Source organism: Argiope bruennichi, chromosome 4 (genome assembly GCF_947563725.1).
Source record: "Argiope bruennichi chromosome 4, qqArgBrue1.1, whole genome shotgun sequence".
In the NCBI taxonomy this organism is placed as follows: domain Eukaryota; kingdom Metazoa; phylum Arthropoda; class Arachnida; order Araneae; family Araneidae; genus Argiope; species Argiope bruennichi.
The window spans coordinates 16,833,108-17,409,823 of NC_079154.1; the positions used below are offsets into that span (position 1 = coordinate 16,833,108).

General features: G+C 27.5%; 2 protein-coding genes and 1 long non-coding RNA gene across 5 annotated transcripts; 2 read left to right on the forward strand and 1 right to left on the reverse strand.

Annotated features, from left to right (window-relative positions):
• The first annotated feature begins 115,713 nt into the window (after positions 1-115,713).
• On the forward strand, positions 115,714-127,700 carry LOC129966192 (uncharacterized). Its single transcript, XM_056080602.1, has 7 exons — positions 115,714-115,932; positions 117,070-119,454; positions 119,527-121,002; positions 126,635-126,710; positions 126,806-126,878; positions 126,979-127,054; positions 127,632-127,700. Exons 1-7 carry the CDS (start codon positions 115,714-115,716, stop codon positions 127,698-127,700), a joined length of 4,374 nt encoding a protein of 1,457 aa, XP_055936577.1.
• A 12,254-nt stretch (positions 127,701-139,954) lies between these two features.
• Positions 139,955-277,104, reverse strand: LOC129965431 (uncharacterized). Of its 2 annotated transcripts, none has more exons than XR_008784211.1 (3): positions 277,025-277,104; positions 141,269-141,351; positions 139,955-140,097 (listed from the first exon to the last, which is right to left on the reverse strand). It is a non-coding gene; the product is annotated as an uncharacterized LOC129965431 (long non-coding RNA). The 2 variants fall into 2 exon arrangements; XR_008784212.1 differs by lacking the exon at positions 277,025-277,104 and adding an exon at positions 146,676-146,784.
• Positions 277,105-277,236: 132 nt separating this feature from the next.
• Positions 277,237-467,379, forward strand: LOC129965430 (octopamine receptor beta-2R-like). 2 transcript variants are annotated; one of them, XM_056079290.1, is made up of 3 exons: positions 277,237-278,752; positions 348,121-348,154; positions 467,175-467,379. In XM_056079290.1, exon 1 carries the CDS (start codon positions 277,525-277,527, stop codon positions 278,734-278,736), a length of 1,212 nt encoding a protein of 403 aa, XP_055935265.1. In that variant the 5' UTR covers positions 277,237-277,524; the 3' UTR covers positions 278,737-278,752; positions 348,121-348,154; positions 467,175-467,379. The 2 variants fall into 2 exon arrangements, with proteins under 2 accessions (XP_055935265.1, XP_055935264.1); XM_056079289.1 differs by lacking the exon at positions 467,175-467,379 and adding an exon at positions 371,999-372,142.
• Positions 467,380-576,716: the final 109,337 nt, after the last annotated feature.

Sequence of the window (576,716 nt, forward strand, 5' to 3'; positions counted from 1 at the left end):
AACTAAGAAATAAGGAATTCTTTATAAAAAAAGTTAAAAATTTCGGGTGAGTTTACAGTTTTGGGGAGATTTTAAGAAGAATAACTTTTGATAGAAAATTATATTTAGAATCGTTTCTTTTCATATATTTAAGAAAGAGTGAGCACAAAAGAAAATTTGAAAATTTATGAATTCCTGAATATTTCTACATTTAAACTTGGGCACAACTTTATATTTCAAAGATATATTTATAAAATTCTTACAATTGTACAAAAGTTTAAATAAAACAGGCTAATTATTAGAAAAACAGAAAATATTAAAAAAAAAACGTATTTTAATTACATTTCACTATTTAAAAAGGTTTTTTTTTATTTCAAAGAATAAGTAAAAGTATATAATTATATATTAAAAGTATACAAAATTCTCTGCTACTTTCCTCAAATTTTACAAATATTTACTGCTGTTGAAAAAATAATGTGGTAGTTAGTATGGACCAAATACATATTTCTAATTTTTGTACATATTGTAATAAATGTTAATGTATAAGTATTGTTCAATAATAATGTAAATGGGTAATGCAATAAATATTGTATAATAAATATTTCTAACTTTTCTGAATATTGTAAATTTTGCAAGTATATTTTTATAAGCATATCTTAATATTTATCAAAAAATTTCTTTAAGGGGGTATGGGACACAAAACTCATCAAATTTTCGAAAATTTTTTTAGCTGAAAAAATACTGCTTGCTTCTCTGCTTAAAATAACATTTAAATCATGTTTCTGTCTTAATTAGAACGAGAGATATAATAATTTCTGTTGACCATTGCTTTGAAATTCCAACTGTCAAAAAGGCGTTGCCATGGCAACTTCATCTCTTTAAATGTAAACAGACATTTCCCGGCACTGTTTTAGCTTAATTTTTGATTTTTTTAAAAATAAATTTGTAAAGAATTCATTTTAAATCCTAGATTTAGTTTGTATACAACTCAACTCCTTCAATAATGAAGTGAAACGAAGAGATTCAGTGTTTATTAGAACCTCTGTGTTTACATTTCATAAGACAACGTGCTTTTTAATTTTCTGCTCTAAAGTTTGTTTTCTTAATTGTAAATGTAAAATTAAATTAAAATAAACACTTGTGAGAAAGGGAGGCGTCTCTTATGCATCTGGAAGCTTTTAAATGTATTTAAATAGTTTTAATTCTTATAAATTTTATTTTTAAACTTTAAACGCATTTTTAACCATGTTGCGTTTTTTCATTATTTGTTGTGATCAAATTGATACAAGCCCAGATCATATAAAGATAGAGGTCTGAAATTTGGGACACATACTTTTCAAACTGTTTGCCTTAATTTTGATTCAGCAAATTAAAAAAAAATTTTACTTTTCAAGATATGATTTTTTTAAAAAAAAAAAGTACCCAAGATTTTTTCAAAATTTTCATTCAAATTTTTTAATTTTTTTAAAATTAATATTTTTTAAATTGCCGAATCAAAATGAAAAAATATATATTTGTGTTTGATTTAATGAAAAAATTTTGAAAATTGATCAAAAATATTTTGAGTTATATCAATTTAAAACAACGTCACTTTTTTTAAAAAAAAATTTAAATTTTAAGTTTTAAAAAAATTTTAAAAACTTTTGTTTTGTGATTTTGCTTATTAATAAAATGGTTGATCAGTACAAAAAATTTCAAAATTTTAAATTAATTAATAAAAAAATTTTTAAAATGTGTCCCGGACCCCCTTAAGATTTGAAAAGATGCCTATCTTATTTTTAATATTTTTTAAAAAAATTTTGATTCAGAATTAAAAAAAAAAAAAAAAACTAATATTTTATTTACGTTTGATTTGTTGGTGATGGTGTACGTGTTCTCAGCGACAAAACACTGTTGTATTATTTCAGAATTTATTTTTCAGTTAATCTATTCGTTTTCTTTTATTTTAATTTCCTATACGTGTCGCCACTTGGCAGCTGAGAAATGATTGATTTCATGTGAAAATATTTATAATTAAGAGTTAAACATTAATGTTTGTCATGTACCAAAAAAAGGCTTGAACGAAAAATTAAACCTTTCTACTTTTCAGTGCATTAGAGAAAATGTGCTTACAAAAAAATGCTTATATTTTGTTAAGATTATTTTTTTTAATTTAACGATCATCCTTCATAAATAAAATGCGACATTCAGAAAAGGCTATTTGCATATTTTTAGAAAAGCTAACTTTCATCATTATTATATGCAAATTTATACCTCAGAGACTAGAAATGCATCAACAAATTTACTTAATAATGGTTCTATCTACATTTTTTTCATAGCGAACAAAAAATACTTATTTCAATATTCAGCAAAAATATTTTACACTGGTAAAACCCTATTTATATTATATTATGTGTTAAATTGAAATCGGTCATTTCAAAGAGTGTGACATGATTAACTTATAACCCTATCTGATTTTCTATGTAAAGGTTCGATTTAGCTATAATTTATCATAAAAAGTAAAATAAAGTAATTTTTTGGGCGAACAAGAATTCATTAATATAATTTTCCATAATGTAATTGACATGCAAAGTAAATGATATGAATCAAATTTCTTTAGATCAATCATTCCTTCGCGTTTCGAAATGTTTTTTTTTCTTTTTTTTATTAGATCCGGATAGCATATTTCCATATTGTCCTTTTCGACGAGCTTCATAAAATCAAATAACGGAAATTCACTTCATCTGCGATATTTTATAACTAAAATTGGCACTCGAAAATTTTTCCCACTCTACTGGCTAAATTCTAGAAGTACTTTCCAAAAATTTCTTCTTCCTAAACATTTAAATGTCAAAATATTATGAATTTCAGTGCATCAAACTAGTGTTGTAAATTTTTATTTTCATAAAATATTTTAAAAATACAAATTATATTGCTTAGAAATGGAAAAAAATAATATATTTTCATTTCTTTAAAGAATTATCGTCCTGTAGATTATACAGAATGGGAGAGATGTATGAAATTTTAATTATGAAATTTTTGAAAGCTGAAATTTTTAAAAGCTGATTCTTGATCTCATAAATTAAAACTAAACGTATTTCTAGTATTCATTGATTCTTTCAATTTCAATAAATTCGCAGAATAAAAGAGAAAAATTATATCAAGTTGAAATTCAAAATGTAAACAAAGTGTTGACATTAACATTTATACTTTAAGTTTGTAAAATAGACATTTCCAAATTAAATTAATTCACTGTTTGTCTGATATGGAAATTTAAACAATTCATTGTTTTTCTACTTTTATTGTCCTATGTGTAGGAAGGAATCCTTTATTGCAATTGCTTTGAATGATGAAGAATCTTTTCAACATGTTAAATAAATGAAATATGAAATTAATTAAATTTTTAATACAAAATCTCTAAACTTTTCGTATTTACAACTGAAGATTTAAAGATATGAAATATCATCATTGGTTAGGTGACACCTCCGACATTTCTTAGTGAAAAAAATAGTTTTAATCTAATATGGTGAAACCTCTCTTGACATGCATAGTTCTTGCGAAACAATTATTTTCCATATGAATGCATGAAAAATAAAATTATTCGCATTCATCTTGTAGTTTCCATGTCAATTTAAAGTGAAAAGTGTATGATTGCTCCTAACCTTTCGCCGAATTTTCCTTTCACGACCGGGCGCGCGTTGTAAATTGTACAACAGGTGAAACACATTTAATTTTAACTGCTTTATTTTAATTTTACAAACAATTTTGCAAACAAGTAACATATAATTTATCTCTGATAACAATTTAAGAAAATATTGTACCATACATTTACATTTATTTTGTTATAGTATATTAAAACAGAAGTTTAAACGCATGAAAAAGTAAATACTGCTACAATTACAAAAAATATTAATGAATAATGAATAACTAAAGAATTATAAAGTCCTTTTGGACTTACGGAATCAGTCGGACATTTCACCTGCATTATTTGCCTCACATGGCAGGCATAGGATTTGCTTTTTTGAATGCTATTTACATATGAACCTTACGCATTTGTTACACCTCATTGTACAGAAGGAATATTTAGGAAGAATTATATTTTTTCTGATAATATTTAGCTTCTACTCCTTGTATATATTTATTTGTACAGTAAATTACTTCATCAATCATACTCAGATCAATCAATTTCAGAAAAGCGTCAATTTTGGAAGCAGTTCCTTTTGCATATGCAGTTGGTCCTGGCAGTTTCTTTATATTTTTGTTCTTTATTTTGGAGGTTTTTACGATTTCTTCTTTTTCCCATTTTGTGATTTTATCCTTTCCCGTATAACCATTTTCATCACTATTATTTTCAGTAATTTCGTCATCTGATGCAGTTATTTCAGAGTCACTGATGTGATTTTCCTGTTCTAAATTTTTGTCACTCAAATCTGCGTCATATTCAGGAAATTGCAGATCATCTTCAATATCTTCAGTATCAGAATCTTCATTCAAAATTTTCATTAGGTAATCCCCCATTTCTTTGTGAACTTTAAAATATTGTTTTCGTTTAGGCATTATTTTACTTCAAATCACATTCAAAATACTAACAATTTCACTTAGAAAGATTCTGTCGAAAAATAATTTAACAAGCAGGCGCGCGTTGTATAAGGTACAACACCGCAGATGTCTACAGCTAAAAATGGCAGTTGCAGCTGATTGCGCAATCAGAAATGCAAATAACTTTCAGGAAATGTGAAGGAAGATTCAATAAACGAATACGCATGGTGATTAACGCCCTGTATTGCCATAATTATCTTTTAAAGAAAAAACAAACCAACTGTTGTACTTTTTACAACGGCGCGCCCGGGGGAACGTTAATTTGGCTACTTTTGGTTTTTATTTACATGATTTGGCGACAGCCGTGGAAATCAAGTTGTACTGAAAAAAGAATACTGAAACAAGTTTATGTTGATGTAATTTATTATTGTCTTATATTTGTCTAAGTTTCAAAATCTGTTGAAAATGAGACACAACATTATCGTTAAATGATTGTGTAGAGTATACAGCAGCTGCCATATCAGGGTAATGCTTCTGGACATACGGTGGAATAATTTCTCGTGCTTTTAGCATCTCCTTTATTTTGCTGGAAGGTTTTTGCATTGCCGCCTCTATTTTTTTTCTCCTGCTAAATTTCCTTCTCCATTTTAAACTGATGACACTACATACACCTCTGTAAGTTTTTGATATTTCTGGCTATGTTCTTCCATTAGCTCATAAGTTTCGATGCTGTCCACCTTTATCCGCATAACGTTGATCAGAAGAGCAATTTCGTCGAATTACTTAAACCCTTCGTACTTGTGTTCGACAACACCATCCGATCAAAACTTCTTCTATGTATATTTAAGAGATCTCTTCAGAAAAACGTCCAATACAAACTGATGGAAGTCAATCCCACGTGTGACTTGCATGTAATGTAAAGATGGCTCACTGACACTAGTTCTCTAAAACATCACTCGTTAAGCATTACATTTTACTTCTACAGTCTGAAGATTTGAAGGCGAATTAATGAAATAGATAAATATATATATACAAATAGATATATTTGCAATTATTAAAATTATAAAATATATTAAGAATATTGGTACGTATAATTTAATAGTAAGTAATATTTTCTTTCAAGCATAATAATTATTTCAGACATTATTCTTTTCAAAGCATCTTTAAATCTCACTAAGTAAATAGATTTTTCGAAATTGTATGATGTGGGCGTGATAAACTGGATGTCAAATTAACTCGATTCCATATCGGTCGCATCTGTTTCACTCATAAGCTTTTTATCAGTGAAAGGTGTTCTATAAGACATTATGTAACATTGATTTTACATTCCTTCATATTTTAATCGACTGAATTCCTTCAATCACCATTGCAGCCATCAATCACTATACATTCACTTTTTCAGACCATTATTTTCTATGATAATCATAATAATTCATGATTCTAATAATTCGTAATCATAATCATTCATAATTCATAATTCTAATAATTCGTAATCATAATCATTCATAATTCGTAATCATAATCATTCATAATTCGATAATCATAATAATTCGATAATCATAATAATTCGATAATCATAATAATTCGATAATCATAATAATTCATAATTCTAATTCATAATAATTACGATTCCTCATGATATTATTCCTTATCCACATTTATGATAATAAGAGAACATTCCCATACTAATCGTTATATAACATGAAATCTTTAGCCTTTAACCCTTTTATTTTAACCTCCTGGATTTTATATTCTTATGCACTTTGTCACCTTTTTATATAAAACTTTTATGCTTTAAAATCCATGTTTTATTTTTGACCATTTGATCATGAATTCAATATATACAACCATTTTGCTTAACTAATAAATTAACCCATAAATTGTTAATAAAATGTATTCTTAAAAAAATTATAAAAACAAATTCCTCTAATAGAACTATTCATAAAAATTAATATTAATTTGCAGCAGTTGACTTTCCATTAAAAAAAAATCCACGATTTTATATGATACTCTTTGAAAATTAAGTTAAGAAAAACAAAAATGGCTTGATATATAATATATTTAATATTTTCTGCTATAAAATTTCATATCAATAATAGTAATGACCAAATATCTCTTACTTAATGTTATATCCAAATTGCAATGTAAATTTAAAGCGGCAAAAAATTACCATTGCAGAGGTAATTTTGAAAAATTCTGTAACAGAAAACTGTGATTATACTACTATTTTTGTTATTAAATTATCCTTCTAGTGAAACATTGGCTTTGCATTAAAATAAATGACAAAATTTAAGGTGTTAGATTTTCTGTTAAAGTTACTTCATGAAGAATTCGGAAATTAAAGAAAATTTTAATGAGAAAAATTGATGCAGTAAAATATTGCCAAAGTCGTATTAAAGTAATGATATATAAAAAAATTTAGGAGCTACAAATGAATAATTTTTACAAATAAATATTTTTTCTAAAAAATATTCAGTTATAAATATAATTCATTTAAAAAAAAGACTTTAGATGTAAATGCATGATGTTAAAAAAAAGTCTATTAAACTTCAGTAACGTGACAGAAAAAAATAATCGAATATGTGTTCAACAGTATGAAAATGTCTTAGTTACTGCTGAATCCTCGAATAATAATTTATATAATAGAATCATATACTGCCTGATCATTGAATAATAATTTATGTTTCTTCGGCCATAATCTGCTTAGTCATTGAATAGAAATTTTATTTCTGCTTACTCAGCAAAATATAAAGCAGCATTTACGCTAAATTCATAACTTAGCCGAAAATATCTTCAAATGCATTTTTTTAATGAATTCGTAATTTAATCTTCATTCTCACTACTTTTTTCTTTTACAGGCTTTTGCAGGCGAAAAGATGCCATAGCGACAAAGATGCCAAATCGTGAATCCACCCACGGTTGCACAAGAAAGAAAACATTAGTCCATAAAGGATTCGTGTGCATTACATTAAGATAATATTTTTAAATACGAAAAATGAACAAAAAATACATATATATGCATTTATCACCGTACATAATTTATTGATTTTATTAATTCCATATCATGTGAATCTGAGTTGTGTTGAATATGGCGTAATAGGTTAGATACCAGAATTATATTTTAAAACTTGAAAAGATCTCATATATTCCACAGTTGTTGTCAATTATGCATAATTATATTATGATAGTATTAGCATCACCCAGACTGCAATTGGAATGTTATACCAGCAAATCAGACGGCATTTCAAAAACAAATCAAACAATGATTGGCAGCTGTATTAAAATTTCCCTTGAGTAACAATTTTCTTTATCAACCCATCATATAAAGCTAATTAAAATTACAGAACTGTCTGTGAATGTCGTTATATGATAATATGAATGAGTATCAACAATAAAGAAAAATTATGGTTACTGTCCTATTAAATTTTATATTGATAATAAATTATAATTTTTAATAGAAATGCATTTAATAATTATTAACTTAATTGTAAGATGAATTAATTATCACTTTCAGTTTAGAGACATTTGCTTCATTTTATCTAGAGCTTCTTTAAAAGGAAAAATAATAAAAATGAAAGGGTGTCTGATCATTTATCTGAAAATATTGTTTCTAAGACAGATTTAACTGTAATTTTAATCATATATAATATATATGTACTTATAATTAATGTTTCATTTATTTTCCTTACATGTAATTCAAAATTACATAGAAACTTCTTCAGCCATTTTATTGAGCTTATTTTAGGAAAAAGAAAGAAAACACTTTTTAAATCATCGGGAGATATATGTGTTATTTTTTAGAATTTAAAATCTCACCTAACTAAATATTTTTAATTAATACGTTTATATTATTATTAATATTAATTAATATGTATTATTATTAAGCTATATTGATATACATCATAAGTTAGAGATAACAGGAAAATTTAAATTTCATAAAAATTCACAAATTTTGGAACTTGTAATTTTTGGTTTCTTTGTCGGATATTAAATATCTATAGGTAAATAAATAAAAACAACAGACGAGTATACTTCTCATATTTAATAATATACAATTCCTAATTTCTAGGAACTTAAATTTCTGTCCTAAATTTTAACATTTTAATTAGCAATTAGTTTACGTCCCAATTAAACTAATCCCGATAAAAGAAATATCAAATGAAAGAAAGCAAAAGACTCGTAGCAAATTACATCCAAAGAAAGAAAATTAAGGGGGATAGTTTTAGGGTGGAAGTGAAAATGCTGACCGAATCTCTTTAATTCGTTTCACTACCTGGCTTTCTTTGTTCTCGCCGAGCTTAATTTAACAAAGAATTGTCTGACAGGACTGCATAAGAAAGTGAGTGATCAGAAATTTCCAGAACACAAATGAGAGTTTCTGGTGAAAAACTGCTGAACCTCACCCATTATGTAGATAAACAAAAACCTTTCTTCGATTGGTTTCCGAGAAGAATCTAGTTCCTAGGTGATTTCTTTCTTAAAGTCGGATTAATGCTGTAATGTGTTTCTGAAAGGAATACCGCAGCTCCAACATAAAGTTTTTTTTATGAAGATAAATGCTACAATGAGCGGTAAACGTGATGTGTACTGAAAGTAGTTGGAAAAATATTTGTGACAGGTTTTTGATAAAGAAATTTCAATCAGAAATTGCTTTTATATAGGTTAAATTCGATCTATTTTAAGCAGGTAAAAAAGTCATGATGACTTTTGTTTAGTTATATCATCGTCCCGATTGGAAACGACACTAGGGCTTTTTTTGGATGGACCTTGTAATTTTGAATCCAGGTTAGATGACTAGGACGGCACCTGAGCTGGTATCTCCTTTCCAAACTTCCATACCACTCCAGAGGGAGAAATTTTGACCCACTATGGTAGATTTGATGTGCACGATGTTCTTATATACACCAAATCTTTAGAACGGCTTTCGAAGTTGAAGGCCACTGGCTCCTAACTCGAGACCACCAATTATACCACCACAACGAAGAACTTCATTAAAATTGTGCTTCTTTATGTAACACACACTATTTTTATTGGAGGTTTTTTTTTATTTTCATTTATTTGCTATGCAAAATTCTTCACTGAATTCTTTTGTGGAAAGAGTATAAAAGTTTTCTTCAGCTAATGAATGTTCTTCTAATACTTGCGAAAGAATAACTGCTTTCTTTTGAATGAAAGTTTTCTGAAGATCTAGGATTTTCGAATCCATTAAAAACATCTCGAGTTTTATCAATTTTTATGACCGACAAAAAGCTCACACATATAATCATAATCGAGAATTTCCAAATATTGGAGATTTAGATTAAAAAATTAAAATATTCAAAAAATGTCAGTTGTTTTCATTTGTTAAAAAAATTAAATTTCTTCAACAACAGCCTTAGCGTTTCGTAATCTTTGCTCCATTCGATACGGCATTATTTTTAATCAACGAGAAGTTTTCAATTTCAAAGTATTTCAAAATAAAAAAGAATATAAATGTTTTATTTGTACTATGAGCTTTGTAATATATATATATATATATATATATATATATATATATATATATATTTCGCTTGCAAGATATGTATTTTTTTCCATTTATGAATGAAATGCAATGTCATTAAACATTAACATAGTCTTTCTTTGAGTAGAAAATAGGTTTTCTGTCAAAATATATTTACTGTCAAATATATTTTCGTTTTTAAATTAATAAATGTTTTTCCCAAAATATAATTACATTTCTTATCTTCAACTATTAATTATCTCAATTTAGAGCAACGAGACAATTTTGAAAAAAAAATTATACAGAGTGTACTTTTCTTACAAGCTTTGTCTTCTAAATCAGCATTTGGTTACAACGGAATTCATACGATTAATTAATGTTGGTTAAAGAGATGACTGTCCTGTGTTTTTTTTAATATTCTATATTTATTTCTAAAATTATTGTTTACGTAATCTAACAAATTAAAATGAAACCTGAAGTGTTTCATTAAGTGTAACGTACCAGAAAATATTCTCAAAACTAAATATCATCCATTGTTCATTTCTTGATGATAAAGAAATATATAGTGTTTTGTTGAAATTTTATTTCATGTGTATTAAACCATGTATTAATTGTATCATTCGAAATTCGGATATTATACATATTTTTTTAAGTTTTAATACATTAACAGCAAAGATAACGGTAAGGAAAGATTTAATAGTCGATAAATATGACAAAGTTATGAGTTAATAAATATGACAAAAAGGCAAAGACAATATGACAAATAGACAATATGACAATACAGACAATATGACAAAGTTAAATATGACAAAACTTTTATAGAAATAAATAAATCTTTATTGCAAAAAATATAATTTTAGTAAATATTTAAAAGAAATTGTTATTATTTTACCATTTTTCATCAATATGATTAAAATTCGAAATTCGGATATTTGATGAAAACTCAACTTAACATTGAGTTGCCTTCTCGTACTAATCATTATATATTTATGTAAAAGGAATAATTTAAAATATTTTTAAAAAGATTGAATACAATTTTTTTAAAGTAAACCTGTATTGAATTAGCAAAGATTTTGTAAAATTTTCTATTGGAATATGAATTTTCTAATTCTTATACGATTCTGGTATGCCAAACTCAGGTATGATGTGAATATTGATGACAGTTCAATTAAATTACTTGCAGCCACATTACATTTAATGTTTAGAATAAAGTACGCTTCCGTGACTCAAGTAAACATCCTTTGATCTTTATTTGACGTATTATTAAAGTAGGACTTTAACTGCCATCGCAAATATTATCGCCTTATATATGTACCATATATGATAAAGATTTACATTAATGAAAATTATTGAATTTTTTTTTTTTTTTTTTTTTTTTTTTTTGCCAAGAGTTATGATGGAATTTCTAAAATTCTTTAGAGATTTATTAAGTTATGCATCTAAACTGGTATACCAAAAACTATCTTTTTAGAAGAATGATCAAGGGAAATATTCCAAATAAAATTTAACATTTACTGTTTCACTGAAATTTTAAAATATAATCAGTGAGGTATAAACTTATCTGTACTTTTACCAGTTATTTATGAATTATTCTGTAGAATTTTATGGCTATAACAATGAACATTATAAGTGAAACATCTCTTTTATATTCAATACGACAGGCTAAGTGTATTACAGATGTTCTATTTAAAGACCATCATAATACAAAATATCCATGAAATATATCTTAAAAGTATTTTTCACATTTCCATATTTATATGAATCCATGCATATTGTTTTTGTATTAAAACAAAATTTTATATGCTTTCAATATAATAATATCCTTTATTTTTTCATATATTTTACTTTTTTTTCCTTATTTCTCTACTTCAAAACATTTCAAAATTCTGAGAGAAAATATTATCGATAATTTACTAAAAATAAAACAAAGTATTGATTCACGCTGACATAAAGATTGAAATTAGATACATAAAAAAAATACATTTTCAACAAAAATATTGATTTTTCCTATACTTCTAATTGATATTGATAATATTTTTTTTAAAAGAAAAGAATTCAAAATTAAAAGAAAAATTACATTGAAAATTTTCGTCTCGAATTCTACAAATTTAAAACAAGACGACATTTTCAATTTTAACTATTTAAACCTTCACCAGATGCAGAGATTACATCAGTAATACGAGGTTTCTCTTTACATATGAAAAAAAATCACTTTTGTGCATGACTCAAAACAAAAAAACAAATACAAACTTTTACAAAATATAAACTTTTATACTTTTATACAATATACAAATACAATACAATACAATATACAAACTTTTATACTTTTATACAAAATTTTATACTTTTATACAAAATATAAACTTTTTACAAAATATAAACAATTTAATCAAACTCGATTGCTGTTGTAATTAAAAGGAAAAACATTAATTGATAAGATGAATTACTCTTTAGCAAGTAAGTGCAGGCCACAATAATGTTTATATTAAAATATTTCTTTTCTTCATCAGACATTGTTTAAAGAAATTTTTTAAAAGTTTAGCGATAAAGAGTGAAGAATTTTTCAATGCTTTTCATCAAATATATATATATATATTTTTTAATCTTCGTTTCAGTCAATTTCCACTACAAAACTCCAACTGCATATGCATCAGTTTTAAAGGCGAGTTTAACACTTTATTAAGTTAGGGAGTTTCAACTTCTTCAATAATATAAATTTTTTATTATATATTTACTATATTGGTATATATTGTTTAATTTCATCTTTTTCTTCATTTGGGAAATTATTTCATTTCTCCTTTTTCTGAGCCTGAATATTTCTTCGCAATCAATTGTTTCTGAAAATTACTATTAATCGGAAACATTTTGACACATTTTCTTTCCTTCCAACATCTTAGTAAATTGCCAACTGTAAAATCAGGGAATCTTCGTCCTGAAAGAATCTGAATAATCTTTCACGAAGAATATTAAGAGACATTATCCAGTTTACACTAGAAAGGATTTATTTGACTTATTGCTTTCTCATCACTGTTCAGTTAAGAGTCATGGGTCAGGAGCAAAGTCTTCGTCTTTGTTCTTTCGAATGTAGGCACTTCATTTATTTATGGTTCTTCTAGGAATATTATGAACTTTAAAATTCTTTTCCACAGGTCATTTCTTAAGTTACCACAGTAGAGACAGCAGATTGCACCGAAGGATCTCCATACATTTGTTTCATGTGTCTTTCCAACTTGATACTGATGTGTCTATATAGTTGAAATACTTTAAAACAAAAACAAAATTATCAGATTTAGATTTAGTTTTAGTTATATTAACGTCCCGTTTGAAGCAACACTAGGGCTATTTTGGGACGGACCTCGTAATTTTGAACCGCGGTCAGATTACGAGGACGACACCTGAGCTGGCACCCCCCTCTCCACACCAGCGGGAGGACGTTTGGTCATGACGGATTTAACGTGAAACTGACCCCCTTACACGACGGTTCTTCGGTGGAATCGGGTCTCGAACCTGGAACCCTCCGGTTCCGAAGCCGAGACCTTACCACCAGGCCACCGCGGCCCTATCAGATTTAGAATAAAGAAGTGTACAAAAATTTGAAAAAAAATACGTAATTCCACATATTTTAAAGTTTACTCATTTTTTTTAATCAGATTCCAAGGAAACTTTTCCAAATTAAAATTATTAAACAGAAAAAAGGACATATTATTTAAATCCAAAAGTTTGTCTGAAATGAAATTAGATGTTGATTTTTAAAAACAGTATTGGTTTTATTAATGTTTTAAGAATGGGTTGCTAAAATCACTTAAAGTAACAACTAAATACACTTCTTCAACAAGTTGAAAACCATAATACATTAAAACTTGCTAAGGACTTGTAATGTTTAAAACGTGCAAAAACATTTCGTTAAATGTGCTCTGTGTGTGATGAAATCATTGGTACTTTTATCGCATCGGTCAAGAAACTTGCATGGGCCAAATTTCACTTTTTTATTTAAGTGTATGCGTATATAGCATAAGATTTTCAATGTAGCAGCTCAGCTACTCCGCATGAATGAAATTCTGACCCAGAACAAATCAAATGGAAACCATTAAAAAAATGCTCATATGCAAAATCGCATTCTAAAAATTCTTAGGCGGAAAAAAATTATCGTATTTTTTTTTATAGCTGATTCTCTTTTCAAAAATAGATTTGTAAATTTGGAATTGGATTCCTCATAACCACAATCAAAATTTACAATCCTTTCTTCATTAGAAAAATACGTATTCGATTTATAACTTACTACAAATATTATCTAATCACAAAATGATCAATCCAGACTCCTCAGGGAAATTAAATGAAGTGGAGTAGTTTAACTGCCTGACACACACAGTGGTCTGGATACTTGATTTTCAAATATAATCCAGCAGTTAGCTTTATAATGTGCTTAATATCTCCAGCCCAACATTATGTTTTTATCTGCTATTCTCTCTAATTAATTATCGGGACAGAAGTTAGTCCGGAAACTATTTGATTTCAGTAACTGAAGTGATTGGTAAATAATTTAATTGGATATGGTTAATAAACAGGGATACAGTTATTTAATTATATTATTGATTTCTTTTTTTCATAATTAGAACATGATGTATATAATTTCTATAGTTCTTTTTTTGGGGGGGAGGGGGGGTTATATTAAAGTCACTTTTAAAAGCATCACTAAAAATATTTTAGGAAGAAACTCAGAATTTTGAACCACAGTCAGATGACGATGAGGAAACTTGAGCAAGTATCCCTTTTCCAAGTTTCATTAACTGGAGAATGTTTCACCCCGACGGATTTAACATGTATCAGACCCAATTACACGGTGGTTTTAAGGGGACTCCCAAATCCAAAACTTTTGCTCTAGACCCTGAGGCATTATGTTTTGCTTAGAGATTAAATGAAAATTAGAATGAAATTAGTTTAAAATTAAATAATTCATTGGTAAAGTGCTTTAGTCAAGAATGTTTTTGAACAGACTTCATTTCCATTGATTTTAATTTTTAATATTTCAAACTCAAATAAATTTGTTTCTTGAAGTCCTCAATTAGGAAATTTTAAAAAAAATAATTTAAAAATTAGTTAAATGATAACTCAAAAATTGTTCTAATTATAAAATGATTAAATATGGTTTTGGATTTAATTAAGTATGTTTAATAAAATTAATTTCGAACTAAATATATTTCGTTATTTACCGGTACTTCCTCCAGCATTTTTATTATTTTGCACGAAATAATCCAGTTATATTTAAATTTTACTTATAATATTGATTATTTTCTGAAAGTGCACTTTCATTAAGTTTTTAGCAATATTTTTTTTTAGAAATGCAGAACTGCAAAATAAAACTGTTATAAAATAATTTTTTAAGGCATAAAAAATATTTATTATAAATTTTAAAATCCTTTACTTCATCAAATTTTAAGACATTTATCTTTTCACCATTTCGCATTTCTTGGATATAATTATACATATTTTTTTTAAGTTTTAATAAATTAACAACAAAGATAACGGTAAGGAAAGATTTAATAGTCGATAAATATGACAAAGTTATGAAAACTTTAATCGAATCTTTATTGCGAAAAATTCAATTTTAGTAAATATTTTAATTTTTTTTTGTTATTATTTTACCGTTTTTCATAAATATGATTAAATGTTTAAGCAATTTATAATGACGGTAATATTTCATAATATGTGGTGATAATTCATAGTGATAATATAATACATAGTGTAGATAGCAATTCAAAATCAATTAGAAATATGAATTTAAATCTATCAAATATTATAAATTTTAATTATATGATTATAATTTACTAATATATTCAAATTATTAAAAAATTGGTGTAACTTCATGGTTATATCATGCTGATATTTTATTATTGGTTCAAAAGAAAGAAGAGTTTTCCCAACAGCATGCCAGACAAAATTCATAAGTTCAAAATTAGATAATTTACAAGCTTGTAAAACTGGTTTATCAGCGCTGAATATTTTTTAAAGTAAGTTCTGAGATCATGTAAATAAAAAAAAATACGTTTCCAATACTCTTAGCATATTCCAAACTTTAAAAATACTGATTTGGCATAACGTAAAGCTATTCTAACAGCTGAATAAAAAATATATATTTATACTTCATGTATCATATTTAATTTGCAATATAATTTATAAATTTCGCAATTATTTTTACCTAATTCTTAATGTTTTAATATAATTATAATTATTATGTCGAGGTGCAATGAAAATGCCAAAAAGCCTTTTGTCATATGAAATTTTAAGTCACTTTATATATATGTTTGTATGCTTTTTTTGAAAAGTTATACTGATATCATTTTTTGCTTTAATAGCTATGATAATGCATGATTTTCGTCTTTAATACTATTTGCACGCTTATTTTCTTAACGTGTACTTTATTGTCAATGGTTCAAATGTGATGGATAAATAGAATAATACTTTTTTATTAATCACTAGAAAAAATGTATTTTCATATTTACAAACATTGAATTTCACAACTTTTACTTATATATGCGTTAATAAAATTTCCATCTCATTCAATTTGTCACTTAGAACCACATTTGACTCTTATCTTTACTCTGCGAATCCATGCCGCTGAATTCTTGGAATATTTATAGCGTAAAGCTTCGGTTCTTTTTTATTTATTTATTTTTTTTCCTTCTTACAAATGGACTGGTTTGTCAAACTTGAAATAGGCGGAGTTGTTCTTGATGAGAATTCTACAGTGCGAGATTTCGAAGCCAAGAAGAAGCAAATGATATTATTTTTATTCACGTGTGACGCTCTGCTTATTTTAGAAATGTTTTCAGATGGAGACAGTTGTGGATTTTAGTCAAGTTATATATATTTTCTTGAATATTTTCTTTTAATTTGATTTTTAAAGACGACAGAAGTATTAAAAAATCATAACTTTCGTGCAACAACGTAGTGGAAATTGGAGAAGGTTTTTTTGATGTTATGAATAGTATGTCATATATTTATAAGTTTTTCATCATGTTACATTGCATGATCTAAATTTTTCATATTTTCCTGTTGTTGTAGTTGTATTTGCTCATGCGAATTTTAAGATAAGACTTTGCTGCTTTCGCTTATGCGTAGTATAGAAAATGCTTAATAATCGTCAAACAAATTCAAACTCATGATTCTGATGAAAACAGAATATAAATATAAATTAACAGGAAGTAACTACAAAATGAAGAGAGCTATATAGATAAAGCAGAAATTTAACATCTATAATGTAGACGCCTGTCAAATATTGAGCCAAATCCAACAACGAATTGCTTGTATGTCATCCTGTACTTTCAAAAATATGTAAATTCAATCATTCAAAAACGCAACGACTTAAATACGTCAAATTTGGTATGAAATTTTGTGTCTGCAATAGCAGTTTTTTGTCAAATATTTGTTTCAATGGGTTCAGTAAAACATATCTAAAGCACAAATTCTATTTGCGAATACTATTAAAGTCATTCCAGGGATTCCCCGCCAAAACCCTCACCAAGGATGCCACTATAGATTCAGCAAAAATGCTAAATTCTCGCCAGAGGTCAATATTTCGTAACTATTTATGCCAATGCCATAAAAGATGTTCTCCGGTAGAACGCGTTTATTAGAGAGTATGCCAGAAAATTTAAGGAGACAATTCTCGCTGGTTATTCATTCATATTAGAGATCATGATACTATTTAAACGAATGGAAAATAGGTTTTTAAATTCACAGGCATAACAGATTTTTCTACAATTAGGATTTTATAGCCGCTGGTCACACTTTCGCCGCCATTCAGGTTCATGCTTAATCTTCAGCTTTATTCTTCCAATAAAAAATTTACAATCGGGCAATATTTATGCCTCAAAACTTCAAGATTTTCCACATAAATGGACTGTTGTGTAGAAGTTGAAAAAGGTGGATCCGCATCTCATGGCATTTCTGCTGTCAGTGACTGCAAAATAAAGGAGAAGCAAATAACATAATATTTTATTCATGTACTTGAATTTGTTAAGTTGGAAAATGATTTCAAATGGATTCGATAGTAATTTTAATTTATGATCTGTTTCCTTGAGATCTTTGTTTTCAAATATTTATAAACCACTAAAATATATGCAAAAAGAAATGAGTGTCATAGAAATGATAGAAAAAAAGAATTATGCATATGATTGTGAACCAAATCACTAATGAAACTAAAATATGTTTTGCTTATGTAAGCAATTGTATAATCAGTAAAAATAGAAAAATAAATTTAATGAACTAATCACAATCAGCTTTTCTAATGCAATCCAAGGGAAACCTCAGAATATTTTTAATAATTATCTCTATGCAGCAGTTGTGGAATATTTTTGCTTTAAATGAATGTTTGAAGCAATATCGTAGGGGAAATCCTGTGATTACAATTTATAACCTGGAATTATTAAAAATAATACCATCAGTATTTTTGATTTTAACATTTATTCTCAAGCATCAGCATATTAATAAAGACAAAAATAAATAATAATATGTATGCTTTTGATTACGTGATAAAGGATTGCTAAAGATCAAAGAAAAAATTATCTAAGAAAAATATCACTTTCAATTGAAGATATGATAACCATTAAATTTCTTTTTATTAAAGAAACAGTAATTTAAGAAATAACGTGATAAAAACGTGATTTCATCCTTCATAAACTGAATTATCAAATATTAAACATCATCTTTTATCAGCTAACGTCAATATATTAATTTTTTGTATCATTATCTATCTAAAATATATTATTTATATGCCAGTAATTTTGTTAAATAACCATAGAGTTTGTAGAAGCTATTTATTTTGTAAAGATTGTATTTGGTAGAAATATTCAGAACTTTTCCAAAAAAAAAAAAAAACTGCTACTTTTTTCACACCTAATTTAGATAAATACTACAGCAAGAAAATTTGTTGACCAAATCTAATTTGCATTTAACAACTGTAACAGCTTATAATTTTAAAATATGAACAAGCAAAAAATAAAACGCCTTATGACTACGATTTCAGATATCAGAACAGCATCTTTAGATCCTTGATGAAATATGATTTATGCTGCATACTTACTCCTAGAAAGTCAGTAAAATAACTAAAGAGATGAGAAGCTATTGCTTATTGATATCAAGAATGAATAAAAAATACAACCAATCGTCTTGAAATATATACTGCGTTTAATATAAGAGTTAATTTACTACAGACAAAAAGAAATATGATTCTAAAAAAACTGTTGTCTTTATTTTTTAATAATTTTTGAAGTGCATTTTCAGTACTTACAGAAATCAAATAGATGAATAAATAAATAAATTAAAATATAAAAAGCCACCTTCCATTTATTTCCATTCACATACAAATCAGGAAAAAGAACCGAAGCATTTGAAGAATAACTGGCACACATCAAATCAGTTTTGCACGAAAACAGATAATGAAAAGCTGAAAAACTTTTTTTTTCTTAAATTAAAAGAAAATTTTCGAAAAAATATCGAGTACATTTATTAATGTTGTAACTAAGTCTATAGATCTGATGGGACTGGGATTGTTGTGTCTGTCCATGAGTCAAGCAATTTTGTTGAAGGATGAGTGTGATATTTTCTAAAAGTGAACGTAGCACAGGAGTACATAAGAATAGCCTAAAATAGTCTCGTCAATCTATCTGAAAAACAGAAATAAATAAAATTTTATTTATGAGGTTAACGTACTAAAACCTATTAAACAATTCCTGAAATATATTTTATTGATTTCCTGCAATTCCTGAATTCCGGAATTCGTGAAAATTATTTTATTCTTATATATATGTGATACTCTGCAGATTATATATATATATTTTAAAATTTTACTTTTAGTATGTTTATTGATATTGTTACTCCAGCTATATGTATTTCTTAGGACTACTTTCTTCAATTTTTGAGATTTTCTATTTTTAAAGATTGGACTAAAATGTCATTAAAAATTCTACTTCTATATAATATCTTAAAAATGTTACATTCTTAAGAATTATGAAAATACTTAATGATATTTTCGTTTCTGAAATAGTTTCTAGTGTTAGTAATCATATACTGGAATTAATATGCAAAACATTTTAATTAAGGCGTTAGAATTTTCTAAATGTAATTTCTGGAGATGTAATATTAAAATTCAGTAACTTATGTTGTTGATTATTTTGAGACTAGAAACTTAAAATATATAGAGGTAACATAATTTTTCAAAATATAAGTGGAGTTTATTATTAAATTAAGTCTTTGTACTCTTAAATTAAAATATGTCAAGAGGAATGAATTTACTATCTGTTTTTCAAAAAATTGGAAGGAGAACTTCCAAACAAAATAACAAATGGCACACACACAAGAAAAAAATTAAATGAGACAAATAACATTCTTGTAGTTCAATTTTGATATCAGAGAACTGTGCTGCCAAAGCAGAATAGTAAATACCATGAATATGCAGGCTTGAAGAACGTTAAATTTCTGTTATGGATCAAATAACATTCTTCACTTGATTGCTTGGCTTGCTAGTTTTAATGAGTTGCACCATTGATTGAATTTTTTGCTTAATTTTCTCCTTCAATTCTTTCCACAATTAAAAATCATATGTAATGATTTTTTTATTTCGATATATAATATTTTTTGTATTAAAATCCATAAACTTTTTTCCCAACCAAATAAAAACTTCATGGACAGTAGAATGTATAGAAACTATGCTTTCAAGACAATACTTTACCGAAGATAATATGAATATACCTGAAATATTTGAAGGAAGTTTGATCTGATATTATGTTTAATGCAATATTTTTGATCCACTCTTGAATGCTTGAGTTGCTGGATTGCGTTTGTTTCCTTGCTCAATTTTATCTTCCATATCACACTCCAGTTAAAAATTAGAAATTATATGTCTACACTTTTTTCTTTTACTTTTTATTTGATATATTGCATAGTTATTTTTCTAAGCAAAATAAATATACAATACCAAAATTTTTTAAACAAAGAAATGCAAATCACATGAGCTGTAAAATATATGGAGCTATGTTTTCAACCAATAATGCACCGAAGATACCATAAATATATGAGCCCGAAAGAATGTTTAACCCTTAACTGGGGAGGGGGTGCTTTGTCTCAGACTACTAAGGATAGACTTTTGGTCAGCCCTGTTCTATTTTTAGCTCAATCGAATGAATTGACCTTGTAGCTTCCTGTTATTGGCCTTCATTACACGTCCACTCTTTCAACTGGTTTTAGCCGATGCTCTTTCTAAATATTTCAGCTATTTCTTTGCGCGAAGTCTGTGAGACCGCATTCCCTTTTAGTGTTTCAGTATTACACAAGGCTTAGCAGATAGCTTTAAAACTTGATCTTCGAAATATCATTCAACCTACTGATCCCCTTTATGAAGCAGAGTTTCAGAAACTTTTAAATGAAGCAGAAAGTGATTTTAGTAATAACGATTAGTATACAGAAGACATTTTCGATAAAATTTCGCATTCTAGTGATTATAATATGTATGTTCACACATAATTAATTTTTCTAGTGATAATGTACTTTGAAAAGTTTCTAAAATATATTAATATAACAAGAGAAATGTCCAAAGAACTTACAGGTAGATGTTTATACTAATATTTTACCTGTATGTTTCAATTGCCCACGAAAACCGTGCTACGAATGTTTACAAATTTCGGAGTAGAAATGATGCCTATAAAAAAAGAGGTTCAATTTTATCCATTGTCATTTTTTTTCATATAATGTTTGAATTCTCCATTATACGGTTTTCTATATACCTTTATATACTGGAAAAATAAATGTGATAAATGGGATTTAAATAGTAAAATAAAATATCATTTGTAATAACATGTAATTTGAAAAGAAAATGTATATCAAACGTATTTACCTTCTTCAATGATAATATATTTTGACAAAGTTCTAAAACATATTTATATATCAAGAAAAATATTTGCAGAATATATTGGCTGATTTTCATACTAATGCTTTTATTAGAAAAAATAATTTAATTGTGAAGGAAATGCGTTCCCTCCCTGGTTATGCCTAATCTTCCGTAGTGGATCAAGTAACATTCATGATTTAAGCCCAATTTGGCCCAATTTGGTTGCCCCATTGCTTCAGTTGCTTGCTCAATTTTCTCTTTCATAAATTTGTATTAGTTAAAAATTAAAAATAATACATATAATGGAATTTTCCCTTTTGCTTATTATTTTATCTATAGTATAGTTATCTTAATAAAATCCAAGGAAGATTTTTTTTTTTCATTTTGCCAAAAATAAAACACATGAGTTGTAAATATGAAGATGTGTCGATAAAAATATAAATTAGTTAGTCCATCCGAAAATTAGACTTTAAAATTTATGTTTGCTATGTTAGAATAAAGAATGTTTTTTATGGTAATTCAAATATATTAAAATGTCACCAGAAAAATGAAGAAGAAGAAAGACTGACTCTAAAAGTAGACAAAAATTAATTGTATGTAAAAAATTCTTTTACTTTTAAGAGACACATTTTTGGAACATATAAATGTCATTTCTACCTACATTTATATGTTTCAAAAGCAAAATTTACTAATAAATTAAAATATATATATATATATATATATATATATATATATTAAAGGTGTTCTTTGCTCTTATTTATTAAGATTAAAAAAATTGTGAAACAGAATAAAAATTGTTCTTTCTTTTTCTATTAAATGTACCTTAAAGAATGAAAATGGAAACGTCAGCAGTTCAGAGCTGAAGCAATTTCAACTCCTAATAAGCTTTTTTATTCCGTTTCTCCAACCGGAAAAAAAAAGAAAAACTTAAAAAATCAAATTACTTTCGTTGAAAAGAAAAAAAAAATACTGAAGGGTTTTTTTTTTCTCTCGTTCCTCACTTCAAGGTTTTTTTAAACTCAATTTGACAATTGATATTCTGTCAGTTATTCATGAAAGAGAAGAAAACAATCCAAGTTTTTTTCAGAATAATTTTATTGTTTTTCTAGGTAAAAATGGCAAACATTGTAAAACTATATATGGAACATAGTTCTCAATGTTTCCCATATAGTCCATTCTATGGTAAATTCAAAAAGAAAAATGAAAAGAAATCTATTCTTATAACAATATTCTATTTTGAACCATATGTATTGCCTAATTTAATTTTAAAAAGAATCCAATGTTCTCGAATTAAACTGTAATAGTGCAATACATTCGAAAACAGTAAGGTAGTAATTTTGTTTAAATGTTTCAAAATAAAATATAGCTCGTATATAATCTTTTATAACCAGAGTTAAATAATATATATATATATATATATATATATATATATATATATATATATATATATATATATATATATATATATATATATATATATATATATATATATATATATATATTTATTTTAGAATTAAATACATTTTCTTCGTTCCTCTTTATAAATAATGAATCTAACTTCTTTGAAATGGCCTAAAATAATGAGTTTATGCAGATTCTATTTTAATCGACAATAAATGGGCTTTACAATCCATAATAAATGTTATTTTCATGCAATATGTGAAATTCCGACATTCTTTGGAATACCTAGATACTTTATAGATTGTCCAGCGGCTTTATTAAAAATATGAAATATAAAATGTTTTATATACATTTTCTAGAAATTGTGCAATGTCTAATGCTTAAGCATTATATAGAATAAAAAAATATTACTTAGCAAAGTACGGGAAAAAGATATGATGAAATTACTTAAGCAGTTTATTACTTTCATGAAAAAATATTTATTTTCTTCATCTGTACAATCGTAACCACAAAGATAATCTTATCAAACTTTGTTCACACATGTGCATTGCTGGTTTCTTTTAAACACAGACAAATAAGTAGCAAAAATGAAAATATCTTTTTAATCATATCATCATCATCATGCTGATTTTGAATATAATTACATCCATGTTTTCCCACGCAGACTCTTTCTCAAGCATCTGAAATGCATTTTATACTTTATTGGTTTGATGACATTATATAACGTGCGAATCTATGATCAATTGGCTGACAAATTCGTGAATTATTTAATTGTTTCATATGTTGTCACCCTTTTTCAGCATTCTATAAAATGCTGGCTTTCATATATTGCCAATAACATATATAATAACAAAAATAATACATCGTTTTTGCTATCATCAAATACATTATTACAATTAAAATACTTTAACTATGGAAAATGTATATTGATTAGTAACCTAAATTTAATGGAAGCGAATTTTCTCATGTGATTTTCTAATTTGTGTAGAAAAATATAATAATATATAATATGTGTTTTTTTTTATAAATTTGTCTGAAATATATAAAAAATAAGTAATAGTAGCAAAACAATAGAGAAAAGAATGTTAAGTAGATTTTATAACAACAAGATTGAAACGTTTCTGAAATTACAAATTCATTTGAACTTGAGATCAAAATTGCTATCCCTGATATATTATAGGAAAAGAAAATGCGAAGCAATTGGTATAAACTTTTATTTTTCATATTTTCAAATTATTTCTTTTCATAGTTTTCAGTAAATTTATTTCTATCAATTCTTCATATAATTTATACCCCAAAATGGAATCTAATAAAATGTTTTATTTAGTACTGTCTGTTAATTCAATTTTGCCGAATCGGGGGAAACCAAATATTTCATTTCAGTATAAAAATTTCAAAACTAGTCCACAATGTAATATAAGAAACTCTATACTAACTTTGAATCTTGCATATAAACGCTTATCTTCTGCATAGAATTATTTCCATTATGCGAAATTTATTATATGAGGGCCACTTTTTCTTTTCTTTTTTTAAGCTTCGATGGAATCTAAAGAAAAAGGGGAAAAAATAAGGATTAAAATGTATAATTATCAAAAGTTATGTACAAGCATGATTACTTTTCGACATATATTTAATAAGTGTAGTTATTTTTCAACACAATCTTTAATAATACTAGTTATTTTTCAACATGATTTTAAATAAACATGGTTACTTGTCGAAATGATAATAAGCATGGTTACTTGTCGACATGATGTTTCATAAGCTTAGTTACTTGCCGACATGATGTTTAATAAGCATGGTTACTTGTCGACATGATGTTTAATAAGCATGGTTACTTTTCTATATAATCATTAATAAGCAAAATTATTGATGAGCATGGTTAATTTTCGATATTATCATTAATGAATATGGTTACTTTTCGATGATTTACGGTATTCGTCACATCAGTAGACCGTGTTCCCGATCCGTTCAATGAAACACATTCCCACCAGTGAAGTTCATTTGAAGTCCTCATTAACTTTCGCTTCTTCATTTCCGGAAAGAAGTGAAAATCACTCAGCTCTAAATCACACTCTAGATAAAGAGGAAGGTGGAGGGCAGGTAGGGTGCAATAGAATTTTAACGAGTTTGAAAGAAACGGAGGATGTTGAAGTCTTGGGAAACAATTTGAGTGAACAAAAGGCCGAAAATACGTCTTTGGAGGATGAAATTTTCACATTCCTCCTCCATATTCTTTCCTTAGAAGATTTATATAATTTCTAGACTATTGAGGACCTTCAAAGGAGCATGAAGACCCATCTCGTATCACTAGAAGTACGGTTCTCTGAAGAAGGAATTGGGAATTTAACTTAAAAAATGCATGAATCTCCAAGATCATTATGCTTAAAAGAAGTAACTATATTTATGCATAACTTTGCATAAATTAATTTATTCGTTTTATTCTCTAGTCTTGTTATTTTATGGCCCGTAGGGGTTGGCAAAATACACTCCCTCATAATTTGTTAATAATTTATGCAACGCGCACACACAATATATATATATATATATATATATATATATATATATATATATATATATATATATATATATATATATATATATATATATATATATATATATATATATATATATATATATATATGTGTGTGTGTGTGTGTGTGTGTGTGTGTGTGTGTTTGTGTGTGCGTGCGTGTGTGTGTGTGTGTGTGTGAGAGAGAGAGAGAGAGAGAGTTGATCATAAAACGATCTTTCCAATGATTGAACTAAGCGTGCTGGGAAGCAACATAACAGATTTGTAACAATATTTGTATATATCAAGCGCAAATAAAATCCAAATTATTATTAAAATTATTCAATATAAATTTACTTATGCATCGTATTTTTAAGAACTCAGCAAAGATCTTATTTTTCTGTTGTTTATAACAAAATTAATTTCACAGCGTTAACAAAACCAATAATAAAATTCAAGGTTCGATAACTATATTATAATTAAATTTTCAGAGAGAATTTTACTGTATTTTTAAGAAATATTATTCTTTTTTATAGCGGCGGCAAAAACTGTGGAACTTTAATCATGCCATATTCTGAATATTTTATTGATATTTAAAATATGCAAAACAACAAAAATAAAATTTAATCAATACAGCCTACGAGACAAAAACTTAATGGATGAATCTGTAAATTCTTGATAAAATAAATACCTTTAACAATTCCTTGAATAATTTAATTTACATTCTGTGTCATTTATTGCGTGTACTTCTTGAAAAAAAAATCCTTTTATCGGGTAGACAAAAGAATGTGAATGTAAATTATTCAATTCTTATAGAAATAGTATAATGTGTATCAAATTTATCAACATGAATAAATAAAACAATATTTTACTGAAATGTATTCCCTATAGAGGAAAATTAAATCAAATTATGTTTAAATATTTAAAAAATCAAATTTTCTTTTTTTTCCTGTCTCATCCGTATTTCATTAACTCTCCTTCTGTTCTTCCATTTCACGATATTCTATTTTTATGCGCGGCTTTTCCAACATCACTTAAATTCTATTCTGTTCAATGTTTCTATTGTTTATCTCATACAATTTTTGAAAGATATTATTCATATCCGGAGAGAAAGATATTTTAATATATTTTTTCCTACTCTCTACTGTCTTTATAAATAACATGGAATATCTTATTGGTCTAATAAAAACGTTTCGTTGTCGTTATTTGGAAACCAATATCTGCGAATTTCGGATTTATTTTCACCGTAGGGTGAAATATGATATTTCTTCATCCCTTTCCAAATGTATTCTTCGTTTACGATTCCACCAGGAACCATAAATTGATCCTTATATGGTATTTAAAAAGTATGTAAAAGTATTTGCGAATATAAATATTTTACATTTGCATTATTATCTTGTAAGAAAGTTCATAGTTATCAGTTGCATATCCTACGGCATGATCGTTATTTATTGTTTTTGATCTAGAAGAAAATGCTTCGTACATAAATGCGCTGTAGGAAACTTCTTTAAACTATGTTTACTTAAATATTTAAAATTTATTTTCAATTTAAGACATTTAAAAGAGGTTATTATTGCTCCTAAAAATATGTAATGTTTTTGTGAGATAAAATTTTATTGCACAATAATTCAATGTTTTTATTGAAATGATTAATAAATTATTCTATTTATAATTATTTTTATGTAATAAATGATAAATAATAGAACTAATAAAAATTACTTCCATACCTGAAATCAATTTTAACAAATTGAAATTGAATGTAGGCAGTTAATATTATCTGAAGCGATTTAAAGATGAAAATCTAGGACTAAATGTAAAAAAATATTAGTAATAAAAGATTTGAGGGACAACTTACATAATATATTTTTTTACGATATAATCTATAATATTTTAATCAAAAAGAGAATTCCAGAAAGAAGAAAATTAATATGAATAATTAGATACATTTCATTATTTACTTTGATACAAATTAGACAAAATATATTAGTCCGAGAATTTAGAATAGATAAAGAAAAGGAAAAATAGTCCTACTAAGGATAAGAATTATTAAAAATGCACTAAGTCAGTTGACACTATCTCTTATTACTATATAATGCAGAAAGTTGTAACCTAAAGAATGGTTCTAAAACTTAAAATATAGATTCAATAATTGGTTAATTTCATTATCTGCTATAATTTAAATTTATACCCCATATAGTAAAGATAAATATTCAGAAATGTTTTAAGGAAGTCCAAATAATTATGGTTCTTAATTTCAGGATCTCATTCGCAAGAGACGTGATTTTAATAACAATTATTGGGAATCGTTTTAGTTATTAAACAATGCAGAGAAATTAGAGAAAAAAGAACTGTATAATAAAAAGAATATATTAATCTGGGTATTCAGAAGAGATTTAAGGAAATAAATACAGTTCTAATAAAGATAAAAATTATCAAAAGTGCTCATAGGCAAGTGAGCTATTTCTTATTTCTACATAATACAAAATGATGTAGCTTAAAGTATAATTCTAGAACCAAAAAATATCGATTCAATAATTTTATTAATTTTACTTTCTGTAATAATTCAAATTCGGATCACAAAGACTAGGCCTCAGGTTCTGATATACTTTAAGGAATGAAATACATCATTATCCGAATGATGATGTATCCTAATCTCAATAGCTCATTGGCAAATGGCGCAATCTTCATAATACTTACTGGGAATCACTTAAACTGTTAAACAATGTAAAGGAGTTAGAAAGAAATTGGCTCTCCTAAATGCCAGCCAATAGGTAAATACATCTAAATATAAACAAAAGTCAAAAGCAATAATATAGCAGCTGAGTAAAATTTTTGAAAAATATAATTTGAAAAGAATGGCTTCCTGAACTAAAAATTGAAAGCTTAGATATCTTAAATTGAATTCTTAGATACCTAAAATTTTAAATAATAAGTTGTATAAACAATTAAATAATTAAAAGTATAAAAATTGAAAGAAGGAAAAAAACTGCAAGTGATATTGAAAAAGTTCTATATTCTTTAAAAATTGCACAATGTAATAAGGCGAAATATTTATTTATTAAAAGTTGTCACTTTACTTTATTTCACATGTTTTAATAGAGTGTTTTTATACTATTTATGTAAAAAGACATTTTGTAACCAAAATTTCAATTTTTAAAACAACAATTATATTCTTCCTTGTTGTTTTTTACATAAGCTTATAGATAAATTTTGTTTTGAAAAAATAACAGTTGAATTGTAAAAATATGATATTGCTCAAAGAAAACAGTCATCAAATTATATTTGTAAAAATACATAAATCGAAGTCACAATCATCATATATAAATTTTACCATATAAAAATATAATTAGATTTTAATTACATACCATCTTTCTGCAAAAGTATTGATGTTATTAAGACTTTTTAATTTTCATCAGAAAGTTCTGCATTAAAAAAAGACCCTTTTAATTAGATCAAAAAATTAAACAGATTACTTAGGTAAAGTTTACCATAGACATTTTAATAAATATTTTAACTGAGGAAAAGTATATTTTGTACATTTGTGAATAATTTTATATCAACATCACGATAAATCCATAATATTTAGAGTAAGAATAAAGATTTATTTTCTAAAATAAAACGAATTTTTGTGTTTCTCTTTACAAAATATGCCACTTCTCAATTTATAGATTAGCTTTATATTCCAAGGAAAGTCTATTTTGTGACAATAAATTTCATAAAGATTAGAAATAATATTTTAAATGAAAATAAAAATTTATTTGCATACTTGAAGAGAAAAGCGCATGCATTTTTAATGGATGTTTTCTGTGGAAGTAAAACAACAAATTTGCCAGAACATTCTTCAAAAATAAACATAAAATATCGAATATTACATTTTGGGAAGAAAAATGCAAAAAATACCAGAATCCTATTTTAATTTTGTAAACATCTTAGATTTTAAGAAATATTCATAAATACTCTTAAATTTAAATTTGAAGCATCTATTACAAAAATTCGTTCACTAAACAAATTACAGATGCTATTTTAGTTTGGACTCATTGAACGTATACATCCCAACTTCCTGAATCTATATCAAATACATTTAATTAAAAGAAATGAAAAACATTTATTTGTCCATATTCTATTTTGAACTCATCGTAAATATTTTTACAATGAGTTGAAAAAAATTCAAATAACTAATTCATGACTTAAATGACATATCGAAGATGTTATTTAAATCCTGAATTGAGAATTAATAAAGATTTATAACAAAATAAATCGATATAATTTAAACTCTTTGTGGAGATTATAATAGGGTGGCAACATTATATTATTTAAAAAAAGGGGGAAATATGTTAATTTTACAAAGTAACATAAATCAGATTTATGGATTTAACAAATAAAAAAAGTTCAATGATTTCAGTTTTTATGGATAACAAAAAAATTTCACTTGTCATAAGGATTCAGAATTCAAGTATTTTCTAGATTTTTGAGATCAAATTTATTGTATACATTTGGATAGTTATATATCATGGATGCCATATTATTTTCAAGTATTATAGGAATTCAGAATTAAACTCTTTCCTGGATTTTCTCCATAAAATTAATCTCTTACTTCTTATAGTAATGGCTAAATATTTACTTTAAAAGTCTTGAATATTCCACATACGCATTCAGTTCAACTATATTTTCTTTACTGTAACTTTCGGAATATTTCTTTTTTCTGAACTTCCAGGTAATATATCTTAATGCTGTTCTCACTGCATCTTATATAATTATTTTTAATATCCATAATTTAATTCTAATTTTTTAAACAGTTTACTCATCCAAATTTAAAATAGTTGTATTTTATCGATATAACTGCTTTTCTTTTCTGTCATTCAAAAGTAATATGTTAGCTTACTAAATTGTTAATTTAACCCAAGTGCACAATTTTAAATCCAAAATCAAATTCTTTAAATACTAGATTTGTGGATAGTGCAAACAAATTAACACGGATGAAAAATTATTTTGAATTTTTATAAAATTGTAATTCAGTGGTCTTATTTAAATCTAGAACCGTATTGCAGTTTTACAAGAAGAGGATCGGAAAGTCAGAAACATTATTTTTGTATTAAATTTTAAGATTAGATAATTAAACTCTGACCAAGTCAAAAGCCAAAGGTGGTACTAAATGAAGTCGCATTAAAGAAAACTTTACCTAGCAAAAAAATTCAAACACATGTCGATGACAAAAATAGGAAGCCGACATAAATATCAAAGCCCTCTAGGAGAAAGCTCCAAATGTCTTCCGTAGAACAAATGCCACCCATCCACATCAACATAGAAGGAAACCTACTTTTCTGGAAATGTTTAGTTAGACAAACATGGCAACAATAAAATTAATGCCCTAACTATATAATAGAGTAGTTGTTTAATAAAAGTCACAATACAAAAATAGTTGTACACTAAAAGTCACAATACAAAAATAGTTGTACACTAAAAGTTACAATGGAATAATAGTTGTACAAAAGCGTTACAGTGAAATAAAGTTATACAATACAAAAGAAAGTTAAACAAAAACAAATAATGAAAAAAATTCTATCAGTTTCAATTGATAAAATCTGGGCAAAAGTAACGATGTATGAATTTCTTACAACAGGAAGAATAATAAGACTTTTCATACTTTGTTGTTGTTGTTGTTGTTTGTTGTTACTCAAAATGCACTTATGTAGCTTTATATTTTGATACTAATTCAAAAATTAAATGCAATCGATGATGCATTATAGGAATTCTCCTGCATCAAAAGATAAATTAATTTCGGATATGTCTTTCGATGAAAGTGTTTTACAAGATTTCAATTTCTCATTTAGAGATGCACATAGATCATTTAACTCAATAAATATAATTTCAATATATAATACGTAATATATAATTGTAATATATAGTTTATAATATGTAATACATAATATATGATTGTAATATATAATAAAATATAATTGTAAATATATTTGGTATAAATAATTGTAAACATGGATTGCCTGCTCTTGTCTGTGCATCCTGTATCTGAATTGTAATAATTGTAAACATAGATTGCCCACTCTTGTTTTTTCATCTTGAATCTGAATTGTAATAATTGTAATCATACATTGCTTGCTCTTGTCTGTGCATCCTGTATCTGAATTGTAACAATTGTAAACATAGATTGCCTGCTCTTGTTTGTACATCCTATATCTGAATTGTAATAATTGTAAACATAGATTGCCCACTCTTGTTTTTTCATCTTGAATCTGAATTGTAATAATTGTAATCATAGATTGCCTGCTCTTGTCTGTGCATCCTGTTCACAATTATATATTTCAATATATAATTGTAATATATAATTTATAATAATATATAATTTGTAATAATTGTAATCATAGATTGCTTGCTCTTGTCTGTGCATCCTGTATCTGAATTGTAACAATTGTAAACATAGATTGTCTGCTCTTGTTTGTGCATCCTATATCTGAATTGTAATAATTGTAAACATAGATTGCCCACTCTTGTTTTTTCATCTTGAATCTGAATTGTAATAATTGTAATCATAGATTGCTTGTTCTTGTCTGTGCATCCTGTATCTGAATTGTAACAATTGTAAACATAGATTGCCTGCTCTTGTTTGTACATCCTGTATTTGAATTGTAATAATTGTAAACATAGATTTCCCACTCTTGTTTTTTCATCTTGAATCTGAATTGTAATAATTGTAATCATAGATTGCTTGCTCTTGTCTGTGCATCCTGTATCTGAATTGTAACAATTGTAAACATAGATTGCCTGCTCTTGTTTGTACATCCTATATCTGAATTGTAATAATTGTAAACATAGATTGCCCACTCTTGTTTTTTCATCTTGAATCTGAATTGTAATAATTGTAAACATAGATTGCCCACTCTTGCTCCACTTTTTTCATCTTGAATCTGAATTGTAATAATTGTAATCATAGATTGCCTGATTTTGTCTGTGCATCCTGTATCTGAATTGTAACAATTGTAAACATAGACTGCCTGCTCATGTTTGTACATCCTGTATTTGAATTGTAGTAAATGTCATTACGGGTCTTGAGGAGGTAATGATCAAAATGACGACTTTTGTCACGAAATCAACATGTGCTAGACTGATTGAAATCGGTTTCTATGATGTTATGCAAAAAGCAGTCAAAGTACGTTTATACTTTACAAAATAAACTCATTCATTGGTCCATATTGCGCATACCTACATAATCCATTTTATCATAATCATCAAAACGATACTATTCATATAATACACAGTGCACATAGATGTTATTGTAAGCCCGTTTATTTTTATATATTCATTATATTCCTAAAAATTTGAAAATGTTATTTACTTTTTTTACACAATATTGCTGGGGAATATGCAAATGTGTGAATGCATGGTATATGCATGTGTGTATATATACACATATTATGGCTTTTAATATCACGAAATAGTATTTGGTCTAAATCTTTTTCAATTTCCCAAGCGAAAATGATCAGAAATCTCAAAAGAAGCCACAAATTAGCTTTCCACTCATTTATTTATATTAATGAGGGGAAGAAACTTTAAAAGGAACAATGCAAACCGAACAAGGCCCAATAAAAAAATGTCAAAGAAAAGTAAGTCAAAGAGAGAAAAGAGAAGTGGTGAGTTTTTAACGAAGTCTCATTTTTCTTTCTCTAAGATTTCAATTTTCTATCTGAATTGAACTGAATAAAAAATTCTGCGGCATACAAGGATCATCCGGATTGCATAAGAAGTCAATGATGCGAAATTTTCAGAATATGAATTGGGTTTCCGGAGGAAATACACTAAAACCCTGCACAACGAATTGTAAGAAAAACAATTTATACGATTACTTCCTGAAAAAAATAGCTAAAGGATATTTCAACCACAAGTCGGGAGCATTGCAGTATAATAATGTTCTATTTTTACTTTCTCGTATACGGAATATAGAGAAAATATTGCAATCATCAAAAAATTCGAACTTCTTATTTTGACGAATTGCCATGTTTCAGACATTCAGAGAAAGGACTTCTGGGGAAATATCTGTACGTCTGTGACAAATATAACTCAAATACTCTTTGAACTGGGAGGATAAAATGAAGCACACTGGCTTTATACCAATTTGTAGATTTCTATCTAAGTTTGAGTAATATTTATTCGGAGGAAGTCTGTCTGTCTGGTTGTTCGAATATAAATTAACACAACAACTACAGAACGAAGTTCAGTTTAGCTTAGTTGTATTAACGTCCCGTTTTAAAGCAACACTGGGGCTATTTTGGGACGGACCTCGTCATTTTGAACCTCGGTCAGATGACGAGGACGACACCTGAACTGGCACACCCTTCTCTACACCACACCACACCAGCGGGAGGACGTTTGGTCAAGACGGATTTAACGGGCAACAGACCCCCTTACACGATGGTTCTTCGGTGGAATCGGGTCACGAACCTGAAACCCTCCGGTTTCGAAGCCGAGACCTTACCACCAGGTCACCGCGTCCCTACAAAACGAAGATAGCTAGATAGATAAAATTTGGTACACAGATTGAAAATCTATATTATAGATAATTTTCAAATTTTCAGCCTAAACCAACAAGGTGCTGAATGTATGTCGGTCTGTAATTTCAGAAGTATGTAAATTCAATAACTGAAAAACGAAATAGCATAAATATATCAAATTTAATATGTAATTTTATAATTAGATTATGTATCAAATTTTGGTCTCAGTCGTTTGAGAAAAACTCATTCAAATCAGAAATTCAAATTTTGGATAACGTTAACCTCATGCCAGGGATTGATTTCAAAAACATTCGTCAAGGTACGTATGATAGATTCAATAAAAATGTTAAACTCACGTTAAAAGTTTATATTTCTTAACTAATGTATGCCATTAATGACGTTCTCTGTCTTACCTAAAGTCTACAATGTTTGAGGGGTGGGGTGGGGATAACACATTTATTAGAAATTATGCGAAAACGTTTCGAGGTGATCATTCCTTTTGGGTTAATTTAATTTTAAAATTCACTTTTATTTATATAGTAAAAGTTACGTGTACATAAAAAATATGTTTGATATCTTCTTACCGAGCACCAGTATAAATCCAGAATCTAAAACAATAAAAAAATTTGTTGAGAAATATACATAAAAATTTTAAGTAAGCTTTTAATACATAAAAAGTTATAATGTGCTAAACATGGTAGCTTTCGAACATGATAGCATGACACAATTTACATATCCAAACTATTATCTTCAGTACCAAATTGCGCAAATTCATAAAATGCATGCTAAATTAAAAATGTTATTTCCTAACATCTAGACCAAAAGTACCCATCAATGGAAAGACTGTTTAAATTGTTTTCTGAGAGACGACATTATTGTAGGGCAAAGCATTTTCTGGGAATATGAAATTTTCTAATTAGATGAAATGACTCTATCCAGTAATGGCAAATTGCGTACAAGAGAGAGAAAACAGGATAATGTGGGAATATTAGGATCATATTTTGAGAATTTATTTATAACATTATTTTTTTTAATATTGCATATATTTTTATTTAGCAAATGCAAGACAACTGTATTAGTATGTAGTTTTGAATTACCCATTTCTATATCTTTTAATTAATTCAAATTGAAGATTTTGAAAATCATTTTTTTCTTTTCATTTCTTATTTTTATGACGATATTTAATTAAAAAAATAGTTAACTAAAAATATCTATAAGTTTTTACTTGGAATTAAGAGGCTATAAATTTTGTCTTATTAAAATATGAATTCAAATCAGATTTATACCATAAAAATGGTCGAGTAATAAAATTTTCTTTTGAATGGAATATCTAAATTTCTAGATTAATTCTGCAACGAAAATGAATGTTTTGTTCGATAGGTTTGCTAGATCTGTGAAAAAAAAGTTTTAGGACGATTTCGCCTCTTCTCGTCTGTAATGAGTCGCTTAATTAGGCTTAATTTTGTATTTAAATGTACTAAACGTCATTTATGTTTTATTTAAATAATGTACTGCATTTGTGCTGAGTGATATAAAATACAGTTAAATTCATACACACTTTTGGAATTTTAAATAATTTTTAACATACATTTTATGCACACGATGGCAATAATTAAAGTCCCACTTTTTACTCGTTGTGAAAAATATCACAGGTCAGAATGACTTCAAATTTCAACGGAATTTAATTGGAAAAGGGGGAAATGATGTAACATAAGCAAAAGTACCAAAATTTATAAATAAATGGAGCTGTAAGCGGTATCACGAAACTCGATTTGGCTACAAGTAACATTTTGAATATTAATGTGACGACTTTGATCTAGTTTGCGCATTAAACCAACTATACGTTCAATGCACATGATTATTTTGGGTTTTTTTAATGGAAAAAATAACTTTATTTATTAGTTGTTTATTCATCATTAAAGTCATTTATCAGTTGTGACACCATTAGTAGAAACCCTATTTACTACGGCAATTTCGTACCACATTAGACGGGAGAAATCGGTTTTTAGTTATCCTTAGGCTAAATCTTTATAAAAAGCCCTTAATGATTCGGTTTTTAACTGTCCTTGATATTAAAACCTCATAAAAATCCATAATGATTTAATTTTTTACTGTCCTTAAGCCAAAAACTGCTTAGACCGCAGTCATGAAAGTGGCTAATAATTATTTCTGGACTTACGCAAGACCTGTCTGGTATAATGCCCACCATTTTCCGTCACAAGTTGAAACCGATAAACAGCATGCTCTACAACAAATCGAAGTATCTCAGGTGTCACATTGGGAATGTGTTTCGTATCCAATGACATCAATTAAGTAAATTTACGATCGGGCCATTGAACGCAACATTTTTTATGACAGCAGTCCCACAGACATAAACCACAAGGATAGATGGACTAGAACTTTGAAGTTCAACCCTTAGAAAATGAAGGCTGATAATTATATCCTTTCAGAAGCACTTCTTGAGTAGTTGCCTCACTGGTTTTGCAATGTGGAGAGGAGCGCTATCTTGAATGAAATAATTCTGTCCAGACATGCACTGTTAGAATGGCTTGGCTTAGCAAAAACCTCTCATAGCGTTTACTATTGATGGCACAAATAATGGAATTCACATCATCCATTTCCTCGAAAGAAATTTCCTTTCAATGATACCCGTCAATCCGCACAACATAGTTATTTTTGCAAAATGTGAGGTACTGGTGCATGAGCGAATGAAAATTCCTTTGACCCTATCTTTCAATAATGTGTATTCGTAATGCTTAGAGATAAAAATGGGCTTTGCCTGTCCAAAAGAATTCCCACCCCCCGCTATTCATTGCCCACTTCCATGTCAGCAAGAAATTCTAAAGCAAAAGGGTGTCTTGTAGAATTGGTCAGTAGAAAGTAATTCCTAAACGTAAGTAACTTTGTTTGGTAATATATTGTAAAACTATATTGTGTATCGTGAAATTTTATGCATCGATTTCACAGACATGTCTAAAGATCGGGCAATTACATGGGCATTGCACATTTGCAAGCCGCTGCTCGTCCTTTCCTATAAAGCTGTGTCTACATCTTCTACAGACGTCGAAGCAATTGATTTCATCTCTCTGCTAGATTTCTCTTTAAAAGTACCTATCTCTTCAATTTCTTAATCATTTTCTTCATACCCTTGTAGACATCGAACCACAAATCTTTTTTCATATCCTTTAATAATCAGAATTTCTCTAAAGCTTCAAGCACACAATCAGCTTTCTTATAAAGAGCTTCATAAGTAGAACGCGATCCTTCATTGAAAGATTCATGATAAGCTGGTTAGAAGCAATATGAAGAGAGCGCCGTGAATCCTGCGTTTTTATAACAAATTCAATATGTCGTAAGCGTGAATGTCTTTTATACGCACATTGTACCGCTTACGGTGCCATTATTATTATTTAAACTATATCGATTTATTATCTATGTCTCAATCATCGACTGCTGAATCATCGAATAATAGTTTATACTATTGAATAATTTACTACCAGGTAACAGAATAATAATATATGTTTTATCAACCAAAAATTGAGTGAAATGATATTCTCAGATAATTCATTGATTAGCAATTGTTTTTAATATTTAGTGGGAAACATATAAACATAATTTTCACCAAATTCATAATGCTGCCGGAAGTACCTACAAACACATTTTTTTAATGAATTTGTAATTTAATCTTTATTTACAGTAATCTTCTCCTCTGCGGAAAAACTGTGAAACTCTGGAAAAAGATGTCATAACGTCAAAAACACCAAATCATGAATTCCATCTCCAATCTCATAGTCCCTTAAGAACAGGAAGCAGCGACGTAAGATTTCGGATGAATCCCACAGTGGTAATACTTTCAAGTATGAAAAATTAACAGAAAGTACATATACTTCTATAAAAAAGTATGTTGATTTTATTTATTCCCTAGCATGTGTACCTGAGTTGGTGTTGAATATGGCGCAATAGGTAAAGTATCATCACTGCATTTTAAAGCTGGAAATATCAACTCGCATATATTTTACAATTTTTGACAATGATTCAGGTTTATAATATTTGTATTATTCAGGCTGAAAATGGGATTTTATTCCAGCAAATCAAAGGATAAATAAAAAACAAATCAAACACTGCTGAGCTGATGCATTAACATTTTCTTTGAGAAACAATTTCTTTTACCCGGCATATAAGGCTAATTAAAATTAGAGAACTGCCCGTAAATGTCATTTTATGATCTGCATGAGTATCAAAAATAGAAAATGATCTGTACCATCTGATCAAATTTTATATTGAGAATATATTTATTAAATATTATGTATTTAACAAACGCAATAAATATTAACTTAATTATAAGATGAATTAATTCGCATTTACATTTTGGCGACTGATTACATTTGCTTCTTCTGACCTAAAGCTTATTTAAAAATAAAAGTAATTAATTAGATGCATAATAGAAATTGCATCTGTTTATTTATCTGAAATAATGCTTCTGTGGCGTTGGTAACATGAGCTCAAATTCTTCAGCTCAAATACATTATAGCCGTGGCGTTGGCAACAAGAACTAAAATGTTTTATTATTATTTAAAATAAATGTCGGATGGAACAATGTCATTGCTGTGATTTTTATCTGATATTGTTGCAGTTCAATCTTTGGATTTGGTTTATCATAGATGTGCATAGCATATTCATCAAGTAGTAAAAGTGCTTTAAGTGTTATTAATTAAATCTATGGTTTTTAATGGATAAAATTGTGTATTTATTCTCCATTGCCAAATTTCTACGACAGTTTTGACCATAGTTTTAATCATCCATATGTCATCGGCTCAATTAATATTTTTTTTCATTAATTCATCACCTCATATATTTCAAAATTAAATAGAAACTACATCCGTGATCTTTTTAAGCTTTAAAAAAAGGGAAAAATGTTTAAAGATTTCATTTCAGTGGGGTTTACATGTTTTTACTTTTAAGAGTTTAAAATCTTACACACTTGAGTCTTTTTAATTAGTATGTTACTATTATTAATATTAATTTATATGCAATATAATTAAATTTAATTGATATATATCGTAAGTCGAACATATTAGAACATTTATCAAATTCTACACTAATAATTTTAAAGAAATTGAAATTCATTTTTTTTTTCTTTCTTGGATTGTAAATATTTATAGGCAAATATATAAAATTTACAATTGAAAATATTTCTCATATTTATTAATAAGCTATTAATGACTTATTTAAGAAAAATTAAATTTCTGTCCTAAATTTTAACATTTTAACTAGCAATTAGTCCTGACAAAAGAAATATGAAAGGAAAGAAAGCAAAAGGTACTGACAGAATCCCTTTACTTCTTTTCACTACCTGATCTTCTTTATTCTAGCCGAGCTTAATTTAACAAAGAATTGTCTAACAGAACAGCATTAGAAACAGATCAGAAATTTCCAGAACGCAAATGAGAGTTTCTGGTGAAAAACCGCTGAATCCCGCCCATTAAGTAGATAAAAAAAAAAACTTTCTTCGATTGGTTTCCGAGAAGAATCTAGTTTCAAGGTTTATTTCTTTCTTAAAATCGGATTAATATTGCAATGTGTACCTGAAAGGGATGCCGCTGCTCTAAAATAAAGTTTTTTTACAAATATAAATGTTATGCTGAGAAGGAAACGTGATGTGTATTAAAAGTAGTTGGAAAATTATTTGTGACAAGTTCTGATGAAGAAATTTCAATAAGAAATTGTATTTACATAAATTAAATTTAATAAATTTTAAGCAGGCAAAAAACTTTAGTTATGTTAACATTTCATTTAGAAACTGCATTCGGGCTATTTCGAGATGTACCTCGTCATTTTGAAACCGGGACAAATGAGGAGGCTGACACTTGAGCTAGCATCGACTTTCCAGACCCGCACCACATCAGTGGCAGGCAATTTGACCCCCTACGGGAGATTTGATGTGCACCAATCCCTTATATAAGCCTGATCATTAGGATAATCGGGTTTCGAAGTTGAAGGCCTCTGGCTCCGTAGCCGAGACCTTATAACTAGGTTATCGCGACAAATAACTCGATGAAAATTACCTTTTTACAGCATTTTCTTTTAATTGAGGTTTTCTTCGCTTTGTAAATTTCTCACAATAAGGAACTGTGGAAAGAAACTTCATCAAGTGGTAAATGATCTTCTAATAGTTGCAAAATAATTACTACTTCCTTTTGTTAAATAAGCTCGGATTATCTCGTTTTCTCAAATCCATCAAAAACGAAAGCATTTCGAGTTTCATAAATTTTTGTAAGTGGCCAAACGTTTACACAATTAATCATATTTGAGATTTTTTTTAAATATCGAAGATGCAACAGTAATTTCTGTGCACTTGAAAAAGAAGATGTGCACATCCTGCCCTGACTGAAGTAAATTATTAATAATTGAAATAAATAAATAAAACTTCTGAATATTGCACATAAATCTTCTTAAAAAAATTGACACTTTTTTATGCTGCTGTAAAATTGTTCGATAAGATTTCAGATTGCAAAATTAAAGCATTAAATAAAGCAATTGGGTTCGATAGCTAAAAAATTAAAGTTCTTCAATAGAAGTCTTTTCATACCATGATCTTTCTTTTATAAAATAAAGCTATACTTTTAATCAACGAAAAGATTTCAATTAGTGAAGTATATAAAACTAAACAAAATTATTAACGTTTTATTTATGCAGCGAATTTTATAACGTTTAGTCAATATTTTTTGCAAGTTCTGCATAATTTGTTTGAGTTTTACAAATGAAATACAATTTCATTAAATTTTAAAATAGTCTTTCTTTGAGTAAAAATATGCTTTTACCTAGAGAAAAGAAAATATATCGTCATTTCTTGTCTGATGATATTATAAAACTTAATTTAATCCTCATTAATTTCCAAAATTTTTAGCCTAATTCAGACCAGGTCAAAATCATTATAAAATATTCTCTTATTTCCTCATCCCATTCCACTTTTTATATTTAATTAATTCATTTGCAGCTTTGTAAAAATAACTGTGTCTGCGGCTCTAACATGACCAATGAAATGATAGAGAATCGCTGATGTAAACAGATTCTTCTAAAGGATCTCTTTGTTTCCCTTGTCCAGGTCGACACGTGTGAGAAATTCCTATCAGAATGAACAAGTGTCAAAGATCTCATGTTATATAAGACCAGAGATAAAATGTTCATCAGCTTCCCCTCATTCTTTCTTTTCACTCTGTGTCGTTCTCTGTTGTGTGTGTGCTCGTTGCTCCTGATTGTGCATAATGTGTGCCTCTCCGGAATGAAATAAAACAACGTCAAAAAAATCGTTTCTGCCTTCTCATTAAAAAATTATATGCTTACACACACACCACACACACACACACCCACACCCACACACACACACACACACACACACATATATATATATATATATATATATATATATATATATATATATTCTTCAGATTCTGTGTGAAATTCGCCAAGTTATAATATAAAACCGAAAAATTCCCACGAAATTTAAATCCAAACAGAATTCTAAAGAGAATTTAGATAGTGATTTAATCAAAAGAAATAGCTTTCTTTTACGTTTGAATGGGATAAGAAAATTATTTAATAGACTCCTAAACAAATTTTTCAACAAGTTTTGAAGAAAAGTAATGATTGTAACTTTAAACGTGCAGAAATCTATCATTTATTGTATTCTCCAAGTGATGAAATCATTGGCACGTTTATTGCTTTGGTCGAGAATTTTGTAAGGAACCCAGCAGCATTATTTTTTCAAAAATTGAAAAGGTGCACGAGTTTACGGCATATGATTTTTTAAGCTTCATTTTCAATGTAATATTACAGCTTCTCCGTATGAATGAAAATCTGATCCAGAACAAATAAAAGGAAACATTTCAAATAATGCGAATATGCAAAATCGCATTCTAGAAGTCCGCGTTCGGCAAAAATTTATTATATATATTTTTATTGCTGATTGTCTTTTCAAAAATAGATTTGTAAAGTTGGACTTGAATTCCTCATAACCCCAACCAAAATTTCAAATCCTTCCTTCATTAGGAAGGATGTTATTCATTCATTAGGAAGGTGGCCTGGTGGTAAGGTCTCGGCTTCGGAACCGGTGGGTTTCAAGTTCGTGACCCGATTCCACAGAAGAACAGTCGTGTAAGGGGGTCTGTTGCACGTTAAATCCGTCATGACCAAACGTCCTCCCGCTGGTGTGGTGTGGTGTGGAGAGGGGGGTGCCAGTTCAGGTGTCGTCCTCGTCATCTGACCGGAGTTCAAAATTACGAGGTCCGTCCCAAAATAGCCCTAGTGTTGCTTCAAACGGGACGTTAATATAACCAAACCAAACCAAAACCTTCCTTCATTAGAAAAGTACTTATTCATTTTATATCTTAGTAGAAATTTTACCTAACGCAAAATCAATAATCTGGACTCCTCTGGGAAATTAAATGAAGTGTCGTAATTTAACTGTCTGACACATACAGTGGTCTGGATAGTTGCTTTTCAAATATAATTCAGAAGTTGGCGATATAATACACTTAATATCTCCATTGTACTTTTACATGCGATTCTCTCTGATTAATTGCCGGGACGGAATTTATTCGGGAAAACATTGATATGGCTATCTGATTTCAGAAATTGAAGTGAGTGGTCAAGAACTAATTTATCTTACTGAATAAACATGGATACAGTAGTTTAATTATATGATGGATTTTTGTCATAATTAGAGCATGATATATGTTTTCCATAGTTTAATTTTCTGGTTTATTTATATTAATATCCGATTTCCAGCCTTAATAGGGCTATTTTGGGACATACCTTGTAATTTGAACTACAGTCAGATGACGAGGCAGACACCTGAGTAATTACTTTTCTACAAGCTGATGTACCACACCAGATAGAGTACATTTGATCCGGTGTCAGATTTAGCGTGTACCAGACTCATGTGCACGGTGTCATTCGACAGAATTCGAACATGGAGCCCTTCGATTCCGAAACCGAAACATCAGCCCACCTTGGACACGACACTACGTTTTGCATAAACGTTAAACGAAAGTTAGAGTATGCCTTTACTTTAAGTTTAAATAATTCATTGATAAAGCGTTTTAATTTACAATTCTTTGAACAAAGCAATAGCATTGATTTTAATTTTCAGTATTTCGAACTGAATAAAATTTGTTTTTAGAGTCTTCAGTGAGTAAATTTAATAAATAATATTGTTTGTTTGTTTGTTTCTTATGGCACTTGCCACTGACAAGCCCACTGTTGCGAAGACAGCGATTTAAGCCTGAAGGGGACGTCTCTTATTTTTTACAGCAGCGCCAACTAGGGCTAAGAGTACGACTTTGCTACTCACGCATCACTCATTCGCTTGCACAACCCCTTTTTACAGGAGGGCACATTCACACATCTCAGAGATAGAACAACAGAAGAACAACCATGCCCAAACCGGGACTCGAACCCGGGAAGCCCAGATCACGGGGAAGACGAGCTACCCCTATGCCAGGACGCCGTCAATAAATAATATAAAATTGACTAAATGTTAACTCTAATTTTTCTTATTACAAGGCTATCAAATAGGTTTTTGAATTTAAATATGTATGTTCAATAAAATCCTTTCCCAAATGATTTAAATATTTTACTATCGTTTTTTTCATCCTCCAAGATTTTTATTATTTTGCACGAAATAATGTAGCTATATATAAATTCTGTTTGTAATATTGATTTTTATCTCAAAGTTTCCTTTCATTGCGCTTTTATCTATATTTTTTTTAATTCAGAACTACAAAATAAAATTGCTATAAAAAATAATTTATTCGGCAAAATAATGTTCATTGCAAATTCATAACTTTCTTAATCTCAGCAAATTTTCCGAGATTTTTCTTCTCATCATTTGTTAATTCTTGGGTACCAATGCATATTTTTAAATTTTAATAAATTAACAACAAATATTATGTTAAGGAAAGACTTAATAGTACGACAGTGTTATGAAAATTTTAATAGAAATATATAAATCTTAAATTCCAATTTTACGAATTCGAATTCTGCGGACTTAGATTCCAATTTTACTAGATATTTTGTATTTCTTTTGGCGTTGTTTATATTATTTCTTAATAAATAAGACTAAGTATTGAAGTAATGAATAATGATAGTAGTAATTCATAATATATGGTAATAATTTATATTGATGATATGGTTCATGGTGATGATAACACTTTAAAGCAAAATTAGAAATATAAATTAAAATTTTTCAACTTTTGTATTTTTGAATTATATGACTCATATTTATTAGCAAACTGAAATTATAATAAAAATATATATACAGCCATGTCAGCATGATATGGCTGTAACTTGACAGCCATATCATGCTGATATTTTATTATTAGTTCCAGAAATAATTGCAGAAACTTAAACAGTGTTTCTTTCACTAGAGTCAAAATTTATTAGTTCAAAATTAGATTATTTACAGCTTTGTAAAACTGTTTCCTTTTTTTTTCTTATATGTGACGAAAGAGACTACCAAAAAAGTACTTTAAGTAAGAACCATAAGTGTTGAATATTTTTTAAAGCAAGTTTTAAAAGTCATGTAAATAAAAAAAAACAAAAAAACTCCTGAATATTCTTAGCATATTTCTAACTTTAAAAATACGTATTTTACATTAAGTAAAGGTATTCTACAAATGAAATAAAAAGTATTCGGGCTTCATATATCATATCTAATTTGCTATATATTTTATAAGTTCCGCATTTATTTTGCCCCGCTTATTAATGTTTTAATACAATTATTATTGCTATGTCGTGGTGCAATTAAAATGCCAGAAACATTTTGTAATTAATTTTTTTGTCATATTACATAAATATGCTTGAGTGTTGTTTTGCTTTAATAACTATAATAATACATAATTATTATCTTAATGGCTATTTGTACACTTAATTTTTTAATGTGTACTTTATTGAATGATTTAAATGTAATCGATAAATAGAATACGATTTATGTATTCTCAAACTCAGTTTCAAATTTATAAACATTGAATTTCCCAAGCTTCACCTTTATATAGGTTAATCACATTTTCATCTCATTCAGTTTCTCGGTAAGAACCACGTTTGACCTTTATCTTTATTCTGTGAATCTAAGCAACTGAATTCTTGGAATATTTATAGCGTGAAGTTTCAGGTTTTTTCTTTCTTACAAATGGACTGGTTTGTCAAACTTGAAATAGGCGGAGTTGTTCGTGATGTGATTTCTACCGCGCGCGATTGCGAAGCTAAGCAGAAACAATTTAGTATTTATTATATCTTATGCATGTGTGTCAGCCTGCTTATTTTAGAAATGTCTTCAGATGGAGATAGTAATGGATTTTAGTCAAGTTATATATATATATATATTTGAATATTTTAATTAATTAATAATTAGTGTAATATGGTTTTTTTTTCTCACTGAAATGAGTTTAAATATATATTAATGAAATGCTGTGAAAAAACTGGATTTTTAAAGTTAAAATTTGAAAAAAAAAATCTTCTAGTGTGTACGTACACCTTAATTTGATTTTTAAAGATTAGAGAATAATTAAAAATATCGTAATTTTCGTAAAACACTGTGGCAGAAGGAAGAGAATATTTTTGTTTATTTGGTGTTATGAATATTATGTCATGTATTTATAAATTTTTCATCCTGTTGCATTGCATAATATATGTTAAATTTTTTATTATTTTCCTTTTATCGGGATTATATTTGCTCCTGCGATTTTTAAGCTGAGACTTTGATCAATAAATAAAAGACTGAATCCAGTATATCAAAAAGTATTTTTTACTTTCCCTTATCCGTAGTATAGAGAATGCACAATAATCGCTAAAAACTCAAGATTTTGACGAATTCAGACTTCCCCTAGTTCGAAAAATACATTTTTGGAAAATGTACATCATTGATAAAAATACTGAAAAAAACTTTGAGCTAGATGGTTGAAATTTGGTATACGGTGTTTTTAACAAATTTGCAGATTTTTATCAAATTTTGAGTAAAATATATTCAGAAGTATTTCGTCTGTTCGGTTGTTTGAATAAAAATAAACAAGATAACTACAAACCATGATAGTCAGAGAGAAAGAAACACAGATTTAATATCTATAATGTAGACGCATGTCAAATTTTGAGTAAAATATATTCAGAAGTACTTCGTCTGTTCGGTTGTTTGAATAAAAATAAACAAGATAACTACAAACCATGATAATCAGAGAGAAAGAAACACAGATTTAATATCTATAATGTAGACGCATGTCAAATTTTGAGTAAAATATATTCAGAAGTACTTCGTCTGTTCGGTTGTTTGAATAAAAATAAACAAGATATCTACAAACCATGATAGTCAGAGAGAAAGAAACACAGATTTAATATCTATAATGTAGACGCATGTCAAATTTTGAGTAAAATATATTCAGAAGTACTTCGTCTGTTCGGTTGTTTGAATAAAAATAAACAAGATAACTACAAACCATGATAGTCAGAGAGAAAGAAACACAGATTTAATATCTATAATGTAGACGCATGTCAAATTTTGAGTAAAATATATTCAGAAGTACTTCGTCTGTTCGGTTGTTTGAATAAAAATAAACAAGATAGCTACAAACCATGATAGTCAGAGAGAAAGAAACACAGATTTAATATCTATAATGTAGACGCGTGTCAAATTTTGAGTAAAATATATCCAGAAGTATTTCGTCTGTTCGGTTGTTTGAATAAAAATAAACAAGATAACTACAAACCATGATAGTCAGAGAGAAAGAAACACAGATTTAATATCTATAATGTAGACGCATGTCAAATTTTGAGCCAAATCTAACAACGAATTGATAGTGTGTCATTCTATATTTTCAGAAATATGTAAAAGTAATCATTCAAACACACAGCGACTGAAATACATCAAATTCCGTATAGAATTTTTCTGTCTTCAAATGCAGTTTTGTGTCAAATTTTTGTTCCAATCAGTTCAGAAAAAACATATATAAAGTACAAATTCGATTTGCAAATACTATTCACGGCATTTCAGGGATTCATCGCCAGAAAACTCGCCAAGGATGCCACTATAGATTCAATAAAAATGCTAAATTCATGCCAAAGGTTAATATTTCGTAACTATTCTATGCTAATGCTACACAAGGCGTTCTCTGGCAAAACAAATTTATAATAGAGTGTGCTAGAAAGTTTTAGGGTGACCATTCTCGGTGGTTATTCATTCATATCAGAGGTTATGATACTATTTAAACAAACGGAAAATATATTTTTAAATGCACAGACATAACATATTTTCTAAAATCAGGATTTAATAGCTTATGGTCACACTTTCGGTGCCATTCAAGTTCATGCTTAACCATCAGCTTTATTCTCTCAATAAATCGTTTATATTCGGGCATTCTTTATGACGTAAGACTCCAATGCATTCCACATAAATGGACTGTTATGTCGAACTTGAAAAAGGCGGATCCGCACCTCATGGCATTTCTGCTGTCAGTGACTGCGAAATAAAGGAGAAGCAAATAACATAATATTTTATTCATGTACTTGAATTAAATTGGAAATTATTTCCATTTCCATTCGATAGTAATTTTAATTTAAGTTTTGCAACTGCTCATCTGTTTCCTTGAAGTCTTTATTTTAAAATATTTAAAAACCACTAAAATATATGAAATTGAAATAAATTTCATAGAAATAAAAAAGCGGTTAATTTTGCAAAAGATTCAGAACAAGAATACTAATGAAACTAAAATAGGTTTTGTAAACATAAAAAAACGAATTAAATAAAAAAGCAATTATAAAATTAATTGAGCTAGTTGCATTGCAATCAGTATTTTTAGTACAATTCAAGAGAAATCTGAGAATATTTTTAACAATTATCTCTATGTAGTAGTTGTGGAATATCTTGGCTTTATGTGAATGTCTGTAGTAATATTGTAGGAAAAATCCGCTTATTATATTTTATAGCCTGTAATTTATAAAAATAATACCATCAGTATTTTTTTTTATTTTAACACTCATTTTCTGGCCGCAGCATATTAATACAGACAATAATAAATAATAATCTGTATGCTTTTGAATACATGATAAATTTGTTACAAATGGAACACTAAAGATAAAAGGAAAAATTATTTAAGAAAAATAGAATATATAATAACCATAAAAATTATTTTTATTAAAGACAGTAATTTAAAAATAACGTGATAAAAACGCGATTCCATCCTTCATTAGACGCAGTATTATATGTTCAATCAAGACGCGCGATCATTCAAATATTAAATATCATCTTTTATCAACCAATGTCAACATCTTTATTTTTTTACTAGCCGCCTTTGGCGACCAGCCGGTTCGCCAATCTTAATGTTCGTTAAAATTTTAATAATTAAATATTTTATGCAATTCCAACTTTAATAGATTCTTCAGCAAGATATTTTAAAACTTCAAATTTTGATAGTCATATAATTCACTCATAATATTATAAAGGCCTTTAGTCATAACGTGATATGTATCTCTCTAATTTTCTGTTACCCCTCGTAGAATTTATGCTTTAAATTAAAGTGTAAATGATTAATCTTCAATTAATATAATAATATGTTTTACTGAAACAAAGCATTTTTTTTAATAATATGATTACTGATAATAGAGTCACTGAGCGTTTAAACTTTATGGGCACTAAAGAATATATTTCTTAATTTATGTAATATCTCAAGAATTTGGCAACAAAATTTTCTCAGATTCATCATGAACAGATCGATTCATTAACAATGTTTAATTTTAAATGCATCAAACACTAAGAAAATAAAATGAATCATTTAAAATAATCGGTCGAAAACAGGTTTAAAAAAACTACTTAAAAAACGATGTACTTAAAACTATAAGCATATATACAAAAAATATATATAACTAACATAAATACAATTTAATTAAAAAAAGCATGCAACTAACCTAAAAATAATTTAAATCATTGAAAACAGGTTTAAAAAAACTACTTAAAAAACTATGTACTTAAAACTATAAGCATATACAAAAATATATAACTAACATAAATACATTTTACTTACAAACGCATGCAACTAACCTAAAAATAATTTAAATCATCCGTTCATAACGGTTGTCATGGCAACAATCAGAACACAGTGCGCATGCGTGAATTTTCTTCGCCAGTTACGTTAACGCAAATGCGTGAATTTTTCTACGCCAGTTGGGGTAACGCTATGCAGATTATACATTTTTAATTTCCTTTATTCTGTGTTATTTTAATTCAAAAGTACTTCAGAATGAATCTGAAACATGGATTAATTAAAAATGTTTAATTTTAAATGCATCAAACATTAAGAAAATAAACAGAATCGTTTGAAATATTCCGCCGAAAAATATTAACCCTAGCCTCATTACTGTCGGGAGAAAAAAAAACGGAAGCCTTAGTTATTTGGCGGTGGAGAAAATGGAAGATTTTTTTGGCGTAAAAGTTGGCGGTGGGGAAAATGGAAGATATTTTTGGCGGGAAAGTTAGTTTTTAATTAATAATTAAAATTCTAATTAAAAATTCGAAAAAAGGAACTTCAGGTGCCCATTCCTGACCTCCAAGGTATACATGTACCAAATTTGGTAGCTGTAGGTCAAACAGTCTGGCCTGTAGAGCGCCAACACACACACACACACACACACACACATTGAGCTTTATTATAAGTACAGATTAATAAATATCTAAAATACATTATTTATATGCCAGTATTTTTTATTTAAACATCATAGCGTATTTAGAAGCTCTTTATCATTGTAAAATTGTATTTGGTAGAAAAATTCTGAACTTCAAAAAAAAAAAAATGCTACTATTTGCCAAATCAAATTTCGATAAAAACTACAGCAAGAACATTTGTTTTGCATTTAACAAGTATAACAGTACATAATTTTGAACAAGTAAAAAATAAAATGCTTTAAGAGCGATGCTTGCGATTTGAGGTAGAAAAACAGTAGCTTTAGAATCTTGGTGAAAAATGACTTTTACCGAAAACATATTCCTAGAGGATCAGAAAAAAAATAGTTAAAAAAGTGAGAAGATATATCTAATTGATTTCCAAAATGAAAAACAAGAAAACAAACAATCGACGTGAGGTACATACTAAGCCTAGTGTGGGCGTTATTTTACTACAGGCAAGCAAAACATGACTTTAAAAGAAAAATATTTATCACAGTAGTTTCCGACATGCATTTTCAATGCTTTCAAAACTCAAATAAGTAAATAAAAAAAAAAAAAAACAGAATCACCTTCCATTTATTTCTATTGGCATAAAAGTAAGAAAGGGAAGCGAAACACTTTATGAATAAATGAAGCCTATCAAATCAATTTTTCATGAAAACATATAAATCTAGACAACGCTTTAGAAAAAAATATACAATAAATTTGCTCTAACTGAGGCTATAAGTCTTACGGAACTATGATCATTATATCGATGAGTAGAGGAAATTTGATAAAGGATATGTGTTATATCTTCTAGAATTCAAAGTAAGCCTGGACTGCATAAGTATCACCAAAAATCATCTCATTTATGAAGTCTTGTCTCAAAAAGAGAAATAAATAAAATTTTAATTAGGAGACTAAAATACTAAAATATATTTGACGATTCCCGAAATATAAATTATTTTATTCTAACATATATCAGACATGCTTCAGATTATAAATTATTTATAATATATATATACAAATATATAAATTAAAGTTGTTTTTTTTTTCAGTATGTTTATTGCATTTTTTCAATAGGTTTATGCATTTCTTAGGACCAGTTACTTCAAGTTTTCAGACTTTCGCTTTTTCAAAATTAGACTCTAATCTTATTAAAATTTCTACTTCCATACAATATCCTTATATAGTTATATTCTTAAGAATTATGAAAATAAGTAATACATTTTTACTTTTCTGAAGGAGATTCTTGTGCTGGTAAGATATATAGAAAATAGTACGAAAAAATTTTTAATTAAGGTGTTAGAATTTTCTGAAAGTAATTTCTTGAGATGTAATATTAAAGTTTAGTTAATTACGTTGTTGATTATTTGAGACAAGAAAGTCCTGTATTTTCACAAGAAAAAAACAACTTTAAATATTAAAGAGGAAACAAAAATCTTCAACATTTAAATAAAGTTTATTATTAAATTTAGTCTTTGTATTCGTAAATTGAAACATGTTGGGAGGAATAAATTTACTATATGTTTTTCGAAAAACTGCAGGAAAGCCTTCCATTGCCATAACACAAACATAAAAAAGTGATAAATCACATTCTTGTAGTTCGAAATGGATATCGGATAACAGCGCTTTCGAGACAGTACTGCATGGAAAATACCATGAATATATGGGTTTGAAAATGTTTAATATTTTTATGGATCAAGCGACAATCTTGACCCATACTGATTTGATGGCTCTGATGGATTCGCACTATTGATTGGGTTGCTGGCTCTGTTTTCTCCATATTTCGCTCAATTAAAAATTAAGAATCATATGCAATACAATTGTTTTCTCTTACTTTCTATCTGAAATATTGGCATAATTATTTTTCTTAACAAAATCCACCAATATATTTTTTTAAAATCCAATCAATTCAAAACTACATAAGCTGTAGATATGGAATGTGTGGGAACTCTGCTTTAAGGGCAGTATTGCATCGAAGATAGCATAAATATATCTGAAGGATGTTTAATCCTATGTTATGGGCAATGCGATGTTCTTCATCGATTACTCGATTGTTCGCGTTGCTTACTCAATTTTATCCACCATATCTTGCCCCAGTTAAAAATTAAGAATTATATGTAAGGCGATTTTTTCTCTTACTTTTTATTTATAATCGCATAATTGTTTTTACTCTCAAAAATCATTACACAATACCAACATTTTGTAACCAACCAAAAAAAAATTACACATGCTGTAGAATATGTGGACTTATGCTTTCAAGCTGTACTGCAGCAAATATACCATGAATATATGAGACTGAAAAATTTTTAATCTCCCGTAATGGATCAAGTAACATTCCTGATCCAAGCTTGATTGCTTAGGTTGCTGGCTCTGTTTGGTTGCACCATTGCTTGAATTGCTTGATTAGTTTTCGGTTTCATATCTTGTCTCAGTTAAAAATTAAAAATAATATATAATGTATTTTTTTCTTTTACTTTTTGTTTGATATATAGTATAGTTATCTTTCTAAATAAAATCCGCCAATGTTTTTGTTTTTTCTTTTTCTTTTGCCAAATGAAGAGCACATGAATTGTAAATATAGATATATGTCGTTAAAGTAATAAATTGTTAAGTCCATCCGAAAATTAAGCGTTAAAGTTAGTTTTCACTATGTTATACTAAAGAATGATTTTTTTTTTTTTTTTTTTTTTTTTTTTTTTTTTTGCAATTTAAATATTTTAACATTCACCAGAAAAATGAAGAAACAAAATGGAGACACTTCTTAAAAGTAACCAAAATAATTGTAAGTAAAAGATACGTTAGGATAGATTTTTTTAAACTTTTAACAGACAAATTTTTCAAACCTATAAATGTCGCTTCTACCTACATTTATATGTCCCAAAAGTAAAAGTGAACTAATAAATTCTAAAAGACATATATCGTGACGATTTCATTTAATACTCCATTTTAACTCTTTTTTATTTTATTTTAATAGTGTTATTTACTCTTATATATAAAGACAAATAAATTTGGAACAGACAAAAGAAAGTATTTTTTTTTCTATTAGATTTGCCTTAAAGAAAAAAAAATGAAAACGTCAGCAATTCAAAGCAGAAGCAATTTCAACTCCTAAACAAAACTTTTCACTCCGTTTCTTTAACCGCAAAAAAGCGGGAAAATTTATAAAAATCGAATTACTTTCGTTGAAAGGGGGAAAAATCCTGCAGATTTTTTTACTCTCATTCCTTATTTCTACGTTTTTTAAAACTCAATTTGGCAAAATATATTCTGTCAGATATTCATGAAAGCAAGAAAAACAATTGAAATATTTTTTCAAAACAATCCTACTGTTCTCTGGCTAAAAATGGCAAACATCGAAGAACTCTATATGAAACATAGTTCTCCATGTTACAAATATTGTTCATTCTATATTTAATTCAAAATGAAAAAAGAAAAGAAATTTATTCCTGAAATACTATTCTATTTTGAACTATATATATTGTGTAATTTATTCTTAGCATGAATCAAAAGTTCTTGAATAAAACTGTGTTTTCGAAATAATTTTGAAAACTATAAGAGTTTATAATCTTAATTTAATAATCTATAAATATAAAGTTCTAAATTTTATGGTTTTTTTTTTAATTTCACGACGAAATGATATTCATAAGTCTATATAAAAATGAATTTAACTTTTAATGTACTGTTCCTTTGCGCCGATTTTAATATTATCTATTATATATGTGTACTTGCAATATATAATACATATTCTCTAGAATACATAGCATTATATAGAATACTTTTGTTTTAATTACAGCCAATCACTCCGTTACCACAGAACTAAGCCGTATAAACATGGAATACTGTTGACTGGCTGTTATTCTTTTTATAGAATTCCTGATGGCTTTAGGAAATATATGAAGTCTAAGAATTATTATATATTTTTCTTAGGAATAAAATGTAATAACTAAGCATTCTATAGAATAACAAATGCGATTTAGGAAATGTAAGAGAAAAGATCATGATAATGCTACTCAAAAAGTTTATTAGTTTAATGCACAAAATATTATATCCATCATCTTTACTGGTATTGCCACAAAAAGTATGAATTTTTTGAAGGCACATTGTTCCTTGTTGATTTCTTTTAAATACAGACATAATAAGAAGCAGAAATGTAAATATCATTTTTGATCATGTCCTTATTATGTTTATTTTGAATGCAATTTAATCTGCCTTTCTTAAAACGTGCCCTGTTTCTTGCATCTACATTTACCAATGCTCATCCGGTTTGACATTTTTCATTCTATAAAATAATTAGGAAAGTTGTCAAATGTTTAATTGTTTCATATATTGCCGGCCATGTTCCGGCATTCTATAAAATTTCTAAGTATTCTAAAAATTGTTGGTTTTAATACATCGCTTTTAACATATATAATAATTAAAATAATACATTGTTTTTGCTTTATATACTTTTTTACAAATGTAGTGATTTTACTGGGGGAAATATATTTTGATTAGTAATCTATCTCTAATGTAAACGAATTTTCTCGTACAATTTTCTTATTTTCTATGTAAACAATATGACATAGATCTCAAGTAATAAAGAAAAAATATTAAATATATCTTATAAGGACATAAAAAAAGATCTTAACAAGTTTCAGAAAATTACAAATGAAAATTATTTGTGCGTGAGACTTAAATTTTGGCATTTATATGAATAGGAAATGTGGAGTAATCGGTATAAAGTTATATTTTTTTAATATTTTAAATAATTTCTTTTCATAGTTTTCAGTAAATTTATTTCTAACAATTCTTCTTACAATTTATACCCAAAAATCGATCCTAATAATATATTTTATTTTATTTATTGCTTTCTGTTAATTCAATTTTGTCGAATCTGAAGAAATCAAATTTTTTACTTCAGTATAAAAATTTCAAAACTCAGTCACAACGCAATATAAGAAATTTTGTATCAACCTTTAAATTTTGCATGGAAAAGTTTATATTTTGCATGGAATTAATATGCTTTGTACGAAATGAGGGCCAGAAATGAGGGTACATATGAGGGCCAGTTTTTCTTCCTTTTTTTTCTTTCATGCTTCGATGAACTATGCAAAAGAGAAAAAAAAGGGATAAAATGAATAATTACAAATTATTATAGAAAAGCGTGGTTACTTTTTGACATAATCATTAAATCGCATGGTTGATTTTTGGTGTTATATTTCATAAGTATTTTTTTGAATAATCAGTAATAAGCATGGTTATTTTTCATCATATGCTTAATAAGCATGGTTATTTTTCGACATATGTTTCTTAAGCATGGTATTTTTTCGATGTGTGTTTAATAAGCATGATTACTTTTAGACATGATATTTAATAAGTATGGTTACTTTTCGACATAATCGTTATTAAGCAAGGCTACTAATCGATGATTTGTGATATTCGTCACATCAATGAACCAATGTTTTCGAGCCGTTCTATGAAAAATGTTGTCACTAGTGATGTGAAATGCATCTTGAATTTCATTTCAATTCCTCATTAATGAGGAAACTGTCACTTCTCAGACATTTCTTCAATTCAGGAATGAAGTGAAAATGACTCAGTTCTAAACCACGCTCTCGATATAGGGCATAAGGGGGAGGCAAGGTTTAGAAGAAATTCAACGAATTTGAAAGAAATGGTGGAGGTAGAAATCCAACTGAACAAAAAGCCAAAAATACGTCTTTGGAGGATGCAAACTTTCCCATTCTTCCTTCATATTCTTTCCTAAGAAGATTTATAGAATATCTAGAGCATTGAGGACTTTCAAACAAGCATTAAGATCCATCTCGTATCACTCGAAGTACTGCTCTTTGAAGAATCTGCTCTTGAATTTAATTTGAAAAATGCCTGAATCGCCAAGATTATTATGTACAAAAAAGGTAAGCAACCATATTTATGCATAACTTTGCATATATATATATATATATATATATATATATATATATATATATATATATATATATATATATATATATATATATATATATATATATATATATATATATACATATATATACATATATATATATATATATATATATATATATATATATATATATATATATATATATATATATATATATATATATATATATATATATATATATATATATATATATATATATCAAATACAAAAAATTTCAAATTATTATTAAAACTATTCATTATAAATGTGCTAATGCATTCGTATTTTTGAAACTTAACAAAGCTCTCCTTATTCTGTTATTTTAATAAAATTGATTGCACAGCATCAACAAAACCAATATTCTAATAAAATTTAAAGTTCGGTAACTACATTACAATTCAATTTTCAGACAGAATTTTACTGTAGTCTTAAGAAATATTATTCATTTTTGTAGCGGCGGCAAAATCTGCAGAAATTTAACAATACCATCTTCTGAATACTTTATTGATATTTAAAATATGCAAAACCAAAGAAAGCAAATTTAATCAAAGCAGTCTATGAGACAAAAACTTAAGGAATGAATTTGAATTCTTGATAAAATAAATACCTTTAACAATTCTTTGAATAATTTAATCTACATTCTGCCTCAGTTAGTGATTGTACCTTTTGAAAAAAATCATTTTTTCTGGTAGACAAAAGAATATGAATATAAATTATTCAATGATTATAGAAAGGGTGAAATGTGTATCAAATTTATCAACATGAATAAATAAAACAGTATTTAACTTAAATGTATTCCCAATTGATGTAAATTAAATCAAATTATGTAAAAATATTCAGAAAATCATTTTTTCTGCTTATCTCGTTCTTGTTTCTTCAATCCTCTTTTTGTTTATCGATTTCAGTATATTCAATTTTTCTTTCATTTTTCTTTTTGGATTAATCTTTTTCAACTTCACTTAAATTCTGTTCTGTTCAATTTTTCTATTGTTTATCTCATACAATTTTTGAAAGATATTATTCATATCTAGCAAGAAAAATATTTAAATATTTTTTCCTACTCTCTACTGTCTTTATAAATAACATGGAATTTCTTTTTCGTCTAATAAAAACTTTCCGTTGTCGTTATTTTGAAAGCAATAACTGCGAATTTCAAATTTATTTTCGCCGTAGGGTGAAATATGATATTTCTTCCTTTCCGTTTTTGAACCTATTCTTCGCATAAGATTCAATCAAGAGTACTGAATTGATCCTTTTATAATATTTTAAAAAACATATTTAAAAGTATCTTCGAATATAAATATTTTAAATTCGCATTAATATCTTGCAAGAAAATCATATTAATTTATTACATATCTTACGGCAAGATCGTTATTGTTTTTGATCTTCAAGTAAATGCAACATATTTAAATAAATATGTCATAAAACATTTTTGAACTATATTTACTTAAATATTTAAAATATATTTTAACTTCAAGGCATTTAAAAGAAGCTATTATTTATTATAAAATTATTAATGCTTTTGGGAGATAAAACTTTTTTGCATTTTAAATGACAAATCCCAAGTATATTTTTTACAAAAAATAATTAATAATTATGTATCAAATGAAAAATAAGAGTGCTAATTAAAAATCGATTCTATATCGAAATCAATTTTAACAAATGCAGAAATGTAGTGTGGGCATGTAATATTATCTGAAACTATTTAAGGACGAAAATCTAGGACTGAAAGTGAAAGATATCATTACTAAATGATTTCAGAAGCAAGTGACATAATCTTTTTTTACTATATAATCTAAAATAATATAATTTGAAAGAGAATTCCAGAAATAAGAAAATCGTCTGAATGGTTTGATACATTTCATTTTTTTATTTGATACAAATTTGGACAGAATATATTAGTCCAAGGATTCAGAAGAGATTTAAGGAGAGTCGTGATAAGAATTGTCAAAAGTGCTCAGATACAAGTGACGCTTTCTCTTTTTACTACATAATCCAGAATGATGCAGTTTAAAGTACAATTCTAGAAATAAAAATATCGATTCATTAGTTTATTCATTATCTATAATAAATTGATAATAAATGGATTAATTTCGTTATCTAGATTAATTCAAATTCGAATTACATATAGCAAACGTAAGTTTCAGAGATACTTTAAATAATGCAACGCATTCGAAATAACGACGGAATTTAATCTGAGTGACAGTAACGTAAAATTAATAAAAATTATTGGGATACACTTAAGCTATTAAACAATGTAAAGGAGTTAGAGAAAAACGGAAACCATATAATAAAATGAAATTTCATCTCTCTTAAATGTTCAATCAATAAATTTAAAAAATCTAAAAATAAAGGAAAAATACAGGATAATACAGTATCCAACATAATTTTTTTTAAAAAGTGATTCTTAAAGAAAAATTTATAGCTTCGATATCTTAAACTGAATTCTTAACTACCTAAAATTTTAAATTCATAGGTGAAAAAATAGTTCAAGAAAATTGAAAGGAAAAAATAAGTGGAATTTATATGGAAAAAAAATTGAATACTCTACAAAAATTAGAAAATGCAATGTGAAAATATTTATTTATAAAATACGCTCACTTTGCTTTATTTCAGATGTTTTGGAAGAGTGTTTTTATACTATATGAAAAACACACTTTTTTAAAATCAAAATTTAATTTTGAATCATCAGTTAAAGCCTTCTTCGTTACTTTTGCATAAGCTGATAAAGTTGACTTTGAAAAAGCAACAATTGAGTAATAAAAACATGACATTTGTCAAATATATCGTTCATGACATTATACTTGTAAAAATCTAAAATTAATTGAATAATTTATTATCTACATTAATTCAGTTTCGAATTGCATATAGCAAACGTAGGATTCAGAGATACTTTAGATAATGCAACGCATTTGAAACAATGAGGCATTTTTTTCGAATAATGAAGGAAATACTTAAAATGAAATTACATTCATGCTAAAGTTTTCCATAAAATAATATAATTAAATTATAATTTCATAACATTTTACTGTAAAAAAAGATTGCATTTATTAAGGCATGTTTAATTTCTGTCTGAAAGTTTGTTATTCAAAAAACACTTCTTCATACAGCTGAAACAAGATAAGCAAATTACTCATATAAAGTTTGCCAGAGATATTTTAATCAATAATTTAACTGATAAAAAGTACATTTTATACATTTGTAATTAATTTTCTATGAGTATCGCAATAAATCTAATATTTAGAATAAAAATTGACCTTCACAAATATAACGAATTCTTGATATTTTCTGTTTACGAAATATGTCCCTTCGCAAGACTAAAAATACAGATTAGCTTTATATTCAAAGAATATTTTGTGACAGTAAATTTCATAAAGATTAGAATTAAATTTTAAAATGAATTTACATGCTTCATGAAAGCAGCACCTATATTTTTAATTAAGTCATACTGTTGATGAAAAACAACAGAATTTGCAATAACATTCTTAAAAAATAAACATAAAATAATAAAGATTGCATTTAGGAAAGAGAAATGAAAACAATACCAGAATCATATTTTAATTTTGCAAAAATCTTAAGTTTGAAGAAATTTCATGAATCACTTTTATATTTAAATTTGAAGTATCTATTACAAAAAAAATCCTTCATTAAACAAATTTCAAATTCTGTTCGTACATTCCAATTTCCTGCATTTATTTCATATACGTTTAATTCAGACATGAAAAACATTTGTTTCCCCATATCATATTCTGAATACATTATCATCGTGAATGTTTTTTATAATGAGAAGTAAAAAATTCAAATTAATAACTCTTGGTTTAAATTATATTTCAAAACTATTATTTAAATGAAGATTTACATCATAAATCAGAGTCATATAACTTTATTATTGAGATTAAAATACGGTGGTAATATGTATTTTTGTTTTAAAAAAAAAGGAAAAGGCAGAATTATGATAATTTTCCAAAGAAATATAAGTAAATTTATGGATTTAACAGAAAACTTTTCGAGGATAATTGCTTTTATGGATAACTAAAAAAACTTCTCGTATTGTAAGAATTCAGAATTAAGCTCTTAGCTAAGATAAAATTAATTCCATACATACTTATCGTGATGGCTGAAGATTTGCTTAAAAAAATCTTCATAATTCCTTATATGCATTCAACTTAAATGAATTTTCTTCACAATAACTTTCAGTAATATTTCTTGTTTACGAACTTCCTGGTAATATATTTTATATGCTGTTCTCTTTCTGTTTTTTATAAACATTTTTAATATTTCTAATATAATTATATTTCCTTAAGCAGCTTAATCAACGAAATTTAAAATAGCTGAATTTTATCGCTATAAATATTTTTCTTTTTTGTCATTCATATGTAATATGTCAGCTAACTGAATTGTATAATTAATTCAGGTATAAAATTTTAAATCCAAGATCAAATTCTGGAAACTCTAGAATTGTTAATGGTGCAAACAATTTAAAGAGAAGCAAAAATTATTTTGAATTTTTTTTATTAAATTTTGTTTTAGCTGTTTTAAACCGAAAAAGGAATGATATTGTCGTTACACAAGAGGAATTTTAGAAATCTAAAGACATTATTTTGCATTAGGTTATAAGATAAGATAAACAAACCCCGAATAAGCCAAAGGTTAAGTGGAGATACTAGATGACGTCGCCACAAAGCAACCCCCACCTAGCAAAAAAACTCAAACGACACTTGTCGATGCCGAAAATAGGAAGCCAACATAAATCTGAAAGTCTTGTAGGAGAAAGCGCCAAGTGTCTCAAATAGAATAAATGTTACTGAATCACATCAACATAACCAACATAGAAAGCGGACTATTTTTCTGGGAATACTTAGTTAGACAAACATAATAACAATAGAAATAATGCCCTAACTGTATAACAATAGCAGTTATATAATAAATATTGCAATACAAAAATAGATTTGCAATAAAAGATGTAATAAAATAATAGTTGTACAAAAAGTTACTATAAAAACTGTTATACAATACACAAAAAAGTTAATCAAAAGCAAAATAATGTAATGAAATCACTCACTTTCAATTGATAAAAGTTGAGCAATAATACCGATTCAAGATTTTTTTATAACAGGATTCCGAATAAGATTTTACATATTTTGTTGTTACTCAAAATGTTCTCAGGTAGCTTCAAAAAACATTCAAAAATTCAATGCAATCGCTACTGTCTCATGTAGCAAAAGATAAATTTATTTCGTATTTGTCTTTCTAGAAAAATTCTTTAAAGGAATTTAATTTCGCATTTAGAGTTGCATATACAACATTTAACTCAATGAATACAACTGTACTATATAATTTGCAATAAATAATCTGCAATTTACAATAAAATAAAATTGTAAATATATTTTGTATAATTAATAAAAACATAGATTGTCTGCTCTTGTTTGTGCATCCTGTATTTGAATTGTAGAAAATATCATTACGAATCTTGAAGTGGAAATGTTCAAAATGACGACTTTCGTCACGAAATCAGCATGTGCTAGACTGATCGAAATTTGTTTCTTTTCGATTTTATGCAAAAACAGTCAAATGCGTTTAAACTTTACTAAATATGATCATTCATTAGTCCGTTCTATAATAATCATCTAAACATTACTCTTCATATAATACGTGGTAAGTACAGAAAGTTATTTTAAGTTCGTTCATACTTATATATTCATTGTATTCCTAAAAATTTGAAAATGTTGTTAATTTTTTTGCTTTACACAATATTGCAGGGGAATATGCAAATGTATGAATGCATGGTATATGCATGTGTGCATATATACATATATAATGACTTTTAATATCATGAAATAGTATTTGGTCTCAATTCTTTTCAATCTCCCAAGCGAAAACTGACTATCAGAATTCTCAAATCTCAAAAAAGAAAAAAAGCCACAAATTAGCTTTCCATTTATATTAATGAGGGTAAGAAACTTTAAAATGAACAATGCAAACCGAATAAATCACACTGAAAAAAAAGGTCAAAGAAAAGTATTCCTGAAAAGAGAAGTGATGAGCTTTGAAAGATTTTTTTTCTTTTTTTTTCTGAGATTTCAATTTTCTATCTGAATTGAACTGGATAAAAAATTCTGCGACATACAAGGATCATCCGGATCGCATAAGAAGTCAATGATGCGAAATATTCAGAATACTAATTGGGTTTTCGGAGGAAATACACTGAAACTCTGCACAATGAATTGCAAGAAAAACAATTTATACAATTACTTCTGAAAAAAAAAATAAAGGATATTTGAACCACAAGTCGGGAACATTGCAATATGATAATGTTCTATTTTTACTTTTTAGTATACGGAATATAGAGAAAATATTGCAATCATCAAAAAATTCGAACTTATGATTTTGACGTATCGCCACGCTTCAGACCTCGCTGAGTCCGAAAAAAATAACACATTTTTGGGTACTACCTGTACCTAAACAAGTAAAATTTGCTATATGGTCTTTACAAGAAATCGGAATTTGAACAAAATGTATACAGAGGAAGTTTGTCTGTATGTCTGGCTGTACGAATATCATGTTCACATGATATCTACAAAGTGAAGAGAGCTACATAGATAAAAATCGGTACACAGATTTAACAATAATTGTAAACACCTAACAAATTTTAAGTCGAATGAAACAACGAGTTGAACGTCCATTGGTCTTTAAGATAACTCAAAACAGGATTACTCAAAAGCGCAATGACTTAAATATATCAAATTTGGTATTTTATTTTGTAACTACAATCTGTGCCAAATTTTGCTTTATATCGGTTGGGAAAAACGAGACTAAAATATGAATTCTATTTTTGAATACTATTAATCCCATGCCAACGATTAATTGTTAAAATACTTGCCAAGGAACACATTATAGAATCAATAAAAATGCTACTTCTTGATAAAAGTAAATATTTATTAACTAGTACTCCAACGCCATACAAGGGTTACTCTACCATAACTATGGACAGCAATATTTTGCGTGGTAGTGGAGGGGGGGGGGATAACAGCCTTATTAGAGAGCACGAAGAACGTTTTGGGGATATGGATTAATGAAATTTCTGGATTAATGAAATTTCTCCCGCTGGATTAATGAAATTTTTTATTTCATTTCTATTTATATAGTAAAGCCCACGTGGGCATAAAAGATATATATTGACATTGTAACGCTTCCCCTTTTTCCCTCACATGATAATTGACATTCCGGCCAATTCCCCACACATCATTAAGTGCTTCCGGACCGCCATATGGGGATCCTCTTCACCAGTGGAGTCCTTTTGTCTGGTTATTTTTTGTATCCAGATAAAAGATAACATATGTGTGTTTCGTCGTTTCAAAGAGATCCATTATATCTTCAAGGGAGAAGAAGGTCAAAACATTCAGATGTTAAACATTTTTTCCATTATGAATGGACTCCTTACATTGTCATAAAACGATCCATCACCAGCAACAGTTGTCATTACGTGTCGAAGTCAAGTAGACTTTAGCAGGTATTAATTATGAATTGAATATAATTAACATGTGTTTGGAAAGGATCAGCTACAAAGATGAATTATTAACATACATTTCCGTGATCCACTGGAGACCACTAAGGAAGCATTGCTGAGCAGCTATTCGGTGATAAGAAACTCAGTGAGAGAAGCAGAGGCGGAGATTTGACGAAAATAAAATGTGTGATTTTTGTTTTGAGAGGAGAGGAGAGGAGTGAGAGCTGTTTGAGGAGGAGTCGGAGAGAAGTAGGTGTTCGAAGTTGCTCCTAATTCTTGTGAGAAGCTCCATGTGATTCGAGTTTCTCTGTTAGGATCCACCTGATAAAAATTGGTGGATATCGTTAACAGCCCCTTGCATTAGTCGTTTCAGCTAACAGACTTTTACCTTTTTCTTATATGTTTATTCTGTGAATTAATAGATGAATTATCTGATAATTAACTTTCAACTGCTGTGTGAATTTTGTAAATAATAGTAACCTTGATGAGAAGTTATTTTTGTGTACATATATAAGGCTGTAAATAAAGGAATTGTTCGTTACGCTGCTCTGTTATTTGATCGGTCAAGATGAGGATATTACAATATTTTCGAACCACGTTTGAATATTTATCTAGATCAAAAACAAGAAGAAATATTGTTGTAAACCATCATAGAAATATTTCGTAAAATTTATTAAAATCAAAGGAAAATAATTATATGTTAACACTGAAACTGTCATTTTTTAAGTTTTAAAGTGGTAGAATAAAAATAATATAATTGAAATTTAGTGAGGAATGAGTTTAAACGGTGAATAATTCTTGATAAGGAACCCAAATTAAAAAAAAAAAAAAACTTTTATTATTCATACTAAACAAAAAGTTATAACTGCCCAAACCTGGTAGCTTCCGAAAATTTCATCATACGCACCTGACGCAATTTACATATTGTAAGCCAACCTATTCCCTTAGGAATCTTAGTGCCAAATTGGATACTTTTATAAAATGCATGCTAAATTAAAAATGTTATTTATTATCACCCAGACTCAAAGTACCCATCAAGGGAAAGACTGTTTTGTAGTTTCCTGAGAGACGGTATTATTAAAGGGCAGAACATTTCTCTGAGAATATGAAATTTTCTAATCAGATAAAATGTCTTAATCCAGTAAATAAGGGCAAATCGTATGTAAGAGAGAGCAAATGTGACAATGTGCGCATATTAAGATCTTTTTTTAAGAATTTCATCATAATTTTTTTAATATTGCATATATTTTTATTTAGCAAATTTAAGATAACTGTATTAATATATAGTTTTGAATTACCCATTTGTATACATTCTAATTAATCCAATATGAAGATTTAAAAAAGTTTTTTTCCTTTTCTTTTATTATTTTTATGACGCCATTTAACTAAAAAATAACTCACTAAAAATATAAATCAGATTTTACTTGGACTTAAGAGACTGTAAATTTTGTCTTGTTAAAATCTAAGTTTAAATCATATTTAAATCATAAATACGGTAGAGTAATAAAAAAAAATGAATGGAAAATCTAAGTTTTTAGATTAATTCTGCAACAAAAATAAATGTTGTGCTCTAAATCTTTCAAAATTCGTTCTGCGAAATTTCCAGGTTAGTTGAAAAAGGAAGGTTTCGTGAACGATTTCGCCGTTTCGAGATTGTGATAATACGCAGACAAAAAATTTTTGATAATTTTGATTTTTCGATGCCTAATAATTTCTTGGCAACACCATAATAATGTTCAAAATAATTGGTATATTCAACCTTCATCTCCACTATTTGTTGATTATTTTTCTCTCTTCTGATGATGAAACGATCATCTCAAGAAATGATCATTGCCTTTTCATTATTCTCTTCCCATTTTCGTAGATCATTAAATTCAACTTTCAAAATAAAGAAAGTAAAAATAATAATATAATTTTGGAATAATTCCATGGAATATTGCAGCTTTTCTTCCTGATGCGCGTGCCGCTACTGGAAAGTGGGTTGCATCCTTTCATATGAAAATTTCATGTTTATTTAAGGATTTTGCATTAAAAATGTACTAAATGTCATTTATGTTTTCTGTATTTGCACTAAGTGTTGTAAAATACAGCTAAATGTATACACACTTTCGAATATTTAAAAAATTTGGTCATCATACTTTTTATGTACAAGGTGATTATAATAAAAGTCATACTTTTAAAATGCTATAAAAAAGACCACAAGTTAGAATGACTTCAAATTTCAACTGAATATAATTGAAAAGGAGAGAAATTATATGCATTAAAATGTACTAAACTCTAAGTTTATTCGGCTACAAGTGACATTTTGAGTCTAAATACTTTTTTTCTGATTTGCACATTAAATCAACTGTATGTTCAATGTACATGATTGTTCTGGACCTTTGATGAAAAATATAACTTCATAGTCATTCAACAGTTGTGGCACAGTTAGTAGAAACTCCATTTACCTCGACAATGTCGTACCTCATTAGATGGGAAAAATTGGTTTTTAACTACCCTTAGGCCAAAACCGCTTTTTACTTGTCCTTGAACCAAAAGTCTCATACAAAAATTATATTGATTTGCTTTTCACTTGTTCTTAGGCGGAAATCCGCTTAAAAGCTAAAAAGAAATATCTGGAAACTATGACTAGACTTGCGCAAGATATGTTCAATATGCTATCCTAAGTTGAAACCTATTAACAATATGTTCTACTACAGACAGAAATGCCTCAGGGGGTCACATTGTGAATGTGGTGAGTACTCATTGACTTCAATGCTGTAAAATTACAATCGGACCACTGAATGCAACATTTTTAAGATAACTTCACAGCCAGAAATTACAAGGACTGAGAGCCAGTAATGCCAGCCCTTGGATAATGAAAACTGATAATTATAACATTTCTGAAATGGTTCTTGAGTAGTTGCATCACTCATTTTGCAATGTTAATTTAATTTAAGACAACACATACTACGAAGTAATCAAAATGTGATATTTATGTTTTTTATTAAAAAAATCAGCTAAACAATTTCATTGCATTCAATTGCAATTTTATACATAGATATCAATGATAATTTTTCTAAAAAATAGATTTATTTTGGTTCATTTAGATTAGCAAAATGTCTAGATTAATCGAATGTATAATTTTATATTAATGAATAGTTTATGTTTTATTTATAAATTTTTGGGATTCTAATTACTTGTATCTGATGACAGGTCAGCTGAGACATTCAAGTTAAATAAAATTTTAGTCTGAAAATTTTCTGACACTACTAATAAAAAATAATCGATGGCATCATTAAATGATTAATAAAAGAAATATTTTTTTTAAAATTATTTTCAGTTAAGTAATTTAAAATAAAATTTATTTCAATTATTCTTAATTATTCAAATGTGTTTGAAGCTTTCATTAGATTACTTTATTAATTTTTATCTGCTTTTTTATCTTGGAAAATATTTTAATTTTATATTGCTAAATGTATAATTCAATTAAATATCTGTTCGCAGAAATCACCTATTATTTTCATGTAAATTATTTAATTTTAACTGAAATTATTAATAAAGATTAAGAAAAAGCATTAATTTTAAAAATGTGTGGTGAAAAAAATATGCAAATGTAATTAAAGGATGTTTAATACTGCTTTTAAAATAATCTGACTTTTATTCTTAGATTACTTCAAAATAAATTGCATGTTTTTACCAAAAATCTGAGTGCTTTATTTTTATTGAATGGTACTGTCAAGTAGTCTAATTTCCTCGCATGCAATCCATCGCAGTGTTTTGAAATTACTATAATGACTGGTCGTCGTTTTGCAAATGTAATTGCTTTCTCCGGCAACTGGATTCTTAACAATAAATATCAAAGAGAGAAACGCCATATTAGTCAAACAATGCTGAGCTCTATTTTAAAAGGATTTTTAAATAGCTCATTTTTATTGACCAATTACCATAATGCATTGTCCAAAATATATTAATTTACCAAGAACTTGATTTCATGCTTTGATTAAGTGCATATCAAATGCAAATACACAAAATATTTAATTGCCTATTCCCGTTTATTGAATATATTCAATTCCTTCAAGAAATTGGGATATCCTTAAGAATCAGCATAGTTGAAATATCAGTTGTAAATAAGAGGGGCATATGTAAATAAATTATATATCTGATGTAAAATTTCAATTGTATTGAAAGAATAAACAGCTATCTTTACAAAACAATAGAAAACATTTATTTCTTAACGAAATTCTTTTCTAATAGTAAATCAAATACGTATTGTAAAGGATAAATTTCTAGTGTAAAGCCACAAATTGAGAAGCTTAAAGAGAAAAGACATTTTGAAGGAAATGACTCCAAAATTTGTATAATGTATGGACATAGCTAATGTCCCAGTCCCTACAGAGAACTTAATTTTAATTTTAATGGTCTTACAATTAAGTTTAAACAATAATAATAAATTGTGTGTAACTTGAAAATTTAAAAAAAATAAATAAATGAAATTTTTCAACAAGGCTTTTTAAAATAATGTCACTACATAGAAATAACTGCAATTAGATTTTTTTTTCGAAGTATAATGTTTGTCTCGTAGCTTAAGACTCCTCCGATTGCAATGATAACGATTTGTTTTATGCACATCGAAATGTGAAAAATAATAAAACCTGTTGGTTGAAAAGGGCAAAAAAATTTATTTTTTTCTATCATTGGGACTTTTGTTAGCAACATTTTTAAAAGTATGTATATGAATTTTCACCGTTCCAAACATATACATACACATATACACCTGTAATCAATTATATATCTTTTTTTTTATGCGACTGAAATTAAGAATAAGATTTTTGAAAATGCAAATGTTTCCAGCTTCTTAAAATTCATTAGAGTTTACATGAGTTATTAGTAATAATATATAATTCAATATTGTCAAGCCTTAATTTTTCCCATACATAAAATGCCGTCAAAGGCCGATTTGAGGAAAAATTATAAATTTATTTTCCTGGTAAAACTCTATTTTTCTAGAGTATAATTTTAAGGCTGTAATAATCTATATTAATGCAATAGTCAGAATTAAAATCGTCTGATCACTATTGCTGAATGTGATAAATTGCAAAAACATATTTAATTAATTATTTATTTTTATAAAAGTTGTTAAAATAAAAATTAAAAATTTTGAAAACATCAATGATTGCACCTTTTTTAGAAGATAAATACAATAATGAATCATTCAACAATTGGTAAAAAATAATAAAATGCCTTCTTATTAATTAACTTTTTTATTCACATAGGAAATAAAATATATAATTATTAAGAATGTTTAACGCTAACTCGTGACTTTTAAAATTTCGATGTTACTTGGGTTATTTATAAATATAGCATGCGATTCTCTTATTTTGTTTAATAAATATTTATTTATTTATTTAAAAAGTCAATATATTTGTTTAGTGCAAAATGCTTCGAAAGACCATTTTCATCCTTGAATTTATGATTTTCTTGAAATATTTGAAATAAGTTTTCGAATCCAATCACAGAAGCAAAATTAAATCCTCTTTTAATAACTGGATATTAGACACAGTACTGCTTAGAACACAATAGTTTTCAATTGCAAAAAATTACAAAATACAAAAAAAAGGTACGCAATTATCTTACTCAAAATTATTTATTTTGTAAAAGAGTTATCTATTAACACATGTAAAAAGAAGAGGAAAAAAACTTGAGTTTTAGAGTATTTTATTAGTGATATTTCAAATACAATAAAAATTATTGAATAAAAATAAATTATTCTGGCATAATTCTAAGTAAATGAAATATAAATAGAAGATCACTCATAAAGAAGGCAATGACAGAATTAGTTCTACAACTTCTATTCCCTATATTGTCTATGTAATTATTTACAGAATGAAAATCAGCTGTAAATTCATCTTAGGATGGGAAAATCATATTAAAGAATAAATGCATGCTAAATAAACGATTTAAAGAGTAAAATATTAATTATTTACATATTTTTAAAATGCAGTCATCACATCATTTACAAATGAATTTAATAAAATATAATAGAATGGCAATTGTATTCTAATACATCAAACGGTAGAATTTTAGATATGTTGCCTGATTCTCAACTTCTGTATACTTGAACTGAAAGAACGAAATCTTGTATTATATAAAACTTAAAGCCTTAACATATAAATTTTTTTTCTACTAAAAACCATCAGAATATATGATTATACAAATCATCGTTTACTCTATTTTAAATTTTAGAAACAGCATTTTAATGATTTCGATCTTCTCTTTATGATATATTTTAAAGATATTTTAAGAATATTAAATTATCTTAAATAAGAATAACACATTTCATACTTACATGCGTTATGAAGATAATAAATACATTTTTTTCTGACTATTTTATAACTACTATACTATTAAGAATAAATTTTATATTATAGTACAACTATTCGAGTGTCACTGTATTTATGTTTGATCCATACTATTATTCTAGAAATAATATCTTTCTATTTTTAATTGACAGCGCTATGAAGAGAAACCGACTCTCAAAATAGGAAATTTTCATTTAGAGCATGATTTTAATTATTTTTAAATGTTTTGTTAATTTTAAATATAGATCAAATTTTTAAGATAATTAAGAACAACAAACATTTGCACAATTGTTTTCTTACAAAATCGTATGTCGTATTCAAAAATCACCAAAAAATAGTCTTGGCATTTAATTTGTCATTATATTTGACATAATTTTACTAACTGAATTTCGAGATAATTTTTTGGGCTAATGAATAAATTATCATATAAGTAGATCATAATGCTAAAGATATTTTAACTAGAATTTTTAAAATTGCGAATGTATCTTGGGTATAAAACCGATATATTTTCAATAGCTCTTAAAATCGGATAGCCGTTATTAGAAAAGTCGATTATATTTTATTAAAAACAATGAAAAATAACCCGCCCAATGTCCTAGACTACGGAAACCTCTCATTTACTGGCTGCTGAATCATTATTGTGAAAATAATAGTATGTGCTTACTCAACAAGATAGAATTTCGATAAATTTATCTTATATATATTAGATAAATTTATCTTATATTATATAGTATCTTAAATATCATCGAAAGTAGTTAATCACTGTGGCAATCAGTTTATTATTATTTTTTTATCCCCCATAAAAAATATAAATATTCGTCTTTTGATCTTCATATATCTTATGCAATGCAGTTCATTATGTATCTAGACTCATAGGATGATGAAAATAATCCAGTATGGATTTTATACTTACTATTGTGAACTTACAAGTCTAAAAGTATGAAAGAAATTTATAATCTTAGAGTCAAACAACAGATCAAATTTCATTTATCTAGCTTTTGTGTTTCTGTTATCTAACTCACAAACACAGATGAACAGATAAGGCATCCGACTACGTTGCAAAGCTGCCTTTTTTTTTAAATTCCGAAATGTTTTATGGGCTAAAAAAAAACAAAATTTGTAGTTTCTAAATCAGTCTTTGCTTTTATTATAATTAAGATAGAACTGCAAATAGAACTGTGTCCGTAATTTATAATAGATAAAAGCAGAACTAGAAATAGTGATATTTTATACCAGAAGCGAATTATTTGTTTCATTTCAGCCGTTAAAGTTTGATTAAGTTAACAAGCATATTATAAACATATGTTTTATTGAACAATTTGGATTTTACGTTTGACCTAAAAATAAAGCTTAAACTTTATTCATCATTCTGAAACAGTCTTAATTTTGAATTCATATAAGATAGATCTAAAGATATATCAATTTCAATAACGTCTAACGAATAGAAATAAAACCGGAAATAGTTATAATTTTAACTGGAAGTGTACGATTTATTTAATTTTTACAGTAAAATTATTGAAAAATACTATTTGAAATGCTTATAATAACTGTCTACCTGCCCAGCCGCAAGTTGCTTATTTCCGGCAATTCTGGTAAAAATGTTAGAAACCGGTATTAACGGTGTATAAATGCATGCACTTGTGACTGAGACCAATAACGTGTGTGTAGAGTTTTAGTAATAACATGCAAGGAACAATGCTTAAAATAACTTCAGAAATCAATGTGTCCACTAGGACAGTGGGGCGAAATTTGTCTTTTATGGAATAAGACAGCAGAAGACCGAATCAAATAATTTTGCTAACAGTATGACATCGTCTATAATATCTCTTCTGGACTCATGACCGTATACACTCATGTCCAAAATTAAGGTCACAAACATAAAATCTGCGAAAAATGAAAAAGTATTCACTGTGTTGCCACGAAATTTGGCACAGAGGTACACTACAATAGAAGTAAGAACATAGACACATAACATCATGGAAAATATTTTAATTGGGAGTTAACAAACAGGGTATATCAAAAAGTGTTACATTATGAATCAGAGATAAAGCATTTATCTCGGGGAAAGCCTGTCTAATATGGAGTGTGACCACCGTGCTATACAGGCATCACAACGAGCTTTCATACTGTATATGAGGGTGTCAATAAATGATTAGGGCAACAAAGCCCGGTTTTTAATTCTTGGAGGGTATTAGGTTACGGAGGGTTACGCTGTGAAATGGCTGTTTTGAGACCAATCCAAACATGTTCAACAGGATTGGGATCCGGAGATATCGAGGGCTTGTCCATACGTCGAATATCCTCTTCCTCAAGAAAATCATCAACGATCTGGGTCTCTGTGGACGCGCGTTATCGTCCATAAACATGAAGTTTGGACCAAAAGCACCCCGGACCAACCTCACATTGGCTTCAAAGATCTCATCCCTATAGCGATGTGCATTGAAAGTACCCTCATTGAAGACGTGCAGTGGTGTACCACTATCCAACATTATGCCGCCCCAGACAAGAATTCCTCTGCCAACAAATCTGTCGATTTCTTTTACGTAGGAGGGTTGATAGCTAGCTCCTCGCTCCCTCCAGAAGAAGATTCGGCGAATGTCACTCTGTATGGTAAATCTCGACTCATCACTGGAAAGAACACGCCCCCTTCTTGCTGTGCCCAAGATGATGTGTTCAGAACCAAAACAACCGGGCTTTTCTATTGGATGCAGTCAAAGGGACGCACTCAACTGGTCCCAGGGCATAAAGGGCCCTCTCTGCTAGACGTCTGGAAATTCTTATTCCAGACGCAGCAGCAAGGTCACGAGCAAGTTGAGGAGCCATTGTCAGCCTATGCAGTCGTGCGCCTAATGCTAAATAGCGATCCTGTGCAGGCGTCGTTGCTCTTTGACGGCCTTAGCCGGCCTTCCTGGTTACAGTACCTCTTGTTTGGAATTGATTCCATAACATGGATACCACTTTCGGTGCCACTTGTAACCATCGATCCACCTCTGCTTGAGATCGCCCAGCTTCAAGCCTGTCAAAGGATCTCCATCTCAAGGAATCATCTAAACGATTATGAGAACTCATTCTCACAGGAAACAGGTTAAATTTTTTGTTTTAATGCAATATTCACAAAATTTCAGTAAAAATCCCAAATGTCTAAACAGTCTAATTTCAGTAGTTCCTCAAAAACTAATGCTAAACAACATTTTTCCCACAACAAAGATTAATATCGTGTTACCGATCCTTCTCAATATATAAAATATAATTTGTTTAAATTTTACTGGTAGCCATTTAGATTTACTTTGAAAACATTTTTGTGACCTTAATTTTGGACATGAGTGTAGGTTGTACTCTAAAAAACTGGAGAAATGTGGCTTGGTGAGATGAGTTATTAAGAGCTGATAGAAGGGTTTGAGTATGGATCATACCTGACAAGGTCATGGTCTCAAGTTATCAACAAGGTACTGTGAAAGCGTGTTGTGACTCCACAATGGTATGGATTGTTGTTAATAGATGGAATGAACATTGATCCAACTAAACCTATAATTGACTGTAAATGGTTATGTTCAGCTACTTGGAGACTACATACAGCCATTCATGGTCGTCATGTACCCAAACTAAGAAAAAAAATTATTTATGATAATGCGCGATGCCACTTAGGCATAAATGTCATTATTGGTTTGAATAACATTCTGGACGATTCCAGGGATTCTTTGACTACCTAGATTGCTCGGCATGTATTCCATCTAAAATTTATTGGACATAAACGAGGGATCAAAATCCTGCACTTTCTCAATTATGGATGTCTATAGAGGCAGTATGGCTCAATATTTCTGCAGAGGACTTCCGACGAATTGTTGAGTCCATTCCACTTCGAGTTGCACTCTTCGCCAGACAAAAGGAGGTCCAACACATTAGTAGGAGGTAATCATAATTTTTGTCATTTCAGCTCATAACTGATCCTTTTAAGTTATCTAATTCAACAGTTTTTGCCGTTCCGCTGAAAATCTTCATTTCAAAAATATTATGCCATTGTTACATATCATTACTCTGAATCAACATATTTCATTAAGAAACTCACATAAAAGTTTATTAAATCTTGAAATGGCAGATGTTCCGCAAATGGTTGACACAATTGGAGCAAATAATGCATAATAAAATGTGCCAAAGTTTCAATGATCCATTAAATAAAAGCACTAATTAATGACTGAAGGCTTATCTTTATAAAATTATATTACATACATAATTTAGATGAAATGCATATGCTGAATTTCATTATCATTGATATTCTTTTAGATGGGAATCAATACTTTTTTATACCTGAATACCAACTCCAGTCAACGAATTGAGAGTAACATTGGAAAAATCATGGTTTTCCTTAAAGCCTTGATGGAGAATATTTCCAATTTATGAGGAGAAATACAATAAATTTGGAATTTTTTTTTCTAATGCAAATCTTCATTTGTTAATGTATTAGTTATTAAAAATGCAAGCACTTTAGGACATTTCAAAATAATAAAAATATATTTCTGTATCGTACACAAGATTTTATTAAGTATTAATTCAAGACTCAGTATCATTTAAATTTTGATTTAACTGTTTGCATACATTATATTTTCACAATTTTGGAACTATGGATAGAAATATAAGATAAACACAATAATATAAATATACCACAACAGGAAAAACTATAAAGAATCCGTCCTGAAAGATTCTTCTGGAGTTAAAATTCAAAACATTTTCGATCTGTTAAACTGTTTGACATCAGTGGCATTTTATAAAGTCCATAATCATTGGTTCCTTAATAAATTATAAGCTTTAGTACATTTATTTGCTTAATTATACAATTTATTTAGTATTTATTTTGCTCTCCTACTCTTTCTAACATATATTAAATTCAAAAATTCTTTATACTTTATTCAATATTTTTTGGATAATGAAAGAGTTTTCTTTTTAGATAAAACCATGAATATAATATGTATGAAAATGATGCGTGATTTGAATAAAATATACGGTAGATGTACTTAAGGTTTGTAGGGCATCAATTGCCCTCATAAACGAGTTAGAGAAAAAGCCAAATGTGAAATTTTATCTATTTATCCTAATGATTAAACCATTTAGTGCTGTCGTTATAACCCACATCTGCCATATGTGCATGGCATAAGCAATTCAGAAAAGGCTTATCTTGTCTCACACAGATAATTCCAAAACTAACTCAATGAAATGCATAGTGGACTTAATTTTGTTTTATCTATTCAAAAATCTTGCAAAATTTTTATTGAAGGGAAAATATTCGTGATCTCGAAATGAAAGTTTTGGCGCTTTTATTTACTTTTCATTTTCTTCTATGAAGCAAACGAAATACTTTAAGTTAATTGGTTTGAAAAGTCTTCGAGTTAATTATAAATTTCTGTAAAAGGAATTATTGTGTTATCGTATCATTCTTGATCCAGAAAAAAAACACGTTTTCTATAGGAATTTCCTATTATTTTTTCAAATGCAATTCTTTCTTTTCCATACATATGTGACGCTAATTAATTACATTATTTCGTGATAATTTTAAAAATACTTCTAAAATTATTCTATTTAGAGTTTCTAACATTTTTAATGACGCATGGGCAATTAAACGTAGTTGAAATAAATATGATACGAAGGATCGAATGAACCCTCTATTTAAGCCAAGGTGAGAATAATCAGCCACGAATCATGCGCAGCCAAAGGATAAGGATGAGGATACCACTTTTCTCCAAATTTTCACATCTAAGCAATGGGAAAGTCATTGCTACAGATTAAATTTCCATCAGCCAAATTTGTGTCAAATCTTTAGTGTAATCGGAATAAGAAACCCATGTTCAGCCACAATTCAGATGGAAATTAGATTAAAGATATATATTCTAATTTCAGCTAAAGTTTAACATTGAATTTTACCTTCAGAAAATTTAATTTTAGTTAGAAATATCGCAGCATTTCTGTGTTAGATTTGAGTCGTCTATTTATTATTTCATTTTCAAAAAATTCCCCTAAATATATCGTAGATTGAACACAAAAATGAATTTTATTACTATCTAAATGAGTATAATTACAAATCAAGCAATCAAAACAATGTAAATAATTGATATAAATATACTTAAAATCAGATTTTTAATTAAAATTCGAAATTCGAAATAAAATTGGCATGACAAAAAGGTAATTATTTAAATTTTAAATTGGTATAAAAACGTTTTTTATTTCGTAATATACTGGAATAATAGTTTAGGGAAAAAGTTAGTAATGATTTAGGAAAAAAGTTAAAATATTGATTAATTTGTAATTAAAAATCTGACTAAAACTCAAAAAAGACCACCTCTCTGATTTGATAGTTTAAACTGATTAGTAAATTCTTTAAATGGTTTTAATGATTTTTTTTTTCAAAATGCAGATGCATCATAAAACGTATTAGTAAGTTTACAGATAGTATGCCGTCTTACATGCCATGTCAGATTATATTATCATTTAAAATTTGGTGCACCATTTAACAAAAGAGATAATTTTTTAAGATCATTTACCATATAAAATTATTTGCTGCTTCTGGGAAATAGCCAATCGCTGTTTAGGGAAAAGAAAGGCTCTGTAAAATATACATTGAATTATGGTAGGCTAGTTTTAGGATATACTGTTTTCTGTTTCACAATTGTTGAGGCGGCGTCCTGTATAGAGGTAGCGCATCTTCCCCGTGATCAGGGCGTCCCGGTTAGAGTAAGGTTGTCGTTCTTCTCTGTTTTATCTGAGAGGTGTCTGAATGTGCCCCCCCCCTGTAAAAAGCGGTTGTGCACGCAAATGTGACGCATGAAGTAGCACTGTCGTACTATTGGCCCTAGTTGGCGCTACTGAAGAAACAAGAACGTTCACTCGGCTTAAATTGCTGACAAGATAACTGTCAGTGGGATTGTAAAGTGCCATAAGTCACTACACAACGACAACAATTGTTGATGCATATTTTTACTTTCATTGACTTGTGTATAAAAAAGGTGCTTGGAAAACAATTTCAAACTTGGAAATGATATCCAAAAATGATATAATTTTTTTTGAGAAGAGATGCGTTTTGTAAATAGAAATATAAAGTGTTCTTTTATTTTAATAAGGCATACAAAGGTAAAATCAAGACTAAATTATCACTTATTTCTATCTTTTTTTAGTAGAATAACTTCTGATCTTAACCAAAAGGCTACTATTTGAAATTTTCACAAATTCAATCAAAAAGGGTGTGTGAAACCCCTCTGAAATGCGCGAATCCAAAATAAAATTTATCCTTAGGCATAAAATAGATGGGAGCTAAGAAATTCAAAGCATCCCCTCTTTCAAAAGCTACTGAGGAAAAACCATAATATTTTTTTTTCTTTTGAAAAATGATAGTTTACTATCTAGATAAATATGAGCACAGAATCTATTCATGCATCCAAAGTGTTACTATAGTTGGTAAATTCTTGAGATGTTAAAAATATTTTCATGTTTCTAAAATTATTAGAATTGCTTTAGGTTCAAGACAGTTGAATATTTTGAATGAAATACTATTTTATTATCATGTGAGAATATGATGTTGTTTTAGCTAGAGGTTTTTGAAGCGATTTGAAGGCAACAAATTGTTGAAGCCTCAAAATGCGTGGGCAATAAATTGGCGATTTATCCCTTTTTTTATTTTGGAGTCGACTTTCACAGTATAGCTTTTGAAATATCTATCGTCTGCTAATGTAGTTTTATTTTGGTCTCGGCTTTCACAGTATAATTTTTCCATTATCTATCGTCTGCTAATTTAGTTTTATTTTGAAGTTGGTTTTCACTATATAGCTTTTGAAATATCCATCAACTGCTAATGTAGTTTTATTTGCATATCATTTCTTCCAGTCTTCTAGAAATTGATATTACAATCCCTTATTGGCTATTCTTTGGATAGTTCAATGGAGCGGATTATATTATAACTTATAGATAAGTTGGTTCAGAGAAAATAAACTAGATTTGATGAGGGTATCTATCTTTAATAGTTATAATTTATTCAGAGATAAGCCCCAAATTCAAAATCGATGACCAAAATTTTCTGAGATTTCCCATTGAATTTCTAAGAAATGCATCATATATATTGCATTTTATGAGTAAAACCGACTGCTTTGGACAACAGGTTCGATTAACGGTCGAATCGTGTGCGTTAGACATTCAATTTCATGAATTCTTAAAGGAATTCAAAATGTTTCATGAATTCTAGTGCATAAATTTTAGGAAATGTTCCATTTTCTAAAGATTAAAATTTCCAATAAAATCTTTTTCCAGGGGGATTCCTTCTTTTCAGTGGCTTAAGAACTTAAGAACGTGCGTAGTTACATATTCTATCATAAAGAAATGAATTTCACTGAATAAAAATGCAGCTTCTAGAAACTAAATAAAACGAAATTGATGTTATGTTATAAATTATGAGCATGTATTCATATTAAAGCAGTCCTATTTTCAATTTATACGTAAATTAACATTACAATTAATAAATAACTTTCTATCGCAATGACCTGAATAAATTCAAATATCCTCAAACTTTTCTTTAAAATTTGAATAAATTTATCAACTAAACCTCAAATTCATCTTATAAAGATACATATACTCAAACAACTACTTATACTTCCATTTATCATAGTTTACACAAAATTATAGTGGTATAATTGTTTCTTCTTAAAGTTACATAAAATTTATACTTTTCAAATACCTCAAATTTCTGAATACCTTCAAAAGTTCCACACAACATTGATGAGAATAAATTTGGCACCTGCAGATTTAGCCTAATCTTTCGTGAAATCAAATTCAGAAAATGTATGTTTATGGTATTTTATAGATTCTGCCGCTAGGCCATCAATGTCCTCACCTTTTTCAAAGAACACATAAAACTCAAACTCAGATAGGAAAGAAAAGTACATAAAAGTATTTCTTGGAAATTAAGGATAATTTTATATTGATGTAAGTGCGTATTACAAATCCGTACATTTAAAATTAAAGCGCGTTAGCATTAAAAAAAGTTTATAAAAAACTCCTTAAAATATTTCGCATTTTTATAATTCTTGCGAAAAGAAAATTTTTCCAAAGTTTGTAATCATATTAAAACAAATTCGAAAATATTTACAGAAAAATTGAATTTGAATTAAAATAAAATTATTTAACCTTCCATTTTATTTCTATACTTAATACTAGCAGTACCTGCATACAGTTACCCACCATACTGAGAATGTTAACAAAACCAAAACCATCGAAATATAAGATAAAACAAACTAATTTTGATTGATAATGATAATGATGAAGATTCGCGAGTTATAGAAGATAAAAATAGAAATAATGACTCAAAATAAGAAGCTCTAAACACAGAGCCATGTAATTAATTCAAAAAGTTTTAATGTAAATGTTATTATCTATATATATATCTATCTTGTTAACGCCTATTTCTATCTTTTAAACGCATATCCATCTTATTAACGCCTATTTCTATCTTTTAAACGCATATCTATCTTGTTAACGCCTATTTCTATCTTTTAAACGCATATCTATCTTATTAACGCCTATTTCTATCTTTTAAACGCATATATATCTTATAAACGCCTTATCTATAGCATAAACGCCTATAAGTCTGTCTGCTGAACAATCGAATGTGAATTTCAAAGAATGTTATTTGACGATATACGCCTAGGAATATGATGGTTTTTACCTATAGAGCCTTCATGGTTACAGTTACATAAAAACGAATTTGAAATTTTCGAATACTAATTAGCAATTTTTCTTGCATAAATTGATCAGTATATTTTTAAAAAAAAACCATAAAAGACATTCCAACGGTACCTGTTTCAAAAACGAGCTTAGCAATGACCAATGCCAACACAAAAGAAGAAATGAAAAGGAAAAATCATTCGGATTATAAATTTTCAACGCACCGGCTATCAGAGATATAAGATAATATTGACAAAAATAAAGAAAATAACATCAGGGAAGAATTCTATATATTTCATATTTTATGGCAATCGATTGAACTAGTTTTCCAGCTGCAACCACATCTGGTATCGTCATTTTTTTTGTTATATGAAAGCTTATAACCTCTAAATATACTATTAATAGTCATTTGTCCTTCTCCGACCTCAATTTTCAAGTTATATAGTTAAATTTAGTTTCATTGCATTCTTTTGGCCGAGTAAACTCGATGCAGTCACTGTAAAGATTTAGAAAATTTCTGTTTTATGTCAATATTTCTTATGTCTAGAAATGTCACGGTCTGCCAACTATCTCTCGATTTCGATATTGCAAAATAAATCATTGACAGAACCCTTAATCTCAATAACTGCCTCAGTAGAGAAAACCAATCAGAATGCTCTTTAATCATTGGTCATATATATTAATTTAAAATTATACGATAAAAATAACATGATATAGTTATAATAATATGGTATTTTTTTCTGCGATAAAATGTTGTTCATCAATGTTGATTAAAATGAATAAATTTATTTTAATACTCTCTATGTTCAACCATCACATGTATGTTATTAACATGTTTCACTCAATTTGTGAAATCAAAAAAAAGTACTATCAATATTTTATCAAAACAAACGATTAAATTTTAAATTATGAATGCATAATGACTATAGATGTTTCTAATTAGTTAACTATGCTTCAAAAATGGCAGTAATCAGTGATATTGATCCAGTTACTCAGTTAGAGAGTGAGTAATTTATGTCGTAATACCTGTCAAAAAGTCAGACGGAGAGGGCAGACAATCTTTGATAGCGCATCTAGAGCTTTCAAATTAAATACAAATTGGAGATATCGGTACAATGGCTTAAGTTAAAGTAATCTGACACGATTTTTTGCTCTCTATAAATAATAAACACTGAAGTAACTGTTTTGAGATTTTTCCAAAAATGAGATTTGTGGTGGACAGGCAACAATTGATGATGAATCTATGTATTATTTACTGTTGTGTAAAATAAAAATTGACAAAATCGATGAAGTGAATGTGACTATTGCATTGCTTCTTTGCTTTGTCAGTTGTTTTAAAAATTCAGATGTTGTATGAACACATTCCAACTCTCAATGCGTTTTACCAGCTTGATTTGTTCGCTCGATATGACTTTTAGATTTCGGTTAGTAAAAATTTAGAAATGATATTTTTTATTAATTATTTTCAGATATTTTTTGGATTTATTGCATGCATTTAATTACCTCAGAATACTAACACATATGGAATCAGTGTCAGACAAAGACGGACTCATCAGTATATAAAGTTCATAATACTCCAATGCTGATTACCTTTGCACCATTTTAATCTGCTACATTTCATAACTTAGTTAAAGCAGAATAACATGATGATTTTTTACTAACACTTCTTTTTTAAGTCACATGCCATTAATTGTATTTTAATATAGATGAGCTCCGGTTATTATTTCTTTCCGTAATTTTTTCCTAAAAACAGTTCTGATTGTTTGGCATGTTTTGACTTGTTTTGTGTACATATATTAGGAATATTATTAAACTATTTTCGATTTCTAAATATAAGAACTTTTTACCGCTTTAAGGTCTTTTCAGGCCTAGATCAATCAGCGAATTTCCTTCAATTTTAAGGAGTTTCGAGAAATTCTTCACAACTTGCTAAAAACCATTTCAACTAATTCCTCAAATTAGAATTTTGATCACCCATTTTTATTTCTTTTCACATATTCCGAAAGAAAAGGAGTAAAAAATTGAAATATTTTTGGAAAAAAAGTTTGAAATAAATGCGAATACCATTAACTATTTGATAATTTGATTTTTACTTTCAAATAATTACCTTTCATTGAGAATTACTTCAAAGAATGAACAAAAAGAATTATATTGTTGTTATTTTAGTATTTTTCCGCAAGAATATTATTAAAACTAATAAATTATTAGTATAGATCTATATATTGTTACGGATTTACTCATCTGTCTGAGTTCTTTTTTGATTTGTTGGTTGATGAAATGAATAGACCTTTAGTGACAGACGAAGACTTTTATAAACATGATGACGACAGATATACAGGACACCACACTACAACAAACAGTAGCTTACAGTAGTAATCGATAGCAATAGCAATCACAGCACAAAAAGCGGCCAGGCAGAATTCAGCATAAGGAAGGAATTCACATAGCTTCTCTCTACGGCCTCTTCAATCGTCTGCAAATCTCTACTGTCTCCTCGCTTTAGTTGTAGAACTGGCTACTCCACACACAACACGATACTGCTTCTACAATGAAAAACAGGACTCGGCACACGTCCCAATTCGGCAATCACTTGAGCTCTTCGCTGGACTGATACAACTAATCACGTAGACTCTTTACTTGATGGATTTCGGCTTTAGATTGCCGGCCTTTTATAACTCACGGAGGTGGGCCGAGAAGATTCTGGACCAATCAAGATTAAATTGGTTCCAATTGGCTGAATCGCTAAAATTCTTGAAGCTTCCAGTACTATCTATTCTGTCGCCACACTCGCCAGATTTATCGCCAAGTCGCCAAATGGTCGCTAAGTTTGTCGCCAAGTCCTGAGATCACTGGTTTTGCATCCGATCAGCATCCAACGGAGCTGATCGTAAAACGGTCTTTCCCAGTCATTAAATCAACCATGTTGGGAAGCAGCGTCACAGATGTATAACAATATTTTTTGAAAAAAATTATCAAAACCAAAGAAAAAATCTTTCAATTCCCATTGGCCTGATTTTAATTTTAATTTTATATGATGATTAATGACGTCCACACACGTAATCAATTGTTATTTGTCCTCTATTTTCGAGAGAAAATTGAAAAACACTTCCTTACCTTACATTTTGTAGGGAGAAAATCAGCTATTAGCAGGGATTCAATTTCATATTTTTTAAATTTATTTTATACGATTATTCATATCTCGTAGATAAATCATGTATGATTCGCTTCCTTTCATCTTGCTAGATTTTTCGCAGAAATCATATTTGATTCCTGAATATTTGAAATCATCCTTACTTCAAAAACGGAACCTCTAAATTTTACTAAGAGTTCTCACCAATTAATTGTTCACTTGCAAGAATTGAAATGAATCGAAATATTGTATATTCATTGTTTAAGTATAATTTCAAATATCAATTTTTTCTGTTACAGTTAGATGTAATTCTTCAAATTAGATTTCCACTATTAACTAATATAAAAAAGTTGGTAAAAGATAAGCTCGTCGCAGAAGTAACTTATTTCTGTTTTCAAAATCGAATTCAATTAATTTGTAACTGCGGAAAAAATAGAAAATCAATTTCTTTGATAGATGGAATTAAGATATATTTTGCTTCAATATATAAAGCATAATAAATATCAAATAATATGTACAGCAAAGATATCATAATTTCTTCTATTCTACAGATTTTTTTTAATATTTGTTTTTTCTATTTGTTTGAAAATTTTTAGGTATGTTCTTTTTCTCCTTCTTTGTTTTTGTTTCGAAAAAATTTATTCTTCGATTTTTTTTCTTTACATCTTTGATTTTATTTCGTATTAATATTTAATAAAAATATATATTAGGCTTATACTCACCAATAATCATGAATAAATAAGTTATTATTTCAGAATTGAACTAAAAGCCGTTTCTTAAAAGATAAAACAATTGTATAGTATCTTATTTTTCAAAATGACAAGTATTAAGGCGATAAGAATAAAAATGAATGTTGTTTTTCAATAGACGAAGCGTAAGTTCTCGAACAGAACAAAAAAATATTTAAACCGTTTTTTCCCTTTTTATTAGAGTCTCTCAACAAATTTATCATGCATTGAATAGTTCAAAACTTGTAGAAAACTATCGTGTTATATCTGTTAAGTTATTTATTTATTACTTACTATTAAGTTATTTTAAAGTTATTTATTTATTACTCACTATTACCGCTTTGCTTTAGTTCAGTCTCGCGGTTGGTGTTAAAATGATTTCCTATATTTTATGTTTTATTCGACAAAAGTTTGAAAATAACATGCCATTATCAATCGAATCTAATCAATTGCTTTCTGTATTCATAAGTGCACCCATATATGACAGAAAGTAAAATTCACATTTAAAACTCTGTACGGATTAATCCAATTTTTTCTACGAGATATTAACATCTTATGATCGCGGCAAAGTAATTTTATCTCAAAATACATTTTAAAATGAAATAAGAATTTAGGGAAATGAATTATTTTGGAAAAAAGCACCACTTATTAGTTTAATGGAAAATATATTTAGGCATTTAATGTCATAAAAGTAGTTTGCAATTATTTCATTAGATTATCTCAAAACAAAGGGCTTGTTTTTAAAAGGAGCCCTAAAGTTTGAATTTCATTTCAACTATATCCAGGTAGTCTAATTACTTCGTCAGAACTTTATTTCTGTATTTCCAAATTATCATAATGGGAAGTTGTCATATTCCAAATCATGATTGCTATTTCAGGAGCTGGGCCTTCACAACAACGATAAAAGAAACTAATGCACCCTTTGTTTGATTCTAAAGAGGTAAAAGATGGAACTGTTTTTGAAAAATATATATCCGTCCAATAGACCAATGATTTGGAAATATTAGATTTTCTTTATATTAATAAATTAAGAATTGAAACATTCATTTGATTTTACCCAGAATAAATCTTTATGATATCTAATTATGTATTCACACATATTAAACAAATATAGTCTGTTTAAAATCATTTCCTCTGTTATTAGGCTTAATTTTCAGTTTCATTTATCAGTTTGACATCCATTTTCAAAGATTCTTATGACTGTATTGTGACTGAAAACAGCCTTGAAAATAACATTATGGTTGAAAAGCTTATCTCACAATAAAGTGTATTGCCACCTATTAAATTTATCATATTTTGGAAACATATTTCTGATTCATACCCAATGGCATTTATTCGTACACATAATCAAATAAACATATATGAAACTTAAATTTTACTTTGAAAACGTTGACAAATCATAATAATCTATTACTACATTCTATCAATGTATTTCTTATAAATATTATATTAAAAATATTATTTTAACTTCGGCTTAACATTTTTACCCAATTTTGTAAAGGGTTTATAAGTGACATTTATTTACTTACTGATTTTAATTTAACCTATTGCTTTATGTACTCGTCTTGATGGAAAGCAGAATTCATTTCTAACCTGCTAAATGCTATACTAATTTACTCTTTACGGAAGAAAAATATCATATTTCAAACAATATATATTTATTTCAATGTCCATTTTTAAATTAAATGAAAATTGAAAAGAAAATGGATTATTTTGAAAACAGGTATTCATAAATTTAGCGAAAATATGATATACTACTTAAATAGATATATTTTGTTAAAATTAATTTCAAAACAGTATGCATTTATTTCATGAGTTTTCGAAAGGGAGATATAGAAAATGTAGAATTATATAAAGCATTATATTTTTATAATGTTGAAACGTAAGGTTTTAATATAATTCTTCATTATCTTGGTTTTCTATATCCGAATTAAAGTGATCTGTGTGTGGGGGGAGGGGGTGCTAAATCGCAACAAAACATTAATAAATCATTTCTTAAATTCCAATAAAAATTTAATTTCGGAGTAAATTTCTTACTTCAATAGAATTGGAATTTGATTTCGAGAATAATAATTGTGGGTTCGACATATTATTTTTAAATAGGTTGTTTATTTATGCAAATTATTTCATTTTATTATTTTCAAAGAAAAAAAAACAAATACGTATCATATAAGAAACAAATTTCATTAGACAGAAAAATAATTGCTTTAAGGCAAACCTGAAATGGATTAGCATGTTATGGAATTTCTAAGTTTTTTTTTTTTTTTTTTTTTTTTAATGGAACATGCATCGAGTTCAATTTAGCAAGAAAGCCTGTGGAAGGAACATATAAGAAATACTAATGAGAGCTTCTTGGGCAAAACACCATTTCTTATAAATATAATCGATAATTATTTAATTTTAAAGAGAAAAAAAATGCATCTCCATAACAAGAAAGTATTTACTTTAAAGTATACGATAATGCTGACCATTTTAATTCTTTTTTGTTGTAACTGTTTATTGTAAGCAGAATTTGATACATAAATTTGTAAGAAGACTCATGAAAAGTAAATGATCAGTGTTTTCCAAGTCATGATCTTGCGATGAAAATTATATATTTCTTTTCCAACAGCAGCCAAGAAAAATATTTTTTGTGATTAGAAATTTTCTGAAATCCACCTCCGACCCGGAAAACAAACAAATTCAGAGTAATTGTTTTATCCAAATAAAAAAAAATGAAATTTAATTCTGTAGAGAATATTTAATTTCACAAATTAAATTTCAGAGGTGATGAAGTTTTCTTTTCCACTGGAAAACCAGATGTAAATTAAAGACAGTTATATATATATATATATATATATATATATATATATATATATATATATATATATATATATATATATATATATATATATATATATATATATATATATATATATATATAAACTTCAAAGAAACTTTATTTAGTTTAAACTAGGAAGTGAAAGTCCTTGAAAGAGAAATTGACTCATTTGTATAATAATTTTCAATATATATATTTGAAAGTTAAGTAAAATATATATATATATATATATATAAAGTCTTACTATAGTCTATAAAGTCTATAAAGTCTTACATATATATATATATATATATATATATATATATAAACTTCAAAGAAACTTTATTTAGTTTAAACTAGGAAGTGAAAGTCCTTGAAAGAGAAATTGACTCATTTGTATAATAATTTTCAATATATATATTTGAAAGTTAAGTAAAATATATATATATATATATATATAAAGTCTTACTATAGTCTATAAAGTCTATAAAGTCTTACATATATATATATATATATATATATATATATATATATATATATATATATATATATATATATATATATATATATATATATATATATATATATATATATATATATATATATATATATATATATATATATATAATGTCGAAAGAGTTTAGACAAATTTTGAATTTAACAAACCAAAAATAATTTGTTTCATATGGAAATATACATTAGAATATTAGTCGCAACTATTTGGGGAAAATGTTTAAAAATTCTGTTAAAGCAACGTAGCACACAGTTCTTGTGTATACCAGAAATCCTGCTGCATTTCATTACAAAATTACACAGATTTACAAATTCTGTAGCTCATTTTTTTTAACACTTTTTTGGATAAACATTAAGTTTAAAAGTATCGAAGCATATATATATATATATATATTTTAATTTCATTAGAAAATCATTTTTTTTTGAAAATATAATTAACAATAATATCGAAAGCAGCGGAATAGGCAAATACCGTTGCCTTTTTCTCGAATATACCAAACAAATAGATACACATTTCTTTAACACTACTTTTACCATGAGTTGGCATATACCTATTTCTACCAAAGGGATCAAATGATCTTTTTCAGTATTTCATTTTTTAAAAAAAGTATAAATTGACTTATCTATTATGAAGTTAAAATAGAAAATAATTTTTATATTTTCAATATATTTGTTAAGGTGCGGTGTAATGAAAAGGCAATTCCTCTATATTTATATTTTTACATATATCTATGTGCGTCTCTATAAAGTCTTACATATATATATATAAATGTATGTATTCTCAACAAAAATTATAATCAACAATAATTCTCATGATCAAAATGACCCGTTCGGTAAAAGTAGGTATACTATATACATTAAAGTGAAACTAAAAAAAAAAGATAATATTTGCGATTATATGTCTTATAAATGTAAGTAAAAATTAATTAAAATATACTTTAAAAATTCGGCAATAGTTTTCTTGAAGAAAATTAACGAAAATTTTCTCAGAGGGGTTAAAATGATCCCTTGGTAAATCTAGTTTTAAATGTATTGCTTATTTCAATAAAATATCACATATATAATTACAGAAAACACTTGAAGCCTATGTTTCAACTAAAATAAAAATTAATGTATTAACTTTGTCTAAAAATCTCGTACGGTAGAATGCTAATATTTTGGATCAGGTGAGAGAAAATTATTAGTAAAAACTATTTAAAACCAACGCAAAGTCGTTTCATCTCTCAAATGCAGTTAATCATAAAATGAATGTACAAATAGTTTCGTTCAAAATGAAAATTCTTTTAAGAAATCATTTTTTAATGCTGAAATTGTTTATTTCAATTGAAAAATTGCATATAAGATAATAAAAACAAGCAAAGTGAAAATTTAAAATATAATTGGTTAAAATTTTATTTTTGCGAAAGAAACAATCAAGCAAATGTAATAAAACATCAATAATTTATCCTGTTCTATATAATAAAAAACTGTGAATTCGGAATTCTTTAATAAGTAAGAAAACATAAATATTAAAGCATTTTTATATTTATTAGTTTATTTGCTTCTTATTATAAATTTTTCGTACATTTTAAACTTTTTATATTTTGAAGAAAGAAATCGAAGTCCATTAAAAGCCTTGTTTTCTGTAATAATTAGTTTCAAAACTGCTATACTCTTAACAGCCCAGGAAACAGTTCATGATATCTTCATTTTCTAAAAGACGAATTATTGTACTAGAAATGATGTACTGTGCAAGACATGCATAAAATTTTAATTCCCACATAGAAATTTCTGGAATGTAATTTTGCATGCTGTGACATTAAAGTTATGTGAATTCCAAATACTAAGCATGCTGAATCTACATATTCATTTAAAGCATGAGCTTCTTAATATTAAATATAAAATTAAATATTACAAGCTGTAACAGGATAGAAGGCAGTAATTTAATGTTTGGATTTCAAAATAAAGTGGTGTTTAAATAGTTGATTTTAACATATTATTTAAACGGGATTGACAAATAAAATTACTTTTAAAGTAATATGTTTTCAAAAATACTTAGAAGGGTCTTTAGGCTCCATTTAAAAACGTTACATCTAATTTAAATTAAAAATTGAATAATGAAAGATGTAATACATCCATTTATTAGATATCTTTTTTGTTGTTTGTTGTTTCTGATGACACTTGCCATGGACAAGCCCGCTGTTAATCGATATATATTCAAAATTAAAGTAGAAAGTCTGACTGTGACACAAATACATTGAGGACATGGTTATTATAAATGAATATCTTAATTTTGCAGAGATATTAAAAGGAAAATGTATTAATCTTGTAGTTCACGAAAAATTACAAATAACAATTGGAATTTTACTTTTAAAACTGTTATAAATATTTATTATGTAAACCTTCAAACATGATAATGATGTCAAGGCGATACCATAACTCATCTCATATTCTTTCAGCATTTTCAATGTCATGCTTTGAAAGCCAGCAGATAGAGATGTCTTAAGTTTATAATTGTCTGTTGGTAGTGGGGAAAAAACATCTGCTTTTTATGTAGTCCCTGAAAAAGAAAATCATGTATCACCATACACGCATATCTGCAATCTTTCTAAGTCTTCAAACAAAGCATGCAGAAAAAATTGTGGTCTGAATTATCTTATTTCTTCGATATCATTCGTATTTCTGAAGAGGTTAACATTGAACACTTATAACTGGGTTAAACTTAACTGTCATTTTTGATTTTCGATGAACAACAAGGTTGTGCTTCATTTTGTATGCTTTTAACAGACTTGCAAAGTTGAGATATTCATTTATTACCACCCTGCAATATTAACCTCATCATAATATAATGATAGGTTATGAACGAATTGATAAGGGCAATTTTCTTAATCTACTATTTGTTCATTATGTTATCAGTTGATTTGCCACAATTCTTGACATTAAATATATCTTATTAGATTTCTTAGAACTAATATTTTTGGCATTGTACAGCAGACGGCAGGAAAAGTATGATAAATATCTCACACTTCAGAAATATCTATTATATACTGCTGACTCACAGAAAAGGAAATAATAGTTATCTTTCATGAATCAGACAAAAACTCTGCAATTTGATGACATAAAAGAAAATGTTCTCACTGACAGATTTCCATCGATGACAAGAAACTTCTGACTTTCATCGATGGTGGGTTCAGAAAGATATTTCTTGCCAAATAATTTAATATTGAAACTGAGAAGTATTTATTTTATTTTGTGCGTCAAATAATTTCAGATAAACATGGTATGATACGTCCTCAACTTATCACACTGTAATATAAAGATTTGTATGGAATGCAATTTTTCAAATTTAATTTATGTAGTGTAATCAAAATTGTTTTTATAATCATTTTTTATGAAATTTTATCTCTACAGATCAAATTGAAATCACGAGAGTTCTAGATGCAGAAATGTAATTCGGAAGTTATGAGGAGCAAAATAATCTATTTAACCAGGTGTCTTCCTTAAGCTGTACTTCAGAGATCTAATCAAGAATGTTTCAATTGTTAGCTTTGTAATGTGAAGATTATGTTTTTATTCAAATGAGGGAAACTGGAACACAATTTGGATCTATGGATTTGGGTTTTGTTTTGAATCCTGATTTGAATGATATCAATTAAAATTTTCCTGCTGCTTAATCATTCAAAACCTCGAATTCAGAGTAAAAGAGCCATTTAGAAAGAAATAATGCATAAATCTTATTAAAATTCCCCATGAATTTCTCAAATAATTATAAATAATTGTATGAAGTAATTGAATTTTGTAATACTCTGAATGATTGGCCAAATCTTAACACTTCTCGAGGAGTAATAGGTTCATATTTTTAAAAATTTTAGGATATTTACTGATAATTTTGTGATATTACATTCTTATTATCTGTTACAGGATATTTCATATTTCTTCAGACAAATATTTCCTTTTGAAATTATCTTTATGACATTAAAAGGACAGTAAGCCACAGTAAATGCCTTTATATTTTTTTTATATTTCAAAGAAACGCGAGAATAAAATAAAATGGGAAAATATGATGTTTAAACTTGTAATAATAATTTACCATGCTAAACATTAAAACAATTTCAGGCTTTTTTTATTATTGAGAATAGTTATTGTAATGCAATGGTAATTTTTCTGAAATTCACTAGGGTTTTTTAAGAGTAATAAAAAAAAATGAATAAATTACAAGTTAGAAAAGGTATTTGTAAAATTTTTAAAATATTTTTCATCTTAAATGTATTAAAATTAAATACATAGATAATTCATCAAATGATTAAGATTTTCCAATATGTATCTGTTTTCACAACAAATAAACACCGAATTGAACGGATCATTCTGAATATAATATTTCGAATATATTGAAAAACGAATCAGTCAACTCACATGAAGCCTCTTGATTTATTCAAATAACTATATAATTTGATTTGTTCATTTCTTAGTATTTTGAAAAAAATCGAATATAAATTTTAGAACATTTCATGCTGACCGATTTCATTCGATATTTAATAAAAAGATAAAAACATTTGTCAAAAAAACTTTAAAATGTTTCGTTTATTTAGTTCGTCTATTTCTGGATGTATAGCATTAATATAGATATATATTCATATAGATCTTCGTTTGAGGAATTCGACCACTATCATATATAAATAGAGTTAAAATATATCTCCATATATATGGGATTGTCACCATATTTCACGACTGTGTTCAGTATAATTATTTGTGTCATTCTCGTTTCTTGTGCTATTACTAATAACAATCAAAATTAAATAAAATAAGTATGACAGAAAAATGGATGAACATTTTTCCAGATACCAAAATATATATCAGATGTCAAGTCTAATAAAGCTATACGAATACCATTTGCCATTTCTGCCCACAATGCAAGTATAGAGAGATTTTTTTTTCTAATGCTAAATTTATGAGCTGACAAAATAAACAAGATGGCAATGAAAACACAGTAAGCAATTTTGGCTTGCTATTAGAATTGTTCATTCAATTTTATAATTATGTGAAAGGAGAAAATTATTTAATTAAGAAAGTAAAATAAGTTTTAAAATATGACTTTGTTAAAAAGGATTAGACTTGTGACTTTTTTTATTATTTTGCAAGTTCATTTTATTAAATTGCTTACATTATAGTAATTTTTAATTCGAATAAAATATGCAGCCTCTATCCATTTTTTTTCATGTTTATTTACTTCGCAAACGAGCATCCCATATTAATTATATATACATATATACAGTTGTGGCTTAAAGAACTCAATATAAACATTAAAACTTTATTCTAGTTCAGTCTATTCTTAAACAATCATTTTCAAAAATAGTTCGATAAAGAATTATTCCTAAACAGATTTGTCTAAAGTGTAGAATAATTTAAATACTTTGATTTATAAGGATCTATTTGCCAGTTTTGGGAGATTAAAAATAATGTATCGAACGTTCTGAATGATGTAGAAATAACGAAAAACAGAAATGAGATAGAAATAAAAAATTATTTTGTTGGTACTGTTATAGTTTATTCCATTTTTAAGGTGCCATGTTCACATAAAAAATGTCAAGTATAATTTAAAAATAAATAAATAAAATGAAACTTTTTAGCTTATAATGGTCTGAAATTTCGAGTTTCATCAAAATCAAGGAATCATTTTTTACGATAAAAAAAATTCTTACAAATTATCCCTTTATGATGAATTACAAAATCTTGGGTATGTATATTGCTAGTAATTTAACGACAGATTGAATGCCATTTTTAGTTATAATATATTAAGATTTATTTATTTTAATTACAACTAAAATAGGATAAATATGTCTTTTCAATCAATATTAAAAGTCCTTTGAAGAAAAGATGAAAAGAAAAGACAGTTTAATATAGAATAATTTTCAACTTGTCAACATTTTTTTTTCATGCCATTGTCAAAAACAATAGAAAAAATGAAGGAATAACGTAACATCTAAAACTTAAACAAAAACAAATTAACTTACTTTGGTTGAAAAAAAAAAAATCTGCTCTACACTCCATGCACCCCCGTCTTTATTTTTCATTCAAGCTTTCTTATTTTAAACTCAATTTAGGTGGGATATTCTGGCAGAAACTTATGAGAATTGAGAAAATAATCCGGTTTTTTTTCAAAAGTAAATTAGTTTAAACCGGATATAATAGGATAGGAAATATAAATCGAATTAAAGTTTAAAATCCCAATATTCTAATTGTATTAAATTGATAAATTAAAAACGCAAAAATAGAACTTTTTAATGAATTGTTCTTTCTGAGAAAAATTAATAGTTTTTATTCATTTTTAAAAACGATCCAAAATTTCTTAATTAATTCTTTTATTGGAAATACTTTGGACGTAAATGAAAATTTATAATATTTATTAAAATATAAAAGATTTACGTATAAAAAATGAAGGCTATGGATTTTTTGAAAAAGGGTTCAAAAGTTAAATTATTCCGAAAGGAATAAGACATACTTTTTTTTACTCTGTATTTAACTCTATCTTTGCATTCGCCAATGTATTTCATCTAAATGATGAAAATTAAATTATGATAAATAATAACTAATATGGTGGGAAAGGCTTTACATTTTAACCATTAACTTCCAAACATAAAGCATTTCCATTAATAAAATATCATACTAGTGAGTGATCTGTCTCTAACGTAAATAAATTTTATATAAAAAGATTTCTGTATATTCCAACATTCTACAAATAAGAGATATTCTAAGAGAGATTTTGAAAAAAAAATATATACTAACTTTATTATGCATTTATAAAACTTTAAAAAAATTACACAGATTTAGATTAATTATGGATTTATTTTTTCGTTTTGTTTTAAATGTATATTTTATTGAAATTTTATATAAAAGTAAAAAGAGGGAACTATCATATTAAATTAAAAATATAAATATTTTAAAATGATCATCAGAATGTGAAAATATATTCTGAAGGAGAGATCATTTTAAACTATTAATCAAAATTTTAATTTATTATTAATTTTTATTTAATAATATAGTCGGTTCAAATTCTATTATTTTTAACAGCAGAGTCTGAAACTCTCCTTCAGTGCGCAATGCAGATAATATATCTCTAATATATTTTCGCTTGCTAAATTAATAAGAACATTCTTTGCTTTTCTTCAGGAAAAGGTGAGAATTTTTAAGTTTAATCAAAACAATCTTTCAAACTTAATTCAATTATGAATCATGGAATTTCTGAAAAAAAATAAACATTTAAAAATTTTCTCAATTTCTATAATTTAAGCTGATTGTTGTTAAACTTTTAAAAAATTTTAAATTATTCTTTAATTTATTTGATTAAAAATGTGGTTATACATTATTTGACGAGTAGATCAAAAATATAATAGTGAACGAAATTTCTTTATAAGGTAAATCAAATATATTTTTTAATTGCTAATACATAACTAAATGACAAAAAATATGATCTGATTGATAACATGGATTTGAAATATTCGGCGAGAATATCAAAACAATAATAACGAATCAAATTTGTTTTAACAGATAAATCAAATATTTTTTCAACATAAATGCATAACTAAATAACAAAAATTGATTTGATTGAAAATATGATAATAAATTATTCGACGAGAAGATGAAAAATTTATTACTGAGCCAAATTTGTTTGTACGAATTAATCATATATTTGTAAATATAAATACATAACTAAATAACAAAAAAAATATTCAATATATTTTAGTATGCTGAAATGGAGGAAGAAGGAAAATTGAACAGACTCCTCTCTTGCTGTCCTTATTTTTTCTACTTTATTCTTCTTTCGATATCCTGCTCTTATCAATATCAGTTGTACCAGAGGTCATTTTTTAACTCATAGAGAATATTGAAGGATATCATTTCAAATAAATAAAAAAGGTACGTTCTCGTTTTATCCCGTTCAGAGTTTTCTTTCATAAGTAACGAAAAATATCTTTTTGAAATCTAATAAAAGTATATCGTTGTATTTATTTTAAAAACAATATCTACTATATCATGGTATAGTTTCGCCTTTAGATTAAATATTATATTTCTTCTCTAGTATCTAAGCCTATTTTTGGCTCAAAAATCCAGGAATTGTCTTGAAATGTTTCTTAAAAAAATAAGAATCAGTTTATATTAATACATATTGCTGAAGCATATCGTAGATATGTTGCAAGAGCGGGATCAAATAAAAATAAAAACAATATTCTTTTTTCTTCAAATTTTGTGACGTAATTGATATTTTCAATTTTATTCAGATTTAAATGTTTAATTTATGTGATATCATTAATGTGTATTAATTACAATGAGCGTTTGGTGCATTATATTTATTTAAATGTTTAAAATAAGATTTCCATTAAAATATTTTAAGCTAAATATGAGCATTTTCCAAAATTTTAAATTTATTTAAAAAACTTTCCTTTTTTTCTGTCTGTGATTGGTCTTCATTATCTTTTGTTATCCTGTAATTCTATAACACTATATCACTGATAAAAATTTTAACATCTAAAGAAATATTTATAAATCTTTATTCATTTTATTATCAATTTACATTAAGGCACACCATAATGGAATTTGCTTACTAAAGTACTCAAAAAAAGGAAATCTAGTATTAAAAGTAGTTGACATTATGAATTAATATATATATATAACTCATGAAAAAAACTTATTACCCAATTATACAATTCATAATTACATATAGTTTACATTATATACAGTTTCATCCATTTATACAGTCTATCAATCAATATAAGTGAACTTGAGAAAAACAGAATTTAAGAAAAAAACTGAAGTATTTGCTATATTAAATATTAATATTCGAATAGTTAATTAAAGAATATAAAAAAAGAAGTAAGCAAACAAAAATATGAAATTCGAAATACTTTTAAGGATTGTGAATTTAAAAATCAGTTTGAAAATTATTTGAAATGCGATAGCTTCATTTCCTTTACTAATGTCAGCAATTTTCGCTATCCCGTATCTGAAGAAAATATTATAATCCTAATTTTTAAAAAAATCGAGATTTGGATTATCTCTTAAGATTTTCTTAAATCCGAAAAATCCGTTTTTCGAGTAATTTCTGACTGTTTTTATATGAATGTGATAGTTAAAAAATGAGCCAAGCGGATGAAATTTAGTATTTGATCATTATACTTGGCGCTTACTATTAAATTTCAAAAGTTAGCTATTCTGTAGAAACTGTCTGATTGTCTGAGTACAAATAAACACGATACTACAAAACGCAAAGGACTAGAAAGATAGAATATGGCTCACAGATTTAACATTTAAAATGTAGATTCACATTCATTTTTGTATTTCATATTAAATCTGTCAAAAGGATAACTATTGTTTAACTCATTTTCTCATTCAATTAAATATAATAACGCCAAAACGCTATGAGTTAATTAATGTAATTTGGTATATGACCTTGTGAATGCAATGACACTTCTATGTTCCAATCGATTGGAAAAATGCACTCAAAATATAATCGATATTCTAATACATATATTAGCCGCAATCAACGATTGCTTGTTAAAGATCGTACACTAAATTTAAGCGAAAGATCGATATTTCGTATCTACTCTTTGCCAATGGCATTCTGCTAAACAAAAAGTAGGATTTTCTTTATTATACTGTTTAGCACACAATTATGTGTACGAATAAAAATCTGATACACGTGACGTTCAAGGTCTTGCCAATTGTCCACAACGTTATGGGGAGAAAGGGATAAGAAAATTATTAGAAGTTGTGGTAGGAAGTTTCTGTGAAATCATTCTCGTTGTTTTGTTATATTATGTGATTCCTTACTTATTATATATGTTTGAATTTAAAAAAAAACTTGTCTTTTTTAGCACAGATAATTCATTTTATTTTGTTATTAAATGCATTATATTTGTTACCTTATGAAATATTTTTGGGTAAAACCCATGTAAGGCACTAAGCAAATAACGAAACAAAGGAGAAGCTGAATCTAAGGTAAATAGATAAAGTCTTGACTATAGCAAATATTTAAAGAAGAATGGATTATTAAAGAAGGAATAAACATTGAAAAAATATGATTCTTACGATGACAAAATTCTTTCAAGGAAGGCAACTGGAAAAAGTTTCAACATACATTTTTAATAAATGTTGCTTAACCCTTTGAATCCTAATAAAATCGAGTCAAGGTATATCAGAATCCTGAAATTTCCAATGCCCTATATTTGAGAAAAAAAATAATAATTCATTTATTGCTTTTGCAGTATGTAGAAATATGTCAGAAATCTATAATTTTTTTAAAATAAATATTTTTAAAAAAAATTTGCATAAGTAACATTAATTTTTCAATTATTGAAATTTCCAGTAAATTTTTTTATCGTACAATTTATTATTTATTCCTCGTTTTATTTTATTCCTTTGAAAGTATAAATACTGCTTTATTGTATACTATAATGCATACAGGTTACTATAATGCTTCTCTTATAAGAAGGCTCCAAGAACAATGCAAAAATAAAAAATCTATATTTATCTATATTTGTATTTCTTGTTATTTAACCCTTTAAAGAGCCATTTTCTTCTAGTCACATTATGTTAAAATATTTTTAGGCTTGAAATTAGAAAAAGCCTAAAAATAAAAAGAAAGGATAGAAAGGAATGGATAGAAAAGGGATTCATTTAGCTTATTAGATAAATTTAATTTGATTAATTAATTAATTTGGTTAATTAATAATTAAGTAACAAATCAAGACACATCCTTTTGAGTGAGATAAAGAACTGAAGCCCCTAAGTTTCTGTCTTTCTAAAAAAATTTGTCAGAACTGATGCCAACCTAAACAAATTCATACAAAAATTGATAAATTTGGTGGAAATCATACTTTCCACGGCCCTAGAAAGGGTTAAGGTAGTATACATTTTTGAACACAGCTTATCATAATTATCTTAAAATTAATAAATATCTAGTAGATATTATTCTTTTTAAATAGTACGATTTTTTTAAAATATGATATAAATACTTTTATAAATATGATGAACATAAAATATGATATAAATAGATTATAAAAATTTTAATAATTATTTTATTCTCCATTTTGGAAAAAAAATGTTTAATCGAAAAATAATTTATTTGAAAAGAAGTAATTCAAAATCTAAAAAATGTTCAAGTAGCAATCATTTGCTTTATAATAATTTTAAAGCTAACTGAATTTTTATTATTTTTATCAAAAAACTGGAAATTTCTGGACTTTTATTTTATAACTCTGTTTCTATAAAAGATCTAATAGCAAAAAAATGCGTTTTAATCATATTTAATTATTTGATATAATTTCTATATCCTTTATATATATGTCATTTTTTTCTCTATTATTCATAATCTTAATCTTGCAGGATATTATAGAAATATTGTAGAGCATTCATTTTTTTATATTTAGAATAATATTATTTAATATACAAAAATAATCAGAAAAAAAACAGTTTTTTTTTCTTTTTTTATGTCTTGATATTCTATTGCAATGAATAAATTCGGTGTAAAAATATTTTTTTTTCAAATTTAAATCGAAAAATATTTATATAGTAATAAATTAAATAGCATAGTTAATAAGTAAATATTGGCTGACATTATCCATACGCCTACAAAATCACTTTTTTTCCTTTTCAGCTAATTATATTTTGTATATTCAAAGAAATCTAGATTATATTTCTGTTGGAATTTATTATATATCAAAGTATGTAAATAAAGACGTTCATTTTTATCCTATGTAGAATAATTAAGCCCCCATACTATTTACTTTAGAATAAAATATTTTCCTTAAAATTACTTTTTCGATGTTAAATTGTCTTTTTTATTTTTTTTATAATATAAGATCAGATTTCAGTTCTTTATAACTGTAATTTTTTCATAAAGCTATGAATAATTTCATTTGTTTGTTTCGTATCCAGATTTGCAATTTGGTTTAGATAAGTTCCTTTTAATCAGTTTTTCTTTATCAGTAAAAATAAAATTTAAGTATCAAAATTTTGTTTAAAAAATTCGAAATAGCATCTGAAATAGAAAAAGATACAAAAATAGTTTTATGCTGAGTATTTGTTTTCCTTTTTTCAGTTTAATCTAAGTTTATGCTCTTTTTTCTTTCATCAGAAAATGCCTCTTTTTGTTGGTTTAGTAAATTTGTTTTACTTGGTTTTCCAAACTAAATAAAATAATCCATAAATTTTGCACATTATTGATTACACTTGTTACGCAATAAATTTAATTTTTGTTAAATTATATTTTATTTGTAATTTTACATTATTTTACAAAAATTACAATAGTTATTGAAATTTTAAATTCCATTATTTTATGATTCTCTTACAAAAAGAAGCTTACTTAGATATCATCAAGTATAAAGAATAATAACATTTTTGTTTCGACACTCTCAAACTTTTTTCCAAATTGCAAATATATATTTGAAATTTTTTTGAATATATTAAATTATATAACATGTTCTTCATTTTTATAGTTTGAAATTTACATAATTTTAAGCTCATATACTATCACGCTAAATATTGTTTATAACAGATAGCATGCTTCAAAAATATTTTTTTAAACGGAGTATAAAATCTCCAACGAAGTTAAAACAATATAATTCCTCTAAATGCTTTATATTTATTCATATTAATAAGCCTTTTAAATTATAACGTATTTAGAAATGTTCCCATTTTTCACTTTCTAAATAAATTATATTATAAATTTAACGCCATACCAAGAAAGAAGTAATTGGGAAATTCCATCAGGTATTAAAATATATCTTTATAGTTAATGACTTAATAAATCATAAACAGTAAAACATAAAATTATTTAAACATATTTATAATTTCAGATAACAATAATTATCCACTAGATAGTAATTAATTAAAACTAATATTTGAGTTTTGTTAATAAAACAATTTCTTAAATCAAATTTTCAAGGAAGGAATTATTATATGTAATTTAATAATTTTGCTTTTTTGTTCCTTAAAATTGAGTCAATATTCATCAAATTCACCATATATAAGTATAGCTTAGCTATATCAATATTATGTATTTTATGCTTTAATTTTCTTCCCTTAAATACAAAAAAGTCGCCTGAAATACTTATTTATATTGAATGAAACAAAAGACAATCAAACGCGGATTACAATAAGATGGCAAGTGTGTATCCATTTATATTATTGCTTTAGTATAATAATAATTCATTTTAATATAATTTAATATATTAATTAATTTTAGATTTTCACAAGCAGATTTTCAAAACAATTATTTATATGGTTTTTCCTAGAAATAAGGAATAAATTAATTACTATCATAATTCAATATTATATCAGTAAATGCTAGGCATTACTTCATATACTATATATTCCGTTGATTTAAAACAGAATTATGTAGGCAAAAATTATATAATTATTGATATATTTTTAATGGATTAACTTCTAAAATTTTTCCATAACTTATTTCCAATCCACAAATAAGACTATATAAATTAATGATTCAGGATAGTCTCGATAAAACGAATATAATTATTGTTGTCCCTTATGACAGTAATAATTTTGTCCGCAAACATAAAAAAACAGAATTTGCAAATTCAAAAGACAAAACGGGAGTAAAATTTAGTATACATTTGGATTGAAACCTCCCAATCAACTTTTGCTTTCTAAGAGAAATATAATGACACAATAAATAACTATTTTTTTTAAATGAAGCATTTATTTTATTTCTTCTTTACAAATAAAATATCAAAGAACAATGTTTGTAAAAGTGACCTGCTAATAATAAGCGCATCCTTCCGGCAGTTTTTTTTCAGTAGGAAAATATTTTTTTTAATATTTTTATTGCCATGATAGGGATATCCGTAACGAATGATGCTGCAACGCCTGCAGTCAAATAAAATGCCAAAAAATTAATATATATATATTTTTATTTTCAGAAAGAATTTTCTGTTTAAATTTACTGTTCATTTCATTAATCTTTTTCTTCAAAAATGACAATAGCATTCTCATTAATATTAAACAGTCACTTCTCATTTATAGCTTTTTTTTATACTGATAAAAAAAATCTATTTTGTACCTTAACAATTATAACAGGAGTAAGACGAATTTACTGAAGCAATTAAATTCTCAATAAAAATTTAAAAAGTCTTCCAAAGGGAAAATAAACAATGAGAAATATAAATATCTGCGAAATTAAATTAAATAAATGCGAAATAATTGATTACATAACAATCATTGATTAAATGTGTAACTAACAGGATGAAAGATTTTCAAAGTAAAAGATTTATTTTAAAAAATCAAAGAAAAACTATTTACAAGAAGCAAATCCTATCTATCTGCATATACAAAAGAGGCCAAAATCTTAATACAAAAGTATATTGTTCTCTTTCGAATTATTTGCAAAACCAAATACTCTCTGCTTATAAATAATTATGCATAAATTATAAATAAAGTCCTTTTTGAATTATGCAAATGCATCAATAAAATTTTATGCATTCTTAATTCTGAAAAATTACACTTGAAATTTATATCTTTCAAACGTGAATTTCACCACTTAAAATTGTAATACATGTTATTTTGTTATAATTAAAGCATGCAAGCTCCCCAAATGCTCACTTAGCATGGAACGTCATTCAAACTGCTGGAATAAATATATTGTTACGAATCTGTAATGCTGCTTCCCAGCATAGTTGGTTCCACCATCGGAACGAATGTTTTACAGTCATCTATATTGGACGGAATCCGTGTGTCGCGTCGAAGGTCCCAGAGCTTGACGACAAACTTGGCGACCATTTGGCGACATGGCGACGAATTTGGCGACTTTGGCCCCAAAATAGATTATACCCGAATTATCGATAATTTTCCCGAGCCGTCCAGTAGGATCCGAGTTATGCCTCGAACGTTCCTGATTGGTTAAGAGGCTTCTAGCCCCGCTTCCTGAGACCTATAAAAGGAAGCAGCCGCAGCTGCCGGGTGGTGGTCGTGAATTGAGTTGCGAACCAGTGGAGTCGAAGAGTAGTCGAAAGTGACGGTGAAGAACTGGTCTTCCAGGGATAAGCGGAGCAGCGACGGAGTCAAGCTAGTGCTGAACTAAGCTGTGCGGTACTTGTTATATGCTGCTGCGTATGCTGTTGTTTGCTGCTGTGTATGCTGTTGTTGCTGCACGTCTCGGCTGAAGATAATCGTCTTTTGTGCTGTTATACAGTTGTCGTCTTTGTGTTGTCCTGTGTGTCTTCATGTAAATAAACGTCGTTGTTTTATTTTCTACTGCCGCCTGGTGATTGAGCGTTCTTCACACCATATAACTTCCACTATCTAACGAACCCCGGAAATTTCGTAACAATATCTTAAAATTTAGAAATATAAAGTTTATTACAATTGATCAGCGAATTTTGATGCTGTATAGCTTTGTCCTGTGTATCAGATAAATTACTCTGATCAATATTTTTTTTGTTTGCTTTGGAACCTTCAATGTTTAAATTTTGAAAAATCACAAATATAAAATCAGTTTTACCTTTTATTTTTTGAAAACTGAGAATTTTAACAAGCTTTTTATAAAAGAATTGAAAATAGGTCTAAAATATGAATTAATTAAATTGAAGCTTTTTATAAAAGAAAAGGGTGTTGATCTAATTTTTGCATTCTATTCTAATCAAATGAGTGAAATTAAATATTTAAATAATATTAATGAGAGAAATTAAATTTAAATTTTTACAGTTAAGGGCTGATGAGAAAAAAATCTAAAATCATATTTTATTTTAAAACATAATATACAATTAATATCAGATAAAACTCTAACAATTAATATCAGATAAGTGTAATGACGATAATGTTTAACAGTATTCACAAAAGTATTTAAAAATAGGTTTATCGGTGTATCCAAAATATTTTGAATGATTTTGGAATACATTTATTTATAAAACATTATTAAATGTATAAAATTGTTAAAAAAAAGGCTCTTTTTTCGTAAATTTAGTACTAGGTAATGCTTCCATTGTTTTCAAAATATAATTTAATTCAAAAAATTTAAAAACTGCATATTTGCCAAGAATATATACAATTAATTGTATACTGACGCATCAGAAAGGGAGGGGAAAAATCGATTATTAAATTACATCTTTAGAAACATGAAACGTAACATTACAATTAAACAAGTGTACAAGTATTCAAATGATTTATTGTATACTTATAAAAACAAGTACACAATATATCATTTTCATTCTTGATCAAGTTTTATGGAAACAAAAAAAATAGTTCTAAAATATCTAAGGTAAAAAATAAAAAAAAAAAACAATTCCGTATACAAATTATATTTTTCATGCCTTTTGAACCCTATCTTATTAAACAGCAATCGCCTAAAAACTACCTTGTTATGCTCCTAAACATTTGGTAGGCGTAATGTGTTGCTTCCCAACTCAGTTTCTCTCATAATAAGGAAGAAAGATTTACAGATATTTTTAATACGCGATAAATGGACGCCACATTTGACCTTCAATCTTGGCGACCGTTTGGTTATTTGAAGACGAATTTGGCAATTAAAAGGATGTTTCTAGAAAATAAAAGAACTTTAGGGATATCAATCATAGGAGTTGAGATCCGTGATCAATCTAAAAAATAATAAATCTGTTGGAAGACTATGAGCACAGTAACACATGAGGAGTGCCGACCGCAGAATAAGTTTTCTATCTGAACTGTTGCTGCAGTTTAGTTACTATTTGCTTTGTGTGTACATTTTGTTGATTTCTATAAGTGCTACCTTTATGCAATATGTGACTTTGTTTGCTACCTGTGTATCATGTTCACTTTTGGAAAAAAAGCGTTGTTATACATCATGATGCCTAATGAACTTTTTCAAGTGCACTCACAGGATGATTCGCGACAAAATATTAATTATAACATTTTTCCATGGATGAGGCATCAGTACTTGAATTTTCTTTAAAACTTCAACATTTTTCAATTAATATAACGGCACTTCATTTTTAAATGTATTGAAAATTTGATTATGTTCTTTCTGGAAAGCTTAAAAATTTGATTTACATTTATTGATGATATCTTTAAATATACAGTTATGAAATCGAAGCGGAAAATGTGACAAAAGGCATCATTATTTTTAATAGCTGCTACTTTATTTAAGTAAATGTTAGACATTCTAAAATTGTTTTCTATACAATTTATTTAACACAAAGTGGATTAGTTAGTTAAAATCTATATCCAAGCAAAGATTTAAAATTAATTTGAAAAACATTTTTTGATTATAAATATTTGAAGTGAGTAATACTATAAATTTATACTGATAAAATTGAGAATAATAATATATTTTCAAGGAATAAATTTAATTATTGATAAACTTCTATTTCTAATATATTTCAATGAACCAGAATAAAAAACATTCAAGATTAACTTTTTTTGAAAACTTCAGAAAATTTTTCATTACTTTGAACAAATAAATAAGCGAATAAAAGGAATAAAAAAAGCGAAATTTTGAATAATACTATCAGAAACATATTTAATTAAGTACTGGAAGTAATGCTGACATTATTCATAAAATGTTTTACTTTATAGAATAAAAATATTTAAATTCAGTCTGCCAAAAATAATTTTAAAATTATTAAGATTGCAGTTATCAAAGAATAATTTATGAAAGAATAGTGTCCTCTCTTTTAATTTTATAAATATGTTGGTTTAAGAAATATTTATAATCCATTTTTGAATTTTAATGTAAATCATTGGAATTAAAAGCGCTTGTATTATATAAAAATTATCAAATTGGATTTCATTCCATTTTAATTTAATATTAATACGAAACGTTTTGCATTTATTTCAAATTTGACGTGTTTTTTAATTCATTGAGATAATTTCCTTGTTAAAAAGATTTATTGAAGATTTTATTATCTCATATATTTACATAATTTATTGCTGGAAAATATTTTTTCCAAATAAATGATTTATAATTGATAAAAATATATACAAAAATATATTAATACGATAACTCAAAAATACAAAGAGTTAGTCGAATGAAATTTGCGTTATTTTTATACCTAAACTGTACAACTTTATCAAATTTTAGATCCTTTAAAGGGCAGCCTGTCTCGCTGTCTCTCCCTCAAATGAATATGAACACAGTGATACAAAACTGTAACTGGTTAGATGCATTAAATTTTGCATATATTCTTCCTAATGTACCACACTTTTTTCTTGCTTAGTAATGACTTTTGAAAAACAAGAAAGAAGCCCCAGAATCTTCTATATTTTTCGTCAAAACATAATTTGAATTTGTGTGATTCGTCCAAAAAACTAGAGATTCCAATCTCTAAATTGAAACATTGTAGCAGAATAGCAGCTAAGACTTGATTCGACTATCTTTATTTTATTGTTAAAATTTATTTTTTGATGAGTTGACAAAAAAATGGCCGTCAAACTAATTCGAAAATATATTTGAAAAATATATGAACAATGAATGTTGAAAAGATGGTTGATTTTCTTCCTTTTATTAAATAAATCGACTAACATGAGTTTTAGTAAGTGAGTCAACAGTGTAAATTATTAAATTTGGAATTAAACCCAAAAACTATTGTTTCTGACATAGCGGTCGCTATTCATAATGTAGTAAACGGCGTTTCCGAAATCCAATATTATATTATGTCGTTGTCATATAACACAAGTATGGTAGAGAAAAATACAAGAATTAGCCTTTCCAAAAAATGATAAAGATTCAAATTCAGGTGTAGGTAAAGGGCTTCACTGGACTTTTGGACCACATTATTTATCAGAAAATGAAGTATCAGAATTTCTTTTTAGTTTCTGAGACAAAGATTTCACGTCTCAAAAATCAAAAAAAAAAAAAACTTTTAGAAAAATTCAGCGATTATCTAACTGAAAATATGTATATTTATTTTTACATATTTATCCATATATGATTACGGTTTATTTTATTATTATCATATTATTATTGTATTCTGAATATATCACTATTTTTTATTATTTGAATCAAATTTAAGTGGCTTACATTTTTGGAAATAAAAACCCATATGTCACATGGAAATAAAATTCATATTATAATTATTTGTTAAAAAAAATTAAAAATAAAAATGTATTAAGAATAAACATGTTAATGTACCCTATTATAGTAACATGCATGAATAAATACTGTAAAATATTGCATGATATTAATCAATATATTCGCAATATTGTACAATACTGTATGATACTAATCAATATTTGCAATACTGTACAGTATTGTGGAATATTGTATGATACTAATCAATATTTGCAATATTGTACAGTATTGTGGAATATTGATTAATATCATATAATATCATACAATATTGTGTGACAAGCTGTGCCTGATGGGTATGCTATTTTGATTGCTTGAAGCCGTGCAATTTACCACTTTCAAATGTACTTTACGTTGTGCAGTTTGCGACTTTTGATTTTACTGCCAGCTTTTCAATTTATTGATTTTACAAATTTAGCTGTATAACTAACCAATTTCGCAAAACTCTCTACCATTTATCAATTAGTTTACTTTTTCGATATAATAACGGAAAGGAAGCTTTACGGATAGAAATGTGAAAAGTGCAGCAAAAGAGTAGAAATAATCTTTAGAAGAAAATAATGCTAAAGGGAAAATGGGAGATTGTTGATTATAGGATAGAATTTTCTTTATTTGAGTTTCTTTTCTTTATCCGACTTCATTTAACAAGAAATTCTCAGACAGGAATGAATAAGAAGTGAGTGATCAGGAATTTCCAGAATACGAATTATTGTCATCAGAAGGAGCGAAATTCTACATCCTATTCGACAAGTAGTTAAACAAGACTGGATTTTTTTTATATTGATTTCCGAGGAAAATCTAATTTCGGAGTTCATTTCTTTCATCATGGCGGACTAAGGTAGAAATTTGATTATGAATGGAATACCTGCGTTATGAGATTAAATTTGTGAAAAAGATAAAAGATGTTTTTGACACAAAATTAGATGTACATTAAAGAGAAACTGTGAAACTACTTATAACGTGTTTAAACAGTTACTTCTGCAAAAAATGAAGGAATTCGTTGAATCCTAATTCAATTAAACTTAACCAGGAGTGAAAACTTTCAAAACTTTTATTTATTTAGTAGAATTATTTGTGTTCACCTATTTTAGTTTTGCAGAATTTTCAAGATATTAAATATATACATATTTATCACATAAGATGTTTTGTTTCTGCGCATACAAGCCCCTGGAAGCAATAAACTATACTAAATCGTAACAAGTTAAATGGTGTTTCTAATGCATCAATAAAACTTCTCACCGGGAAAAGTCTTTCAAAGAAACTATCAGCAAAGATAATTGAAAGAAAATTTCACAAAACAAGAGCTCCCATTTATGCATCCATTATACGGAGCTTTACCCCTGCTTAATAACGAGACACATTCTGAACCACTAGAAGTTTGCAAGGTTGCATCGGAAAGCATGCAAAACGAGTTCTTTCAATATATTGTTACAAATTTGTAATTTTGCTACTCGGCCATGAATAGTGTCATCGTGAGAAAGACCGTTGTAAGATCTGTGCTGAGCAGCTGCCGCGTAAATGACCTGAGAGCTTGGCGACCATTTGGCGACTTGGCGACAAATTTGGCGAGTTTGGCGACTAAATGGATAATACCAGAAAGTTCGAGAACTTTCACGATCCATCCACTAATAACAGAGATACACCCAGGTACGCACTGATTGGTCTGCAGTTTCTAGCCCCGCCTCCCGGAACTATAAAAGACGGCCACTCTGAAGCTGCGAGGAAGTCGTCGTGTGGATCGTCAGAAGACGTGTGTGAGAGGAGTCGGAGTTGCCGACACGTAGAGATTTTGGAGGATTAGGCAGCAAGGAAGCTGTGGAACTATAGCAATTAAATGTGCTGCGCTATTACAATTGATTAGCGATATTTGTTGTAGAAGAAAAATTTTGTAACAATATGGATTACGAATCGTAGATGAACTACACTGGCCTTGAAATTAAAACAATAGTTTCACCAAGTAGAAGGAAATCCATGTGCTAAAACACAATGGGGTATTTTTCAAACCAACATCTGACGGGCTCTGAAATTCAACTAATTATAAGCGGTGTTATGTAGAAGGCCTGCACGGGGTGCATCCTGGTTAACACTAAATCTGCTACGGATTTGCCTCCTTTCTTGCGCCTCTATTGTGTTCAAAAATATCAGAAGGCTAGAGATCTAGGCTTCACAGCCAATATTCTGGGCATTTGTAATAAATAAATAAATATACATAAAATATACTGCAAAAACTTCATTTACAGCTTAATGATTATATACAGAGGATTACAAATATTTAAAAACAATTTCAGAAAAGTGTGACTGACAGCTTTTCTCTGGCCTTCGTTTTATTTAAAGAAGAAATAATTAATAGCAAATTTTCTATAATTCTCCATCCATCTAGCTATATCCCCAAAAAATTGTTATATGCAGATTTATAGGAGTAGATGTTATAGGGAACAGTACCTTAGCAATTCCCTCTAATGTGCCAAAAAATAGGGTCTATATGATCATTCTCGACTTTCCATTAATACTTTATTCTGGAGCATTCTTGAGATATTCATATCTTCCAAATATTTATAACGATAACTCTGTATATATACGAAAAAAGAATGTTTCAATCTAATGTGTATATTGTATATATGTATATTTATATATATAATCACTTTAATGTGTATATTTTCACATCTCACTGGCTGTTTCAAAAATATTCCATTATAATTATATAAATTTATCCTTTTAACGCACTACTAACAGTAATTTTGTATACAAACTGAATCTTCATGATATTGATATATAGTAATATTATAAAGTTATGAGAGAGGTAAGGCTGACAAAAACCTTACCAGTCCCGCACATTAATGCATATTTTCACTACTGCATCTATTGGAGGTAGATACAGAAACAATGTGCATAAATGCATTCCAGTTTTAATCTGTTGTAGGCAAGATTTAAGAATAAAACTGTTTGGAGGAAATTTACATTATAAAAATGTAAATATAATAAAATAAAAGCTTCATATAAAAAAAGAGTTATTCTTTATCGATGGATTCCTAAAAAATCAAATTTTTCACTTGAATCATTGACCATTTCTCTCATATAAAACTTCTTCAAATCAATCTCTTTTTTTTTTTTTTTACTTGCTTTGTTCCAATAATATAATCTTTAATTAGACAATCGTCTCAAAATTTCTAACATCTTTTTTCAAGCCATGGGAATTTTTCTGTTAAGGTTCCTATAACTATTTTGCCTTTTTAGTAAAACTGGGGAAAATATAATGGCTTCTACTTTTGAAAAGTCAAAGATAATGATAACTCATTTTCTACCATGAATCCTATATTTATTTACTTTTTTTTTCGTTAAACTTGATTAAAGGTAATGACACCTATTTCACTCACTCATTTTCTACTATAGTTGTTATGATTTTCTTTCTCTTTTTTATAACACTTTTTTTAAAAAAATTGGACCAAAGTGTTAATTCCTACTATAGCTCACTCGTTTTGATACGTTCATCGATTGCCATTATTTTGCTATTAGAAACAAACAACTCTTAATAAAATTACTTTCAACTTCTACTTTATTATTAATTAAAACAGATAAATTATTCTATTTACCTAACCAACGCTTGAGGTTTCTACACTCATGTCCAAAATTAAGGTCACAAACATAAGATCTGCGAAAAATGAAAAACTATTCACTGTATTGCCACGAAATTTGACACAGAGGTACACTACAATAGAAGAAAGAACACAGACCCTTAACAACATGGAAAAGATTTTAATTGGGAACTAAGAAACAGGGCATATCAAAAAGTGTTAAATTATGAACCAGGGATAGAGCATTTATCTCGGGAAAAGTCTGCCTAATATGGAGTGTGACCACCGTGAACTGCAATACAGCTTCACAACGAGCTTTCATGCTGTTTATGTGAGTGTCCATAAATGCTTGGGGCAACAAAGCCCATTCTCCCCAAAGCGCGGCTTTTCACTCTTGGAGGGTATTAGTTGTGCAATGACTCTTCTAAAACTATCCCAAGCATGTTCAATTAGATGGAGATCCGGAGACCTCGAGGGCCAGTCCGTATGTGGAATATCCTCTTCCTCAAGAAAATCATCAATGATCTGGACTCTGTGTGGACGCGCGTTATCGTCCATAAACATGAAGTCTGGGCCAAAAGCACCCCGGAACAACCTCAAACAGGCTTCAAGGATCTCATCCCTATAACGATGTGCATTGACAGTACCCACATTGAAGACGTGCAGTGGTGTACGCCTGCCCAATATTATGCCACCCCAGACAAGGATTCCTCTGCAACCAAATCTGTCGATTTCTTTTACTAAGAGGGATGATAGCAAGCTCCTCGACCAGTGTCACTCTGTCTGGTAAATATCAACTCCTCAGTGAAAAGAACACGCCCTCATCCTTGCTGTGCCCAAGACTGATGTGTTTAGCACCACAACAACCGGGCTTTTCTGTTGGATGCATTCAAAGGTATGCACTCAACTGGTCGCCGAGCATAAAGAGCCCTCTCTGCTGACGTCTGTATGCTGTTTGTCTGGAAATGCTTATTCCAGACGCAGCAGCAAGGTCACGAGCAAGTTTAGGAGCCGTTGTCAGCCTATGCCGTCGTGCGCTTAATGCCAAATACCGATCCTATGCAAGTGTCGTTGCTCTCGGACGGCCTTGGCCGGCCTTCCTGGTTACAGTACCACTTGTTTGGAATTGATTCCACAAACTGGATACCACTTTCGGTGCCACTTGTAACCATCGAGCCACCTCCGCTTGAGACTGTCCAGCTTCTAGCCTGTCAACGTCTCTCCATCTCAAGGAATCGTCTAAACGATTATGAGAATTCATTCTAACTGGAAACAGGTTAAATTTTTTTTGTTTTAATACAATTTTCACAAAATTGCAGGTAAAAATCCCAAATTCCTAAACGGTCTTATTTCAGTAGATCCTCAAAAACTAATGCTAAACAACATTTTTTCCCACAACAAAGGTTAATACCGTGTTTCCGGTCCTTCACAATACATAAAATATTATTTGTTTAAATTTTACTGGTAGCGATTTAGAATTACTTTGAAAAACATTTTTGTGACCTTAATTTTGGACTTGAGTGTAGTTTGAATTCCATCTATTTCTTCAGAGATATATGTTCTTTCTACTTTCAAATTTTACTTCTAGATAATATTTTAAAAACGGAAGTATTCAATTTGTAAAAGAAAAATAAGGAACCATGCTTAAAATAATGCATGTCATAAGATCAAAGTAACGAAAGTCATGAATTGGATTGTATTTGCCAAAATTTATTTAATAATAGCTGTATTTGGATATATTGCGTTAAACATACGCTTAAAACTTGCAAATGTAGATATTAGTATATTCCATCATAAGATTTTGTATTTCTATACGTAATTAGATATGAAATTCAGTGAAATATGTTTTTTAATAATAAAAATGAAATATCTTTTTACGAAACCCTACATTCTGTTCTTTAATCGATAACATTGACTGATGATAAGATAAAAAAGCAGTTTTGATAAATTTGTTTTTTTTTATTGAATGAATTTGTTGTCAGTGTCATAGCGCAATTTCTTTATATGTCATATTATTTCTTATCAATGAACCAAATTTATAACAATTAATGAGCTAATTTCATAATGCAAAACTGATAAAGTGATAAATTAAATGTCCTTCTTAAGAAAAATCTCTAGAATTCAGAAAGAATATTAGAATGTTAGTAATTAAAAATTTTAAAAAAATCACACAAAACTGATTATTCCCTTTCTCTCAAGTATATATATATACAGGGTGTCTCAAAAACCTTGACCTCGGCTTTTATTCCTTAAATATTGATCATAGACATATACTATGAATTAGAATGTTGTGTAAAAAAGGTGCAAAATGTTATGAAATTGATTAAAACTTTCAGGGGATGAAACTGTAAAAAATACACAATTTAAATTTTTATACGGACACCATGCAAAAAAATTCCCAGTGACTAAAATGTGCCCCATCCTTTAATAAGATCATGTACAAAATTTCAGAATTTTATCATGAAAACTCTCAAAGATATGTTAAAACAAAATTGGTGAAGCGTCAATCACAAATTAAAATGCAAATGTTTACAACGTCAGTGCAGATGACACAGCGCAGGAATGCATCATAAGGAAATAAAAAATGCTTCAAATCTTTAGTTTTAAATACAACTCTTAAAATCTATGTTTCCTGAAAAATACTTTAAAAATTTATATCATGAATTACAGAATATAACTTAAAAATAGAAGGTCGATGAGCTTGTAAAAAATCTTATGTAATCTTTCTTTTAAGTAATCTTTCCTTTAGGTAATCTTTCCTTTAAGTAATTATTTCTACAAATTTTTAATTCTTTGGAACCAATAAATAGCAAAATTATTATATATTTATTCAATCATTACGTTCTTTGTTAATTTGTGTACGACCTCTAAAACACGAACATCCGACATGATTTTTCCTCTTTGAGAACTCATATCCAGGGACAAGAAATTGCTTTATAATGCTTTCCTAATTTTATTTATATTTCTAATAAAGTACTTAGGTATAGATAAAAATATAAAATAAGTGGAATTTTAATATTTTCTATTGTTTAGCATAAGTAAAAAAATTGCAAAGTGAAATCTGTCTATATTTTATTATTTAGAACTTATTTTTAATTATAATTCAGTTGGTTTAAATTAAATAATATCAACATATCAGCATCAAGCACCTATTTAATTAAAATTCTTCACAGGTTTTATTACTGTTGTAGACCTGCCTACTATATTCTGCATAGTGTTTACTGTGGTGAAAAACCACATTTATCTCTAGAATGCTGAATATATAACCTAATTTAATGTTTACTTACATAAAAGACATTCCATTTTCAGGAAAACAATTTTATAATTAAATAAGGATTATGGAAAATAAGCTATTTTGAAAGGAATATCATCATTGCAGAAAGTGTAGTACAAACTACATGCAAATACATTCAAATATTGTTTACTGTGGTTTTATAAGAGGTTTATATTTATTCCCTTAGGTTACCATAAAACAAGTGGCATGTTTTAAAAAGATCAAATACTTGATATTACTACAATTTACAATCAAGTAGTTTGAGTATTTCAATTCAGAATTTCTAAATTATCCTAATAGATGGTTTGATAAAATAAATAATTATTTTTTTCCACACTACTAAATTCTTTTTCTTGGATAAAAGAAAGAAGTTAATCTTTTGATTTTACAGATGTAAAAGGCAGAAAGATTTCTTCAGCATTCATTTCGAATTGGTCAATACTCTTGAAATATTTTTTTGTTAAACATGTTAATGAAAGAATCTTTAAAACTTTATTTTAATTATTGTAGTTCAATTCATTTTTTTAAATGTCTTATTGCCTATTCACATGCAATCAATTTATTGTTTTTTAAAACAAATTCAGATCTTTCATTAATATTAACGTTGAGGTTTTTAATTAGCCTTGTTATTTCCTTGTGTTTCCATCGTTTACATAGCCATTAAAATCTGCCTTGAGACTAAAGAATTACCTTTCCAATAAAAGAATTCATTCATTGTTTACTGATATAAAATCTAATGTTTTTTTAATAAACATAATAATGAATATATACAATTCTTCATTATTAATTAAACAAAATTGTATTTTTAATGTATTTTTTTATATTTTATGAGAAAATCATGCATGTAATTTTTATTTTTTGTGATGATTTTATAACTGAGTTTATTTTTTTTATTATTATTTATTTATTTATACATATTTTTTAAAGTGAAAGAATCACATCTGGTTACTCAATTTATATGCTTTGAATGACTATTGTAACTTCTTATTCTTTAGTAGAAATGTTAATTTTTCTCAAATGTACTAGAATTCCATTTCTCAAGGGAAGTCAAAATTATCACATTTTATCATTTCGTAAGCAATATTATATATCTTTAATACTGCAATGTGCAGTACCTTTAATAATGCAAAGTGCAGTACTTTAATACTGCATGATACTGCTTTATTTCCTTTCAAAAGTTTTATAGAAATAAAGAATTGGGCTGAAAATTCATCTATATTCTTTAAATGTTCTTCGTTTTCTTTCTCAGTATAACTTTAAATAAAAAAGAATAAAACATTTACTATATATGCCAATATTCTGTCAAAAATTTGATTTTTTTTTCTTTTTCAAAGCTATCTTTTTCCATTTTAATTTACTCAGATTTTTTAAAATAAAAATTGTGTTTCTGTACCTTATTAGCACTTTCATTTCCTAGTTAAAAATAGAGAAAAAAACCCACCAAATCGGAAATCCATCAACTAGTCAAAAGGTTTTTTTTTTTCTTTTACAAAAATTAAATATACAAAAACGAAAATTTGAAAACTAAAAAAAAAAAAAAAAAAAAAAACTTTAAGCAAGCATCCAAATGGCGAAAAAACTTTCCCATTTTATATCTGCCACTTCTTTCTTTATTTATTTTTGATTATGATATGATTTTTAAAACTTGTTTTGGCATTGAATGTTCTAACCCTAATTCATAAGAAAGTGTGAAAATAAGTAAAATTAAATTATTGTTTTGCAGGTAGAAATAACAGTATTTGAAGAATTAGTTTTAAAACACAAAAACTTCTCTGAGCTAGATACAAAAAAAATCTAGCTTTAAAACACTTTTCTTCCTCTAATCCAAATAAATTGCTTAAATTTACACTTGAAAGGAATACCATGTTCTTGGATTAACTGCTTTTTTTGAGAACATGTTTTGTGTCAAAGAGGTTACGATCATCATTAAGCCTTACATGACAAATAGATTTCATTAGTGATTCTTTTAGTCCTAACATTTTGAAAATCTTTACGAACGATCTGGCTGAGATTTTAACATTTTGAAAACTAGAATTTTAATTCTTATAATTACTAATTAAAATGTGATTGCTATTTTATAAATTTTCAATTTTAATTTAACCTTTAAAAATTTGTTAATAAAAACACTAAAATACTTTGAATAAATTTTTGATAAATTTTGCATTTCACCCAGTGATAAAAACTTCAAATATTTAACCAAATGTGATAAATTTTTAAGCATCCAATCTTAGAAATTCATTTTTCCTTATTTGCTAAGAGATTAATAACATTGATTATTTCTAAGATACTAAAAAATATGTACCAATATTGGAAAAAGATCAGGAAATTGAATTTTAAGGTTGTCTTAAAAATTAAATAATAAAAGAAAGAAAAATTACGAAAAAAATATCTTCATGAATATATCTTTGTTTTTAGAAATACATTTTGTGAATAATTTAATTTTTAGTTTTATAATAATTATTTTTATGTGTATTTTTAGAATTTAAAATTTTAATTCTCTCACTCTAAAATGCAAACATGCAAATCTCCTATGAATGTATTTGATTCCAAATTTAATAGAAATCTACAGCTTTCGCGCAAAGAAAACATTCAAAATTTGCTTTTAAAAATATGAGTTTGAGGATTCAAAAAGGTCTTTAATTTATGAATAAGTTAAAACATAAAGATAAAATGTTTACTTGCTCATATATAGTATAGAGTAAATATTGCAATTGTTGGATACCAGGCCTTAACTGTAACCAGTTTTAACTGTGAAGAACTTTCCCTTCTCACCACGAGGGGTTCGTTGACTTCCTCTCGATTTGGCGGCAACCAACGAACGCGTTTTATACTCTTCTAACTTGTAAATATATTCTTAATCATGTAACCTATAATCAAGTAACTATTAAAATAATATCTTAAAGAGAAGTTCCCCATGTTAATGAGTCATACAGTCACTGAACCTGCCACTAATTAGATATTTGAGATTTTCAGCTGCAGATGGAGACAACAACACCAGTATGTAAACAAAAAGAGATTCCAACCAACAAAACAAAGGTAAGCGCATTTACTTGCCTTTAATTTAGAGATTGTTTGTGTTGGAATATTATTTGGCATCCCTGCCGGGATAATTGGTGTGGTTTATTCCAATTTAGAGCTGAAAAATATATATTAGAATTTTGAACTGATTTATTATTATTATTGAATTTATATATGATTGAATCTTACTGAATATAAATTTCGAACTGTTCAATTCTAAAAATGGATGATAAAAGTGGCAGGTTAAGAAAGAAACGGGGAGTTTTGAGAACATCTGTTACCAAAATTTGTAAAACTATTGAAACAGAACTAACGAAAACAGATGTAAATGTCGATATGTTAGAAGAAATGTTAGAGCAGCTTGCGGTTGAGTCAAGTGAATTAAAGAATCTAGATTCACAAATTGAAGAATTCGTTTCCGAGGACAAATTAGAAAGAGAAGTAAAAGAAGTATCGGAATACACCCAAAAAATTATAACTTGGAAATTTAGAGCGACCAAAAAAATTCGCGAACGAACAAAAAATGTTGATTCTTTGAATGTTCCAAGTTCCTGTTATAAAGAATCATCGAACATTAAATTGCCAAAACTTGCGATATCTAAATTCTACGGGCAATCAAGTTTATGGCTTTCATTTTGGAACTCCTTTGAATCAGCCATACATGAAAATGATTCATTAAGTGAAGTCAGTAAATTTAATTACTTAAAAGCACACCTAGGTGGTTCTGCCCTTAGTACCATAGAAGGATTTGCATTTACACCAGAAAATTACGAAATCGCCATAAAATTACTTAAAGAACGCTTCGGAAGATCAGATGTTCTCATTAATACCCATTTGAATAATTTACTGCGTATCTGCCCATTAAAGAACTCAGATGATATTGTATCATTCAGAAAAATGTTTGATAATATACAGACAGAAATCCGATCTCTTGAATCTCTTAATGTTTTGAAAGAAACCTACGAAAACCTACTTTGCCCAATCCTGTTAAAATGCCTTCCCCCCGATCTCGTTTTAGAATATAATAAAAACATGAAATCGGATAAATATGAAATAGATGAATTGCTCGACTTCCTGTCTCTTCAGCTGAAAGCAAAAGAACGATCGTTAATGTATGCTTCTCCCGTGAGTTCGAAAAAAGAAAAGTATTCATTTCACCCGTTGCGTTATGACTCAACTAGCGGAAAAATAAATAATCCTAGATGTTCCACTGCAAAGAGATTTAGCAGTTCAGAATTGATTAGTTCTGAAGTAAAAATAAAAACACCGGAATGCTTATTCTGCAATAAATTTCATGATGTTGTTGATTGTGAATACGTACGTACTTTAAGTTTGGAAGAACGGAAACGTATACTGTCTAAAAAAGCTGCGTGTTTTATTTGTGCAAAGCAATTTCATGTTGCTAAATTTTGTAGGTCAAAAATAGTTTGTACTCTCTGTGGTAAAAAACATTTATCCATATTATGCAATCAAGATAATTCTGTTCCGAAAAATAATACCCATTTTAATGAAAGTAAGGATGAGAATAATCTTTTAAATGAAAATTTCACGTTGGCGAATAATTTATGTTCCAGGGAGGTTTATCTGCAGACTTTAATTGTTAGCGTCGAAAATAATGATTTAAAACACTATGTTAGATCGATCATTGACCTCGGGAGCCAGAGGTCGTATGTCAGCAAATACGTAGCGGATGTAATGAAATTGAAGTGTTTTGGGGAACAAACGGTGACTCATGGACTTTTCGGAGGACTGAAAAGGCGGGAAAACCACAAGATATATTCCATTAAATTGCGTAATACAGAAAATAATTTCTGTTGTAATGTAGAAGTAATGGATCAGAATAAAATTTGCACTTCTCTTCCCAAATTAGATTCTAAAAACATCGAAGAAGTAAAACAATTGGGTATATTTGTTAGTGATATTTGCTTAGATGAAAATCTTTGTTTGTATGAAAACGATCCCAAGGAGATTCACATATTATTAGGGGCAGATACGGCAGCCAGATTATTTACAGGAGAAATTAAAAAACTTTCGCCTGATCTAATTGCGATGAACACCAAGTTAGGGTGGACAGTTATTGGAAGATCAGGAATTAATAAAAATGATAGTTCCAGCACGCTAATGTCGCTACTTGTCAACGACGTAAATATATCCGATCTTTGGAGGCTTGATACATTGAATATCAATGACCCTGCGGAAACTCAAAGTAGAAAAGAACTAGAAGAAGCGGCTAAGGAACATTTTGAACGCAGTGTAACACGAGATAACGAGGGGCGCTACATTGTCAGTCTACCGTGGATACATGATCATCCACCTCTTCCTGATGGCAGAAAGTTAGCTGAACGAAGACTTAACAGTTGTATTAAAGCCTTAGAACGTGTCGAGAAGCTGGCCGATTATGATGATGTTTTTCAGGATTGGCAGAATGAGGGTATCATTGAAGAAGTTGATCCTATGCAAGAAATCAAAGAAGGACAGCATTTCTTACTTCACCATCCTGTCTTCAAGGAGAATTCGACGACCAAAGTTCGACCCGTTTTTGATGGTTCAGCTAAAGAAAAGAATACACCTTCTATTAATGACTGCCTCGAAAAGGGACCAAATCTTGTAGAACTCATTCCATCTCTCATAAATCGCTTTCGTGTTGAAAAATATGGAGTGATATCTGACATTAAGAAGGCCTTTCTGCAAATTGGATTACAAGAACGAGATAGACCATATCTCAGATTTTTATGGAAGGATAGAAGAAAAGACGGAAATATCAAGATCCTGCAGCACAAAAGAGTTGTGTTCGGAATCTCCTCCAGTCCTTTCCTTCTAGGAGCTACATTAGAACTTCATTTAAAAAACGCCCCAGATCATCTCAAGGAAACAGCCCAGCAACTTATGAGGTCCTTCTACGTTGATAATTGTGTTTTCAGCGTCAACAGAAGAGAAGAACTCGCTAGATTTATTTCGGAATCACAAGCACTATTATCTACTGCCAAGTTTGAACTTCGAGGGTGGGAGCATTCTCCTACTGAAGACAAAACTGAAGAAAGGCAAGAAGACCGAAAGGTTCCAGTTCTTGGGCTTCTGTGCAATTTACCAAAGGACACTATATCTCTAGATTTGAAAAGTTTGATGAAAGAAGATAAAGGACCTATTACAAAAAGAAAAATCCTGTCAACCGTTCATCGAATCTTTGATCCGATAGGATTTTCTTGTCCAGTGACTCTAGAGCCCAAATCTTTGTTGCAGGAATGCTGGAAATTGGGTCTGTCCTGGGATGCTGAACTCCCTCTGCTGATAACTGAAAGATTCGAACGCTGGAAGATGAAGTTACCGAAATTGAATGATCTTGAAATACCAAGATGTGTACGTGAGGACTTTGCAGAAGATTCCAAATTTTCCATCCATGTTTTTTGTGACGCAAGTCAGAGTGCCTACGCTACATGTATCTTCTTGAGAGCTGAATCTGCTGATAGCACGTCGTGCCAGTTAATACAAGCTAGAAATAGAGTTGCTCCTTTGAAAAAGATCTCTATTCCACGCCTAGAACTTTTGTCCTGTACTATTGGTGCTAGATTGGCAAAAGCAACCATATCCGAACTTGGACTTGAGAACATACCAATCTTCTACTGGTCTGACTCTATGAATGCTTTGTATTGGATCAAAAGAAATGAGAATTGGGCCACGTTTGTTTACAACAGGGTACTGGAAATCCGTAAACTCACCAATCCTGAAGACTGGAGGCACATAAGTGGAACATTAAACCCAGCTGACCTTCCATCACGAGGTTCCAATGCAGAGGAACTTGTGAAATCTCTTTGGTGGAAGGGTCCAAATTGGCTGAGAATGCCTATAGAAGATTGGCCTGTTTCGGAAACTATGCCAGATTTCGACGTTGTAAACTCCGAAAAAAGAAAATCTATTGTGTCTGTCACTAACACCACGACAGAGCAATTAGAGTACTTTTCTAAGGTATCTTCTTTCCGAAAAATGACCAGAATCACGGCTTGGATTTTTCGTTTTTATAAAAATGCTAAAACCCAGAAAAAAGAAAGAAAATTCGGTACCCTAGATTTTGAAGAAGTAGAGGCTGCAGAAAAGTACATTTTAAAACAAGTTCAAAGTCAATGTTTTTTGGGGAATGAAAAACTGAACTTACAAACATTCCTGGATTCAGATGGTTTATTAAGAGTAAAGACCAAAATTTCTCAAAGAAGTGATCTACCAACATTTAGATTTCCAATTTTGCTGCCTTCAAAGCATGATGTTATTGGAAAACTTATTTTTGAAAAGCATGTTGAACTTAGTCATGCTGGGATACAGATTTTGATGTCGAGTTTAAGAGAGAATTATTGGATCTTAAAAAGCAGGAAGACAATACGTCAAGTAATAAGGAATTGTGTAATATGTCAACGTTTTTCATCTCGGCCATTAGAAGTAGCAAGTGCTCCACTACCCGAAGATCGCGTCAGAGATGCTTATGTTTTTGAAGTAGTAGGAGTTGACTTGTGCGGACCACTATATTTGAAAAACAAAAGCAAATGTTGGGCTGTACTTTTTACATGCGCAGTTTATCGCGCAGTCCACATCGATCTGGTAACTAGTTTATCAACAGATAGTTTTATTCTAGCTTTACGAAGGTTTATTTCTAGAAGAGGAAGACCAGCTACAATTTATTCAGATAATGGAACCAACTTAGTGGGTACTTCTAATGAGCTGAAATCTGTTGATTGGGTGAAAATACAAGAATATGCCTCAGTAAAGAAAATCCTATGGAAATTCAACCCCCCATCAGCCCCATGGTGGGGCGGATTTTGGGAAAGGATTATAGGTATGTTGAAATCTATCTTAAGAAAAATTCTTGGAAAGGCCTCCTTACAATTTGAAGAATTGTACACTGTACTATGTGATGCTGAGGGCATTATAAATTCAAGACCTTTGACATACTTAAGTGAAGACAATGAGGACCTTATAGCATTAACACCTGCTATGTTTTTACAAGATGTAAAAGAAATAGGAGTTCCAGATATAGATCAAATAGATGCTAAGAGAATGAATAAAAGATTCTTCTACAGGCAAAAAGTGTGTCAAGATCTCAGAAAACGTTTCAGAATCGAATATCTTGGACATCTTAGAGAATTTTCAAAGATTCGTAATGAATCTAAAATTAAAGAAGGAGACATTGTTCTCATCGGTGATAGTAACGTCAAGCGAATAAATTGGCCTTTGGGAAGAGTCATCAAATTATATCTTGGAAAAGACAAGAAAGTTCGTCTCGTGGAAGTCCAGACCAAATCTGGGTCTTTCCTACGTCCAATCCAGAGACTTTTTCCTCTTGAGGTCAGCCAAAGTGAAAAATCTGCTATCCCGTGTCTCCCAAAGAGTGATTCTCCATCCACAATGATGATTCCTGATGGTACACCTACCTCTAGTGACTCTCATGCTGTTTCAGATGTGAGACAACCAAGAAGATCCCGTTATGGCCGGCTTTTAAAGCCCAATGCTCTCCTAGACTCATTGGTTTGAGTATCTAAAGTCTTTACGAAACTCAAAGGTGGGAGAGTGTTGGATACCAGGCCTTAACTGTAACCAGTTTTAACTGTGAAGAACTTTCCCTTCTCACCACGAGGGGTTCGTTGACTTCCTCTCGATTTGGCGGCAACCAACGAACGCGTTTTATACTCTTCTAACTTGTAAATATATTCTTAATCATGTAACCTATAATCAAGTAACTATTAAAATAATATCTTAAAGAGAAGTTCCCCATGTTAATGAGTCATACAGTCACTGAACCTGCCACTAATTAGATATTTGAGATTTTCAGCTGCAGATGGAGACAACAACACCAGTATGTAAACAAAAAGAGATTCCAACAACAAAACAAAGGTAAGCGCATTTACTTGCCTTTAATTTAGAGATTGTTTGTGTTGGAATAGCAATCGTAAAAAAAAAATTGTAAAATCAGATTTTTACGAGTATTTATATTTCCGAAATTCTCGAGTTCTAAAAACTCATTTTTGGCATTATGTCAGTCCATCTGTGGATACGATAACTCAAAAACACTCTGAGACAGATGGTAAAAATTTAGTATGTAGAATTACGACTAAATTTATAGAAATCTACAAAATTTTGAGCAAATTCTGTTAACAGGAAGTGTGTCCGTGACTACGAGTGAATTCAAAAAAGCTAGCTACAAAACGCAAACAGCTAAGTAGGTAAAATTTCATACACAATTTTTAGCATCTAAAGTATAAATATATATTAAATATTGAAATCAAACCAGGTCGTCAAGCGGTTAATCGTCTGTCATTATGTAAATGCAATGCCATCAAAAACATAACTTGTAAAAAAAACCATCTCGCAACTCAGCTCTTCTATCGTAAAAAGTTGTGAGATCCATGTAATACCAAGTCGGTCTATTTATTCAGTCCCTACTTAAGGGTTCTTCTGTCTTCAGTTATTACGTAATTAGCTAACCTAACAACATCTAATAGCGGCCATATCAATATTAAAATCTTTTATAGTTTAAATAAATAGATTGACTTGGCAATCGCACTAAACAATCTAATTTAATATAATATGTTAATGTAATCTAATTTAATGTAAAGATACTTTGTGTTTTCATGCGATGGCCAAGTCAATCTATTTATTTAAACCATAAAAGAGTTTTAATATTGATATGGTCACTATAAGATGTTGTTAAGTTAGCTAATTACGTAATAACTTAAGACAGAAGAACCCTTAAGTAGGGACTGAATAAATTGACCGACTTGGTATTACATGGATCTCACAACTTTTTACGATAGAAGAACTGAGTTGCGAGACTTGATTATTTTTACAAGTTATGTTTTTGATGGCATCTCATTTCTTTTTGTAGATAGTCCTTTTCTTATTTTTATATGTAGTCTTCCTCTCTTTCTTTTCCGGTACTACTTCTTGAGCTTCAGCTACAGTTTTTATCAAAGCCTACTCCCTGTCTCTATGAGTTTTTCTCGTAAGCTTTGATGTTACAATTTTTGACAAGTCTGGGCGGTAAATGCTTCTTAGTCTGTTGTATTCACAAACTGAGGATTCCTGCGCTTTAATACTTCCAAAGTCGACATTAATTAGATGTAAGCCGTCCAGACTTGTAGCTCTCGAAAGTACCACGTAAGCTTGACCGGATGTGAATACTGCAGGACCGATATCCATCAAGTCATTATTTAGACTTAGGTCCTGACTTTCGTGTATAATTATAGCATAGGCTGTACATATGGGAAACTGTTCACGATGAACATAAGCTCTATTAATAATTTCAAATTTAGTTTTGACCGGACTAAGCTCGTAAACATGTTCTTTATTAAATGTAATGTATATTTTCTTAATTATTTTGGTATTTTCCAGATCAACCTTTACTCTTTGCACTATACCGATAGAACCATTAACTAAACCAAGACTCACGTCAATATTTCGCCTTAGCATGAGTTTTGCTCCTATTTTTATAATTATGTTCTCTTCCAGGCCTGCAGTCATAGAAGTATCGTCTTCATATTTTTTTATGCATTCAGAGCTCTTTTTGTTAGGTATCTGGGGCAATCTATTCTATCTACAGCTGTTTTTATTTCGGGATGTGGAAGAGATTTCAGCATTGCAGTATTTAATTGTTGACACATGTTTGTTGTAGGTAATAAGCAAACGATATCATCAGGAAGTTCCGAGAGGTGTTCAATTATTTCAATTAATCTGTTTTCATTTGAATTGGATTTGTGAGTTATTAATCTAGTCGAGAGTAAGTCGCGGTTATTTGTGTAGTCACACCTAATCTTATTCTATTTAGCATTTCAATAAAGTCAGAATCATTGAGCTTTCGCATGTTAATAGTAAGTTCATCGTATATAAACAGTTCAATCCACAGATTCGGTATAGCTAGGGAACCTAACAATTTGTTACTTTCAGCAGTTGATAGTTTTTCAAAAGGTGACTTTTCACTTACCGGGGGAAGCTGTAAGAGATCTCCGAAAAATACAATATGCTTTTTTTACAAACCACCCATTCTGATGGTCGCTTGTGTCGAACACTTCAGATAAGCGTAAATGAATATATGTTAAAGTAACATTGGATATCATCGACACTTCGTCTATGATAAACAACACTACTTCTTTCAAATATGATCTCAGAACTTAGAGCACTTCATCAGAAAGTGGCTTGTACTTCGGTGTTTGCCTGTGTTCCAAAGGCAGCTGCAATAGTCTATGTATAGTCAATCCATTCACATTAAATGCAGCTATTTCTGTTGGAGCACTAACTGCCACTATTTTATTTAAATACGTCTTAACCAAAACTTTCGGAATTTTTATTAAAACGTTCTTTCCAGTGCCATCAGTTCCACTCACAAAACAGTGTAAAATGTCAGCGTTATTATTAGTTGTGGTCATTTTATTTGTGATCATATCGAAGACTCTTTTTTGATCGGCATTAAGTTTTGAGATCATATTTTGAAGATCAGTTTGCTCTTCTTCTACCAGATTGATTCTCTGAAAGTCACCCATTGCGTTTGCAGCTTTCACAGCTTCAAATTGATTTATTTCAAATTAGATATTGTTACAAACCTGTAATTTTGCGTCAAAGCGCGAATAGTGTCATCATACGAAAGACCGTTTAACAGTAATCTGCATTGGATGATGTTAGATGCCGAGCCAGTGATCCTTGAGCTTGGTAACAAATTTGGCGACCATTTGGCGACTTGGCGACGAATTTGCAGACAAAATAGATTATACTCGAAACTTTGAGAAATTTATCGATCTGTCCATTATTACACGCATATTTTAGTTTTTCCTTGATTTATACACTAAACACTAATTGTATTCTAAATTTGAAGCTTCTATGCCTTCTAGAAGTGCCTAAGAGTTTTGATGATCTGTCAGTCAGTCAGTGACAAAATTCACAAACTTTGATTAGTTATAATTCTTAAACTACTGGTTTAAATTTAATGAAATTTGAAATATGCCGTGTTTATGTAATGCCTGCTTGGTTACTGAAAATTTAGGGTTCTAGTTTTATCCACAACGATGTTATAGTGCGGTGGCCTGAACTGCTTCGAGAAAAGGATGATACGGCCGTGGCGCTTGCTTTTGCTCTACTTGGCGAGGGCACTGCCGTGCCCCCAGATACTAGAAATAACGACTACAAATTTAGAAATTGATAATTTATATTATAATGCATAACAATTCATTATCAAGTGAAGTAGATAATGTGCAAAGATGAAGAACATATAATCAAGAATATATAGACTGGAAATGATTTGAATTTTATCTGCTCCAATGTGATATTTAACTACTTGTAGTGGAAAGATGTTCCACACAAGAAGAAAAGCTCTTATCTCAGAATCGCCATGCAGAAGTAAAAATGATGCGAACCGTCAACAGAAATTGTTTGCCAGAACATAGTTTACAGAAGCAGAGTTACAAGTCGAAAATTAATTCCTTTAGTGCATTGAAATCTTTTTCCAATTTCTGTAATGTATCTAATACTTGGAGTGGCCACACTGCTAGTCACAGTGGAACGCACACGCACGTTTGAATTGGCACACGCACGTGTGAATTCCCTGTCATTGCAGGTGGCTAAAATTCATGAAATTAAGCACAGAAATGATTAGCGATAATTAAATAATTCTAAACTGATTTTCAACGTTTTATACCAGGAACAGATTTTTTTTTCATAGAATAAATAATGGACCTTAAGGACAATGTAGACATCGTAATTTAGTATGTGCGTGTGTGTTTGTGAGTGTGTATGTTATTACTTAAGAAGCTAGATCGTTTGATCTAAAACTACAGGGTTTGTTTGTTTGTTTAAAATTTTAATTAGAATCATTATAAATTAAATATTTTGCAAGTAGATATTCCTTATTCACTATACTTTCCGAAAATGTCGTCATACTAAAATTAAGATTGCACAATTTAAATTATAGCAAAAATTTACCGTTTTCATGAAACTAATTTAATTGTTATATACAAATATCGTGAATTTGACAATTTTTTTCGATAGATATTTTGCAATAATGGTTTTCATAATTTTAATAAAATTCAAACCATCTTCTATATTTTATTAAATGCTTAATCGCTTCATTTTTATTCTACTGCTTGGTAACTGAAGACAAAAGATTATGATTATCATCTGTTTAAAGTTTATATGATGCATAAAAATGTGACAATATAGCGAAAATATTAAACTACTAGCTGTTCTACCCTCGGCAAAGGAATGGAATTAATCACAGTTTATTTAAATCAGCCTTGGAAAAATTTATTGAAAAAATGAAATAGATATTTAATTTTGAATAGTTTTGCATATTTCATATTTCTAAAGAGGTAATTTTATAATAGATTTTTCGCTCAATTCTTTATATGGAGAAATTCAGAAATTCCGATTAGTTGCGTGTTCTTGGTGACAGCATAGAATTTCCATATTCTTCTTCCTTTCAGACAAATTATCCATTTTAATATTGAAATGCAAATCTGATAAATTATTGAACTTTTAAACAGAATATCAAACGCAAAAATTCATATCAAAACAAAATAAACAAAAATCAAAATTATTTATTTCAAACACTATTGTAAATAAAGGCAACTAAAGATTATTTTGAATTAAATCTATAAAGTTATATAAGGTATGAAATTATTAATTAGACATTAGGAAATTGTATTGATTTACATAATTTTTTCAAATGCAAAACTGTTCGTCTGAAAGCACATGTTCGGGAAGGTGATATTTCTGATTGCGCTCTGAATAATATAGAATTTGTATCACTCATTAATATGCGTATTCTATATTTGGTCATACCTGTATTCCTCAGCATTCAGTTAACTATTTAAAAGGTCTCAGGCAGTCGAAGTAGCAAACTAAATGGTTTTTAATTTGTTCCTCCTCAAATAATCAGTAGAAGGATAAAACCATTTGCAAGCACTCATCGTTCACTGAATAGTTCGTTGTATTTTCGGCAATTTCAGTGGACAACTTATATTGACTTATTTTCCAGAATTAGCATCTGAAGAAACGTAGTGAACTCCACCATAGTGTCATAATTATATGACAAATATAACAAACAAGCAGCAGTAAAAGAATGTGTCGAAAATCTATATGAATGATTATACCTCGTTTATTGTTGTTCTTTCAGTCTTCGGGTGGACCAGAGTTCAGTAGTTCTCAGCCAACTTCTGAGCAATTTCCTGGCATCCGAAGAAACAAAACGAGTACTTTCTTTTCTTTTTCCTCCAATAAGTAGCAGAAGAGATAGCCGTGAAATTATGGTCATACGTAAACAGTTTATTGAATTGTTCTTTGTAAGGAACTCTCAACTCTCGTCCAACTTCCAAAAAAGAATTGGCATTTGAAGAAACATTAGTTAATTCCACCACAGTGTAATCATTGTGTGACAAATATAACAAACAAGCAGCAGTAAAAGAATGTGTCGAAAAAAATATATGAATGATTATCCCTCGCTTATTTTTGTTCTTTCAGTCTTCGGTTGGTCCAGGGTTCAGTAGTTCTCAGCCAACTTCTGAGCAATTTCCTGGCATCCGAAGAAACAAAACGAGTACTTTCTTTTCTTTTTCCTCCAATAAGTAGCAGAAGAGATAGCCGTGAAATTATGGTCATACGTATATAGTTTATTGAATTGTTCTTTGTAAGGAACTCTCAACTCTCACCCAGCTTCCAAAAAAGAATTGGCATTTGAAGAAACATTAGTTAATTCCACCACAGTGTAATCATTGTGTGACAAATATAACAAACAAGCAGCAGTAAAAGAATGTGTCGAAAAAATATATGAATGATTATCCCTCGCTTATTTTTGTTCTTTCCGTCTTCGGTTGGTCCAGGGTTCAGTAGTTCTCAGCCAACTTCTGAGCAGTTTCCTGGCATCCGAAGAAACAAAAGGAGTAATTTCTTTTCTTTTTCCTCCAATAAGTAGCAGAAGAGATAGGCATAAAAGTGTGTTCTTTGTAAGGTTCTCTCACCCGGCTTCCAAAAAAGAATTGGCATTTGAAGAAACATTAGTTAATTCCACCACAGTGTAATCATTGTGTGACAAATATAACAAACAAGCAGCAGTAAAAGAATGTGTCGAAAAAAATATATGAATGATTATCCCTCGCTTATTTTTGTTCTTTCAGTCTTCGGTTGGTCCAGGGTTCAGTAGTTCTCAGCCAACTACTGAACATGTTTCTGGAATCCGAAGATGATAAATTCTCCATTTAGGATCGGAGTTTGGCTTTGATTTCTAAGGATCTGCAGATCATGTAGACATCCTTAGAAAATACGACTGGAATTTCGCCATTTTTGGTGAGCTTATAATCATTTGGAAATTCCAGTTTGGCTTTCATGTTTAGCATTTTGCAGAAACTCCAAACTGTTGAAGAGCGCACTGTCGGAATGGATGTTTCAGAGAGCTTTCCAGTCTCGCTATCAGTAGTATCTGCCAGCTCTGCTTTTATGCCCAGAGCATGACAGAACAGAAATACAGATCGATTTTGTACTACGGGAACCGCAGTGTTGTTCTCTGCGTTTTCCTCAAAAACGTATGTTTCGCACATTATCATAGACTTTGCATATTTAAAAAGTTCCATTAGCAAAGCATATGCCAATATTGGGAGTACAAAAATAAGTTCTCCGTATGTTGTGATCATCACACAGCACAACAAAATATGCAGATAAACTGCTATAAAAACAAAGGCATCCATAGTTTGTTTGTTCAGAACTCAAAATTCACTAAAATAAATTATGCAGCAAATTTCACCAGCACGAAAGATCACTCACTCAAAAACAATTTTAAAACATTCCATTATTTGATTATTATTGATTTAGCATTGTTGCAATTTTTTTAAATGGATCATTGTTAATAAAATAATGTGATATTTTATTCTTATATTTCAACAATATTTAAATGTGCGAAAAATTTTTTCCTTTAATAATTATACATACAATTGTTCATAACAATTTTCGTGATTTAAACAAGTTGAAGAGCTGGAATCTGGAACTCTATGAAAACTGTATTAACATGAAATTTGTTCATTTGATTCTAATAAAATGATGAGACATTTTTTTTAAAAAAATATTCTTTCTAAATGGAATTAACATGTAAGATTTTAATATTATTTAAGATTAATATGACTTTAAAAGTTTTTTCAATATAATATTGAGTTATTCATTAACTGCCTGCTTTATTATTTAATGAATCCTTATTTATTGAGTAAATTGGCATGATTCGAATTAGATTTTATCAAAATAGATGTGATATCGAAGATACATGAAACTCTTATATTTGCTTTGCCATAGAGCAAATCCCAATTTTTAGTGACCCAATTTAGCCCAATTTTTAGTGACCCAATTTTAATGACTCGATTTGGGGGGGGGCACTGCCGTGCCCCCAGATAACTCGTAAGCGTAATGTCTTAAATAAATGAAATTCATGATGTTTTCTTGCGATTACAACTGTTGTGTTAAATTTTGGTGACATTCGACCGGTGAAAATGCGCCAAACATTCGTATTCTCACGAGTGGTCGCGAGTTTTTTTAAGACAATTTTTATTTTCCATAGCTTACAGAAGATAATATTTTCTTAGAACCATGAACATCTTCTATTATATCTAATAAAAATGTTAGATTCAAGCCAAACACCTATATTTCTCAACTGCCGTTTACCAATGCCCTGAAAGGAATTACAATCCTTACTTACAATCATATGCAGATGAAAGGGGAGTCCGAGAATATGATTAAAAGTTTTGAGGACGCTACTCGCGATGATTTAATTACTTCAACTCTTTCTCTCTGTATACTTCTTTTACAAGAAAATAAAAATGGGGAATAACTTTCTGAAACAAATGTGACCGAATGCATTTTAATAAATAATAGCAATCAATCTTCGGAACTGTTTTTTCTGGTATGAGAGAAAAAAATATAAATGTGGTACCAGTGGCAAGTGTATCTCTTAACCATATATGTTCCTCGCCTTATCTTGTGTGGGGCCTCATTCAGATAGTTTCAATACCATGCCATCACAATCCATGTAAAACAAATATTTTTTAATCAAATTATATTAATAGGGATTTTTAAAAATACATCGTGATAACTTATTTTAACTGATTTTGTCAACTATCATGCATTTAAAGCAAATTATTGCTGTTTCAAAAATAGCCGAAATATTCACAATTAGAGATAGCGATGAATATTATCTTTCTTATATATAATGGGAAAAATAATATCATTCTTATATAATTCTCATATATAATGTTATCATATATGTATACACAATGATATATTTATTATGTATTATTAAAAAAACATTTGTAATATTGCCCTTCTTTGGCTTTATATTATGAAATGAAAGTCGAAATGTGGAAGGGAAAATCCTGCTTCGGAATAAATGTACAAAGAATACATTTTTAAATTTTAATTCTAAAATTGGCTAAAGACATGATTTAAATTTTAATGGGTGGAACGGATGCTTTCATATCATTAAAAATTAACGGATGCAAATTCTGTATTATATATATTTTTAAAATTATTAAAAAAAATGAAATTTAAGATCGCAAATTTCAAGTTATCATGTGAGAACATTATTTTCTTATGTCGATTTGTATTTTTCTATAGCTTACAGAAAATAATATTTTCTTAGAACCATGAACATCTTCTAATATATCCTGCAGGTATAAGATACAATATTCTATGCAGATTTTATGGATACGTTTAGGAATTTACCACTTTTAATTTAGAAAATCTGTGACATAATAAGCATTTCAGCAAAAAAATTACTATTTGTAATTCTTCACTGACAAAAAATTTACTTGTTTTTATCTGCATTTATCACAGCTATGAATGATTCCTTTGATTTTTTTTTTTTTTTTTTGAATTGCCCTTTTTTCCAATAATTCTTTGTTAGAAGTACAGATGACAACGTATATATAATTGAACATCACTTCCTTAACTGTGTCGATACCAAACACCGATTCAACGAAACTACAGCGAACGCTGGAAACGTCTGAAAAGTTTCTTTCCCCTTTTTTGTATGCCTTTGAATGCGCTTTGTTCATTAGAGACGTTCGTTCAAATTGATAGGCAGAAAAGTTTTCGGGGAATTCTGTATATATATTCAAGGTTAACTTTGCTTAGTAGCTATAAGTTAAGCAAAGTCCTTATTTGTATATCCATCCTTAAAAACACGGGTTTTTATTGCAATTTTTGAGACAAATATACGAAATGACTCTTATTTTTGAAAGAAAAACTAGGGCTTTTCAGTATTTTTAATTCGAATTGCCTTATTAATGAAAATGTCAAAAATCTATTAAAAAATGGAAAATAAAATTTTAATACACAATAATTGTAACAATTCTAAATTATTTCATTGCAATTATTTCAAAAACTAATTGATATTTATGCTGTTACGGAAATCCACCGGAAGACCAGTTGGCTGTGACTGTCTTCAGGCCTTCCAGCTTGATAGCTTTAACCAGTCATTTGGAAGAAAACTGCATACTTTACTTTCTGCATGGTACATTATCATTTTACCATTGTGGGAATGTTATTATCTTCAAAGACCCATACTTTACTTTCGTGACATAATGGAACATCAAAAAATTATATGTGAATTTCATCATCAGTTACAATTTTAGAAAAAACGTGGTAGCCACTACCTTCAATTAATTTAAAGATTTCATTATTTATTCTGACGCCCTCCTCTTTTTGTGTTCAGTTAAATTACATAAAATCCAATGGCAAATTATTTTTTTTCATGCGCAGTTCTTCATGAATAATTTTTTGTATGGCGGCTAGCTAATGTTAAGTGTCTTCTATTATCATTTAGTAGAAGCAGGGATTGTCATCGATTCACATTTTCCGTATGAAAGACACATTATCCGGAATTATTGCTGAAAACTGCATTTCTGTTTATTCTCCATCCTGAAGAGAGTTCAGACCTCTGTGAAATTCCATAAACAATCTGATGACAGTAACACGAAATGGAGCTTCATTTTTAAATGCTAGTTGTAGACGCCCAACGCATTCTTCTTCATTTATTCCCACTTTAAAATCGTAGAAAATCATACTGTTCTCGAGTAAACTCATTATATTATATTACAGTAACACGAAATGGAGCTTCATTTTTAAATGCTAGTTGTAGACGCCCAACGCATTCTTCTTCATTTATTCCCACTTTAAAATCGTAGAAAATCATACTGTTTTCGAGTAAACTCATTATATTATATTACAGTAACACGAAATGGAGCTTCATTTTTAAATGCTAGTTGTAGACGCCCAACGCATTCTTCTTCATTTATTCCCACTTTAAAATCGTAGAAAATCATACTGTTCTCGAGTAAACTCCATTTTTCCTCCAGCCTAAAATTTATTCTACACTAAACCACTTGAAATTGGCTATAAAAATCGTTTGATAGACTAAAACAGTTCATGCTTTCAAATCTAATAGTTCATTTTCTTGTGTGTGCCACTTATCTTCTGTGTGTATCTCAAAAACTTCAGAGCGATCCTAGTATTAATAATAGTCTTGTGTAACATATTTTATAAATAGTCAATATGAATTTACAAATAAGTAATTAACAATACAAAAGAATTAAATTCTGACTAAATTCTTAGTTTCTATCTAAATTTCCAGCATATATGCCGGGATAACCTGGTTGGTAGAGCGGTGAATTCGCGTCTCTTAAGTTGTGCGTTCAAACTCCACCGGCCGAAGATTCCCCGCGTGCTTGTTGGCTGATGCGCGTATAAATCTGTCGTGGTCACAAAGTCTTCCATATCGAGAGTAATACTACTGGGGGATTAGGAGCGATCGTTCTCTGATTCATCTCTAAATGAAGTCCGCCCTGTAAAAAGGGTTGTGAAGTGTGTAGCTAAGTCGTTCTCTTGGCCCTAGATGGCGCTTCTATAAAAACAAGGTTCGCTCCCCCACCGGCTTAAAATAGCTGTCTTCGTAACAGTGGGCTTGTCCATGGCAAGTGCCATAAGAAACAACATTCCCTGGCTTTTCAAGGAGTCCGCACTTATATATCGTTTTACAAATGATTAACTCATTTCTTGTTTTTATAAATCAGGAAGTAAAAATACCCAATTTATGGATGCAATGTTTTATTTGAATAAAACTTGCTGTAAATAGGCTAACAATTCAGTAGGTATCAGCCAGCGAAATAAATGAACCAGACAAAAAGAAATAAAACGCAAAGACGAAAATTCTTATTTATTTACCGTAATGATTACGTTACTTTGATACGCCTCCGCAACTTCCAACTATCATAAGCATACGAGAAAAGCAATTGAGAAAAGACTTGCCCTGTCTCGTTCTCATCAATTTTTCAGGGCTTCTCTGAATAAAATAGATGGCAAACTTACTCTATTTTGTTTTATTTCTTTGCAAATTCAAAGATTTAGAGGGAAAGCAAGATTTGGGAAAGAGAAATGAAACCCATTATGTTTTGTTCTGAATCGTTTCCCTGAAGTAAACAAAACAAATTTGAATTATTTTTATGATGAATGTGGCTCAATATAAAATTCGATCAATTGTATTAGAATACCTTGTGTCTTTCTTTGTGCTTCAGAAATATTTCATTTATCACTGTATTTTTATTTTTTTTTTATTCTCATACTAGCATAAAATGAATTTAAAAATCTGGATGTGAAATATTTTTTCAAACACAGTTTTATTTGATTGTTATAAAAGATTAAATGTTTTTTACAAAAATTATTTTCTCCAGTTCCCTCCCAAATAAAAATTTATTTTTATAAATAATGTGGTGAACAGAAATAATTTAAATTGTTTTCCAGATGATGTCGCTTTAACGGAATTACAATTAAATTAAATTAATGGATTAATTTATAATGAAGCTCTAAGTTATAAAAATATCGTATTGTCATTGAGTAGATAAAAGTGCATAAAATTCCATTAAGTGAATGGAAAATTAATTATAAATTCCTTATTTACCTGCATGAAACAAACAAAATTGTATGAAAACTAAAATGAAACGTTGTATTTGAGAGAAATAGAAATTTTATCAATAGATAATCTTTTTTAACGTGCATAATATTATTTGCGCCTTAAAGAGATTATTTATTGATGCACATACTATCATTTCTCCACTACCAAAAAAATTATATAATGGGGAAGCTACGCCAAAAACTTTCATTATTTAAAACAAACAATCAAAATGCTGTTATTATTTTCTTAATGTGATATTTTGATGAGATAACGAATGGATAAAGTTTTCCAGTACAATAAATGTAAAGTTTGTGATGTCAACTAAACGTTATTTCAATGCTAGAGTAATCTGATATGTTTTGTTTTTAATTTCAAAAAGTATAGTATTTAAAACCCTTTATGACGTCATTTCATATTGTTATAAGCTTGCAAGGTTGCTTCTCAGCAAGGTTGGTTCTATCACTGGAGGGACTGATTTGCAATCATCTGTATAGGATGCTGCTCGAGTGCCGGGCCAGTTATCCCAAAGCTTGGTGACAAACTTGGCGATCATTTGGCGATAAAATAGATAATGCTGCAAACTTCGAGATTTTCGGCTCGCGTCCGGGAGCTATAAAAGGCCGGAGATCTCAAGCTGTAGTGAACCAGCATAGTCGGAGTCGCAGACAAGTAACGAGTCTTCAAGAGGATAGCAAAGCAACGGCGTAGTGCCAGAGTTTGTGTGCATCTCAAGCTAGTGCTGAACGAACTGTGTGCCGAATCCTGTTGTCTACTGTGGAAGCAGCGTCATGTCGTTTGTGGACAAGCCAATTGTGTGGTAGTGAGTCCACTGTTAGAGACAGGGAGAACTTCAGCCGTTTGGAGAGACCGTAAAGCGAAGTTCCGAAGACCCCCTCTCCTTCTGGATTCTGTCTGGCCGCTTTGTGTGTTCTGGTCGGTTACATCTTGTGAGCTACTGTTTGCTGTAGTGCTCTTATGTTCTGCCATGTGTGTACGTTTTAGCTGTATATTGTTGTCGTCTTTGTATTCGCCGTCTGCGTCTTTGTGTTCAATAAACATCGATGCTGTTTTCTATTGAGGTTTGCTGATTGTGTTTTCGCACCATACACCCACTACAAAACAAACCCGGTGATCCATAACAATATTTATTAATAGCTTGTTATTTGTTATTCCTAATGGTATAATTTAGAATGAAACTAAACATTATTTTTTTCAAGACAACTTTATAGGAACATAATAAGGGGATTGCATTTTGATACGATAAATTTAATATTATAAAAGCATTCAGAAAGAGGTTTAAACGTTCTTAATTCTGAATTACTTTTTAAAATATGAATAAATTTCAAAGTTTTCAAATAATTTCAGATTTTTTTTTTTTTTTTTGCTTTTTTCGAATTTTTTAAAAAAATAATGTACATTTAAGATTACACGTGCAATATATTTTAAAAACTTCTACGCAAAGATTATTAAACAATTTTTGGGCTGATTTTAATATTCTGAATTGCACCTAAAACACAGAATAAATATTGAAGTAATTCGGAGATTGTGACTAAAAGTTATAAGTAATTTTGTGACTAAAAGTTAGCCTTTTAATGAACAATCATGTTTTTTAAATACATAAAATAAAATTTTATTTGAATGGTTTCTTAACTTACTAAATTACTCTTGAAATGAATTACAGAAAAATGGTGGAAAGCAAATGATATTTTTCGTTTGACTACGAGGCATTGAACAATGGATATGCTTTTAATGCATATTAATGCATTTGCGAAATTTACGAAAATTATTCAGAAAATATTAAAGGTTTGATAATTTAAGAGTACTTCCGAGAAATACATAGTTAACAGAATAAGCAGCATTGTTAACTGAGTGTTAAGAATACTTAGTTCTTTTCTAAAATAAAGTTACACTTATGCTCAAGATTATTAAACAACTATCAAATGCAAAGACTCAATTAGAAAAAATTTTCAAACATGTCCGCATGTCAAAAGACCGCTAAAATGTGGCGTTTGATTTTTTTAGAATCATATGTCTAATAATAAATGTGGTTAACCCGCTCAGTTTAATAAAGCTCATAGCGGTCGTTCTGAAAATTAAGTTGTTGTTCAATCTTGTGGCAACACATCCCATTTTCTAATAATAAATTTTTATATCTATTGAAATTTTGAAAGGGAATTGATGATATGCACTATTTCTAGAACTTGGCAAACATGATTCTTTGTTTTATGACATGGTGAGAAGACTGAACACCACAATTGGTAAATTCTTGTTCAAGAAAACAATCCTCGATATGAGATCGATGTTGTTTCACATTGTCAAGCATTACAATAAATCATCTTCAATAGTTATTCTTTAAAGTTTTCTATAAGGTTCAAGTGCTTATAGGAATCTTTTCCAATCTATTGTACTGGTCCCAAAACTTGTATCAAAAATGTATAATTACATTCATAAAACAGTTCAACATGATTTCTCTTCACACAAAGAATCCTCTACTAATGAAATGATGGATTTTCCTTATATTAGAAGTGATACCTTAATGATACTAAGTATTTTCTTTCGAAATTCAGATTCGTAAAAAACGACCTTGAACTACGATTCATCGTTGATGAGAACCGTACTCCTATACAGCAGAATCAGAAAATGCGGTTCTTGGATGTGTATGAAATAGACTTCGTTCAAGAATGTGTTCAAGAGAACAGTTTCCACAGATCTTCGTACGTAAAGATCGTATCAGTTATTCATCTGTAAGCAGTTTATTTAGAAGTTTTGTTCTTGTCATAGCAACGAGGTTGCAAGAGAAATGTCCAAATTTTGGCTCTCTACAATGACGTGTACTTAATGTCACGCTATCTGCATATGCAAGTGTCATAGAGCCTAAGCGTTCTTCCTTAGAGTGGTACTTGAAGTTTGGAAATAATTCTATAACTTTGACACCAATTTTTGAAACATTTAAAAAAATGAACTATTTCCATAGAAATTCATTATTAATAAATCTCCAGATGACTTGTCACCTTATTTTATTGTCTGAACAATTCCACAATTATTACAACCACACCATCAGCCTTGAACCAATTTTTAAAACTGAAAATCAATGATAAATATTTTCAATAATTGAGAAAAATGCGTTTGTAATTGAAAGTTTATACAGTTGTCTATAAGGAAAATGATAAATATTTTAAAAGGAATACTGAAACTGAATGCTGGATGACGAATTTATGATTCGGGGATCTTAGACGACAGGCTAATATCACCGCATTTTAAAACAATTTGCAATATATATATATACATACAAAAATTTAAAGGCATCTATAGAAAATATTTAAGCAAAGAATTGTGGGTAATAGCAATAAACATCATTAATAACATACCAGTATTTCATTCTTGTCGTGTCTATATCATTATAAATAAAAAGGTAATACTCAAAAGACACTTTTCGTTTTTTAGTAGACTTATTTCTATATCGATATCAATAGTGAGCTTATGGAAAAGTTTTTTAATTGAAAATCAATAAAAAGATATATTCTATCGACAATCTCTCGAGCTATACGGATTCATCGGACAATTCAATAAGCTGGATACAAAATTCTAACCAATCTTGACATGAAGCAAATCAATGATTAGCAAGAATGGCATGAAAAATAAATTAATTTCAATGCTATGTGGATGGATGGTTTAATGGTTTTTTAAATACTAAAATACATGTTGAAGAAAATTCTTAATTACTTTTATTGAGCATTTTAAAAAAGCGAGGAAATTCTTCTTTATCTAGAGAAAAACCTTATCTTATCATCTTTATCCTTATTATCTTTATATATCTAGCTGTCTAACCCCCCTGGGGGTATCTCGAAATGAGGATGAGATGCTTACGGTATGGCGGTTGGATCTCGCCACCTTGGTGGGTACACAGAAAAGGTGGGGGACCTGGCTCCTCCCATCGATGAAGGGATGTACTTCCTTCGGGAAGAATTGTACCGTGGCCGGTGATGGCCCTTAGGATTCAACCACAGTTCCCGCCAGTGTTGCTGTTGGGGCGGTCCGGTCATTCAGTTTTCTTTATCCGTGTTCCTTTGGGCGGGTCGGAGATTCAGTGATATAACTTATCTAGTTCTCTGTAAAATTCTTTTAGAGATTTAACATCTAAGATCATAAAAATAGTGGTAGTTAAAAAGTATAATCAACCTATACCACATTTATTTCATCTCAGTATAGCATGAATTTTTTAAGGGTTTTTTTTTTCCGCTACAGGCTGTTTAATGTGATAAATTTGTGACTAAGAATTTTAATAATATTAACTGATTGATAATAATGATGAAATTGAATGTATTTAACATTATTTTAATGACATCAAGGAAATAACTAAGGAAAAATACTAAATTCATGGCTATATATAAATTATTTCAAAAATAGCAAATTAAAAATTCTTTTCATTTTTCTTATCAACAATTATTTTTTTAAACTCACTTATACATTTCATATTGTGTTGATTCTTTTTAAATTTTGCTAAACGATGCATGCTGGCCTTTAATTATCAAATACATGGCACATTTCATCGTTTATTAAAGTATTTTCTTCAACACGTTCTCCTCATCGTAATCACCAACGTATTGCCTGATTTTGATTGAAAAACTGTTAACCTTTTTAAAGAAAATGCTAAGAATAGGCTGTGAAATTTTTATTTGAGGCTGAGCGTTGCGATGAATCTATTTGGCCCTCTCTCACACCTGCTAAGAATTTTAATTTTTGTATTTAACGCTCAAACCAATTTCTTTTTTTATATGGATTTTACTTTCATATTTCAATAGCAAGTAACAGTGATTTATGGTTGCTCAACTGATTTAGCGCCAAAGTAGTCATTGTAATTGCCCATTTAAACCGATCTCGATAGCTCTTATTCCGACGGAAGAATATGACCCCCCCCCATGGGAAAAATACTTCCCAAGTGTTTCTTTAGAAACAGAGCAAGAAATTCCAAAAACACTAATCTTTAAAGCTGGTTGCAAAGATCGGGCGTTCGTTAATATCAATTCTAAATCTAATAACCTTAAACTAGTGATCGCACTAAACTAATATTTTTGAGTACATTTGAATAAATTAGTTCAGAGCCAGAAAAGTTTGATAATATTAAATGAATGATAACATTAACTGATATTACATTAAGCAATGAGAACTATATTTTGATTAGAATTGCCGAATTTTGATTTTCGACATGGGATTAATGTAATTTTTAGATTATAAGCAAGTGATCAGTTGACATAGAGAGGATGGATTAGTTCAGAGCCAGAAGTGTTTGATAATATTAAATGAATGATAACATTAACTAATATTACATTAAGCAATGAGAACTATATTTTCCATTAGAATTGCCGAATTTTGATTTTCGATATGGGATTAATGTAATTTTTAGATTATAAGCAAGTGATCAGTTGACATAGAGAGGATGGATTAGTTCAGAGCCAGAAGTGTTTGATAATATTAAATGAATTATAACATTAACTGATATTACATTAATCAATGAGTACTATATTTTCCATTAGAATTGCCGAATTTTGATTTTCGACATGGGATTAATGTAATTTTTAGATTATAAGCAAGTGATCAGTTGACATAGAGAGGATCGATTGCCTCTGTTGAACATTTCCATCTTTTCATTCTCTTATTTATACAGAATAAACTGCCAGACTGGTCAGAATCCAGAATGAATAACCAAAATATTCCATTCCACAACTAGTAAAAAAAACATAGAACTTATCGTTGTTTCAGTTGAATAGTTTGATTTGAAAAGAGTGTTGTGGACAACAGCTTAGATTAATGGTTGAATAGCGTGCTTTAGACGTTCAGTTTGAGAGATTTCCTCGTAGAATTCCAAATATTTCAAAAATTATTGGGACAGAAATGTGAAGAAAGGTATAGTTTCTCATGTTTATTTTTTTATAAATATTCCTTAAAATATTGAAGTTAAATGATTTAAGCAGCATGACTAATATGTTTGTAGATTTTTCATTTATCTTAATTATTTCATGTTTTTAAGTAGAAAAATTAATAAATTTTTCGCTTAATTTCTTCTGTCTTGGAGCTTTAAAATTCCATATATTGGTGTACTCTCGATTAAAAAATTATTTTTATACGTTTCAGAATTTAATTATCGGTTAATTCATTATGTTTGTATTTTTTTTTTTAAATTCGAACAGAGAGGTAACCTCTGATGATGAATATGAAAAAAAGATTTAGTTCTAAATTCCATACCATTTTTAAAACTGAATCATAGATTAAAAAATAAAGATTGAAAAACTAATTGATATAAAAAAAATATTTTTAATAAACTAATCAAATGAGTTTCTATAAATGAGTATATTTATCATCAAACATAGATAATAATAAAGACGAACCAAGTTTATGCAAGTTAAAAAAACTTATGCAATATTACATTTTTGTTTTCTTAATAATCATATTCATAATCATTCACATCAAAAACACTGGGATTTTATTTCTTCAATCAAATTTTTGTCACGTGAACAGTTATCAATAAGCAAAGCACATAATTTTGAATACTATAATAAAAAATGCAATTCATGACATTATGAAAATAAAATGAAAGTTATTCCTTTTCGACACAGCTGCCATTCATGTTGAGGGATTGAGACAATACTGGATCAGTTCTGAAAATATAGCCACATAGAATGTCGTCGGTTAGTATGAAATCGTCATCAAAGAAACCACTTTACTAATTCAAACCGAATTCTTGAATTTTTGAAAAAAAAATCTGAAAAATGCCTCAAAATAGATAGAAGCTATTTCGGGAAGTAGTAAATTAGCAATATTTTCAGTTCTGATTCATATTATAGTTCATTGGATATTTTGTTATTGAATGCAAACTGTACTGACACAAACATTCGTGTTAAACTCAGAACAAAACTGTCATCACAACAGAAATAAAAGAGAAAATCACAATTTTTATGTATAAAATAACATCCATTATGTTTAGTTGTAGCTTAAGATAGTTAAAAAATTATTCGAAATAAAATATTTTTTTAAATTATTTTGTAACTATTTTTTTAAAATTATTTTGTAACTATTTTTTTTTAAATTATTTTGTAACTATTTTTTTAAATTATTTTGTAACTATTTTTTTAAAATTATTTTGCAACTATTTTTTTAAAATTATTTTGTAACTATATTTTTAAAATTATTTTGTAACTATTTTTTTAAAATTATTTTGTAACTATTTTTTTAAAATTATTTTGCAACTATTTTTTAAAAATTATTTTGCAACTATTTTTTTAAAATTATTTTGTAACTATTTTTTTAAAATTATTTTGTAACTATTTTTTTTAAATTATTTTGCAACTATTTTTTTAAAATTATTTTGTAACTATTTTTTTAAAATTATTTTGTAACTATTTTTTTTAAATTATTTTGTAACTATTTTTTTAAAATTATTTTGTAACTATATTTTTAAAATTATTTTGTAACTATTTTTTTAAAATTATTTTGTAACTATTTTTTTTAAATTATTTTGCAACTATTTTTTTAAAATTATTTTGCAACTATTTTTTTAAAATTATTTTGCAACTATTTTTTTAAAATTATTTTGTAACTATTTTTTTAAAATTATTTTGTAACTATTTTTTAAAAAAATTATTTTTATTATTTTCAAGAATTTTTTAAACAAATCTACTTTTTTTTTTTTTTTGTCGAACACAACATTTATCTTCTTTGCAAATCAAATCTGAAATTTGGAATTTCATTCAGCCTTTGACCATTTTTCAGCTAGAAGTGCCTCCCAAAATTAAAGTTTAAAATGATATTACTTAAAAGATTTCTTACTACCTGTAAAATGCGCCATGCTAGGGGGGTGATAAACTTTTCGATGCCCTCTGTTGGAAAGTTTGTAGGAGGCAGAGCTACCAAATCTAAAATAATCAGTTTTTATTATTAATATATAAATATATATAATCCATATTGCATAGTAAAAATTCACTTCAAAATACACTGCGAACTGGGAAAATACACTGCATTTTCTAAATTTTGAATTTACCTGAAATTGATCTTTATGCGAAGCCATTTTCATAGAATGGAAATTTAATAAATTTAAGTCATTAATTGATAGTTAAATACTAGATTGGTCCTTAAAATTTTATATAATAATCACAGTCAGCTTACATTCACCATCAAACCAAAATAAATTAATTATTATGTTGAAATTATATAACCATTTTAAAAATGGAAACAGAGCTTTGAAACATTTTTTTAACTATGCGGTAAGTGTTAATGCTCCGATAAAAGAACCAGTTTAATCGATAAAGGAAAGAAATAGGAGTTGACAGAATAGGAATTGCTTTTTTCTGTTTACTTTGTTTATTCGATCGAAAAGACAAGTAGAAAGTTAGTCCAGCTAAACGTGTTCCTGAACTTTAGGCGATCGGTGATTGTTTATTTCGGGGAGTATTAAAGGAAAGAAAATATTTATTTTTCTGCTTTTCTTCCTTTTTGTGTAGCTGAATTGAAAGTTGTGTAAAATTAAGCAGTTTATTGATAAATTTGTTATAGATTAAATGATTGTCATGTATACAGGTTGGTTATAATTAAAGTTACAATTTGAAATGGTCATAAAAGGAAAACTACTGGACCAAACGTTATCAAACTTGGTAATACTTTAAAGAAGGTCACGGAAATTTCTATTCCGCCAAAAAAGTTCAAAAATGCACCACCAGGGAAAAAATGGCTCTGTATGCAATATTGTTAAACAAAATAGGACATGAAGACATGAGTTTAAAATGTGTTTAATCGTTTCTGAAACATGTTACAAAGCATTTTTAATGCCAGTTATCTCAAAAAGCACTGTTTATGCTGATAATCAAAACAGTTTGTCGGAAATGAAAGATGCAATACACAGACATGTGCCTAATATTCCTCCTGATATGCCTAAGAGTTACTGTTGAAAATGCAGTAATGCGATTTAATTTGCTTTCAGGAAATGGTGGACGCCTCATTGAATATGTTTTGTAACACCTTTCAAAAACGATTAAACGCGTGTTAAACCGATTTGTTTAAACAGTCGATTTTGCTAAACTGATTTAACCGTCCTATTTCGCTTAACAATATCGAATACAGTGTCATTTCTCCCCTAATAGTGACTTTTTGAACTTTTGTTTTGACGGAAAAGAAATTCCCATGACCTTCTTTAAACTATTACCAAATGTGATAACATTTGGTTGAGTAATTTTAGTTTTATGACCATTTCAAAGTGGAACTTTAATTACAACCACCCTGTATATTACCGGCAAAATATGAAACTCCAGCATTCTATTTTGACGTTTTGAATTACATTTCATTACATTTTTCAGGCAAAGACATTTCACTTTGCTTTACACATACACTTGGCAAATTCTTGGCCACTTCAAATGTATTGAGCAACTGCAACTGACAGGAGAGGAATTTCGTGATCAGGAATATCTTCAGTTCTAAGGAAGTTCTTAGGGCTTAAAGTGAATTGAGATCTCGAATAACTTATTTTAAAATTAATTCAGAAGTTCCAAGCCGGTAGAAAGCATCCACTGTCACACTCATTGCAAATGCAAACGTATTGCGCGAATCACCTCGCCCTTATTGACGTCACAAATAGTAACTCGAACACAGTAGCTCCCAAAAAAATAGTGAGAACATTTTTTTTTTTTGTGGTTTGTATTTTCAGACAGATTTTAGAATTTATTTTACCTTCAAAAGCATTTTCAGTTTTGAAACAGAGTGCACAAAATATCCAAAATACATTACAAGCTAGTTTTAGGCATTATATACAACCCTATGAATTCTATAGAATGCCTCATTTCATACTTTGTCGTTAACATATATAAAGTACCGGTTTCTAATGATAAGTGAAATTGTTATTTTCAATGCGAGTTTTTAATGAAAAAATTAACCCTTAACTGGGAAGGTGAAATTTTAGGACTTAACTGGAGAGGTGCGGTCTACGAGACCACATTTTATTTACACTGAAACTAAATTTTCTAATGAATATATTAGTATAAAAAAACTTCCAATATATTTTGCAGATATTTTTTTTTTGATATATAGATATGTTTTAGAATTTTTTTAAAAATACGTTATCATTGAAAAAAGTAAATACGTCAGAACATACATTTTCTTCTCAAATGACATGTTACAATAAATAATATTCTTGAAAAAACATATTACTTTTTACTTTTTAAATAATATTTATATTTACAGTATATGAAGGTATATAGAAAACAATATAATGTAAAGTTCAACAATTATAGGAAAAATAAAAAAAATGACAATGGGTAAAATTGGCCCTTTTTTCATCGGCTTGTGTGACATTCATAGCACAGTTTTCTACGGCATTTTAAACATACAGATTGAAAACTAGTACAAAAATCAACTTATAAATTCTGTATATATATATATATATATATATATATATATATATATATATATATATATATATATATATATATATATATATATATCTTGGTATATTAATATATTTTATAAATTTTTCAAAATACATTATCACTAGAAAAATTAATAATGTGTGAACATACAAATCAGAATCAGTTGAATGCGAACTTTAACCGAAAAACTCTTCTATACAATTATCCTTATCACTAAAATTACCTTCTGCTTCATTTAAAAGTATCTGGGGCACTGCTTCATAACAGGATCAGTAAATTAGATGATGTTTCGGGGCCCAAATTTTAGCGCCATCTGCTAAGCCTTGTTTATCACTGGGACACTAACAGGGAGGTGCGGTCTTAGAGACTGCGCTTGAAGAAATAACTGAATTATTTTTAAAAGCATGAGCTGAAATCGGTTGAAAAAGTGCACGTCTCTTGAAGGCCACAAAGCAGGAAGCAACAGGGTCAATTCATTCAATTGAGTTAAAAATAGAATAGAAGTGACTGAAAATCCATCGCTAGCGGTCTCACAGACTGCACGTCCCCAGTTAAAGGTTAATCTCAGAAAAGTATCATCCTTTAACAATCGGAAAGCTTAATTACGCTGTGTTTTGTTTCTGAAAATTTTGAACACACTTTTAAAAAAGATGAAATTTTTTCTCTCTGTCTTATTGGCAAGAGTTTTCAAGTTTGTCCATTTAAGCTACCTCAATTTCAGTTTTCAAAAATGAATGATCAATAAAACGATGGCTTAATAACATTTTGATTCCATACAACTAACGTCATACGGTAGAGAATTTTAAAAAAAGTTTTTAAAAATGTATAATCATTATAAAATATGGATTAAAAATTAAAAAATAATTAAAGCTAAAAAAAATTCTGCTTTTTAATACCTTATTTAAAAATACTGTTAAAATATTAAGCAAAATTTTCTTTTTTTTTCAGTTTATATATATTTTTTTTTCTACAAAGTATGTCCACTGTTATTGTATGCTAAATTGGTTAAGATGACTGAAAACCTAATACTTTTTTTTTACATTTGTGATATCTGTAATTATTAATCCATAACAATACACATCTGGTAAGGAAATATAACTTAATATAAGTATTGAATGCAAAACTGATGGATTTAGAAGAAAATATAAAACTCATGACTTTTAGAAAGAGTTAAACTAAATATTTAATATGTATAATATCGTGAAGAAAGAACAGAAGTAACTTTTTTTTAAATATACAACTGTGATTTAAATTTAATTAACGACTGTATTAAATTATTTAATTATTTATCTAAGCATTTTTTATACTAAATAAATAACAAAGAAATCCATTCTACTTCTATTATTACGTATATACAGATGGGAAATTAAAATGCAACCTCTTTATGAATTAATATGCGTATGTTCAGCTATTTAAGCTCATAAATACGCTCTTTTTTTATTTCGAATTATCATGAAGTATTTTTTCTTCTTTTTTTTGCATAATTTCTGTAAAAAAAGTGAAATTTATTTGATGCAAAGGTGTATTTTTTTATGCAGTTTTCGAACAATCATAAAAATGGATATCCTCTTCGCGAGTCGAAAATTAACAATCCTTGTGTGTGTGCTGCCATCTGTCGTGGTAAGGTAGACTAAATATTTCCTAACATAAAATCAAAGATGATTTTGCACTTTTGTAATGAGAGAGTTCTATAATTTTTGTCTCAGTTTCTTCAAATTTTAAATGTACCTCGAATTTTATATATGAATAAATTAAAACACAAAATTCTCATGAAAGAAAATTGCAACAGTTGAAGCATTTCTCTTAAATTTGACATTAACAAACGACATTTCTATTTAATTCTTTGGCAAAAATGTATCCATATTTATATACTTGTCTAGTGAGTATATAAATATGGAGTTACACACACACACACACACACACATATATATACTATTGATTATTAATAGAATTGAATGATACAAGCCTTACTTTTTCAATTTAAAATTAAGTAATAATTACATTTCTACAAGTCGTATTAAATTGGTTGCATGGTTTATAAATTTTGCTATAATGCTCTAGAATTCTCCAAATATCATCATCTCTATATTCTTGTTAAATATTTTAAGATCTTAGAAACATATGCTTTAGAAGAATCAATTTTATGGTACTGGAAAAAAAATCAATGTATAAAATTAAAACAGTTGTGCTTTTAATTAATAGAATGTTATCTCTATTTATAATTTAATAAGTTCTATAATTTCTTAGGTAACTTGATGGCTTATATTAATTATATTATGGTAATTAACGATGGCTTATATTTAGTTTTTGTAATTAAATACTTAAAATATATTTATTGTTCTAATATTATGTACATTTTTACAATCTTTTCCAAGCAGCACCATGAGTTATGCCATATGCTTCTTAATAAGTGTCTGAGTTATGCAAGCTTCTTAATTTTATAAGTACATTTTTTTTAAATAAAAAAATGTGCTATATAACTATACGATACTGAGAATAATGTTCGGTATTAAACGAAATTGTACAATATCTGTTTAATTTTGGTACTTTTTTTAAAAAACTTATCAACATATTTTTTATATTTAAAGATTTAGAAAGCTTTAAATATGAAAAATGTGTCTTAAAGTTTTAAAACACATTGTGTTTTCTGCTATTGAAAATTTTTATGTCAATCTGGAATTTTAACTGAGATTAGTATTGCTATTATTATTTTCTCTACAACCTCAATAGCATATATAAAAAACGTAATATAGTATGCTATTAAACAATATTCATCACATTTTATAGTATTATTAAATATTGAATAATATAATTTAAAATCTTACAATATTGTGCAAGATGCTGTTCTACTTGGAGGTACGTCAATTCAGCGCGTTTTCTAGTTATACAAAGATATTGTATTCCCTTTATAATAATTATATCAAAGAACATAATTACAATAATTATCAATATTTTGAAAAATACTTTAGAAACATCGGAATAGTATTTAAAGCCTCATTACTCTGTTGTCAACTTTTAAATAGTAGTCCAAAAGAATTCTGTAAAAGGCATGAAGATTATCATTTAAAAATTATGGTATCATTCCTATATATTTAAGCATAAAATTTAAATTGGTTAAGATGAAATTTATCATTAAGCAATATAAATGAAACAGTATTAAAAGAAAAAAGGAAGTTACAAATAATTCTTTTAGACGTTAAGTTCATTCAATGGAAGAAACAATAAATTGTCATGAAATTTTGACAGTTATGGGATTTTTTAAAAACATTACTTGTAGATTTCGTAGAACATAAACTTCTTATCATTAGGAACTAAAGACAGTAAATTTCCTTCTGTATCGTGCTGCCATCTATCTTGCGTATTAAGAGCTAACATATATTTACAATTTGATTTTTAAAAAATATATTTTTTTGTCAGTATAGTTATATTTGGAAAAAGAAGATTATATTCTTTTTCAAAACGAAAAAAAGTGTTGTTAATAATAATTTTAATTCAGTTATTTAGCAATAAATTTGAAATATACCTACACATATCCCATCAAAATAATTAATATTAACATATTTTTGTACTTTTTTTGAAATAAATATTCTCACCCCACTTTAACAAAAATTAATACTAATTTTCTTATACTTTTTATTTAGAAAATTGCAGCCTATCGCATTTTGATTGTTTTAAAATACGATTTTTTAATAAAGTTTTGGTTTTTTTTTTTATTTGCTATTTTATTTTCCACAAATTAAATAGAAAATTTGAAGCATTATATTTTGTTTCATTTTTTTTCTGAAATTTCATAAAAGTAAGTGAAAGAATCATTAAAACGCCATTGCTTTAAATTTTAAATCATTTAGCAAATTAAATACACTAATTTAAAATATTATGTGATAATTAAATAGAAAATAGAAACTCGTTGAAACTCAGATGTATTTAATTTTTTTAAAAATTCAGTTATTCAGCGAAATTTAGCATTTAATTTGGCAAATTCTTTAATTTTTCATTTTGTCTTAAAGAAATTTAATAGAAAATTTTAATCATTACATTTTGTTTCTTTTTCTCATAACATTTTCTAAAAGTAAGTGAAATAAATGAAGAATCGTTAAAACGCCAATGCACTTACTTTCAAAATATTCAGTAAATTAAATGCACTAATTTAAAGTAATTTGTTGAATTGCAATATATTTATTATTATTTTTTTAAATTCAGAAAAAATATAATTAAAATTTAAAGTGGCTGTCAAATACTATACTTTATGAAGAAGAACAATTTGTATGTCGGAACCATGACAGAAATTCTAATTTTTATTATAATACATCACCAGTTTTATCAAAAATGAATCATGCTATTTCTATAAAAAAACTTTTGAAAAATTCCATTTTTAAAATTTTTTGAAATATATATATATATATATATATATATATATATATATATATATATATATATATATATATATATATATATATATATATATAATAAAATGAAAAAGAATAAAATATTTGCACATCTTTACCGTTAATTAATGTATATAATTTAGAAAAAATTGTCACACGTCTCAAATCTTCGTTAGACTATCGGTCGAAATTTGAAATTATTTTTTTTTTTCTTCTTTAAAAATAAAAAAAAAAGTTTAATTTCTTTGTTTGTTTTTTGTTTCACGTCAAACCTAGTTCTGACATTTCAAAAAAAAAGTTCAAAGAAAGTGCAGGTAGAAGTTCAGTAGATAGCCAATTAATTATTCCCTAAAATTTATCACATTTGCTTTCAAATTTTCTCTCAAGAAATTTGTTTATAGGAGATGATTTTATTTCATCTATAATAAAACATCTTTTAAAAAATGTTGATATGTTTTATTGATTCATTGCACTTTGTGACATTGTTTTTTTCCCTGACTGCTGTAATAATCAGTTGTAATGAAAAGTATGAAAAGTTGTACTCTAAACTTAATAATAATGAGAATCTGCACACTTAATTTAATAACTTATACAGTAATCATTCAATTTAATTTAGCTTAGCTATAACTTCTTTCTTAAGGTAGCCGACTACGTTCGAAGCAATATTTTTGAAAAATTGGATTTTTTAAAAACTATTTATGGTTTTTAGATGTATTGTCAATTATAAATACTATATATACAAAAAAAAATTATTTGGAAATATAATATATTTTGAGAAATAGGAAAATCTGTATTAAATTTTAATGAAATTTAACCTAAACGGTTAACACTCTACACAAAATTGCAATGCAGCTATCCTATTTTTCTTTGTACACAAGTTATAGAATATAATGATGAATGAAATGAACCGAAATCTAAGAAACATTTTGAGATGCAAAGAAATTATGGGTAAAAATGTACGTATATATATATTTTTTCCATAAATTTACAACTTAATTTTTCTAAAAACACCTATAAATAAAAAAGTATTTCACCAACAATAAAACTTTTGGTTCATTTCATTGCCCACAGTATTTAAAACACACGCTGAAATTTTTATGTAAATACCTCTATTAGTTTTTGAGATATCATGTTAACGGTGGAAAATTTTTATGAAAATTAAAGTTTAAGATAATTGAAGTTAAAGAAATATTTTAGCTAAAAAATTGTTTAAAATTATTCTGGATGATAGATCAGACCTTTCTTTTCCTAGAAAATACTATTTTGGAAAGAGGAAAGCCTGAACTACAAGAAATAATAATAAAAGAAGAATTCGCCAATGTGGTCGAAAACCAGTGTTTTTAACGAAGTCGGACCCCTTAACATCGTACTCTCACCTCCACCCCTCCCCCAAATTTTTACTATCAAAATTGCAAAAAAAAAAAAAAAAAAAAAAAAAAATCAATCATGGCATTGTGGTGGATCTTCATACTTAAACTTCCCTTGATCTTTAAAAAAAAAATGAATTATGTCGATTCTTTTGTAGCGGAAATTTTAAGTTGTGATTTTTTTTTTTCTGCATAATTGTAAAATTATAACTGTCACATTCGAAACTGCCTATTTTCTCTCTTACAATGTTTTTAAATCCATTCGTCAAAAGGTTATTTCTTATTATCAACAATTTTTGCACAGTTATTTAACAGCAAAATTTGAAGTCATGAAATAAAACAAATTTAGGCTTCTTAATTTAGATGTATAAATTCAAATCGGATAATTTTAAATGTCTAAAATTATTTTTTGTTTTCTTTCAGTAGCTTGATTTTATGTACTATTTAAATTACCTTCAACGAATTCTTTTAGAAATCTATTATTAGGGTAGTCGAAGCAGTAAATACATCAAATTAAAAAAAGAATATTATTATTATGAAAAATGAAATTGTAATTACTTGGGGATCTTAGAAATGATCTTTTACGCACATGTCATTCTTAATATAAGCCGTTTAATTTATGCACTTCTTTATTCATTAAAAGTAAGTTTTATTTAGAAAAAATTGATTATAATACAGACACAATCAACATGGTCCCTTCCAGAAATAAATTTAGAAAAAGTCATGCAAAGAGAACTTCCCTAAATTATGTAAAAAAGTTCACAATCAAATGTTCCATGTTTACTGTGAGAAATTAACATCTAGGTTTTGTCTACCACCTTTAGCACTTAACTATACTCCCTTTTCCCTGATGATAGAAAGCTGCTCTTTTGCTAATGAGCCATGATAAAGCTAATGCGAGTTCTTTCATCTTGGAGAACTCATAGTAAAAAAAGTAATGAGTAATCAGTCTCGACTTTACCGAATATCACTTATATGCTGCAGTCAAAAAACGAATTTATCTCGGTGTTATACTAGCAAATTAACATTGATAATTTTTACTTGATTCTACTACTTTTCCTACAACGCAAGGTTTGCAAGCACAAAATTTAGCATAGTAGGTCTATATGTACACATTTGATTTCGGTTTCTGAAAAACTTGTTTTTTCTGCATTTCAGACAAGAATTTTCTCGTTTTCAAAATTCCAAAAAGTAATGATTAATCAGTCTCGACTTTATCGGATATCACTTATATGCTGCAGTCAAAAAACGAATTTATCTTGGTGTTATACTAGCAAATTAACATTGATAATTTTTACTTGATTCTACTACTTTTCCTACAACGCAAGGTTTGCTAGCACAAAATTTAGCATAGTAGGTCTATATGTACACATTTGATTTCGGTTTCTGAAAAACTTGTTTTTTCTGCATTGCAGACAAGAATTTTCTCGTTTTCAAAATTCCAAAAAAACTTTGTCTCACCAATATTCTATTCAACATTCTAAATAAAATTTAACTACCTAAATCCGATCCAGGAAATAATTTTTTTTAAAATGTTTCAGTGTTTTATATACATTTCTAAAATATGTACGACACTGAGAAAGAAACTGTGAAAACAAATTTTGTGGTAATATTTGTTTCAGAATAAGACCGTGAAAACTTAATTTTAATACATTGAAATATATTGATCTTAACCCTTTATTTGCCATTTATAGACATTAACCCTTTGATTTTTAAATTTTTTTACCATCGATTTTTCACATCTATTTTTGAACCATTAATTAACTTTTGGTACAGGTAAAGGAAGAAAACTTTTAAAATTAATTTCAATAATTTAATTAATTAAAGATAATAATAAAAGATTTGTAATGCTATTTTTAGTTGTATTTACGTTTTCCTAATAGAAATATGGTCTTCATGTTTTTTCGAATACTATTAGGTAAAATAGTCATATTGTGAAGATATCAGCCAGATTTAAACTGTAGTTCCATCTGTAAATAAAAAGTTAAATGAAAACAACAAAAAAAATTTCTGGGCAAAATTATATGTGTGGAAAGCTCTATTATGCAAAAATAAAGAATTGTATTTTATTTATTTAATGTTATTATTTTTGTTGCTGTTTCAGTTGTTATTATTATTATTGTTGATGTTGTTGTTGCAATTGTTATTATTATTACTGTTGATGTTGTTGTTGCAATTGTTATTATTGTTATTGTTGATGTTGTTGTTGCAATTGTTATTGTTGGTGTTGCAATTGTTATTGTCGTTGTTGCTGCAATTGTTATTGTTGTTATTATTATTATTGTTGTTGTTGTTGTTGTTGTTATTATCATTGTTGTTATTATTATTATTATTATTTTGCACTGTACGTTTAATGAGGCATGGTCAATTATCTAAATCGAGTTTTCCCAGTTTTCTCCGTGACTTTATCTTAATTTCCAGGAGAAAAGCAATTAAGAGAACAAACTTTGAACGAAGAGAATATATTCTATTCAATTGTATAGGAACCTTCTTGAGGTATAAAGCAAAGATATTCAGAATATGCTAACGATTCCTGAACCCATTTACTCTTTCCATTTTCTGTATTACTAAAGAGATCCAATATCAAAATTGCAGAGAGCAATTATATTCTTACATTTCCAATCCGCTTGACTTTACTTCGAGCATATTATTAATTTGTTACAACTGAAGTTCTTCAGTTTCAGTGACTGAATCACGTTCCGATTAAAATTGTGTTCGATAAACAGATTTCCGATTTAATATTAATATGTTCCTCTTCTATGAATACAGTAAGGAATGCAAGCGTTTGTGAAATAAAAATTTTATTGAAAGTATGAGCACAACTCATTAAATAACGAAAGATTAAAACTTTTGTTTATAATATATCATGTAGCTAAGGTACTAATTACAAAAATATAACAATTTGCTAAATGATTTAAAAATAAAAAAAAGTAATAATGTCATTGTAATGAACAAAACTGTTCGATATTTCACATAAATTCATGTTACTGTTATAGTTACTGAACAGTTATTATTATTATTGTTAAATTACATGTCATTTCACAGAGCAAAACCTGAAATTGACACGAAAATATATTAAATTATTTTATACCAACAGAAATTATGAAAAATGAGTATTTGAGATTTAAATTTGGACATAAAACAAATCTGGCAATAATTTTAAATAAAACATTGAGTAAAATCTACAGTAAGTAGCAGTGCAGTCTATATAAAACTTAGAAAAAAAATATTGTTTCCGTAATTTAAAAAAAAAAATTATCAAAGCATCTGGTATGCAAGATTTAAAAAAACAAACAAATATTTTTTCGTTAAGTATTTAATATTAAAGCGGTGGATTAAAATTCTGATTAAATTAATGAGAAATGCCTAAGGTAATTTAAAATCTGAAAAACTTATTCATTTCACATTAAAATTATAAATAAAGAGATTAACATATTTTTATTTGTTGAATTTATATTATTTTATATAAGTAATATACAAAGAGAAAAATTTATAATTGTCAAAAAAAAAAAAATTGAACTCGGTATTTTGATGCGTTTCCACGTTTCAGACCTTTTTGAATCTGGAAGCATAATTTTGGAATTATATGTTTTTGCTTGTAAACAATTATCTCAAAAGAACAACTAGACTGATGAAATGTGGCTCACAGATTTAAAATCACAGTATTAGAATTCTATCATATCAGGAAATAAATCCATTCAAATTAAGTTTGTTTGTCCAATTACAAGTCATACGATAACTACAAAAAGTAAAAGCTAAACAAGTAAAATTAGGAACACATGCTTACCATATAAAATGTGAATCCCTGCCCAATTTAGAATTCAATCTCTCTAGGTTTGATTCGGTACGTTTGCATACATGTAACCAGTATAACACAAAAATGTTGAAATTTACATAGATGAAATTTGGTATCCTGTGACTATAAATATAGTTTTATGTGTTCTTTCCGTAATTATATTTTTCCACGCGAGATATTAAATACATTTTTGATCACACTTTATTTTTGATATTGCCATAATCAAACCGAATGTTTTTAACAACTGTATACAAATAGTTGAATTTATTACAAAACATTATCATGATCTGATTTTTCGAACTGAAGAATTGTTATCTTTCAATTTACAAACCTCCTTTAATTTATAGGGATATTTGTGCGTTACAGCGATTAAATTTTTTAAAAAAATATGTAATATATTAAAATTAAAATAATTTTAAAATAATAATATTTCAAATCTAAATTTAAAAATATGTCATTAAAATTATCTGATAATAATTCTGATATAGTTCATTAGATAAATTCTTTAACCGATAGGCTATCATCTAAGCTTTTTTTTTAATTTTTAATATATCGAATTAGATCATAAATGTATTTCGTGAAAATTAACATGCTGTAACTATCGCCCACAATTTGTATGGATTTATTTGACTTTTAAAAAATTTCTAATGCCTTTTTAGATATGTAAATTTTTAAGTATTTTTTTCCAAGTACCTCATAACATATTATACAAAAATGATTACAGATTTCTTTCTGCTGTTATTTATTTATTTTTTAGTATTGTCATAGTCACAAAAAAAAATCAAAAATGAAACTATTTCGATTAAATTTTTTAAAGAAATCATTGCACATTTTAAAGCTAATCTCAGACTTGTTTCAACAAAACAGAAATTTTTGAACATTCATAAAAAAATTTAATACACCTTTTTTAAGTAATAAAATATTCTGAGAGTTTCAAAACATAGCATCCAAAAATATAATATAGAGAAATACCAATTTAAAGTTAACATTCCTTCAATAACTTTATATAAAATACATTAAATGTCTTACAACTTTTACGAAATCTGGATAATTTAAACTACTTATCATTAAAAATAAATTAAATCGATAAATAAAATGTTATACCCGTAATATGAATGTATGAAAGAAAAGTAAAGAAACGATCAAAATATCCTAAATTTTAATCTTAACAATTATTAAAAAAATGTGTGTGAACCAGAGAGTTTATTTTATGCATAATTCTGCTATAAACATAAATTCACATCATATGCAAAGTTTTGTACACGAAGTTACATTATGTACATTTTTATTTCCATTATTTAAGAGCTTTGAAATGAAAATGATTAAAATGCGTAGAAAACCTAATTTAAGACTTTCATTCTTTTAAAAAAGAACGATTCGTATGTAAAATATATCGCAATTGGAGAAATATATTCATAAGTTAGTTTAAATAATTATTTTTTTATGTGTACATAAATGTATGAAAAACGATATCAACAGTAATTATGTCTTGTAATTCAATATTTATCAGAATATTTTTTCACAAAAAAGAAATTACATTCGATTTCTTTTATTACTAAGAGATGGCGCTGCAGACTAGGAGTTTCTGCATCTGAAAAAAAGGGGGAAATGCAGAATAGATTGACAAAGGAAAACGTAAAAAAAACTTGGACCGTAATCAGGGAATCAATTAAGGCACAGCAAAGAAAAAAAACTTTTTAATTATTAGAGTGAACTGAATTAAAAAACAATTGCTTGGATGTGAGACTCTTGGTGAAATTAACCATCGCCGGCATGTCTAGGTTTCCAAATATGCATAGTATCGATTTCTGCTAATTTAGAAAAAGAAAAGAAAGTAATAAAAAAACAATGGAAAGTGAAGAAGTAACTTCGAATCCAAAATAACTTACACACAGAAATGTGAAATATTGATATTTATTTCCCTTCCACAAATTTATAGAAGAAGAATGTTCTCTATAAACTTAAATTAAGGGTTTTATTCTAGAAATTTAATTGCTTCTGTAGATTTTTTTATGATCAATTCTGCCTTATATTAACTTGTTAACCCCCCGCATTCATTTAAAGCATAAATTCCATGAAAATGTTTCTAAACTTGTGGAAAACCCCAAAATTAATAGTAAAATAAAATTTCACTTCTGAATTTTTATTTAAAAATATATTCAAAAAATTGCTATATATTGAGTTAAAAATAGATATTACAATATAATATTAAAAACTTTTTTATAGATGAAGAGATTTTACAAATAACTAAAATATTTACTTTCAATTTTTTTTTTAAATAACCTTTTATCTCGAATATAAATGAATAAAAAAAATATTGAAATTTTGAATGACCTATTGACTTCAAAATCTAGGTAATGAATTGTGTATGCCTGTAGAAATCAGTTTAAAAGTTTGCAGAAGACACACTTACGGAAGTGAAATGCCATCTATTCGTAAATGAGTATGTCGGGAATTAATGATGTCAAATTCAAGTAGCTTGTGAATTTTTTATTTATTTATGTACGTGGTGTCTGGAAATCAGGTTTGAACTTTAGAATGTAATCGATTCAAACTTAAGTGAAATGAAAACTGAACTTTTATTTTGGTTTTTAAAATAAATTATTTAGATTCAACAATCGAATTCGATCGATTCGAAAATATTATCAGTAATATTTTAAATCAAACGTTTTTATTTCCTTAAAATATTCCAAGCTATTGCATATATATCCAAACTATTGCATGTATAATCCTTGATATGCTTATGTTTCTCTAAATATTGTATTTAGACATTTATTTCAAGTTACAATGTTTCATTGAATACGAAGACAAATTATATAAAAATATGTTGATTTATATGGCTGTTGCAGGAAAGATGGCCAAAATGTTAAATTATTATTCGTCCCACTAAGTATAAAAATAAAAATTATTTAAGTGCTTTGCTCCCATTCATCTGTCTATGCAGACACAAAGCTTCATGCTTCTATTTATTCAAAAGGAAAAATTATTATTTCATTTATTTATTAAAAAGGAAAAATTATTATTTCATTTATTTATTAAAAAGGAAAAATTATTATTTCATTTATTTATTCAAAAGGAAAAATTATTATTTCGTTTATTTATTCAAAAGGAAAAATTATTATTTCATTTATTTATTCAAAAGGAAAAATTATTATTTCATTTATTTATTCAAAAGGAAAAATTATTATTTCATTTATTTATTCAAAAGGAAAAATAAACACAATGAAAAATCTAATGACTCAAACACTTAGGCGAGAACAATGTCTGAGTTCTAAGACATAGTTCCGGTGCAACTCCTCTCGTAGTTAGCATAGTTAACGGTACAACTCCTCAAGTAGGAGGCACGTCCCGTCATCGTTAGGCTATAGCCGACCCCACATCATTTCTGTGCCACCAAGCAGGCGAAAACCGTCTATCATAACGGAAGAATTTCATCCACAAATCTTAGATGCTCCCAGAAACTCGAGAAAATGAACATTTAAAGCATTTAAGAAAAGGAATGTAATTTCGAAAAGATATAGAAATTGTTTCCTCTCAATTATGTGCGTGATATTAAATTTTCTAAAAAGACAATGCATTTCAGCAACAACAACAACAAAAAAAAACAATTCGAAATTCTGATGATTTATTCAGCATGTAAAATTAATTCGGTCGTTCATGTACGCAAGTATTGTTAATTAACTGCAACTTTAAATTGGTGCCAAAACTGATCATTCTATAATCAATTAATTTTTTTTTTGAAAACATTTTTTCCAGTCTAACTTTTTTTTTATTGAAAACTCGAAATTTAATATGAATTTTTCAATACAACATTTGCTTCTGATTCTGCCTTTTTAATAGCCTTGTCTGATACTACTATTATCTCTGAAATATATGAAAAATAATGAAAAATTCAGTCATGCCACAATCATAGGTCTGGGAAAATAGTTTAAGTCAATAGAATTCCTTTTTAATACTTTTGTATAATTTATAGATAGAAGTAGGAACTTTCTTGTATGTGTAAACGAATGTAAAAAAAACATATTTTGCTAATTGATATATTTATACAATTGAAGATATTTGAAAAATGCAAAAAAAATTGTTTTTAAAACATTTTATTATCAATCTTCAGTCTTCACATATCTGTATTTATAGAGATATTGCATTTCCGCTAAAGATGTATAAAAGAATATTACTAGCAAAAATTTTGACGTATGTAATATTTCAAGCAATATATATATATATATATATATATATATATATATATATATATATATATATATATATTGAGTGAAACCATTTTTGTCAAAAATGTATTTAATTATTTTTTTATCAATCCAATTTCACTATGGGAATTAAATAAAATTCTAAATGCATTCTATAATTATTAAGCTAATTAATTTTTATTTAGAAAAAAATGGGGAAAATTAATTTTGAATTTATCAGTCAATTGTTCAAATTGATGAGCATCATTTGAACGAGTTTTTTCTTATGCTTGTATACATTAAATTATTTTATTTAGTACAAAATCATAACATAAAATTTAATTTTCAGAAAATTTTACTAAATAGGCATTTTTATGATGATAATGTTTTGCTACATAGTTAATTTTTTTTATAAATATTACATATTTCGATCTGAAATTTGCATTTTTAAGTGATCTGCACACTTCAACAAAATTACAAAAACTCCGCTTGAAAAAATTTGCTTCACAATTTATCCTTTTTAGAATTTACTCTTCGTATAACAAAAATAAATACTAATATTTGATGGCTCATTTTATAAGTAATCTGTGTTTCAAAGTTTTAAATAATGCCGCTTAAAATCACAGCAAAAATTCAGAACCTAAAATAATTTATGTTACTTTGGCATGCCAGATTATGTCTTAAATTAAAGATCTAAAAATCCAAATGAAATAAATAAATAAATTTTAAATATTCAGAAAACTCTGGAAAAATCTGACAGTAGTTTGCTGTAAAATACTAAATGTGTTTTAAGAATTATTATAAATATCTGAAATCATAATGGTTGCAGGTGACACAATTATTATTTTATGCACTTCTTAAATAAAGAGGATAATGTGTTGTTGTTGTTTCACATTTTACAAACGCATCTCTTAGAAGATAAAAGGATATTCTTTCTCTCTTAAATCAACAAATTTAATATAACCGACTAATTCCATCGTAAACGCTTAAAATGAAACTGGTACATATGTCTGAATTTCTCACACATTACACTGATTTTCTCTTTTCTCACAAGAAAATTGTCTCAAGGTATGAAAATTCCACTTGGGTACAAAAAAAATAGAAAGAAGTTAGCAAATTATCTTAAAAAAATAACCAAGAAAACATAACTAAAGAATATGCTGAGAAAAAAATACCCATTTAAGACTAATATTGGCTACAAATGTTCAAATTTCTGAAAAGAACAAATAATATTCTAGCGTTGAAGTTCTTATGAATAGCGTGAATCATTAAAAACGTTAATTAAAATATAAACATCAGCTTTGGGAAATAAGGCCAATAGTAAAAAGAAAAAAAATCTTTGGTTTATTTTCTTACTCATATTTTTAATTAACTCGTCTGAGGGAAAAGAAAAAATAATTATAAAAACCCAACACGTGCCGTTTTTCATTTTGTTCTTTTATAATCGGATTATGATTTTAAATATTTTGTTTCACTCCTATTTTTACTCATCTTCCTAACAAGGCATTATGGATTTTTAATTTAATTTGAGCAGGAAATATTATAAGCGTGGCAAATTTTATTCGAAAAATAGACACTCATTTAAACTATAAAAAAATATTTTTCAACATATTTCCAAGTGATATTTGAATATCATTTGAATCTTTTAAAATTAATAAGGTTCCACTTGTAAGAAAGCATTTTATGTGGATTAGATAAGAATAATTAAAATTTAATGATTTCTAGCATTTAAATTTAATACTTTATTTTGATTACAATGATACACATTTAATAGGTTAAGAAATATACTTTCCATTAAATTGAATTTAAGAAACACAGCATTTAACTTCTCAGTTTGTAAAAAAATAAACATTTTAAACAAGATTCTAATTTTAAGTATTAAAGTATTAAAATTCTTCGAAGAATGCATTCTTCTATTAATTTAGCAGTTGAAATTATTATCACCGAGAACGTAATTGTTGTTCTATTTTTGTTTTGTTTTTTTCAAAATGTTAATAATTTTTCTATTATGCCTCAAATTAATTGCATGTATGCATTTTTATCTATTTTACAATAATATGTGAATAAACATTATGTTGTTATAATTTAATTGTGAATAATTTAAAGCATCAAATCAGTCTTTTTGTTTTCTCATGTAAAAATGAGTTCTGGAGTAAAAATTAAAATTATATCTGTTATTACAGAAGATAAAATCTTTAATAAGTAAATTTTTATTGGTTACAATACTTACAAAGTGTAAAGGTGTGTGTAATTTATTAACTGGACTACAATTAATAGATTATTTATTTTCGACTTTGTAGTGTAACTGCCTAGAAATCTGAATATTTTATAAAATAAAAATTTTAAAACTTAATATTGCATGTAAACATTCGTAATACTTGCTTAAGAGAATATTATAATATGCATACTATAAAAAATATGTTCAGTTTTAATTAAGATTCTAAGCAGAAACTATTCATAATTTGCTTACATATTGCTGTATATTTGATTAATTTTGATTTAATATTCTTTTAGATAATGTATTTTATTTATTTTGTAACTATATGGTTAAAATACTCTAAGAAGGTTTGACAATTAAAAAAAAAAAATCACGAATAACTCAAGATTGACTTTGAAAAGTGAAAGGAAAAGAATACTCAGGATTTTTTTAAATATAGGAAAAGGGAAAAAATATATAAATTTCGCCATTTTGTTAATCGATCCTTAAAATCTAAATATCAACAATACATGGTACAAGGTATGCACGGATATGAACAATACGTGTTACAAAATATGCATGTTTGTCAGCAATACATGTATTATATTACAAGTACAAAAAGGCACCTTGGATATAAAGTATTAAATTTTCTCAGATTACAATTTATTTGCGCTTTTCATCAATACGTATAAGGTTCCCTCCATAATTCTATTTCCTATTTTTTTAATCAATTGAGCTTCAAACTGTTTAGTAAAAAATATTAATATATCAAGTAAAAACTTATTTTCAAATCCAGAAATCTGTGTAAATATTGTATTTAAACGTTTATAAACCCCCTCAAGATAAGTGAAATTGTTTCAGTTTAATAAAACTGTGACTATTTCTTTAGATAAAAATCATCATTCATCTCTAAAATTTTGTATAATGAGCATAGAAGAATATCAACTAATTTTAATTATGGTATTTTGATGCAGATTAAACATGAAAATTTTTTGATGCTGTATAAATCAAAATTAAAAAAATAATAAATAAATAGCTCTCTTTAGTAAATAGTTATTACATCACAACACAGTTTCTAGTAGCATTTCTATTCAGTAGAAGAAAAAAAAATCACTTAGACGTCGTAAATATATATAATAAAATTCAGCATTCTCTTGAATAAGTACAAAACATTGAAAAACCCAGACAGGTATATCAAGCATGCAGTTCACGTTGATCCTTTTTATCAGAAAATTGCTGTAAATGCTTAGCTTGTAAACATTTGAATGAAACAGGAAACACTCCAGAACAGTGAATGCTTAAACAGACAAAAAGTAACATTTTGTATTTATGGAAGTACGTTTTATTCTCAGTCGGAGTGAATTAAATTTCAAGTCTTCAGGATTACTTCATTAAATAGCCTGTACAATTGTTAGATAAAGCGTAAGTCATTAATCATCAAAAATTAAATTATTACCATTAAAAATTTGATTTTGGATTTCTTTCAACTTAAAAAAATACTTATTTTTATAAATGTGAGTTATTTAAAAGTAAAGTATAGGATATATTTTTTTAAATATTTTGTCATTGTATAACACTGTTGGTGCCAATCTTTCAGTGGTATAAAATATGACTCAATTGGCAAAAATTATATACTATATTTGCGACAAAAAATTATCGGGATAATTTATCGTCGAGGTACCTTATGATAATAAATCAAAATATTTGATTTATTATCAGAAAACAAAATATATCAATTTATTGGCTAACGTTTATTATATCTCTTTCAAATTAATCAATTACATCTGTAAAACACAACAACCCATATTTTTTCTAATCCTCAAACTATTCTTTGAATTCTATTTCGTGAAGCCTCTTTAGAGTTCGTATCGAATTTTCTGTTGTTGGATTAGTCAATTAGTCAATAAAACGATAGTTGCTAAGAGGTCGTTTTCACCATGGAATACGTAGAAAGAGTTTGGTGACATATCTGATAAGACTTAAAAAAGCTTATAAAACCTTTTTTTGTTGCATTTTCTTTGTAAAACCTTCAAAAATAAAGTAGGCTCAGTAAAAAATGCATTATCGTGTTTCAAACTGTATGAGTCACCTCATCGAAATCAGATTCAGATCAGATCTTTTCGGCACTTTGAATATTTAATTCTTAAACTGCAATCACTAAACTTCAATTCTTTGATTTTTCTGAAAAAGTAGTGGGTCCGGAAAAAAACTGATTATGACTGATTCTCTTTCTCTTTTAACGATGATTTATCAAGCAAATAAAATTATATTTACAAAAAAAATTGTTTTTAAATGTTGTTTACCTTATTCCCGAATTTTTTTTGTGGCAGAAATTCATTGTAAAGCTTATTTTTTTTTGTTCAGTTATATTCTTTAATTTAAAAACATTCCATAAAATTAAAACCCTTATATCAGCAAGAATCGTTTTACTTTTAGAAAATAATTTGGCATCTAATATTAGGCACTGAAAGACTCAAATTATAAGATTAAAATATTTCATAGCGTTTTAGAAATGATTTAGAATATATGTATTTTAAATTTTACATCTCCGATTATTTTTAATAAAGTTGCTTGAAGAAGACATGCATTATAATTGTATTTGAATTCTTGGATCAAAAATTGAATTCTTGGATCAAATGAACTTTTCAAGATTCTGCATTTTGAATACAATAGAATTTTTTTTATGCCGAAGAATTACTTTAAAAACATAACAATTTCTCCTTAGTAAAAATTTTATATACTTCTTCAATGAAAAAGAAGCGACCCTTTATTATTTTCATACAAAATGAGATAAATTTAATAAGAAAATATATATGTTACACCGATTCTTACGGCGATAAAAAGTTTCAGAATACTAAAAACCATTTAGAAAAATTAATAAATATTTGTTAGAGTATCATATGTTATTCTTACATTCTGTTATACGAATGTCTTGCTTAACTTGGGGTGAGATTTTTGCTTTCAATTAATTTCAAATATCTAATAGTGAACAATGGGAATCTTTAAAAGACAAATACTTAATTTTATAAAAGACGCAGAAAAAAGTGACTGCAAAAATATAAAAAAATTATGTATGGAATCCATTTACGGTAAGAACAGTTTTTTGAATATCTTGATTCGGTTATGAAAACTTTTGAAAGTATTGGTGAAGATATGGATTCATTGGAATTCTTAAAACATAAGAAGTTCGAGGAAGCAGTTTTGAAACTGATGCAAATATAAAGAGACTTAGAATTCTTCGAGAATTCTGTTATTTGGAAACTTTTATTAATGAAAATATTTGAAAACTTTTATCAGGGAATAAAGAAAAAAAATCACAATATGTATTCTTATATATTAAAATTTCAATTTTACAAATCTTCTATTTATCGAAATTTTTTCCCTGGAATTTTGAAGTTCAGTATATGGAAATACAACTGAATACAAGAAATAGCTTGATTGTTAATACTATAAATTTTATTATTACATTAACTTTAAAAATGTTAGGAATTCAATATGATTGCTTAATCTTCTCATAATAGCTTAATCGACAGCTTGATTATTAAAGTACATAATTTTTTTTCAAAATAATCTGAAGTTCTTTCGTTATTTGCATTTCTTTTGTGATAGTTTAAAAATATGTATTAAAAAGTATAAAGCGTTTATATATACATATGTAAAAGAATTTTTTTATACTTTTTATTAGAATTATTTATTTTTGATGATTGCGTTTTAGTAATCATCAATTAATTACCAAATAAAAATCAGAACTATTTGATTTTTTTTAAAATTTGTATTAATTAAATTAAATAGTTATCCCAAACACAAATATCAAACATAAAATTTATTTTTTCCAAATAAATAGTTTTAAATCAACGAATGCAATATCACCCACTACAGTTTTTAAACACAGTTTTATTTGGTATTTGTTAAAATAGAATTTTCTGTAAGATATTTCATACTGTTCTTAATATGCTTTGAAATTTTCCACATCCTTACTTTTGATAAAAATTTGCCGTTTTAATATTTTCAAAGAATGATATCGGTTAATCGTTTAATTTGATTAAATTTTGTATTTCAATCTCTTCCTGCCTAGTGCCATCTAGTACAGAATTTAAGGAAACTGGATTTCGTAATATTCCTTATATATATTTTATCATATATCTTACATATACTGCTAATTTTATTTATTGATTATTATTAATAGCACACGTTAAGACTGGTTAATCATTTACTGTTTATAATAAAAGGTAAATTTGATTAATAGATTCATCGGTCATCATTAATAACAATCGATAAATCAGTTTTACTGTAATTTATTCAGTAAGGAATAAAACATGAAAAAACGTGTTTATAAATGTTTTAATTTTATTTTAATACAGATTAAATATTGTATATTTTTAGTTAAATACTGCATAATTTTTTAATTAATTGTTAAGTAAGAGTTATCTAAACTTTCATTTTGCTTCATAATATTTATTTGAAGGAAAATTACATTGAAGGAAACTTTTTCTCAGAAGTGCTTTGTTTAAGGTGTACGTACACACTTAAAGATTTTTTTTTAAATTTTAACTTTAAAAATTCAGTTTTTTCACAGTAGGTTATTAATATATGTCTAAACTCATTTCAGTGAGAGAAAACCATATTACACTAATTATTAATTAATTAAATAATATTTAATGAGCTAATTAGCCTATTTTTTGAAACATGATATCTTAAATTCTAATTTGTACAGACACACAATTCTAGTTTTAAATGATGCCTAATATTAGTCTTCATGTTGTCTGCCTCAAACAAGTTATAAAATTGTATAGTGTTTTTTAAACAATTTTTTCATCACCAATGAATTGAAAAAGCGAGATTTTTTCTGTAATTTTAAATTTTAAACAGCTATTAAAAATTTATTTCTATACATATACATTTAATTGAGGCATAAAACATCCGCTATTTCATACATATTATTTTGATATATAAATAATTGTATTTGGTTAATTTCTTCTTGAGTTATGATTGTTTGAATGAAGCAACAAAGTGGAAAAATATCATTCTTCATAAAATGAGTTTTAAAAACACCGTAACTAGAGTTTTTAATGAAAGCACCTCAAAAAAAAATATTACTCCATTAATATTTCGAATATTGACAACATCTTGGTATCGTTTGAAAGTTAAAGGATCAGAGAACATTATTAAGCAATAAAAAAATATTCGATATTTTAAGCGATTTTTGAAGTTTTAAGTGTGTACATACACGTTAAGAGCTAGAAACAAAATAGAAATTAAAATGCCTCATTCAAAATTATTCTTTTACTATAACTAACATTAATAAAACTTAGTTTCCAAAGAAAATGAAATTAATTTTTTAAATATTTTTATTTTATCTGTAACAAAAATTGCGAGTTATAGTTGTTATAGACTTTATTTATGGTAGAAATGCACTGATTTCACAACCAGGAAACTCACGTTCTGACTTAAATGTGAATTTTTTAAAAAATTATTTAAAAAAATTAAAAGGATTTACAGATTTTATTGATAGAAATTATATTTAGATATTTTTAAAGTTATGAAATCAAAAATGCAATACATACCATTTTGATCATTTCCAATAAAAGTATTAATAGCAACATGAAAAGTTATGTATAATATTACTGAAAATAGCTTGACTATCAGACCATGAAAATGAAGAAGCAACGCAATCATTTTATCAAATGTTATTTTTTATCTAAAATTAATAGAATGTCTCATATTTGATAAGTTGATTGATAGTCCAATAAAATATCTTTCTGTATTTTGTTACATTAACCAAAGTATATATTTTCTGACGATTCTCAATTGATTATTTTATTTTAAAACAACATTTATTTGCGATATTATTGAAACAATTAAACTGAATATAGTTTTACATTTCATACTTTTATCTGTCTATTGTAATATTAAGATTTTTAAGAAAGCTTAAAAAAGATCCTATGACGAACAAATATTTAATATTATTCACTTCTCAAACTTTTTATTTTTTTAAGTATTTCCATTAACGGAAAAAAAAAATTTAATTAATTTTGTGTCTTCAATTGCATGTACTTCCATTTCTGCATACACAAACTATCGTAATATTTATTCCTATTTTAAAGAAGAATTCTTAAAGAGAGATAATTTAATTCTTCAATTCAAATAAAAGAAGGTAATTTATATGTTCACTAAAAATGGTTTGTGAAATAAAACAATTTAAACTTTTTTAATTTGATTTTCTTTGGAAACTGAGTTTTACTAATGTAGGTTAAGGTAACAGAATGATTTTGAATGAGGCATGTTAATTTTTATCTTCCTTAGCTCTCAAAGAAAGCACTTCTGGGAATATTTTTCGTCAATGTAAATTGAAAAGAAATATGCAAAGTGTTCATATGCTATAGAAATTCTGATTTATCAATAAAATTTCCTTACGTTTTTTTTTCATAAATACTGTGATGCAAAATGAAAATTTAAATAACGACTAATTAAAAAAATAGTATTTTAATTATTAAACCTTATTTTTGTAATATTTGTAATAATAATTTATCAATAATGTATTATGAAAAAGAAACAACACAACTTAACATAGAACAACCAACAATTTCATTTGAAAGAAATTAGTATTATGCTTGTACGGACAGAATAAGGTTTATTCCTAATTTATCTTTGAGAGTATTTCCTCAGTATTAATGAAGCATCTTCAAAATATATATTATTCTTTTCACATACAAAAAGACTATTGTAAAATTAGTGTTGTTATTCATATTAAATGAAAATATTATTTGCAATCTAAATCAATTTATTCATTTACCTGCGAGAAGCACGCAATTTTTGATTGAATTTTGAACCACAGCTTAAAAGTCGATAAAATATATATTATGGACAAATGATTTTAGTGAAGTTTAAAAATTATTTGATACTTTTTAATTTTGTAATCTAACGAAATTTAAAAAATATTTAAATACAGATAGTCTTGTAAAATTACAGATGAGTAGAGAATTTTTTTGGTTTATTGTCAGGCAGGTTATTTGAATGTGACTACTTTCCTCCACAACAAAGGTACTCCCACTGAGAAGAATGAGAAGTTCTGGTATGGTGACTAATTCACGCCACCCTGGTGGGTACAGAAAATAGTAAGGGTTGGTTACCCTCCCCCATCGATGACGGGACATACTTTCCTCGAGAAGGGTTGTACCATTGCGGTTTTACCATGTAAGTTAAAAAAACGTACTTCAAAAAACGTTAAGACGTGTGTAAATTTCTTAGTGCGAGATAAACTAAATTTTAAAATTAAGGGAAATTCTTAAATATTCAAATAAAAATTTAAAAAATATATATATTCGTATTTTAAAAATTCATAATCATATTAAAGATAAATTTGAACTGTGTTGCTTATTCTTACAACATTCTTGTGAATAAAAGAGCAAAAAAAAAAAGAGACTTATTTTTCTATAAACAAGCTGATATTTACTTGATATTCGATAAAATTAGGTAAATCTCAAGAATTACTGTGAGTTTCGGAACAAAATTTTGATACACGTTCATAAAAAAAACCCCGCTGAATTGAATTATTAAAAAAAAATCTCGATTTCCGCAATCGAAACAATTTGAGATAGTAGTTAATTAACTCAGTTAATCAGTTTGTCTATATCAAGAAATTTCAAGTTATTCCCTTTAATTATTTCCATTTAAATTATAAATACTGTATCTCATTTTCTGTAAATTTTTAAGCTTAGTTAAATCATTGATAAATATATTTAGACGACATATAAAAAAATGTGCATTATAAATAATAAATTATACATTTCTTTGAGAATTTTCAGAATGAAAACACCGTTTCACTTTACATTGATTCCCGCGGGGAAAAAATACTTAACTTAACGAGTTTTTTGCATGACGCGTAAGATTCGGAAACGAATTATGCTCGTTAAGCTAGGTTCCAATGTATGTATTTCTAAGTTTAAAAAAATGATATCAGACAATATTTTATTGATATCTTTATGAGTATTATCGATCAATATCGTTAACATATCGTACAACATCTTTGTGCTAGTAAGATTGTGACCCTAAAAACCATGAACTGTAATAATATAAAAATTAACCACATTAATAAAGATATTTTTAGTCAATATTAATAAGAAGTTTCATAAAAATTCGAGTTCCTATTCGCATTATACGAAAAGGTAACATATATTTTGATAATTTTATTCATAATGTTACGAATCTGTGATGCGGCTTCCCAGCATAGCTGGTTCTATAGGAGGTCCCAGAGCTTGGCGACTTGGTGACAAATTTGGTGATTTTGGCGCCAAAATAGATTATACCCGAAACATCGAGAATTTTCCCGATCCGTCCAGTAGGAACCGAGATACGCGTCGAACGTTCCTGATTGGTTGAGAGGTTTCTAGCCCCGTCTCCTGAGACCTGTAAAAGGAGCTGCAGCTGCCGGGGAGGAGTAGTGAACCAGAGTCGTCGTGGTGAATTGAGTAGTCGTGAACCAGATTGGAGAGAGTAGTCGGGATCAACGTCGTGGACCAGTGGAGTTGAAGAGTAGTCGGAAGCGAAAGAGTAGTCGTCGTGAACCAGGTCGTAGTCGGGATCGACTGTAAAGAACTGGCCTTCCAGAGCTAAGCGGAGCAGCCATGGAGTGAAGCTAGTGCTGAACTAAGATGTGCGCTACTGTCTTATTGTATGCTGCTGTGTATGCTGTTGTATGCTGCACGTCTCGGCTGAAGTTAATCGTCTTTTGTGCTGTATATAGTTGTCCTGTGTATCTTCGTGTAAATAAACGTCGCTGTTTCTTTTTATACTGCCGCCTGCTGATTGAGCGTTCTCCACAACATATTACTCCCACTATCCAAACGAACCCCGGGGAATTTCGTAACAATATGTTGTTTATTAATAATCAATAAAAATGCCATATTTATTCTTAGCTATTGAATCTTCTAATTTAATTCAGATCGGTGTAAAATGTGTTTATACTTCAAATAATCTCTTGTTTTTATGCGGTTAAACGCGCTCTCCAGTGAAAATATTATAAACGTTTTTTTTTTTTTTTTTTTTTTGTATGCACATATAATCCCAATTAGATTAAAAATGGTTTTAATTACCGTGGAAACAAATAAAACCGTTACTACAATCAAATTCATATTAATAAATAGATTTTTTTTTAAATTTTCAAAGTGCCTTTAAAATGTCTGCCTTGTTTTGCCGAAGTTTTTATAGAAAATTAAAAAAATTAAAATACTTCTTTTAAAAAACTGTGGAAAAGTTCCGAGAAAAGATAATTTCAAATGCATTTAAGTTCATTTTGCTGATAAAATATTTAATAAATGGAAAAAGTAAATGAAGAAAATATTATTATGATCACACTGCATTTAAGAAATAGATAGTTTTTTTTATTTTTAGATTCTCTCTAAAAAGATTTCATACGTCATATGACGGGGAAAAACGTAGTAGCTTCAAAATAAGAATAAAAGATTGTCAAACTGTCACAAGAAAAGAAAGTTTTGAATATTTTTGGTGTAATTTTATTCATGCCTTTCTTGATAGTTTAATTACTTACCCAATCAAAGTCATTTTTGAATTTAAATTTAAATTGACACCCTTAAAGGGAAATATGCGTGGCAATGTACGAGAAACATTTCCGAGTTTGTAATTAAAGGAAAAGTTAATGATTAATGAAAAAAGGTAACAAATTTCTGAAAATAACATCAGGTCAATGAACGTTGATGAATGCTGCAAAAGTTCAACCTTAATTAGGGAAGCTATATAGATCAATAAACAAATAAATTGAATTTCGATAACAGATAGTCATTTAGGTCGGGAATCACATTTAGTATTATCTGAAGTGGGATTAGGTGTCACCAAAATATGAATTTAATTCTATAATTAGAATTCTATATCCATAGAATTTGATTCTATAAGGATACACAATGAACAGAATATATCAGGCTGTTAAAATTGTGTGGCTTTGATTCTGTTATGATTTGACGCTTAAAAATGTTTTCTTGGAGGTAATTTATACATAAAAATTTTAAATGGAAGTAAAAACTACTTATTTTTCAAATGAACCAGCTGGTAGCTAGTAAAAATAATATATTCGGTACTATTAGTGCTATTATTGTTTAGTATGTTGTATTATTATTGTATTATCATTTTCAAAGCATGATTGTTATAAATTTCGAAAAATAAGAACTTTCAATCGTTATAAAAATTGTGGCTTGTAGTTATATTCTCTAAATAAAAGAAATTTTACACTTATGCTTCTTTAAGACCTAAAACTATTGTGGCATATGTTTATATGTAATTTTTCATTTCTTTTATTTAAACTATTACTATTTAGTATTACTATTTTCGAAACATTATTGCTATAAATTTCGAAAAGTAAGAAGGAGCAATAGTCTAAAGAATTATACATATATTCTATAAATAAAAGAATTTATACTCTTATGCTTCTTTAAGGCCTAATCTATTTTTCTATATGTTTATATATTTTCATTTAATTTTACTTTATTAAATTTACTTTTTACAGTGATACCATTACCGTTTTCGAAACATGATTTTTATAAATTTTGGAAAATAAGAAAGAACAATCGTTGCTGTCTTGCAGTATTTGTGTTGTTTCTCTAATTATAATATTCTGATTATGTGAAGAGATTCTAAAGGGGATAGCTGAAAAATATTATTTCCTTAAATATACTATACAGAAATCAATCTATATTTGTTCTTCAACAAAAGAATTGTCCATTATACGTATATTCAATAAGTAAGAGAAATTAAGCGCTTATGCTTCTTTAAGGCTTAAAACTAGTCCGCTTTATGTTTATACAGTTTTTTTTTTTCAATTTTATTTAGGTTTCATTTATAATTTAAATTCATGTTTGTAAAGATGATATTTTATCGCTAATATTTTTCTCTCAAATTCTAAAATGCAAAGATATTAAAAGTTTCTTCAGTTCTGGTATTTCAACGGAAATACATTACATTATATTTTTAAAATTTAATATCAGTTAATCATTAGATATATTATATTTTATACAAATACTGATGAAGCTAACTTGTAAAAATGTTTAGAAAAGAAACATTTTTAAGATTATGATACTGCAGAATTGTAAATAGTTCTGAATAAAATTATAATTTACTGCTGAATATAATTTTTAATTCTGAATATACTTATAATATACTACTGAATATAATTTTTAATTCTGAATATAATTATAATATACTACTGAATTATAAATTAAATAATAAATGTTGAAAATAATAAAAACATAAAAATAAAATTTTTGTATGAATAGTAATAAAATACTAACAGCACACTAATAAAAGCGAAGTTTCTGAAAGCTGCGACAAGCGAACCCGAAGTACTGCTTATTGTCTTTCTGGTGGGATGAACTTTTATACACGCACTGAAGTATTGTATTTTTATTGTAATTTAAAAGCGTTCGAGTGTAAATTCGTTTTAAAAATTGTAGAACCATTCAAAAAACAATACTATGTAGTATATCTAAAACACGTTAAAATAAATAAACCTCATCTTTATTTTTACTTTTTAAAAACCTTTCAAGACTTGGGGCAGGAAATAGAATTTGAAAGATTATTTTCACCATGTTTAGTTAACAAGTTTTCTTTTGTATCAGTTTTTTTTAAAAAGAACGGGTCTTAACAACAGATTAGCTATATCCGATGGAGTTAAAAGCTTATCAAATTTTCAAACTTCGAGTGCAAAGAAAACTAAAAAAAACTAAAATTATATATATATATATATATATATATATTAATGGGCAGTCATAAATTTGTATTTTAAGTTACATACATAATTATTACATATGACACAAGTAAATATTTATTTTTAAAAATATGCAGGAGATCTTAAGGTTATATTAATTTGCCTAATATTTAATTTGCCTTGTATAAACAATGAAGATACAATTTTAAGTACTCTTATGTAAGGTTAGAGACTTACTTTTTATTTAAGTTATTGATAATTTCCATAAAATCCAATCTATAATGAATATAAAAATTATGAATTTATTTTGTTCTCATAAACGTTAGTTTTAACTGACAATTGTAAAAATTAATTTGTATATTTGTTCATCATAAAATATAAAATATAAATAACAACTAACAAAAAAGCATTTATGTGTTCGACACATGCATTTCAGAATTACATCATTAAAATTTTCTAATTTTGATTTACAAAAAATGTTTATTTAAAAATATTTATCTTTATTTAAATAAAAGTGATATCATTTTTATCAAATGATGTAAAATATTTGCTAAAGAATTTGAAAATTAAATTTTATAATGAGCTAAAAATTTAAACCAATACTTATTTCTTTATGAATATGAAAATTAAAGATAGTTGATACTTTAATCTTAAGAAACTTTTGCTTTGCTGTGTTTTTCTTGTTAATAAAGAAGGAAGCTAAAACAGAGTAATAATTGATGTAATCAAATGAAAAAATACAAATAATTATGTTCCGTCTCAATTTTCATACATCAAAGTCCTTTTCCCGATCTTTTAATGACTAGCAATCTTAATAAAGCATCATTAACCCTACACTGCATCATGTTGCCATTTGGCTACACTGGCGATTTGTCATCTTCATGACCAGAAAAATGTAGCCATGAGGCAACACTGTGCATTAAAAGTAAGTTTGGACTTCTTTGATTCAGTTATCACCATTTATTCTCAATAGATGGCGGTAGGTGTCCGTGGATAACAGTAAATGGAGACATAGCAGTAGACTTTTGCAATCACATAAATGGCCATATTTTGAAATTTTTATTTACTATTAAATGTTTTCCTAGGTCCATTAAAAAAATCATATGCATAAAATGAACTATTAAAATTCGTTTATTAGGCTTTTTATGATAAAGCGAATATTTAAAAAAAATTTAAGCCACAATATGTATCTGTAGCCATTTGGCAACATCATGCAGGAAGGATGCGATGAACAATTCAACTCAACACTGTAGTTCAGAAAGCATGTGCTTTGTTTATACTACTTATGTTACATTTTGTCTTTCTTTTTTGTCTTTGCAGTTTTAATTATGAGTTTTGTGATATAATTAGAAGCAATTTATTTTTTCTTTGAAATTCTATAAGCTAGAATAATGGAAGAGCATAGGTCTGTTTACTTTGTTGATACAGATGGTAAAAAGAAATTATTGACAGATGAAATATGGAATGCTCTTTCGAGTGGAAGCGATGATGATTTTGATGATAGCGATGAAGATCCTACATTTAATCCTAATGTTCTCTTCAATAGAAATTCAGAAGATATTTCTGACAATAACAATGATTCTGAATCATCTGAAAATGAAGTGAATATTCAAAACGAAAGTTCGACTTCAGGTAACAAGACATTAGAGGAAAAAAGTAAGAAAGTTAAAAAGGAAAAAATTAAACTTGTATGGAAGAAAAAGTCTTTGCAAGTAAATCCTGAAATCATAACTTTCAGTGGAGATACACAGTTACCTCAAAATATTTTGAATTTGGAAACACCTTATGAGTTTTTTTCATATTTTTTTCATCCGGATCTCATAACTTTTATTTCTGAACAAACTATTCTATATAGTGTACAACAGACACCTGAGAAACCTCTGAATGTAACATCATCTGATATAAGAAAATATTTGGGAATTTGTATATTGAGTTCTGTATCAAGTGTTAAAGATTTTAGATTGTACTGGAATCCTGCTGTTGGAATATCTCTCATTCAAAATTCTATGCCCGTTAACGAATTTGAAAAAATAAGAAGATATCTTCATTTCAATGACAATAATGCATTTTCAACTGATTTGCAAGGAGGCCAGGATAAGTTTTTCAAACTGAGACCTTTGATTGATGAACTTCAAAAATCTTTCCTTTCCATTCCTATGGAAGAATGTTTATGTGTCGATGAACAAATGTGTGCTACTAAAGCTAGACACCATTTAAAACAGTATATGCCTGACAAGCCCCATAAATACGGTTACAAACTCTTCATTTTGAGTGGAGTATCCGGATTTGCATACAATTTCGAGATTTATGGTGGCAAAGAACTTGATGTTGCTAATATACTTCAAGAGCCTGATTTAGGAGCTAGTAGTAATGTAGTTATTAGATTAACTCGTCCTGTTCAAGAAAATGTTAATCACAAACTTTACTTTGACAATTATTACACTTCTATTCCTCTGCAAGTATATTTGAAGAAAAAGGGAATTTTATCTCTTGGAACTATTAGAAGAAATAGAATTCCAGACTGCAAACTTCCAACTGAAAGGGAGCTGAAGTTACAAGTTCGTGGATCCATCACTGAATTTGTGGCTGAATATGATGGCTGTGAACTGTCAAATGTATCATGGAAAGACAATAAAACTGTCACAATGCTCTCTACATTTGCTGGTACAAACCCGGTAAGTGAAGTACAGCGCTTTGACAGGAAACAAAAATGTCATGTAAAAGTAAATTGCCCTTACGTTATAAAAACTTACAACAAGCACATGGGAGGTGTGGACTTACTTGACAGTTTGATTGGAAGGTATAAAATAATAATGCGAAGCAAAAAGTGGTATTTTCGGTTGTTTTATCATTTATTAGACCTGACGATTATCAATGCTTGGTTGCTGTATAAGAGAGTGCACAAACAAAAGCGTAACAGTGAAAAGCCTATGAAACTTGTTACTTTTAGATTGCAGTTAGCAGAAACTTTGTGCTTACATGGACAAGTAAAATCACTAAAAAGAGGGAGACCATCAAGTGCAGAGGAAACAGTTGGAAAACAATCAAAAAAAGCTTGTCGAAAAGAGCCTCCAAAAGATATTAGATTTGACAGAATTGATCACTGGCCAGAGCATTCTACAAATAAACAACGATGTAAAATGTTGAATTGTAAAGGATTTACAAGAGTACAGTGCATGAAATGCTCAATTCCTCTATGTTTTTATAAAGAGAAGAACTGTTTTAGAGACTATCATTTACAGTAATTTTTCTCTCTGGAATGCATGGTGTAGCCATTTGGCACAGTTTGTTTTTTTATTTTTTATGCTTAACTGCATGATGTTGCCACTTGGCAACAAACTAACATTTAATTAAAAAATAATGAAAATTTAGACTTAATTTTTTTTAAATATTTTTTCATGTTTTATCATTACACTCTATTACATATATATTTTTTTCAAGGAAAAATAAAAAATCATGCAGTGTAGGGTTAATCTTAATTCCGTATCAATTTTTATGTTTCATTTCATTAAGCTTTAATTGAAATATAGATATATAAATAATTTAGGTGAAAGTAAATTGGTTCTGATGTATCTTATATAATGAAGGGAAAGAATGGCATAGTTTAAAATATGAAAAAAAATCGTTTTCATAATTCTTTCACTTTAGAAAGAATTATGAAAACGATATTTTCCAAAAGAAAATTATACTTAACGAATTATAGATGATTATCTTCAAAAAGATAATTATACTTAAACTTGCAATCAAAAGGATTACATAATTCTAACTTGAATATTTCTTCTTCCTTTATTTTGTGTCATAATTCACCAAATATACAAAAAATTCAAATTATTTATTGTATTTAGAATTCATGGTCCATAAGGTTCGTTCTTATATTTGAAATTCAAATTTATACTAGCTCATTTTTCATTTTTGAGGTAGTTTATACTCAATAGTTTTAGTTTCAATTTAGATAGTTTATATCATTTTTTAATATTTCCAATTTTTATCTAGAAATTTATATAGGTGAAAAATTAATTTAATGTATCAACTTTGCTTTGATTGTCTTATGTATTTTATAGTTTATTATAATATGCAATGTATATTATTATAAATTATATTAAAGATATTATTGTATTGTATTGTATTAAAGATATTATTATTTGTGCGAAACACCATATAAGCGAATTTGAGATGGGTGAAATATTATTATAATTATGTTTAAAAATGCATCCATAAAAATTTAAATATTGATTATAAATGCTTCATAATAAAAAATAATAAAGTTTATAAAAATAATAAGGATGTTTAATATTAGGTATCTTAGTTTATCGTAGAAAATAAAATTAAAAAATATCTTGATTAATTAATGTGCGAATAAACCTACTGAAAAATTCATTTTTGTAGATAATGCCAAGGCTGCTCTCATTAATGAATAGAAAGTTCAATATTACTTTAATGAATTTAATTTAGGTTTTTAATAATTTAATAAATTATTTTAATTTAATGTATAATATTAATTTAGAAATGTCCCAAGTTAGGAAAAATGTGTTCACTGTATCAAAGTAGGTCTTAAAATTGAAATATTCCCATAAAAGAATTATATTAATAAAATTATTAGTTGAAGAAATGTCAAAGACAGAACTAAAAATATATTAACCTATTTTTTAAGGCATACAACTTTGAAAAAAATTGAATCTTCGTCTTGTGTTCTGCAATTAATTTTGAAATAAAGCATTAGAAGTTGTCCTTGATTAGGACACCGGAGATAGCAACAATAGAACAATCAAAAAAATTCATAAAATCTTGTAATTTGTTTAATTATGTTATTTTGAATTTAAAATAATTTAGATAATAAAAACGGAGGTTCTTATATATCGAATAAAGTGTTTTATTGAAATATTTACATGAAATGATATGAAATTATTCGCAGTAAAACAAATAGTAAACAAACCTATAGTATCAAGGATTACTTTTAAGGCACGAAATATAAAAATAAGGTAAATGGCTACCCTATTCTTTTTCAAAAAAAAAAAAAAAAAAAAAAAACTTTTATCCTTTTAATCAAAGTGGGAGTGATTTTCCCTGAGTAGAATGCTAGTGTAACAAAAAAAAAAAAAAAAAAAAAACACTGGGAAAAGTAAACTAAATCTCGTAATTCGTCAAAATATCTTTTAATAATTTATAATGATTAACCTAACAGAATCTGAGACCTTAATATTGAGTAAATTTATTAAAATATGGAATTAATATAAGAAGAAAAAGAGTCAGATTAATGGAATTGTTCGTGGGAAAAAATTAACTATAAACCTAAAATAACACGAATAAATTTTAAGACACGCAGCATAAACATAGGATGAATGGCCACACCGCTCTATAAAACGTATCTTTTTTAACAAAATGGGGGTGATTTTCCTGGATTAGGACACCGGAGAGAACGATTGGGGCTCGCATGGGAGAAAGTAAACTAGTTATGGCGCGCATTGCAGAAGATTCCATTTTGCGCAGACTAGAAATCGAACTTTTGGGGAGCTTTCTGCCTATCCACAGTCTTTTAAAGTTCAAGAGTCAATCCAATACACACAAAGGTCCTTTCACCACTAAAAAATAGCCTACCAAAGTGGAACAATATACATCTGTATAGTAACGATTGGTCACTCCACAACTGGGACAGATGAGACTAATGTCACTGACTCATATTTTCATTTACTATGCACCATTGTGAGACTTGATCGGCAGCGATGAATACCTTTAATAGATTATTTAGGTAAAGAGGCCGCTTTAAATTTGTACCCTAAATGATCGGTTGTTACGGCAGACCATTAACCTTTAGCATTTCTAAAAATAGCTATATAATTTACTGATAAAAAGTTTAAAATCTTTAAAAGATTAATTGTAGGCATTATCGTGAATTTTGTGTCACTTTTGTTTAAATTATCTCCTAGATATTGGATGTATAAACTCATTTATTTATGGATTCAACTTACCTGTTAATAATTTATTGATGAAGTTTATAAATTCCGATCGATTGCTTGTTTCCGAAGTTTGGATCAAACATTTTGTTGCATGGTAGAAAGTTCTTAATCTAAAATTATCTCTTTTTGACATGAAGAATATTAAGATAAGAAACGTTATTATAATTTAAGTAGGAAATAAATAATTTAAAATATGATTCACAAAATTCCTAAAACTAAAATTTTACATTTATTTAAATTATATTTCCACAAGTTTGCAAAACATTTGTTAATCCATTGTTTTGCTTTGTATATTAACAGTTTTAGAGAATTGTAAATTGTGATTTTAAAATTTATATGTGATTTAAAAAAAAGTTTCCTTAATTCGATAATACCTTACATAAATATTTTTATTTTAATTTGTCTATTATTTTAAAAGTAGAGAACAATTAGAAACATGGAATTTAAAAATTTCTGGTCGAATTATTTTTCTTTGAATAATATCATGTTAATAAAAATACTAATTTTAAGAAAGTTTGATTATTTAAAGCTTCATTATTTATTCTAATAAGTTTCTCGCTCATTTATTAGAAACTATTCACCCAATCTTTCATTGAAATTGAAGTAGAAAACATGGTTATCTAATATATGCTGGGAAACTCCTCAAAAATATAAAAAAATATTTATTTTGAAATTCTACCAGAAAATATCGAGCCGAAAATACTAAAAATCTAATAAACTTTAAATTTAATATAGATAATGTTTTTATATTTTATTATATATTTTCTTAGTTACTAAATAATTGAGCTTATTTAGTACAGATATATTTTAATTTTATAGTTTATATTCTCAATTACTTACGAATTGAGTTCACTTATTATAGAAATATTTCTTTAAAATTTATTAATTAAAAAACATATTTTCTCATTTACTAAAGAAATGAGCTCATTTATAATAGATATTTTTTTAACTTTTATAGTATATTTTCTGAATTACAATAAACAGCTAATTTATTCCGGATATTAATTTTTTTTAATTTTATAATTTGTTTTCTCAATTACAATTTATCTTATATATATATATATATATATATATATATATATACAGAAAGGAATGAGAGAAGAGCTCTTGGACATTTTATCCCTGGTCTTATATAACCTATGATTTTGATAGGGAAAATATTTCTTTACAGTGGTAATGTATTATGAGATTTCGATAGGGATTTTCATTACACGGGTGGACAAGGTAGGAGAAACACAGGGATATTTTAAAAAAGAATTTGCTTGATCAGCGGTATGTTATCTCTTCACGCGTAGTGTGGGAAAGTTAGATTTTAGCTGATTCAACAGTTTAACAAAGCTTCTCTTGAATTAATTAAGTAGAGACAGTGGAATTGGATCACGAAATAAGAGAATATTTTAGAATGAAGTTACTATGGGCTAAATTAAGATGAAATTACAATGAAAATTAATTAAATTGAAATTAGAGTTAAAATATCAGTACATATATATATATATATATATATATATATATATATATACTTTTATAATGCATTTTCTAGATTACTAAAGAAGTGAGCGCATTAATGGCGCAGCAAGATGATGAATTTACTTATTTCCTATATTCCATATTTCAGTTCTGATTAATATTAGATTTTCATCTTTTGAGCATTCATTGAACGCATTTGTTTCTTAAACACTTAGATTATGAATCTCGATGATTTTAATCATGTAAAAATTTCAAACATGTCATTATTAAACTTTAATAATACATATTAAATACCCTAAATTAATACCATAAGCCGACTTTAATAATACATGTTTAAGTTGATTATGAAAGAACCAGAGTAACAGAGATATGATTTAATTGAAGTGTCATTATGTTCAAATTGCAGCAGCTTCCAAAAATATCATCGATACCAATATAAACATCAATGCCAATGCGGAAATACAAAAATAAAAATTATGAAAAAGAAACTAGTTTTTTTCCCTCAGGACTGCACCAGTAAAAAAAAAGTTTTAAAGAAAATATCTCAGTCTTATTAAATATTGTCTAGTTGCTAGACTGATTTTTAAATTGGAGCCATTCTTTTAAATGTTTAGTATTAACAATATTTATGTATCGCACAATTCTTCAACATGAAGCTCTATAAACAATTATTTCGCATATTATAAAATTCTCCTTACACTCAGCCCTTCTTTACCTTTTAAAACGCAATCAAATATTTGATTGTTGGATGTTTGCTCAGAATGCAATTAAATTTGCGTTACTAATTCGATTCAAATATGTTTATATTATTTTTTAGCTCAAAATTACGAACTTTTATCTTTGAAAATGTTTGATAAACAATAACAACATTATTTCTCAGCTAACCTGAAGAACTCAGCAGATGGTGCTTTATTTACTTATGTTATCACAGAGATTAAAAAGAATGGAACTTTATTTCCACAGAAGTCATTACCTAAGGATTATATGCTCACACACACAAGGGAATCAAAATAAATTCAAAACAATTTCCTTATATCAGAATCTGAAAAGTGGCTTAAATATTCATTGCAATTAATTCACATTGTTTGAAATAGCAAACAGCAAGGATTAAGTAAAACGAAAAGACGCATTGTTTAGATTGTAAAATGCAATCACCATTTCAGGTAATTAATTTCGCGACTATTCAAGAAATAATGTCAGTTTCCGATTACTTTTGTTGACACTTTGAAACTAAGTCGACTTATGTAAAATTCGATTTCAATTTCAAAATACTATTTGTTGACTTTTAATTTCCCTTGAACACAATAAATTAATTCTTGAAAGAATGTTCTCTAATAGGAATAATTTAAAGATTTGTTTATAACGCTTAAATAAAGGACGTGAATCAATATATCTGATTGATATAAATATGTGTTATTTAATTGAGTTATCTAATAAAGTATAAATATGTGTTAATAATAAAGAAAAATTTTAAAAACTGCATTTATGTTTATCTCCACAATTTTAGAAAACAGAACAATATTAATTTAAGTTATAATGTTTTCCAATAAAAATGTAAAACCCATCCATAAACAATACAAATTAACAAAAATGATGAAAATTTTAATTTTATTTCATTTTAACATTATATTCATTTTTTGCCTTTATGTTCGAGTACTAAATGCTATTATATTAGTCCAAAATATTCTAAAATTATTAAATATTACTTAAAAAAAACCTCTTGAAATTTAATTTCCAAGATTCTTAAGAGAAATGCTTCGAATGCTTGCGACCATTATTAAATCGCAGTATTGTTTCATAGGATTAAAAATTTAAGAAATAAACATTGATACCTATTCCTTAACAGGTAAACAGATTATTTAATAAAAGAAATTGTGTTTGATGATAATAATGAAGTAGTTAGAAATTTACTACATCTTAGTAAGTTACTACAGAAGAATCCTTACAGACTCATCTATAAATAGAATTGTTGTAGAGTCATCTATAAATATAAGAAGTGTATTTATAGAGGATTATAAATTCACTAATTTTTATTAAGTTATTACAGAAGAATCGTTACAGATTCATCTATAAAGCCATATAATCGTTACAGGCTTATCTATAAATAGAATTAACCTATTCATAGATGATTAAAAATTCATTATATCTAAGTTAGTAAGTTGCTACAGAAGAATCCTTACAGTAAGTTACTACTGAAGAATAGTTACATGCTCATCTACAAAGACATAAAATCTTTACAGACTCATCTATAAATAGAAATAGTCTATTTATAGATGATTAGAAATTCACTACATTTAATTTAATAAGTTGCTACAAAAAAATCGTTAAACCTCATCTATATAGAAAAATAAGAGATATGTATACCGGTTCTATAAATAGAAGTAGTTTATTTATAGATGATTAGTTATTTATGGCATCTATTTAGTTAAATTAATTCTCTCTCGAATTACAGATTCTTGAGAAAATAAGTTTAACTAAGTCAACTGTTTATTCCAATGTAAGAAAGAAAAGTACCTTCTACATGATATTAGAATCTTATTTAAAACACTAAGAAAAAATAATAACACATAAAAAAGTTTCTGGAAAACATAATACTCTTGCTGATTCCACCATAAAGAATTTTGAAAGGTTTTGTAAATCTAATCCCAATGACATCCTTTTAGATTATTCACTTTTCCATTCAAAGATATAGGATGCAAGAAATGAAATAAAAAAGGTAAAAATACAGCACAATAGGAAGCTTTGTAACTTTTCCTGAAATACATTATCTTTAAAAAATATTCAACAGAATCACGGATACCTCTATTGCTCGTTTCCAGAAACATTTAAGCCTTCGAAGTTTTATTTCTTATTTTTGAGTCTGTTCAAAGAGAAATGCGTAAGTGTTTTGTATTTTTAAAGGGGAATGACTTAGTTGTACATGATTTAAATTTATCCCCACTGATATTTTATTTTGTTTTGGTTAATTTCATTTGTTAATTTTTGTCGATGAAAATTTCTTTCATTCTGTTGCTTAAAATTATTAATTTAATTATGGAAAATATTTGCTTATTTGTATAAATCAAATTTATTCTTTTATTTAATTAAGAAATTAAATAATAATTGACTTGTAAATTTATTTCTATTACAGTCTTTAAAAATAATTTTCAGTTTACTTTATTTTTTAAAGAAAGAGGCTTTTTACATTTAGTTTCAAATATTAGATTTCTTAATTGCATTAAAATATTGTACAGTAATGGATTATGTGCAGATATTAAACTGTATTCAAAAGGGAATTATAATAATCTGAAGATGTATTTGTTGGTTATCATCAAAAAGTATTCACTAAATTACTTAATGTGACAAGAAATTCAGTGAAATTATAGTTGAAATATTTCCCCAGGTCCTAAAAACTTTTTCAATAAGCAGTTAATAGGTTGTAAAAAAGATATGTTTTCAGTTTTAGTTGATATATTTTTATATATTTTATCCCATGCCTTTGAGAGCTTTCTGTGATTAAATTTTTTACAAAATTATCTGCGTGTCAGTTTACTTAAAAGGCTAAATTTCATAATTAATCTGTTTCAGACTCAAAAAACATTTATTCATTAATAATTTGCATTCGAATTAAATATGACGTTCCTTTTTCTTTAGTTTTGTACGAAGTGATTCAGATGCATAGTTAACATTCATTTTAGAACAGGTTTTCTTAGAAGGCATTCATTTCTCGTTCTCATTTCATGAAATTGGCATCTAGCATAATTTAGATGGTAATTTCTATGAATAGTTTCTCATGTAAAGTATCAGGCAAGTGTCAGAACAAAAAATGATTGAGAAAACTGATTGCAGTGAGATCTTAGTAGCTTAGAAAGCATGTGCTTAGGTAAAAAAAAACTAAAGTAGGTGAATATGAAGAAATAAATTACATTACATGGAATGAGTTTTTAACGAATCCAAATCTATATTTATATGCGTTTGGCATAAATTATTATAAAATAGGAAACTAATTTAAAACCAAGGACGCAATAACATTCCAGATGCCAATAGTATTTATATTCCCATGTCAAATTAATAAATAGTATTTTAAGAGAAATCTGTCATGTCATCTTCAACTTAAGAAGTCTATTAGTTATTAATCATTTGAAGAAATTCAACAAAGAATAAAAAGAAAAGAAAAAGAAGAAGAAAAATCAGAATGTAAAAAACGAGAAATGATTTTCCTTTTTCTACAAAAAATAGAGGTAATTTGATAGAAGAAGTTACTTATTTCGAATAATCCATGACTGCTTTTTACAGAAAATTTACATAGTTTGATCGATAAATAGAAAGTTAAGACTGAAGACCATGATTCAATACATTACTCGATTGATTAAATTGACCTTGATTGAATATAATCAATTTGTTTAAATAAGAATTTGTTTCTCTGAAGAGTGATCATACTGTGATTTCTGAAAGTTATATAAAACCAATGAACTGCATCTTATCATTGAAATAAATGGGGGGGAAATGAGAAAAAGCTAATAATATTTTAATTATTAAGGGGTATAAATGTCAAAATTAGGTAGGTGATTTACTGTAATTTAATGGATTAAAATGTGTGCCAAAAAGGTTGAACAAAAGAATGATTACATAATACGTGAAATGGAAATTCTGTATTTGACATTTTAATTGAGTTATTAGCTTTAATTATTTCTTATGAGCGTTTATATGTCTTAAAAATGTCCTTGTATATGTGTGTGATATACCGATTTTCCATATGAAATTTCCCACTAAAGAGAATTTTGCTTAAAAAACAGCTAAAAATAATACTTTTCTGATAATGGCACTAAAAGATCTTTTTTTAGAAATACACCGTAGTTTCTCATTATAATTTATTCTGTTTAAAAATCCTCAATCTTTTAATTCTGAGATTACAAGGCTTGCATTTCCTTTGTTATTAATTAAAAAGTATTTCAAAGTATAATTGAAATTTTATTTCGATATTTTTTAATTAGAAAATTAAGACAGAAAATTCATCATTCGTTTCCGAAACATTCAACTGAGTGCCAATATTGATTTCAGCCTACACTTTGATAACATACAAGATGGTTTGAGATGATTTTGCATGAATATTTCTTAATCTCCTTAAGTTAGAGCAATTATTGTCAGACACTTTAATAAATGTTTCCGGATAATCAACATGTCCTTTTGCAATAATTTCACCCGATTTACTTGAAGTATAAAGAGAACTGTAACAACTTTTTATATTGCATTATTTCGGTTCCTACTCAAAATTAAATAATAGTAGATGACTTTAGGCAACTTGATGAACGGAATGATATGAAGATTGGCTTAATTTGTATTCATATTATTTAAATTTCAAATACTTACAAATACTTATTGCTGTCAATATTGTTGGTGCCCGAAAATTCCTTCATTAAAGTAACTACCACAATTTCCTTATTTATTAGGTGATGTTCATACATTTTGTCTAATATAATGTAATTTTCAAAATCCTCATCGTATGATCTCTCGAACTACCAGGGCAGATATCTGGTTATCCACTGTTAATCTTCAATACATTAGACAGTATGCTTTTCACTCTCATCATTTATTGATATCTTATTCTTAGTAATATTATCAAAGAAATAAGAGACTTTTAGCATTTACCATCAGCCCAAAATGACCGAAGTAAGTGGAAGACTCATTATTCATCAGTTAATGACTGCATTAGATTTCAATATTTTCATTTTAATATCAATTTGTACTTTATTTTATGTGATTTTCTTAGGCTATGGTATCTTCAAGTGGTTCTGTACCATTTTCTTGTTGTTGTGCTTTATGGCACTTTACAAGCCCGCTGACAGTTATCGCTCAGTGATTTAAGCCAAGTGAGAGACTCGTGTTTTTTCAGTAGTTCCAACTAGGGCCAAGAGTACGACTCAGCAACTTCATGCGCCGAATTTGCTTGCACAACTTTTTACAGGGGGTCACATTCAGACATCTCACAAATAGAACACAGAAGATGAACAATCATGTCCGAACCGGGATGCTCAGATCACTGGGTAGACGCGCTACCCCTATACCAGAAAGCCGGCGTACCACTTTGTAAAGCTCACAAGTAAACAACTAATATTTAAAAAATCCCCCTTATCATAGACATGTTGCATGTTAAAGCAAAACATGCTTGAATGTTTAAAATAATTAATATTTGTAAAGTAATTAAAGTTTGGGATAAAACTGGCATTGTTACTAAGAAATTAAATTCTATTCTTGTAAAAAAGAAAGAAAACCATGTATTTTACAGAATTAGCTTCAACTTCCAAAGAAAGTATATTGCACTAGTCCTGTGTATTGTGAGATATATATTGACCATCTAACGAAAGATAAGTTTAGAATATATCTAGTCCTACACGAAATGACATGAGGATTGTTCAGACTAAGAAGGATAGAAATTATGTCTAATATCTGATAAATGAAAATGCTGATTTTTAATAAAATTAATTTTAAGAACTAAAAATGTAAATTTAATAATAATTCCATTTCATGCTATTTAACAAAAAATATTCATATTCGGAATTTACGTAATGAGTTTTTTTAAATTTCATATTTCATTGAAGGCCATTTAAGTTATTTTAGATCTTGCATGCTAAGAGTAACCTTCAAATTTAAGACTGATAATTCTAGTGTTTCAAATTAAACTGGATTGGAATATTTTAGGAATATCAAAGTCACCATATTGTCTCATGTTTTCATAAACTTAGGCCTTTCTGACAGCATTAGGCTCAGTTTTGCTTAATTACAAATTGCTCTATTAAGTATATTTCAGATTTTATTTTGAAATTCTCCAAATGGTTCTTTTTCACAATCAATACCGAAATACCAAAATTTTGGTATCATCCAAGACATCTTTCTACAATTAAGATGAAAAATTATTTTTTCTTGTGTTAATCTCAGATATCATAAGTTCATTGGAAATGAAGTTTATAAGTTATTATTTGTTTAAAATGCGCTTTGGAAGTGGTAGGCAAGTACTAGTATTCAGGCAATGATTATCACAGTATCCTAGTCTTTCATTCTGGTAATTTGAAATCTTCAGAATCGGCATATCGGATTGAAATAAAATTTGTCTGTAATCATGATAAACTATTTTGCACGAATGTAGTATAGTCAAAAGTGAAAATCAAAATAATAATTTATGCATTTATTTTAGGAACCAAGCGATTCATAAATATTTTTTCATACCTTTATATAGGTTTACTTGTTTTATTCTTGAGAAACTATTACTTTTCAATTTTTTTTTATATACTTTGCCATGTACCAACGTTTCTGAATTGTATTCAATTTTATTTATAAATAATAATATATTAATTTAATATTTTTTAAAGTTGTAAACCTATTAAGCAATTAATTAAATTAAATTTTGGTTCGAAAAGAGTTGCGCCATCTGAAATTGAATATAATGGCTTACAAACATATAATAAAAATTATTATAATAAAAATATACAATTTCTACTTTTTAATACATTATGTTCTAAAATTTCTTTTTCCATATTTAAGAATACAAACAATTTGTATGTTTCGTTTAAATTTTTCCTTCTGAAAAATTGAATTCTAAACCAGTAGTATGTTTCTCACTGCTTTTGTGTTAGTACAATATCCTAATTTCCCTTGTGCAATTAATATTAATGTCTCCTTTAATCTCTATATGTTTAACTTCATTTTACTGTCGTTGTAGTGCTTGCAGGTTGCGTTATGTTAAATACAGTAAATTACACTAACAAATTTCCAAGGCCACTTAAAAAGAGGATAGAGCGCATTTTTCTATGATATGAAAAAGTAACTTTCTTCCTTCTTCGGTCAAATCTTCAGTTTAAAACTATATTTTTATATTCCAGCCTCACGAATCCAGCAAATTAAATATTTTCACAGATAAAAAAAATCTGTCTTGAACTTTCTATCTTGATAAATGATCAACAAAAAATTCAAAATTGCAATCACAATAGAAAAGCGAAAATATATATAAAGCTGATAATGTATACGATTCCAAATTATAAACAGAGTACATTATTTTTGCGGAAAATTCACCAAAGAATGAAGCTTAGATTGCATGTTAGGAAAGAAAAAAAATTCTATTCACAGTCTACTGTTCTATTATTCGAATAAATGCATAGTTCTGGAGTACTTGAACAGATAAAGGAACTAATACACGCCCCTACTAACTGCCTCAGTCAGAATCTTTATCATAGTCTTATCTATAAGAAAGGAAGTTCCACTTATCTGGTTCTTCATACAGATAGTTAAGGTAGCATTTTCTTGTTCCAAATTATTGTTCAACACAATTGGGACAGTGGGAGAGACAATCTCTTGAATCAAGGTACACGAAACAATTCCAGGAAATGCCCGTAATCAATTGTATTTCTTGGAGTCAATTTAGAGAAAGGAATATTCTCTTGAGACAAGTTTGGGCAACAAAGTATGATTTGCCACCTAAGTATAATACATATAGATAGTACAGATACATTTGCTAAACTTTCATACATGTAGAATCAAATTTTCTGTCAGTTCACATTTCTTAAAAATAAGTGTTTATTCTTTTCCTGCACTAAAATCTATTTTTCATATGGACTTATTATAAAATAAATCAATAACTAATTGATAATAGGAAAAATAAATTACTTATTTTCAACTTTTTAAAAATAATTTTTTATTTCATTTCTCTTTACTCTATAAGTGAAGTATAAATACATTTGAATGTTGTGAATGTGTGCTATGACTTTGAAACGAGTTTTGAAAAAATATAAAATGAGCGTTACTATTTCGAATGACTTCGAGTACATTATATGTGAAGACATTTATTTTTAATTTAATACAATATTATTTCTATTTGAAGAGGGTGTATTATAATTCTTAAACATATTCCACCTTAATTGCCAAAGATTTAATTTTCTAAAATCGATCTTTAGAGCAGTTACAGTAAGCTTATATGAAATTTAAATGGAAATAATTTTCATTTAAAACATGCATCTTCTAGAGAACAAAACTTTTAAGATATATCAAGAATTCTTTAGGGTAAGCAACCTCTGTCTGCGATTGATCTCTTGAGAATATCTTCATTGTCTAATTTTACACCTCTGATTACAGGCCAACCATTGCTGGAATACCTTTTGGGAACATGTTTTTAGAACTGCTAAAAATTGTCTTGATTATTCTTTTCTCTCTCCCATTGATTTAAATCTTCGATTATTAAAGATAAAATAAAAATTTGGAAAAAAAGGAAGATTCATAATGGTCAAATTTCATGAGTCGTAATGGTCATTTTTTTTTACTCTATGTTTTTGAATCGTAACTGAACGGTTCAAAATTTCTGACTAGATGATACAAGATTCTTGTTCGTTTTAATGGTCAAATTTAGTGAGTTACGTTATGTTTTTGACTTACAATTGAATGGTTCAAAATCTCTGACTAGATGAGGCAAGAGTCTTGTTCGTTTCAATGATCAAAATAGAATTTGATACTTCTGCAATTGGAGATCAAAACTGTGCGATCTGAACTTTAGTTTAACTTAGATCTTCAGTGATAACATATGTATATAAACATACAATGATTTTCACAAATCAAAGCATTTCCTTGATACGTAGTTTGTCTGTAAGTTTAAAAAATGCCCAGTTTTGGAATCATATTGCATGGGTGTTTTGTCTGATTTTAATATGTCTGTAAGTGTTAGCTGTAGGATAGGCTGAAATGATCTTCTCCACAAGCGTGTTGCATTGTTTCAGTGTATGCATTTTACTAATTGTTTTATAAATGTCTCCTGAGCTCTTTAATTTTCCATTTTCGAAACATAAATAAACACCCAAATTATATTTGTGACTCATTCAATCACTTATAAAAAAGATAGATGTATTAAGTTTTAGAAAAAAATACAGATGCAAGTTCAATATTGATGTGCTTAATTTTTACATTAAAATTTTCGTTTCTTTGAAAACATGCCCAATAACTACATTCTTAAACATCTCTAGCCGACCAATATGTTCTAAATTTTGGGAAAACTGAAGCACTTTCTATTTACACGAGCTCATAAACAATGAGTATTTCTGTCAATATTACCAATTTTCGGTCTTGTATCCAGAAATCCAAACAAATCCATCAGATTTACAGGATATATGGTTATAAGAATAGGACTGTAGAAAAAGTGAAATTGTACAATAAAAAAAGAAGGGCAGCGTTTAAAAATGTTAAGCTTTGTTCGACAAAACTTATGAACATCACAACTGCAGGTAAAATAAGCAATTGGCAGAGCTGTTCTAAATGATTATTGGAGACTGTTCTAAATAGTAATTGATTGTTGAGTGGATCCACTTCCTTTTGAAGTAAGTAAGGAGGTTTCTTTACAACAGGTCAAATAAACTATTGGTAAAGCTGTTCTAAATGATTAAGATAAATGAAAGCATAATTGACTGCTGAGTGTAGCAACTTCTCTTTGTAGTAAGTCAACTTTCTTCATAGATTTATTAATTTGCACATTATGTGGCATTTTATGAGTTGATCCCTATTGTTATGTAGAGATTAGAGTAGGAATTTCGGAACAATAATACTTCTTGTTTGACAGTTTGGTAGAATATTTCATACATATTTACAATTTTTATAAGAATGGTAAACCAAAATCCATTAACTTTTGAATTACAAATTTTGACTTAGGTGTACACGAACCAACAAACAATCTTAAGATTAATGCATTCTCTCCAAAAATCAGTGTCATATATACTAATTTGGTGCAAAGAACATTTATGACATTTTAATCATCTAAATTTTGTTGTCCCTTTGATATAGTGTGTCATCTACACACAAATGGTGGGTACTAACTCTTGAACAATTGCACATACGCATGAATGCATAAATACGCACAGGACAAATACCTATTCAAAAACAATTTTAAAGGTTCATACAAACTCGGAATGTTTTTACGATAACAATGTTTTCTCTTCTTCATAGTCAAAGAGGTTAAGGAGAAGTAACCATGTTAAAGAGAAGAAAAAGAGTAATCGTAAGCATGCTTGCTAAATTTCAATTATCAAAAAGAGAGACCAGCGAAGAATTATAACTATGACTCTTTCCTTAAAAGCAATCCGGTCTTGCAATGGAAGTTGAAATTCAAACGGGGCTTTCAGTAACAACACAAGATTTAATCATTTATTTTGTAAATAATATTTTATACTCATCATATATTTTTGAAGATAAAATTTGCAGTTTGAATTGAATTTTGTGTCTTGCATTTCCAATGCTAGCCGAGACATTTATGTTTACTTATACAGAAGAACTGGAAAAGGTACCGGAACTAAGAACTGGAAGTGAATTTTATTAAACTCGGTTCAACTCGAAATTCAATTAAAATATACTAACTCAATTAATGGAATGTTCTTTATAAAAAAAACCAACTTACCTTCAAAGTCCCAGTATAAAGAAATCTGTTAACCCTTTCACTGCTGACCCGGCCCAATCGTCCGTAGAAATTCTTTACGGGCGGGCCAGTTTCTATTTCAAAATAGGAATACAGCATGCAAAATGAGTTATTAATAAGCTTTACACCTGCACGCTTGTCCACGCTTTACATCCTGCACTCTTCCTTTGAAACAGACACTGGCCAGTCTTGAATCACCACGGCCGGTTGGGCCGGATCCTTAGTGAAAGGGATGAAAAATGATTGATTTGCATTTTTAAATTTGTACATTTCCAACTAATATTTTGCTAAAACTAATCTGAATTAGTGAATCCAAATTAACCAAATAAATCCATATTAATTTATCAATAATTCATCATTAGTACAAAAATAAAAAGAAAGTATCATTTATAACAGAAGTAATTAAGATGTCTATATAATTCATCCAAAAAAGTATTTGACGATCTGAAGATTTGGACTTTTTTCTTATAATAATGCTAAGAATTCCTTTGGAAATAATACTTCAAAGAATAACTCATCCATTATTGAGAAATCGTTAGAAACAAACATCCAATTAGTGTGATTTTCAAAATTCCACGATTCCCAAGATAAGGCCCTCTCGACATATGTTATCCATAGAAACATTAAAGGAAATAAAATCTTAGATAAATGTCAATTATTTTGATTTTTTATCACATAAAAATCATGAAGAAATATTCATTACAAGTGATAAGGTTGAAAACTCAACTTATAAATTATCTTCGAGGAAATGCCTTTCTCAAAAAAGGAGATCTCTGATAGAAATCTTTTTCCACAGGATGATACTAATTAAATTGGAAATGTCGCTCATCCACAGTATTTTATCTTGATTTATTTCGTACTTCGTTATCTCTGCGTCAGAAACAGAAAATATTTTTTTTATATATCATTGGAGATTCTACTAAGTCTTAATGTACGAATTCTTCTATCTAGTTAATTAAGATATGCCCAACACTTTATGAACATAGTTTATTAAAACATTAATGAAAAGTAGAGGATTAAAATTTTGCTTTAAAAAAATCTGAGAAAAAATGAAGTTATTGGCTTTCAGATTAGTCTCACTTTAAACGTCAATTATAGATCAATAATTAATGCTTTTAAATAAGCATTCTTACTTAATAAATGTTGTCTTAAAAATTAAGGAAATAAATGTTTTTAAGTACTGAGTTGGAGGAAGAAAATTAATAATAAATAGAATTTTAAAAGCTAAAATAAGGAAAGTGTGGCTTTGAAATTGATTTTTTTTATATTCCATATTTATTTTATAAGAAAATTAGAAATACATACAATTCAAAACACTAAGATAGAAAAACAATAAAATGTAATTAGTTATTTTTTAATATTCCATGTTTATTTATATATATATATAAGGAATATGAATTATTTATATAATGAATTAAAAAGCACAATAAATTATGCTCAATATATTGTTGTGTATTATAATTCTAAACTATAATGGGGAACATAAAGAAAATAATACTAAGCCTAAATATTTGACATCTTTAAAGCACAATATCTGTTAGTGATGAAATGTCATACAGAAATTAGATTTTTGATTTAAAGAAACCAGTTCTCTGAGTTTTAGATTAAACAAAATACATATTGGGTTAAAAAATAAAATATTTAAGCTTGATTGTGATACTACAAACAGAAAAACCCTAGGCAAAATTTATAAAACCATACTATAAAATAAATATTTTGAGAGTCAAAACTAATTAAAAAGGTGGAAAATTGTGTATAGAGTGTGTCAATACTACTAAATCAAAAATACCAATGAAATTAGCTAAATTTTAAAAATATAATATTTAAATTGTAAAAAAAAATAAAGAAAAAATGAATCCCGGCTTAAGATTTTATCAAAGGTAATCTTCAAGCAGAGATTCAAACCAGGTATTTTTTTTTTCCTGTGAGGGGTCAGACTGTCATTCAAGTATTGACATTCCTTGATATCCCTTATCGTATCCCTTGATAAAGTCTTTAGGCCGTATTCATTATTTTCCTTTATTTTTTACAATTTAAACTATATATTTCGCTAATTTGGTTAATTTTTAATGTTTCGTCCTTTTTCTAAACGGAGATCTATTTAATGATTTAAATGAAGGATTTCAGCTGATTGCTTAGTTAAACTGCTAGATATGACTAAATTATTGCTCCGAAATTAATTAAAAATATACAACATTTAAATTATTGTTAAAAGCAAAACAAAGCTTAAGGATTTAATAATTATTTACAAAAAAAATTATCAATCCGCCAGTACATCATAAATTATATCTTATTTTTCAGAAAAATTGTGGGAAGAATAGAACCAATTACAACGAATTCCAAAACCAAAGGATTTCCAATTTAAAGAAAATTTTGATATATAATATCCATAAACATATCAAGGGACATAAAATCTTAGATAAATGACTATTATTTTGCTTTTTCATAATGTAAAAAAAATCAGAGAAAATATTTCTTGCAAGAAATAAATTTGGCAATTCAAGGGACATGAATTATTTCAGAAAAAAGACCAACTGCCTTTAACAGATCTCTAATATAATTTCCTTCTACAGAAGGACATTCAATTATTTGAGAAATGTCGCTCATTTTCAATATTTTTTCCTGGTTTATTTCGCTTTTCCTTACCAGCAAGATTAATATCTAAAAAATGTTATATAACATCAATGAAAACAGAGGTATAAATTAATATCCAAAACTCAATTTTATTTAATTAAAATATACATAATGCTATGGGAAGGTGTAATACAAAAATTAATTCAACAATTGTTTTTAAAATTGTTTTCACTATTTAAATAAAATAAAGGATACTAGTGTTTCGAGTGATTAAAATTATAAAGAGAACTCCATTATAAATTTGCCAAAGATTATTCCCTCTTAAACTTTGTATTTATTAAATGTTATTTATTAAATTACAAATAATAAAATGACTATTTCATGATCAAATTTATTGCCTGAAAGCCAAAGACGTATAAAATTTGAAGCGCTTTAACTGAATTCACATGCATTTTTGGCAGTAAATACAATAGTGTTTAATACAATAGTATTAAACACTAATTACTTCATTATGTATTTTACCTTATTTAAATAATAATATTGACAATACTTAAATGCAAACATAAAGGTAAAATATTTTTGTTATTAATGTAAGTCATGATAATGGAATGATTTAAAATTCTTTAACCTACTATTGTTATGTTAATCCTATTCCTGGATCATAAATAATTTGTTAAATCAGTTTGGTATTGATGTGAGTGGAAGAGGAAGACAACAGATGATTTTTTAAAAAGATTTTATACGTAGGGATTGAGAGAAGTTTTAAAATTATATGAAATAAAATTATTTAAGATCTATGAATTGATTTTATTTCATATAAGTTTTGAAAGTTTCAACAGAAAAAAAAATCGATACTGGATCTGCATTTCATATCATTTCTTTTCTTTTGAGGGACTGCTACTTAGTATTTGGGGGGGGGTGAGTTATCTTTGCGTTTTTTGTAGGTATCAAACATGTAAAATACTGCATACAGTATCAAGGGGGAGGAGGAAATAAAAAAACACATAATTATATATAAATACAATAAATTCACACACCAGTACAAATCATTATCTGGAATAACATGACATGTAAAATCAAAAAGTCAAAAAAAAAAAAAAACTTAAATTCAAGAAAACGAAATAAATGTAAGTAAAAAAATAGAAAATATGAGCTATTTTAATACAAAATGATTATATATATATATACAGATAAACAAGGTACAAAAGACACCGATACGAAATAAAGGAAATATAATCTTGAAGTCAGAAAAAAGTTTTTAAAAAGTGAAAATGCATGTATGCATAAAAGGTTATCGGCAAATATAATAATGAAGTAGCTACTCAAAGGCACATATATATTACAGAAATTTCAGAATAGCTTAAAAGAAGATAATAATCAAAAACACCATATGAAATAAAAATGAAGTTAAACAATTTCCAGTGAGAAAAATTTATGAGTAAATGAGGATAAAATTGCAAAGATATGAAGAGCAGCTCCATGTTTTTCCAAACTTTTATAACGACACATGATGATATATTTTCGTTTCATCATCTGAGTAATTGTTCATTAGAAAGTATGAAATTGATCAGGCTGTTCAATCTTCCTCTTGTAAGGAGATTTGAAAAATAATTTTAAATTAAATCTCGATTCCACAGAAAATTTTCATTCACCTATTATATCATGCAAATGTCATACGATTTTACATCAATGCGTTTCATAACTTTAGCGAATGGTATGTTGTTTCATATATTTGACACTAATTAAATAAATATACAAAGAGGTAAGAAATTATATCAATATGATTTACATGAAGAGCAAACATTTAAAATTTATCTTTTAGCTGTACTGTTTATTCATCGTCTTGACTGAAATATCTTCAACGTGTAAGAATTCCAAGTTCCATTCCAGTTTCTTAGAGAGTCTTCGGAACTTTATGAATCATCTTAAGTCATAAGAGCTTGCATGGATTATTTATTAACTTTACAGACTCACGTGAGTATATGAGTTAGGAGATTCACACCTCAATATATCTTGAAAATAGTATAATTAATCGATATTTAGCATTGGAACAAATTCTTAATTTATGGAATCAAATTATTTTATTACAACGAATTAAATAGCTACTCATTCACAAAATTTTATGTTCGACAATGTAAAGCGGTTAAATATTCGGAAGAATATTATCAAATATATATCTTTATTACTTTATGAACATATATATTTACTTTTATTTTAATTGAAAACAATTAAAAACATATTTCAAAACTTGAAAGAAAATGACTGTCAAGATGAAATATGAAATGCACACTTTTGCAACCCCAATTTTATTTTCAACACCACAATTAATGTGGAATACATGATGAGAAAGTCATTCAGCCTGCCTAAGAAGACATAATAAAGGAAAATGGAGCGTTTCATAATAACAAGTACTTTCCTTTGAATTGGTATTATGAACTTTTCCTATTTTTAGAGTTAATTTTATTCACAATCTTGTTAAAGCATTTTAAATATATAAGAATATAGTGGAAACTACTTACCCTTTATGATACTAGAACAGTGGACTTTAATTATAGTTTCGTTCTTGGAATTCTTCAAAAGGTTTTCCCCGGTAAATATATAATTATATGAAAATTCAGTTTTTCAAAAGTTTATACGTAATTATATAGAAAAGACGATTGGTATTAGTCAGTTTACAAGAAATACCTCCTTCTTTATGACAAAAATGGCTCCTTTCATTGTGCATCTAACTTCAATATATGGCTATTATAAAAAATTTACATATTTTTGTCGCCTGAAAATCTTGTATTTTATGTTAAAATTTTTATAGAAAGTATACAAATGTTTAATATTTTTCTGCATTTTAAATAATATTATATAATTTTAGAAAAAATTTCAAACTAAAAAAAAACAATAACTATACGAAATATTATAAAATAGTTGCAAACAGCATATTTTTTTAAAAAAAAGAACCTAAATTATAAGGCATTACAATCCTTATATTCCGCAATATTCAAAATTTGATACAATAAATCTTCAATCCATTAATCATTTTTTCTTTTTTATCAAAAAAAATTCATTTTGCAATTAAGATATTAATAAATAAATTCAATATTTTTCTATATAATTTGTGTCGAAAAATCAATTATTGAGTTAATATTTAATAAATATTAGAACCTTATAATGAACAATTCTTCTTCATCATCTGTATATATATAAAACAATTAGCAAAACCAAATAAACATTTCTCCAGTCACAAACAATGTATCGATTTCGACAATCTTTGTGTCATCTTAAATATATGCTATCGATATTCATATCAGTTTCATATAAAAATGCCATACCCTTCTCACAACTTCTGCAAGAAATTTCAAAAGAAGTGTTTCAATACTTATTTTTCGGAAAATTCTTAATATAGTTTTCAAGTCATAACCAATGAATAAAACACTTACTATACATATTTTACCAATTTTTATTCCACGTTAAGCTTATGGTATCGCATCTATTCCATCTACATCCAGTTTCGAGGGATAAGGCAAAATAAAACTTAGATGAAGCCTCCAAACACACCATCCATTATAATGCCACCAACTTTCGTTCTCGATTATTTTCGCCATTTTGCAGTTGTAACAAATCAATTAGAATACTTTACCATTATAATTCAATCGTAAATAAATGGAGTTTTATCTTTTATAATGCGAATGATACAATAATAAATATGATATCATATATAATATCAACAATATGCAGATGAGAGTGATGTCACAATACAATTTAAACATTATGAGCTGAGTGACGTAACAATACAATATAAATAACATGCAGCTGAATGTGTTGCCATAATCAAACCAACAAACAAATTCACAAAGTTGTTGAAAGTACGAGGATTGGAATTTAGATTTGAATCATAAAAGCATTTCGTATCTGACATCAGTAAAGAACATATAAAATTTTACAAAAACATCTTATATTTTATTCATTGCAGTTTTAACCAGGGAGAGAACAGAATCTTGTAGCATTGTGCGATAATATGTAAAACGAAAATGTCAATTGTCAGCAAAATTCCTCTAAAAATTATGAAGTTTATGTCCTTTATCTTATACATGCATGCGTTTTATATTCTATATGTATGCTATACGTAAGTATTATATTCTATACGTATTATGCACTTATTAGTTATGTTGCATACTACTGACTCTATATGCAACTTCTTTTTTTAAGAAAAATGAACATTTTTTTAAATGCAGATATATATTATTCAAATATTTAATATATGATATGACAGCTTGTTAAAACCTGCAAGAATAGTCTCTCTCTCTCTCTATCTATCTACACACACACACACACACACACACACACACATATATATATATATATATATATATATATATATATATATATATATATATATAAATCTGCACTTGAATTATATATATATAATTCTTGCACTCTTGTACTTACAGATAGACGGTGAACTCTTTGACAGGCGTTGTTGAAAATTCTATATGAATCTAGAATTTAAATATTAAAATTATGAAGCATTTCCTCTAAGTTGTTATGATTTTGAATTATCGCGTTTACGTACATGCATATACACAGCCGACAAAACGATACACTTCATGATAGATTTGGTTCCAAATCTGATACATATCCACACTTTAAATGCTAAATCTGTGTAGTAAATTCCAACTATATAGCTGTATTTGTATTTTAGGTATCGTGTTAGCTAGCATTTGAACATCTGAACTAACAAACTACCTGAATGGGCTTCGTTTAAAATTTGTTAGAAATCAAACAATGTATCAAATTTCACCTCACTTTTTTTTCCGAGTTCTGGAAGGTATAAAATGTAAACATTTGTCAAAATATTGAATTCATATTTTTTGACAATTACATTTCCTTTGCATAGTTCTTATATGATTTATATCTTCACTTATATATATATATATATATATATATATATATATATATATATATATATATATATATATATATATATATATATATATATATATATATCTTAAATATTTCTTATAAAAGAAAGTTAAAATAACAAAAATGATTTAGATAAGAATATATCAGTTTTCTTTATGCAATTATCTAAGTTTTAAATAGTTACTGACATCGAAAAAATCAATAATAGTTTGATAAGCACCTTTCCTTTCTTTTTAATTATTAAAAAGGTTCTGAAGCTCATGATAAATGGATGGTAAAAATAACCAAACCAGAAAACGCCCATCTAGAATCGATATTTTACATGAGCTTAAGTTTCCACTATTTTCTAATTAGTTGATTATATTGATTATTATTGATTTGCTGAAAATAGTTCCTTAAAATGAAATATCTTAATTGTTATCATTATTCAGGAAAACATGTTAATGCCAAAAGTATTTCCGTTAAGTTTGTGCTGTAAAAATAATGCTATCAATATTATTAATTTATACGAGTAAGAAAACTCAAAAAGGTAACCCACTAGCTGGCACGTAACAATATAGTTTAATAACTGTTATTATCTTGCTTGATTAAATTTGAGTAAAATCCAACAATTAAATTTACTTAATTTTTTAAATATATTTTAAGTATAATTAATTACAATGATCATGTCTTTTTCCACTATCAATAATATTTAGTTATAAGAGTAAGAAACTTCAAAAAAGGAAGCCAACTCGCTTCTCACATAACAATACATTTTAATGACAGATATTGGCTTACATGATTGAATTTGCGTAAAACCTAACAATTAAATTTACATATTTTTTATATATTTTAAGTTTTATTAAGTATAATTAACTATAATGACCATGTCATAAATTAACATTAATCAAACAAAGAATTAAAATGCTGGAATATATAATTTATATTTCATAATCTATGATATGCACATAAAATTATCAGATAATAAAAGGGATTAAGAGAATAAAATCTATCGAAAATTTTCTAAAAAGCCGACAAAATTTATGTAAAAGATAAGCTATCAATGTAATTTATAAAAACTCTCAAATAGTCTCTTGTATTTGAAAATTCAAATCGGGGAGGGGGAGGTAAAAGGAACAATGTCAGAGCAATAATAATTTAATTGAAGGTTTTATAATTAATTAGAATGAAAGAAAATTTCCTTGGCCATTTTAAGCTAAGAATGCCCCAAAATATTATGCAAATAACATATTTATAGATTTTTTTTAAATATTATGTGTTTTTTTAAATATATAATTTAAAAAGTTAATTTATGTTTGTTATAGAAATGTTGGCTTTCTTTGAGCGTATCTTATAAAAGTATACTTTCAAATGTGGAGATTCCACAATGACATTTAATGCTGATTAGAAAAAAAATTACATTGATTTCAAAGGTTTAAAAAATTCTATCGATTCCAAAAGTAATATAATATAACCTTTGATCATCTGATTTGAAACTGATATTTTTATCATTATATAAAATAGTACCTACCTTAACAGTAGTATACCTTATTGTAGCTAGCTATAAAGGTAATAATTATCAAGAACCATATTTAACCGATGCTAATTTACTTATCATGAACATTTGAAAAAAAAACATTGTCAAAAATTCAATGCATGCTACTTTTAATTAACTGAAAAGTGTGGGCAGTTTGGGGAAATTAGAAACGTCCCGATTTAAATCACTTTGCAAACAACTTTAATATAATAAATTCATTAAAGTGCCCTCGAGTGGTTCTTTTTTCTACTTCTTTTTTTTTCAGCTGAATTGAAAATAGGGCTCACCAAAAAAGTAACGTAAATTAGATATGTTCTAGAAATAAATATTAATTACTTGTATTCTCATAAATAAATATTAAATTGTTTTCACAGGTGAATATTAGTTTTTAATAATAAGGTCTTTTAAATGAGTGAATTCCTAAATATGTTTTACCACTTGACAAACAAATCCTCTTCTATTTATTTTAATTAATAGAATTATTTTACGATTATTGTTTCTGAATAATATCAAATATTTATCTTTGTTACAAAACGAATAGAAATGGGGAATATAATTACAATGCCTTTTATTATACTTATGAAAGAAAAATTAATTGAATTATTTAAATATAAGGAAATGTAATTATAAAAATACATGTGTCTACATATAATTAATATTTATTAAAAAAGAATATTTAAGAGAATAAATAGAGTTTAAATATATATTCTTCAAATTTAATCTCGATAATAGTTATGATAAGAATAATTTTAACAAAAACTGAGAAAGGTACGAAAAACTGTAGTACATGAAATTTGTTTGAAATCTTATTTTCTTGAACTTCCTTGATTTTTCTATTTATAACAGTAATTTTCAATTATCTCAAAAACTTTTTTAACAAACTGATATTGAATACTTGAAATTAGCGTTCCAAAATCTTAAAAACACAGATGATAACTTGAATTTTTTAAATGAAACATGAATAAAAATTATTTGCAGAAAACAATACATGAATTTCTAATTAGAAAAAGATTAACACAATTTTTTTAAAAATAAATAATATTTTTAATAATTGTAGCAACTATCACTAAAAGTTTTGGAATATTATTACAAAAGCTTACGATTTATGTATTAAGACAATTCTAATAACGAAAATGAATGCGTATTTTAAACAGATTTATCTCAATAAATATGCAATCAAATGTCGATTGTCAAACTCTAAGGAAAGGTAATCCGAATGGAATTATCAAATCCGTCAAATTTAGGTTTTTTTTCACTATGAATAAATTAGTATTTTATTTGAATAAAGTGGCAACCGCTATGTTCACTGAAGAATGCTAAAAGTGAATTTCTAAAGAAATCTTGTAAGTATAGTATTTTTTTATTAAATTAATCGAGTATGTTCAATTTAAGTCATCTTTCTTTGTGATAAATACCAAAATTTTATGCAGATCTGTAATTCATTTCCAAAACCATGCAACAAAATCTAATATTCTTATTTTGCAATCATGCTTACTCACACACAGAGAGATATGGAAGCGCAACGCGTTTTCGAAATCATGTTGCAGAATGTATTATTATTATTTTGCAATCATACTCAATTGCACACAGAGAAACATGCAAGATCAATTTTTTGACGAAATCTTATAGCTAAATTTATCATTCTTAATTTGCAGTCATGATCATTTATACAGAGAGAGACATGACGACATACAAGCTTTATTCTTAAAATGATACTTTGAACTTGTTACCGATTATAATTTTGAAAATCGTATTTTATGAGGGTTACAATAATTTCCCTACCTATTAGTAAAACAGGAAACTTTAAAACAATGAAATATTTATATTTAAAAACAGTTTGGGAAAACAAATTTTTTAATGTAAAAAGAAAAAAATATATATCAATTTTCATTTCCTTATTTCCCTTCTTTTCAACGTTTAATTTGCTGTTAGTTATTATAGATGCTGTAGAGTCTTGCAATCAATCCTTCTTCCATTATTCACAGTGAGTTGATATAGTATGAATGGGAGAAAAACCATTTCATTATATCATTTTATTGATAAGACATCTCTAAACATATTAGTGCACTGTCATCAAGAAATAGCAACTGTACTTACTATATTTCAAAACAGCAGCAAATAGGATATATATATATATATATATATATATATATATATATATATATATATATATATATATATATATATATATATATATATATATATATATATATATATATATATATTGTTGCATGGCTAAATAGAAGAAACTTCTGAAATTTTAAAATTTTGATTTTATTTCATTACGCGAGGCATACTATGCAAGAAGAAAAAGAGATGAGATACCTCGATCCTCATCGCGTCACAAGCGCCAAATGGACCAAAATGTTTTCCTTCATTGGTTTCACAATAAGATTTTGATAGGTATTTCTTTGGGACGTGTAGATTTAGGAAAGGAGAATTTAGGTATTTTTTTAGAATGTATTGAGCATTAAGGGTTTTTATCCTGTTCACTTGGAGCGTGAGAACCTTCTGAATTAATCAGTTTTCTAGAGCGAGCGTTAAAAGTAATTAAATAAAAAGTGGAATTGAACTAGGAAAAAATAGAACATTTTAGAATGAAGTTAATAAGGGCTAAATTAAGATAAAAATTAGGAAAATTAATTAGGATTTAAATTAGATAAATATATATCATTACACACACACACACACAAATCTATATATATTGTAATGTCTTAATCTAGACTGATCAAATAACGAAGCAGAATTTCCAGACAATTCTTTATCTTACAGCCCTATATATACAAAGAACAACTTATTCTAATCTTGGTTAAATAAATAGTTATTTACACCTGTAGTAGGAGATACAACAGTCAAAGTCGAAGGCTTTCTTGTAACTTAGTTGGTTCTCAGTCTCAGAACTCGTGGGCGTAGTCCAACAGTCCGACTGCAATTCTTTTCATCTCTCCGCACTTTATTTCGGCGACAATCTCCGCCTCTTAATTTATACATTGGTCATTTGAGCTCTCTTTCGGCCAATCGGAGTTCAGCAATATGCGCCAGTGGGTCGTGGGAAGGTCCTTTCACAATGAGAAACATTTAGCATCCATATGTTTGGACACCCCTTTCTCTTTTCTTTTCTTTCTCTTTCCGTGTAGTCGTAGTCGCTAATGATCAGATGCGAGACAACCCAGGTGAAAAGATCCACCACCTGGCTATCTCGAGGAGTTTAGTAAGTAACAGTGACGACACAGCTGGCTGTAAATATCTAATATATATATGTGTGTGTGTGTGTGTGTGTGTGTGTGTGTGTGTGTGTGTGTGTGTGTGTGTGTGTGTGTGTGTGTGTGTGTCTCAAAAACTTAGACAGCGGCTTTTATTTTTTAAATATTGATCATAGACATACATTGTAAATTACAAAGTAAAAATAGGCGTAAAATGTTAAGAAATCGATTAAAATTTTCAGGGGATAAAACTTCAAAAAATACAAAATTTAAATTTTTATACTTAACCCGTACAAAAAAAATTTCCACTGAGTAAAATGTGCCCTATCCTCTAATAAAGTCATGTACAAAATTTCAGCAATTTATCGCAAAAAGTTTCAAAGATATGAAACTACATAAATGCTGACTTAAACCACTTTTCGATGCCTGGATATGAGTTCGCAAAGAGGAAAAATCATGTCGGATGCTTGTACTTTAGAGATGGTACGCAAATTAATAAAGAAAGTAATGATTGAATAATAAATAATATTTTTTGCTATTTATTGGTTCAAAAGTATTACAAATTTGTAGAAATAATAACTTGAAGGAAATATTACATAAAGGAAAGGTTATTTAAAGGAAAGATTACATAAGTTTTTTTACAAGTTCATTGACTGTGCTATTTTAAAGTTATATTCTGTCATTCATGATATAAAACTTTAAAGTATTTTTCAGGAAATATAGATTTTAAAATTTGTATTTAAAGCTAAAGATATAAAACATATTTTATTTCCTTATGATGGATTCGTGCATCGCGTCATCTGCACTGAAGCTGTAAACATTTGCATTTTAATTTGTGATTGACCCTTCACCAAATTTGTTTTAACATATCTCTGAGAGTTTTCATGATAAAAGTCAGAAATTTCATACATGACCTTATTAGAGGATGGTGCACATTTTACACACTGGGAATTTTTTTTTTTACAGATCCGTATAATTTTTTTTTTGGTGTTTAATCCCTTGAAAATTTAAATCGATTTCATACCATTTTGCACCTTTTTTTAAGCAACTTTGTAATTTACGGTATATGTCTGTGATCAATATTTAAGGAAAAAAGCGACGGGCAAGGTCTACAGATGACGAAGAAGAACTGTTCATCCTATGGAGCTAATATTTATTAAATATTAATTAAATAATAGATTTCATGACAAAAATTATATAGAAAGGTACGGAAATTATTTATGAATAACTTAATTGCAAAATATTTTTTTTCGTAGAAAAGGAAAAATATTTAATGGATTGAAATTCATGGTATCAAATTTTGAATATTGCGGAATATAAGAATTGTAATTTGCTTGAAGAGCGTTATGTGAAGTAATGTTGCGAAGCCACGGTCAAGGCTTTTGAGACACCCTGTATATATATATATATATATATATATATATGTGTGTGTGTGTGTGTGTGTGTGTGTATATATATATGTGTGTATATATATGTATATATATATATATATATATATATATATATGTGTGTGTGTGTGTGTGTGTGTGTGTGTGTCTGTATATATATATATATATATATATATATATATATATATGTAATGATATTTTAATTCTAATTTCAATTTAATTAATTTCCAAGATTTTATCTTAATTTAACAGATAGCAAGTTCATTGTCTTATTTCATGATCCAATTCCATTTTCTCTGCTTAATTAATTCAAGAGAAACTTTATAAAATTGCTGAATCGACTAAACGCCAACACATTCTCACGCTCCACATGAAAAGGTAAAAACTGTCCAGTAAGCATATTCTTTTTAAAAGATCCCTGTGTTTCTTTTACATGTGATTGACATGCTTCAGAAATCCCTATCAGAATCTTAATAATATATTAGCATTGTGAAGAAATATTTTCCCTGTCAAAATCTCAGGTTATATAAGAGGAGGAAAATTTATTTCGCACTTCTTTCCCACCTCTGCTTTTGTGCGCGCTGTGGCGTGCCAGTGTCCGCGTCTCCGCTTGTAAAAAATTATGCTTTCCCAATGGATTAAATTGGATTAAATAGAATTTAAAAATGTAAATAGTCTTTTCACTATATATATATATATAATGAAACTCGATATTTGAAACTTGTCTGAACAAATCTAATATTGACCAATTTAGAAATATATTCCCTTATAAACCAAAATCTGAAAGAGACTTCACAAATTTGGTTCACGAGTTTGCTGCTTATCAGATAACAAGAGAAATTCCAAAAACTAGTTTGACATATATATTGAGAGAAGAAAATAAAGTGTTACATAATTTTTGTAAAATATGAGAAAGATTTTTGTAAACATTTTCTGCTCAAGGTAATAAGTCAAATCTCAAGAATCTGTACTTTGAAAGATTTGAAATTGTAACTATATCCTTCTTCAAAACAAGGCAACAATTCTTTTCGAAAATTCATGAAAAATCATTTTTTCTTTGACAAGAAAAAGACAAATTTATTCAGTTGGTCTAAATTTTTTTCAATTGAGAAATATGAGAAAAATACAGGTATTCCATTTCGATTAGATGCACTTTTTATTTTCCAAAAACATTTTTAACAAGCTTCAGAATTTTCGAGATTTTCAAAGAAGTTTTCAATTTTTTATTGCGATGGCGACACACGAGAAAATAAGTAAGCACATAAATATCTGTATTATGGAATTTTATCAAATTTTACAAACTTCTATGATTTATTGTCCTTTTATTTACTATCCAAGCAACAATTTAGGAAAAAAAATCGTTCTAGAGATTATTATTAAGTACAACACGATTTTCCATGAATTTGTTTCTATTTATTAATCATTAGTCAAGAAGTTTTCCAAAATTGCAAAGAAAAAGTGTACATGTTAGATTATTAACCATTTTGCCTTGTCGAAATTTATTTGTCTTTCTCTATTAGGAGATTATAAATCTCCAAATCAAGTAATTTACATTCTCATTTTTCAAATTCGTATAAAATTCTTTCTTTCTAAATAATTTTCTATGCCTTTAAATTAATTAATTTTAAATTATTGAATTAATTAATTTATGCCTTTAAATTAATTAAAATTTAATTTTCTATGCTTTTAATATATTTATTTTTAAAATTACGTTCTAAAACAAAGTTTAGTTAAAAAAATTAACTTGAATTATCACTTTAAACCAATTTATTCCTCATAAAATGTTGATGCAGTTGATCATTACGGAATAATTAATAGTCAGTAATTTGATTATTTTAAGATTAGAAAATGAATCCATCCTTTTAACAAACAAATGTATTCAAATATTTGGTACATTGTTTTCCCAATCATTTATTCAAATATTTAGTACATTGTTTTCCCAATCATTTATTCAAATATTTAGTACATTGTTTTCCCAATCATTTATTCAAATATTTAGTACATTTGTTTCCCAATTATTTAAATAAATTTATTTCTTATAAAATTGTGTAGTGTTTAATCATAAGCATTTTATCGGAGAAATTTACTTTAGAAACTAATAGAGACTTTTAGAAACTTTAGAAAGGATCAATACTTTAATCGTATCAAAATATTTGGTAAATCTGTATTTACAATAATTAGACATTTGTTTTCCATTGATATATACCTGGGTTTCACTTATTCGTGCTGAATCGAAACCATTCTTCTCTTAATAACATTTTCTAGTGTCATCCATTTTCAATTTTTTTTTCTTGTAATTTTCTAAATGCCTTTCTAATAAATTTGCAGGAAGCATGATAATTTTTATTTTTAGCATCCTTTTAATATCTAAAAATTCCTATTGTTTCTCGAAATGTGAACAATTCTTGAGAAAATTTCTTGAACCACTCGTTTATATAAATGGCAGAATTTCTGCCACTTTTCAAATCATACTAAAAGATTTCTGTATAAAATTAATCATACAAACTGTAGATAGACAGAATTAAATAATTTCTCATTTGTACAGTTTCTAAATTTAAGAATTTCCCGAATTTTCTTAATTTTTTTATTTGTGGTTTTTGCATCTTAATACACTTTTATTTCATTTAGTCCACTGGTTGTTTGTGCCTGAAATATTGAAGAAATATTATTTAGTCTACCATGTTTTACTTTACCAGTAGTTATTCTTTCCAAGTATTTAAAAGGATGTAAAAAATAAACTATTACTTTAATTACATTTTTCAGAAAATAAAAGTTTCATTTTAAATTATTTCATTAATTTTTTGTTATTAATTTTCATATAAACAGAAAACTTGAACAAAAACTTTAAGTTAGATAATTAGTAAAATATATGCAGAATAAAATGCACAAATAGATAGAATTTTGTAAAAATAAACCTCATTCTTCTTTCTCTGTTAGTTTTGTTGATTAAACTTCTGAGATTATTTTAGTTAAATATTTATTTAAGCATAAAAAATTTAAAATTTCTGCTTTAAAAATCTCCACACACGTTTAAATGAATTTTGAGAAAAAGAGTTTATAAAATTATTTTTAGATTGTGACATTTAATTTTATGCGAGTGTAAAGCTTTGCGTCTTAATTTTTATTTTCAGTTTGTTTATAACTGTATATTTCCCTAATCTTAAAGTTTTTATGCTCTTTTACATAATATGTATCCCATTTAAGTTGTTTATAACTAAACCAAAGAAATTGGGTAAATATTTAACAATTCCTATATTTTAAACAGCGAAATATTTATCATTTGTCAGCAAAAACTTTAAAATATAGATATAAAATTTTAAAGTATTTTTCAGGAAGCATAGATTTTAAAATTTGCATTTAAAACTAAAGATATAAAGCCTATTTTATTTTCTTATGATGCATTCCTGCGTCGCGTCATCTGCACTGAAGCTGTAAGCATTTGCATTTTAATTTGTGATTGCCCCTTCTTCAACTTTGTTTTAACATAATTTTGAGAGTTTTCATGATAAAATTCTGAAATTTTGTACATGAGCTTATGAGAGGATGAGACACATTTTACACACTGAAAATATTTTTTGTACGGGGTCCGTATAAAAATTTAAATTTTGCATTTTTTAAAGTTTTATCCCCTGAAATTTTTAATCGATTTCCTAACATTTTGCTCTTTGCACTCTTTTTTTCCCGAAACTTTGTAATTTACAGTATATGTCTGTGATCAATATTTAAGGAATAAAAGCCGCGGTAAAGGTTTTTGTGACACCCTGTATAAGTTGGGAAGCAAAAAAAACTGTGAAGTGTTTCTGGGTTTGTCTATTTATAAATAAAAAGTTAACGTCAAACAAATAAAATTTTTCTTTTTCTCATGATTAAAAAGAAAAAATATATAATTGCGAAGAAGTTTCGAAATTATATACAAATTTAACACCAGTCTAAAAATAAGTGCTGCACTCCGTAATAACATTCAAAATTGAAGTGTATTTTTCAGATGTAAGTGTTATAGCTTCTTCACATTTATAATAGCACTATAATATTTCAGTACAGAATTACTAATTATGTACATACAGGATATATTACAGATGATTCCTTTACTTTAAAATCGAATAACTCGACTGTAAAGATCAATAGAAAAATGAAACCAACTGCATGCTTAAGTGGGAAACAATACAAATCTTGTAAAGAAGTTTCAAAATTAATTGCCAATGTTGCCAATAGATATTGAAGTACAGTATTGTCGTTGTACGGAATCTAAGAAAAATTGCGCTACTATTTGGAATGTGTCCATGGAAAATGAACATACATCAAGAATATGCTTTACAGTCTCATCCAATGTTACAGATTTTTCCAAGAAATTATGTATTTCAAAACGTTTCGAAAGCAATAGTCACAAGGACTTAGATAGGGTGATTATGGAGATCAATTAATGCTGGTTCCAATAAACATTGAATAGCTGAAAAATTGACACTAATTTGAAAATATTCGTCTGTGACGTTATGGTATGGTCAGGCTCCATCTTACTTAAACTACGAAGTGTCTGATCGGTCCTGAAACGCTTGCTTTACGGCAATAAACGGGCCTCAAACTGCAACAAACCTTTCAGTAGTGATAGCTTCTCGCAAACACTGCTAAAAAAGATTAATCTGGTTTTAATAGATTCATCTGCAATGGCTGCTTACAAGGTTATCAGTTTGCAAATTTTAACCTTCTTTATTACATATTTATAGATTTCAAAATGAGTATACAACTATTTTCATTTTTTTTTCGTTGCGGATTAATTCAAATTTAAAATCATGAAGTCTCTTGTAGCACATATGTATATGTATGTTACAAGCATACAAGCACATCATTTTATCAGTGGGTTTATGCAATGTAAACAACAATTATACAAACTAAAATAGTGGTTAATTGTAAAAATTTATAATAATAAATGATATATGGAAATTTCTATTCTTTTTAATTATGATGTCTTTCAGATTGTTATTAAACACAATACGGGGTTCTAAGTCAAATTCCAATTATAACATTCTTTTTTATCTTTATATTTAACTATACAAAACAAACTGAATGGTTTCAAAACTGCCCTATGCAACAAGCAGAAGCTTTATTCATTTGAAATATACTTTTTTCAAGCGGCATATCAGTTGCATATTTTCAGAAGAAGATGTTTCATTTTACCTTTGTATTAGAAGGAATCCATCAACCCTCTCACATCCATTGTGGTAGTTTGAGAATTTCGATTTAACAACCAAGAGGGCCGGTTTCGGGCGCTTGCTTTCTTTGGAGGAGAGATCAACGTGAAAAGCAACTACTGTGTTAAACACCCTAAGATGTCTATATTATCTCTGAGTTATATTATCAGTTATGTCTATATTATCGCAGTTTTTTCACACCCCATTCTCGATTGCCTTGAGAGGAGCGGGGGGGGGGTATTCTCTAAATAAGTTGTTTGCGTATTTTTTTAATGTTTTCAAAATGTTTTGCTTCTACTTTCTTGTGTTGTTAGTGTAAAACAGGGAAGGTTTTATGATTATTTGCTAAAAGAAATGCTTCCCCCAGGGATTCTCTTTTAGCGATGAATGATAAAGAAAAGCTGAAACCGGTATAAAAAAGCTGAAAAAATGCAAGCTCATTGTTGAAAACTTGCAAGGCAATAGCTCACAGTAGAGCGATGACAGATTTACTACTTCAACCGAAAGGTAGCAACTGACCTAAGGCTTAAAAGAGTCCATGTCTTGCAGCTACAAATCGAGAAAGTCTAATTGTTAAAGATATTGCCACTTCAAAAGGTATTCGGATGTCAAAGAGTTAATTATTCATTTTTTATTTACATACGAAATACAACAAGTTTATATTTTTCCTCAGCTGGTAGTAGTAGCAAATATAATGATTTTCTGATCCAAGAAGTTTGTGTAGCATTTTGTATTATTCTCATGCGCAATAGACAGTCGATCGGAGGTTTGGCTGCTTTGCCCAAAGAGATGGAGACTTATTACACTGGTCACCATGATATTCAAATTGCGCTCTGGCAGGTTTCTTTTTCGCGAAGGTTTTTTTAGACCACTTGAATGATTAATATTTTAAATCGCAAAAACCTTCAATGAGTTAAAAGTCCATCTCACACTTACTATCGCCAGCATCCGCAAAGATATACTAATGTAGATTCAGTATGAGTTACTTCGGTATCAATTACTTCTCTTGCTTAATGTTTGTTACTTAGAAAAAAGCATACTTTACATGTTTTATGATTGCATTCCTTATATTGCTTCTCGAATTATGCAGTTTTTAAATAAATGCAAAATCTACCTAATCGTAATAATGTTTTGAATTCAGAACAAACACTTTTTTTCACACATTGTACAAGACTTGATTATGCCACAGTCACACCACCATTACCATGCAATTTGGTCGCATGATCCAAGCATAATGTCCTTCCGGTTGTCACATAGCATACTATTAATTCTATGTTCAATCCTAATTATAATATTTTTTTTTTAGTTATCGATCTGTTGAACTAACTAAATGATATAAATATTAAAGAAATGACTATATACGATATACGATAAAGCTATTTTATAATTCTAAATTAAGTTAGATAACTCTTTTCTGATAATATTTATTTGAGCTTTTTTTTGTTTTTTGCCTACATTATTATTCTAATCTGTGAATTCCATTAGAAAATGATTTCATTGTGATCTTGAATAAATGGGGATAATTTATAGTCATAAATCTTTTTTGCAGGATCATTAAAAAGAATTGATTGTCCCATGTGTAATGTATATTTTTAGTAAATTATTGGCTTAAGAGCTCCACCCTGTTTGAGAAGAGGACTGGTGATTTAATGACATAAACTTAATTTATCTGTGTTGACAACCACGCCTTCTAGGTCATAAGCTATCTCAAGTCGCTCTCATTGGATAAATTCTGTTTGATATGTTAATATTTAATATTAAAAAAATAACCATTTGAAATATTGCTGCATGAAAAAAACAGATCTTTGGTAACGGGTAAGTAAATATAAGACAAAAATGAATCTATTTTACTGAATGTGTTTTGAATAAATTTTTCACAAAGTAGCGGTGCGTCAAAATAATATTTAATACCCTATACAAACAGAAAGAGTGTTCTTTTCTCAGTCTTATCCCTTAGTGGATTACCAGTGTCAGTAATAGCAGAGTATGCTGTAACATACACGTTGCTCAGTGATTTAAAATTTTTAATAAGAATTTTTGATAAACACTATTCTTGTGATTGGTCTATTACATCAACACAGTCTCAGCAGCTAGTCGAAATGGATTGTGAGAAGTTGTGAACACGTAATCATAAGATATTATTATATATCATTTTATTATATTTATATATCATTATATCGATATATCATGTTATAGTATATTAAATTAACAACCCTTTATGAAGCAATTATGTAGCTATGTTGGGATAGACTACGTAAATTCAAAGCGATTTCAATACAAAAAGCAAAATTCAAATATTTTCAATACAAAAATTTTTTTTCTTTAATCTGAATAACAAACAAAGTGATGAAGCGGATTGTAAATTCTAATTTTCCTGGCAAATCACTGTTCTTGTTATGGGAACCAATAAAATGTTATTAACTGCTAGAAGAAGCTTACATCATGAATAAAGTTGGAACAAGTCATTATTGTGCTTTTTTCTGTAGAAGGAAGATTTCTTTTATGTAATCAAATAGCAAGTTAGAAATTTTGTTAAACTTTTTAATATATAGTAGGAATTTTTATAAATATTTCTAATATTTAGTCAAGAATCAATGACATCAAATAAAAGAATATATTGGGCTCCTAGAAAGAGAACTAAGATTATAGTGATACATGAATGTGGTCCTTTTGTTTACGATATCAGGAGACAAATTCAATAAAAAACGAAGGAGGAAAGGGCTGAAAAAGGTGAACCACATATGTTGATGACAGAAAAATAAAGAGACTATGTCTCCAAGATAGAAGAATGTAATCAGCGGTCATCAGAAGTCAATTGAATGATGTTGGCATTTATGTCAGTTTAAGAACAATCAGGAGAAAATTATTAGAAATTGGATTAAGAGGTAGAATTTAATGAAAAAATACTTATCTCACTTTAAGCAGCTTATAAAAAGATTACAGTGGTTAAAGGAACGCATTAATTGTGCAGATGATCAGTAATTGCAAGTTATTCGGAATGATGAAACAAAGATATTGTTATTCGGTAGTGATGGTGAAAATAGGTAAGGCATAGAATAGGCGAAGAACTACATTCTGACTGCATTCAGGCAACTATGAAGAATTCAGTTAGTGTTATGATTTGGTGATGCACGTCTGCAGACGATATTGGTCTCCTTCATGTTATTGACACGTCATTAAACGCAAGAAAATATATTTATGCTATTATGGAGTCAAAATTTACTCCTACCATCAGTGATCTATTTCCCAACAACGCATCATTTATTTTTCACCAGGATTCAGCTTCTTGATACACAGCAAAAATATCTAAAGAGTGCTTTAGTACAAAAAACATTGAATTGTTATCTTGGCCACGAAATAGTCCTGACTTCAAAATTATTGAGAACTTATGGCACCATTTGAAAACTCTTGTACATATGAAGCGTTCGTCAAATAAAAGTGAATTAATTGAGACTATAATTCTTTCCTAGCAACCTGTAATAACAAGGGAAGAGTTTAAAACTCTAGTCAGCTCAATGAAACATCAAATTGAAGATTTTAAGTACTGATTGCAAATATTTGAATTTTGCTTTTTGTGTCGAAATCAGCATTACATTCTCTTTACATTGATTGATATGTAAGGTTTTTCCTTTTGTGAAACGTTACTTTTTCTATAAGCATACAAAGTTAGAAAACATAAAAATTTCCGAAAATGTCCACAATTTTGGCCACCACTGTAAGTATAGACAGATAATAAAAAGAGAAAATATAGAAAAATGATAAGAAAAGTATCATTCCAAGCATGTTCTTTTTGCCCAACACGTAATAAATTTTAATCACATCTACTATTCTGACAATAAGATCATATATTAAATTTCATCAAGCTTATGTTTTAGAACTCCCGTGCACACATTATATGGATAAATGATCAATATATTATTTCCTGAATTGTTTCAAAGTTTTATACACAAAGTTTTTTTTTCAAATATGATAAATTGGATATTTCAATTAATTATTCCAGTTTGTTGCGTTTTCTCAACTATCGTTTTCGCTCACAATTTTAGCAGCACTCGCATATCTTTTCAATAACTTAATAGTAAAAAATGTCATATAATAATGCGCAATATTGTATAATATTGTGCATCAAAGTCGTGTTACATAGGAAAAGAATAGACAAATGAGCAAGCAATCATCTTATTGATGGGCGTGGTTCAATATTTGATGCATATCAACAATTCTAATGATGAAATAATTTTCTAAGTTAAATCTTTTAAAAATATTTACTTATTTACTTCTTTAAGTATGAAATAAACAAAGAGAAAATATTGTAATCATCAAAAAATTTGAATTTGATATTGATGAATCTCCACGCTTCAGGCTTCGATTAATTGTGTTTGATGATGAATTGTGTGCGATTCAAAAATAGAAATGGGTGAAAATTATCACCAAATCAGTTTACATTAAATTTGTAAATTTCTTTCAAATCTGAATGAAATTCTTTCAGATATCTAAGAATGTCTCTCTTTTTAAAAATAAGAACAATTCTCTAAAAATTGTAATAACAGTCGTTGAGACTCTTTCTTAGCTGATTGCACCTAAGCAAATGTATGCTAGGTTCTTTTAGAATTCTGATAAAGCCACCCTGTCTCCCAAACCCCTTTGAGCAAGCATCTCTAAGGAAAAAAATGCCTGCCATTGCTATTTATTCTATCCAGAAAATGTAAAGAAGATTTCGTAATGGCAACCAAAGCATTTTGGCACTGGCCCTTAACTTGGTTGAAAGGATATATGGAGCCTTTTAGTATCTATCGAATAATTTTTCATGTGCATAAAATATATTTATTGAAATGAGAACCAGGAGAAAAGGAAATATTTTACAAACAGATATCAAAGTGTCTACTTATATATTCAAATACAAGAAATTTTGCTCCGGTAGTTTAAGTACAATTTAAAAGAAATTTACAAGAAATTTTGCTTTAAGTACAATTTAAATTTGACTTCTTTTTACGAGACAAGAAATTTACTTCAGCAGAATTTTGTAGGGTTTTTTAACTTTAATAGTTTTATGCATTGAATTAAATTTCATATATTCACCGAAATTCAAAGTTTAGAACAGTGTTCTCACATCCAAATTCGACACAAAATGAAGCTTTCGAAATCCATGACTTTTAATGACATAGCCATTATGTATTAAATTAAATAGTAGTAATATATATATAATAGGTACACAATAAATTTTAAAAACTGAAATTTGATCATTAATCGAAAATTAAAATTTGAATTTCCTGTCTTGAAACGCTTTGCATTCTGTGTATTATAACTTTTAAATAACGGAACTTACAATTTGTATACCAAAAAAGCATAATGTGATTGATAATCTAAATATGAAGATTATCAATTATTTTTAAACATCTTAAAGCAATCCATATCATTGCAATAACTAAACAAAATTTGATATTTTAGTTTAAGAAAGGTCTTTAAGTACACATGGACTTTCTATATATTTTGTTTTATTATTCCCTGCACATATTCATATCATCTTCGTGTTCACAAGGAAATGTATTCCTTGTCGAATGTTTAGAATAAGAATGTCCTTTCCAATACACTTATTCTTTCTTTCCATAAAAAAAAGAGAAAAAGAAGCAACTAAACTCCGACATATTCCAAAAAGAAATTAAGCTCCCAGGGAGGTTTATTTCTTCCTTAACACTGTCTCCAATTTATTTTTCTTCTCATTCATTGTGTTTTATATTACTAGATCACTTCGAAAAAAAAAGGCAAGTTTCTTATGCTGCAAAGCTGGCATTACTAGTCAAATTGCTGTAGATTCTATCTGAGGCAAATCGATTACAGGACAATACGATATGTGCGCTGCAATATCGATTGTCTATAGGTGTCACGACTTCCATATTTCGGAGTGTAGAGATAGAAGAAGGGTAAAGTTTGTATTGAATAGATTCCCTCCAGGACATAACACAATTTGGAAGTTGATTCAATATTTTATCTCGACTTGGACGTAATAAGAATATGTATTACTTCTGTTTTCTTTATCGGGTGTCTTTTCTTTCTTTTTTTTTTTCGGACGCGAATTTATTTTGGAATTAGAGATGTGTGGAGTTTTTAGGTTTATCATGGAATTTTATTGTACTCTAAACATTAGAACAAATTATGTTGAAACTCATGAAAAAAAGTGATGCTTCTTTTATGATTTTTTTTTTTAAATGAGAGGAAGATGTTTTTAAAAGAATTATTTTGCTTTAGTAATGACATACGGAAATATTTCGGAATTCAAATGATTTTAAAAAATAATTAATTTTGCTTATTCAAAGTATAAACTTATTTTCTTAATTTATTAATGATTTTTACGAAATTATTCATTAATTATTTATTTCGTAATTATTAATAAATCATTAGTGCCACGAAGCATTTAGGAGTTAGTTGTATTGAAAAAAATGGCAAGTTTTAACTTGAATTTTCTTTACATCATTAGATGTTAAAATACTATTATTTCAAAATAGTAATAATTAACTGATAATTAATTTGGTTGCTTTAACTATTATTTAAAGTTTTTATCCTCAAAGCTTTAATGAGATTCTTTTACGATTTTTGAATTTATCGAACGATACCAATACATCTTGACATAGACATTGAAAAATTGTTTTTTATAAAAATTACATTTTTATAGTTTGCGAAAACTTGCATATAATGAAATTTTTGAACACTTTATGTAGATTTTATATTAAGTTTTTCACTTCCTACTTCATTTCAGCTGCAAAAAACATTCCACGATTTTAGGTATGGATTAAAATTTTCATTGGAATTGTAAGCGCGTAATGAAATAGGATCCAATTCAAATTTAGGTCTACATTTATGTTACGTTTCAAATCTAATGAAGAATTAATTTAGTAAGATTATAATATTGAATTGATGCTAGAAATTGTTGCTAAGTTGTTGCATGTAATCTTCTACTCTTCGCTTGTTTGGGACATTTGATTGTCCGAGTAATATTTAAGGTGTGCAGTTCGTCAAAAAATATCCGAAAACTTGTATGTGTATCCATTGCTCGTAATATATAAAAGTTAAATTTAAAGAAAAATATTCTCTAAAAATATGCATTAGGTGACGGGTGCTCTTACACATTCATATTTACATAATTATCACAATTTCCAATTGCAAACCCTCACTTTTTGTCTTTCAACAGAGTCTGCATGATGATAGATCCTCAGATATAAAATTTTAGTTATAGCTGCCCAAAATAACCGCATATATATGAGAAAAACAATTTTAGTGTTGTTCACTTATATCCAAAAGTAATAAATTACCATCCTAAAAATACTTTTGTTTGTTCAAGTTTTCGTTTCACTCACTGGTATGGTGATTGTTCTGTAAATTTTTTTTTATGTTTACCGTTATTAGCAATAAAACAAGACTAAATAAAATTCAAAATCCATGAATTATTGGTATATCTAATTAAGAATGAAAATTAGTAAGATTACAAATTTCAATTACAAAATACAAAAACAAAAAAAAAACATTACAGACCATTACTGGAATTGTAATCGCCTCTAATTTATCCCAGACGAAATATTGCTTGAAATGTAATCGAAGTATAATTCTGTATTGATTTCTCTCTCTTTCATCTATGTTTTTTTTAAACTTTATCTTTCCATTTTAGCAATTTTAATTTCTCCCAAAAAATCTTTTTGCGAAATTGAAATGTTAATGCTTTGAAAATGCTTTCAAAGATGCTATGATTTAAGAAAAAAAATCAATACATCCGTTCTACTCTGATTTCATGCAACTTTGAGAGTTTTTGGTTATTGCTTCATATCTTAAAAACTATTTTAAAAGAAATGGATAACATTTTGAAAAGTGATGATTTAATTTTTGCTCCTTTGACGAGCATCAACCCTTATACGAGTATTTATTCAAATATTTCTGATGCGTGAATTTAAAAATAATTAAAAATATAAAATATAATCTCATAATTCAAACATTTCATCATGTTTTATCATTGATTGAGTAATTTAATGCATAATAATTATCTTCAGAGGTTCGTTATATCTTGAAATAACGTGAACTATCGATTAACATAAGGAATTAAATTTTCATTTAGTTATTACTCATAAACCGTTTACTTAAAATCAAAAACTGCATACGTATATGCGTTATTTTAATCAAAAGACTTCATATATGTATTTGAAATATGGTATTACTATTTGAAAAAAAGAATTGAATTTGTGTAAATCTAAATTTGAAGACAGCCCTTACATGAAGGAACAGAGAAAAAATTTCTACTGTCTCCGGCATTTAAACTTTCACTTTAGTTTCGGCATTTTAGTTACACGATAAAGATCAGTATCCTGATATTTTTAAACTTAAAGTTACCAAGCATACATGACAGTATTTCAATGGAAGCTGGCTTGCAACTTGAACTCCTTGTTCTGATTACATAAAATAGACCTTTCCACCGGGCAGCCACAATTAAGTCATACATCTGACTCTCCGACCCGCCCGAAGGCTCACGGATAAAAATAACTGAATGACCGAACTGCCGCAACAGCAACACTAGCTGGAACTATGGTTGAGTCCTAAGGGCCATCACCGGCCACGGTACAACATTTTCCGAAGGAAGCAAGTCCCGTCATCGATGGGAGGAGTCAGATCCCCCACCTTTTGTGTACCCTCCAACGAGGCGAGATTCAACCAACCATACCGGAAGCATCTCATCCTCATATCGAGGTGTCAATCAATGACGGAGGAAAAAATAATGAAGTTTTTACTGTAATATATTTATATTACAGTAATTATATAATAATATTTATATTACAGTAATTATATAATAATATTTATATTACAGTAATTATATAATAATATTTATATTACAGTAATTATATAATAATATTTATATTACAGTAACAGAAATTCAATCAAATTTTCTTGATTTCAAATTTTATCACAATACTCTAAAGAAGATGGTTTCCTAAATTGTGTTCGCTAACGCAAATGGCGTGGACAATCAAAACACTGTATATTTTTCTGCAATTCCAAAACATTTTTTTTATTACATACTTCAGGTGTGTCTGCAAAAAATGAAGCCAAATTATATAAAAAAAAATTAAACTATTTTTCATTTCAATTTTCTTATATGTTTTTGTATAACGCCTGTTTAAAGGAAGAATTTTTATTTCTGAAATAAAGACTGGTTCATTTACAATAGAAAATCAAATATGACTTGGAGTTAAAAAAAAGAAAAAAATTATGTGATTTCTTCAAAATTCTAGCATATTTCAACAGAAAATGTTGATTTCTTTTTTCGTGATAAATTTGCTGTTTGAAAAATAAGGGATAAAACGTTTAAAAAGTGAGGCTTAAATTGCTGGCTACTCCAAATAAAAGACCAGCAGAAGTCTTCCATTCTAGCAAAATATACAAGCAGCGAATGAAAAAGTTTTTTTTAGAGAAAAATCTAAATGTATTCAATTATTTGTATTGCCAAATTGGCCATTTCTTCACAGGAGTTTGGTGACATTATGGCAATAATCCTGATGTCATGACTATAAAGCAATGGGATGAAAAATTCAAAGTAATTAATAGCGTGACATTTCAAAAAGGAGTAGACCATCATTGAAATATTCGAAAAAACAATTTCACAACTTTGCCAAACCATCTCTGTATAATAAAGCACTGACGCACAGAATGACAGACCCTTCGTTTATTGTACGCTGGTCAACAGATGGCAATAACTGGTTACCGCTTTAAGATTCTCTAACTTACTTTGGGGATAGATGATGCAGTTGTAAAAGGCCATCGATTTTATTAGAAGTTACAAGTGCTACAATTTAGAGGAATAAATATATATCTAACATTATAGTTATTGCACGATATTGTTTTGATAATCAAGGAATTTTTTGTGTGCTAAATCCTTAGTTAAAATTCATTTTGGTTTTAACCAATCTATAAGAAACTGAATCATATTCTGCTTCTCTCATGCTTATCTAAAAAAATAATAGAAAAGAAGTTATGCCCCTATCTGAAGTATGGGAAATAAGCTGGACGATTCGATGCCAATGAAATGATCATCTTCCTAATGGTCATCGGCAGTGGTGCAATCCCTCCAGCACCCTCGAGAGGGTCATCGCCATCATCATTACCATCATCGACTGGAATAGCTCCTTCCCACACCGTTACTATACTCACCAGGATGGCGAAGACCTACCAACCAATCGAAAGCTGCTCAACCCAGATGTATGGATTGTCCCTATTTGGAGGATATCTAATGAATAAGAATACTTGTATAGGAATCACATTCTTTTTAATAAAATATTTGAATGGAATAGCAATTTATATTTTATATTTTAAATTTTATTAAACAAATGAAAGAATAGAATGATTCACAATTCCTCCACCAGATTTTCATAGCAGAAGTTCAATTATTTAATTTTAAAACATTAATGATATATGCCACCAACATGAAATCATATTTCAGTTTAAGCTACGTTTAAAGCTGTGGATTTGTTAATATTGAGTAGATTTATAAGTAATTTACACTACTGTAGCTATTAGTAATTTGGATGTATATGCTAAATATATAATTTGCATATTTGTTGCAAAGAAAAAAATAATGAGTTCTATTCCATTTCAAATCCCAAAATGTTTAATCTGATTGAAATATTGAGATAAACACAGCCATCACTGTAAGTAAACCTAATTAAAAGAACTGCAACTTAAGAATTTTTCCGTTACCTGCTTTATAATAACTTAACTTAAAATAAATTTATGCATTAAAACTTAAAATAACCATTACTCAAGAAAATCGAATAAATAAAAAATTATCTTTCCTCGTACCATTTTTGTAAATATCCATCTTAACAATAATAAGGAAAAATGAGAACTCCTAAAAAACCTCTTTCCGATTAGAGGAAAGATATGTAGTATTATTCCAATAAAAAGATCAGCTAATACGACATGGAAAAGATTTTTTGTACGTTTGTAAAAGCAGTTCTGGTCTAAATGCTATTTTCCTTTATAAGTTTTATTTTTAATCGCTGTAACGGTTATTGAAACTATCACAAGATTTTTAAAAAGAATGCATTTATAATTTATTTTCAACAAAACTAAATATACTTTTGTGCATGCAACAGAATTGGAGCACTGAAATGAAAACTTTATTGCTGGGTTTGTCTTAGATCAGAAGTTAGCAATTTCTTTTTGATCGGGAAGTGCAGAAAGAGCCTAATTTTTTGAGTCAAAAATTGTATAAACTTTCTATCAGCATATAAAAAAATACAATAAAATATTTTTTCAAAAAGAACTCTTTTAAAAATGCAGAATAAACTTAAATTCAATTTTAAAATGTTAGCTGAATTAAAATGTTTAGAAAAAAGTCAAAAACATTCAAGAATATGCAAACTAAAATATCATCTGAATGACCAAGATGGCGTTGTTTCTGCATGGTTTACTGGCGCAAAAGCCATGTAATTGGTGAAACCGCGCCAAGTATATGATAAAATCAGAAAGGGTTATAAAAAACACGTATAAATGTAGATAGTCAAAACCACTTAAAATATGACGATGCAAATAATAAATGAGCAAACAGGTATAAGAAGATGACATGGTAAAGATGAAGCTCATTACTTGATGATATATTACACTATTGCAATAATAAATCCTACAATATTGACAGGATACCTAACAATACTCTGTGGCACTCAAAGTACGAAGCAATCACTTGAAGATATCATAAAAAATCTTATAACAGTGCATTTAGATAATTCATTTAAACATCTGGTTTTAACACAAATTTATTATTCACAAATATGTACTCTTCACGACAGCTGTGCGTTGGTTGATCATTTTATAAAATCCATCTTGCTGAAAATTATTCGCTGTTCGCAAATACTTGTAGTTGTAACAGAAATATGTGGAACGACGTCTACTTGTTTATTATCTTAGTATTTGAAAACTGATTTAATCTTTCCATGGATGATGCAAAATTTAAATGAATGGATCTAAAATTCAAATGCATCATTGACAACTAGTGCCCTCTTGATAATCTGGTTGGCATTTCCGACCATATCTTTGTCTGTGAATTTTTTACTTGGTTGTGTGTTTCTTTCCAATCTAAGTCATTTGGATATAAAATGTAACACTATTTATATCTGTAAGTCTCTTTATATCTAAAATATAAGACTTATAGGTATAAGTCGCTTTATATGGAGCACTCTGTATATCAATGTATTAATCACTATTTATATCAATATATCTATTAATCACTCTTTAAATATATCTATTAATCACTATTTATATCAATATATCTATTAATCATTATTTATATCAATATATCTATCAATCACTCTTTATATCAATATATCTATTAATCACTATTTATATCAATGTATCTATTAATCACTCTTTATATCAATATATCTATCAATCACTCTTTATATCAATATATCTATTAATCACTATTTATATCAATGTATCTATTAATCACTATTTATATCAATATATCTATTAATCACTCTTTATATCAATATATCTATTAATCACTATTTATATCAATATATCTATTAATCACTATTTATATCAATATATCTATTAATCACTCTTTATATCAATATATCTATTAATCACTCTTTATATCAATATATCTATTAATCAATATTTATATCTATTTATATAATAAAAAATATATATAAAGGCTCTCATTGTTATAAGAAACATCAGCATTATACTTGCACTGACAGAAAAAATTTGACTGCAATTTAAACAACAAATTATTTTCACTTTGAAACAAGATTTCTGAGTTTACCAAAAATATGGCACCTATATTTATATAATGTGATGGAATTCATGTCATAAAACGATATTCAAATAAATATGAAGAGCCGAAGAAGCTGAAATCTCATTGTAAATAATATTTGTTATTTTCTTCATTATTATTTTTTTGCATGAAATTACTATTAGAATAGCTTATTTTATTTATAGCCCATGAAAATTAATCTTACTCAAAATAATATTCAGATAAAATTATTCTTGTGTCAGTGACGATTTTTTTTTATTTTGACCAAACCCCACTTAAATCCTAATCTCAAAGCTGATTCGTGATTTTTAACAAGCAGTAATTTGTTGTAGATTATTATATAAAACCTTATAAACATGTTTTCTTCCTATAATCTTTTCAAAAATTTAAATAGCATCATCTTCAATAAATATCCAATTCAACTTTCTTCGCTCAAACCTTTCAAAATAATTTAGAAAGTTTTAGAAAATCTTCAAAATAAACTCCTGCGTTGGCTGTTTTGCAATTTAAATTCCACTCTCTACTTCTGACCGCCTAACCGACTTTCTTGAAATCTCAACATAATTAAAGAACTTTTCCACTTTCAAAATAAGAGGCAAATATTTTAAAATGTCATAAAGTCATCTGAAATCTTTTGCGTGCTATCAAGCCTGTATTTCAGATTTGGAATGAATGCCTTATCATATTTCCGCTTAAATTGCTCAAACAGAAAACTTTCATTAAGATTTCTTGACGGTTAAAAGAGAACCTCGAAACACTTTTAGGGTTTGTTGTATACTTCGTTCAAAACGGGATAAGAGAAAAGTTCTTATATCTGAAATGCTCAATAAGAATTTTGGATAATTGCCGTTGAAACGATACGGTAATGCCGAAAGAGAATTTACAATAAATATGAGTGTTCTTTAGAAATTTAATTCCTTTTCGAAAATAGCCAAACACAGGCAGAAATTTTATTCTTTGAAATCTTCAGAATTTAGCCTTAAATATCTCAGATATCTCAACTTTCAAACTGAATTGTGCATGACTTGCAACTCTTTGTGAGCTCTTTCTATTTAATTAACTTTGTATGCGTAGACTTTTAATTATTTTCGTATTATTCCTAAATATTTTATTACTGTATTGTTTCTTTTAAATAATTAAGTTAATATAGATATTTTCATTTATGAAATATATACAATAACTAAATTAGAATAAATAAATTATTTAACTCTTTGAGGGGTGACGTGGCAGCTGCTGTCCCACTTTATAACGTCAAATTTTCGACGATCGCAATAATTTCCCTATAATTATTTCTCTTTTTTGACAATATGCAGGAGAGAATTAACCTTATTTGAGTAAACCTTTGCTCATATTCATTTTATTCCAAAATATTTTATTACTGTATTGTTTCGTTTAAGTAATTAGGTTAATATAGATATTTTTAATTAGGAAATGCATACAAAAACTATCTCAGAATAAAATTCTCAAATAATTTATGAATAAATGATTTAATTCAGTGAGGGGTGTCGCTTGCCTTTGTCCCACCTTCATGACATAAAATTTTTTGCTGATTAAATAGTTTTTTTAATGTTATTTTTATTTTTTACAATATGTATGATATAAATTAACCCTTTAACTGCTGACCTGGCCCAACAGACCTTGCAATGTCTTTCCCGGAAAGCCAGTATTTGTTTTGGTAGGAAATAGTATAGGCAGAAAAACGAATTATAACTGAGGATTTCCTCGCTTTTTTTCCTGCAAACGTCATTTAAAATAGAAATAGGCCGGCTGGTATAGAATTAGCATAGCTGGGTGGGTCGGTTCAGTAGTAAACGGGTAAAAAAGATTAATAAAAGATTGTTATTTTATATTAAGAGAAAAATTCAGTAACAAAATTCAAACATGTAACAAAATTCAATCATTTAATCTGTTAAGAAAAAATTCTGTAAATCATAAAAAAAAGAAATAATACTATGTCATCTCTTCTTTCGAAAAGATTATAAAATCAACCATAAAATGTGAAAATTGATAAATGAGAACTTTTGATATAATAATAGAAATACAGTCGAGTTTTTTTAAATCTATTGGATAAATATATTAAATAATGTAACAGTAAACAAGCAGAAGTGGTCCCCCTAATACTTTCTTGCAAATTCTTTAATAAATGTGTCATACCATGAAATGCATTGTATGACACTGACATGCAATGTGATTCAACCGATTGAACCAAAAATTTAACACAAAACCACAGCTGAAGTCACAAAATCACATATGAAAATTTTGATGATCACATATGAAAATTTTGATGATCACATATGAAATCACATATGAAAATTTTGATGATCACATATGAAATCACATATGAAAATTTTGATGATCACATATGAAATCACATATGAAAATTTTCATGATCACATATGAAAATTTTGATGATCACATATGAAATCGCATATGAAAATTTTGATGATCACATATGAAATCGCATATGAAAATTTTGATGATCACATATGAAAATTTTGATGATCACATATGAAATCACATATGAAAATTTTGATGATCACATATGAAATCACATATGAAAATTTTGATGATCACATATGAAATCACATATGAAAATTTTGATGATCACATATGAAAATTTTGATGATCACATATGAAAATTTTGATGATCGCATATGAAAATTTTGATGATCACATATGAAATCACATATGAAAATTTTGAATTATCTTTTGTCAAAAACAGATATACCGATGGACGGGCAGACAGGATATAACACCAAGAATTTTTTTTTGAATTCATGGTGGTTTAAAACATGGAAATTCGTCAAAATCTCAAGCTTCACTTTTTTTTTCGCGATTACAATACTTTCTGTATACTACACTTACGAAAAAATAAGAAGTTATAAGAAAATTAATCTTTTAGTTAACAAAAAAACTTAAAAAACATTTTACAGAATTAAAATCATCCTTTTTTAGTTATAATTTCAAAAATAATTCCAATTATTTTTTATAATAAAATAACATGAATGCAAAATATTTACCATTTTTTTCATATATCCAAAATATGCCATTCTTAAATCAGTCTTTAATACAAATGAAATAAAATTTAAAAACTCACGAACACAATCTCAGAACTGCATTATAAATGGAACTTTAAGAAGTTCCATTTATAATCTTAATTGCCATTTAAACATAAATTACTTCCAATTATAATCGTTCAAAATAATAAACTCATTATATTCCTGCATAGATATGCACTTTGTTTTTAAAGCATCACACTTTACATTGTTAGGAAGTATCGATTACATAAATAATATGCTCAAATGGTTCGAAAAACTCTGAAGAAAAAGCTTTTGTGACGCTTCATAAAGCGATTTCGAAATCCTACAGATGAACAGAGTTGAAACTAAAGAGCGCCAAGTAATATATTGGGTTTCGTTTTAATGACTTTCTGTGCTCTGATACAGGCGTGCCTTCATTCCAAGCTTTGTCTTCAATGAATAACTGATAAAACACCAAACTGGCTGATACCAGTTATGCTTGTCGGCACTTTCAGATCACATCTGCTAATATATATAGTTTTTGATGGATTAGAGCTTCTGTTCCTTATCTAAACTAATGTGGTATAACACATGGTTAAATTACCAAGGACGAATTGTTACAGTGAGAATATAACATTTCATCTATTGATGTATTTTTTATCTTCACAAAAAAGTTATATTTTCTCAGTTGTAAATTTGCATGGCAATCGACAATATGCTTCTGTTATTACAAGTGTTGATTTAACCCTGTTCGATCGTTTCACGTATTAGTTCCATTGTTTGACTGTGGTTGAAGACAATGCGGTTTTGTTGTAATGATCCATTACACTTTATTCTGAACATACACATTGTATTAGGAAAATCCGTATTAGAAATATAAATAATGTTTTCGTGTTACATATTTATTTTATATTTTAAATAATACTAAGCTAGCTTAAGTTTAGAAATTTTAAATTAGTCGAACCATAGAGGTTCCCCTTAAAAACTAATATTCTAACAATTCTTTATATTTTTTTAAACAATATGCAAATAATCAATTAAAAAAGTTCATAAAAATAACATATTTATTTTAAATTTCTTTAACAATCTGCAAGTAAACAGTTAAAAAGATATAAAAATAACATATTTATTTTACATTTTTAAACAATCTGCAAGTAAGCAATTTAAAAGATCCATAAAATTGACATATTTATTTTATAGTTATAAAAACCTCAGAAATGTTCTATTTCTTTAGGGATATTTAAGTATCAGTTAATTATTTCAAAAAAAAATTAAATTTAAAGAATAAGGCTATTTTTTAAGCATTTTTAAAACAAAAAAAATTCTGTTTCAGAAAAAAAAATAATTTTATTTAATTTATGTTTAGGCTTGTATTTGAACAACAATCGTTCTAATGACACCGCCGGGAAATATAATAAAATGCTTATAAATAAATTAAGTATAAATTATTAGTTGTAATAATTGTTCGCTAAAATATGCGTAATGTATATTTTTTAAATGCAAGAATTCTTCGGAATGTAATTAATACAGTTGAAATATCTCCCGCTTTCTCTCTGCAAAAATTTCAAACTTAGAAGAAACACTCTCAAATTTTTAAAACGTTCAAATGAGATTAAAATTTCAGATTAAATTGTTCTGTAGAGAAAGTTAAATAAAATTGTATGATTTTAATTAAATTAAAGGTTATAAGAGACTTTATATCCAAAATCTATTATCGCATCTGTTTATGTTCTGACGTTGACGAAACATCTAGAACTTTCCAGACATAAAAATACAGTTATATTTAATAATGATAATTACATTTGCAATGAATAAATATAATTTTAGTAATTTAAAAGAAACCAGGACACAACAAAAATGATCTCAAAAGAAATTTTTAGACAACTGGCCGGCAATCCAATTTTAAATTGTCAGTCTATGGCTTCAGACTGAGCCACTGTTCCAAACACGGACGTAGACAACAAATATGTAGTAATTAAATTCGCCTATTTGTTATTCTCTTATATAAAATCTTTTCATCTTCCTTTTTGCACGTAAACAGTTTCAGTTGCTAAGATAACATCATATTTACCAATACTTTTATCGAATTATTTCAGCATAAACTGGAAATAATTCGAATATTTCCTTAATTTTTTAAGAAATAAAAACAAAAATATAAGTGTTGAAATAAATGAATTTTTTTAATCTTAATTTTTAAAGAAATAAAAAAGTGAAATTTTTAAAACTTTTATTAATTAAACAAGTTGATCAAATTACCTTAATAACTTAATTTATTTTTCACTTTTACTGAATTCTTTGGACTTATTTGTTTAAAAAAATTTCCTACAGTACTAGTTAGTTAAGTTAAGAAGGAAGAAGAAGATTTTCTGTCTCCAATACGAATAAAAAATAAATGTCCTATGATGTTTCTAAATGCTTTTAAAGACATCATAGCAAGTGTGTGTGTATATATATATATATATATATATATATATACATACACACAAAGCTATCGGAATTTTGTAGAATAAGCTGATAAGCTGAATCTACTATTCAAAATTTATTCACAGCTCTTAGGTATAAAGATTTTCATTCTTTGATTTTGATTTTTAATAAATATTTTCTTCACAAAACTGGACATTTGAATTTACTTAAATTTTTTTCGATTTAATAAAAGATTAAACAAAAATCTGTCGTTCGAAAGAAAATTCAAATATTTACTTAATATACAACAGTATATTAAGATATACTCGTAATATGTTGTTTCTGCTAATTCAGTTTCATTAATATCACTTTATCGAAAATATACAAAACACTATTTTTTTATAAAAATCGATAGTATTCTTTCGTGTTAGTTTATCATAATGCATTAATTTAATTACGTATTAATGGAAATTTAAAAAAAAAAACGCAGAAAAAGTTTTTGATCTCATGTTCGTCCATTTTAGCACACGAAGCTTAATTTATACCATTTTTAGAATTAAGTCCTAGTTAATCCTATGTGTAAATAGAATTAGGAATTTCTAATATAAAATTAATGAAAAGAAATGCTGGAAGAAATTTAATACCTGGATCAAATTCAAGCTTCTAATATGCGATGAACTTAATGTTTCAGCTAAGCGTGTGTATCTACCCACATCAAATGTAATAGGATCCATATCTTGAATAAACTTAGAGTAAGCATAATATATATATATATATATATATATATATATATATATATATATATATATATATATATATATATATATATATATATTCATAAATGTATTCTGTCAACAGGGATTTAATGAATTTACGAAGATGATGCTACTGATCCTGATGATCCTATTTCTGTTTATATATGGTATACAGTCATTTAAAGATTATTATCATTTATATATTTGAATCATATTTTCTGTCTCGATTCACATCTTATTTATCCACTCTTTACGTATATTGTAGACGAAATTGTGTTTAGGAGTTGTGTGATGTCTATGAGTGCGTGCGCGTGTGTGTTGGCACTTTATAGGCTACAGTTTCATCTAGGTGTTCCAAACTTGTGCGCATACGTTTAGGAGGTGGAGGGATTTGCAAATAGGAGCGAGTATTCTGAAATTTTAATTAATTAAAATTAAGTGGAATGTTGGTGCTTTTCCGCGGTGACTTCTGAAAAAATAGCAGCACAAAAATAATTTTGGCATCATCTTAAATTTTTCAAAAATTGTCTTTTCAATGATTTAATAAATTATTTCCTGCATTTAATCAAAATTTCTGAACGTATAACAAACGCTAATACAAAAGCATAATTCTGGAAAAATACCGAAATTATTGATAATTGTCAGTATTAAAATTGCAGATATTATTTTTTTAACAATCCGAATTACTATCTATATTAATATAAAAAATATTAAAATTACTGTTTTTAACATAAATCGTTATTGGCAAAGGATAATTCTGAATAGCAAGCGATATATTTATTTAATTCTAAGAAGAATCTATAAAAAAATTTAATTTATATTGAAAATACTGTAAATATGAATAAAATGCCAAATTTTACAATTTTTCGGTCAGAAATCAGTTGACTTCATTAAAAAGAATAGAAATATCAGAATATATCTATTTTTTAAAGGATTCTTGGAGAGCTCACACAAAATAAGATAAATGTATTGTAAAATGAAGGGAATGGTATAAGACATAAAATAGCATGAAATATATAACTATCAAAAACTGAAATTGAAAAGTATTCCGCTGAGGAAGCTATTAAGCGCTGGATACGCAAAATATAATTAAAACTTTTAACAATTATTAATCCCTGCAAACCAACTGGTTCCCAAAGGCAACTAGTTCATAATAAAAATAGAGATAAAACTATCACGATATTCACTACAATTTCTGTTGTAAATCAATTTAATTCAAAGAATTTTTTTTTCCAAAATATATTACTTAATGCACGTTTTGCTTTATTTACTACATTCTGCATTCTAGAATTTTTATTTAAAGCCTTCGGTCATTATAATGCATGCTTTGACAAAAGGCCTTTGCCTCCAATTTTTGTATTCATATGTTTATTAATGTTTTTGATATAACTATTAGTAATTAGAGTATTAATTCCATATCAAATTAATCTAATGAAATAATTTGATAATTTTAGACTTGTATCATTCTAATATATATATAAATTATCTCTCTCTCTCTTTATATATATATATATATATATATATATATATATATATATATATATATATATATATATTAAACTCTAATTTTAATTCTGATTAATTCAACTGAAGCTTTGTAAAAAGGGGTTTGCATCAGTGGTTCCCACTTGCAAGTGAAGGGATAGAGAATCGCTGATGTAAACAGATTCTTCTAAAGGATCCCTCTGTTTCTCTTGTCAAGGACGACACGTGTGAGGAATTCCAATCGGAATCAACACGTGTCCAAAATCATGTTATATAAGACCAGGTATAAAATGTTCAACAGCTTTCCATCAATTCTTCTTTCCGCTCTGTGTTGTGTGTATGCTCTTCAGTCCTGCTTGTAAATAATTATGTCTTCCCGGATGGATAAAAGAGAATAAAACGAACTTAAAAAATGCAAAATGTCTTCTCTATAGTCGAACTTCCATCTGCTTTAAAAAAAATTATGCTTACATTATATATATATTAAAAATAAAGATGAACGCATGTATCTGCGCCCCGAGCTGTGATCTGTGTGTGTGTTCGAGCACCACGGGATAAATTGTTCTACCGACGACTTTCCTATTTTATACGTATCCCCTGGTGGACGGGAAAGTGCACCTGGGAAAGATTTTTTTTTTCTTTTGAAATTTTATCTAGGATATTAATTAAAGATTTAAAAATGAAGCTCGATTTTGGTAATTTCCATTTTATACGCAGTATAGAGAAATTATTGCTATCCTAAAAAAAATTAAATTCGAAATTTGGATGAATTTGCTCGTTTCAGACCTCCCTGAATTCGGAGGGAAAAACATTTTTGGAAAAAGTCCATCTGTCTATTTCATCAACCTAACTCAAAAACGCTTTGAGATGGATGGATGGAATTTGGTATACTGTCAATTCATCAAATTTGTAGATTTCTATTAATTTTTGAGCAAAATCCGCTTAACAGAAGTCTGTCTCTCCGACTATTCGAATATAATTTAGCATTATAACTTCAAATGAAAAAGAGATTGATAGAAAAATTCGCTACACAAATTTTAGACATCTATCAAAATTTGAGCTAAATCAACAAGGAGTTTATCGTTTGTCTTACTGTACTTTCAGAAATATGTAAACTCAATATATAAATATAATGTAATGTTAATTTTTTAAGAAGCTGAAAGCAGTTTCGAAAACAGTGAAGATAATTTAGATTTTTTGACGTCGTTTTATTTCATCCCGGGGAGGCACGCATGTTGTTCAAGCTGGAGCGACCAGCACACACACAGCACAGAGCGAAAATGAGGGAAAGCTGATGAAAATTTTATCCTTTTTCTTAAATCAGCGATTCTCAACCTGTGGGGCGCGCCCCCCTAGGGGGGCGCGAGCACACTAGACGGGGGTCGCGAGAATATCCAAGATAAAATATTATTTAAAAAAATTGATCAACTGACTGAAAGGAAAGCACACATACATATAGAAAACAAAATACATTTCGGCCTATTTAATAACTTATTAAAGTAAAAGAACTTACTAAATCAAAATTTACTTAATTAAAATATACTAAATTAAAAACAAATTTAATAATTATTAGTGACTTCCTTGGGCCTGTCTTTCAGAGCAAAATTTTTCGAAGGAAGTCGTAATATTAGGAAGAGCCATTCTCAGTTCTGTTTCTATATTTAGCCGAGATCTGTATTTTGTCTTCAAAGAAGCCACAGCAGAAAATCCAGTTTCACAAAGGTAGGATGTTGAAAATGGTAATAGAATGCGAAATGTCTTTATTTTTAGTGCAGAAAAATCATCCTCTACCCCTGCCCAAAATTCAAATAGTGAATTCAATAGTACTAAATTGTCTTTTGAAGTCTATGAATTTGTTTTCCTCATCAATTGAGAGTCCTTCTGGAGCCTTATGAAATGAATCCCTAACCCACTCGTAACTTGCTATCAGTTTGTCGGCAACAAGAAATTACCTTTTAAAATTTTTTGCCAGCATGGCTAAATGATTTTCAATGGTTACAAAATCAACTTTTACATGTTCTTCTTCAGCCTTGTAAGTTTTAGTACAATCATTCACATTTACAAACATTGTTAGGTTTTTTTTTTTTTTTGCTTTAAATTTCTGTTCCACAATTCCAATTTTCTACAAAAAGCATTAACTTTATCACTCGTATCCAACATACGTCTATTTGCTCCTTGGAGTTGAAGATTCAAGTTATTTAATTTCTTGAATGTGTTGACCCAATAGTTCAATTTCATCACAAATAAACCATCGCGAAAATTCTCGGCCTCCGGTCTGTTTTCTTCTTCTAGGAAGATGTCGAATTCTTCTCTTGATTCATAAACACGTTGCCAAAAATTTCCCACGCGATAACCATCTTGCCTCGCAATAAAATAGTAAGGCTGAATGTACTCAACCTATGTCTTTACAAAGTGCGGAAAAGATTCTCGATTTCAGGGGTCTCATTTTTATATAATTTACTACGGTTACAACCGTAGTTAACACAATATTCAGACCAGGACTCACTTCTTTCGAAACCAAAGCTTCTCTGTGGATCATGCAATGCATCCAGACCCACTGAGGCGATTTTTGTTTCACAAGTGCTTGTATACTTTGGAATTTTCCGGACATTGAACAAGCTCCATCGGTGCATATTTCGAAGAAATTTTTCTATTCTATGTTTGCCTCATTCATAAAATCATTTAAAATCGCAAATAATGCGAGCGCTGTTGTTTTGAGTTCTATTGCTTTGCAGAAAAGTAGTTCTACTACTGACATATTATCACAAAATCGAACATACTGAAAACGATTTGTCACGCAATTTCGAGAAAATCTGACACTGTACATCTTCATCTATATCACCAATTCGAAGAGAAACAGTATCATTTGAAAGAAGTATGAACTGCAATTGTTTTGAAAAATTATCTCCAAACATAGTTTCTGCAATCTCAATTGCTGCTGCGAAAATGAGCTCTTCATGAAAGGTGTGAGGGTTTTTACATCTGGCTATTTTATATGAAACTTTGTAAAATGCAATTAAAGATTTTTTATTCGAAAAGTTTCTTTAAAAAGTAATTTTGGCTTTTTATATGATCTTAATTTTAATTCGAAGAATTATCTGGGTTTGTTGTACTCACTAGGAAGCGTATCCAAATGTCGTCATTTAAGTTTATTAGGTTTCATTCTGTCTGCAGCGAACATTTTTGAGCAAATTATAAACATGGGTCTTTCTTCTTCATTTACTTCAGTACTGATAAACTCAAAATTTAAGTATTCTTGAGAATATTTTCTTGGTTTTATTTTCGGAACCATGCTTGTCTGTGTATTTGCTGGTGCTTGACTATCGTCTAATTCTCGCTTACTTCCGCTTAAAAATTTATCCAGGAGTCTGCATAAATCTACTGCTGTGAATATTTAATAATGCAATATGTAACATACACATTAGCGATAGATTCGGTAGTGATAGAAGGATCGACTCGAATTATCCTGGCAGGAATTGAAACTTGCGTTATCGAACGTTTTCCTTCTTTCTATGAGAAAACATTTGCTCTGCGCCTGCTCGAGACGGCATCGCTCGTGTGGATTCCCTTCCACAAACATAATTTTTTTTTTCTATTTTGTGTAGTCATTCTTTTGTTTTATTTATTTTATTATTCGAAAAAATGCATTCCCAGTTTCTAAATTTAGCTCACCCCGTCTAGGTTAACTTTCATTAACTAATTTTTCTGCTTTCATATTCTTTTAACCTTATCTCCCTGTTTGGCTTTCATTTCAAATATAATATTTAAATTTTCCTTGCTTTCATTCGCTTCATCTGTTCCCCATCCGTTTTGCAAAATGCCAAATGTGGTTTCTCGTCAACGTTGGCTTGCTTTTACTCTTGTTTTGGCAGTTAGTTAAAAATAATTTAAAAACAGAATCCAAAATACTCAATATGCATTATTGTTGTATACATTTTATTGTAAGCGGGGGCGCGATGAAAATTATAATTGAAAACTGGGCCGCTAATACTGAAAGGTTGAGAAACGCTGTCTTAAATGACAGGAGATATTGATAGGGGAAATATTTCTTCACAGTGCTTATATACAATGAGATTTAGATAGAGATTTCTCAGATGCGCCGATTTAGACAAGAGAAACACAGGGATCTTTTAAAAAGAATTTGTTTAGATCAGCAATTTCTCGTCCCTTCATTCAGCGTGTGGGAAGGAATTAATTCACAAAGCTTCTGTTGAATTAATTAAGTAGAAAAATTAGAATGAGATCAGGAGATAAGAGAATATTTTAGAATGAAGTTATTGTGGGCTGAATTCCGATAAAACTTTGGAAATTGATTAGAATTGAAATTAAAGTTTAAAATATCATTTCATAAATATATCAAAAGTGATATGTTCTGTGAATACAATTGTAGTTTTCTACCAAATTCTTGTTTTAATCGGTGCCAGGGATTAATCGAAAAATAAAAACACTCCAACTTTGAATTTAGTTGAAATTTTTAATAATAACTAATATAGTTGAAGTTAACAATCATTAATCCCGTTGTTGGTTGAAGATACATTTTAAATTCCAAAATGCTTTCACACAGCCTGAATTCCCAATTCTTATAAATCTTCAAAATATTTAACATGTAGGAACATCAAATTTTTAAATAATTTGTTTTCAATCACATAAAAGCTATTTTCGATTCATCTTCTTATTACCATTTCTCTGAAGCTGAGTGTGATGCTAAGCATAAAATAAATGACAGCTTGTTTCATAAATTGAATTTTTTAGCATGCCGCCGAAATTTTTGTTCTTATCCCTTCTTGATTTTTATTTATTTTCCTTTCGATGAGGTTGTAATTACACTACTTTTAATTTAAAAATAGCTTACAATATAAAGTATTGGAATCAATTTTCTTTTGATATCTCATTAACTATATATATTTAAAATTCATTAATGTCAATAATAAAATATTCAGAATAAAAGTGATAAAAACATTTCATTATATAAGGAAGGTTATTTTTTTATCAAGATATTTATTTAGGACATACATTCATTTTGTCAATTTCAATAAATATTTCAAAGCAGAAATGCATTCTTCATTAATTAAGATGGATTTTTTTGTTCTTATTAAAATTTATTTTCGTTTTAATCCTTATTAATTATAATAATTAATTAATTCTCAAATTACTTAATAAACGTTCGTGTTTTCAAAAATTTCAAACGCATCTCTTCCTACAATGCGATAAATCAAAATAAAATTTTATGATAAAAAAGGTATTATTATTTTTATATTTTCTTGACAAATTTTCTGTTTAACCAAATAAAATTTGCCAGTTATAAAAAAAATCCAAAAATAACAGAAATTAAATATATATTTTTATCAATATCAATATATACGTTTATATCAAACATTCCTTTGCAAAAGCATTATAGCAGAAAAAATATGTAATTTAAATTTCATTAAATAACATTATATAGATTTCAATTCTTGAAATAAAATGATAAAATCTTTACATGATTTAAAATTGTCATGTCATATATCAGAAGTTTATTCTCTTAAAATTTTCTTGTAACGATATTTCTTAAATTACTTCCTTAGACTGTTGAAAATACTAATAAAAACCTGATCATAGAATTTTTATTTCTGAAACTATATTTATACGCAGAAAACTTAAATTGATTAATTCTTGTTGATTTATCTCATAATAATTTTTCATAAGAAAATGTTATATTTAATTTAGATTCGATCTTTTTGTAATCTTAAGTTTTCAAATAATTACAGTTAATACAAATTTTATTTGTCATTCTTTTTATATTCATATTGTTTAGACAGTACAATACTATTGTAGGTTGTATTGTATCTGAAAGTAAGTATTGCATTAATCTTTATCTCTAAGCTATAAAGTGTATAATATATATAAATTAAATCAATCTATAAAATACATCATTATAAAAAGCTGTATTTTTTTTAATAAATGATTTAGGAAAATTTTTGATACTAATTTAACAAGTTCTAAGTTTACAGTTTAACAAATGTCTATTACAATACGTTGAGATTTAATTGAATACGATTTTTTTTCTTCTTAATAATTATTTTAATTTTCAAATTATTATTTAAACTACTTTTCTTAAATTTCAGCAATACTCTTCTATCTATTTTAATTTAAATAAAAAAAATCACTTGAAATATATTTTGGTAATATTAATTTCAGATTATTTCTAAATATTCTTTTGTGCAAATAACACGCATTCTTCGCATTATTTGCATATGAATAAAAAAATAAATCTGGTTTAAAAAAAACGAACAATCATCTTAAAAGTGCATTTATTTAAATTTTTCATAATTATACACTTTACAAAACACATAAATAAAAACATTTGGTACCCCCAATTTTTTTCTCCAATTTCCACAAAATCTGCTTGTTTTTGCAGTAGATAAATAAACAATGTTCATAAATTTAATTTTTTTAAATATTTTTACTGTCCTGATATTAAAAGTTTAAAATGTTTTCAGTTTTTTAGTTACTACTTTTTTAAAACTGCTTCTTCGTATTCAATTTCAAACCTGTGCCATTTTTTTCTGAAAAATCCTTAAATGAATTCAATGAAATTAGGCATCCGATTTTAGATATTTAAATTAGTTCCGGTGAAGAAAAAAAGTTACTAAAAACTTTTGTTTGGTTTCTGAAAAATGACGGATTTCGTCACTTTCCTTATTTTTAAAACTTTTTCTAGTCAATAATTTTAAAAATCAATGCCTCATTTTAATTTGTCAATATTTCTGAGTTCACAGAAAAAAAATTTCAAGTATTTTCAATAAAACGTGTTTGAATTTTTATATTTTATATTAAACAAAATTTCAAAAAATGGCAAATTGCGAAAACGGGTTTTAAAGAATCAGCAGAATAATATTGGAATTAAAAAACTTATACTAAAATAGTTATTTTCCTCAATAACAGCCAAACATTTTGAAGCAAAAAGTGATGATTTTGTAAATTTTTCGTGATTCTATAGTAAATAATTGCTCTATATTAACTTAGCCCTATATTAAATTAGGAAAAATATAATTAAAAAATTATATTCATTTAATTATTTTTGTGTTAAGTATCCACTTTATTTAAGAAATGATTTTTAATTTTCGCCTTTCAAAGGTTTATTAATGCTTAATAATAATTATGAACTAGCTATATAAATTATAAATTGAAAAACACATTTAGAACAAAAAAAATCTGGAAAAACGAATTGAATAAAATTGGATTTAAACACATCTATACACACTTTTATACCCAACAAAACAAAACTATATTTTAAAAAACAGTGGGAAATGTGGCCATACTTAAATAAAAAAGCTTTAGCAACATAGGCACAGTCATTATTTTCCGTATCACTAATGAATCTGATAGCCGTTTTTTGAAACTGTTTTATTTGAGAAATCTGATTTACTCGCGCTGTATATCTTACTATTCATATTAAAATAATAAAATACTATTCATATTAAAAGTATAAAATATTCATATTATGCTGAATTTTGAATAGCCATTTTTTTAAATGATCCAAGCTTGATGGATAGATATCAATACAGTAACACTGGTGAAATTATCTAACTTATACGTAAACATTGAGCAAACAAAATTTTCATAAAAATGATTTATTTTACTTAAAGAAACATTCTGTGCTTAAAAAATATATATATATAAAGTAAAACAATTGAGGAGGGCGTGGATCTTGATATCGCTTCCGTCAAAATCACTTCATATCTTGCAAAATAATTGCCCAATTCTTTTGAAACTTTCAGAAAATTCAGAAAGAGGTCCAAAGTTAATGTTAAACACAAAATTCAAAAATCAGCATATTCATCTATTTTAGGACATTAAATACCCTTAAACATAAAACACACATAATGAATATTATTATACATTCAGACACTAAACTGTGAAACAGTTCATTTTCTTTTTTTTTTTTTCATACAAAAATGATAATTCATTGAAATTCAATTCAATAAACCCGCTTTAATAATATTAAACTAAGAAAATATCTTAAACCTGATTCAGTTATAACCGCATTAGCATTAGTATCATCGTTTAATGCTGAAAGATTGGTTTGCGACTCAATTCCCTCACCGAAAACAAATTCCAGACGAACCTCAGCCACTAAGTATATCTATTTATCATCATCATGTATCCTAAACAATGTAAAAAATTGGTGATACAGAACGCACGTCTTAATGCAAATACTGGCTTTTTATTGGAGGTGATGTGCCCAATGAGATGAGGCTGAGTGACTGGTCTACAGCGTGTCCCAATCCTTTAAGACCTTTTAATCCATCGCATCCATTTCCTGGACTTATTTTCTTTCGCTGCTGTCATTCGGATGCGGAGACGAGAATCGTGACTAGAAACGAAAGGGCCCTTCATGTCCAGATTGGAGGACAACTAGCACATTTCTGTCGACGTTCATTTGCCCTCGGTGACCCAGTTACTGTTTTCTGATGGCTCTATGATTGCCGTGTTCCAGAATTCGGGATATACTTAATAGAAGGTTTTGCCGATGTCCTTCGCGGTTGTATCTCATTGGTACAATTTGTAAAATGTTTTCTGTTAGAAAATAGATTAAAGAATTATCTGTATCCGATGAAATGTTACTTTTAATAATATCTTATTATAATATATATATTTATGTTATGGCACACTTTACGGTTCGGGCATGGTTGTTTTTCCAGTTCTATCTGTGAGATGTGTGAATGTGCCCCCCTGTAAAAAGGGGTTGTGCAAGCGAATGTGATGCGTGAGAAGCTAAGACTTACCCTTGGCCCTAGTTGGTGCTACTAAAATAAGAGACGCTCCCTTGGCTTAAAATCACTGACTTCGTCAGCGAGCTTGTCGATGGCAAGTGCCATTATAAACAACAACAACAACAGTAATTATTCGTTAATCACTAGTTAATAATCCCTAGCAATGTGCAATTACTAGTGATTATTCATTATCACTTCCTATTCATAATTCATAAAGGATCACTAATTCCTTTTATACATAATCTTATAAACTTAGGCGAACAATTCTTCATATGTATAAATTGGTTTCGAGTATCTCGGAAATGGATCTAACGATTTTGATCAAATTTTATATTTAGATAAGTTTTTGCCTTTAAAATTCATCTACATAACTGTCTTTCCTTAAAAAAAACGCGTTTTACACACACACACACAAAAAAAAAATATGACTAACTATTAGAGCTTTTTCTATCTACTCTTATGCTGGAAATGTCATAAAGCGCCATCTTGTAATTTTTTTTAGCATTTGCATTGGATGATTGTTTACTGGTTCCTCAAAATTTTGTGAGATGTTACAAATGACATTATCAGAATATGAATACGTACTGCTCACGTCCAATAGCAAAAGCGCAATTAATGTGTTAACCAATCAACTTATCGTATAAGTAACAGAACCGAATTTGGGCATCAAACCAATGTTGGATATTTTTTTCTTTGATTAGCCCTAGAATGCTACCCTTTAGTATACTCACGGGAAGGGTAACGATTCGTCTGGCAGACGTAGTATGCATAGGCGCTTTTAAAACCTAAGTTAAAGTCAAAATAAAACAAAAATACACTACCTGTAGCTGTTTCTAGGCTTTTTAAACTTCATTTAAGCAAAAAATATCATTTATTCATTTTCAGAACAATTTTTACAAACATTAGCACGGTGATCTCCGCACATTGCTCTTGTACAACTTTGACAAAAAAAGCGGGTCATTCTTCGCAGCTTATAAGGGCAAAATGCACAAATTTTTCTTTTGTTTCTTTCATTTGTTTTCGGAGTTTCACAGACCATGTCTATTTTTAATAGTTCGCTAATAATTGTTCTTGTAGAACGAGGTAAAGTAGGCGCATCCAAACGCTTCTTCATCCATGGAGCAAGAAGATCTTCACTTAACTTTACTGCAAACTTTTTTCTGGACATCACTTTTTCAGATTTTCTAGTCATGTTGTGGCCATATAAAACATGTGAATTTACTAAACTGATATTAATAATATCGCAAAATACACAAAAAGGCCATTGACGTGTCTTCCTGCTGCATGACATGTTGCTGCACATCTGGTCCAATATGTCAACAGCTCCTTTTGTGGAATTATAGAATTCTATTATTTCAGGTTTTTTACTTTCTTTATTTACATATGGTTTTTCATGGAATGTAGAAAGCAGGATAACACACTTATTTGGCTTTGTTTTGTAGAACAGTAGAGTTTTGGCTTGGTCAAAACAATACATTCCTGTTCCGACACTTCTAGAACGCAACTGTAAAAGTTCTGGAGGAATTTCCTTTTTATTTTTTCTTACAGTTCCCACAATTGATAAATTAATTGGGCTCTTTAAAAGATTATCTGCTGAAGGTATCGATGTAAACCAATTGTCCATCGTAACATTTCTGTTGGTCCCTTGAATGGGTCTTGTTAATTCTTCAACGAAATACTTTGCCAATGGAGTGCCTTTGGTTTCAACGCTCTTTCCTAAATAAGGTATGGCATTAATCATATAGTTCGTCCCTACATCGCAGAGCATTACTATTTTTATGCCATATTTTGCAGGCTTATTTGGTATGTACATTTTAATGGGACATCTTCCACGAAATGCTATTAACTGCTCATCAGTCGTAACATATGACCCTGGTTTATAAAAATCTGTACAACGCCTGATAAATTTTTCCCAAATCTCTCTGAATGGTGCAAATTTATCTTTTCTTTCTTTCTTTCTTCTCTGGTTTCTTTTGAGTCAAAACGAAGGCAGTTCAACAGAAAACGGAATCTCACTTCACTCATTCCACCTCTGTACCGCTGACCACATAATGTTGTATCAAATAACTGATTTGTTGCTAAATGATTATTTTTCATAGCCGCTGATAAAACCAATAATCCCAATAAAGCTTTAATTTCATCAATGCAGGTTTCCGTAAAAGAAGAATGTTTTTCAGCATAACGTTCTTTTTGTCTTTTGATTTTAGAATTTGTATGAAAAACAATTATTTCCAATTTTTCTGAAGTAAAAAAATGAGTAAAAGAATCCAAAGGTGTGAAAAGTTCTTTTGCTGAGTCCGTTGGTCCTTGAATGAAATGAATAATGTTGCGTAAGGCTGTCCTTCTATTACTTGATTTGGGAATAGACGACCATTTTGACTTATCTTTAGCAGTGAGCTGAATTTTTCCAGGGTATACAATAGATTTGTTGCAGGACTTTAAAAACTCTAGAATATTTCCAACCATATCACTTGTTTCTGGAACATTGTGCTTTCGTTTTTTTAGACTTCGATTTCAACCTCATGTTATCAACTTCTGTATTTTTCTCGAGTATTGTCTCTTCTTCAACTTTATTTTCAAGCAAATTATTTTCTATTTCATCTCTGTCACTATCTGTGAAATCACTGTTTTCCACTTTAATGTAATCTTCAGTTTCCGATTCATCAGAAAAAGTAGAAATTTCTTCATCACTTAGTTCTTTTAATACCTCCCGAATTGCATCAGGTCTACCCCAAAAATTTTCACCGCGAAAACGCTTTGACATCTTAACAGTAGCAAAGAAATAAAACTAAGTCCTTATCTAAAAAGCTAACTTGACTGCTAACCATTCGTCTGCGAGACGAACATTGTTGCAAATGTGGCACTTGCTGAAAAGTTTTGATAACAAGGAATGTGTGCACGTGTAGCAGTCAAGGTCACATAAAGGTACTGAGGGGTATGTCCCATTTCCTGTTTTAGGGGCGCCCAGAGAAAGACATTTGTAAGTGACTTCGTGAAAGAGACGAATGAGTAGCATTCTAGGGTTAGACGAAGGAACTCATAGAGTTTACTTATTTTGTATTTCTAGCTAGCCTGTGCACTTTACAATGTCTAGGAAACCTTTGAGAAAAATATTAATTTCTAATTTACGCAGCCAAGACTTATCTCAAGAAAATATCGAAGTGCATTCCTGATTTTTTTTATTTAAATGATCAGTTTATATGTTGGTAAGATTGAAAAATATTCATATGTAATCAGAGTATGATTCGTATCTAAATATTTTCTCCGAAAAAGCATGATTTTACAAACAAAAAAAATGTCGAGCGGAGTTTTTTTCCCAGATACTTATTCAGAAACATTTACTGTAAAATATAATATATATATATATGAAAACGTTCAGTTAACATCAGGTGTCTCTGACGACGATCCTAGATAAGGAAAATGTATTGACAAATATAAGTTTCCCCAAAACTTTGACTATTCAAATTTATTATAAATTTGCTATTAGAGTATATAGAGTATAGATTTATTTCGTCTAAAATATGTCTGTTTTTTCTTAGCATAAACCTTTTCTCATCAACAGAAATACTAATGTATCATTAGCTTTTATATACAAATTTACAAATAGTAGCAATTTTGTTGATTATGAGTAATTACTACTATACTTATTGACGATTATGACTAATCACCACTAAACTTATTGGCAATTGTGAATAATCACCACTTAACTTATTGGCGATTATGAATATTCACCTCTAAACTTATTGGTGATCATGAATAATCACCACTAAAGTTATTGGTGATTATGAATAATCACCACTAAATTCATTGGCGATTATGGAATAATCACCACTAAACTTATTGGCGATTGTGAATAATCACCGGTAATAATACTTAATCATCAGTTTATCAAATTTACAGTAACATTTATTCAAGAATTCAGAAATTATATTTTTATTATGATTTTTATGTCTGTATACTTGTCAGTCATTTCATCTGCTCCTTTAACAACAATTAATAAATTGTTCAAATTAAATCAACTACGAACAATTGATTGAAATAGCTGACTCCTTTTTAGGTACAAAAATTCTCTTCTTGATTTCTATACACATTTGTTCAATTTCATTCATTTTGTCTTTGTAATTACACGATTATTTAATCGATTTTGTATCGCCTTCCGGATTTGTTCATGTTTTGAAATTTTTCACATTTGTGTGTTCTCTAAACGATATATTATTTTTATATTTTCAATATTTTAAAAGCAATTCATTAATTGTAATAAGTAAAATTTATTCCATACAGATGACTTTATCTAATAATTTTATTTTTATTGAATTCACGAAATATGCACTTTTAAGCTTGCATTATTTTTATAATGAGCAATTATAAACAAATTAAGGATAAATTAGTACAAAATATGATTACAAAATTAATTTTTATACTACATTAATAAGAGCAAGTTTTAAAAGCAGCTTTTAATTAATTTCTTCGAATTAAACTAATTTCATCTATAACTAACCAGCTAATAAATTCAGCAATTTTATATAGTTTAGACAAAAAAAAAAGTACATTACCTTAAGTAACAATTCGCGAAATTAAATTTCAAAACAATTTTAAAGGCTTCATTATTTATTAGAAATAATATAATGTTTATTATATCACCAATTTATCTGACTTCGATTATCACAAAAATGTATCTATTCATTTTAATATAAATAAATATAATTTTTTACAAACCAATTTTCTTATTTTTTACGAAAATGATTTTTAGGCTTTTATATAACAAAAAAAAAATTAGTTTACCTTTAATTTCAACACTAAATTAAATGCGCAAACAAAATCATTTTATCACACATTGGGACATGCAATAATTTGAAAGAAATATGATATGTCAAAAAATGATTCTTTTTTGCATTTTATATAAAAAAAGACTTCTTCGAACAATTCATTTTCAGATTTAGTCCTAATTTTTAATAAAATATAGTTTTTTTTATCATCAAAGTGTATTAATAATGTCCAATATACTTTCAGAAACCAAACGCAATTAAAATGCATTTTAAATTATAAAAACCAGAGCAGTTTCTTAAAAAAAATTAATAAAATAAGATTTGTTGGAAATAACTACCTTAAATTTAATTATAGGATTTTAAAATCAAAGATGCTGTAGTATAAAATGAAAATTTTAATTTTAACTATCTTTTTATGATTAAAAACATTGAGACTAATAAAGAAAATGAATGTTTATATTTACTAAAATTTGTAAATGTAGCAAAAAAAAAAAAAAAAAAAAAAAAAATGCGCTATACGCATTAAGTCTAAAATCCCTGCTCATTTTATTGCTATTGAAATAACATTCATTGAGGTAACATTACAAATTATACATAATTAAAGATGATGATAATTCGCCAACGGATATATTAGAGAATAATTACACCTTTGAGCATAAATTAATTTAAAACGCTTTTTTGAATGTTTATTTATGTTTCACCAAAACGTATCTCATTAGATCTCAAAACATTCGAATTCACTTTCCAAGAAACATTGCAGTAATTCACTTATTAGTGAAATTATTTTCAATATCCACGTATTAACTCAATCACCATTCCTAGTTCTCCGGAAAAGGCAGTTTAATATGAACGAATCATCTGATACTTACATTAAAGGCACTGGAGCATTTAAACTTTTACCTCCGCCATTCCAATACACCCTATTAGCAGAACTCTCATTTTACTTAATAGATACGCATGTCGAATAATTACCAGCTCAGCGGGGCACTCATATGGGAAATCCCGGCTCAGCGACAAGTTCCGCGGCCCTTAGAATCAATACAGTAATGCGATCCGTTGCGATTTCCACTTGCTGCAGTTCTGTGAAATATGCAGCTGTCCACAGTGACAAATACAGTGGATGTCGAACAGTTATATTGTACCTCATATATCACAACTTGGTGTGCATTAATGCATCATTCCTAGACATGTTCCCTTGCTTTATGCGTCAATCTACATATGAAACTCCATTTGGAACATATAGGAGGTTACTCAGTTTTGATGGGATTGGTGGAACGATCTTGAGATACATCTCTAATAATTTTAACAGGGAGATGCAAGATTTAATGTTCATTGGCCATAGCCTAAGCAATTTGCGAATGTTCATTTGTTACGTAAGGGGTTAATAAGCTTTTGAATTATCAACAATTTTCTTTTTAATATCTCACTCCCAAGATATTCTACCTAAGGTTAATATTTCGACTATCATTTCAAACCAAAATTAAGATTGTGATGATGTTGAAAAAAGAAAAGAATATGGTTTCTATCTGTTCTCTTTCAATTTTTAAAAGCGTTTCAGTATTTACTTTTGAATTTTATGTCGGGATTTGTAATTTTTAGATCATCATTTATTTTAAGTTTTTAAAAGAATTTTTCTTATTTAATTTGATTTATTTTCGAACTTTTAAATTTTTCGGCACTTATTTCATAAGGCAATATGGAATGATGCTTCCCTATTTTTTCCAATAATTCCATGTTTCCTGTGTTTTATTCATTAGTGAATAAAAACAAAAGATTAAAGAGGCAGCTTCATTAATTTAATGAAGAGTTTATTTATTTTTATTTGAAATAATTTGAATGAAAGAATAATGCACCGAAAATTCAAAAACTCAAAAATTGATTTTTGAATAAAAAAGCAAGAAAAGTACATATTCTCAAAATGTATTTTTATGTAACAGTGATGAAAATTGAATTAAAACTAAAAACATAATACATGGATCTCTGAAATAAATACTGAAAATATATTCAATTTTTTTTAATGTAAATAAATTTAATCTTTTGGAAGATATTTAATAAAATCCGAATCCAATGCGTAATTGTGTAGAAATAATTTTGAAATCTTATAAATTACTATTAGACTTACTCTTTAATTTTCTTAAATGCACCAAAATGATTGAGAATAGGCTCAATTTGAAGTTAAATAGAAATAGTTATTATAGCGGCTAGTTTATCCTCTTTACCTATAATAACAAATAATAAATATTGAAACATTTCTTAAGAGAACTTGAAGCTGAATTCGTCTCATAAAAAAGAAAGAAAGAAATTAGAATAAATTCTTTCTAAGGGAAAAAGATTAATTATTAAGCTGAAGTTTATTAATCTGTAGCTTGGATAGTTTATTTTTATACACTTCCCACTATTACAGACAGTTTTGAGCAATCGTATATACGTATAGTCTATCGTAGGACGCAGAATACCATCTAAATGTTTTTAAATTTTTAAATATTTTTAAATATTATACGCTTAAAATAAATTTTTGAATGCAGAGTCGTGGCCGAAGAGAGAGAAGAGACTTTGGATTTTTAAGTTCGATTCATTTCCCTCCCTGGAGGCACAAACAGCACGGACAAGGCACTTTCGCCCACAGCGTGATACAAGAGCAGATTAGCGTAAAAGAGAGGGAGGATATTTATTTCTGTTCTTGTATACAATGAGACTTTTGAACCAATAAAAAAAATCCCAAGTAATATAAGTTGCAATTTAATTTTACGAATAAGGTGAAATTCTAATATTTTATTGATGCAACTATTCTACAAGACGTATTCAAAAAAGATAATTGCGCCGAAATAGATTTTTTCTATTTTATTTCCAGTTGGACAAACATATTTAGCCAAGCACATGCGTCACAGTAAAAGGAGATTGTGGCATATTTTGAAAGGAGGATTTGTCGGGAAAGTTGAATCACATTTTTATTGTTTGGAGAAAAACCAGGTATAGTTTCAGCAATAGAACCGAATAACCAACCACTAGTGAATTAGCTACTTCTCTTATTAGCAAAAACAATTAAACGATATCTGTACGATACTATTCGATATTCTCAGTGCCATTAAATATCGTGAAGATATCATAATAATATTATAGCGCATTTTCTGCTAAAAGTGTAAGAGCGTAATTCTAAGATATGATGTTCTGTGTCCACTTCATATTGCTTGAATCATGCATTAAACTATTAGATAGCTTAGCCAATTACTGTTTCATGGCTTATTCTATTAGATAGCGTAGCCGATTACTATGGCATGGCTTAGTCTATTAGATAGTTTAGTCTAGAACTATACCATGGCTTAATCTATTAAATGACTTCGTCGATTACTAAGCCATAACTTAGTCTATTAGATGATTTAGTCGATTACTATGCCATGGCTTAGTCTATTAGATAGCTTAGTCGAGTACTATGCCATGGCTTCTATTAGGTGGCTTAACCGAATACTATGCCGTGCTTGAGCCTATTAGACAACTGACAAGTCTATATTATATTTATATCGTTTCTATGATATTGATGCGTAAAAATAATAAAAAAAGAAGAATCATTTTTTAACAGTAATAATCTAAAAAGACACACACAGAAACAACTTTCATTAACAGCTCGAAGGATTCGAACATAATCTATTTAAAATTGAAAATTTGTCCAAAACTTCAAGAAAGCGATTTTTCCTTCTCATTTTCAGAGTAATTTTTAACGATATAGATTTTTGTGATGCGTTGTTTGCGTGTTTCTTAACAGCTGGAAGAATCTAGAAAGAATATTTGTTTCTGCAAGAAATGATATGTTTTGCAACTATTAAATTTGAGGTATTCTTTAGGAAGAATTTCTATCGAACAGTTACAGTTACTGAGATCATCCTACAGATTTCAAATCAATACTTCTAGGTCGTTTCTTCTTACACCATTTGCTTTCTTTCTTGTTATTTGCACAGCTTAACTGAATATAGTTTTCATTCCAAGAGAGACAATTATTCGGTCATAGTGAATATTTTGGAATCATTATTTCTTTTGCTTCACGTAAATAAATAATCAAGTTGTACTCTCGCCTGCTCATTTTCATTTACTAACAATTTGCATATTAGATATCATAGAATTAGATATTGCCATTTTACAAATATCGTTTGCAAAATGACAACATTTTTTTTAATCAATCGTTTGTGAAATGGAATTTGTTTTTAATCATTTTATAAAGATTATTCTCTTTTATTCAGTTTATCGAGATGCTTTCTTCGTTTGCTTTATATTTTTAACTTTATGTAAGCAAAACTCTTAGAATTTATTTATTTTCTGTGTTTCATTTATAATAGTAATAATTTTGATTCTATCCAAAGCCATAAATGTGTTGTTGATTTCGAATTTTCGTTTCTATGTAAATTCGGCTTTTATTTCTGCTGGTAAATAATTTTGTCGTACGCTGTTCAATTGTTGCTATGTAACCTACCATACATCTTAGGCTCTAAAATCATATATAATTAAAATGCTACTTAAAAATATGAAATAACTCAAAAGCTTTGTAATAATCTATAATACGGTAGAAATTTAAAAAAATCTCTTGAAAACAATAATTGCAGCCGCCTTTGAGGAATGCAAGAAGAAACATATGATAATGTGGATTTACATGGGGACATTAGCATATTACATAACCCCTCCCGATTGTCATGGAAGAGGATTTGGAAGTGTTTCCAATTCTATAATTGAACATGGATTTATAATCATGACAAATGTCTTTTAAAGTATTTTAAATTTGTCAGCAATGTATGAATTTTTTATAAAAACCAGGGAATTAATTTTTTTTATTGTTATATATATATATATATATATATATATATATATATATATATATATACTAGCCGCCTTTGGCGACCAGCCGGTTCGCCAATCTTAATGTTCCTTAAAATTTTAATAATTAAATATTTTATGCAATTATAACTTTAATAGATTCTTCAGCAAAATATTTTAAAACTTCAAATTTTGATAGTTATATAATTCACTCATAATATTATAAACGCCTTCAGTCATAACGTGATATGTATCTCTCTAATTTTCTGTAACCTCTCGTAGAATTTATGCTTTAAATTAAAGTGTAAATAATTAATCTGCAATTAATATAATAATATTTTTTACTGAAACAAAGCATTTTTTTTAATAATATGATTACTGATAATAGAGTCACTGAGCGTTTAAACTTTATGGGCACTAAAGAATATATTTCTTAATTTATGTAATATCTCAAGAATTTGTCAACAAAATTTCTCAGATTCATCATGAACAGATCGATTCATTAATAATGTTTAATTTTAAATGCATCAAACACTTAGAAAATGAAATGAATCGTTTAAAATAATCGGTCTGAAACAGGTTTAAAAAAACGACTTAAAAAACGATGTACTTAAAACTATAAGCATATACAAAAACATATATAACTAACATAAATACAATTTAATTACAAAAGCATGCAACTAACCTAAAAATAATTTAAATCATCCGTTGATAGTGGTTGTCATGACAACAATCAGAACAATGCGCATGCGTGAATTTTCTTCGTTGGTTAGGTAACACAAATGCGTGAATTTTTCTACGCCAGTTGGGGTAACGCTATGCAGATTATACACTTTTAATTTCCTTTATTCTGTGTTATTTTAATTCAAAAGTACTTCAGAATGAATCTAAAACATGGATTAATTAACAATGTTTCATTTTAACAAACATTAAGAAAATAAACAGAATCGTTTGAAATAATCCGCCGAAAAATATTAACCCTAGCCTCATTACTGTTGGGAGGAAAAAAAAAAGCCGAAGACTTACTCATTTGGCGGTGGCGAAAATGGAAGATTTTTTTGGCGGGAAAGTTAGTTTTTAATTAATAATTAAAATTTCAAAAAAAGGGACCCCAGGTGCACATTCCCGACCTCTAAGGTATACATGTACCAAATTTGATAGCTGTATGTCAAATGACCTGGCCTGTAGAGCGCCAACACACACACACATTGAGCTTTATTATAAGTATAGATATACTGTATAAAATGACCATACTTGCATATTCCTCCATTACTTTATCTCATGGGGCGACTTATTTTCTTATAAAATAATTATGTGACGAAAAATACATAAATATAAAAGCTTAACAAAAAATAATGCACTCTTGTAAATTAAAAACAAATTTCGAAAAGATTTGAATTTTTTTTTCTAAAAATTAAGCAATAAAATTAATTTTTTATTCCGAAGAAAAAATATCATTTTGTGATATTGCCCCTAAATCCTTGTAATCTTACAGGAATAATAATGTAATTTAATATTTTATTTATTATTGTTGTCATATTACACTCAGTTAGTGTAAATGATAGGAATTCATGTCATCAAAAATCACAAAGGTTTTTAATTCATTTTGTTATTTTGATTAACAAACTTGAGAAAACATTCCTCTGAATACGCATGGTAGAAAAAAAACTAATTAAGAAAAGATGGGAAATTTAGAAATAAAATATCATTTTTCCACAAAATGTACCAACATGGTAAAAAATGTCTTATTATTAATTACCTGCCTTCTTTCATTCCATTTAATAAATTATAAATCATTCCTTTGTACCTCATTTTTACGTCTTTGTTACAAATCTTCTTTTAAAAATCTATTGATTTACTTTTGGTCATTTTCTTTTTCTAATAAAGGAACATCGATACATTTTTTTTCTTTTCTTCTGACCACAAAAGATTATCTTAACTTAATTAATATACATCCACATTTATTCTTTAAATATTTTTTATAAAATAATATCTGGTTGAAAATCTTGTTATCCAAAATGTGGTAAATATTCAAATAATGTAAAGCGAATTATTATAAAATGCAGAATGAAAAAGTAAATAAAGCTTGATTCTTCTTTTTAATCATGAATGATTTCTCAAGCGCTGTGGAGATATTTTCAAACAAATCAAAAACTTTTACTTTTAAAGCAGTTTATAAGAATACTACTTGTAGTTTATCATAACGAGATTTTTTAAAATTAAAAATGTTCCTCTATTGTGATTTTTCTGTAGATAATTTAGAATAAACATGATCTAAATTGATTATGTTGCTTTTAGTTCCATTTTGAGATAGAAAAATAAAATTGGAATTAAAATATTCCTGTTTTATGATAATGCTGTTGATAATTTAGAATAAACATGATCAGTCTAGAATAAGAATTATTTAAATGGGTGATGTTAATTTAAATTTCATTTTGAGATGGAAAAACTAATCTGGATTTCGGGAATTTATCATATTATTAAATTTTCACCTAACTAAAAATTCAATTTTCCGACAACCCTTTTGTTGAGATACTAATAAAATATGTTGATATTAATTAAAAATGATAGATAATATTTTATCGATTTCGTATTATCCTTTTCATATTCCCTAAGCCTCTATAACAAATGAGAATGATTGTGAGTTTCAATATTTACTGGAAATGAAGCTATCTATCAAGTTGTTTTCCATATTCATTATCATAAATTTTTCGAGATGCATCAAGATTTCAACCTGTGTATTACAATGGAAGGGTTATAGATGCTTTTCTAAACGAGATATTTCAGTTTGTTTTTATTCTACTTTAGGTAATTCCATATATTTATTTGAAATTCAGAGTTTTATATTTCATTAATTCCACTATAAAATTTCACTAAATTATTCATTCTCTAATTAACTGATTTTCAGGAAGAAAAACAATATCTATTATATTGCCTGATTCAAAATGAGTTTGTATTAACAGACGTAGCAGAAAAGTTAATATTTTAATCATTTAATTTTTGAAAATATCATGCTTTAGGACTAGGAACTTTATATGAACTATTCACCAGAGAAAATTTTATAAAGATAAAATTGTGCTAAATTCCTTTAATTCCTAGTGAAAAATGAATGCATTTCATTCCATCGAGCCAAGTTATAATATAAGTAAATGACATGATGTTGCATTTGCTAAAGATTTGAGATGCATATAAATTTTATGATGAGGATTTTAATATGATACATGAGAAAATAAAAATTCTGAAACTATGTTTGATAATCAATACGATAAATATGTTATCTATGCTAAAAATAAAGATAAATAATGTGCAAGTTTGTGTTTCGACGCTTTACAGAAGAGGCCATAAGGCATAGAGCAATCAAATTCAGCGCAAATATACTTGAAAATGTGCACTTGGGATTGATTTTTTTTGAAATTTTAATCTGAATTGTAAATAATTGAAAATGAAACGCAATTTCGTCCTTTTTAATCCAAAACTGCCGAAGATATTAAACAGAAGTGGTTATTTTACATCATTTTAAAATTCAACGAATCGTTTTTTTCAATGTTGCAATTGCAGTATAATATTATTTACTGTTAAGTTATTATGTGTTTTCTATCAATTTCTTAAAATATTTTTAATTTTAATTCAAAATAATATATTGCACTGTTGTAAAGAAAATTATTCGTTTTCTTTGATATTCTAAATATTTCGATCTAGAGTTTTCTTCCGATGATGATGATTTAAGTATGAATATTCCATTTAACCTTCTGTAAAAGTTTATTTCTGTTTAATGTTGTCGATAAAATTTTGATATTTTATTGGGCTTATAGTAAAATGTTTACCTCAAAAGTAATCTGTGGTGGAGTAAGTTTTTGAAAAGTTATATTAAACAACATTTTATAATATATGAAGTAAAATTACTTTCAAATTAAATTCTAATTTTTGGAGAAATAATTGAAAATTAGAGAGATGCATAGCACAATCAATGCATGTTGTAAAGTTTATGAAATAATATTTGTTGCACGTCTATTAAAATTATAGAAATGCATTATTGAAAGAAAATGTTAGGGGCACAATGGACACTATTATGCATTTTTGTGAACTATTAAATTTGAGATATAAAATATTTTATAAACACGTACTACAAAATAAAGAAGAAATATTTTATACATACGTATAAAATAAATAAATATTCTAAATAAAGTTCTTAAACGCCTTTAAAACAAAATGAATTAGTTTTAAAAATTTGTTTAATATATAATTTTTAAAATTTAAAATTTGTTCAGATAACATAATTTTTAAATTTATCTATTATTTTAAAAAAAACATGATTTGGAAAAATATTAGGTATGAATGTGTCAACTTAAAATCAAATATTTAGATATATTACTAAGCAAATGCATTAAATTTTCATAAACTTTTTGTGATTTTCTGATTTTGACATTTAACTATTTAAAAAAGACGTAGAAACATAAAATGGACACCCAGATCACTTTTAATTTCAAACTGAAATCTTTATTAACAATTTTATATAATTTATTAAAAATTGGAGACATCTGGAACATTTAAAATAATTTCAATGGAATAGAACATCATTTCGAGAAAAATCATTTAAAAAGTTATTTATTCTTCTAGACACTTCTAACATTCTGTTTTTATCGAACAATAATTCCATAATATTATTTTATTTAAAAACAAACATGTATTTTCGTGATAACGTTTTGATAACGTCTCACGTTCTCTTCCTTTCTTTCTTATTTATTTATTTTTCGCTAATTTCAAAGTTTACCCTCCCCTTTAGAATATATCCTGATGAAGCCATTAAGAGCAAGCTGCATAAAGTATTTAATTGAAAATTTTAACAGTCAGCATTCTTAGAAAACCAGCTGGTTGACAAAGGCGATTAATTATTAATAAAAATTCGCGTTTGCTGTGAATATTTATATACGCGAAAGTTTTACATTAACATTGAATGACACAAAAATATCAAATGTAATGATGTATTTCTCCTCAAAATATTAATACGTTTCTTTATTAATCAAAATACTTAAATGCTCTGCTGTATTAAAATTTATAAGGGAAGTCTGTAATTTCCATCTACCATCATGCTAATCAAAGAGAAGGAATTCATTAAGACTCACTTTATTCACGAAAACAAATTGGGCATTAAAGCTGCAAATGACTCGTAATGCGTAAATGTGTCACCGTAAATAATTGAAAATGTCATCTCTTTCTTAATCCCCTCTGAGTCTTTCTTTTTTTCTTTTTATCTTGGATACGTGCTGCATTTAAAACATTCAACCTCCTCTGCGTTTTAAATGGTTTAAATAAAAGGCCAATAAAAATAAACTGAAAGTAAGGATTTGAAATTGCGACAGATTTCTTTATTGCTCATGAAGTAGATGAAAAAGATTCTACCAATAAAATATGACAGTGATTCCTTTGAAATAGGAGTTTTGAAAAGAAATTGTAATTTAAATTTTCATAAAAAAGGAATTGTAATTTACATAAATTGTGAAATTTTTAATGCAAAATGTTAAATTTACATAAAAAGAAATTGCTATTTAAATTTTCATTAATAAATTCTGAAAAATAAAGATTAATAAAAAAAAATTCTTTTAATTTCCTTCCCGTTTTCTTTAATTTCAATTATTTTAAACTTCGATCAAATTTTCGGTAAGAAATCACTAAGCAAGTTTATAGGTATCTTGTTATTACATAACTCTTGTAAAATGAACAATTTCTATCGATTCCTTTTAGAAAAGCTAATATATCTGTTTTTAGATATTTCCTTTAAAAAAGCTTTTAGAAATTTATAAGTTTTTGTATAAAAGATTTAGGAAATAGTAAAAAAAAAAATATTGTTTTTATTTTTTTATTTTTGTATATTTCTAATTCTTTTACATTTCTATTTCATGATATGTCTTATAATATTTTTATAAAAGTTAAATACTCACTGAGTAAAGTTTCAATATATGATAATACACTTGATAATAACTGATATTATATATAGCTTTTAATTTTTCTGATATTATTTATGGATACAAATTATGTCCTTTATATATGTATAATTTTTTATTACATTATATCATATTATATTATATCTTTATAGTTTTTTATTATATCATGTATATTTTTTTTATAAAAGTAATTGAATAATGCTTCTATCCATATCAAATAAACGAATTAAGATAGATCAATTAAATTTTTCATCACTTATCACATTTTAATTGAATTTAATTACCTTAACATTATGAAATATAATGGTGAGAGACAGAAATCTTCTTCAGATATTTCTATACATATGAACACGTATATAAAAATAGATAAAAAAATATAAAGAAAATAAAGACAACGATCAATCCTTTTTGTAATCACTAATCATTTTGATACTAATGATTTACAAATATTCAGGCTTTACATAACAGTTAGCGCGAATTTCGATAATATAAGTTACCCTCTGCAATTAGTTAGAAATAGAATTGTCTTATTACAAGTCATAGTTTTATTTAACGAATCTCATGTTTACTACATATTAATGAGATAATATACATTCAATATTAAATATAATTATTCTTATTAAATATTAAATATAATCATTCTTAATAAATATTAAATATAGTCATTTTTAATGAAAATATCATTTCTTATTAGTGTCAAATAAACAGTATGTTAGCTATATCTCTTCCTTGTTAAACTACTTAGAAAAATTGAATAATGTAAAAGGATTGAAACTGGAACGAATTTTCTGAGCGCTTCAAATAATTCACAACTCTGACAAATGCGAGAGAGATGGACTGAGGGCGTGGGTGTAATATGTCACCTTCAATGGAATAACTACCAGTAAATGGAAATAAGTTGATGCCTAGCGGTTTATTCGAAATCAAGTAGTATTTTCATCGATGAGTCAATTCGCCTACCCAAGAATGATCAAATAAACCGCCATGCCCACTCGATTAAAATAGATGTTACATAAAATTCTGAACTTTGGACTTAGGTTTAGAAGCATCATTTTAATTTGATAAGAAAAGCAACAGATCCTCAGAAGAAATTTGTGATGGACTTTTGTAACTAAGATTAACTTTGGATTTGGTAACAGATTTGTCTTTTAAAATAACATATCCATTCTAAAAAAATTTTATTGTCCGATTTATTCGTACAATGCCTTTTTAATAGTTCGGATAATTTTTTATTCAATCATTCAATTTTATTTTATTTACATTATTTATTTTTTTCTCACATCCAATGATAATCCCCCGAATTTATTCTTAAAATGTCTGTATTTCAATTCTTTAAATTTTAAAATAAAACAAAATATTTTTTAAAATTTTCTGTTGCTTCGAATATTTACTGCTTTACAATTTTATTCAATCAGAAACTTAATAAAAACTTTCGGATTTCTTTAAAAAAATCGAAATCATTAAATGCATATTTTTCTGCTTATTTTGAGATGTTACTGCATATTGGTACTTTATACTATTTCCATACTAAAATTCCTCACATTTACCGAAAATGTTGTTTAAAAAATCTTTAAAATATTAACTGTTATTATTATTATTATTAGTTGTAAATTCTTTTTGTAAATATCACTATTTTTTTAATTTAAGTACTGCTTCTTCATTAATTATGCATTATATAATTAATTATATCAAATAAAATTAACTTTTTTTATTACTTTTAAATACAATTCTGATAAATATTTCTAAATATAGTTTAAGAATTCGAAAAGTCCTTTAAAAAAAAGAAAAGTAATTAAAATTGCTTAAAGGCAAAACGTATATAACTAGAAATATTCAAATGAACCAGAATGTTGAGTAAGATTTCATTCTTAAATATGCCAAGTTGAAATTTTATAATAAAGCTTTCTTAAAGGCTCTTATGTGGCGAAGATATTACTATATAGCAAAAATTACTAAAATTCCAGGACTAGAAGTAAGCCCTCTAAATTTAAAAATTTATTAAAGAAAGTACCGAATAGAAAGTTATTTATGTAAAACTGTAATAAAGATTGCTCTTTAAAAAATTCTTAGTATTATCATGCCTTATCAAAGACAAAACTCTACGGGATAATATTGTTTAATTTGAGAATAAAAAATTAATCAAAACTAATCAGTTTGCCTTATATTTCTTGAAAACTGCTTATATTAAAAAATTATTTCATCGAAAATATTTTTTATTCTTCATTTCTAAAACATATCCCAATCTTCTGTTTTAATCTTTGATTATTATAACGAGTCTTATGTGGCGAAGATATTACTATATAGCAGAAATTACTAAAATACTAGGACTGGAAGTAAGCCATCTAAATTTAAAAATTTATTAAAGAAAGTACCGAATAGAAAGTTATTTATGTAAAACTGTAATCAAGATTGCTCTTTAAAAAATCCTTAGTATTATCATACCTTATAAAAGATGAAACTCTACGGGATAATATTGTTTAATTTGAGAATAAAAAAATAATCAAAACAAATCAGTGTGCCGTATATTTCATGAAAATTGCTTATATTAAAAAAAATTATTTCATCGAAAATATTTTTTATTCTTTATTTCTAAAACATATCCCAATCTTCTGTTTTAATCTTTGATTATTATAACGTGTATATACTAGGCAAGTCTTTTCTTTAGAAATTAATCAACCTTTTCATATGAGAATTAATAAACAATGGGTTTTATAAATAAAAATCAAAGAAAGCAATATACTCGTATCTATCTACAAACTGTCAATTTTTACACATATTCTGGATATTAAAACATTAGTTTTTCTTTTTCTTAACGCATTCTCAAACATATGCTAATTAAAGACTCGATTTTCGAGACATGTTTCCGAATTGGGAATTTCCCATTTGGGATTATTTTTCATTATTTGAAACCATTCTTTTAAACTGTATTATACTTTCAGATTAGCAATATTTTTGTGTTCATTTTATGGCTTTGATTAAGATTTCTGAAAAATTTTCTGAGTTATTACTTTATTCATAAAAAAAAGAAGAATATTTTTCATCACATATTCTATCGTTTTTGTTTTTTTAGGTTACAATCGTTCAATATTTTTTATTTCCCAAAATGTCTTTCAAATGAATGTTCATGGGCAAACGTTCTGAAAAATTATTACAAACTTCTTTATAAAACGTAAATGTATTTTCAAAATTTAAATCAATTTTAATGGTAAAACAAATACAAAAAAATATATATCAGATCAAAGTATCCTGTAAAAATAAAAATTCAATACTAATGCAATCCAGGCCAGGCCTTAAAAAATTAATAATTATATGCTTCTTAAAAAAATGTATATTGAATGAACTCTTTTACACATTTCATTAATAATTACTAAGACCTACACGGTGCTAATATTAATTGACTCGGTGAAATTTACTAATTAAGTCCAACAATGTTTAAAATTTAAATGGAATTTTACTTTTCTTTTCTGTTAATATTTGAAAAAAAAAAGAATACAATTTTAAATAATTGAATAATGAATGTAGTAAATAATTTACTCAATACAAGATATGATCATTCGTCAATTAAAGCGGGGTTCAAAATTTCGAGATCCATTCAAAAAAAGTCGTAGTGTTGCTTTAAAAATCGGGATGTTAAAATAACTAAACTAAACTCGTCTGAATAACGATGTTGATCTAAAATTCCTAAAAACAAATTTTAAAAAATCTTTAGCCGATTTTATCTTTATTTAAAGAAATAAAAATAACTAAATAAGATTAAATGTAGGTTATTTGATTTATTCACATAAATAAATAGTCATTTGATAATCAGAAGGATTTAATTTATATACCAAGTACCGACTTTAACATATTTAACTTTTCTTTATTTAAGAAAATAAATCGAGCAAATTTTCTTTAAAAAAATACGAAATATCAAAAATAAGCATATATATATATATAAATAAATAAATTGAAAATAAGAAAATAAGTCATTTCTTATTTTCAAATTCTTTTATACATGCTTATTTCTGAAGATTCCATTAAAATTATTATATTAGATAGAATTCTATTAAAATTAGGACACTATTTCACAACAATAGAAGGGAAAAATTAAGAGAATAAAATTTTATTTTGTTTTATACATGAAACAAAGAATTTAAAAGAAAATGGCGCAGAATTAAAATTATTGATGCCACTATATAATTTACGCAGAACAAAATTACTGTCTAATACATCGGTAACATTTGACTCAATTTAATTTATAATGAAATATTCATTAAAAAGTATGAATAATGCCTTTTCAAATATGACTTATTTAGTATATGACTTATGACGTATTTAGTTTTCTGTTATAGTAATATTTCGAAATTGGGAAACCATCATTTGGTTTCGATTGAAATACAAAACTGTATAAAAGGAAAACAGTTCGGTAATTTTTATTTGATTTCTCTTAAGATTTAGAAAAATACCGTTAACAATGTTTAGAGTTTCTATTTTCCTCTTGAAAATGCATTAAACAAGAAATATTAATTGAAAAGCAAAACATTTGTATTCATCCTTCAGACAATAAATAAAGTCTAAAAATCATTGATGTATAAACATGTTGATGTCTGAGTTGTTGTTGTCCTTATTAAAACTAGAATTCAGATAACAACATTTTCTTTGTAAAACAAATTTATTCGAATAATAAAATTTTCACTCATATCACTATGATTGGATCTTTTGCTGTTAAATAAATCAAACATTAATAAAATGCATTATAAAATATATATTGAACACTTTAAATTTCATAATTTCCAAAATCTGCTTTTTCGAATATAAGAATGTAATAAATTTAGAATAATAAAGTGTAGCAAGGCAAATTCAAGCAGATTGAAAATGAATGTTATTTTTCATTTCTGTAAGATTACATCACGCCTCTTCGAAATCTGATAGAAAGAGAAAATTTATTCATCATACGGATATGAAATTTAAAAAAACATTTATGCGAAACAATGAAGTAAGAATAAATAGCATATTTTGAATTATGATACATTTAAAATAACGGCTGACAGAAATGACGGAAAATAACAAGCACATACACACACACACACACACGAATATATATATATATATATATATATATATGTATATGCGTGTGTGTGTGTGTGTGTGTGTGTGTGTGTGTGTGTGTGTAACAATTTCAAGTTAGCTATGCCTTTTAAATATTTTCCTAATCGTTCATATTCCATCTTCACTGCAACTTTAACTTCTGAATTTGGCAAGTTTTTCATTTTCATATGGAGTCAAAAGTTTGAGGTGTGAAAATTCAAATTATTCAAAAATACTGCTCACAGTTTTTTCCAAAAAATATTAATTGAAAAGCAAAAAAAAAAAAAAAAAAAAAAAAACATTTCTATCATTTTATCGGTCTATGTTTTATTGACAATTATATACATTCTGAATGAAAATCACTTCAATATCTCATTTATGGTTGTTCAAATAAGCTAGTTATTTTCTTCAAATAACTAGCTTAATATTTTGATTTCAGTGCTTTTCTGTTCTATTTTTCTGACAGGAAAGTTACTTTTCCATTAGAAAGTTATCAATTTTTACATTCAGCATTTTTGAATCTATTATGAATTGTGAAGCATTAATAATAAAGGATTTTAACAGCTGGGATTTAAGTATACTGATTCTTCTAGTCTGATTCAAAATGCAATGCCAATCAGTTTATAATATGAAACATATTACTGGTTTATCGTCTGCAATGCCGGCGTCCTTGCAATGCCGTCCGTCTTCCCCATAATCTGGGCTGCTTGGGTTCGAATCCCGGTTCGGGTATGGTTATTTTTCATCTGTGTTCTATCTTTTGTTGTGCAAGCGAATGTATGAGTTTTATCTTCATATGAGCTAGAAGTCAGACTTCTTCTCACGGGTAGTCAGGGTTCTTTGCCCTCAGAAGCTACTGCACCCACTTTCCATCGTAACGCGGACACGACATCATCATTATCTACTGCAATACTGCTTCAAATCTTCTCATTAATCCTAACCCTTTAAATTCTCAAATAAATTACAAATTCAATGTCGAAACGGAATTCAAATCGCTTTAGATCTATAATAGTCCTTCGGTTTAGTCAAATCGCAATGATATGTAGATGATTATTCACGGAGTTCATCAACTTAGTATTCTTTTCCGATAAAAAGGAATCACAAGCAATAATAAGATTGTATTCATAATACTTTGGTAACAAACAGAAATATTTCAGTGCTGTCATCGAATGACCACATAGAAAAAATAAAATTTTGTCGCATCAGGTGGCAGTAAAATATTGGATGGAATGCTGACGTAGTGTGTAAAGAAACACAGATAAGATGAAAAAAATTCTGTGAAATAATTTAAATTTTGCCATATCAGGTGACAGTGAAATTTGAGAAAGATTGCTGACATGTTTCAGTATCTAAAGGAACATAGATTGGAACATAAAAATTCTACGAAGCAATTAAAATTTTGTCGCATCGACAATGAAATATTAGATGGGTTACTGACATATTTCAGTATCTAAAGAAACATAGATTAAAGCATAAAAATTCTATGAAATAATTAAATTTTTTTGTCTCATCAGGTGACAGTGAAATATTAATGGAATCCTGGCACATTTCGGTATCTAAAGGAAAAGAGATTAGAACACAAAAATTGAATGAAATGTCTGAAATCTTTCCACTTGAGATGACATTAAGAAATTAGTTGAATTACTGTCATACTCATTTTAGCATTTACTAGAAAACATAATATTATTTTTTAAAAAAATCTATGAAATAATTAAAATTTTGCCAATCGTAAAATATTAGATGAATTACCAATTTATTTCAATATCTAAAGGAAAACATATTAAAACTTAAAAAATCTATGAAATAATTAAAGTTTTACCACATCAGTTGATAGCAAAATATTAGATGGATTATTAATACTTCAGCATCTAAAAGAAAATAGATTAGAATATAAAAAAAAAATATGAAATAATTAAAAATTTGCCACGGCGGATTATAACAAAATATTAGATGAATTACTAAAATATTTTACTATCTAAAAGAAAACAAATTCGAATATTAAAAGAATCTATAAAATAATTGAAAATTAAATAAATAAGTAAATATAAAAAAATAATGTGTAAAATATTAAATGAATCACGAATGAATTTCCCCAACTTCTTTTTACATGGAATATTTCTCTTTCTGTCAATCACAACGTTTTAAGTAATGACTTAAATTTTCTTTATGGAAAATTGTTTGTCAGTATTTAACGGATTAAATATTCATATCTTTATTAAATCTTACTCAAAATTTATTTTTGAAATTATAAACTTATAAACAATATTATTATTTATTTCATATATATAAATGATAACTGGAATCTAGTGCATCATGTTATATTTTTAACTAATGTTTCCTTCAAATATTTAACAGAATAAAAAAAAAAGAAAAAAAGAAATCGAACGTTCTAAGTTCCCCGCTATTTAATCTGAAATTACTTTACATAGCTCTCTTTTTATAAAATCCCTGCAAGATTCCTGCTTTTTGAAGTAGAAAAAGTTGCTGACTCTTCATCTTTTTATTTGTGCAAATTTTCAACTCATGAAAAATATTCGGCTATTTAATTAGAATACAAGAAAATAAAAGAATATAAGTTTTTCACATGAAAAATAGTACTTTAGTTTACTGTCTCGCTTCAAAATAGTCATTCATGCATGGTTTCAAGATATTTTTAATTATTTCATAATAAATATGAGTTCTTAAATATATCCTATGCTGCAAAGTAAAAAGATTAGTTTTCATAGTTTTTGTACAAAAAAATTTTAATACTAGTACCATTTTTGACACCTGCATATATAGACATGGATAAAAATATTAATAAAATTATTATTAGCATTTAATAACGGATAGAATTTTTAATCTATTGGTACTTATTAACATTCTTTAATAATTTTATAATCAACTTGGTTGGAGCATCGAATTTAAATTTTAGTATACTTAAATGACCATTGAGAACATTAACAGCATTTTAAATTAAGGTGTACGTACACACTAGAAGATTTTTTTTCAAATTTTAACTTTAAAAATCCAGTTTTTTCACAGCATTTCATTAATATATATTTAAACTCATTTCAGTGAGAAGAAAACCATATTACACTAATTATTAATTAATTAAATAATATTTAATGAGCTAATTAGCCTATTTTTTGAAACATGATATCTTAAATTCTAATTTGTACAGACACACAATTCAAGTTGGAAATGATGCCTAATGTTAGTCTTCATGTTGTCTGCCTCAATCAAGTTATAAAAATGTATAGTTTTTTTTAAACAATTTTTTCATCAACGATGAATAGAAAAAGCGAGATTTTTTCTGTCATTTTAACTTTTAAATAGCTATTAAAAATTTATTTATATAAATATAACTTTTATTGAGGCACAAAACATCTGCTATTTTATATAGATTATTTTGATATATAAATAACTTTATTTGGTTAATTTCTTGTTGAGTTATGATTGTTTGAATGAAGCAACATAGTGGGAAAATATGGTTCTTCATAAAATGAGTTTTAAAAACACCGTAACTAGAGTTTTTAATGAAAGCACCTCAAGAAAAGTAATTATAACACGAGAAATATTTCGAATATTGACAACATCTTGGTATCGTTTGAAAGCTAAAGGATCAGAGAACTTTATTAAGCAATAAAAAAATATTCGGTATTTTGAACGATTTTCGAAATTTCAAGTGTATACATACACCTTAACATGAAATATTCTGCTAAAACAATTCACTGAATTTAACTTTATCATATATTGATATTTATAGGCGAATGGGAACGTAAACGATTGATAATATTATATAATGTACAGGGGTAATTCTGTCTAAGTCAATAATTAATGTAAGTATACAAAAGAATCAGCCTGAAATAAATCAAAGAACGTAGCTGCATATTTCCATTTTCTATTGATTAGTCTAGGAATTGGTACAACAGTTTTGTAAATTAAACATAGTGTCTCAAAAAACGGTTTACAGACATTAAAATACATCAAGAATACAGTAACAAATTATTTTGTAATAATCATCGGATCCTGATTTGAGCAACTCCAGTCATACTAATGTGCACAGAGTAATGCTAAATACTAAGCCGCCACGACAGCAAATAAGGCAATAAAATAATTGTCAAACAGCCAGCCAGCCATACGGCCATGCACACACCCTTCACAACTAAAATACGACTCGTCATCGGTATGATGGAAGTTCAGCCCTTAATAATTTCTATAACCTCCAGGGGGGAGAGAACCTACTTTCTTATATCCCAACTTCTTATCCTCATATAAATTGCATTTTATTAAACCGACTATTAACTTGTGGCCTGCTGTCTCGGTTAGAGGGGCAGATGTCAAATTAACCAGACTACGCATTGGTCACACCCGCCTTACGCACAAACATCTTTTGTTTGGTCAGCGTCCACCGATGTGCTCAGACTGCAATGTTAATCTCACAGTTTTACACATTTTAATTCAGTGTCCTAAATTTAATTCTCATCGTGTGCGGTTTTTTAATTCATTAACATTGGAAATGCATGAATTGGTGGGAGAACACCCTCACAGGAATATCTTCGAATTTTTAAGGGCCATAAATTTTTTAGATTTTATATGAAAACTATTGGGATTTCAAACATTTTCTTGGAATTTTTTCCATAATTGGAGTCTGAATTTTAAGATATTTGTCCTTTAAACTTGCGCTTTCTTTTTATAAGTGTAAAACGTTGTTTGTATTTTAACCTTGAGGAAATATTTTGTTTAACAATCATATGGTAATATACACATACCACTTGTTTTGGCGCAGCATAGACAGTTTTGGCTCTTGCGCCATAAAAATCCAATATCCATCCATCCATCTTATCCTCATATCTGAGTTTTCCCTAAGTGGCGTATAAGACATGAATAAGAAACACAAAACGAAGAAATGAATTTACACCATAAAACGTATAATATATATTTAATTTGTCAAGAATTAGGGATGAATCAATAAAACGATAATAGAATTGATTGAAATGTGATACATAAGTTACATGAGAAACATGTACTTCATCGGTTGGTTTGTCCTTTAAACAGTCGCTTTAATTACTTCAAAGATTTATTATTGACTCAGCAACCTTCTTAACATCACCATATATGTTATGTTTTTACGATTTGAAATGTTCTTATTTAAGCATCTGATCTATTGTGTTTTTGTAAATTCATATTTTATTTTATCTGAATTATATACTTTCTGTGATGTGTCCATTACTTTCACTGAATTCACCTTAGAAGCACGCCGTTTTATATTTGTGATCCAATTTTCTATTGCAAAAATGACTTGTTTATGTTTATATGATCTACTTATAAAGATTGTAAACAGGTTTCGGGAACAACCTTTATTAAAAAATGGATGAAATGTACATGAAATATGCAGCTAGTTAAAATTGAACAACTCACTGTTTTATGCCGCGCTGTGAGCTCATGGTTTCTTTTTTCACCTTTTTTTTTTCTCTAAGTACAATGTATTTGATGTGTATAATAAACACTGCATTGATGTACAGTTGAATGTACATTGATATAGTATTTATTCAATATGCACAAATGTAGTGCTGAATTAAATGTACGTTAGTGGAACGCTAGAAAATAATGCATACATACCTGTGATTATCACTTCTTTAAAATGAAATACCAAAGGTTGGAAAAGTGATTAGTATAAAAGGAATTTAATCACCACTCCTCAACTTTTCTGTGGCAGAAAATTAGCGATAATTAATCAATAATATTTAAAAATCTATTCTTTCTGAAACTCTTCCTAGCGTTTTGTTACAACAAATTAGGAATTCATTTTTTATAATAACCATTGCCTCATTACCAACTTTACTGCGGATTATTGCAACCGAATTCAAAAAAAGAAGCAGTATGAAAATTACTATGCACCCCACCCCCCTATTCAAATCATTTTTCTCTTACAGAATATTAAACCTTCAGTTAGTGTATCTTAATACAACCATTTTCCTATAATACAGCTCAACACTTTCAGAAAAGTGAAGCACGAACACGAATAATTACACAGTGTGCTTAAATCTCCCCAGCTACCATCAACACATCCACTCCTCCCCCCAAAAAAAGCACTCTTTTAATACTGCGGTCGTGTTGTGGAAGCATAGCAGTATTAATAATGTAAATCTTTTTCCGCAATCCTCCCTTTTCCCGTTTTCCAACTCTTTTCCCAGGAAAAGTAGGAAACTTTTCTGGTGAACTCACACACCTGTGCTGTAGCACTTCGTACTCCTTATTAGTTAGAGGGCCTTCGGAATTTTTCCACCTTTTGCACGGAAAGCGGATCTTGGGCTACTTCATCGGAGTTTCTGCCGGATGGGTTGCCACATTTGGCGGTTTATCGCTATGGAGTCTGCGCTGGGAGTTTGAGGTCGCTGTGGAAAATTTCGGATCAATTGTCCGCTACCGGTCAAGGACGCCGAATCAGTCGAAAAAGATTTTAGGGATTCCCATACTCAGGGTCACGGTGAGAATTGAGCTCACTTGATCTCATGCTAAGCGCATTTTCAGAAAAACGAAAAACAACACTCAAGGAAATATTTTGTTACTGTTTTCCCTCCCAGTTCCATCAGTAATTACATATTTTCAAAAGAGGTTAATTTTATGAAGTAACTTTTCAATTACCTTCAGGATACGCCTTTAATTATAACTCAAAATGGAATATAGAGAAGTATTTGTATAGAAATAAAAATAATATATCATTTAAAATACTTTTGGAGTGAATTTATTTTAAATAATTGGAAATAATTTAGAAAAGTCAATCAGAATTTTTTTTTAAATTTTTGTTCACTTTGAATTGTTTTTAGATTGTTTCATATTATGAAAATAAAGCCTTTCAAAAATACTATCATAATTTAAATCTTAATGTTAAATCTTTATAAGTGCTGAAAAATATATAAAATTTTAAATATTAAATTGTGAATAGAAACTGAATCTTTGTTCATTATTTATTTTATTGGAAATGAGTAAGTAATTGCATTTTATTTTTATTCAATGATGAAAAACTATTTCAAAAAAAATTACTATTTGATTGATATTTTAAATAATTAAAGCATTGTAAAAATTAAATTATTTATATTTCTTTGGGTTTTTTTTATGTTTTTCCCTTTCTTAAGATTTCATAAGTTTTGTTTATGTAGTGTATTGAAATATTTCTTTGATACAATTTGATGCTTATTTTATGATGCCATAATAACTAAAACTCGTAAAATAATAATTACTTGAAAAACAAGTTTTTTTTTTTAATTTTGACTATACACAAAATTATAAATTTCAACTGATTTTTATATTTATTATTTAAAAAAATAATCTTTTTTTATTATTAAATATATGTTACTTTCACTTAAAAAAATTAAAAATATATATTACTTTCTCTAGAGGAAAAAGTAATCACACACTTTCAGCATATACTTAGTTGAATGCCTGAATGTTGAAAGTTTGAAACTGACTATTTTAAGATCGTATTTGAAAGATGAATGCGATGTTACAAAAATAACTCATAAACGAATGTTTCCTTTCTTCGCAAGGAAATTTCTGCTTTATTTCTGACTAAGTTAATTTCGGAACTAATTAACTCAGTTATGATTACAATCTTTTAGCAATGTATTGACTTAATACATAATTCATCTTTGATGGTTTTAAGTTGTAAGTAAAGGCTTAAGTTAGAAAAGACTCATTACTTTGAATTGCACCTGAAAATTTTATTGCTTTTATTGGCATTGATAACGGAACTGTGTTAAAGCCGTAGATTCATTGTTTTTTTTGTTTTGTTTTTTTGTTAATAAATTGCATACAGCTATGACAAAGTAAAAAGCAAAGAATACCTCTATTAAAATTTAGTTTTATAGAAGTATATGAACCGTGCAAAAATTATTGTAAACATATTTTAAATACTATAATTTGGATAAAAAACATAGGATAAATAAATAATAAGTAATTTAGACAGTTAAATTGATAACAATTATAAAGTCAAAATATTAATAATTTAAAAAATAATAATCCTCTCAAAAAATTTAAATAGGTTTATTTATTTTTATTGAATAAATTGAAGCGTAAAATAGAATAGGTCCTATAATTACAAAATATAAGCGTATTAAACTGACAAAAACAATTCGCATATAAAATCATTTTTTCAACAGCTTTCAAATTCCTTTTTGAGTTTACGAAAACAAATTTGGATGAAAGGCAAATTAATATTATACAAAATGTATATTCAACAAAGTAAAGCAAATTAATTATTAGAATTATAAAACTTATTGGTATTACAGTTAGAGCAATTTTTTTTTAATTTATGAAATTTTTTTAGTTTTTTGAAAATTTTTTAAAATCTGTCTCTTAATAAAATATTCCATAAAATACTCAAAAGCAATTTTATACATTCTATTTTATTCCTAAATAATAAATATAATTGAAAATCGGGATTTTTATAAATCAGAATAAAAAAGTCCTTACAAAACTTATAAGTTGTTGATTAACACATACTGAATGACATTTAAGTTCAAAACAGGTTAATGGTATTATAAGATCCTAAAATAATATGCCATTATATATAAATATTTTATAAAGTCAATTATATTTAAGCTATGTCCCAGGATAGAGAATAATTATCAATATAATTAATCAATGTAAAAATGAATGAAAATGAATATTTGAATTTAATTTCTTGGTCGTTATGTATAATCATCAGATAATTACACACTCCTACTTTAATTTTCCTACAGATTTAAAAAAAAAATAAGTAAATTTATGGAAATAAGCCATAGGGAGTCAGACATGCATTTATCAAAATTTACGAGCTATTCTTTATTGAAAATGATAAATTAGGTGGTTATATTACATTGTCTTTTTTGTTTTATAACTTTAATTGAAAATTAGGCAAATGAAACTTTAAAAAAAATCTGCGGTTAGTAAAACGTTATTAAAAATTTGTCTTATAACATTTACTTCAGGTTAGTGAAGAAGATGTATGTTAAATTAGAATAGAAACAATTGAGTAAATAAATAAACAAATAAGCTAAAAATTTTTTAAAAGCGGTTTGGAAGCGAAATATACCATAAAATTTTTTTCTAGAATCTAATGTCAAATTAAGAATGTACCTCAATTACATTCATTATATATGCTTAACAAGCAATATAAGACCATTAAGTTTAACTTTTCATTGCTATATAAATTACGAAATACGTAAATATATAGCTCGTTCTTTAAAAGAAATAATAAAATTAAATTCGCAATTTATACAATATTTTTTTTTATTTTATCTACATTTTTTTATTTTGCATATATTTCAATATAAATATTTATTAAATTATATTACAATTTCTTAGTATCAAACGGCGTCATTGCGAGAAAAAAAAGATGTGATTGGTTGAAAGAATATGCTGAAAATAACTAACTTCCATACCGCTGTCCTGTTCAAAAATTCAAATTAATCATATATAATAATTCCATATTGCCATTTTGTTCTTTGTCTTTCATAAATAAGTTTCTGCTTATTGATGGAATACCATCATTTAACTAAAATTATCAGATAAGTTTTTATTTTTAATTTTATCAAAACATAAACAACATCGTATAAATAATTAAAAATAATAAGTATTATTATTAAAATGATATGGGACTGCTTATTTTATGATATATGCTTTAAAATTGATTAAAATTGATTGATTTCATTAAAAAGGCTTTACGTTGAAGAAAAATTAATAATTTAGAAATCAAAGTTTGAAGAAGAAAAAATTTAGTCATTAAAATTGTTAGATACTATAAAGATACTATTTTTGTTTAATAAAACAATGCTAAAAAGCGTTCCTTATTTATATTTTAACGACAGTTTACAATCCTTTAATAATAATGGTAAAAACAACAGAGCATTATTAACAAAACTGCTTTAAAATGAAACAAGTTTTTGATTTATACTTTTCCATGACTCTTCACAATGGTAAGAAGTAAATAAAAACTCTATTCTTTCAAAATACAGAAACATTTCTCATTTGTAGTTTAAAACTTTTTTTTTTATTTAAAGGATAGTTAGAACATAAAATAATCTTTTAATTCAGAATATTTTCCTTTTTCTCTTAAAATTCTCGAATGATTAAGGAATAAAAGAAAAGAAATGCATTATTATTTTTTTTTTAGATAAACTGCAATTTTTGTGTATCAAAGATAATTTGTAATTTGAAGGAAAATTCGTATTTTTTATAAGGTATGGATAAAACAAGTTGAGGTATTATTTTCGCATTTATCAAAAAGCTTTCTTTTGTTTTGTTTAGCATTAATCTTTGTGTTTATTTTCTGTTAATTTACTGAAATAATTTGTCTATATTACTAGAGTGTCCTCTGTTAAATATTCTGAAATATATAATATTCAGTTTCTTTTATAGGTTTTTCATTAAATTTAAGATCATTTAGGACGTGAAATTTATTTATATGATTCATGAAATAAAAAATAATAAAAACTCGAAAGAATAAGGATTTGCTTTAGATTTTTGAGCAATGCATCTTATATTAAAAGCAAGAAAGCACAGTTATATAAACTTACATTAAATTATTATTTTACATTATATTAAATAAATTATTATTAAATAAAACTTACATTAAACTCATATTAAATAATTATTTATTTAGGATACAAAATTAAATGTTTTATAAACAAATGCTTCTAATATCGTCTGTTTTATTAAAGTTTTTTAAATAAATATCATTATTTCAGATAAATAAATATCAATATCTCAGTCTTGTGGAATTTAAACTTGCATACAAATTATTAGGCCTAATTTGGTGTGATACAATTTGAAACTATGTAAAAATTTCTGAACAAGAGCTAAACAAAGAACACATTTCATCCTCAAAGAAGCCGTATCATAACCTAGACCAACGAGACGGTCATCAGAATTTTTTTGGGCGATAATTTCAAAGAAATTGCTACTAAAAGTTGATGTCATTTTCTTAGAATTAATAGGAGCAGTACTGGAGGAACAAAATTAATAGGATCAATTGCGTTATTTTTTTTAAAGACTTTCATAAGAAATTCTGGAAACAAACAAATAATGACTGAAAATAAATTAAGCTGCCAAAATAACAATCACAACAATTTTTCTGTCATTTTACAATATATATCATATTGATGAATAACCATTTATTAAAGGACCGACTTCCAATTCTCTTATATCTCCTTTTACAACCAATTTCGATCATATGCCTATCTTGATTTAGCTTCTTTTTCGTTTAGCACCTCTTGTAAGGAATAAAATATATCCTTTCCTGAATCGGCATTTCTTTCTTGATCCACAAACTTTTCATTGGATTGAGATTTAAACTTTGAATTGGACAATCTGATTCTCGAGAGATTTGATTGTCTGACAAAACGTCGAAAGAACTTCATTATAAAAGGTAAAGAAACCAGAAAAAACATTGCTTTTTAAAAACATTTAATTATCCTACGAATTATAATTAGTTAGAAAATAAGTTTGTCAATTAATAGAAAATATAGAATTATGTAATAATAAAGATAAACCAAATACTTACTCTGAAATGGTAGTCTATATTTCAGCGTTAATATAGTATAAATAATTGTGTGTATAGTAATGGCAGTAAACTAAATTTTATTTATTAAAAGATATATTTCAAAAATTATATAATGACATATTGTGTATGATGATAATAAAGATAAACGAAATTATTACTAACTAATTAGAAAAAATTTTAGCAATTAATTCTCTCTTTCTTCCATGATATTTCATGGATTGTAACGAGATTTAATAAATCTTAATATTAAATTATTTTCATATAATGTCAGTCCGTAAGATTTAAGGAGAAGTTGAAATTAAGATTTATTACGATTTGAGTATTCGTCAGCAATATATAAACTAAGTTTCTTAACATTAGAATAAACTTTTTTGCTTCGAGTTAAAAAAAAAAAAAATTATGTTTATTATCATGTGAGAACATGTTGTTGTTTTGGTTGGAGGTTTTGAAGCTTGAATTCGCGTATGCAATGGATATTGAAGCTCGAAATCGCGTAGACAATGAAAAAAGCGTAAATTGCAATTTTTATCATCATCTTTTAATCGTATATATTTTTACCTGCTTTTACCAGTATTGCTTTATTATTATGTATGTTTATTTGATAGCAAATGTGTTTTTTAAAAGGTTGACGTCGAACTATGACATCAAAGCTGTTATTTCGAGCTCCAAAACTTTGTTTGATACATAAAAAAAATTGAAAATGAAAGCAATATATATATATATATATATATATATATATATATATAGAGAGAGAGAGAGAGAGAGAGAGGGGGGGGATAGAGACAGATAGAGAAGTCTCGTGATTGTTTCAAACCGGTTTAAACTGGGTAATGACTTAAATTAATTAAGACAAAAAATGACTTAAAAATAATAATGTTCTAACATAACTTGAAATTTGCGATCGTAGATTTCATTAATTTTTTTTTTATTTATATAGTAATCTCCTTTAGCAAGCAACTACTTGTTGAAATAATTGATTATATAAAATTCCAATTGAATCTTTTATAGATAATTTAGTCTAATAGATTCTTCTTCAAAGTTTCAACATTGTCAACATTTTTAAATTTATAATTTCAATAGACACGTAATTATTAAATATTCTAGAGGCTTCATACAATCATGATCCTTGTGCTATACACTCCTCTAATTTCCTGTTCTTTATATCTGAAATTTGATGTTTAGTTTGGAACAGAAAACAATTACACTTTAACTAAGCCAATAACATGTTCGATGAATCTAGACATGTTCGTAAAAACTATTCGAACAAAAAAAAATCTTTCATCGTTAATGTTCTGTATTTATCATATAATATATTTCAAGTCGGCATCCTGGGATAGGGGTAGCGAGTCTTCTGGGCGTCTCGGTACAGGCACGGTTGTTCTTCTGTGTTCTATCTGTTAGGTGTCTGAACCCCCCCCCCCCCGTGAAAAGGTCTTGTGCAAGCGAATGTGATGCATGCAGTACTTAAGTTGCACTCCTCGCCCAAGTTGGCTACTGAAGAAACAAGAGACGCTCACTCGGCTTAAATCGCTGACAGATAACTGTCAGCCATAAGTCACAACACAGCAAAACATTTTTCGTGATTTACATAATATTTCAAAGGATTATACAATACATTTTTTTTAATTAAATTTTTAAAAAAACAGCTTATAAGAGCTAAAGTATCTAGCTAAAAGAGCGATAATATAAAGATGCTTGAAAGTGTGCAGTTCATTTTAAATAATTATTGCTTATTTTAAAAATTAAAGGTTATGTTGTAATTGCCATAATTTTTAAAATTTTTATTAAAAGCAAGTTTTAAGCAGAAAGTTTTTCAATATGAAAATATGTCAAATCATAGCTTGGGTTTTAACAATACAGTAAAGCGTCAGCATAAAATTCTAGTGCAGATGATATGAACAATTTAGGTCTTCACCCTTATGAAAATACTGTTGCAAACTTTAATATTTATAAAATTAAATCAAGACTAAAAAAATTCATATCAACTTCATATTTTTCAAAAGATATTTTTTTGAATTCTAGATTGATGTAAAAATCATTTCTATTTTATATAACTTTAGGAAGATGCCTCGGAAAAGGGCAGTTATTTTATTGTATTTGTAATTAATTAAAATTTTAAAAAATAGCACCCTAGCGTGCTTTCCTACCAGTATCAGTACCAAAGTATATCAGTATAAAATATGGTAGTTTTAAAAGAAACCCTGTAGCCTGTAGAGTGCCAACATATACTGTAACAGATACGCAGACGAGTGCGCGCACACACATTTAAGAAGTTAAATATAATAGAAATATAAGTTAATTTATAGACGAAATAGAGCCAGAAAAGTATAATAATATTAATTACTTATCACTAAAGCAAACCAAACGGATATTTTAAATATGAAATTCTTTTATATGAAAAGAATTCCCTGAAATGGCTGAAATAAATTTCTATGATCTGCTTCGTAAATATTTAATAAAGCATAAAAATAATTTAAATCCGATGAATGTAATGGATAATAAATATGGACAGGAACGTAAAAGAGCAAACGACTCTACAGAGATTAAATTTGGATATGGAAAAATATATATTTCAAATTATAATATATTGATTCGTAATTTAAGGAGAAATGTATCCTAATTCCTTAACAACACTGAAAATTTCAATTTAAATAAAAAGGTATAAAAATTGTTTTTTTTTTTCTAAATTTAAGTAATTTTCAGTACATTGTAAATGATATTAGCAATTGTGACCTATTTCAGTAATAATATGGTAACAATTTATTTCTTCAGAAACTTATTCACTGTGTCCGCGTTTAGTGGCTTGACCATTCGACCCAGAGTTACAAAAATTGACAAATACATATTTTCGAGAATGAGAACATACACCTCATGCAGAGTTTTAAAAATTATTATTAACTTGAATTTGGTGTTTCCCCACAGAAAATTTTTAAACTAAAAACTGATTTTGGCATCATTTTAATATTTTAAGAAAACTTTCGTTTTCGATGATATAAATCATTGTGATAATAATTGTTGTGAAGATATTTATTGAATTTAAGCTGTCTTTTTTAATATTGTCAAATCAGGAATGATTAATATATACAATGAGCATAAATGGAAAGGTATAAGATTAGTAAAAAAACACAGATTTCATACTAATTACTATTTGGTACTTAAAAATATTTTGTCATCAGTATCATGAGCATAAGTCATGCATGCAAGGTTTATTTGAATAAATACAACCAATTTTCCAGGCAAACCAGCTCGTAGCCAAAGATCGCTAGAGGAATATAAATCTTATATTACTCCATAATTTTATCAATAATGAAAACTTATCCATAAAGAACAGAATTTTATCTGTACTAATTGCAGTATATGTTCGAACGATTCATTCAATAAATGATTTATTCAGTAAATTAGATATAATTCATTCATTAATGTGGAATAAGTTTACGAGTTAAGTGCACAATTTTGAATATTTTAAAATAATAATTAAAAAAACTGGCATTTGCAGTATAATTTCGGACAGTGGAACATTTTGGATACTCTAAATTAGCAGTTTAATGAATAAAAAAAACTGCATTATTTAATTGTTATCGTTTAAATGGAAGTTGTAAATTGATCATGTGATTCCTTCTACTGGAAATTTCTAAATGCAAATTTAATAATATATATTTTTTCTTTTTTCTGTTGAAGGCATTGAATTCTTTTGAATTATCTCTTTATAAATGATACTGAATGTTCATATCCTTGGCAGGAAACGGATGACTGCATTAATGACTTGTCTGGCTGATGACCTGATGGACAAATGACATTAGAAGTGCTATTTATAGGTTTATTTAAATGTCCGAGTTGCATGTGAAAAGAGTAAGAGATTTTTAAATACAATACTCTTGCTTTATATGGCAAGTTCTTATTAAGACTTTCATTGAAATAATGCAATAATAAGAATAGAGCTCTGGATTCCCTTAAATCTTTTAAACATTCTATTTTTTAAAACATAAAATCATAGAATATTATAAGTTAATGCTTGTAATGGTAATAAAATCTTTTCGTGGTTGCTTTTCCAAATGTTTTAGCTTTTTAAAATACACTTTTCAAAAAGAAATGCGAGTTTTTGATTAAACTAAATATTTATGGTCGTCCCAATCGAGCATTATGCCTTTTAAAATTATAAAAGTTCATTACCGCTTTTAAAAATAAAAAAAAATAGATTCATATTTTAATAATGAATAATTTTCATGCTGTTAAAATTACATGTTGAATTCATTTTTTAGATAAAATAAAACAAAATTAACCAACAATTTTTTAAATAAAAAATTAATTGAAGGTTTAAAAAAACAAATTTTAAGAATAAAGACGATTCCATATTCTTTCAAAATTCTCAGCTAATTTTAAATGTATTTTTATTAGAATGCATTCATTTGGCGATTTTTTATTCTTGATTTCAATTATTTTATTTATTTACTTTTCCTTTTGTCGATCAACAAGTTTTCTCCGAAAAAAAACCCAAAAGTATTCTAAAACATTATTAATTTAAATTTGGCCTTAATTATAGAAAGTTTTATTAATCTCGTTCTTAAATACATACTTACAATCTCTATTATTTTTAATAATGATGATTTTATTTAACTTAATCCCCTAACATCAAAACTGAAAAAAAAACAATAAAATTTAAAAGAATTGATACAAAATTTATATTTTTTAACATATTTTAAGACATTCTTTTTAATTGCATCCAATTCGATACACAATAGATTTTGCTTTTAAAAATGTTTAATCTTTTTGAAGTATTTTGATATTTTGTATCAATTTCGGCACTTTAGCCTTTTTTCATCATGCATATTTTAATTGAAATTCATGCTCATTATTATAACAATTGATCCGTATTCTGAAAATATTTGCTCATTAATGTGTATGAAATGAAATTTATGAATTGAATATATATAAAAGGAAATTTTTCTTGATAAGAATAAATTTTGAATTGAAAATATATTGTTTATTTAGTTGATAAAATTATTTAATATTGTTTTTAGAGAAATTCAGTGTAAAAGAAGAAGTTGTAAAAGCACAGTGAAGTTAAAAATGTATGAGTAATATTTCTTCTTGGAAAATTACTGTCTTGTGTGTGGACATTTGTATTACCGTTAAAATGAAATATTTAATTATTATTGATTAAATACATAAATAATTTATTATTTAATGAACGAAGGAAATTAAAATGATATGATAAATAAAAGCTATCCGTATTAACTAATTTATTCAAGCTTTGTAAAAATTCAAACCTTTCTTAATTTTTTTTTAATATAATAAAGTACAAAGTATTTGAATATACATAAATATTTAATTCAAGAAAATTAATAATGAAAGTTAATTAGCTCAAAGTCATTAATACTTAAACATATTTCGAAAATAATTATTTAATTTATTTGAATAATTATCAAGTAAAAGTTATATGCTGCAATTAGAATTGTCACCTCACCTTATTCATTTTTTTATTCACCAAATAAATAATATTGATATAAAAGCAGTTGTTTATTTTTTTATTTATAAAATGACATATCGTATTCTTCATTTCAAACATGTCATCAGATTTTAAGATATATTTACTTGGAATCTATCTAGTATTGCAAATTCAAAGAAACTTCATTATGTTCGTTATAATGGAATATTAAAGGCATTTTTTTGTTTGAAATGAGAAAAAAAAATTATTTTGAAATTGTTCATTATATATTCAGAAATATTCAGCGATTCTTAGATAACAGTTTGAATATTTATTCAAAACGAATGGAATATTTATTTCCTTATATTTTGAGAATACAATTCTTGTGTTATCATCGTAAATTGGAAACAATTAATCATTTTATCATTTAAAACAAGTGTATGTAAACACACTGTTTTTGAGATTTTATTACCATTAATTTTTACTCTTTGTTTAATATTCTTTAGATATATTATAAAATTATCAATACATTGAATGAAATGTTTTATATTTATTATTTAACTCCTTATTTCATATTTTATATTTAACTCTCCATTTAAGACTCGTTTACTTAAACTCAAATTTTAAAATACTTAAATAAAAATCTCAAAATTTAACCTGCTAAATGAGTAATTAATTATCTATCATCTTCGATATTTTGAAATTTATGATATATGTTAATTTAGAGATAGTTAAAAAGCTGTAAGCAATAAAGTAAATTATTAAACAACTAAGGCAATCATGTTTCGTATTTCTTATCTGTTCAAAAATTTATCGTAGTATAAAGACAATAAATCCTATTAAAAATTCTAAATTTGAAGAATAAATTGCTTATCAAAATAAAAATTGACATCTGTGTTGAGCATTATATAATTGTATATATATTTAAAACATATCGAGGCAAATAAACATGACTCTTATACATCTAAAATTTAAAACAAAAAATGTCAACAAACTTTTAAAAATATTTTTCATAACAAAATATAAATTTCTAGAAATATCATTTAACATCGTGTCTTTTAATATTAAATTTCTTATGTTAGATACATTAAATGCCTTATTTGAAATACAACTTTTATTGTTTCTGTTTTTAAAAGTATTTATTTCGATATTGTTTCTCTAGAAACAATCCTATTACTCACAGTGAACATTATTTCTCGCATCAATCAACTTCTGTCTATTTTTTTCAAGTTCGCCGCTTTCTACCTACATGTCTCTTCCCACATCCCAAACTTCAAAAACACAGGACGTTAAGATTATGCAGCATTGGGTGAAAACCGCATTGGCGCGTTTGGCGAGATCGAAAGAGTTTTTTATTGTCGTTATTATTTCACTCCTCCTCCTCTGTGCCGCTGCTGTGAGTAGGGAGCGACGCGCATACTGTCCCGAGCAACCCCCGCCTCACACAGCAGGAACTAAAAACGGCAGACAACCAGTCAGCCGTCGGACTTCCAACACGCACGTCGATACAACCCCCCAACAAAGTTGTGACTTCGACCGACAAAAACTTTTTCACGCGCGCGGTAGATTTGACAAGATCCTTTTCGGATGTGATGAGAAAGTGTGCGCTCGGGGATGGGCGCAGCTCTAGTGAGTCTTTTTGTACCAGCATAATGCGGAAACACTAGCAGAGCCCCTCAAGATGATGGTAATCAACGAATCCGTGTACCAGGACGGTATGGTCATGAACGGGACTATATTGGAATTCGAAAGAGAGCTGACATGGGACGAAATGCTTCTTTTAGTGGTGAAAGGAATTGTTCTGTGTTCTATCATTCTAGCCGCTATTTTAGGTAATCTTCTGGTCATTATCAGTGTGAGTCGGAATCAGAAACTGCGAAGTACCACGAACTTTTTCATTGTGTCCCTCGCTGCCGCAGACACTTTGGTAGCGCTCCTTGCTATGACTTTCAACGCATTTTACACTGTGACGGACAAGTGGATATTCCCTCAGGTTGTGTGTGATCTTTGGAACAGCTGTGACGTTCTTTTTTCTACAGCATCCATACTCCATCTTTGCTGCATCAGCGTCGACCGATACTATGCCATTGTCAAACCTTTCGAGTACCCGAACAAAATTAACAAACGAAATGTTATCATCATGCTATGTTGCGTGTGGGTATCGTCTTGTCTTATCAGTTTCATCCCTATCTTTACAGGGATATACACCACAGCCGAGCATCTTCGCGAGAAGGAACTGACACCTTATGAATGCAACTTTGTTGTCAACAAGCCATATGCTGTGGTGTCATCCTGCGTGTCTTTCTGGGTGCCCAGTTTGATAATGGTGGGTGCATATGTCAGAATTTTCATTGAGGCTACCAAGCAGGAGAAGATGATCTGCAAGAATCAAATCGCAGCTGCTATACCGCAATATCCTCGCAACAGCACTGATACCACGGCTCAAATGATGGTAAGCATTCCGCAGAACCACCGCAACTCCCATGTTGACGAAGAACAACCCACACCACTTAAAAGAAACATCAACAGGATGAAGAGAGAGCATAAGGCCGCTAAGACTTTGGGCATCATCATGGGGGTATTCATTTTTTGCTGGTTGCCTTTCTTCATTTGGTATCTAACCGAGAGTCTCTGCGATAGTTGTAAATGCCCAAAGGTGATCGTTCAAACTCTGTTCTGGGTCGGCTACTTCAACTCCTCGCTGAATCCCATCATTTATGCTTACTTCAACCGCGAATTCAGAGAAGCATTCAAGGATACCATCAACGTTGTCTGTCAGTTCTGCGGCAAACTGTGTTGTATGCAGAACCGAAATGAAGTTCACTTTAACTGCACGTACAGATCTACTCAAGATATTGGTCTTGTGGAGAATAAATGCGTTCGTGACATATAGCTATAGGATCTTTTAGGTGAGTGCTTGTGGCTTATTATCGTTTGTTTTTCTGTTTTCTCTATATTTTTATTTCTCTTGTTTTGATTCAAGCTGTGTGTTTGGTTCATAAGTTGATTAAATTATAAAGTTTGAGAATTCAAGCTATTTTTTTTTTCAAAACAAAAATTCTTTTTTGTGGTTGCTATGAAATGTTTTTATTTTTTTACTTTTTAATATGTTCAAAAGATTTAAACTTTTAGATACGATCAAACTGAGTCAAAGTTGTAATGTCTAATATTTATTTTAAAAATATATATCTAGTTTAAAAAATAAAAATATATATTTAGATTTAGATAATATTAAACGTTATACTGTTAATTATATGATTAATCCATATTTTCAGATAATATATTTTAAAGCAATCAAATTAAAAACTTAACTGGGCCAACTATATTTGCTGAATAAAAAAAATAATAATAATCCACAAAATGCAACTATTCATGGCATATTTATTGTAATAATACAAGCCTAAATTACATTCTTTATTCACTGCCAAATAAAAATCCATTTGAAATTTTTTATATAAATTAAAAATTGAAAAAAAAAACTTTCATTTCATTATTCTAGAGTATTTGTATCCTTCTTTAGTTCATATGATTGGAAGAAATTATAATTTATTGAATTTCATAATTCTATTTTATGAAATGTGGTTCTTTTTCTAATAGAAATAGCGAAATATCCATGCATTTAGGAGACAATGCACTTCAAATAATATATTTTCCTTAAATTAGAAATAAGAAAAATAAAAAAACTGAAAATGTTAACTAATTTTATTTCCTAACAGTTATTAACTATCAAATTGTTAATGGGAATTAACTATATGCACTAGTGAAAACATTTTTAAAAAGATTAATAAATACAACATAAAGTAACTAAAAATATAGTTTAGAAAAAAAAGGTATATTGGCGAAATCTCTACTTGTTCTGCAATATTAATATAATAGAATTACCTACAAAATATGAATTCGCGTATCAGAATGAAAGAAAATAAATGATTTAAATAATAATATTATATTATTAGAATTATAGAAGGTTTTCATAAAAATATTTTATTATAACAATAAAATAATTTAATAAGATAAATGAAATTTAAATTAAATTATATAATAGTTTAATAAGATTGTACTATTGATGAACATGATATTATTTCCGAATGTTAAACTGTTAAAACAGTTTAAAAACAATTTAAATTTAACATCAGCTTCCATAGAGTGTTTAGTTACACTTTTAATGAAATTTTTATTCTTCAAAATTAATTAAGACATTTATCCAGGAATTTTATAAAATTTTAATCAATTACATATCATAATTTTAAACATAGACATAGAAATTTGAAATTTTAATCAATTAACTATCATAATTTTAAACATAGAATGAAATTTATTTTAATGAAAATTCGAATGTATATAATGATAACAATTCTTCATAAGATACTTATTTTAGAAAATGTTAAATTATCATTCTTAGTCTAGCTTTCTGAACATAATTACACTCAGGAAGAGCGCTGTCTGGATAAAATTAACAGCCATTAGTCTGGAGCATGTAACCGTGATTCAAATTATATCCTTGACTGAAATATTAGGATAATTCTATAAATAATATCCTGAAAACAACATGAAATGTTTCACGCAGTCTTTTGAAAGATACATTAATTCAGGGTGATAAGCAGGTTGTGAATTGTAATTGACGGGACATGTATAAATATGTTCTCGTATGTTCAACGTGATAAACATCAGTCAAGATAAATTCTTGAGTTATTCGAGCAGATTTCCTTTTTTATTTTACTTAAAATTGCCTCAATATTTTTGGGAGAACATGAAATTCAAGTAAGTTATTTTGGTAAACCAATAATGATGCAAAATTAAGAAATTAACTCTATGCGTAAATTGAAGTGAAAAGTTTTGATTTTGTTTATTTGATTGTAATTCGAATTTAAGAATTAAAAATAACTCCAACTGTAAGAATTTCGAATCTGATCAATTTAATAAAATTGCATCAATTCCCTGGGCACTTGACGTAATATTTTTGAAAATTTTCGATTTACTTCAAACCTAAGAATTTCAAATACGATCAATTCAATAAGATTTTATCAATTTACAACGTACATGACGCAAGATTTTTGAAAATGTTCAATTTCTGAATCTTTTTAATAGTCAACAATATTTTTCAGTGGTTTCGATACCATTTATGTATTTAGTAAAGCATTCAAATAAAATAAAGATATAAAATGAAAAACTGCGATTTTTGAAAACATTTATTATATTTCTTATTAAAGTTACGTTTAAAACTCCTTGAGATATGATGTATAATAACTGATGAACTGAAAAATTTAACTCAAACAAATATTTGATGATTATTAAATATATTAAATTATTAAATATCATCAAAGCAATAGACTTTATTCAATATCAGCTAAAGAACTTTATGTATATAAATGAAGTGCAATGCATATTAAAAAAATCAAAATTTTCATGGATTTGAATTGTCATTACCATTTAAAATTTGTATAGTTTGTTCATCAAGAATACAGCTTAAAATGAAGAAATTATTCATTTATGAGCTATTTAAGCAATTAATAAATTTTATGTGTCACAATTTCTTTTTTCCTTCTTTTAAATGACTTAAAATCGGTGTTCCAATGAAAAATAAAGCTGACTATGTATGATTAATCTTGTAACCATATATTCTTAATCCGAATCCAAGATAATATTTTTCCTCTTTTGGATGAAATTTCATCAATTTATGTAATAATCGGGTTTTGAGAGCAATTTAAGCTCGTCATACTCCTATTCACGATAAGACGATAAATTCAAAGACAAAAGAAACAGCATTTCTCAACTTTAGGTAAGAAAAAGAAAAGTGATGGCAAACAATGTCTCATAATTTCATAATACTCTCGTTAACACTTGGGAAATCAAAATACTTGCAACGGCAGAGAGAAACGATTATTATATTAGTTAAAAACGCGAATGTGTGGAAATCTAAATACAATCTCGTTATTTACTTCATTTCATTTTAATTATGTCATATCACTATAATCATTTCATTTTATTTCTAAACATAGCAATTCAAAATTAATACGAATGAATAAAGCGATTTGCTTTTATTCATTCGTATATGTAAAACTTAATCAACAGTTTATGAAATCTGTTTTTATTTATAATATCATAGGTACATTTTTCTTTTATATTGAAATTTAAGTAAGATTAAATTTATAAATACGAATTCTAACTAGAAAATTTCGTAATTAATCGAAGGCAATTTTAAAATGGTTCATCTATTTTCATTAAGGCTGATTTTCATTTTGAATCCCCAAGAATCTGTAAGAAAATAGATAAAATCATGGATTTTAAAAGACCTGTAGTTAACCCGGAATATTAAAATTTTCGATGGTTCTTTTTTTTTAACAAAGACAGAGTATTTTTCAAAATTTCTTTACAAACGAAATAGATTTATTTAAAGTTTACAAAGGAAATTTAACCCAATTTTAGTTGAAATAAGAAGCAGAAAGCAGTTAACTTTAAATAAACTGGATTATTTAGGTTTTGGAGAGAAATGCTGACAGTTAAAGATACAATCTTTTTCATTAAGGCTTTTGCTGTTTCTTTTAAAAATAAGTGTTAATCTCTTATTTTAGAAAGCATTATTTTCTAGATATACTAGCAAATTGTATATAAAAATTTCAGTAACTCTCTCTCATACTAATTTTAGCGAACTTTATTAATAAAAAATAATTTCAACCTGTCGTCAATGTCCGTTTAAAATCTGTGGTGACTTGAAAGCATGGCAATTTAAAATGGCCCCCTTTTTTCTTTTCAAGTTTCGAAATTATAAACAATTCATTGATTTTAATTTAATTTTTATTTTAGAGACTTTTTTAGTAACAAATATTGTGACGAAATGAAATTAGAAAAATTCCGATTGCGAATTACTTTCATGTGAGTGGATTGTCGACTACTATCATGAGTAATCATCAATCCACTTTTAATAATAGAGTGCTGATTACTGATGCTTACTATCATGAGTAATCAGCACTCAATTATTAAAAAATTGACTCTAGGTTATTTAAAAAAATGAAAGTAATTTTGAACAAAATGGTAACAAAAAGAAGCTTATTTATCATGTGCAAATGCTATAATGCAGAGTTTACCAAAGACTTAGGCCGGAATGGCCTGTGAGCATGAATTAATGTGGGAAATGATCTTTAGAATAATATTTTTAAAACTTAATTGGGATTTGATTTTAATAAATTTTAGTACAAGGTATGTTAACGGAAAAGGAAAACGCAAAATGAATATCATGAAAATATGGCCAGAAACTCCCCACTCCCATCTTCACACACATGCCTTCACACGAAATAGGTAGTTGCTATTTCGCCTATTTGGCAATTCGGCACTGCCTACCATCGTATTTCACTGTGAAAAATGAAATTTAAAATTTAGCTGTTTGATTCTTCGTTTTTAATATATAAAATATATAGTTATAGCAGATCATAAAATTTGCATTATAACCCATGTATCTAATATGTAAATATGATATACTTTTGAAGCAGCCGATTCCTAAACATTTTAATAGATATGTAAATATTTACATAAAACACAATTATGTCTATATCACATTTTCTATCAATTGGGCAAGCAGAAAGATTTCATGATTTCGAACTTCTATTGAAGATAAATGTATACAGAGGGAATTATCTCTATTTGCCATTTACAAAATAGAGATAAATTGGTCTCAAAGATTGTAATCTGAAAAGTATAAATGAATTTTAAAGATTGAATAATTAATGCCAACAGTAAAGGATAGGATTTTACTTTAAAAGTTACATATTAAGCATAAAATAATGTCACAATTGCTTATAGAAATGTTATCTTGTTTTATGTTCAAGAATATTTTTTCATTTCCATTATTATTCCATTCAACCTTTAGATAATTATTATTTTCTGATTAATACATTAAAAGAGCTTCGTAGCAGCATATTATTACTTCATACACAACTGAATACAAACAACAACTCAAAGTTTATCCAATAGATCTTTTTATTATTCCTTTCTATGCCCCAAGATCTTATCGTCCATTTACTGAAATAAGATAGGGATCTACGTCTCCGCAATTACTTAAGCGTTTCTTGTTGCTAATATCAACAGTAAATACAGTTCCGCGGATAACGTTTCGTAAACATGCCGATGCTTCAATGTTGCATGTCTCAATTACACCAGCTTCCTACATTTCACTTCCTTTATTTACTCTGTCTTCCGATATATTAGTATAACTCTCTAAGACATATTTTTCATTATTTTCATGTTATTTTCGAACTATATTTCTACATAATCAAAAATGAGCCTAATATAGCATTAATGTGCTATAATTGAATATATGAATAATTATTTAGTTTGAAACGGTGGAATAACAAAAGCAATACACTGTCCATTTGTAAAGCAATGTTGCATTAAATGTGAGTATCTTTTTTGAAAAGATTCATCTTTTTTATATCTGCATAAATGGGATTGGATATGAATATTGGATTTTCTTGGCTTATTTAATACAAAATTAAAATATTGGAAAAAAAGTTGTTTGGTTTAAAAAAAAGGTAAATAATCTTTCTCTTAATATCCCATATCTATAGTTTAATTCCTATTTATTTAATAAAATGCTATGCACTCGAATATCTAATTAAGGGAACGACTTGTTGCAGATGAAAGACATCCGTACTTTTTATAAGAATGTTCAGGTTCCCTTAACTGTATGTTAATTACTAGTTGGTTGTGTGTAGTTAAAATTTCTTTTTGGCTTTAAGTGAGCCATGTTCTTATAATTGGCCTGTTTCCCTAATTTTATGGAACTTCCTTCCTACTAGGTTGTGTGTAGTCAAAAAATTCTTTTTGGCTTGGAGTGAAACAGGTTCTTATCATTGGCCTGTTTCCTTAGTTGTATGTTGCATACTAGTTGATTGAACGTAGTCCAAATTTCTTTTTGGCTTGGAATGAATCAGATTCTTATCATTGACTGAACAATGTATGCTTAGCTGTTTCTCAGAGGAATCCGTTGATTTTATCAGAATTAATTTTAAATGTTAAAATCACACGCGTGGAATCACTTATTCACCGCTCAAATTTTTGCAGCATAATGCATACATTCATTATTTTCTAACTTAACTTCAGAAAGTATTCCTGAGAATACTAGGGGGGAATTTTCATCAGTTAGATCATGGTATATATCTAAAGTTTTATAGACATAGAATGTTTTCTTTATAGCAGATTTGACTTTTTAAAAGTATTCGTGAAAACTTTTAAGGCTTAACCTTCCATTTGGAAATTTGGGTGTGACAAAGCCAAGGCCACTGCATTGTTGCGGTTATGACCTTTCCGCATGTTATATCGCACTTGGACGTTTAAGTTGACTTTATGAGCGGTTTCCTGATTTCTAATTAATTAGTTGCGTTTATTTAATTGCTTCAATGTTCATCAATGGATAATTTACACTTTGGTTCAAAATATTAACAGAAAATAATTTAACTGATTACTGTATTTGTGCAGAAGAGACCAGTAAGTGTTAAAAAGTAGCTAGGTTATTATTTTTATTGTAATAATAATTGACCTATTCTTTAATATATTTGAAAGTTCAAATATATAATTTCGGCAGTATTTCCCAGTTTCATTGAGTAAATATTTCTGTTATTGCAGCTATGGCAAGTAATTCCAACTTTCACGCTTCTACAGGTCTGCATTAAAAATCTAGAAAGTATGTCAGAAATTAAAATAAAATGGATAACTATAAACTATTTCGAAAAACATATATTTGACTATAAAGAATATATAGTCTTAATATAAAGAATATATAGACTTAAAAATATATTTGACTATAAAGAAGAGTTTTAAAATGTTTAGAGTATATAATTATCCAAATATACCCAGAAATTAATAAAAAAAATGCTTTCTACATATGAAATTTCATATCGATGTTTTGTTGTTTGAAAGAAATTGATATTCATCAGAATTCTATTTTTTAAATTTGCTTTTTTTATATTTCAGTTATATATTTCTTTGGGTTGCTTAATTGATTTATTACAGTTGATTTTAATAACAAAAAATATTTAAAGATATTTAAAATGTTAAAGAATAGGCGTTATTTTTCTATTAATTTTAGAGTAAAAAAATAATTTTAGAATTTCAATGCTAAATTGTTGTACAAACAAATTTATAAAGATTCCATATATAGAATTATTTGCATATTTGTCATTATTCTATTCGAAATTTATTTTGTGGAAGTGTTTAATACATTAAGTAATTTATATCTAATGGAAATAAAGTAAAAATCAGTCGAAAATTGATGGAAAAAAGTTTCATATTTGAATGCTCTCTGAGTTAACAAAACGTACAAACATAAATCACTAAAAAATTTTTGTTCGATTTAATTTGAATCAGTATAAAATAAATTCTGCAAATTCTAGCTGGTAAGTTTGGAATCTGTGATAAAATTTTGAGTCAATTACGATATGGTTTTAGTGTAATATGCATTCCATAATTGTAAATCATTATTAAACTGAAATTCTTTTTATCTGTTAAAATAAAAATATGTTTACATCAGATATTTCGGTAAGTGATTAATGGATATTTTAGAGATAGTAGAAGCATGATTCTCAGTAACAAGGACCCCATATTTGTACATAACTATATTCTACGAAATTCCACAAAATGTAAATGCTTTACTTTCACTTAATTATTTTCATTATTTTTCAATAATTATTTCAAATGTAATTTTAAGTTATTGCTTTTTCTTCACGAAATAACTCAATAAATAACGTAAAAGTAATATATTTCATCGATAAGGGAAGGTTTAATTTAGAAATAAGGAAGAAATATTTAATAATTATCTTTAATATTCTAAAATGATTACAGCTTTAATCATAAATATTAATGCAATTAAATTATCGAAACTGATAATTATATAAATCGCAATATTTTATATCATGAATCCTTAAAAGAATTTCCTATTCCTCCCTTTCTAATAGATATGTATATTTCTTGATTTTATTGGTAATTAGATCTTCAAATAAAGAATTTATTCCTTGAGTTATATTTTGTAACTCATTTTCTTGCTTATTTGTTTCCTTTACATGTTACAGATTAATTTTTTGATAAGTTTATTTATTTTTGAGAAGATGGGCACCGGACTATTTGTCTGTATGCAAGAGCAAAAGTCCTCATTATACGATAATAATGATACACATATATGATGAAGAAAATTTAAATTTTAGTTAGCAAAATAAAAGATTTAATTCCAATGTAAATATGCAGTGTATAATTTTCATTTTTGTAAAAAGCGTCATTGGGTTGTAAAAATTCCATTTAACTATCATTTTATATATAAATAATTTTGCTTATGAAATAATGGATTTTAACCGAAATTTATGAATGATTAAACGAAATGACGGAAATGAATAAAATATCAATATATTTTGTGATGATTAATTCGCAGATTCTCTTAGATATTTTAAAAGCATGCTAATTTCATCGCCAACACATTTCCAGTGTTATAATTATTTATTAAACAAGTTTGCAAATCAGTTAAAACATTTCTAACTAAAAATATGTATTAAGCAAATCTCTTCAAAATTTAAAGATCCTTTAACCAATAAACCAGAAAAAATAATGCCAATAAATAATTCATAAAGCCATAAACAATATTATAATAATTTTACTTTATAAGATTTTATTTATATGTTTCTATTTGTTTATTTTATATCGATTTTATATTTTTATTTTATATATATCTATATATAATTATCTAATTTACCACACAAGATAAAAAGCTCATGATAAAATTATGAATTAAAATCGTTCTTGCAGTAAACGCCTATAGTTTTTTAAATTGCGTTTCGTTTATATTGCATGTCGGAAGCGAAAATGCCCAACCGGTTGTTGCTTCTTCATGGAAATTCATTTCCTTTTAAACCTGAATTCTTGCAACAAGAATTTTTTCAAATAGGAATTATCTTCTTTTTTAATATCTTGCCATTACACAATGTGGAGTAAAAGACAAAATTACCTTAAAGTTACTAATAAATTAAAATTTTCACAATTGTTTTTAACCTATCGAATTCATTTTATTTACTTTATTCTGAGCATTTGTTTCTTTATTATTTACTGGGATTTTCAACCTTTATTATGTTTTTACGAAAATTTTCGTAATAAATTATTTAAATTCTTTTGCTTATATTGGAAACTGATTAAACAAAAAACAATTCTTTGGAAATATATTATTAAATTACAGTATTTTACCATATTGTTTTACAGAATAAAACATTTATCTTGTTAATTTTTCTTTTTATTGCCTGCACATAAACTTTAAATCATAGTTCTTCACTTTTTTCTAATTTTTATAAACTTAATATTTGTATCTTGCAAATACTTCAAAAATATTTTAAATATCAATAAATAATATTTAATCTATTTTTTTATAATTTTCCTTAATTTCTTTCTTTATTTATTTTTGTATATTTTCAGCACGATCTTTTGATTGAGTTTCAATTTCCTAATATTTCACTGAATCTAACACTCTTAAAATCTAGGTGCCTCACCTGATTTACTTTGATGCAAATTTGTTTTAATTGATTATTTGTTTTTATTGTTAAATATAATGCAACATCTTTAGATTTTACATAACGGAATCTAAATTACGACGGTTCATCTTTTCGAAGTAATTAGTTGAAAAAGTATCAAAAGCGTTTCTAAATGATTTCACGCATATTTTAAATATGCTCAGATTAAGTGAATTCAAAATGAAATAGAACAAACGCAAATATTTTCGCCTGCAAAATTTTTTACACATAATGCCATACCTTTAGATTCTGCAGACCGAATTATGACTTATGAAATCTCATTTTTTCAATTTAAGTACTAGAAAAAGTTTTATAGCATTTCTAAATATTTCTATATATTTTAAATATGGTCTGATTAAGTAAATCCAAAATGAAATAGAGTAAGAAAAAATAATTTTTTTATATGGTCAGCTCAAATGGATTGAGAATGAAGTAGAACAAGAGCAAAACTTTTTCCTTGCAAAATTTGTTACAAATAATGACATATCTTTAGATTCTGTAGATGAAATTATGATTCATGGGGGCTCATTTTTCTGAATTGATGAATCAGAAAAAGTGTTTAAACGTTTCTAAAGGCTTCCTTGTATGTTATAAATATGGTCAGATTAAATGTATCTGAAACGAATTTGAACAGATCTCATTCTTGAAACGCTGTCTAATCTTGTCACGGCATGCGATGAATGAAAAGGTTATTTCTTGCGTGCAAACTGGACACAGAAACGTAGAAGTAGTAAAAGATATTTCCAGCAAATACGATTGCTTTATGTGATACTAAACGCCGTCAATGAATTCTGTTACCATTAAAAAAAGGTCAGAAAATTTTGACAGGAAAACAGGACGCTATAACTTCAAATGGCCTTATCATGTAGCTGTAATTTTGTCTAAAATATTCTAGCATTCCTGGCGTCGTTGTAGGAAAATTCTTAATTTCTTTGACTGCAAATGCACAGATCGAAGAATTTATGTGCTTAATTAATTTTTCGTTTTATAAATTTTAAATAAGATCTTATAATATTCTAGATTTTATATTAAGTAAATAAAATATTATAGATTATTACTTCATTTGATTGTGTATCTACATAGATTTTAAATCAAATATTAATATTTTTTTAAATATTTAAAATGAATGAAAATGTAAGGTATGAGAATCGAATCAATTATGGAAAGATGTAAAATGAAGAAAAGTAGTATTTTGTTTCTAAAATAATTACGTTGTTCTTGAAAAATTATTAAATAATTTTGATTTCGTTAAAAATTAAACAGTGCAATCTATTTTCAATGAAATAATTTGCTTAAAGACAAGCATATTGAAACTGGAAATAAAAATGTTATAAGCATAGTATTTTTTACCGTTTTTGTCTAATATTTGCCAATTCATAAATATAAAACTAATGTAAGAATTTTTTCGATTCATTGAATATTTTTCTGTATTTCATTTTTTTATTACTATAGTCAAATAAAATATAAAATTTCTTTTTTATTTAAGAAACGCTTTGTTTGAAAGACGAAATAGTGGGTTCGCTTTTAAAAAGATTTTGAATGAATTCTTTTGATTAAATTTTAATAGTTCTCTATTTAAACCATGATTATAAGACTGAACTCAGTATTTTGAACTTGTGAATAAAATAACAGTTTCAGTTCGCTGATCTTATTATAAACTTAAAATATTAAAGAATTTTTAATCTTTAAAATGAGATCTGTAATTAGACTATTCTGCAATACTCGCCACCTCAAGAAAATGAACTTTTGTGAAGCAAACAGTGAAGGAAGAAAAGTGAAAATATTAACATTTCAAAATTGCAATAATAAAAAAAGAAATTGTTACTTAATGGATTAAATTTCCAAACAATTATAGAATAAATTTCGAAAAAAAATGATTAAATTAATCATGTTTACACCCTTTCGTGTGTTAATGAAATAAAATTCATTATTCAGTTAAAACAGATCATCTTTTTTGACATTTTTTTTATCTTAACTATCTGAAATCACTTTTAAAAATAAAAGTTTTTACTATACTTATTTCTATTCAACATATATAGAAGCTTTCTTATCCATTAATTGTTATAATATATATGCCATATATTTTTTTAAAAAAAAGTGATTTCTCTTTTAAATAACGAACTTTCAAAGAATCAGTAACATTAATTACAAGAACTATCCAACTAAAATCATTTTAAATGATATGAGTGGAATTTTTTTTTCATATTTTAAAAATTTATTTTGGTAGAGCTTACACAAATAAATTTATAATAATATTTTATTTAGTTACAGCTGTATTCATTTTAATATTCAATTATAACGCTACATTTTCAGCAAGATTTTAGTTATGATTATTAAAGTAAATTACCTGACTGAATTATAATTCTGCAACTGCTAAACTCTTGAGCAGAAATGAGCTAACAGTTAAAGATATCAGCATTAAGAAATATTCCCATTTAATATGATACGGAAAAACGCATTTCTCATAAGCTATTTAAGAATAAGCAACATTTCTGGCTGGGATTTAATTCAAAAATAAACCTTTGGGAATCAGTTTTGAATTATTCAGCATCTTATTTATTCCAATATGGGTAAGAAAAGTCAAAAATAATGAGTCGCTTTATTTTGAAATGCAAAAGAGTTGCGACAAAAACATTAAGAAAGTAATGCTTATAAGTTTTAATGCCACACAAAATCTAGAATGTAATCAGAGTATAATGAATTAACTGTTGAAAGTAGGAAGGCAAAATTCCAAAGCATTTTCGCTTTTCTTAACTTTTCTTTCATAAAAGCAAGCTCTTAAGCTTCTATTAACTCGCTTATTATTTCAAAACTCTGTCCCTAAAAATCTTTTGCTTTATCTGATTGCTCAAGTTAACTCTTTGAACGAGGTTCGTAAAATGTTCTTAAATGATATTTCTGAAAAGGGCTGCTTAAAACTGAAAAGCAAATCTTCAAAAGTTATTTTTAAATTCGTAGCATATTCACTTTTATCCAAGTTATGAATGATAATATTTTTAGTGTTATTCTTTGAGTAGAATGCAAGGAATTTATTTCCGACAGAATGGTCTAAAATAATTTCTAAGATTTTGAAAATGCATTCATGCCATTCCATCTGAAACATCTCAAGTGAAATTGGAATATTTTATTAAGATTAAATAAAAGGACTAGGAATTTTAATCCTTGAATTAGCAAATCTTTAGTTAACAAGTCTTTATGTATTATTTTCTAATAATTTTCGGCGAAAAACTGTATTTTTGTTTATATAGGAATAGTTATTATGTAATATAAGATTATGAACATTTTTTGATTTAAAAAAATATAAAACATTATTCAAAATGATATAAATTTCATTTGTTTTACTCATTTTAATCAATTGAAATACATATTTGTTAAAATTTAAGGTGAATTAATTTAAATTTGATCAAGTCCGATAATTTATTTTAATATAATTTTATCTTCATTTCTTCTATAACAGAAAATAAAACACACAATTTCAAACTTAGATATTCATCATGGACAAAATTTCATTTTTTCTTAACCTTTTGAATGAAATTTTTAATGACTGAGTGATTTGTTTGATCTGTGGCAAAAGAATAATAAATATAATTTTTTATGAATGAGATATATTGACTCAGGTTTTTTCCAACCATACAGTTTGTTTAAAAAAAATAAAAAAAAGGAGAAATTATATCATATTTAGTGGTACTACTATGAAAGATAGTTTAAATGTTTCTCTAATAAGAAAAGTATCAGTATATAAAGTGGACAACTTATAATTTGTCCAAGGTTCTATATTGCTGTTTAACCGGCATTAAAATGCAATAACAGTAGTTCAGGCTCATATATTTTTTCAGAGTTCCTTTATAACCGCAATTAGTGCAACAGTTATTTTCCAAGATTTTTATGAACCTATGGCAGGAACTTCCGCTCATTTCTTTTGATTCATCTGTTTTCTCAGGCATTCATTTCTTTTGATTGCTTTTGTTTTTCATCAGACCATGTCGGAAAGTCCTTGTCCTGTTATTTTAAATAGACTCACTATTTACATTTATGAAAAGAGGATCCTATTATATATTATAATCATTATTCAGACATTATAATTATTCAGACATTATAATTATTCAGAATTACAACTATATTCAGATATTATAAATATTCTGAATTACAACTATATTCATCATGTTGACCAATTCTTTTTGATGCCAAGAAAATTGGAAAGTTTGTATCATTTTCATTATTAATCCAGTGATTGCTAGTGACTTCCTCATTCAGCGTGAATTATCATAGACGTCATAACGAAAGAACACTTTTTTAGAACCACTTTTTTATAACTGGTAATAATGAAACAGTTATTTTACAACTTTTTTTAACATGTCAGCACATCCAAGGGGGCTTTTTTTGACCACATCCTTTATCTTTTGTTTAGATGATATACATATGGGAATTTATAAAATTTATACTTACTTCCTATACCTTCATGGGGGAGTTAGAAAAAGAAAATAAGAACAACAGATATCAGTAAAAAGATGTTGTGTCCCATTTTTTACATGATGGTTGGGGTCAGATTGAACCCTGCATGTGCTAGTATTTCGGATTCTTTTAATGTCATGAGCTCGTCAGTTAGCAACACAGATTCAAAGATCTTCTCGAAAGTCTTCCTCCTTATGAACAGAATGACGAAAGCTCAGATTCGTCAAGAAATTTTAGAAAGTGGTTGCTGTAGAAAACAGAAACAAAGCGCAGGTTCTGAATAGTCTAGAAAATCTGATGGAATTCCTTTCTGCTTGCAAAAAATGTGACAAATCAGTATATAAAATTAATTCTTTTATAATATGAATACATTATCTTGAAGTTTATGTTAACAATTAATTTTATTCTGAATGAGAAATAATAAAAGTATTTTTTGAGTATGTATAAGACAAACGATATGAATTTTCAAAGTAGTATGTTTAAGCTTCTTTTTTCTAAAAATAAAATTCAACTGTAAACTATGTGTAAAATGTAGATTTTTTCATTTTTCCAATATTTTTACAAAGCAAAAATTTATTTGTAATAAAAATAATAAGTTTTATATGAATGGAATGAAGAAAATGGAAATTGATACAGAAAAAATATAAAAAAAATGGTCAATTTTAATTTTTTTATTGTTCACTTGTTCTATCTAAATATATTCTATCTTAAATAAGAAAATATTTCCATGTAAAAACATTCATTTATTCTGACCATATTTTATTTTTATACCAATAAGATAATGAATAAGTTTATGGCAATTTGGGATCAAAATGACTCCGGATGAGTGCTAAAGTTCAAAAATGGGTGCGTGTGCTGAAGGGTTAAGAAACTAAAGAAAGTATTTCAAATAAATGTTGGCGTTCATCTCTTTTGACTGCTTTTGTTTTCTTACATGCCCTACTCATAAATTTCTCACCCACAATTTTCAAAAGATTCTTAATATTTCCTTTGATGCAAAGAATATACCATCTCATATTCATTATCTAGTCAGTGTATACATTCAAAATAGCAACTATATTTAAGTTGCGGTACAGCTATTCCAAGTTGGAAAGCTTGTATCTTTTCCATTATTAATCTCGATAAATTACAACATGCTCAGTTAACAAGTGTCATTAGTAACTTCGAATGAAAATAACACTTTTTGAAACAATTGACCTTCATAAACGCAAATGGTATAGTAGTTATTTTCTAACAGTTTCATGAAACAAAGTCATGCCTTCCAACCAATCTTGGTATATCTCTTTAGATTTATTTTCTGTTTCATTTTCTTACCTGTTTTAGTCATAAATTTTCATCCTCTATTTCAAATGTTCTCATAAACTTTTCTTGAAGAAAAGTATACTTTGTCTCACAATCATTACCAACAACTTTTAAATATTCAAAAGTGCAATCATATTTAATTTGCGAGCCTTCCTTCTGGTGCACAAAGAGTTGGAAAGCTGGTATCTTTTCCATTATTAATCTCCATTAATAACAACTACCTCAGTCATTGTGGAGAATTAGAGACGTCTTATTGCGAGACAAAACCTCCTCCAAGGCTACATTTATTTATCCTCGGCGTATCGTTAGTGTTTGAAGGCATATTACTGTTGACTTAGCTGGTCGGATGGAGGAAACGGAATATTGGCTTCCCTTTTGTTGGGCAAACAGAAGAGTACTGACTTACTCTGCAGTAATGAATTGACTCTGCATACGATCTTGGCTTTCTTCTTCTGTTGTCTTTGCTTAGCTGGGTTTCATTAAGAGGGATGGAGAAGGCTACTTCGCTTATTTAAGAGAAATCTTAATGCAATTAGAAAGATTTGTTTTCTGCCAAATAAGGCTGCAGGAGTGTGTAAGCTGTTTGGTTTTCTGTCTCTTTTGTTGTAAATGGTCCATCTAAAATTTTTTAAACAAATATTGCGTATCTTAATTTATTTGCTCTTGTAATACTATGCGATTTTTTAATTCATAATTTAATTTATATAGTTTTAAATCATTTTTTAAAAAAATATTATAATAAAAAAATGTATACATTAAAATTTTTGATTAATTTTTTTCTACCAATTAATAAGTTATTGATTTTTTAAAGTTTTATTTTTAAAGATAAATATTAATTTATAAAATTATTTTTTTTAAAAAAATACGAATTTTAATTGATAATTTAATTAATATGGTTTAAAATTATTCAAATATTATAAAGAAAAATATTTATACATTGACTTTTTTTGTTTAATTTTTTCTACCAGTTAATAAGTTATTTATTTTTTTAAAGTTTAATTTTGAAACATAAATCTTAATTTATGAAATTAAATTTTATTATTATTTAAATATTAAATATTGTTTTGTTTTTGTAATTCAATGCGAATATCTAATGATTTATTAATATGTTTTGTAATAATTTCAAAATGTATTCTGAAATTCTTATTTTTGAATCTCTTTTTATTACTGATAGTAATGTTGATTTTTTTTATTTTTAGCTTTATTAAAAAATGTATACGCAGATTTTAAAATAAATATTTATAATTTAATTTTTTTGTTTCATATTATTTTAAAATCCTTTTTGTCTAATTGGTTCATTTAGATCTTAAGAAATAATGTTAAAACTGTAAAATATTATTTTTTTATGAATTCTTCCTTTTATTTAAAAAAAAATCTGATAGCAGTTTTTATAAATTTTAACATATTGAACGGATTTTTTTATATCCATGGGATTATATTATTACTTTGCATTAAACTGTTTACAATGACTTAAAACTTTTAATAATCTGATATGTAATTAAGAGTAATTGAAGAATTTTTGTATTTTATATATATATATATATATATATATATATATATATATATATATATATATATATATATATATATATATATATATATATATATATATATATATTTTATCTTCATTTATCACATTTTTTATTTAAATTTGTCAATATTTACTTTCATATAAGAAAATTGAAATCTTCTTACACATAAAAACTTAAGAACGAATTAAAATACCCTTGTGAGAGATTGTGAATTGATTTTTTTTTCTTTGTAAACTATATATAATAAAAGAGCTTTCTTTCAAGAAACAATTGTACCGTTTTTTCTTTAATTAAGCCACTGGTAAAATATACGTTGTTGTAGAAATATTAATATTTTATCCAACTTTTTCCCTAAAAACACTTAAAGATCAATGTTGTTAAATAACAGCTTGTTAATAAGAATTTTTAACTTTTTTCCTGATCTAACATCTGAAAAATATCTCATTTTATTTCAATAAAAGAATTAACAGATTTTTTCCTTCAGCTTCAAATAATAGATTTGTAGCTTCCTTATATTTGAAGTCAGGTGCTATATGATGTGAGGTACTGCGTCAATTTACTTTTTGAGGATATAAAATATCTGAGATGCACTAAAATAGTTAATTTAAAAAAAAAGTCCTACAAGAAAATTACTTTTTAATGTGACTGAGAACTTTTTTTTTTAACAATTCCTTAAAATTTGTTTTGTAGCAAAAATAGTAGATATGTTCGTTGCTCTTAAGAGACTTTTGGATATTTTTAATAAAGCATACTAAGATTTAATATCGTTTAGTAAGATTAAAACCTTGTTTTGAAACTACACGGGAGATATTTTAGGATGAATTTTCATATTTTGAGCCGTAATCAAATGGTAAGAAAGATACTACAGGTGAAACTTTCCGAAAAAAGGCACCACATTTTGTGAAATAAATTTTGAAGCTGGGACTTTATTACCAAATCAAATTGTTTTAATAAAACATAATATCTTAGTTGATAAACTAAATCTGTTTTGTTATGTTTTTGTAAGCTGTGTCGGATTCATTAAAATGTAGCTACATTTTTCAAAAAAAATATAAATATTTGTTTGTCTGATTTAACATTTCCATAAAAATTTTAAAAAAGGGCCAAATTAAATAACTTTAGAAACATTATCATTTTTTTTGTTCCTACATTTAAAAAAACAGATAATCTAATCATTTTTGAATAAATTTAATTTTTCTTTTCTGTATTTTTCTGCAGTGTTTTTTAACTATCATTTTGAAGTGCTTAATGAATTTTATATACATTACTCATATTTTTTTCTCTTTTTAGACAAAATACCCATAATTTTAATAGCAATATTAAATTCGGTCTTTATATATGCTATAGAATGCTATATAAATGAATACAAAAATATTTTTGTATACCAGGAAATAAAGTTAAAATTAATTTTACATTAATATGCATTATTCTTGTCTTCTTCAAGTCTACTTAGAATAATAAATATGTTTGTCTGCAATGATCTTTTTATGTTGTACATGAACTTTACAATTCATTTATCATTAGGTTTATCTATGAAGTATCTATTTTTATCTATAATTAAATTTGGAAATGATTACTTTATTCTTACGTCTATTTGGCATTAAAAGGCACGAATCTTCTGCGGATTTCCCCAGACAAAACCGACGAAGAAACAGTGCAGCTGCAATAACATTCAATATTTTATGAGTTTGAAAGTATCTGTTATGCCTTTTTCTTCAGAAAATAAAAAGATATCTGCTTATGCATAAAAGTTACAAAAGAAAGTATATTAAAAAGTTTTATTACCTTCTCGTGTAATAGTAGTGACTTTTATTGCTTCGGTTTTTAAAGATTCCAGGCTTTGCTGACCAACGCCTTTACGAAAACTAAAACGATTTTTTTTGTGAAACATTAAAAGTAATAATTTATTATCTTGGGAGCCATTTTAAGTAATTGCGATTCTTTTCTAGTGATGTTTATTTTTTAAAGTAAATTTGAAATAAAAAATTGCGTTATTGATGTGACTTTATACATGATTAATAACTTTATAACTTTAATTACTTAAATTGAACCATCTATGCAAGTGAATAATGAGATGCAATTAAATCTCATTATTCACTCTCACAATATATTTTAAATAAAACAAACAAAATTAATAATTTCAGTTAATAAAAAATTCTCTTGAGATCATTATTTTCCTTTAAAAGAAATTTAATAATTGTGAGCTCTTTCACCGCTACATTTCAAGAATTTTTTTTTAAAAAAAGAAACTAATTTCAGACTATTTGTATAGGTTAAAACAAATATGACTATAAATTATGATTCACTGAATAATTAATTTTATCAAACATATTGCAGTGCTTTTATTATTCTTTATCAAAATTAATTAAGTGTACCTTTCTTACATTTTTAAATACCGATCTCAGTGTTTTGATATTAACTTTATGAATTTAACTCTAATTTAAAATGTCTTCGTTATTTTATTTATATTCATAATGATTTCCAGTAAATTTTTATCGCATTAATATTTTTTTTTTCAATTCAAAATAAAGGAGCTATTTTTAGTTTCATGAATGTTACTTTTTAATTGTTACTTATTGCGTATCATGTTTTTTTATCTGATAATGTCAATGTGCGTGTTCTTCTGTCTTCATGGGGCTTCTGTAGTCATTTGGCTGGCTTCTCTTTTGAGGACATCCTTAAGCCTTTTAAACACTTCTGATATTGATCGATTCATATCTTTACGCAATTGTTGGCTCAGAATTACATAACTAAAATATGTTTTATCATAATTACATAATTAAATGTGTCATAATTACATACGTTTTGTTATCATTACGTATCCAAACTTGTTATAATTACGTATCTAAACTTGTTATAATTATGTATTTAAACTTGTTATAATTACGTGTCATAATTACATATCTCATAATTACATAATTTAAATATGTTTTGTCATAATTAGACTGCATTATAGATTCGAAAACAATGTTGACGGGTATCATTATGCTTCAGAACAGCTTTTGGAGAATATGAAGCATTATAAAACTAATTTGTTTTTTCTTTTTCTTTTTTTTCTTCTGATACATAAGTCTGTTCTGATAGACTTTTTTTGAAAAAAAAATTGACTTTTGTGAAAAATGTGTTTCAAACAAACAAATAAAATTTTGTTTGTTTGAAAAAATAAATTTGAAAAACTGATGATTTATACTTTCTTCTCATTATGTCAGTTAAATTTTACTTTTCCTGATATTAGCAAACATTAATATATAATCAAATAAAGAATGAAGCTAATATTTCAATTATATTTCCTTAATATTAAATCATTATAATTCATGATGAATCACCATCATTATAATTCATGATATTTAGATCGTTTTAAATTGTGATCTCTGTCTCTAAAATTCTGTATGTAAGAAAGTTGTTTTTAGAATTCATTATATATAAATAAAATAATGACTGAAATTACATCAGTTTGAAAAGTTTTTATTAGAAGACTGAATGAAAACAATAATCATTTCATGAAGCAGAATTTATATTGTCTTAATTATTAAATGTAGTATTTGCAGCTCAAATAAAACTTTGTAGTTAATTGTATATTTAATTATAGATATCAACATATTAGAATCACTAATTCAATCTTTAAACGATGATATCAGTACTTTTTTATACCTAAGTAAATAACAAATTGCATGATATTATAACTTACAAACTGTTATTCATAATTTCCCAAGTGGTTTTGCTGACAATTCAAAACAAACGCTATGTCAGTTCATATGCAAAGCTTGTGGAAAATGCATGAAAATGAAAACATTACAGTTAACAGTAATGTAAAAATATTATTGATTCAAATAATTTTATTTTAATTTTTTTTAAATTTAAAATTTGGAATAAATACACAATTAAATTAGTTTTCACTTAAGGAAATGAATAAATGGATAAAAAATATGAATGAAAAAAATGAATAAATGGATAAAAAATATGAATCAATGTAAAAATTCTGTAAAAAAATGAATAAATGGATAAAAAATATGAATGAATTTCAAGTAAGAAATTTTTTGCTTATATCAAGTAAGCATCCAGCAAATTTATCATTATAATAAAAAATTAAATTTTCGTTTTCATTTTTAAATATTGAAAATCTATTTTTAAACGAAGGACATACATTTTGACGCAGTAATCCATACTGTAATTTTGGAATTGCTTAAACTTCTATATTAAAATTATATAATAAACAGAGTTAAATTTTATATTAAAATTAAAGTTAATATAAATATATCTTAAAGATTAATAATATATAATTAAAACTTAATTAAAGATTATAAGAAAAGTAATGAAAAACACATGTAATATTTATAGTTAAAATACCATCAAACTAATGCAATAGACCAAAAAAAACATATTACTTTCAAAAATACACTAAAAACGTCTTAAATGTGGCTGAAATAAAATTTTGAAAAAATTAAGCTTTTCACATTATCTTCACTGTGTTATATTTAATTGCAATAAATAAGAATTCTTAAATATTCATTTCAAACCTAAAAATTCCAAAATTTAATATATTTGTTCATTGCTTTAGTTCAAACTAATTATATATAATTTTAAATATTTTATTTTAATAACACGTTATTTTATTAATCTTGACAATTTATACGAGATATGGAAAATAAATATACCGTTTGCAGATATGTCCTAAGGAATAACAAAGAAATACCCCATTCTGTTAAGATCAATGTCCTTTTGACAGTTATGTTCTAACGGTAAGAATACCTCCTGCCTTGAACCAAATTAGTATTGTAACTGTTTTTCAATCAGAGCTATTTAAAAATAAAATATCTCCAGCCATAAAGAAAGTAATTTTGATTGGACATTACGATTAAAAAACAACCGATTGTTTCTAAAACAAAAGTCAAGGTCGTCTCTGCTTTCAACTTCTACAAATGGAGTTGAGTTCTTAACTCATCGTTTGTAATAACGGGAATGATAGAAGGAAACGATTGTAGAAACATCTGCTCCATTAATGCTGCGTCACGACGGCTGGCGGATGAAAAAAAAAATTACGTCATTATACGTTTGTGCGCATTGCAACACTTAGGTCTTTTCTTTACTGTTCACAAAGTTTCGCAGGAATCGATTAACTAACTCCCTCTGATTATCTTAACGCAACTGCTGGCACTGCAATCGACATTTGCTGCTTTAAATCTTTTGTATAATTGCTGCCTGCACAAGAAGAAGCTGTGTTTCCAGTCAACTATAAATGATATCTTTATTTAGCAATTTCAGATAAAATCTTTTGAAATCGAATCTTGGCTCTTAGTGAAAAGATCGTCATTAAGATATCCTTTCCGCGTGAAAATAACGTCGACTTTGTCGGATCAGTGTTGAAGTTGGGAAATCTGAGATGTTTTCACAGCTTAAGTGGAAAACCACTGTGAAAAGCATTTATTTTGTTTGTGGATACTTTTTGAGAGAACATTGTGATAAAAGTAGATTTTAAATTAAATAAATTCTTATCTGCATTCTTTCTTTCTTTATTTATTGGGATTTATCATTTTCTTTTTACAGAATTATTGCCAGTGCAAGCCTAATAAATAATGATCAGATTTTCTCACGCAACAATTTTTTATTCGATTTCAAATTAAAATTAACTCCATTAGAAACATTTATTTTTTGCCCTTGAAGCATTATTTTCTTTAAAAAACTGTTTACTTCCCATTTTTTTCCTACTAATTTTTCTTCACTTAGTTTAAATTGGATAACAATTCACTAAAATTTTAAATACTTCCATTTTCTTCATTTCTTTTTTACAAAATATGTAACATTTTAAATTTTAAAAAAAATTGACCACTGATTGATTGTTTAATAGATTTAATATACTTGAGCGTCTTGGGCTAGAGTCATTTGACGAACCATCTTAGTTGTAGCTAGGAAGGCCAAACAGAACATGATGAAATAATTTAGGAATAAAGAAGAAAAAGTAATCTATTTTCTGATTAATTTCATACATGATGGCGAATCGGTGCCATTTAAATTTACGATTGTTCAAGTCAATTTTCAGACATTAAAAAGGTTTTGTTATAAAAATAATATTTTTTCTATACCATTAGTTATTTTAATTAAGATAAATACTTAATATTTAGGTTTTAATATAATAAAACCTGCGTAAGAACGTAGATATTTCATTTAATACATTTAGGTAATATAATATATAAATTAATATTGCAGTAATATTTTTATAAGTATATAAATACTCTGCGCTATATATATAGTGTTTTACATTTATGTAAATAATATAAGTATGTTCGATTCATTTTCATTTTTTTTACCTTAATTATTTTAAAAATTATTTGCGAATCAGTGAAATCCATTTTATTTGTTCTCAAATTAATGGCGTCTTGGGGATAAACCTTCGATGTGATTGTCCTGAACGTTATTTACTTTGAATTGGAAATGGTTCATTTCTTAAATTCTAGCTAATTGCTCTTAAAATAAAAGAATAATGGATAATAACTGAGATGCGAAATAAAACAATTGTGCTGCTGTATTTTTATTTTAATACCTAGCACTTTTATTTATATCACAATGATATAAATAAAGTTAAATATACTATTTCTAAGTATTAGTAATAGTATATCTTATTTGTATGCTTAAAATGATTTTCCATAAACTTGGTTCTTATAGATTTCAGCATCTCTCTGTAAAAAATGTAAATAAATATGACTAGATCATTTTATCATTAAAAGCATTATTCTTTCATTTAAAAATATAGATGTAAATTATAACGTAACATGTGTTTACGTAGGTAAAATTTTATTTCGAAACAAACGATTATATGAATAATTTATTTTATAGTGTATAATTAATTATTTTATATTAGATTTCATCCCATATGAGAAATTTAGTTCAAAAGAGAGAAGAAATAGTAAGTTTTTGAATATTTTTCTATCATTATACTCTTCTAACAGTTATTTAGTTCAGCAAAATACCTACCCACGAGATAATTATAGATTTTAAGAGCATCTTTCACTACTAGAAGGGGAATACACAAACCCGCAAATGAATTTGCCAGCTGATTAAGGGAGGAGGTTTCTTGTGTTGAAATTAATCAACCTAATTCATTTTTCTTCTCTTCTATATTTATTTACTCTTTTCCCTTGAGGCAAATGGGCAATGCATTAGGAAGTTAGAAGTAGTTTGCAATGAATCCCATTATTGCGTTAATTAAACTTGATTTATTACTTAAAGAAAAATTATTGTTCTTTGGGATATAAGTTATGGAACTACGAGTATTAAAGAAATTATGTTATTCAGGTAAGATTGCTGTTTTATAAACGCGTTTGTCTGATAGATATAGATTGGAAGCAAAGATTTACAAGAGTTTCAAATTGTATTTTGTGGATAGAATTTCTGAAATTTTTAAATTGCATAATCAATGTGATTGATAATTTCTGATTTATATGATGTGTGTATGGGAGAGAGAGAGAAAATTAGGATATGGCGAAGTTATCAAATATAAATATCGCCGGGCTCATAAAATAATTACTTCATATTAATATTTTTTTTATTTTATTGAAATATGTTTAAAAGGATTTACTCAATGACCCTTTCACTCATTAACATGCAGTAATTAAATATAGTACAGCATCTGTTCGAATTTAAGGAAATATTGAATCAGCCAATAAAAAAAAGATATGTCGGTATTAATATTAAGCTTTTAAATGATTTTTAATTGTTTATGATTATTGATCCAAAGCAGAAAATATTATATTGAAAATAAAATAATTATTCTAAATAGTAAAGAATAATGCATCTAAGAATTATCTTTATTACCTGATATTGCGATTTACTGAACAAAAGCTGTAATAAATTGATTAATTTATATAAAATGCATATATAATTGAATTAAACCTTGTTAATTCTGAATATAATTATATCAAATAGAGTAGAAAAAGTTAATCTGAAAATAAAAATAAAAAGTAAGCATTTTTATGCAAATCGTTTTTTTTTTCCTTAAAAAATAACTTTATCCTTATAATTAAGATAGCCTGCAATAAATAAAAATTGCGTATTGTTCAAATAAAATTTTTACATATTGAAATAGGCTTGTAAGCTTAATTGATATTTACTTTCAAAGTTGACAACTAATTTGAATATTAAGTATTTAATCTTAAATTAAATACCTGTTAATTAGTTAATATATAGGTAATAGAATTCGTTGTTGGATAATTTAAGACTAAAAGTAACATTTCAGTCTTAAAATAATATAAATTTTCTTTAATTTGTTTTTACACAAAGTAATTTTATGACTGTTGGTTAAGGTAAAATGGTGATCACTATGAGTAAATATTATTAAGGATAAAATTCAGTGTCCGAAATATTATTGGTTCAGTAGTGAAATCTGGAAATATTTTATTCAAATTTCAATGAATATTTGACTGCTTGTCAAATGAAATATATAACAAAACACCTAAATATTCATGGAAGTATATCCATTATAAAGAATAATATAATATACTTATGCACGATATAGTATTGAGATAACAGTAACATTGGGAATTAATCTTATAAGAATTAAGTTAAAGAAACTCCCATATTATTAAGGAATTAACTAAAAACTCTAAAAAGATGTAAGTGAAAGAATAAATTAATGCGCCGCATGTTTTTTAAAATAATTTAATACAAATTGAAATTAAGAAAAAGTATTAAAAATATTCATTTTGACCTTCTGTAGGATTTAAAAACATAATTCTTGAATTTGTGGCTAATAAAACATTATTGTTTATCAATTTAATCGATATTTTCAGTCGATATTATTTAATATCGGTCAATTTCATAAAAAAATACATAAAACTATTAAAAATTTCTTTAAAAAATTGTTTGCTAAAAATAATTGATGCTAATAAAAATACTAAATAAAACTGTTTGTGAAAACAAGTCTGCCTAAAGACGTCTTATATACACTGTCTAGAAATTCACATGTTTCAGAAGGCTACCAAGTACAATGCAATCATATTTTTTGCAAAAGATAAAATTGCAACAATTTAACGCTATCACGTATTACAAGTTAATTTCTCCCTTTCTTCACTTTCTGCTTTCCTCCTATCGAAAACCTATTAACATTAACATCGCTTCATAGCAAGCAAACGATCAATTTTTAAAATGAAAGCGAAACAGTTTCAATAAACGACGAGCAATTTCCTCTCAAAATATCTGCTTCAAAGTTTGAGAGGCATGTAAACAGTTCTTGAGAAGCCATGGGTGCGAGCTGCCATCGATAAAACCGCTTTCCTTGAAAGTTTTCATACCTCAAAGTATGTATGACTGAGAAAAAAAGTTCCGTGTGTGTGAAGGAAGTGTTTCGTAGGCATTGGATTTCCTCATTACATCGATTAACCTTGAAATGAAAGTCGTTAGAAATCTTTACACGTAGCCCTTATTATATTTATTTTTTCCCATCTCGATTTAACTATTGTTTTTTTATTAAAATAATGCAGCTGCAAATCATTTAGAAGAAGGAAAAAAATTAAGTAGCCAGTAGTAATCAGTTATTGACTTTTGTGTTTATAATAGTTTCATGCAAGTTTGCGCGTAATTTAAAAATGGTTGTCCTATTGTATACCGCACTTTCATTTTATTTACACAGCGGGAGCTCATTATGCACTTTCCACAGATCTTTATTTCGTAGGTAACAAACCTAATTATTCATTGTTTTGAGCTAGCATTGTTGAAAATACATCGTTTAATGAGCTAAATAAATAGAGAAATTTGGTAAAATGTAATTAAGATATTTTTATTCAGAGAATCAACAAATATTTTCGGGCGTATTGTGTTTCGAAATAAACAAGCTTTAATCTTGAATATTTACTGTTTTGAAACATTTTCTAATTGCTTTAGATTGCAAATGTGCTATAAAATTGGCTTTTATTCGCTTTGTTTCTTTCTACAAATAATAGTAAAATAGTCTTTTTAAAAATACTTTAGTCTTTAGTTTTACAGTGTCTTTTTGTTAAAATACTTTGTTTTTAATTACTAGTAGTTATATATCCATATAGATTGCTACTAATATTCGTAAATATAAGTTGCATCGCTAATCCGCATTGGTTAATTGTGTATTTGGTAAATCCCATGCAGTGAAAAAAAGCTCAAACGTTATTTGTTTTCAGGAAATCATGCATTTATCATGAAGAATTAAATTGATTCTCAAAACTTGAGATACAATTAAGATTTGATATTAATTTTAATTGAATATTTTAGAAATATACTTTTATCCGATGTCTTTGAATTTAGTATTACTCTTTTAAGACCATTTTGAAATAAAAACTATACTGTGATACTTGTGGCTTTATTGACATAAAATTCGTAATTGTAGAGTATTAAATCGCTTTAAAGTGTCACAAAATGAATTCTAAATCAGAAATTATTTGAGATACAATTCTGATTTAAACTTGATACTCAAAACTTATATAATAATAATTTGTTCTGCTGTCTTTGAATTTAGTATTAGCTTTTTTTAAGACTATTTCGAAATAAACAATCACACTGATATATACTGTGGCTTTATTGACGTTAAATTCATAATTGTAGCGTACATAATATTAAATCGCTATAAAGTGTCATAAAATGCATTCTAAATCAAAAATTATGTTTTGATATCCCTGGTATTAATTAAACATAGGCAATGCTTTCGAGCTAATTTCATTAAATGAGCAGATGGAGTAAATTAATATGTTATTAAAATCCATATTTTGTTTTCAACAAAAATAAACAAATAAATATAATAAGTAAATAATAGAATAAATAAATAATAAATAATTTTCTAACCAAGTTATGATATGATGATTTGTCTCAAGCGAGTAATTTTAAAGTTTCTAAAAAAAATCGAAATTTTTAATGAAAGTAAACGATCGATTATTATCGAAATAGCGTATATTGTTTCTTATGCCTGATATAAAATATATCGTCAGTGTATCATTAAAATTTGTTATATAGAATGGGAGTAATAAATTAAATGAAAGTAATATCACTATTCACTAGTAATACTGTAAAAGCCATGACCGATATTTCATATTACTGGAGAGAATTATTAGAAGTGTAACTTGTAGAATAATTTCCAAAAATGCTCATAAATTTCCTTTTAAGCTAAATCATAAGTCGTATTAACATAATCGAAGACCCAGTCACGTTAGTTTTTGATTGGATGTAGTAGAAATAACACGGAAATAGGTTACACGAAAATTGCTTTTTATAGACTAGGACATTTTTTTCTTTGTACTCAATATTCTAATGACCTTTTAACACGCGAAGTACCATGTGTGTTAGCTATTACAACTATTAAAATGAAAACTGAGATTATTTAGCATTTTTGTAGTTTTAACATTTATCAACTCGATCTGAAATCTAACCAATTCTTATCTATGCAGGATCGTTTGAAAAATCAGGTTTTACACTACTCAACAAGTTACAAGTGATATTATCGCATGTGAAATTTTTCTTTTTACATGTATTTTATTTTCTCTGCAATAAAAATGCGCAACAAAGTATTTAAAATGACATGATTTATAAATGTTCGATGGGATAATTATTCAAAGAAAGGAAACCTGTTATTTCTTTTTCAGCATTCAGAGCTGATGATAAGTTAAATATATTAGTTAAATTATTTTTTAAGGAATAAAAATATTCCGATTAATATATTCCACTCTCATATTTGGGACTAAATAATATTTCGTTTAAAATATTTTCCAACATATTTTCTGTGTTATGAAACATATTTTTATAAATTAAACTTATTTTAATTACTTACTTTTTCAAATAAACATAGTTAAATATAAAAGAAATTTATTGGCTAAGTTTCTTACCAAATAAAATGAAATAAAACATATTCCATACTTTCGAAGTTCATATATAACAAGTATAAACGTTTTCAGTTCATCGTCAAACACAACTTTCAGAAAATGAAAATTTGATTTCTGTTGCCACTTTGTTGTGGTCATTTTAATATTTTCTGAAAAAGTGTCATAAATAAGTGATAAGATTTTTCTACAGGTAAATGATTTTACGGAGAGTGATTTCAGACGAATACAAATTCCCCTATTTTCCTGACATGATTAGAGATAAAATAGTTGAATAAAAAACATTGCAATTTATTTCATTAAATAAAATTCTTGTTATCATTTATAAATCTTTAAAAGTCGTTTGTTGTTCTGCGATAATCAACCATATCAAAATATTTTCTAAATGAAATAGGAAGAATACTTATGACAAACGATTTTCTTAGTTCTAAAGTTCTTCACATTTTATCTTGATCATAGCAGCTAAAATATATAAAAATATGCTCAAAGAATTTACCTAAGAGAATAAGAAGGGTTGCATATAATTTTAAAATTTCAAGCAAATTAATCTTCAATTTTTATTTTATCAAACATTTTATTCATACACCACACCCAAACCATTAAACATTCCTTTCTTTGGAATAATACGTGCCTGGCATTTAAAGCAACTGATATTAAATAATTTCATGAGTTTGGTTCCATGACGACGTAAAAGAAATCAATATGGGAAAGGATTAACAATTTTTTTAACCCATTTTATTTTTTTATTTTAATGAAAAAGTTATATCTTTTTATCGTTTTTAATGTTTCATAAAATAAATATTACAGAAAATTTCGAAGAAAAATAGACAAATTAGTACAGATTTTCTTTCAATAACATTTATAGCGTGCTACTCATTTTGAATATTATTTATTCGTCATTCAAAATGAATTACTTGCATGTAAGTTTTGTAAAATAAATTGGGAATTAATTTTACAGATTTATATTAAATTCAGAACAAAAGTGAAATCTAAATACATTTAATCGATAATTTTGTTTTATTCAGAAAATTCTGAGAATATTATAATCTAAAATGCAATTGCAGGATGGCGAAGAAATTTAATCCCTATGTATAACAGTCGTTTCTTACCAGAAGCAAACTAAATATATTTTACAAATTATATGTTTCTACTTTGGCATTCAAGAATAATAACTTTGCAAATATTAACTGACTAACTGTATATAGGTGAGGATATGTTCACTTAATCACCAAATTCTTTCTAATTATATTTAATTTATCATCCGCTTTTCTTCGATCGTCTTGTCGAAGACCCCTTCTAGTCTCGTCTCCGAATTCAAGCCCTTCATAACCAACCAATTTATCTATATCTATTTATCTGTCCATATCTTTCTATCTATCTAACTATCTATGTTTTTCGTCTATATAACTATCTGTATCTTTCTATTTATCTCTTTCTATCTATCTAACTATCTATATATTTCTATCTGTCCATATATATCTTTCAATCTATCTATATATATTTTTCAATTTATCTAACTATCTATATCATTCTATCTATCTTACTATCTATATCTCTTTATCTATATCTATCTATCTATTTATCTATCTATTGTCACGTTTATAGGCTTAAGGAAGAGAACACTTGTAGAATAATATGAGTTTATTCAAAGAAAACCATGACATCGGTTACTATAAAGCAAACTCTTATATACAGATATAGAACGTTCTAGAACATTCCTAGAACTGACTGAAGAGGAAATGGCGTACAAAGATTCTGAGGAAATTATAATAATGGAATATTCCAGAAACTTCTGGAAGAGCTGAAAGGAACATAAATAAATAAATAACAAATTTAGAAATCTATAAAAATTTTAAGATTCAAAAAGGATTTGGGTCATAAAATTTGTGAAAATTATCTGAAGATTGCAAATATTAAGATACAACTAAGCCTATTGAAAGACATATTATTATTCAATTTAAAATCGTTTCGAATCAATCGGTGATAAAATTTTCTTAAAAGACCCATTTAGAAATTTATAGATTATTCAACATTTTTCAAAATTTCTACTGTATTGTCTTCAAATAATTCTTACATTTCGGTTTTATAAAATAATAGATAGCTAAATTTAGAAATAACCAAGCTTCATTGAATTTCAATACGCCTTACTCTACATTTGTCAATTCCTGCAACTTCCCAATTCAAGAATCCTTTTCCATCTTTTCTAAAACGCTAAAATCTTTTCTGGCATGGCGTGAACATTCGACCACCTGCCAGATTTTACAATTCAGGAGGATTCTTCCAGTCTTTACCTTCCCCAGTGCGGGGGATGGCTGCAGCACTAGTTAATGCGGAAACTTCGCTGCATCTTGTTAGCATAAATCGGAATCTGTGTGCTCCACTGAGAAACTGTTCCGAGTCCTCAATTGAGTACGTGAGCCAAGAACCCAAAATGTAAATTAATTATTCCATGAAGAGCCCTTTGGGTTGTCGCAATTTCGATCAGCAGCATCTGTGGGTTTGGTTTGATTTGCTCTAAAGAACTTTGTGGACGAAAAACAGGTTGCAAGATCTGGCTGTACAAGAGAAAGGACTGCAATGAGGTTGTGTTCCTTTTGGTTTGAACTAAGAATGACATTTCGTGAAGAATTGTAATTCAGTTGGAATTCTTGTCGAAATGAAGCAAGATGGTTGATTCAATGTCATCTAATAGTTATAATGCAAACGGATTTTTGTTCGATCATCTGTATGAAATTGAACTTAAATTATCACCTATAAAGTAATTGTTTGTGTTAGTTTATATGGAATTTCTATTATTTGCTCAGTAAGAATAATTTATATTCTATAAAAATGGCTTAGTTCCATCAAAAGAAAATCAATTAATATGAAAAGAAAATCAATCAATAAGTTAAACATTAAATATATTATTTTTAAGACTGTATATATGGCTTAGCTCCGTCAAAAGAAAATTAATTATGATTTATAAAATCATTAAATATATTATTTTTAAGACTGTATATACAGTTTCTTAGAATCAAAATGTAAAGTAAGAAGGTAAATAAATCTTCGATACATAATTATTTTTTCACATATTTTATATATTTGTCTTTTATTATAGATTAATTCTCATCATAAATATCACAAGATTTTATAACGAATTGTGAAAATTATGTAATATCCTAAAAAAGTCCAATTAACGAAGAATGTATAAAATTCACCTATATATTTACATTCAGAATCAAATTTAATAATAATTAGAAATAGTTATGCGTAAGGTTGTATAAAATTATAAGCATTCTTAGTATAATCTGGCTTTGGAAACAATTAACAATTAACATAAACAATTTGGAAATAATTATATATATATATATATATATATATATATATATATATATATATATATATATATATACAGAGAGAGAGAGAGAGCATTTTTAACAATCTTATAAACAGGAAAATTAGAAGCGTGTAAAAAATCATATTTAAATAATTTTCTTAAAAATTAAGATATTCATTCTGCCCTGCCATATATTTTGTTTTTATAAAATTTCTGTTCAATTCTTTCTTATTTAAATTATAAATTCATGATTTTGAAATTCTGTTGAAAGTATTACTAATATTAGCTTTATAAATGAAATTTACCTTATTTTATATTGGCTCATAACAAAACATATATTTGTTCAATGTTCATTTATTATGTTATAAATATACATTATTTTTGTCTATCAATAAAAAAATAGAAAATAAGAAATTATCTATTTCTTAAATATTAATAATAATTGAGTTATTTTTCCATTTAAGAATATGTGGGCTTAATATAAAATGTTACAATTTCAATTAATTATTAAAATTCTAATTAGATAAAAGAGAATTACAATTAATTAAATAAATGCAGTATCTTAAAAACTTTCACAATTACTCCTGCAGTCTATTGACCATTAGAAGTAGTCTATTACCATTCACGCATTTTTTTTTATTCTGAGAAAATATATTATAATTTTAAACAGTTTAATGAAAACTAAAGCAATATATTTTCTCCATTATCGTAAAGCACTAATGTGAAATGAAATTATTCAAAAAATTAAAAAAAAACATGATTGTCTATTATTGAATTATTAATACATTAGACGAATTTATTCTTCTCTACAGCAAACTTCATTAAATAAATAATACTCATGCGATAGCTGCAGCACGGAAAACAAACCCCAATCATTTTCAAACACATATTTTGTCTTTAAATACCTTATTTTTGTCAGTATAATCAGAATTACAGATTACATTTTTTATGTCATGCTCATGTCTATAAATGATTACTAAATCTTGGCACCTAAACTTAATTTGTTTCAGGAACACATTATTTTAACGTCTAGAATTCAAACCACTCTACGTGCATGTTGTATAAATTATCAAAATGAAGCTACAAAACAGATAACACTTTTTTCTCTCAGCTAATCAGCATACAAAATCGTTTGTCATTATGATAAGATTGCGTAACTTTTTTGTTATATAATATCCGGCTAAATATTATTCATACACTAATGGAATATAAATGAGCATTATCGTGATGGATTCGTAAGCGGGAAATATTGCTTCTTTTAAAAGCACTACAAGTTTGTTTTGTTTTTTGCATTATTTTGAGATTTTTAATGTTCAACTCAACATTCTTGATTTGTTATTTTCCTGTTTTGCATGTTAAATTAAATGTACAATTTTGAAGGTGTTGTTTAGTAATTCTTTTATACGATTCTTTATTGATAGTTTTATAATTTGTAGTTTGGAGAAACATTTTCATATTGTCCAATAATTGGATACATTTTTTTTTTAAAATATTTCTGTAGTCTAGGATTTAATGCTTCATTATTTTCAAGAAGAAAATATTTTATATTTGAAAAATATATTTTACAATTTTCGATCTTAGAAAATTGGACATAAAATAAATATGTTGTGAAAATTTATAATCTGTGATGGAAGTAAAGTACTTTTAGATACGACTGATTCAATTTTTCTAGAAATTTTTATCTTTTAAGAAAACGAAAACAAGAGGTTTCTTAAATTTTCTACTCATAACATTGTAAAAAGCAGTTACTTCACGCAGACAGAAACACACACACACACACACACACACACACACACACACACACACACAAAATATAGGTACATTGTTTTTGAAACTAAGAACCCCTTTAATATAAATAATCTAGAAGTATCTAGTGAAAAGGTCGAACAATTTCAGACCTAAATTTATTGAATTAAATATATCTATTCTAATCTAGTTATTATATTACAAATCTATAGAATTCAAATGTCCTTCCGCTGGTAGGGTGCGAAAACTTGAAAAGGATGTGTGAATTGTGGTGGTGTGTCTTTCCTGTAATATAATAACGGTTTAAAACTGTGAGATCTGTCCAAAAATAATAAAGATTTAAAATAATTTCATAAAAATTATTTGCAATATTTTCACATTTTCTTTATTTTATAATGTTGCTCTAAAACAGGACATTAATATAACTGAATAAAATTTATGAATATAAAAGGATAAATGCTGAGTAACTTTGTACAAAGCAAATAATTTCTTGTTTATAATAAGCGATATTAAATATTTTATTTGCATTGGCTGTTTTATAATATTTTTTATCATTTTGCCTTTTTAAATATATCAAAGAATAATATGAAGTTTGCTTTGATTGTAAAAGAATGTATTATAATAAATTGATATTTCAAAGTATACGAAATAATATTTTATAAAGAAAACAAAAAGAACAAGATCAAGGGGCAAAAAGGAAAGTCCAAACTATTTTCTGTTTCGACATCTGACAACTTCGATCAATCAATTTTTCTATTTTATTTCGTCAGGTTACTGCAAATTGAATCTTTTCCAATATTTCTAACTTCAAGCATATTTTTTGATTTCAACAAACCTTCAGGCTATCGTAGAGCAACGTCCTTGTGATAGGGAATTTATCCCCAGGGACAGAACAGTTTCCAGTTGAAAATGTTCTGTTTGTATCAGTTTGTGACTATTTTAAAATCTGCAATAAAATGTATAAAAATACCTACTTTGACTATTTTTATACAAATGTTTCTGTTTTTAAAACATAATTTTATATCTCCATTGCAATAGGGTTATGCATATGTAAAAATAGCATTATTGGAGGATAAGTATTTCATATTTATTAGTTCAGGTGCCATTGCAGATTTTGGAAATAAATATATAATTTGAATAACAATTTTGTTTGTGTTCCTGGTTATTGATATCTAAAATCAGATTTTAAATAATGCAATACACACATATGTATTTATATATAAGGTATATCCCAAACCTTGAACATTCGTTTATAGTTTTAAGTGTTGCATTAATATATTTACTTTCACACATATGTATTTATATATAAGGTATATCCCAAACCTTGAACATTCGTTTATAGTTTTAGGTGTTGCATTAATATATTTACTTTCACACATATGTATTTATATATAAGGTATATCCCAAACCTTGAACATTCGTTTATAGTTTTAAGTGTTGCATTAATATATTTACTTTCACACATATGTATTTATATATAAGGTATATCCCAAACCTTGAACATTAGTTTATAGTTTTAAGTGTTGCATTAATATATTTACTTTCACACATATGTATTTATATATAAGGTATATCCCAAACCTTGAACATTCGTTTATAGTTTTAAGTGTTGCATTAATATATTTACTTTCACACATATGTATTTATATATAAGGTATATCCCAAACCTTGAACATTCGTTTATAGTTTTAAGTGTTGCATTAATATATTTACTTTCACACATATGTATTTATATATAAGGTATATCCCAAACCTTGAACATTCGTTTATAGTTTTAAGTGTTGCATTAATATATTTACTTTCAAGAACAAATTTTCATTAAATAAGATAATCAATTGTATGAAAGCAATTCGACTCCTGGGGAAATTGATAGTAAGGAGTTAAAAAATTAAATATTTATATAACACTCATAAAAAAATTGTTAGTAATAAATATTTCTCTTACATTCATTTGTGCACGCTCAAAGTGTCGAGTTTATTTTCACTAAACCTGCAAATATATGATTATTTAAAAATTTAATGACATTTATCACAAATTTAGACATAAAAATTTATTGTATTCTAATTTTTGCGCAAATATTCATTAACTTAGAATTTGTGACATTTAAGACATTACAGAAAAGTAGTGGAATACCGAAAATGGAAAGAAAATTCTTTGACTGCAATTATGTGTCAGATATTAAGCTTTCCAAAAGAATGAAGCATTTCAGAAGCAAGAAGCATTTTGAAATATCGCTGACTTTTATTTTATGCATTATAATGCTTATCCAGTTGCAGAATAAAGCATATGTTACAAGCATTTGCTATAAGAACTCAGATTTGTATAGGTGTAAAAGCTGTTGTGTCAACAAGATTTTTTAAGAAACATTTCAGTTAATATATTAATTAATCATTTACAAAATATCATAAAAGTTGATTAAGGCATCATTATGCAAATGCACACAAATCACAAGCAAATTTTGTCGATAAAAAATAAAATACTTATAAGTAAGTTTAAGGAAAAGCATTTTATTCATTGACATTTATTTTGCTGTGGTGCTATGAAAAAAAAATTAATTTTTCTAACTTTTTTTCATAGTTTCTACAGATGACAAAGTTTTTTCATACGTTTGAAAAAACATGTAATCTGTAGAAACATGTTTGAAAGAGTTGGAAACATGTGCCTGGAAGTATTGATTCATACTTCCAAAATAACAACTATGGGTTTGATTGGAATCATTAAGCAAATAAATGAACCACTTTTTTAGGTGGTGGGAGGGATACCCTTGTATGCGAAAAATACCTTAATGTTCTAAAATATGCAAAAATAACCATTTTATTCTTCAACCATTAATTGCAATATTTCAAGTATTAGCTATAAAATTCATCTTTTGTACTAAGCAAATTTTTATTTCATTTTATATTATTCAGTATCATATATAAACGATTTTTAATTAACCCTGCATAGAAGGCAATGTGAGAGTTCTGATGCTTAGATTTTATTTTATATTCATGAAGTTCATATTTATATAAGCATATAACAATTGATTACTAAATAAAAGGATATGTGCATATATGGCCCCATACAGAGGAAACATAATAACATTTCGAAGGCATTTAGCATTTCTTATGCGTTCCAGAATAAAACGGAAAAAATAGCTCAACTCTCACAATTATGGTTAAAGCGAAAAGAAAACTTTGAAATTTTCAATAGCAAAACTTATTTTTTCCCAAGGACACAAAGCCTTATAGTAAAAAAAAAAAAAAAAAAAAAAAAAAAAAAAAGTATATTTAGAATGGTATTTTTATCTCAAAAATTTGAAGCCTCAGGCAGATAAGAAGAATAAAGGTAGAAACAACCAGCAAAAGACAGAGAATCTATAGTAAAAGAGATATTTTTATGTTTCACAAATTTTCGACGTATCCTCTCACTCACGCCATTGTGCCATAGTAATGCAGCACATGCGTGTACATTGGAATCTTAACAATAACACATAGGATAGGATGTGAAAATATGAGTGGGACTTATTTTGCAAATTTGATATATTTTATCTATTCCCATCGAGTTCCATTGAAATAAAATCTGCTGATAGCAGTCGCCTACAAAATATGTAAAGGTGGAAAATAACTCTATTACAAAATGTGATCTTTAACTTATTTTTAGCATAAATTTCTACTCGCTAGGCAGTACCATTTTCAATACACACTACATCAAATAGAAAATTTCGTTGTTGCAAATATAGAATGATATATTTGTAGTCCGCTATCAGAACTCTCTTTAGAAAAATGAGATCAAAGAGTCAAGATGCTTTTTATCCCACACGGTGCACCCACTTTTGCTTCATGTAACAGATGCGTGGCCACATCATAGAGATTTTAATTTCAGCGGTGCATACGGTTCTTTGAACTAATTTTATGAATAAACAAGAACTGATTTATTTGTACATTAGACTGAAAAGGACATATAGTGGGTTGGAGCAGAGATTAGCTGCGTTATAAAGGATATAATTTCATTAATTAAGGCCAACCGCGATTGGTAATCTTCTGCTTCCTGAAGAGCATTACGGACACATGTGTCAAGCAGACTGCATCATTTTGTAGATTATAGAATTTGCCATACTCAGAAGGCGTTGAAATCTCATAACATTTGCCAATTCTATCATTGCCTGTCATCTGGTAAATTTTGCAATAACCTGAAGATGAAAGAATGTAATCTAAGACCGGATTGATCACATGTGCTAAGAGACTCTTAAAATGGGGGTATTAAATCATGTTAAGCTTGCACTGAACACGAATTTCATCGTAGTTTGTGATAGGCCTCTACTGAACCTCTACTGAAATTTATCCATTCAGATAATAAACTTTTACCATTATGCCACGATGGTACATTGTAAAAGGCATGCTGTTGAAATGAAAGAGGAAGAAATCAAGACACAGTATTCAAGGGGGGTTTTTTCGCTTTGGACGATGGCATCTGTTATGATGAACCATTCATCACTATTGGGAATCTTCGTACCTGCGTATTTTCGCTGTTCCGGAGAGATTTTTTTAGACGAGGGTTAGAACAGATGATAAGACGTGAACTTGCACATCATTGGAAATTTTTTTTTCTTAGGGTTATCATGATTGTTGTTTTCACTTTTAAATCTCTGTGTAGTGCATCATTTCCCGCTCTAAAAATATAATTTCAACTTGATTTTAAGTTTATTCATTATGAGGTTCATTACTTCGAAAAAGTAGATGTTTCAATTAAAAATTTCAAAATTTAGTTATTGTAATCATAATTGTTAGAATTGGGCTATCATTTTTCATATTATATGTGAACGACGCATACCGTTTAATACATCATTCAATTTTTTTATGTTCCTTTGAACTCCATGTACTTGAATGTTAGAAAGTCATATTTCCATAAAAATTTATTTATAACAGTATTGTGCATTCTATTTCTGTTCCATCTATTATTAAAGTATATCTTCTAAAGGTGTATAATTTTATTTTATAATATACAGGGTGGTTATAATTAAACTTCCCTTATAAACAGCATCATACAGCGCAAACATGTTAACGGAGTGCAACGAAATTTGCTATATAGACTATACACGAGATGTATTCACGGAATTCCGAAAAAAAAAAACCCAATTCAGTTTCAAAATTTCCTCCCTTTCCAGAAAAACATTAACTTTAACACAATAAGCGACGAAGATGGAATACAGAAATAATATTAACATTTATTTACTAGTTTCTGATCACCTTGTCATCGAACCACATTAAGTAGAGGTAAGGAAAAAATAACAGTACTCTGTTTGAGAGAAAAAAGTTCAGCTTGCAGAAATAAGAACAGATTAGGACAAAACTGCACAAGAGAAGCAGTTGTTAATCGTGATCAGGATGCTGTAGGGAAAGGTGATCCATGTGACCACCCTCTTCACCTGCAAAATTTCAAATCGGTGGACAATTAATAACAGATCGTAACTGATTAGTTGTGATGCTTCGCACATGAAACGTTATGGAGTTCTTTAAGTCATTCAACTTCGCAACACTGTCGCAACAAGATACCATCAACATTACAACCGGAAACATCGACATAAAACATGACAACGACTTCAAATGTTTCTTACCCCAACCTGTTTTGCATAAAGTTTCCTCTTCTTCGCAAGCTTTTCCTAGAAATGACAGCTTTTACCGGTTTTACATTTTATTACTCATAATTCTTGTTCTGGATTGTTAATATTGTTTCTGTTTTCTGTTTTGGAAGTTTATTGTGTTAAATTTAATGTTTTTCCGGAAAAGGTGCCCTCTGGTGGACATTTTATAACTTTTTTTCCCTTTTCGGAATTCCGCGAGCGCATCTCGTGTATAGTTATACACCAAATTTCGCTGGAATCCATTCATCCGTTTGCGTTGTAGGATGCTGTTTACAGGGAAATTTGAATTTTAACCACCCTGTACATTATTGTTTATCTTCCCAGTTAAGAGCATTAAAAAGCCATCATACAGTACTTGGTAATAATGTAAAAATTCAACGGCATAATTAGAAGAAATAGTTAAATATCCTTCGAAAATTGTATAGGAAAATAAGTGAAAAATATCTATTTCTATCTATGTAAATTTTATTTATGCGATACAAAGCTTATTTAAGGCAATATGTTTTTTCGACATACCTTTATTAGTTAAACATTTTTTTCTATCAAAATTAAGGAAATTCAAATTTGAAATAAATTTCTTCAACATTATTCTGATAAAATGAAATAAATACAAAAGTGTAGTTTCTGAGACTACAGTAATTTGGTAAAATTTTAAATAAAAACGGCTCGTGAAATATTTCTAATGAATTAAAAAATATATATAGAATATACTAATTCAAAACTTATGTCAATTGATCAAATAAAGATTTAATAATCATATAATAATTTAACTATTAATTTAATTAGGTCTCCATATAAAAAAGTCAAATGCAATTTAATATTTGAAAATGGTGGTAAACATTTGGGTGTGTAAAATGTAAATTTTATTAAAATAAATTTTTCGATATTAAGTCCTTGAAAATTTATTTAACGGTTAACAAAATTGTTCTTTTTTGGTGATGTGAATGTGTTACATAATTTGAAAGCTAAGATAAATAATTATTCCGAGTAAATTCGTGAAATGCTCTTGTTTATAAGTCAAACATAATATTAAAATCAATGCTATTGAAAGATAAAACAAAAGCAAATTTCTCTCAATAAATAATATTACTTCTTTATACTCATGCAGTGTATTGATAAATAAAACTTTATAGCTTTTTCAAGATTTTTCCAATAACAACTTGTGAACTAGAACGGGAATAAAATGTCATATTGAAAATTCTTGATCTTCGAGCAATATCCGTATAATTTTGCAAAGTTTCCGAATTTTTTTCTCTTAAAGAAAAAAAAAGGGAAATACGCATAAAAAATCATTCGGTTTATTATAATTTTTAACATAATATTTTTTTTTTTAATTTTTGCCTGTATTTACAGTTTTTCTAAAAAAATAGTACATAAATTCACTTAAATGTTTTTTTTTTATTTCTTCGAACTGTTGCACGCAATTAAATATTTTCTGGATTCTTTTTCGAAATTTATAGACTGAACATAAAACTGAAAGCTGATAAGAGAATAATTTTTTTGAAAAAGATGACAAAAACATTTCTGCACTAAAATATCAACAAAATAGGATCGGAAATACAAATGCAAGCATTTTTCGAATTCGCCTGATTTTGTTATTTCAGAAATTCATTTTTTTTTTTTTACTTTACTTTAAAAAAAGTTTTTTCTTATCATTCTAAATATATATACATTCTCATAGAATCGAAACAACTCTACTTCTTTTTTAGAAAGGAAAAAAAAACTATTTTTGTCGCACAATTCTTTTTCTTAAATAATTCTCTCGAGCCTCCTGGCATCCAACAAAGTTGTAAACTGATGATCGAAAAAATTAGCATGCAAGAGTTTAAAAAAAAGCATCTTTATATACTTTTTTAACAATTTAGTAAACAAATATCCAAATTTACGATACTTTGACGACATATTCTGCAACTAATTATCTACAGCTCGTTGTATGTGTGCTTATAGATTTCCCTAACGAATACAATAAAAACTTAATATTGCTAAGAAAAATATTTTAGCACTTAGCGCCTGTTGTAAATTTTTTTTTATTTTCTTTTGATTTAGATTCTTAAAAATAAAGATTTTTTTATGCCTGCAAAATAAAATATCATTTTCCAAAAATAACCACATTTTTGCGGTTTATAGAATGTTTATAATTGTATATACTAAACAGTGAAAAGATTAGATTGTATATTTTTTGTATTGTTGTTAAGGTTATGTATTTTACTTTTGTTATTTACTTGTCGCCTTTAGTGACCGAACGAATATTTAATTTTAATTAATATGTAATTTCATGTCCATAATTTCATCAATCTGTCAGACGTTAAAACCATGGTGTTTTGATTATTTGACATATGATCTGCTTACGCATATTTTCCTACTGGAGACCAATTCAATGTAATCATAACATTATTAAAAGCCTAAACATTCGATTCATTTAACTTCTAAATTGTAACCACTTTTTTATTCATCATGTGAAGTACAAAGATAGGAAACAATCTTTCGTTAACTTCCAACAGTGAAAGAAAATCATGCTAACAAATATTTAATTAAATAATAAAAACGATTTGGTTACTAAATGGTGTTGTGAAATATACTTTAAAATATATTATAACAAAACTTAATGAAATCGAGTTAAAAGAATTTTACGTTGGCGTTCTAGAATAAGGGTAGCGCGTCTACCCCGTGATCTACGCTTCCCGGGTTCGAGTTTCATTTCGGGCACGGTTATTCTTCCTTTGTGTTCTATCTGTAAGGCGTGTGAATGTAAAAAGGGATTGTGCAAGCGAATGTGACGCATGATGTAGCTAAGTCGTACGCTTGACTTGGTTGGTGCAGCTGAAAAAACAAGAGACGCTCACTCGGCTCAAATCGCTGACAGATAACTGTTAGCGGGCTTATAAAGTGCCATAAGTCACAACAACAACAGAATTTTGCAGCAACTATATTGACATTATTGGTAAGATAATATTTCGGATTTTAAATTAGTGTAAAAACCAATTTCTGCTAAAATATTTTCTGAAGTTATCGCTAAAACGTCAAAATATATCTTAATTTTTAATTAATTAAAATTATCATATAAATTTAAAAAATATCGCTGCTATATTCTTGTTTCCACTCTCCTGATTATATGTGCCAAATTTATTAGCTTTAGGACAAACGGTATTGTAAGTAGAACACCAACAGGCACATACATTCAACTTTCTCATAAAGAGAAATTCATCCATTAAGTGTTTTGCACAATTGACAGTTCGTAACTTTTTTTTTTGGTTTCTCGATACTAATAATAAATTCGATAAATAATTTTAAAAGATAATCTTTAATGAATTTTATTCCATTTTCAGCAGATTGTTAAAATTCTGAATAATTTTAACCCACTCAAGCCTAAATAATTAGTTGTTAGTAAAAAAAAAAATAAGTATTGAAAAGACATGATTAATGTTTAAAATTATTCCTTTTATTTAAATAAATTAGCTAAATTTTCCATTATTCATTTGTATTATGATCCTCCGGGAAATATGTAAAAAACACATAAGCACACATCATGATTAGAAAAAAAAATGTTTGAAGTTAATACAGAAGTTTGTTTCAAAGGTAAGGAATTATATATTAATTTTATACTTCAAGAATAATGGAAATAATATAATACATTTGAATAATAATGAATTCATAATAATGATGGTTAACATAAATTTCATATTAATAAAGGCAGAAAGATAAATTTCAGCAACATTATTTAACGATAAATTTTATTTTAATGAGACATTTTTGGCAAGAAACATGATTTTATTCATTACTATGAAATTGATCAAATAAAAAAATAAAGTTACAGTCTGAATGTAATTAGATAACTGTAATCATTTCAAAGTATAATTTTACTTTTATATAGTTTTATTATTATACATATATTTACAATGTATATTTCGTATATATTTTTTATTTTTATAATATTGGACTGAGAGCAGTTTTGACGTTTGAAAAGTGATAAACTATGACAAATTTGATTATTTCAGAAAAAATAAGTATAGAAGTTGCATTTATTTTTTAGTGTTTTTACAACATCGTAAATGGCATTCACATACTTTACATCTATTATCTATTACATATATCTATCTATTTACATCTATTACATTTACATACTTTGCAAAATGTAAAATTGCAAAAAAAAAAAAAAAAAAAAAATCGAAATAATACTTAGCTTACTAAAAATAAAAATAATTTCTCCGAACAACATAAAAAGAATTTAATCCCCTAAGCAATAATAAAAAAGAATGCTGGCCTTATAAAAAGAAACGTAAAAATTGTTTTTAATTTTATTTAAAATGCGATTAGAATGCGAGATTAAAAGATGTTTTATGAACTTCATTATTTGTTTCATATTTAAATTCTTATGTTATTTTAATTAAAACAAATTATTTCAAAAAATGCTAATTTTTTTATTTTTACGTCTTTAATATCTGAGAGATAAAAAAAATCTAGTAAAGATCCGTATTTAGAAAAAATAAGACCCATGTGCATGCATTTTTTTTTAACTGCGGAAAAAATCTGTAAATAATTCTTAAAATAAATCTTCAAGTTTAATCAAGTGGCTTTTTTATTGTCTTAAAAACCTTTGCTAAGTGTAATGTTATTATGATATTAAGTCTACGAACTTTCATTTTGTCATTCTTTGAGTTATTTATAATTAATTAAAAGTTTTGCAAAATAACTTTAATGTACTGTCGAAATATTCATAAATAAATTTTCCAATAGTGTAAAGAATTTTTGTCATTCAATAGAGGTTCCACTCAGTTTTAATTTCACAACATACAAAAGAATCACGAAATTAAATTAACTTAAAAAGGAATTTCGCAATCTTTTATTTTTTACATAAGGAGCGGACAGCGGAAAGTTGAAAAACGTCAAATAAAAGGAAAACTAATTATAAAATTCAAAATAAGAAATGGTTTATTGTTTTAAAATAAAAGAAACTAAATAACAGACTTTAAAATAATGGATAAGTTCATAAATAACTCAAAGCTTAATATTAATAATTTAAATTTGAAATTCAATGCTTCCGATTAAAGCATTATAAATGATTGTGGTTAAAGCTTATGTGGAAACTTGGGTGACAGAAACGAAAAGGAAACTGAGAAAAAATTATTGTGCTACCGGGTTACTTTTATTTAATTATTCTTTAAATACTCTTTATAACATTCTCTATTGTAAATAAATAATTATAAAATTTCATTAATCCGTAAAAAGAAATAGAAAATTTTGCTTTATTTTGTAACTCTTTCTTAAGGATGATGCAACTCTTTCTTAATAGATATTTTTTTTGCATCTAGGCTTATATAGTTATTTCCATTTTAGTAAGCATAATTTCATTCAATAATCATTTTCACTCTCGTAATTTTCTGTAGTCTTACCAATCACACTCTAAATAGTAACATTCTTTTTTCCTTTTATATCACCAAATGTGTTGCAATAGAGTAATCTATGGCAGCTGATATCTGATCTATGCCACATTAGATCTTTCAATGAAGGAAGAGCATATTCTTGATTTTCAGTGCAAATTGATGTTTTAATTGGATATTTCAAAGTTCGTCTTGATCGTTGTTAATTTGCAGGTATTAAATTAGACTGAAAGGTATCAACTTACATCTCCTTACTTTTCACAAAAGAAAAATAGTTTTAAACATGCTCTGACAACTGGGCAACTAAAATATTACATGTAATCTCGTTGTGAATATCCTCCCTATCCTAGCTAACCTCGAGGGATATGACCATAGATACGGGGTGACTTTTAACTCTCAGTTCGAAGGATCTTATCTTCTCGTCGCGTCTCTGATGTAGGTCCACCACTCTGGCCTTCTTTCACATTGGCCGTGGTCGGACGTCTTTTTGCATGAGCAAGATATCGCCAACTCGGACGATAATTACGTGAACGTTAATTTGTAGGTTTTAAGTTAGACTTAAAGATATCAACCAGCATCACTTTATTTTCCTCAAAAATCTAATTTTAAACAGGCGCTTCCAAATGGTCATCTAAAATATTTTATATAACTCGTTTCCAATATCTTCTCCACCCTTGTCAACCTCAAGGGATTTGACTAGAGATACCGGGAAGGTTACATTTCGACCATTAACTCTCAATTCCTGATGTAGATCCATCACTTTGGCTTTCTTTCACACTTGCCGTGGTCTTACGTCTTCTTGGAGGAGCACGATATCGCCAACTCGGACGTTAACGGGACTGTCCTGATTTCACGATGAACAGATCGCAATTGAAGTAAGTATTTCTTTAGACTGAAGGTCTAACGGTCCCTGATTTCCGCCCCCCCCCTGGTTTTGACACCGAATTTTAATTTGTAGGTATTAAATTAGACTGAAAGATATCAACCGACGTCTCTTTATTTTCCTCAAAAATCTAATTTTAAACAGGTGCTTCCAACTGGGCAACTAAAATATTATATGTAATCTCGTTCCCAATAATCATCATGAAAGATAAAAAAATTTATTTTAAAAATGTAACCTTTTTTTTTTTTTTTTTTTTTTTTTTACTAAAATCCTTACGCTATTTGAATTTGAGACATTAAAAAAAGTGCTTATTTAAGTGTCATCGACTATTTAATCCCAAAATAAATGTTAACAAGGCTCTATTGCAAATAAGCTATGGCGAAATTCAGATGCAATTTAAAGCACTCGAAAGCGTCTCGAATAATAAGGAATTTCGAACATCGCACTTACGCCAGAAAACCCTGAGATTGTTTGAAGCGTCACCGAACGTTAATGCCAAATTTGCCCGTCAAGAATACTTAAGAAAATGAAAGTGTTGGAAAGAAAATAAAGCAGAATGTTTTTCCTTGCTTATTCTTTTTTTTTTATATTCTACTTTATTCTCCCTTCCTATTCTTTTTGAAGAGGACGACTTCGGAAAATGAATGCGAGCGCTCGACTGTCGTAATTAAAACCTGTCAGCGGCTCTCATTTTCTTTTCGTTAACATCTAATGTTTATTGGTATAGCGTTTGACATAGCAAAATAACTGAAAGTTCGAGTTTATTCCATCGATTTCGATGAAATGTTTCTTTTCTTTTCGCGAGAAAAATCATTTGCGTTGAAATGTTTGTTAAAAGAATGGATTGAATAATTAATAAAAGGAATTTTAAGACAGGGAAAGTTTAATCTTGTCATATGTCTTAAGAAAAGTCACGAATTAATCAGAAATCTACAAAGAAAAAAATAACTGATTTTGATCATCAAAATAATGGTAAAAAATTTCTTGTTTATTTTAAAACTAGTTCCAAGAATGCATACATTTTTAATGACAATAACACAAATAAAAAGATATGACTATGTCATATTGCATCCCAAGTCGTATCACATCATGCTTAAATCATACCGAAGAACTAACTGCAGCAAAACTAAACGAATTTTATCCTATATCAATTATTTAAGTGTAGAAGTGCCGGCGTCCTGGCATAGGGGTAGCGCGTCTTCAACGTGATCTGGGCGTCCCGGGTTCGAGTCCCGGTTTGGGCATGGTTGTTCTTCTGTTGTTCTATCTGTGAGATGTGTGAATGTGCCCTCCTGTAAAAAGGGGTTGTGCAAGCGAATGAGTGATGCATGAGTAGCAAAGTCGTACTCTTGGCCCTAGTTGGCGCTGCTATAAAAAATAAGTGACGTCCCCCTCAGGCTTAAATCGCTGTCTTCGTAACAGCGGGCTTGTCAGTGGCAAGTGCCAAAAGAAACAAACAACAAGTGTAGAAGTGGCAAAAATTTGCTTTTATCTTTTTATTCAAACACTTCCATTCTCAATATTTATTTTTGATGGTGTGTGAACTATCGAAAAATTATTTTCATCAAACTCTAAATTTGATGATCAACAAGTTTTTGCTCATCTAGTATAATTCGAGAAATCATAAACTCGGTTTTTATTAAAACTTCTAATTTTTGCCGTTGAAGCTGCCTCAGGGGTGCTCAAAAACAATGGGGGGGGTGATTTTTTTATAACTTTAAGTTCCATTTTTTCTCAGCTTCTTTTTTTTCAAAATTAAACTGATGTCGAAATTTATATTTCTCTGCTAATTCAAATATCAATTTTTTAGACCTGTTTCTATAATTCTAAAAAGAAAAGATTCTAATGTAAGAATTCACTTAACTGGTTCTTGTTCCAATTCTTCGAACAGATCTTTCGGCATTCTATCGTTGAAGTGCAAATATATTACTTGGATATGATGCCGAAGAATCAGTATACTAATTACATATTGTCTATGAGCCATTTCAAATTTTATTTCACTTTTGCATAATTTGCTAAACGCATTAACCATATGATCTTGCTGCAAATTTCTTTTAATATTTTGAGAGATATAACAGAAATATTAAAACGATTTTTCTTGAATATGCTACGCATTTGCACAAAAATACAATAGTTGCTTAATTTGCGCCCAAATTCTTACTGTTTTTTAAATTGTAATTGTTATTAATTAAAATCAAATGAATCTGATAAAATAATCCAACTTAAGATGCTATATGAATTGTTTGTTTAGCCAAATATAAATAATAAAGTAACAGCACATCAAGGCGCTGCTTTAATTAAGTATCTTCCTAATTACTGCAAAATGAATATTAAAAAGAATTAGTCACTGACGCATCATCGAAAAGCTATTTTTGGCGCTTTGTTCTGGTACTTCTTGGTAATAGTTTTAATATAGTCAGTGACATGACTTAAGCAATCTTCCCATATGTATGCCTAATGTCTGAATTAAAACAAGTACTTTATTTTATTTATCATTGAATTTTACATAAATGGAATATTTAGTTATTATCATCTTTTCAATTGATTGTCTTTACTTCCTTTGTTATCAATGAACTTATACTTCACTCAAGCGATGACTACGAAGAAAAGCAAAATGATCAACATGGTGACTCAAAATTACGTCACCCAGTTATCATTCACGTCATCGAAAGAAAAGACCTATCAACTGTTTCGCTCTTTACTTGAATACTGTTCTTCTTTTGTGGACACTAGAATTTTCCATATTGAATATAATGATGCAACAAACAAGAGAAATCTAACCATGTGTACATGGCGAAACGATTAAATTATTCAGTTATTATTTAAGTCACTGGAAGCAGATAAGAACTGCTATGATTGCTTGTAGGGTATAGAAACAACATGTATATTATCCTTTAATTCCTCCTTTTGCAATAAATCCTACGCGGTGATTGCCAATACCACATAATAGTTAGTTCAAGGACGTGGACCTACAGTAGTATAATTTTCATCGTTTGTATCAGCTGATGCATGCAGGGAAATATTTATGGAATAAAATCTGTGCTAACAATAAGGTCGTAATTTATAGTTATTTCATAGTTATTATCTATTGAAAATAATCATTTGAAGGAAAAAAATTAAACTTTTGTGGAACACTTTGACCAAGGTTTTAGATAATTGTGAGCATACATTTTTTTCAAAATACCTATTCAAATATAGCACGAACCTTCTTTTTGTATATATATTTTTGTGAGTGTAAAACAACTTACTGTTTAGGCAAATATTTATATTTTTGTGTCATTCGTCTACATATTTAAAAGTTCATAAATTCTTACTGACAGGTTCTAACTTCACTCAGGCCAATAAAATAATCATTTAATTGCTCTGAATTCAAATTATAACATTGTAATAAATTATGGATTTTTAACAAATAATTTCAATACAATAAATTTTTGCTAAGTTAAATCATTTCAAGAGAGTTACTTCAATTCATTTTAACATCCATTTTAGATCTTGCAGAAGAAAGAAAGATTTGCATTTTTTAAACAAATAAATATTGAACGAGTTATTCAGGCATGGATAAATGTTTTCTATATAACTATAACACAATGTAAACTGACTCCAATAAAACATTCCTTTATTTTTTTTTTTTTTTGGATATTTCAATTCTATGAATTATGCAAAACTATTTATACTGTGATTTATAGCAATTGCCATTTATTTTCTCATAGATGTAAACGCAACCTGTTAAAATCAAACGGGGAACAATTTCTTTGAAAACATTTGCTCTTTTCAACTCATATGAATATGGCAACAGTAAATAATTCAAATTCCCAATCTTACTAAGAGTCGTCGATCACTTTTCATTAGCAAAATTAATGTCATATTATTTGGGAAGCTAGTTCTCATTGGCATGACGTTAACATAATTATTAATATCCTTAAATTGCGATTTTCGCCAAATGAATAAATTAATCAGAATGCAGATAATCAGCAGGTGATTAAATCTGCTTAAGTTACTGTAGATATAATTTCTCTTTCTCGTGGGTTCTAATCAATTTACACAAATCTTACTTGTGCTGTCAGTAGGAATAGAAACTCAATTAATCATAATTATTCCATGCTTTATAAATTAATATGATACAAGAAGAACAAAGACTTGACGAAAGGAATTACATGTTAATTAAGTCATCCATAGTTTCAAAATATAATGTAGAATACTGTACTAGATTTAGCTGAATTTGTGAATTGCTTCACTGTACATAATCAAAATTTACAGGTTTCACTTAATACAAATGAGCAAACGTGGGCATTTGTTATGGGGGTTGAAATCTTCATATTCAAAATTACATAATCAAATTGTAATATACATAATCAAAATTTACAATTTTCCCTTAATACAAGTGAGCAAATGTGAGCGTTTGTTATGTGGGTCGAATTATTCATAACTCTATTTAGGTTGCTGCAATGATGTAAGTTTCTATCTAGTAAATCTTACAACAAGCGTTTAATAGGATATTAACACTTAATACATCGTATGATGCATTGTTATTTTAATAATACATTCTTATTGACAGTGTATTAATACAATGAAATTCTTGAACAACTTATTTCAATTGAAGTTAGTAAAAATATATTTCATTGAGAGAAGGATAATAAATTTATAAGGAACTATATTTAGGAATTCTAATCTAACTCCAGTGCATTAAACTAATGTATTAGAGGAAAAGATAACGTCTGCATTATTGAATTTTAGCAAAATCTAGTGGCAGTTGTCAAACATCATATATTAACAGGATAATAACACTTAATATATTGAATAATGCATTGTTATTTCCTTAATACATTGTTTCTGACAATGCATTAATACATTTAAATTTTTGATATAACTTATTTCGAGAGGTTAACAAAAATATTTTTCATTGGGACAAGGATAATAAATAGATAAGCAACTACAGTTAGAAATTCTAATCAATACATTAAACTTGTTGAATAATTATGAAATTTAATACAAATTGTCAAAACAGCATTCTTCTAGAGAAAAATAGTTCAAAATGAAAATATTTCTACATCTATATCTATATCTATATCTATCTATATCTATATCTATACTTATAATAAAGCTCAATGTGTGTGTGTGTGTGTGTGTGTGTGTTGGCGCTCTACAGGCCAGACCATTCAACTTACATCTACCAAATTTGGTACATGTATACCTTAGAGGTCGGGAATGTGCACCTGGGGTCCCTTTTTTCGAAATTTTAATTAGAATTTTAATTATTAATTAAAAACTAACTTTCCCGCCAAACAAATCTTCCATTTTCCCCACCGCCAACTTTTCCGCCAAAATAATCTTCCATTTTCATCAACGCCAAATGATTTAGGCTTTAGTTCTTTTTTTCTCCCAACAGTAATGAGGCTAGGGTTAAGATTTTTCGGCGGATTATTTCAAACGATTCTGTTTATTTTCTTAATGTTTTATGCATTTAAAATTAAACATTGTTAATTAATCCATGTTTCAGATTCATTCTGAAGTACTTTTGAATTAAAATAACACAGAATAAAGGAAATTAAAAATGTATAATCTGCATAGCGTTACCCCAACTGGCGTAGAAAAATTCACGCATTTGCGTTACCGTAAAAGGCGAAGAAAATTCACGCATGCGCACTATGTTCTGATTGTTGGCATGGCAACCATATCAACGGACGATTTAAATTACTTTTAGGTTAGTTCTATGCTTTTGTAAGTAAATTGTATTTATGTTAGTTATATATTTTTTGTATATGCTTATAGTTTTAAGTACATCGTTTTTTAAGTAGGTTTTTTTAACCTGTTTTCAATAATTTAAATTATTTTTAGGCTAATTGCATGCTTTTGTAATTAAATTGTATTTATGTTAGTTATATATTTTTTGATATATACTTATAGTTTTAAGTACATCGTTTTTTAAGTAGTTTTTTTAAACCTGTTTTCGACCGATTATTTTAAACGATTCATTTTATTTTCTTAGTGTTTGATGCATTTAAAATGAAACATTGTTAATGAATCGATCCGTTCATGATGAATCTGAGAAAATTTTGTTGACAAATTCTTGAGATATTATATAAATGAAGAAAGATATTCTTTAGTGCCCATAAAGTTTAAACGCTCAGTGACTCTATTATCAGTAATCATATTATTAAAAAAAATGCTTTGTTTCAGTAGAAAATATTATTATATTAATTGCAGATTAATCCTTTACACTTTAATTTAAAGCATAAATTCTACGAGGGGTAACAGAAAATTAGAGAGATACATATCACGTTATGACTGAAGGCCTTTATAATATTATGAGTGAATTATATGACTATCAAAATTTGAAGTTTTAAAATATTTTGCTGAAAAATCTATTAAAGTTGTAATTGCATAAAATATTTAATTATTAAAATTTTAACGAACATTAAGATTGGCGAACCGGCTGGTCGCCAAAGGCGGCTAGTAGAAAATAAATCATTTTGTTATTTCTGTTTCATAAAATCTCTTTAATATAATAAACAACAACATTCCTCAAATAACCCGAATTATCTTTAAATTTATTTCAATTCCGCTAAAAATATGAGTTTTCAACTAAAACGAAAGTTAATTATCTCATGAAAATAAAGTTGTATGTATTTTGTTATTTATTAATCGTATGTATATGTGTTAGCATCCTTAGAAGGAAAAGATTTGTAAAGAAATATGTGTATCCCTTAACTATATTAGTTTATTTTAAACAAATATAAAATATCGGTAAACAATTTTATAGGAAAAATATTTTTTCAATGCTAATATATTGTGAATTTGAAGCGGTAATACAAATAAATGGAAATCATCTACCATTTTATGGATTTTGGATTCGGTCTGTGCCTAAAAATCTATAAATTACCATTCAAATTGCCATTCATTCCCTTGCAGAAGTAATGCAATAATAATTTTTTTTTGAAAATATAGCATTAATTTTTTTTATCTATAATGCTCTCCAGAAACTACTGCATTAAATTTTATTCCTTATAGTACATAACTAGATCAATATACATAAATTTATTTCACATATTTATATGATTATATCTTATACACATAAATACTGATCTCAAATTCTTTTAAATAAAATAGCTCATATAAACAGCATTTGTAAATGTTATTGAAATAAGTAATAAGTAATAAAATAAGTAATAATTTAGTAATAACTTATTTTAGTAAATAGCAAGTTTTAAGTAATAGTAAATAGTAAGTTTTAAGTAATTTGAGGTTAGAAACCATAATCACAAAATTATTTGAACTCTTGTCATAGTATAAATATCCAATTGTAGTAAAAGTTTATCCTGCAAACGTATACTCATTAGATCATTATAGGTAATGCCTTATAGAAATTCGTAAATTTCTATAGAAAGATATAGCATAAAATAGCAAAATCTTATATGAATTGTTTTAAATAATATATATTTTTTATTTAAATCAATAAAAATTATGCGAAAGAATGGATTGAGGTTTTTCCAAACATCCCAAGAAATTAAACCGAATTCTATTCAGCGATTTAAAATATATGTAATGCTCATTTTTATACTATAATAAAACGAATTCTTTTTGGCGATTAAAAATATATTTTAAACTCATTCATATACAATAATAAAACGAATTTCATTTGGCGATTAAAAATGTATTTAATACTCATTAATATACAATAATAAACCGAATTTCATTCGGCAATAAAAATATATTTAATAGTCATTCATATATAATAATCTTAAATAATTTATCAATTTCTATATATGAATGTACTTACAAAAACATTTCCTTTGTTTCCGAAATATTTCTAGATCTTCATCAAATAAATAATATAGGATATTAGCTTCTTTTCTAAGTTCAAGGTGTTAATTTAGCTGAAAGGTGCTGTTTAAGATGTAAGTGTTAATGCATAATTTACTAGACGTTAATTAAATGAAAACAGAAACACAAAAGAGCTTGTAAATATTTTTTTTATAGCTCGCTATATTTATATATGCCTCAAAACCATTGGTGTTATTTGTTTATTTTCTTTAAGCTAATTTTCATTAATATTATTACTTGAACACATTCACTATACCATAATTAATGTAAATTAGTATTTAATTTAGATTTAGACATATACAAAAGCATGTATTTAATTAATTACATATATTTATAATCCATTTATAAATCAGCATACGTCTGTGGAATTCATAAATTAGATTATTGCAAGATATATTAGTCATTTGAATTTATAAAGACTACGCATCAGTTAAGGAAATCAATTAATCGTAACACGCATATATTCGAATGCTATATTAAAACTTTTATTTCAGATGTACAAATAGCAATGATAAATAAAATTAGTTAATATAACTACCATGTACAAAATGATTAACTTGTATAAAGATTAAATTAATTCTTTCTGGAAAAGTATGCTTATAAGAACCAATTTTTCATGTTTAAATTAATATACAAGAAGTGATGATATTTAAAATGAAAGCATGTTTGGACATATTTTTTTCCATCCAATTCAGCATATTTGAAGTGTTAACATAGCTAAAACTATCAATAAGTCTGTAGATACATACAGAAATGTAATGTAGTAAAAGTTCTGAGACAATTTAAAATTAAACAAAGCTTCTAGTCTGCTTGGAGAAGATGGTGGATTCTTTTATCGAAATCGAAAATCTGAAATGATATTAGGAATTTACTATACTTAATTTTACGACATTGATATATACGAATAATTTATAGAAATAATGAATTTAAATTATTCAAATTCTTAATATTAATTATTATTTAATCACTTGAATTCAAACTTCCGAATTGTTCTGATCTGATATCTATGCATTTAAATATGTTTTTTTATACATTGATCCAACATTGATATTGTAAATACCTATCAAATTTTGAGCCAAATCGGGCAAGGGATTAACTGTCTGTCGATTTGTGCTTTCAGAAATCTGCAAACAGAATAACAAAAAAAAAAAAAAAAAAAAAAAAAAAACGCATCTACATTAATAAATGGGTTTTATGACTACAATTGTAGTTCTATTTCAAATTTTGGCTCTATTCTGTTGAGATAAAGTCTTTAAACACAAATTCGATAATCGGATACTAATAACCGTATGCCAGGGATAAATCGTCAAAACACTTGCCAAGGATGACACGGAAGATTCAGTAAAAATAGAAATTCACGACAAATGTTAATATTTCTGGCTATACCAGTACCAAGCAATGCGTTCTCTATCTTATCCAGGATCGATAATGTTTTGCAGTGGGTTGGGGATAACAGCTTTATTAGAAAGAATTTATTAGAAAGTTAAGAGGAAATCACTCCCTTTGGTTCCTTTTTATTTATCGAAAACATCTTATATTTTAAGGCAGAAATATAAGTAATAGTCGAAGGGGAATTCTCGATAGTAAATAAAATTTATCCTACACGTTCCTATTAATACGTTCCTAATAATAATCCTATTAATTCTACGTTCCAGAGATATATTATGAAATTAAACCTTCTCCTAAAACGTATTATACATTAATATCTTTTTCTATATTGGCCTGCAACGTGAATTCGTATTATAAATACAAATATTATGAAATGTTTTCAGTATATGTTGTACCATTTGAATCAGGTGCAAATCTGGCAGACAGTTTGAACCTTTCAGAGAGAAGTACTAAGTTATAAAGCTGATTAAGAAGAGCAGATTATAGCAAATTTATCATTTTTATGCATATAATTTGCTTTTACATCTGCAGTATATTGGAAAAATGAAATGATTTTAAAACTTTTCAAAGAATTATAACTAGGTTATTACAGGAAGAAATTTTATGTATACATATTTTCATTTTCTTCGATTTTTAATTTCATCTCAATATTGCATTCATAAGATATAATACCTACCTAGGATATGCAAATATGTCTCTATTTTCAAGTATAAAAGAATAATTTAACTTAATTGAAATATTCCCTTCTTTTCAGTTATCACAAATGTAATTGCAATGGCAGTGCAGTTCATTCTGAGATAATATAAAGGCATGTTGTGCAAAATTTCTTTTAGAAACTATGACTATTTCATTAAAATTTATTAAATTTCGTAATATCTTGTTTAAAACATAACAAGTCCTGGTTCCAGTTTAATCTTAATTTAAATCAGTTCTGTTGAGTAAAGGATCGATTTGAATTTCTCAATTCAATTTGCATAATAAGTGTTTTTCCTTCATAAAATACTAGTCTGTTGGAATAAAAATAAATTCCGTGGAAAGAATGAAAAAAAAAAAAACAGCTAAATGAAACAAAAATTTCAGTATGCAATTCAAAATGTGTTATAAAAGTAAAAGAAGAAAAGGAATTTGATATAGTTGATATAATTGATTTAGTTTGATGTAATTTGATGTAGTTTGATATAATTGATATAGTTTAATAGAAATCTCTTGATATATATATATATATATATATATATATATATATATATATATATATATATGTTTGCTTTATAATTCTTTAGCATAATGCATTAATTAAATCAGTATTATTTACATATTTTTGACTACAGTTAGTCTCAATTGAATCAATTCTATTAACAATTCATGATTAATTTGTAGTATGACACTTATTTTTTTTATATTGTGATACTCGAAATAAGTGGATTCAAAGAACTCGTTTCCTGTTTTGGTATTTTACTATTTTTGTCTTTCTTTCATTTCTCAATATTCTAAAATTCTTAAGACCAAAATTTAAAGATTTTATGACAACAAGAATTCTACAGTAGCTTAATAATTTTAATTACCATCGCCAGCATATTATATATTCAAATAAATATCTTGATTAATCCATTTTATATTGAGATTTATCTCAATTTACCACAAGAATCCTTTCTTCATTCCTACGATTTACATTTTAAATTTGCAATTGAAAAGCACTGCTATTTTCTAAGTCTCTTTAGGCCTACTTGATGCAATTAATTTCAATGTTGTAACTTTTCACCTTTCTTTCAAAACCGTTCAAGCGTCCTAATCCTAAACAGCAGCAGTAGCAGAGCCCAGTGCACTTGCGTTGAGCAATCGTTAGCAAATTCCCTCTTTACCCTTGCAAATGAGATGAAAGCTGTTAGCAGGAAGGCGAGTTCCCATATCTTAATTTAGGTAACAGAATTCATGCAGCGTGGTTTTAGAATCTGGTTAGTAAGCGCACCCGGGCTTAACTCGAGGTTAACGTGCATAAGTAGGCTCCCTTGGTCTGGCCTGTGTGTCTAATTAAGTGCAGAAGAGCATGGACTGAGTCTAAAGATCGTATTAAGTGTTTATTTTTAGATAAGTAATTATTTTAGGTGCTGTCCAATTAAATTGCTTATATGGTTAATTTTTGAACTAAAAAGATTTGACATATAGAGGCGACTGCAAGAAATCTTTCGCTATTTCAATATTAATGGAATAATTTTGGTTTTAAAACTTGTGGCTTTTATAGCAATTATAGTAAACCTTAATTTCACATATTCTATCAAATATGCTTTGAATAACAATTAATCTAAAAAGTATATATCAAAGAAGAATAAAATTATTTATCTAAAGTCTTCCATTTTCTAAATAATTACCTGATTACAAAGTTTTATAATATCGGGAAAAGTATATATATAGTAAAACTATATATATAGAAAAAGCAAAACTTCATTTATACTCTTATAAAAGCGGTCTTTTATATGTTTTAATAATAAAAAACGAAGTAATTTTGCGCAAAATCTTTGCCCAGGAGTTATCAAAATTATAAGACCTTGAAGCTATTTGAAGGTCAATGTTATTTTTAGAATATTTATCGGATAACAATAATATTCTTACATGGAATACATAATAACAATTTTCCTGTCTAATTCCTTTTACCTGTTATTCAAAGCATGATTAAACATAAATTCCTTCCTATGAAATTTTTACAACTATTTAACGTAAATTTTTATTAAATAATTCAAGAACGTTTTCTTAAAGTAATTAAATAAATACATCACAAATTTTATTTATTAACGCAAATGTTTTAAAATATTAAAAATAGATTAATAATATTCTATTTTTTTATTAAACCATTAAAGGTTATTTATAATCTTTTTATATGAAGTGGACGCATATTTCTGCACAATATAAAGAGTGCATTAATTATCATGCCAAACTATGATAATTTCATACTATAACATGTAATAAATAGATATTTATTCAAATCATTATCCGATAATTAAGTGACTTTGACTAGTTCAGTCATGGTTACTATTAAAATCAGCATCATTTTAGATAGATTCCTATAGCAAGACTATCTATTTCAAGACAAGACTTCGGGAAAATTTCTTCAGTTCTTTATATATATATATATATATATCTTGTATACAGGATAACTAGAGTAATTTTGTTTGGATTTTAACTGGCTTCGAATATGTTAGAAATTTAAAAATCTGGGACGAGTTTGTAAATGTCTCATCTAGCTAAAAGGGGGAGGAAATTGCGGTCGGGCTGAAATTTTCATTTCTCTATAACTTTCTTAATACTGAAGATGGGAAATTAATCCAGTTAGCAAAATTAGCACCTCATTAAGACGACCAACTTTCCATTGAAAGTTTTTCGATAACTGCAGTAATTTAGACGCCAGGGGTTAAAAAGTGATTTTCTAGGCCGAATTTTGACTGTTCTTAACATCAACAATTTATGTTGCCAAATAGTAACTTAGAAGTAAAGGAAAGGAAAGGTAACCATTCCTTTCCAGCTTGCCGAGAGGAATTTTTTACTTACATGTTGTGATTTCATTATAAAGTACTTTTAAATGACTCTTATGTATGATTTTAATAAATTATATATTCCAATATATTATTCCTAATATTCTATACACATAAAATCTGGTCCTTTTATACTAATGAATATTGTCATTTCATTTTTAGCATTTGTTTTAATATAATTCAATTTCGTAATAAGTCACATTCTGTTATTTTTGCCTCGATATTTTAGAGATAAAACGTTTCAAATTCTTCGAGACTGATCAAATATTGAAAACTTTTTCTTAATATGAACTTACGAAAACTTATCAATAAATAGAGCGTCTCGGATTCATGTACAAAAAAAATTTGATCAACTAAATTATATAAGATAGGCACATTCTACATATTTTCTTTTCCCTTGTTATTTTTCAATGCAAGTTTGTCCTACATTCTGGAGCATCTTTTTTTCAACGATGTGAATGCTGGAAATAACTGCGAGCCTCTTCGTCACTGACCGTGAGGTTTTTTGTCAAAACTGACAAATTACCCACTAGTTGCAACAGAGGACAGTTTTTTCCTACCCTACCAATGACTCTTTTTCTCCCTATCATTCTCTTTCCCGCCAACTTTCACAAAGGCGTTAAATGAGAACCTAACAAGCGTACACAGTTTCCTATTGACCTTGAGTCGCTCCTATGCTGTCAGCCAGAATATTCGTCCTACACACTTTTCCCCTCATTGTTAACATTGCACGGAATGTGATTCCAGAAAGAAAAGTCGTGACTGTTATTTTAACACTAAATGATTCATTCCGTGGTTGCTTTTCTCTCAACAACAAGAAAGATATAGAAAGTAGCATTATTTATTTATGTTTTCATTATAATAATAAAGAAGCATTTGTTATTGGTGCACCATTTTTATATCGATTTTAAGCCTACTTTTAGTTAATTTTTTTTTTTAACTTTTGTTCCCATACTGTTGGTTATTAGAACATTAGATAATTAATATTAAAATCTTGTTTACTTTGCTTTAAATCTTAAATACACGATTGTTCTAAATTTCAAAATAAAAAAAAAGTTTTAATAAGAAGATCACATATAACTACAAAAATCTAAACAAAAAAAATCAAGATAGAATTTAGGAGAAAAAATTTCTATTCTAAAAATTCTTCTTTCTATTCTAAGTTTTATTTTAAAAATTCTTCTTTCCATTCTAATTTTAAAAATTTTTCTTTCCATTCAAATTTTATTCTAAAAATTCTTCTTCTGTTCTAAAGTTTATTCTAAATTCTATTCTAAAAATTCGGCTTTCCATTCTGAAATTTATTCTAAATTTTGTTCCAAAAATTCTTTTTTTTCCATTCTAAAATCTATTCTAAAAATTCTTCTTTCCATGATGAAGTTTATTCAAAAATTCTATTTTAAAAATTCTAAAAAAACACTTCTAATCTAAAAATAAATTCCATTCCTTAGTAACGTGAAAAATAAATTATGTATCAAATTTGACACAGTATGCAGTGGAGAATTAACATAATAACATATTATTAGGATAAACTTTTACCTTTGTTGTATACATAAGCATCTTGTTGGATCATTTGGTTCCAAAAATATTTTCACCCCGCTTTTTGATATTCCATCATGTTTCTCCGCCTACCCTTTTATTTTTACCATCCAATAAGAATGTTTTGCGTATTGATGCTCATAATTAATCAACATTTAATTAAAAAATAACTCTATAACGTACGGTACATTTTGTAACTTTCTTATTATCAATGTGGATTTTTACTACAAAGAATAATTAATATCCCTATTGGGAACTATACGCTGGACTTACAATGAAATGTATCCCAAATTTCTAACACGTGAAAGTCAATATTAAAATGAAATGAAAAATTTCTATAGTAACGAATTTTTATATTGGAAGACAGCATTCAGATTTAACTTTCATTAATTTATAATAAAATTTAATCTTATAATGCAAAGGATGTGATTTATTCATTTAAAGAATTGTTTTCTTTTCTCGAATACGATAAATTTTACTTTTCTGAAAGATTTCTTTTGATGTTGAAAATCCTTTAAACAGAAACAAAAGGTTTCTTATATCTTTTTAATAAATTAAACATCGTCAAGAAAATATTGTGAAAAATTCACATAATATCATCCATCCCATTTTAGAAAATTTGCTCCAAATACTCGCAGCTTTATTTTTCATTTAGAAATATTATTTTACTCTGGAGAATAAATATATAAAAAAAAATGAACAAGATTAGTTTTACATCAAAATGATTTGTAAAATAACGCTTTATTATTAAATTATGCTGTTTCATTTTGCTAATTGAAATTTATTTTTAAAATATAAATGAACTTTATTGAATTTAATATTCTTTTCAGAAAGATTTTAAAAGGATTTGTTCATTTTTACTTTAATGCATTTTATTTAGCCATGGATATTTATCCTTATTCTTTGTTATACATCATTTGTATTTTAAGAAGCAAAGTAAAATCTATGTCCATGGAATTCGATCTATGCAATTTATTTATGATTAATTTATCCTAATTTGTAAAAACAAAACTGTTCACATGATTTTATTATAAATTAATTTTGACCCCTTCATGATAAAGGTAGTATTTTTACATAAGAAATGATTAATATTTTCTAATTACTCCAAATGGGATATATTTTTTTTTATATTTTAAATAATCATCTAAAATTTGGTATATGAAAAGAAATACCATAACAGTAATTTAAGATTTTAAACATTAAAAACACTAATTACTAAGTTGAAAAAATAAACAACTAAGTTTGAACGAAATAATTTAATTGTAAAGCATTAAAGGAAATGCATGGACTTTTTTTAAATACTGTGCATAGTTATTTTACAGTTTTTAAATACAGATGTTTATCTGTGTGAATTTTCTATAAAAATGAATGAATTCTGTAATTGTTTATTTAATGTACAGAATCAAGTTTAAAAGCCATAACATCTTTTTTTCTTAATTTTATGAATAATTTTAAAGAATAATAACGAAAACCTATTATTACAAATTAGAAATGCATTCTTCTTTCGCAACTATTACATGCCATCTTTATAAAATGATTCGAACTAATTTTAAAATTATATTTAAGATACTATTATTTCAGAAATTAAACTTAGATTTCTTGTTGTTTCTAATGGCACTTGTCAAAGACAATCCCGCTGACGAAGTGAGTGATTTTAAGCCTTGAGAGCGTCTCTTGTTTCAGAAGCTCCATCAAGGGCCAAGACTTTAACTTAGCTATTCATACGTCACAACCCTTTTTACTGGGCGGCCTTCATTCATGCATTTTATTCATTCGTTCACAGATCGTAATTTAGACCTCCATCATAGAACGATCATGTCTGAACCAGTACACCCAGTGGTATTGTCTCGACATATGTAGCCTCGAGAGATTTAGGCGTGCTCCAGCCACCATAAACGGGGAATCTTCGGCCGGCGTGGTTCGAACTGACAACCTGAGAAATGCAAATCCAGTGCCCTACCAACCAGGCTATCCCGATTCAAACTTAAAGTAGAATCTACCAGCTACCAAACGATATTTTTACTCTAAAGTTGATATAAAAATTTAATTTAAGTTGAGGAAGAAATTTTTTCATTTAGAAATTTAAAAATCTTGTTGTTTCTTATTGGCTTTTTAAATTTATGATTGTTTACTTACCGATTTAGACATAATAGTCATTTGTTTTTTTAAAAGAAATATTACATCAATTATAAAATTGCCTATTTAAAACCGGCTTTATATATATATATATATATATATATATATATAACAAATATTTTTTATTCCCAATGGGATTTTAAGGATGAAGGGGTTTTTGAGCGAATCTTTCTTAATTTCTTAATTCAATAATAAGTTAAATTGCTTCAGATAATTATATTGGATTTGTCATGTTTCAAAATACTTCGTTAATCATTTTTATGTTTAATATTAAGGATTATGTGTACACATAGTGTTGAAATTATTCCTTCATTGATGAAAAAATAGAATATTTTTAGTCACTATAATATCAGCTTGTGATGTAACTGATTGGAAACACTGGTTTCAAAACTTCGGCAATGGACGCAAAATAATGAATTTTATTTGCTTATACCCGTTGCCTTCTGGTATAATAAGAATTGTTCCATTATACAAGAAGATTTTATAAAGAAAGAATAACATGCAATTTAAAGCTTGAAAAGCTTTTAGTTACATCGATAAAATCCATTACATTCATTTTGTTACAACAATAATGTATGCAATGTTCCAAAATTTACCTTTTTTTCTTTTTCGTTACTGTAATATGGCTTTCTTGAACCCATGTAAATTAACCTAAAGATTCAAATTTAATCAAACACCCTAAAAATAACCCAAAGTACGCTTTTAAAGTACTTATTTTTATATTTTTAGAGAAAAGTGTTTAAGTTAATTAGAAAACAGGCATTTTAACATTTATTTTCTTTCTTCAGAAAAGCTTATGAAGAATAAATAAAGTTAAACGTTTTATTCAATTGCTAAACGGAGGAGCGTTTGTAAAGGGGGAGGGGAGAGTTTGGCTGTAACTAGATGGCTGATATGACGTCAGAAAATAAGACTTCCAGGCTAATAAGTTCATTGTGCCTTTGTAAAGAGGATCCTTGGATCCAATTACTTGACGACACGCAAATCTGACGTGAAGAACAAAAAATAACGCGAGTTCGGTGGGGGAAATGTTAAAAAAAAATGGGAAAAAAAATATTATATGCTACCGACAATTACGCCAAGCTTTTCATCTCAATTTTCGACTTTTGACTATAGAATATGAGGCGTTTTCTTATTATTTTGCACTTCGTATTCTTATTCTTTTTTTTTTAATTTTAAGAACGGAAGGAATAAAATTGATAAAAGCCTGAGCTTTTCTTTCCCATTTCTTTCAAAAACTTCTGACGGCATTTTTTTTTTTTTTTTGGTTTGTTCCTTCGTTTTAAAACAAATAATGCAGCTGCGATCGAAGTAAATATTTCCCTCCCCGAGTCAGCGTTTGTTATTTTATACATTTTTTTTAGAACAATTTGTTTGATCAAATGTACGGATCAATTGTATCAATGAAATTTTTTTCTGTCCTTTGTTTGCTATTTTTAGAGATTACATCAGTTTATATATATATATATAAAAGAAATATCCATATCATCATCTGTTTGTTTATTTAAATTGATATTCTACGAAATCTATTGTAATGATTTAAAAATTCACATTTCGTGCTTTGTTTCCGTATTTTTTAAGAATTTTTTTTCCCATTTATTCGTATTATTCTATCTTAATGAATGTTATCTTTTATCTTTTTTTAATATTTTGAAAATCTATTTCCTAAATAAGTCACTGTATTTCTTTGAAAAATTTGACGAGGCTTAGCTTCTCACAGTGTAAAACAATTGTCTTAATATGTCACTTATTCTGCCAAAACTTATTCAGTTTAATGAAAACGTTTTTTATATATATTTTGAATTAAATACTTATCAAAAGTATGAAATTTTTAATTTTCAAAATCTAAATTCTTTATTTATTTTCTTTTTTTACGAAACAAGTTAACATTAATCTAATTCTCATATACAATCGTAATTACATCTGCGACTTTCTAAACAATGCTTTACTCAGTAAATAAATAACCTTTTATACTCATGTCTGTTTTTTGGAAAGGGTATCTCTTTTTTTCAAGAAATTTAGCCTAATCCTTAAGCTTCGAAATGATTCCTTTCTAATCAGATTTAAAAGAATATCACGCTAGATTTTTTCCAGTCAACTGAATTTTCATTCTACAAAAATAATTTATTTTCAAAGCTGTTGCCACAAAAATAAAAATAAATAAATGAAAGAAAATTATGAAGGCTCTAGTGCGTTCGTTCGCTCACTTGGTTTATAGTACAAAAGTGAGTGGTCACGAATGCTTTCTCTTTATATAGTTTATCTATCTCTGATCAGAATAAAAATATTATTTTATTTATGTTCACCAAATATTTTATTATATTGCTGATTTGAATACTTTCGTATATTTATGCATATATATTTGTTTGTCTTTCTAATTGATTTTTCTAAATCAGAAACAAACATATTAGAATCACTCTGAAAATATTAAAATAAGAAATTCTGCTCAGTAAAATGAAAGAAGCAGCAGAAGGGGTTTTCATTTTTTTGAAACTAGCTAATTAACTATTCATTTGTTTATTTTAAAATTAATTAATATGGATGTACACTGTAACAGATAAATTCTAATTTTATTATTTGTAATTGGTTTGATTTTTTGAACGTGAAATGTTATAGTTTTTTTTTCTTTATTAATCACCGAAAAAACATTCTGGTTTATTAGATACGTACTGAATTCAAAACATATAATGATATCTGAATAATCTATGTTTATTACACAGCGAAGTATATTTCATTAATGTATAGTTCAAAAAGTAAAACTAATCGTCCGATGTCTTAAAGTATCTCTAAATGAAATTAAAAATATTTATATCTGAAGTCAAGTCCACAATTTAAAATAAAATCAATGTTCAACTTGCTCAGGATGGTTGCAATGGCATAATACAATGGATTACTCAAAATGAGGCAACTTATTATGGTGAACGTGATGAATATACAATGAAACTAAATCTGACGAATTTTGAGGTTTCATGACGTAACCACTAAAATGTTCGCATAGCTTTGGTTAAAAACCACTTCTCAATACAAACATATATATATATATATATATATATATATATATATATATATATATATTTCATAAAAAATTAGCACTATCCATAAATATCGTGAGCTCATATCCATGCACGAAATACAGTCTTACAGATGATTATTTTTCTTAGAAATCACAAAGAGGAATAAACAATTTTTGTTGATTGAAAAACATTGTTGTGTGTCACGTTATTGATAGCACTTTTTTCACGAAAGATATATAGACTTATGACACACAACTTGGAACGTTATGCAACTACATTTCCGATGCTTTATATTCACGCGTCCATTGTTTATTTTCGAGAGAGAGAGAAAAAAAAAGAATACTTGAGAAATAGAATCACGCAATCTGTTTCCATCCTAGAAATAATTCAATGTTTCATAAAAAGAAACATTTTCGTCTGTGCTTTTTACAGGAGGGCAGGTGTTCCGGATGTAGCGTTATTTCGAACACAATGCGGCATTCCGCCCTCCTGAATCAAAGCTGTTCACACAGAAGGAGGGAAAGAGAGAGAGAGAAAAAAATAATATTTTTCCCTCGAAAAAATACATATGACAGAAACAGAATGGGTTACCTCGCGATTCTATCGGGTAGTTGATTGGTTTTGGACGAAAATCATTTCTCATTTCCTAGAATGGAATGGAAAGAAAAAATAATATTGGGAGAATTTTCGTGTTACATCACACCTGTAAACAGCTCAAGGAAATTGTAACTCTAGTCACGTAAAATGCCATTTAAATTAACGAAGCTTATTTTCTATCCCTGATAAAATGTAAAATTTTAAGAGTAAATTATTAGAGCTACATTACGATATTGTACTTTTCAGCTTTTGAAAACAATATCAGTTGGAATTATAGAAATAACAGCAATGATTGAAAGAATGAATATTTATGAATGGAATAAAAATACGACATGAATGAGAGAGATATAAATTATCCTTTCATACGAAATTACATAAATTATGAGTACGTTATTGTATATTTTATTATTTATTATATTATATCAATTAGAATTATAGAAATAATAGAAATGAATAAAACTATTAATATTAAGGAATGAAATAAAAATACAAGACAGAGAAATTATCTTTTCATATTAAATTATACTCTCGATTTATTAAACTCAGTGATTAGCTGATAGAGTACAACGGGTACAATAGTATTTGATATCATTTACAGAAAAAAAATTAATTTCCTATATTAATGTATATTTTTTACAAACCACAGTGTTGATGAATTTAAAAATTACTTTTTAATGAATTTTAAAGGGGAGTGTTTTTACTAATTAATAAAAAAAATCATTTAATCAGCTTAATTTCTTATTCAGAATTTTGAATTGTGATATCAGTGATTTAAATTTTTTAAGTAATTATAGATGATAATTTACTTCATAGATGATATCTGATATAAATATAAAACTAGAAAAGTAGATATTAGATTTAAGTATCAATATATGATTATCTCTTTATCCTTTAAACCGTTTTTGGATAAGAAATACTATGTGAAAATAAATAATTCCTTTTTACGACAGTCCAATTATTGATTATTTATATATTTCAGAGAAAAACGTTGCAGCTATATTATTCATTGCTGCAGAGAAAAAAATGTCTTATTTGATTTAAAGAGGAGTACTTTTAAAGTTGATCGTTCTGCAATCGGTCATAAAGTAAAAAAAACAAAAAAAACATTGATATTTCTTAGTAATATAGCTGTTAATAACATCCGGTTTTTTGTTCTGTGAATTATCAATCGTCATACTGCAGAATTGTGACTCATAAATGTGTTATGAATGTTTTAAATAAATATTAAATTATCATTATCTACTGCTTTATTTTTTATGTTTGATAATATATTTAATACCTATCAAATATTACAAATTTGTTTTGTATAATTGAAAATGTTAAACTATGCTACCTTTTCTTTTATTACTCACAAAGTATATAAAAATGAAGCAAAAAAAAAAGAAAAACTATATTTATTTGCCTATAAAATTTTTTAAAAAAATATTTTCTTTTTGTAAATTTTGACCCCAGGTTGCACAACTTGTGCCACAATGTTATACAATATTATATTATATTATTCAATATTTTACAATATAATGCAATATTGCGAATATTGTTTAATAACATACAATATATGTGTGCTACGTGGAAAAACTTCCGAGCATATGTAAAAAAAGGAAGTAGCAAAAAACGTTATCTTTCTAGATAATTTATGTTTTGTTTTCGCGTTTGTTTTACTAGAAGCTACTTAACAAAAACGTTTAACTTCATGTAGTATTCTTTTCTTTATTAATATATTTTCAATCGAGTAATGTTTTTACCTCCTTGAGGGTGATGACAGCTATCTCCTCCAAAGATGTTTCATATTTCAGGACATAAATTTTCATAACAGCTGCTCTGTCTATAGAACCCCTCGTAAAGCTGTCTTTCCCGCGCAAAGTACAAAAGACCGTTGAAAAATGCTATCGCCAAACGATAACAGGACAGGTGTTACTGCTCACTGACTGTCTTACACAAAGTGACTTCTATTTTTGTCACTTGGCGTTTGGATCTAATTTTAGCGATCTCTCCAAACGTAAATACTATTTCTTGGGATTTTACAAGATTTGTCGTAGGTTAATATACGACTCCTTATTTATATATTTCTTTTTACTGCGTGTATCAAGATAGTCTCTAGACAACCTATTTGTAACCTTGTTTACGTCTTTCTGAAAGTTGCCAAGAAGTGTTTGTAAAATATAAGGTCGAAACTTAAATATAAAGGAAAAGAGGTTCAGTATTTTGGTAATGAACGTTGTTTCTCCTTGACTTATATTTGTCAACTTTGCAGCTGTCTTGCGGGTTTATTTAAATCCAGGGTTCAAGGAAGAAATATATAAACTGTGCCTTGAGGGGAAGTCGATGATGAGTTGATAAGGTTCTTCAATTTCTATAAATTAAAAGGTTACAGAAAAAAAATTGTTCTCTGTTTCCATCTTCATCAGTTAAGAATGGCTATCTTAAAATGTTATTTGTGCTCTTGTTTTCTAATTTAAAGATCTTAAATTTTAATTACTGTTGTCTTATTTTAGACCCCTTCTCAATTAAGATAAATCTTTTTATATTTAATTTTTTTATGTTGTCTTTCTATTTTTTTCTAGTTGACGTATATTTTTCTACTCTTTATCAGTATGGATTATCGTTGAAACTAAAATTGAATATTTTTTACTGAAGTGAATTCATATTTATGCATGTGAATCTATAATAATGCTGTCAACCGAATTGTATGGGTGTAACCAAGTATGTAACCATTTCTTCATATTTTTTAAGAGAAGACCATCAATATTTTAATAATTTTATATAGCTTTATTTTTGAACTTTATGCAGTTTCATTTTATTGAATATCAAGTATTCAATGACAACCATATTTGAAAATGTAAAGCCTTAAATTGAATGATCTGTTGAATTCTGGCTCGATTTATTTATTTATTTATTGTAAAAATGTGGTTTAATGAAATTTTTCACTGGCTAAATTATATACTTGTGATAAGTAAAAAACATCAATTTATACCAATAAATTATGAAGTTGGACGAAAAATAATATAATGTTTAAGAAGAGAAAAAATGTATTGTCAATATGAAGAACAAAATTTGGATTATGCAAATTTAAATTCAATCTATACTACATTTTTACATACATCTACTCCATTTATTCCATCTATATTTAAACATTTTTATATATTTCATGTTTTGCAAAAAATTTTATAATATGAAGAGTGTATGCATACATTTATTAAACTACACAATTTATGATAGACATTTTATTACAAAATTACATGAAATGACTCGAGTCATGTTACTAACATAATCATTTTATTTTTTAAATAGATTAATAAAAATGTCCCATACGCCTCACTGCTTCTATTTTTCAAAAGAAAATTACTGAACGTTATTACTCACATTTTACCTCTTTTTTTATTTATTTATTTGAACAGTGTTACGCGAATTGGACACCTTTTTTTTCTTTCTTTTTTTGCTAAACCTTATAGAAAATGTTCTAATATTTAGCATATGCTACTTAATTATAGTATTACGAGTATTTCATTCTGAAATGTTTTGAATTTCATGCAAGCAATAAACTCATACTGGAACAATTTGAAATATTTTCTTTAAAAAAATGTGATTTGTTTAACGTTGCATTATTATCCATTTATTTCTTGCTTATAAAACAATCAAATTTCACTTTGCATTTTTTTTCTTGCAGGCGAATTTGAAAAGCAAGACAAAGACAATTATAAGTGAGTATGGATTTTATACAGAATATCTCTCTCTCTGTATGTTGGAATTGTGGTAGCCATGACTTCACTTAATTTAATATGCTTGTTTTTCTCTCAAATTCCACCGAAACCGAATTCTAAAAAGCAATTTCTCCATTTCGGAACCTAACGTATAAGCAAACTCATATTTCATTTTAACATCACTTATTTCGACTTCAAAATACGATGCGTTGGCATGACGTCAAGGTCACTGTAGAGTGAGTCTGCCAAATTTCAATGCCAGACTCCAGAGAATGTAAATGTCTCAAGGTAGCTCTTCATTCTTACTTTTATGTATTAACTGTCTCTTTCAATGAATATTAATGGGATTTTGATGAGTCTGAGCGTGGTCCTGAGGCTTAAGCTTAATATAGTTCCGCCTATGTGTTTTTTCATCTTTAATAGTGGATAAAAATACATCAAAAAGTAAACACGAATATTAACGGAATTAATCAGCTTCTCTCTGTAAAAGTATTTTTAGTGCTAAATACTTGTAAATAGTGCGAGGAATATGAGATTTTCTTATTTTGAAGTATGCACAATTTTCATTAAATTAATTGTGTAAAAATAACTAAAAGATTTACTGACCCAAGTGAAAATTATTAACATCAGCGAAAACATTTGCATAATCTATTCAAAAATTTGTGCGTCAATCCATCGTTTATGACAGGGAAAATATTTTTGAATATGTGCAGATGTTGAAATTTCTTCCATATTGTATTACTCATGCAAGCGTTAAATTAAATATTTAAAAAATATTACAGGGAAAAAGTGAAATATATAAAAAAATATTACAATGATGTGTTTTTGCAAAGATATAATTTATATTAAAATTGAGAATTTTGTTGATATGTATTATTAGGAAATCCTTGGCTAATTAAAATCAATGTTGCTGAATCCGAAAATATAAAAATACGACAGCTGCAAACGTTCATGCAATGAGTGCAAAACTTAAACGTTTGAAACTCATTTAAAGAATTGGGCACATATAAAGATTCTGTTTCAGAATACAGTAACCAACATGATCTTTTCTTTAGTAATTTACGAAATTCAAGTAGTTACTTTTACTCACTTGTGAATCTCCTATCTATTCATTACAATATGACACTTTTTATAAACCAAGTAAATCTATCAAATATATAAAGAATTAGTCTCTGATTTTTGCATTCTGATCTGGAAATTTATGTATCAGGCTTTGATTTACCGCAAGCGTATATTATAAGGGAAATGTATAATTTTTAGATTGTATCTTTTTGAGTTCGTTGAATTATGTTAAATAGTTTTTTTGGCATATGTGCTTATTTATTGGTGAAGCATCTCTTTCCTTTTATTCTGGTCACGTTCGCTTATCCTTTTTTATATTTCCTATGTTAAGCAAACATTTGGTAAAAATCGTACGTTTAATACTCCAGAGAAATTATTTTATGATGAATTCAAGTTTTGTAAATTATTTTTGAATAATTTAAAGACTGTGTCAGTCTACAATTGTGATAAAATAAAAACCATAATACTCTATTTCTTCATGAAGAAAAGGCTTTATAGAATTTCAGAAGTATTTTTAATGAGGTAAAAAAATTATAAACCTTATAGACATCACAAATAGTCAAAAATAGAACCATTATTGGAAGTAATAAATGTTGTAGAGAAAAATATCGTTAAGCATTTTTAAAAGTCTTCCCATGGCTAATTTCCTGATACTTTAATACAAAATTATAACTGGGTTTATATAAAAACAAGGAATTTATGCAAAATATCTTCTATAAATTGTATATGAGTTTTGTATATTTATAAATATTTCATTTAAAAGGCTAATTGACTAATTTATTAAAGACAATCTCTAGAAATGAAATATAAATATTTTAATAGATAATAATAATTTTAAATGTAAATTGTAATATCAGTTTATTCATTGTAAGCATAAATGTATAAAAATGTAAGCAAACGATCTTTTTTTTAATTTCCAAAACATGAGCAATATATTATATTGGAGATACTATAATGTATTGTACATATTTATGTCAGCATTTTCAGCTAATCATGCGTTACGTACACGCAAAAATCCGCTATAATACAGAATAATTTATGTAGCATTTAAAATTATGCATAGATTTGCGAATTGTGAAGATATTATACGTAAGACTTTAAATTTTTAATCCTTATCTCTAAAAAACGCTCTGTATAGTATCCTAGTAAATGTTTATCACAAAATGCATATTATTAAAATATCTATCCACAATCGCAAGTTTAATATTATTATAGACATTATTTTATCTCAAACCAGAAAAGATAATACACTAAAACAATATGCTGAAAGTACGTTATGTTTCAGATTTTCCATCTTTATGGAATCCCAAGAAAATGACCTGAATAAAATATTTTGATAAGAATAACACTATTTAAATATTTTTCCAATTAACGTCTAATTTGCAACAAAATTAAATAACCATATTTTTTTATATTAGAAGTGTTTATATATTATATTAAAATATGCAATATTGTTATAGACATTATTTTATCACAAATCATCACCTATACACCTATAAAATACACTGAAACAATGTTTATCATGTTTCTATGCATTATTTTCTATTTTTTCATCTTTATAGAATCCCGAGAAAATGACCTGAAAAAAAATAACTATATGAATAACATTATTTAAATATTTTCTAAATTAAGGACTAATCTACAGCAGTATTAAATAATATTATTTTCTTATATTAGAATTGTTTATTTATTATATTAAAATAAGCTTGCCGTATATATGAGAATATAGAACCCACATGTTTACCGCGTGTTTCTCTCACAAGAAAAAATTCTATTGTTTGCGAGCAAAGCACAACGACTTTTTCAAATGCATTATCTAAGAAAATGTTATATAATAACAGCCCTTCGACTAAATATTGCATTTCTTTATTATGACATTTCTGCCACATCATATTTCAATGTAAATGCGTATTAAGCAATCTCCCAACTATCTTTAGAAAATTCCAGTTGTTTTAAGACAGAGAGCGATGACTTCTTGAAATACAATGCTTTAAATGAATCACCTCAGAAGGATGTTATATAATAATAATAATCCTTCAACAAAATTCCACGTTTCATTTTCAGGATATTTTTGTCACATCATATTTCAATGCAAATGGGCATTAAGCAATCTCCCAGTTATCTTTAGTAACTGCAACTAAAAAAAAAAGGGAAGAAGCAGCCTTGGCAATTTATATGCAAGTGCAACAACTTCTTAAGCACGTTTGGGCAGAGGAAGTTTATAGACAAAATGCGACGTTTTCAAAATTCTGCGAACAATGACTTCTATGAGAGTGTGATGTTTTGCATATATAAACCGAATAATTTCTATGACAAGCTACCACCATGCCTGGCATTTTTACCACCTCATATTTTGTATGGAAATGCTTTTACTTCCATCAATGCCAATATTTTATGAGAGAATACATCACACGAAAGATATATCCAGGGTGCAATAACTTCAAGCGCGTTAAAGATATGCATCCACTCAAAACAAAACGTATCTAAGAACAATAGTGCTTCACTATACGAGCACGATATCCTATTCCGTCTCTTCCACAGTACGGAATGAAAAATAGAATTCAAGGATGATAACTCTGTATTCCATACAAAACAGTTGCTATTACAGTTACGCATTGCATCTGCTGTTTGTATTTCCTTATTTACAATCCTATAACCTTGAGGTCATTGGCAGCATCTGAACCTCAGCTCTGCAGCCTTCGTCTTCTCAAGGATTTTATTCAAGCTTTTGTGAGAGTTCGAATGCTTAAACATAGAATAAGGAATTGTTTTTTTTCGCGAGTTTTGTTAAGTGTTGGGTGTCATTCATCACTGTACGGCACGTGGCATTGAACTTCTATAATGAGTTCAAACACGACTTTGGAAAATCCATTATGATGTCATTATCAAATGTCTCCGAATGTGCGTAAAGCGAAAAAATTTGAACAATGATATGCTTGACAGATCTTGAATTATTAATAATATTTCATTGTTGTGCGGACTTGCTGCGTTTTGATGAAATATGAAATCATTAATCAACATGGAACAAATTTTTAATTTTATGAGTTAACATACCAGTGTACGTAAAAAAAGTAATTCAACATTGCATAAAGTTTTATTCAAAACTATTAATGTTATCCCAAATAACGTTTCATATAAATGCAGCATTTAAAATATAAGAAATCTAATTTATTGACAGCTTAATATTTATTTCATTTTTTGCTAGTTTAGTCTTTAGCAAGCGCAGATAATAATCATTAGCACATGAATATTCCGTTATAATTAAAATTATGAATTATATGAATAAATTAATAAATAAATAATTTATATTAAAATTAATAAATAAATTATACTAAAACTAATAAATAAATTATACTAAAATTAATAAATAAATTATACTAAAACTAATAAATAAATTAAATTATCATCTTTAAAACTAAAGAAAGATAATTAATTTAAATATTAAAAAAAATTATTTCTGATATATATAATTTTAATTTTGCATGATCCAAATATAAAATTAAGTTTACACCGATACGCTGATAAATTAAAAAAGATTTTAATAAAATATATTTATTTGGCTTTTATCTTTTATATCTGCTTATTAGGTGAATAAGAATGAAATGATAATTATTTTTTCTCTTAGTTAATACTGATGCTATTTACCTTGAACATAACATTTAACTTCGCAAAAACTCAATTATTTTTATAGTTTAGATTTAAAAATAACATAAAGAGATTATTTGGAATGTTAAAAGATCTTCATTTATATACATTTTTTTTATTTAGAATATTCACAGAGTTTTGTTGTGAAGTTTTCATAGTGAAGTATATTGTGTTAATAAATATCGTGACATCTGTTTTCAAGTGACATTTCAGACTATTGTGCAGAAATGAAGAAAACCTCTTATAAACAAAACCTAATAATAAAATTGGATGAATCAAAAGTTTAAAATTGAATACTAAATCAAAAATTAAATATAGTTTTTTTTTATTTTATATATAGTAATGTATTAAACTACGCAAGGTTCTAATTTTATTACATTATATAGTTTTATCAGTTCTATTTTAACTTTATATCGATATTGTTTGATGTACACTGTAGCAATTATTTCAGTAATGGTACTTAAGTATTTTAATATTTGATTATTGTATTAGACAGTTAAGTTTGCCCCTAAAAATTTTATTAATGGGATTTTTAGAAATATTTTCAGACCAAACCATCGGAATTTGAGGCCCTTAATTACAAATATGGAATGCGATTCCCAACAGTGGTATAACTAGACAGTATTTAGTATACGACAAATAACTTTAAAGGGCAAAAAGTTCGGTCCTGAAAGACAGAACAGTATTTTATATTATTAGAGCGTTTCATTCCTTACATCACGGGACCGTAGGACGGCACTACTAATCTTGCCACTCAAAAATAACGTCAATAGCCCCTTTAAACAAAAAAAAATCCGTGAATGAATGTAACCTGTAAGCATTAATGCAAAAAAATCTCATTATTTTAAATAATCAATCATATCTAAACAGTAGCTTTTAGTTAAGCAGCTGAAATTACAATACGCATGCCTAGTTTACTGATCTTGTAAACGATCCTTATTATTTTAAAAGTTTAGTTATTTTCAGATTATATCTTCCAGGAGGAATGAATAAAATTATTTATATAGATAAAACATCCACTACATGCTAATTAAATCCCCTTCTTATTCAAATAATTTATTTTTCTCTACCTTTATTTCTGGATAACTATTTTAAAAGTAAAATCGAAACTCTTTGCTTTAAAGTAGCTTGCACAAATATACAAATAGTTTTAAACGTACTTCTAATACTTCTCCGATCAAAACTTAATCTTTACTTTCTCTCCATTTTTTTCAATGCGTTAAAACTATTTTGTAAGCACATGGCACATCTCTTACAATATCTTTAAAAATAATGTCTGAAACTTTATTTTGTTTTTCGGCTGCTTTAAACGACAATCGGGGAAGCGAATGGTTCAGTTTAGAGATAATTTATTCAAGAGGTGGCCTCTTCATAGCTTATAGAAGCAACTGGAGCCTTATATCGTTTGTATACTGGCGGAACGTTCCCCGTGGACGTATTTATTATTTCAGTTTGTCTTCCACGTAAAGTATACATGGCTCTCCCCACACTTCAGAAGCGCTAAATTGCTTGTCTAAACTGTTTTCCGTTGTTCAAAAAGCCATAGATATTTATGGTTGGCAGGGTTCTTCTCTGTTTATTTCTTATGCTTTTTTTTTTTTTTTTTTTGTTCAACAGTTTGAAAGAAAATCGTCCTTTACTTATTTTGCTGGAAAGTTTATTCATTTTAAATTGTGTATACTGAGTTTGAAAGTTTTCATTTTTCTTGATTCCGACTTGCTGTAAATTGTTTATTCATGCGTAGTCTTTTATTTTTATTTGAATTTTGCAGTCCTATTTGTGACGACGATAATTTTGTATTTGAATTTGGTTTTATAATATTTTAGCATTTATTTAATTCTAGTGAAATATTCAAAAGTTATGATTACATTGATTATCGCGCATGCTTTTTTTATTATTATTATTATTCTTTTGTTCAACAGTCTGAAAGAAAATCGTCCTTTGCTTATTTTGCTGGAAAATTTATTCATTTTAACTTGCGTATACTGAGTTTGAAAGTTTTCATTTTGCTTGATTCCGACTTGCTGTAAATTGTTTATTCATGCGTCGTCTTTTGTTTTTATTTGAATTTTGTAGTCCTATTTGTGACGACGATAATTTTGTATTTGAATTTGGATTTATAATATTTTAGCATTTATTTAATTCTAGTGAAATATCCAAAAGTTATGATTACATTGATTATCGCGCATGCTTTTTTTTATTATTCTTTTGTTCAACAGTCTGAAAGAAAATCGTCCTTTGCTTATTTTACTGGAAAGTTTATTCATTTTAACTTGCGTATACTGAGTTTGAAAGTTCTCATTTTGCTTGATTCAGGCTTGTAAATCGTTTATTCGTGCGTAGTAGTTTATTATGCGTTCTTTTTTTTTGTATTTTGTAGTTCTGTTTGTGGCGAATATAATTTTGTATTTGAATTATATTTTATATTTATTTCTAAAGAAATTCCAACAAGTTATGACTGCATTGATCATTGCACATTAATTATGAATATTTATACAATTGTTAGGAGAAAAAAGACGGACAAATGTTGCTGGTTATTGCTGTGATTTTCTTTCAGAGCAACAGCTTTTAACATCCGTAATGCCTGAAATTCATCATGCATATGTTATGCATATATATATATATATATATATATATATATATATATATATATATATATATATATATATATATATATATATATATATATATATTGTGAACATGCGAATTGTTTTATATCAATCAGTCTACTGCACAGAAATATATTTGATTAAAAGCATTACTGTTCAAAATATTAACTGCAAAATTTGCCGTAAATATTTATTTTGTTTTATTAAACTATTGTTCGCTACAAATTTAAATGTAACGCAAATATTTATTACAGACACAGATTTGGTTATGCATTAAAAGAAAAGTATTTGTCAGACATCTGCCTTTGAAATAATACTGTTTAAGTACGTCAATGTTTTGAAATATTGTTTAAACACGCCATTTTTTAATAATCATTCCAGGTCGTTATTTTAAAATTCGTTTTTTAATAGAATAAATGCTAAAGTCGAATTTATATATGTGTGCTTGTAATAAAGATTAAGGTGTATATATTGGTGCTCTACAGGCCAGGCTGTCTGACCTAGAGCTATCTAATTTGACCTAAATATATTTTTAAGGGTAGGAATGAGTATATCTGAGTGATATTTTTTTAAAATTTTAATTTTATTAAAATAAGATAGATTTTTATGATTTGTTGAGATATCTTCTAAAAATATTTTTTGCCACCGTTATAAAGTTCAAAAAATATCTTTTTAATGATGCATGTTTAGTTAGAGTGAAATTTTTTAGAATGGATTTAATTAACTTTTTAATTTATTTCATCAATTAATTATTTTTAAATATATCCGATAGTTATATATTCATTGTTAGGAATAAAACCGAAATCGCTTTTATTGTCTCATCAAATATTTGACTGTTTTATTTTCTTTCATTGTTGGTAATTAAAGACGGACTCTATTTAATATCTATATAGTTTACAGGAGAAATTAAAAAATGACGTTACAATGCCACTAAATTAAGAAGATGGATAAACAGGATCATGGAACCTGGAACAGGATCTCAATGAAAAATGTCATGTACTTAATAATGTCATGCACGTAATCTTGTGTAAGACAATCACAGCACGGTTTTAATGGCTGATAACTTAACAGAATCATGAGCATGTTTATCTAAACTATTTATCTAAAATTAAATATAACCATTATTTTCGGCAAATCAGCCTATCGCCAAAGGCGACTAGTTATTGAAATAAAATGAAGTCTTGAATTCATAAATAAGAATATTGAAATTCTTTCATCTTATCCTAATGGAACAAAAACCGCCAGTCTTTTTTAAATTTTCAGTATAGTGAAGGAAAGTGGATATATTTTTTATAAATAATTCCGTTGTATGATTGCATACAAAAGCGAATATTTCTCTTCATTTTTAGTCTTGGCCTCATATCAAATTCCGATTATCTTGTTTTTTTTTTTTTTTTTTTTTTTTTTTTTTCGTTTTTGATTATCGTTTTTACCTATTGATGGTGTCAGTTAAAAAATATGCATCCTGTCTTTAAAGAGATTTAGTCAAAACTTAGGCACACATTTACAACAATGGTGGAAAGATCGTATATTTAAATTCAACTAATCAGCTTGTGGTGTTATTGAAATGCTACGCCACAATACAAGTAAATACTACGATCAATAGTCAGTTAACCTACTAGTGGATTGATTTCAAAACAATAAAAATTTACAGTGCTAGTAATAAAATATAAACCTTCCTAGTTTGTTGTGTTTTAAGCTACTGCTTAACCATGCACACAAAAATAAACAGTCAGAATTCAGATAAACAGTCATTTTATTTAACCGCTGAACGGGAGGACTCTCAAACTTGAAGAAAGCTACATTCTGGTAATACGAAAATAAGCCAAATTTCAAGTATTTAGTTTTTGTGTTTTAAAATTATTGTACTGAAATATGGAAAGAATGGATAAAAATAAAGTCTTCAAAAACCTGAAAACTTTAAAATTTTGCTTAACCTATATCAGACTAAACATAGGCCAAATTTATCATAATATTCCTTTATATTTTCAAGCTACCTTATTAACTGGTAGCATGAAAATTAATGTACAAATATTTTTACAAAAATCTTATTTTATATTTGGATTTAGCAAGCAGGTGATACCGTTAAAATTTTGAAAATGATTTTTTTTAATTATTACAACATTTTACTAAAGTTTATATTCTTAATGCGCATGTAATCAAAAATGTTAGATATTTATTACTTTACGGAACATGCTTTATAATTAATAATCCCATATTTTTATTATAATTCATTGCTTTAAATTTACTCATTGCTTTTTAATTCTACTGATACTTTTTTTCTTCTTTTAATAGACGGCGGACTCTATTAGGAACTTTAGCAAATAATTCACAGAGTTATAAAATTTTTTATGCATATATATTAAAATATAAATAATCAAATTTCTTGAAAAGAATTTTCAAAATGAAATATATTATTTAAAAAAATAAAAAGCATAATTAATAAAAATTTCAAAGCTTTTTAAGTGATTTAATTTTTTATTTTTTCTATTATTTTTCCTTATTAGCCAATATAAATTTATTTGGAACAAAACTGATTGATTATGATGATGATGTTGTTATTCCAACTAAAATCTAACGTTTTAGAAATATTTTTAAGCTCACTTACTGAATTTTTGTTAGAATTTTATGTTTTTTGGAACTAACATTCACTGTTAACTAAAGCTATTATATAAGAAATATAAAATGCATATCCAGTTTTCTTTTATTGTTCAACCGAAATCTTTATAGTCTATTCTGTTTAATTTCTTTAAAAATTAAGAGAGTTCAAATATATTTATCTATTTACAATATAATTTCAAGAAAAGTCATTAAGATACACCCTTTTGTTTTCCTCTAGGCCCTTAAAATATTTTTTTATTGAACAATGTATTTTTAACACTATTTTAGTTCAATATAAAGATATATTTTAGTAATGAAACGATAAAAATAAAATTTCTTTTCATTATTTCAAAATCCACTCTACCTTTAAAATCATCCACGAATTAATAACTTGTTTGATAAAATAGCATTATATCCAAACAGAAAACACAAAGTATGCAGCAATATGTTTTTACTGGAAATAAAAATAAAAAAGGTTTGATCGAATCCAGAAAAGCAAAATATCTCATCACAAAAGCAATATTTCCAAACCAAGAAAGCCCACTTTGTGGTAGTCCATAGTTAGAAAGAGCTTTGCACCGCAGAAATCTCTATAATCTCCAAATAAGTTCGCGAGTCCTTTTTACACGCAATACCGCAGAATTCATGAAACTTTAATGAAGTTTTGCAGCTAAAGAGAAGATGCCTTTTTCTGAGGTTGCTATTTAACGTTGGCAGTCACGTTAGACAAAAATAAAGGTTTTACGCTTCTGGTGCTATTTTTACATGAAAGGAGATTGAGAATTTTAGATGCTAAGGCGAAACGAAAACTGTCTTCAAAGTGATTCGTGAAATTTCAATCTTACTGGATTTTTTTCAAAGAGATATGGTAATTTGAATGATGTTTTAAATATTTAAAAACCGTTTGCTTTGGCAACTATGACTGGATTTATGAGACTTCTCTGAATTTATATGATTGGTGAGGAATTTTTAATGGACAGAAGTTTTGAGTTGCATGAATTTTTAATAGATCGGCTTTTGCCAATAGAATTTCGAATCTTAAGCTTTATTCATGTTTCAGATTTCAGATAAGTAAAACTTTGTGTATCTGAAATCAAATATAAAATTTCCAGTTGTGATTTTATTTATTACCGTGTCTTATAAATCAATAAATCATTCGCACTCAATAAACTGTTTTTATATTAAACACGTTAATGAATAAACCATATATTTTACAGGAAATTATTAATTTTTTGGGAATTGATAAACATATACTCGATTTTAAATGCATATCATAATTTATTTTTAACTTTATCTAAGAATCATAAATTTATATAAAACTATTTTTGTATTAAACGTGTTAATGAAAAAAAAAATATTTTACAGGAAATTATTAATTTTTTGAGAAATAATGATTATATACTCGATTTTAAATGCACATCAAATTTTATTATTAATTTTATTTGAAACTCATAAATTCATAGAGCTCTTAGAGAGATTACCAAATTAAATATTACTTATCTTAATTAAAATCCTTTACATTCTGTAAAGAAATATTTCTCTTTTAATCTAATATTTTCTAACTTATTTTCTTAATTTTTGCAAGAACACTATTTTTGCCAGAAAAGAAATAATTTCCACTTTCGTAATTTTGAAATTTAACTAAAAAAAATTCAAAATGTAGATTATAACAAAATTTTAAAAAGAAATACAAGTGAAATGATTTTCGGTATATATAATATTCGTTGCAAATAAATATATATGTAATATTATGTAAATAAATATTTATTTCTTTTAATCAAAATAAAACTCAGATGAAGGGAAATGAAAATTCGATGTTTCTAGATAACACAAAATGTGAGATATATATCTTTACTTAAAAACATGATTATTTAATTAAATTTAATATGATATAGAAATGAAAGGATTACGTTGTTACAATGTATTTTTTATCATTTGCATGACATCAAATGGTATTTCTCTTGGAAGAGATATAATTAAATTGTAAAGTGCCAATATATTCATAATGAATAAATAAAATATAATATTTTTTATAAGCATATAATTTGATGAGTTATTTATTTGAGAATTGGGAAATTTATTTTCATTTCAAACTTTTTAATGATTACGTTAAGTTTAAGTTTATGATTAAACCATAGAAAGATAAATTAAATGTCAATTTTTTTATGTAAGTAAAAGTAGCAATATAAAATATAAATCAAAGCTAAAACTTATTATTACAATAATCTCACTTCTTGCTTGTTTCTTGAAAAAACACCATATATATTCGGAATGGTTCTTAAAATTAATTTAAAAATCAGAGAATAGTTGCTTCTTACAACTTCCAAGCTGAAATCCTAATTTGATAGCAAAAATTGTATGTTATTTTTTATGATTATCAAATGTGTAGCTTAATCCTATTACATAAAAATCTATAAAATTATAAATACAGTAATAAGTTGCGTATATGTATGTACATATATATATATATATATATATATATATATATATATATATATATATATATATATATATATATATATATATATATATATAACATTTTGCATGTATTTGTATTTATCATATATATTTGCACAAAAATATATTATTTATAATTTGCATTCAAAAATATTTATTTCTTTTTATTATTGTTTTCTGTATTTTTATAAATGTATATCGCCTGTAACGTGTTCTGAAAAATGTTCGTCTCTTGTATTTTCTTGTACGTTTCCATAAAAGTATTACTTTTAAATTATATTTAAAAATTTTCATTTATTGCCTTTCTTGTGCAAATTTTCACAAAAGTATATGACTCACAATTTGCATTTAAAACATTTATATCATATTCTCACCAATAATTCACTTATAACTTTGATTTAAATGATCTATCATCTATATTTCATAATTTTAATGTTTCTGGAAATATATTATTTTTAAGTTTCATTAAAAAATTTTCATCTTTTCATTTTTGCGTGCTCATTTTCCCAAAATAGCATTATGACTTATAATTTGCATTCAAAATTGTGCATTTCTATGGTTTCATGCATGTTTCATCAAATAATATATTATCGCATGTAATATCGGATCATTTAAGTCCACGAAATTCTAATTACTTCGTAAATTATCAGGAATTTTCTGAATTTTTGGCTTATTTATATAAATTTATTGACTTTCTCTAATTTATCAGACTTGTTTCAATGAATTAGCAGATTCTAAACATATGGCGAGACTAATAGTAAAAAGAAGATAAAAATTATTTTTGATTTCCGAAATTTAATAGAATCTTACGATTGAATTTTTTCTTATAACTCTAATGCTTTCTCCTCATATATTTCTTCAAAGAAAATAAAATCTTTATTTTTAAAGAACTTCATTTCTAATTGAATTGACTGGATATTCAATATGAAAATTTACTTTCCCCATATATTTGGAGTATCACAGACATATTGAATTTTAGCATTATAAAAATCAAAATCAAACTTCCATACATGTTTCTATCGATTTGTTCTTTATTTAACAAATTTTAAAAATTGAAACTGCAACCTTCTTATTTGCCTTATTTCTTAACTTTCTTATTTCTCACCATATTTCAATACTCAGCAATGCCCCTTCTGAATTCTATTATAACTCAAGGACTTTAACGTATCGATTTCAATGGCAGGGAAAGTAGTAAAAAACTGTCGACTTTTTGCATTTTTACTCAAAACCATTCATCTTTCATTGCAGGAATATATATTGAAATTAGATAAAAGTAAGCATTTATTGAGGTTTAGAACAGAGTCACTCTTGAAATAGAAGATATTTCTATTCACGGCGTACTAGAAGTAGTAAATTCCGAGAAATCAATACTCTTCACGAAAATTAAAACCGAGGAGAAAGTCCTTTAAAACTAGGGACTATCTAATAAATTATCCGGCGAAAATTTAGACCTGGAACTATGCTTCCCTTACATTGTTTCCAGGAATTACATTTCTACATAAAACGCAGACTTAGGATGTAGGATTGAAATGCAGAAGTATAGCTTTAGATTACTTGAACGTACTATGAATGATAAAAAATATTGAATTCTAGTTTTATCACGAGAAAAAGATATAGATATCAATAAATAATACAGAATGATTTTCCATATTAGAGTAAAAATTTTGTTAGAATTTTATCTTTTTCGTATTATTTAAATACTTCATAATTTTTTGATAATTATAATTTCTTTAATTGTTTGATTCGTAATTATCATTTTTGCAATTACTTCCTTGAAAAAGATGGCAAAAAAATTTAGAAATTTCTAATCCAATAGCATAACCTGTGGTTTAATACTGTTACGGCATGTGGTTTAGATATAAGACATAGTATTGTGGTGTAGGATTGAAATCCAAAAAATATATTTTATTTCAACTTACTATAAATGAATTGTTGAAGAAATGAATTGGAGGGAAATGGTTAAGGATTTTATCCTCTGATTTACTTTTGTTTTATCTTCGTAATGAACTTAAAAAAATGGAGACCAATTGGGCATTTTAGTAATGAATTCATCTCTGTAGTCTCCACGCCAAATTGGAATGGCGTTATAAAACATCTGAAACTGAATTCCTATTTCAGATAATACTTTGGGTATTCAAGACAAATTGATCAATTGATCAATCGGGAATCATTTATACATGATATTAATTTAAGATATTCAAGACAGCTTTGATCAATCGATCAAGCTTCAATCGTGAGTCATTTATACATGATATTAGAATAATAGTTTTAAAAGATTTCGATTAGTTGGAATCAGAAAATTCGATTCCTAAATCTTATTAAAATTATCATCAATTCCTTTTTTCAATTTTAAAAAATGGAGCGAACGAAAATTGTTGATAGTTATTTGAAATAAATTTTAATTACATATATCTGATTGAAAACAAGAATATATATAATCTCAATTATGGAATTTCTTTTAATTCCATACTACATCCTGTGTATTTTTAATAATACATGAATGCATAATGTATTTTTAAAATGGCACATAATTTATATATGAAAAATACAGAATTAAAAATATTTATAACTTTTGCCGATGGCGAAAATGAACAAACTTCAAAACATAATGATAATAAACTCTCACTTATGTAACTAATGAATAAATTGTTTGAAAGATTTTATTGAAAATGTAAGTTTCATTGCTGTTTGTTTAAGTAAAGGAAATAGAAATTGTCAATGATATGAAATTTTAAATTATATTCTTGTTTAAATTTGCCTAGCTTTGGGGTCCGTAAATGTATGAAAAACTTTTGATCATATTTGAAATCTGTTTGTTAATTAATATGTCTCTTGATGCCTTTTGTATTCCTGACATTATCTTTACAAATTTAGATCTTTTTAGTAATGATAATGGATCTGTCAAAAAGATCAAAGTTAATTTATACAAGATTGATATTGTTTACCTTTATGTCAGTGTGAATTCAACTGAAATAAATTTTGTTTGAAATATAGTGAATATTCGGATATACTTAATATATTTTAAGAAAATTTGTAGAAAAATTATTTTTCTGGAAATTTAAGATGTTTAATTTTATAATAAATTAAACATTTCAGTAAACGAATCTCTATTAATAATAAATATGTGTGTATATGTTTGCGTTCAACAGATCAGACTATTTGACTTACAGTTACCAAACGTGGTACATTTGTATTTTGGAAGGGTGGAGTGCGTACGTTGGAGTGAACTTTAGAAATTTTAATTAATTAGAAATCAAATTGAATTTTAACGTTTAACAGCTATTCTAATGTACAAAAAAATTTTACGCATTTCAACACTTTAAAAAATGCTATTTTAATGATAAAATATTACTAGCTTTTCAGTTGTTTTTTTTATATGAATTTGGGCAATTTTTTTTTAATGAATTCGAGCAAATTTTTTTATATATATATTTTTATTTATTTATTTATTCCCTAATTTTCAAAAATATACTGCATTTTTCCTCTGGAAACTCAAGCCGTTCAAATATTTTAAATCAAATCTAATATGTAATCAAATTATTTTCTTGTTATTATTGAGAGCTAAATAGTTTATTGTTTAATATATGTACAGTTTATAAAACGAATAAAAAAAGTGAATTAGATTACTGCGCAATATAGAATACAAATGAATCACACATTTGCATTTTTAATAACCCTGTGATGCAATTGAACTGGAGTTCATTGGATGGGCTGATGTATATAATAAGCTGAACATATGTTAGACAATTGTACTAACAAGGCTCTGTTGTCTGACAATTTATCATAAACAGGGAAATGTTTATATTAAAGCAATTTAACTGAAATTAGGAATAACCAATATTCAAGGGACACCACCTGGTTACCAAAGGTGACAAGTAAATAATAACAATAAAATAAATATCCTGAACAACAATATAAAAATTATAATGCTTTCACTGTTTATTATATACAATGATATGTCTTCCCTGCATTGCCAAAATTCGGTTATTTTTAGAAAATATCTCATGTTTCAGCCAAAAAAAAAAAATTTTTTTTAGAAATATAAATCGGTTATAAAAAATAAAAAAAAGTTCACATTAGATGGTAAGTACGAAAATACTTTTCTTAGCGATATTAAGTTTTTATTACATACTTTGGGGAAATGCCACTCAAATACATACAACTAGCTGCAGATAATTAGTTGCAGAATATTTCATCAAAGTATCGTCAACTTGGATATTTGTTTACTAAACCGCTAGAAAAATATATAAAAGTGTTTTTTAAACTCTTGTATGCTAATTTTCTCAATCATTAGTCCGCTACAATGTTGGACGCCAGTATGCTCGAGGGGATTTATCACAAAAAAAGAATTATGCGACAAAAAGATTTTTTCCCCTTTCTAAAAAAAACGCAGTAGAGCCTTTTTGATTCTATGAAAATATATACATATATCTTGAATAATAGGAAATCACTTTTTTCGAAGTAAGGTAAAAAGTTTATCTAAAATAACAAAATCTGGCGAATTCGAAAATCGCTTGCATATATAGTTTCAGATATGTTTTATTGATATTTTGGTGCAGAAATTACTTTCTTCTCTTCCGAAAAAAAGCATTGTCCTTTTTTTAATATTTACTCTGTAAATTTCATAAAAGAATTACTGTAGTATTATATCTTTGAAAATTTTGGAATCTGATTATCATGGCTAGAGATAATTTTTATTGAATACCATGGATATAGATGAATATTGTCAATTTTAAAACTTTTTAAATTTATCTTATAAAATTATGAAAATTTACTATCTTATAAAATAAAATCAGAATAATTTTATGAATCCAAGATTAAACTACTTTTTCTTAAAAATGACTAAATTAATTTAATTAAAACATCATGAAACCTGCATAGATGAAATATTTTTCATGGTTAACTCACTTTCCCCCTATTTTAATTTTATCAGAACTAGATTATAGCATTTCATAGTTAGATTGATAAAAGTGACACAAAATTTTTATTCGGAGTAGTTACATTTCTTTCGTAGAAATATTCAGAAATAAATTTAAAAGTATCTTATAATCAAAATATACTGCACAGCAGCCCTCTAAAGAATATTTATCATAAATAATATTTTTAATTAAAAATTCCCATTTTTTGGACGTTAAAACATTTTACCAATAATGGAACATATTTATTTGACCAACAACCTTAACAAGATTTGAAGGTCATCCAGGACGAGATCGATCGACCAGTAACTGCAAAAAGCTTCTAATTTATATAACTTTGTAATTGCAAACATATATCTTTGTAATTTCTATTGTAATATTATCAATTACAAACAGCTTTGTAATTGTTATATATCAACTTGTAATTTATGTATCAAATGCTGTCCAGCTTGCACTAAACATGGATGTCGTAGCCAATAGTTTTTATTGATTAATACGCGATAAATGTGCAACATTTTATTCATTCAGATAAAAATGCTTTCCTATTTCTTCTCTGACTTCTATATAAAAGACTTGTTGTTGAAATTAAGGGAAATAAAGCAAGATGCAGTACTAAACTCATACTTCCTTTTTCTTCATGTAAGGCAACGATGTAAGCCATGACAGTATCCTACCTATTTTGGAGCTGGATTTATTCAAATCCACAGATCTTTTTCTGGTTCCAAGTAGGATTTAGTAGGCGGGATGCTAAGTTGAAAACGCAGTGGGAGTTGTGACATCAATAGATATTCTTTTTTGGTAAAAACAGAGATCTTTGTTTCTTTCTTTCGAGCACTTCGAGTTTCTTTCTTTATCATGAAAATAGTAGGATTTGCCAGTTTTAAAATTCAGAAATTTTTCACTATAACTTAATCATGAAAGCTAGAATATTGTGTTTCGCATCATTCTTGAGCTCATGATTCAAAATTTTATTTTCTTCTTTCGAATAGTATGCTCTCTAGGGGTCATAAATCGTCGAAGTTGTTCTCTTATAATTACTTTCTGATTCACCATCATGTGTTTAACATTTTTTTTGCATTAATAAGTATTTAATATTATATTTTATTTTTTACAATTATCTTACGATTCAATCAAGTATTTAACATTCTTTGCATTAATACATTTAATATTATTATTTTTTTAACTTATTACAATTATCTTATGATTCATCATCATGCGTTTAATATTTTCTGCCCTAATACGCATTTAATATCATCATTTTTATATTTTTCTTAATTATCTTATGATTCATCAGCATGAATTTTTTTGCCTTAATGCACATTTAATATCATTACTATTTTATTTTATTACAATTATCTTATGATTCAATATCGTGTATTTAACATTTTTTGCTTTAATGCGCATTTAATATCATTATTATTTTATTTTATTACAATTATCTTATGATTAAACATCATGTATTGAACATATTTTGCTTTAATGCGCATTTAATATCATTATTATTTTATTTTATTATAATTATCTTATGATTCAACATCATATATTTAACATTTTTTTTGCCTTAATACACATTTAATATCTGCACTAATAAAAAACATTCTGGCGCTTATTTTATTCAATGTCCAAATTTTGAAAATAACTTTAGAAACACTTGCAAACAAATATTTGCTTCAGAAACATTACCTGAAGCTAAGACACTCAACAATGTTGTACTTATTTCACTTTCAACATTTTCCAGAGCGGCGGAATTTGCTTCAAGCTCTGGCTAATATTCCTCTTTGTCTCCTAATCATAACCAATGGAGTCAGATGAATATTTTATTTCCAAAAGAGTCCAAATTTAATTTCTGGAATCCCAATAGACCACGTTAGTGAAACTTCGATTCCATCACTTCTCGGTTTAACTTAATGTTAAATATTCATTGTGCTTCGATGTAAATTCTGTATTCAATCAGAGTACAGTCAATTTATTTCGGTAAAATTTCACCGAATTACGCATACGCATGCTATTTTATATTGTGGATCGTTATGAAATTTTACCTCAAATATTTTGATTCCGTTGTAGGGATATATTCCGTTTAAATTAAATTAAATAAATGTTACTTTGATTATCAAATCTGTTTTATTCAATCTTATTTCCGGTTTCCTGGAGTTTCAAAAGGCCGTAAAGGCCATAACTATCTTATAATTATGTAAAATGAGTTGAATTTTACAATACAAGTAAAAAATTCTTATTTTAATTTATAAAATATTTTGAAAAATATATTAAAAATATTTGCTTCTGCCAGAGTTATTTAAATGTATTATCATAACCTATATTATAATTTTCATAATTTTCCATAAAATATTTATCAAATAGATTTTTAGGATTATAGAACTCGCCGATCTTCATATATGGGCAAATAATTAGAACTTTTTTTATGACTACATTTTTCTTTTATAATTAAAATTTCTTTATAAATTATACTTCATGAAGTGATAGTAAAATATCTATTGGAAACTTTAATGATAAGGAAAGCATAAAATATTTGACAGAATTCATTTATATTCCAATGCTTTATTTTTTTTCATAAGTATTCAAAATTTTATTTTCAAAATTTCAAATTAATAGTACATTAAATGATAAATAATTTGTAAAGTAAATGAAATGATATATCTTCTCATATAACACTTCGTTTTTATAAATAGAGGATTAATTTCCCGCTCCTTAAATCAAGATATAAAAATACTGGGCATTTTGTGCTCCTAGGGAAATAAATTAATCATATTTGTAAGAATATGAAAATAAAGATAAGACGATATCTTAATTTTGATTTTTGGAATATCGAGGTTCTTCTTATAGTAAAACATAATAAAATCTATTTTGCAAATAATTAAAAATTAAATGTAGGAGTAGTATTAGTATGAAAATAAATGACGTTAAGATTAAATTACAACAGACTACAATAGAATAAATGTTATTCCCTTTTTTTATGTTTAGCAGTCTTCGATATTTAAATTATGGACTGTCACAATAATTAAAATAAATAATCTTCTGCAGAAAAAATTAATTTTGAAGAAGTTAAATCACATGAGGGCAAAGATAGGTTAATTTCCTTATATAGAGTTAGAAAAAGATAACAAAGGTGTAAGAAAAATTTTATTGGTCATTAGAAAGTTATTCAAAATATTTTATACGATATTTATTATGCGTTCTAAGCATTTCGCATTAATAATACAAATATAAAAAAGTGCAGGAAATTAATTATTCTATACTTATTAGTACTGAAAATTTGAGAATAAACGGCAGTTAACAGTTGTTATTTTCATGTAAAATTCGGCATTTATAAATTAAAATGTTTCTTCTTAAAACCAACTTTTAAAATTTAATTCTTTTTTAAAATTCTAAGTAAATTTAGGTACTTTTATTGATTTTATTCTAATTTTGCATTAGTTTTTAAAAGCAAGTACACAGTTTCAAAAATGAAAAACTATTATTATTATAGAAAGAAAACTATAATTATTATAGAAAGGGGGCATTTTCCCAATTTTTAACATAGCATTTCTTTAATTTTTGATGTCCGATTTTCATTAGTACAAAAGCATCCTATGTCATAATGTCATTCGTTTAATATAATGTGAAAAATATTTTTTAAAACTTAAACATGCTTCTTTTTAAATTTAAATTAACAGTTGCTTCTCATAAGCAAATTTTCATTGCATATATTTAAAGTTTCTGAATACAATCTATAGAGTTAGTTATGTTACTGTGAATTTCAAAATTTACAATATATGTTTTCTCAAAATCTTTGAATTGACTTGAACTTTTTGTATAATGTAATATCTTTAATGGCCATCACATTAATCATTCAAGACTTTTTCCTTTCCAAAAATTCATTATCAAGATTTTTCATTCAAATATTTTAAACTAAACAATATAATACAAGTTTGGCATAGACAAGATTATACCCAATTTTCATCAGCATAAAAATACATCTTTACATGAATTTTGAGTATTAAAGAATTGACCATCCAAGTACCTTTGTAAATGTGAGTGTTAATTATGTACGTTACCCTACATTTTAAACTTTTACTATCTTACTTTCAAAACTTTTCTACTATTGCATTAGTAGTAACTGCTTACAGTCATTCAGTCCTGGTAGTAAAACATAATTTCGCTTCAAACGATTTAATATAAAATTTTCAAACGATTACAAATATCAAAGAATTTATGAAAAGGTTAGAAATTCTTCTTCTATTATTAATCTTTATAGAAAAGCGAAATTTTTCTAAACTCATTTTAACGTAACTTTTTCACATTTAGCACATATTTTTAAATTTATCGATTATTTTTATATTATAATTCAGTTTTGATAACCATAACTTATTTCGCTTCAAATAATAGCCAAATTAAATTTAAAAAATTTCATAGCTTTTTTTACATCTTTTGAGTATATTAACATTGGTATTGCGCATTTCATCAAAAACTTCACACTTTTATCACCTTTACAGTAAGCAAATATTGCGTGATTTCATTAGTAATGAATGCTTTCAGTCGTAAAGTCTTGATAATCAGACTTAGTTCATTTTCTCTAACACATCTAGTAAAAAGAAAAAAGAAATTAGTCACGTAGTTCTAATTGCTAGACATAAAAAAAGTATAAATTACCCGAAGGTAAGAGGGTGTGGCTACCAGGCTAGTGTTTATTTTAGTAAATGATGTAAAAATCGGGCATTCGCCTTAGTGTGTGGGCGACAATTGTGTCACACGGTGAATAGGCAAATAGGTTGAGCTAATGATTAGGAATCCAAAACTGAAAATGCGTGGCGAAAATTGGGAATCTTAAAGCAGGCAATTACGTGATCTTTCATTTATCGCTGATAATCAAGTACTTATTAACTCACTGTAGGCTAATAACAAGGAAGTAGTAATTTTTCCTAATTTTGTGTCATATTTAGATTTTTTTTCATCTGCTCATATATGCAAATACAAGATTTAGTTTCTTTTAAAAATATAAAATCAATATTTCGTAAAAGTAAAATTTTTTGAGAAAATTTACTTTTATTATCAGTTAAATTAATTAAAAGTATTGTGCTTGATTTTTTTTTCTCTTGAATAAATAATTTATCTTAAGAATTAGAATATTAACTGTTTAGATTAAATAAATATACAAAAAAATCGATTTTATTAGATTTTTTATGTATCTAGAATATGATTGATTCTTGATATATTAATTCTCGATTTAAGTTACTATTCTGCCACATAGGAATTGATTATTGTATTTTTTTCTTAATTTTTGTTTTTCTCTAAAATACGATGGAATTACTGTTTTCCGCCAGCATATAAAAATCAAGAATTACATACTTGCTAGGAAAAGCTATAAAATGTATAATTTTACCAAAATACCTTTAGCTAACACCACAAAGAGAGATGTCCGGGAATTATAAGTGTTTAATTCACATTAAGTCCTAATTTTACAAAATCTTAAGAAAGATGCATTCTTAAAAAAGTAAGAAAAAGTAATTCGACGCATAATTATTCTTCGAATGTAAGGACTTCCTTCCATCTCCAAAAATAAATTAATTTACATTTTCTTTCCAATCTGTAGGTATTTTTAACAATTAAAATTTAAAAATAAGTAAATGAAACATCAAATTTTGCATAAGGAGAGTCATCCGAGCATAGAGGGTTATGATTTAACATATTTAGTTTATATATATTTATATATTCATATTTCTGATTATTTTCAGTTTTTTGAATTTCTATAAAATTGACTTATCTTCAAAGCTCATTTTAATAAAAACCATTATAACTTTGTTTAAAAGATGATATCCCTCAGATGTCTCTGAAAGTATTTTATATGACAAATCATTTCATTACATTTTTATATAAAATATTTTCAATGATAGGTAAAAAAGAATTCGAAAACTGCATTGAAAAATGTTAGATGTTATTATAATAATTTTTATCAATTAAAACTTTGGGATTATCTAAGGATAACACAATCATTGCATGTACTCATCAAGCCAGCAAGGAATTTCTGACATCTTCATGCATGTATAATGTGCTATATTCACTCAAGATTTAGATTTTACTTCATCTTTTACTTGAGTTGTAATCGTTTATTTTCTCTAATTCTCTAATTTTGATTTTATGCAGTCTACTCATAAGCCTTTTCACACCAAGTTAATAATAATAATAATAATAATAAAAAATATGAAGGTATACGAAATCTAAGGTGCTCTCTATATTGACAGTATTACTTGGTTGAAAATGGACATTGACACCAAATTATACAATATTAAATGGATACTACAAAATCGACAGAATATATTCAATGATTGTTTCAACTTTAATAAATCTTTATTTTAAATACAGTTTCAAAATGTTAATGAATATTATTTTATCAACAATATATTCATTCGTTTTTTTATTTTTATCAAAAAATAGTTATAATTTTTTTAAATTTTTCTTTTCTTTCAGTATATTATTTATTTTATTATTTTATAATTTTCTTTTCATTATTTGTTCTTTTTTTATGGTTACAATAATTTCGCTCTTTTTTTCATTTACAGCTTATTATGTATCGATGGATTATCTAAGTGTGTACATAGACATTTTGTACAGAAGATGTATCAGTATGTAAAATGTATATAGATTCATGCATTATTTTATTTTGTAAAAAGTATCGATCAATAAACAATTAGTCCAGAAAACAATTTTTATTTTTATTTTTGTTTTTATTATTTTGTCTTATATTTTTTTATTTATTATGCGTATAACGTACTTTTTTATGTTAAAGTGACTTATGTGTAATTCTCTTAATTAATTTCGTGACCTTAATTTATTTTTGCCAAGAAAAGAAATGAAATTGGATTTTCAATTCTTGTTTGCAAAAATGTGTTAATGCAGAAAAACAAGGAAGCTAATTTTCTTATAATAAATATTATTTTAATTCGATATAAAATGTTTTAATATTTAGACTTTTTTTTTAAATTTAGAGAAGTAAAATGCAATCTTATTCACAAATCTTATTAGAATTTTTTTTGAGTAAAATTCCAAAATAGTCGGAAACTTTTATTCGAAACGCTTATTGTGCTGTCTATCTAAATTTTAAAATTTAAGGTTTTATTAGATATATATAACTATTGTAATCATAATAAAGTTCTCAAATGTTCTTTTTAGAAAATAATTAAAAATCAGAAATCAAAAATAAAAATTTTAACTATATATTATATTTTATTACTGCAGTACAAATTTAACTTATTGCATACAGGATTCTAATATTTCTTCAAAGAAAATGTTTCACTTTCTGTTGACCATTTTTTAACCAATTGATCAAAACAACGTTTTCTACAACTTTTTTTTTCGTTTCTCTTTGAATAATATTCGTTGAGTTACAATGAAAATTATTTTTCTTATATTTAAACATCTGTATTGTAATTAGAATAATGACATTAAATCAAAAACAAGCTCTTTCGATTCATCCTATATTGTACCAGAAAATAGCAAATTTCTAATAATAATGTTGTTTTGCTTTTAAAATATAGGAATTACTTTTTCATTTTTTTAGTTATTTTATTAAAATACACCGACAGTTACAATTGACAAAGACCTTTTTCAAACCAAAGATATTTTGCAAAAAATTTAGAAAATTCACTGATGAAATTGATTTTATCTAATATAAAATTTTTACTGAAAAGTATCATACTTATATATTAAGTAAAAAGTCAAGTTTGTAGAGATCTTTAATGTACAAGTAACTTAAATATGTTCAAAACCAAATTTTATCTGATATTAAGCATTAATTAAAATTAAACCTATAAAAAACTTGCGTCTTCATCATTTTTTGCATATTTAATTGTGAAATCAAACGTAGAAGGCAATCTCTACGAACACATGTTCCAAAAATATAATATCTTACTTATTTTATAAACTTTTATAACTTTTAAGATTTTATTTTCATAATTTTTCTCACAAAAAATAAACATATCCAATGTTACAAAAAATAGAAAAAGGCTTCCAAATATCTTATCCAAATATTACTTTATATAAAATGCCATAGTGAACATAAGATGCTCTTTAAAATTAGCTGATTAGCAACAGGATCGAATTTCTCTTGCAACTAATAGATAAAAGCAACTTTTTTAACTGCATTACTTTTAGAGGAGCACATTTTTCAAAAAGGAAAATTCTACACAATGAAATAAGTTCGAGAAAATTGCCAAGCTTTTGTACCCGGGTTAAATGAAATTTAAAAAATTTCAAAGAATCTCGCTGTGAGAAAGAAAAGGAAAAACCAAGAAAAAAAATGGCACGCATAAAAATTGGAAAACTTCGCCATCTCAATTTCATTTAGAGTTTGATTGGATTAGTCTTTGTTTGTCCTCTAAAGCGAAACTCTGTGAGATAAATGTAGTTAATGCAAAAATCTGATTAAGGCAAGAAACTCCATTATTTTTATTATATAAGACTGTTAGGTGAAACAACTTCTTGAAGAAGAAAGAAAAAAGATTGAGATGCTTTGAACGTGAGCGCTACTACTCTGAAGCTTCGCAAATAATTCAATTCAATGTTTTTAATGGAAGCTTACTTGGCACAACTTGAAATATTGGAATGTTTAAGAACAATCGATTGGATTGAAGCGTGGGTGGTTGATGTTTCAACTCAAGTATTGTTCGAATCAATCGAATTCAAAGTAAAAATAATTTTTAAGTATTAGCTAAATAAGAGGTATCGTCAAGCTATAAAGTTTAATTAATTAATTCAATAAATAATTGCTTAATTGATACAGATTCATTCATTTACTTTCATTTTACAGTAATATGAAACAGATATTGTATAATTATTTTTGATATTCAGATTAAATTCATTAATCGAATTAGATCTTGACACTCTTCAAATAAAGTGAATTACAGCTAACATTAGATTAATCAATTCGTATTATTAGATAATATCTTTAAGATAAAATATATCTTGTTTTCCTTGTTAGCTAAATAGGATTCATAATCAAGATTTTTAACTATCCCCTTCATTGAACCTCCTTTTTAATTGTAATGAGATCATTCAATTAGTTCATACTGAGTTTATATTATATTGATGAGCGATTACATTTTAAATTTAAAAAAATATTAATTGCCAGTAAAGTTAGATGAAAATTATTCATCAAGTTAGATTTTAGTTATCTTCTATTAAAATGAAACTTACCAATAACATCGAGGTAAATTAAGCATATTTTTTATCGAGGTAGATTAAGCATTTTTTCCCCCCTAAAAATTTCTTATTGGTTCAGAAAAATCATTGAACTCTCAATTATAGACCTAAAAACTGAAATGGAAGCTTTATATTCATTAATTTTATATTAATATTGTTGCGTAGATACTTTAGTATAGAACTCAATGGCACACACAAGAAGTAAAGCTAAACCAATTTATTAACTCAACTCAGAACTGAGAATACAGTGACTGATCAATCATCTGCTTTTATATTAGCAGGGAAAATTCTAGAATACTTTTCTGGAGACAGTAAGAAAAGTCCAGAACACTTGTCTGGTAAACTAATGTCCAGTATCTTCTGGAACATGAAATAAAAGAAAACATAAAATCAAGTAATTAAATATTTACACATACTATGAATCCCACTGTCTCTAGCGGGTTCAAACTGAAGGTCTCTTGATTATGATGCCATGACCATTCGGCCATGGAGATCGACTGTCTTTCTTCAATGCGGCAATATATTAACATTAAAAACCAGATGATTGAAGATAACATTGATTATAAAAATTTACATTGTTTATCAAAGCAAGAAGTTCAATATCATTCAGATTTGCATATTTAAATTTTAGAAAGTATTTTTCCTGATATTATAATTGAAACCAATCTTTAACCCCCGAATTATTTATTATATTAAATATGATATTATATTTGAAACTACTATTTAGTTCTTTAAAATCTCCTTTTCGAAAGTTATAAGAGCACAAAAATGGAAACGTAAAATGACATAGAAGTATTTTGCGCTTTTAAACATCCTTTTCATGAAAATATTTTTCCTTTTATTTTTCCAAAATTTTAAATTTAATCGAAAATTTTGCTTTTTTTCGCGTTACCACAGCCTTAGTTAGCTGCATGTATCCTCTAAATTGAATTATTATATGTATACCTTTTTTATGAAATATTTCAACCTCACCCTTCCAGTCTTATGAATTATTTGAATCTTTGGCTTACAGTTCCAATTGATTACTTCTGAGTCATACTCTTTAGTAAAGTATGGAATCTTACCAATCACTCTTCAACAGGAATATATATTCTTTGAAAAATATCAGTACTAAGAAGTCTTAAAAGAAGCATGGCCAATGAGAATTTGATTAAAATATATATTCCCTTATAAAAGCATTGCAACAATTTGCTCTTACTAATACTTTGCACGCATTATGAAATTTGATGTCTCTGCTAGCTTTTTATAATAATTATATTAGTTCATTATATATGTTCTGCTGATATATTTTTTAACTATATTAGCAGAACATTTTTTTTTTACATTTTTCTATTAGAAACTAATTTATAGATTGCATTCACACAGATAATACAAAAAAAAAAGCCTACTTTTGGAACTAGCTTTCAAGAATTCTATCATAGCGAGTTTTGGAATTTAAAATTTAATTAAAAAGGCAGACACTAAAAAAAAAATGGAATAAATAGAATTTCTAGGATACAAAGAATCGCTGAAACTTTATATAGCTTCAGGATGAAACCTTATAACATGTAGCATTGCAACAATTTGCTCTTACTAATACTTTGCACGCATTATGAAATTTGATGTCTCTGCTAACTTTTTATAATAATTATATTAGTTCATTATATATGTTCTGCTGATATATTTTTTAACTATGTTAGCAGAACATTTTTTTTTTACATTTTTCTATTAGAAACTAATTTATAGATTGCATTCACACAGATAATACCAAAAAAAGCATTCTTTTGGAACTAGCTTTTAAGAATTCTATCATAGCGAGTTTTGGAATTTAAAATTTAATTAAAAAGGCAGACACTAAAAAAATGGAATAAATAGAATTTCTAGGATACAAAGAACCGCTGAAACCTTATATAGCTTCAGGATGAAACCTTATAACATGTAGCATTGCAACAATTTGCTCTTACTAATACTTTGCACGCATTATGAAATTTAATGCTTCTGATAGTTTTTATAAAACTTAATTATATTAGCAGCATATTTTTTTACATTTTTCTATTAGAAACTAATTTATAGATTGCTTTCACACAGGTAATACAAAAAAAGCATTCTTTTGGAACTGGCTTTCAAGAATTCTATCATGGCGAATTTTGGAATTTAAAATTTAATTAAAAAGGCAGACAATAAAAAAGAGAAATGAATAGCATTTCTAGTATACAATGAACCGATGGACTTTATATAGCTTCCACATGAAACCTTATAACATGTTGACTTCTTTTATGGAAAAATTAACAGATAAATTTGTTTAGTTTTAAAAAAATACTGGAAGCAACCTTAAGTGAAAAGGGGTGAAATGAGACAGAATCTAATACATTCAAAATCTATTGATGAATAAACGTATAAATCGTTTTACATATAATGAATATTTTATGTAAAAAGAATTATATGAAGAACTACTCTCATGTTTGATTATTTATGATTTTGGTTTCTGAATCCTTTTGCTCAATAAAATGAGTATATTTTATTTCACATAATAGTATCAATAAATTATTAAAATGATTCTTCAACGTCCCATGTACGATGCCATGCTTTTCATACACGTTAAACTTTAAACTTCAACACCACTGCATTCCCGTGCATGCAGGATATCAACATATCTGAATCAATAAAATGAACCACGACTACAATCTTAGTTAAATTTTATTGAAGGACTTGAATTTCGAGTATGCTTCTAGGGTCTAGAATTTTCGCCATAAGCTACAGTGGCTTATCTAAAAGACTAATTTCAAGACAGAAAATGAGATGTAGTACATACGCAATTATTATTATTTTTCATATGCGTTACATAAGCCTATATTGCCAACAATAGCAAATTTTTGCATTAAATATTTAATCAACAGTAATGGTCTATTCTCATGTGCTCCCTGATAAAGGTCTTATTTCGCTTAAAATTGTGATCCTTGAAAAAGGCCGTGAATGCTACGAGTGCTTACATTTTTATTTTCTTAAAAACAGCACAAAAGGAGTTTTTTTGAATAAATGGTAAGTCGTCCTTCTGACTCTCCGACCCGCCACGAAGGCACACGGATTTAAACTATAAAACTGAATGACCGGACCGCCGCAACAACAACGCTGGCGGGAACTGTGGTTGAGTCCTAAGGGTCATCACCGGCCACGGTACAACCCTCCCCGAAGGAAGCACGTCCCGTCATTGATGGGAGGAGTCAGATCCCCATATATTTGTGTACCCTCCAGGGTGGCGAGACCCATCCACCATGCCGGAAGCATCTCATCCTCATTTTGAAGTGCCCCCCCCGGGGGTTTGAATAAATGGTAATAATTTCGACGTTTTTTATTTGACCGATTGAAATCAAAATCTGTCATACAAATGTAATTTTATTCACAAGTTCGTATATTAAATTTCATTTATATAAATCAATGCAATTTTTTGTCATCACATTTACGTACATGCGAATGCAATTATAATGTATTTATCAGCGAGCAGTCAACCCATAAATGAATTTCGTTAAACTTTCATATGAATCTACACTTTAAAAACTAAATAAAAATCTATATAAAATTTTATTCCGTACAGCTCTTTATTATTATTTTTTTAATTATCGTGTTTCCTTACTAGTTATATAAAACATGAAAAACAATTTTCTGTTAAAGGATTTCGTTCAAAATTTCATAAATAGAAGATTAGTCTCCGCCCACACTTAATGCAAGGACCATATACCAAACCCAATACATTTAGTTCAAATGATTTTGAGATACCCTGCTGAGAGACAGACAAAGCAACAGACAAATAAAATTTTTAAAATTCATTTTTCAGATTCTGAGAAATTAGAAACTAGGCATTCATCCAACTCCGATTTTTTTTAAATATAATTAAAATCTTTTTGGCTTTACATACTTCATATAAGAGGAAGTAAAAATTAAATCTAAGACAGTAGATCTGAAGTAAAAAAGAGATAAATGTTCAAATCTTGCCAAAATTGTGAAGATGCATTTAATAGATTTTTGTTTACTTCACATTTTATCAGCGCTCGAAAATGCTTATTTAACCAGCTACAACTTAAATGATATTCTATATAGTTTTGAAGTAGAAATATATTTTATTTTTATTGATATAAAAATGATATATCAGATCTTTCTGTATCTTGTTATATTTTTTTCAATTTAATTTTTATAAAGAATTTAACTGTCAAAATGTTTCTATGAAAATGCTTCAGTTTTAAAACTACGTAGGCGGTTGGCAAAAACACAATTAATTCCTGGTAAAACATTTGAGATGTCTGGCGAACATGGTGAACAGATTATATCGCCTGCCGAAAAAAAAAACTTATATTTAAAAGCTTCATAATTGAAGATTAAGTGTAGGTTGAGTATTTAAGTAGAAATGTGAAATTGAATGTATAGTTATTTATTAAAACATTGAGTAGGTAAATATTTAAATAATTATAAATGCCAAAAATTTCACATTAATATTTATTTTAGAACATTGGAAAGGTTTAATTTATTAATATTTTACTATATAATTAACAACTGCAAAACATTCGTTATTAAAAAAAGTCATCATTAGCTTAATTTTAATAGCTAATACGAGCGAATGCTATGGCGAATTTTCATTCTCAACAATGCAGTGTGTGAAAAAAAAAGGCAAAATTATATGATTTGTCTCAGAAAAATCACTCAAATATATTTACATTACGCATGCGAAAAAAAAATATTTTCCAATCTTTTTAAAAATTATATATTTAAGCATTTATACTGAACTTTAAATATTTATTTAAGTCTATAAATATAAATTTATAGACTTTAAAATGCATTCATTATTAAATTATATTTTTTCTGTAAATATAAAATCTATAAATAATTGTTAATAAATAAAATTACAAAGTGAATAAGTATTTGTATGAAAACTGATATTTATTGTAATAGATGCATAAATTGTTACAATAAAATAAAGAAGCGAAGAATTAAAGATTCTGAAATAATAATTTTTTAAAAATAATTTATATCTTTAAAAAAATTTCTATAAGGACCTGGAGATGCGACAACGATATTTACAATATTTATTTAAGAATGGTGTGGAAATCCATTAAATCCGTTTCGAAGTTCGACGAGTCTCATCACTTTGGAAGGGTTCGCTTAATTTCTTAGAAAGGATCAAATGAAGAAGCTTGTATTTGATTCTTTATTGCACTTTCAAACCTTTCTGATACACAAATGTAAAATATTTTTACAAAGAATGGTTGATTTTAAGTGAATTTCCATACAAATGAGGTTGATCTTCACAATGGAATAATACATACACTGATTCCAAAACTCTGCTATATGGATTCCGACTCTATACAACTGGACTAATTTTATGCATTTCTAAATGGGACTTTAATTAAAGAAATCAATAAATACACATTAGTATTATTCCTTTTATCAAAGTTATTATTAATAATTCTTCAGTTATGAATTATGTATGAACCACATACAATTTGTCTACCATTTAATAGAATAGCTTACTGAAGCTTAAAGAAATTTTCTATTATTAATGACTCTGATCTACCCCATTGTGCTGACAGTCCGTGAACAATTAATTGTAGGTACTCTGATAGATTATCAAAGTGAGCGATCAAAACATCATGCACAGATTTGTCGAGTTAAACTACTGAAGCATGGGAAGCGGAAAAAGGAATATATTTTATATCAGATGTCATGATCATATTCAGATAAGAATTCTGCAATCAAATAATAATGATGGTTATTTTCCCATAATAGCAATAATAGTGAATGTATTCAAAGAAAATGAAAGAATGATGTTAAAATCATAGTGTTCTATTATTTTCATCAAATGTCACTGTCCAAATAAAATAATTATATTAGATGTGTATATCGAAATAATGTCTGATTTTATCAGAATATGCAGTAATATCAACTACATTGTATTATCTTAAATATTGAATCACCTAACCATATTAAGAATTCTATCTGAATTAGCTCGATCTTAAACTGTTAATAAAAAAAGAGGCAAGAAATATAGGAAATGTAATTAAGTTACATTGATGTCTCTGAAAATTATTTAAAATGAATATTTTTCATTTCTTAAAATATTTTTTTAATATTTATAAAATCAACAAAAACATAACAAAAATTTCTTTAAATTTTATGAATTATAGTTTGAAATACAAAGTTTGTTTTTAACTTCAAATGATAAAAATCTTTTTATTTGGATTTTGTTAGATGTTACAAAATGTAATTATTGTTAATATGAATTCTTTTATAATGTAGCTTGCCTGGATTATTTTTTTTTTAATTTTGTGTTTACGATAGATTGGTAGAATATCGTCTTCATAATTTTTTTTTTTCATTTTGTTCTTATATAGGTATAGAATATCGCTTTCATATATCTTTTTTTTATTATTTATTTTGTACTTTTATTGGTAGAATATCGTTTGCAAAAACAGGCTTAGTTGAAAAACATTTAATTGAGGTAAGTTATAATGTGTAATATTTCTTTCTCACAATTATGTACAAAGCATATTTACAAACAAACGATTTATTATAAAATCATTATGCATTTCTAAAAAGAATACGTTTCTTGTATAATTTTCCATGTAAGTTTTATTCCATGTATTATATTTCCATGTAAGTTATTTAAAAAATTCAATAAAGTCAGCTTTTTCTTATATATACCATATCTTTTTAAATATTGAAATTTTTCAGGATTTCCAAGTGATAAACATGGTGATGAAAATTAAAAACGTCATTTGTGATGCATAAGTCTTTAAAACAAATTCAAAAAATTAAAAATAATTATTCATTTATCAATTTCAGTGTTCATACATCGTAATCATTCTTAACTGTAATGTTACAAGTTTGACATATACAAATGAATCCTTTTCATTCAAACAACTTCTGAATACCAACTCAATATTTAAAAAAGTAAAATTAGCAGTAAACAATTTCGAAATTTCTAAATGAATTTTTATAGATATAATCTATACTTTGGAAGCTGGTTATCATGCCGTGCATTCAAATCGGACAATTTAAAGAATGTGCCATAATATGATCATTATAAAAGCTTAATTTATAAGATTGAAATTAATCTCAGCAAGCTATATTTTTACCAGTATCAAAGCATTGTAAATCTGCCTTCTACCTTTTTATTCCAATTTGTTTCACAATAGAAAAATAAAATACACAAAATAACAATCATTGTTAAATAGATAATTAAATCAGAAAATTCACATATTATGTATTTTAATATTATTGCTCTGAATTAAAATTTGGAATTTGATATTGAAGCAAATAGTTCTCCAGTAATGAGAATCAAATGCTATTTAAATGCACATCAAGATATTTTATTTTATTATTTGCTTGGAAACAAAATTGGTAAATTGGTAAAAGCATATTTATTCAATGACTATGCACCTAATTAATTTCCAAATGAATTTCGTATAATTTTATATTTTATGTTTTAAATTTGAGATAAAATTTCAAATTAAATCATATAGATAGGAAAATGGGAGAAGGGTTAGCTCTGTAGGCTTTCAAACTCGTCACTAAAAAGTAAATGCTTTAGTCTTTGAACTTTCATGATTAGTTATCCGCATATTTTTAAAAATTATTATTTTCCTAAAACGCCATGACATTGTTAGATAAAAATGATTTCAAATTTTTGTATGAACAAATCCTGAAAACATTAACAAAATGTTTAGAATTGGCAACCAATTTAAACTTCTACAAAAGACTGAGACATTAAAAATTAACATACATTAAAATTACTATTTAATTGCAGGTTTAAAAAACACTCTGCAGTCATTAATACCATGCAAGAAGATTCAAGAGCAATAAGCTTTTAATTTTTTATAAGAAAACATAATGGAATAATGATCCATTCGTTAGTTCTGAATCGTTTAATTTAAAAAGAATTTCTACCGAAAGAGTGTAAAAGATTCAAACATTGAAGAATTCCACTATTTAAAACCCTCCAACAAAAGGATTCTGCGCTTCCGAATGAAACTACAATATCTTCTCGTTCGAAAACTGGAACAATTTGAATTCATTAAAAATAGAAATTAATCCTTCAATTGGAAAATATTTGCAGCGTTTTTACTAGAGCTGTTTCTATTGTTTTAATTTGGAAAAGAAATTGAATCCAGAGACTGGATTTTTTGAAAACCAAGCATAGTTTAGGAAACAGTTGGGGATACTGAAAGGATTTGTTCTTCCTGTTAAGAAAGGGGATTTCTGTTCTTTGTCTTTATATGAAGTGTATTCTGGGAACTTAAGACAATACCAAAATTTACACACACATTATGTGAATAAAAAAGTTTAGGTAATAAAGAAAATTTCAGACGCGGAATTACGATTTCAATTTAAATTAACAGTTTTTAGATCAACTAATTTATGATAACTAAGAATTTGTAAACATTGGTTTAGTACTCATTCTCATATTTCACATATCTGATTTTTTAAAAAAAAACATTTATTATTTCCTCCTACTATTTATTTAATCATAAAAATGTCAACAAGAAAATTTTTTCAAAATATACTCATTTATTAGAGTTTTAAAAAGTAGATTCTTATTTTTGATAATTTTCTTTTCTTTAGCCTAAAATTAATAAATCTTAATTATAAATGTTATAGAATATTGAAATAAATTTTTTCCAACCCCAATACCAGATGATGGGTAATTGTGTGAAGATAAAATTTCATTTAGTTAGGCAATCAACTAACGGTTACATTTTGTAAATATTAAAATCGTACATTATTTTGAAAAATACATCCGTGATCAAAATGTTATAACTGTAATGATTCATAAAATAATTAAAAATTGACTACTAGCAATGCCACATTAAGTAACAAGCGGATCTTAATAATGAATCAACAAATAAATAAAAATATACAAAAATGACTTTTTTTTTTTTTTATCGAAATTATATTATGATGCTAAAATTATAAAGACTTCAGGTTTATTAATATTTATAATCAAATGCATCTTTAACGATAATAATATTAATAATTCAATTTTTAAGTTAAAATAAATCATATTATTACCATAATTCAAAAGATTGTAATCCATCAGATCATGTTTTTTATTTCACTCTTGTTATTAAAACGATTTGAGAAAGCCGACATCTTGGCATAGGGGAAGCATATCTTCCCGACGGTCTGGGAGTCGCGGGCTTCAGTCCCAATTCGGGCATGGTTGTTCTTCATCTTTTCTATCTGTGAGGAGTGTGAATGTGTCTCCCTGTAAAAAGGGGTTGTGCAAGCGAATGTGACGCGTGAGTAGGTAAGACGTGCTCTTGGCCCTAGTTGGAGCTACTAAAACAAGAGACGCTCTCTCGGCTTAAAATCGTTGATTTTGTTAGCGGGTCTGTCTATGGCGAGCGCCATTAAAAACAACAACAACATTATTTGAGAAAAGATATGTAAGAGATTAATTGCTTTATAGTCCATAAATTATAAACACCTTAGATTGTTTAACTTTTTAATCAATCTTTATTGATAATAATATTAACAATTCAATTTTTAAGTTAAATGATATTATTGCTACAATGATAAAAATTATTTTAATCAGACCGTGGCTTTTATTCCATTTTTTTTATCATTGAAACGACTTAATGAAATATATTTAACAATCTAAGAAAAATTGTGACATTTAAACACAATTAAGAGATTCAATGCATAAATTAGAAATTTTGCATGATTTATGAGAAGTAACTTTTTGCATTATAATATAAATATTCAATTCTCTTTCGGGGAAAATTTAAACATTTCTAATTAATATTAAATTTAGAGCTACCATTTATTTATAAAGGTTTAATAATTGATTCAGATCTGCAGATTCATGTGTATTGTTTACAGTTTTAAGTCATCAAAAATCAATACTGACATCACTATGATGATATTTTATAAATTAAATTACTTTTCACTTCTAAATAAACCCATACTGATTATTATTCTATTGAAAGTGATAATCATTTTCCTCTAATATATCGAATATTATTTAAAATAAGTGTAAAAGGTATCTTATTTTTAAAAGACTCAATCCAAATAAGTTTGATAATAATATTATTTTTTCCAGTGAAAATGATATTTGAGTATAAATCGCGAAATTTAACAATCGAAACTCAGGGAGTTCTATTTCATATAGACAAAATTTGACTTATTTCGTTATATTGATTTTCGTTTCATAGCTTCAGCTATTCATTTCAGGTTATATTGAAATATATATTCTTCCTAAATAGTTAATTCGGTGAGTAACAATTAAGCCTCTAGAGTTTTTCAGAAATATGTATCGACGTGTCAAAGCTATTTGTAATCTATTAGAAATGAGGGTAAAGTCTTGATAGTCAAGCACAGTAAATAAATAAATATTCGACTGTGGCAATAAACTATAGAATCGTGAAACTCAATTCAATAAATTTATTTATTTCATTGAATAATAATATTGAAATGCACTTCCCAATGTTGGATTTATTTATTTACTGAAATATAAATTCGAGTGATGAATTTATATTTCAGTAAAAGGAGTAAACGGATCTTATTTTCTAATGCAAATTTCCTGTAAAATTCTGGTAATATCCGTAAAAATTCGAATTTAAATCTAGAAAAGAAGTGAATTTATTCTTAAAACTGCACTAAGGAGTTTTAATTTTTATTTTATAAAATATGTATAAATTTATTTATTTCATTGAATAATAATATTGAAATGCACTTCCCAATGTTGGATTTATTTATTTACTGAAATATAAATTCGAGCGATGAATTTATATTTCAGTAAAAGGAGTAAACGGATCTTATTTTCTAATGCAAATTTCCTGTAAAATTCTGGTAATATCCGTAAAAATTCGAATTTAAATCTAGAAAAGAAGTGAATTTATTCTTAAAACTGCACTAAGGAGTTTTAATTTTTATTTTATAAAATATGTATAAATTTATTTATTTCATTGAATAATAATATTGAAATGCACTTCCCAATGTTGGATTTATTTATTTACTGAAATATAAATTCGAGCGATGAATTTATATTTCAGTAAAAGGAGTAAACGGATCTTATTTTCTAATGCAAATTTCCTGTAAAATTCTGGTAATATCCGTAAAAATTCGAATTTAAATCTAGAAAAGAAGTGAATTTATTCTTAAAAATGCACTAAGGAGTTTTAATTTTTATTTTATAAAATATGCATAAATTTATTTATTTCATTGAATAATAATATTGAAATGCACTTCCCAATGTTGGATTTATTTACTTACTGAAATATAAATTCGAGAGATACATGATTCTCATTTCCCTTCCATAGTTATTAGAAAATGGTATAATAAGCGATAGCTTAGTAAATAATAATTAATAATAAATTCCAGGGATACATGATTCTCATTTCCATTCCACAGTTTCTAGAAAGTGGTTTAATGGTTAATTAATTGGATGAATGACAGTTAAGCCTACAGTAAGGCGTTTGGTTGTCAACGACGTGGAACATGTCAGAAATTTGCATCGACAGTTAAAGCTACTTGTAATCAATAGAATTGACAGTGGTAAACTTTTGACATTAAAACACAGTAAATAAACAAGGTTTCGGTCGTCATAATAAACCAGATATACATGAAGCTTAGTTTCAAAATGAGAAAATTAATTTCATTTTCGAATTCCCTTTCATTGTGATGATTCAGCAATAATCGTAGAAATTTGTAATTTAAATGAAATGATCTGGAAATGAGCTGAAATTGTAGTTAAATATTCTCACCATTTTAGTTAATTTAAAACGTTGATTCTTAGTTTATAAAATACTAGCCGCCTTTGGCGACCAGCTGGTTCGCCAATCTTAATGTTCGTTAAAATTTTAATAATTAAATATTTTATGCAATTTCTACTTTAATAGCTTCTTCATCAAAATATTTTAAAACTTCAAATTTTGATTATCATATAATTCATTCATAATATTATAAAGGCCTTCAGTCATAACGTAATATGTATCTCTCTCATTTTCTGTTAGCACCCGTAGAATTTATGCTTTAAATTAAAGTGGAAAGAATTTATCTTCAATTAATATAATAATATTTTTTACTGAAACAAAGCATTTTTTTATAATCTGATTACTGAAAATAGAGTCACTCAGCGTTTAAACTTTATGAGCACTAAAGAATATCTTTTTAAATTTATGTAATATCTCAAGAGTTGGTCAACAAAATTTTCTTAGATTCATTATGAGCAGATCGATTCATTAACAATGTTTAAATTTAAATGCATCAAACACTAAGAAAATAAAACGAATCGTTTAAAATAAACGGTTGAAAACGGTAGAATTTATGCTTTAAATTAAAGTGGAAAGAATTTATCTTCAGTTAATATAATAATATTTTTTACTGAAACAAAGCATTTTTTTATAATCTGATTACTGAAAATAGAGTCACTCAGCGTTTAAACTTTATGGGCACTAAAGAATTTCTTTTTTAATTTATGTAATATCTCAAGAGTTGGTCAACAAAATTTTCTTAGATTCATTATGAGCAGATCGATTCATTAACAATGTTTAAATTTAAATGCATCAAACACTAAGAAAATAAAACGAATCGTTTAAAATAAACGGTTGAAAACAGGTTTTAAAAAAACTACTTAAAAAACGATGTACTTAAAACTATAAGCATATACAAAAAATATATAACTAACATAAATGCAATTTACTTACAAAAGCATGCAACTAACCCAAAAATAATTTAAATCATCCATTGATAACGTTGTCATGGCAACAATCAGAACAGAATGCGCATGCGTGAATTTTCTTCGCCAGTTACGTAACGCAAATACGTGATTTTTTCTACGCCAGTTGGGGTAACACTATGCGGATTAGAAATTTTTAATTTCCTTTATTCTGTTTTATTTTAATTCAAAAGTACTTCAGAATGAATCTGAAAGATTGATTCATTAACAATGTTTAATTTTAAATGCATCAAACATTAAGAAAATAAACAGAACCGATTGAAATAATCCGCCGAAAAATTTTAACCCTAGCCTCATTACTGTTGGGAGAAAAAAGAAACGGAAGCCTTTCTCGTTTGGCGCTGGGGATAATGGAAGATTTTTTTTGGCGGAAAAGTTGGCGGTGGGGAAAATGGAAGATTTTTTTGGCGGGAAAGTTAGTTTTTAATTAATAATTAAAATTCTAATTAAAAATTCGAAAAAAGAAACCCCAGGTACACATTCCCAACCTCCAAGGTATACATGTACCAAATTTGGTAGCTGTATGTCAAACGGTCTGGCCTGTAGAGCGCCAACACACACACACACACACACACACACACACACACATTGAGCTTTATTATAAGTACTAGCCGCCTTTGGCGACCAGCCGGTTCGCCAATCTTAATGTTCGTTAAAATTTTAATAATTATATATTTTATGCAATTCCAACTTTAATAGATTCTTCAGCAAAATATTTTAAAACTTCAAATTTTGATAGTCATATAATTCACTCATAATATTATAAAGGCCTTCAGTCATAACGTGATATGTATCTCTCTAATTTTCTGTTACCCCTCGTAGAATTTATGCTTTAAATTAAAGTGTAAATGATTAATCTGCAATTAATATAATAATATTTTTTACTGAAACAAAGCATTTTTTTAATAATATGATTACTGATAATAGAGTCACTGAGTGTTTAAACTTTATGGGCACTAAAGAATATCTTTCTTAATTTATGTAATATCTCAAGAATTTGTCAACAAAATTTTCGCAGATTCATCATGAACAGATCGATTAATGAACAATGTTTACTTTTAAATGCATCAAACACTAAGAAAATAAAATGAATCGTTTAAAATAATCGGTCTAAAACAGGTTTAAAAAAACTACTTAAAAAACGATGTAATTAAAACTATAAGCATATACAAAAAAATATATAACTAACATAAATACAATTTAATTAAAAAAGCATGCAACTAACCTAAAAATAATTTAAATCATTGAAAACAGGTTTAAAAAAAACTACTTAAAAAACGATGTACTTAAAACTATAAGCATATACAAAAAATATATAACTAACATAAATACAATTTACTTACAAAAGCATGTAACTCACCTAAAAATAATTTAAATCGTCTGTTGAAAGTGGTTGTCATGACAACAATCAGAACAATGCGCATGCGTGAATTTTCTTCGGAAACTTCTTTTCCCTTTCCAGCTGTGTTGCCATAGAAACCGGCGCACAGCTGTTTACACGTTTATGTTTATCTATTCAGATTTTATAATATCTAATCAGAGTAACGGTGAATATCAGCGTTTTCGTGTTCGTCAATAAATGTTAATTTTTTTAATAACATGATTAACGAAAACAGAGTCACTGAGCATTTAAACCTTATGGGAACTAAAAAATATCTTTCTTAATTTATGTAATATCTCAAGAATTTGTCGACCAACCGGTTCGCCAATCTTAATGCTCGTTAAAATTTTTATATTTAAATATTTTATGGAATTCCTACTTTAATAGCTTCTTCATCAAAATATTTTAAAACTTCAAATTTTGATAGTCATATAATTCACTCATAATATTATAAAGGCCTTCAGTCATAACGTAATATGTATCTCTCTAATTTTCTGTTAACACCCGTAGAATTTATGTTTTAAATTAAAGTGGAAAGAATTAATCTGCAATTAATATAATAATATTTTTTACTGAAACAAAGAATTTTTTTATAATCTGATTAATGAAAATAGAGTCACTCAGCGTTTAAACTTTATGGGCACTAAAGAATATCCTTTTCAATTTACGTATTATCTCAAGAATTTGTCAACAAAATTTTCTTAGATTCATCATGAGCAGATCGATTCATTAACAATGTTTACTTTTAAATGCACCAAACACTAAGAAAATGAAACGAATCGTTTAAAATAGACGGTTTAAAACAGGTTTTAAAAAAACTACTTAAAAAACGATGCACTTAAAACTATAAGCATATACAAAAAATATATAACTAACATAAATACATTTTAATTACAAAAACATGCAACGAACCTAAAAAAAATTTAAATCCAGTCCGCATCGGTTGATAATTCGTCAACACAATGCGAAATTCAGAACACAAAGCGCATGCGTGAATTTTCAACGCCAGTTACGTAACGCAAATACGTGATTTTTTTTCTACGCCAGTTGGGGTAACGCTATGCGGATTAGAAATTTTTAATTTCCTTTATTCTGTTTTATTTTTATTCAAAAGTTCTTCAGAATGAATCTGAAGGATCGATTCATTAACAATGTTTAATTTTAAATGCATCAAACATTAAGAAAATAAACAGAATCGTTTGAAATAATCCGCCGAAAAATACTAACCCTAGCCTCATTACTGTTGGGAGAAAAAAACCCCGGAAGCCTTACTCATTTGGCGATGGCGAAAATGGAAGATTTTTTTGGCGGAAAAGTTGGCGGTGGGGAAAATGAAAGATTTTTTTGGCGGGAAAGTTAGTTTTTAATTAATAATTAAAATTCTAATTAAAATTTCAAAAAAAGGGACCCCAGGTGCACATTCCCGACCTCTAAGGTATACATGTACCAAATTTGATAGCTGTATGTCAAATGACCTGGCCTGTAGAGCGCCAACACACACACACACACACACACACACATTGAGCTTTATTATAAGTATAGATATCTAAAGATAATCATCTTATAAATGATAAAATAATCAGTTTTCAATACTGGATTCATTTATTTATTGAAACATAATTTTTAAAGGCTAAGTGAGTTCGAAGGATACGTGATCATCATTTAGAAAAGGATGTCCTGATGTTTAATATTTTGTCTAGAACTCTAATTGCTTTTGAGTCTCCCTTGAATGCATTAAGAATGCATTGAAAATGTCATTTTAACGAGAACACAGAGTTCATATATGAAAAATGAAATTTTATGACCTGATGGTAAATTTTTGTTTAAAGGCATTTCCGTTTGATTGATAAGTTGATTTTATATTCTCTTTTGTCATCAGTTTGACGACAGTTAATAAGCCCCAATAAGATACTGAAGGAAACCTAGACGACAAATTATTAAACAAAAACAAAATGACTTTGAGAAAAAGAAAATTAAACAAATTGAATTAGGAAGGAAAGAAAAGTTCCAAATGGCTTTATATAAGAAAAAGAGGCAGGTAGAAATTATAATAGCTATACTTAAAATTTACTTAACCGTTCTTGCTTTTTAAAAAATAGATAAATCGTTAATATTTTCCAATTTTTGATTGAAAAAATAATGGATTATTTTCTTAGATTAGCTTGTACAGGGATTTTGAAATTGAAGAATTTCTTATAAGTTTTTTCAACATTTGTTTAATATATTTCTCTCCATAGAATTTTTAAAAAAAAATTATTTACTACATGGGAGCGAGTGATGACTTTCCTAGAGTTAAGTTTTTAAACTATTTAAATTAATTCATTTTTTTCAAAAACGATATAATTTTAAGATAAAAAATGTAAATGTATTAATTAAGAAAACATTATTTGAAAAACTTCTGAATTGACATAATTATGCACTCTTTAAGTTTGACTTTATCACGCATTCACGAATTTTTTGAAAAAAAATAATTAAACATTTTAACACTTTATCTCATAAATGGATATTAAACTTTGAGATGTACGTAAGAAATATTTTTAAAAAATGAATTTTGTAAGTTATTTTGTAGATTTGTTTTATAGCTGAAGCTAAGGTTTGACTGAGAAATTAATAGTTGCTCTATCAACCGTAAAAATACAATTTATGTAAAGTATTTGAAACATATTTCTAAAATCTTTTCTCCAAACAGTGGTTTATGTCTTAATACAAAATTTAAAAAAATAATGAAATGAAAAAACATCTAACACATTTAAAAAATATATATGTATTATTTAGTATATTTATTGTTATTAAACAACATCCAAAACAGAATTTATGAATTATTTGAAAAAGGTAATTACAAGTTGTGTGCTTTAAAACTAGTTATACTGTCATTGAAGAAACTCAGGAATCAGCGAAACCTGTAAGATGCCGTGAGATTTGTTAAATGCTATTTAGTGTGTTCATTCTAAAGAGGAAAATGCGTTTATCCTGATATTCTTTCATAAGAAGAAGGATAAGAGCATCCACGAATTTGCAAGTAACGCTTGTTACACTTCCGAAATTTCTGGGTCCACACGCACAGGCCCTGCTCGCTGGTTCTCCAAGGAATTCCCAATTTACATTACAGCCTCCAGACCACGTATTTCCAGAGCAACATAAAATTCATTATCGTTCATTTGCATGCTGTTGCTGCAGAGGCCCGTTCCCTTGAAAAGGCCCAAGGACCACCCCATAAAGGGGAAGCAGACGCCATAGCTTAACAAACCCTCCTTGGGTTGAGCAGAATAATCGATAGCTCTAGGAGCCTGACTGTATCGATTGCCCTTTGCTCCGCATCACGGCTGGGCCCCACCCCCTTCAGCCCTTAGCGTGACATGGACTTATTACAGGTTCAGGACCAGCTCAGGGCCCCATTCGTCGATATTCGGGGACGAGTGCTTTGGCCTCCGGGCAGTGGTGTTGTTTTCGGTAATGGCCCTTATTGAGCGAATCGATTCGATTATTTTCGAGTTTTTGAGCAGGAAGGGTGGAACTTTCAAGAAGTACCAATCTATTGTTCAAGTAAGCTAACGATGTGCATAGAAAAAAAAAGGATTTATAAACGCTTTGGAAAGATTATAATTGACACAGAATATATTTTTTGGTGGTGGCATAAAGTATATATGAGTATGTAATTACTGATGATTAAAAACCAACTGATCAGAGTTCATATAGTCAGTGACAAATGAAGTTGACAATTTGTATTAATTCCTCCAGTTATGTTGTAAAAAAAGTCATTTCAGATTTAAAAAGGTTTGGCTGAGATTCGTATCAACTTAATGGTAATTAATATAACTAAATAGGAATTACCACTTCTGTGGTATAAAACATATTTGTAAATCATCTGAAAACATGTTAGTCACTTTGAATATAAAAAACACAAAAGACGTGGCAATGTAATTTTTAACACAATTCAACCAACTATGAAAAGTAAGTTCCTTTTTTTAAATGAAAATTAATTCACTACTTGGAGTGTATTTTGTAATCTTAAGGCCCATATTATGTTATTCTCTGGCGGTGCTTTCCTTCCTTCTTTGTCGGTTGAATTTTTAACAATTATGGTACCATTTGACGAATAAATATTTGTAAATAAAAGAGCAACTGCTGTAACATGTTTAGAAAATAATATCGATACAGTATTGGAAGAATATCAAAGTAATGAAATTTTTCTGAATAATTAAACTAAGCATGAAAATGTACTTAATTTTCTGAAACCTACATCTGCGATTTTGTACATTCAATATATTCTAATAAAATTTAAATGTTAGCGAATCTGAATAATTTTAAAATGGACAAGTATTTGCCTTTTGTTTCAAGTTTATGTTTAAATTGAATTGTCTGTTACAACATATTTTTACATTAGTTATATTTCGAATCTAGAAAAAAATGGCATTCCTTATAACTGGTATTAGACGAAATTCACATCCCCTTAATGACATTCAGTATAATAAATAAGTATTACCATTTCTGTAGTATAAAACATATTTTTAACTCATCTGAAAACATGTTATGCCATTTTGAACATAAAATACACACACACGCACCAAACGTCTTTTTTCAGAAATACACAAAGTTTGGATTGTCTCAAAATTCTATTTGTTGACATTCATGGATGCCATGATGTGCATTCATTCTTAAGTAAAATTACTATGTTAAAATTATTTTTTGTCAGGATACTTTTGAATTCACAGAAAGGACCTTTTTATAAATAATATTTAAAAAAAAAGGAAGTACGATATTTGTAAGCATGCAAATAGATTTTTCCATAACAACCATTGCATATGGATGTAAATAAGTCCTGAAAAACATGAAATATTTCAATTTATATCATACAGTCTTTATGATAATAATATAATAATTGCGGTTTTAATATAAATAATTATAATAGCAATTTATATACAGTAATATCAGACAAAGTAGAGCAAATATTAAACTGGAATAAAGACTTTTTAAAAACTTAATAAAGAATTTCAAAAACCAATAATACCAATGACTTTTTGATATTAGCTGGAGCTGCAGTGAAAACTGAATAATTGTGAGGTAGGGAATATAAACTGCTCTTCGAATTATAAATTAAAAAAAAATGTATAATGTGATAAAAATGTAATGTAATAAAAAATGAGTATTATGAAAATGTATAAATTTATATAATTAAATGTAATATAAATTAATTATGAATTTTCAAATTAATTGTAATTTTATATAAATAAACTTATATAATGTATGTAACTAAAATATATATAATGCAGTTTCTTGGATCCATATATGCATATTCATATCTGTCTACTTGATTAATATTAACTATTTAAATAAATAAGAAAGCCAGCATGTATTGATATATGTATAAGAATTTTAGTTTTCTTCTCCTATATTAATCAATTTGTCGAGCTAATGTTAATTTATATCAATAAAACATTGATTGTATCAGAGTAAAAACAGAAAACTTAAAATATCACTTTTCCTTCCCAAGGAAAAAAATATTATAACTGTTTATTCTGGTAATTCCACTTATTAAAATGAATTTAGTTAGACATGATGCTTTTAGCAAAACTAGTAAGTTTATCAAACTATGACAAATAAAAAATTAATGAAATATTCTCTACATTTTTTTAATAATTTTACTTAATTCGCCCTTTTAAAATCTAATGCTAAGCACTTAATCATTCACATGAAGGAAAATAATAAATTACAGCATATTCATCTTGCCCTAATTTATTATATATATTTTTACAGTGAAAAGAACTATTTATTTGAAGCAAGGTTAATAGCACAAAGACATAATTCTAAACCATTTTTTAATGAAATAAAATTATAAAAAGTTAAAAGATATTTTTTCATATTATTTCACTTCTCAATAATAATTATCAAATAATTTCATTAAAAAGATTCTTAGAAATACAGTGTTACGAAATAAAAAAAGCATTTAAAATTCAGTACTTATCTTAGATTTTAGTTCAAGTAAAAAAAAAATATATTAAACTTCTTTTTGACTAAAAAATAAAAATCTAATGACGCAGAAAAATTATTTTTTCATGTTCGACAGCTTTTTAAACTTATTTAAGATCTTTGCATAAAAATTAGAAATATTAATTTAAAATCTTGATGAAAAAAAGTCATTCTTGAAGTTTAAAAATATATTTCCTTTCCGTAATTTCTTCACACTATATAAGCTTTAAAGTGCCATGGCTCATTCAAATTTACATGAATCAATCGAGTTATTTTTGGAGCTTAGAAATCACGTATTTAACGAAATTAGATGCCCCCTTTTTAATTAGGTAAATAGGAAATACTTGAAAAAGCAATATTTTTTATAGTTTTATGGTTACTTTTTGCGTGTTTTTTTAAAAACAATTCTCGGATGTGATTTAACTTGAAAAGTTATTAATAGCTTTAAGCAAGAATCTTCATACTTTTACAATTCCGAAAAAAAAAATAACTAGAAGCTCATTTTTTTTTATTCGTGTTTTTTGATTTCAATATTCAATCGAGTTAATATAAGGAACAAATGTTTTCCTTATGGCTATAACAGCCATAAGGAACATTTATAATATAAATGCTGAATAAATGGGTATAAACGAAACATTTAAAACATAAGACCCTGAATCAAGAAGTAAGAAATCGTAAACACTTCCACCTTCTGAAAGACATAAGTGGCTAAATTTAAGATGAAGTGTTGCACATATTAATAGTAATTGCCTTAATATTCTATGCCATTAATTTATTATTTTTATAAAAAACATTAATCAGGAGCTATATATTGAAAATATTCTCTTCTTTTTATCAAACTTTTATTATAATATATCCAACAAATGCAATTGAATTCTTATTATTAAAATCATGCGTTTAAACACTCAGTTATTCCGGATCCTTGAAGAAGTATAATGAAATATTTGTATGAATCAAACTTTCTAAAGATAATATTTTAGAAAGCATTTATGAGAAATTATTTACTTGAAACAATTTTTCAAATCAACAAATTTATAGTAAATATATTATTTTTATTGATTTAAAATTTTTGCTCAATAGTTCTAAAAATCCATTTGAATAAATGAATGGTTTAAATTTTTCATCAATTTAAACATTTGACAATATATTATTTATAGTTCTTACATTGTAAATATATCAGACTGTTGCCATTTTTCACTTGGAATTCACACACTTTAATCTTACATAAACCTTTATAATCTGTATATCACAAATAATTCTATCGTTGGTAAAATGTAAAAATGCCGATCAAATTCATCTTTAATTGTATTGAAGCTCTCAAATTAAATTTATTTTAGAAATGTCTTGCTTTTTTATCATGCGTTATTCTAAATTTTTTTAATAAAGAATTCTATTAAACAGCCAAAAAACAAAAACTCCATAGAAACTGCACATTTCAATATGCAATCTTATATAAAAAAATATTAGTACACAGTATTTAGAAAAGTATACGCCCTTTTTATTACAGTAAGAAATTTTTATAGATTTTTTTTTTAAAAATGACAATAATGAACAAGAATATCGGCTTTTCTTATTAAATTTGTATGCTGCATCGCTTTGTATTTCATGGAAATAAAATGCCTTGTTAAAATAAACATATTTTTGTTAAATTGAAATTAATTTATTTCTTCTCTAAATTGAAAGCAAAAGATTAATGCCCTCCTATTTTACTTATTTTAATTTTTCTGTATATTGTTAAAAGGCTAAATTTCGGTTACTTCATTAAAATACATTATTCTTGATAAGAATGTAAATAAAGAATGATTTAACCATATTTAGGGCATATAAATATAGAACTTATGCTTGGGAATCTCAGATTCTTCAAAACATAACCTTATGTAACCTTTCTACCTTATGTAATGAATTACTTAAAGAGTTTATACAAACAAAATTGCGCATTTCAAACTTTGTTTATAACTTCAGACCACTCGCATGCATTGAAATCAATGTGCTTTAATTTAATTAAGATTCAATTAATTGAATATCTTCAACTGTTTCCGGTAACATAATTACTTTAGCGTTATTTAACTTAATCTTCATTTATTGCAGCTAAGATTCTTCATTATCATATCTCTGAAATAATTATCCATTTTGCCCGCATCAGTATTTACTAAAGACTCTATACCATAATTAAATTTACCTTGGACGAAATTATATTATTAAATATTTAAATTTGAAACTATGTGCTATTATATTTTGCTTTTCAATTATCAAACTTGTGACTCACAATACAATGAAATAATTGTTTTATTGCATGGAGTATTCATGCTTAGAATTATTTTTCCTTCTGAATAACTGCTGAGTGTGTTTGTTAATTGCTATAATCTGATACAGAAGGAGTTTTTAAATGCTCTTTTAATCACACAAGAGAACAAAAATACTTATAATGGAATCGCATGCATATTTAATAACTAAAACTATAGAGATGTTTTTTAATTACAATCACAAAGAAGTATTGTTCTCACTAAAATTTATAATCTTCTTATATTCTGGTTTCGTTAACAGCGATTTCCAGAAGTGAAATGGTAATAAATATCCCATTATATTAACTCTTTCAAGGGCCATAGGAAGTATGTTTCCCTCCAAATTCATAAGTCTTTGTATGAAATTACGTGGATTAACATAAGTCCTGACAAATTTTTTTAATAAGACAGAAACTTAGATGCTTCAACGCCTTATCTCACACAAAATGCTGTATCTTGCTTTATTACTTTATTTTCAATTTAACAAATAAATAAATTAATTAATTATAATTTATCTAAGAAGCTAAATGAGTCACTTATCTTTATCTAATCTCAATCCTAAAAATAATGTAATATACCATGATGACAAAAAAATGGCCTTTGAAAGTTTAATCAACTGAATTTTAATGAGGTTGAAAAAAAGAAGCTCTTATATCAACGATATTTTAAATAGCAGAAACTTAATACTAGAATTTTTGTTTAGAATTAATTAACGAGAATGTTAAAAATGGCTTTTTTTACATGTTTATTATTATGAAGTCATCTCGATTTCGTGAAAAATGGCCTTTTCAAGTTCATTCAGTGTTTAAAATTATTTATACCTTTATAATTTAACTATATATTATATACTCTGCAAATAACTTACATACACTGGTATGCCATCATGCATACATACATCCTTACATCTTGGACAAATGAAAATTTTACCAAATGCTGTCTAAAATTATCATGTTTATTATTAGCTTCGATACCTTTATACTTGTTCAGACAAATACATTAAATATAAAGTGGATGCCAATTGCTTAGTCAAAACTTTTTTTCACTTCCACTGATTATTGCTAATCAGGAGGAGTATTACTAAAAATTAGATATAATATTTATATCATTGTTTTATGTTATGTCCAAAAAAAAAAAAAAACTCAACCTGATAAGTAGTATTTAAGTATGACTTTTTATAAATACTAATGCCAGCAGATTTATTCTCTGGTTTAGTAGTAATTTATAGATCCATAAAAAGATAAAGCTTCCAATTTCTTATAAACTCTACCAGCAAATTTGAATTTTGGCTTGCCCACATAAAGATCACCTTGAACTGAATAAGAACTTGCCCAACGGCTGTCAATAGCTACCTCGTCTCATCACTTGCTTTAATACCGTTAAGTGCATCTTTCTTGATACGCTCTATCAAGTAGATACAATGATCCTTGTCAAGGCGACTACCACACATCCAAGCCTCCCCCGTTTGAATCCCTCTGATTGTAGCTGATTATCGAAGTTAAGGCAGAGTACCTCTTCTCCCTGTTTGCCCAGCGTCAAGTCTGTGTCCTTGACTGGAATCAGGAGAAATTCCTTGTCACAGGCATCGTGTATCCATCTAAAATTCTATTGGCCATAACCCCGTCAAAACGTCTTCTGGAAGGACCTCTCAGGAAAGCTGTTAATAGACTTCATCAATATTACGCCGTACATCGACTGTGGCATTAAAGCTTTATGGGGCTCGAGGAAGGATTACGACGCCTTTAAAACTGCTGGGTCGGAGAAGCTTTGAAAATAAGCCGCTAATTGATGGTCGGTTTTGTTTTTGGAATAGGGAACTTTCCAATCGATCTGGATACGAATCACCATCACCTGCAGGGGGCATCTTTTAAAGTGCAGTTAATGACCGTAGGAAAGTTGTATTTTTGGGATTCTGTAACAAATAACATGTGTACCAAGTGGAAGAAGGTACACTTTAATTATTTTGGAGTAAGTTTGAAAGCTTTTTTCTTATTATTTTGATAATCTTTTGATGTTACCGAATCACAAGCTGATATACATATTTATTTAACCTCAATGCTTAAGTTTGAAAATAGGAAAGATCGTTAATTTATTTTAGAGGACATCATTAGGCATTTTTGAAATTATTCATTTTGAGTAATGTCTTTCTTATGTATATGTATTAAAATATAAGTAAGTCAAATATCTTTGAAAAAAACTCTTTAAAATAGAATAAATTATTTTTTAAATAAAAATAATATGTATAATTTTTTTAAAAGTTCAAAAGTTAATTTGTAATTTTTTTTTTTACTATCTTTTTCACAATATTCCTATATCAACTTATTTGGAACAAAAATAGATATAAATTGTAATTCTAATTAAAAGTTAATTTTTTAAAAATATATTAATGCTAACATAATAAATTTTCATAAGAATATTGTGTTGTTTTGAACTAAAATTATCTTTTAACTATCAAAAAGTATGGAAGTGTATATTTCCAAAAAGTATGGAACATAAAAGGCATGCACAGTTTTCTTTTCATGTTTAACTGAAATCTTCCTTGCCCATTTATGTAATTTCCTCAGAAATTAAGACACATGGATTATTTGAAAGATATTTAAATCTAATGAGAACATCGGTTTGAGAAAAAGTTATTATAAATATATTTATCTTCCAAAACCTTCAAAGATTCGTTTTACTGAACAATACATTTTAAAATGTTATTTTAGTTTCGTATTTGAGTGTATATATTGGAGATAAAGAAATAAAAAAATCCTTTTATATTTTTGCTACTTTTTTTTTATGAATTACACAATCTCCTTAAAAATGTATGAACATCAGAAGATTGCGATTTCTTTTAGAATTCAAAATTTATAAACATAGATATTTTAGATTTTATCAGTCACACATAAAAATATTTTTTTATGTAAAAAAGATCGTTTTTAAGTTTGATTTGTTTTTACTTGAATTTTATTTTATTAGTATACTAATTAATGTCTTACTTTCTCTGAAAATAATAACATTTGGACAAAATGGTATTTAAAACCTTTCTTCTGTCTAATTGCTCTGTCATATGCTTTTTTATAACTAACCATCGATAAATGTGAAAGTTCCAAGTATTTTAATTAACTATCTCAACTCCATAATGGGTTTTTTTCCCAGTATTTTTTGTTGAATTTATTTCCAATGGAATGTTTTATTTTTACAATTTAGAATTTAATTGCAAAAAACGTCATTAATTAGGAAAATGTTTTCTTTTCCTTTTAAGTTCCATAAATAATAAGAAAAAATTAATAGCAATGTTGCAGAAATTTCGGTTTTCGTCTGAGATTCTGAGGTAAGTAATAAAGTGACGTACCCGAAGACAAAGCATCAATGTATTGACAGACACGATAATTCAGCTCATTAATAATTCATTGCTTATTCATTCTTTATTCATCTGTAGGATATTTTCGGTAAGGCTTCGTGATAGTAAAAGCAATAAATTTCAATTTATTGGGCACTTTTGCTTTTGGAGAATGAGAATGATAAAAATATTGCGTCAAAAATTATTTTCACATAGATATTATTTCAATATTAAAAGAAAATGTTTATATGATACTTTTTTTTAGACACACTGATAAACTTTCTATTTTTAATAAAAACAAAATAGAAGCTTCATTCTAAAATATAAATAAGAGGTTAAATTACTTTTAATTATTTACAAACTATATTAAAAAATAAATTTGTTAACGCTCCTGAAGAAATAAAACCTAAATTACTTCTTAAATTCTTATGAGGCTTGTTTGAAAATACAATTGCAAAACATATTGTTATTGTTGTATATTAATGCATTTAATTGACTCAAAATAAAGAGCTGAGATTTTGTTTTTTCCAATTCTTCGATTTGAAAAAAAACACTGAAAAAAATTATTTTTTTTTTCTTTTGCTAATTGTCAATATTTTCAAAAAATAGAAATCATTTTATGTTTCAAATATATGCATTATGCTATAGAAAGGTATTTTAGTTATCTTGTAGTTCGTATTTTTTTAAAAATGCTCGATTTTTATTAAGAAATGAAAGAAATTATTAAAATTTGAAAATATTGTGATTATTTTATTATCACAATATTTTCAAATACATTAGCGTATAAGTTTCATTGCGTAGTAGGAATGTTACCCGTTTAATAAAATATTAAAAGATACTTTTATTTGTAATTTTGTACGTAATTCATCATTCCAAAATCATGACTTTAAATTGTATGAAAATAGTAATATCAAATTAGAAGGATGATAAGGTCAAATTATTTTAAAGCTAGTTCACTGTTATCATGAAGAACTTATTTTTAAAATAAATACATTATTAAATTTCTTTTAATTATAATTAAAAATAGAAATTAATGGAATGGAATGCGAAAAGTGGAAGTCTTAACAGATTTGAAATTTTCTCGTAAATCTTCACAAAAATATTGGAAGATTCAAATTTAATTTATCAAGAGAAGAAAGAGTGTTACACGTTAATGCCAGATTTCACGGGAACTTTTTTCAAAATGCCAAATGGCTAATTATTCGAAATTATTTCTTTCTTGAATTTTCAGGACTGATTTTGACAATAGCCTTTAAAATCACGTTCTTTTATAAAATAGATTGAATAATATATAAATCAGATAAGTTGATATATATATATATATATATATCCAAAGTTGTTTTATCCTTATTCAGCCCATATTAACTTCATTCTAAAATATTCTCTTATTTCCTGATCCCATTCCACTTTTTTTTTATTTAATTAATTCAACTGAAGCTTTGTAAAAATGATCAAGTCAGTGGTTGTGAAGGTATAAAAAATTGCTAACCTAAACAAATTCTACTAAAAGATGCCTAGATTCCCCTCTGAAATCGACACGGGTAAAGAAATCCCTATCAGAATCTCACAGGATTTAAATACTGGGAAAAATAACTTCCCCCCTTTTTTAAGCCCTTCCTCATTTCGCTTTTGTGTCGTTCTGCGTTGATGTGCTCGTCACTTCTGCTTGTACATAAATCAGGCCTCCCGGAATGGAATAAAACGAACTTAAAAATTAAAAAATGTCTTCTCCGTCTTCATCCACGTCTCTGCTTAAAACATTATATGTTTACATATATGTATATATATGTTTAGGGAAGATATGAAAAAAAGCCATTTCCTGTAGAACATATTATGATAAATCTCCATTGGCGAATGAATTATATATTTCATCTTTTCATGCGCCATTCTTTTCTGCAATTTCGGGAATCCATAGATATTTATCTTTCGATCAGTATAATTTACAAGATAATATTCTAAACAAAAATATTTCTCTTCTATTCTCTCCCTATATTCTATTTAGCATCATGGTTTTAAATGGAGAAAAATTATCCATAACAATATTTTGCTAATTCTTTTCTTTGGTTTTAATACTTTTCACAGGACAAAATAACTAACGCAGTACTATCTCAAAATATAATTAAGAAGAACATTATTAAAACACAAAACATGATAAAACGCATCATTGAAACAACGATATTGGTCAAACTTTTAAGCTGAACAATTATGGTGTTAGTCCCACAGTGCATATTGTATAAATCTGAAACATAATTTAATTTTCATGTTGATAATGAATATAATTTTTCAAAAATTTAAAATCGGAATTTATAATAGATTTTATATTAAAAAACATTTTTTAGAATAAAATTTTTAAAACAAAATTTAGAATAGAATTTTTTTTTTCAAAATGTTTTTGTTTTTTTTTGTGTATTATACTTTATTAACCAAAGCTATTTTTGTTTATTTTGATATTTTAAAAAATTGTGCCTTTAAGTGTTGAAATAATTTCCACGTCCTTATTCTTATTCGAAAAAATAAAATTGATATCAATGAAATTGTTTGAAATCGTTTTCTGTGTTATATAAATGATTTTTAAGAGATTTTTTAAAAAATTATTTTCCTATCAATTAAATTTTGTTTGAAAAATGGGTTTGACATATGTTGCAATCTTGAACATTGATAAAATAGAACTATTTCCCCATAAAAATTGCACTGATAAACGTAATTTAGCAAATATTTTCATGTAATAAAATTGAGTTGAATTTCAAAAGAAAATCAAACAATCTTTCACCTACGCGGATTTCATTTTTTACACAGCTGCAAAGGAAATCCGATGTCATCGAGGTTCATTATCACTTGACATTCTGATACAATCGGCAGAAAGTAAATAATTATTTCTGACACCTCGAGACTTTGATTACAACATCATGTCCTGGATCGGGAGGTAAAGTGTTAGCAGCTGTCAGCGATTTGGCAAAACATCACTTAATGGAACACCCAAGTTGACGATGTAAGAGATACAAGAACCGCAAAGGTGGGTGTCAAATATCTTTCACTGTTTTTTAGAAGCTGCTTTTCTCTTATACTAAGATGATTTCATAAATCTTCAGAAACCCAAGGTTGAATCCATTATTGAATAAGGTTCTATATGAACTGCTGCATAGTGCTTCAAAGTTTCAGCTGTTTGTTCATCAATTATAGTTGAAAAAATTCGAAAAGTGCTTTGAGCTATTATTTTAAAATGCAAATACATTTCAACAAGAACCTTAAGGAAACGGACTTTGATAGCATAATATTTTATCTGATGTAAGCGGAAAATATTTTTTTATGAAAAGAATATAAACAATAAATTATGAAATTTGGAGGTTTAACAATTTTTTATGCCAAAATTAGTTGATTTTAGCTAATCGCATAGTATAGATATCCATAAATATGCAAACATTTTAAAAATATAAGTAATTTATTTTTAGGTCTTTCTGGGGTTTTTTTAAAGATAGTCATAAGTTACAAAGAATCTCCATTTTTCTTTCATAATAATCATTATTTATGTCTTTTATATGCAAGGCACTTCATTTTTATTATGGCTTCACTATGTCGTGTTTTTATGTGACATTTACCACACACTCTTCCTGTCGTTTTCTTCATTTTTATAGTTTCTTTTTTTATTCTGACAATAAACAATATCTCCACTTTTTTTCGGCATTGTGAAAAAACATTCTCTTACGAACCAAGGGTTTTACAACTCATCAAAACAATCGAAGGGCAAAAGATGCTTACTCTTCAATACTTGCACATTTATGGAATTTTATTAGATAAATAAAAAGAAACTTTACAACATGTCACAAACAAATTGGCAAATTATGTTTGATCTTCAGAATAAGAGCAATTTTTTAACATTTTAACACATTAATACAGCAGTGTCATTTCAAATCCAAATTTTTAGATAATATCTATATTTTCTTTGATTTGCAAACAAAAAAATTCAAAAAAAAAATCTAGATTTTACTTATGCCAATAAATTATATTTCAGATATATAAATGGCCATTCGCGAATTTGAATTATGATCATTTTCTACATTCGAAAGAACGTTTTCAAGAATGTATCTCAATTTCTGTAGCTCGAATTCTAATTTAGTCACTATAATAGTATAGAATAAATTCAGCAGAGCTGGGTTTTTTTTAATGTTTAGCTTAAAAAGTGTTTAAGAATGCTACGTTTAAAAAATAATACATATAGTTTATATTTTCTACAATGGCCTTAAAATAAAATCAGTCTGAAACATTATTATATGCAAGAAATAAAATTCGTCACAATTATGCCAGTAAAAAACGAAATTCCCTCATATACTTGCTTCTTCCAAACTACCCATGAAGCTACAGGAAGTAATAACTGCAAGATTCAAATAATTCCTAGAATATTTGATAAAATGGTCGTATCAAAAAAATTTGCTTAAAGGTTAATTGAGAATTTTATAAGTTTGAACTTAACAGAATATTACTACATATCTGCTGTCGTAGGTGTTGAGAAAAAGTCAACATCCTTTAATGTCATATTCACGCTTATATTTGAATTCATCATATGTTACCTCAGGAATTTAGGTTAATAAAGTTGTGGTATGTAAAAGGTGTTATTAATTAAACTTAATAACACCTTAATTTAAATGAAATAAAAATAAAAATCATTGAGTTTTGAGAAGAGGAAGATTGGAGTCTCATTCTATTAATATCTGAATTTATTTGATAAAGATGATTGATGTATGAATTTTTTTTGATTTTTGAGTTTTTGACTATGAGTACATATTTTTTTCTCAAAAATAAGCAAGAAGCTCCTTTTTATAATGCTCTAAATATTTTACTATAATTACTAAAATCATAATAGAAAAAAAATCGTTTCGTTGATTGAAAGTTGCATCATAAAGTATTTATTTACATTAAATATTCAAGCTTAAAATTTCAGCTGAAAATGCATTCTAAACCATTTGAGAGGCTGTAGGGTATACTTTATCGCAGCTTGAAAAAGATTTTTTGAAACCTGTTTTGGCCATTTTAATACTAATATTATTTTAATAAATCATTCTTGTATTAAAAAAATCACTAAGAATTGAAATTAATTAGAACATGAATTTAAAAAGTATTCATGTATTTTCAGTTGATGATGTTCTTTTTATATTTTTATTTGAAGAAATTAATTTTTTTTATGTAAGTATTTGCTGAAAAAGTATCTTTGCGATTCAATCAATATATATCAAAACACATTTACATATCTTCTTGATTCAATAATCATCTTACTTATATTCTTGAATCAATAACCATCTTACTTATATTCTTGAATCAATAACCATCTTACTTATATTCTTGAATCAATAACCATCTTACTTATATTCTTGAATCAATAACCATCTTACTTATATTCTTGAATCAATAACCATCTTACTTATATTCTTGAATCAATAACCATCTTACTTATATTCTTGATTGAATAATCATGAATATATGCAGTCATGTGTATATTTACTCAAATATACATGTTTTTTAATTACTGAAACAGTGAAAGGGGGATAGAAGTGTCCAATCACCCCCCTCCCCCCAAAGTACATAGTCTCCAGTAGGAAGCTAGTATAGGAATTTGAGGGTAGGGACAAACCTCCTTCAGTCAATTTGAGAAAAAATATAAAACAGACAAATTCTTCAAATATAAAATTTTTAATTGTTATGGAAGCAACTTCATTCCCGAATTTTTGACGCATAACTTTTTTTTAAATATATTGTCCCTCAAAGGTTAGAATTTAAACCTTGCAACGATGATTCGAATGTCTTTGAGCGTTCAGATGCTTATAATTTAACGAGAAAAGCCATTTCATTTTTAAAGGGTTAAATGTTTATTTCACTGTAACAAATAAAATTAGGCCTGTATTAAATAATTGTTAATTAAGTTGATTTTCATATTTATATTTATATAAACATGATTACATAGTTTTTGTGATACAAAATAACTTATTAGAATTAAATATTTGACTCGTTATTATAAAATGAAATCCATTCCAGTTATTAATACTTATATTTTTAGCCATTAACTGAACCATGTTCAGGGACTCAGAAGTTTATTATTTCAGAATTTAAATAATGACTTAACTTCACATTTATTTCAATGACATTTTCTCATAGAATATATTACTCACTTCAAACAAATATTAATGATTATAAACATTTAAACTCTTAGCATTCCAACGATCCTTACCAAACCATTTCGCAAAACCGTACCATTCGTTTGATATGTTGTCTTGAATCTTAACGAGCAACAACAAGAGCGAAGTTTTCCTGCATCTCCTACATAATATATGGTCAGCATTAATAATTTACAATACCGTGCTCAATTTTATCGCTTAAGCGATACTTATTTCAAGTCATTAAATATTGAGGAAACAACAAGGCAGAATTGGTAATTATCGTTATTTTAATTGCATCGGCGGATGTTTTGCGGATGTTTGACTTAATCTGTGTAGGAAACGCTGTTTAGTTTGGTGTAAGAGGCGAAAATATTTTCAAGTGCTTCTGATTCTACCAAACATATGCTTACATTTCGATGAAGAGTACTCGATCAATCAAAATCTTTTACGATAATTGCTTTGTTATAATTGGCCAATTCAAGGAATGCGATTTTTTTTCTTATTCAAAATCAAACTATCATTATATAAGAGGAAAGGTAGCAAATAAAATTCAGTTCCTTCTTCAAAATATTGAATAAATATTTAAGTTTAAACAATTGTAACACCTTAAATAAAGTTTTGTTCAAATTTCTGTTAAACATCAGTTTTCGAAATGGAAAATTAATTATAGTTTTTTAGTGTAATGTTGAAGATATTTTAATTTAAAAATGAATCTTCATGGATTGAAAACAATTCTAATGCAGTAATTATATCAGCTACAGAACAGAACTCCATCTCGCACCCCCGTATCCGTAACCTTTCTGGTCACTTAACGTTTTGAGGGGCATGTTACGGTAATTTTATTAAATACCAAAATTTTGACAGTGGAAAAATCAGACATAATTATGTACAGAATTTACAGACATATAAGAAATGATAGTTAAATGAAACCGCTTACAAGGATTTTCTGTTTTGAAATATTACAGAAAAATTATCTGGAATAATAATATGCAGAAAAATATTGTGTATGAAAAAAAAAATGAATTCTGTGTTCCCATGTTATTATGACATAGTAATTATATAAGCTACAAAGATGATAAAATCATTGGATGTTGCATTTCTTTCGAATATTTGAAGTCGAAATTAAAAATATTATATCTCTCTATCTATCTAAGCGAAAGTTTCCTTCTTTGTGTATATAAAGAGAAGACATATATAAAGACATATCTAAAACTTACTTTCCATCACAATAATAATTATATATATATATATATATATATATATATATATATATATATATATAATGTTAATTTTAATGCTATGAAAATATAAAATAATTAAAAATTTCATTAGAGAATTTCAATTTATATGTAGCTCAGAACACTAAATACTGTAATATATCATAATAATTATTATTATAATGGGAAGTAAGTTTTAGATATGTTGTAAGTTTTAGATGTAAGATGTAGATAGATGTAAGTTTTATATACACAAAGAAGGAAACTTTCGCTTTGATATATGCTTTTTGCTTTTTTAAAGCATAAAAACATTGAATGCAAGCTTACATAAAATGAGTTTTTTTTAATTGCAAGACCTTTATTGAAATCATATATGATTACAGTTTATGCTATTCATGTTATCTTTTCTTTTAAAACCGTATGAAAGAGTCATTTGGCAGAAATAAAAAAATTAAGACTCTATATTAGAAATGAATTATACCATAATTATTCTGTGAATTCTGTGAACTATCAAAATCATTCAGTCTATCTGAATCATTCTGTGAGTATTTTTTGTATGTTTCAACGTAAGTCATTTTGCATACAAATCAAAAGATACTGTCAAACCTCCGTGATTTTTTTTCATAAAAATTGTTAAATTTTTATATATATTGTCACAATGCTGGTAAATGAAGTTCTGTATCTTCAGATGTAATATTTTTAATTATTTTATAGAAAAAAGATTGCAAGCGTTTGAAGTGAAATGATGTGTGATTCACAAACGTGTAAATATTTTTGAGGCAGTGTTTCATTTATTTATTTTTTAAATATAGTGTATCATTTATTCGAGTTTATTGAAAAAGAATTTGAATTTATATTGAGAATTTCACAGAAATTTGTTTGTAATAACTTTTCTATTTTATTCTATTGCCACTAAATTCTATTTGTAATAAATACTCTTCTTTTGTTATAAATTTTTACAGAATACGAATAGACTTTTTTAAAATAAAAATTGTATATTTGTTAATTTTCAAGGTAGTTCTGGCCAGTAGTACATCTTTTTATTCTGCTTTATCATCTCCTACTAAAAATTAATTACAGAAAATATTAATGCACAATTCTGGCAATTCTAAGATGCAATTCTAATTATCTTCTTTACATAAGATATTTTCAGTCCAACTCTTATCAATATTATAAATAATGTTTTTTTTAAATCATTTCCCAAATATTACTTTGTAGAAAGTGTTGTAGTTAAGTAAGATTGACATTAAGCTTTATTGTCAATAATGCACATATCTAACAATTCTTAAAAAAATAATTATCTTTTTGAGGCTTGTTAATTTTGGAGTAAGTGATAGCTTTAAATATTGCTTATCGTGAATTTACAAATCACTACTTTGGTTCTAAAAACTTAAGTTGCTTTTGTCTTATTACTGTAATTTTAAATTTTTAAATTTTAAATAATATGTATGTATTTGATTAATTATACTTTTAATATAAAAAAATCTGTAATTAATATACAGAATTTCTTAATTCAGTTTAATTCATATTTTAAAAAATGAAAATCACAAATTGAATCCCATTTCACAAATGATTTAAGCAGCAACAAAATTTTTTCCGTCTAAATCTATTTTTTAATTCGTTATTTTTTGTTTTATCAACAAAAACATTTAAAAATATATGTAATTAAATATTGTTAACATATCCAGCTGTAAAAAAATAAAAAGATTTATATAAACTAAATAAAATTAATAAGTATATATCTTTCTATTTAAGTCTAGACTTAAGTTTTGCTAGAACATCTCAGAAATCTATAAAACTACAACTTTTTCAGTTTTAAGTGAAATCTAAAATAATAATACCGCGTTTTCTCCTGTTTATTACATATCTGAACTATTATATAAATTGTTCGTTGTGAAAATGTTTTGTGAAACTGCAGCTTTATTTGAAATCGAGAACGGAGAATCCTAAGTATCAATCGACAAGAATCTGCAATAAAATGACAAAAATAATTTTGAATTCGTCGTATTTTTAACAAGATGCAATCTTTTTTAGAAAAGAATTTCTTAACTAAAAGACATAGACCCTGCTTCTTGACTTTCTTCTTCGCGATTTTCTTTACTTTCTCTCTAAAAATATTCAGTTTTCTGAAAAAAATTTGAAAGAAAAATAAATCTTTGAAACTGAATTTGAAACATTCTAAATTGTTATCATAAAAAGCAGCAGTTGCACTTTTTAATGTGAAATATAAATGTAGTTAAATAAATACATACCACTAAGATTTTGTTTTCTCAAGAATGCTATTAAATTCGAACTGTTTGTTAAAATTATTATTCATGTATTTTCCAAAAGGTATAAAAATAATTTTGGTGGAATATTTTTATTTTTATTATTTTTGAACTTGTTATGATAAAAGTTTGATTTTGCAGACAATATTGTTTAAAATCCCAGTGCAGTATTATTTTGATAATTTTCTATGAAATATATCGAAACAATTAAGTAATTTCTTCCATGCTTTATGTTTTATTATGCCTAACAAACAAATATAAAAAAAATAATAATTTTTTGTAACAATACATTTAAATAATCCATAATTCTAATTATTTCTTAGTATTTTCTTAATATATATCTTCCTAAATTCAATTTTTTGGTTATTCTTTACGCTTTCTTGAATAAAACTTTAACTCCCTTTTATATTCATTTGCAAGAGTTTTCATTTATTTTTATAAAACCATCTAAAAAATATTACTTTTTACTTCTTTGCATATTGGTTACTTAAAATATTAAAAATAAATAAAAAATATCTTTAAATATCATTCTTATAAGTGTAAAACAAGCATATAAGTCCTCTTGAAAATAAAATAAAAAACATCTTTTATATAAAAAAAATTCTGAAAGAAAGAATAATAATTTGCTAGAATTTTAAAGATCAGAAGTATGGTTATTCTTTATTTAATTTTAATATTCTCTGAGCGGCTCAAAATATCATTTTGATATTCATTCTTAATTTCAAAGATTGAAAAAGGTAAAATTTTAGTTGAAAAAATTAAGTCATCGTTTAGCAGTTGCCATTGTCTTATCAAAATAATTTCAAGTTTTAAAGAAACAAAAAAATAATAGTTAATTAATTAATTAATTATACGTTTAATGTAAAATATCAATTATTTCATTAAAAATTTCTCAATTCAATTTAATTTACATTTTTAGAAAGGACTTTAACAAACTGAATTAAATTTCCCAAATGCTTTATGCTGCAATAATATTTTTTCATTGAAATGCATTTTTAATTCTTTATTTTCTGCATATTTAACAAAAAAAATTAAAAATATATGTCATTAAATAGGGTTTACTTACTGTTATTTCTTATATCCATCTGCAAAATAGAGAAAAGATTTATATCAATGAAATAAAAATCATACGTATAAGCCTTTTCATAAAAAACACACACTTATAAGTACAAAACACACACTTATAAGTACAAAACACACACTTATAAGTACAAAACACACTCTTATAAGTACAAAACACACTCTTATAAGTACAAAACACACACTTATAAGTACAAAACACACTCTTATAAGTAAGTATAAGTGTGCTATAGATTAGAAAATACATTCTTTATTGGAAGTGTGAAGAAGAAATCAATAATTTACTAAAATTTTAAAGCTCAGCAGCATTGCTATTCTTTATGTCCTTTTAATATTTTCTGATATCTCAAAATAACATTTTGATGTTCATTCTTAATTTTGAAGATTATATAAGGAAAAAATTTATCAATTAAATCATCATAAGTATAAATAACCAAAGCCTGTAAAATGCGTGAAATGCCGTTAGAAAAACTGTGAGTAAATTATAATTATAATTTCATCCATAAAGTTTTTTGACTTTTAATGAATATTTGAAGATTGATCTAGTTATTTTCTTTGTCCATCCAATTATTTACTGCATTATTTATTACGTCTCTGAATTTTTCATTTTGATTTTAATAATTTTGATATAAAAATTTGTTACTTTCTTGTCCATTAAATAAAAACTCTTTTCAAAAAAGTTTTAAATTTTTAAAAATTTCTTAGTATTGAATTCAAAATTTATAGCAATAGATAGTACAAAATCATACAACCAGTTGGTTTAATATTCACTGTTTCCTATCCCACTTATACGAAATAATTTTGTAATTAAAAATTGAATGATAATTGTGAGATTAAATGGTAGATTTTATCAAGGACGAAATAAGTAAACAATATTTTGAAGAAAAATCCGTTTTTGAAACAAGACAATGGCAATACAAATGTGGTAAAAATATAACTTTCTTTTTATATTGTAAAAAATCAAAATTATTTGAACTTAAACCTATAAGCAAAAATGTACAAATGGGGTACAACGTTATTACAAGCGATGTTTTGAATTTCAGCTATATTTTGGTAGCACTTGGTCTTAATTATAATGGACTTATGCTTAATGTTTAGTATCAATACTTTGAATTTTACTGTCTTTTGGTAAAGTAGTAAAGTTATCTCTTTATAATTCTAAAGGGAACTATAACTTCGATGTAATAATTTCACTTAATACTTTCTAAATTGTTTCCTATACATAATTTAACATTCAAAACTTTAGTTAAATTCGTGGCTTACACCAAACCTTTGATTACCACGCAAAAGGAATATCTTGACAACATGATGAAACAGAGTTAAACAAGCAAATATTTCTAATACTTTACCAATATGGCAGCAGATATGTAAACATTTTTGTTTAGTTGTAAAAGAGTTTAGTACACTTACCAGAAAGAAAAACCTATTTAGACATGAAATTTCTAATGAGATAAACTAATTTGCTTACAGCACTGGGACTACAATAATTCTATTTAACACTTTCTCTGTTCCTTCCTGCACAATATCCAACATTCTGCATTTTACATTTCAATAATACCTTTGTGAAATCTGGAGCTTCAAATTTTAAACCTCTTATTACTACCACAAAATGAATACTCTGGTGAATCAGAGGTTGGCTCACAAATATCTGTAGTATTTCGATAATATTGCAAAGAAGCGAGAGTCTCTGCCTCGCTGTAAAGGGATTTAATGCAATTAGCAGAAAGAACGAACTATTTAGATGTGAAATGTCCGACGGGAGCCCAAAGACGTCAACCTGTGCCTTTCGCTAACAGCTCAACTATTGATTATAGGGCCCGTGGTTCTGTGAATGGTATGTTCCCTTTCCTCTGGCTCCGGGTCCTAAATTAATCCTGAAGGATGCGAAGTGGTTTCTGGAATCGAAAAGCTAAATATGTGACTGCACGTAAATGAACTAAAAATGGGCTTTGAAGGAAAACGGTTTTCTGGACGCGCGGAAATTAAATGAGGTATGAAAGGGTGGAGAAATTCGGGTCGAGTGGCTGTTCAAGTTCCTGAAATGTATGGTGATCAGTTTAGACAGGAATTGAACTCTTTTTTCACAATTGTATTTGCATCGCAATTATGGAGATAAATGAAAAAGAATGTAAGCGATGAAATGAAAAGACATTCTGAAATGCATGAATCAACATTGCCTTTTTCAAAATTTTCAAGAAATCATGCATTCCGCAAGAATTTTAAATACTTAGTTTTAATATTCTTAATAATAAAAACTGAAAATATATAAATTTAAAGATATATCACTTAAGTAATTTAGCAATACTTAAAATATATAAATTTAAAAAGTTTAAATAGTATCAATCTATATTTTACTTAAATGAAATAGACACTTTTATTTTAAGAATTTATTATGTATGCGTTATTATCAATGCTATGGGATATTTTATGCTGGGATTGCTTCCTGATAAGCAATATATATATATATATATATATATATATATATTGTACCCAATGATCAGTCTTCTCGAATTTTTCAATAATTTTTCATGTTTCTGCCTTCATAAGAAAATTAGAATCATGAATTATCTAAACAAAGCCATTGCATCATTAAAAAAAAAGTAATCTCTTAAAAATAGAAGTAAAATAATATATAAAAAACTTATGATGTTTTAGAGATTATAATTATTGGTAAAGTGTAATTTTAAAATGGAAATTTTATTAAATGTGCAATACACTGTTTTGAGATTATATTATTTAAGTTTAATTAACAACATTTTTTTTATAAATGGAAGATTTAATAGGATATTTTTAATAAAAATTAGAACTGCTGAAATAAATTGATCAGTAATAAGCTAATAAGTATCAAGAGAAAAAATAAAATTGACAAAAAAGCGACAATAATATATTTATGAGGAAACTTTCGACAACATTCGTCTCCAAACAGAGATTCATAATCAGGAACATGAACGACGGCTAAAAATTTGGCCTTCGTCAGCCTAAAATCCCAATGATTTCCTCAGAAAAATTCGAATATATATACATAAAAGTCATTTCGTTAAACACAGATTAGAAAAATGAACAAAAAACACATATCTTAAAATAAATTCAAATAATGATTCATGCAATACAATAAAAAGCAATATTAAATTAGTTCAATATGCTTAATTTTTAAAAATATGAATTAAGATGAACACATTTAATCTAAAACAAGGTTGAAATAATATTTTTAATTGACGAAAATTTCAGATAATGATTTTAACTAATAGAATTAAAAGCCTCATTCCATAAGACAGTTTATTTAAAGATTAAAATCTGAAAAAAAAAAATGAAATACTAACATTTACTGCAAAATATATTTCTTATTTTTTTCAATTTCGAAGCAAAATTTTTAAAATTTATCAGGGACAAAAATATTTCTTATAACTAACATAACAATTTGCAGATGTAACGACTTTTCTATTACAAAATTCAAAGCTTACATTACAAAATTACAGGAAGAAATTATTTTCTCCAAAATAAATAGCAAGAAATTCAATTGTATTTAATATAATTACAAGAAATGCATTCAATCCAAAGGATGTAAAATCTTTTTATGGATTACAATGCAACCAAAAAGAATTGATATCATTTACTGCAAAATCTTTTCTTCTTATTTCTTCTCTTCTTGGAATTTTAAAAAAATATTTTCAAATATTTTTTATTAAAAAAAATATGAATTTTAATTTCAGAAAAATGCATCTCACCAAAGCAAATAAGAAAAAAAAAATCAACTTAGACTACTATATCCGATAAAAATGACTCACCCAAAAGATGTAAAGCCTTTTCTCATAAAAAATTCACTCATTGATATTTTTGATTGTAGAATACATTTTTTTTTGTGTTGATTGGTATGCTCCAAAAACATTTTAAGGAATTTAAATTTTAAAATAAAATTTAGAAAAAATTTTAGAAAAAAATATGAATATAAATTATATAAAAGTATTTCTCACAAAAAAAATGGTGAAAAAATTCAACGCAGACTGATGTAATAAAAAAGTGACTTTTACCCGAAGGATATAGACTTTTCTCATAAAAAATCACTAAGAAAAAAAAAAGAAATGGTATCATTTATTGCATAATCTTTTTTTTATTGGTAACTGGAATTTTAAATTACTGGAAAAATATTTTTTTGGAATATAAATTTTAGAAAAAAAATGTGAATATTAATTTCAAAAAAATGTTCCTCACCAAAATATACAGGAAAAAATATTCAACTCAGATTAATATAATCACTAGAAATGACTTTCACCCAAAGGATGTAAAATCTCCAGTACAAATTCAATTCCACGATTACTTTTCCAAAAAAAAAAAAAAAAAATGAATTAGTATCATTTACTAGAGAATATTTTTTTGTTAATTAGAATTTTCAAAAAAAAAAATATTTTGGAAAATTTAAATTTTGGAAAAAAATTATGAATCTGAACTTCAGAAAAATATTTATCACCAAAATTATTGGAGAAAAATTGAACTTAGACTAATATGATCAATAAAAATGACTTTAACCCAAAGGATGTAAAGTCTTCTCCGTTACAAATTCAATTCAACGATTACTTTTCGAAAAAAAAATGAATTGGTATCATTCACTCTACAGTAATTTTCTGAAATGATTCCACCGATTTGTTGAAATACGTTTTTTTTTTTTTCTTCCAGTTCCACAGAATTGCTTCGATTAAAGGCGCTGTCCGTTAGCATTTATGGGAGAAATAAAATCATAAAAATATCAAGGACTCGATATTTAACTTTGAAAAGAGCCTATTCATTTTCATCATTGGGGCATTGATGTCATAGTTATAGCTCATCTCTTCCTTAAAGTCGGGCCGATCAATTTTTAGGGATGGAACTTCCACCATCATCACCTCTTTTACTGTCTCCAAGATGTCGGACTATCCATTACAGTTGAAAGATTGTCAAACAGTCCATTGTTTAAGATGGAGTTTTATTTCCTCGAGTTTAAATTTGGTTCCATGGGGTCAGTTGATGTTGACTTCTTCCTATATTCTATGAAGAAAGGGAATAATATCTTTTGTCGGCTGTGTTTATAAAAATATCTCTTTTCATACGAATCTGAAGAAGTAAATATTTTGAAAGTTTGCAAACAAATATTGTAGCAAAAATTAAAGAGTCAAATATAAGGTCATGGCATTTATAAAAGCCTTTTTTAATATGTTATTGTTGAAATATTGTCTAATAATCTATTGTTTAAGAGGGAATTTTATTTCCTTGAGTATAAATTTAGTTCCCTGGGAGTCAGATAATATTTATCTTTCTATATTTAAAGAAGAAAGGAAGCAGTATCTTTTCTTTGTTGTTTTGTAAAAATATACCATTTAAATTGAATCGGAAGAAGCAAATATACTGAAAGGGAGCAAACAAACCTTATAGAAAAACTTTACATAGTTTATTTTTGCTATATTTAAAAACAAGACATTAACAGACAATTTTTATATTCTATGTTTGTAAAAAATTACCATCTTGTGTCTGAACCTTAAGAAGAACTCATATAGTGAAATTGAGCCATTTTATATTATAAAATCAATGGGAAATTTTTAATTCAAATATAAAATAAGCTGTCAATAACAGTTTAAAGACTATCAAATAGATTCTTTATTTCAAATAGATTTTATTTTCTTAATTTTAAATTTAGGTCTAAGGGGGTCATATAATGTTTTTTTTCTTTTATATATATGATAATGATATCTTTTTTTGCTATGTTTGTAAAAATCTTTCCATTCATCGAAATGTAAAGAGGTAAACACAAAACGCAAGTAATTAACAAACATAGTAAGAAATTAATAGTCAAATATACAGCCATTAAATATAACGATGTTATTTTTACTATGATTAATAAAAAAAGCTATTGATAGAATTTATTCTCCGATGTTTGCGAAGCATATCCATTTTTGCCTGAATCTGAAATAATAGTACATATATTAAAAGTAAATAAGCTTATATTATAAAAGTAATGAAAAAAAATTAAATTTGGTAATAAGGTCATCACATTTATAAACATTAGAGTTATGTTATTTTTCATTAAATCTATATTGTTGGTGAAGATAACTGCAAAAGCAAGTATTGACAAGAAAAAGACAAAGAAAAAGGACAAAGAAAAAGAATGAGATAATTAATATTCATACACATATAATGTTATTTTGTCTTTTTGACATCGCAATTAATAATGTTTGTATCACAGGAAAATTTTTTGTAATATCTTCCAATATTTCATAAAGTATTTTTAGGCATCTTCATTCTTCGTAATTTTTACTTTAAACGTAGATTGTATCTTTTACTGAAACTATATCGTATCTTTTAAAATGGCTCGGAGTATCACGGTGCTAATAAGGTTTTGAGTCTGGAAATTAAAAGCAACCAACTGAAACCCAAAAACATGAAGAAAAAAATCTTTATATAAACATGCGAAAAAGGAGCATGTTCAGTTTTTTTAAATGTGTGCTTTAGTTGTTGTACAAATGGAATTAAAAAAGTGATCACGATATAAAATGATCTAAGGAATCAAATTTACAAGCTAGCGCTGCTTAAAATATATATTTCTAAAATTTCTCTGAGTGGAATTTAATATAGTTCAATTTCATATCTCTAAAATAATTGTTTCTGAAAACTATGTCTGTGACGGAGTTCCATCACAAAAATTTTAGCAGATTTTCTCAAGAAAATTTTCTTTTATTCATAGAAAGTACACGAAGTAAATTAAAAATCAGATCATAGTAAAGGCCGAAAAATAAAATCTACAATCTTGCGCCGCTTTAAAATGTATGTTATTAAATTTTCTCTGCATTATTTCGAAAATATTTCTTTCTTTAAATGATATTTTTGAGGGATTATTAAAAAAATGTTATATATTTTTCCCAAAAAATTGTTTCAGTTTTTTGTTAACTAGAAAGTCAAACATACGTTGTTTCGCAAAAGCATAGTAATATTATTTCTATATTTTTCAAGGTATTATTTAAGTCTTATTACCCGTATATCATTTGGAAGTTATACATTCGTCTAATATTTCCAAAATATAATGATTTGAAACGGAATATTACAATGAAACTTGCCTTATTATTTATTTAAAAGCGAACTTTGAAACTTCGTGATTTAAAATATTTATTATAAAGGGTTTTAAATATACTTCTCAACCTATATAAAAATGAATGTTTTCTTTAAGAGAGTTCGTGAAATGGAGCGAACTTCTTTTTTGAGATAAAATAAACCTACGTAAATTTCTCTTCCAACGGACATGATATATCAAGGACGGATGCTAAATAGCAGCAAATGCGAGTCCAAATTAGTTTATCTTCTACTAAAATGAATCGTTATCAACTCCGTGTTTCAGTTGCGTCCCTTTACAGACTGTAAAGCGGAAAAGAGTCATTTCCTTCAGAAACGTGACGCATTTCTCCTGCAAAAATAGAAAGTATCATTTTGTTGATTTCTTAAATCATCGTAATTAAGATGATGATAAACTTAAATCTGTGGATTCTTTTTTTAAAGTTATTTAAGAGATATGAGGAATTATAAATTTTCTGTCTTAAAGAATATTTCAATTTGGATGTTTTGAAAACTATACCTAAGCATTGGCAGCGTTATTTCTTTTAAAATTATGAAATTCATAGTTGCAAGACATTTCTCGACTATTTTTCTGTTTGATTCCAAACAGTCTATGATAAACTTTGTAAGGAAAAATTAATATTTGAAAGTAATTTACCCAAAAATTATGCGTGGAATTTTTATTTATATATGGATCACAAGGATCGAAAGCGTAAATATAATCAATATAAATAAGAAATCAAAATGCATATTAAATATTAATTTTTGGCAATGGTGTAAAAAGATGAGTATCCAATTAAAAGTCTATCCATTTAATTGCAAATGAGCATATGGTCCATAGTTTTAATTGGAAGTTGTTTTTTTTTTGTTAGCGATTAATTTATTTTTATTTTGAAAACGCCATTAAGATCGATATAGCTGAAATTTACAAGAAAGGTTTTTTTTCCTAAAAAGACTTACAAAATACTTATCTTATTTATTTTCCTAAAAAGACTTACAAAATAAAATATCAGGTCAAGTCAGCTAGTTTGTTTCAACTAGTTTTAACTTTTGAAGGTTATTTTTTATATTTTATATTCTAAAATGTGCATTTTTATCATTAATAGGAGACGCAAGCAATGTCTTCGCGATTTACGGAAATTTATTTTGATTACTATACAAAGAACTGATATCATGCCAAAATAAAACTTAATATTGCTTGTAAATTTTAAAAAAGTCACAGAAAATAATTGGATTATGTTCTCCGTTAAAAGTTTTCAGTTTCATTCTAGAAAATTCTTAATTACAATGATTTTGAAAACTGCTCAACGAATTTCTTAAGATTTCTAACAATTAGTTGCAGCATAATTGGCAATAATGTCTTCTTAAAAATTCCCAACATCACTTTCGTTTTTCGTTTATTCCAAAAAACACGACCATAATTTTGTGAAAGAAACTTCACTTTGCAATTACACGGTATGCTGGTCTTGAAGTAGTCTGTTAATGCTGTGCTCAGCTTAAAGTTTCATTTATAAAAGTGCTAGTTAAATTGTTGGCGATGAAATATTTCGCTCACTGGAGCAAAAAATTGAAAATTTAATGTTCAGCGCAACAGAAAATTAAAACTATTTTACCTTAGATCCATAAATTTTTATGAGGTTTTAAATCACTATTTTACTGCTTATGATAAGTAGTTCAAAAATTTGGATAAGAGTTATATTTTTATCCAAAATATTATATTTTGTTAAGTATCCAAAAATTTGTAGCCATAGTGATTGTGGAATGCCTTTCTTTCAAAGTAGAGAAATGCTAGGAATGAGTTTAAAGGAGGGAGGACACAGATTCGGAAATATTTTTAGCTCTACAACTCAAAAAATTTTAAATTGTATTCTTTAAAGATATCTGAATCTATTATCACTTGTCAAATGGAAGAAATTATAACTTTATTATCGCATTATTTATAATCAAGTATATTGTTTTTCTTTCTGTTTCTTTCTGTCTTTTGATTTCCATTCCTGTTGCTTTACTTTTCATTTCGCCTTATTTCATAGACTTTAAATTTCAAATACATTTCTAAAAGCAAACTTTTTTTTTTCAAATTTCAAACAATTCTAAAGAAATGCAATATTTATTTATTTATTTTCTATCGTATTCTATTTATAATGGTAGTTGTGATGAAAATAATTTTAAAAATTACATATTAGACATATACATATTTAAAAACTTACATTGAAAGATACCTTTTTAATTCAAGGTTCGCTTGTGTTATAAACTGAATAAAACATATTAAAAATAATAAGCATTTTTTAAAATTTATTTTTACATTCCAACAAATCTGAAAAATTTCCTTATTTTTAATTTTTTTTCTTTATTCTATCCATAATCATAGAGAAACTTTTAAGAGAAATAATTTTGAAAATATAACTTTTAATGCTTTAATAAAATTTATAATAGTAAAACTTATAGTAAAGCTTCAAGAAAATTTTAATAACAAAATTTCCTAAAGCACAATAGCATTCTTATAAATATTTTGATTTTTTGGATACTTAACTGTATTTTCTAAGTAAGCATAAGAAGAATCGTAGCATTTCTAGTTCAGATTAATTTTTACTCGAACAACTGAAAATCTTAATTAAAAAGAAAATTTCATATAAGCACTTATTTTTATTTTTGATAGAAATTAATTTTTATGTGATCTTAGGCTTTAAAATTTTGTTTAGTCTGCACTTTATTCTAGACATTTGATGTAGCAAATATTTTAATGTTTGCTCATGTATAACTAACAAGTCTTTCTCTAAAAAGTGTAGAAATTCTGAATAAATTTTGTTATAGAAATTTATTTTCAACTAAAAATAAGTGACATTTCAGCGACACTTTTTCAAACAGTATGCATTTTATGTTCCGGAATTCTTGCATTAATGCAAAATCAATTTTTGAAGTTATCACTAATGGAAAATGAGATTTTGAAGGTAATAACCTGATGTTTAAATTGCGATTTGTTTCTTCACCTTACGTTTATGATACGTGAATTTGGCTGATAGTCCACTAAAAAGCAGGCTAATAACTTATTTTTAATTAAAAAATTCAGAAACAAAAGAAGCTGAAGAAGTTGCAATTACAATTAGTAACAAATTAATTATCTGAATGATATTGTTATGTTTCCAATTAAAAAGAATTCGTTTTTTTAAAGTTACTGATTTCATTCACGAAAAGTAATGTGTGATCGCATAGTAAAATAAAATTTAAATGATAGTATTTTAATGCTTTTGAATTTCAGTGAAAATACTTCTATATAGTTCTCTCAACTAATTATAATTAAAACAGTTATTAATGTTCTCCTTCTAACTTATCATTGTAACGTAGTGCTAAAATATATTTTTTCAAAATTTTCAAAGCTTTCATATCCATTAGGACTTTATAATAAATTACAATGTAATTAACGAAATATTTTACAGCCATAATATATATTTCTTTCAAATGTTTTTAATTATATATTTCAGTGTAAAAGAAGTATAAAATATTTTCTATTTTTAAGCATTTTTTATGCAAAAATTAGCAAAATAGGAAGCATTTATCCATTATATGAGTTGTATTATATTAGTCATTCAGCAGTCTTAATTTTTAAAAAGTGGTTTAAGGCTGGAATATAATACATAATACAGCTAGGAAACTCGAAAGTAAAGTAAAATTTTAAATTATGTATTCAAATTAATCGCAGATACAATGTTGCTACATAAAAACTTTTTTTTACACTTTCTTAGATTATAAACTCATAAGTGGATTGATTAACATATTTCGGTTGAATTAGCACAGAAGTTCTTTAGATAAAACTGATCGCTTAATCTTTTGCCCTAAAGTATTTTGTATCTTTAATTCAGATACATAGATTTTCAAAAAAAAAAAAAAATGCCAAGTAAAATAATACAGCTGTAAATGATTTCGGATTTCTAGAAATAAAAACGTTTATTTTTTACAAGCAAAGCTACTTATTTCAGGGCGCATTTAATTTAGAAATGGAACTTTAAAATAATGGCCATTTTCAAGTTATTTGAAAAGGGAAAAATGATTTGGTAATTTTTCTTTCTGCCACAACTGTGCATAAATTCTCATTTGATCATCAAATATAATACAATGTGATTCAAATTAAATATTAGGTGTTAAAACACCTCCAGTATAAAATAAAAGAAAGAAAGATTTTGTTGAATCATATTCAAATGCTAAACATATACTCTCTTGAAAAGACATAAACTGAAATACTCTAAGGTTCGTTTACCTATTTATCTGGGTATGAAGAAATTTTTCATTAAAAAAATTGCAGTAATTTCGATGAGTAGTGGATTCGTCAAGCACATTTATCTGAGAAATAGTAACACCTTTGATGTGCTCAATGTATTTCAACATGTGCTCAGATGTTTTATTACTATTACAAATCTCCAGGGAATGATTTTGCTACTTAAAGAGACTCAAACTTATGTAGTGAAAACCTCAACGAGGCCTTTAACCAACTTGAATATATAGAAGAGTAGAGAAAAAAAGATTCATACATAAAATTTATGTTTTTTATCAATCCTATATTCCGTTTTCTCTAATTGTGTCTAAATATTATTGTTTAAATAAGCGTCAATATTTTGTTTTTCATATTAAGCTTATACATCTTCTATTTGCTCACTTAATTTGCTGTTTCCGTGGAAACAAAATCTTTTATTTCCATTTTCAAATTAAAAGTAATTTAAAATCTTTTGCATTTTAATTATGATTAATAAAATTAGCAGCTAATCCATCGTGCAGTTTGTATCAATGTGATAGAATGTCATGAAAAAAATTATCGTTTGACGAATCGTTATTCGTTATTATCATTTGGCGAATTTGTGATTTGGCGACTTATTATTGTCGTTTGGTGAATTTGGTGTTATTTGGCAAAGCTATTCATTCATAGAATATATAACTGAAAAATAATAAACTGGTATGATAAATATCTTTAACAAAAATAGAGAGATAACTTTTATGTTTATACCTTAACATTGTAAGCACATCATTGTTTCTTCTGGGTTATCTTAAGGTTAAAAACTAAATACTTTTTGATATTTTTGTTATTCTATCTTTTGATAATATTCTAAGCCGCTTTCATTTCCACATTACTGATGCTTTTTACAAAAATGTAAGGAATTAAATGTTACACTGATGACTTATGAAAGTAAGCTTTAGAAATATGGGAATTAAGCATTGAATGGAATTATCATCTCTTGATATGCTATTAAAATGAAACAGGAGAAAATATTCTTTGAGGATTAAAATACTTTTATATTTCGTTTCCATCCCTTAACAACAATGCAAATAAATTTGGCCAGTGAAGAAATGGAAATGTTTAATTCTACGAATAGGCGGCTTATTACTTTTCAAATTTAAAAAGATCCTGTGGCGATACATCAATGTATAAACACAGCTTAGTAAAACATGAAATAAATAGTGGTCTATTAGAAAAATTCATAAAGTTTTAACCGGAAAATGTTTCATTTTTTTTAACTTCGTATCAATAATAAATAAATTTACTTCATCTTTTATTATTTTCTGTAAAACCAAATGTTAAAAGTCTTAAGCTCAAAATTCCTGGAAGAAATAATCTGTAAATATATATTTATTTTTTCAGAATTACAACTAATACTTTATAACAACAGGAAATTACTCCATTTGTTCACAATAATCTAATTTAATAGAATTGAAACATTTACCAAAACAATGTTTTGCCTCAAGAACGATAGCATGTCTTTTGATTTATATATTTCAAAATCGATGCCCTTAGAATAATTAGATAATGTTTTGTGAGTTTAGAAGAATTTAATAAGCATTGTAATCACTAAATATATAAGAAACATTTTAGGAAAATTGCTTAAAATTTCATTTCCATAATTTAATAAAAAAGTTCAGAATTGGAACAAATAAAAAAACTAAACGAATAAAAAAATTAAACAAAATTTACTTCATTGTTTTGGGAAAGTAACTGAATTAAAAAAAATCTGTTTAATCTAATCACTGTGTTTAACAATGCTTTACCAACATTTAAGCGTTTATGAGGTTTCAAATTTCTGAATGCAAACTGTTATGAAGTAATAATATTTATACTGAATAAAAGAACAAATGTTTTCTAGTACTTCATCATTTTATATTAATTTTTATTATATAAGCCATAGAGAAATTCTGGATTTAATTTCTCTTGTTAAATCTATTTGTGAATATATTTTAAGTATTACAGAAACTAGTAAATTATTCAAATATCTAACAAAAAAAGAAAATCCCCATATAGCAACATATTCCTTGAAAACATAAAATTGTTATTTAAAGAAGAATAGACTTACCAATAAATAGCATTAAATCTGAATAAATACACTGTTTTAAAGGAAACAAAAGCGCTTTATTACTTACAAGAGAATAACTAAATTTTAAAATAGGAGAGTTAGAAAAGTATCAAAAATGCATATATCTCGGACTAAACTATGAAACTGCCATGGCAAATAAATATTTTCATTATATATGCATTGTTGGAAATTTTAAATGGCAGTTTCATTTTTGGGAATATCACAGTTTCTAAATTGGAACTTCATCATATAAATATACTAGTTGAGAAATTCTCATATAAGTGCTGAAACATATAATGGAAAAATGTTATTTTCATGTTTTATTTTTTTTATAATAATACGTCTCCAGTGAATATTATAATAGATAATTCTTTTAGTTTTATTATTTTACACTTTATTTGTTTCTTCTTTATTTTTGTATCGTTATCTTATACCTTTCAACCATCTAAAGCATAAGAGATTTTTAATATTCAGCTGAATTCTAAATAGATAATCGCGCCATAAAAATGCTGAATAAAATAAGCTTTTTTTAAAATAAAAAGGCTTTCGAAAATTTTCTTTCAGAATTGGGAACAAAATTTTATTATAAATAAGTCTAGATTAAAGGGCAAGTTTCAGAGTGTTAGACAACCAGATAAATAATGCGTAATTACTTTTTCTCAAAACTGTCTAAAAACTCGCCTTTTTTATTCTTTTCCTTTAAGGTTAACAGCACTTTTTATATAAATTTTCTGATAAATAATGAAAATTGATAAGATGTAATATATTCAAATATTTTCTTAATTATGGGAAAATAGTCATGTTCTTAGTAGAATTCTACTAGCAGCAATATTCATCTTTTTGCCCATTAGAAGAATTTCGTTTTCTATCCATTTTAAGTTTCGAGAAATCAATAAAAAATACAAATAGAAATATTTATTTTTGAAAAATGCATGTTTGTTTTTATTTTCTTTCCCATTCTCCATTTCTTTCGTTTTTTCGTAATTTTTATTTTTCATTTTCAACTTTTTTTATTCTTTTATCTATACACTTTCTTTGCAGTAACCAGTATATGCTTTATATACCCTAACCAATATATGGTAGTTTGTGTTTCTGTTTTCTTACTTTATAAAGCTTATTTTTTGCCAAAAGAAATTATAATTTTTATTTAAAGTAAATATTAATGAGTTCGTTTTTGATGTAAAGCCGTAATTGGCACGCATTTTATATTAATTAATCTCACCAATATTATTGTTATTTGTATATCATTTTGAAATAACTATGGTACTGAAAATATTTGCATTATTTTTTTATGCATAAGAGTAAGGCAAAAAACAGTCATTACATCATTTTTTTTTCATTTATCTTACTTTTATTAAATACCTTCTTGCTTTGATTAATAAATAAACTAATTTGTGATTAAAATTCCTTATTTAACATATTTTAATATTCTGCTTATAAAATCAAGTGCACTTTTTATTTCCCTGTGCAATCCTAAAGCAGTAATTTAATTATCACATTTAAATTGAATCTTCCAGAAAATCTTCTTCATCTTGACATTGCAGAGTAAAAAGAAATCATTCCTACCATATCCACTGATCATTCGTCCACTATGTACTGTATTCCACTGCATTAGCCAGTTGTATATTATCACTCACTGTTGTCTTTCAAGTGATCTGAAAATTGCATGTATTCAATGACTATTTTTGTGCATTTTATTTAAAAATATCAATCACATTTTTACTCTAGTAATACAGTTCATTAAAATTTATAGAATCACCACTTCATTAGTTACATTCATGTTGTTCCATTAATTTTTTGTTTTCTCATATAAGAAATATGAAGAGAGAAAGCATTGTACTCATCGAAAATTCCGAACTCAAGACGGTTGACAAATCTTTAAGTTTTAGATCACCTGGAATTCAAAAAACACATTTTTGGAATTATGTGTGTCTGTGAACATAACACCAAAGCACTTTGAGCTGTATGGCACATAGACTTAACATCACACAGAATTTGGCATATAGACTTTACATAACACAAATTTTGGCACATAGACTTAACATCACACAGATTTTGGCACATAGACTTTACATCACACAGAATTTGGTATATAGACTTTACATCACACATAATTTGGCACATAGACTTTACATCACACAGAATTTGGTATATAGACTTTACATCACACAGAATTTGGCACATAGACTTTACATCACACAGAATTTGACACTTAGACTTTACACCACTATTGTAGATTTTTATTAAATTTTGAGCGAAATTCATTTAAATGAATATTGGATGCAGATGAATATCATTTCTCCAGAACATAAAAAGTCAGATAAACCAAATGTAGCACACAGTTTACCATATAAAATTATGTTTTTGTCAAATTTTGAACCAAATCTGTAAATCTTTGAACATCTGTCTTTCAGCACTTTCGCATACATGTAAACCCAATAGTTAAAAAAATGCGAATCATAGTGGGTGTGTTGTGGTTTTTTTAAGGAACTGCACGCATTTAAATATACTATTTTTAATTTCCACAAACACAGCTATACTACAAAATTTACAAACACTTATTATAACAGACACAGATAGAAAACTAAGTTAGAGAACAGTATGGTGGGGGGGGGGGGATTCCATGGTTTCCAGCCGAAAGCATCCGGCGTTAGCGCAAGGGTTGCGCATAGGGAAAAAGTCGACCTCAGGATGTGGGTCTGCCGTTCAACTGCTTGTCTTCCGTAAAACGCCACAAGGGGGCGCTCTCTGCTCAAGAGGGAAAAGAGGTGCTACAGAATGATTTAAATAAATGAAGTTTGGCATGTGATCTTCTAATTATAAATGTAATTTTTAGTTTCAATCGAATCAATCAATAAATTGGGTCTTAAAATCTTATTAAACACTTGTACGGTTATTAATCATCTAAGATCATGTTATAGATTCGGTAAAAATGCTAAATTCAAGTCACTATTTCAAATCTTTCAACTATTGTTCGAAAATGTCGTGCATGGAATTCGGGGATTCCCCCAAGCGGGAGGGGGTTAAGGGAGGAGGTATATTAAGCGGGGATTAGAATATGCGAGAAAATTTTGTAAAGATCACTCCTGCTGGTTTTTATTTGGACTCACAGAGAAAACATGGCAAAATGTTGTCCCTATTCTGCTATTTTTGCTATTTTTTTTTCTGCCAGACCTACTACTTCTACATTTAAAAATTAATATGGAATGGATAAAAAAAGAAATCAACATATAGTTGCATAACACAATGATATAAACTTTTTTTATAGCATAAAATCTCCTAATGCATATATAATGTTTATGTTATATATCTCACTTTAAATCCTATTCCATATGTGTTTCACTGCCTATCCACCATCTTATTTCCTATATTTCAAATCATTGAAAGAAATTCATTATTCTTTTACACTTTTACTTTTCACCAAATACATACAAATTATTAAACAAAAGCTCATATCTTTCCAACATTCAGATAAAATTCTCAACTGAAGATTCAAAATAAATTCTAATTTTTTTTCAAATTATGTTGCATTGAAAATTTAAACTCCTATGCATCCCCAGCTTGTTTAATGCATTCGACTATTTGAAAAGATGAATTTTGTGGACAATTTGCAATTTTATTTATCTGCAGTTTTAAAAAATAGTTACATCTCTGCTTCCAATGATATTATTTTGTCTCTATATCAATTAAAAGCCACGTTATGACAACCTATTGAAACGTAAGTGATGCTTATTTATAAGCATTTAAAAACTTTAAATACATTTTCTACAGAACGAGTTCTTTTTTTTACATAATTTTTCTGTACAAATGTAGTCATATCTCAAAAAATAATCACGGTAGCTTAATGAAATTTATAATTAGTGCTCATTATGTTATGATGAATGAAGTGAACAATGGATTTGATGTCAAATATCTTAAAAGTGTATTTATAATTCTTTAATGTATATATGGTTTAATGTGTATATAAAAAAATTCCATTCTAGGTTCCCAAATTTCCTAGATAATTTCATATATTACTCACAAAAATGTAATTTTTGAGTATAATTCTTAGATAATAGTTAGTTACATTCTAAGGTATGCTGAACAAGTAATATTATAAAGAAAAATTAAAAAAAAAACTGTAAAAATTTCTCTTGTAAATGTACCATTTTCTCTAGGACAATCCTAGTTTTTATTTTAATAAATAGTAAAATTTACATCAAAATATGCTTTTTTTAAAGCTACATATATATTTAAATAATTTCACTTTTATTCATCATTTTATCTTTATATTAATAAAAAGAAAACATGAGTGAATATTAAAGGTTTTGCAAAATCCCCCCCCCCCCAAATTTAATTGAATATCTTAAGAAAGATTTTACTTCAGGTTTAGAAAGACATAAAACAAATCGACGACGTTCGTTTTCTTATCATCTTCAGAGTATTCTCTATAGAAATTTTATAACTTTATACACCCATCGTGATATTTCATGTATAACTCTTAACTGTTACACTTTTCAATACATGCACATCATGTTTAAATCTCTTGTTTTAAACGCATAAACATCACGTTTTAATTTGCTTTATGGATTCAACAGTATATTCTATTTTTTAAAATAAGTGCGTATAACTAAATTTCGTTTTTGAATCTATGTAATACTCACTTTAATTATGAATGGCATTTTAATACGCTAATTTATAAATTATATCAATACATATGGCATGCGTTATTTATTCTATTCACTTGCTTTTTCTCGTTATTATATAATGGATATTATTATACTAATGCTATTTATTTTATTTTTTTTCAACTCATTGAAAGAAATATTAAATACTTAGCACAATATGATTTAACAATTACAACCATACATTTCCTGATTTACCGAATCCCCGGAAATAGATCCTAAAATACCAAGATTGCAAAATCAATGCAAAAAAGACTTCTTTACTGCAGAGACGTCTCAGCTTGGGTTGGGAATTCGTTTTCATCCCACACATCAATATCGAAATAATCGATTTTTTTCGTCGATATATAAAGCTGTGAGTATATCGATGGCGAGATATGGACGTTTCCGTAGAACCTGTCATTCCTGATTAGAGATAACGATCCAACGGAAAAGCGGTCGGTCTCTAGCGGGTGGCTCGGCACTGATAATGAAACCTACGCACTATTTCCTGCCGCTGAAGATGATTCCGTCACACTTAATTAACACCAGTGGAAGGGAGGAGAGATAATTCTTCCCTGGTTTTTTGAGCACAGAATGGTTTCATAGAAAAAATAAAACGGCTTATTTGTTGAACGTATATTTCTGTGATAACGGAAATTTAGTAATTTGATATAACGTTAAAAATAGGTAATCGTGTATCGGCATGATTTTTTCCGCCTGAAGAATTTACGGCGTTTTTTAGTCAAAATTCCTTGGAATACTGTTTGTCGAATCTGTTTATGCGTGCAAATAATAGCAGAATTATTTATAAATTGTATGTTATTCTTTTGGTTATTTGTTGAACATATATTTCTGTGATAAATGAAATATAATTTGCTATAACGTTAAAAATAGGTAATCGTGTATCGGCATGATTTTTTCCGCCTGAAGAATTTACGGCGTTTTTTAGTCAAAATTCCTTGGAATACTGTTTGTCGAATCTGATTATGCGTGCAAATAATAGCAGAATTATTTATAAATTGTATGTTATTCTTTTGGTTATTTGTTGAACATATATTTCTGTGATAAATGAAATATAATTTGCTATAACGTTAAAAATAGGTAATCGTGTATCAGCATGATTTTTTCCGCCTGAAGAATTTACGGCGTTTTTTAGTCAAAATTCCTTGGAATACTGTTTGTCGAATCTGTTTATGCGTGCAAATAATAGCAGAATTATTTATAAATTGTATGTTATTCTTTTGGTTATTTGTTGAACATATATTTCTGTGATAAATGAAATATAATTTGATATAACGTTAAAAATAGGTAATCGTGTATCGGCATGATTTTTTCCGCCTGAAGAATTTACGGCGTTTTTTAGTCAAAATTCCTTGGAATACTGTTTGTCGAATCTGTTTATGCGTGCAAATAATAGCAGAATTATTTATAAATTGTATGCTATTCTTTTGGTTATTTGTTGAACATATATTTCTGTGATAAATGAAATATAATTTGCTATAACGTTAAAAATAGGTAATCGTGTATCACCATGATTTTTCTGCCAGGTGCACTTTTGACGTTTTTTATTCAAAATTCCTGGGAGTAATGCTTGCAAAATCTGTTTATACATATAAATAATAACAGTATTATTTATAACTTGTGGTTATTTTTTATCTTATTTCTTGGACGTACAACTTTGTGATAACTGAAATTTCTTAGTTTGATATAGCGTTAAAAATAGGTAATCGTATATCAATCGTATATTTTCCCACCTGATGCACATTTCGAGTTTTTAGTCAAAATCCCTCTAACTAATGTTTGCAGAATCTACTTATACATGTAAATAAAAATAATGTTATTTATAACTCATAATTATTCTTTTGATTATTTGATTTACTGACGAAAGATCTCGTCACGACTAAATAACGCCAAACATATGGTAAACATTAACAAATAATTCAAATATTTCAAATGATTCAATATTTACTGAACTTGTTTTCTATTTTATTTATCTATTTATCCAGTTAATTCCTTCCTTTCAATGAATTGTATCTTGAATATCAATTCCAAAGAAATTGCCAAAATTTAGAAATATCTTTAGTTTCTTTTATCAATTTCGATATTTTATTATTTTTTTTCACACTTTCATTTAATTTGATTTGGTTTCTTTTTATAGAGTGGAGTTTTGCAATCCATCTTCTCTTGATGTTCTATAATTTTGAAATCGGGCACATTCGTTTGTTAACGATAAACACTATTTTGATGGTTTCAAGATTTATTAATCAGTGAGTCGATAAATTTAATTATATATTGATCCATAAGAAGGAGGGTAGTAATTAAATTTAGAAAAGAAAGAATTTCAGAAAGGTGGAATATTACAACAATATTTTATAACTATGGCTTAAGCTGCAGATTTAAAAAATCATTGACAGTAAAAACAAAGAAATTCTATTTCCTACTGCACTAATAAAAATGTGTATTTTAAAAATTGTTTCCGTTAATTTAATTTACTTTTCTAATGATCTTTATCATGTGCCAATATATTGATAATTGGTGGAATCTGGGAAATAAGAGTGCTTTTAATCAATGATTGGCTTAATTTTGCAATTTAATGTTAGAGCAATTTTTAAAAAAAATTTGATTGTCAACGTAGTACAGTGCTATGGAAATATATGTTATCATTACCATGAAACAATATAATAATGAATTTAGCCACCATATTGGTGGATGATTACCATTGATTGGTAACATTTGGTAGCAAATGTGGTACATTTTCACAAATTTCGTCATCAGAGTGGTACAGTAAACGAAAACATTATGTTGAAGATGGGGACATGAAAAAACAAGCCACGTTTGAATATCTTCCATAGCCAAACTAGTATTATTCAATTGCACTTTTCAAAAAGAAAACACAGAATTGTGGAAAAGGATTATTGTTGCTTTATTTGGAAATGACTGATGTATGATATTTACGGCGACAAATTTGAATTCAATTTTATTTGCTTAATGATAGGTACAATTTTGTAATAGATTTTCAAAATTATTAGATAGATAATAAGCAACAAGATAATTTAATTTAAAACCCGAATTAATTACCCTTTAAATTTTATTTTGATGCAAAAAGTTTTGGAATTGATTTTTCAAAATTCAGTTATAATATTTTTTTTTATTTTCTTACTTTTATTTATTTTATTTTATTTATTTTATTATCAAAAGATTTTCTTCCAAAAGAATATATATATATATATATATATATATATATACATATTCTTCTTAGATAAGATTAAATTGTACACATGTTCAAACTTAGTTTTGCAGTTTAGTCTTATCGTGCACTTTTATGATGCACACTCACGGGTTTATCGTTGCACGTTTTGGAACAGGAGATTAATTTGGTGTGTTATTTATTGAGATTACAATATTTCTATGATAGTATTTTAATTTAAAGATTCATTTCCAAGAAATTAATTCCATTTCAAAACAGATAAAGTACACAAGAAAGTATACAATATGGAATTCCCATTGATGTAAAGTTTTTTCACGATATTCATTTTTGCAAAACAATTCCATAAAAGTTCCGAAATTTTCATATGAATTTTGTTGATTCATGGGCCATAAATCTGAAAGCAAGAAAGCACTTCTTTAAATCGTCTATAAGAGAAATACAAATAAATATATTTTAAACAACAGATGGATATTGCAGCATAAAACTAAAGCGAGTACGTACAATGAAAAAACATATAGAAGCAAACAAAAGATGAAGATCCAGATATGCTTTTTTTGAAAGCAATATGCACAGAATCAATGGATCGCAAAGAGATTGGAAAATAAAGCCCCAACTCTATATAGACGCAGGAACTAGAAACCAGCCTAGTTTGAAAAAATATGTAATGTATAATATATTTTCTATGTCTTCAAAAGCATTCTACTCCATTCACTCGAAACAGAGAAAGAAAATATTAGCTTCAAAATTATACTGCATCAAACAAAAATCACATATCTGAAACATAGCATTCTTTTTTTTATCAAATTTCTGAGTGAAAAAATGAAATTTATTATTTTTAAATTTGGCTTAGGAAAAGTAAGAATTTAATTTTAAATATTCCATGCCTATAAAATGGATAGGCCTACGAATGCTTTTTAATGATTCGTATTTCGATAAAAGATATAATTTTTATATTCAATTCAGAAAATCGCTTCAAAATGTAAAAGTATACTTTAGCTGCATTGCGCTGTTTCTATATTTCCATACTAGCCGCCTTTGGCGACCAGCCGGTTCGCCAATCTTAATGTTCGTTAAAATTTTAATAATTAAATATTTTATGCAATTTCTACTTTAATAGCTTCTTCATCAAAATATTTTAAAACTTCAAATTTTGATTATCATATAATTCATTCATAATATTATAAAGGCCTTCAGTCATAACGTAATATGTATCTCTCTCATTTTCTGTTAGTACCCGTAGAATTTATGCTTTAAATTAAAGTGGAAAGAATTTATCTTCAATTAATATAATAATATTTTTTACTGAAACAAAGCATTTTTTTATAATCTGATTACTGAAAATAGAGTCACTCAGCGTTTAAACTTTATGGGCACTAAAGAATATCTTTTTTAATTTATGTAATATCTCAAGAGTTGGTCAACAATATTTTCTTAGATTCATTATGAGCAGATCGATTAATTAACAATGTTTAAATTTAAATGCATCAAACACTAAGAAAATAAAATGAATCGTTTAAAATAAACGGTTGAAAACAGGTTTAAAAAAACTACTTAAAAAACGATGTACTTAAAACTATAAACATATACAAAAAATATATAACTAACATAAATACAATTTACTTACAAAAGCATGCAACTAACCCAAAAATAATTTAAATCATCCATTGATAACGTTGCCATGGTAACAATCAGAACAGAATGCGCATGCGTGAATTTTCTTTCGCCGGTTACGTAACTCAAATACGTGATTTTTTCTACGCCAGTTGGGGTAACGCTATGCGGATTAGAAATTTTTAATTTCCTTTATTCTGCTTTATTTTAATTCAAAAGTACTTCAGAATGAATCTGAAAGATCGATTCATTAACAATGTTTAATTTTAAATGCATCAAACATTAAGAAAATAAACAGAACCGATTGAAATAATCCGCCGAAAAATTTTAACCCTAGCCTCATTACTGTTGGGAGAAAAAAAACTGAAGCCTTTCTCATTTGGCGCTGGGGATAATGGAAGATTTTTTTGGCGGAAAAGTTGGCGGTGGGGAAAATGGAAGATTTTTTTGGCGGGAAAGTTAGTTTTTAATTAATAATTAAAATTCTAATTAAAAATTCGAAAAAAGAAACCCCAGGTGCACATTCCCAACCTTCAAGGTATACATGTACCAAATTTGGTAGCTGTATGTCAAACGGTCTGGCCTGTAGAGCGCCAACACACACACACACACACACACACACATTGAGCTTTATTATAAGTATAGATTTATGAATCCTGCATTTGATCCTTGTTTACATAATATGTCGCATCTAATATAAAAGGATGGCATTCATAACTTATTATTATGTTATATGCAACAATGCTGTTCTTTATATAATTAGTATAAAACATATTATGCATGCTGTATTATACGATTCCTAAGTAAGCTTACATTTGACTGAGTTTAATGCATTAATGTTGACTAAGCACAATTTTATTATCATAATTCTTTCAACACAAAAAGATTTATCGCCACCTGAAATGCAAGATTCGCATTACTTTAAACTAAATAAAATATTGTTTTATCCTTTAAAAAATTCGTTGGATTTCTGTGATTTAAATAGAACTAAAGATAATATATTTTGCTTTTTTACCTATTACCTGCTTTTTTGACTTCGTATTAAAATTTCATAAGATTCAAACAGATGTTCAAAAATGTGTTATTATGTTAATTATGTCAATTTCAGATAATGTAATACAATGGTTATCTCTAAATGAAATATCTTTAAAAATGATAATACGATATATAGATAAACTGTTGAATAGGATATATTAGCATGTATCTTCTAGAAAGTGTTTCATTTCAGATGGCTGCACTGGAAACAGATTTCTTTATATATTTTTTTAAATTAATTTCATGTTAAATTATTATAAAAATTCATTATTTAAAGAAATTTATTCTACAAACTATGCATTCTATCTTTTTTTTTAATAAATAGATAAATTTTAAAAATAAAAATGGGAAAATTCTTTAAAATTTTCATTTCGTGTTGAATTTTTCTTCTGAATATTTATTAATCCAAAATGTAATTTTATTTTTAGTGCAATTATAAAAAAAAATCGAGCATATTTTTTAAAAATATATGTTTTAATAATAATTTAAGAATATTCTGAATAAATGATAGATAAATTTAGGTGTATGAAAGTGAAAACATAAAAAATAAATTATTTTATAAATAAAAATTATACATTTATATTAAATGCATGTTAAATTCATTAAACAGAAAATATCTTTCACTGAGAAGTTTATACAATTTTTAAATGGTAGATATTAATTATCCCTCAAAAAATTGTTTTAAATTTTTCTCTTTAAACTTTAATTTTTTTCCACATAAAAACAATTTTAAAATATATATTTAGAGTAATTTATTTCATATAATCAGGGTGTGAAGTATGACGACCAAAAATATGATATGGTTTCATTCATATGAAAAACTAGCGAATAAATAATATCACGTAGATCTTTAAATTAATTTCTAACATATGTAACTTTCAAACTATAACGGCGAATTTTTATTTTTATTTTATTAGTATTTCACGCTCAAAATACAAAACACGTTAAAATAAGTTTTAGACAGCTAATTATTTATTCTTCAATTAATTTTTTTAAGAATTACATTTGTTTTCATTTTTTAATTAATAATTGAAAAACTCTACACCGACCTACAAAACCAGTATTACATACATAATTACGAAGAATCGTATATATATTTTTTTAAATTTTAACCAAGAAATATAATTTGTCATGTAATCAGATTTTCATTTTCAGAAATACCATAAACATTCTCTTTCAGTATTTTTCATCGTTAGCATAATTTTAATTCTAAACTAACTTATTATATTTCTATAAAATTCAAAAGAATATTAGGAGATATAAATAAACGTAGGATAATAAAATAAATTTTACTCCAAAAATGAAACTTTTTAGATGGTTTCATTTTTTGAAAGATTTCAAACGATCCATTAACCCCTTTTCGGCAATAATGCTTTATTCTACATTAAATAATATTTTAAAAAAATGTACATGAAGCGAAAGTGTAGAAACACAATAAAATGCCTAAAGTATAAAGTATTAAACTGATAAAAGAAATAGATTATAAATAATTAATATTCCTGGACATAAAAATAAAAAAAATATCCTATAAATTAATGCATTTCTGATATGGACTTCTATTAAGCACATACCTGTTTTGCATAGACGCTGAATGAATAATATGGGCCTCCCCATGCTTGAGGAAAGAAATTATGATAAACTTGGTGTTAGATCAGTTGTTATTAAAGTGTTCAACAATTTTAGAATGAAAATATGTCCTTAAAATTCAATAAATTCTTACAAAAGAGTAATGTATCCCCCTAAAGTAAGAAAACTAGACACATAACTGAATGCTCAGTTAATAAGCTATTTAAAGAAATATATAATTCATTTTGTAACTTGAATAAGAATGCGATTAGAAACTGGTAAAGTTCATACATGTATATGAAAATTCCAATTTAAATTTAGAAGCTTCATTATCATCGAATAATATTGTTTTCCATTCTATGTGGGAAAAATTGATGTAGAACAAATTAAAACATGGATAGAGTCATATAAGTTAAAAACACGAGTAAAATTATTAATATCGTTTAAGCCAATTGCTCCCTACAAAAAACATCAAAACTATTCTTAGTTTAAAGTTTATCAAATGATGTGTCTTAAGAGATAAAGTGTGTCAAGATATCCTACTATTCCTTACTTTATTATTAAATTTTGTCTTGGAAAAAGCTCAAGTTAGGCTCTTCCGTGAGGCAATTTTCAAGGCATTTGTTTCCTGAGAAAGCTTTTAAAGCTCCTTTCCTGCATTGATATAAAAACGGAAAGCAAAATGGTTTAAAACTAGAAATGGAGAATGCACTTAAGTGACAAGGGAGGGGAAAAAGAGAATCCTTAAGATAAAAAGAACACACATTTTTCTTTCTTTTTTTAACATAAAAAAGGGAAAAAGAAGCTTTTAAGAGAGCTTCCGCACTGTTGAAATATTAGAGGACAAATTTAGAAATCGGAAGAATATGGCCTTTATTTATCTTTATATTCTTTAACAGAGGCTTAAAATCAGTACAGTTTAGAGGGCTGCGTATATTTTTTTCTTGGATAAAAACGGCGAAATTATATTATATTATTATCGAAAATTCTTACCAAAACTAAATAAAAATATTTATTTCAAATTATTGATAAAATACCTTCATATAATGTTAGAGGATAAATTAGGAATCTACTTAGGTAAAAGAGTTTTATTATATTTATAATTTAATAATATCTAACTGAAACGCTTCTAAAGAGAAAATAATTGGGTAAATATTTATGTATTGATTACAAAAACAAAACTTTTATATGTAATAAGGGGTAATAATGTTATACCTTATTATATGTATATAAGGTTAGGGCTAAATAATAAGCTAATATTATAGATCGTTATATTCTTAGGCAAATATCTATAACAAATACAGTTTGGAGTTTTAATATCAATTATTACAAAATTACACTCAAATTATTCCTTAGTTATGTTGTACTTAATAAATAAAATTTAATTCTTAAAATATGAAAGCGAGCGATAGCATTTTAATTCTTTTGAAACTCTTCAATGTTATTTTTGTAATTTCTAATGTTTGCTGTAATTTCTTTGCATTTAATAAATCTATGATATAAATATATTAGAATAAAATCATGTTGATTCATCTATAAATTATAATTTATATTAATAATGTTTTACGTTTTAATCAGTTCATCGATAATAGTATATTTTTCTTATTCTAGTGAATTACATTTTTTTTAAAATTCTCATACTTGTTTCATTTTTATTTTTATATGATACATGATTTTATTTGATGAGAGATAATATTAATTTGCTCATAAATTGCAGAAATTGCTTGCAAATTGCTCCTTAACAAGTTTGTTCATAACAGAGTTTTGATGAAGAAAATAGTATTTTTACTATGAAATTTGGAATTTGAAACTGTATAAGAAATATATTAAAAGAAAGCGTATTGTTAAAATAATTATTTTTATAGAAAACAACATAGCAGCGTAAACAAAGCCACAGGAAAATAAAACTTAAAATATTTCATACTGCTACCATTTCATAATAAATCTGCAATATTTTGTAAACAAGCGCATGCAAGGACAAACAACATCATAAGTAGTATAAATTGTACTGGCATAAGAGCCAAATTTGTTTATTTTATGCTAGAGTGAAACAGAAAATTGAGTATGTTTTTATATGCTTATATGTATTGTTTGATTTTTTAATTAATGGTACATTATTTTTACATTAGGCAGGAAATAAATTATATGCTTGTATTCCTTTAAAATAATATTAAAATAAATTGTTAAAAAATTTATCTCAAACAAAAAAAAATTCTCTTTGGTATAAAATTAAAATTATTAGTCAGAATCTTTTATAAAAAAAACAGTGTGGATTAATAAAATATAATTTGTATTTTAATGTTTGGCAATAAAGTATAATAATTAAAAGCAATTATAGATTATTATAATTTTTAGCATTAAAGTATAATAATAAAAAACATAGTTGATGAATGAAGCATATATATATAATTGCTTTAATTTGCTTGCATTGAAACATCAATAAGTACATTAAGAAAATAAAAGTGCTCTCATTTTCCTTCAAAAAAATGTTTTCTGTTACTTTCATTTCAAGTATTTTTAATGAAGTTTATTAATTAATTAACATTCCAAAAACAATTTTTTTTAATTTGTATAATTCAATTAACCAGCTTTCATTAAATGAGTATAGAATATTTAGCTAATTTATAGAATAGTAGCTAATTTATATTAATTATTCATTTATGTGTCTTTTTATGTCTTTGTTAGTATTTTGAATAAATCATAAAATATTATTTTTAATGAAATTATTGTATTATAGTTAATTAATGCAATTAGAAAATTCCTTTAAGTCATAAAAATTAATTAAGATATCATAAAAATAAATAGCTATTTGAAATAAAAAAGTAACTAAACAATTTTTGTATTCAATTCATTCAAGAGGAAAGCATTTTTTTTTATTATAACTCATGTAAGCTGATATCTTTCCACTTTCTTGTCAGTACTAGTGAATAAAATTTAATCAATATAGATTAATATAAAAAACAAGGACAATTTATAAAAACTGAACTATACTTATTCATAAATACTAGAAAAAAACATATATATGTATATAACATTAATTGAAAAAAATGTGGGTTATGTTTTTTTTTAACGAATTTCATCCGTTATTATTTTAAGGATACAGATCAATCTTAATATTTTGTCAAGATTTCTTTTTCCAATACATTACAAACACAGTGCAGAGAATGTATATATATATATATATATATAAGTAATCAAGTAATCAAAATATATAAGCATTATAAAATTAAAACCTATTTCTGAAACAATCTAAATTTAAATTATTTCGGAATCAAACTAAAAACCAAATAAAAGAGAGAAAAAGTAGAAAAAGCAACATTGTATTTCGAGAGTGGAAATCCAGCTACTACAAAAACACAGATGAATCTAGACTAATTAGTAAGAAATACCAAGTTAAAAGGGGGGGGAAATTAATTTCAGGGGAATTTTGCATCACGAGGGGTCAATACTGTTGGACTGAAGTCAGATTCCTCACAAAAAAAAAAAAAAAAAAAAAAAAAATCCCTTATTTTGAATCCCTGCCTGATGGTGACCCTTGTGAAAGTCTTCAGGCAGGATTCTTATTTCATTTGGTTTAATTTTGATTCTATTTTTTTTCTTCTAACTTGGTAATTATTATTAATTAGTCCCTCTCTCTTTATATATATATATATATATATATATATATATATATATTATTTAGTGTAACAATTTATTCAAGATAAACCTCTAATTTAAAAAGAAAATTTAAATTAGTTTGATATAAATTTATTGCATAGTCAAACTAATTTATATCAAACTAAATTTAACACACACGTACTAACACAAGAGACGGAACTGTGCTCCTTTCAAACTACTTTCTCATGTTATCTGTAGTCTAAAACATTTCTTTTCTAGCTTCAATGAATAAATAAAATATCGATGCAATCGTTTTCAATTCAGTCATTAGACCGACTGTATCTAATTCTTAACACAAATCTATCATTTTGGTATCAAGACCACAACAAATTTCATTTATGCGTAATTACGATCACTTCCTCTCGCGTGCAATAGACAATTTGAATGATTCGGTCAAAGATTTCATATTGAATTACTGATTTAATGATTAAGTGATACATAAATTTTAATGGATTTATCCCATTCTGTTTTTGAGTTATCGCAATGTCACGGACACATGAGAAAATCTAAGCATGATAGATTTCTCCTGAAATCAATACAAGTGTGCAATTTTGTCATAAAAATATCATGCCAAATTTTATTTGTCGGTATCATTTCTCTTATCAATTATTTTGTTCTCAGTCACACGAATATAATACTAAAAAATGATACAAACATTTCTAATCTGAGAAATGTTTATAATATGGAGATTTATCGAATTCTAGGGATTCGATCATTCTCTAGATATGTTTTAAAAATTCTAGATATATTTTCATAAAGGCGTATCATGTACGAAAAATTAAAAATAAGAAATATAGAAATTTAATGATATTTTTAACTAATATTCTTTGTATTTTTTTTAATTATAAAGTAATTTTATTCAAAAATTTCTCGGTATAATAGTTTTAATAAATATCAGATATCTGAAGTAATATATATATATATATATATATATATATATATATATATATATATATATATATATATATATATATATATATATATATATTATATATATTATATATATATAATTCAAATAAAGGTTAATTATAGAACAATTGGAATGATCCGATCTTTTTCCTGAAAACATTCTGCCTAATTTCTTTTGTAATTTTATTCAATTATGAAAAATCTGTTTATTAACAATTCAAAATTATTTTATCAATGAAATATTCTGTCATAAAATATAATAATATAATTTTTGAATTATATGAAATATTTATATTTCCTTATATGAAAAACTGTATATGCACAAGACATAAAATAAAAATAAATGAAATGGAGTGCATGTATAATGTAATCCATTTAAACTGTCCATTCCCCAACAAAAGAAAGAGAGAAAATAGAATTTTGGATCCCTTTGATAAGAATTGATTGAAAAAGCAAAATTCTTTTTCTTAGAAATGACGAAAAATATAGAAAAAGGATACAAAAATAAAATGGAAGAGAACCCAGTTCCATCCAACTGAAATTAATGATGCCATTCCTTCTGAAATGACAGAGAAAATCCTCAATCAGTAGAAGCGAAAGCATCTCCAGATCGATAATCGATTCATCGATTCGTTTAGCCGAACAGGACACGGAATCGATTAGAGAAGTAATGACTATTCCGTAAAAATTATCGAAAAGAAGACGACAAAAGAGATAAATATTTTTATTGATGGCTTCTTTTCCATCAAGGAAACACTTTTTTCCATGAATATTTTATTGATGTTTTGGAAAGTTTTACGTGAAATAATAATTCTGCATCAAGTTTCGTCGCAACAGAATACTTTCTGTTATTACTTAAGAGAAATAAAGTGGTTTTCTTTCTTGCTGATTAATGTTTTAGAACATTTTCGTTGCAAATAGCGAATATTCAAAGAATTTGTTTCTGAATCCTTTCGGATACTCATAAATATTTAAATAAACCATATTTCTGAAACAAAGACTGAAAGCATATTTATGAAATTCCAAAAACATTCTTTTTTAAAAGAATAAAATGCATATACGTTCTTATTTTTCCTTCAAAATTCCATAACGTGTTGAATCAACGGGTTTTATAGAGCAAAATATTTTTTAAATGAACTTTCTAAAAATGTTTTATAGTACCTTTTTCATATTTTGGTTTCTATAGAGATATTTAAATTATAGATAAATTACAAAAAATGAAGCAAAATTAATAACATAATGCTTTAAAGTAGGTTTTGCAGAAAATTTGCTTTTAAAAGAACTTTTATAAAATGCTTTAAGTAATTTATCTAACTTGTTCAATTCTTTAAACTGGTTCTGATGGTTTGTTTTCTGATACATTTTAAAATATCAAATTTTCTGCGATGTACAGTATAATTTTATTATCAATAGTTTTATTAATTTAATTTAAATAAATTATGATTCTGAAGTAATTACAAAATGTTTCTATTAAATGTATGAATATTTTGACATTATTCTTAGGTAGTTTCAAAAATGTTATTTTTCAACCAATTTATTTAAATTTAGGGATTATTTAAATAAATAAGGATTTGAGTTTCAATAAAATCATTTGAAAATCACAAAGCAATTTTTAAATGTGCTTTGTAATTTTTAGAATACGTTCTGCAATTTACAGAAAAAAAAACAACATATGACGTTATATATTACCATAAGACAACGTGAATCTGGATTTTACAAGACAAGAAGAAATAAATTTGCTATGTGATGATGACTTTACGTGTATTCACTTTGTTACATTTTTGTTACATTTCTGTCTATCAAAGGGATCTAACTTTTAAATGGTAAGTTAATCAGCTCAGTATACATAAAAATATACATATAATATTATAGCATTAAATTCATTCTTAACAGGTGACTCATGTGACAAAAATCTAAAGCTCATGACTTCTTATTTCATTTCTTCATCATTTCACCAGACATTAATTTCAAATATAACAACTCTACGTACAAAGATAAGTAGACGTTTCAATATTTTTATATCTAATTATGTTTATTCAAAATTAATTATATTTTTAAATACTGCACTTCTAACTGAAATTTCCAATAAACAACATCTTAGTTATATGAACATAACTAGCATACGTTTATCACAAGAATATATTTTCATAATAAGATTTAAAAAAATATTCATTTAATATAATTTTTGAGATGGTAAATGAATGATAATAATTATGTAGTAATGATCTTCTCTCTGTATGTTGGGAAAATATTTTTAATTTAAACGAAATATGATATCTTAGAACTGAATTAATGACATAAATTAACTTTAATTCTTTCAAAGAACACATGCGAAATTTCTTATAATATACATTAAATATTTTATTCTTTTTAATGCAATTGAATTTCTGTACATAAAACAAATCATCTGTGGAATTTCATTCTTTTTAGAATGTTTATTTAAAATCATTATGTGGTGGGTAACTGAATGCTTCCAGCAAAAGTTATACTAAAATATCAAGTTGATGTAGATTCAATTTTAAAGCTGTTTAATTAAGTTATAATAATTCTTAAATTACACAAAGCTTCCATCGTTAATTTTATCTTTCAGTTTAACATTATATTTTAAAACATAGAATTCATTGAATCCCAGAATGTATTAAAAGTCTACGTGGTATGTCGACTAAAACAGAGTTTTGAATTACTTTCTGAAAACATAAGAACATTCTTAAGAATCAAATGTAGAGTCAATTATATCCTTAAAAGGATGAATCATTACATTTATCAAATATAAACTTTTCTAGTAATTTGTATTTGGTTATGAGAAAAGAGTTTGTTAAATGGTTTTAGCATTATAACGTTGTATTATTAACCAATGTATCAATATTATGTTAACATTTAAATATTTTAAATGAAATATTTAAATATTATACAAAATTTATTGACTGGCCTAAGGATTAAAATAATTATCAAACTAAATTAAAGAATTCTTTAAGGGATATAAATGTGGGCGTTTTAAAGTTTGAAATCGAATTTTGAGAAAGGCAATACATAGCACATTACTTTGCCTTTATTGAAGTGTTGAATCAATTATTTTTGGATAGATTATAAATTTCACTTCTAAGTATATTGAATATTTTTACATAGTTTTATTTAACTTGATTGATTTCATATTGGTATAGAAAGAATATTGCAATTTATTGAGCGAGAATCATGATTTTTTTTATTTTAATATTTTCGATGACAATGTACTGTTTCAATATTTTCAGAATTTAATTATCTGTCAATCAATTAATATAATTGAATTTTGATTCTATAACTTCAGAGGCATTTTGCAGTGAATTTCCAAAATCAAATTTCAAAATTCCATAGTATTTATAATAATAATAACTGAAAAATATATTAATAATTGAAATTAAAGAAGTTTGATAGTATAGCAATATAAGAGAGCTTTTAAATATTGTAATTATTATATTTCATTTCGTATAATAATTAACATGAAAACTTTTTGTGGTTAAAATCTTTGCCCTCTGAAATATAATGAATAAAAAATAATAATGAAAAATTAAGTAAAAACTATATATATATATATATATATATATATATATATATATATATATATATATATATATATATATATATAAACCTTATAAATGAAAACTAAATTTTTAAATGTCAGTACAAGCGAAATATTAGTTTCAAATATTAGTAGAAAATTAGTTTCAAATGCAATTTTGTGAATGAAACATAGATCAAAGCTTTATAAGAAGAGCAGAAAATTGAATCGTTTTATTTATATTAGCTATTAAATTATGCATGCATATTCCAAACAAATTTTCAAGAAATACACTATTTAATTATGCAAAGAAATTATACAGTGTAGATTCAAGAAAAAAAATTCTTATTGTTATGTCTCTTTATACTTATCTTTCTTTAAGCGACATTTCATCTTATTATCTTCAGTTACCTTATGATTATCCATAGGTATCTAATTGTCGTCATTAGTTAGCTGTAATTGCCTTAGTTTGTAAGTATGCATTGCCTTCCGGTTAAAAGTACGGTAAAAAAAGAAACAATAAGCCGCGTTAAGCTTTATTTATACAACAGTAAGCCTTTTAATTGAAGAAGTTGTTAACAAATTAATAAAAGAAAATAATTAAGTAGAAGCAAGTTCTCTTTAAAACTTCCTTCATGGACATCCCAGGTTGTATCTTAATGGTTTTAAAACTATCTTAGTGATTGAATTAATTGATGGCTTGGAAATACGTTGACTGTGTACTTTTTTGAATAATTTGTTAGGAATAATTATCTGAAATAAATAAATTAAAATTTTATTCTTTAAGCAAGTTTTCCAATTATCTTCTGAATAAAAGCCTTTATATGGCTAATTATTTGAATATATTTTCAACAGAAAAATGTAATTTAAGTCATAAGAAGAATTTAATATAAATCTTCTTCCCTTTCAACCTAAAGAGTTGCTTGAACATTTAAAGTTGTTTTTTTATGCCTAGATATTAATAATGAAATAATTGCAACTCAAAAGTTAAAGTATCTTTAAGTTTGAATTTAAATTAGTAGAAATAATTTTATGAATATCATCAAAATGTATATATAAATTATGGATTTACGTCGATTTCCTATTTGAATTACGATATAGACGTTATTCTTGTATTTATATAACTTCGAGAACCTACATTTTTTTTCTGTATTATTGTTGTATTTGTCTTGAAAGCATGACGTATTTTCACAGAAAGGCAACGATGGCAATTAAATTATCTAATTGAACGGTTAAAAGTACCAAAACTATAAAAACAATAAAAATTATTCAAAAATAATTTCGCAAATGTGATCAAAATCTGCTTATAAATTATGACTTTAATCCGATTTCCTTTTTGGATTCCGATATAAAAAATTTTCTAGGATTCCTATATCTTTAAGCACTATGTTTTTTCCTTATTATTGTTGTGTTTGTCCTAAAAGCATGAAATATTTCCACTGAAAGACAACGATGCTAATTAAATTATTTAATTAAACCATTAAAAATAGCAAAATTATAAAATCTATAAAGATTATTAAAAATAATTTTGTGAATGTGGTCAAAATATAAATTATGGCTTTAGTTCGACATCTCCTTTTCTAAAATTTACAAATAATAAATATTTCTTATTCAGTTATTATTTCTTCACTCCTATTAAGAAAAAAAAATCATGAACGGCAGAAGTGTACAATATATTTTTACATTCCTGTAATAAATAAATAGCTTCCTGTAATAAATAAATAGCTTCCTGTAATAAATAAATAGCTATAGTTGAGCTTCTTTGTAGCGCTGAAGGGGAAAAGGTAATATTATGCTACCTACAATAATAAAAAGTAATTAGCGATTCATTTCACTTCAGAGAGCGTCATTTCTTTTATAGGCATAGTCTGTTGGATAATCCGTTGATCGTGCATTCCTATATTTTTTGAACAGCTATGTTTTTAAGTATTTTTTTTTTTTTGTCTTGAAAGCATGATGTATTTTCATTGAGACACAATGACAACGATTAAACTACTTAATTAATCAACTTCTCCATTCATGAAAATTTCTAAAATAAAAAATTACTATTAGCAATCAAAATATAATAGATAAGAAGTATTTTTCTCACTTTTTTTGATAGTTCAAAATTTAAAAATTAATTTTTTGATTTCAACATTATTAAGCAATATATTAGAAAATATCAACCAAAGAAAGTTATCATTATGAAATTCAATTAAAAGTAAATATTTCCTGAACCGAAACCATTAAAACATAGTATTCAGAGAGAGTTAATGCTGCTACAACTGAAACACAGATGAACTTGACCAAATTCGAAATAAATATCAGGTTAAATGCAAAAAAGGAACCAAAAAGGTAGAAAAGATCCATCAGGCCTGAAAAATTTTTCATGTCTTTCCTTCAGGTAGAGATTCAAACTAGGGATTTTTTTCTGTGATGAGTCTGACTTTCGTCCAAATTATTAACCCCTCGTGACCCGAAAATCCTCAGAAACATAGGTTTTGGTAAAAAGACTTAGTATCATAAAATCTAAGCAATAAATCACACAATAATACTAGGCAAAATATTATTTCAAAAAATTATATCTAAGCAAGACCATAGCAAAATGGAATCAAACTATTTCTTTGATTTTATGATACTACTTCTTATCTTCAAAACTTCAATTTCTTAGGGTTTTTGGGTCACTAGGTATCAATATTTTGGACGGAAGTCAGACTCCTCACAGAAAAAAAATCCCTTGTTTGAATCCCTGCCTGAGGGTGGCCCTTGACAAAGTCTTCAGGCATGATTCATCTTTTCTTTCTTTAAGTTTAAGTTTAAGTTTAAGTTAAGTTTAAGTTTAACTTAATATTTATTTCTAATTTGAAACATATTAGCACTAATTATTATTTAAAAATTTTATACAAGTATTTTAAATAAATTTACATCAATATTTCCTAATTTATAATAACCAAATCTTTTATTATTTCGATTATAAATCATTTTGTGTTAATTGTTATTTTATGTTAATATGTTATGCTATAAATATGTATATAAACTTTTGTCATAGCTTATATAATTTACAGCTGGAAAACACTGCATATGTATTAAATCCTTTACATTTAGAAACGCGATGATTTCTCAGATAAAAGCACCGCTGAAAACAGCAATCGAAAATTCCACGCACTGAGGAAGGTAGCGGCCATCATCAGCAAACCTCCCATCTCCAACATCTTCCTGACGCTTCGCAAACCCTTGTTACCGAACACAGAGCAGAGTCCGTCAACCGTATATCTCCCTTAACTATTCCCCCGGGATAATAACTGAGTCACGTTAGAACCTGCCGATTGTGAACGTTCGCCAGTTACTATGTGCATTATTGATCTCTGGCTTTCGTTTCAGGACAGGAGGCGAAGTGAAGATTACCGAACGATCATTGGTGGATTTTAACCGTTTGAGGACAACACACCAATCCGATTTCTCCGAATTCTGTTTAATGCCATGAATTGCACGGCATTAGCTAGCGCAAATTGGGAATCTCAAGTCAGGTAGCGGCATTCGAAGGATTTCAGATTAGCTGCACTTTCCTTAACATTTGCTTGGATTTCGGGCAAATGAGGTTTGAAGACAAATGATAGAAAATGATAGATTTTGGTAAATTCAAATATTGATAGTTTATTCTATCTAGAAAATAAATATCTCTAAATAAACTCATCGCGATCAAAACAGATTCCTTTCATGTTTTTTTTTTATAAATATGCATATTTAAATAATTAAAAATATGTCAGTTAAGAAAATAAAAAGACTAATTAATTTCTTAGTTAATGTCATTTCAGAAATTGTTCCCGATTTGAACTAATAGCACAAAACTATCTCAATTTTCAATGAATAAATTCAATAATAATGAAATAAATTAATATTAGAAGTAGTAGGAACTCGTTAAAAGAATGTTTTATCCAAGAAATTTTTTTTAATTGTATAAGAATGGCTTCTCTTAAAAGAGTATGGCAATATATTCTAAGCGAAAAATAATTTTAAAAATGTGCCAGTTAAAAAGAAAATAATAGGTCTAAAAGTTCTTTTTAATAATTTTATTTAAAAAATTAATAAGAAATTTCATTTAATAAGAAAATTTTCCTTATTTCAATTACTAGCACTAAACTATCTCAATTTTCTACTAATAAAATAAATAATAATGAATTAAAGAAATATTAGAAGCAGTAGCGACTTATTAAAAGAAAGGTTAAATCAATTAACAATTTATTACCAAATAACATTGCTTATAAAGTAAAATTCTATAGAAATAAACTCATTGCGATTTAAAGCAATTACTTTCATAGTTTTTTTTAATATGTGTATTTAAATAATTAAAAATCTGTCGGTTAAACAACTAAAAAGATTAATACATTTTTTTAGTTAATTTTATTTAAGAAAATGTTCCTTATTTCAACTTATAGTGCTAAATTATTTCAATTTTCGACTAATAAGATAAGTAATAATGAATTAAAAAAATATTAGAAGCAGTACCGACTTGTTAAAAGAAAGGTTAAATCAATTAAAAATTTATTACCATAAAACATTGTTTGTTACATGAAATGTTATAGAAATAAACTCATTGCGATCAAAATCGACTACTTTCACAGTTTTTTTGCTATATTTCTAGAAATGATTTTTAAGTTAATTTTGGGTAAATGAGAAGAGCATTTCTATTAAATTATTCATCAAAGCAAGTTAAGTTTCAAATCACATCAAATATTTTATAAAATATTAGTAATCTATCAAATGTAGATCTTTTATTAGGGTTTTAAACTGAATTTAATTAACTGCATCATAATCAAGCTATAGGATTATTCTTCATCATAAGGACAACAATCGAGCTTCAGTCCATCTCACATTAAACAGAAATGTTCATCTTCAATGAAGCCAGGTCATTCATTTCTCCCATCAATGCAGATCTATGGAACGCATGTGAAGAATTTTTAATTTCAATATGAAAATGAATTTAAATACTTAAAATATACAAATGATTGCATTCCACAAATGATCCCCTAAATCGATTTGAATCACCATTAGTACTTTTATTTTATGAAGACATACTGAGGGTACCTCATTCGCATGCAATAGAAAAAGAACATATGAGTTATGTCAATCATTCTCTTAAAGATTTTCGCTCGCAGAGAATATTTTATGTGAAATTAGACTGTCTATAAATTAAATGAAGAGAAGTAGTCACACACACACAAAAAAAACAGCTAATATGAAAGGAAACAAAACTTGAAATTTATCTCTGTATAAAGTTAATAGTTTTCCCGTCGTTCATTATAAGAAATTTCTAAACATCTGTATTCAGAATAATCTTTTCTAATAATTCTAAAACAATTAACGACTCTGGCCTATCAAAGAAAGAGAATAATATTTATGTCATGAAAGTCATAACATAAAGCCCCTATCCTTTAAACCTTAATTTCTTAACTTCCAATCCATCATCTTAGGAACTATGCAAATAGAGATAAGAAGATGCAAAAACCAATTAGAAACGTGTTCTCAAAATATTAGCATCAGTTTCCATACAAACTAAAATCCGGTGCGATTTGGAACTGCCAGTTGAATACGACACAATAGTTCAAATAAAATATCTCTTTTAATGCATTTGCTTCTTAACAATAATGCATATGATGATCAAATATGATATTTATAAGGCTAACTTTCCTTATAAATATCATGTTTTTTTTTGGTTTTAGAACGTGTCTATAAGAATTTTATTTTCAAGCGTATGAGAAATGCATGCATATGCAAGATATTACAAAAGATATTAAATATATACAGAATATTACATATATCATTAAATATAAACAGAATATTACATATAATATTAAATATATACAGAATATTACATATATCATTAAATATAAACAGAATATTACATATAATATTAAATATATACAGAATATTACATATATCATTAAATATAATCAGAATATTACATATAATATTAAATATATACAGAATATTACATATATCATTAAATATAAACAGAATATTACATATAATATTAAATATATACAGAATATTACATATATCATTAAATATAAACAGAATATTACATATAATATTAAATATATACAGAATATTACATATATCATTAAATATAAACAGAATATTACATAGACTATTAAATATGTGCAGAATATAAAATAAAACTTTCACACAACATCATTTATTGCAAATTGATGGATCATATATTGATTGCTCTCATTTCTAAGAGGATTCGAGTTAGGCACCTGAGAGTAAAATATTGCTCAAGTTTTCTCTTCCAAAAATAAGAAAAAATCCCTATCCTCTTTCGAAAACCCCAGGGGGGAGGCATCTCGAAATGAGGAAGAGATGCTTCCGGCATGGTGGTTGGATCTCGCCACCATGGAAGGTACACAAATAGTTGAGGGATCTGACTTCACCCATCGATGACGGGACGTACTTCCTTCGGGGTGGGCTGTACTGTGGCCGGTGATAGCCCTTAGGACTCAACCACAGTCCCCACCAGTGTTGCTGTTAGGGCGGTCCGGTCATTCAGTTTTATGGTTTAAATCTTTGTGCCTTCGTGGCGGGTCGGAAAGTCAGATGATTGACTATTCTCTTTCGAAAGCTGAAAAGGCATCCCATGTTGATATATAACGGTGATGGCTATTAAAAAAAATGTTTGTTCAGACGTCCTTTGAGTCTGTTTTCGGAAAACCGTTTTATCCTCCAACCCATCAAATCGAACCTTTTGAATCAACACGTGCACCCCTGATATTCAATCAAACATATTTAGTGGAAGGGGGAGAAATTTCTCTGTGGTACCCAGGCGTCTTGGGCGCCCACTATAGCACCGTTGAATAGACATTTAGTGGCTTTTCCTTACTGACAGAGTTCATAAATTTGTCTGAAGAATCAATAACCGTTTTTTCTCGCATAAAATATTTTCTAAGGAAATTATTGTGTCTGTTTATTCATTGCATTGAAATTAAATTGCAATGAGCATTAGCCTCCATTGTTTACTATATTGGTTTCCCCTTTTTTTCAATTGAGCTTAGGTATTTTGTCCAACTTACAATCATCAGTTGTTTTCTTCTCTAGCAGCTGTTTATCCACTCATATCTACAAACTCATCAACTGTCAGTTTTCTACTAAATTAATTTAAAAAATCATCGAAGATATTGAAATGAACATCGAAATCTTAGAGTTTGGCAAGTCTGACAGATTTTTCAAATTATCTGTGCTATTTGACCAAGTGCTAGTGAATTTTTGATTCATTTTTTAAATGGATGGAACGAATTTTCTATATATTTCTAATATTCGTTTTTATTCTTCAATTTTACATTTTTAATTTTTAATACAAGAAAATGGAGAATATTAGGACAGATATGCACACATATGTGCACATATGCAGAGCAGGCACACTCTCACGCATACATTCCTTTATGTGTGTGCGTGTGGGTGTGGGTGTGTGTGTGGGGGGGGTGTCCTAGAATGTTCCATTTTTGTGTAATAAAAATTAAAATTGTAAATTTCCTGAATAAAAACGAATATTAGAAAATATAAAATTCCATTGTATGTGCATGTGTGTATAGTGTCCTGTGTGTCTTTATAAATATGAGAAGAGAGATATTATCAATAATGCCAATGAAATGTCACCGATCTTAGGATAATATTTGCAAAAGCGCATGAGTATAACTTATGAACAAATAATTATCACCCTGTTTCCTAAATAATTGCTTTTAGTTTCCTCCAATTAATTTTCTGTTGAATCTAAATGGAAAATGTTTTTAATAGCACATATAAAGAGATCATGTATGTATCCATGGGCAAATTTAGAAATAGTCAGCTAAATAATATAAAGAAATATAATGTTATCATTTCATTAAGGATATATAATGTCTTATTAAAATGTTGCATCAAATATATTTGAAGGACATTATTTAACTGATAAAAATCTCATGCATTTGTTTCAACTTGAATTGTTAGGAAAGAATTTCGTAATTAAATATTGCTTGTAATTTTAAGTAACAAAAGAATTAAATGTGTCTTTCGCAGTTAACTAATCAGGTTTGTCCTTCGAAATTTTTTTCAGAAGAATCCGTTTCGACTTATTTTTTTCCAATATAAATAACGCTACACTGATAAATCAAATAAATAAATTCCAGTAAGCTTTCTGCACCAAACATCAAGAACAAAACTATGCAATTAATTCATTAATAGGAATTGTTCTGCGTTGAAGCAATTAAGAAATTAAACGCATTTCCAATAAACCATGTTCGATAACCAAAAAGGCCGATGCTTGTTACAGATACTATTACATCAATTAATTGAAAACTTTAAGTTCTTTAGCCGAGAGCCAATTTATTCATTTTTACAGAGTTTGCTTCAGACTCAGAATTTAATTAGTTTAGACGTGTAGGGATTTGGGATTTTGAATTTATGTAATTAGAAGAAAGAAAAATAACGTAATATCTTCGTCAGTCGCGATCTGTATTTGACAGAGAAATCTAAAAGAAAATGAAATATGAATTATTCTTGTTTTTTTTTTTGTTTTTTTCTTCACACTAACATTCCTCGTGTATAAAATTAGTATACTAATTGCTAGTAGAAGTAAAGATCATCAGATTATATTTTAATTGAATTTTTTAGTTGGAAGAATAACTTAAGTAATTTTATGATGAGATGCATCATTTTTAAAAATAAAAGTAATTAATTCTTCTCATTATTTCAACCGGATTTCTGGAAAATGTTGCTTTTGCAAGGCTTCAATTTTAAATCTACGAATTTAATAAAAGAGTAAAATTGAAAGAACTGTATTTTGCTTCATATTAAAAAGACAAATTCTCATTTTAAAATAATTAAGGATTATGATTTTTATAAAATAGTTTATCTAAATAGAATAATGGAAAAGACATTAAAAAATTTTCAACTTTTGCTGTTTTATTCTATTCACTCATCTTTGAAAGAAATTAATTAGCTAAATTACAACAAAAATCATATTAAAGTTATAAAAGAACACATTTTAGTTTATATTTTCTTCATGTATTAACAATAAAGTAAAAATACAGAATTAACTCAATTTTTACGAGTTATCCATTTAAAAATCTTGTAAGAAAGTAGTTTTTGAGTTTAAAGTAAGACGCAACTAGATTCCCAAAATAAATAGCAACAGATAAAATAAGAATAGAAAATACGATACGAATACGATACGATTGTCGTATTATAGAAATTAGAATGCAAGCATTAATTTTCGTTTTAATAAACGAGTGAAAAATCTTGAAAGATGACAATTCAAGAGTTTCGTTTTAAATAAATATAATGTCAATTTTTTTCATATGTATGCTAATATCTAGAACTACAGCAAAATTTTACTTTTGTCAGCCAAACTATCTTTTTTTCTTTTTCCGAAATTGAAATCACATACATGAGACAGTAATTAAAATTGAGTGGACAGTAGTTGATTTTAATCCATTGTATAGATTCCACCTAAACACCCCCTATTTAAATTGGAACACTTGGTATATTATTAATATATAATATTTATAAATTTTCGAAAACATGCTATTGAGTGAGACTGTTATATTCTGATAGTCTATAAATTCTGAACTCCGTGTAATTTCTATTACTGGCAAATACTGAAGACAACACAAATATTTTTTTTATTGCTATCATGTTTCCAAAGAATTAAAATTCATTAGAAATTACTTTTTAATGATGAATATAAAAACACATTTTGATGATAAATTTCAAGATCCTTTTATGAATAATTTTATGTATTATATATAAAAATTAATTTTTTGTAAATACATTTATGCGTTTGAAGATAATTGATTTTGTGTTTTCGCAAAATAACTCGCAAACAAGATAATTTTTTGAAATGAGAAAAAGGCTTGAAGGATTTTGTTTACATAAAGGAATATTTATTTTCTTTTTCATAATATTACAGGTTTTAAATTTTTTGAAATAAGTTGCTGAAGTTGATAGAAAAAGAATTTTTTAGCGATTTTTCTTTTACAATAAGTTTATTCTCATATTAGAATTGAAATAAATTTGCTTAAGAAATTTTTGTTCAAATAAGTTTCTCCCGATATATTATGTGTATAGAAGAAAATGTAATTAAATTTTTAGGTAGTATTAAAAGCCTATTTTTGCTCATATGTAATAAATATGTTCCACGCATGAATGTATGAATAAAATGACTCAAAATAGTTTTATTTTATTAGCACCTTCTGTTTATCAATGAAATAGTAATACTTAAATTAATCTCAATGAAGAATTACTCTTCTTACTTTAAAATGAGTGTATAATTTCTATTTTTTTTATTCCGAATACCCTGAAAAAGATTATTTTCAACGGCTGTGAATGAAAAATTTGTGGAATAAAATATATGACAAAATAATTTTAAGATATCGTTTTCTTTTCCTTAAGTATCGTAATCAAATTCAAAAAAGTATCATACCAGAAATTAGTAGTGAACGAGACATTAGTTAAGATTAATAAAAAGAGAATGGATGCATAATTACAAAAATAAATAAGACAGATATTCAAACTCAGACAAACTTTTGCTTTATTCAGTCTGTGAGTTCATTAAACCCCCGTTAGAAAATTAAAAGTTATGTAAATTCAATCCATATCTGCAGTTGTAAAGGATTAGTTGAGTATTTATTTTAAAAGTTGTGGAATGTTTAAAATGAAAAAATTGATTCAATGATTTGATTCTTGGTTGCTTTTAAATGAATTCGTATTTCTGTTATTTTCAGAAATAAAAAAAATATTTATTTTAAACGGTATTTGATATCTTTTGATTTCTTATGTTTTTCAAAATGTAAAGTCAGCAAATCTAAAGAAAATATACTAAAAATTCTGAATCAATAATTCAAAATCATTAATTATCATCTTATACAAGTATGGATACCGTATTCGTTTTCAATAATTGTAAACATTAATTTTTTTTCAAGAATTAAATAATAAAATTTTAAAATATTTACTTAGGGAACAGCGGTTTTAGTCTTTTCTTAAAGAATACTTTGTGATGAATATTTCATAATTATCTCATTATCCATACAACTCTTTTTTTCTATTATTTTTCTATTTAATATTTTTCCATTATTCTATACAAAAGGGACTCAAATTCCCAACTAAATGTAATATTCATGCTGTAAATCTTTCTTTTTACAATTAGTTGTTTTCTCTTTGAGTTTCGCTTAAAAACAAAATCCTTAAATAAAATTTAATTCATAACTTAATTTTATATAAAAGGCTTCTAGTTTATTTTGATTAAAGCCAATTTAGAACTGCTAAAATTCAAATTTGTGTCAAATTTTAAAAGAAAAAAAAACCCGAATAATTATATTCAACAAAAGAATGCTGCATTTATACAAAAGGATTAATATTTGCATAATAAGATATGATTGTAAAACTAAATAAGTCATTTAGCTGATTTCAATAAAAATGAATAAAAGATTTTAACTATAGGTACAGAATCCAGGCATATTTGTACAAATAGTCGAATTGAATAAATTATTTTAGCAAAAAAATATTTTTATTTCATTAATTTTTAATCTATGATTAATTAATGTTTAGTTGTTTACTTAATTCTTAGCTTTAAAAATAAAATTCAACATCATTATTTATAATCAGGATTCGAATTTCAAATCTTTTATAATAAAACAAGTGATAATGGGGAAAAAACATATATAAACAAGGATAAAATATTTTTAAACATTAATTTTCATATTAGAATTTTGAATGTTTGTTTTTCATTTGAGAATACCACATTAATTTTCAAATGATTCATTTTATGCTTTAATGTTTAACATGAAGTATATACTGCTGCATTTTTATGAGTATTTTACGAATTGACGTATAAATATGTATTTAATTAACTGTGATAAAAAGAAGTTGCAAAAATAAAGCTTGTTTTGAAGATAAAAATAGTTTTCAATTAAAAAATATATATATATAAATTGAATACTTGATACTTTATCCAAGAATATCTTTATGACGTGAATAAAAGTAAAATTTAAAATGAAATAATTAAATATTTTCTAATGAAGTTTTAGTTTATACTGTTATTTAATTCCTAAATAATGGTATATATTTAAAAAAATATATCATTAAATAATATATCGCTTTTAATTGCACTTTACTATTTTTTTCATGGCTTTTAAGCTGCTGGATTAATTAATTCTACCTATGAATGTATTTAATTTGGTGAACGAAAACTTTTGAATCATTGTTTATTCTTAATGAAGAAGATGAAGAAATTTTAATCTTTATATTTTTTCCTTATGCGTATAAAGTTACATGATGCATTTCCTCTACTGCTAAATTAATTTTTGTGGTTTGTTAGAAATAGCCATGTTTCCTTTATTTCAAATTAAGTTTCGAAAAGAAATAATGACCTCAAAAAATTGTAGCTGGAAAAAATTAAGTTCATGAAAATGATTTTGCTTTATTTCTACCATATGTATCTTGCTTGGTTCTCAATTATGCAGTAAAAGCATACATAATTATTTTTACTCTTACTAATGTTCTAGAAAAAAATAATGATTTTAACTCAAACACGCTGAAAAAATAGATATTTTAAGATTTCATTATTTAATCCCAAAGATCCGAAACCAGCTCAATATCTCTTTGTCTAACGTAAATGTGCTTTCTTTTTCTTTTATTCCAGGAGCTTTAATTTTTAGAAGAAATTATAACAAACAAAACTCTTTAAAACTAAAAAATAATCAATCTGTTTTTATAATAAATCCTGATATTTATTTTTGACTCTTTTTTTTATTGACAAAGCAAAAAGAAATATATTTTTTTTATTACTCAGTTGTTCTAAGAAGAATATGAATCGATTGATAAGAAAATACATAGAGAATTTTTCTTTATTTCCGAACTGTGAATGAATTTTGTGAACTGTGAACTGTGAATTTCCAATTTCTCACTCGATTCAATTAATTAAATAAATTATGAAATTTAAGGTTGATATTTTGTAGAGACTAAATACGCATCGCTGTTAAGAATAAAATGAAAATATGTAACCTCAAGAAAAACGGCTTCTCCTCATATAATATTACTTCATACGAACCTTCAAAAAAAAATAAGATTTCAAAATACTTAATCGTAAAAAATAGAAATAGGAAAGATTAATATGCCTTAGACAAAAACAATAGAAAAATTTATATACATTTAGTATCTTATTTAAAAGAAAATAAACCGAAAATATTTAAAATTGATAAAATTAGTCTTCCAACCCAAATCCTGATAGGTTAAAAGTTTGGACCGGGATAGCCTGGTTGGTAGGGCGTTGGATTTGCATTCCTTAGGTTGCGAATCGAACCTTACCGGCCGAAAACTCTCAGTGTGTGTGGTGGCTGGTGCACGTATAAATATGCAGTGATCACAAACTCCTAAATGTCGAGAATAATACTATTGGAGGTACTGGTTCAGAGGTGACCGTTCTCTGATTCAGGTCTAAATTATGATCTGTGGATAAATAAATGAAGTCCGCCCCGTAAAACGGGCTGTGGCGTGTGAGTAGCTAGGTCATACTCTTGGCCCTAGTTAGCTTTACTGAAAAAGCAAGAGACGCTCATTCGGCTTAAATCACTGACAGATAACTGTAAAGTGCCATAAGTCACACCACACAACAATTTTCCTTTCTCATTTTCAAACTTTCTGAATTTGTAATTCATCAATTTAATTTCTGGAGTATTCAGGGTATAAAATTACTCAGAAATAGGTTTTCTAATAATATCCAGGTAGGAACCAAAATAAACATCATATCAATGTATATAATATTGTTTAATGTTTAATATATTTTTTAAATATTTTAATTTTCTGTGTTTTAGCAAAACTAAAGAGATATTTTAAGATAAACACATTTTTTTTTCAGCAAATGATGAGGAAACATTTATTATAAATATTTCTAGACAAAAACAAACATTTCTGTGAAAATTCAGAAATAATAATTTCTAAGAATAAAAAATTATGTAGCTCAAATTCAAATTTTAAGTTTTTAGTTTTTAAATTTCCACAAAAATTAATAAAAAGCAAAATAATTTAAATAAAAATGAATTATATTTCCTATGTAATGTTATTTGATCTCTATCTTCTTTAATCAAACCAATGTTGCAAAAGACATTAGATTGTGTCCCAAGAAATGAAAGAGTCTTTTATTTTACTTTATTAATAAATATGTTAAAATACATTTTTTTTCGCAAAAATTCTCATTTCGATATATTTCATTATTTATAAATAAACATTTATATAGATATTTTAGATTATTTATAAAGTTCTTCAGGAAATATTTTTATCTAAAAATCTACAGCTTTTCAATTTGTTGTAAAAGAATGCTTTGTGAAGATTTTTACATCAATAATTTATTCATAAATATTAATTTTTGTGCTGAAGCACTCGTACATTATAATTTTTGTAAATTTAAATAAATACTTATAAAAACTGGAATAATTCCAAATTCAAAATAAAAATTGGAATTTCTATGGTATTAGTGATTCCATCTTTATGTCGAACTAAATATAGATTCTTAAAATCAGAAACTATAGCTTCATAATGATATGTTAATATAGTAATTAATATAATATATTAATAAATATATAATGTTTAATAAAGACGGGGAATATTTTACATATTTCTTACCACAAAAAATTATCATTGAATTTTGCTACATATTTTCAAGATAAGAATGATATGAGTGATCACAAATAATATATTTATTTAAAAAAATCGGGAATTAAAATTCTTTGTTTTCATCAGTTTTCTTTGACATAAGATAGTGCCATTAGATGTAAGATTTTTTTTATTCCAAAGAAAATAAGTGAATCGATGGAAAATCAAAAATAAGACATCCCTTAAGTCTATCGAAGGACGGTACGTGATAACTATACTTTAATACCCTCCTTCCAACTAACTAGATTCCTCACTTATCTTGCAAAAATCAGTACCCGTGCCTTGACTGCGTGCCTCTGTTGCCCTTAACCAAGAGGATGGATGCATGGATTGGTGGGTGCAACCCGCCAAGAGTTTTGCTGAGCCAAGCGCCCTACAAAGACAGCAGGAAAGGGGGGTAAGGGATGGAAGGAAAATCTGAGGATGCCCAATTTTGGCATCGGTCCAGGAAGCAAAAGGGTATACGACCCAAAGGGTGGATTGGCAACAGAAATGTGAAATTCGGGAGGATTCTTGAAGGGCAATGGTACAAAAGAATAAATGACGGAAAGAACTAAATAAATGGCAGCAGTCGCTCTAATGCATTCATCTTTTCGTTGCTTGGCTTTAAGGATGATTTGTTGGAAGGAATTTGTTTCTGGACTGTTTTGAGATGAGCTTCTAAAGAAGCAGTTGACGATTGAAAATGAAGACAGACGTAGTTTTTGCCAAGAAACTAATAAAGTTATTTCACAAAAAAGAAAAATATTGAGATTTTTTTTATAGCATGAATTTGGCGACAATATTTTAGACCATTTAAGCGGTACTGCGTTGGAATCATTCCAATGAATTCGCAAGAAAAATATTAATATTTAGTGTGACATTTTGTGGACGACTTTCAGATCGATTGTCGGAGTTTCTGAGGGACTAATCCAATGCATCAACTTTTATTAAAAATCGATTAGCTGTTGTTGAGGATCTTTATAAAGTTGTTTGCAAAATTTCTTCCGAATGAAAAGATTCTTTAATGAATACAAGGAAAATATTTAATGCGTCATAACTGGCATTTCATAAATGAGACGAAAAAATTAATTTTCCTGAATTTTAAGACGAAATATTACATTGATTCATGTTCCATTAAAATTCAAATAATATAAGGATTTTAACGATAAAATTAAAAGTTAAATCTCCTAATTAGTCATGTTAGGAAAATATAAGTTTTTAATTAAATAAATGACGGAATTTCAGTTCTTTAAAAATATAGACATCTCACCTTTATATATAAGAAATCGTGTTTAAATATCTAGATTAAAATACTTGCACTGTGGACTTTTTAAGGATATGAAGTGGATTTCTGTTTTCAATAAAATGAAAATCTAGTTCTACAAGTTATTTATCATCCAGGTGTTTCCAAATGAAAATATTTACATGTTCAGTATTAAATATTTTTGTTTTAAAACCCATTAACTGCTCTAAGACATCAGTGCTACTTCAAAAAATCAATATGTGTAAATTTTTAAGCTCAGGAGACGCAAGAGAGCCTATACCCATTACAAAAAAGGGACTATTATTATGTTAACCTACAGAAGATAATAAAATATTCAATATATATTATGTATAATTCAAATATTTAAACAATATAGTACCTGTTTTCAAATTGGCTGGGTAACTTATTATATTAAAAATACTAATTTCCATTTATATGAAAGAATATAACATGTGTCATTATACTCTGTTTATAAAAACGTGTTTTTATAAACTAATGTAAATCGGAATTTTCAAATTCTTCAGCTATATAAGTTAGTAAATATAAGTCTATATATCATAATTAAATGTTAATAATATTTATTTATTGCTTACAATACATCAATATTTACATATGCTATAATATTAAAAATCAAGTATTAAAATTTGAGAAATGTGAAGCTATATAAAACTTATTTTTCTATATTTTTATATTCTTATAAAGTTCATGTTCTAAGATATTGCTTTTGATTATATGCAATCTTTGATAAAGATAAATAACAAACAACATATTAAAAAAGAAAATACAGGTTTAACTTCTCTCAGGAATATTTTTTATAATATTCTATGAGATATTTAAAAATGTTTTGTAATGTTTTAGATTTTATTTACAGTAAATATTTAAAGTAAATAATATTTACTAAAAATATAATCTTTGCACATATTACATATGCCAAAAAAGGAAATTGTTAAAACATACTCATCTGCATAATTTTATATTCATTATTCTTCAGACCATATCTAGTGCATATAAATTATTATTAAATTTCGACAAATTATTTGCTAGTTTTTTTAAAAATAAGCAAAAGATTATAGAAAGTTTACAATAATATATTTTATAAAATAGTGGTTTTAACATGTTTCAATGTTTGACATTCGAAACAAATGTCACTATTCTGTTAAAATATATGACTATAGTATTCTGTTAAAATATATGACTATAGTATTCTGTTAAAATATATGACTATAGAATTCGGTTAAAATATATGACTATAGTATTCTGTTAAAATATATGACTATAGTATTCTGTTAAAATATATGTCTTTAGAATGTGTTTAAGAACTATTATTCGTTTATATAATAAAATAACTGCGAATAAATTATTAACATTTGGTTCTTCCAAGAAAAATCAAAATATTTCAGAATCTTTCTGATTCACTGTTTAGAGACAGCTTACATAAGAAATCTCCTTTCAAGAAGATAAAAAGAAAGTGACTCATCCAAAAATGATCAATCATTAAAAGGATTTGAAAGATAAGCCTTCATAAGCTTACATTTACATTCATAATAAGATTCTTCTACGATGTCACTGTTATTTGCAAAGGCTTTATGACTTGACATTTAAGAATAATTTCAAAAATTTAATATAGAAATGCAAATTTTTCAGTAGATTAATTCAACATTTACTTACTTAAGTTTTGCAGGGTCATTTAAAAAGATCTTTCTCAGAAAGGCAGGATTTGTCTACAGTTTATTATATCCATTTTTAACTGTAAATAAAGTTGATGCAATATTTAGTATGCAGGTAATATGTTGTTAGTTTTCAAATATTTACTTATTTATTTGAAAATACTCTTTGTTATCAAAAATTAATAATATTTTCGTAATGTTTCCTTAAAATCTTCTTTATATATTAAGAAAGGAATAAACTTTATTCTTTCTCATATAATAAAACTTAATAATAGGAATTTACAAATATTTCATAGAAAATTATTTCATTAATATATATATATTCAGAATGTGAGAATTTATTTCTTAATATACAAAAAATTGAGCAAACTTTTATGAAACTTCCACCATTAACCTCCTTCAAATAATATGAATTAAATAAATAAGAAAATTTCTAATTCTGATTTGGAAAAATGGAAACAATTAGAAATTTTTTCTATCATTTGCTTATTAACTTATAGTTTTCTAGTTGTATCATCATACGAAGCTTTCTGAAAATTTTAAAGTCATGTAAAATGCGTTTAAAGCAAATATTAAGATTTTGTACAGGATATTACATTTCTTCCCATTTAATTTTCAGTTTAAATTGCTAAATACAAACATTTAATTTTTCTTTATTAATGTCAAAACAATTAATTACTGCTATAGAAAATTATCAGATGCGTTGTTATTAATATAGAATTACTGATTATCATAATGTGTGAAAGAAATATTGGATTTTTAGACGTTTTAGCAACGTATAATTTATTTTCAAACTCTATGTCTTGTGTACTATTTTAAAACGCATGCATTATCCAAAAAGTTTTTAATGAATTCAGAATTTGAGTTCATATGTAATTAAATAAAAAATTTTGAGAGCATAAAAATAGTTTTCTTTAAAACTTACATCTAGTTAGAGGCATTAAAAATTCATTTAATTAACCAAATCATTAATAACACGGTAATAAGCAACAACATTGATGAGGCAGTTTAAATAATATCAGAAGTACTTAAATATTTGAAATTATTTTAAGTGTAATATTTAAAGCCGAAAATTTAATTTAACTCAAAATTCTGAATACTTAAAATAATTTTCAATACAGGGTAATTCCAAATTCATATCACAAACTTGAAGGGAAGTTAGAAAACAAGGATTCGAATAGTATTCCCATAGAAGACCCATGTCACAATCCATTTCTTTAGATATAGATACAAGGCGTCTCAATTCAAGTGAAAAAAGATGGTTAGTTTCTAATTTCTATACTAGTGAAGATACTTTGATGAAAGTTTAAACAACGATACATTTATTCAAAACAATCATTTATTGTAATAGGAATATATGGTGAGTAAGTGACGCGGTGAGGTGCAAACGCAGGAAATTACGCGAAAAGAAAGAAAAATGTAGCAAATTGGAAAGAAAAAGAATAGAGAGTTTTGAGGCGCGATGTATTGAACGTAGTGAATGACTCCCTTGGCCACCTCAATCTCCAGATCTTGTCGACCAAAAATTATTTTTTCTGGAGGCTTCTGTAGAATTTTGTTTATGAGACTCCAGTTGAGTTATTTGAGGATCCCCTATCTCAAATGTCAGTACCTGATGCATGTCTGTTTGAAATACCTGATATCTTTTGAAGTGCATTCCAATCGCTCTAACGACACCGTCGAGCATGAATTACTGTTAGTAGACACGATTTTGAACAGTTCTTGTAAGCATTGTCAACGACGACGCTATTAAATGCCTTGTCTTTTTTTTTCTTATTATTTGTGTCATTTGCACCCATGTATTACCGTACAATAAATTATTGTTTTAAATGAATAAAACCACTATTGGAAATTTCATAAAAATATTTTACTAATATAGAAGTTAGAAATAAAACACCTTGTTGAGTTGAATTGAGACATCCCGTTTTTAAAGACAAAAAATAGGATTGCGGCATGCTTTTTCTATGATTATGTTCTCTACCTCCCCTGCTAGTTAGTACGATGAATCACCCTCTGTATTTAGCGTTATTCAGAATACTGAAATTTGCTAACCCCCAGTAGGGCAACTCGAAATGAGGATGAGAGGCTTCCGGTATGATGGCTGGATCTCGCCACCCTGGAGGGTACACTAATAGGTGGGGGATCTGACTCCTTCCATCGATGACGGGACGTACTTCCTTCGGGGAGGATTGTACCGTGGCATAGAATTGCATAGCATCGATTCATTTACAGCGTGCATTATGTTTATGAAAAATATAATATATTTAGAAATTTGTAAAAATATTACATATATTTTGAACCCATAAGAAAGAATGAGAAGTTTGATACATACTTTTATTCCATTTATTTTATTTTTTTTAAATTAAAATTTAAAAGAGTGTTTTCTGAATCACTGCTAACTTATTACTTCTTTATTAAAAAAAAGTAAATATTAATTATTATTTTGATTCCTTATAATTTTCATTAATTAAAATACTTTAACTTTCAAACATTAATTAAAATACGTTTATCTTTTTTATACATTTCATTAACGAAAATGCTTTACCTTTTTTTTATTTACTAAAATACATTTATTTCATTAAATTTCTATAGAATGTTTGGTTTTATATTGATTCAAGCAAAGAGTAATTTTTTTCTTTTATTGAAGTCTTAATAGACAGCTGTTCTAAGTAATTTTTTAAATAAATGTTTAAAAATATATTTCTGGAAAAAAAAAAGAAAAAAAAACCTAAGAATTTTCATTTACAATAGTCACATTTATTATCTCTATTATATTCATTATCAAATATTTTAAATTTCATATTTCGAACACTTTAAATATTAATGAAATATAAATATTATTTAAAATGTATTATTAGTACGAAGTGATATATTTATTTAAACCAAGATGGACAAACAGGCCGTCTCAGTTCAAGTTGCGAAACAAGTAAACATCTAGTAAAAGCAATAAGAAATAATAAGCTCTAAATAATAAGTCAGGAGCAATTTTAATTCTTCATAAAGAGAAGACTATTCCCTGTTTTTATCTAACCCGATAAAAATATGAGATTATCTTCATAAACTGCTCCTACTTACAAAAAAAAGTAATAATAGTCTTGCTTCTCTGATAAGCCTCAATAATGCGATTTATACCACACTGCTTCGGAACTAATTATTAACCTGTCATTTTAAACTTCAATATTGGCTCAAAAATCCTTGTTCACGTTAGTCAAGGTAAAAACAAAAGAAATTGCGTCTCTTCTCTTCAACAAAAAAAGATTAAAAATAAGTATCTTGTTTCACTTCCTAATTTTTATCTTCACTTGTTTTGAGATAATTTTGCTAAATTCTATTTAATGCGACGTAGCGATTTAAATTTCTCTACGTTTGGGTTAGAGTTTTTGCATTGGAAATAAATGAGTGTTAATAGGTTCTCTTTCTCTTATGTAAATAAATTTGCTTATTATTTTATTACTCTTTATTTAATTAATATTGCTATTTATGTTAATTTTTTGTTAGGTGGGCATTTTTCTATTTTGAAATTCTTCAAGTCAGCATGGAAATAAAAAAAAAGATTTCTTTAATCTTTCGAATACGCGCTTGTGTTAAAAATAGAAATATAAAAAATGTAATGCTATTTGTAATAAAACTGGATTTATTATATTTCTGCATTCACCACAAAATTTATTATATTATATATTTTTGGATATTATAAAATCTTATTAACTGACAAAATTATTTTGAATATATAATAATACCAATATAAATATTAATATATTATTCAGGTAAAGAAATTTTCATCGATTTTAATTTTCCATTTTCAGTTCGTTTTGATTTTTTTAAATTCTTAAATGAATTACAATATGAATTCTAGTTCAGATTAGCATTAGGAAATCATAAATTAAACAGTTAAGTAATATATTTTATGTTTTAGAAAAGGGATCTCAAATTGGCGGTATGAGAGCAACTTTACTAGACAAATAATCTTGAACAAGATCCTAACGTAAAAATAGATTGATATATGAAAAAAAAAAACTGATAGACGTCAAAAGAAGTTCATTTTAAACATCGTTACTAGATATATTGTGTAGTGAAATTGTATATTTGAAATGAAGTTCTTTTAATTCTATGAATCTTATTATGAATATCTTAAACCCCTAAAAGTGTTCTTCTTTATAGTATTTTACTTTAATCATGTCCCGTTTATTCTTACTGTGGTACGTACCTTGAGTTGTTGTTTTGATTATAGAAAAGAAAAGAAACTTTTATATACTTGTTTGCAGAAGAAATCAAATTTAATTTGATTGATTATTTTTTCAATTAATCATTATGTCTTAGGATACAATGGAAAATTTTCTAATTTAAATTGTTGTTTCCATTGATTTTAAATTGATAAATACTTATGTTCAATTAAATGGGTTTTTACAAAAAATTTTAATTCATGGAAAGAAATATAATTTCCTTTTTTTTAAAATAATGACTTTACATTAGCACATTAAATGAAATAAATTTGCACAATCTATAAAAAATGTTTTCTTCCTCCTTCAAAAATGTAACCCTCCTGATTTCATACTTTGTTTCTTGTAGAAAATACAACAGAATGAATAATATGAAAGTATTATTTCAATGTTTATAATGGAAAGAATTTTAATGTAATAATACAACATAAAATGATCATGAGAAACATAGCATAATATCTGTTGCCGGCATTTCTGACTTACGGAGACTGAAAAAAATTAAATGTTTGATTATGTAGAAAAAATAAGATTATGCGAGCACAGTTTTTAAAAATTTTAAAATTGTAATTACAATATTTTGAAGTAATCTGTTTTTAATTTAAAAAAATCTTCGTTTCCCTCATATTGTTTATATTTTATTTAAAACCATACGCATAATATAACTGCAATTCGAGTTGTTTATAAATATTCGGATTTGGCGTAAATATTATAGTGGGGTTTTTTTCATTTCAAATAATATAATAATATATTATAGCAAATATTGAAATTTAATTTGAATTACTAATTATATTCCTTTTTTTCTGTTTCAGAATCATCTATTGCCAATGTCACTTCTTGATAAACCAATGAAAAAATATTCAGGAATAAAAATGTGCAATCAACGAATATATCTACTAAATGGACTTTCACACTGGAAACTCGATACTACAAACAACTTAGTAAATATTTTGTGACTACCTTAATTTTCTGGAAGCAAGAAAACCTCGATTCTATCTGATATTTACTGAAACATGGCTTGTGTACTTTGTTAATCGGGCAACATATAAGACTAATCACCTCAATCAGAGTGAATTATTTAAAAATAAACCAAAGACTGTGTATTATACACTGCACAGGAATATACAAACTATCTAACCGTCATGGACTCAAATGTTACTTTTTCGTATATGCATATATATTCGTGATTATCTGTATGGATGAATGAAGTGACTGTTTACTGTAATAAATATGTTCAAGATGTCTAAGACTAACAATGGACTAACAACACCCAAGCTTTCGTGTTTGCATCAGTTTCTACAATATTAGCTTCTGGCTAGAAAAGTTCCAATAGACAATTCCATTCTTGTCTGTGTTAATTCAGAAACATTTCCTTACTGCAGAGGTATTTGTAATTACAAACTAGGATTTCTGCAGAATTAGATATATGTCAGCAGTTTGCTGCACCAAACAAGCTATATTTTCATTCCTAGAACAATAAAGGATTCATATTTAATAATCAGATTCTGAAAATATTACGGCTGGCTATTCAAAGCAATAGTAATTTTCATTAACATAAGAGCATGTAGAGAAAATTTAGGAACAAAATATAAGAAACAATCTATCCTGCTTAACAGTGGCCTTAAAATTATTTATCATTCTCTAAGTGATGTGAAATTTTGAAAAGGAATGTCCTTTTGTAGGATATTACAATATTTAAATAGTAGTTTAAAAGAATCTAAATTCACCAATCAAATTGTTAAGAGAAGTGGAAACACATACACAAATAAATATCTCAACGGTAAAGTTAAGCCTGAAAAGCTATAGGACGCTGAATTTGGATTTCAGTATTAATCATTTCAGATTCTGACTGCATATTTAAAACATGTCACAGTTCACGAAAGCTAGGATGGTAAACATGCAACTTACAGTTATTGGAACATCAACTGAAACAGCTAGAGGATGCTGAATTTGGATTTCAGTATTAACCATTTGAGATTTCGGCAACTTATGTTACAGTTCACGACAGTTAGGATAGTAGACATACAACTTACATATGGAACAGTTGTTAAAACATCAGCTGAAAGAACTAGAGGACATTGAGTTTGGAATTCGGTATTAAACATTTGAGATTTCGGCAGCTTATGTTACAGTTCACGAAAGTTAAGATAGTAGACATAAAACAGCTGTTGGAACATCAGCTGAAAATACACTGAATACGGATCTCAGTAGTATTCATTTGAGATTTCGATTGCTTGCTATAAAAATGTCACAGTTCACGAAAGCTGGGATGATAAACATGCAACATTTGTTTCGAACAACTATTGGAACATCAGTTGAAAGAGAAAGAAGCTGGATTTGGATCTGAGTATTAGTCATTTGAGATTTCGATAGCATATTGAAAATATATTACTGTTCAAGAAAGTTAAAATGGCAAATATGCAATTCTGTTTGGGACAGCAAGTACTAATGGATGGATTGGAATATAATTGTGCACAAAGCGGTACCCAAACAGATGTGGACAGAGCCACTAAAAGTTTGCACATTTGTACCCAAACTTGTGTGAATAAAGGTCATTCTGCAATAAGTACATACTGTCCAAATATTGCCAAAAGAAGAGTCTTTCTCAGCTGTTGGCTTACCATTTAGAAGACTTCAGATGCCTCATGCTCATTTGAGTGATATTTAAGATTGTATATTTCTGGGTGGCCTCATGTTCATTTCAGTGATATTCAAGAGTGTATATTTCTGTGTGGTCTCATGTTCATTTGAGTGATATTTAAGATTGTATATTTATGTGTGACTTGTTACTGTGTTTCCCTACTGACCCTAACAATTTGCCAGCTGCATTTTCAATAACTGTGTATATCTTAGCAGAACTGGAAGATAAAGCTTGTAAATAATTTTCACTGACTGAATGAAATAGGCAACTTCATATCATAACTGAAATGAATAAATAGTCAAGATTATAAACATAAATTCAGTATTGTATTTAACAAATTGTTAAAAGTGATAAAGTATGTGACATGTTTACATTCATTTTCTTGGATATAAAGTCGAAGCACGTCTCATTTTAAGAAAATTATAATTAAACAAATATTTTATTAAAATTAGAAAAATTAATTTTGAAACAACTTATTTTACAATATTTAACAATGAAGTTTTTTTTAAAATACAATTTAAGTTTCTTGGGTAAAGGGCACGTTGAAAATCAATATTTTTTCAATAACTTTCATATCTTAAATTATAGTATTTTGAATAGATCGACAAATCTACCTCTAGTATTTTTGCTAAGATTGAAGTAATACGAGTGAATATTAAAATAGCAAAAGTGAATAAGAATGGTAGTATAGCTAAACCACAACTGATGTTTTACTTTGAATATAAATTCAATGAAAAATGAAACAAAATTGATATAAATCACTCTGCACTTATTTATAAAATATTAAACAAATAAATGCAACAAGAAAAGATTTAACAAAGAACTTTCGTAGTATTAAATGAAGATTTCTGCAGAAACTCCTACTGATTTAAACAAAATACTATACAACATTATTTTCATTAATCGATAATATTTTCAATAAACATTTTTGCAATACAAATTATAATACGATGAACTAATAAAAATTCACTAAGGAGAGGAATTATTTAGTTGTATTATTTATTTATTATATATTTTATTTGGAACATTACTTTGTTGTAAGACAAAAACAATACATTCTGAATATTCAATACTTCAAAAATATTTTTATTTTTTATATCATTATTTTACAATTTATGTTTATTTTTCAAATGTGAAAAGCGACTCTTGTTTCTTGAAATACATTTTTAAAATCAAATATACAAAAGATACACAATTAACTTTAAATTATTTAATTTTATTTCTATAGATTTATCTTCTTTAACTACACTTTAATTACTTTTTTCATGCACAAACGCTATGAAAATTTATACATTTAAGCATTTGATGATTTTTACGCATCATTGAGGTATTTTATAATTATTGTAGAAGATGGTTTAAAACTTCAACACTTTCCTCTTTTCCACGGCAAATTTTTACAGAATTTTAAACGAATCTTGTTTTAATACTCTAAACATGATTTTACTTTTATCAAAATATTAAATAATGATGCATTATACATAAATTGTAAATGATTTTTGAATTACTTGCATTAGTTTCACAAAAATTAGTTTAATTTAAACGCGCGATAAAAAAGAAAGTCTGGACTCTTTGGAAATATTTTTTTTTATATTTTCATCTAACGTTTTAAACATGACTTTATATTTTATGTTTAAATATATAATTTAATCTTTGCAGCAAGCACAAGATTTACATTTTAAATTCTTTATCAGAGAAAAGTCGAGATCATGATATTCTTTGAATTAACTATTAGTAAATAGTTTAGATAAGAAATCTCTATTTAAAATGATGAAAGGAAAGTTACTTCTTTGCAAAAGTGATCAATCAGATAAGGGATCTGAATGAAAAGCTTTCATAGACAGATTATGCTTATAGATCCCTTTTAAAACTCTAGCAATCTGTCACACTTTTCTGTTAAGAGAATATTTTTATGATTTTCAAAATGAATTATGAAAAGATTTGGCATTCAAAAATGCTAATTTATGAATTGATTGATTTAATATTAAGCACTTGAGATTTATATTCATGTATAAAGTATAATGTTTAAGAAAGATGTTAATGGAATCAAAATTGATTTTGTTATCACTTCATGATAGTTATCTTTGCATCTCTAAATAAAATGGTATAATTCTTCGAATTAATATCAGATTTAACAAATAATGAATTCCTATTTATTGATGGTTATGAAAATAAAACTTTATTTTGATATTCAGGAAATTTCAGGAAATATATTCCCTTTGATATTTTCCTTTAAATAACAAAATTTTATACTTTTGCATGTTTTAAAACATCTCTTATTCTTTTCTGCAAATTTACGATTATAAATTTCGTTATAAAACAAAAAAATATTTTGTTAATAACATTCACTTATTAGGAGAAATGCCAACATTTGCATTGCAGGAATTCAAACTAGAATAATTTTGAAAATGGTTTGTATAATTTTTTTCCATCGAATTTAAATTTTTTACGATTGCAAGAAGTGCTTACTTTTTAGATTAGTAATTTTAGTAAATACATTTTCCCTCAAATTTTTATTATGTAACAATTAATAACTTACGCATGATTAATAATGCAGGATTATTCTTTTTCGAATAATATTTGTAAAAATTAAAATTAAATTTCGTTATAAAATCAAAAAAAATATTTTATTAACTGTTTTCATTTCTTAGTAGAGAATTTAGTGAGGATTTGCACTTTTGAATTGTTGGAATGTAAATTTCTATAATTTGAAAAATGGATTGCATCATTTTTTTAATCGAATTTAACTCAAAAATTAAAAGCACAAATGAAAGCATGAATGCATTTCTTCTCAGATATTAGGCGGGTTAAAATCTACCTTTTGATTACAAATGTCGTTTTTTTTTTTTTTTCGATTTATAAGTCTCGAAAATTATAGAAAATGGTTTGAGTCGTTGAAAATAATTTAAAAGCATTTTTTGAAAAGAAAATATCATTTCTTTTGCATATCAAATTTAAATGACAATGACTGATTTTTAATTAAACAATTTCTAATTTCTGACATGTTGCTTAAAAGTTTTTTTTTTTTTTTATTTAGGAATGCAAGAAAAATGAATGATGGAAAAATTATGTACTTGTATCTGACATATAACTGAATGAAATGTTTCAGTAAAAAAATAAATGTTTTTATATTAAGATATGGGGTGAATTATCTGCTAGATTTTTTAGAATTTTTTTTTTTTTATTTCGCTTTGTTACTTTGATTGTACATAAAGTGGCATTTCCTTCATAGTTTTATCCCATGGAATCTAACATTTTAGTCATATGTATTTTACTGTAAAACTATAAATGTAAAAAGGCATTGTACTTATAAATAAATGTATTCAAAAATGTGGTTGAAGCTTTGTATTAAAGCATTGTACTTAAAATTCAAGGATGTCTCATATGTTAGCAATGTGATGTTGGAGTTTTATTATTATTGTTGTGTATCAACTGCTCAAAGTACTGTGCTGCTATAGATTGTATGTCGTGTTACGCAATGTTGTGTCAATTATTTGATGGTTCTATATGTATGATGTTATATATAAGATGCCGTGTAAAATCCTGACTGTTTTGTGAGAGTTTATCAGTGAAAAAATGTATATGATCGTTGCATTTACACGAGAAAAGGCAATAAAATTATTTATAATTATTATATTTATGTGACAGATAGTAACAAAATAGTATATGATTGTTACAATTACGTGAAAGGAAGTTAAGTAAATGAGTTTGGTTAAATCATTATTTTAATTCTAAGAGAAAAAGTAACAAAATAGTATATGATTGTTACAATTATGTGAAAGGATGTTAAGTAAATGAGTTTGGTTAAATCATTATTTTAATTCTAAGAGAAAAAGTAATAAAATGGTATATGATTGTTAAGTTATGAGAGATAATTTTAAAAAATGATTTATGATTGTGATAATTAAGAGAGAGAAGTTTAGAGTATAGTGTTGAAAGATGCTCCTTGAAATTAGCATTTCATGTTATTTTTAACATGATAGATCAAAAAATTTCTATATAATATTCACTTTTACTTTGAGTGCAATTTTATTAGAATTCCCCGTCATATATCATTTACTTAAACGCTTTTGTTACTTTTAATTAATATACTAAATGCGACCGTATCTTCAAAACATTTTAATTTGTGAAGTGTCGATTAATGTGCAATTACAAAAATCAAACTTAATTAAAAGTTTTTATAAAATATTTGTCTTTAAGAGTTTTTGTTTTGAAATTTGTTTTATCTTTATTTCGTAAAAATATTTTACAAATCATGTTTTCAGAACAATTTTAAATAAATTAAGACGCCTGACAAAGCAAAAAATTTAAATGTTCCGAATTTATCTTAAATTATAAATATATGTCAATTTGTTTTAAATGATTGTTATTACTTTAAAATTCCAAAATTTATAAATTGTCCTCAAAATTTATTAAAAAGTTTAATTAAATATAACTAATTGAATTGTTAATTTGTTTGGGAAATATTGTGTAATTATTCGTAAAATTTTTAATTCTTAAGATCAAAACTCTTTATCACGAGTATTTTTCAGTGTTATTTTTATAAGAAATTAATTAATTAAACAACATAAATTAATAATGAGAAATAATATAAATGATTAATGAAAAAATATAAATTTATAATGAGAGATAATATAAATAGTTAATCAAATAATGTAGATAATTAATGAAATAATATAAATTTATATTGTGAGATAATATAAATAATTAATGAAATAATATAAATTTATAATGAGAGATAATATAATTAATTAATGAAATAATATAAGTATATAAACGGAATAAATCTTATGCAGAATTTTAACTTTTATCCAAAAATTATTTCATGCTTCATTTTTATCAACAGAAAGTGATATTACCTCTCTAGCTGTGTTAAAACAATTCAATGCCAAATGAAATTATTTATTCTCCTAAAGAAGAAAAATTTCATGTTTAATGTTAAATACAAGTCTAAGGTGTTAGATATATCTCTTCATTTATAGTTCACATTCAATGATAAGAAATCAAATATGTGTCTTAAGAAATTTAGACTCCTTATATTCTAGAATTTCTTAGGATATAAATTGTTCAAGTAACTGATGCATGAAAAGTTAAGTTTATAAGTATATAAGTATATACCTATTTCCCAAGGATATAATAAAAATATCTTGGTAGAAAAATTTTAAAAGGTGTTATTTAAGGCAACTGTGAGCAACTTGGAACCAAAAATTGATTTAAATATGCATTAAATTTCAACACTGAAATCACTTTTTCAATACCAAATGTCAATATTATTGATTATTTTAAACCTAAATATAATCTTGATCTAATAATATTACATTACTTATATTTATGTAATTATTCATTATATTAATTCTTATTATATTATTATTCAATTATATTGATCAAAATATAATCTTCATTAATATAAATAATTATTGATATTAGAATTAATTGATATGTTAATAGTATTATTTGAATATTAGTTACTTGTTCAATAGAAAAATATTTATCATTAATTAAAATACAAAAATATAAAATATAAATAGTATATTTGAAATTTTTAAAATGACTTCTTGCTCTTTTCCCTATTTCAGCAATATTTTTATTAACATAGCTACAATTAATAAAAGAAATGAGAATAAAGTAATGATGAATGAGAATAAAGAAATGACGAATGAGAATAAAGTAATGACAAATGAGAATAAAGTAACATGCGCCGACTATTTTAATTCTATTACTATCTTGAAGACTATCTATTACTATCTATTCTATTACTATCTTGAAGTCAAAAAATTTCCATGAATCTATATTTGACAGATATTTTGCAAATACATATTTAAATTACCGAAAATTAAATGGTACAACAGAAATAAATGAAAGGCTCTGGAAATGTCTTCAGTTAATTCTTAATAAAAACGTTACCAATCAGTGTAATAGAGACTATAAAATGCTGAAGACATTTTCTTTTGTATGAAAAAGGGAAATGACAAGAGAAGAATATTTGTTCCCAGTTGCTTGAAATGAATTAATTAATTGATTAAAATCTGATAGTTCAGACAATACTTCACTGATAATTAGATATGCTACTCCTAATTCAAAAATTTTTATTATATTAACTGATAACTGAATTTGGGCTGGTTCTGAGTGTTGAAAATACATGTTAACCAAAAATTCAATGAACCCCATAACCCCAATAGCAGCATCTATTAAATAATTCCCTCAAAGTATGTAGAGTATCAGGGGGTTTCTGACAGAAAATCTATGATACTATATAAAATTATGCTTTTTATGAAAGGAATTTTCGTCTTTCAGTGATAAATGTACGCTATTAGTGTTTCTAGGTGTACCTGTGTGTTAACTATGAAGTTATATATAAAATGTTAACTTATTGTAAACTATTTAACTAAATGTGTAAAATGAATGTAAATTGAAACAATGCAATAAACTGACTTTCTTTGTGGCTGTTTAGTGTCGATTTTTGCTGGCGAAATTTCTTATGATTCTGATAGTTTCCTCATGTTAAAAATAAAAATGTGTTTAATAAATTTATTGAACATTTTATGATTTCAATTAAAATTAATAATAATGCTGTGGCATTTCATTAATTATTTTGAATTCCATTTGAAACTGGCTAAAATGCAAAAGAAATATTTTTCTTCAGCTTCATCATGATTCCAGTTGAAAATTTGGGAATAGTTTAGCATTTGTATTTATTGTTTCATGCATTAGAATGATTTAAATTTCTGAATCATCTCAAAACAAAACAGAGAAACTTTTAATTGCGACAGCCGTTCTGCCTCCTTCCATCACAAAAAAAAGAGAATATTAAAAGAAGGGTTGATCTCATTGAAATGATAAATTTCAAATTGATTTCCAGTCTTGATTTTGTATAAATGCTTTTTCTTCAATTTCTTTCTGCTTTCACGCTCTATAAAAGGTCGAAGGTCATAGAAACAAATGGAATTGAAACTGAACAAATGGAATTGAAACCACGCCTCCCACTAACAATGATTTCAATGACAAGTATTATTAGGAGTTAATTTAAAATATATCGATTGGTCGAAAATTCCCCATGAAATAAAACTGACAATTAGGAACGGTGACTACGGATCTGGGTGTGGCCACCCACAAAAATTTTTAAATTATTTTTTTTATATATATTCAGAATCTTTCTTTCTACTGAATTTGTATATTATATGAAATAATAATATTCATTCAAACATACACTTTTTTGCTTACTAAAATTTTTTTGCTCACTATATATACTTATACTTACACTTAACAGACTTACACTTACACTTATACTTTCTAGAGCTCATGTGGCCCCTTTCCGGTTTGGTATCGATAGAGGACTGTATTAAAAAAATAACATTGCAATTAGTCGAAAAGAAACATATGCATGATAAAATAAGAATACGCATAATATAACGAAAATGGTAAAAACTAGAATGATATCTAAAGTATAATAAAACTGGATGAAAAGCATGATAAGTACATGATATTAAGTACAGTATACTGCACAGACATGTACAGTATATGTAAAAAAAATAAAGCCCTTATAATAATTAGGTTTTCGAGGAGTTTTAAGGATACATTATGAATAAAATGCGAGGAACATTAAAATATTACATGGAAAATTGGTAGGGTTAACCTAATTACAATAATTCTCCATGATCCATAAGATATTTAATCAGGTTTATAATTCTTTTTTAGAAAGATGAATTACTAAGGACTCTTTTGTACCAAAAACTTTATAGTGAAGGTGAAGGTTTTCTCAGGCATCATGAAAGAGTTAAATGACATGACATGATATCACAAAGTGACATATTATATATTTTAAAATCGATAAATAAGTGTTTCATTTCGCGTTCGTTTAAAAAAGAAACAATTGATATTACTGTTTGTTCGTAATGAGAACCCTTGCCGACAAGTGTTTCGCATTATGGCGATCGCTATAGAAACGACTTTTGAAAGAGAAGATAGAATTAGAATATGATGAATACTTCAGTAGCTTGGAGTTTATTTTATTCTTGGCGACAATTTGAGGTAGTCAAAAAGCTGTCAATTATTCATTTTTATTAGTTTTTGAACTGTTGCATTTGTCTTTATATTCATTCGGCTTGTTTCTTTTAAATTTTATTACCTGATAAAAATGATTGTACTTCATTATTTATTAATTTTTTCTTGGTCCTAAAATCTGATTATTTTCTTTAATTGTTCTTTCAATTTAAGAAAGGAAAAATTTCAAAAACACATTTAATTCATCGAGAGAATTTAAAAGGCTTCATGCATAGTGGATGGCGAACATTTTATTTGATATTAGAATATAAACGAGGTTTAATACAAATTATGAAATAATTAAATCATTACATAATTTAAATTATAAATATTTATAATTTGAATCATTTAATAACTTAAAATTATTAAATTTTAAATTATATAATAAAAATTAAAATATTTTAAGTTATATTCTCGTTTAGAAGTTACTAATTTACTATCCAGAAAAATTGGTGTTAATTACATATCTGATTTTAATAGATATAAGGTTTGTTGATGAATTGAAAATAAATTAAATGAAATTAAGTATACAGTTCAAAATTATGTATGAAATGTACGTTAGAATGTCGAACTTGGAATAGACATAATCGGTACAGACAATGAACACATAAAATAGAATCATGCAATAAAATCTCAGATCTCTTTAAAAATTAATAAGCAGTTGAATGCTGTTGAATTCTAATTTTAAAGATAGTAGATATTCTATATTTAACTGTTTACTCAAATTACGAATGAGATTTTTTAAAAAAGATAACAATTATTCTGTATAAGAATAGACATAATCTTCTGTGAATGTCTTTTTAATTTTCAAAAATGTTTATGATCCAGTAATAATTTAGCATATATTCATATTTTTGGAGCTTTGCTGAGCTGACATAAGAGTAATCTTTTACTACTTTCGCGACGTTTATTAAAGACGTTGTCTCCGTTAGTAACGGCTTCTAATCCATATGAAAAACGAGAGTTTCTTTTGAAAGATATTCTCGGAAAATATGTATCTTTTTCTTCTCTTAAAGACTTTGCATAACTATTCTTGAGATTTTTTACTACGCGTCGTCTCTTATAAGCAAACTTCTTTCCTATTGTTGGAAATTTAAATAAATGATCCAGAATTCCCTAGTATATGAGAAAATATAATAAAAGTTATGAAATAGAATATTAAATGAAATGAAAAACAAAAAACAAATATAACAACTATATAAAATAGAAATTTAATAGAATAAATACAGATAGAAGAAACATAAAGCATAAACAAGATATCTCATTGGAATCGTCTCTGGAATATATCACTACTCCAAATAGTTAGTAAAATAAAAATTAATGTGAAGTCTAGTGTAAATCTTGTAATCCTCAATTTTATTTCGATGAAATTTGCTTAGAAAGTCATAGAAATGTCTTATTAGATAAGACATACAACAATGGAAGAATGATAAAAAAAATTACTGCCTCGTTTACCTGCAGATTAAGTACTAATATTTATTCAAAATATTATAGAGTCTGTTATTCGATTTTTTTTATTTAACCTCCATTGGTCTTGAATTAATTCATAAAACTAACATTATATCAAATAGTTTCATTTGCTTCATTAAATAGTATTTTCATTATTTTTGGGTAACCATGGTTAATTCGAATTATCATGCAATGAGAAATTCAGGGAATTCTTCTGGTGTAGTGAATGCCAATGTTCCTCTTATACATGAATTACATGAATGAAGATAGACAGTGTGAAGTAAAGAAATTCTCCAACTAATCAATAATCAACAACAAATTAAATCAATCAGGTATATTTAAACATCTTATAAGAATGGATTAACCTTAATGGTACCAAAAGGCCCCTAACGTCCGTTCAACAAAATTACGATAGGCGCCAAGGTACCTGAATATCACTGTGAAATTTCCTCTTTTTTAAGCATAATTAATTGAATATCCGTGGCGCGTACTCTGAACGTTAGAGACGCTCGTTCATATGGATTTTTGGGAAGAGAAGTTTCCTAAGAACTCTGAAAGAATATCTGACCATATATTTTCTTTGTAGCCATCAACTATGCTGAGTACATTTTTTTGTACATCAGCCCTTAAGAATGTGGGTTTTCGTTGAGGTTTTCGTGGAGGTAAATAATGTTTCTTATGATCCTTTTGGAAGCAACATAAGGGCTATTTTACATTAGATCTCGTAATACAGAGTTTTGGTTAGTCGAATGGCACTCTGAACATCTGGCTTCCACGCCACACGAGGGAGAGGATACAAGTCTTCTGCTCTTCGGCAAAACCCGGTCTCGACCGGGGAATCTAACAGTCGTTAGAACCAACAGAAATGTTACCATCAGATTAGATTTCTTATACAAACGTTTTGTATCCAAAGAAACACTTTGCACCCATTCTGTATCTTCATTCTTTTCAGCTTAACCCTTTATCAAACATAACTTTGGGCCATCTTAAAATATATTTTTTGGATTAAATCATGATAAATTGATGATTTAAATACTAAAATATCATTAGACTTAATTTTAGGTAATTCAAAACAACTTAATCCAACTTCTTTAGTTAGAAATTATGGAACTGTTGGGGATTCAAATTAAGTGGTGTCTTAAAGTTTGAAGTTCTTTTAGCATTTGATAGGACGACTAGGCTTTTTCAATTCCATAAAAAATACAACTGATGTAAAATGGTGCTGTTTTATTAATAACATCTTAATCACTTTTTACATTAATAAATAATCTAAAATGTCATGCATTACAGCATTTAAATAATCAACACTTCAAAAATGAAGGTAAAATATGCATAAAATCATGAACAGAAAGATTTTGAACTGTTAGAAACTCCTACTGCGTCAACAGTTATTTGTTCATTTTAAAAAATGAATGTTGAATTCAAATTCAAAAAGATTCAATAACAAGTATTGATAATTAAATATAAGAATATCTTAGACGTATTAAACACAACATAGTGGTGTTTCATTTCTGAAAAGTTCATCGGGAGTTAAAATTGAATGACAAATTCTAGAACTTAATATCATTACAAAAACTCTGTCATCCTGAACGGGCATTCTTTTCACATTTGAATTTAAATGATATTTAACTATAGACTTGTATTTCAAAACTATTAAGGTAACTTAATGGAATTTTTAATGGTCTAATTATCCTATTTATCATACATTTACATACTAATACATTTTTGAGCCCTCATAAAAACATCTTTTGCAGGTGGTAAGTATATATGCCAGAGAACTATAAAGGATTAATATGAAGCTTTTTTTTCTAATATTTTAAGGTATTCGACTAGGTTCGGAGAGGAATTTTTGTAAAATTATTAACAAACATTTTTTATTGTACTAAATAACTAAAACAAGACTTTAAATGTCACTATTAGAAGTAAAAAATACTTTTATTTCCTTTATTTTTTGAAAAAAAAAAACCTGCTTATTTAATGAAAATACAGCAAAATTTTCAATTTTAGGAAACAATAGAATAAAATAAAAAAAATGAAATAATAATATAAAATGAAATCTACGATTGCAAATTTCAAGTTATCATGTGAGAACATTATAATTTTTTAAGTCATTATTTGTCTTAATTAATTTAAGTCATTAACCAGTTTAAACCGGTTTGAAACAATCACGGGACCCCTATCGGTCTCTATCCCCCCTTTTCTCTCTCTCTCTCTCTAAACACACACACACACACACACACACACACACACATATATATATATATATATATATATATAGAGAGAGAGAGATAGATATATATATATATAACTTTTTTTTAAACTTTCGTTTTTTATTTTCAGTTTTTCTAGCTGGCAAACAAAGTTTTGAAGCTCGACCGATTTTGAGATGAAAAGTGCCATAGTTCAACCTTTCAAAACCGCATCAGCTGTCAAAGAAGCATACGTAATAATAAAGCAATACTGGTAAAAGCAAGTCAACCTTTTAAAAACGCATCTGCTTTCAAAGAAGCATACAGAATGATAATGTAATACTGGTAAAAGCAGGCAAAAAAATATGTGCGCTTAAAAGATGATGAAAAGTGTCGTTTTTGCTTTATTCATTGCCTAAGCGATTTCGAGCTTCAATATTCCTTGCTTACGCAATTTCGAGCTTCAATATTCATTACTTACGCGATTTCGAGTTCAAAACTCCACTAACCAAATCAACATCATGTTCTCACAAGATAAAATAATGGAAATATTTACTTTTTATTTCTATTATATATAGCTCAAACTACATAAAATGCAACAGACCACAAGAAAAAATTATTTTAATAAATAAAACTTTTATAAATATTTGAAGTTGCCGTTAATAATTTTTTGTCAAAATTTGTTTATGTTTTGAACTTAAAGTGTATGTAAAACATGTCTAAATGAAACTATCTTAAAATCTGCAATCTATCATACTCTCAAAAGTTTTGGATGGATGCATACCGAATTTCATGAAATTTTATTGGGTTGATTTTGAAATATCGTGTTTTATAAGATTAATTACAATGAAATATTTATTCTTCAGAAAATGCATTAAGATTTTGTACTTGTAAATTAGTTCATCCAAATGCGCTAGAAACAAATGTAGTTTTTACGCTTTTTTAACAGAAATGCTAACAGTAAGCAAACTACGGTTGAGTAGGTAGCGAATCAATAAAAACATATCAAACATTATTTTGCAGAATTTTACGGTAAAAATAAAATAAATCATTCATTTTCGATTAATAATACCATTGTTACCAAATCAATTTTATTTATTGTGTTTATTGAAATTACTATATCTATAATTCTATCTTACATATGTTAAAAAACAAAGTCTGCTTTAGAATCTACGAAATCTGGGATTTATTTTCAGATCATTAAAAAAAAATCAATTTTTTTCTGGATAAAGCATCTTTACAACTTAGTCGGGTAATTTAGGGACTAATATCTTCTAAAAACAATGATCGACACATTTTTTAGTTTATTATATACATTTTCATGTTACTTTTACTGCAAATTATTAGTGTTTTTGAGCGTACAAACCACAGCAGCAAATTTCATTAGTACAAAAATCAAAATTCCCTTTTATCTATATCCTTTTGCTCTTTATACTCTCAAATTTTTCTGGAAATACATCTTTACAACCAAATAGGATGCCTTGAAGACTAATATCTTCTAAACCTAATCGGATACCTCAAAGACTAATATCTTCTAAACTTTATCGGATACCTTAAAGACTAATATCTTCTAAACCTAATCGGATACCTTAAATACTAATATCTTCTAAAAAGAACCATGCAAACAATTCTTAATTCATTATATTCATTTCCAAGTTACTTTTATTGCGAATTACTAGAGTTTTTGCACGTACCAAACACAAGTAGCAAACTTCATTAATACCAAATTCCAAATATCCTCTTATCTATATCCTCCTACCCCTTATATTCTCAACCTTTTCCTTAAATACATCTTTACATCCTTAAAGACTAATATCTTCTGAAAACAACGATCGACACATTTCTTAATTCATTACATTCATTTCCACGCCACTTTCATTGCAAATTATTAGTGTTCTTGCACGTACCAAACACAAGCAGCAAACTTCATTAATACCAAAATCCAAATCCCCTCTTATCTATATCCTCTTATCCCAAAGGGCTCCATTAAAACCTACTAATCGATTATTACTGGATCACACACTGTGCCAGAGCTGCTCGTCATACCCTGCCACTGCAAATAGCTGAAAGCGTGTTTGTCAAACAAAGGGTGTACATTCGAGATCGCGCACGGCTTAAGATAGCGAAGGAACTAAGCAAATAACGATTCATCAACAAATACCTTGTTTATTGAAAGAGGGCCCGATTCGAGTCATTGTAAAAGTAGCTTGAAATTGAAGAGCTGTGTTTCAAAGAGTGTCTGTTGCTGTCATTGAATAATGTAAGGTTTGTTCAATGTCGCCATTTGTTATTCGGGTCGTTTACCACAAGAGTTCGTTCAGTACTTTTAAGGAGGCTTAGTGTTCAAAATTTCTGAAGAGTGAAATGGCCTTTTGCTGATTAGATATTTATTTGATCTCCTTTTAAGTACTATCAAATTGAACCGGCATTTTTAAATAGTTTAACCATAAAGTTTATTCTTAACCAATTAGAAAATCTTTATATTAGCGAATATGGGTTAAAATAGTAAGTGAATTTGATTTGACTGTCTCGAGTATGAAGATGAAAAGGATTATGTAAGGACAGTATAATTCGTAAGGAGAACAGTTCATAATTTCTTTTAAGAAGATGCACTGAAGGTTTCTTTAATAGGAGCTAATTCCTTAAAATTAGCATGAGCAAAATCTGTTTTCTACGAGCATTAAATTATTACTTGATTTTATTTCAAGTTTTGTAATGTTTTAAAAACCATCAAAATGTAGAGGCATTTTAACCTTAATATTTTTATTTAATTAGCAAATCTGTATTCTAGAAAATGCAGAACAGAACAGTAAATGAATTAGATTTGGTCTCTTAGAGCACAAGGATGAGAAGCATTATATAAGAAATATCTGGAATACCAAACTTCGATCGGCAGTTTTTTTAATATTTAAATACGAATCACACATTAATTATGTATGAATACGTTTCAATCTTATCTGCATATGAACTGGTCATTTAAATAAAAAAAAATCTTGAATGCACATACTTTAATATGTTATTCGAAACAATCTGTTATATTACAGTATTAATTTGACAATTTTTCAACCATTACTAATATTTCTGAACTTAAACTTAGTTTTATCATTTGGGAAATCAGATCCGAGATGGCCTATATAACACTATCAGCATGAGAGCAGATAGAAAAAAGCTCTAATAGTTAGCTATAAAAAATTTATGTGTGTGTGTTGTAAAATCTCTTTTTTCGGGAAATATATCTATATAGATAAACTTAAAAAGCAAAAATATTAAATATAAATACATAAGTAAAGAAATAAAGCAAAAAGTGCTATTCGAATCGAGTGCCCGCAACACAAACGTCATTCATGTTGTTCTGACCACTGTACTATACAGCGCACTCTTCGAATCGGAAGTTGCATATACTTATTCTTATAGTTAGTTATAAAAAAAATGGGTTTTTTTTGTGTGTAAAGCCGACTTTTTTTTGTGTGTAAAGTCGACTTTTTTCATGAAAGACATCTGCATAGATAAACTTAAATGGCAAGCATCTAAATAAAAAATTTCATCCAAATCTTCAGAGCCGTTTCCGAGATGCATGAAATAAATTCATACATATATATATTAAAGAATTGCTAGTTTAAAGTTATATGATGAGGAACAGTTTATTTCGAGGGGGAAATGGCTCATAATTTTTTAACTGAACAGGTAATGGATATTATTTTGGTAGGAGTTACATGAAAGACATGACACATTTTTAAGATTGACATGCGCAAAATCTACCGTCTCGTTTCGCAAAATTTAACATTTTAAATTATGTGCATGATATAAACCAGATCCTGGGTTTATTTTGGATGAATAAACAGACAGCAAATAATGAACAAGAATAGCATATTTCTAGGATCAATGAAGTGTGCAAATTGCTACACATGGAATTTGTAGAATGCATATGAAATGGGCGTAAGGGTTTTTTTAAATGAATAAAGAGATAAATTTAATTAGAATTTCATTTTGACAAAATATCTCATTCATTGTTACATGTGTTAATATAAGAGAGAGAGGGAGAGTCATAGATGAATAGATATAGATATATAGATACAGATGGGTAGATATAGATATATAGACATAGATGGATAGTCATAAATATATAGACATAGATATATAGACACAGTTGGATAGATATAGATATATTGACATAGATGGATAGTTATAAATATATAAGCATAGATATATAGACACAGATGGATAGATCTAGATATATAGAAATAGATGGATAGATAGATATATAGACATAGATAGATAGATATATAGACATAGATAGATAGACATAGATATAAATATATGGATGGATAGATATAGATATATAGACATAGATGGATATATATATATATATAGACATAGATGGATAGATATAGATATATAGACATAGATGGATGGATATAGATATATAAACATAGATGGATAGACATAGAAGGATAGATATAGACATATAGACATAAATAGATAGATATAGATATACAGACAAAGATATATAGATATAAATATATAATTCTTAATAAAATTTCCTTTTGGAAATAGATAAATAATTCTGTTTTTATGTTTCCTGTTCAAAGACAGAAAATGAAGAAACCAGAAAATAGAAAATCTAATTCGAAGTATTTTTCTTAAACATCAATAATACATCCAAACTATTTTGTAAATCAAATTATTCAGATATAAATTAAACTCTGACGTCTTTCATATGTCTACCATAAAGATTCTATATGCCATTTCAGTATTATTTATGGCATTTTCTAAGGCATTTATTGACTATCCAAATCAAATATTCCAAACATTCAGTAAGAATTTATATTTCATAAATGTCACATTTCAATAACGCAATAATTCGAATAAAATTCATTCTTGTAATTCATAACAATCGGTTATAAAACTATTTGAAATAGCCCACTCCAACAAGTTTTAATTAAAAGTTTATTGAGATAATATTCAGACTCCAGCAGCTCTATAACTTCGGCAAAATTCACTTGAAATTAATGGTAAAATTTCAAAAACCATTGCCAGTTTACTATATAATTGCAGGTAATGCTAACAAATGATTTTAAATATCATAAAATTATCTTCAGAGGTTCTTTGAAGTTAATACCAGAAATAATTCTTTTTTTTAATCGTCCTGATAATATAAATGGATTTTAATCCAAACCAATGCATTATTTCTCATGTACGCTGGATTGAAATATATATATATATATATATATATATATATATAAGGAAAATACTTCGAATTAGATTTTCTGTTTTCAGGTTTTTTCATTTTCTGTCTTTGAACTGGAAACATAAAAACAGAATTATTTATCTATTTCCAAAAGAAAATTTTATAAGAATTATATATCTATATCTATATATCTTTGTCTGTATATCTATATCTATCTATTTATGTCTATATGTCTATATCTATCCTTCTATGTCTATCCATCTATGTTTATATATCTATATCCATCCATCTATGTCTATATATCTATATCTATCCATCTATGTCTATATATATATATATATCCATCTATGTCTATATATCTATATACACCCATCTGTGTCTATATATCTATATCTATCTATATATATATATATATATATATATATATATATATATATATATATATATATATATATATATATATATATATATATATATATATATTTATATATATATATATATATATATTACATTGGAAACAAAATGGTAAAAAATAGTTAGTAAAAGAAACCATATATTTTATTACAATTAAATGGTTACGCGTATGATAAGAAACCTATATATAAAAAATTTCTCTCGGAAGTTAGAAGGTTAAGACAAATTTCTTTGCATCTAAGTTACTATCTGGAAACATAAATTGATGATGTTAGAAAGAGTCAAGGTGAAGGGGTTAAAAATCCCTAAGATATTGCAGTTATCGAAAAAATTTAAGAACAAAAGTTGTTCGCCTTAATGAGGAGATAATTTGTCTAATTGTATTTCCTATTCTACATTCAATATTAAAAAAGATATAGCAAAATGAAAATTTCAACCACCACCATCCCCATTCCCCCTTCTTTTTAAGCCAGATAGGCCATTTACAAACTAGTCCGCGATTCTTACATTTCTAACAACATGTTTCAAGCAATTAAAATATAAACAAAATTTCTCTAGCTATTCTGTTCACAAGATATGATGGGCAAAGTGTTGAGCTTCTGTGGACCATGATCAGTGGACTGAAGAAACTTTTAAGAAGTCTTTGCATGAAACTGTGGTGAAGCTTATAAGCCAGCTAACATCTGCGAGACATGAGTATTACTTTTGTCTTGTGGCCTTGTTACTCGGCTGCGAACCACAAGTTCCCAGGTTCTATCCTCGCTCATAACAATCCGCTACAAGATGCATTAGGTATTTAATAGCAATCTCTTTTTAATATGGCGTTTTATGAAATAGATTGTAAAACAAGTATTTTGGAAAAGTACCTCTTCTTGACTACGACTTTGAAATAAATGATGTTAGATTTTTTGTGAAAAAAACATTTATCAGTTTTATTCATTCAGCATGTTTCACTTTATATTCACTTGTGTCACTGTTTATTTCACTTGTTTCACATTTTTTTCACTGCGCCTATTGGTCACCAATAAATTATTAAAGTATGATTTTAGAAACGGATTTGAAGACCTCAAGAAAATATCGAAGTTGAAAAGTTTAACGAATATATTTTACATATTTCACTCATGAGGAAATAAAGGAAATTAAATTTCAAAAAAGGAAAAAGGAATAAAAACTTATAAAAATACAACTTTGATAATTTAAATTAAATATTTATTTTTAAAAAAATACATAAATAATGATGTCAAAATTATTCAGTAAAAAAATTCTTATTTTATAAAATGATTTATCATGGAATGTGTGCAGTTTCATAAACATTCACTCCTATACCAGTCAGAAATCCGAAAAAAATATAAATACTTCAATTAACACCTTAAATTGCTTCATAATTAATATTACTTCACAGAACAGCACTCTTCTAATCGTACTGAAAACCCTGTTCTTAACAAAGGAAAAAGTCCAAAGAAAACTTTCTTTTTGTTGTTTTCTTATGTTAAAAATTCATTCTCCTGCTCAGTGCCAAACTGTCTTTTGTTCTTCCATTGAGCAACAGCTAGAGGCTTGGAGGAAGGATGGGGATCTGTCTCGCTTTCGCTGGCGCGTGAATTACGACTGATTAGCACGTGGCTGTCTAATTCAGTGGCGTGAACAACCGCTGGCAGACTGCAACATGAGTCCCTAATCTGTCTTGCCTGGACTAAAATAGCGAGATGCTTAATTTAATTTAGACGAACCGATTCTATTCATATAACCTTTCTTAAGAAGAAATTAGTGGAAATGCAGGAAATGATTTAGCATTTTTATTACTCCAATTTTTACTAGTCTTAATTATAGGCTTTGAGCTCAGTTTAGTGATAATATCTCATTTGTAAGTTTATGACGATGAAACACTGACCTCTCTCAATTAGATTTTACGCCATCCTGCAGCATGCATGCTCCTTCCGAATGGAATTATCATCCACTGTGGTTGTTAGGTATAATCTTGTCTTAAACTCCGGATTTTTGGTAGTGATGGCAAATATAGGAAAGCTCTCTTGAAAAATATTCAAATCACAAAAAGCCAGTCATTCCAAATTCCAATAAAGCACGCATCGTCAACAAAATGAAGAAATATGGCAGGTAGAATATGCATACTCTAGTCAACGTTCATAATTAATCGTAAATCAAATTAGTAGTCGTACAAGTAAGTAATTTTAGATTCTGATACAGTAGTTTTGCCTCAAAGCAATAAATCAATTCTTAAGTTTTGAAATACTATTTTGAGTTGGAATCAGTTGAAGGATATTAATCTGTATGTGGGAGGTTCATTATTTATTATTTTGAACAAAATAACATAATTTAACTATACTTTTAAGAGAAGTAAACTCGTTTCTCACACAGAATAATAAAGAATTTTTAAGTTTGGGAGTAGATATTTAACTACGGTGGCGCCACCATTGCTATCCCGCATCACTGCCCTCACGTGATAAACCTGGACCATCTATTGGTGTACTGTCAAAAGCTCAGAGCATTTGTTGAACACTCTCAACAAACACTCTTAAAAGGTAGGATCCTTTAATAATAGAAGTTAAATTACTTTATGTTAAATTATTAGGATGGAACAATGAGCTTCACTTAAATTCAACCTGAAATTTGGTAAATATGCTTCAAAAAGATTACTATTAAACAAGTTTACAGTGAAATTTAAGTAGATAAAATATCTTCCTGTGGCACAAGTGTTTTTTGGAAGGAAAATATACTACATGCTAGAAGAGATTCATCTTGGACACTCGGGATCCGTGGCAACAAAAAGCTGTGCATTTCTGAAACTGATAAGAGAATGCTTCAAACTCAGGAAAGAAACTTTTTGAATTTTCCTGCGTGAAGATATGAGCAAAAGAAAAACTTGCACTAAATTTACTCTATATATTTTAATCAACGAGAAAAACTCTTCAAGAAGTACACATTTCGGATAAGTCAATTGGATCAATAAAAATGTTTCATATTTATTGAAATCGAGGCTACAGGTAGATGATGATATGATCCTAAAAAGCGATAATAATATGATCCTAAAAAGCGTTTCAAATTCAAAAAGAATGTAACCACAAGCACCCCCTGAAAGAAAGGAAAACTTCCATTCCAAAACAAAAAGGAAATAAAATGTATTCTTCGATCACAAATAATGTACGCTAACTGAACAAAGAATTATTGGTGAGTATTTTTAAATATTTTGAAGTATTTAATAACCAGAATTTGTAGTATTTATTCAGGAAATCAGGATTACAACAGTGATGTTTGTTGCATGATGAAGTTCTCAATCACAATTCGCTCAATATTTTTTGCTAGATTTGGCATAAAATCACATTTTTTTGGTTGTATCATATCTACTGTAGCATTCGTATTAGGTTAATTAGCCTGTTTTAAAACTTTGAGAATTTCCAAATTTTAAAATGCAGGTTCTGATTCAATGACATTCTATAAGCATCATCGCTTGCATTGATCGCTATTTTCTAAAAGATGAAATAGTAAAGTTATGCAATAATTATTATATATTGTGCAATAATTATTATATATTGTACAATAATTATTATAAGAGAATTGATGTGAAGGGAGTTTCTGTGAATAAAAGTTAAGAATAATCAATTTTTTGGTTCTATTTCACTTTACATAACTGAATAACAAATAATTGATAAAATTAATTGAATTGCAAATAACTGAAATTCGATACATGGTCTTCATTCACACTAAAGCGTTCATTGTTTGCAAAATTTAAAGCGGAATTTTTTCATAGTAAAGACAATTTTTAAGGCTCATGCACGACCTTTTTGTTATGCAACACATCAAAATTCAAAACTTTGTATGTTGTAGAAATAAACAAAAAAAAAAAAATCTAAAAAAATTTTTTTAAGGCTTATGCACGACCTTTTTGTTATGCAACACATCAAAATTCAAAACTTTGTATGTTGTAGAAATAAACAAAAAAAAAATCTAAAAAAAATTTTTAAGGCTCATGCACGACCTTTTTGTTATGCAACACATCAAAATTCAAAACTTTGTATGTTGTAGAAATAAACAAAAAAAAAATCTAAAAATTTTTTTTAAGGCTCATGCACGACCTTTTTGTTATGCAACACATCAAAATTCAAAACTTTGTATGTTGTAGAAATAAACAAAAAAAAATCTAAAAAAAAATATTTAAGGCTCATGCACGACCTTTTTGTTATGCAACACATCAAAATTCAAAACTTTGTATGTTGTAGAAATAAACAAAAAAAAAATCTAAAGTACGTCGCGTCCGACTTTTGTAACAAAATTTATACGAAACTCCTTGAAGGAAATTCCATTTATCACGGGAAGAAATTCCATGAAATTTTCAAGGAGAAATTAGCTTGCTTTTTAATTTAATTTGGCATTCTTTCCATCCAGAAAAAAATGCAAAATATATTAAAACATGGTTATATAAAAGTATGGCATTAAAATTCAAATTTTGTGTGTGAATGCAGATAGCTTTCTTTATTTATTACCACTTAACTAACTTTCCAACTTGGTTCTTAAACCATGATCAGTAGCATTAAATTTGACTACTACAAATTTATTATCATTGGACTTCCATAATTAATATATATCCCTGTAAATAATTTTCCCATAAAATTAGATTATAATATTACACTTTACTTATGATTCAGTGTGGAATATGATACGTAAAAACCTTTTAGCTCTAGTACATCATACCATACCAAACAAAACAATGATTCTTAAAAAAAATAAAATTATTTCTAGCTTAAACGCATTATCTTCACTTTTATCTTTTCCATGGATATCTTAACGTTTACTAAGCAATTTTTCTGTGAAAAGTTCTTTCTCCCATGCATTTTTGACTTCCGCTGATGTTCTTGCTGTATAATACCAGATAATCACTACCAAAAAAAAATGTAGGGAAAGATTCCGTTCTGTCAAATAAAACGTAACAGATAACCCTTCTTTTGTCTTTCTATCCAACTGGAATATTTGGAAAAGCTCCAATAAGGTTAAAGCGACCCGAGATGAAATAACAAAAAAAAAAAGGGAAAAGGGGAGAGAATAAATTGAAGATTTGGAAAGGATAGTTTTATGTATAGAAAAAAAATTCTTCCAATTAGCGGCAAAGTAAGTTGCTTCGTCACAGTTTATTTATAAAATCCCATTTAGTTTTCAGATAGCGATTTTTGTCTTTAATCCACGAATACCTAACATTTATGGGTTTGCTTGCTCTAAGTGCAATTTATGCCGAAATGTTGGATTGGGCTCAACTGGCATTGGATTAGTTCCGGTTTCCTGATACTGCGTACTAAAATTCTAGATTTTTTTTCCTTGGCTGAAATTTATCGATACTCTGACCTTTAAAATTTTCTCTTTCAAGAAAAATGACTCCGTTTTTTACTACGAAGTAACGTTCTTTCGGATGAATGAGTTTCTAACCTTTTTTTTACTTTAAATGGAGTTACCTATTAAATTTAAACATACAGGTTGAATGCATTCAGAAATGAAAAGCGATAAAAATGGTTGTATTTATCTCAATTTCTTGAACGAAATTGTAATTATTTTTTAATATTCTGACATTTGAAATGTTATATTGCCTGTTTTTGAGATTCGGCGTAATATGAATTTTATAAATAATTCATCAAAAGCTCTTTAATAGGTTATTAAAATCATTAATTGAGTTCTTTCTGCTGTAAATAATGTGCTACATCATATATAATGTTTTGATTATTTTAGATATTTGTTATAACTAAGTCTAGGCAGCCTAGTGTAACAGTCTTCTGAATACAGAAGTTTTAAAGATGTCTGGTTTAAAATTTCTCTAATTCTATTCTATTAAATCCTTTCTAATTTTTTTAAAATTCTATTTAAATCTTTCTACTCTGTTTATCAGAATATTTGCTGCATATGAAGTATTGTCTATGATGTGTTGAAATCTCTCTCATAGAATTTTCCTATGGTCTAACGGATTACTTTGAGAGACATTTTGGATTAGAAGTCAACCTTGTTATATGATAATTTGGTCATGTCATAGTTGAAAATCCATGGGCATCATGCAACTATTTTATTGATACCACGAATGAAATTTATAAGGAATATTTTTTTAAATAATCCTAATATATCATCAAAATTTTTCCGCCATTTTATTCTCCTAAATATTTAAAAATAACCGTTTCAGACTTTCCTATTCTATTCGTATCCAACCCAAACTACAGAAGAATGGCTTATATTCTAGAGATATGACATTCTAGAGAGTAGCGAACCATCATATTGGAAAGTGTTACACTATACGATATGAAGGCATGTCCTTGTGCATCTAATAAAATTTAACTAAACTATATTGCACTCTTGCGTAACTAAAAGAATATAATCAAAAGTTATAGTAATATAATTATCTATAATAATAAAGATTAACCCTGCATTCTAAGAGATGGATTGACTTTTATCTCGAAACATATCAATTACAAAATCTATAATAATCTTCATATCAACTGATTTTATATTCACATCATTTTCCTAAAAAACCGTTAACAAAATTCCAAATAAACTTACAAGAAATATATTAGTTAATAAAACAGACATGAAAATGCTTAAATACCCCCTTCAAAAATGCAGAAAATTCGTAGATGATATTAATCCATAATTTGAGCAGAAATATAATTTATAACAGCAAATATTTTATAAAATTGTTTAATTTTTTATTTATCTTGTTAAGTTATATTTTCCACTATTTAGTTCATTCTGAAGATTTTGCAACTTTCAATATAATAACGAAACTGACAAAAGCCGAAATGGTTATATTAAATGTTAGACTGTATAATTAAATAAGATAGTTTGGGAATTCAAATCCCAAAAGTTTCAATAAATAAAATTGAAAGGCTTTAAAATCAAAATTTATATAGAGCTACGCTTTGAATATAAAATGCTTAGTTATTCAATTCATTTAATTATTATACTTGATATGAGTCATCAAATTATTAAAGTAATTTAACAAAAATATTTCTTAGGTGATAAGGAAAATCCTTCTGTAACAGATTGATCATTCATTTTAATTAGTCAACACCTATCCATGCAATAAATAAATATATTTATAGCATGGATAGATATTTATAGATAGATAGATAGATGCAAATATATCTATAAAAAATAATAAATCTATGCAAAATATGGAGTAGTTAAAAAAGGTTGGAGCATTGTGGAAAAAAAAATCTTAAAGAATTTTAGAGGATATGCAACATTTAGGTATTTACAAACTTTAAATGATATAGATAATTATTCTGATTTTATTATAGAGGGTATTTCCATTTTTTTAATAAATATAACCATATGAGAGCCTATTACATCAATATTTATTTATTTACGCTGTTTTAAACACAACAAACGTAATTTTAAACTACACCCTTATAAATCAAAACATATTTTCTATTGTATTTTAAACGATTTTTTAAAACTGCAACAATAACATCGCATTTGATAGTGAACGATTAATAAAAACTAAATATTTAACTATCAAAAGTGATCATATACTTTCAAGCTTTATCTTTAGCAAATATTTCGATACATACTTAAACAAAAATGATAACCGTCTCAAATCGTAACTTAAATAATCCATTTAGTACTTTGACTTTTCCGAATCATTTCACACGATTCTCAGAAACTGAATAATTCCATGAAAAACGCTTTTGCACTAAATATTCCTCAATTGAAAACAATTTGTTACAAATAGAAAGCTCCTTATTACAACTTCTATGGAAACGAAAAATTTTAAATCCTCTTTAGCATATTTAAATTTTCGAACCATCATTGTAATGTAAATTCTAAGGAAAGGATAATCGAGACATGCATTAAAGAATAAAGCAGAAAATATTTGTTATTTTTTTTTATTTTTAAACATTAAATCCGCTTTTGGTAATCATGCAAAACATATTCGATATCAATGAGACGCTTAAAATCTAATATTATAGAAGTGTAACAAGATCTCCATTTGTAAAATTTAAATTTCTCTCAAAGTTAAGTAAACGGAAAAAGTATTTGGGAAACGCATTTTATACCTATAGTAACCAGTAGTGGCTTAATTAAACTAAATAAGCGGAAGTATAAGAAAAGTAAACGGAAAAGTATTTGGGAAACGCATTTTATACCTATAATAACCAGTAGTGGCTTAATTAAACTAAATAAGCGGAAGTATAAGAAAAGTAAACGGAAAAGTATTTGGGAAACGCATTTTATACCTATAATAACCAGTAGTGGCTTAATTAAACTAAATAAGCGGAAGTGTAAGAAAAGTAAACGGAAAAGTATTTGGGAAACGCATTTTATACCTATAATAACCAGTAGTGGCTTAATTAAACTAAATAAGCGGAAGTGTAAGATAAGTAAACGAAAAAGTATTTGGGAAACGCATTTTATACCTATAATAACCAGTAGTGGCTTAATTAAGCTAAATAAGTGGAAGTGTAAGATAAGTAAACGGAAATGCGTTTAAAATGCGTTTAAGAAACACATTTTATACCTGTTATATCCACAGTGGTCTAATAGGTTAGGATAAGACATAGTTCAGAAGCATGCATCTGTGGAAGAATGTTATGGGTTCTATTCTTTGGCTGTAATTTTTACAAACTTCATGCATAAGTAGATAGACCCATATGAGCTTTAGCCATATAGACGACATTGTCTGCCATAGCCATTCCATCATTAAAGCAATATATCGCCATGTATAAAAAAAAACACTCATTTTCTGAAGTCGTTTTGGCTAATAGAAAATGGCATATTTACATTATCACAAAATTTAGGTTCATTGTTAAAGTCTTGCACAAAAGCAAATAGAATTAGAATCTTCATACTAATGTCAATAAACTTCTGAATTCATGAATTATTAAGATGCTTCACATCACAGCGCCTATCAGTTTCCAAACATTATAATATTTTTATGTGATATTGTAATTTTTCAAGTGAAGTTTCAGGTGAACTCTTATGCATTTGTGGTAAAAATTCATATTATATGGTAATCCATCAAAATTGTTGAAACCCATAACACACCAGATCAAGTGATGGATACCTCAATGGAAAAATGCAAGATGGGTATCTTATTCGATGAGACGTAATGCATTTAAAGCATTCAGAATATTCTTCAAGGTGCATTTTAAACAAGGTAGGTATTTTTAAGCACATCTTAAAAGTAAAATCATTTTTCATTGTTACAGCCACAGTTTATGATATTTTGTTAAAAAACATTTTCGAAACTTTAAATAAATGGGTATAAAAGTTTCAAATAATCTGATAAAAAAACTACCATTTATTTTATTTTATTTATGAGGAACACATCCTTGTAAGTGCATCTCTTAACATTTGTGACAATGCCACATAATGATCGACAATGCAAAACAGTATGCGTGGGCGTTATTTTGCAAACTTTTACCAAAATAAATTATGATCTTCTGAAAGCAGAATCTACATCGAAACTCCGTTAATATTTAGAATTAAGTTAAAGCGCGATATGATAGGATCGAATATACTTTAACGTGGCTTCAAAAATACATAAATTAAATTAGATTGCATTGTAGAAATAAAATATTCATCTGGCTCCATTGTTTCGGGGTAAGAAGTTAAAGTGGAACATTATTCATATATCGGAGAAAATTTCTGTCGTTTTTGAAATGTTAAAAGAGAAGTACAGTACACTCCCGAGTATCCGGCTTCTGTATTATCCGGCTTAATTTTCTTTCATTATAATTAAATGAGGAAGGCAAAGCGTCTATTAAATCATCTATTAAGGACTTTTTGAAAGCCTAAAAACTGCAAGTTTTAACTCTGACATTAGATTTACCTTTTCATATCTGAATAATTATTTATCAGTGAAAAACGAAATCAGCTTGAGACAATTTTCTTAAGAATTAGGCCTACGATTTACGTTAATGTTTCGTTTATGTTATCTGCATTTAAATAGGGCATTACAAATTTATGTTAAAATGCGAATAGTTTGTATTCTTTAACTTACTTCTTTTCTAATAAATTCTTGAAACGTGCAGTGCAATATATAAACATATATAAACTATTAGTGCAGGGCCTTCTATTTTAACTCGACACGTTAACGGCAACTGCTTCTATGATTCACCGGGTCGCGTTCACATTGAGATAAATGGAGGGCTTAGTACTTAATAAGGAGTGAAAAAATACGCATTATAACAGTAGGTTTTGGAACAAAAATTTTGTCTTCTGGTATTGGTGGATAAAGCAATGAATTCATAGAACTCCGGTCTATCTGGCTTCTTTTTATATCCGGTCAGTCCTTCTGCCACATTAGGCCGGATACTCGGGAGCGTACTGGATAAGTATATAAATGCTGAGTATTTTAGTATTTTCTTTTGTTAGTCATATATAAGCAGATAACAGCTGATACCATATTTTCTTTTTATCAAGAGTCATAGTTAACTTATATTTTGTTTAATCTTAGTAATAAACAAAATAAAAGTGTTAAAATATCGTGAGAATCACTTTAAAATCTGTCATTTCGAGAATCAATCATTATTTAGATAATCAATCATTCCGCAATTTAGAACTTTTGGTGAGATTTGAAGACACCACCTGAAACCCAACATTCTTCTTCTAACATTGGCATCTCAGCAAAGAAGGAGTTTGACCCTTCATGTTGAATTTAAAATGAGATGGCCTACATACAGGGCAAACATGAAGTAACATGAAGTCAAATCAGGTTTTGAAATTTGAGCCTCCAAATCACTAGTTTTGCCTTTACAATTATACTACAGCAATCCTGCCATTACCAATCCAATCATGCCCAGATTAGATATATAACAAACGGATATCAAAATGAATCCTAACAGTGAAGACATTTTAAGACCAACATGTGAAGAATTGTATGTAAATATGCTTCATTTGATAAATATATTTCTTTTAACTACAGGATATCCATCAAAGAACTCTGGAGTTTTTTTTTTTTTTTACAAAATTTTTTAATTCAATCATAAAATTAAGTTAATGTTGTTTATATATACTTAAAGGTTAATTTATCAAGGTTTTTACCATTTTGTAGATTTCAATATGTGCCCCGTTTGAGGCACGGTACACATCCAAATGGTATTCAACCACTTCTCATGCCCTGGCCAACAAGTCTGGAGTAATGTTTGCAGCACAAGTGATTATCCCTTGTCTGAGAAACTGAATTTTCAATCTCGAATTTTCTCAGCATAAACAAGATTCTTGGTACGTTCCAGAATAAAAAGTCTAATGGAGTCAGATCTAGGCTTCTTGGTGACCAAGAAATAGATCCTGCCCTTCCAATTCACTTGTTGCCGAATCGAGTATTTAATGTTTCCTGCACACGCAAACTGAAGTCAGATGGTGCTCCATCTTGCTAAAAGTAGACCGGGATCAATGAGCCTTTTGTTGTGGCGTCGCCATCGCATTGCAATATGGAATGAACGCCTGCTACGTTACTTCAAGGTCAATGACGCGCGATACTACATGGTGTTTATAAACAAATTGAAACTGGTGTGAATAAAATTTGATGACTTAATGATTTCTTGAAAATTAATTGATCTGATCAAACTCATACTGTTAACTCGATATGACCTTTTAAATCCCCAGTGTTCTTTTATGGATACCCTGTATCTATACAATACAGAAAATGGGTTCTTAATGTAATGATCATAATTTTTTTAATCAAAAAGTTTCAATTTTTATTCATTATTTATGTCTTTTAATAAACTGTCTAATTAAGACATGCATATCCGTCTATCAGTAAAAGAAATTATGCATTTTCGAATAAACCTCAAATTGAAAAACAGAAAATAACATAGTATGCACTAAACGAGTTTTGTATTATGTAATTAAAACATCAGTTTTCCATCATACTGATTGTCTGACTTTTCCCAACACTTTGCAGAAAATTACTTTTTAGAATTGCATTTGATCCCAATTTCAGCTGCTAATTTTAGAACTAGTAAGTTAAGCAAAATGAATTACATAAATTACATTTAATACTAACCTTGCAATTCTTTTTCTATCTGATTAAAAGAAATTTCAATTATCCTTCTTTTCTAATTGTTATTTTTCAACTCTGAACATTTTTTTAAAGTGCTTTTGTTTTATTTTACTGGAAAATATTTCAACAAGATCATTTTCTTATTTGATTGCATTGTAATCCCAAAAACACAAATTTCCCCAGAATTTGGAAGATTTGGTCTTTCTTCGAATTTTATGATTTTTTTACTAACAAATTAAATAATTATTCTGTTAATTAAGTTTGGCATTACTTATTCTTTCCAACTATTTAATTTAAAAGAAGCTAAATTCCAGTCATTCCTTTCCTCCATTTATTTTCACCCTTGAATACTAACAAGATCAAGAAAATTCCTTTAAAATTCAACATCTGTAAAAGTCACGTGGCCACTTTTTCTTTGAATTCCTTGTTATTGCGACATATAATCGGCCATTGTGAATGAAAAAAATGTAATATTTGCTTCCAAATAAGTAAATTAGGTCCGTAGGAAATTTAATTGTGATTTCCTGCTACTGACGAGAAAAATAATGTATCTGCTTATTAGAGCTTTCAAATAAGTAAGGTAAGAAATTTGATTTTACTATAGGACCTATAATCTGTCATTGTGAATGAAGAAAACGTGGTGATCGCTTATTAGAGCTTTCAAATATGTTAAGATAGTCCAAAAATATTGTATCTGCTTATTAGAGCTTCCAAATAAGTAAGTTAAGAAATTTGACTCTACTATAGGACCTATAATCTGTCATTGTGAATGAAAAAAAATGTGGTGATTGCTTATTAGAGCTTCCAAATAAGTTAAGATAGTCCAAAAAGAAATTTGATTTTACTATGCGAGCTATAATCGATCACTGAAAATGAGAAAGTGTGGTGTTTGCTTATTAGAGCTTCCAAATAAGTTAAGATAGTCCAAAAAGAAATTTGATTTTACTATGCGAGCTATAATCGATCACTGAAAATGAGAAAGTGTGGTGTTTGCTTATTAGAGCTTCCAAATAAGTTAAGATAGTCCAAAAAGAAATTTGATTTTACTATGCGAGCTATAATCGATCACTGAAAATGAGAAAGTGTGGTGTTTGCTTATTAGAGCTTCCAAATAAGTTAAGATAGTCCAAAAAGAAATTTGATTTTACTATGCGAGCTATAATCGATCACTGAAAATGAGAAAGTGTGGTGTTTGCTTATTAGAGCTTCCAAATAAGTAACTGAGCCAAAAAAATTTATTTTACTATGCTATCTATAAACGGCTATTGTAAACAAGAAAAAGTGATACTTATTAGAGCTTCCAAATAAGTAACTGAGCCAAAAAAAATTATTTTACTATGCTATCTATAAACGGCTATTGTAAACAAGAAAAAGTGATACTTATTAGAGCTTCCAAATAAGTAAGTTAGACCAAAAAAGAAATTTAATTTTATTAAATATCTATAATCAACCTTATTAAATGAAATAAAATTTGGTGATTCTTTATTGCAGCCTCATTATAAATAAATTAAATCCAAAAAGAATTAAATTGTGATTTTCTACTATACGATCTATAATAGGCCATTGAAAATGAAAAAAAAAATTGATAAGTGTTTATTAGAGATTCCAGGTAAGTAAATTAGCACAAGAAATTTAATTATTATTTTCTCTTGGAATTCAATGAATTCAGTTTCTGATGCCTAAGTCACTAAAAAGTACACATGTACAAATCAATTAAATAATGCATGTGTCATTTAGTATGGATGCATTTGTTATTAATACTTTTTATTTTGAATGCATTTTATTAATAATTTCAAGCACAGATATTACGGTATCTATGAATTATATGAATAATAATAATAGTAATAAGAAAAAGAAAAATTTTCAGCTGAAAAAGATATTTTCTATATCTTTTATCTAACTATTCTAAAAAATTAAAAGCATGAAACGAAACATTTTTTTTATCAATTTTTTAAGCCTACATCGAATTTTATTATATGTCCTTTAATGCCTAACTCTAATAATATTAATCAAAATAGAGAAAGATGTAATATATTATAAAAATTGAAAAACTGATAATAAAAACAAAAAATACAATCCTTATACAAATTAATACACAAATCAGAATTAGAAGAAACAAATGTGGACTTGAAATATTCGATATAATTCCAATTATTCCACAAAATACAAGACTATACTATCATAGCATTACGTATAACTAGCTATTGGATTCAATACAAATTATTTTATCATCTTTACAAATGCAAGCTTTATATATCTTTGAAAAATGTTTCTAAAAGCAATCTATAAGCAGCGGACTAAAAAATTCTTTAATTTTTATTACTGATTTAAATTTATAATTCATTATAATAAATATTGGGGAATTATGTCATCAATCTTTTTTCAAATAAAATACTAGATGGCGCTACTAGTACCAAACCAAAATTTAATGAAATCAATGGAATTTGGAAAATTAACTACGGATTAATTCTGAAAATATTAAAAAATGCGTAATTGCAAATAAATTAAAAACTTAAATGGTGCCATTCATAGCAAGCAAATAAATGTATAAATTTTCAAAAATCCTATATATTAAGAAGTAAATGAAAAATCTTTTACTAAATTCTATCTTTAAAAAACCGAAAATATGTCACATTTCTTATCAAGGAAAGCGTGTCAAAGTGTAAAAGTGATTAATTATTTAATTTGTTGTAACTGTAAACCTTATTTCGCCTATTTCAGGTGTAATTTGAAAAGAAAGGAATCATTTAGAGTGGAATTTAGATATAAATTAATTATGATAAATATACTTTATTTACACAAAATAGGAAACAGTTTAACAGGTTTCGTGAATCGAATACTTAAGCTTCCATTTAATTTAAAGACGAAAAACGTGTACTTTTTAAATCACAGTTCGATGTCATTTAGCATCATTAAAAGAAACAAATCGAGCTCTTACTAATTGCGATCCTCCTCTTTTTCCACAAAGTGGGCTCTTCCAGAGTTCTTGATACACATTTTACATGTTACTCTATTTATCTACCTAATTATTACGCATCTCTTGCAGGGGAGACGCGTACGTTTGGGAGAATGCCTGAATGATGAGAACTGTTTCTCCGGCATCATCTGCGCGCGGGATGATGGATTTATTCCATTGCTTAATCCACCAGCCCGTCTAATTAAATGAGTTTTCCAATTTACGGTGCACTGATTGCAGGCCAAGAACATCAATAACTTCCTTCTGGAGCTGTGGTTAATGTAGATTATGCCCTGGACATTGTTCATCGGCCTGAAAATACGATGATGAAATGGGCTCTGCAGAGTGAAGGGATGGATTTGAATATCATTTTCCTAAACATCCTCTCGCACACAAATACTAGTTGGATAGATGAAAACAAATAGTTTTCGATTACTTTTGCATAAACATGAGGAGCATGGTTTCGATAAGGTTCAAGTTTATTTTCGTTGTGTAACCAAGAAAGAGTTTCAGGTGAATATCATCAATCAAAATCAAGGTGTCATTATTTATTTGAATTTCAAACAAATTATTTAATATTTTCTAGTTAGAGTATTACTTTAAAGCCTTCGCTGCAACACATCACTCTCTCATTTTTATTAAAAATGTGAAAAGAAGAAAAATACATTTTTTTTTTAATTTTTAGTATTTAATTTGTAAATTTATTATAATGGGTAACCAATAATGTTTTATTTCGTTTCTTCTTTTTATCTTATCCAAACGAAGAAGGAAGGAAAAGAAGTGATGTTACATAAATATCATAATGTTTTAAAATAATTATTTTGTTGTGACATATTATTGAAATTTCAACAAATGGAACAACGATGCAACAAAGGTGGTGTGTACTTAGGGTTCGTTTACCATCGCAATATTTTCATTTAAACATATATACTTAGTAGTTGAAAATGTTTAAGCTTTTCGAAGTATATGCACCTACATTCCTTCAGAGCAATTACCATGCTTAAAAGCTAATTAAAATATTCATCTTTATTATATATTTAGCTATATTGTTTGAAAATAAATTTCAAATTGAAAACATGTCAAATAAATTTCAGAATAAAATAACTATTTTCTTTTTTAAATTTCTATTTCTCATTGTATACTATTTTAAAGATGGTTGGTTAAGGTTGAATTAATTCTAAAATATTTTAGCAAATTAATAAGAAACCGATGTATTAAGTTTCCTCAAAATCATTCCAGACATGCAGATCGTTCTATGATTTTCTGGAACAAGAATTCTACTCCCAAGAGAAAAGATTCGAAAAGCTTTTTTTTTATCAGTTGTGTAATAAGCAATAAGCTCAGAAAGACAAATTTACAAGACACAGATCACCCCTGTTACAACAAGGAAAACACTATATATAGAAAAACTGAAGGCTATTAATTAAACAAAATGCATAACAACTTAAATTTTATGCTAAGTTTCTTAAAAGTCATATTTAAAAGCCGAATCAATTTGATTTTGAAGTCTTTACTACTTCCACAACACCAAATCACAAATCTATCAACACTCTACAAATAAACTTGTCAAGGTCAGAAGTTGCAATAAATTTGCTACATCTATCAGTCCATAAACAAGTCACAAGATTTTGTTTATGTAAGTATATGTAATATCAAAATCAACAACTTCCCACTTTGACAGTTTCTTATAACACAGAGAGCTGTTATTTCAATACCCAAAATTTCAATTAAGATAGCAAGAATTGCAATAAAAATTATTCCGGAAATTAAAATACGAACAGATAATATTCCACATACAAAGTATTTTCTCAACACTTCAAGAAATATAAGATTTTGTTTTACCCCTAGCAAAAATAGGAAATTGTTTTATTCCTCTCTCTTTGCCAATATAGATTTAAATAATCACAATAGCTTTTGTAATGCAATTACATTAATATTCTTGAAACTTTTCTGGCTAAATTTTTTTAATTATAAAAAGCAAGTATCTATATCAACAATTAAGCACAATAGCTCATTTGACTAGACTTATGAGTAAGTCTAGTCAAATGACACATAATGACATAATGTGAGTTTGGCTAGGCTTACATGATGATTTACATACTTTCATAATCGCTATCGCAAGATAACTTCTCATACTCGCATAACACCTAAATCGAAATGAAACTCTTGAAGAAGAATCCATCAATTAGATCACTATTACATAATTGCGAGAATAACTATAAAATCCATTAACCAATATTACAATAAATATGATATTCTCTGCCGCAATGATTGCAAATTGTTAAATATTTTAACAACAGGTAATCAGATCTTTCGAATAGAAGTCAACACTGTCGAAAACCAATACGAAATAAGCATAATCACTAACCAATTCTAGAGCCAATTCTTCAAAGCCTGTAGCAAAACTTACAAGGTGAAAAAACAAGAATATTGTACCATTGTACCATCTAATCTATTGACAGAAGAGATGGATAAATACGCAAAAGTCAACTGAGCACCATTAGAAGAGATAAATGACCTCCAGCAGACAAGGGTGAAGCAATCAAAGGAATCAGAGCAAAAGAAAGTTTGTAGTAGCCTTCGAATTATTAATGGGTACAATTATAATTTAGAAAATAATAATTCATAATTCATAATAATTCATCCCCTCATAATTCAGATGTTTCTTTAACAGCGCTCTCATAAGAAGTTTCCCATTTTCGGATAAAAATGCATTTTAATACAGCATCGATTAATATTCCAAATGACCAATCATACACACAGAAAGATTTAACAATATTTATTAACCAGTTATGAACATAAAAAGCATATGGATACGACGATGTTGAAAATATAATCGTTAAAATGGCCAATAACTTTAAAAAATGTCAACGTCAGTTCAAAGTAGAAACTGAAACAGCAGTAGAAAAATTTCCACGTGGGTAGATTGAATCAAATTTGTTTTATCCTTTGAAAAGATCACATACAACCGTTTCAGGAATCTAATTACCGACCCCTCAATTTACTAAAATGGCAAGAAAATCAGAGAGATCATTCTTTCAAATACATAGGAGTGCATATTTATTGTAGATTGAACTGGAATTACCAAAACAGCAAAGCAGGCACGCAAACTATTCAACTTCTAAAAAACATTAGAAAAATAGACGGAAAAAATTGAGTTATTTCATATAAGCATAAATGATTTTCTGTCAAAACCATGATATAACTCATGCTGGAATATGGATAAGCAACATGATGTTTGAATCCAACTGGGAGAACAGAGGGGAAATTGTCTATTCTATTCAAAAATGCTTCTTTCTCCTCTTCTCTTCATATTTTTGGGGGTTTTTTTAATCTTAAAATGTGTGTGAGTGTAACATGTAAGTTATTTATTGGTATTTAAATTTGTATTCGTTTTATTCTGCTGTCACTCTTTTTCTTTTGACGGGCCGCCATATCAAATTGTTATGTGTAAAAATAAAAGGATATTCTGCATCTAATCAAATGTTTAAAGAATCAGTCATTCTGATTACGGGCTCAAAGTCAATAGGATGGCACTCTGTGCAAACTTCCCTATGAACAGATTAACAAGGATTTATCCCTACTACAATGCTTTTAATTTTACAGGTTAAACATTATCAAATTTCATTTCGTTGGTAAATTTGTTGCATATGCTTACATACACCAAGAATACTATACATAGAAGTGGTAGAGCTAAGGTTGAATTTTCCCTGTACCATATTGATTCAGCCAATGAGAAACATGTTATATCAAAATTGGTACAGAAATTCGCAAGTAAACAAGCGCATAGACACATAAATTTTTATATAGAAAGTTACAGTATAATCAAGTGGGTATTTATCGTATCTTTTCATTTAATTCGATTAACTTTAAAGCTTGATTAAAAGTTTCTAACAACGAAATATCTCGCCATTCATTCATTTCTGTTACTTTTATTTTTCGGTCACAATGCAGAGACAGAAGTAAATATCAAATATCAAGTCATCCATATTATGTACAATAAACTTCCGAGTATCCTGTTCTCGATTATATGGCTTCCGTACTATCCTGCCAATTCCTCTTTTGTCATAATTAAATGAGGGAGGCAAGACTTGCATTAGCAACGTTGTCAAGGCATTGTAAGCGGGTGCCTGCTACGATCCTTCTACGTGCCGTGTGCAAATAAAAAGTTGTGACAGGAAAATAGCAGCGTTCTGCTCGTTGTTCATTGTTTCGTCAATATATAACGGACCTCAAATGTTGCCTCTGTTCCCGATTATAATTGCATCTTACTACATCGTATTCGTAAGTTGTTCTTGGGATATGCTTAATGTTCTTTTAAACGTACCACAATGAAGATTTCAAAGTGGATGATAACCGAAAAGAAGTTGTGGTGACTATGGAAGAGAAATTAACCGCTACACAGTGTCTGTGACGTAAAGGCAAAAATCGGTAAATGCTTCTATGATTCACTGGGAAGCGTTCACATTCTACTTGGCTTGAGATAAATGAAGGGTTTAGTACTCAATAAGAAGTAAGAAAATACGTATTACAGCAATGAGTTTTGTCATAAAAATTTTGTGTTCTGGTATTGGTGGGCAAAGAAACGAGCTCAAAGAAATTCGGCCTAACAGGCCTACCCTTCAGCCGCTACTCGAGAGTGTACTATTTAGTTTTATCTTAGAAACTCACTATATAGAATAGATTTGCCTTAATAATGAGAGATGCGTTAATTTTAAATGGATATGAGGATTAAACACTCAAGCCTGAGGTTGACTCGGTGCAATTAGACTAAGCATTATAAATGGGAATCAGCATTTTTAACGTTGCTGCTCAAAATTGAAACGTGATTTATTTCACTTCAAAGAGTTATTTTAACACAATTTTTTGAAATATTCAATGTTATATGGTGAAAGAAATTATGCCACCTTTCCCAAAAACCTCAGTCCTCAACAGTTTAAGATGGCTTCTTCCGTATACCACTCATAATGAATTTGGGCAATCTTCATATAGCACACTTATTCCTGTCATATTGTCTTTGTTTGTGCTATCCATGAATATTTCTCTCACTATGGTTATAATTTTAATGAGTTTAATTTTTTTCACGAGGATTGAAAGTAACATTTATTATTTTTTGTTCACAATTTTATTTATTATTTTTTGTTCACAATTTTATTTATTATTTTTTGTTCAAATCACAAGAATCCCATTTATAAATAATTCAGGTCATTGTCAAATGGAATTGGCCCATTTTTAAACAATCCAAAATTTACACATGAAATATTGGGAAAATGCCTGTGATAAGCATGCATAAAAATGATTAGATTATAATTCCCATTAACTACAAATGAATATGAATGATATGCTTCATATGTTCTAATTCCATAAATTGAATTAAGATTAGACTTTTACCTTCCAACCACTTACTCTATTATAAAAAAGTTAGATTTTTTTTAATGCTTCATATTAAATTAATTAATTTTTAATCTCTATTACATAACCCGAAAAATCATTTGTAAAAATATAACAGAAATATCATTGTATTTGTCGAAGTTATAAAGTGATTTTAATTTCATTTTCGTACATTATAAAATTAAACATGTTGCTTATTAAATATCAACACATAAAAGTAAAAATAAATGTATTTGTCGACACTATAAAGTAATTTTCAATGAATTTTCCATCGTTATAAAACCAACACATGTTGCTTACTAAGCCTCTAATAGATAAAAGCAAGTTTTCATTAAATTTTAATAAAAGGGCCAATTGTTTATGCTCTAGTAAGATGCTAGGAATAACTACGCTTTGATCGATGGCCAAATACTTCATTAATCTTGTTAATTAATCCTTCATTTAACGAGACCTCTGTGATAAACAAATTCTTAGAATTCCGCATTTTTTTAACTTGAACTGGACGAATGCATTGAAGACATTCCTTATCCAATTTTTTCAAAAGACAAAAAAAAAAAAAAGGGTTTCACTCCGATCTTCTGAAATAAAACTATCAGTACAGGAAATTATTTTGTTTCTGGGATCTTTTTCTAAACGGAAAATATTTTACTTTTTATTTTTTTTTTCTATCTCTCTATTTGATATGAGCCAAGCTGAAACTTATATGAGACAGCACGGTCATTGAAAAAAGTTTCTCCCAGTGGTTTCGTGTGTCTCAACAAGTTAACTTTAAACGATCCTGACAGACTGCGGTCTCTGACACTTCTTTTCCGATTGGAATGGATGGTTCACAGAGTCTGTGTTTGAGCTCTATTTTCTTCTCCAGCTGGGAAAGTGCGACGAATTAAAGTGCACAGTAGATCAAATTATATTGAATTACGACTCTGGAATAAAACAGATATGCTGCCAACTTATCACAATTATATCTTTTTTTTACTTGGATAGCTACTTGATAAAATCACAAGTTATCTTTATAAATCACAAGACATTTTTCTTTTTACAAGAAACTGACATTATTGTTGTAGAATAGGAAAGAGACAAATTGAAGAATATCTTTTTTAGACATTTTTGCAGTTTAATATTATTTATTACTTTTACTATATCATTCGGCCTGGCTTAGGGGTAGCGCGTCTTCCCCGTGATCTGGGTATCCCGGGCTCGAGTCCTGGTTCGGGCATGGTTGTTCTGTACCCTGTGCTCTATCTGTGATGTGTGTGAAAGAGTCCCCTTGTAAAAATGCGCTGTGCAGGTGAGTGCGAGAGTGTCATTTTCATATGAGCTAAAGTCAGACTTCTGCTGTCGGGTGCTCACGGGGTCCTTACCCTCAGAAGCTACTGTCCTCCTATTTCCCCGATCTCTTACTTGATTTGAATTAGAGTTTAACCCTTAACTGGGGAGGTGCGGTCTACGAGACCGCATTTCATTTACACTCAAATTAAATTCTCTAATGAATGTATGAAAAATTGCCAATATATTTTGCAGATATTTTTCTTGATATATAGATATATTTTAGAAATTTTTCAAAATATATTATTGAAAAAAGTAAATGCGTTAGAACATACATTTTCTTTTCAAATGACAAGTTACAATAAATAATATTCTTGAAAAAGCATATTACTTTTCACTTTTTAAATCATATTTATTTCTACAGTATATGAAGGTATATAGAAGACAATATAATGTAAAATTCAACAATTATATGAAAAATAAAAAAAAAACTGACAATGGCTAAAATTGGCCCTTTCTTAATTGGCTTGTGTGACTTTCATAGCACGGTTTTCTAGGGCATTTTAAACATACATCTTAAGAACTAGTATAAAAATCAACCTATAAATTCTCTATATACATCTATTGATATATAAATATATTATATAAACTTTTCAAAATACATTATCACTTTAAAAATTGATTATGTTTGAAAATACATATCAAAATCAGTTGAGTGCGAGCTTTCATCGACAAACTCTTCTGTACAATTATCCTTATCACTAAAATCCCTTTCTGCTTCATTTAAAAGTGTCTGGAGCACTGCTTCATAATAGGATCAGTAAACTGGATGATATTTCGGGGGCCAAGTTTCACCGACATCTGCTAAGCCTTGTTTATCATTGGGACACTAATGATCTAGGGAGATGCGGTCTTAGAGACCGCGCTCGAAGAAATAACTTAATTATTTAAAAACGCATCTGCTGAAATCGGTTGAAAAAGTGCACGTGTATTGAAGGTCACAAAACAGGAAGCTACAGGGTCAATCCATTCAATTGAGCTAAAAATAGAATAGGGGTGACAGAAAATCCTTCGATAGCGGTCTCACAGACCGCACGTCCCCATTTAAGGGTTAATCCAAGGGGGTAAGCAGCATTATTTTGTTTTCACATTTCTTAATCAATATTTTATTTATAATTTGATTTTGGTTTTCGAAAAAAAGCAAAATTAAGCTGCATATCTTTCTTCATAGAATATGAGCATTTTATTGATAAAATAAATAAATAGAAGTACAGTACACTCCCGAATATCCGGTTGGCGACTATCCGGCTTCAGTACTGTCCGGTCAATATTCTTAAATTGTATTTAAAAAGGAAAAGCAAGACATTGTATTGGAAACATTGCCAACGCATTGGAAGTGGGCGTGTGCTACGATCATCCTACGGGTCATGTAAAATATAAATTGTGACAGGAAAAGAGAGCATTTGTTACTACTGGCGATAAGCGAGGATCGGACTCGCAACCTTAAGTTCGTAGCCGAGTAACATGACCACAAGACAAAAGAAATTTCTCATGTCTCGTAGCTGTTATCTGGCTTATAAAGCGTCACCACACATTCTGCTCGTCATTCATTGCTTCGTCAGTGTGTAGCGGACCTCATTTGTTGCCGCTGTCTGTTCCTGATTATAACTGCAAGTACGTATGGTATTCGTAAATTGTTCTTCGGGTATGCTTAATGTTTTTGAGTGTATTACAATGAAGATTTCAAAATGGGTGATAAGCTGAAAAAAAGTTGTAAGGAGAAATGACGCTCTATTCAGCAAACTAAGAAATATTAAAATATATAACTTCGGAGTTAGGAGAAGGGAAAGGTACAGTGGGGGACTGAAAAAAAAATTGAGCAGAAATTGAAAAGTGTTGTGTTGCATATAAAAGCCTGGTTTTCTGGTACTGGTGGACAAAGAAATGAGTACGTAGAGCTCCGGCCCATCCGGATTTTTTGTTATTAGATTTGCCCTTCCACCACATCCCCCGGGAGGCACCTCGAAATGAGGATGAGAAGAGTCCGGCATGGTGGTTGGTTCTCGTCACCCTGGTGGGTACACGAAAATTGGGGGGTCTGGCTCCTCCCATCGATGATGGGACGTACTTCCTTAGGAAAGGGTGTTACCAGGGGACGGTGATGGCCCTTAGGACTCAATCACTGTTCCCGTCAGCGTTGCTGCAGCGACAGTCCGTCTTTCATTTTTTTATTCATATACCATCGAGGAGGATCGAAGAGTCAGTGATATGCATCCGGCCACCGCATTAGGCCAGACAATAGGAAGTATACTGTAATGTGGGAGTACGATATATCCAACTTTCACATCATAGAACATTGTCGAGGCAACTAACCGATTCCAGTAGCATTAACATAAAGCTAATATAAATGAGTTTAAATATTGAATCAGTACTTTTGAGGACTGAACAATGGAAACAATTGCACGACAAATCTACATGTTGGAGAATTTTGTACTTTAATATTTGCAAATCATAAATTGATTTTCCATGAAATTTCTAAACATCTAGGCACCAGTAAAATTTATTTCATATATTTTTACTCCATGTATTTTATTCTAACGTCTGATGGTTTACAAAGCTATTACAGTGTATTTTTACCAATAATTGATTTAAAAGTTCTAAATAGAAATATAATATATTAAAATATATCGAAATTATATAGAAATATAATGTATCTATATTGCACGAATTGAATGTAGTATAATCAGGTTCTGATACTGAAATTCTGTTAATGCTGTTCGTAGAAATAACATAATATAACAAAGATTTGAAAGCAAAGTCTTCTGTCAACTAATAATAATGTCTTCTCAATAATAATTCAGAAACATTATTTATGTAGGATAATCTTTTAGTCGTTTCAACAGCAAAGTATGAACGCAGCAAAATGTGGCCATGGATTGAGAATTTTTCTAAAACAACGTTGCCGTTCACAAAAAGATAAACTCAATAACATCAGAAATAAAATATGTTGCGAGATACAATAATATAATATAAAAATAATAACAAAATGCCCGGACAAATCAAAAAATAAAAGTAAATATTATTAAATACAAATATATGCAAACATAGTTTGTCTATTAAATAAGGGCACAGGAGCACTAGTATAATTTGAGATAATGAGACATTATTCATGTAATCTGTCCATTAAATATGCCGACTAAATTTTTTTGTATGATTCGGCGTGATGTTAATGCATGTCTTTTCTACTTTGTTTATGAAGGTCACACCGGAGTTTCAGTGACCCTTATACCATCTAAGAAAGCAAATAGCTGAAGACAAGGGTTTTTCGTACATGGTACCTTGCTCTTTATAGCAAGTCTTCGTAGTAGATTAATAAGAAGACATCCAATACTAATTTTTGATGAATTTGAAAATCGTATCAGGAAATTTATGAAATTTTGAATGTTCTTTATAGAAATAAGATTCCAAAGAAAACATCACGTTTTAAATGAATCAAGAATACGGAAGACAGAAATACGGAAGGAAAAAAGATCGTCCACATAACGATGACATAGAGCAGAGGTTCCCAAACTTTTTTTTTCTCGTCGACCACTTTCAAAGTTTTACTATTTTCGGTAGACTCCCAGCTGTTACATTTCTACTGTATTCCCAAAACTCCTAAAAAATATCACCCTAAATTGGGGGTGTTAAAAAGAAAAAAAAAAGTAGCACATTTTCTTGTGTCCTATTTATAAAAATGATACGTGTGGTTATACAAAATTATAAACATTTATTATTACAAACAATCAACAAGTGACAAAAAATCAACAATGAACTCTGAAATGTAAATCAACAATAAAAATATAGTCATACTTTTAATGAGACGGATGTACTTGATGAATTGACAGCAAATTATCAATATTTGGCTTCAGTTTTGTAAAAAGTAATCTCAAATCTCCCCGTCCTGTGATGTTCAATCTGCTTCTTTTTTTTTGTTAACAGGCTGGTAACGGCACTAAAACTTTATTCGACAAGATATGACGAGAAAACGCTATCAAAAATTTTCTCGCGATTTTCCACAGCCCAGGATATTTTTCGGGGATTTCTGCCTGTAGCCAAAATGTTTGATAGCCTTTTTTAAATTTCACCTTCAGTTCCTCGTTGTTGCTGAACTCAAGTAGCTACTCTTGTAATACCATATTCGCCTCTTCCGTTTCATCAAATGGGGTTATGATCCAAGGTGGTATTTCCATCGTCAGAATATCTTCAAATCTATTTTTGAAATCATCATGCAGGGTATTTAAATGTTGAGCGTATGTCTGAATATCCTCATCAAGACATTCTATCTGTGACAAGTGCGGAAACTGGAAGAATTCTCGCCGACTAATATTTTGCTTCATTAATTTCAATTTACCAAGAAAAGCCGAAATTACACCCTTTGTTTTTATTAAATTAAGGATGTTCCCTTGTAATTGCAAGTTAAAGTCATTGAATTACGTTGACAGGTAAATCCGAGCCAAAATTATTGTGCCCTATTATGAAAACCAGAAAATCTTTCGTGGACCCCCACTTACAACTTGTGAACCCCTGTTTTCTTTTTACGTCTACGTGGAACCCCGTGTGGTCTCCTGAGGACCCCTGGGGGTCCACCTGGACCACTTTGGGAACCTATGACATAGAGAATTTAGTGGAAATCCAGAATATTAAAATACTTTTCATTGAAGGCGTAATAAGATGTGTAATAGGTTTTATGGGTCTGCCATTAGTTTGTGGCCTATTGCCATGTTTAACTTTAAAAAATCCCAGAAATGCATTCAAGTTTTATCTAAGAAGTGCTGTTTATAAAACCTTCGGAACATCTACACAACAACTATCTCGTTCCATTATTACACCATATCTCCATATGTTGATAAAAATAAGTAATGCATATGATCTCTACGAATTCGGCAACATTTTTGCCAAAAATGAAAGTTTAAGGTGACACGAAAGGACTCTTAGGACACAAAATCTGAAGATTATTTTAGAAAATTCTTTACCTTGACACTGAAATGTATATAACGTGAAAGAGAGAAAAAGTGATTCGATTAAATAAATTCCCTTTTTTGAATGTTGATTCTGGAGATCTGGAGAGAGTTTTCTAGCTATACACTACGTTGTCTGTGCTGTTTGCATGTGGTGTCGATTTCTTCAAATATTTTTATTTGCGCCTAAACTATGTTTTTGCATCCTGTACTTCGTATTTTCCGTGGAATAAAGCATTGTTGTCCTTTACCGAGCTTATTCAATACTTCACAGCATTGTCAAAGAACGATTTCATTAACAATATTTATTGATTCAGTAGCGGATATTTTAAATATCAAATTACCATATTTCATATTACAAATAATTTATTACAATTTGTTATTAACTGTTTTCATTTTATCGCTATTTTAAGTTTTTTCTTAATTTTTATAAATGGAGAGCCGGTTCTTTGCTTTTAATTGAAAATCAACGAGAAAAATAAAATATAATGAAACAAGGAAAAAGAAGAACATTCTGGTACAATATCCCAGGTTTCAAAATGTTTATATTAAATTAATAATAATCTTGCTTTAATAAAATAAATTTATATAGAAATCATTTAATATTTAAAATTTTAATGTTGATCATTAAAATTTTATAAAAGGATATAATGTTAAAGAATCATTATATCCTTCATCATCAAAAATTGTTTAATGTTATAATAATCAATGGTTTACAGCTTTGGCTACTGTTTGGGAACTTGGCGACGAATTTGACAATTATTTTTTATCCGTTTGTTAGAAAATTGTTACGAATCTGCAATTTTGCTTTCTTGCGCAGTTAATCTCATTGTAGGATTTGTAGAAGAGGATTTGAAAGATATTTTTTGAAATCTATATAAGGTCTATGATTCTCAGTATTGGATACAGTCTGATAACTTGGCGACATTGACAATGTTTGTCAATGTGGACAAAATGAATGTTGGATTAAAATGAATGTTGGCAACTTGGCGATATATTGTTTTATAAAATTTATGATTTGTAAGAAGGATATAATAATTCTTTAGAAAATAAAAAGAGTGAAAACACGCAATATTGCTGTAGAGCTAACGGTCACATCCCAGAAACGAAATTATGAATTAAAAAAATTATTCAAACGCAAAATTATTTTTAATAAACAATTTTTAAATACCTTTTTAGCCTTAACAGCCACAAATAGAACAAATATTATATACACTGAAGAAAAAACAATTGAGAAACATTCAACCTCCTCACAAAGAAATATCTTTAAACAAGTTCGAATATTTCCCTTCTCATAACGAAATTAAACGAAAGCACATTGGCATCCAAGAACTAAAAAAAAAAAAAAAAAAAGATGAAAGAAAGGTAAAGAAGTTTTCTGGGACTTTTTATCCATTTATTAAACTTCCCGGCATACGGGGAATTTGTGACTCGAATTATGAAAGCAGAATTCTCAATAAACGAGAAATGGGAGAAAAAAATCTTTTGGCAAAACCATTTTTGGATTAAAACGAGCAAACCGCAGAAAAAGGAACCGCTATTTTGAAAAACAGGAATAATGAAAAAAAAGTGGAAAGAAAAAAAGATTTTGGGGTTAAAGTTATTAATCAGAAGCCCGGCATAGAGAAATATTGTTTCTTTTCAACGGAAATCTCGTGAATATTCAACCTGAAGATTTCTCTTCTTTTCCTGTAACAATTCATCGCCGAAATCGCTTTGAGCTGTTGCTTTGTCTTGCCGCATCTTTTCAGGTGAAACAGTTTTTATCCGATAAATTGTCATGGATTATCGAAATTCTGTTTAATATGATTACGAAAAGAAAACTTAATATTTTTATTTATTGTGAATTTTAATTGTATTGAATATCAATAAATAAAGCTTTTGGAGTAGAAAATAATAACTCGAGTTTTAGGGAATTTTATTTCATAAAATTCAATTTTATTTAATCATTTTTAATAATGTTTTGAGATTCACTTTAAATTGTTTTGAACCAAATATTATTCATGCATATGTTTTTTTTACACTTTTAAATAATATAAATCTTATATAATTTCTTTTAAATGTTTCGTGTGATTTTAAATTTCTTTTTTTAATTTATTAATAAAGTGACTTATTGCTAGTTTCATATACAATATAAAAATATAATGATGTCAAAAGTGTTATTGTAATTTGTTACATTTTTCAAAATTATTTGAATGCAGAAATTGTAGTGATTATTTAATTCCTTTTCTCATACAATTCATTTATCAATGTTTTGAAAGTATGTTATTTAGAAGTTTCTATTTTAAGTCGATATTTTTGTGAATTTAAAGACCACCGAAATATCATTATATTTTTGAGTTAATTATAACTATATAAGTTATTATATGAACATTGTGTTTTAAATTTGCTTTAAAATATGCATTTCTAAAAATAAAGGCAAGTGAATCAGAAAATAAAAAACTAAGAGGCCTGAAGTCAGAAAAAATCTTAAACAAATAAATGTCAAGTTTTAAGATCATATATATTTTTAAATTTATTGTGTGGAAATCTATAATATTACGAGGCACTGACAAATCAAAAATGCCACTTATAATTTAAAAATTACAGTTATATTTATCGAATATTGCTTTGAATATAGTAAAAGAATTCTTTGTAGAACAAAAGAACTAAATAATTTTTCTTTCCCTATACAAGGAATCTGAACATCATGGCAACAAACTGACAAGAATCCAAAGGAATACAAAAACGATTCAGAATTATAGGCACTATGGGAAAAGAAATACTTCCGTCTTGCTGTCTGCCACGTGTCTTATTTGGGACCTGGACAGCAGAAATATATTGTATCATATCGTTTTGTGATTGATTTTGATCGGAATAATTGCAAACCATCTGATATGACCGCATTTCATGTATTTTCTTCTAGACAGTGGATAATGTTTTCTTTCTATAATATGTTTTACTCTTTCTATAATATGTATAATATGTTTAGGCTCTTAGAAAACAAGTACGTTCCTCAGCCTATCCATTTCATAAATCAGTGAAAGATAAAAGATCTTGATATTAGGTCGTAAGTGATAGATCTATCACAAGTCTGCTAAATCACTGAACCCATCATTCATTGTCTTTTTCTTCTGGTTTCATATTGAACATATAATTTATATTATATGCACTTCGCAGTCCCTCAGCTGGTGGCCTGGCCGATAATATCTCTTAGTTCCTCAGGAAACTCGGAATATAATTTTCAAATTTTCAAGATTCTTAGGGTATATCGTTTATACTCTGTATTAGAAATTATGTTTGGAAATTCGAAATCCTTCTATAGTATTTATGATTTTTACCCTCTCGTATATGTAATGTAAAAAGATAAAATAATGTAATCGTCAAAATTTTAGAATGTAAACTTTTGATGAATATTCATGTAATTGATTCTCTATTATATACTCGCATTGAACAGGATAGCTGAAAAACTTTTTGAGATTGAAACCTGAACATTGGTATACGATCTTTACTCCAAATTTGTAGATTTTTATCGAATTTTGAACTCCTTATATACATTATGGAAACTTTGTCTGCCCAAATGCATTGAATACGATAATTACAAATTTTAAAAACCAAGACGGATAAAATTTGGTATATAATTTGAGCATCTAAATCGTAGATCTTTATCAAATTTGTGACTAAATTGGCTCTAAAATTTGTAAACTTTTGTTAAATTTTGGGCGATTTTCATGCCCCGAAACTTTGTCTATTCATGTGCAATAGACACAATAATTTCAAAATGTTAAGAATTTAAAGTGTATATCCTTATCAAAGTTGGAAATAAATCGGCTGTGGATTTTACCATTTGTCCAGCTGTACTTTCACATGCACGTTAATGCGATGATTCAAAAATGCAATGACTTAATTAAATGAAATTTCATATGCGATCTTCTGACTACAATTCTAGCTCTGTCTCCAATTTTGGTTTCAGTTCGATGAAGAAAAGATATCGAAAATACATATTGAATGTTCTGATACTTGAATATAAACTACATGCCAGCGATTAATAGTCGAAGATAGCACCTACGATTTGCCGCTAAAAATCTATATTTCGTAACTATTGTTCATCAATGCCTTGCCTTAATATACGAGTGCTGGATTTCACTACTATATTATGCAGCTCACATCTTTCATGATGGAACATAAAAATCTGAGTATTTGTGTAATTAAAGACCAAAGTTCCATAATTTTATGCAGAGAAGGGAAGTAACAGCATTTAAGTGCTTTCCAGAAAGATTCGGAGGCAACTGGATTGCAAATACGATTTAAATGCGTTGTTATTTTGCGTTTAGTTGTTGTTTTCCTTATCTTCTATGCATTTTTTTCCCTTAACTCGTGAAGACGGAATTTCTTTCTGTACTTTAAGCAAGCAATTCTTCAAACAAAATTAGATATAGAAGGAATATAAAACACTACAGATTGATTTTATTAAATATTGTTGTAAAAGTGCAGCATTCTTTGAAAGAAAAGATACTTTTGCTGAAATCAATCTATATTTTGGAGTAACTGGGACAGTGCAATAAAATGCATTTCTAAGCGCTAATGTACTATATTTCTTCATAATTGCAAATAAATTGTGGGAACCGATGACAGATCTCTTATCCTGTATGGCGCCATGTTGGCCATGTTACGTCATTAATCATGTGATGCTTTCCCGCCCTTATTGCCAGTTGAGAGTTGGGCAGTGAGACTGTAAGACGTACAGCGCACGCTCATGTATCTTTATGTGTTCTATGTTAGTAATGTTTCGTCCTTTGTCCTTTAATATCAATAAATATATTTCACATATTAATGCTGGTAGTTGAATTTCCCCACAATATTATTTTTAAATCAATCCGTTAATGTGAATGCCAAATTACACATTGTCTCTAGGGGACATGAATTCCCAATTACCCATAGTCTCTGGAGTAATTTGAAACATACCTGTGCAATTAGGAACTTTGCTGCAAATACAGCTGACTAAATAATTAATTAATTTTGAAAAAGGGCATTGTTTAATAATAGAGTAATCAGATATGATTATGAATTCATTAAAATATAGATATATTCTGCATCACATATGATTATCTTAAATTTAAAAAGGAAATGATTATCTTTTAAATCTATTCCGAATCATTTAAACTGGCCTTCTATATATATATAAAAAAAACATATTCTGCTTTTATAAATGATGGAATATTTTAAGGAGAGTAGTGGGCGAAATTTTTTTGCTTAGAATTTTAAAAATTTGAAATTAACTTTGGAAATATTAACGCAGCAAAATTTGCAGGTGTTTAAAGACTATTCTTGAACCGAAAGTATCCCATCGTTTTGAGAACACTATATTTAGGCTCAATTATCGAGTTTATAAAAGCTTATAAATGATTCATTTCTAAAATTCTGTTAAACTTTTAAATCCCCGAATCAACACAAAAATGTTGAAAAGAACTCTCCTAATCTCATATACAGTTCTTAATTTTCACCTCAGATTAGTGTCACGAATTTTTATTTCTAATTGCTTCAAGAAAATAATGTAAAACAAATTTCTTTTGCGTGTTCGGATTACATTAAACGCTTTTAAGACAATCCAAAGTTATTCATTACATCTCGCCGGCATTCGAATGAGAAAAACAACAAAAATGGCACACACTCATTTGCATTCTCCTCATTCTAATTATAGAACCATTTTCTTAAAGACAAGCGAAATTTCAAAGCAAAGTAGAGCCCTGCTGTATAATTAAAACGATAATTTCTGCTCATTACCGGAACTTGAAATAGTATCTCCTCTCAGAACACTTCTTCTAGTTGTTTTTAATTATAAAATATATTTTCAAAACAGGAGGAAGAATTCGAAAACTTCATTTTTTGCTGAGACGTAAAACCGCTAGGAATTCTGGGAATTTCTTTTCGCCCCGTTTGTCTTTTTAATGAGAGAAACCATTGGCGTTAATAATCCTACTTAAATGGAAGGAGAAGAAAAACAAGTTTAGAGGGCAATTTTTATTTACGTTTATCGTTTTCGTTTCAATGTCCGTACGCTAATTTTTAGCTTAGAAATTCTATCGTCTTTTTTCACAGTAGGATAAAAGAAAAAAAAAGATTTTTATTGATCAAGACATAAGAAAGTAGAAAATGAAAAAGTAAAGAAATGATAATAGTATACTCAAAATGTGAATATTTCAAAATTTGTGTTTAGGAGCATTAATAATTCAGTTTATTCTAAATTTGAATGTTTTTATTGCTTTGTGGGTCATGCATTAAAAAAATCACACATCCTCTGTGATTTTATAAACATGCTTTTATTTTCAAATTTAAGAATGAAAAACTTTTAAAGAATTCCATGGAATTTGTAATGCGATAGACATAAAAACCGAGTACTTGAGTACCCCGTAAAAATATTGAATATCAACTAAACCCAGCCCGGTTGCCTACAAAATTTTTCTCACACATTCTCTAATATATATATATATTAGCGCACCTCTCCATATTATAAAAATTGCTTGCATTTGTCCATACCATGAGAGCCACGAGTACTCAAATTTTTATTTTCATAACCCAACACTTGAGCGCTTTGAGCTTCCTAATATAGTAAAAAAAAAATTCGGGTATGAATTTTGAATATTTTTTTCGGTAAATGGAATCCAAAATTTGATATAAAAAGAGAGTTTTATGTAACCAGATCACATATCAAATTTAATTTAATTTATAACAGAAATTTAATTTATTATTGTGTATAGTAATTTTGTAGTATCGCATTTACATTCCTGTGAACCTACAGACCGATAGACAGTCCAAATATTGAATTGAAAATTTGATAATATTTAAAGCGCTAAATGTGTCTACCAAGTATTATCTCTACAACTTTAAATGTTTATTAGTTACATTGTTCATTTGGCCCGGGTCATACAAATAGGCAAGCTTTCTCTAAATAGATTTCTCCAAAATGTGATTTTAAAAATATACGAACATGGTGATAAAATCATTTAATAAATTACATTCGTCTAGCCTAAAACGGTTTTGAGTTATTGTGTTTGAAGACGGACGGACAAAACGAAAGATACATTTCCAAAAATGTGTTTTCAAACTTAGGATGTCTGAAATTTGGAACTTAATGAAGATAGCTAAGTCAAATTTTTCGAGCATAAAAATAAGTTTATTTTGTATATTTCGTACACAAGAAAGCTGATTAAAAGTATTTAATATGAAAGAATAGTTACTTGAATCAAATGAACTTTATACGAATGATGCAGAAAGATAATTATTCTACGAAATGGCGTTTCCTTCTTCAAATCACGTCAGTCCCATAACATTGAACTTTCTCCTACTATGACAACCATTCATTAAAAATCGGTGTAGGTCATTATTATTATTTTAACGTACAATTTTCCCACCAGAATGATAGAATCGCACTTTTGCGATTGGAAAACGGAACCATGAATTTTAATTTTACCAGGAATACCAATGTCAAATGCTATTATCTAAAGTCTTTCAAGTGGCACTTGAGCATGATAATAATCCCTGCTGAATACTATCTTTAAATTACGAAACTGATTGCTCAAAAGGCATTATATATCTTTGGATTCAGATCGGTCAAATATGAAATACTTACTTCTCAAAGGTTAAGTTCTCAGTTCAAATAAGAAAGGTGGTCAAAGGTCAGAATTTAAATTAAACTATTAATTAATAAAAAATTTATCAACATGTGAAGAATTTTCACCTATAATTTTGAAGTATATTTTTGTACCAAAAGAAAAAATAACAACATTCCTTACATTTAGTTTTTTTGTAGAAAATAAAATTACTTTTTCGATACTATTAATCTTATTTAATTTAATTTCAATAATTAATGAATTTGAATAAAATATTCGGTGTTAGTTTTAAACACAATTTCCTAATAATTATCCTATTTTATGCATCGGCGTGCATCAAAAAAACAATATAGTGAACAATCAATGGAAAATATTTTAACTAAACTCTTTCGATTAGGAAAGATAATTAATAGATTTTAAGGGCTCTTATTAATTCATGCTTTAACATATTTCAAAAAATATATGCCTTTTGGGCATGTAATATTTTAGGACTGACAATCTTTTTGTAAATTGTGCGATGTAAAATTTCTCAAGCATAGACGGCAACGTTTCCTTCAAGCAAGCCAAAAGAAAAATTAAACTTCTAAATGTATCATGTTACGATGTTTCGGGCGGAAGATTCTGGACTTTTTATCCCTTTTTAAGAACTGAAAACATTTTCTGGGAAATAAATAATTTAAATTAGTGGGATTGTTTTCTCCGAAAGTTTCCCGTACACTCTGTAATAAATACATATCAGCATTATTACTCCTATGCCATAGGTGAATAAGATTCAAAAAAAGAGCCAACTAGTGTGCGAACTTTGGCGAATTTTTTTGGCTATTACTCGCTGAAATGCAGTTAAAAAAATAACATCGAGTGTATATTTTGAACGCCTCTCATTAATTATACTGAGATAATTAGATTTATGCTATTGTTAGCAAATAGTTCATCTAGAAGGGCTGATCTTCTAGTCTATACTAAAAATAAAGATGTAATAATAAAATAAAGTCTAACTAAAAATAAAGATAATAATGTGTGTGTGTCTGTGTGTTGGTAAAAAAAAATGACTAGATTGTATCTACCACTTTTACCGAAGAAACCTTTACAGAAGGTAAAAATGTGCACATAGGAGCAATTTTTATCAATGTTAAAATTTTCATTAATGAAAATTGTTGGTAATTTACTATGATAACTTTTGGAAATATTATAAATTTATAATGTTTCAAAACTTTTTAATTTTTTTTCAATAGTTCCAATTTAATAGTAGGTAAAATGTTTTCCGAATTTTGGAAATTAAAAAAAGATTTTTTTTTTTTTGTCTAATTTCCAACAATAGATTACGTTGTTGCCTTGAAATTCAACCCGTTCGCGCTGTTTCATCAAATACTTGATCACGCAATTTTCTACCATTGTTTAATATTGTTATATATGTAGTTTAATCATTATATACTGTTATATATGTAGTTTACGAAACGAATAAAATGTGAAGCTACATTATCGAGAAATTTAGAGATGACCATTAGAGATTACGTTTTAATTAGTGCTATGATATTATGGGTTTGGTTTGGTTTGGTTATATTAACGTCCCGTTTGAAGCAACACTAGGGCTATTTTGGGACGGACCTCGTAATTTTGAACCACGGTCAGATGACGAGGACGACACCTGAGCTGGCACCCCCTCTCCACACCACACCACACCAACGGGAGGACGTTTGGCATGACGGATTTAACGTGCAACAGGCCCCCTTACACGACGGTTCTTCGGTGGAATCGGGTCACGAACCTGAAATCCTCCGGTTCCGAAGCCGAGACCTTACCACCGGGCTACCGCGGCCCATGATATTATGGGATTGTCAGTGTCAGAAATGTACATGCGCCCAACAAACAGATTAAAATAGCACATGTCATACAATTTGACGTCATCATGAATAGGAAATTATAAAAACATTATTCATCTGAAGTCAAATATTACCAATCTTTATGACGGATCAGCTGGTCCCCCAAGGCGATTGGTATATAATAATCGTGATGTCAAAAAATAGATCACAGCAGATTGGCAAAATATGTTTCTTAAGTTATGATAAAAAGCATATTTTAGCTTGTATAAATTGTTTGTAATACTTTCAAATGCTTTTAGTTGAGCAAAATAAACCATATTTCATCAAAATTTTGATGTGAAAAGAAATTAAGTCTTCAAAATTTTTTCACCCAATGATTTTAATAAACATTTAATTAATAAGCATTATTCCGATTATTTTGTGAGAAGAAAATAAGTAGAAACATATAAACGCTAATATATCAGTGAATTTTGAGTCTCCAAAGTTTCAGTTATTTCTTTTTTACTGAAAAATAAAACCCGCTTTTAATTCTGGGAATATTTTTAAAAATAAAAAACATGGGCGTTAATAACCCCATAAAAATTTACGAAAAGAAACGAATAAGTTAGAAGGTGAATTTTATTCGTTGTAATCATTTTCCTTTCAATGTACATTCCCCAGTATTGAAGCAAGAGAATTTTCCCCACATTTTTTTTTTATCTGCAAAGAGGGGATTTTTATTGATCAAAAAACGATCGAAGTAATAGAAGTAGCAGAAGCAGGACTTTTTGCAGATGTTTATTTTTTGTCGTTTGTTACAGCTGTCCCGAGACTGAATAAATGGTCGTCTTGAATGTGTCACGCCCGATTTTGTCAAGGAAGAAACTGTACTTTATAAAGGTGAAGGAATAATAAGACTAGACAGGACTCGCGAGAGTTATTCGAAAAAATCATGTCTGTTATCTACTGAAGTGTGTTCTGTTTAGAATTTCTACAATTTGGACAAATTTGTTTTCGACATTTTATAACTAAAAGATGGAATAAAAGATGAAAGGAAGCATGACGGCATTGTCGAAAAAAGATGTTTAAAGATTGTTTGTTGTAAAAATTTTTATATTTCATTTTAATAGGATTTTATTTTATTTTCGATTTTGAAAAATAGAAAGGAAACGCTTAGTAAAATAAAAATATATACTTCTTTAATTTGAAAACTTGGAATTTTTTTGTAAGCATAGGACTTAAAAATTCCTTTAAACACAAAAGAAAATAAATTTTGAGACAAAAATGCAAATGATCCATAATAGAAATACTTTCCCCCATTGTATAAACTAACCTCTGAGTTTTGTTTCTTTTCATTTAATTTGTTTTAATCTTTCGTGTTAACTCGTTTTCTTTGTTCTTATAAAGAGCCTGCAAAAAATGCAATTCAAATATGCTTGTGCAATAACTTTTTTTTTTTACATATGAATGGAAAATAAAGCAACAAAATGTGTAAAGATGCAGAAAACAAAAAACTTATCAAAAAGAAAATATATTTACTTAAATTCTTTCTTTGTTTTTTTTTTCTAAGTTTGTTTAAATTTCTTACATTTTTTTTTTAATCTCAATATGTAATTCTCTCGAGCATCGCATAAAAATAGCAAAATTTAAATATTTTTTCTTAACTTTTATATGCACATTTTATAATCTTTATTAATTTGTTGAAAAGAAGCAATGATCTGCATATACTTTTCTTTGTATAACATCCCTTCATTTATGATATCCAGAAATAAAATTCTGTTTGGTAATAAAAATAGTACAAAATATAATGAAAAAAAAACTTTATTGTTCATTGAGATACATCATTTAGTGTTAAAAATTAAGGCCATAAATGATAAGATCTTGCCATATCGATATAGAATATTTTGTATTGGTCTTCCGTTTAAAGAAATTCGGTTGGGTAATTAAAATAGCTCAAAATATAATGAAGTAAAATGTATTATTGCTCATAATTTACATGTGGTACATGATTTAGAATTAAAATAAATGACATAATTGATAAGATATTTGTCGATATATCGATAAATCATATTTTGTATTGTTGGTCTATATTTTTGCAATGTTCCATTTAACATATCCAGAAATAAAATTCCTTTTTATAAATTAAATAGCACAAAATATAATGAAGTAAAATATTTTATTGTTCATTAAAGCATATGATTTAGTATTAAAAATAAGTGACATAAATGTTAAGATACCTCTCAAGTCGATAAATCGTATTTTGTATTCCAGAATCAAAGAAAAATTAAAAATATGTGATGATTTCCCGATTGTCAGAAGCCGCGATGTCTTGGTGATAACGTGACGACTTCAGAACAGGAGGGTTCCGGGTGCAATACCCGATTCCGCCGAAGAATCGCCATGTTAGCGGGTCTTGTACTCGCTAAATACGTCAGAACTAGGGATTGCAATACCGGTATACCGGGAAACCGAATACCGGTATTTTGAGCCATTTGTACAATTTTGTAATACCGGTATTCACAAGTTTAAATACCGGTTTTTCGGTATTTACTAGACATTTTTAAAATCGTCTCCACTATATGTTCAGGGATCGCGAAAATAGCAAAATAGTATACATTTTTGTTTCTATGTCTTCCTAACGGGCGAAATTAATTAGCTTATTAATGGCTTAATTAATTGCTTAAATCTAAATTAGCGAAACATGGATTATCCCGAAAGAAAATTTTGTATCCATAACGACTGATGGAGCAAAAATTATGAAAAAAGTTGGAAAGTTGATTGGTGCAAATCAGCAGTTGTGCTATGCACATGGAATTCAATTAGGAGTAATAGATGTATTATACCAAAAAAATAAAGAACAGAAGAATCCAAATACTGGGGATATAGAAACTTCGGATTCCAACTTTGAAAAGAGTAAGAGTAAGAGTGATATTGACAATGAAGATAATGACAATGTAATTGTTGAAGAAGATATTGCTAATGAGGATAAAATATTAACCTATCAAAAATTGCTTCCTATAATTTATAAAATTCGAAAAGTTGTTAAGATGTTTAAACGTTCCCCTATAAAAAGGATATATTACTTAAATATATACTAACTGAAAATAAAGCAGAATGTATGTTAATATTAGATTCTAATACATGTTGGAACAATTTACTCCTAATGATGGAATGATTTTTAAAACTGAGAAATCCAATCCAAAAAGCAATAATCGACTTAAACCTGTAAATTAATTTTTCAGATAGGGAATTCGACTTAATATCCAGAACTATATCAGCTCTATTTCCAATAAAACTGACTATTGACGCATTATGTCGGAGGGATTCTAATTTATTAACAGCTAATGCAACAATAAATTTCATGTTGCAGTCATTGAAAGAACAGCACACATCAGTATCTGAAGAATTATATATTACGTTGAAAAATCGCACAGAAGAAAGGCATACCGAAATAGAAAATGTATTACGGTATTTACATAATTATAGTGAATTTAAAAATGAAAATGAAAAAGAATAAAAGAAAATAACCAATTCAAATCTGATTAAGTTTATTGTAAATTTTCTTAACATTTTTTACCCACAAACCTATACACATTCAGAAGAATTCGGTTCAATTATCGAAGATTATGATGTCACTACTGTCGGTAGTGAAAAGGATTTGTCTCTTGAACAAAAATTAGAATTAACGATAAATTAAAAAAAAAATTCAACGAACCAAAATACAATACAGAAATCAGCTATATCCAAAACCATCCGACGAGAAATCGATTTATTTGAAGATGAGGGATTTAGAGGTAAATACTTCGAAAAAGTATATCGCGCATTGCTAACAGTACCACAACTAGCGTAGATGCCGAAACAGCGTTTTCGACAGCTGGTAATTTTTACACAAAATTACTTTTCAGGCTTAATGACAGTACAATGGATGCATTATGTTTTTTAAGATTGCATTTCAAAAATTTGTAATAATACTACAGACTGAATAGTGATATATACACTTTTTGTGATTAAATAAATAAGATGTTTCTTTACTTTTTTGTGATTATATACTGTTATAATTTATAGGTTACAAATTATTTTTTGTGATATTTACACTCTCTAACAAAACTGGCAAATAAAACAAAGAAACACCTGTGTTTTCTTTCTTTTTCTAAAATTTCTAATACCGGTATTAAAACCGGTATCCCGGTATTAAGATTTAAAAAATACCGAATACCGGTATTGAAATTTTGATCCGGTATTGCAATCCCTAGTCAGAACCAAACATCCTTCCGCTGGTGTACTGCGGAAATTAGAGGAGGGAGGTACCAGCTCAGGTATCATTGTCGTCTTCTGGCTGTTGTTCAAAACTACGATGTCCAAAATAGTCCAAGTATTGCTTTAAAATGATAATTGAATTGAAATCCAGGCTGTAACATCTTATTTTAGCCAGAAACCTCTTTCCAGAAAAGAATGCACAAAACTTAGGAAAATAAATGAAAGTTATTGGCAAGAAGGTCTGAATTGTAAGACGAATGATACATCTCAAAGTATGTCTGTAACGAATATTTCTGTTGCGGCCGTCATCTAAAGAAGCTTGATTGGGTCGTTTTTCTTACACTACTGCAAACCGCGAATAAGTATCTATATTGATGTCTTCCCTTACAATAATTTCTCTTTTTTGCTGGTAATTGGAATTAATTGGCAACCCTGAGTACATCTGCAACTACAGCGAAGATGCTGGATAAATTGCAAAGAGAATTTAATACATGTTAATAAAAGGTCATATATTTCTGTGCATTGCATTCATTTCAATTTCTTTCTGTACAACTCATTTAAACTATTATTTCTATCTTTTATGGATTTAATATAAATTTTAAGGAAAAAAAAATATGGAAAAGTGACAAAAAAACTAGAATAATAGTCAAAAGACAAGATTCTTGTTTGGCTTGATGCCTTTGGATAGTCTGAACGTTGCAACGGTGATTTATTTCTAAATATACCAGGTGTTAATGACTCAGGGTTGTATCCCAAAAGTTATAATTTTTCGGAAGAAACTCAAAAGGCAGCTATGCAATTTTTTTTTGTTGGTTTACATAAACGTCCCCTTGTAAAGCAACACTAGGGCACTATTTAGGGACGAACCTCGTAGTTTTGAACAGCGGTCAGAAGACAAAGGACGACACCTGAGCTGGCACCCCCTCTCCACACCACACCAGTGGGAGGACGTTTGGCCTGACGGATTTATCGTGCAACAGACCCTCTTACACGACGGGTCTCGAACTTGAAACCTAACGGCTCACGAGCCAAGACCTTTCTACCAGGCCACCGCGGCCCTGCAGCCATGCAAGAGACGAGGGCACAGTTTCATATTTTATTTATGAAATTTGATGAGGTAAAAAAAGATTTTCTTACACTTTCTACTAAATTTTTCTATTCTGGAGTTCTTGGAGCTCGTTTCAATCCATCCGGTACCTTTAACTCTATAAGGTAAATTATGCACTGTGCAAAATTTTTTGAAACTCTCTTTGGACAGCCACTAATGGTGTTTCGCTTTTTGTTATGATTTTCCTGATCTCTACTTATTTTACCTTGGCATTAGTCTCAACGGGGGATAATACTGATTTCAGGATTGAGAATCTACTCGGATGATGGTAGTTCTCACCACCTGATGAGCACAGAAATGTTCTGGGGTCGGCTACCTCCTACCGATGACGGGATGTGTTTTCCACTAGAAGAATTGTGTCGTAGCCGGCCCTTAAGATTCAACCTTTGTTTCCGTCAATGCTGTAGCGCGATCCGATCATTCAGATTTTAACCATGGACCTCAAGGTGGATCGAAGTAGTCAATGTTTGATTAATTTGAAATCAAGCTGTGCTTTGTCTTTTTGTAAACTTTGAATGAATCAAGTGGCGAAGGATATGCCATCATGAATAAGATATGATGAATGCTTCATTGTTTGAAATTTGGGAAGGAAAATTGAAGCATGGACAGATAAACTTAAATCTGAAAACTCTTTTTTTTTTTGGTATTTTTTATTTTGCTGTGTTTTTTAAAACTTGAGTCTTATTATAGACTCAGCGGTAGAAGCGTACTGGATGTTGATTCGACTGGAACAACGGTTTGGAGGAGTAGGTCTTCCCACCATTTTGGCTTCACTCGTGTCTGTCTGCAACCTTGTTTCAGTTCATCATCCGATCGGCAACTCAGAAGTCCCGGATGCTTAGGCAAAGCGGAGTATTTCTTATTTCTTAACTTCCATCAATCTTTAAACGCTCTAAACTCTTTGGGTGATCGGATCGGTGTCGGCAAATAAAGAAGCACTTCAATATACAAATGTTAAAATAAGTAATCAAAAGAAAGTTTAAAAGAAAATATTTATAATAAAAACTATTCTAATAAAAATTATGGCGATGCAGTCACTTAAATACGAATGGATTTTGATAAGTTCAACAGAGAAAAAGAGAAAACTTTTTAGGTAAATTGGGAAATATACTGAAACTAAAATACAGAAAACTGCACCTAAAATTATATGTTAGAATTTTTGTGCTTTACGTTTAATAAACTGTTAACACCTTATTTCAACCTTTGAGCGATGTCATCTGAAACATTAAGGAGCATTTTGTTGAAGACTCATCTTTGTTAAAGAGATGTTTTTGTGAAAATGCCATTGTCTTTGTTTTAAAGAAACAACGACGTTTTGAGAAATATTTTTTCCTAATTGTTTAGTTAGAGTAAAACATGTTATCATTCCTGTTTTCATTTCATTTGACTTTTTTTCATGTTTATAAAGTTGCAATACTGTAATCGATCTTTCATTTAACACTTTTTGGTGCATTTTGATCACTTGCATGTTTTCGAGAAAAATACGTTATTATAATATTTTCAGAACTTAATTATTAAATAATTTAATTGAATTTTCAATCTTTCGGTGGCGCGCCATCCGTTAGTGAATATTAGAAAATACCTTATTAACATCAAGATATATTTCCCATGATCCTTCTTGGGGGTCAGTATTAGATTGTATTCTAGTGAGTGTCGTGTATTTTCGTGTTTGTGTTTGCTTTGTATTGTGAAATTTGTACCTTATAAAATAATTAAATAACTGCTCCTGAAACTTCTCTACCATTTTACTTTACGTCATAATGAAGTTATAAAGAGTCTCGGCCCTTTACGTGATATTTAATCACTGAGATCCAAAAATAACTATGATTTCGTTTTAATACATATAAAATATAGGGTGTTGAATTTCATGCATAAAACTGATAATCATTAAAACTTTATTCCCTGTAGATATCCCATACTTGCCTGAATCATTTTTAAGGTAAATTAGTAAAATAAAAAAAAATAAAAAGAATTCACGTTTTAGTATTTAAGACGAACGATTAAGTAAAAAGTGAGAAAAATTTAGAAAAAAAAATAACGAAAAAAAGCAACAACATTTGCGTCCCATAAATTTTCATATCCTTATGCTGGTGATCGGTTAAGTCCTTTTAAGCCTTTAAATTCAAAGCGGCGTCTCGTATAGCCAGAGCAGTCATATATGCCTATAGTGAAGAGAATATACTGAATTTTTTGAGATAGGTTCCAACGCTTCTAACGGTGAAATAAGGCAGTTACACAAAATAACTCAAAAATAAAGGATATCGGACAAAAAGTCCGTTAGAAAAATATACGCCATACCATAATAAAGGCTCAGGGAGACATTGCATATAACTAGCTCTAAAGATTGAAATCGTAAACTTTCTGTGACATGAAAAAGCGTCCTGCTAAAATGGAAAAATATATTCTCTATTACTTTACAATTTTATCCAATTAAGCAATGAAGAAAGTAAACAAAAGTAATAAAAAAATCTGAAACAAAACACTCGGTTAAGGATACATTTCTCGATTGTAATATGAACCCTTCCTCAAGACGTGGAAAGTCCATCATTTTAATTGCAAATACCTTTACTGATCTAACAAATAACGTTATAAAACTTTTTTCTAAGCTTTTGATATGGTTTAAATATTGGATAACTCTCCCTGCGGTTAAATCTGAATGACTGGACTTCCAAGCAGTATATGTGAGAGGCATGTCATCGGTAGGGGAAGCCACCCAACATCATTTTTGTACCCACTAGAAAGGCGAGAACCAACCCCCATACCGGAAGCTTCTTATCTGCACATATCAGGTCCCCCCAAGAGGATATCTAAGAAGTATGGTAAACAATTTAAATATATGTTCTCTTTTCGATACACCAGGTACTTTAACAATTTGTCTTTCTGAATTAATTTACCATTAGTTTTTTTTCCGTCATTAAATGTGTTTCGGTAGTCAATTAATATAACTTAATTATCTCTCCTAATTAATTTACCATTAATTTTCACTTTGAATTTAGAAAGATTTAAAGGGTATTTTTAGGAACAGTCGGAATATAAAGGATTGAGACGAGTTCGTTACTCTGAATTAAATAGGGGCTAAAACAATGACTTAAGTTTGCATGAGTCATAAAAGTACACAGAATGATAGAAATAAATATACAAAATGTATTAAAAACGATACAATTAATATATTTTTCCTGGCTCTAGGATTTTGGAACTTCCTCTCATGCAATTCCAAAATTAGAAAGTGGATCGATGGTTTTAATCCAATTCCTGAACTTAACCTATTGACACTGAATAAACAGTTGATATATTTTGCATTACGATATGCTCCATTTATTTCAAACTTAAATCGTTTTCGTATGCTTTATTCTTTACAATGTCTATGCAGTCTCCATGGTAACGCTGACCATTAGGTTTTTGAATGTATACATACAGCTGATTTTTATTTAGCTAAGACATTAAGGTACAACATAATTATTGTTTTGATGATATTATAAAGAAAAATGATACATCGCACAGAATCGGAAAATGTTATTAAGTTTTAAAAAGTTATAACCAAATTCTAAAGATTTTTCTTTTTGAGGATGAACGTTTGGTTATTTTTAACTGATTGATCATTTCGTTCTCGATTCCATGTCATATTTTTTATGAATCTTCCTTGCTGACTTCATCACATTACATTCTTGTGAGTATTATTACAGCGCAAGGCTTCAATCAATTAATAAATAAATAATCGAATACGCCTCAAAATCCATTAGTAATAAGTTAAAATAATTAAAGGATACAGATTATGATCCCAAGTAATTATTTTTAATCCCAGATATGGTTAAATTATCATTCATATCTTTGAAATGCAGATAGAAGAACATTTAAATTAATAGAAATAGTTGAAAGCTGATTAAATATATAAAGTTTTAACAAAATTTTAAAGATTTAATTTCAAAAGACAGGAAACAAAATTAAATTCGAATTTTAAATTAAAAAATAAATATTTTATACAATTTGCCAATATTTGTCACAGAATTTTTTATTTAATAGGAAGATAAAAATAATTTCAGTCATCAATCCAATTTTTAAATTATTCTTTTGTTAGCTAAATACAATCTTTTTTTAAAACACCCTGTTCAGGAAATTATAAATTAAAGTTATTAAATCGTAAATTCGTCAGAGTTGCTACTGCGCTTTACTTTTACATTTCATGAATAAAGTATAAAAGTTTTATATTTTGTTGTCGATAAAATTATAAAACGGAAAATAATCAAAACAAGAAATGGAAGAATTCAGGTAAAAGCTCTATTAAAAATAGATTAAATTTAATATTTAATATCACCACCCATAAATTATGCGTACGTTTTGAGTATTTATATAAAATAGTGTATATTAACTTTTCAAAATTTGGTGGAGTATTAATTATTTCTTTATGGAGTACTTTAAATTTGTTTTTAATTCAACAAAAATCTTCTAAATAACTCTTAACAAATTTTTACTTCTTTCGGTTTTAAAATGCCATGCATCACGGCTTCTATAGAGGCAAAATTGTTTTTAAGGGGGAATTTTTTTTTTCAGGCAAACCTTACAAATTTGAAATTTGAATTTATTTTAAATCTTTGGTTAAATATTCATTTTTAAAAATTCAGAATAGGAAAAAAGAAAAATCATTTCAATAACTTATATTTTTATAATTCAGTCTTTTTTTTTTCTCTAGCAGATTTTATTATAGCTTTGTGCATCTATTTTTAAAGAATCATATTTGACGGTCGGGTTTCGTAATGACATAAATCCATTAGAATAATTTATACTAAGTAAGATAAGAATTTCATATAAGATTACAATTCCATATAAGACTAAGTAAGATTAAAATTTCATATCTTATTTCTGTATATTCAAATGCTTATCGCCTGCGAAATAAGCTATAAAATATTGAGTACAAAGACAAAAATGTGTCACTATAAAAGTACAAATTCATAAATAAAATACTGAAATGAAATTTTCTTTGTTATTAAAGAATATTAATTTAAAATGAAATATATAAATTAAATTAATCCAAATATGAATGGTCTTCTTCAAACGGCAGTCAAATCGTGTTCCTAAAGAAGGGGAAAGCTGGTCTCAGATTTTAAAAGATAGCGGGGAATTCAAATATGATTTCAAAAGATTGCAGTCGCTAAGTACCTTAGAAGGCAGTATTTATTCGATTATCCATTCGTCTATGATAAGAAAATCAGTGTTCTGTACAGAACAGAAGTTCAGTCCGAGCAAGTGGCCTTGGATTGATATTAATTTCTTTATTCATAAGTTCATTATTTTATTTCGAATGTCGGTCTTCAGTTACATATTTGCATTCAATATAAATTTTAAAAGACAAACATTTTCAATTTTAATATTTTAATTATTTTTTGAAAAACATACAGACTGATAATTTTTTTCATTTGTTGGGAGTTGCTGTGTTTTTAACCTGAGCATATTATAAAAAAGAGTTTGCATAGAAGGGAACAAATAAGGATTTATAAAAAGGGATCACCTTTTAATCGCATTAAACAGTGAGATAGTTATATTCTCTTAAAATTCAAATTATTTACAAGATTACGTATTTCTTAAAAGATTCATTCCTGTCAAAGCACATACATTATTAGTTTAATTAATGGAAGAGGAAAAAACTTCATTCAACTTTAAAGCATTAAAAATTTTATCATTTTCAGAAATCTTTCAGTAAGCTCATAACTAATTTTCTCTGTACTTTTATGGAAATTCCATAACGGATCTATCTATTTTTTACTTTCTAGTATAAGAATTATATAAAAGAGACAGTATTGCAATCTACAAAAAAAAATCGATATCTAGACTTAGACGAATCCCTGCGTTTTAGATCTTCCAAACAGAAATTTTTTCAAATTCGGTTTGTCTGCCTGTGAATTCGATAATCTCGATGTAGCATTGAGCTGTAATTTGTGGATTTTCGTCAAATTTAAAAAGAAATATATTCATAAGAAATACATACAGTCTATCTGATAGAAAATGAATACGCAATTATAAAATAAACTAGATGGAAAAAACTAGGTACATATTTATGTAATCTAAAGTGCAGATGTATCATCGTTTGAACCAAACTCGTTAAATGGTTAATCCATCATGCATCCGTCAAAGGATGATTTTGCATTAAAAATTTGTGTTCTGTGTCAAAATTTAGTCTAATTCAGTCGGAAAAAAAAGACGCTCAAAATGTATTATCTATTTCTACGTTTTAGAACTCACTGAGCTCGAGAAACACTTCCGTCTGTCTGTCACAAAAATAACTCAACAACATTTTGAAGTCGAGGAATGAAATTTGGTGTACTGTATTTACACCAAATTTCTAGATTTCTATTAAATTTTGAGAAAAATCTGTTCGAAGGAACTCTGTCTGTCCGGCAATCAGTATATATGTAAAAACGATAATTACAAATCGAAGAGACTAGAGAGATGAAACTAGGTACACAGATTTTACATGCATAAATTAGAGACCTATCAAAATTCTCAGCCATTCTTGCAAAGGGTTGACTGTCTGCCGTTTTGTACTTTCAGAAATATTCAGATTGTAAATATGCATCTAAAACACAAATTCGATTTCCGGTTATAATGAACTGCATGCCAGGGATTATTATGCAAGGATTACACGATAGATTCAATAAAAATGCTAAATTCAAGCATTCCCAAGGTTAACGTTTCGTAACTATTGAACGCCAATGCCATGCAAGGCGTCTTCTGGGATTACACCTGAGAGTATGGCCGAAAGTTCGGGAGACACAATTCCTGCTATTTTTTTTCCATTATACTAAGTAGTACCAACGTGGGAAAATGGTATCAAGGGGTTATGTGTGGGAAATTGTAAGCAAAATCTGACCATTCACATTCATGATAATTCTCACCGTTGATACTTTTTATGCTGGGGGAGGAAGGGATAATTTTATTAATGAATATGCGGGACAATTTCGGGAAATTCGTTTCTGATGGTTTTTATTGCAACCATAGATTCTTATGCTAAAAGCATTGTTGAAGTAATAGCAATGAATATCAAAAACAGATTACAAATATATAATTTTGGTTTCATGAAGTTTCTAGTAGAGTCATGTACCTTTAACTTGATTTGTTCTGAATATTTTAAATATTAAAGCTCTTAAAATATTTCAGAATAAATAGGGATATTACAGAAATTCGCCTTGATGCCAAAAGCAAGGAGTCTAATAAGGGGAAAGGCATATATTGAATCTGAATAAATTTGCAAGTAGAAAAGTATGAATTTTATGCTGGCTCTTCTGTCACGACCATCAGCTCAGAAATGCAGTCTGATATCAAACAGACGAACTTTTCATATCAGCATATTCCTGAATGGGATTTTATATAAAGGATCCTAGCATTAAATATAAGCATATATGATTTAATCTAAATTTACACTGTAGTATGAGTAGGATAACGCCTACTCATATTTGAAAAGTCAAAAAAGATTACAATTACTTAACACACTGAACCAGTTGAGGTTATACTCAAATTTCTGTATTTATGGAAAGTTTCTTTATTTTTAATTCCCATCCCTTAATTTTTCATTTTTATGATTCATTAGTTTTATAATTAATATAAGGGGTTTTCATATTTCGTGTGCATTATATTAAGATGAAAAAGAACACAATTAAATAAGCACGGATCACTGCACAATGCATGTTCGGAATTCAACCTCTGAGACACCAGTAGGCACTTTCTGTCTCATGTTATCTCGTCAACACAATAACCATGAGTAACTTGTATTACTCGAATAGCATGCGATAGGGAGAAAGAAACCCTCGGCAGAGTTCGTAGACGGGGGTATGAGGGTTTGAATATGATATAAATTTTAACTCTTTAATTTCTTATAATAATAAATATTAAGTATATTATTATGTTGTTTTTGTTGCTAATCTCCACGGCCTGACTTAGTCAGACCAAATCCAAAAATCCGTTGATCACAAGAAAGTAAAAACGAGGAAGAGAGAAGAATAAATTTTTCCCCAAAGGAATTCTAAACAGTCCAGAATATGTTCAGCAGAGGCCCGATGTTGGCAGCAGTTCGGGCAAAGAGGGTAAGATTTTTCACCCTGAGAAAAGAAAAGACATTTAAGGGGGCCACTGGCAAGGCGCGACAGGCAAGTGTTGGCTCACAAGGAAGGGTGAAGGACTGGCCCATTTCGCTTGACAGAAGAGTTCTAAGTATGTGATCTCAACTGAAGATAAAGTCGCTAGGCTGCTTCTTTTCTTTGGAAACCTGTTTGCTATTTCGTTACCAAGAAGATCCACATGAGATGGGATCCACTGGAAAAGAATATCATGTTGGAGTGAAATCAGCTTCAACTTCTGAAGAATAGACAGACTTGCTTTATCTCCAACATAGGTCTAATTGTTACGGTGATCCATTGCGCTGCGGCTATCAGTAAGAATCCAAAGGTTCTTATAATTATTTTCCTGTAGAATGGCCTCAAGTCCCTCATCAATTGCTTGTAGTTCGCTTTTAAAAACTGAACAGAAGTCTGGATTTCGTTGGCATACAGAAAAACTCGCCTGAGGAGTTACAATATAGATGCCATTACCTGCAAAATTGTCGGTTTTGCTGCCATCAGTATACAATTTAATGTCACATTTAGGGATTTTATTAATGACTTCCAAGGCCAATTGTCTAAGGCGTTCCGACACATTTTCCTTTTTATTAATGGGAACAGGAAGGGTGAAATATAAATTAAATAAATTATAAATACAAAAATAACTAAACTTGTATAAATGACTGTCTCATCATAAAAAACGATTTCTGTATTGAAAGCTTTTCAACAGTTGTTATTATTTGGAAATAGGAGATTGAAAAGTGATTTTCAACCGCAAACTTCGACCACTTTTTATCCAAGGTTTGCAGCTCCTCGTCGGGAAGCTCTCAACATTTTTTTATTATGATCGGTCTTCTATCATCCCAGTATTTCAAATCTAAATAAAAATAGTAACCAAGACTTTAAAAACGTTCAGTTGTTCTTCATCAGTTATTTTTATTTATCGCAAATCCAGTGATATATTTCATCACACGTAGAAAAAACTTTAAAAAAATATTGTCAACTAATCGGAAGACGATGGGAGATTTCTCTTATTCGGTGTTGTACGTTTCTCTTATTCGGATCCCACCGGGGGGGGGGGGCACCTCAGATATGAGGATGAGAAGCTTCCGGTATAATGGTTGATTCTCATCACCCGATGGTTACAGAACTGATGTAGGGTCGACTATCTTGTACCTATGACGGGGCGTATCTCCCAAGGTAGAGGTTTTAACGTTACCGGTGATGGCCCTTAGTACTGAGCCTCAGTTCCCGCCAATGTTGTCGTAGATGCCCGGTCTTTCAGATTTTTGAGTGTTCCTCAAGGCGGGTAGAAGTAGTCAACTTGTGATTCGGCATTGTAAAGTAAGGAAAAATCTACTTTCCTTTACGAATAAGACCTGTTGTTTTTATAAAGATTTAAGATAAGAGGATAAAAAAGAGTTGAATATAAAGGAACAGATGAGAAATATTACAATATTAGATTAAAAGAACAGTCGAAATAAATATTTGAAAATCACTTTTCAACACCTAACTTCTTAGTAAAATTTTCAACTCAGTTTTTTTTTCTACATAATAATGCAATAATTCTCAACATTTGAATTATCTTTATTTTCACAATAATAAATGACTTATTAATGAACTCGGTAGAGATTTTTACCATCTCCTGAACATATTAATTACCATTTTTATATCCAATCAAAATTACTTTAATAATCCTGTTGAAAAATATCAAAAGACAAATTGATGAGAAATATCCGCTATGCCTTACAGGATGAGTTTAGAGTATGTTTTAATCTGTACTTCTATAGATGTCTTTTATGACCTCCTGACTTAACAAACACGAGTTTTGAAACACCCTCTATAAAATAAATGAATCCAATATTTGTTTTTATCTTCTCAGATAGAAATATAAAAGGACAATTCAGATGCTTATTTTTGAAAGCATAAGTAAAGAAGTATATGCAGGAAAAAAATTCCACCCGTCGGTAGCAATTCCCAAAATAAAACTATTTCTTCCCAAAAGTATCCAGTAAAATAACGTAGCAGTTAAATGTGATTTCAGCAACGACCTTCAATCAACCTTCTACGTCTCACAAGTTGAGATGAGAGTACATATTGATTTATACTTGTATAGTTGTCTATTATCATTCCTTGACTTAATAAACACGGGTTTTGAAACACTCTGTATAAAATGAGTGCATCCAATAATTGTTTTTATCTTCTTTCTAAGTAAATAGAAAAATTAAAAACATCTCAGTTGTTCATTTTTGAAAACATTAGAGAGAAAATACATGCAGAAAAAAACATCTACCCGTCTGAGGCAATTCCCAAGATAAAATTATTTTTTCCCCAAACGGATCCAGCAAAATAAAGCAACAATTAAATGTGATTTCAGAAATGAATACCTACAACTTTCTACGCCTCACAAGATGAGTTGAGAGTGCATATTGATTTGCACTTGCATCGTTGTCTTTTATCACCTTCTGATTTAACAAACACGAATTTTGAAGCACACTGTATAAAATGAGTGCATCCAATAATTGTTTTTATCTTCTTTCTAAGTAAATAGAAAAATTAAAAACATCATAGTTGTTGATTTTTGAAAGCATTGGCAAGGAAGCGTATCCCGAAAAATCAACCACCAGTTTGTAGCAATTCCCAAGATGAAATTATTTCTTCCCAAAAAGATTCTGCAAAATAATGAATAGCTTCAACCTCCTACACCTCACAAGATGAGTTAAGAAAAAATATTGATTTGTATTTGCATAGTTGTCTTTTATCACCTCCTGACTTAACAAACACGAGTTTTGAAACTCCCTGTATAAAATAAAGGAATCTAATGGTTGCTTTTATCTTCCTTATAAGCGGATGGAAATATTAAAAACATTTCAGCTGTTTATTTTTGAAAGCATTAGCAAGGAAGTATAAGCAGAAAAAAATCCACCAGTCTGTAGCAATTCCCAAGATAAAAATCCTTCCTTCCCAAAAGTATTCTGCAAAATAAAGCAGCAGCTAAATACGATTTCAGCAATGAATAGCTGCAGGAAGAGAGTCAGCCGATTCTCTTGGTTGATTATTCGAAAGATTTCCGTTGAAAAGAAATGATATTTTCCTGTCCTGTGCCAAAGATTAATAACTTAGAATTTTTTTTTCACATTTTTATAACTTCTTATTACAAAATGGCGGCACGGGTATCTTTATACAAAAATTGTTTTGCAGAAGAATTTTTTTCCTCGTCCTTCCGTTTATTGAGAACTCCAGTTTCACAATACGGGTCGCAAAGTCCCCATATGCTGGAAAGTTTAATAAATGGATAAAGAGCCCTAGGATAACTTCCTTACCTTTCTTTCATAGCATTCTTCTTTGATGCCCGTATATCTTTCTTTAATTTCGTTATAAGAAAAGAAAATACTTGGACTGCGATTGGTAGTATGTATTTGTGTGTTTGGGATAAAATTTCTAATTACTTGTTTTTAATATCTGTTGTATTTGAATGCAGAACTCGCATTTTTTAATGTTCCTTAAATATAAGTATCACTTTATTAATAAATAATTTTGTATTAGGAAGAATATATTGATATTTAATATGAAATTGAATCTTATCTTAATGTGATAATTTTGAATTATTCTTGATTGAAAACATTATTGAAATAATTTCAATAGAATGATGTTTCATTTAATTGCTTATTGATATTTTTAGTAAAGATTAGGTAACTAGTAAAATGTACGAAATAATTTGCAAAATCAATAAGAAGCCAAATATTTAGGTTTGGAGTGTCTTTGTGAATATTTAATAAGTTGCAACAATCACTTAAATTACTGTTGTTGTCTCTAATGGCATTTGTCATGGACAAGCCCGCTGTTCGAAGACAGCTGATATAAGCCTGAGGGGGAGCACCTCTTATTTCTATTGTAGCGCCATCTAGGGCCAAGAGAACGACTTAGCTACACACACGTCAAAACCCTTTTTACGGGGCCGACTTCATTCACGCAACCACAGATCGTAATTTAGACCTGAATCAGAGAACGTTCACCCCTGATCCAGTACCCCCCAGTGGTATTACTCTCGATGTGGAGGACTTTGTGACCACGACAGATTTAACGCGCGTCAGCCACCAAGCACGTGGGGAATCTTCGGCCGGCGGGGTTCGAACTCGCAACCTAACGGACGCGAATCCGACACTCTACCAACCAGGCTATCCCGGCCTACTTAAATTACTAATCGAAACAAACCTTTGTGTGTTTTGCCTTTTCTAAATTAGGGAAATAAAATGAGGACAAAATAAAAAAAAATAAGGATTTTGTAGAGCACAAAATTAAATAAAATTATATAATTTTTTCTACACGCTTAAAATCAAAACATTTAATGATTACTTATTTTAAAATACGCTCTTATTCTTGTTGCCAAAATTATTGTGATTATGAATGGTTTCTGTTTTATTTTGAGAGGCAAATCAACTCCTCAAACCGTTTCTATTTTGCTCGTTATTTTATGTGTTCGTTGTAGATTATTTAATCAAATACATAGTATTTGCTAAAAGTAAGAAGATTTATTTTATTACAAAGAATTAATAAATATTTGCTGTAAATTAATTTCAACAAACCCATTAACAGTTTCTTGAAGTTATTTATTTAGATTGCTGTTTAATTTTAATTTTGATGTCGATGCTTTATAAGACGAACGAGGCAAATTCAGTGTTAAAATTTGGCCATTCTTCTTATTTTATTACATTACATTAACAATTTATTTTTATATGATTAAAAACTGTGGAAAAGTTTTAAGCAATTAGCAAATTAGAAAAGATTTTGGTTTATAGAACAGTTTACTCCTGAATTATAAAATCTTCAAACAAGAAAAATACATCTGCTAATTAAAATCAATAAATAAATTGATAAGTTAGAGAATAAATAGAAATAATGAAAAAAAAATAAAGTATCAAAACTTCTTATTAATAAAACAGATTATATTCGACATCTAAATTTCAATTTGTAAATCGAAAAATAAGGCAGGAAGTTTTCTAAAACTAATGTAATATAAATATTAATAACCTCGAATAAAAACTTTCATTCACAAAAACAAATTAGAGGAGAGATTCAAATTTAAAAACTATAATCTCATCAAAATAATTCCTACTAAAGATATAGCATTATTAGTAAGAGTTAATTCGAAAATTACGTTTGCAATTTTAACCACATCAGAAGTATTTTAAAATTTTACAAAGAAAAAAATGCAAAAATCTAAATGTAAGCAGAAAGAAAGTATAAAAATGGTTAAATGAATAATTTTATTTTCTTATGAATAAAAAATATATCAGCTTTCTATTCTAAACTGAGACAGCTTTCTTTGCTTTTTTCAATAAAGAACACATTGAGGTTTCTCTAAATACTCCATCATGCCAGCATCGAATTTTAAAATAATCTAAATGTACAAAATGCTAACGTAAGTGGCACAGGTATCTCTCTTATTACTTATTATCGAATGGCAACATTCCAATATAAATAAACCACCGTACGGATTTCAGATTGCTTTATTGAACCTTTTTACAGGTGTATTAAATTCAGTGCCTATCTTGGGTAATTAATGGAAGGGGAAAATATCATTAGAAAGGTTCTGGTGAGCATTCCCCGTATGAACAAAATGTCCTTTATGTCACAGAAAAGTGAACATAAAGGAAATCAAGAAATAGGATTCTAATCGAAAGCTTAATCGAGCGCAAAAATAGGCTAGATAAGTAATCGATATGACTTGACGATGGAAATTGATGTTCATATCTTCCAAAACAATTATCTTCAAAAAGAAATTTATTTTAAGACTCTCAAATAATTATTTGGGAGCTGCGGTGTCTGGTGGTAAGGTCTCGGCTTCGGAACCGCAGGGTTTCAGGATCGAGATCCGATTCCACCTAAGAGCCGCCGTGTAAGCGGGTCTGGTGCATATTAAAATTCTTGGCCAAACGTGCTCCCGCTGGTGTGGCGTGGTGTGGAGAGGGGGTGCCAGCTTAGGTGTCGTCCTCGTCATCTAACCACAGTTCTAAATTACGAGGTCCGTCCCCTAATAGCCCTAGTGTTGATTTAAAACGGGACATTAATATAATTAACTAAACAAGCTCAAATAATTATTTTTCTATGACAACAGTTTGCTTTCCTTACAATTTTTCATGTAAATTTTATATTTTTAATTTAATTTGATATACTATTGATTTTATGCACGGCTTTAAATATTTTGATGGAATTAACATTAATCCATAAAAACATTTAATTGAGTGCTTTCGCTAATCAATAACACCGCGGTAGGAGTTTTACTTCCGGTTTTATTCCATAATTAGGGATTGCAATACCGGTATACCGGGATACCGAATACCGGTATTTTGAGCCATTTGTACAATTTCGTAATACCGGTATTCACAAGTTTAAATACCGGTTTTTCGGTATTTACTAGAAATTTTTAAAATTGTCTCCACTATATGTTCAGGTATCGCGAACATAACAATATAGTATACGTTTTTGTTTTTATATCTCTCTAGCGGGCGAAATTAATTAGCTAATTAATGGCTTAATTAATTGGTTAAACCTAAATTAGCGAAATATTGATTATCCCTGAAAGAAAATATTGTATCCATAACGACTGATGGAGCAACAATTATGAAAAAAGTTGGAAAGTTGATTGGTGCAAATCAGCAGTTGTGTTATGCACATGGAATTCAATTAGGAGTAATAGATGTATTATACCAAAAAAATAAAGAACAGAGGAATCCAAATACTGTGGATATAGAAACTTCGGATTCCAACTTTGAAAAGAGTAAGAGTGAGAGTGATATTGACAATGAAGATAATGACAATGTAATTGTTGAAGAAGATATTGCTAATGAGGATGAAATATTAACCTATGAAGAATTGCTTCCTATAGTTTATAAAGTTCGAAAAATTGTTAAAATATTTAAACGTTCACCTATAAAAAGGATATATTACTAAAATATATACTAACTGAAAATAGAACAGAATATATGTTAATATTAGATTTAAAAAACACGTTGGAACAGTTTACTCCTAATGATGGAACGATTTTTGAAACTGAGAAATCCAATCCAAAAAGCAATAATCGACTTAAACCTGTAAATTAATTTTTCAGATAGTGAATTCGACTTAATATCCAGAACTATATCCTCTCTACTTCTAATAAAACTGACTATTGAGGCATTATGTCGGAGAGATTCTAATTTATTAACAGCTAATACAACAATAAATTTCATGTTGCAGTCACTGAAAGAACAGCACACATTAGTATCTGAAGAATTATATATTACATTGAAAAATCGCACAGAAGAAAGGCATACCGAAATAGAAATTGTCTTATGGTATTTACATAATTCTAATGATTTTAAAACTGAACATGAAAAGAAGAAAAGAAAATAACCAATTCAAATCTGATTAAGTTAGAGTAAAGTTTCTTAAATTTTTTTCCCCACAAACCTATCCACATTCAGAATTCGGTTCAATTATCGAAGATTATGATGTCACTACTGTCGATAGTGAAAAGAAATTGTCTCTCGAACAAAAATTAGAATTAGTGATAATATAATAATAATAGAATAGAAGTTTTGAATTTTAAAAAAAAATCAACGAACCAAAATACAATACAGAAATCAGCTATATCCAAAACCATCCGACGAGAAATCGATTTATTTGAAGATGAGGGATTTAGAAGTAAATACTTGGAAAAAGTATATCGCGCATTGCTAACAGTACCATCCACTAGCGTAGATGCCGAAAGAGCGTTTTCGACAGCTGGTCATTTTTACACAAAATTATATTTCAGGCTTAATGACAGTACAATAGACGCATTATGTTTTTTTAGATCACATTTCAAAAATTTGTAATAGTACCACAAACTGAATAGTGATATTTACACTTTTTTGTGATTTAAATAAATAAGATGTTTCTTTACTTTTTTTGTGATTATATACTGTTATAATTTATAAGTTACAAATTATTTTTGTGATATTTGCACTCTCTAACAAAACTGGCATATAAAACAAATAAACACCTGTGTTTTCTTTCTTTTTCCAAAATTTTTAATACCGGTATTAAAACCGGTATCCCGGTATTAAGATTCAAAAAATACCGAATACCGGTATTGAAATTTTGGTCCGGTATTGCAATCCCTATCCATAATGTATGTACTTTTTAATAAATTGGTATTTGCAATAAACTGATTCACTTGAATTCATATTTTTAGTTGTATCAAATAACAAGGTGAATTTTGAAATATATGCAAGTATAGAGTGCGTGTGTGTGTGCAAGCGCATTTGAATATTCTATAAGAATCATTTAATTTCCCAAAAAGTCAATTATCTGAGTAAACAAGCTGGTCACCAAAGGTGGTTGGTGTTATTGAAATTTTAAAGACATTAGAAATGATACTTGTAGAAATGAAATTATAGCTTCGTCAATTAAATTTTTACTAACTCCTGAAGGTTGTCAAATCATAATTGCATCGGTATATTTTTAATATATGAAGTTGTAAAGTGGAGATGTCCATTTCCTGTATTCCTTCTATAGTATAAATGAAGGGAAAACTGCAATATTATCACTAATTGAATGGTACAATCCCTATTACAGCTACAAAATCACTTTCAGTAAACGAATTTCTCAAAAATGTTGAATTTTGCACGATATTTTTACATTTTAATATTTATCAATGCAAAGTTTTAAACCTAAAAGTATAATTTTTTTTAAATACTTTCAGAATCTTCTTTTGAACAAATATAATACAAGCACAAATTAAATGCATTATTCTGTAAATTTATGAAGCTATTACGCAAGGAAAAGCAATTAACCCCTTTCAAATGAGAATAATTGATATTTCTTTCCGAGGATATCCATAGTGTTAACTCCGTTTACATCATGCACCCACATTTGAAACAGAAACCGTCCCACCGGTAGTTGTACTGTTGATTACTAGTGAGAAGGTTAAAAGAATACATAGATTATATTTTTTTAGCTTTATAATAAATTATGTTAATCCACTAAAAGCATAGAATTGTTTAGTCCACTGATAAAAGTTTGACATCCTCAGTCTTGTTTAATTCAATTCATATCGATAATAAATGTGTCATAACTTCAAAAAAAAACAACATTTCTTTAACTCCAAAATGTACTACTCCTCAACTCATAAAACATTTCAAAATAAAAAGAGTTAAAAATCCACCCATCCATAGCAATTTCCAGGATAAAAACTGTTTTTCCTGAAAAGATCCTGCAAGACAAAGCAGCAGCTAAATGCGATTTCTGCAATGAATGGGGTGCAGGAAGGGAGGCAGCCAATTCTTCAGGTTGATTATTCGCGGGGTTTCCGTTGAAAAAGAAATGATATTTCCCCATCCTTTGCCTCTGATTAATAACTGCGACTCAAAATCCTTTTTCCTCTCCATTTTTATATCCTCGTTTTTCAAAATGGCAGCATGGATCTCTTTTTCTACCGGTTGTTCGTTTTAATCCAAAAATTGCTTTGTAGAAGGATTCTTTTTTTCATTTCTCGTTTATTGAGAATTTTGTTTTCATAATTCGAGTCGCAAATTCCCCATATGCCGGGAAGTTTAATAAATGGATAAAGGGCCCCGGGAAAACTTCCTTACTTTTCTTTCATTCCGTTCTTCTTTGATGTCAGTGTGCCTTTCTTTAATTTCGTTATGAGAGAGAAAAATACCCTGACTTTGCTTCGAAATATTTCTTTAAGAGTGGGGGGTTGAAATTTTCAGCCTACATGTTCTCAATATTTGTTGTGTTTTGTCAAAGGGATAACAAATGCTCTTGAAATTTAAATACAGATTTAGAAAGGAAATATTACCATTGAATGTTCATGAATTAAATCACATTAAATTAAAACATATGTTAGCATTTATTTAAAAGTAATAATGAAATAATATATAATCTAAGCAATATTATTTTTATAGACGAGTGTTGTCCTGAATAATGAAAAAGTTTCTTTGAAAACAGTGACTTTCATGTGTGGTATTATAGGACTAAATTAAATACGCAACGACCCGTTTTTTGAACTGCATTGTTGGTTATAGTCTCAAGGGTGTGCTTGATTGTATTGTAGATCATGTCTGCTTAATTTCGTTTGTCTTGTCAGAGTTCCAAAGAGGGCAGATAGTGGTAGTCTGTCTGATTGGTGCATTGGCAACTACAGTGACACAGCTGATGAGTGTATCAATAGGCACCGTGTCGAAGGTCATGACAGCTTCCAACGATCATGGCTAAACAACATCTGCTGGAACTGTGGAAGAAAACCCAACTCACTACTAGAGACAGGTGGACCTTAAGGAGGATTGTGGCCATCAGAAAGAAGAATGCGGCAGCAAAAGTGATTGCTGAGCTTAATAAACATCGACAAAACCCAGTTTCGACCCATAAAGTTCCACGGCATAAACAAAATATTTAGGGCAGAGCTGTGATTACAAAAACCTTTTGTGACAGGTATGATCAGCGAGTACAGTGGCACAAGGACACAAAACATGGATTGCAGATCAATGTAAATATGTCTTGTTTTCCGATGAATTCAATTTCTTTTCATTTCCCGACACGTGACGGATTTACATGTGGCGAACCCCTACAGTAGCCTACAAGCCAAACTGCCTCATTCCTACTGTGAAGCATGGGGGTGGTTCAGTAATGGTTTGGGACATTATCTTGTGGTTTCGAATAGGCCGACCAACTGCATTCTGGGGTGCAGACATTGGTTCCGTCTGGAGATTGCAACTATCGAGATGATAATTCACCATAGTTGAACTGTTCAATTATGGTTTCGGGAACATGAGGACTCAGCTACACACATTCCATGGCCTGTCCAATAAGCGGACTTGAACATCACTGAACACATGTGATCTGTTTTGGAAGAAAGAGTGGCATCCCGTTATCCACCTCGGGGATTTAGAGACGCTTCTACATGACGAATGATACAACATCCCACTTACCATCATACAGAAATTGTATATGTCTATTTGAAGGAGAGTTCAAGTGGTTTTAACTGCCAAAGCTGCTCCCACACCATATTAGGCTCAAAATACTTCTTTTTGCATGATTCTTTAATTATTTTGGACAACACCTGTACAAATCTCTACAGTTTCCTTTTATTTGAAATTAGTTAAAGTTATTCCATTTATTTTGTATCATATATATTTTTCAAAAAGAGAAAAATATTTTTTATCACCTATAGAAGCCATTTGCTTACTTTTTAGAATTCGTTTAAACTGTCCATTAAATGCTTAGCTTTTTATGTGCGGAAGAAAATACTTTAGGTTAAATAAAAAAACAGGACTTAACTGAAGTCATGCAATTCAATCTTTTATTTCAACTTCTTTTCATTATTTTGGCAATGCTATGAACCGAAGTAAACGCATAAATAAATATCGTCTGCTTTAAGCGTTAATGCATTAGTAAGTAAATAAAGGAAAAGAAAAAAAAATCAATTAAAAATTAGTAAGTCGTTGTCATATTTAGAATAAAAGATGACGAATCGTCTAATGCTATCTTTCATAGCAGCATATTTGGTTGCTTTTCTTAAAATCTATCATGAGTGAATAAATTGTTTTTCATTATTGAGATTTTATTCTCATTTTGAACCTGAATGAGTGATATGTTTGCATGTACTCCACAAAGCAGTTTATTGAAAACATTTTTATAAACTATGCGTTGCTCAGGATTAAAATATTAAAATACAGGGTTAGCAAGAAATAAGGTACCCACTTCAGAGGGCTGTAAAATGCGTTCTATTGATCCAAATGAGATAAAGTTTGAACTACAGATTATTGAGATGATGCGCTTTACATTTATAAAATAAAAAAAATTAGAACAGAAATTCACAGTTCGGTGGCGTTGTAATACTCATAAAATCATTTAATATGGTTTATAATTGTTAAATAAAGTAAAATTCAAATTGCTCAATATGTCGTCCCTCAATTTCAAAAATATGCTCTAATCAGAGAATCAAATTTTCTATGGATGACCGGAGTGAGTCTGCCGGAATATTAAGAATATGACGCCGAATGTTGTCCTTCAGATCTGGTAAAGATGATGGCCTTTGACGGTAGATATTGTCCTTCAAATACCCCCACAACCAAAAGTCGCAAGGGATGATGTCCGGCGAACGAGGAGGCTATGATATTGTGAAATGACGGCTGATAACTCGTGCTTCTATGAAATGTTGTATTAAAAAATCTTGAAGGCATCCACACTGTAGGAGAGTTGGGATTATAAAATCCCTCAGCATATCATGGTACCATTGTCCTTTGAAGAAACAGGTTTGGATTCCGTTTGAAGTTATTTCTTAAAAGAAATACGCTCCAATGATAAAAGTAGCAGTAAAACCATACTGTCACTTCTTCAGGATACAAGGGTTGTACCTGGATAATGTGAGGATTCTCCTCTTCCCAAATTCGACAGTTGCGGGTGTTAACTTGCCCATTGAATCAAAAGTGGGTTTCATCATTCCACAGAGTATTAAATGGCCAAGTTGTATCAACCACTATGGAACCACCAAGGAATTGAAGAGCAAACGTTTTACGGACCTCTAAATCCCCATCCTGTAAGAGGTGCACCGACTTGATTTTGTATGGATAAAAATGCAAATTATGCCATACGATTTATCGTTTAGTTGAATACGGCATATCCCGAACACGGGAAACAAACACTATTATGTGGCGACTGACTGCTGGCTTCAATGAGATGGGTAGCAACTTTTTCGTAGCTGGAAGACAGGATTTTTTGTCGTCCTATACACGGAATACAAAGTCTATTGGCACAGTTGGAAGAATGCCAAGCTTCCCAGTTTTTTTTTCAAATTTCTGCATCATCTCGAGTAGGGCACGGGGAGACATTGGACCTCTTCGTATCTACTTCATACGACGAAATTCCTTCAGAGCTGCAACGGAGTTTTTTGTTTCTGGTTGAACAATTTCACCAGTAGCGCTTTTTCTTGCAACTTAGGCATGACGAACAAAGAAGAAACAAATGTTCGTGCAGAATCTGCCTTCTTTTTATCAAAAGAAAAATGGTAATAGACATACGATGTAACGCAAATTATGTTTCGCATTTTCAATACATGCAAATAAATTCATTTGTGTTACTGCGCCATCTACTGGTGAATTTTTGCACTAAACTTTTTTAATTAATAAAGGCAAAGCGCATCATCTGAATTATCTGTAGTTCAAATTTTATCTAATGTGTACGGATAGAACACATTTTAGGGCCCTCTGAAGTGGATAACTTATTGCGTGCTAGCCCTACACTTTTATGTATGTTTTTATCGTATAAACTACTTTTGTATGAAATATTAAATTTTATAAAATGCTTTTATCTTCTAAAATCTTTATTGTCCCTATCATCTACTTTTAATTAAAATTAAAATTAAAATTAATGTTATTAATGTTCACTATATCTGTAATAGTTAATTTTTCCCCTCACAAATGCTGAAATATAAGAAAGGTTATCTTTGTTTTATTGATCGACTTAAGCCTAGTTATAAGCATAATTAAATCTACGATTAATCGTTAAAATTAATTACGATCGATAAATCTAAATCAATCAAACAAAATTTACTACCAATAAATTTAATTAAAATAAAAGAGAAAGTAAAAAAAAATGATGGCACAATATTTAAATTGTAAAACAATATGTTTCTTTCGAATTAATTGAATGTTTAATTAGTTTTTCATACTTTGAAAAGCTGACAATTGCTCGCTTTGTATCACATTCTGTTTTATATTTTATTTCTAGTTTTTCTATTCATTTACGATCCCCCCCCCTCTATCAGGAGGGCGCACCTCGAAATGAGGATGAGATACTTTCGAAATGGTGATTGAATCTCGCCACACTTGAGGGTACACGGAAAGGCGGGGGTCTATCTCCTCCGATCGAGACGGGACGTACTTCCTTCGGGAAGGGTTGTACCGTCGCTGGTGATGGTCCTGAGAACTCAACCACAGTTCCCGCCAGTGTTGCTGCTGCGGTGGTCCAGTCATTCAGTTTTCTTTATCCGTGTGCCTTCGGAAGGATCGAAGAATCACTGATAGACTATTCATTTATGATTTATATATGCATGTGCAACAAATAATCTTAATGGAAGATTGTATTTTTATTCACTTCTTGAAAGATAAAAAAATGCCTATTTATTTTCAAAAAGCTTATTTACATACCTTTTCAAACTATTTAAAATTTTACCCTGCATTTATTTATTTTTAAATAGTATTTCCAAACGGGATTGTTTCGTCAAGTTTCTAAAGAGGGTCTTATTTTTTTTCTTTATTTTTTTTAATAATCATAAAGGGTTGCAAACTTCTATCATAGTTTTCATACACATAACCCGCTTTGCAGAGCAGAAACCATGCAAACTTTAACTTTGGGGAAAATAAATAAGGAGTATTAGGAAAAAAAAATTATGTTATATTATTACTATTTCTTACACTTTTATTGAGATATCAGGTGCGTGAAAATGCTTGGGATGAATTCTTTGAAAATGTTAAAGAAGACTTGTAGTTTTCAATTTATGCATAAAATGTATTGAGAAAAGTCTATGAAATAAAAATATATCGATTGACAACTTAACCTATGTTCGAAATTGGAAGAAATATGAGACGTGTGTGCGTGTGTGTGGTTAAAAAATCGTAAAGCAAAAATTGATTTGTTCCTATGTTTATTTTTCAAGATCTCATGGATAACTTAATAAATATATTGTCAGGTTTCTGAATTAAGAAATAACCTGTAAATGTACAAAATTCTTAAATACAGTAATTTATTGACCAACTATATGTAATTTTCGCTCATCCATGCTATGAAGTAAAAAAACAACTGTAGAACATTTTGAAATGAGTACATTGTTTACATTGCAATTTAGGGAATGCCGAAAAAATTATTACATCAAATTATGTGCAAAAAATATTCATTGGATTTATCTTTATGAAATTTTCAAGTAGATTTTATTAAATTTAGAATTTAACTCAATAGCGTTAAAACGTTAGTTATGGAAAGGCAAAAACCATTATAATTTCCCAAATAATAAACCTAGAAACAAAATTCAAATAGTTTTATAAAAAGAATGTTAAAAAATTAAAACATTAAAATAAATTATATTTTTTCGACTAAAATTCCCTTTTTATCATAGACACTGACAATAAATTAATTAATTATAGAATTGCGTTTTCACATATTAGCTCAAAGCAAATTTTGATTTTTCATTTCTTAATTCTAATAAAATACAAATAGTAAATTCATTCAACTATTCTTTTTTCTATTTCGTTATAAAGAGAATTTCGCATCGTAATCCAAAGACTTTTGATAACGACAAATAATTCACAACAAATCACAGGCAGACGAATTTCGCGTATTTTGAGGGACATAATTTATTTGTGGTATCAATCCTATCTACCGCAGCAACGCATTGTGATAATTGTTGCGTGGGGATTTCTAGCACTCCGAGACATCCATTACAGAGAGAGGCCTATCCGCTATTTGCATTTCATATGCGCAGCAACTGTTAATCAGAATGAATGGAACAACTGTATTTCTGAGGATGGAATTAGCAAATTGAAACTCCGCTGTATAAAATATTTAAATGCTTACTATAACTGCTGTAATTTGCGTGGGTATTTGAATCTTTTAAATGACGCCTATAACTGAAATGACCTGATATTTTAAGTAATATTGATTTTTTCCGTATTTTTAGATTAAATTTCAATGAAGAATGCCAACTATGAATGAAAGAATCATTCATTTAGTCCTTTGTTAACAAACATGAATATCCTGAAAATCAGTAAACTTAATCTGCATTTTCTATAAATTGTTTCCTCATATGGTTTGGACATACGAATTGAAAATAGATATATGAGAAGCATTAAAATTGCGATTGTATAAGATATATATTATAAAAGAATCAAATGAAGGATAACATTGCAATTATACTCCACTTTCGGAAAGTAATTGGCTGTGCTGTAAACTGTACTTTTACTAAAACTGCTATTCTAGCTTACGCTTTCGCTATGTTTTATTGTTCGTGTAATTATATGGAATAAAAAGAAGTTATTTCTCTTTATTCTAGTTTGATGGATTGTTGATCCAGTACAGAATGCTTACTGTACTGGATCTTGTTTTTCGAATTTTGATTTTTTCCGAAACACTATTATCCAGCTTGTTGGATTTCATTTACTGATACACACCGCTCCCACATGGGTGCACTTCATAGGAGGATGAGAATTTTCCGGTGTGGCGGTAGGTTCTCTCCACCGGAGTGAGTACAGAAATGGTGGGAGTCGGTTACCTCCTTATGATAATGGAACGCGCTTTCCACGGGAAGGGTTGTACCGTGGTCAGTGATGACCCTTAGGACTTAAACTCAGTTCCCGCCAGTGTTGCTGTTGCGGCGGTCTGATCATTCAGATTATTCCATGTGTCTCATGGCGGGTCGGAGTAGCGGTTTAATGTTAAAGGTTACCGATACCCACCACTCCCACCGAGGTGCACCTCATAGGAAGATGGGAATTTTCCGCCATGATGATTGGTTCGCCCCACCCGAGTGGATACAGAAATGGTGGGAGTCGCTACCTTCTTATGACGATGGTACGTGCTTCTCTCGGGAAGAATTGTATCGTGGATGGTGATGGCCCTTACGACTCAATCTTAGGTCCGGCCAATGATGTCGTGGTGTCTGGTCATTCAAATTTAATCCGAATGCCTTTAATTCAGGGGGAGGAGTAGTCTTGTGTGGTTACTGATACCCACCAATTGATTTTAGTAGTAGTGCTGATTTTCCATTAACAGAAAAGAATTTTTTTATAACATAGCCATTGTGGATTTATTTTCTTTAAATATAGTATTTATTATTTCTTTATTTTTTTTCCATCATTTTATTTTGCTACATGAAAATGTTTACATTGTGAATAACAAATAACGAATTTTTAATTCTTCCAAAAACTCAGAAGCAATCTTTTTAACCTTTTCTTTATTATTTTCATTATTAGGAATTATTTTTTTCATAATAGAGCTGGTTTATTTTCTTTCAATATAGTATTTAATCTTTATTTATTTTTTCCATCACTTTGTTTCGCTACATCAAAATGTTCACACAGTAAATCTTTTGGAATGATTTATTTTTCGATAACCCAAATTTTATAAAACGAATTTCTGAAACTTCCAAACCTTACAAGCTTCTCTATCTCTTACTCTCAAAAAGCACGCTAAATATGTTTATAATTCAGAAATCCATTTCAATTTAACAATAAAAACCTTCAGTTATTTTTGACTGAATCGATTTGTTACTTTTCGTTGTGTTATATCTCTTTTCTGAAAAATAATTTGCAACAGATATGAAAAACTCAGACATTCCATCAAATATGATATTCACACTCCTGAAAATTTCACACTGCAACATCAAAATCAAATGTTTATTCATCGGTGAATAAAAAACAATGACGTGCAGAAACTGTTTCCGTCGACGTGAAAATTTTCTGAGCACAGAATGCTCAGTAGAATTTCATATCTCTAGAGTTTAACAGAAAAAAAAAAACTACATGGCGCAGTGAGACAAACAGAAAAAGCAGAGACTAGAGAAATATACAATAAATTATTTGTTGACATTCATGCACAACAGACAGACGTGTTTTCATTTTTTAATACAAAACGAAATATATTTTCTCGAGTATCTCCAATACTTTGAAAAGTTTTTAGTTTCAAAGAATTTTTCACGGGTTTATACCGACTGTGCCCTTATTGCTTTGGATGTTGGTTTTGTCTTCACACAGACTTTGGCATAGCCTAAAGGAATAACTTTAAACAAATCGAACCAATTCAGAAGGAATAAATCTCCGCGTGGTACCTTATAATATTAAATCTATCGAATTATTCGTGCCATTGGGTAAATAACATTTATGTATTCTGGATTTTTCCGATTGTGATGCGAGTCGCTTGAATAATGAATTTGACATCCATTCAGTTCTTTGCTAAATTCTGTAAGGGGCTTTAGAAGAATTCCCTGAAGTAAAAAAAATTTGAAAAGGAAAATCACATGACGTTATTTGAAATGCTCGGGGAGGGAGGGGGTATTGAATTCTAGTAATGGATTGATATATAATGGAGTAAGAAAGTGAGTATCTCACTTTAATGAGCATTGATACCGTGAGTAAATGGATATCAAAAAACACTTTCTTCTTTTCGGGTAAAAAGAAGTTTTTTAACATAACATTTGGAAAACGTAGAGAATAAAACTAATTTAATAAGAAAGGGAGGAAAATTCGTTCAGTTTCTTTAAGGCTATTTGCTTTTAAGAACATCATTTAATTAAAAGATAATTTTCCGTCGCATTATTATTTAGTAGGTGTTACTACTTAAATAGGTGATTCTGTAATAATGCTTAGAAATGAAAGTTCAAAGCGTGGGATGTGATTTTTTTCATTAAAGAATATTAAAAGATAATTATTTCAACTTTCACTGGCAGGTGCATTAGATAAAATCAAATAAAATATTCGATGCAAAAAATAGTGTCTGCGAACATCCAAATTCGTGTTGCGAACATTTTAATTAATAAATATTTGCATAGGAATCTATAATAAATCATATCATATAAATAGCATCTCCACATAGCAACTTGCAGAGAGAAAAATAGTTTTCAAGATTTCATGGTATTTAAAAGATCAGAGATATCAATTTCAGATTAAAACAAGGAAACAATGAAAATAAAGAATACAAAAATACAAAATACAAAATAGTACATACAAAAATACAAAATAGTACATACAAAAATACAAAGTACAAAATAGTGTAATACACTAATACAAATGTGTTGATCCAGTCATTTTTTTAAATATATTTATTTCCAATTTAGGTTGTGAAATTGTGTTAATCTTTCATTATTTGTTTCAGGTTAAAATGCAAAGTATATTCTTTAAAGCAAATTTGTATAATGAATTTTTTCCGTTAATAATTAATTATCATTTATGTTTAAAATTCAGTCCCGATTAATTTATCATTATTTTTTTTTTCTTTTTCAAAATAAAAATTTTCAAGAAAATATATCATTAATTAATATTAAAATATATCATTAATTAGTATTAGTAAAGAAAATTATCATTACTAAGTAATTAAATAAAATGTTAGAAAGATTTTAGGTAGCATCAAAATAGTTTCATTAGATCGGGACATGGAGCCAATGAGAATTGCTTTATTTTTCAAAAATTTAGTATACATAATTTATTCTTTGAAGATGGTTTAGTTGCATCACATATATTATAAGAACTTTCAATACTCTTGGTTGTATACTTCATATTAGATGTAATGATCTGTCGTATAGCATAGACTTTAATTTTTCTTAACTTCATTAATTTAATCTTTCAATTTAGGCTTAAATGTCTAAAATGTATTTTTGTACGTATTTTTTTTATTTTTAAAGTGTTGCAAGATAATTTTTTTATAAATTTTCTTTAATTTATATAAATTTCTATAGATGTTTTACGAACCCTCGAATGCAGTGCATTTTATAGACAATCGTGTGAACTATAAAATATATATTAATATCAATCACATCACTTTTACCCGTAGCTAGTCATAAAAAATTTATAACGAAAAAATACGTATGATCCATAGATCCATCTAAATCCGGATGATCCTTATAAAATCAATGTTATATTAAAGTTTGTAATTTTATATAATCGGAAATAAACGAATAATTTTTTTTAAAAAAGGAAATACTGTTGAGTATGATTATGTGGGAGATCGGGATTAGAAGGCCATGCTTTTATCAATAAGTTCTTAAATCTAAAACTTCGCTAATTCTCGCTCCTGGAAAATCTATGAAGATAACTGAAGAATAACTGAAGAAAGATAAACCATCACTTGCGCCAAACAAATTGCTGTTAAACAAATTTCAATTAAAATAAGAAATGAATCAAAAATACGAACATTATGAAATTTTAATTAAAAAATTATTTCAGAATCAAACTAAAAAAAATTAAAAAAGACACAAATGTATTTAGAGAGCGCTAATGCTGCTACTACTAAAACATAGATGGACTAACCAAATTAGTAAAATTATTAAGTAAAATTAACAAAAAAAAAAAATCAAAAAAAGAAAAGAAATGATGAATTCGACCTGTAGACTTTCTCAAGGGTCTCCTCAGGCAGGGATTCAAACAAGGGATTTTTTCTGTGAGGGGTCTGACTTTCATCCAAAAAAAACAAACAAAAAAACTTGTAGGTATTTTGTGAAAACAAAAATCTTATTTTTCAGATAAATTGTAAAGAATGTGATTTAAATTATATAAGTCAAACTAATACGGAACTTAATATAATAATTAATAACCATAGATCAGCTATTAGAAACTTTATAAAAAGTGAAACGTTTGACTATGAAACTTTACGGGGATTGATATTGCAGGGCGAGGGATGCTTCAATTGTAATTTGGAACGGTGCCTTTTTTGTAAATAGTCTGGAGTTTTACCTGCAACTGGTATGTCCCTTCCTTTTTGTTTAAATGGTGTTTTGATTTGTGAGTGATCTTTTGTAGTTTATGTTATGTTATTTAATTTCGCTTGGATTTAGAAGTTATAATTTATTGTTTTATTTCTGTGAAACTAGTTTATCTCTAAGGCCTCAATTCTAGAGTATTTCCGGGTCACGAGAGGTCAATATTTTTGAATGAAAGTCAGACACCTCACAGAAAAAATCCCTTGTTTGAATCCCTACCTGAGGATGACCCTTGAGAAAGTCTTCAGGCCGGACTCACAATTTCTTTTTTGATTCTATTTTTATTCTTTTTGCTTATATTAACTTAATATTCATACTAATTTAGTTAAGTTCATCTGTGTTTTCGTTGTAGCAGCATTAGCGCTCTCTAAATACAATTGTATTATTTTTTAGTTTGATACAGAATTAATTTTTTTTTTCAGTTTGTTTCAGAAATAAATTTTAATTGATATTTCAAAATGTTTGTATTTTTGAATATTTCAATTAAAATAATATATTTCAAGATATCTCCAAGATATTATTCGCTATCCTGAATGCAAGATAAAATCGTGAGGATATCGCAACAGTATTAATGATGTTTTGTACTAGTTTCAAAGCTATCTTTTGCGATAATCGAAGCTATCAGTTTTTAGAAACTACTTGATAATTGAGTTTTATTATATTCTACACAAATTGATAAGATGGATTTTTATCATGTATATAGCCAAATGAATAATTTTGTATATTACTTTGTACAGTTAATTAATGTTACGGTAAATGTAATTAAATGGTGATTCTGTACAATTACCGGTGATTATTCATAATCACCAATAAGTTTAGTGGTGATTAAGAATAATCACCGGTAATTGTACAGAATCGTCGAATTAATCACCGTAACGTTAATACTCAATATACTAATGTTTACCAATTTCAAACTAAATTAATATTTCATATATTCGTAGTTGATGTTCATTTTTGTACTTTAATTTGAGGATATATATCGCGAATGCATTTAAAAGCAAATTATTTTTCATCTGTGATAAGATATATACAAATCATTTATAAATTTCTAAAATCCCATTAGGCTTAGTAAATTAATAAATTTCGATATTTTATTCAAACATCTTTTAATTCACAAATCTCATTCTCAGAAGTGCAGTTGCTTCATTTATTCTGACTAATAGTTGTTGTGTGTATGAAATGCAGATAATGGAAAGCATCTCTCTGTAATGGATGTCTCGGAATTCTGGAAATCCCAACGCAACAATTATCACAATGCGTTGCTGCGGTAGAGAGGATTGATACCACAAATAAATTATGTCCCTCAAGATACGCGAAATTCGTCTGCGTTAGAGTTACAGTGATCTGCTGAGAATTAATCGTCGTTATCAAAAGTCTTTCGATTGCGATGGAAAAAAGCTATTACAGTGAAAGAAAAATGAAATAGGTTTATTAACTAATGAAGTATATATTATGTCGAGGTGGCAAAGATGGAGACTGATAATGTCTGTTTGTATATTTCATATCTAAGCGACTGGATTGCTCTAATGTAAAATGTGCCAGGAGTTTTGCTGTGGAGGTTCATATTATTATTCAACTTGTATTATTTTTAACTTGTAAATATTTTTTTATTTTAGTCGTTGTTATTTAGTTATTTAATGTAGATATTTTAGACAGAATTGGTAGCTCTCAATCACTAATTTTTCCTTTAAAAATATATTAGAAATTAGTTCTTTTTCTTTTAATGTCGAATCTTCGGAGATTAAGAAGTTGTAGATAGGAGTATTAGTTTTCACATATTTGCTTAAACCTAATTGAAACAAAAATGTATGTTATAAACAAAAATACAGTTTTAAAAGTTAAGAATACATAGTATTTCTGATCTTTTAACAAAATATTAAATAACTGAAATGTCTAAAATACCGATACTCTAGAAAACACTCTCAGGATTTTCTTAGAATATTTTAATAACTATAAGAAAAAAAAAGGAAGGATCATACTTTTTTTTCAATAAAAACGATAGATGCCAAAATTGAGTAACAAAATACTGTTACCAACTTGCACAATTTTAGTTTCTTTTAGTTAAATTAATATTTGATAATTACAAACCGGAATTATTTTGAAGCGAACTTCTTTGGTCAAATGGCTTGAAATCTCGAAGTTTGGTCAGATGGCTGAAATGACCACTGAGTTATCATTTCACATTAATATGAGGTTGTTTGATCTTCAGTTACAGATTAATCATTACACATAATGGATCCACGATGAAATCTTGATTCAATCTTTGATTCTTTCATCGTGATCTTTCAATTCTTATGTCGATACTCACAACTAAGCTGTCTAAAACATCAGTTCTTGACAGATTTTACATAATGCGTTAATCCTCTATACCACGATGGATTTTTGAAGTAATCATCATCAAACCATAATTTTCCTATCCTCATAATGATGCCATGTTATCAAATCATCAGTCATCACTAAGCTATTCCAAAATATCGAATAAAACGAAACTTTTACAAGGATTTAGTTTTATTTTTCTTTTATGTCTCAAGTAGACCACATTAATGCATAGATAATAATGAATTGAACTACTTCCAAAAGATTCGTCACAAAATAGATTATGGTTATTTTCAGAAATCAATGAAGAATATTTCTACCAATCCCAAGACACTATAATTTCTTTCAATTTCAACGAAATCAAATGCATAATTTCTTGTATAAGATGTGAAAATATAAACGAATAACAATGATTCCATGCCATCCAGTTATCAGTTTATACAAGATCTTACGCTGTTCCGTAATATCTAACAGAACAAAAATTTTGAAGAGGTTTAGTTTTGTCGTTCTTCTATGTCTCAAGTAGTCCACATTAATATATAGATAAGGATGCATTGTGCTAGTTCTAAAAGATTCGCCACTAAATGGATTATTCAAATTTTCAGAAATCAATATCCTCAACCCCTAAAGATATTGTATAACATCTTTCAATTTCTACGAAATCATATGACATCGCAGCACAAATTTTTCTACGAGATGTGAAATTATAAACGAATAAATTTGAAAGCGCTACACTAACGTGCACACTCTTCAACTACACAAAACTTCTTATAGATGAAAATCTCATAGACAGAGGTATAAAACCAATTTCTGGAATATCAGACAATGGTGTTTTTTTTATTACTCACTGATGCTCACATTCCTCAACTACACTTTACTCCTTAAAACTTCTCATAGAAGTGAATATCATAGGCGTAGATGTAAAATCATTGTTTGGAATTCCAGACAATGTTTTTTTTTAATTACTCACTGGTCCACACACTCCTCAACTACACTTCACTTCACAAAACTTCTCATAGATGTAAATCTAATAGACATTGATGTATAGCTATTGTCTTGGGTTCCAAACAAAGGTTATTTTTTATTACTTACTGATGTACATACTCCTCAACTATACTTGACTTCACAAAATCCTCATAGGCGTAAGTTTCCTAGATTTAGATGTAAAACCATGGTGTGGGATATCAGATGATATTTTTTTTTATTATTATTCACAGGTGTATTTTATAGATATATATTTTTTTTTATTATTCACAGGTTCATTTCCTCTCAACTACACTTCGCTTCACAAAACTTCTCATAGATGTAAATCTAATAGACATAGACAGTATAGCCATTGTCTGGGATTCCAGACAAAGATTATTGTTTATTACTTACTAGTGTACATACTCCTCATAGTACTATACTTGACTTCACAAACTCCTCATAGACGTAAGTTTCTTAGATTTAGATATAAAACCATGGTCTAGGATACCAGACGATTATTTTTTTTTATTATTCACAGGTATATACTGCTCCCAATTACACTTCTCTTCGCAACACTTCTCATAGATGTAAATCTTGTAGATGTAGATGCAAACATTATTTGTCACTCCAGACAATGCTTTTTATTACTCATTAGTGTTAATACTCTTAACTATACTTAGCTCCACATCATTTCAAATCTTCTAAAAGTTATTTAATCAATTGATTTGCCTTAATAAGAAGAATTGAATCGATAAATAAAATTTTAAATTCATTTAAAGTTATTCTTACTATTTGTACTAATGATACAAAGTATGAAATCTAGTATTATATGCATTTGCAGTCTTTAATCTACATTATTTGATTATTTACAGCAATATCTATTTTTTTTAAATTTAAGTTACTTGAATTAATTTATTTCGCAATAATTTTTCGTTATTTTTTTCGTGTATAAATAAATTGCTAAAACAATTTCTTTTATTACTTGACTGGATCCAATTTTCAATAAATTTTGAAAACTTTACTGAGAACTTTTCATGCACAGAAGAATAATTACCGCCTCAGTTCGGGTAATTTTATTGAATGAGTGCTTTCTCTCATTAAATATTCGCTATATGCATTCTAATTTCATCTACGATGATGCACTGTATAGGAAAAATATTGTTTATCCCTAATATTCCTAAAACTGAGAAAATCATCGTAAATTCACTAAAATTGGTATTAATATAGGTGTAAAAAATAAGTAAAAGATTTCAATTAGATTTAGTTAAGAAGATTCTGTTCTAGTATATTTCTTATAAGACTTTTATACTTATTTTGTGCGATAAAGAAGAAAATATTTTAAATTCGCTTCGCTATAAATTTTTCTGTTTCGGTAGGTATTTATGAATTGAAGTACCAAATAATCTGATGAAGTTTCACAACATTGATTTTTAATACATATTCACAAAAATAAAGTTTCATTTATTCCCATTATGAAATATAATATATCAAAACTATTTTCTTTCACGTAATTTCATCAATAATAAAATTGTTATATGTTTAGTTTGTTATATGTTTGTATATATGTGTTTCTTATATGTATGTATATGTGTTATGTGTTTGTTATATGTATGTATATATATAGTTTGTTATATGTTTTGGATGTAATACTCAATGCTATATACTCATAGTTTTTCTTTGATTTTACAAAGAAACGATACTTTATTTCATGTTAAAGGAAAATAATTTTTGAAGATCCATGGAAATTTCCATAAAGATCTAAAATTTAATGGATTTAAAAAATTTTCATAAATATGGATCTAAAGTTGACAGTGGTAATATGTGATAAACAAGTAATGCTAAAGTACAAGAGACTTTTTTTTTCTTTCTTGCCATGTATATAACGAAAGAAGTAACAATCAAAGGTAGCGAATTCAATCACAAACAAATAATCAATAGCCAAGTTTGGAAAACTGCCTATTCTGTTATATGGAGAACTCGAAATATCGAAATATCTTCAAAATAAAGAAATATCGATGATTGGAGACTGACATCAATCGATGATTGAAGTCGATGTCTACTTTCTCTCATATCTCTGAACAGGAAACTTTTTTGTATCAGATCATCTCAGGCAAGTAGTTACACTGTATGTGTATTCAATAGGAATAATCGCCAAAATAAGGCGCAATTTGAATAAACAGAGAACTATATCTATGTCTTTGTAAGGCACGAAAGTTAGAGATTTCAATGTTTTTATCTTTCTGTCGCTGGACAAATGGACTGATGGGAATATGTTATTGGGTCAAATGTGTTAGTAAGAGACTATAGGATAGATATAAAAGCTCCTTTTAAGCTTTAAGCTAAGCTCTTTTTTAAGCTTCAGCTTAAACTCTTTTTTTAAGATTTAAGCTCCTTTTAAAAAGCTTAAATCTTAAAATAAATTTTCTTTTAAAGATTAAAAGCTTATTTTTTTAAATATTTTATTTGAAAACTTGCACTATTTTTAATATTTTTGTATCAAATCTGTAAAATTTTAATTAGTTTAGAAGATAAGTGAAAAGTTATGCCCTTGCATATAGAAGTTTGCTTATGAGGTTTTTATTCTCAAAAATATATTTTTAGCGTTAGCATAAAAATTTTATTCACCGTATCTTTATGAAATCCTTCCCCGGAGATATAAATTTATACAAACATCTGAAGAAACGCATGCAGAATAAAATTCTGCATGATTAACCATAAAAGGTCATATAGTGTTTATTATGATGTATTAAGGTTTATTTTATGTGTTTTATATCCAATGTATTTCAAGAAGAAAAGTATTGCAATAGCAATAAGTAGAAACATTAAGTAGATAACAATAACAATAATTAGAAATAGTAAGTGGTAACAATAACAATAATTAGAAACTATAAGTGGATAGCAATAACGATAAGTAGATAACAATAACAATAAATAGAAACAATGAAGAGATAACGATAACAATAAGTAGAAACTATAAGTGGATAGCAATAACGATAAGTAGATAACAATAACAATAACAATAAATAGAAACAATGAAGAGATAACGATAACAATAAGTAGAAACAATTAGTAGATAACAATAAGTAGAAACAATTAGTAGATAACAATAAGTAGAAAAGCAATAATAATAACAATAAGTAAAAAAAATTGCTTGTTTGTCATACTGCATGGTTACAAAATGTATTATTTAGAAGTGAATTTTACAATATATATATGTATGAGTTTTTTTAGTTTGTTTTTAACTTGCAAACAAGGAAAATTTATATTCTCAGGTTTATTCATCGTATGTTTACTTTATATGCACATTTGCAAAGATTGAAATTCTTTCAATGACATTAAAATTCATTCATTCATAAAATTCATTTTTAGGAGGAGATATGCGATAAGCAACTGCGGCAAAACTAATCTTACCCTATTCTTTAAATATTTATTATGTCATAAATATTCGTATTTTGTTTAATTTTGAATTAAATTTTTTCTTAAAGGTACTATAGGTATCAAAAGTATATGATGTAAGGTAATAGGTATCAAAGGTATCATGATGCTGACAAAGACTACTTTGTGGCGTGTGATGATTTAAGACCACAATAATCCCTAGAAAGGGAAATTCTTGAATGCATTTTCCCTATCCGATAGGAAATTCAATCAGTCTGGGCAGCAACATGGCCGAATGAGTCTGGAATTGGTAAATGGACGACTGATAAGGAACAAAACATAAATGTGTAAATATTACTTTTATATAATTAATATTTTTATATAGAGAATCTATATTGTCCTATGTTTTCAAAATATTTGTGGTGTTAGAATGAAATAATTAAAATTCAAAAATGGACTCATCATTGAAGAAAATTGATTAATTCTTTGGAGCATGGAACAACTAAAATATGTATATAAAACATGGCATTATGAAACACAAATTACTTCTTAAGAGAGGATTATGATTGTGTAGAAATCCAAAGATCACTTCTTGGAATATCCCATGGACTTTTTTTGGAGCCAACTTTAAAGAGCTCAAGTTGCGAGGACATATTATCCAATTTAATATAGTTTTCTATCAACTCTCACTCTCTCTCTCTATCTATCTATCTATCTTTTTCTAAAATAATTTTTATGGTGTCATTTAAGGAGAAAATGTACGGATTCTCAGTTGATAGATCTTAAACAATGGTTAAAAGAACATTTTAGTGGTTTAAAACCTAAATAAGACTTCGTAGATCACCAGATATTATGAATATTTACAACCAGAAGAAATCGTCTGTTTACACTCTTAATTCACCATGTCATCTTAAGGTGACTTTTATAGCTCCTTTTGGATAATTAAATATATATATATAACAATCTCATTTTAATGAACACTTCTTAGTTATATAGTAATTGTTATTCGAGCAGTAAAACAAAGCAATACGAAGGACTTGTATGTAAATAAAATGTTGTCGTTTTCAATGCATTTGTTAACCTTTTAAATGTTAAATCCAATAAGGTATTTTATAACCAATCATGATTTATCAGTCATTGGCATGAAATAAATGAATTCTATTTCTGTGAAATAATGGATTTATACTTTAACTATAACATATATAACTTACATTATTGAGGAAAATATTTAATGCAATCATATCATTATTGTCAATTTCGATTAATTGGGAAACATATATTTTAGGACAAAAAAATTAAGGATTTAATTAATACTTTTATTTTCAAAAATGCTCTAAAATTTTTAATACAATATATTTATTATGAAAATAAACTTACTGAACTTTCATAAAAAAATATTTCCTCTGATGTAGACTAATTGTTATTCAAATAAACGTTTGCATAAAAAGGGAATTATATATATATATAAAAAATTGTTTTTACAATATATATATTCTATCGTTAACGTATATATTGAATAACGTATACATTATTTCATTGAATAAGTAAATATTTCATGAAATAACTAATCATGTTTTATCATATATTTTATATCTAGTAATTCATGAAATAAATGAATAATTTCTTTATAAAATAATGAATTTATATTTTAATATATTATATTTTATATTCAAATATTTTATTTATTTATTTATATTTTATTTATTTATTTATATTTTATTTATTTATTTATTTATATTTTATTTATTTATTTATTTATATTTTATTTATTTATTTATTTATTATTTATTTTTTATTTATATTTTATATTCAAATGTAACTAAGGTTTTTACACAATATATTTAATACTCTCATTTTTCTTCTTTTTGCAAATTTCACTTTACTGAGAATTTATATATACTTACTATATAAAAAAAAATCTGAGGATATAATTATTACTTTTACTGGAAAAAATATTTTAAAATTTGAAATGTAATATGTTTATTATGAAAATAAACTTATTGAACTTTCATAAAAATTATTTTTCCGTTACAGATCCAAAATTCCTAGATTCCAGAAAAAGAATCCAGCACATTATTCACCAATCTTTGCCAGGTTACATGGATATATAAAATCCTTGCTATAAAAATTTCATATAAATTATTATATTTTGTCGAAAGCATGCACATTCACACGTTTACAATTCAGGAAAAATCAAGATCATTATTTAACTTTCTTAATAAATAAAATGCAATTCATGTCTGACGCATGCGCATTTCTATTAATTTATTATTTGTTTTCTTTCAAAATAAACAATGAGTTATTGACTAAAAATATTTGAACTATCCGCTTTCTTTATAAAAGTAAAATGGAGAAATATAGATGATTTAATATAAGGATTTCAATAAAAATGCCTTTTAAAGAAATGTTTTTGCAAAGTGGATTCAGTTTCAAATCAACTCGATTCTTTTTTTATCGAGAACAAATACGAAGAAGTTTAAAGTTTCAGCAGTTCCGAGACCGAAAATAAAGAAAAGAGAATGTTCTTAAACTCTCTAAAGAAGCGTTTTATTTTCTTTTTGCTCTTTATTTCGACAAAGAATTTCTTCGAAGACACGCTTGTTTGAGTTGCGATACCTGATACAATGTTTAAAAGAAATGCTAATTTTGATTAATTCTTAGATGAAGTTTGGAAACTGTGAAGTTTATGCAAAACACAAAAGTAAAAAATAAGAAATTATATGATTTAATTTCACGGCAAATAAATTTTTTTAATGTAATAGCTTTTATACATTAAACATAAGCCCATTTTTCGCAAGATTGCAAGATTATTTAATTGATAAATACTCTCGCCGATTTTGAGCTAAAATTCAGAAAAAAAAAACTATTTCAAACTTATAGAATCGAAATAACTTTTTCTTACTCAATACTCGCATTTTTAAAAACATAGTCTTTTCTTCCTTTTAATATTTCTTGAAATTCTTTTGTGACAAAAATGCACAAGGAATAGGTTTATAAACTAGTTATTCACAGACTGAAAGCTTCTGTTTGCACAAGTAATTTGTAAATGAATGAATAATTTTAATCTGGATGATGTTGAAAGATTAACAAAGTTTTATTTAACTCCAAAATATAAATCCATCGATGATATGTCTGAGAAATTCTTGAGGAGTTCAGTAAGTCTTCTCTTCTTCATAACCAACAACTCAGCAGAACTTCATAAAGACAAACCCTAGTCGAGATATTAATGCGTTGGTGTTCCGTTTAGTTTGAAGTGCCATTTTTAGAAAATATTAATGTCTTCTATGTCTTCTTAATGTCTTCTACATCAGCAATGCATATTATAACACACTGCAGATAAACATAACCTGTAAAGGTATTTTAAGTACCGAAGAAAGGTCTAATCAATTAAAATTTAGATTAAGTCACTAGACAAAAGAATATCTGTTATTTATACAATTTTGTACATTGTACAATCATTATCTGATGCTGTTTACATAACGCACAAAAATTATCATTTGCCAAAAAATTGTAATTATGACCAGTTATTGATATTGTTGAAAGTTATTAAAAAGTGCCCATTTAATAATGAAAAATTATTATTGCAAAAATTCCTTCTGAGTTACTAATTACTACTACTATCACATGCGATGTTGAGCTATTGGATGAAGCCACAAGTTATAGCTACTCATTTGACGAGTAACTGTAATTACGATTATTTGGAGTGACAAGATTTGATTTGACTACTTATTCAAAAATGTCCTTTCAATGGTGAAAAATTATTATTGTGAAAATCACGATTAACATCGATAAGTTCATACGATGTTTAAATAATGCATGAGGATTATCGTTTGCTGAATAATTATAATTCTGACGATTTGCTGATAATATCAGTACTTACCGAAAATTGATCTTCTAATAGTGGAAAATTATTACTGCAAAAATCCTTAAAGAGTTAACTAATGATTACAACTATTATCAAACATGGTATTGAATTATTAAATGAGGACGTAGTCGCAGCTACTTATTTGCCCAGTATCTGCAAATATAATGATTTGAAGTGATAATATTTGACTTGACTACTTGTTGAAACGTTTCCTTTTTATGGTGAAAAATTAATACAGCAAAAATCTCTTCACAGTTAACAATTGATAAGTTCTCATGATGTTCATCTATCGGACAAGAAATTATCATTTGTCGAAGAATTGAAATTACGTTAATTTAATAATTATTTATTTATAGAAAAATCCTTTTTAAAGGTAAAAAAATTATTATTGTAAAAAATCCTTTTAAATAATAAAAAATATTGACACATCTGATAGTAACATCTAGGTTATATATTTTTATATGCTCCAGGCAATGAATGTAATTGGTTATTATTATTAATAATCTCGTTTAGTTTTGATAATAAACCGGTAATTATTCATACTAATGTGAATATTAAATCGATTATTATCAATAATAGCCACTGTTTATATTCATAATAATAATCGGTAATTATTCACACTAATCGAACTTAAAGATTGCTTATTATTATTATCAGCAATAATTACTGTTAATTTTAATAACCACATTGATCGGAATATATATATTAATTAAAGTTCCGGATCTTTGATATATATTTTCAATAATGTATGTAGATTTTATTCAAAGAGTGTATATGTTAAAGTGAAAGTAATTAATCCTATGATTATATATGATTACCGTTGATTATTCACAGTCATCACTAAACTTAAGGGTGGTTATGAATAATTACCGGTAATTACACACAATCCCCAGTTTATTGCATCTATTGCAACATATATATTTTTGCAGACATTATATCGACAGTAGATTAAGGAACAATTTTCGGCAATCTTATTCCACAATTCAAGAAAAAAAAAGCTTCTGCTTTAACAATGAATGTAAATGTGTAAATGTTACTGTAAACGTGATTAACCAGGTGATTATTCATAATCACTACTACATTCATTGGTGATTACGAATATAATCACTACTACATTTATTGGTGATTATGAATAATCACCGGTATTTATAGAGTATCTCCATTTCATTACATTTACCGTACCATATATTTTTGCAGACATTATATCGACAGAAGATTAAGAAAAAAATTTTGGCAAACATATTCCAAAAGAAAAAAAATGTCAGTTTTTACTTTAACACTATTGAAGAAAACTTCTAGTTTTAAGTTTAGTTAGCAATGTTCTTCCCGTGTATTGCTTTTTTTTCTCTTCTTCCATTGCACTTGATCAACTTAAATGAGTTGGTCTTGTGAAGTTCAATGGAGCGGAAGCGAAGAAATCTTGGATACTTTTGTCTCTTTGAAACTTGTTCGAAGTGCTTTTGATCAAAAGGAAATTGCGTCAATTACTGGTGTAGCTTCACATCTGCTTCCTTGTTTTTGGTGATATACTTTTTTTTTCCTTTCCTCTTTTTTTTCGGTTTTCTTTTTGTGTTTCTCATTCAGGCACCCATGGAAGAATTATTACAGTTAAGTTGTTCGTGCAATAAATAAGTGAAAGAATTAAATAAATTATAACGGGTGTCCCAAAATGTATGCCAGATTTTAATTTGCCACCATTCATGCAGTAAAGTGTAGGCAACCCTATTAAGAAAAGCATTTGACAGCGTATAGTAAAATTGAAACGTTACGCGATAGATCAACGTGTTTTCTTTGTTGAATAATGCTTCAAAACTAACGAAAGTCTGGCGATCACAGTTCGAAAATTTGAGTATTGGTCCTCTAAATAATGTGATTTAATACCATTGTATTTCTTTTTATGGGATTATCTGAAGTCAAAGGTCTATGCCAACAAGCACTCATGCATTGAAGGAGGAAATTCAAGGCTGCATCAACGAAATTCAGCCACATTTATGCAAAAAGGTCATGGAAAATTTTGACAAAAGAGTGCGTATGTGCCAGCAAAGCGGTTAAGCCCATTTACCCTATGTGCTATTCCAAAAAAATTACTACTGCAACTGGCTTACAATAGATCTGTTTGATCAACACAGTATTCATATAACACGCTTTAAATTACTGATAACAAATCAATTTTAACATGGTCAAAAATTGCTGAACATGCCAATATAAGTCCTTCCGACAAACGATTATTTTTTTTCTTTCTGATTTACCTCATCATGCACAAATTCTTTCAGGCTGTCTTAACTTATTTGATTGACTCAATTTTGTTTATCCTTATTTAGGTAGAAAACAAATTGAATAAGCATGGTTACAGAAAGATTCAATGCATATAAAATATCAAAAACTTATTGAAATAATAAGTTACTTCAAAATAATACGTGTAGAAAATTCGTAAACTATTTGCACGTTATAAAATATGATCAATTTCAATTCTTCCACTAAATTATATTATAAAATACAATATTCTCTCGTGCACAGACTCAGACACACACTTGTATGTGTGCGTATCTTAGAGAGGAGATACCAATTCTCTTGTCCTTCTGGTCTTCTGATTGCACTCAAAATTACAAGGCTGCCTAAAATTACAAAGGCTCTAGTTTTGTTTTAAAACTGGGAGTTAATATAACTAAACTAAACTAAGTGGAAACGATCATATCAAAAGAACTATGCATCGTTTTAAAATTCAAATAACTATCTTTTTCAGGATATTGATTTAATTGTGGTACAATTTTCTTCCATATTTTTTTACAATTTTTTTTTCTAATTTCATTTGTTGTACGCTCTATAGCAATGTTTCTTTTCTTATAATGAATTCTTTTTTCAATAGAACAATTCATTTGCATGTTGAACGCTAATCATAATTCAGATTTAAAAAATGCCTGCCTTGAAAATTAATTCCGAAGTAGCATTTTTACTTCCACTTTAATTTCATAGGATGCATATTTTTTCATTTTTCACGAGCAGTAAATGCTTGTCAATTCATATTTTTCATTTTTTAAATAATAAGTGAAATCTTAAATAAGTGCATTTTTTATTAACAATTTAGCATTCGGAAAGTTGATTATCCTTGCGAACAAATAATCACCAAAGGCAACTAATATTTAATAAACTGAAAGTTTAACTTTCCAGAATTGCATATGATCTTTCAAATACTTGCTTTCTTCAAACAACAGTTGATGGATTATCTATATTTTATAAATTCGCAGCCATTCGCAATAAATACTTACTAAAATCATCATATATTCTAGGAAAATAGTTTTGATGATTTATAACGGAAAGAAAACAACATTCAGTGATCTAGATAAATGTTTGGATAGATATCAATTCCCTAATGTCTCTAATGTGTGATATCTCTCATACTTACGACTGACAGCAGCTCAGAAACACAATTTCTGAACCTCACAAAAAATAAAAAAATTGAGCTATTATGTCGTAAATGATTTACTTCATTTTATATTTCCACGGCTAAACCAACAGAAATGGACATCAATACTATATATGGGTTAAATATTTTATTTTCATAAACATCGTCTGCCAAACGACATAAAAAAAATTCCTAGTTTTTATTATCGTTTGGCACTCGAGAGTTCGCATAACTAGAAAAAATTTTTGTGAATTCTGTGAAGTTTTAATAATTTTGATTAATGAAATTTAGCTGTTTACTAAGATGAATATTTATAGCACTTTTCGACCATTTTTTAGATTTTTTTAACTATATATCACATGAGGGATAAAGTTTTTAATAACTGAGATAAATTCATATAGTGGTAGAAATAATCATTGGCATAATCCATAAGTTGTCAACAGAGCTCCTGATATGAATTTAATATTCACAAACAATTTAAAGATCAGTCCTTAGGCATACAATTATATATTGTACATAAAATATATTTTTCATCTATTCGATCTAAATTCCACGAATTTTAAAGTAAAAGAATTAGAAAATATGAAAAATATCTGTTTTACCACTTAAATGCTAATCGTTTTCATAAAATAATATGCATTTGATTGATAGAAGCAATTAAAACTGTTGTTATGCTGTTGAACTTTAAAAAAATAAGTGCCATTCTCTTTTTTAAAGATATTTAGCAAAATAATTCCAAATATTAATCAATGTTTCAAATAATTTTTGGAATAATACTATATATAGCCACTTTTTTATTTGTTTTTGAATAAAAAAATTTAGGAAATATTTCTACTACAAAGAACATTATTTCTTTTCTGTTTGTATGCGTCGAATATAGATGAATTACACTTTGCAATACATTGCTCACCTAAATATAAGAAGTGGAAACTCATTTTTAATAAAAATTTGAACAATTAGTTTTCAAGCAAAATTTTTTCCTTGTAACTTAGATATCTTTTTCAGATTCACCATGTTTGTCTTTTTATTATAGCTAAGAAATTGAAACAAAAAATCATGAATCGTTTTCTTGATGTACAGTGGCTGAAACAATTGAGAGTATACCTTACTTTTACTTGATAAATCCGACTTTCAATATAAATAACACATTACCGGGAAGTGCAAACATGTTTTTATTTTTACACATAACAAATGGTTTAATTTAGAGTAAAAATAAAGAAAAATCAACGAAAAACTTCTAAATTGAAAAGTTTCAGAACATTTTAAATAAACATACGCAGAATTTTGCCTCAAAAAATTGAGAATGCACCAGTGAAATTTTTGCAATATCACGCATAGAAACAAAGTTTCGCTATTAAATTGCATGTCTTTTGGCTCTTATAATGGCCTCTAAACGTCATGATACCGATTCGACCCATTTTTGGTGGCATCTGAAGTTATTTTACCCCATTCTTCTTGTACCACTTGTTTTAAATTGGTTTTGTTTCTAATTTTCTATTTTTGAACCAATTTTTCGAGCATGACCCACGAATATTCAATGGCATTGATGTCGGGGTACTATGGTGGTGTGTGTAACTGTTGTTTACAATGAAAAAGACACCATATTTTGACGTTACGTGCATTCAGTTTGGGGTCGTTGTCTTGCTGGAAAATGAAATATCCATCTAAACCTAAATTTTTAACACTTTCCTTTAGATTGCTGCTACCATATGGTTCATCCAACTTGTTGCAGAATATTTTCAAATCATAGGCAGAAATGTAAGTGCTGAAACTGTGCTAAATGCCATTAGACAAGCTGTATATAAAAGTCGCATTGTTAGAGAGAAACCGTTCATCAGCTTGCAAAAACTCATCAATTGAAGACCAATAACCTTTAGAAGAAATCTATATTTAGTAATGAAAGAAAACGCAACATTTTTGGCAGTGACAACCATCTTACTGTATGGAGAAAGCCTAATACTGCTTTGGATCCAAAGCGTCATCCAGTTAAACATCATGGGGACTCCGTCATGATTTGAGGTTACATGGCTTCATCTGGGGTAGGAAATTTAGTTTTTATAGATGTCATTATAAATGATATGGTTTATTTGGATATACTTCGCAGCAATCTAAAGAGAAGTGCTAAAAATGTGGGTTTAGATGGAAATTTTCATTTTCCAGTAGGACAACGACCCCAAACAGAATACACGTAACTTCAAAATATGGTGTCTTTTTTCATTGTAAATAGCAGTTACACACACCACCACAGTACCCCGACATCAATGCCATTGAATATTCGTGGGCCATACTCGAAAAGGTGGTTCAAAAATACAAAATTAGAAACAAAACCCATTTAAAACAAGTGATGCAAGAAGAACGGGGTAAAATAACTTCAGATGCCATCAAAAATGGGTCGAATCGGTACCATGACGTTTAGAGGTCATTATAAGAGCCAAAAGACATGCAATTTAATAGTGACACTTTGTTTCTATGCGTGATATTGCAACAATTTCATTGGTGTATTCTCAAATATTTGAGGCAAAATTCTGCGTATGTTTATTTAAAATGCTTCTGAAACTTTTCAATTTAGAAGTTTTTCGTTGATTTTTCTTTATTTTTACACTAAATTAAACCATTTATTATGTGTAAAAATAAAAACATGTTTGCACTTTCCAGTAATGTGTTATTTATATTGAAAGTCGGATTTATCAAGTAAAAGTAAGGTATACTCTCAATTTTTTGTGCCACTGTACATAGTGTTAGCACTAAAAGTTAAGAACGATTGTGCATCTATTCGGTTGATAAAATAAAATAATTTATTTTTTTAAATAATTAAAATAAATTTTTCTCTCGCAATAAGAAATAAGCAAAAATTCTAGAAAAAAATGAAAATAATCAAATGAAAACATCACAAATGAAACGTAGAGTATTAAAGCGCAACAAAAACCATGACGACTTAAAAATAACACGAACTACGATTAAACTAAAGTATTGAAATTTTATAATACATTTCTTAAATAAATGGAATATGATTGCGTGTTCCCAAGAGATATAAAAAAATAATAATAGAACTTGGTGAATAGTGCATAAATGAAAACAATGGGATGACTGATTGGTTTAATTTTTATTTCAAATACTCATGCGATTTTAAAACGAATGAAAAAAGAGAAATTGCAGAAACAATACGAGCAATAAATAAAGAAAAATAGCAGTAAAATTTTAAATATCTGCACATATGTTTTCAAAATATATCCTAGGCTTATCTTTTTTTATCTCTTATCATAAATCATTTTTCGTATCTTTATATATTTATAAGGGTTTACTCCTTTCAAATCAAAATATAAAAAAAGTCGAATTAAATCTAAAATATGGAAATTTTATAGCTTTCTAATTCTATTGATGCTTTTAAAATATTCTTGGAATTTTTTAACACTAATCAAAATATACAACAACAAAAAAAGAAATATGTGGCAGTTGCCTTCCTAAAACTTTCTTGCATATTCTCTAATAAAGGTAAAAATTTGTTTCAGACGCACTTTTTCATAACCGATTGAAACCAAAATTTGACGCAGAATTGCAATTGCAGTTACAAAATCATATACCATCATATACCAAAATATGATGGTATATGATTCATAATCATATACCAAATCAGATGTACTTATAGCGATTTTAAATCATCGCGTTTACATGCTTAACTCCTATTTCAAGAATAACATTAAAAACAGTCTTTCGAAAAACTTTGCAAATTCCATATATAGATGTGTATGTTTCAGGATACATATCAATGGTTTTACAGTACTTGTCTGTAGCATTTACAGTACACATCTATAATCCACGACACATAGATTCAATTGGTCTTTGTCCGCTGATTCTAGTTTCTAAACACCACTTGGCCACTGCTCAGTTAAACAAGCAGGCATTCAAATGTATTTCTCTTGTAGAAAGGAAATGCCTTCTAATATATTTTTAGAACATACACGCTCATGATTACGGTATTCTCAATACAATATTTACTAGCATGAATAGTCTCCTCGAAGCCTTCTCGCATTCTTCCCCATAAAGGTTTAATTACCCTACATAAAATCTTTCACCTTGAACAAATATGTGAACACGATGAGTCCACAAATTTTCATTTCCAAAGACCCGCACAAAGGTATTTTCCTTCCTGGCATATTAAGTATTCATTTTGGGCTCTCCTTTTGTCGACCTAAAAAAATTAAAATTTGAAACACAATTATAATTTTAGTAACAATTCACGGACCAAATTTCATGTATCTAAGTTACTGCGTTGTATAGTTATCGCTTTTATGCGTAAGAATTTATAGACCAACATAACTGTAAAACCCTTTGATAAATTTGGTGCAATATTTAATTGCATTTATATTTTAAAACTGTTTGACAAATTTGATTTATTTAAGACACTGCGTTTTTGAGTTATCATGTTTATATGCATAAGGATTCATAGACAGACAAAACGGTTAAACCTTTGACAAATTTGATTTATTTAAGACACTGCGTTTTTGAGTTATCATGTTTATATGCATAAGGATTCATAGACAGACAAAACGGTTAAACCTTTGACAAATTTGATTTACTTAAGACACTGCGTTTTTGAGTTATCATGTTTATATGCATAAGGATTCATAGACAGACAAAACGGTTAAACCTTTGACAAATTTGATTTACTTAAGACACTGCGTTTTTGAGTTATCATGTTTATATGCATAAGGATTCATAGACAGACAAAACGGTTAAACCTTTGACAAATTTGATTTATTTAAGGTATCTGTCTACGTCTAAAAGGCCACTTTTGGTCAAAATTCACAATTTTTTTATTTTTTTATTTTAAAGTGCATTTATTTAGCTTTCTAAATCTGTATTTATTTTTCTCCTACGATTGATAGAAATGGAGATATGAAGATTTATGTAATTCAAAAGAGTCGAAAACGAAACCGGAAGTGCTTACCGGAAGTTGAATGTTTTTCGTCGTTTCATCAAACATACGCTCCTAAAATCATAAATTAATTATTTTTTTAAATTTATACAAAACTATGTGTAAGCCACCTAAATTTGAAATAATTTTCAGCTCTTTATATACAGAAAAGATTGGCAACAGCTGCTTCTCGAACATTGTTTACGTTTGAAAACATCTGCTCGTCTCCTGTTATATGTTTATTTACTTTGCTTTTTCGAGTGAATACAGCTTAGTTTGATTTGAATATTTATTGCTTTTTGTTTAAAAAGTGTTTTAAATGGGTGGAAAAAGCATTAACAGAAGTAAGAAACGAAAGTTTCATGGAAATAGGCATTCTTCTTCCATGCAAGCTGCAGACTCTGTTGGTGTATCAGATTCAAAACAAAAGACTTGCAGCGAAAAGAAACTGCTGAATTCGCAGTTATGTGAAGATAATGTTCCTGATTTGAAAACAAATAACCTTTCTGGATTTCGAATTATGGATATCGAGATATTAATAAGTGTTTTTACTCTTTTATGTTGTCCTTTATGCTTCAAAAGCAACTTGTATTTGATAGAGGATTCTACCTTTGGATTGTGTTCGAATTTCTGCCTCAAATGCAAGAATTGCTCCTTTTACAAAGGTTTTTCTTCATCTAAAAAGAAAAACACATCCAATGAAATAAACACTCGACTTGTGTGTGCACTTAGAATCATTGGAAAGGGTTATACAGCTGGAAAGAAATTTTTTGCTACCCTCAATTTTCCATCTTTTCTTTCCAAACAAGCATTCAAAATGCAGGAACTGAAACTTCTTCGTGCTGCTCGTTCTGTTGCAGAAAATTCAATGAATATTGCTGCTACTGAGTTAAAAGACAATAAAAACCCTGCTGCTATTACTGAATGTGGTGTATCAGTTGATGGAACATGGCAACGGAGAGGGTTTTCATCACTGAATGGAGTAGTGAGTGCAATCTCTGTGACATGTGGTAAGGTGCTGGATATTGAAGTGATGTCTCAGTTTTGCCAATGGTGTCACACGAAAAAGCTGAATTTATCATGTGCATCAAAACATCAGTGTGCAAATCATAAGGGTTCATCTGGAAGTATGGAAGTGCTTGGTGCTTACAGAATATTTGAGCGTTCCAAGAGTTGTCGTAAACTCATTTATTCACAATACTATGGAGATGGTGACTCTAAGGGCTATGATACAGTTAAAGACATTTATGGGAAAGATTCCGTTTCAAAACTGGAATGCATTGGCCATATTCAGAAGCGAGTAGGCACTCGTTTGAGAAAATTAAAGTCATCGAATAAATCTCTTGGTGGCAAAGGGAAATTAACAGAATCCTTCATAAATAAGTTGCAAAATTACTATGGGATAGCAATTAGAGCTAATGCAGGGAATTTATTGCAAATGCAGAGTGCAACCATTGCTGCATTTGCTCATACATGTTCTAATAATAAACATCCCATGCATGGACAGTGCCCAACAGGAAAGGACAGTTGGTGTAAATATCAACGTGCAATTTCCTGTGGAAAAAAATTCAAAGAAACAAATGCAGGTCTTCCAAAGAACATTATTAAAATCATTAAGCCAACATATATGCAGCTATGCGATCAAAACTTATTGAAAAAA

Excerpts from the sequence above, each read along its gene's own strand:
- LOC129965430 (XM_056079290.1), top strand. The coding sequence starts at position 277,525 with ATGATGGTAATCAACGAATCCGTGTACCAGGACGGTATGGTCATGAAC.
- LOC129966192 (XM_056080602.1), top strand. The coding sequence starts at position 115,714 with ATGGATGATAAAAGTGGCAGGTTAAGAAAGAAACGGGGAGTTTTGAGA. Across the intron at positions 115,933-117,069 it reads AGGACAAATTAGAAAGAGAA|GTTTATCTGCAGACTTTAAT; the intron begins GTAAAAGAAGTA and ends TGTTCCAGGGAG. Across the intron at positions 127,055-127,631 it reads CATCCGAAGAAACAAAACGA|TCTTCGGTTGGTCCAGGGTT; the intron begins GTACTTTCTTTT and ends TTGTTCTTTCAG.